Source organism: Strigops habroptila, chromosome 12 (assembly GCF_004027225.2).
Source record: "Strigops habroptila isolate Jane chromosome 12, bStrHab1.2.pri, whole genome shotgun sequence".
Lineage (NCBI taxonomy): Eukaryota > Metazoa > Chordata > Aves > Psittaciformes > Psittacidae > Strigops > Strigops habroptila.
Window position 1 is genome coordinate 1357733 of NC_044288.2, and position 507699 is coordinate 1865431.

General features: G+C 53.7%; 31 protein-coding genes, 3 long non-coding RNA genes and 3 other non-coding genes across 86 annotated transcripts; 17 read left to right on the plus strand and 20 right to left on the minus strand.

Moving 5' to 3' along the window:
- Positions 1-4685: 4685 nt before the first annotated feature.
- On the plus strand, positions 4686-32083 carry SELENON (selenoprotein N). Its single transcript, XM_030505179.1, has 18 exons — positions 4686-4911; positions 9324-9441; positions 10219-10349; positions 10834-11046; positions 11545-11669; positions 12416-12553; positions 13900-13981; positions 14947-15135; positions 16185-16290; positions 17153-17265; positions 17933-18034; positions 19189-22017; positions 22110-22532; positions 22913-23017; positions 23667-23776; positions 24588-24799; positions 27741-28053; positions 31051-32083. The coding sequence occupies exons 1-12, from the start codon at positions 4804-4806 to the stop codon at positions 19357-19359; spliced, it is 1596 nt and encodes a 531-aa protein (XP_030361039.1). The 5' UTR covers positions 4686-4803; the 3' UTR covers positions 19360-22017; positions 22110-22532; positions 22913-23017; positions 23667-23776; positions 24588-24799; positions 27741-28053; positions 31051-32083.
- On the plus strand, positions 19702-32083 carry MTFR1L (mitochondrial fission regulator 1 like). 5 transcript variants are annotated; one of them, XM_030505192.1, is made up of 7 exons: positions 21936-22017; positions 22110-22210; positions 22913-23017; positions 23667-23776; positions 24588-24799; positions 27741-28053; positions 31051-32083. In XM_030505192.1, exons 2-7 carry the CDS (start codon positions 22196-22198, stop codon positions 31154-31156), a joined length of 861 nt encoding a protein of 286 aa, XP_030361052.1. In that variant the 5' UTR covers positions 21936-22017; positions 22110-22195; the 3' UTR covers positions 31157-32083. The 5 variants fall into 5 exon arrangements, with proteins under 5 accessions (XP_030361049.1, XP_030361047.1, XP_030361048.1 ...); XM_030505190.1 differs by having other exon boundaries at positions 21948-22017; positions 31048-32083; XM_030505189.1 differs by lacking the exons at positions 21936-22017; positions 22110-22210 and adding an exon at positions 19702-19801 and having other exon boundaries at positions 31048-32083.
- Positions 32084-33373: 1290 nt separating this feature from the next.
- Positions 33374-36272, minus strand: LOC115616189. The gene is made up of 3 exons (XM_030505186.1): positions 36110-36272; positions 35650-35785; positions 33374-34423 (listed from the first exon to the last, which is right to left on the minus strand). Exons 1-3 carry the CDS (start codon positions 36194-36196, stop codon positions 33555-33557), a joined length of 1092 nt encoding a protein of 363 aa, XP_030361046.1. The 5' UTR covers positions 36197-36272; the 3' UTR covers positions 33374-33554.
- Positions 36273-36734: 462 nt separating this feature from the next.
- PAQR7 (progestin and adipoQ receptor family member 7) lies at positions 36735-40326 on the minus strand. 5 transcript variants are annotated; one of them, XM_030505180.1, is made up of 3 exons: positions 40251-40326; positions 39611-39767; positions 36735-38066 (listed from the first exon to the last, which is right to left on the minus strand). In XM_030505180.1, exons 1-3 carry the CDS (start codon positions 40286-40288, stop codon positions 36987-36989), a joined length of 1275 nt encoding a protein of 424 aa, XP_030361040.1. In that variant the 5' UTR covers positions 40289-40326; the 3' UTR covers positions 36735-36986. The 5 variants fall into 5 exon arrangements, with proteins under 5 accessions (XP_030361040.1, XP_030361045.1, XP_030361044.1 ...); XM_030505185.1 differs by lacking the exon at positions 40251-40326 and adding an exon at positions 40138-40177; XM_030505184.2 differs by lacking the exons at positions 39611-39767; positions 40251-40326 and adding an exon at positions 40138-40187.
- A 1940-nt stretch (positions 40327-42266) lies between these two features.
- STMN1 (stathmin 1) lies at positions 42267-46784 on the minus strand. Its single transcript, XM_030504749.1, has 5 exons — positions 46597-46784; positions 45111-45181; positions 44182-44354; positions 43164-43355; positions 42267-42789 (listed from the first exon to the last, which is right to left on the minus strand). Exons 2-5 carry the CDS (start codon positions 45121-45123, stop codon positions 42721-42723), a joined length of 447 nt encoding a protein of 148 aa, XP_030360609.1. The 5' UTR covers positions 45124-45181; positions 46597-46784; the 3' UTR covers positions 42267-42720.
- Positions 46785-58549: 11765 nt separating this feature from the next.
- EXTL1 (exostosin like glycosyltransferase 1) lies at positions 58550-66124 on the plus strand. 4 transcript variants are annotated; one of them, XM_030504751.1, is made up of 12 exons: positions 58550-58986; positions 59172-60421; positions 63318-63411; positions 63486-63593; positions 63987-64106; positions 64192-64324; positions 64405-64523; positions 64856-64951; positions 65048-65134; positions 65302-65462; positions 65534-65705; positions 65787-66124. In XM_030504751.1, exons 2-12 carry the CDS (start codon positions 59487-59489, stop codon positions 65961-65963), a joined length of 2202 nt encoding a protein of 733 aa, XP_030360611.1. In that variant the 5' UTR covers positions 58550-58986; positions 59172-59486; the 3' UTR covers positions 65964-66124. The 4 variants fall into 4 exon arrangements, with proteins under 4 accessions (XP_030360611.1, XP_030360612.1, XP_030360610.1 ...); XM_030504752.1 differs by having other exon boundaries at positions 65886-66124; XM_030504750.1 differs by having other exon boundaries at positions 65534-66124.
- Positions 66125-66586: 462 nt separating this feature from the next.
- On the minus strand, positions 66587-68825 carry SLC30A2 (solute carrier family 30 member 2). The gene is made up of 8 exons (XM_030504755.1): positions 68719-68825; positions 68388-68587; positions 67995-68141; positions 67633-67786; positions 67393-67549; positions 67108-67213; positions 66882-67016; positions 66587-66809 (listed from the first exon to the last, which is right to left on the minus strand). The coding sequence occupies exons 1-8, from the start codon at positions 68766-68768 to the stop codon at positions 66664-66666; spliced, it is 1095 nt and encodes a 364-aa protein (XP_030360615.1). The 5' UTR covers positions 68769-68825; the 3' UTR covers positions 66587-66663.
- A 331-nt stretch (positions 68826-69156) lies between these two features.
- Positions 69157-73057, minus strand: TRIM63 (tripartite motif containing 63). The gene is made up of 8 exons (XM_030504756.2): positions 72884-73057; positions 72584-72750; positions 71286-71454; positions 70933-71028; positions 70532-70765; positions 70392-70414; positions 70078-70202; positions 69157-69976 (listed from the first exon to the last, which is right to left on the minus strand). Exons 1-8 carry the CDS (start codon positions 73040-73042, stop codon positions 69879-69881), a joined length of 1071 nt encoding a protein of 356 aa, XP_030360616.1. The 5' UTR covers positions 73043-73057; the 3' UTR covers positions 69157-69878.
- Positions 73058-75199: 2142 nt separating this feature from the next.
- PDIK1L (PDLIM1 interacting kinase 1 like) lies at positions 75200-83906 on the plus strand. Of its 3 annotated transcripts, none has more exons than XM_030504766.1 (3): positions 75200-75257; positions 77361-77662; positions 80338-83906. In XM_030504766.1, the coding sequence occupies exons 2-3, from the start codon at positions 77378-77380 to the stop codon at positions 81076-81078; spliced, it is 1026 nt and encodes a 341-aa protein (XP_030360626.1). In that variant the 5' UTR covers positions 75200-75257; positions 77361-77377; the 3' UTR covers positions 81079-83906. The 3 variants fall into 3 exon arrangements, with proteins under 3 accessions (XP_030360626.1, XP_030360625.1, XP_030360624.1); XM_030504765.1 differs by having other exon boundaries at positions 75230-75257; positions 76262-77662; XM_030504764.1 differs by lacking the exon at positions 75200-75257 and adding an exon at positions 75774-75788.
- Positions 83907-85235: 1329 nt separating this feature from the next.
- FAM110D (family with sequence similarity 110 member D) lies at positions 85236-92015 on the plus strand. Its single transcript, XM_030504763.1, has 2 exons — positions 85236-89528; positions 90533-92015. Exons 1-2 carry the CDS (start codon positions 89279-89281, stop codon positions 91675-91677), a joined length of 1395 nt encoding a protein of 464 aa, XP_030360623.1. The 5' UTR covers positions 85236-89278; the 3' UTR covers positions 91678-92015.
- Positions 92016-92167: 152 nt separating this feature from the next.
- On the minus strand, positions 92168-93459 carry C12H1orf232 (chromosome 12 C1orf232 homolog). The gene is made up of 4 exons (XM_030504768.1): positions 93185-93459; positions 92987-93073; positions 92807-92904; positions 92168-92558 (listed from the first exon to the last, which is right to left on the minus strand). Exons 1-4 carry the CDS (start codon positions 93269-93271, stop codon positions 92300-92302), a joined length of 531 nt encoding a protein of 176 aa, XP_030360628.1. The 5' UTR covers positions 93272-93459; the 3' UTR covers positions 92168-92299.
- Positions 93460-93765: 306 nt separating this feature from the next.
- ZNF593 (zinc finger protein 593) lies at positions 93766-95040 on the plus strand. 2 transcript variants are annotated; one of them, XM_030504770.1, is made up of 4 exons: positions 93766-93774; positions 93933-94135; positions 94370-94432; positions 94575-95040. In XM_030504770.1, the coding sequence occupies exons 2-4, from the start codon at positions 93939-93941 to the stop codon at positions 94714-94716; spliced, it is 402 nt and encodes a 133-aa protein (XP_030360630.1). In that variant the 5' UTR covers positions 93766-93774; positions 93933-93938; the 3' UTR covers positions 94717-95040. The 2 variants fall into 2 exon arrangements, with proteins under 2 accessions (XP_030360630.1, XP_030360629.1); XM_030504769.1 differs by lacking the exon at positions 93766-93774 and having other exon boundaries at positions 93904-94135.
- Positions 95041-97695: 2655 nt separating this feature from the next.
- Positions 97696-105203, plus strand: CNKSR1 (connector enhancer of kinase suppressor of Ras 1). 5 transcript variants are annotated; one of them, XM_030504759.2, is made up of 20 exons: positions 97696-97819; positions 98124-98281; positions 98547-98737; positions 98822-98906; positions 99133-99174; positions 99261-99542; positions 99625-99684; positions 99989-100057; positions 100414-100772; positions 101226-101362; positions 101446-101588; positions 101855-101885; positions 101983-102155; positions 102237-102310; positions 102716-102787; positions 102880-102953; positions 103198-103262; positions 103339-103426; positions 103659-103840; positions 103920-105203. In XM_030504759.2, exons 1-20 carry the CDS (start codon positions 97768-97770, stop codon positions 104121-104123), a joined length of 2541 nt encoding a protein of 846 aa, XP_030360619.1. In that variant the 5' UTR covers positions 97696-97767; the 3' UTR covers positions 104124-105203. The 5 variants fall into 5 exon arrangements, with proteins under 5 accessions (XP_030360619.1, XP_030360620.1, XP_030360621.1 ...); XM_030504760.2 differs by having other exon boundaries at positions 103923-105203; XM_030504761.2 differs by having other exon boundaries at positions 100414-100533; positions 100687-100772; positions 101983-102310.
- A 1534-nt stretch (positions 105204-106737) lies between these two features.
- Positions 106738-139313, plus strand: RLF (RLF zinc finger). Of its 11 annotated transcripts, XM_030504775.2 has the most exons (9): positions 112612-112696; positions 113293-113461; positions 118021-118102; positions 123070-123235; positions 123515-123647; positions 126469-126671; positions 128582-128718; positions 131240-131381; positions 133755-139058. In XM_030504775.2, exons 4-9 carry the CDS (start codon positions 123140-123142, stop codon positions 138486-138488), a joined length of 5445 nt encoding a protein of 1814 aa, XP_030360635.1. In that variant the 5' UTR covers positions 112612-112696; positions 113293-113461; positions 118021-118102; positions 123070-123139; the 3' UTR covers positions 138489-139058. The 11 variants fall into 11 exon arrangements, with proteins under 11 accessions (XP_030360631.1, XP_030360633.1, XP_030360637.1 ...); XM_030504771.1 differs by lacking the exons at positions 113293-113461; positions 123070-123235 and adding an exon at positions 106738-106921 and having other exon boundaries at positions 112542-112696; positions 133755-139313; XM_030504777.2 differs by lacking the exons at positions 113293-113461; positions 123070-123235 and adding an exon at positions 106771-106921 and having other exon boundaries at positions 112542-112696; positions 126510-126671.
- LOC115615989 lies at positions 112739-132424 on the minus strand. The gene is made up of 3 exons (XR_003994199.1): positions 132415-132424; positions 117646-117652; positions 112739-112823 (listed from the first exon to the last, which is right to left on the minus strand). It is a non-coding gene; the product is annotated as an uncharacterized LOC115615989 (long non-coding RNA).
- Positions 115820-117303, minus strand: LOC115615988. Its single transcript, XR_003994198.1, has 3 exons — positions 117243-117303; positions 117090-117094; positions 115820-115909 (listed from the first exon to the last, which is right to left on the minus strand). It is a non-coding gene; the product is annotated as an uncharacterized LOC115615988 (long non-coding RNA).
- A 4169-nt stretch (positions 139314-143482) lies between the features above and the next one.
- Positions 143483-161086, plus strand: ZMPSTE24 (zinc metallopeptidase STE24). The gene is made up of 10 exons (XM_030504783.1): positions 143483-143638; positions 145103-145249; positions 148076-148162; positions 148759-148875; positions 151738-151890; positions 153463-153604; positions 154957-155117; positions 156554-156658; positions 158854-158997; positions 159316-161086. The coding sequence occupies exons 1-10, from the start codon at positions 143522-143524 to the stop codon at positions 159538-159540; spliced, it is 1398 nt and encodes a 465-aa protein (XP_030360643.1). The 5' UTR covers positions 143483-143521; the 3' UTR covers positions 159541-161086.
- A 1474-nt stretch (positions 161087-162560) lies between these two features.
- LOC115615991 (lysine-specific histone demethylase 1A-like) lies at positions 162561-193480 on the plus strand. 2 transcript variants are annotated; one of them, XM_030504784.1, is made up of 20 exons: positions 162561-162919; positions 164343-164508; positions 169455-169514; positions 173029-173162; positions 176329-176407; positions 177706-177798; positions 178460-178566; positions 180844-180925; positions 181503-181597; positions 183086-183228; positions 183910-184000; positions 184717-184851; positions 186137-186210; positions 187062-187173; positions 187572-187704; positions 188461-188648; positions 188830-188944; positions 191051-191178; positions 191803-191949; positions 192638-193480. In XM_030504784.1, the coding sequence occupies exons 1-20, from the start codon at positions 162635-162637 to the stop codon at positions 192821-192823; spliced, it is 2553 nt and encodes an 850-aa protein (XP_030360644.1). In that variant the 5' UTR covers positions 162561-162634; the 3' UTR covers positions 192824-193480. The 2 variants fall into 2 exon arrangements, with proteins under 2 accessions (XP_030360644.1, XP_030360646.1); XM_030504786.1 differs by lacking the exon at positions 169455-169514.
- Positions 193481-195115: 1635 nt separating this feature from the next.
- RNF19B (ring finger protein 19B) lies at positions 195116-223217 on the minus strand. Its single transcript, XM_030504121.1, has 10 exons — positions 221706-223217; positions 206963-207632; positions 202092-202297; positions 200037-200181; positions 199460-199622; positions 198696-198810; positions 198059-198199; positions 197537-197744; positions 196343-196474; positions 195116-195867 (listed from the first exon to the last, which is right to left on the minus strand). The coding sequence occupies exons 2-10, from the start codon at positions 207544-207546 to the stop codon at positions 195435-195437; spliced, it is 2127 nt and encodes a 708-aa protein (XP_030359981.1). The 5' UTR covers positions 207547-207632; positions 221706-223217; the 3' UTR covers positions 195116-195434.
- LOC115615680 lies at positions 210355-213273 on the plus strand. Its single transcript, XR_003994124.1, has 2 exons — positions 210355-210894; positions 213062-213273. It is a non-coding gene; the product is annotated as an uncharacterized LOC115615680 (long non-coding RNA).
- A 527-nt stretch (positions 223218-223744) lies between the features above and the next one.
- AK2 (adenylate kinase 2) lies at positions 223745-230730 on the minus strand. 3 transcript variants are annotated; one of them, XM_030504134.1, is made up of 7 exons: positions 230562-230730; positions 230018-230143; positions 228191-228301; positions 228006-228100; positions 227134-227206; positions 226410-226605; positions 223745-224511 (listed from the first exon to the last, which is right to left on the minus strand). In XM_030504134.1, the coding sequence occupies exons 1-7, from the start codon at positions 230673-230675 to the stop codon at positions 224504-224506; spliced, it is 723 nt and encodes a 240-aa protein (XP_030359994.1). In that variant the 5' UTR covers positions 230676-230730; the 3' UTR covers positions 223745-224503. The 3 variants fall into 3 exon arrangements, with proteins under 3 accessions (XP_030359994.1, XP_030359990.1, XP_030359991.1); XM_030504130.2 differs by having other exon boundaries at positions 229943-230143; positions 230562-230677; XM_030504131.1 differs by lacking the exon at positions 223745-224511 and having other exon boundaries at positions 224604-226605; positions 230562-230711.
- A 262-nt stretch (positions 230731-230992) lies between these two features.
- AZIN2 (antizyme inhibitor 2) lies at positions 230993-237013 on the plus strand. 7 transcript variants are annotated; one of them, XM_030504128.1, is made up of 11 exons: positions 230993-231578; positions 232151-232306; positions 233222-233388; positions 233468-233641; positions 234336-234508; positions 234623-234754; positions 235069-235234; positions 235617-235779; positions 235852-235964; positions 236225-236433; positions 236768-237013. In XM_030504128.1, the coding sequence occupies exons 3-11, from the start codon at positions 233290-233292 to the stop codon at positions 236907-236909; spliced, it is 1371 nt and encodes a 456-aa protein (XP_030359988.1). In that variant the 5' UTR covers positions 230993-231578; positions 232151-232306; positions 233222-233289; the 3' UTR covers positions 236910-237013. The 7 variants fall into 7 exon arrangements, with proteins under 7 accessions (XP_030359988.1, XP_030359984.1, XP_030359985.1 ...); XM_030504127.1 differs by lacking the exon at positions 230993-231578 and adding an exon at positions 231768-231990; XM_030504124.1 differs by having other exon boundaries at positions 230995-231578; positions 235617-235964.
- Positions 237014-237958: 945 nt separating this feature from the next.
- Positions 237959-238897, plus strand: NDUFS5 (NADH:ubiquinone oxidoreductase subunit S5). The gene is made up of 2 exons (XM_030504135.1): positions 237959-238354; positions 238636-238897. The coding sequence occupies exons 1-2, from the start codon at positions 238139-238141 to the stop codon at positions 238738-238740; spliced, it is 321 nt and encodes a 106-aa protein (XP_030359995.1). The 5' UTR covers positions 237959-238138; the 3' UTR covers positions 238741-238897.
- A 5057-nt stretch (positions 238898-243954) lies between these two features.
- Positions 243955-379942, plus strand: MACF1 (microtubule actin crosslinking factor 1). Of its 3 annotated transcripts, XM_030504136.1 has the most exons (102): positions 243955-244089; positions 245332-245614; positions 275304-275365; positions 276839-276928; positions 279358-279435; positions 280879-280971; positions 286521-286687; positions 287817-287929; positions 288020-288126; positions 288551-288670; positions 288758-288853; positions 289102-289229; positions 289315-289408; positions 290005-290159; positions 290296-290572; positions 291014-291142; positions 291406-291483; positions 291641-291802; positions 292331-292435; positions 292738-292833; positions 293180-293305; positions 295430-295582; positions 296011-296165; positions 296552-296678; positions 297097-297280; positions 297839-298008; positions 298270-298448; positions 298649-298787; positions 299252-299445; positions 299604-299766; positions 300064-300147; positions 300254-300361; positions 300960-301058; positions 301213-301365; positions 301460-301548; positions 301973-302108; positions 304973-310174; positions 310650-310799; positions 311555-311770; positions 311856-312005; positions 312695-312928; positions 314321-314470; positions 314548-314781; positions 315383-315610; positions 316275-316796; positions 317203-317379; positions 317740-317863; positions 318163-318371; positions 319037-319354; positions 320048-320214; positions 321540-321696; positions 322503-322620; positions 323975-324037; positions 324769-325010; positions 325461-325590; positions 326369-326568; positions 327196-327691; positions 328281-329752; positions 347170-347331; positions 347478-347648; positions 348662-348828; positions 349617-349776; positions 350373-350699; positions 351346-351430; positions 352615-352856; positions 352982-353188; positions 353789-353908; positions 354980-355087; positions 355432-355650; positions 356201-356404; positions 357175-357183; positions 358258-358489; positions 359264-359490; positions 360449-360571; positions 360677-360778; positions 361167-361268; positions 361366-361539; positions 361646-361801; positions 361954-362151; positions 362468-362596; positions 362915-363088; positions 363864-364019; positions 364141-364347; positions 364481-364600; positions 364829-364998; positions 365163-365322; positions 365949-366143; positions 366689-366817; positions 366897-367040; positions 367139-367327; positions 367654-367771; positions 368238-368401; positions 368739-368753; positions 369538-369700; positions 370252-370406; positions 370634-370708; positions 371364-371381; positions 373397-373514; positions 374247-374458; positions 374997-375107; positions 376890-377013; positions 378303-379942. In XM_030504136.1, exons 2-102 carry the CDS (start codon positions 245395-245397, stop codon positions 378557-378559), a joined length of 22386 nt encoding a protein of 7461 aa, XP_030359996.1. In that variant the 5' UTR covers positions 243955-244089; positions 245332-245394; the 3' UTR covers positions 378560-379942. The 3 variants fall into 3 exon arrangements, with proteins under 3 accessions (XP_030359996.1, XP_030359997.1, XP_030359998.1); XM_030504137.1 differs by lacking the exons at positions 304973-310174; positions 310650-310799; positions 311555-311770; positions 311856-312005; positions 312695-312928; XM_030504138.1 differs by lacking the exons at positions 304973-310174; positions 310650-310799; positions 311555-311770; ... (3 more) ...; positions 371364-371381; positions 374997-375107.
- Positions 379943-380934: 992 nt separating this feature from the next.
- On the plus strand, positions 380935-393389 carry LOC115615682 (bone morphogenetic protein 8B-like). The gene is made up of 7 exons (XM_030504139.1): positions 380935-381451; positions 387685-387877; positions 388510-388658; positions 389824-390018; positions 390657-390736; positions 391057-391167; positions 392703-393389. Exons 1-7 carry the CDS (start codon positions 381025-381027, stop codon positions 392850-392852), a joined length of 1305 nt encoding a protein of 434 aa, XP_030359999.1. The 5' UTR covers positions 380935-381024; the 3' UTR covers positions 392853-393389.
- Positions 393390-394874: 1485 nt separating this feature from the next.
- Positions 394875-398525, minus strand: PPIE (peptidylprolyl isomerase E). The gene is made up of 10 exons (XM_030505001.2): positions 398468-398525; positions 398211-398309; positions 398081-398124; positions 397385-397411; positions 397125-397206; positions 396472-396572; positions 396229-396352; positions 395964-396149; positions 395309-395451; positions 394875-395228 (listed from the first exon to the last, which is right to left on the minus strand). Exons 1-10 carry the CDS (start codon positions 398496-398498, stop codon positions 395160-395162), a joined length of 906 nt encoding a protein of 301 aa, XP_030360861.1. The 5' UTR covers positions 398499-398525; the 3' UTR covers positions 394875-395159.
- A 502-nt stretch (positions 398526-399027) lies between these two features.
- PABPC4 (poly(A) binding protein cytoplasmic 4) lies at positions 399028-413158 on the minus strand. The gene is given in 16 exon segments (XM_030505002.1): positions 399028-399377; positions 400314-400413; positions 400492-400622; positions 400707-400734; positions 400736-400801; positions 401441-401568; positions 402135-402254; positions 402411-402498; positions 402759-403031; positions 403518-403613; positions 404187-404324; positions 404898-404992; positions 405240-405379; positions 405855-405970; positions 406284-406477; positions 412136-413158. Coding segments are annotated over 15 exon segments (1893 nt in total). The 5' UTR covers positions 412329-413158; the 3' UTR covers positions 399028-399377; positions 400314-400326.
- Positions 401866-401998, minus strand: LOC115616214. Its single transcript, XR_003994238.1, has one exon. It is a non-coding gene; the product is annotated as a small nucleolar RNA SNORA55 (small nucleolar RNA).
- LOC115616213 lies at positions 403127-403255 on the minus strand. The gene has a single exon (XR_003994237.1). It is a non-coding gene; the product is annotated as a small nucleolar RNA SNORA55 (small nucleolar RNA).
- On the minus strand, positions 403764-403896 carry LOC115616212. The gene has a single exon (XR_003994236.1). It is a non-coding gene; the product is annotated as a small nucleolar RNA SNORA55 (small nucleolar RNA).
- Positions 413159-417193: 4035 nt separating the features above from the next.
- Positions 417194-425640, minus strand: HEYL (hes related family bHLH transcription factor with YRPW motif like). The gene is made up of 5 exons (XM_030505003.1): positions 425232-425640; positions 422116-422182; positions 421602-421685; positions 421128-421209; positions 417194-419740 (listed from the first exon to the last, which is right to left on the minus strand). Exons 1-5 carry the CDS (start codon positions 425309-425311, stop codon positions 419073-419075), a joined length of 981 nt encoding a protein of 326 aa, XP_030360863.1. The 5' UTR covers positions 425312-425640; the 3' UTR covers positions 417194-419072.
- Positions 425641-430080: 4440 nt separating this feature from the next.
- Positions 430081-448727, minus strand: NT5C1A (5'-nucleotidase, cytosolic IA). Of its 3 annotated transcripts, XR_003994216.1 has the most exons (8): positions 448145-448727; positions 441881-442048; positions 440921-441050; positions 440487-440609; positions 439860-440044; positions 437944-439588; positions 432006-432435; positions 430081-430679 (listed from the first exon to the last, which is right to left on the minus strand). XR_003994216.1 is itself a non-coding variant. In XM_030505005.1 (6 exons), exons 1-6 carry the CDS (start codon positions 448373-448375, stop codon positions 439223-439225), a joined length of 1203 nt encoding a protein of 400 aa, XP_030360865.1. In that variant the 5' UTR covers positions 448376-448727; the 3' UTR covers positions 436738-439222. The 3 variants fall into 3 exon arrangements, 1 of the variants encoding a protein (XP_030360865.1); XR_003994217.1 differs by lacking the exons at positions 430081-430679; positions 432006-432435 and adding an exon at positions 436738-437627; XM_030505005.1 differs by lacking the exons at positions 430081-430679; positions 432006-432435 and having other exon boundaries at positions 436738-439588.
- Positions 448728-450117: 1390 nt separating this feature from the next.
- HPCAL4 (hippocalcin like 4) lies at positions 450118-453738 on the minus strand. The gene is made up of 4 exons (XM_030505013.1): positions 453611-453738; positions 452117-452286; positions 451803-452018; positions 450118-451550 (listed from the first exon to the last, which is right to left on the minus strand). The coding sequence occupies exons 2-4, from the start codon at positions 452276-452278 to the stop codon at positions 451353-451355; spliced, it is 576 nt and encodes a 191-aa protein (XP_030360873.1). The 5' UTR covers positions 452279-452286; positions 453611-453738; the 3' UTR covers positions 450118-451352.
- A 1965-nt stretch (positions 453739-455703) lies between these two features.
- On the plus strand, positions 455704-463420 carry LOC115616128 (protein FAM49A-like). 6 transcript variants are annotated; one of them, XM_030505008.1, is made up of 14 exons: positions 455822-455999; positions 458014-458285; positions 458387-458465; positions 458908-458988; positions 460149-460228; positions 460721-460842; positions 460919-461024; positions 461573-461709; positions 461863-461940; positions 462016-462132; positions 462269-462348; positions 462442-462568; positions 462784-462854; positions 462949-463420. In XM_030505008.1, the coding sequence occupies exons 5-14, from the start codon at positions 460156-460158 to the stop codon at positions 463010-463012; spliced, it is 975 nt and encodes a 324-aa protein (XP_030360868.1). In that variant the 5' UTR covers positions 455822-455999; positions 458014-458285; positions 458387-458465; positions 458908-458988; positions 460149-460155; the 3' UTR covers positions 463013-463420. The 6 variants fall into 6 exon arrangements, with proteins under 6 accessions (XP_030360871.1, XP_030360870.1, XP_030360867.1 ...); XM_030505007.1 differs by lacking the exon at positions 458014-458285 and having other exon boundaries at positions 455714-455999; XM_030505011.1 differs by lacking the exons at positions 458014-458285; positions 460149-460228 and having other exon boundaries at positions 455704-455999.
- Positions 463421-467029: 3609 nt separating this feature from the next.
- TRIT1 (tRNA isopentenyltransferase 1) lies at positions 467030-482046 on the minus strand. 3 transcript variants are annotated; one of them, XR_003994218.2, is made up of 12 exons: positions 481674-481861; positions 475946-476086; positions 475367-475501; positions 475042-475190; positions 474008-474150; positions 473646-473757; positions 472984-473096; positions 471758-471835; positions 470429-470538; positions 469988-470105; positions 469623-469831; positions 467030-467622 (listed from the first exon to the last, which is right to left on the minus strand). XR_003994218.2 is itself a non-coding variant. In XM_030505016.2 (11 exons), exons 1-11 carry the CDS (start codon positions 481821-481823, stop codon positions 467483-467485), a joined length of 1353 nt encoding a protein of 450 aa, XP_030360876.1. In that variant the 5' UTR covers positions 481824-482046; the 3' UTR covers positions 467030-467482. The 3 variants fall into 3 exon arrangements, 2 of the variants coding, with proteins under 2 accessions (XP_030360876.1, XP_030360875.1); XM_030505016.2 differs by lacking the exon at positions 469623-469831 and having other exon boundaries at positions 475403-475501; positions 481674-482046; XM_030505015.2 differs by lacking the exon at positions 469623-469831 and having other exon boundaries at positions 475367-475502; positions 475947-476086.
- A 1802-nt stretch (positions 482047-483848) lies between these two features.
- MYCL (MYCL proto-oncogene, bHLH transcription factor) lies at positions 483849-488551 on the minus strand. The gene is made up of 2 exons (XM_030505017.1): positions 487886-488551; positions 483849-485684 (listed from the first exon to the last, which is right to left on the minus strand). The coding sequence occupies exons 1-2, from the start codon at positions 488388-488390 to the stop codon at positions 485125-485127; spliced, it is 1065 nt and encodes a 354-aa protein (XP_030360877.1). The 5' UTR covers positions 488391-488551; the 3' UTR covers positions 483849-485124.
- Positions 488552-494672: 6121 nt separating this feature from the next.
- MFSD2A (major facilitator superfamily domain containing 2A) lies at positions 494673-504118 on the plus strand. Of its 2 annotated transcripts, XM_030505019.1 has the most exons (15): positions 494673-494760; positions 494850-494972; positions 495490-495614; positions 498782-498905; positions 499057-499135; positions 499380-499552; positions 499647-499737; positions 500327-500448; positions 500665-500748; positions 502112-502195; positions 502348-502460; positions 502652-502795; positions 503000-503176; positions 503520-503588; positions 503634-504118. In XM_030505019.1, the coding sequence occupies exons 1-14, from the start codon at positions 494683-494685 to the stop codon at positions 503575-503577; spliced, it is 1575 nt and encodes a 524-aa protein (XP_030360879.1). In that variant the 5' UTR covers positions 494673-494682; the 3' UTR covers positions 503578-503588; positions 503634-504118. The 2 variants fall into 2 exon arrangements, with proteins under 2 accessions (XP_030360879.1, XP_030360878.1); XM_030505018.1 differs by having other exon boundaries at positions 503520-504118.
- Positions 504119-507699: the final 3581 nt, after the last annotated feature.

Here is a 507699-nt window from a genome sequence, read left to right on the forward strand (position 1 = left end):
CAAAGCTGCACGGCCCTTGGTGAAGGGTTTTGTTCCTTCTCTTGATAACTGGTTCATTCAGCAACTTAGGAAGATAAAGTTGCTTTGAGCAAGTTGGGAAAACAAAAGATGTGTTTCTAAATTCATGCCTGTGTAATTCCCCAAGAGAAATACAGTTGTCAGATGGGGACTTAGCATTATCCCAGGGATAAAGATGCTGGCTGGTAAGCTTGGCCTAGAGGAATGGGTTTTGGTAAATAAATGTCTTGGGAGTGAGTTGTCGGAGAGATTTGGATACCAGGAAGATGGTTTAGCTCAGAGGGGTTTTATAATGGATTAAGGGAATTCCATAAATAAAAATGTACTGCTCTTGGAGTAACTCAAAGCTCTTTGCCTGGCAAAATGTAAATCCCAAAAATAAATAGCATGGTTCTAGTTTCCTTTAGAAATAGATCCTTGGTATTACATTAAAACTCTGCTCTTGTTTTCTCTTCCGCACAAGTGAGCAAGAAAGGTATTTGTAAAGTCACATCCACACACTGCTGGAGGAAAGCTGCTGCTTCCTGCACCTCAGCGGCTGCATCACAAATGGGAAGGAGTTTAGTTGCCTGGTGATGTAAATCTTACTGATAAGTTTGCTCACCAAGACACTCGTATGGAGCTTAGCACCAGTCACAGCAAAAGCTTTTTGTTGCAAACAGCCATGCTTGGAAATTGCTGCTTTCCCAGACCACAATCCCGCAACTATTTCTGCCTGTGTTCACAGATACCCACAGTTAAAGCCCTGAGGCCAGTGGATTAATCGCAGGCATCAAGTTAAGCATGTGTGCATTTAGCAGGAATAAAGATTCATCCCAAGGATCAGCTTTGTTCCAAGGCCTGGCCCTGATCCACAACTGGGATTTTTCTGTCCTACGATAATGCAGGTAACGGGGATGTTTCCCCCACTGGTGTGTTGAAAAGCTTCTGCTCTTGCCTTGCCCCTCTGCACACTCGAGCCTTGGCTGGATGCTCTTGCTCAAGCAGAACCCTCAGCTCTGGGAGCCCTGTGTGCGGAAGCAGGCTCTGGGATGTCCCCTCTCATCTTCCACCTACCGTGCGTCCTTCCTGCTCGGTGGGGTGGTGGGACGTCTGCATCCGCATGGACGGTGAACATCTTTGTTTTCAGACTTGGACTAGATAAATAAATGGGGTGTTATGCTGAACCAGAGGTTTGGTTTTAAATGTCTAATGGAAAGGACCTGCGAAGACGTGTGTGTCTGAGCTGCTTTCCTGCCTTTCAGTGCCAGGCGTGTGGGACATCAGTGGGAATTCTGCTGTTTATTTACGGTGGGTTTTTTCTACTTTGGAGTTATCTTACCAGGAAATGTGATGGGCCTACCTGATTTCCCATTTCCCCTGTTACATTCACATTCAGCAGCAGTGATTCTCATGTTAATTTTCACCATCAGAACATGTGGCTCTCTCTTATGTCAGAAGGAATTTCTTGTAAATGAAGTTCTAATGAGAAAGTTGCATCAGTGGTAGAGATGAAAGCTCCTACAGCTTGTAGAATGGCTTAGCTGTTGTCACTGGCCATACAAGGAGGGAAGACAAAACCATGCAGAAAACAAATGCATCTTTTTGTAAGCCACACTTCATTTTTACAGCATTATTCAATTCCCTTGGAAGGCTTTCATTGCAATTGGTTATTGAATTCAAAAGCCTGGCAGTCGTGGGATTTTTCCACATACATTTTGATCTGCTTTATTTATCTGCTTGTTTCACGTGTGATGCACCGAGCGCTGGCTCCCAGTGGTAGCACTTTCAAAGTGTCAGCAGTTACTTCTGATCACGTTTGGGTCTTTGGCTTCATTCCCTGAGGAGCCTCAAACAGGTACTGTGCTGTAATTAGGAATCCTCCCAAGAAACCACCCCTGCATTGTAATTGCTTTTGTTTAGTGGGAGCCAGTGAGTGTCAGAACTGTAAGTGACCCACCAGATTGGATTGCTTCCTACTGAATAGGAAGGGGAGTTAGGAATTCAAGCCCATGGGAACTGGGTGGGCATTGGCTCTTGCTCTTCAACTAAATGGTCTACTTTGAAATGTCTCAATTGAACTGCATTCCACTCTGCAGCCTTTGCTGGCCATTCTTTTCCAGGATGAACTGCATGTTTCCCATGGCTGTGAAGCTTGGCACAGCGCACCCCAGAGCAGGATTCAAGCTCCTATTCTGCAGTAAACACACCTCCCATTTTCTTGTTCCCTTCAAAGAGTCCATGTGAAACCAGACTTGAATACTCCTTTTTCCTTACTTTTTCCAGAGGTAATCCTGGTTTGGGTTTGGCTCAGTCTGGTTGGGATTTGCTTCCTCAGGGGGGCACGGGGGATCTGTTTCCAGGTGCTTTCTCCATTTGTGCACAGGGCTCAGATTTTAATGCCATCTTCCATTACACCATGATGGCTCTGACTTTAAAACGGGCTGTGGTTTCAGGCTGTGGGAATAGGGCCATCAATTTAAACAGAGTACCTCTGCTCTGGAATGTGGAGTTACTGCATGGACTCCAACATACGGAAAACCCATCCCACTACTGCAAAAAAAGGTCGGTCCAAGTTTTTCATCCCTGCTATGAATTTCTCAGTAGCTTTCCTATCTTCAGCCAGACTCTTTCCCTGCTGGCAAAGGGGAAATCTGGGACAGTTCTTCCCACTGGGTGCATTTTCTTGGTTATTTCTCTATCACAAGGATTTCCTTTGATACAGGTGTGCCTGAATGGGCCACGTGGCAGATGTCTGGATATTTAAAATGCTTCCTGAGCACTGTAACCCCTAATCTCAGGAACCAGCAGTGTAGAGCCAGGAGCTGTTGATTTTGTTCTCTTTTGAGGAGAATTAGTTCCCAGCAGATGCCCTGAAGTACTTCACCTTGTGTCTTTCATTCTTTTTCCTAGCAAATAATTCATCCATTTGTCATCTTTATATGGTCGCTGATGACACTGGAAATGGTTCAGATGTAAAATGAGCCCTTCTGCTTTTCGTCTAAATGATATCATCTTGGCTCTGCCAGCCACCTTGTCAGGTCTCCTTCATATAGGTGTCTGCAGGCTTGGTCATCTCATATCACCTCTTGCTCTCACTCCAGACACACAAGTACATTTATCCTGTTTCAAAGCTATCTCATCCTGTCACATTTTGTGCTCTAAAGGTACTTGCTAGGTTATTTGAGGTAAGCAACAGCTCTCCACACCTCACTGCCCAACCTAATGAGTCCGGCAAGTTTTAAAGCACATCTGCTTAAAGTGCTTTGAGTGCTTAACTCATTCACACCCATCCCTGCTCCCAGACATTATTTCAATGCTCTGCTAATTCAGTTCTTCCCATCTCCTCCCCATGGCCCAAGCACCAGTTCTTTGATGGATGGGGAGGTGGAGAGCAAAGAGCACTGGCAGTTTCATGAACGTTTTCTTCTGTGGTGGAGCTGGCAGAAGGAACCTTCTCCTTCGTCTCTTGGCTGTGCAGATGTAAGGACACTGACCTGAGTTACAAACAACTCAGTGTTTATGCCGTTGCTGGGCTCCCCAGTCTGGTCCACTGTGTTGCACCATCACTGCAGGAGGAACACCATGGGCTGTGTGAGGATCTATGGCAGGGAAAGGAACAGTGCCCAAGTCCCAAGAAGAAGGCTGTGCCTCCCCTTCACCACCCAAGTCCTGCTCCTTCTGGTCTGGCTTGCTGGCAAGATCTCCACACCCTCCAGCCTGCTCTGCCCAATATTAGCAGCCTCTTCCTCCTTCCTTGATGCAGCTGCCACAGGTCTCTTAATGGCTTGGTCATGCTCTCCTCATCTCCAACTAGAACGCTCTTTAAACCTAAAACAAAAATGATTAGGCAGGCTTAGGAAACAGCAAAAGCTTCAAAGGATTAACCGCTAACGCTTCCTGCTACCCTTAGAGAGATCAAACATTGGATGCTGTTAGCCCTACAGCAGCAGAAAATGGTACTAAATCTTCCACAGCAATGAGGGGATTTCTGTGGCGGAGCAGGATTGCAGGAGGAGCAGGGGGCTGAGTTGTGAGGAAAGATTAAAATGACTAACCGTGTATCTCTTGGCCAAGCCACTGCTAATGGGCAATGTGACAACCGTGCAGAAGAACCTGCAGGGCACAAAGAATATGGAGAGGGTGGAAAAGTTCAGTTTGGGGTGTTGTAAAGGATCATAGAAATGGCTCAAAATGTGGGGTGATGGTAGCAGTGACTCAGAATTTGGGGATCTCAATGTGGTGGCAGGAGGCTGAAGCTCGGTGATGGCTGCAGACGGGCACCATTGCCTCATGGCTGCAACATCCATCCCGTACCCTGACCCCCAATCCCTGCAGTCCTGGGGCTGAAACCTCAGTGAAATCACTGCAAGTGAAACCACCAATACCGAGGGAGGGGGGATCCATGCTGTGAGCTGAAACCAACCAGAAGAGCAGGATACAGCTTTTTGGGGGGAAATGCTGATTTAAGGACCAAAGATGAATTTGGAAATCCGTGGGGGGAGGACTCAGCACTCTCCCATCGATAACTAAAAGCAAAACCCACTGAAAGCGATAGGGTTGCTGAAGAGGCGCGTGATGCATCTCCCGCAGGAGTCTCCGCAGCGGACAAATTTAAGGCCAAAAAGTGTTTTTTCCGGACTGCACGAAAGCCCCCAGGGGGCCGGGGGCGGGGAAAGGGGCCCCGCGGGGCGGACGCAGGCCCCGGCCCGAGCCCCGGCCCCTCCTCGCCGGGCGCTGCCCGCCTGACGCCTCCCTCGGCCGGGCGGCCATGGCGGCGGGGCGGCGGCGCTGAACGGCGCGGCCATGGCGGGTCCCGGCGCGGCCCCTCCGCGCCTGGCGCTGGCTCTCGCCGCTCTGGCAGCGCTGGCCGCCGTCAAGTACTACCGGGACGCTGAGGCAGCCCGGCAGCAGGTACCGGGGAGGGCGGGGGGGGCGGTGCTGAGGCCGCGCAGCCCCTCACGGCGGGAGGGAAGGAGGGTTGAAATGGCGGGCGGGCTTCATCGCGCCGCTGCCGCCGCCGTCGTGAGGGAGCGGCGGTGGCGGCCGCGGGGCCCCCGGGGGTGAGGAGGTGGCTGCTGAGCCGAGGGGAGCATCACACACCGGTGGCTGCTGGCGTCGCGGTGGCCGTGGCCAGGCTGAGGTGACCGTCAGGCGGCAGTGGCCAAAGGGGCTTCGAGTGGCCACTGGTTGAGGTGGCTGCCGGGCACCGGTGGCCACTGGCCGTAAGGTAGCTGGGCTGAGGTGGCCACAGGGTTTAGGTGGGTGCCGGGGGTTGAGGTGGCTACTGCTGGGCTGAGGTCACCACCAGGTATTGGTGGCCACTGAGGTGGAGGTGGCCATGGGGCTGAGATAGCTGCCACCCGGCTGAGGTTACTGCCATGCATTGGTAGCTGCTGGGTTGAGGTGGCTGTCACCAGGCTGAGGTGACCACAGAGGTGTGGTAGCTGCCACCAGTTTGTGGTAGCCACAGGGTACTGGTGGCCTCAGCCCTGAGGTGGCCACAGGGATTGTGGTGGCCACCACCAGGCACCAGCAGTGCCTGTGACTTCGAGGATAGCTGCTCCCTCCAGGAAAAGGAGGAAGAGCAGGAGCTCTTGACGTAACGCTTCACACCTCCTCTCGCCATGTCCTTCCTGCCTTATTCCCTGGAAAAGGCCCAGAACTCTCAGGTGGTTTTGGGTTTTTTCTTACTAGAAACTTACATTTTGTGTGCCCTGATTGATACTGGTTTTGGTTGTAATTTCTGTAACTCAAATGGCTGCTGCGTGCTTTGGAGAAAGCATGTTTCTGTTCAAGATCCTGCTTCCTGGGCTCTTTGCTTTGGCATCCTCTAAAAAGATTTGTGGAAAAGAATATTTCTTAATATTTCTGTAGTAAAAAGACAAGTGTTTTTAAAGGATGTCTCTCTTGTCTCTTCTTGCATTTCAAAAAGGGGGAAATGGCGCAAACCAGTTAAATAGAATTCTTCCACAGGGATAGAAGGGTCAGGACAGTCCTTCTGGCTGAGAGGACCCCAGCCCTGCCTGACAGAAAGCCAGGTCTCCGGGAGGTTTGTGTGTGAGGCTGTGACTGGGGGCTGCTGGAGAATACAAAATGTGAATAGACCAAGGAGTTGATTTTTCCTTCATCTTGCTTAAAACATACATCTTGTCCTTTCTATAGAGGTTTATTTAGCTTAAACAACTCACAAGCAGGTGGGAGAAGAAAACTCTTTGTAAAAACCACAACTTTTCTCCTCTACAGAGGCCAAGAAAGCTCAGTCTTACTCCTCCAGCACAAACAGGGAAAAATTTTATTTCTTATAATCCCAGATTAGAAAGAAAAAAGAGAAAATCCACAAGCTCTGGAGAGCTTTCTTTAACGTGAATGTTATCAGAAAGCAAAAGGCCAAGCCCTGACATCTGTCTCCCCTTTTAAACCCAGCTTTCATCATCCCTTTTGTCTGGTGCGTGCTCTGGAAAGCCATTGTTCCTCCCTGGCTGGGGTCTCCCAGGCCAGGCGGGTGCTCCCAGGGTGCCGGTGGGTCTGGCTGTGCCGAGGGGTTCATGAGCAGGAATGAGTGTTTCCGAAGCGAAACAGATCTGGATGTGTCCCGCGGGGCTGTGCAGAGCCATGTGCTGTCAGTGCTGCCTGGAGCTGGAGAAGTGGCTGCTTTGCCCTGCAGGGACAGGGCAGTGGCGTCCATGAGGAGGAGGCTGTGCTCAGCCGGCTGCTGCCACGTGCCTGCCCACAGAGCTGCTCTGTCTCTGGCCAGTTGCTGTTGTAGGAGGACATGGAGCTGTTGGAGCAAGTCCAGAGTTGGGCCACGAGGATGCTCAGGAGCTGGAGCACCTCCCGTATGGAGACAGGCTGAGAACATTGGGGCCGTTCAGCCTGGAGAAGAGAAGCTGTGTGGAGACCTCAGAGCAGCTTCCAGTGTCTGAAGGGGTCACAAGGATGCTGGGGAGGGACCTTCATCAGGGACTGGAGTGATAGGACAAGGGGTGATGGGTTCAGACTGAAACAGGGGAAGTTCAGGTTGGATATAAGGAAGAAGTTCTTCCCTGTGAGGGTGCTGAGGCGCTGGCACAGGGTGCCCAGAGAAGCTGTGGCTGCCTCATCCCTGGCAGTGCTCAAGGCCAGGTTGGACAGAGCCTTGGGCAACATGATCTAGTGTGAGGCATGCCTGCCCATGGCAGGGGTTTGGAACTAGATAATTTTCAGGTCCTTTCCAACCCAAACCATGAAACCCAACCCAAATTCCATGGTTCTATGGTAATTTTCTGATGGTTCTGCAGCTGATGGGGTTTTATTGCTTCGCCTGTGTGAAAGTGCAGGCTGAGGGGATGGGAAAGTGCTTTCAGTTCTTGCTTAGAGACTGATCTTTGGATGCTAACACCCAACACCAAGCGCTGATGTTCCCCCTTCACGTCCTGCTGTCTTAGATGCAGTCAGAGATGTTCTTCTCTGTGCATGGGGTGTAACTGGTTCTCCTTCTGCCTTCAGCCCTGTTAAGCACTGATCATCACTTTTTCCTGCAGCAGCAGGCAGTCTAACCAACTACAAACTTTGTTGCTCATTTGCTTCCCATCCCTTGAGGTCCTTGTCTGTGAAGTGCAAAAAGAAGATAGACTCTAAAAGATTCATCAGCAGGAAGTGGCTGATGTGCTGTGGAGAGGACTAGGAAATGGAGCGTCTTTTCAGAGCTCAGTACACATCCAGGACAGGCTCCCCTGCAGAGGAGAAGCCATCGTGCTCCGGGCATGCTTCCCTGCTCCAGGAGCCCACTCCCAGCGAGCGATCACATGCGCCCTTGTGAGGTTAATGCATTCCGTGCTGTGCACAAGCACGCTCTAGAGGTCAGAGGGATACTGAAGCCTGCTCCAAGGCTCCATGACATGACCCTGGCACCTGGCTGTTAGGGAAGGTGCTCAGGAAAATGTTGTTACCAATTTACAGGGCCAGGGATGGGCATCCCTGTTCATTTGGGGAACAAAGGCATATTTTTGGCCCCAGAAACATGGACAGGCCGGAGAGGATTGTTCCTGTATGTAGATAATCCTTCATTCCTTTTTATAAGCTGTGCACGCTCCCCTCCTTGTCTTTCCACAGCCATGTCTGCTTCCAGGTCTCTGGTTTGTATTCCAGGGTCTTTATTTCTGTCTGTCTCAGTCCTGAAACTGCCCTGGAAGGCTTTTAAGTGCTTTTGTTGCTTCAGTTGACAGGAGCAAAGCCTTCCAGGCTGCATTAGTGCTGCTTCAGGCTGGCAGGCAACAGATGGAGAATAAACTAGTTCAGGAGCTCTGGGGATGGTGGTGGTGCTGCAGGCAATAGAGAATAAACACCATTAAACAGCAGAATACAGAGTATTTATCCTGCAGCTTGAGGCTTTTACAGGGGTGGCAGGGGAAGCTGTCCCAAATGATGGGTCACAGGGGATGTGCTGCAGGCTGGCTGGCAGTGATGTGGCTTGTCTGACTTGCTTTATGTCTCTCTCTTCCTCTCACACCAACATGGAGCACTCTTACTCTGCCTGCAAGTTGTCCCTTTCCCTTCAGTGCTGAGTGCTGCAGAGCAGAAATGACCAGAAGCACCTAGAGCCTTTCTGGGGCTGCTCCAGGGGACACATTGTGTTTCAGTGGTGTTTTCCCCTGGATGACCTCCCTATGGACTTTGCAGAGGGAGAAACTGAGGCACAGCATGGCTGGGATCTTGCAGAAGGTTCTGGAGAAGCCCATGGGGTTTGTGGCTCCCCAGTGTATGGCTGACTGAGTAGGCAGGGGACAAAATGCTCCATCCAGCCCTGAAGGTGGAGTTTTGGAGGGGAGCCTGACTCGAGCAGGGAATTGTATGTGGCAGTGGATGTGTGGCATGGAGCTCAGCACGGGTGTAAGTTGCTTTCTGCAGTTACAAGGGCTCAGTTCATTTCCTTTGTGTTTTTGTGATGTGGATGGTCACGGCTTTGCCTTTGTTTCACTGCACATCAGTTAATCACAGAATCACCATCTCCATCCAGGTGCTCTCAGTATCTGCAGGTTTAGCGCTATCTGGAAAAAGTTGGCATTTTTTTCTGACAAAAGACTTTGAGGCTGACGCTGAGCAAATGATTCAGTTGGAATTACTCAGCCAGATGTAGTTTTAATATGCTCATGCCAGCAGTTCCTGGACACCAATCCCTATTGTAAATAGCACAAAATCCTGCCAAGGGGCGTTAATCTTTTGATTTAATGGCTGTGTTTGTGTGCTGGAGAGAATTTAAATGAACTCTGAAGCTGAGAGGGGCACGAGTGAATTTCTGCAAGAGGCTGGAATGAAATCTCACTTGCCTCTTCTTCCTGAACTAGGAGCTGGCGCTGAAGTCTTTGGGAAGTGAGGGGCTGTTTCTCTTTTCTTCTCTGGACACAAACAATGATCTGTACCTCAGTCCAGAAGAGTTCAAGCCGATAGCTGAGAAGCTGACAGGTAGGTGTCTGTCTGCCCCGCAGAGCTCCCTCTGCACAGTCCAAGCAAAAGCCACGGATAATGCACTGAACCGGTTTTATTCATGTCTTTATTTTTTCAGGGTGCTCTTTTGAGTCTTGTTTACATGAAGTGAGGCTGCTGAGCTTCACAAGGGTCTGAAAAGGCTTAAGCGCTAGACATACATCACTTCCACAAAGTAGAGGGTTTGTAAGACAGAAGATCCCATTGCTGGGCTAGCAAAGCACAGAAGTGACTTTGTCTAGAGCCTAAAGGGGATTTGGGCTGGGTGAGTGCAACAGATACAGGCAGATACAGCCCACGCAAGGCCAAAACTGTTAGTAAGTGGCAGCGTTTCATTCATACCCTGACTGAGGCATCTCTTCCAGGTAGCAGTTGTGAGAGATCCTGTTTGGAGACTCTGTCAGCCTGTATCTTGGTGGTGCCACACAAGAAACAGTGTGGTGATGATAACGTACAGTGCAGTCCCAATACAGTTGTTTGCTTGTGCTGTAATTCATTGGGTAAAGCATGTGTTCAGATCCCTCCAAGGTTAAATGAGACTGTCCAGCCAAGCTATGGGGTTTAGAGAGTTGTCCGCTGAAAGGAGAGCTCCCCTTTAGCTGGTTTCTGGGGTGTGCCTGAGTTCTGCTGCTGGATGGAGAGCTGGGAGACTCCCAGTATTCCTGGGTTTGCCAGGATGAATGTGTAATCACTTCACAATTGCTTACAAGCCGAGGAAAGGGAAACAGCTGCCTAAATTTCTGTTCCTTTGCCTAGGGGTTGCTCCCATCTCAGAATTTGAAGAGGAGGAGACGTCTGATACAAGCGGGGAGACATTGTCCATCGTGGCTAAATTCCAGCCTTTGGTCATGGAAACAATGACGAAGAGCAAAGACGGTTTCTTGGGAGTAGGTGTCATGCAGGATGTGTATGGCCACAAATTCTGGTATAAACACATGCAGAGGGCTGGTAACATCACCAGCAATAAGTGCTGGCATGGTAGGGTGGGGAGATAGTCTTGCTCAAGGCCATGGGATTTGCTTTGATGAGCAAACTGGCTGCTTTCTGCAGCAGTTCATTGTTCTCAGCACACTCAGTATCACTGTGCCCCAGTTAATCACCCTTCCTGGGAAGCTTGAAGCAGACGTTAGAGATGGATCTCCTGGAGCTAAGTCCAAAAGCTGTGGTATGTGGTACGTTCCCCTCTCTCCCGCTTCCTATTACTCACATGATTAAAAGTTGACAGAACTATTTGGTGGTAGTTGGGGTGGTGGAAAGAATTTAAACCATTATGATTCTTTTTCCCCTTCTCCAAAGCCTCCGTACAGCCATGAGCACGACTGCAGGATTGAAGAGGCCGGTTGAGGCTCTGACAGTATCTCTTGTTCACAGATTTCTCATGTTGCTCTGTCTGGGCTGAGGAACTGGACTGCCCCAGCAGCCCCTATGAGCATGCTGCTTGCCAGGCAGTTTAAAGCCTTTCTTCCTCCAAAGAATAAACTGGATCTTGGGGATCCGTGGTGGATAATTCCTAGTGAATTGAACATCTTCACTGGGTATCTTTCCAACAACAGATTTTACCCTCCGCCTCCCAAGGGCAAAGAGGTGAGATATGAAACTCAATTTCTATATACGTGAGAGGTAGTTTGTATAAACGTTGTGCCTTATAGCCCAGATGAATCCCAAGAATCCCTGGAAGTACAAGGCTATTGCATTCTGTCTCCCTGGACTTTTTAAGGGAGGAAAAAGGCTGCAGCTTATAGCCAGGAGCACTGTCTCCTGAATTGGAGGTAAAACTGAGAGCAGGCAAAAGTTCTGGGTGTCTGTCACGGCCAGATGAGGCTGACTTGAGTAACTCAGACTGGGATGATGGAAACATGCAAACGATGGGAAGAGCATAAAAAGCATGGAAATGGATTTAATTTTAAACCCAATCTCTTGCTTTAGCTCCTTGTTGTGTGATGAGGTAGGTCTCTCAGCTAATTTTTGTATCGTAGCAGTTCTCTTGCCTTTTTGATCTGGTGGGGAGCTGCTTTGGAGCTGCGGCTGACCTGCGGTGAAGGAACTGTTCTCATTTTTGCTCTCTTACATTTCTCTCTCTAGATCATCATCCACAGGCTCCTGAGCATGTTCCACCCGCGCCCCTTTGTGAAAACCCGCTTTGCTCCGCAGGGAGCTGTGGCCTGCATCCAGGCCATCAGCACCTTCTACTACACCATCGCGTTCAGGTGAGGCCGTGGGCCCGGGGGTTAGAGGAAAGCTTCTGAATCTGTTCTGTATCTCAGGGGAGCAGAGAAGGCTGCTGTGAGCCTGTGGCAGAGAGTGTGTGTGTCACTGCATGTCGTGTTCCCAAGCAAGACCAGATGTGTCCTGGCTGGGAGGGAAGCAAAGCAGCTCGAGGAAGAGGGTGGTTCACAGCCAGCTGTTGCCCATGTGTGATGCGTTGCTGATTCCCCTGCTCCCAGAGCCCCTGGTGGGGCAGGGGCTGTTGCCCAGACGCAGGACATTGTTGTTGGTTTGGAGCTAGCCCTGGCTGAAAGGAGAGAGTCTGATTAGCAGGAGATGTGTTAGGTTGTGGTTAATCAGGGCACGGGAGTGCCTTTCCAAGGGGGAGAGTCTGGGAAATTGTTCCCTTGTTTTACTGGGAGTGTTACACCCAGCTTTTACTTGCCTGGTCGAGCTGGAAGGGGGGCTGAAGGGGTCTTAGGCTGTTCCGTGTTTCAAGGAATGAGCGTAATTCATCCTTCTTGGATGGAAACTTCTTGCCCAGTTCCAAAAGGCATCAATACCGGAGATGATCGTGACCCAGAGGATCTGCTCCAGTCTTTTATCACTGTGTGACATGAAAAGCTTTTTGAACTGAACCTCTCTGCCCCAATTTAGCTTCATAATTTCTGGTGCCTGGAGATACTTTTCCCTGCTGTCATCTTCTCTCCTCCCGGCACTGCAGCTGATGGCTCCTTTCTCATTTCAGGATCCACGCTGAGTTCCAGCTGAACGAGCCACCACACTTCCCCTTCTGGTTTTCCCCAGCCCAGTTCACAGGTTACATCATCCTGTCCAAGGATTCTTCCCATGTCCGAGAATTTAAGCTCTTTGTCCCTAACAGCAGGTACGGCTGTTTCTCTCTCTTTCTGGGTGCTGAGCAGACTTGAGGGTTGTATAAATGAGGCCCAGTGGAACACAGGGGCTCTGGGATCCTGTCCTGTGCAGGGCTTGGGGCTGTGCATGGGGGAGGGCTTGTGGGCTCTCTTTATGTGAAGGTACGAGTGCAGCAGCAGCCCTGTCCCTTGTGGTATGTGGGTATCCTGGCCTATGCAGGGCAGGCTGAGCTTTGGGCAGCCTCGTTCTACAGTTTGCTTATCTGCTTTCCCCACTCATCCTTCCCTGCCAGCAGTTATCACAGTCATCATGTCCTGTCCTCATCCTGTGTGTCTTATGTCCTCCATCATGCCTCCACTGCCCCAGAGATAGCAGCATCCTCTTTGTTAGCAGCACTGCTGTGAGCACTGCTCCTCTTTACTAGCAGTCCCCAGCTGGGGCAGGGATTCCTGCAATTGTCACATACCTGTTGCAGGCTGCAGAAGGCTCCTTGGGTGTCTGTGATGGATGAGCTCATGCTTTTCAGCCAAGTTCCTGGAAAATCTGAGTGAATTGAGCTCTGCTGTTGCTCGTAAAACTGGCAAATGCATCTCTAGCAGTTGCTGAGGATCCCTGACCCATTTCAGATTCAATCACCAGAAACTGTCCCTTGGTACTTGGAGAATGGGGAGGGATGAGCAGGGTGTGGGGAGCAGCCCCTGGCAATCCCAGTGCCTGGCTTAATGCACTGAAGTTGAGCAAAGCCTGATGCTCTTACTTCAGCATATTTTTTGCTTGGTGTTTTACAGGTTGAGGTTTTGCGTGCAAAGCTTTGCACTAGCTCATTCCTGCTCTCTGGCAAGCAGCTGGAAGTGTTTCAGGGGAAAGAAGCTTCAAATCTCTTTGCCCATGACAGCTGGAGTGAAAATTCTATTATAACATTACCCTGGCGACTCAACCCCTATGGCTCTGTCAGCACATTTCTTACAGCAAGCAGACACGTACATCTCTGCCAGCAACAACTTACAAAAGCCTTTTGCTTCCAAAAAGAAAACCAACCACTTTCAAAAGTTTAGCAGGCTCAGAATGTGCAAGTTGAGTGCTAGGAAGGAAGGGGCAGCAAAGTCAGCTCTCTCCTGTACTTTGGCAGTACTTAAAGGTGTGAGTGTGTTTGCCCAGAGCATTGAGCGGGTGCCTGGACCCTGATCCTGGGCTCTAGTGTTGCTGGTCTTATGCAGGGAACGCAGTGATCTCCAGGGGCTGTGGGCTTTAATGCTGACTCTGCAAGAGGAGCATTGGATGCTGTCATTTGTTTGGCATTTCCCATACACAGCCTTAGCCTTGGGTGACTCTGAACATCCCGGCTTCACCTTGCAGGTCTCTGAACGTTGATATGGAGTGGCTGTATGGAGCAAGTGAAAGCAGCAACATGGAGGTGGATATTGGATACCTGCCTCAGGTCTGTAGATGCTCTCAGTCCTCCATATGCATGCAGCAACTCAGCAGGGGTTTATGCTGCCATGGCCCTGAGCTGTGTAACCTCAGCTGTCCCTGTTCTTCAGAGCTTTCTCATGAACATTTCGATCTAACAGTATAATCTCTGTTGATCTGTGCGTGTCCTCTGCAGCTCTGTGGCTCCCTGTTACCAGTTGTTGTGGTATTTTAGTTTGCCCTTTGTGTGGGTTGAATCCTCCACACCTGGACATGTGTGCCTCTTTCCAGCTTTACAGAGTTATCTGAGATGAGGAGCTGAACCCAGGCCCTGAGCCCAGAGGGGTGTATGAACAACAGTGTGTCTGAATTTAGAAACTGCATGAGGTTATTCCTCTATTTTGTGGTAATCCCAGCTCTTGGGACAGGAAACATGAGTCAGGATTTTGAATGCCTGAATTTAACAGTCCCATTTGGTCTTAAACTAGATCCATGTTTCTTTTTAGTTGCCAAGAGCTGAGAAAACAGACTTACAAAATCATTTGAGTTGTCCCAGAGCAGTGACTGGGGGAAGCTCCTGAACAGCTTTTGTATTGCCCCATCTCGTGGTTGGCCACGGGTTGGGTAAGGGCTATGCTGGGGATATGAGCAAGAGCTTCAAACTAGCTCTATGGAGCCCAGTGGTTTGAAGGATCCAGTGTCCCACCATCAGAAGTCTCCACTGGGGAGGTGGGAACACGGAGTGAACAAGCCTCATGCAGTTGCCATCTAGAGAGCACAGTCAGACAGTAACTGAAGGAAATGATTTCCTGTTATTCCCCACTAATACACATTTGCAACTGGTGAAGTGCAGCTCCAGGAGGCAATAGATGGAGCTGTATCTTCATTGGAAACTGCACAGTCCTATCTTGCCTCTTCATCCTGTCCTGGAATACAGAAAAATGGGAATGGGATGTCTGCAATGTCCAGCTCAACCTGTTTGTTCTCCTGCAGATGGAGCTTGAATCGACTGGGCCTTCGATCCCCTCTGTGATCCATGATGAGAACGGAAATGTGATTGACAGCAGGGATCCCTCAGGGGAGCCCATCCACTTTGTGTTTGAAGAGATAACCTGGCAGCAGGAAATACCCTGGGAAGAGGCAGCCCAGAAACTGGAAGTGGCCATGTATCCATTTAAGAAGGTGAGGAGGGGGGACCGGGCTCTTCCATGGCATGTTTATTTGGGGCACATCATCTTCACTGGGATGTCCAGTCACCTCAAGGACCAGCAGAAACCAGAGGCCAGAACCTGATCAGCGTTCAGCAGTGTGAGGGTCTCCTCCCAGCCACTGTGTGTGTGACTGGATGGACTTCCAGTTTCCAGATGAGGGAGTGCAGCATCTCTGAAAGGCCGTTTGTGGTTGCACAACAGCACAGGCAGGAACAAAGCCTGATGTCGTGTGTCCTGGGCTTGTAAATGTGGGCTCATCCTTCCTTCCTGTTATCAGTAGCTGCCAATGTGATTTCTGAGAGAGGCAGCTTACAAATGCTTTTCCTCTGACATTACTTCTGCCACGTTCAGCTACCTTTGGACCAAGCTTTCCTTATCAGCAGAAAACACACAATCTGCCTGTGCCTCTGCATCCCGCAGTGAGACTCAAATTGATAGCATTGGGTGACCCAAACTATTTAACATGCCAGTAGCCTGTGGAGCAGATGGCTACTGCCTGTCACTGCTTCCTTGGCTGAAGGGACACGTTTCAATGGCTGCCTCCTTGTGTCTGAGCTTACAAATGTCCCTTTGAGCTGCCAAGATGTTAATAAAGTTCCCTTCATTTGAGTGATTGGAATAATCTCTGTGCAGGCTCCCTCACAGCCAGTTTTTAGGCCTTTTCAGTAAGGTTTTGTAATGAATGTCTCACGGCCACTTTCCCCAGGCTGCTGAGGGGAGTTTGCAGCCAGCCAGCTCACAGTTGTGCAGATGCTCTCTGCAGTGTGTGAAGATGGGGCTCTGCAGGTCCTGGTAACAGCCCACATGCTGTGAGGGGCTTGCTGTAATCTCACCAGAAGATGAAGTTGTTCTTGGGGACACCACCACAGTTGTTGTTTGCTTTAATCTGCAGGATCTACTGCAGGTTAAACTCTGTGTGCATCACTTGTGGGATATGACAGGTCTGGTTCCTTCAGGTCTGCTCGTATTTGAGATGGGTTGTTCTGTGTCTTGTTTCTCAAGCTGTCTTTTTGCCTCCAGGTCTCCTATCTTCCCTTCACACAAGCTTTTGAGAGAGCAAAAGCAGAAAAGAAGCTGGTGCACTCGATCCTGCTGTGGGGTGCCCTGGACGACCAGTCCTGCTGAGGTGAGGACAATCCCAGCGTGGCTGAAGGAATGATGTGCCTCATTCAGGCTCTGAGAAGAGCTCGAGGTCAGAGAGCTGGTCACGAGCCAGCAGTAAACATTGTGTTACTCGTTTTGGCTCTGAAGATGCTGAATAGAAAAGGGCTGGAAGTGGGGAATTATTGATCAGATCTTAGGTCCCCAGTGGCAGGATCAGATCTATTTGTGACAAGCCCTAGACCAACTCACCAATTCAGGTGCCTTTATCAAGGTGAAGGCATGGGTCTGGTCTTTCTCCTTTCTCTTTCCCTCTCAGTCTGCTTGGGTAGGGGCAGCATCTGCAGGGTGAAAGGGACTCTGCTTTCTGCTGTGTCCCTGACACTTGCACATGAAAAGCCAGAGCCAGATTTGGGCTTGGGATTGTCCTGATGCGTCACTGTTCACCCCCTGCACCTGAGAAAATGCCACACTGGGCAGAGTGATGGGTGCGACAGGGGTGGGTGTCTTTAGTCCTATCTGCCTTAAAACATGTAAGCATGTGTGGGCTCTGCTCGGTGTGAACAACACAAGGCACTTGGGGTTGATCCACAGGGCCCGATGCTTTCCTAAAGGCACCAGACCAGTCACCCTCTATGGCAAGCTTGTCCTGGTCCTTCTGTTACCTTGCAAGTGGCTGGAGCGAGGCCTCCCTGCCAGCAGCACACATGGGAAACAGTCAGCTTTGGAAATCTGTCACCCAGGGAGACAAAAGCCAGTGGGCTGGGTTGGGGGGAGCCCGAGCCAGCTGCCGCAGCAAGCAGAGCGGTGGCATCGTGGTGGCATCAAACATGGCACCAGTTAGCTCAGGAAACACAGCAAACCATTGTCTGCTTCTCCTGTGCCAGGTTCAGGGCGAACTCTCCGGGAGACCGTCCTGGAAAGTTCGCCCATCCTCAGCCTGTTGAACGAGAGCTTCATCAGCAGCTGGTCACTGGTGAAGGAGCTGGAAGAGCTGCAGGTGAGTGTCACATCCACCTTCTTTGCAGCTGGTGCTGGTGAATGCAGATGGTGCCTGGCACGAGGGGGGAGCTCACGCCTGTGCCAGGAGGGATTTCAGTTCCAAGCCCTCTCTGTCCTAGCGATCGCAGGGGCCAAGCAAGCACCAGATGGAGGCAGGTTAAGCAAATGGCACAAGGACTTCACTGTCATGGTGCCAGTTTTAAAAACTAAACCAGATGCTTCACTGTGAGATAGCTCTGCCCAAAGCTGTTCGTGCCATCAACAAGCTGACTTCTCTGTAACCCAGGGAGCAACCAAATACTGTGTGAACCCAGAGTCTCCTGATTGCACCTTTCCCCACTTGTGAGCCTGTTTCTGGGCCTGTGCTGTCAGCTGGGGTCAGTCATAGAGCTGGAGACTCTGGGAAAAGCTGGGATCAGGCTGCTGGTGTGCCTGGGAACTGCCAGTGATGGGTGATTTTGTTGTTTGGTGAGAATCTACAGCTGAAATGTGAGAGGGAGACTGAAAGAGTTTTGTAAAGCAGATGGTGTGACTAGAACCAGTTACCACTGTCCTGCAAAGCAGCTTTTTGGTCCTTCCCTTCCTCCTGTGTCCAGTGTACTCCTGCACTGTTCTGCTAGTTTTGGTGTATGCAAACATGTGTTTTTTTGGCTCTCTCCTTACAGAACAACAGAGAGAATGAGTTCTACAGCAAGCTGGCTGACCTGCACCTGGAGAAATACAACTTCCCTGTGGAGATGATCATCTGCCTCCCTAATGGCACGGTGGTACGTTGGTTACCCCTGCAGCTGAGCTTGGCTCTTCCCATTAGAGCGTGTTCTCTTCAGGGTTGTCTGCAGACCCTGGAGTGAGTGTCTGCTCCCGCAGCCATTCCCTGGCTCCTGAGCCTCGCTGGGGCCACAGTCTCTCACAGTGCTGAGCTCTCAGGAATGCTGTGGCAGACAGACAGCAACTCTACGAAAAAACCTGAAACAAATGTCTCTTTATACAGAGACAGAACAGTAGCAGCTCAGAGTGGGGGAACAATCAGACTTGAAACAAATGTCTGCCTGCGCCTCCTCACTGTCCCTGGTTGAAGTCAGTGACCTTTGGGAAGCCACTGTAGCTACTTCCTGCACCCACTGTCCCTTCTGCTCATGCTCTGCAGAAAACCTCTCCTCAGCACCTTCTAGCACATTTCCCTTTCTCTTCATTCCCCACGTTTGTCACAGCCATTAGCAAGTCCACACGCTTCAGCTCTGCCGTGCTTCCCAGCAGCCCCCCCACCTTGAGTTGGAAGAACAACAACAGTTCCTGACACTTGACAGTGCAGTGCTTTGTGTGTGTCAGCAGCTGGGCTGTCTGCAGTGGAGGATCCTGCCAAGGCTAATCTGATTGTGCCCACGCTTGCCAGATATTAGCTAGTGACACATGCAGTGACCTCCTGCTGTCTCTTTAGTGGCTCCCCTCCTGTGGAGGCTGTGGGCTGCTGAGTGGCCTCAGCTCAGTCGAAGGTGCTGTGGTCAGTGGCCACACATCCCCCTTTCCCACCTCTGGGAGGGAGTGGAAAGCACAAAGGCACGTGAAGCTCAGGAGCTGGTTTTGCAACTATGCTGCACCCAGCAGTGGCTCGGCTGGGCTGGCATCTCCCAGCCCTTGCTCAGAGCCAGGTTTTAGTCCTGTGTTTTTCTCAAATCACCTTCATCATCTTCTTAACCTAAGTGAGGGGTCAGCACTCTTGGTTGGGGGAAGAAGCAGACCGTTGTCTTTCCCCCATTGTTCTCTGACTGTAAAATGCAAACCCTGGATGCTGAATTGCAAAGGATTCGAGATTCTTTAGGAGTTGTTCCAGTCTTGTCATGTATGTCCTGGCTAGAGGCCAAGACAGCGGATGGGGAATTGTTCTGGCCCTTAAATTCTTCTCATCTGTTTTATTTCCCAGATTCACCATATTAATGCCAACTACTTCCTGGACATTACTTCTATGAAGCCTGAAGATGTTGAAAGTAGCATCTTTAGTTTCTCAGCCAATTTTGAAGACCCTTCAACTGCAACTTACCTCCAGTTCCTAAAGGAAGGACTGCAAAGAGCAAAGCCATACTTGCAGACCTAAAACCAAAGGCACCTGAATGCCCCACAGAGATGGACAAAGACTTCAGGGATTTACTCTGATTACAGAAATTCTTCCTTGTCTTTATGCCAGACATTGATGTTAAGATGCAGACCCAGGGCTGGGGCTTTGCTCTGGATGTTAGTTTGAGGCAGTTTCAAGTGATACCAGTTTACATAACCCCCCTTCTGAGGTCAGGCAGACTGTGACAGGAGTGAGAACACTTGAATCTATAACCATTCTCGGTGCATACTCCTTGGTTTGCCACCCACCCTCATGTTCTTCCAGCTCCTTTTCAGACTCTGAGGTGAAAGTCATGTACCAGCTCCACCACGTGTCACCCAGAAAGCCCTGACCTCAGGACTGGACTGTGAGTTGGATCCTGGAGAGCAGCACTGCCATTAGACCCAGCCCTTGTGGTGTGATGGTGCAGAACCCAGCACAGGTGGGAAGCTCCCTGCTGGTAGCCAGTGCCCTCCACACACACCTCCTGTCACGCACCAGCTCTTCACGCCAGCATTTATGGACAGCAGTGGCCACCACTGTGTGATGGGACTGTACTGCTCACGGGTAGATGTAAATGCAGGTGGAGCTGGAGCACGGGGCTCCGGCCTCCTCCCAGCACCGTGTGCTATGGTGGGAGGGTGGTCTTGTTTATTCAGGTTCTCTGCATCCAAGGGAGGTGCTGAGGGTGACAGAGTGGAATGGAGACTAGGGTGTTAGAGGTATGGTGCAGCTCAGAGGCATGGATTCGTCAGGGACTGGAGCAATAAGACAAGGGGTGATGGGTTTAAACTAAAACAGGGGAAGTTCAGGTTAGATAAAAGGAAGAAGTTCTTTACTGTGAGGGTGCTGAGGCCCCGGCACAGTCTGCCCAGAGACGTGATAAATGCCCCATCCCTGGCAGTGTTCAAGGCCAAGCTGGACAGAGCCTTGGTCGACATGGTCTAGTGTGAGGTGTCCATGCCCATGGCAGGGGGTTGGAACTGCTTGAGCTTAAGGTCCTTTCCAACCCAAACCATTCTATGATTAACAGGGGGGATCAGGGGCCAGAGCCCTGCAGGATGTGCATTCCAGGCTGTGGGACACAGCAGTGAGCAGTGCCCAGCCCCACTCCCAGCCCCCAGCTTTGGGAGCTTTGCTCTGCCCGTGTCTCGGAGGGCACTGGCGAAATGCTCTGTCCGTGTTTGATTTGAGCTTCCAAGTCCCACTGAATGAGGACATTCCCTTCAGGAACTGCCCCAAGAGCACTCACTAGCTCTTTAGAACTGAGCAGTTCTAAACGCCAGCAGTACTCGTGAGAATTCCAGGAGTTTTCCAAAGAAATGATTTGGACAGAAGGCCATTGTTGCTTACCTGTAACCACCCTGAGCAGTTGCTCCTGCCCTGTACCAATACCTTCTACAGAGTGAGCATAATCTGGAGAAGGAAAGGTTAAATGAAACAGGTTTCAAAGCCTGTTCCTATAGAGGTGAGGAGACAAAAGCATCTTCAGTAGATGGCTGCAAGCAGCCATGGCTGGGGATGCTTTTGATGCTCTCTTGAAGCACAGTTTTGTTGGACCAAATCGCACGGGGGGGGGAGAAGCCTTTGGGTGTTTTTTGGGTGGCTTTTTTTAGTTGGTTTTTTGTGCTGGGAGGAGCTCAGGGATGAGGATAACTCACCCTGCCTCAGCCCTCCTCTCTGTTTCTGTGACTGCAGAGCCGAGGTGGGCCTCTGAGCTGAACCAGTGTAGCTTCACTAATTGCTCCAGTGAGATGAATTCCCCCCGGGCTGTTTCTCAGTATCGGCATTATAACTATGCATTAGCTCTGCACTTTTACCCACTCCAGGGGGCTGCAGCACTGACAGGCTGGGATCGGGCAGCACTTTCGGCTGCAGACAGTGCCACAGCCCCCAGGCAGCATTTGAGACCGAGCTCCTGTCCCAATGGTGGCCTTGTCCTTTGAGAGGACTCTGGCCAAGAGGAGCGAGTGCCTCTGCCCCCCCGGCCCCGCGTCCATGTGCCCTCCTGGCTTCTACAGAGCTTCTCCTGAGGTCTTGTTGCTGCCCCTTTCCCGGCCTCTCGCTCGGGAGCTCCGGCCCTCGAAGCCGTGTCTGGCGCTTGTGCTCGGGGAAACGGAGGGTCCGTACCGTTTGTTTGCAGGAGGGGCCGGAGGGAGCAGCGGCTGCGCAGCCCGGGATGGCTCTTGTCTGTCGGGGCTCCGCAGGGCGAGGGGAGCCCGGGCGCTGCGGCGGGCCCCGGGCAGGGGCCGCTGATCCGCGCCGAGCTTCCCGTCTCTGTGTAACTCGAGCGAGTGTTCCCGGTGGTACCGGCGGAGGAGCCGCTGCCTCCGACCCTGCTGTGCTGTGTGACGCTCTGGCCTGAAACCCGCGGCGGGCCAGGGCCGATGTTTGCCAGCGAGGGGCGGCGGGCGCGGCGCGGTTCGGTGCCGGTCGGTGCTGTTACTCGTTAAACCCGTCCCACGACCTCGGCCTCCCGCAGTCCAGTCCTTGCTCCGCCGGGCGGGGGGCGTGCGGCGGGGGCGCCGGTCCCGCCCCTCACGGCGGGGCTGCTCCGCCCCGGGGCCCGGTGCATGCGCGGGCGGCGGCGGCGGCGGCGGAAGCGCGAGGGGCGGCTTCTGTTTCCGGGTGATGGCGGCGGAGGGGCCGGGAGCGCAGGTACCGGAGGGGTCCCGGGAGGGAGCGGGGCGGGCTCCGGCCCAGGGGCGGGGAGGGGGCACGGCCCGCAGCGAGTCACTTGTGTGTTGCAGTGAGCCGCGGCGGGAGCGGGGTAAGATGAGCCCGGCCCGCAGCACCCAGCGCTGAGCCCGCCCCGCGGCCGCCGCCAGCGCCGGAGATGGCAGCGGACTCCGTAAGTGAAGGGCGGGCGGGCGGGCAGTGGGCGCCGTGTGCGCAGCTCCAGCGGTGAAGGGGCTCGGTGGTGGGCTGAGCGCTAGAGCCGGGTTGGAGTCCAGTGCGGAGCCTTGTGCTGCTGCCTGTGATCACCGGATCACTGGTACAGGGGGCACTTCACCACCTGAATCCGGTTCAGAAGTACCCGGAGATCCCTCTGTCTGAAAACATCCCCCACGGCTGTTCCCATCGGCCGCGGTTCGGAGAGGCATTGCACAGGCTCATCACTTTGCTGTCAACAGTCACACAACAGTGCTGGTGGTATTGAAGAGCATGTGGAAGTGAGAGTTCCTTTTAAATAAGCTTTTCTCCTGGTTTCATTTGTCCCCTGGGCCCCTCCCGTGATGCCGGGTTTCCCCCTTTTGATCCCTTTTCATTTGCTGCTCGGTGTCTGTAACTGACTGCTTTTATTTTCCAGTCCTGAAAGTACTCCAGCCCTGTTTAAAATGCCCCTTAGGAACTGGTTTTACTTGTGTTCAACTGAAACAGAGTTTTATGGAATGAAGATCATAGTTATTAGCAAGTTCCCAATTCACATTATCAGTGAACAAATAAATCTCAGAGCTCCTGAGCTGATTTTACAGAACCATTTCCAATTTAACAAGGTTTTAAGAAGGGGAAGTGGCTTGAGATATTAATTCTATCACATGGATTCTTGTAGACGATCCCCATCTGGCAGAACAAACCCCATGGCTCAGCACGCAGCGTTGTCAGGAGAATCGGGTCAAACCTCCCTTTAAAGCCCTGTCCCAGAGCAACCTTTGAGGTAAGAACTCTTCAGGGATGTGGTGGTCTGGAGCAGGACGCGGCGCTGTCGTGTGATGCTGCTCGTGGCTGCAGAGCTGCACTCACCAAACTCATGGCAGGGTAGTTAATGTTCGGATCTTTTAATTTCTTTTTAATTCTTGTAAAGTGGTTGTTGGCAATTTGAAGAAGGTGCCTCCTCAAGTGCTGTCTGTGGGCTGGGTTAGCAAGCTAGAGGAGGCAGAAGTATGGAGCTGCTGAACCAGAGTTTGTTGTGTGACCTCCAACAAGCCACGTGCCCTCTGGGCCTGTGCTTCCAAAACAAACAGGGTTTCTGGAAGCACGTCACTGTTTGAGCTCAAGGGCAGCGCTGGGACTTGTAGCAGCACTGTGTTGCACGTGGGCCTTGGCAGCGTGCTCAGCTGTATCAAGTGTCCCTTCACTGCCTTGCAGCTCAGGCTTGGAGAGCACAGTAACATACCACACACCCAGGAGCCTGCAGGAGCCAACAGACGACGTCTCCCTCAGCCAAATGGTGTTGCTGGCACACATCAACACATGCAACTGCCAGCCTGAAACAGAGGAGAGGCTCTGACAACCAGTGCAGCACATCTGGGGCGGCTTTAGGAGACACGGTCACCGTCTCCTTAATGTAACTTTCTTCTCTTTAGGTTCTACGTAATGTCTCGGAGCTCTATTTAAATGATGTCCCTCCAGTCCCCACCTTGGCAGACATTGTGTGGATAGCAGCAGATGATGAAGAAACATACGCCAGAGTCAGGTGGGGTTCCTCTTTGTGTCTGCTGGTCCTTACTTCTGTATGCTGGTTTATTTCTCACAGCATAGCTCTGGCATTGATCAAATGACTGCAGCTTCCAGCCCTCTCAAGGTCTGATGTGGTGCCTGTTGAAAGACGTTTTTCCAAATGATGGAGATGGAGAAGAGATGGAGAAAAAACAAACTGGATGCTGGGAGGAATTCCTGTAGGAAGTGCTAAGAGCCTGTGTCATGCTATGTTTTATCTACTGACAGATCTGTATAGAGCAGCCCCCTTAATCTGTATTAGATTCTAGTTAGAAAGTTGGAAACTTTCTGGTTAGAAAGTTGAAGAGTTGAGTTCTCCTGGGGTTGAAATGTTCTGGCCCCAGGAGATTCGTGCTGGTCAGCTGAACTTTTGTACTTAAAGCAGGGCAATGGTAACAGGTATCTTGTGAAAGATAAACAGGCTTCGAAGTCAGAGCTAAAGTTAATCAGTAAGTGACATTTCCCACATGCACCCAGCACACTGTCTGGCATGGAGACGCTGCTACCAGGAGAGAACTGACTTGAAACTCTGTAAGCACACCCCAGCTTTTGTCCCTGTGTCCTCTCACCCGATCTTGTGCTGTGACTTCTGTAATCCTTGTAATTTTCTGTGGTTTCATGTTCCTTGTAGTGCAGAGAGCACATACAGTGTTACATACAGCACAGTGGCACAGTAATTCGTTGTGTTTAAGTCTTCTGCTGTCCTGAGGTGGAGGCAGAGCTTTCCTGCACTGTTGTCATGGAGGGGTCTGGACCTTGTAAATGATCAACGGGTTTTTGTCCTGTAGAAGTGACACTCGCCCGCTGAAGCACAAGTGGAAGCCGAGTCCCTTCACTGTTATACAGCGAAATGCTTCAGTCCCCAACCTGAGGAAGCAGGAGGAGAAGCTGCTCGCCTTGAAGAAACCTGGTTTACCAGCACTGAGCCGAACAACAGAGCTCCAGGATGAGCTGAGTCACCTTCGGAGTCAGATAGCTAAAATAGTCGCTGCAGAATCAGGTGGGAACATCATGCAATTTGGTTTGTTGAATGAGAAGGGCTGACTTAGTGAACCATGTTATTCCCCCACACTGATCAGACTTGCAGGTTGTTTCTCCAGCAGAGCTGTGGCTGCTGGTGCTGGGATGCCACCTTTGGTGTCAGCACAGCGCTAGTTCTGTGTTTAGATGTTTGCATTTGTTTCATTGGAGGATTGCAGCTTGTTTGTAAGAAATGACAAGTGCTGCTTTCTGAGTGCATTTGCTGTGGAGGCTGAGGCATCTCAAGTACCTCAATTCATAAAAACGTTTGGTTTATTCTTGCCATTCCTGCTCCAAGTTGGCCATGAGCACGAGGGGTATGTCTTGATTTGGGTAGGAGGGTGATGTTAGTGTTTGTTTCTGGTGCCATTTCTGTGGCAGAGAAGTGTTTGGGGAAAAGCCTGATTTATTTAGAGCTGAGCTGATTGATTTCTTTCTTTTAGTAAAATCATATGCAATTAAAAGCCATGTTTTAGCCATAAAGCTGACTGCGAAGAACGGCTTTTTCCTTTTTGTGTCTTTTCCTGTATACTCAGCTCTGAAAATACAATGATATTTGCTAAGATCCAAATCTAAGTGGTTCTGCAGGTCTTTGCTTTTACAGTGGCTGGTCCAGAGTGTGGAAACTGGTAAGACAGAAATCTCTTGGCATCTATTTATGAAGTATTCAGAGGCAGAGATGTTGCTCTCCCCCCTCAAAAACTACTGAACAGTTTTGCAAACTAAAGGAATTTAGTCGTTCTTGAGAACAGTTTTTCTGAAGAGCTGCATTTCTTTTCTTGCCAATAACCAAGGCAGCAGCTGTGTTGTTGCTGCTTCCCAGAGGAGAAAGAGCACCTCTAATTCTTCCCATTGCTTAAAAAAACACAAACAAACAAACAAACAAAAAACCCAATCAAACAGAAAAACAACCCAACAAGAAAAGGGGATCGTGCCACAGTTGAAATGATGCCAGGCAGGTTAACTCCTGTTTATGATGGATAATAGTGGCTGATGAAACCTGCCTTATCCTCCATCTGAAAGCAAGTGATGTTTTTAATTCCCAGATGGCTGCTTTGCCTGTATAGTGTGCAGAGACCAAACCTCTGGTGATCTCTGAAAGACACCTGGTTGCCTGATGATTGGAGCCCCAAGCTACAGCTTGCAGTTTTAACGACAGCTTATATTTAACCCAGCTATCCACGACCCATCAGTGCATGAAATAGAGTTGTGGTGGTTGATTTAGTTAAAATGCTGGTTTCTACATGGCAGATTTGGATTGGGGTTTTGTTCAGTTCAGTCAATGGACTCCAAGAATCTACTTGACATCAGTAATGTAGATGCTTAGGCCACCACACGAGAACGCACGGGATGCATTTAGCTGTGATGCAGAGTATGTATGAGGTGCTTCTGATCTGTGCACACACAGACAGCACCATCTCCTTGTGCTGGTGTTTCTTGTCATCTTTGCTCCTCTGACGGGACCTGGATCCTGGCACACCACTTGCCTCCACTGGTACAGTGGCACATGAGACTGAAGTCACTCTGGGTGTGAGGGAGATGCATTACCCTCTCCTCTGCAGGGAGCAAGCATAAAACAAGGCATCACAGATGTCCCCTGCAGAGAGGCTGCTTGTGTCCTCTTTCTTCTTTATGCGAGATCAGAGGAACAGCTGAATTGGAATAAAGAACAGGGGAAATTCTGTTTCTGAGTGTTGTCTTAGCTCTGCAGTTGCTCAAGCTGTGTGCTAGAAAAGTCCATTTTAATTCAAGGAGAGTAATAATGAGGAAAACTGGAGATCTGGATGGGAGAAAAATGATTTAATCATTTAATACCTTTCTCTCTCCCTCTCCGCTCAGCAGTGAGCCTGGCTGTTACCAGCTGAGGACAGTTCCTATTGACTTTGTGTCCTCTAAGTCAATAACAGGGAGCTGTGATGTAGGGTCCTGCTGTGACTTGTAATCTGATGAAGGAGATAACTGTTTAGCAGACTTATTTTGGAAAGATTGATGTCAAAAAAGAAATACTGTGCAATCTGCTTTGTTATAGACTGGTAGAGAAATCCCTGCATTGGAAAGTGATAACCATCTACAAGTTTGCTCTGAGGCCAAGGGCATTAGTGCTTTAAAGTACAGTTTGTTTTCAGTACAGGAAGGTTCTTTCACAGAGATGTCCACTAAATGCGTTTCTGGGGGTTTGGTTGTTTTCCCTTAATGTTTTAGACTGGAAATACCGAACTCATTTTCACTTAGCACTTGGAATTTATACAGCTGTTGGTACCCTCACTGTGTTTTAAAGTGTGAGCAAATCAATCCCATCGTCCCTGCAAAAACAGGGGGATGCTATTCTCAATTTACAGATGGTGATGGAAAGCAGAACAGGTCAAAATGCCTGCAGTGACAGAGTGAATCACTGTGACTGTCTAGTGCAAAATGCTGGAGCTCCTGAACCAGCTCCGCATTCTCAGCAGGCGGGATGGTTATGGGGGGAAGGAGTGTGAAAGGAACAGCAAGGCAAGAAGTTCTCATGGTGCTGAAGAAAAATAGGAGAAAAGTTAAAACAACTCAGAGCTACGTTCTGCCCCAGGCTCCCTCTGTGACCCTGAGCAGCAGCTCAATCTCTGTTCCTTAGCTGTAAAACCAGAAAAAATGAGCATGGCCTGACAGCAGGGATGGGGTGCAGCGGTGGAACTGGAGGGGTGATCCACTGGTGAGCACAATAGCAATAGAGATACATGGGGGGATTGGTGGGATGAAAGGTGTTGGAGGTCTTGTGTTGGAATGTGGTGTCCTAGGAAGCAGAGTGGACACGGAGGGGATCAGAGAATACGAGGACTTTGTTCTCTCATATCATGGGGGAGGCTGGCTGATGATACCTCTTGATTTATATTCTGTTGTTTGCCATGAGTTTATCTATCCACCTGTATTGTTTTCTTTTTCAGCTTCTGCTTCATTTACACCAGATTTACTATCTCCAGGAAGTTCAAATGCATCTTCTCCTTTACCTTGTTTCGGACCCTCTTTCCAGTCTACAACCTCCTTTGTCATTAGCGACATCACGGAGGAGGAGGCAGAGCTGGAGAGCCCCGAGCTCCCGTCCGTGTCCCTGCTCTGCTCTGCAGCCTCCGAGTGCTGTAAACCAGAGTCAAAGGACCCCGACGAGGAGGATTCTGTGTCTCTTTCCAAGGCCAGCAGTTTTGCAGACATGATGGGCATCCTCAAAGACATTCATAGGATGAAACAAAGCAAAGACTTGTAAGTGCTTCCTGAACACGCATGATTTTATCTTCTTTTCTTTTTTTCCTGCCTGTCCAATCACTGTAGAGGCTGGATGCTGCATTCCCTGCTCCTCGGTGCTGCTCTGTGAGTCACAGTGGGGAAGTTCCTCTTTATAGCAGAATGTGGTAGCACGTGTCTGGGTTTGGGGTTTTTTTAATGATGGCTTTACCTGCCCGGATAGAAAGCAGTGGAGGGGAACCTGCACCAATAAGCACAGTGTTTGCCTGTTCCAGCTTGTTTACCTGCACAAAAAAAGCCCAGATGAAAAGGATGTGCATCAGCAGCCTGCTTTGCTTGCAGTGCTTCCAGGGGCTGGTGCTTACACCATCCCGCAGGCCTCAGCAGCATCCCTGGAAGCTCAGCAGCTTTTTGTCACATACAGGAATTAACACATGGAGCTTCTCAGCTTTTGCATCTGGCCCAGCTTTGAGCTTTGGGCAGGGTTTTGCTTGTCTCATGATGAGTTTACACGCTGAGAATGCCTCAAGTGCCATGGCTGAGGCAAGGTTCTGCCCAGCTGATAGAGCAGCTTTAACATCAGCTCTGCTGCTTTTGCTTTGGTGTGAGATCACAGTGAGAAAGTTCAGTTCCCACATTTTTCAGCCTGAAGGTCTCTCCAGCCATGAGGTTGTGTCAGATTCCTGCATTGTGTGATGCCACAATTTCTTTGCCTAATTCAGTTCTCAGCACTGAAATAAAATGATGTAGTCAAAGGAGGGAAATGTCTTCAGCTTTCCTAAGTGATAAAGATTACTCAAGGCTTAAACACTCACTCGCTTTATACAAGTGCCTGTAGTCTCTCTTGGGGGTGAGTAGGACTCATGAACCACAGATGTGTTGCTCCTCTTCCTTCTCCCTGCCTGTTGCAAAGCAGTGCTTTGGGCATCCAGAAATGATTTTGAATTATTAGGCAAAGAGAGAGAATCTCCAGCAAAATCCTGGTGTGTGCTGGGACAGGGGTTGGGGTGATGCTTCACCTTCCCTGGGGGCCTGTAACTACCGTTGTAACGGGCATCCCCTGGCTCTGAGGACTTTAGAGGAGCTTACAGATGCTTCATGCTGTGCCATGGAGTGGTTTCAGTTTAAACATGTGTACCTCAAGGGCTGAGATGCACAGGGAACAACGTGATTCTCAATCTTGCAGTTGGTGCAGCCTGGTCTGTCAGCCTGCTCTGGAAGCAGACTTGGCAGGGTGAGAAAACTGCTGCCATCTGTGCCAGGTGAACAGGGAAATAATGTGCATTATTCAGGGGCAAAAAGCCCCTTGTACAGATCCAGGTCATGGTGGGGAAAGCCGAGGCATTTCTTACATGTGTGCCAGGGAGGTGGGGGGGAGAGGCTGTGAAAAGCAGGTGGCAGGGAACGCTCTGGTATGATGGGTCACAGTTTTACTTTGATTTCCTCAACAGTGTATGAGAACTAACAATGGAGGTGTTTGGCTTTGCTGTTACCCAGGGGCAGAAGCTGTGTGAATGAGTGGGAGGAAGACCTGGCTTGTGCTCGAAGAAAGGCTTTACCAGCAGCGTTGATGCTTTTTAGCATCTCAGGAGATGGGGGAGAGCAAAGATTTGGGTCTGGGGAATACTTGGAGGAGGGGGAAGCTGCCAGATCCCTCCTCACTGGGCATGGAGGGGACAAAAGGGCCCTTCTCCCCTTGTGACAGACCAGGGAGCCTGAGCTGGGTCACGCTGCTGCAACTGCCTTAAGAACACCTCAACACATGAGTTTGAGACTGTTCCTGCTGGAGCTGAACTGTTGTCCCCTCATCTGCTTCTCCACCTCAGCCTCTGACTTGCTTCCTACATGCAACAGTGACTTTTTAGGATATGGTTATTGTAGCTTAATGAAAGCTGTTTTGACAAATCAGAGGTAGTTGAAAAATTACCTTAAATAAATCCTAAAGCCCTGATGTTCATCACTTGATGAGCATTAATTCCTAGACCCCATCCCCTGGAGCTGATGCTGTGGTGTGAGCAGCCCTGTGCTCACTCTGTGACGTGCAGTTCTGCTCGTGTGAGTCTGTAGCACTTAAGGAGTGTGTGATCCTTTTAAGTAGATGAAGGTACCAAATAATGCTTAATGAGATAACTACACAGAGGCTTCTCTGATGCTCCTATTTAGGGCTTGGTACTTAAACACAACCCTGGAAGCTTCCGGAATGAGTGAGAAGCATCTGCAGAACAGTGCATGTTGCACAGAGGCAGGATGCTTTGGTAACAGAACACTACAGGAAAACGCATGTGCAGTGCTAAGTGGAGGGAAATGTGTACCAGCCCTCCTTTAAAATACATGTAGATACCCATCTTTAACTAGGAGAGCACCTATCCATTGTATAGCCAAATTCCTGAAAAAGAAAAAACCCTTCCAGGACTTCACCTCCAACACCACTTGCAGAGTCCTGTTGAGGATGTGTTGCTGTAATGAATGAATGAAGTTTTATTCCACTTACTTACTTGTTATTAACACAGTTGAATAAAAATTATAAAGAGCTTCGCTGCTGAGCTTTTCAGGATACCCCTTGATCCATAGAATGAGCTCCAGGTTTTCAAAGCCAGCAGGAAAGGGCTAAGTTTTAAATGCTTTTTGCATCTCCTCCACTTGCAGCAAGAGCTAATCATAGAATCATAGAATGGTTTGGGTTGGAAAGGACCTGAAGATCACCCAGTTCCAACCCCCTGCCATGGGCAGGGACACCTCACACTAGACCATATCACACAAGGCTCTGCCCAACCTGGCCTTGAACACTGCCAGGGATGGGGCAGCCACAGCTTCTCTGGGCACCCTGTGCCAGCGCCTCAGCACCCTCACAGGGAAGAACTTCTTCCTTATATCCAACCTGAACTTCCCCTGTTTTAGATTAAACCCATGACAAGGGCTGCAGAAAAATACTTAGAAGACTCTCAAGCCAGCGCTGTAACCCATGGGGTTGGCACTTCTCTTTGCTAACACACTGTGCTTTTGTCTTCCAAGCAGAAACCGAACGTCGCTGAAGGAGGAGGACCCGGCCGTTCTCATCGCAGAGGTTCTGAGAAGAAAATTCGCCCTGAAGGATGAAGATCTGGCCCTGAAAGAGAAGTGATGCTCCTGGCATTAAACTCTGCAAGCGTTACTGCTCCCAAAATCCTTTCCACAGTAGCTGCCTTCCTAAGGATGGAGCCTTTTGCCTCTTTTATTAGTGAGAAATGGTTTCTGCACTGGACACTGACTTAGGAAAGACCCTTTGGATTTGGTGTGTTTTCCATGTATTGTTTTATTTAAGAAAAAACTTTTTAAGAAGATGGAAATTCTTTTCCAGCTGTATTTTGATGTTGATTATTGCTGAGGATCTTCTAGAGTGAAACACATGCTGCTGGATGATGTTCTTCCCACCTACAGTTTTCCTTAGGTTCACATTAAGCATTAGCTTATAACGGCCTCGTTCCAGTATGACCAGTTACCATTTCCAGTATAAAGGAATGGCAAAGAGCCCGTTCTGTTGCTTGTTCTGAGCATGGTACAGAGCTACTGAGAATAAGCTACCCAACACTTCCAGGGCTTCAGTGTTTAGAGGTGGTTGAATGACAGCAGTAGAAGGTGTCCTCTGGGTACCTGTGTCTGCCCCATGGCAGGATGAACCCATGGGCAGTGATCAAAGCACTCGGTCCCGCCAAAGGGCCACGAGCTGGTTTTAGGCTGCCCTGGGTATTTCCAAGTAAGTTACCCCACAGCTGCATGACAGAATGGCCTTCATTTCTTGCCAGTAATTTAATGTTTCATTACTAGTCCTTGTATTCAGATAATGTACTTTATTTAGCATTCAGAAGGTCTATTTATTGCTAAGAACTGAGCACCCGCCACAAGAGCTGTCCCTGAGGAAGGGGACGAAGGAGCTCGGCATTGCCTGTGGCTACACTTCTCACTGACTGAAGAGCTTTCCTTCAGCTACACCTCCTCTGCAGTGTTCCTCATGGCTGTATTTAAATGATGGGGTTTTTTTTCCTTTATATAAAATCGAGCCTTAATAAGACAATGGCTGTCCTTGATATTATTAATGCACGTGTCCAAACATGTCAGTGGTGGCATTTGTATCTTGGGCAGGCTGGGGAGTGACATTTCAGCTGCTGCGGCCCAAGCCTTGGCTGGTGGTGCTGCAGATGAGCGCACACAGATGCCAAAGCCTTTGTTAATCCACCAGCCCTCAGCCCTGGAAAAATTAACTCCTCATCCCCACCTTAAAAGCAAAAGAAGAGGCTGGTAACGGCCTCTGGCCAGCAGGAGCAGGAGCAGCAGGTAAGACTTCATCATTTTTTTAGGGAACTGATACAGCTCCTCCCCTCTCAGATGTGGGCCAAGAGCCAGTGGATTATGTGACCCTTCTCTCTGTCCCAATATAAGGATTTGATGGGAATACACCTGCCTGTGGATAACATGGAGCTGTAACCAAGAGTTCCTGGTTCCTAGGAGCGTGCCCTATGTGCAGGCTCCATATACAAGTGTATCAGCACCATTCACTTCTGGGCTATGACGTAACTCCAGTTTGATCTATTGTACATTATAATTATTGTACATTGTAATTATTGTACATTAATTGTGGCCCGAGGGGAAAGTAAAGCTGTCTTTAAAAGTGCCATTTGCAGTGGTAAAGAAGGACGTACCTGGTATTTAAAAAGAAAGATCAAAAGGTGGTTGCTGCTGCCAGGGCAGGCTGTTCTGCAGCCTGATGGTGCTCACAGGTGGACTCTGCTGCTCATGACCCTGGGGTTTTGGAGCAGCTGGTCTAAAACAGGTACCATCTAAAGTAGCCCATCCAAAAGCAGGGGTTTATGTTGAATATGCAGCATAGAGGACGTTCCACTGCTGTTACTGAGACTGGCAGCTGCCACGAGCAGTTAAACCAATACAGACCCATTGTATTGCCCGAGCACTCACTGCTCCCTCCAGCATCAGCCAGTGGCCATAACCCCTCCGGGGCAGCCCCACTGCACCAAGGTGCATCCCACCTGCGCCAGAGATCCCAGCCCAGCGCTGGGACTGTTCACACTTACTCAGATGCACCGTGACAATTCCTCCTCTTTGCCACAGCTTCGAAACTCCAGCAGCCGTTTCCATGCTGTGACCCCACCGGCAGCGAGCAGTTCCAGAAGCACAAGCTGCAGTGTGTGAGCAGACACCACATCCAGGCCTGGGGCTGGCACAGCCGCTGCTGACAGGGGCAGAATGAAGCTGGGCAGGCGGCTCGCTCATACACCCACCAGGCAGCACCAGGCCTCAGCCACACGGGCTGTAACCAGGAGTCAAACAGACCATCACACGCACAGTGCTTCAAAGTTTTACCTTTATTAAAGCATCATCTCAGCGCACAGAAGGGTCCTGCCTGACGCATGGGGCTGCTGCAGGTGCTGCCTAAGCCACACATACAGAAACAGGGATACACTTCCCTAACGCTGACAAACAAAACGCTTTCCCTGCAGCTTCACAACCCATTCGAAGGCAACGTGTCAGTGTTTAATCACTCTGCCCCCCTCCGAATCCTGCGTGAACAGCAGCTCATAGCACAGCTCCGGCTCCTGCTCCCCCCATCCGCTCCAGCTCCATCCTGCAGCACTGCTGGAACAGCCCTTGGGGGGAGAGGGGGGCAGCTGCCTGCATGGAGATGGGACCTCCCAGTGAGCGATTACCCTGTTCCCCTCCGAGTCCTGGGTGAACAGCTCCCTGCAGGGACTGTCCCATCCCGCCTCGGCTGAAGCAGCACCCGTGTTCTGGCTGCGCTCTCGCAGGGGCCACGCTCTACCGGGTCGCTGTGGAGACGAATGAAAGCCAGCAGCCCCGGTACTGCAGCTCATGCCACTGGGGGTTATAGTCTCAGTAAAATCAATTAAAGAATTAACACTGCTCCCTTCTCGTGGTTTCTTACTCTGCTTTGCACCAAGTCTCGGGTGGAAGACAAGACCGGCCTTTGCCTCCTCGGGGGGTTCCCGGCCCTCTGGTTTGTTTGTCCTGCTGCTGCTGGCTGAAACTGCTTCTCCAGCCAATAACTGAGCCTTGTGAGTGTGAGGGATGAGCTGGCTGCCCTCTGAACCGCAGCTGAGGCTGAAGCAGCAGCGACCCTCTCCTGCCCCACAGGAGGCCTCGCTCCTGCTGTGGGTCTCCATGTGTGAGTCTGTGAAAGGATCTTCCCGTGCATGACGCTGGGCTGTAACCAGCACCGTCCCCGCCTCGCTTCGGAAGGGTGGTTGGTGTTGGGCTGCCTCCATCTGCGGCAAAGCCAAGATCTTCACAGGGGCAGCAGCCAAAGAAATACCTTTTCCTTTACAGTCCTTATTTGGGATGAAAGGAGGCGGCCTGGAGTTTTCTTTGTCTTTTTCATCTGAAAACAAGAAGGGATCAGTTAAAACCCGAGCTGGCACACACATTCCTCAGGGTCAGTCAGTACCCACAGCACCATTCCTTGATGCTCGGCTCAGAACCACCACTCGTGTTCTCTAGACCAGGCTGGTGCTGCCACCACCTCACCGTAGGCCGCTGCGGGTGAACAGCCTCAAACACCAGAGTAGTTGGAGTCAGTCGGCTCCCCCGTGGTGGGATGCAGGAGCTCCAGTCCCTCCCCTCTGCATGCAGGCAGCTCCCTGCTGACATTCCCTTCAGAAGCAGCAGCTCAAGAGATACCAAAACAATCCCAAAACACAGAACTCCACAGTGAAATTCTGAATGCTTTTGTTGCCTGATGAAGGTATCAAGACCCTTGTTTCCTTCTGAAACCCTTCCATATAAAGCCTAATACAACTTCTCAGTAGAAGTGAGGTCATTCTCACTTCAGGACAAGCTAGAAGAACAATAAGCAAAAAAACCCACAACAATAAGAACCATTCCTACAGCCCAGGCAGGAGCGTGCAATGAGGCCAAACACACACAGTGAACGAGTAAATGCCTTTGATTGAGGGAATCCAACAAAAAGAGAGGAAAGCACCCAACACATTCAAAAGGAGCAGGAATATTCCCATTCCCCTGCGATTCCTTTATCGGTTCAGTCAGGATTAAACACTGCATCCTTTAGAAAAGGCTTTGTCCAACCCTTCATAAAAAGCTTTCCTCACTCACCTCCAGCTACAATGTTCTTCCAAGGGCACTTAACCAACAGTTTTAACCACGCTGATGTTTAGAACAAACCTGGCATTAACATCCCACCGCAGCCAAAGCAGCGTTCCCAACTGGAGCATCCTTCACACCACCAGGAATCCAGAAGTGAACGTTTTGCCACCTGGACAGTCTGTGTCAATCCTGGGGCTGAATCAGCCTTCCCAGTGTTCCACTGAGAACTCCAGTGTTGTTGGGAGCGAAGCCTGGTGCTGGATTTAGTGCTTAGGTTGCTCTTCAGTAAGGACTGGCTGTCACTTATGCTTTAACCTAACACTGGAAAAGGTGCCTGCATTTAGATCGACCATCACAATAAAATCTTTTTGGGGAGTTCAACCCTTTAACCTTTTCTTTGCTAGAAAAAGCACTTTCCTGCCTAGTGAAGCTGCCAAACGCAAAGCAATGAGGGGTTTATGTTACAGCCCGAGACTGCTTTCCTGCCGGAGCACACGCAGGTACCTGTGCGAGTGCTGAAGAAGGAGGAGATGGTGGTTTGCTTCGTGCGCAGCTGAGAGCCCCTGGTCCGTGTCAAAGCAGCTGAGGAGTTTTTCCTTCCCAGAACACGCAGAGGTGCTTCTGAGTTGACTCTGAGGGACTGGGTGGGTAAAGAACCAAGCGAATACGTGCTGTTAAAACCAGTCCTACTTTTCCTCCAGCGTTGCGGCACAATTCCCGCCTTTGTTAAACGCTTCAGCTCTTCCTGCGGCACCACGACAGAAGAGCCGGGGTGGGAGGGGACCCACGGGGGTCACCTCGCCCAAGCTCCAGCAGGGTCACAGCGCAGGGTGCTCAGCACCGCGGCTGCAGCCTGTTCCCGCCGAGCTCTGCTGCCCCCACCGCGTCCTTCCCACAGCTCCGCACCCCCCGCCCCGCAGCCTCCCTCTGCCGCTCCTGCCCCGCAGCACCGCGGTGTCCGCACCTGCGCCGCGCTCCGCTTCAGCTCGGCCGTGTCCAGCCACACATCGCACGCTCCGGCCAGCGGGGCCCCGCCGCGCCCGCGCTTCATGCCCGGCCCCGCAGCGCGCCGCGGAGCGGGAACCGTGCGCGGGACCGCCCCCTGCTCCCGCCACCGCGCACGCTCGTGGTGGAGATCGACCAATCAGAGCCGCGGGGCGGGATGAGCGACAGGCGGTGGCGGCGCGGGCCCGCTCCCGCGTCCGTGCCCGCTCCCGCGTCCGTGCCCGCTCCCGCGTCCGTGCCCGCTCCCGCGTCCGTGCCCGCTCCCGCGTCCGTGCCCGTGCGCGGCCCCGCTGCTGCGCCGCGGCTCAGCCCGCACCGCACCAACCCTGTGTCCGCGTCGCACCGCGCTTGTCAGCGCACACCACAGGGACAGGGCCCTGTGGGGGCCTGGGGAGCTCCGTACAACGCCCTGAGCCATAGAAAAGGGGCCTGAAATGATAACGAACTCACGACCCTTGTTCGCGGTCTGCTCCCATGGGCTGGATCCCACCGCTGCCAACAAGCGGCCGGGTGGCATCTCCTCACCTTTCACCGTGGCACTATTCCCAGCCCACCGCTGTTAGAGGGCTGCAGCGCCAACGCTATTGCATTCCAACTGTTTATTCAGACACATGAACTAAAGCAGGTACCATCGTAAGTGCAAGCTGGAATTAATTCTGAATTAAAAACAAAGCATAAAAAGCAGCTCTTCCTTTGCTCTTACTTTCCCTCCCTACAGAGAGCACTGCTGAGTAACACATCACAAAGCGTTTCAGTCCTCTTCTCTAAGTCTGTGCCGGGATTTGTGCTGCAGAGCAACCGTTCAGGTGAGCTCACCCGCTTCTCCTTCAGAGCTCTTACTCTTCTTTGAAGTTCAGCTTGTTCTTCACCTTCTGGGCCATGTAAGCGGCTGTGACGACAGAGCAGGTCACAGTGAAGAGGCATAGGGCAGAGAAATTATGTGCCAAATCACCCTGAAGAGTGGAATAGATCTGTCGCCTGGACTCGTAGTCCAACACCACCGCCTCGATCTGTGCCAGCGTGCAGAGTACCAGGAACACGTGAAAGATCTGGTGGCTCTGCCCGAAGAAGTGACATTTCCCGGGGAACCACTTCTCAGGGTAAGGGTGCGAGAAAAAGAAGGCTCCGATCAGGAAGAACAGCACTTGGCACTTGTGGTAGAGAAGGGCCGGGTCATCCCACTCGGAGCGCGGCGCGGTGCAGATGCGGTGAGCCACGGGGCTGATGTCCAGCATGTAGGCCAGGCCGGAGGGCAGCTCCTGGCAGAGCCGGCTCAGGAGGCGAGCAGACTGGTGGTACCGGTACTTGGCATAGCAGGACCCAGCGCAGGACAGCCACGCTAACAGGGCTGCTGCTGGCATGTAAAACCCCTTGACCTTCTCGTGCCAGCTTGGCTCGATGGCGTAGTAGTAGTGCACCAGAGCGCTGCCATACTGGTAAATGGCAACCCCCACATAGTCCATGAAGAAGAAGCTGTAGTGCCAGAACTCAGATTTGGCCTGCAGAAGGTGAGCGAGGCTGCTGAACATCAGGTAGGTGATTGATGCCGCGATGATGATGAAGAGAGGCTGGGCATGCAGGTCCTGCCCAAAAGCCACTCGCTGAGAGAGCTGCTGGAAGCGCAGCAGCAGGATCAGCGCTGCCACCAGGTGGGTCCAGACATTGATGGCCTCGTTGTGCTGCTGGAAGAGCGTTGAGAAGTAATAGCGCCAGGTCTGCTGCACCGGCCGGTAGCCCGTGTGGATGTAGGGCTTCCAGAAGACCTTTGGCACCTCAGAACTGCTGACAGTGGAGGGAGAGAGGGGGGTCAGCAGCTGAGGGATCTGCCGCACGTTAATGAAGAGCCGGCTCAGCTTTTCGGTGACGACTGTTGCCATGATGCAGCTGAACGGGGGGTTCCTGCCACGCAAAGCGACCTTTGGGACGGGGAGAAAAGAGTTTTGCTTTGGGGTTTAATAGTGACTTTACAAAAAATAAAATCAAAACAACAAGCAGGGGCTGTTTGAACACTTTGGGGTTTTCTCCCAAAGATATGTAAAGTCATGAGTGACTGGGGAACAGCCTCATTAGAGCTGAAATAAAAGCATTACCAAAAATAGTAATAGGAAGGAGGCTGAAGGGAGATTTAAGAACCCCTGGAGTGCCCCATGCTGCACAGACGGACAGTCTGGAGGAGTACAGAGGTCGAGGACACAACTATGGGGATAACTGACAGAGTGTTTAACACACCGGGATGCACCAGTTCCTAGATTACCCTTCCCAGCAGCTTGCTAGACAACCCAAACATCCTAAACAACCTTCCTGCTCCTGCATTTCCCCCCTTGTAAACAGTTTGCAGTATCTGCCTTTACAAAGAACAAGCCACGTTCCCACAAAGCAGTGGGACAACCCGGTCTGCTTCATGAGGGGTGCATTTGAGAACATAAATATCTAATGCCAGTGACAGATCTAACTTCCGTGTTTGGAGTTTTGGCCACCTTTTTCCAGCTCCTGCTTTTCCAGGCAGCTTTGCACAAAACCAACACAGTTGGTGAGTTCATCCTGTTGCATCACCAAGATCCAGCAATGTCATCTGTGCGAGCCAGTGCTTCCATATCTACACTTCGGAAGCTGCTGCCCTTATCGAGACAAGGACCGCCTTGCTGGCTTGCTCTGCCTTTTCATGGCAACCTTCAAAACATACCGAACAGAACGTGCTTGAAATGAGATTCCACCCCCCCTCCTCTCTACCTGCTCCTGCTCAGACAGGTTCTGAAGACAAAAGCCCAACTCCCATCCAGCTCTGGTGCTGATTTACACCTCAACTCCTGGCAAGTGCAGTCATCCTGGGGACAGCTCAGACAGGAAAAGCTCTCTGAAGTTTGGGAACAGGAGGAGGTGGTGATAAGACTGTTTATTTTTAAGATCTCTGCAATTTCCTCATCAAAACAGAGTGGATCGATGCGTAACTCGTGCCTGCCCGAGTTTGCTGCATAGCTTCCCTCTTCAATACTCTTATCCCAGGCTAAAGAGGCCCCCCAGCCTGGCCTGGGGCAGCACCTTGCAGAGGGCAACCCCGGCCCTCGCTTGGTCTCCTAAACCCTCCTGTAACACCACAACATGAACAGGTTGCCAGTGAAAACTTAACTCCATAAACCTCTTCTGAACTCGCAGCTACTGAACTGAAGCAGCCTCAAGTCCTGCCGGGGAGACACGGGCAAAAGCAGAACTTCCCGGGTTAAGCTGTTCCGAGCAAGATTCAATGGGCTGTTTGAATTGAGAGCTGGTCTGTGCCAGGGCTGCCTCTGCCCAGGACACCCGGGCACAGGGCTCAGCTCCAGACCACGGCACAGCCAGCAGAATACAAATACCTATGCGAAAGGCCACCCTGGCTCTGGCTGGGGAGACGCTGTGGCAGAAGCAGGGGGGAAGCTGCATTCCAAGCAGCTGAGCACAAGGCAGGAAAAGGAGCGGTATTTACCTCAGGTCCTCTAAAACTTGTTGGAGCAGGAGTTGATTTGCAAGGCTCTTCGAAGCTATAAAGCCTTGGGCAATGCTCAGTTATGAACAGAGCACATCCTCCGCAGGGCTGGAAATCATTAATCTGGCTTGTGCGCTGAATAACCACCTCCACATACCTATGAGATGTCAATAACGTTGCCTCAAATGCCTGTTATTTCCTACAGAGCATTTCCTGTCTCAAGCAGCATCCACCCATCCCACCGAATCCTTCCCCTACAGACACAGCCTCAGCCGCGGCCATCCGCAGCCGCTGTGCCCCTGTGCGTACATCTGTATTTAACCTCCTACAGCACAAACACGCTGCTTCTCAGCTACATTCGGCTGCATCGCAGCAGCGGCAGCTCACCGAGCCCGCGGTGCGCCGCAGCGGCCGCGCCCGGGCAGCGCCTCCCGCAACGCCTCCCGGGGCGGGCAGGGATCGGTCCCGCTGTTCGGGGCCCTCCCCTTCCGGTGCCCCCCCCCCCCCGCCGTGGGACCCCCCCCAACCTGCTGCGTGCTCCGCTCCGCTCCCGCCGCTGCGCACCGAGACCCGCCGCGCCTCCGCCCCCTGCGCCCGCCCCGCCCCGGCCCCCACCGCGGCCGCTCCCCCCATCTCTTACCCGGCCCAACGCGGCCGCGGCCATTCGGGCTTCTCCATCCTCTTTGTTTCCCTCCGGCCCGGCTTTTCCTATCGGAGACACCGGTCCTGCTCTGCCCGAGCACCAGCTCCTCCTAGCTGGTTCCCGCCCCTCCCGCGTTCTCAGATCACTACATCCTTTCACTATTTGCTCCCCCAAAACTTTCATTTTCCCAGAGCAGCTCTGAGGAACTGTGAGTCCAAGCTCAGACCCTGAAGCTCCAGTTAACCTTGACACAGGCAGCCACATAGAGCAGGACTAAGACAGGGGAACAGAAGGCCTTGAGCTGAGATCTGACAGCTTTGGCAAGTCAGAAACTCACTCTCAATGTCTCTTTGTGCTTAACAACCATTTGGGGTTTGGCAGTGCCATCATCCTTCTCCCGCATCTCTTGAAAACACAGGAGGAACCACACACACACACACACACACACAGAGTATTTGGGACTCTCGCTCTTTTCGCAGCAAGTGAAGAAATACATTAATAATGAAGAATTGAGGGGTTTTGATTGCTAATTATGCCTGATCTTGTACACAGCATCTGATCGAGCATCACACCTCCATTATGCAGCACTAGATCTTCAGTGTCATTGGTAAGCACACTACGGAGCAGGTTCAAGCCTTTGTCTCAAAGCTCAGCTCTGTATTCCGTGGTCCTCACCTCCCCACATGGAGCCTGGCCCCCAGCCCCATGCTCTCAGCTTACACAAGGTTGACATGTGCCATTAAAAGCCCTAAACCTACCCTATGCCTCTGCTGCAGATGGGTGGCTGCTCCCTAGGGGGTGAAAGTACAGGCTCTTACCTTAGGATCAAAACACTGAAACTCCTTCAGGGAAAGGATCCAATCACATCTTCCCATGCCTGGCTTATCTCAATTCTTCCTTCATTCAAACAGAGTAATATTAGCTTTTGGTTAACTATAACTGCTGCAATCAAGGGTGGCAAGTGTGATACATTAGAAAGCTTTCTAAACTGAGGTTCCTTCTTTAGCAAGCCCCAGAAGACAGGTCAAGTGGTCCAGGATTCATTAGCCCCTTAAAGAAAACAAAAAGAATCTGTCACTTGGGCAGTGCAAGATGCTCCATGCGTGGAGTCAACCTGCAACCAAACCTGGCAGCCAAGCCTCGAGATCAAGAACACAAAGGGAGCAGGACAGGACCTCACCAGCAGCAGTGCCACCAGTGTTTGACACAAACAGAAGCTGTGAGACCCAAGGCTTCCCTGCTCTGAGGGAACACACTTATTGAAGCAGAGTACTTCAAGGACATGGGCTTTATACTGAAGTTCTGCGGCTGTTCATACACCAACTGCAGCCTTGTCTTCCCCAGAGGAGCATGAGCCCCTACAGATGCCCTCAGAGGAAGGGTTTGGGGTGTTTTTAGGCAGCTGTACAAGACAGCAACTTTGCACTCAACCCACCCAAAAAGCATCTTTCCTCAGAGCAGAAGTACAGTCATACCCATTCCTCACACACCAGAACAGACACACACGTCCTTGCGCACAGGAGTTAATCTCCAGCCCGGCCCTGTGGCACAGTGCACTGTCCCCAGGCATCTGGCACACACCAAAACAAGAATAACTCTTGGCCACACCAGCATTGTCATCGGGGCAGGCTGAGGATCCCAGCTCAGGACAGGTTTCTGCCTTCTATGCTCTGACATCGCAGGACACAAGTCACTATTCAATAGAACAAGTCATCTTCCAGAAACCCTCATCAAAAACTAGCTCGGATCAGTCATGTGGTAACAAGGACTTGTTTGTTGAAGCATCAGCACCCCAGGGGAGGTGGTTCTGAACTCTTTTGAACAAAAACACACAACAGCTGACGACTGCTGAGGTGTCCAAACAAAGCTCTGATTGTAGAATGAAGACAATGGGAGTGCTCTAGGAAAGGCAGCAGCATGCCCATGGATGCAAGGACCCTTCCACCCAGCACTGGGAGCCTGCTGCCGACCTCAGCCGACCCATTTGGTTTCTCATGTCATTTTCAGAAGTCATTCTCATAACAGCACTGTGCAGCTTTATTTAGTCACTCAGTTACAGCAGTATTTTAGCAGACTGGGACAGAGTCAGATTTTTGAAGTGTAACATATTTAGCATGGAACAGTATATTCTACTTATTCCTTTCACAAACGTCTTACAGAGCTGATACAGTACTAGCCATCAACCCAGCAGCAAGCGCGCTGGAGTAGAAAAGGATGCAACAAGAAGATAGCTACACTGGAAAGACAACACTTTAGAAAAAGTGAAACATGGAAAGTCTCTCCTCTAGCCCCCAAGCAAAGTGTACAGTTTGGATCTAATTTTACAGTTCTACATCAGTTTCTAGAAACTTAAACAAAACAAAACAAAAAAAAACCAGAACCGAAACAAAACCAAAGATAAAACCACTGGCCAGTACAGTCTTTGGATATTTAGAGGAGGGGGAGAGAGTCAATTTCCAGAATGAAGTCAGTCGGTTTCAGCCTCACCAGGGTCTTTGCCTTCTTTGTTCTTTCTAACCTCTTCAATATGCTTGTCCTGAAAGACAACAGCAAGGAAGCAGTTAGCTGCGCAGGCCTAGACAGGGAGGCTGCAGGCTGGCATAGCAAGCTCCAGCTTGCTTCCCACAGCAACCTGTGAGCATGGGTTACTGACAGCAGCTACAGGATGAAGCTTTGTAAGAAAGAAGCGAGATGCTGCGCCAACCCCATCCATTCCTTCTCCCCCAAGAGGAGGATTTCTCCAGATTTAATAATCTTCCAAGATGAGATCACCACAGAACCACCAGGGATGTCTATAGATTCATAGCACCCCCCTCACTTGACCATTTACTTGGCTTTATTTAATCAGTATTTAAAGTAAGGAGCATGGATAAACTCGCTCCCAAAGGGGAACTGGGACTCCACACCCACCTTCTCCCTCAAGCGTTCCAGTTTAGCAGCCATTTGTGCCTCACGGTTTTCTTTGTTAGCTTCCATTTTGTGGGTCAGCTTCTCCTCTGCCATTTTGCTGAAGTTGTTGTTTTCCTCAATGGCTTTCTGAAGCACCTCTTTCTCATGCTCCCGCTTCTCAGCCAGCTGCTTCAGGACTTCTGCTTCATGAGACTAGCAAAACAGAGGATGGGTGCTTTGACCATGAGAGATTAATTACACAGACAGCTACAGCTGAGCTGCTCACAGCTCCCAAGAGAAAAGATTTGCTGCTGGTTTACTGGAGAACAGCATAACTTTGACACAGAACCAAGCTCTCTGGTGCTCCCCCTACCCACAGAACCTGTATTTCACCATTACAACCTACCACAAGAGGTAAATTTCTGTTGTTACACACAAGTTTTGTTAATGAGGGTTTCAGGAAAGGGGTGGGGGGGAGGGGTGTAGGACTTTGTAAAGTATTAACACTGATGGATCTTTCCTAGAAGATTCTCACTTCTCTGAATGGTGAATCTATGTGATTCAGGTCATACAGGAGGCTGCACTTCCATTAATAAGCCTCTGCATATTCAAGGGCTCCAAGCTACATCTCAACAGCAAGATGCTGCATCAAGTTAGACACTGCATTCACATACCTTCTCACTGCACATTCACCACTGCATTTTCTAGGAGAAAATGGATCTTATGATGTTAAAGACCAGAAAACACACTTCATCCTCAAAGTGCATCCCCTCTCAACTAAACATTTTCTCCCAGTTCTTCAAGTGACCATTCAAGATCGCTTTGGGAACAAAGGTGGAGCTTTGCAGACCATAACAAAGGTTCCCTAAAGCCCCAGAGACTCCAAAGTAGTTCAATTAATACTTCATTTACCATAATACAAATTGAGAATCACTTGTCCCAAGCATCAAATTAATAATAATTTAGAAAGCCAAACAAAAAGCAAAACAACTTGCCCAGACTAGTTGAGCAGCGCTCACTTAAGCTGATTCAAATTTACCTTACGCCTCTCTTCTGCTGCTTCCAATTTCTTCTGGATCTCCTCCAATGACACATCCTTCTTCTTTGGGGGAGAAAGAGGGAATTCTGGGACTGCTTCTTTTGAGCGGGGACTGAGTATCAGCTCAAATGCCTGCCCAGAGGCACGCTTTTCCAGTTCCTTCACTTGAATATCTAGGGACATGGCGGGGGGGGGGACGACAAAGAAACAAAACAATATTTTAAGCCAGGAATTGAACTAACTTGAGCAACAGCCTTCAAAGACTCGGTACCACAAAGCCCACTTAAGGAAGCAGTTAGTATTTGAGCCAATATTCTTGTTTTAAGCAGCAGCACCACCATCCAAAAACATGCCAGGCAATTTTGTTTGCAGTTCTTCATCGATACCACGTTACCCAAGCACCTGACATTTGATTTTAGCCTTTGATATTCAGGGCCATGAAAACAAGATTATCCCCATTTCCAATGAAAATTCACCCGTTCTCCAATGACAAGTTTAAGGAAGTTTCAAGGTGTTTACCTAAAGACCTGACACAGCCAAGAACTGACACCAGGTTTCAAAGAAACATGCAATCCAGCCTTCTCTTTTCAAACACCTATGAAGAAGCACATCAGCCCCTGGGCACGGAGTCAGCTGTACCAGCACACCAGCTTTGATCACCAAGATGTCTAGATGATCGTCAGTTCTGTTCACAGAGCAGATGGCATGCAGCTGAGCTGAAGCCCATCTGCTAACAGCCTACTCCAAGAGGGCTTTCGTTACGTTTTCACAAGCACCCGGTTTTAACAGCTTCTCCAAAGCAGGCTCGAGATGGGTGAAAGCCACAGTGAACAACACTTTATTTTACTATATTAGATTTTTTAATTATTTCTGAGGAAATTGAGAGGAAAAAACTGACATAAGAGCATTTAGTGCATAATACCACATACCAGAAGTAGCCATGACCAAGAAAATATGACTCCAGAAACCAACTCTGCAAGAACGTCAATCAGTTGGAGTCCTAAATAACAAAGAAACATGCTTTTGAATGTTAAGTACATGAATTTAATCTACCTCCTAATAAAAATCGTTAAGCACAATTAGAGCTGCTGAACAAAAGACAAGCAGGTAGGTTAATGCTGTCAGTAATTCCAGTCAGCCTAGGAGGCTGATGTACATGAACAGCAGAGAGGTTCCCCATTACGGGTGTTGCAGGATCTACGTGTACGACTGTAGTCGGGGGTTTTCAGTTCCCGTTTGCTACCCCGTAATCAAGGAACGCAAACAAAGCCTCCCACTCGACCGTTCATTCAGCAGCACACAGCGGATGCGCGCCAGGGCGGCACAGCCGCGCCGAGCTCCTTTAAACGCGCGTTTCTTCGTGCCGCTGCGGGCGGACGCTGCCCGCGGGGCGGGTCGGGAGCGCGCACACGGCCCCGCGCCTCGCTCAGGAGGGGACGCGAGAAGAACAGAGCCACCGCGCGCGTTAACCCCCGCGGGGCCGCTCCGCTCCCAGCCGCCGCCGAGGCGGGGCCCGGGGCGCGCGCGCGCGCTCCCGCCGCCGCCCAGCCTCCCCCCGACGGCAATGCTCCCCCCGCCCCTCCGCCGCCAGCCAATGGGAGCCGAGGCGGAGGCCCCGCCCGCTCCCCCCCGCACGCGCCTTCCCGACCGCACCGAATTCAAACCGCCGGGGAGGGAGCGAGCGCGCGCGCGCCCGCGCCATCCCGCGCGCGCGGGGGGCTCGAGGGAGGGCGGGGCCAACAGTAACATCCGGGCACCTGCCGCCCCCCGCCGCAGGTGCGGGCCCCGTGCCCCACCCCGGGGCGAGGGGAACGGGGAACAGACGGGGTTAACGGGGCGGCTGCGGGTCGCAGGACGGGAACCCCCGCACCACCGCCGGCAAGCGGGGCTCAGCCGCGGGGCCCCGAGCGCGACAGCATAGGGGCGCCCCGCCCGGGCGCCGCCCCTTCCCCACTAACAATGGCGGGGTCCTGTCAGGGAGGGGAGGGGGCGCCGCTGCCGCGAGCAGGGCGTCGCCCCTCACACGGCGTCGCCCGCTCCCGGGACAATAGACACCCCGCTCCGCACCGGGACCGGGGGCGGCGAGGGGCACCCCCCGCCCATTGTCTCCCTTCCCTTTGTCACCGCGACGCCCGAGAAGCGGGCGGCGGGCGGGGACACGACCCCCGCCAGCAGAACAGACAAAAGCGGCGGACGCGGCGCCCCCTCCCCAAGCGCCTGCAAACGACTGCGGCGCCCGCTGCGGTCTCCCTCCCGCTGACCCGCATCCTCAGACCCCCTCACGCTGCGCACCGCCACCCATCCCCTCTCAGCGCCAAGACCTCCGCTGTGCCACATCCCCCGCTCTGTCAGCACCGAGCGGCCACGGACGCCCGCCCCGATCGCGGAGGTCCCGCGGTGCCGCCGCGCACCCACCTGCCCGCGCCGCCGCTCCGGCCGCACTCCGCTCCCGCCCGCCGCGCCGCGCACAAAAGCGCCAAACAATGGCACGTGACCCGCCCCGCCCCGCTTCCATTGGCCGAGCGCGGCGGCACGTGCCGCCCGCCGACGGGGGGGGGACTATCGGCGGGGAGTGAGGCGGGGGGCACGCGCCCCTCTCCCCCCCGCCCGCTGCATGCCGGGAAATGTAGTCCGTCGCGCGCGCGGGCGGGGAGCGGCGCGGGGCGAGGGGGGCGGCGACCCCCGGGCACGGCGGGGCCCGCGCGGGGGGTGCGGGGTCTCGCGGCGGTGCCCCCCGCCCCGCGGCCAGCCCCGCGCCCCGCGCCCCGCCGTGTTCGGCGGGCGGCGGGACTCCCATTGTCTTGCTCCGCGGACCAGGCGGGAGGAGCGGCCCCGGCGCGGCCGCGGTCCGACGGTCGGGGTCACCCGTCCCGCCGGGGGCACTGTCCGGAGTGGAGCTGTGGCGCGGGCGGTCGCCTCGGGACTGGGCACTCGGTCTCCTCAGGGGCATCGCCGCTCACCTCGGGGCCGCAGTCACCTGCGGGCCATGGCCATGTGTGTGAGGGCACGGGCGCAAGGTGACCACCACGTTCCTCTGGTCACCTCGGGGTCGCAGCCACTGCAGACCAGCCCCAGAGCGGGTCCGTGGCTCTGACAGTGCACCCGCCCCACCGCCTCTGCAGCGCGTTTTGGGGACGTGGCCACCCACTCCTTTGGGGTGACACCAGCGAGTCAAAGCACATCCACAACAGCCGTGTCCATGCAGATTCCATGGTATGCACATAATGGCCCTGTAAAGATGATCCATCCTTGTCCCATGGGCTGCACTGTGAGTGTTCGCCTTTCCAAGATAACGTTCTTGCCAAGCGTAGGGAAGTGGCTCGCATGCAAATGTGCTTTTAATGAACTGGCTGTGTTTGTGCATGTTCAATACAAATGGCTTGTGCACCATCCCCACGGCAGCTTCGTGCTACAGCCACTTGAGTTACACCAAGAGTCAATGTGCACAAAAGCAGATGGCCGGAGGACAGCACACACGTTCTGCTGCAATGCAAGCCCAGCACAGCAGCCTCCATACCCTCAATACCGAAGAACGGACTTTTCCAAAGGACCCACCCTTGTGCACACTCTTAAAAACAAGGATTTTGCACCAAAAACGATAAAATAAAAAAAATCCTACCTTGCACACGGTTAATATTGTGACAGAACCGCACAAAGCTTTCAAAACAGAGATTATTTTAAACACTTGCCCTGTTTTTTGCTGATCTGATGTCTATTTCCATGGAAACCACATCCAGCCACCGAGCTGCTAGAACTGGGAGAGTTTTCTGCTGGAGTGCCTTGCTGGGCATGGGAAGAGCCATTTTCCAGCAGCGTGTTAGAACCTTTCTGTGCGATTGAAGGGCTTTCAGAGTCAACATGCGGTGGCTGCTTGGCCCATCAGGGTCATGTCTGGTACATTCACAGGGTTCCTGGCTCAATAGCAGCGGTAGATGCACAGATAGTACATACAACACATGCGTTTTTAAGTGAAACATCTTGAATGCTTGGATTAAATTGCATGAAATGCTGCTGGAAGACAAAGCAGCCAAGAGAGCGTGCCATCAGCCTCTGTTTTACTTGATCGTTTATTAATTATCATCTGTGTAGATCAACAATGTGTTGGATGCTTTAATATTAATGCTTTTTAGTAAAATCAGTGAGCTTATCCTGGGATGATCTCAGCATTTCCCAGAGGAAACAAGGCTTCCGGGGCTCAGGGCTTTCTGTTTGGTACCTGTGTGACTGCCTCTAGTCAGCCCTCACCCCCTAGAGAGATGATGATGAAACATCATTTGCCACCACTGAAGAAGGGATGCAGGCTGAGATAAACCCAGGAATCATGCAGGGGCTGTTCTCAGTGATTTCCGTCTTATTTCCTGCGCTTCTCATAGGGAAAAAAAAAAAAAAAAAGAAAGAAAGAAAGGAAAAAAGGACCTGAATGTAACTTACCTTCCTTTGCAGCTTGGCGTTAAAGCCAAACCCATTCCTTTCAGATAAGAACTCTCTGATGCAAAAGGCAACCTGCTTAATTGACGAGAGGCACTGAGCTGGGAATCGGGTTTGAAATTTGTTCTCAGCTCTGGCATTTTCCATGCTGAGACTCTTCAGCAACCCCTTTACAACACCCACCTCAACTGTTTTCAACTTCAACCAAAACCTTTGAGTGTTATTGGGGTACAAAGAGAAACAACAGCTCTTGGCAGCTGGGAAGGCACAGCAACAATCTCTTTTTTGGCCTCATTGCAAGAGTAGTTTTATTTTTGGAACGTTTCATAAAACCAATTTATCTCTGTGGAATTTATTTTTGTCTGATCTCGAGGAGAATGGAGAATATGAAAAGCTTTTATTTCATTTGCATTTGATTTGTGTTTATCGACATTTATTGCAGTTCTAAACAGACTCTTCTTTCCAGCAGCATGTGGCTGTGGCAGGTTTTGTATCTACTGAATTCCTTATCACCAACAAAAGCTTTTTGCTGTAATTCCAGGTTTTCCAAATGAAAAGAGCAAGCAGCAGCACGAGAAATTTCCTCCAACATGTCACTATTTAGCCCCAAAACAGGGTTTGAGATGAAGATACATTTCAAGCCCAACTCTAACCACATCAGCCAGATGAATTTCTGCATCTTGAAGATAACAAAGGACCACAGCAGAACCTGCAAAAGGTATTCCCAGAGTAGAAAGAGCCAAAGGCTCCATAAATTAGGAATATGTCCTACCCTCAGGATGGATCCGAGCCAGTGGTAACTGCACCCACTTAAAATCATCACCCTTGTGCAATCTAAGTCATGCCACAGGCTGGGGGGGTGCTCACGGCCCCTCGGTCCCACACACTGTGCTCTCAGCGGAACAGGTCCATCATGGTCCCATTGGGAACACTCCCTGTACGTGTGAATTTAGGATGTGACATGATCAGATTTAGCATAAAGATTAAAGCGTTTCCTCTATGTGCTTATCAAAACATCCCACAGAGAGTCTGACATAACCAGGTGACAGCTCAGCCCACAGCAGCTTTTTTAACTTGCAAAAATATCTCATCTCCAATAAGAAAATGTGCTTTCCGAGCATTAAATTGCCACCCCTAAGCACTCGTGGTGGAAGGACTGACAGCTGTTTGCTCATCAGAGAATATTTTAAAGCATCTTGGTAAGTAATATTAGCAAATATTTGCTAAGTCTGGCAACAGGCACTGCATTAACGAAGTTCATCTTAAAACTAGAAATCTAATACACTATTTGACCTGAGTCAATCAGTTTAAGTGATTTAATAAATAACCTGATAGTGGAGATAGTAATTCAAAAGAAACTTGTTCTCAGAGGCAGAGGGGACATCTCTTTCTATCCATGTTTCCCAGTCTTTGTATTAATGTTCAGACAATTCTTTCCCACACTGCAGCCTCCCCCTCTCCACGCTGGCTGTTCCCATGTGCTGCTGCCTGAGAGGCCTCACAAGGAATCAGTGGCTCCAGAGGTCTCACTGGTCTCCTGTTTTAATCAAAATGCAGGCAAGGAACCCACAGAATTGAAGGATAAAACAAGACTTTTGGGGAGTTTCCCCCTCACAGTGGAAGGTCTCCCAAACGTAAGAAATATTTAAGGAAATTGATGTTTACTGGAGGTATTTAGGCTGATACTGTATTTATGATGAAAAGCACCATTAAGGAAATGTTCCCTTCCGAACAAATTTGCACTTGCCAATGAGCTGTTGGAAATGATTTAATTGTTTTCAATCAGGCAGCAAGAGATATGAAAATATAAATTATCTGCTTTGATATTGGGGCAACATAACCCTGAAATGCCATACACATGAGCAGCTTCATCCTGGCTGCACCAGGATGCTGAACAAGATCTGGGCTTTCTCCTAACTAGTGAGGTTTGCCGTCGACCCAGCCTGGCAAAGGAACAGCACAATTCCCTTCCCAGCCTGCTGGGAGATCTTCTGGCATGGTTTTCATTCTTTGTTTCCTAGGAAAATGAGGCTTCCTAAGAAAATGATCGAACGACTGGTGTATCTCTGAGCAGCCTTCTCCCCCAGCTTTTAGGTTTGGCAGCCAGTCTCTGTCCCTCCAATAAACATGGATAAGAGCTCAGTGACATGAATTCCACAGATTTCTTGAGAACAGATGGCTGGGGAGAGGCAAGAGTGAGGAAAAGGCTTCAGCACAAGCCCAACTATTATTAGAGCCCAAAGACTTCACACCAGCGAGAGCTGTCACAGCCGCTCCCAATGGTGGGTACAATTTCAGAGCTGGTTGTTTCCTCCATGGCACCAGCAGATCCTCCAAGACATCCATGTGCACTTGTGCTCTCCTGGCAGCTCCCTCCCAGATATAGAGACAGATCCATGTGGATGCTGGCTCCCACCTCCACTGCGTCCAGAAGCACCCAATGAAAGACCCTGAGATCTCCTCACATTGCTGCCCCCACTCCCTGCTCCCAACTGAGCTGGGAGCCTCGACCCATTTCTCTGCATCCTTCCTGCTTTTCCCTTTCTGCTGGCAACACGAGTTCACAAATTTGCATTTCCCATATGGAGCACCAGGAGCTTTGCTATTCAAGGAAGCCCATAAACAACTCTCTGCTGAGGGTTCAAAAATAACTCCGATGCGCAGAGCTGCACCTCCCAGCGATAGCAAGTGGCTGGGAGAAAGCATGAAGAAAGGGGTTATGGTTTGGTGGTTGGTTTGTTGCGTGGGAGCCAAGAGGAGATGCACTAATTAGATTTCAAAGTGTCAGAGTCAGCCACTTCAGCTGGGATAGAGCAGAGGAGACAGTGTGATTTTGACAACCACATGGAATAGCAATGCATTGGGAAGCCATAAAATATTCAGCAGCTATAGAAGATTCCAGTAAAGACATTTGCTTTGGCTCTTTGGAAATGAAGTGGGGAGGGAAGAAAAGCTGGGTACAGCACTAATTACTCCCTGGTTCCTTGAATCGAAAGTATGGATTGAGCTCTACCAGCAGCTCAGCAAGCCTATTGTGCTAGTAATACTAACCTGGCACGATATAGTTAAAAATACTCCCACCCTGTCAAGACAAAATGTAGCTTGGAAGTGTCACAATGGGAGGAGTTCAGGGATGGAAATCCTCTTAAAGGAATATGACCTCCCTGATGTCAAATAAACAATATGAATGAGCTTGTAACAGCCCCAGACTGAGCCTGTTCCCACTAAGAGCAAATGAGAGGATAATGCTGGGTGAGGAGCTCTGGGCTGTTTGCTCTCAAAGCTGTTTCACTGACAAAATCAATGCGCAGCCAAATGGGAGCAGGTTTCAGTTATCCTTCGGGGAGCTCCTGGGAGCAGGAGGGGTTGCGGTTCTCAAGAGCCTGGCTTCCTTCAGACTGATTCCAATCAAAGGCAGGATTTGGAGGCATCACCCCACTCCTTGCATCCAGCCCGAGGTAACGCAGGAGATCCTGACCTGCCCAGTGCAACACCACAGCTCATGTTTTCCTGCCAATACCTATAGGTGCTGTTTATGGATGAGATCTGTCCTTAGCCACAACGGGTAGAATAAAACATGCCTTTCCCACAGGATTTGTGAGCCAAGGAAACAAGTCCTTGCTTTATTACGTCACCTTTCAACTTCAGCCCAGATCTACGCTTTCACACCTCAGATCTTCTCAGTTCAATAAGCAGTTCCTCTCCCATCTCCACCAAGAATTCTGTATAAAAATGGGTTAATTCTCACTCCATCCCACTGGCTCTTCACCCACTGCCTGTAATCACTCAGCAGCACCAGCATGAAAACAGTACTTGCAATTCACATTTGCTCAGTGTTTGATCCCCCTTTCCCCTACTAATTTGAGTTCACAATAGATCAATAAATATATTAAAAGAAGAAAAAGCAGACACATCCACTGCAGCGGTGAGAACAGGCAAACAAAGCCAGCCTTTCTGGAGGAAAAACACATCCCTGTCTCCCATGCAATAAACCAGCAAACTGCTGCCATACACTAAAATCAATACCCGGAGAGACTCATGTTGTGATTCATTTTAATTAGGAACAAACCAAAACCAAACCAGCAAACAATAAACCCCCCAATCCCACACAACCCCCCTAGGCCTTGCGTGATGAACGCTGTTAGAGAGCTGCTCTCAGGGTGAGGGGATGAAGGCAGCCTGAAGCGGGTGGGCTGGGGGGTCTGGTGCCACTGTCCCCCCTGGGGACGGGTGCTGACAGTCCCAGCACCTCCCCACAGCCTGGCCCAGGGTGAAGGCGTGAGAGACAGGGTTAAAAAGGAGGATGAGACAAGTGGGGTCCCTGCTCTCCCCTCTCCTCACAGTGGGGGGAAGAGCAGGAGCTGAGCTTAGCCCATCCTTCCTAAAATGGGGGAAATCTGGATGTTGACCAAAAACCATCCCTCCCATCTGTTTCAGGGTTTTTTTTGGAGTAGTCTGGAACTAGGGAGACCTCACGCAGCCCCTTCTCTTCTCCAGCACCTCAGTTTCCCTTCTCAGTTCTTTCTTCCCCTGTTTATTCAGGAATCATCTCTGTGGTCAGTAAGAGACTGCTCCAGCCTGAAATGGGGCTTCTGCTTCAGAGTGAAAACTGTCAAAAACCCAGTTGTGCCCTCAAAAATACCCTTCCTGCTGCTGGCCGAGAGAACAGGAGCCCTCCTGGCCTGCAGCACTGCACTCTCAAGGTGAGGGGGCTCAGCAAGCATCATGCCTACAACCTGGCCAGACCCTGAGGGTCTGCCCATGCAGCAGAGCCCCAGTCCTGCCCAGTAACCCAGCCAGGAGGAGCTTGGGGAGGTGACAAAGCTGAGCTGAATTCCTTGTGACTCCAAGCATCATGGGTTTCAGCTCAACGCAGCCTGGAAGTTGATGCATCCGATGATAATGATTCGCTTTGGAGATGGAGAAACTTGATTTTTTTCCTTTGGAACTTCACCCAGAGCAAAGTTTCAATTTGCCAATAGAAAAATCGACATATAAATCACGCATATACTCACCCATCAAAGGAATCCAAGGAACTCTGCTCAAGAGGGTGCTGCCTAGGCTGTTAGGAGCGGGGTCAGGATGCACCCGCATCCACACTGGTCCTCAGAGCTGGTATCGTGGCTGGACACCAGAGCTTGTGCACTTCTCACTGCCAGCCTGGGCTCAGCTTGCGGGGCCATGGACCTTCCTCAGCCGTTGTGAATCCAGGCCTTTTTCCTGAAAAACACAAGGAAAAAACCCACACCCCCCCTCCCCCAACAGCGTCCCAGTCATTACAAGTAGGTTTTAGCACGTCTCAATTTGTATTAATTAAATCGACAGGGAAGTTGGTTGAGTGAATGAGGTTTTTTCCTAAGCAGTAACAAACGCTGTGGTGGGCTGGAGCTGGTAACTCCAGTTTGCTGCATGTGTGAGCAGTGGGATGGGGAGGGATCTGCGGGAATCTGGATCTGCTGGAGGGAGGGAGCTGCTGGCAGGACGAGCTGGGGACGGGGAGGATGGGAAGAAGACTCTCAGCTCTGGGAAACCAAGAGCAGGCCTGTGCTGACACTTGGGATTTCAGCCCCGAGCCGGCAGCATGGAAAGCTTTGGGGCCGAAGCCAGTCGGAGCACAGAGGTTGCTCTGCAGAGATAAGCTGTGGGGAAGAGGAAGGCGCCCATTCAGAGCGCAGCCATGGTGCAAGCACGGCTGTGAGGGGAATACAAATGGGCAGCAGGTTCCTTTCTGTTATCGTTTTTAAAGCCACCAGTTTGAGTATCAAAGCAGCTCAGACACGGAGATGCTCGGCTGGAAGTAAATCCATTCCAATGCACAATCCTCCAGGCAGGGGAGCTGCGGGTGGGTGCCCCCATAATGGGGGGTGTTTCCTGATGTAACACGGTTGGTGTTTCCTTCCCACTTCCCTGAGAAGCAAAACCCCTTTGTGGATAAACCACAAGGCACTGATGGACAGAAACCCTTGCTAGTTCACATTCAGAACAGCTTCTGCATTGTGAGGACACAGCAACCAAGAGCCGGTGCTGGTGGCAGAGCCCATACCAGGCTCTTAACTCCTGTGTGGCACAGGCAAGTCCAGAGCAGCCTGAGCCACCCCAAAAAAGAGGGGCTCTCCCCTCTGGTCACTGGTAGCAGGGAACGATGCTCTGTCCCTGCCCACGGCTGGCCTGGGAAACTCTGGCTCTGGCAGAGCTGCCCCAGCCACTTTCTTTCCAACCTCTCAGCAAAGCAATCCAAGCAAGCTGGGATGTGGGGAAAAACTCCCTCCTACAGCAAGGGCTTGTGCTGCATCCTTCAGGCAAGCCGCCTCTGGCCTCTGGGCTGGAGCATATAATGCGGATGTGGAGGAAAGTGCTGCTTGCAAGGGGAGCCTGGCTGAAGAGGTGGCTTCGGGCTGGATTTTAAAGCAGATGCAGTCAGTGGAGTTGGGAAACACTCAAAGAGGGCTCCTGCACCACCGCATCCCAAGAGCGCAGAGAAGGGCCGATGGTGCCTGCCCTGCCCAAGGGACCTCAGGGCTTTTTTGGACTCTGACAGGGTTTTTTGGACTCTGACAGGGTTTTCCTCCAGAGCACAATTAGGGACAGGTCCTGGCGCAAAGGCCAGCTCTGGAGCAGGGAGCAACAGGATGCAGGGCCAGGCAGAAGGAATCTGCCTCGTTCTCCACTTGCACTGGGATGGGAATAAGCGGCTGTGAGCCTGAGGGATAACGAATGTCTGAGCACAGTCCCAAAAGCCTTTGCATAAGAGTCTTGTAGAATTTATAGCCTGTCTCAGCTGTGCCATTATGGAGCCACGACTGGACTGCTGCCCTGTAGCTGCCAGCACAGATCCCAGCCACGCTTATTCAGGGAGGCAAATGGGATTTGATTTCTGCACCAGTCACTGTCTCTCAGTGTTAAAATGGGACCTGACGGGCTCTGTCCATCCCCTAAGGCTGCCCACATGATTCATCACATACATTGACCTCGAATGTCCCCAGCCCAATCGCAACACCGCAGCAGAGCAGTCCTGACGCTCCCAGGCTGCACACCCCAGCCTGCTCTCAGGGCTACAAATGCTGTTCTAGGTGTAAAACAATTCAAATAACGAAATCCGGAAGCCTCAAAAGCGCCGTTTTCTTGGTGGTCCTGTTCACAGCAGTCCTTTGTGTCACTGAGAGCAGAGGAGACATTAAAGGATGACCCCTCTCTTCCCCTGAGGCCATCCTGGAGCATCCTCAGCCCCAGGATTTGCCTGGGGCCACCTGCCAGGCAAGGACACAAACAGCTCAGCTCCAGGGCAGCGAGGTGCTGCTTTTCTGTTCCTCTTCCTTCCCCTGGGGGACAGGCTTTGCTGGGACCCATGTCACGCGCTGTCACTGCCCTGTGTTCCCCAGCAGGAATGCCATGCTGGCAGCAGTGGGGACAATGACAAAGCAGATGGCGTGCCAGGGGCCTGGGTGTTCCCAGGGGCAGTGTCTCCCATCACAGTGCTAGCGAGGACCCGGGGCAGCATCTCTGGTGGGGTAAATGCGTGCAGCTCCGCTGGCTTCAGCCCCTCCTCAGGATGGCTGAGGATTGGACTCGCCCTTACAAAATGCCCCTTGCTCCAACACCTCTGGTGTTACCCAGGAATGTGCTGCAGGCACTTCCACAGGGCCTTATTCCCACCACCACCATGTGCCTGTTTGCAGCAGCACTGATCTTCATAGAATCATAGAATAGTTAGGGTTGGAAAGGACCTTAAGATCATCTAGTTCCAACCCCCCTGCCACGGGCAGGGACACCTCGCACTAAGCCATGTGGCCCAAGGCTCTGTCCAACCTGGCCTTGGACATCACCAGGGACGGAGCATCCACAACCTCCCTGGGCAACCCATTCCAGTGCTTCACCACCCTCACTGTAAAGAACTTCCTCCTTATATCTAATCTAAACTTCGTGCTGCAAAGCCATGACGAGGGGCAGCTGTCCCCATCCCTGTCCTGCCCTGCACCCGGGGATGCTGAGGGCTGGGGGGACACTGCAGAGAGCTGGGGTGGCACTGGGGATGTGTGAGCAAGGGGTCAGTGTGGGGCCATCTGCCAGCCCCGAGCACCCACGGGAGCCGCAGAGGACATGGGGAGATAGGGCCCTGCACCCCCGTAGGGCAGAACTACACCTCCCAGTATGCACCAGGCCCTCGGACTACACCTCCCAGTATCCCCAGCTGAACTACAGCTCTCAGTGCTCCCCCCAGCGCCGCCAGATATCATCGCAGCTTCCAGTGCTCCCCCCAGCTCCCAGTGTGCCCCAAGACCTCCCGATGCGTCCCCTCCAGCTCTCCATCCGGCTCCCAGTAACCGTCCCAAGCTCCCAGGGATCCCCCAGCTCTCAGTTTCTCCCTTTTGTCCCCCATTCCTCCATCCCCAGCCCCAGCCCTCCGCACTCACCGATGAACCGGGTCACAGCTCCCAACACGCACCAGTGCGCCCTGCACTACAGCTCCCGGTGCCAGCCGTGGATGTGCACTACAGCTCCCAGTGCCCCAATGCGGGGCACAGCCCCAGTCCCCCCATCGCACCGGTGGCCCCTCCATGGACGGGACCTTGCGTCTGTCTGCACCCAGCAGGGTTCCTGTCCCCATGTGCCCCCCAGATCCCCAGAGGTGCGCCCAGGATTCCCGATGCCCGTCCCCAACTTCCCTGTCCTCAGTTAATCCGCTTTCTGTAGCTAAAGCAGCCCTGGGCCCAGTAATTCCCTCCATGCTCAGGATTAATTCCATGCAGGGCTAGGCCTGGCAAATAAATATCCACAGATTTGGTACAAACCCATCCGCACCAAGCAGCCCCACGCCGGCTGCCAGTGTGCTCCCCCGGGTGCACAGGGAAACTGAGGCACGGGCTGGGCACCGAATGGGGCCCTGGGGCTGTCACCGTGTGTGACAGCGGGTCCCACCCGGCTGCTGGGGCAGGGAGAGGGGACCCCGCCCATACCCACCAGCACAGCCGCCCCCGGGGGGCCCTGCCCTGTATCGAGCCCAGAGCCCGGTCCCCCCGCAGGCTGAGGCCAGCCGCGGCGTTACATCCATGGGCGCGTCGTGGCTCGCCCGGCCGGCGGGGCAGGGCGGAGGGCGGCTGGCGCGGCCGGGGATGCCAGGGCAGGGCGGGAGCGGCGAGCTCCAGCCTGCCCCTGCTGCCCACGCCAGCTCCCGCAGTGGGGCTCAGCCCCCAGCACCCCACATCGCCCCAGCAAAGCCGCTCCCAGGGGCTGCTCAGGGCCATCCCGCTCTGGCCTCTGATGGAGCCCTGCAGGACAGGGGTGTAGGGTCCCGCAGGTGGACTCCAGGGGTCCTGGTTCCATGGGTGTCCCCGGGGCAGAGCTGGGGGCCGGCCGGCTCTGCTGCTGACCGCGTTGCCTCCGCGCTGGGGGATTAACTCGGGCCACGCTCCTGCCCCAGCCAAGCGCTCTCACAGCCGTGCGCGGCCGGTTGATTCGGGGGCGGCGCGGGGGTGGGGCTGAAGGAACCCGCACCCGGGGGCTGGGGGGCGCTTCCCCCGGGGTCACGGGCATCGCGAAGGGCGACGCGCGGGGTCCTACCGCGGGTGGGCGGCGCAGGGACCCTGCGGAGCACAACCCCCTGGGGGTACCCCCCCCTACCCCGTCCCACGTGGGCGCTCTGCGGGGGGCGGGGCGCGGCCAATGGGAAGCCGCCGCAGGAGGATGCTCCTCGGGGCACGCCCCCTGGCCAGCGCGGGCCACGCCCACAGGGGAGCAGACCGCCAATGGGAGGTGGGCGGGCGGGGCTAAAAGGCGAATGTTGTGGTTACGGGAGGAGCGGGACGCGGTGAAAGCGGTGCGGGCGGGGGGCGGCCGGACCGGGGTGAACGGGAGAGTCAGCCCAGGGGGTGCAGGACAGTCAGACCGGGGTGAAGGGGATAGTCAGACCGGGGGGGACCGGACAGTCAGCCGGGGCGTGCGGGACAGCCAGACCGGGGGGGTACGGGACAGTCAGCCCGGGGGGGTACGGGGCAGCCAGCAGGACAAGGGACAGCCAGCCGTAGAGCGTGTGGGCAGGCGGCCTGACACGGGAGCAGGACAGGCAGCCACGAGCGGTGCAGGCAGCTGAGGTTTTGCACAGGCAGACGAAGGTTCAGGGGACACAGCCCAAGGCAGAGACAAGCGGACAAGGGGGGGACACGTACCCCCAGCGCACCCCCGGCCAGGGCTGCGCAGAGCCTCCCGCAGCAGCAGCGGCTCCTCCGTGCGGCCGCGCACCGGCAGCGGGGAGAGCCCGGCACGGCGGCTGCTCCGCCGCCTGCCCCAGCCGGGGATGCAGCCCGGAGCCGCGGGGAGCCGCGCGTCGAGACGTCGGGGCACGGCGGCCCGGAACCCACCGGGGGCTGCATGTCCCCAAAGGTAACGGGGGACTTGGCCTGGAGGGGGGAACAAGCAGGTTGGACGGAGATAGGGGCTCCGGAGGGAGTGGGAGGTTTTATTCCCAGGAGGGGTCTGAGAAAACGGGTCCCGCCCTGGGGAGACGCTTGTGGTGATAGGGTTGGTGGTGGCAGGACGGTGACGGCGCGACCTCTCCCCTTCTCCAGGGATTTGAAACTGGGCCAAGTGGTGATGGAAATGTCATTGTCACAGCACGGGGGCCCAGCTAAGTAACCACTGCGCTGTGGGGAAGGGAGAGGGACACGGCTGCACTGAGCTCCACAGCCCAAGAGGGACGGCGCAGCCTTGGTTGGAGGGGGCAGCAAGAGGACTGTGGGGTTCATCCACACTCTCACGGGCTGCAGAGGCCGCAGGGCAATACCTGGAGGCCAGAAGCCACCCCACCACCCGTGTGGGCTTTGGGACATCGGCCTTTTGACCAGACTCGGGCCCAATGAGGAGCTGGAGCCACGTGTGAACCTATGCAGACCAGGAAGAAATACATTTTCCTAACTTTGCTTGCCTCTTGGCTCCTGCTTTTCTTCTTTGGAGGAGACCAGCTGCGCCGTTTTGCTTTCTTTTCCGAGAGGAAAGCTGAAGCCCAGAGGAACTGGCCCCACTGGACAGATCGGTCCCTCCTCAAAAGCTTTGCGGACCCCGAGGAGCTCCAGAGCGATGGGGATCCCCCAGTGCCGTCACCCTGGGAGCGGCGGGCGGCACAGCTGAGCATCTACAAGAACAGCAGGTGCCGGATGGAAACCTGCTTTGACTTCTCCAGATGTGAGAAGCACGGCTTCAGAGTGTTCACCTACCCCCGGGACAGAGAGCAGCCCATCTCAGAGAGTTACAGCAAGATCCTCACCTCCATTGAGCGCTCTCGCTACTACACCCCGAACCCCGAGGAAGCCTGCCTCTTCATCCTCAGCATCGACACACTGGACCGCGACCATCTCTCAGGTCAATACATCCGTAATGTTGATGAGAAAATCCGTGGCTTCCCACTGTGGAACAGCGGCCGCAACCACCTCATCTTCAACCTCTACTCGGGCACCTGGCCCAATTACACCGAGGACCTGGGTTTTGACATCGGCCAGGCCATCCTGGCCAAAGCCAGCTTCTACACGGAGAGCTTCAGGCCTGGCTTTGACATCTCCATCCCTCTCTTCCCCAAGGACCACCCGCAGCGTGGTGGGGAGAGGGGGTGGTTGTACCAGGACTCGGTCCCCCCCAAAAAGAAATACTTGCTGGTGTTCAAGGGGAAGCGGTACCTGACTGGCATCGGCTCCAGCACCAGGAACGCGCTGCACCACATCCACAATGGGAAGGACATCATCTCGCTCACCACCTGCAAGCACGGCAAGGACTGGGAGAGGCACAAGGACACACGCTGCGACAAGGATAACGTCAACTATGAAAAGTGAGTCGGAGGTGGGGTGGGAAAGGGGATCTGGTGAGGAGGACACCCCACAGATGTCCCTGCCTCTCTGCTGGGTGCAGCAGTGCCTGTCTGTGGTGGCTGGACATCCAGACGTGGGGAGAGAGGAAAGTTTTGGGCTCTCCTGAAATAATGAGGGTTTCCGTAGTGGGGAGTGAGGTGCTGATTGTTCAGAGCTTTCCTGTTCTGTATTAAAGTTTGATTAATCTGGCGAGAGCGGCTCTTATCTGCAGTCACTGCAGCCACCTCTAATACAATTTCCCTTTTCCTAACACTGATGAATGATGCTTTTCTTCTCCCCTCTTCCACCCTCCCCTAACATAAACGTTTCTCTTGGAGATGAGCCTGAAACATCCCCCACCACTGGTTCCACTAAAACTCCTGCAAAACTGGTGGGTCCTTGGGTATCCCAGTGTGAGCAGCCCTGAGCTCGCCCAGATATGGAGGGGTGGGGGGGACCCCTGTGTCCCTCCTCACAGGTGGGATAGTGGTAGCAGTGTGTGATGAACTTTGGAAGGAGAATTGGGGGGGCAAAGCTTTGTGAGTTTGGGGAGCTCCATGCTGCAGGGACGCACACCAGCTCCTTGCCTCCCTGTCCTGCTGCTTGGGACGCGCCACCAGCTGCCCAGTCCAGGGCTGGTAAACACAGATCCCATCCCGGTGGTGACACGCAGTTCCCTGTCCCACTGCCTGGGGACATCCTGCAGCCACCCGGCCAGAGAGCAGATGGGGAGAGACTGTGTTGGGCATCATCCTCAAAGCGTCTTAGGAGGTGCCAGGAGGTAAAAGTGGAGCCGGGGTGCTCTCGGTGCTGGGATTAGCTGGGGCTTTGGGGCAGCTCGGGCATCACAGGATGGTGGGAGATGCCATGGGCTGGCAGGACAGGGAGCCCAAGGTCAGCCCCGCAGCATGCCCCGGGGGCGGTGGGCTGGGAAATCCCCTTCTGCCCAGCCCAAGTAATCCACTAATGCTGTTTCAAGTACAGGGAGATTTACACCTCTGCCAGGACGGCTTTAGGGAGCAGATAGATGGAGAACAGGTGGCACAGGGCAGTGTGCTTGTGTGTGACCCCAAGTCTCCACCATCCTGTCCACGGGACACCCTGGCAAAAAGCCGTCAGCATCTCCATTGTGCAGGGCCTGCTCTGCCCAACCTCACACAGGGATTTATGCCCTCCTGAACCGGGACGAGATGTTCCCAAAGCCGGGCAGCCTGATGATGGAGACAGGCAAAGTGAGACCCCAGCTGCCCCATGGGGATGTCCTTGTTTGCCTGGGGCAGCGGGAGCCGATGCAGTGGAGGGCAGTGTGGAGAGTGTAGGAAGGTCTTGCTGGGAGTTCCATCACCCTCCTTGTGCCTGGGGGGGCTGCCTAAAACAAACCAGTTCTGTGCCTGGATAAAGGGTGGCTTGTAGCAGTGCTGCAGCCTGGCCCTGCTGTGGGCTGCCCCTGGTTTAAAGCAATCGGAGCAGGTTGGGAAAAGCTCTCCGGAGCTGATGGGTCCTCGGTGGCACCGTGCCTGGCCAGAGCCACGCAGGGGCCAGGCGGAGGGAGCGCAGCGGGCGCCTGTCCCAGCTCCTAACAAAACAAGGAAGCCCTGACGGCGGATTACCCGGAAACCGCAGCGCGTCAGGAGCAAAGTGTTTCCATCGGGAGGTTCTGGCCCCACAGCCCGGCCGGCGCCAGCCTCCCCACGGTGGCTGCCTGCAAGGGGAGGGTGACCGCGGCCGGGCTGCCCCCCGCCCCGGGCTCCTCCTGCTGCCCACCCAGCCCCGGCGGTGGGAGCAGCCCCATGGAGGTGCTGGGGGTCACCACAGGCGTTGGGGTCCCCATGAGCGGGTGGCAGCAGGGGTGCCCCAAGGGTGAGCGCCGGCAGTGGATGTCGCTGCTGCGGTTTCATGGTGCGGGGGGAGATGCCTGGGTCCTGTTTAAGCTGCCCTCACCCCTCTGGCAGGTCACTCAGCCAGGAGCTGAGGTGTTAAGGAGGCAGGGTGTGCTAATGGGGTTTTCAGCATCCCCATTGGAGACATGGGGGTTGTTCATCTGGTGGCGAGTCTTGATTGCAAACCTTTGTGCCTTGGCACTGGGGACAATTTCCCACATCCCAGGGTGCCAGGATGCTGCAAGGTGCTCTAGCGCCCATGGAGGGGACACATCCTCAACCCCCAGGCTAGACCCAGCCTCACATCCTCACCACGGAGACACCCTTGCCCCTGGGGACCAGCACATTTCAAGCAGCCCTTTGGCCTCATGCCCACCGCTGGCTGGACCACGCGCACCCCAGGACCCAGCTGCCCCATCCCTCCCTCCCTCCCCTTGGGCAGAACAGATGGGGTCTGTCCCAGCCTAACACTGGATTTTCCGGCCGGCCGCAGCCGCGCCGCTCCCCACCGGCCGCACAGAAGGGGCTTTCATAGCCCCGCGGTGCGAGCGCGGCCGGGGCGGGGGGGCCGTGCTGCCTGCGCCCCGCCGCAGCGCCGCGGGAGGCAGGGCTGGTCCTGCCCGGCAAGTCCGGGCACGGCAGAGGAGCGGCCGCAGTTTCGGGCTTGGGGGTTCAGGCGCCGGCTTTGCGTGTGGTTTCATTACGGGCGGGTGGAGGGAGCTGGGTAATGCCTTCGAAGAACACCAGAGTCCTATCCTGACCCCTCCTTTCTCAGCAGTGCACGGGTACATCCCTCCATCACCCAAGGTGCCTCTGCTTCACTGGCGTGGTGGAACTAAGGCTTTTTGGAGCCAAATCAGCCCAGATTGATCCTAGCACTGCCCTGGGCTGGCGCCTTCCCCCTCGGGAGGGATGCTCATCCTTGCAGGGTGCCAGCGAGACCCCGGATGCTCACGGGTGAGGCCGAGCCTGACTCCCACCCCATCTCCCATCCCAGGTTTGACTACCAGGAGCTGCTGCACAACTCCACCTTCTGCATCGTGCCCCGGGGCAGGCGCTTGGGCTCATTCCGCTTCTTGGAGGCACTGCAGGTACCACGGGGACAGGGGACACCTCTGCCTGGGGCCCGGGGGCTCTGTCCCAGCCTGTGTGGGTCCTGCCGCAGGCTGCCTGTATCCCTGTGCTGTTGAGTGATGGCTGGGAGCTGCCCTTCGCAGAAGCCATCGACTGGGGCAAAGCTGCCGTCGTGGGCAATGAGAGACTGCTCCTGCAGGTACCGCGGCCGGATCCTGCCCCGCACTGGACACAAGGGGTCCCTTGGTGTTGATGCCAGTGGTGGAGCACCCAGCCAGTCTTGGGGGTGAAACCTCCACAACCCTCCTGTGGGTAGGAGGGTCTCATCCAGCCTGGAGGGGGGGCTCCCACCCCAGCAGCAGCCCTGGGGCATCACTCAGCTCAGGGAGGAGAGTGTTGAACATCTCCTCAGACCCAAAGCCCCTGGGGGTCCTGGGCCATATCCTGTTCCAGGGAGAGGAGGGGGCAGAGCTGTAGTAGGGCAGTGGCTGAGGTGTATCCCTTGGGATGGCACAGAGGCAAGGCAGCCCTGCCAGGGGGCTGGGGACACTGAGGTGAGAAACAAGCTCCCCCCCCCTCCCTGGTGGCACAGATCCCCTCTGCTGTGCGGTGCATCCATCCGGAGCGTGTGCTGGCTTTCCAGCAGCAGACCCAGTTCCTGTGGGATGCGTACTTCTCCTCTGTGGACAAGATCGTGCACACCACTCTGGAGGTGAGCCCCTGCCTTCGAACTTCCCCCCCCACAGCCCCCGGGGTCACAGCCGGGGTGCTGGGAGCATCTCTCCGGCCTCTGGCAGATCATCAAGGACCGGCTGCTTCAGCACCGCTCCCGTTCCCGCTTCCTCTGGAACACGCTGCCCGGGGGGCTCCTGGCCTTGCCTGACTTCTCCACACACCTCGGGGACTTTCCCTTTTACCACCTGCAGCGCGGTAGGACCCTGCCTGCCCCAGCTGAGCACTGCAAACCCAGTGCATGCCACAACACTCACCCCTCTCGCTGCCTTTTTCAGGCTCCAGCCCCTCCAAGAAGTTCACAGCTTTAATCCGGGCCACTTCAGCAGCAGGGTCCCCCTCCCAGCCCATCCTCAGGCTCATCCAAGCTGTCTCTGGGTCCCAGTACTGCGCCCAGGTAGGGGAGCTGAGCCCCGCACTGCTCCTGAGGATGCAGCAGGAGGGGTGGGGCAGGGTCCTGTGGGCTGGGAAGGGTGCGGGTGTGTTAGGGGTGGGAGGGGGTGTCTGGTGGTGTCACCCACTGTGGTGGTGGGCAGAGCTGTCCCCCAGCCCACTGGGGTGGATGTGGGACCACCTGGGGTTTATTCAGGTCCAAAGTGCCATGAGATGGTTTTGGGGTGAGTGGGCTGGAGCAGGTCCTGCTGTGGGGTTGGGGAGGGCTCAACTGTGGCCACTGTGATGGGTCGGCCCAGCCAGACACCCCTGGGCACGCTGGTCCTCTCCCTGCAGATCCTGGTGCTGTGGAGCTGCGAGAAGCCACCACCACCGAGTGGGAAATGGCCCCAGACCACCGTGCCTCTGACTGTCATCCAGGGCAGGAGCAAGGTGAGAAGAGCTGGGATACAGGCAGGGAGCTGGGACATGGTCGAGGAGCTGGAGCAGCCACCCCATGGCACATCCCAACGCATCTCCTCTCTGTAGGTCAGTGACCGCTTCTTCCCCTACGCGGCCATCCAGACGGACGCCGTGCTGAGCCTGGATGAGCACACCAGTCTCTCAACCAGTGAGGTGAGGCTGTGGGTGCTCAGCAGTCACCGCAGGGCTGCAGGGAGCTGTGTCTGCTGTCCCCATGTCCCCGTGCCCAGGGCACACCGCTGGGGGAAGGCAGGGATGGCGCTGAGCCCCCTCCCACAGGTCCCTGCAGCCGAGTGCCAGTCTTCCCTGTCCCATGCCAGGTAGACTTTGCCTTTGTGGTGTGGCGCAGCTTCCCCGAGCGCATCGTGGGCTTCCCTGCACAGAGCCACTTCTGGGATGCTGAGCAGAGGCGCTGGGGCTACACCTCCAAGTGGACCAACGAGCTCTCCATTGTCCTCACCACCGCTGCCTTCTACCACAGGTACCCAGCCGTGGAGGGGTGGCGGGAGAGGGGACGTGGCCACATCCTGCCTCCTCCCTGTTTCTCCCCAGGTACTATCACAGCCTCTTCACGGAGTACCTGCCAGCGGGGCTGCGGGAGCTGGTGGACGGCCTGGCCGCCTGCGAGGACATCCTGATGAACATCCTCGTGGCCGCTGTCACCAAGCTGCCGCCCATTAAGGTGACCCAGCGGAAGCAGCACAAGGAGGCAGTGCCCCAGCAGGTAGGGCGCGAGGACGGGGATGCAGGGACGCCCCTGGTCGGGGAGCAGAGCCCCTCACCCGCATGGTCTCCTCCTGCCAAGGGGAAGGGCGCAGCCGGTGGTCGGCATTTCTCCCCGCAGCAGGACTGCCTGAACCAGTTGGTGGACTGGTTTGGCTACATGCCCCTCGTGTCCTCCCAGCTGCGCCTCGACCCCGTCCTCTTCAAGGACCAGGTCTCCATCCTGCGCAAGAAATACCCACACTTGGATAAACCCTGAGGGCTGCTGGGGATTTGGGTTGGGGCCAGGGCCGGCTCCGGGTGTCCCATTCCTGGTGCCCCATTCCTGGTGCATGGAGCCCTCCCGGAGTAGCCGGTTACTGCTGACGGGGTTTTACCCGTTATTGTGTTTTACCAGTACAATAAAGGTGGGTGGAGAGATGGAGGCCATGGGGCTAGCTGTGGGGTTTGGGGAGTGGGCTGTACCCAGTGTGAACACTGGTGTTTCGTTGCACCAGTGCTTCTGCTGTTGGCAGCCTTCCGGGCGCCCTGGGAATAGCCAGTGTGGCCTCCCAGCCCTCAGCCCCTGGGAAGGGCGAGTCCTTTGGATTCCTGAGGGCAAACAGAGCGATAAGAGGTGAGAGCAGAGCACCTGTATTCTCCCTCCCCCAGGCTGGGATGGTTCCCCCACAGCTCCAAGCACCCCATTGCCTTGCAGCGCTGCCCAAAGAAAGGAAAAGGGTTGTTTCAGCTGCCTTCTCCAGCTGAATAGAAACAGGGAAAATTAAGGCTGCTGGCCTGCGGCAGCTGCTCTCCTCCAACCACATCGCTGTGGGTCTGTCCCTGATGCCTTTGCTCTTAGCAGACACCCAAGATAACGCTGCCAGACCCAACACCCCCACCTGCACACCCAGCCCTGTGCTCTAATTTATTTGCCACCATAAACAGTCCCCCTCAGGGCACGAGGGGCTGTGGGAGGCTCAGTCACGGGGCGGCTGGCACTCCCGGCAGTCCTGCATCTCCTCAGAGTAGTTCTCCACCTGGATGGTGGTGGTGTGGAAGTGGAAGGTGCCCTGTAGCCGGGAACTGGCCTCCTCCAGCACTTCCTGCGCGCTGGCACCAGCCCCTGCGAGGAGCAGAGGAGGGGATGTTGGGGTGCGGGTGAACCCCGAATCCCTCCCCAGGAAGCAATACTCACTGATGGCGACGTGCACTGAGAGCAGCGGCTGTGCTGCTGTCAGCGACCAGATGTGGAGGCTGTGCACGGCCTCCACCCCCTGCACCGCCAGCAGCGTCTCCCGCACGGCGTTGAAGTCTATCCCTTTGGGGGTGCCTGGGGAGGGAGAGCCCTGAGCGCTGGAGGGACAGGGGCCGTGGCACCCAGGGGTGGCCCTGCAGCCCAGATCCCCGTGCTGGGTCCCTACCCTCCATGAGGACAAGGAGAACGTCGCGGAGAATGGTCAGTGTTGTCCCCAGCACCAGTGCAGAGAAAAGGAAGGTGCAGATGGGATCCACATACTTGTACTCAGGCTGGAAAGTGTGGGAGAGGGTGAGGCCCCTCTGGCAAAATCACCCCATCCCAAATCCCCATTGGCACCAGAGGGGAGGGGACACAGTCCCCTCTGTCTCATCCCTGTGCCGAGCCAGGGCTGGCTGAAGATGCTCTCCCTGTGTCCCCAGCATCCTTTGTCCCCAGTAGCCACCCAGACCTTAAAAAAGATAATGTAGGATGCAATGAGGACGCCAACACTCTGCAGCAGGTCCCCCACGACGTGGACAAAGGCAGCACGGACGCTGGTGTTGAGCTGCTCACTGGCTGCCCCATGGCTGTGCCGGTGCCCCGTCTGGTGCAGAGCCACCCCCATCCTGCAGGCAGGGCAGAGGTGACATCCCTGGCGCCACTGGGCACGGGGTGGGGGACAGGGAGGGCGAGAGCCAGGCATACATACACGACATTGACGGCCACGGCGCAGGCGGAGGTGATGAGCATCACACCACCCTCGATGTCGTAGTCATCCGAGAGCAGGCGCTGGGCCGCCAGGTAGACCAGGACACCCGTCACCACCCAGATGGAGAGCACGGAGAGCAGGGCCCCCAGGATCTCTGCAGAGAGCCCCCCCAATTGCTGCTTCACTGCCACCCAAGCCTGAGCACCCTCCTGGCCCTGGCAGTACCAGGGCTTGGGCTGAGCACCCAGCACCCATCCCTGGGGTTGCTCCATGCCCATGTACATGGTGCAGAGGCTTTGCCAGGGCTTCCTGCGGTCTGTGGGAGCTGGACAGCAGCCCAAGGGGTGCTGCTGCCCTGTTACCTGCCCGGTGCCAGCCAAAGTTCATGGTTTTGGTGGGGGGCCGTGAGGACACCCAGAGCGCGAAGAGGCTGATCATGATGCTGGCAAAATCCGTCAGGAGGTGGGCTGCATCCGTCAGGATGGCCAGGCTGTGCGCCAGATACCCGCCTGTGGAGAAAGGGTCGTGGGGACACTGGGGTGACAGTGGGGGGGATCCCCCCCTGAGCTGGGCAGAGATCAGGTCACCCCATACTGCAGTGGGGGGGCCCCACTGGAGTGCTTCAACCCACTGAAAAGCAGTGGGGGGCCTCGCCTGCACCCGCGGCAGGGAATCGGAGCAAGGGGTGCTGCAGGCAGCAACTTGGGGTGTCCCCGTGGTGAGCCCCCTGCGCAGACCCTGCGGCCGCCACTCACCCACAGCTTCCCCAGCCATGAAGAGGAGGCAGATGCCAGCGGCCAGGTAGAGCCTCCTGCGCGCCTGCCGCTGCTGGCCGCGGTGGCCGGTGGCCCCCCCCGTGTGGCAGTGCTGGCTGCGCCGCGGCCCCAGCGCCAGCGCGGGGGCCTGGTCCTGCACCGCGCCGTGCCCGTCCTTGTGCGCGGCCCCCAGGTAGGACCTGCTGCGGGAGGCGTGCTCAGGGTCCGGGCGGTGCAGGGGACCCCGAGCACTACCCCCGGCCCCCGCTCCCCGCCAGAGCCTGCAGGGGACTGCGCCTGGAGCCCCGCACCACGTCCCGGCCGCCCCTACCCGCCTGCGCCCGGGCTCAGCAGGTGCCGCTCCTCCTCGCCTGCTGCCATCGTCCTGCGGCGCGGGTGACCCGGAGTGTGGCCCGTGTGGAGCGCCGGGGTCCCGTGTGCAGAGGAGGCCGGAGCAGGGAGGGCACGGCCGGGCCGGCCGCAAGGCGGCTGCAGCGCTCGCCCCGCACCCAGGGCGCTGCTCTGGGACCCGCTGTGGGTACCCCTCGGGAGCCATGCGCCAGGGCATGGGTGCAGCCCCCGAGGATGGAGCATTCCCCTGTCCTCCCCTCCAAAGGCACCCGGTGACCCCCTCCCTGCTCCGCCAGTTCATATCCAGCCATGTCACCCCCCAGCAGTGACCCCTGCCCAGCGCCCCGGGTGAGGAGCACCATTTCCCCCGGGGTTAATTGCACCACTTTGGGTGCTGCCTCAGTTTCCCCTTGGCCAGATGCCGAGCGGGAAACTGGCAGATCAATGCCAAGGCCATCCCCGTTCTGGGGGGGGGGGGACTGGCACAGCCCAGAGCATCCTCAGTCCTCTGCCACATCCCCAAGCCTGGGCAAGCACTGGCCCTGGGCATCCCATCAGCAGGAGATAAATCCTGCCAGGTGCTGGCCTGTGCCACCTCTGGGCAGGCAGCCAGCGCTGCCAGAGGTGCTAATGAGCCTGAAAATGAAGCGCTGGACCAGGAAGCATCCCTCTGCTGTGCCGGATGCTGGCAGGGACACCAGCAATGGTACCAGCCTGGCAAACCCGCCTGCATCCCCAGTGCCCATCATGGGGCTTGTCAAGCCAAGAAAAAGAGGCGAAGCAAACAAACATGCCCAAAACACCAGTTTTCTTTACAAAGTACACAAAATTTAAATCTATGACAATTATATACAAAACAATGAAGATACAAAATGTGCGGAATTGTCCTGTTTGCACCCATATAGAAAAGTGTTCTGTGCTGAAGCAGGTGCTGGCTTGTGAGGCCACCAGACCCCATGGTGCTTCCCCCCTGTTCTGAGTCCCGTCGACGGACATCCTGCACCCGTGACGTTCCTCCCGTGCTGGCAATGCCACTGCGGCTACTGGGGAGCTACCAGGGGAGAGGATGGAGGGATCAAGGGGGGGTCTCATTCCCCCAAAGCTCCCCCATAGGTTCTTGAGGGTCCTGGGAAGGTGGGGTCAGCCATGCCACCTCTTACCCATCACTGTTCTTTCAGGTGCTGCACCCTCCTCCACCTCTTCTTCCTCCCCATCAAAGTACTCCTCATCTTCCTCGGCTGCAAACAGGAGGCCAAATTTCACCATAGAGCCATGGGGAAAGGTGATGGGTGCCACCAGGGCGTTGGTAAAGGGGCATTGGGGTTGAGGGCTGAATTACCAGAGTCGAAGTCCAAGGTGCGGACTGCCTCGGCGAGGTGCTCCAGGCTCACCGAGAAGGCATCCATGTTCTCATAGCCCTGCTCAATCTTCTCCAGCCTGCCGCCCTTGGAGGCCTCCACGATCCTGGGCAGGGAGAATATGGCCATGTCCCACCCTGCCCCTTGCCAAGCAGGGGGACCACAGGGTGCCGGCACAGGGGGTTGGAGCATCCCCACACTTGCCACCCGGGTACCACTGGCAAAGCCCTGCAGCTGAAACCTGCCCAGCTGCAGGACTGAGCATCACTGAATTTTCCCCAATTTGGGCACTTACGTTTTAATGAGCTGCTTGGCATTCTGTGGGGAGCAAGAGGAGAGGTGAGTGAAGCCACGTGGCAGCCACCAGGACGTCCCCAAGGCAGTGGGGACCTCATGGGGGCACCAGGAGGGAGGGGAGAGGTTTGGGGCTCTCACCATGAGGAAGACAGCTCCCCCTGTCTCCTCCATGGCCTGGACAGCTGTCTCCACCAGCCGACTTGACTTCTCCAGCTGCTCCTTGTACTGGTGGATGAGGCCCTGGACAAAGCCCGTCTTGTGGTGCTGCTCACGGGTGATGCGCTGCAGCAGCTCCGACTTCTTCTCCTCCAGCAGCGCTGCCAAGGTGTCGAAGCGAGCGCACAGCTCCCGCTTGGCCGCCTCACTGTTCTCCTGCGGGGACAAGGGGAGAGCGATGCCACGTGTGTCCCTCGGCACCAGCAGCATCCCAGAGACTTGCCTAGTCCATGGGCTCCAGTTCCCTCCCAGCCAATCCAAATGGCCCCTGGCTGAGGTTTCACCCCTGGGTTTTGGAGGGCTCCTTTTCTCCCTTTCCTCACCTCGGTGCTCTGGCATGAGTCCTCCAGCTGGGAGATGATTGTCTGAATCCGGTCATTCCCTGCCACCAGCATGGAGATGCAGTTGTTCAGCTCGGTCTGGGCAGGGGTGGATGGACAGAAACAGCTTGAACCCCAGTGGGGATGGGGACATGCCCAGCCCCAGCTCTGCTCCCCCCACATCCCCCACAAGCCATGACCACTCTAAATATAGGCTGTCTCCTGGGCAAAGTCACACGGGGGCTATTAATACCAAGTGAGCAGGTCCCAGTGCTATTTGTGGCTGCCCCAGCTCAGCACATTGCCATGCGACAAGCCGCGTTCCCTGCATCCCCCCTCGACTCCCCCCACAGCACCTTCTGGCCCTGGAAGACGGTTTGCAGGGGGGCGACTTCGCAGTCTTTGTGGGCACCGAAGACTTTGCACATGGAGCACGTGGGGACCTCACAAGTGATGCAATAGATGTTTATCCGCTCATCCTCGTGCTCCTTGCACATGGGGTGCTCCCCCTTCTTCAGTGGCCTGCTGGAGAGAGCAGCACAGCCACGGTGACATCCCCATCATGGTGACATCCCCACTGGGGTGACGTCTCCATTGTAGTCACATCCCTGTGCGATGATGTCCCTCCCCATCGCTCCATCATCCCCACTGTGGTGACATCCCCACTGATGCTGCACAGCCACCCCAAAGTCAGGTCCCCAGGAAAGAGGACAGATCCTGGCATAACCCCACACTTGCTCCTCTGGGAGCCACCGACCTCTGTGCTCCCATAAGCCCCACGCCCAGTAAGTCCCAGTTTAAACCAGTGTGGCACTGGGCACAGCAGCAGCCGGCACTGGCGAGCAGAGAGGTCCCAGGGCCCCACTCCAGGGATGCTGCATAAGTGTCTAATTTTAGCCTTGAGCTGCCGGGGTTGATTGTTGTCACTCAACATGTGACTGGGGCAGGGGCACCAAGAAAACCCCGGGGGGGCCCAGCCAATGGCTGCAGCTAAACTGTCCCCTCTGCAGCAAGGGGGGACATGGGGACAAGCCAAACCACAGAAGAAACTAGAGGCCATCCCACTGAGCCCCCCCGGCAGGCGCAGACACCTGCCCTGGGCCATCGTCGCCATGGCTCTCAAACAATATTTACAGTGGTTCAGGGAGCTTGGCTGGGGCCACCGCTCCACCTCGAGATCCTGTGACCCTCCTTCCCCACCAGCTACAGTATTTTACTGAATGGGCCCCCCTCAAACTGTCCCTCTGCCCCTTATCAGCCAGCAGCACCCGCTGTCACGGACAGAGCCTGGATTTGTCCCCCACACCTCCTGCCTCCCACCAAGTGCCTCAGTCACGGAGCGCAGCAGGGGCAGAGCCTGCCCTGGGACCCACTGCTCCCCTGAGCTGCCCAGAGACCCAAACCCCACTGGAGAGAGGGAGGGCGATTTGGGTTGGGGGAGGAAGATTTGGGTCAAGAGGAGGAAGCTTTGGGTCAGGGATCATTAGGCCAGCAGAAAATCACCCCCAGTTTCTCACCCAGCTGCAATCTCCTGTAGTCTCAACGATGGTGCTGGGGGTCAGGATCTGAGCATCCCCATGTCCCTGTGTCCCCATCTCCCTGTGTCCCCACTGGAGCAAGGCACAAGCAAACAGTCATAGCCACCCGTGCCTACCTGGAGCACTCTTGTTTGTAGATGTCAATGATGTTCTCCACCAGCAGGTTCCTCTGCAGCCCGTAGACACCGTGACGGTCCAGCAGCACCTCATGGCGGCATGACGGGCACCGGAACCGGCCCCCCGAAATCACGCTGCCCCGGCTCTGCCAGTAAGGGTTGGCAGCCTGGGAGATGCACATTGGGGTGTCCATGAGCATCCCCACAGCACCGCGAGCATTCCCGAAGCACCGTGAGCATCCCCACAGCACGACAGCACCCAAGCTGGGGAGGGAAAGGGCGCCGGGACCTCCCTCTCACCTGGAAGACATCGTTGGCACACTTGCGGCAGAGGTTGTGCTGGCAGGGCAGGATCACCACCGGCTTGCTGAACATCTCCAGGCAGATGGGGCAGATGAGCTGCTTCTCCAGGCTCTCCATGGGGTTGCCATCCCGCAGGATGCCGGCTTGGAAATCCATCGGCACAGTGGTGCGCTCCTCTCGCCTGCCCTCAGCTGTTGGTAGCACCCCTCGTCCCGCTATTTATAAGTGACTTCCCAGTCACGCCAGCACCGGGTCGGGTGTCCGGGGAAGCAGCAGCACCTGTCACATGGGACTGAGCCATCGGGATGCCACCGGGAGGTAAACAAGCAGAGGACAGGCTGTACGGGAGGCCCGTGCTGCGCCTGCTGGCAAACCTGCCCAGAGTGGGGGGTAAATGGGGCCAGGCTTGGCCTCACACCCCCAGGGGCAGCAGGGCTGGATCCTGGGACTGGGCCCCACAATGGCATTGGGGTGGGGGCAAGAAGGGGTGAAAAACAGCCCTGTGGTCATTAAGACATTGTGATGGTGCCAGGAATGGGTCAGAGCTGGGCCAGTGGCAGCAGGGGGTGACTTATACAGAGCATCTCCTTTTGCCCCCCCCCCCAAAATGCGACCACTTCTTGGGTGCAAAAGCACACTCATCACGGTGCTGAGGCTGTGCTTGGAGGAGAAGAGCAGCACCAGGGAGATGCAGACCCCATGGCTGGCACATCCACCAGGGTCCCCCCCTTCCTTCCTGAGGCAGGGATTGAGGGGCTCTTCAGTATTTCCAGATGCAGGGGGACCACAGGCTGCTCGCTGTGCTGCCATGCGCTGCCATGATGCAGCCAGCCTCTCTGCTCGTTTGCAAAACCTGACCCAGAAACAGCCCCTCAGGACCTGCACCCAGCGCACAGTGCGGTGATAAACAAGGTGTCATGCCAAACGCCAGTGCTGGCCCACAGGGGATCTGTAAATATGCTGCATGAGGAGACAGGGGTAATTAATAGCGCTGTTGCCTCTGTGTCATGCTGGTGGTGGGACAGGGTCATGCGGGGTGGTGGCTGCTGCTGCACCTACAGTGGTGGTGGGCAGGAGGGAACGGGTGTTGGGGTGCATGAGTGCATGGGTACATGAGTGCATGGGTACGTGGGTCCAGATGTGCAGGGGTACACGAGCGGATGGGTACGAGGGTGCAAGGGTAGATGGGTGCACAGTTGCATGAGTACACAGGGATCATGGGTGCACGGGTGTAGGGGTTCATGGGTGCAGGATGCAGGGGTACATGGATGCACAGGTACAGGAGTGATGAGTGCAGGGGTCCATAAGTACATAGGTGTAGGTGTGCAGGGATGCATGGGTGCGTGGGTGCAGGGGTGCAAGGTGCAGGGGTGCAAGGTACATGGGTGCATGGGTGCACAGAGCCTGTTTTCGCTGCAGCCAGCCCCCTCCCAGGGCAGGGCAGTCAGTTGTTTTGGGTGCTCCTTCCGGGCAGGCTCACATGTCAAGCAAGTGACTGTGCTAGGACCAGCCAAGCACATCTTGCAAAACTGTCCCCGTTTCAGCACTTGGAGCTCTTCCAGGGAGGAGCTGGCATGCAAGCAAGGCTGCCGGACACTTGGGATGGCAGTGCGGGAGCTGGCTGCTGACTACAGCCAGGAGTGGGGCACCCATATGTGCGCCCATCCCCACACCCACAAGCTGGCCCTGCCAGAGGGTGGCATTGATTATCTAATTGCTTCTGGAATCAATTAAGGGGATTCATTGTAATGGAGGGGTTGTAATGTCCTAATCCACTCTTGAAACCCACAAGGGGCTTGTTGGCCCCTAATTGGCTTCGGGCAGCTCAGGCAGGGGTCTGAACACTGATCAGCACCAGCCTTGTTCCCAGTGAACCCGGGAGCAGCGTGAGAGCGTGTTGCTCTGGTGGGAGCATATCTGAACAGATTCCGCTTGGTCACCACAGGGCTCCCAGCAGTGCGTGTCCTTGGTTTCTCCCCCAGTGATGGCTGTGCAGTGAAGGGGTGGAGGCGACAGCGGGGGCCATGGCAGTAGCCCTGCGCCCCCAATTCTTGTTCATGGGGGGCACTTACAGCCTGTGGAGGAAGGGACCGCGGCGGAGAGTGGGGACAGAGCGAGAGTGGGGGGACGGAGTGGGACTCAGCGGGTACACAACGGGACCCAGCGGGGACCCAACGGGCACAGAGCGGGACCCTGCGCGGGGCACTTCGAGGCCGGGCGCAACCGGCCCGCGTGGGACTGCACAGACCAATCAGAGGGCGCAGCGGCAGCGCGGGGGCGTGGCCGTCGCGGGGGCGTGGCCGCGGCGGCGCAGGGGAGGGTGAGCCCTATAATGGCGGCCGGGCGGCGGCAGCGCGGCAGCGGCGCGGAGGTAACGTGGTGCTTGGCCCGGCCCGGCTCGGGGGCGGGGGACGGGACCGAGACCGAGCGGTCGCTCCGGTCTCTGGGGCCGCGCCGGGCTCGCACGGGCGGGCACCTCCGCTGCAGGTGTGCGCGAGGCTTTGCGGGGAGCCCCGGTAACTGCCGAGGTGGGCAGGGTCCAGCGGGGTGCGTCTGGTGGCGGGTAGGTCCCGGCCGCCGCGCGGAGCGAGCGGTGCCTCGGTGGTTTCCCTCTGGAGCCAGCTCCCCTTAGTGCAGGTGCGCTCCCGGTGTGGCGGCAGCTCGGGGGCCTTGCTGCAGGAGCGGCGCGGGGGGTGCGGGGTTTGTTTCATTCCGTGCTCAGCGTCGCTGTCGCGGCAGGGGAAGCGTTACCCGCCTCACGCCGGCTGCGGGAGGGAGCAGCGGCAGGCCCGGCCTGTTTGCTTTGCGGTCCCTCGCCTGGGCCCGTCCCTGTTGCCAAGGCCCTGCAGGAGCTGCCCGGGTCGCTGCCCTGGGGAGCAGGCGGCGCTTACCATGGGCTTAGGCAAGAACCACGGCGGCGTTTCCAGAGCAGCCGGGCCCGCTGTGGGGGTGAAGGGAGGCAGGTAGTAACGCCGGCGCTTGGCACAATGACAGATCCTCTCTGGTAACAGCACCCAGCAACCGACTCTTAACGGGGGGGGTGTTTTCTGCTCATTTTGAACCCGATGTGAGAGCATAAAGGAGTGTTTTCCTCAGGAGTTATTTGGCTGCTGGTGAGATTACAGATCCTGCTCTTCTCCCCTGCATGGGAGGGACCTTGGCCCACCACAGTTTAATGTTGAGGCTGTAATCTTAATCTGTGCCTCGCAGGTGCAGTGCATCTGGCGCGCAGAATCTCATGGTAATGTTCTCATAAATGTGTGCTGCAGAATTTTGCTGGAAGGTTAAAATGTGTGTGTAGTGTTACCCTGAGGCTGATGATACCTTTTTTCTCTCTTTTTTTTCCTTTTTTTTTTTTTTCTTTTTTTCTTAAAGAAAAACTAAGTTCCTAAACTAGTGGAGCTACTTGAACAGGCTGTTTTGATGTGTTTCCTATTGCCTGATTTACTGACATAAAGAGAATTCCATTTATCACTGGCAGTGTCACAAACTCTTGTAGTTGTGATTTATTTATGTTGTTGCGTTTTCTCTGTTTGCCCAGTGATAACTGGCTGGCCAAGCTTTTTTTTTTCCACCCTGTCTATAGTCAGTGTCCCGTTTTGGCTTGGTTGTGTGAAGGTGATGGTGGTGTGGCTTTGGTTTGTGATCTTGCAGGGAAGTGTGTAGAGAGGGTCATAAATCTACAGCAGTGTTTGGTGGCTTTTGTTTTGGTGTGTGTGTCACTTTACTTACAGAGCAATATCTTAACTTTTGTCCTTGCCCTGTCGAGCAGAAGTGAAAGTCAGATGCTGGGCACAAGCTTCTGCAATCAGTTACCCTTTAAACTTTCTGCAACCATAGACTCCTCAATCAGAGGAGACTTGGTGAAAAATCATAGTAATGTTAAAAAACAAATCAGAAGCAATCCAAAGCATCCTCTTGTCTTGGTATCAGTAAAAGAATTTCATTATTAAATTATACCAGAAACATTTATTTACACAGTCATCTCCATATCAGGCAGCGTTAATCAGATCTGTTACTGCTTGCCCACAGGCTTCAACTTGAACCTCTCCTTGCTCTTCCAGGCGTCGATGGAGAGCATGATACCATACTATTATTCCTGCAGGTGTTCAGAGAAGATGCTGAGAGAAAGGAGCAGGAGCATATGGGATAGTCCTGTCTCAGTGCAATGCAAGTCTAGGTTCGAATTGTTGCCACCTTGAAAACTGGGCTGTATTTGACATGTTAATAGTCCCACCAAAATGATGTAATTTCACCTTTCACTAGTCCGTGGCAACAGGTACAGGTTAACAGAGTAGCTTCTGGAATGTTCCAGCACTTGAATGCAGCATCAGTGTAATGCTCGGAGGCACTCTCCTGTTAGTGGCAGGGTTTTGGTAGGCCTCATATTGCTGCACCAAACCACATGGGGGAAAATACAGCCCAGTTCTTGTTCATAAGTTTTAGTTCTGTGGGTTTTTCCCCCCTTCCCCAGAACCCTTGGTCTTGAAGATGGTGAGTAGCCAGCCTAAGTACGATCTAATACGGGAGGTTGGTCGTGGCAGTTATGGTGTGGTGTACGAAGCAGTCGTCAGGAAGACCTCTGCACGGGTCGCGGTGAAAAAGATTCGGTGCCATGCTCCAGAGAACGTGGAACTAGCTCTGCGTGAGTTCTGGGCACTTAGCAGTATCAAGAGCCAGCATCCCAACGTCATTCACCTGGAGGAGTGCATCTTGCAGAAAGATGGTATGGTGCAGAAGATGTCCCATGGCTCCAGTTCCTCCCTTTATTTACAGGTACATGAAGCTGAGGTAATGGGGTGAAAGTAATGATTCTGAATGTGTAGCTGGGAGGGAAGGAGGTGGGTAGCTAAGATCTCTGTTTTTTTTGAGGTATGCTTAGTTAGGAGAGGGTATTGTCTGCATTGTTGACACCCAAAATAATTATATACTTTTAAAGGAGCCTATCTATTGAACAGTTGCCTGTATCTTGTAATGTGAAGCCAGTGCCACTGCAGAAGGCTCTGGGGGGGAGGGAGGGCTTAAATGCAAATCTGCGTTGATAATTTGAGGAAGCACCACAGGTGAAGCACAAGGGAGGGTGCAGGCTGTTGTATTGCTTGGTAGGCAGCCTGCTGCAGGGTTAATGAGCAGATATGTCTTGGGACACTGCTCTGAAGAATTTCTTAATCTTGAATATCCTTGGAAGAGGAAGTAACAGTCTTGATTTAGGAAGCCAACACTTAAAATTCTTTCAGAAATGATCAGCAATTGGCAGCATGTGGTGAGCCATTTTCTTTTTTTGAATAACTATTAGTCTCTTCAAAGAGAGGTAAAGGCCTGATAAATAAGAGAATAAATATCACTCCCCTTATTTGGCTACTGAAGGTGTTCTTTACGTTTGATGATGCGGATTGTTGAAGAATAAGCAGTTCTGGAAAGACTTTGAAAGATAATCAGATTCATTCCCTTTTTAAGGAGCTGCCCCAACTCTAAGTCATCCCCTGGCAGGAATTTATGTCTCTGGTTTAAAAAGTCACGAGCCTGCTCAATGTTGATTGTGCCATCCCTGGTCAGCTTTTATCATTTCAGTTTTTGTCATCATTCTTGCATGTCTAATGTAGGGCCTTTTGTTGGGGAGCATTCATCTGACAGCCCTTCACGGCTGTCCAGATCCTGTTGTGCCGAGCGCTCTACAAGCCTGAGAAAGAGGATTCTTGCCTTTGTAAACTTGCTGTAGCTTGGTAGTTGTTACTGACCTGCTTTCATGAAGGGATTAGGGTAAAATAATACTGGCCAGCTCATGTGGGAGAAATTAGTGCCTTACCTTCCTAGTCGTTAGTGGATCTGTGAGAGATGTGGACTTGTACAGAGAGAAACTCTAAAACCTCCCAGGGTGGAAGGTGGGGAAGAGCTTCCAGGTCACCTGCAGCATTGTGGTTTGATGGTAGTGCCTGTTAACAACACAGCATGTAAATCTCACCCCTGTCAGGTGCAAGTGCTACAGAGAGAGGAGCAGAGAGCAGAGCTGACTCTGAAGAGGCTGGGGTCACTTTATAATAGCATGTGCTGAAATAGAGAAAATCAGATCTCCTTTGGCTGCCCTCTACTCTCCCCACCCCAGGTGGGGGAAATAGTACATTACAGAGCTGCACTGGTGTAGTGTGTGAGGAGGCTGCCTGGGGAAAGGGATATTGGTGTCTCCTGAAGGGCTCTGGGGCAGATGCTTAGCTGGTGTCAGCTGAACTAAAACAGTGAAGTGAGAGTCCTGAACTAGCCTGGTCTTGTGGTGCTTTGCTGCTGGCACAGATATAATGGTGGATTTTGTTGTCTTAACACTCTGAGCTAAGATGCAATTACAGCTTCTGTAAAGTTATGGGGGGAAGAGCTGTGGCTTGGTGCTCATGTGGCAGAGGAGACACCCTGCTGCCCTTTGAGACCTTCATCTCAGTTATTGACTGTAGACCTTAAATATGTTGCTTTCTAGTTCTAACCTGGATTTACTGTTTTAAGTTGGTTTGGTTTGAGTACTAGTTGTGCTAGCAATTAGATAGCTGTAAATTGCTAGGAATTTTGGTCTTGGATGGAAAAGGTCACTTCTTCAAAGCACTTTAAAATGTTGCTCTAAATATTAATAGCTACCTCAATTTTTGCAAGCCTGCAGGAGCTATGTTTGGTTTAGTATACATTGGTTTACTACTGACAGAAATAATTGCAAGACTTCCATCAGGGCTTACCTGATACTTAGAGCCACCCCAGCGGAGCTGAAGAGGCAAATGTGAAGTTGTGTAGGCAGGATTAGTAAAACTGGTTGCTGGTTTTACTTTGCTTTTTGTTTGAAGCAGCTGTTAGCACTGGCTGCTCAAGCTACTCACTACTTGTGTTCTAGAGAACAGCTAGTGGATCATGATGGTGGGAGAGGTGTTACTGCAGCAGCTGTGCCTGTAGATTAGCATTCTCCTGAGGGAAGGGATCCTGTGTTAATGCTTGCTAGGAGACATTCCTGTGGAAGGAATGGAGAACAGTCTTTAAAAACCTATTGCGGAGAGGACAAGCCCCTGGCACTATTTCAATTGCTTGTTAAGACTTTGTTTATACATTGAAGTTGTTGACCAAATGGGTGGGACAAGCTTTGTTGGGCAGGGACACTGTCCAGCTGGAGCAGATGAGAGTGCAATGGCCACGGAGTGTCTTTCAGAATACTGTTATCTGGGTCTAGCTCCAGCTTCTGGGCAGGAGCATGAGCTTGATATGCTTCGTCTGCATGAAAATAAGGAGGCTGTGAAACACTTTGTGATTTTTATTATTTTTTTTTAATCAGAAATTTGGCATAGAGTTTTCTTTCCACCAGTTGAAGTATCTTCCTCTCTGGACTATTGAGAGGAAGATCCAAACTTCATGCATTTTTTCCATCATATCTTTCCATTCTTGTGATTGTCAGGTAGTTACGATATTTCTTTTCCTTGTTGCAGCTTGTAGAGACCTCATTAAAAGGAGAAATAGTCTTTGACCCCAGGAGTGCTTATTACCTCTGGTTTGTAATGGATTTCTGTGATGGAGGAGACATGAATGAGTATCTGTTGTCCAGAAAGCCAAACCGCAAGACCAACACCAGTTTCATGCTTCAGCTCAGCAGTGCGCTGGCATTCCTGCACAAAAATCAGATTATTCATCGTGATCTCAAACCTGACAATATTCTGATATCTCAGAGCAGGATGGATACTAGTGACTTGGAGCCTACCCTGAAAGTGGCTGATTTTGGGCTGAGTAAAGTATGCTCAGCCTCAGGACAGAATGCTGAGGAACCAGTCAACGTAAATAAGTGTTTTCTATCAACTGCATGTGGGACTGACTTCTATATGGCCCCTGAGGTCTGGGAAGGACACTACACTGCCAAAGCAGACATCTTTGCATTGGGGATTATAATCTGGGCGATGTTGGAAAGAATCACATTTATAGATACAGAAACAAAGAAAGAACTTCTGGGGAGTTACGTCAAGCAGGGGACAGCAATTGTGCCCGTTGGAGAGGCGCTCCTGGAGAACCCCAAAATGGAACTGCTCATCCCCGTGAAGAAAAAGTCCATGAATGCTCAAATGAAACGGCTGCTCAAGGAGATGCTGGCTGCCAATCCACAGGACCGCCCCGATGCCTTTGAGCTGGAGCTTCGATTAGTCAACATAGCTTTTAAGGACAGCAGCTGGGACACGTGACAGGGGCCCAGACGTGTGTGTGTCTTGATAGAGCTGCTTCTCACTGAACTGATAGTGCAACTTAACAGCAGTAAAAGAAACGAGCCTGAACTCCAACCTGCAGGGTGTAGTTTCTACCAAATGAATCTCTTTCGAGTCTCATGATACGAGTGTTGAGTTGGCTGTTGTGTTAGCGGTGCGTTGATGTGTATAATACCAGGATGTTACATGCAAGTGTAAGATGTGGCAGTGTTTGTCGGTGTATGCTGGCAGTGGGATGTCTTAAGAGCTGAGACTTGATTTCCAGCACTATGTCATGGAGTATTTCGTACATTCCAGTTTTCCTATGTGAGTATTAGGAACTCTAATGGAAAGAAGAGATTTGCATGCTGGTAGTGCAAATCTTCAAGCTTTGTAAAGTAATTCTGTGTATATATTTATGTATATGAGTGACTGGGAGTGTATGCCACGTAAATTATTTGGTGTGGGTCTGAATGATTAGGGTCTGCTAGAAAACAAGATGAAGATAGATGAGAAGCATTCCTCCTCCTTCAGGCCTGAATAGCTTGATTATTTATTTTTGTTATCTAATGTCAAAGAGGGGGTCTGAGACTTGACTTAGATTAAAAAAAAAAAAAAAAAAAAGAAATTGCAATGCAAGGGGCTCAGCAGTTCTCAAAGTGCTGATGTGGCCACACTGAGCACTTACAGCTTCATGAGCTTGTCACTGAGGGAGTCAAAACCATATGCAGTTGGGTGCTAGCATGTTGCCTTGCTCATTAATCATTCAATTTTGCTTTCTCCTAGTGATCAAACACTTGATTAATCAGTTAATCTACACTTTCAGATATGCTCTCTACTCCTGTATCTATAATTTAATAGCACCTTGAGGATTTATAATAAGAGTACTGCGGGCTTATGGAAAATGGATGAGAGAATCCAGCAGCATAGAGTGTTATTTTTAAGATTCTTTAAAATATGGTGGTGGTTTTCCCATTAACTGGATCTAACTAGGGAAAATGGTCATGGCCTCTTCCTTTCTGGCACTGCCTCTAACCTGGTAGTGAGGAGGAGATAAAGGAGTGACTATTTATCTTGTAGCACACACCTATTCAGTAACCAGTATGTGAGAGGTATCTCCCATTTGCGTGGCAACCTTGGCTCTTTTTTTTTTTTTTTTTTTTTTTTTAGCTTTTTTCCTTTTAAAGAAGTGATATTTACTTAAAAGCACAGATGGGGGAATATAGCTTTGAAGTAGTTGAAAGGCTGCTCATCCTTAGCTCTTCTTCCACAGAAGCAGCTTGATATGCCAAGAAAGGACTATGACCTGTCATCAATCTGACCTTTTGGAAAAAAGTAGTCTTAAAGAATTGCCTTTAAAGCAACAAAGGCCAGTTTTCTTAATAAAATCAACCTAGTGTTTTGGGGCTTTTTTGTTTTTTTTCTTTTTCCCCAAAGTTTACCTGAAAACTGTGGTATTTCCCTGTGTAATTTACTTCTCAAGATACTGTTCCCTCTTAGTGCTGTGAGAGTAATTCTGATTAGTCATTGTTTATTCTGCCCAAGTATGAATAAACAGCACAAAATACAACTTCTTATCTTTCCAAAAAGCAAAGGATTCAGATTCTGCCAAACTTCTGAGGCTTTACAGGGTTCAGATGGCTCTTACCTGGTGGCTTATAGAGCTGGTAGCAGTTACGTAGGGAACCTTAGTCCTTAATTCTTATTTTGCTTGACCTCACCCTTCACCTTACCTTCATTTCACAACCTGAAGTTGTCATAAACAGTGATTCTCAGATGATAAGGCTTTGCTGTCTCAATGTTTATTGTTTAGAAGATGCTATAGAAATAACTTTCAGAAGACTACAGCAGAGTAATAGAGCTCCAGTGTAAATGGGCAGCGATGGAGAGGTGACTCTGTCGTACCAAGGACACAGCCTGTTGCCTCTGTAGATGTCCCAGTGTTGCTCCTTCCCTGCAGAGAGCTTAGTCTGCAGAAGACTTGGAGCCTACCTCTGAGTAACCATCAGGAGAGATGTATTTTTTCTTATGCTCTAGAAACAGAGATGTGTGTGTCCTCATTTTAACCGAGTTCAGCACAACTGAAGCCTTGGCTTGTTGCTGAAAGGAAAACAAACCACTCGCTGTCTGTGCCAGCACTGTTTCACAGTATTTACATTTATCTCAGCATGGTCATTCGATGAGTAGAGTTTGTAGAGGGCGTATAATTTTTGCATGTTGAACTTGAGAGCTTTTTAAAAATACATTGCTAACTTCCTCCTCTCTTACCCACCCAAAAGTCAGAATCAACTGTTAGCTCAAAGTATGAATTTACTACAGAATAACACTTAACCTTTAAGGTGCTTTGCAAATCATCTGATTCTCTGAAATATTTTAAAGGCTAAACACTGAATATGCTGCCTGCCTGCAGTGTAGAAATGGCACAGGAAATGGGGTTTTTGACTTCCCAAGTGTTTCTTTGCACTGATGGCCACTTTAAAGCATGGGGGTACCTGAAATCCCTCTCATGGTGCTTTGCCTTGCTGTGGAGTGTTTCCTTGGTTATCACTGAATGGTAGTCCTTGAGTCTGTGTTCTATTTGATTTTTGTTGTCTGAGGTCTTTGTTTTAAAACCTTTGATAAATCAGATTGTTGTAGCAGCTCTGGAGTTACTCACCAGCGTGACACAAAGTCAAGAGACTTTTCAGTGCTCAGAAAAGAGGGTTTTTTTTTTTTCCAAATCTTTCTTTAAAGACTGTAAAATATATTTTACAAAGAATTTATAATGAGGAAAATGGTGCAATTTCAGTTCATGACTTTTTTTGAAATAAAATCTGATTTTCAATGAAGTTGTTGAACTTTATCCAGAGAAATGCTTTCTTGGTGCAGTGTCCTCTAGCTGTCAGCAAAGCTACAGAAGAGTTTATTTGCTGTGCTTAGGGCAGAAGTAAGCTGCAGCACCTCACAGTCATACTGTGAGTGATCCTCAGCTTATAGAAGATGCTAGGTTGGTTAATAGCTGTGCTGCTCATCTTCTGTGGGTAGTGGCAGTGCCAGACTTCAACTGATGCGTAATGTGCAGCTGGAGGGGTGGACGGTGAGGCTGAATGCACGTGAAAACAGAGCTGGCTCCTGGACCAGCTGAGGGGAGCCATGTCCATGTGGACCCTGTGGCTTCTGAGCCTGTTTAAGAATCAAAATGATGTTCTTGTGGTTGTACCTCATTTTCAAAGAGGAGATTAAAGATGAAAAGCAAGATTCTTGCATCCAGTATGGACCTGAAGTCGGTATTAGAAATGCACTGAGTACCACCATGGGCTGTAAGGAAATCTTTGGCAGGTTTTGCCTACCCCGCTACTAGCACTACTGGTTTCCTGAGGATGAACATAGATGCTGCCACTCTTCTGGGCGCTGAGGTGAGTCTTTCCCCTCTAGCTCCTGTGTGTGCTGGAGCAGGATTTCACCCAGGAAGCCCCCAGCCCTCGTTCTGTGGGTGAAAACTGTTGCACCATTGTGCAGAGGACTGATGGTGAATGTACCCTCTGCTCTCTTTCCCTCCAGTGCTCCTGGACTGGGTGCTGCTGGCTGTGGAGGGAGCAGGCAGGTGCTGCCTGTTGGGACCTCAACGGGGTGTAAATAGTTGGAGGTTTGTGAGGGACGCTGGTCTTGTGTGCCCTGAGGAACCTTAAAAATACAGCTCAAGAACCAGGCGTAATACAAAAATGGAGTAGTGTTTTGCATGTTTGTTGTGGTTTTAACTCCAGCTGGCAGCTAAAGATCAGAAGGAAGGTAAAACCTGTGGGTTGAGATAAGAACAGTTTAATAATTAAAATAAGGCATAGTAATAGTAAGGAAAAGGGAAATAAGAGAGATCAAACAACCAAAAAAACCCCATCTAACAACAGTGATGCACAATACAATTGCTCAGCACCTACTGACCAGTACCCAGCCTGACCCGGGCAGCAATCCATCTCCCCCGAGTTTCTATACAGGGCGCATGACGTGCGGTGGTATGGAATATCCCTTTGGCTAGTTCGGGTTCAGGTGTCCTGTCTCTGCTTCCTCCCGGCTTCTTGTGCTCCTCCTCACTGGCAGAGCATGAGACTGAAAAGTCCTTGATCAGGGTAAACACTAACAACTAAACCATTGGTGTGTTATCAGCGTTGTTCTCAGACTAAAGCTGAAAACACAGCCCTGCACCAGCTGCTAGGAAGAAAATTAACTCAGAGCTGAAATCAGGACAGTGTTTTAATTAACATTGGAACAAAGGGCTGTGCAGACTGGGACTGGGAATAGTGCAAACAGGAAATGCTGCAAACTGGTTGGTCCTGCCATTTCTTACCCCTGCAACAAACCCAAGCCCAGCCACATGGGCCGTGCTCTTGCATCGTCACCTGCAGATTCCTGCATATCCTGGTGCCAGAAATAGGCAGGTTCCCCACTTGGCAGGATCTGTATTAGAGGATAAGCACCTTAATTAAAGGAGAAAGTCACACCTTGGATTAGTTGGAAGAGTGGGGATTTTAAATACAAACACAAGCTAAATTCCTCCCTACAAAATGAAGGAGACCAAGCCTTGAAATATATCTAGTCCATGGCTGGGAGGGAGGGCAGAAATCTGTGAGGAAATGCCCTGGTGCAGAAATTGGATGTAACTAAGGCTCAACCCAAATTCTGCTTTGTTTTCCTCGTTGCACAGAATCTCGCCTGTCCCGTACCCTTGGGCAGGGCCTGGCTGGGCGATCCAGGGCTTGGGTACTCGCCTCTGCTCTGGTTTTGCTTTGTGTTTGGTTTAAATGCAGTGCAAACTGCAGCGTAAGGGCAGATGTTGCTCCGTGGTTGAGATAAGGGTGCTGTCCTGCTCGCCCGCCCCTTGGAAAGCTGCCCTGGCTTCAGAGAAACAGCTTTTTCTCCCCCTGTGCCGTAGCTGGCCGGGCAGACGCGCTCAGGTGGCCTTTGGACTGTGGGCAGCACAAATGGGTGACTTTCTGTGTGGCTTTTCCCTTTGCTCCACAGATGTTCTGCAAATCCTTCCATGGCTTACTGATTGTTAAGCAATTCTTATCTTTGCTGGTGGTTTGTGTGGTGAACACGAGGAGTCGTCCTACAAAACTGGAGTATTTAAACACCAGCTGTTTAATGGGCATTGTTGAGCACTGACTGGTTTAGTTCCCCTTTTGGCTGGAGGGTCGTTTATGCAAAGTGCAGTTTCTATTCTTAAGTGCGATGGAGGAGGAGGGATGTATCTGCAGTGCCACAAGCTGTGCAGTGTCTGCGCTGTCTGGGGAGGGGTAGGAGGTGGAAAGACAAGACTGAGCTGCCGCAGGTTTCCTCGCTGGAAAGCCTCTTGGGGGAGGCTGCATGCTCTTGTGAGCAAAGCAGGTGAAACATGGAGAAGTGACCTGAAGAATGAGCCAGCACCAGCACTGCGAGAGGAGCTGCAACCCAGCCCATGTGCTTGTGAAATCCCTTTGTTCCCACATGAATTTGCAGGTTATTCGGCTGCCTGAAGTAAAAAGTAATTGCATAAGGGCTGCAGTTTGTAAGGAGGGGCCTGGGCTAAGCCGTGGGGCTGAGCTGGGCTGGCCGGTGGGTGATTGGAGCTGTTCTCTTTGGGGCAGCCCCATATTTGCATTCTCCTGAAGAGAGAGAACTGCTGCTAAAGCTGCAGTTGCGCAGAGGCCTCTGGGCTTTCAGATAAAACAGATGAAACCTAAAAACCTCTGCAGGTCCCTTGCAGCAGGCGGTGGGTTCAGCCCAGATGCTCACCTCTGACACTGGGGACGCTGCCCTCAGCCCTGGCACCTTCTTCCATCTCTCTCTCTTTCCTGTCTGTCCCTGGGGTTGCGGTACTGACCTGTTTTGCTTCGCAGCCATCGCCTACCATGGGGTTTTGAAGCCCCCGCTGCAGGGTTTGAACAAGGAGCCCCGGTGTTTTCTCTTGGGTCCAGCTGCTGTCTTATTCCTACTCGCACCAACTTGTGGCTGGCTGCCTTAGGTTACGTGGTGGTTTCAGAGTTATTCATGCCCATTCGAGCCATTGATATTTTTAAACTTGTATAGCAAGCCTTCTGCTCCTGCCCTCCCCTTAAGGAAAGTGCCTGCACCCCAAGCTCCCGCTGGCTTGCAGCCACCCAGCTCCCGTGGGCTGCTCTCCAGGCGCTGGCATTTGCACGGACCTCGGACCACGAAGGTCTTTTTGTGGGTTGTGAAAGTAAAGCAGCAGGCAGGAGCAGATGGCTGCGTTATCAGGTGCTGCAGTCCTGCCTGCGCGTGGCCATGGGGGAGTTAAAGTGGGGTTTTACAGTTCTCTTTTTAAAGGAGAAATGCTTCTGGAAAGGATTGAACGGGTGCAGCTGAGGGGGTTTGTCCCTGCCATGAGCGGGCCTGCAGGAGCAGGGCTGTGTCATTGCGAGCTGGACGTGCTCTGAAAAATGGTGCTGGAAGAAGAAGGAATCTCTTTGAGGACCTCCTCAGCCTTCTCTCACTCACTGCAAGGGCTGGAGGTTTCTGTACCAGCTGTAGCTGGGTTGTGCCCAGGGTTGCTTTGCTTGCCTGGTACCTTGTTTGCTTCCCAGTGAGCTGGGAGGGAAGCAAAGCCCCATTGCAGAGCACAAAGCACCTTGTGAGAGCTCTGAGTCATCTGAAATGAGAACAAGGGACTTTGAGCATCCACGTGACTAAGAAAAGCCACCTGAGTGCATGCACAAGAGGCTGATAAAGTGGGTAAATCCCTTCCTAGAAGTCAAAGTGACACAACCCCCATTTGCCTCCCCAGGGGAAGCAGGAGCTGCCTGGGATGCTGATGCCAGGAAGGGCCCCTCAAATCATCCCTTGTTGTATCCTAAAGGGAATCTGCTTTGCCTGAATGTACCGGTTCAACTGCGCTCTGAGGAGGAGCTGGAGAGGAGGGCAGTTGCTCTGGGACAGGTGCAGGCGTTTGGTAGGAGCATCCCATGGGAACACCCTGCATCCGCCAGAGAAAGGGGAATTGGAGGCTGCTCTTACTCACTCGTGGCTTTACCGTCATTCCCGCTTGGAAAATAAAACCTGTTCTAATAAACAGTGATTCACGTTGTCTGGAGTTAAGAATAGGTCATCTTCCGTGTGGGAACGTGGGCGCCTCTCTTCCTGTGGCAGATCCCAGGTTTCTCCATCGCTTGCCCCCATCCTTCTCCCATCTTCCTCTGGAGATGGTTGGATTTGCTCTGGCACGGCTGTATTGTGCACACAGAACTTGAGTGCTGCTGGAAGAGGCAGCTGCCCACGTTGCTCCTCTCCAAGTTTATTGCAATAGAATAGGTCCTGTCCCTTCCTTGCTTTTCCTGGGATTTTTCCCAGTGCCTGGAGAGCCTGGACAAGCCCTGGCTGCTCTCATCCTGCTCAGCCTCCGTTTTAGCCTCTGTTTTCATCAGCCCAGGAGTCCTGGCACTGGTGCTGTCACACAGGGAAGTGCTGGACACAGACCCAGTTCCCGGCACTGCTCACATCCCAGTTCCTGAGCAGCGGCGCCACATGAAGGAACTGGGATGGTCCCAGTTGGTCCCAGGCCAAATGCCATGGCTTTGTCCCTGCTGGAGCCTGGGCTGGGCAGTGCCCCGGCTCGCCATCCGTACTGGCTGGAGACGGAGGGAGCTGGCGTGTCCCCCCCCCGGCCACCGCAGCGCCAGGTTTGCAGCCCCCCAGGTAGGAGCTGGGGACGGGGGGTGCCCCGGGAGCACCCAGCCCTGGGGCAGAGGTAAAAATAGCCCCTGGGCCGGCTCCAGCCCATTGTGGCTTCCTGCAATTTACAGCCCTTCCTGGGGAGGGGGGAAGAGGAGGCAGGAACTTGCCTGGTTCACTTTGACCCTTTCGCCACCAGCGGAGAAAGTGCCAGAAGGACCTTTCCTCCCTCCTTTTCCGTCTCTGGATGGGGCAGGATCCTGGGGAAGGGGACTGGAACCGCACCCAGCATCTTGGGGTGGATGTAGAAGGAGGAACTGTTGGAGTGGACATGGTTTCTCTGTCCCATTCTTGATACCCTGTATGCTGGGGAGGGACAAAGAGACTCAGTCCTGCCTGGGAGGAGGCAGAGATCTCTGCTGCAGATCCCAAAATCCTGGCCAGGCTCCTACAAGGAGGTGGAAGAAGGAGGAGAGCTGGCAGAGGTGAGCTGGAGCTGCAGGAGGAGGAGTCGTGATGCTGGCTGGGTAGGGTGGGCTCCAGGGTGTGAAGGCTGGGCATGGGGCTGGCAGGGTGGGCTCCTGCTGGTGGGGCTGGGCTGGCAGGGGTTAATGGGGTGGCTCCTCCTCAACCTCTATATGAGGCTCCTGCCTGCTCTGGGCTCACAGTTTGCTGTGGCGGCAGAGGGGCAGGAGCCAAACGACAACAGAACGTCCACACATCCCATCCCTGCATCCCTGTGTGGGCTCAGGAGCTGAACAAGAACAGAGTGTCCTGCATCCCATCCCTGCATCCCTGTGTGGGCTCAGGTGAGTGAGAGCATCCTCCACATGCCAAGCCCAGGGGCTGGGCACAATCCTGGCACAGTGCAGGGCGCTGGGCTCACTGGCTCTGCCAAGGCAAAGCTGGAAGGTGATGGGGCCGTGCGCTGGGAGCACCTTCCCTTGAGCTGCTGTGGATCTCTGCCCAGCAGTGGGGGAGCTCAACTCTTGGGAACACAGGACCGGACAAACCACGTGCCTCAGTTTCCCTCTCTGTGCACCAGGGGTGGACGTGGTGTTGGAGCTCATGGGCTGTGTGTGGAGTTGAGCAGGCAGAGGGCTCCTGGGCTGTTGGCTCTCTAGTGAGCCTGCTCTGCCTGGCCCCATGTCCCTGCTGTCACCTGGAGAGGCTGCGGGGCTGGGTCGCTGCTGGCAATGGGCTGGCTCTTCATGACCATTTAGGCCTCTTATGCTCAGTGAAACCACCTGCTTTGGGCATTTACAAACCCTGGCTCAGGCTCCAGACCCCTTCCCCTGGCAGCCACCGCTGGATCCACAGCCCAGACCCACACAGATGCTTGGGCACAGCTGAGCGAGAGCCATCACACCCCAGGGCTGATAAAGCCCCTTTGCTCCATGCCCCCACTCACTGAGCAGGAGATACCTCAGCCTGGCTGCAGGGAGCACGGCACGGAGACCCCAAACCATCCTGCAGCCCCTGCCCTGGTGCCACCATGCGCGGGCCCTGCCGGGGCAGCTCGCCAGCCCTCCTGTGCACGGGCTTTGTTCTCCTGTCCCTGCTCTCCGACAGATAAGGCGGCGGCTCTGGTATTCCTTCCTGTTGGAAGCTGCTCCTGCGATGTGGGTGAAGCCGGCAGATGCTCAGCACTTCGCTCTTCCTGCCCATGGATTGTTTGTGCCTGGCTGGCAGGGCTCGCTGCTTGGCTGAAGCATGGGATCAAGGGAACTCCCAGTTCTGCTTCACCCCCCCATCCACCTCCTGCCACTGCTGCATCCTTGGTGCTGAACCCGGATCTCCTCTTTCCTCCCAGGGCCTAATCCAGGAGCCAAGCGAAGCTTTGGGAGCCTCCCCATCCGCAGCACCAGACCCCTCCTCAGCTGCTCAGGGGGGAACAGAGCAACCGGAGCTGACACTGAAGGGCTGGGGGCGATGGTGCCCCTGGGCAGCCCTGCTCTTGCCGCCTGCGCCTCCAGCAACTTGCACCTCGTGGTCCCCGGCTCTCCCCTGGCCCGGCTGAACCGGGGCCCCGGGTGCCCGCAGGAGCCGGGGGGCGGCAGGGGCCGGACGTGCAGCGCCGTGGAGCGGCTGGAGGCCGATAAAGCCAAATACGTGAAGTCGCAGCAGGTCATCAACAGGCGGCAGGAGCCGGCGCTGCGCGGCCGCTCGCCGTGGCTCCCCCCCAGTGCCCAGCGCCCCCTCACCCGCCAGCAGCGACACGAGTTGTGTCAGAGCTCGGAGCTGCGCCGGGACGGTCCCAGGAAGCTGCCGTGCCCCCCCCAGGCCCCGGTGCTGCGTCGGGCCGGCGGGAGCCACGTGCTGAGACCCGACTCCCTCATCATCTACCGGCAGAAACGGGACTGCCCGGACGGGGACAAGGAGAACGCCGAGAGCTCGGGGCTGATGCGAAACCTCTTCCAGGGACCCCGCAGAGACAAGTGCCCCAGCTCTTCCCCAGCCAGGGAGCTGGGTGAGGGGCCGCCGACACCCCAGAGCCCCGAGACCCCCATGCCGTGGGTGCCCACAGAGAAGGAAGAGGCGAGGACGCCGGGTGCCAGCAGTGGCGGTGGCAGTGGTGGCATCATCCCTCTGCCTGGCGGCTCCGTGGCACAGCCCCCCGGCAAGCCGGCGCTGGCTCTGCGCGTCTCCCTGCCGCTCTCGGAGCAGGAGCGGTTCTTCAACTGCTGTGGGCTGGACCGGGCGCTGGTGGAGCTGCTGGGGTGGGAGAGGTTTGTGCCCACGGGCTGGGACAACGCCCGGACTCTGCTCCACGGCTCCTGCGAGTCGGAGTCTGGGCAGGCCTCGGGGGCCAGCGACGGGGAGGTGGGACCGGGCGAGGAGGAGCCGGATGCTCGGCTGGGCTCTGCCGTCTCGGTGGTGGAGCGCAACGCTCGCATCATCAAGTGGCTCTATGACTGCCAGCGAGCCGGGGTGGCTGCCCGGGAGTCCACCGTCTAGGTGAAGGCAGCGCCGGGTGGCGTCCACGTCCTGGTGCTATGGAGCTGCTGGCTGAGAGGGCCACCAGGTCTACCCAGGACCAGGGATGAATGCAGACGCAGCACCTGGAGGGCAGGCGGGAAAGGGGCTCCCGTGGGGGAGTCTTTCCTTGGCCGCAGGGCTGGCAGGCTCCTGCCCCCGTGCCTGACCCATCGCCATCCTCCCTGTCTCTGCTCGGGTCCTGCACCGGCCGGACCGGGTGGGCAGAGCCCGAGCCCCCCATTGCAGGCAGTGCCCACCCCGCAGCAAACGGGCTGCTGGGGCCGGAGCAGCGCTCAATAAACCTGGTTGTGTTTTTCTAGGGTGGCGCGTGTGGTTCTTGTGGGGCAGAGCTCAGCCTGGCGGGGGGGGGACGCAGCTCCCCATCCCGCAGTGGGGCCATGCTGCTTCAGAGGCAATAGGGCTCCTGGGGGGAACAAGGGTGAAGAAAGCACCAGGCAGGGCTCGGGGAGAAGGGGGCACCTTGGGGTCTTTAGTGCAGACACATTGCCGAAACCCACCGTGGAGCCGTCCCCCGCTGTGGGCAGGGGCTGCCCTCCGGAGCCGCTTGCTCTGCTGCAGAGTCCCGCTGGCGCATCCTCCTCTACTTGCCCTTGGGAGCGGTTTTATTCCGGATCTCGGCCAGTTTGCTGGCCAGGAAGCCCCAGTGGAAGGCACCTTCCTCTGGCTCCCGCAGGTCGCTGCCATCATCACCTGATGGCTCCGCGGGGCTCTCGCCTAGCTCCGGGGGGGACACCTCCTTGTCCAGCCCCGATGCCTGCTGCCACTTGGTAGCAAAGAGATCCCAAAAGCTGGGAGCCTTCTCAGAGGGGGGCGGCTCCTGGGGCGAGGCAGCCAGCGGGCTGGGGAGAGAGCGGGTACGGGGATGTCGGTGTAGGGACCCTTCTCATTGCATCCCACCGTGGCCAGGACTGGGACCCCCAAGGCCCCCCTCCATGCTGGCTTTCCCCCTGCTGCCCCCCCAGCCCAGCCCCATGGGAATAGGCAGGAGAGGGGGATGCGGGTGATGGGATGGAGGGATGTGTGGGCTTATGAGCTCCCAGGGGCTGGATCCAGGCTCTGGGGTCCCCCCCACTGATGTGCCACTTACTGGTCTGCGCAGAGCTCGGAGCTGAGCAGTTGGTGCTCGTCCTCACGGGTGAAGAGGGACGAAAGCGTCCGCCAGCCCCGGACACCCACCCCCTGCACCTGCAGGGGAGGCAGCACTGGATTTACTGGGGACCTCCGGGTCTCAGCAGGCCCCCCCGGCTTCCCCCAGCCCCCTCCTCACCTTCCTTGCCAGCTGGGACACGGGGCTGGGGCCCTCCTCCATCAGCACGGGGGGCTCAGCCATCTCCATCAGCTCAGGCTGGTCTCCCTGCAATGAAGCCCACACATGAGGGCAGGAGTGCAGGCAAAGGGAGGGCAGGGAGGTCGGCCACCCCACTTTGGGAGGACCCAGGCTTGATGGTGACCCCCCCCTCCATACCTCCTCCTGCAGCGCCCCGTCTGCCCGAGCCTCCCCCAGGGTCTGCAGCACTTTGGCCTTGTAGAGCTGCCAGAAGCCCTGGGCCATGGTGAGGGGCTCCGCGGGGCTGGGAGCCGGCGGGTGCTGTGGGGAGCGGGTGGGGGGGGAGGCTGGGCACCCCCGCGCTGCGCCGGCGATCCGATGGCTTCATTAAAGTTTCAGGGGCTCCTTCCAAGCACAAAGGGGAACCTGAGCCTGGCCGGAGCTGGGGCAGTGCGAGAGCAACCGCTCTCATCAACTCCCCCGTACCCCTGCTCCAGCCCCGCAGTGCCCCTTGCCCACAGCAGACCCCCCAGGGCTGCCCCAAGCCCGCAGCGCGGAGCAGGCGCTGGGGCTTCGCACTCATCCCGCCATGGCTTCCCATCTATAATTGATCACCCAGAGCGGAGGAAACACGATCAGTGCCGGGATGCGGTGTGCTGAGCCCTCCCCAGCTCATCGCAGCAGTGACCGGGGCAGCGCGGGGCCCGAGGCCAGGCGCTGTGCCCCGCTGTGAGTTCAGCCTGGGGACGGCTGCTGGGGAGGGTCTGGTGGGGGGGGGGGGCGCGGCTGTTACCCGGGGCCACTCGGGCACGGCCGTGGCGCAGCGCCCTGGGGCAGCGCCGTGGGGCTGAGCCGGGGGGCGTGGCCTGCTGTTGGCGTGCGGGGCCGGCGGAGGCACGTCCGCTGGGTGGGCGGAGAGCAGCGCGGCGCGGCGCGGCGTGGGGAGCCTGCCATGTCGCCGCGCAATGGCCGCCGCACCGGCGCGCACCGCGCGCACTCGCTGGCGCGGCAGCTGAAGACGAAGCGGCGCCGGCGCGACCTGGATGAGATCCACCGGGACCTGCGGCCCGAGAACGCGGCGCGGCTGCTGCGGCAGGAGCCCGACCCCGACCTGCCGGGCTGCGCCCAGTTCTACTGCCTGCACTGCGCGTGCGTGCGCCCTGCCGCTGCCGGGCTGGGGGGGGGGTCTGTGGCCCGAGGGGGGGCTCTAACCCCTGGGGGGAATCTTGTCCTGCTCTCGGCAGGGTCCCTTGGGTCAAGCTTTGGGGGTCCCGCCCCCTAGGGAACCAGCCATAGAGGGAACACATGAGCGCAATGGGTATGGCCCTCCCCAGCCCTGCTCCCGTTTTGAGGCTTCTAACCCACATGTCTTCTACCCCCCAGGCGCTACTTTGTGGACCTGAACAGCATGAAGGAGCACTTCAGGTCCAAGGTGCACAAGAAGAGGTAAGGGGGTGCCTGAGTGGGGAGCCCTGAGCCACCCCATGGGCCTGTGACCTGCCCCCGCTTCATCGGGGTTTGGCAATATCAGTTTTTGTTTTGAGGAGCTGGGGTGGAAGCTCAGCCCTCCTCTCCGCCTTCCCCGCAGGCTGAAGCAGCTGCAGGAGGCACCATACACGCAGGAGGAGGCAGAGCGTGCTGCTGGGATGGGATCCTACATCCCCCCAAAGAAGGTGGAAGTGCAGACCCAGCCACTCGAGGAGGTCACTGAGATGGAGGCGTCCAGCTGAGCACAGCGGACTGAGGGGCCAAATGGCTCTGTGAGGGTGTCTTTGTCTTCAGCTTTGTGAGAAGATCATGCCCCAGCGCAGCCTGCCAGCAGGCAGACACGCTGCTCCTGGCAGCGCTGCTCCCCGCAGCTCTAATGAGGAGAAGGAGCCAGCGAGACCCCAGGTGCCCCCGTCTTCTCACGGCAGGGGCAAGCCGCTTGTTCCCTCAGTGCTGGCGTGACTGTACACTCATCTCTTTACTTGTGGAGCGGTTTTGGGTCCCTCTCCTTGGGTCAGAGGTTACCCCAGAGACTCATCCATTAAAACATGTCAGTGAACAGCCCAGCAGTGTTGAGAGCTCTCTGTGAATGTGCCTGCCCTGGTTGGGGCGCAGCCTCTTGGTGTTTGCTCTTCCTGATCATGCGAAGGGAAATGCTGCCAGCCCAGAGGAACAGCCTCGTCCCAGTGCTTCTGTCTTGGCCGGGTGGTAAAGCTCCCTCTGCTTTGCCCTCCTGCAGGGAGTTCCCAGCCTGCTGGTAGCAGATAGGTGGCTGCTTGCTTTTCTGGGGGGAGAATACGTGATTGAACCCTTCATCAAGCACTTGGGTCTATAGGGAGCAACTTGTGGTGCTGGCCCTTGTTTGGGCTTCTAGAGGGGAGTGGTGGCGTCCCCTGGCAGGAATGCTTTTAGGCTCCTGTCCTTTAAAATCCAACGCCTACAACTGATTTCATCTTCCTGAAGGGCTGGGGCTGCATGTGCGGTGTGATCAGACTCCCTGCCTTGTGTCCACCAGCCTGATGCTGTGATCCTGCTGGTGACCCTGCCTGGCTTTCATAGGACTTTGTGTCCATGTCACCACCCGCTGCTGCAAATTCCTGTAGTGTGGGTATCGCTGATGCAGCCCTGGCAGCAAAACCCTTGTGCCAGAGGTTCGTCTCTCTTGCTGAACTGTGGTGCTGGGCTGGAGCAGAAGAAAGGCAATGCAACAACACAGCTGTGCTCAGCAGGAAAGGGTTTATTTCCATGCAGCCTGCCCGGATTTGTTCCCCCAGCTCCAGGGAGATGGAGTGCTGCAGCTCTGTGAGGGTTTGGCGGGTGCAGGGAGGGCTGGAAGGTTTCAGACGCCACCCCAGCGGGATGCGCCTGCCAGGGGGCACATCACTGACCCCGTGGCCCCATCAGCCCCATTACCCATTGTTGCAGAGGTCCCAACCCTCCTTTTGTGTTACTAATGGTGCTCAGTGCTGGTTTCCTTTCCTGCGGGATTGGGCTGGCTGTGGCTGCAGCATGGTCCCCATGCGGATGGTGGGGGGCTGCATGTGGCCACCACTGGGGTGCAAGGGGCCCCCTGGGCACCTCTTCTTGGTGGGGGAAAGGAAAATGGATGCAGCACCCATCTGCACCGTCTTGTCTGTCCGGTCTCTGGTCTTGTGGCTGGATCCTGGTGTCTTGCAGTGCCTTGGCCAGGGGCTCAGCTAGCTGGCTGCTCTGGAGCCAGGAGATGGCTTCTCTGTTCTCCATCCCAGTCGATGAACTGGCTCCCAAAAGTGGGGACAGACGGGTGGACAGAGGCGTGTGTTCCTTGGCCCCAGGGCATCATGCTGCCCGGGCATGGAGGGAAGGGCTGGACATGACGCAGATGAGCTGGGAAGATGCCGCAGCTGGCAGCTCTGCTGAGGTGGGGGCCAGCGGGCAGAGGGGGACCCTGGCCCCCCCTACAGCGCTGCCGGACCCCTCCTCACAGCTCTGGGGGGGCCTTGGTGGGGTCGGCCATCCTGCGGACGCTGTAGAAGGAGAGGCAGAGCCCGGCAGCCGCCAGCAGCAGAGCCAGGGGGGTCAGCAGCCGCCCCCCCGGCTCGGCCCCCCGCCCTGCTGCCAGCTGCATCTGCAGGGGAGAGAGGAGAGCAGAGGGGAGCGGAATGAGACACAGCCCCATATTCCCGCGGACAGAGGGCCTGAGGCCGTGTCCTGAGCATCCCCATCACACCCAGCTGGGATGTAGGGGCAATGGGGACAGCTTTGTGGTCCCCCTGGGGGGGTCCAGAGGTGCTTTTACAGTGCCCTGCGCAGCGCTTGCAGGGCTCTGCCAGCAGCACCCTCGCTGCTAAGTTGGAGCCAGGATGCGGCCGGGCACGGCTTGCACGGCTGGCAGGCCTGGTGGGCAGCACAGGGATCCCTGTGGGCTCCCACCCTCATCCCCCCCCAGATCCCCCCTTACCTGGAGCAGGCGGAAGTACCCTGGAGTTAAGCGTCTGGGGCGGATGATCATGGCGCAGCAGGGAGCAGCAGGATCAGGCCCCGCGGGTCAGCAGCAGGGCTGCTTCCCCCTCCCTGCTCAGCCTCAGGCCCCTCACTCTGACCGCTGTGAGGGGTCTGCGTCCGTCCCCGCCTGCCCCACGGCCCCCTCGGGACGTGCGGCGCGCACCCAGCGAGCGCCGAGCGGCTGTCGGCTGCGATCAGCGCCTGCTGCTCCTCCAAGCGCACACGGCGGGGCGGGGGCACACGGGCACCGAGGTGCTGGGGGAGGCAGTGACAGCGCAGGGCAGATCTGGGGGGCACGGGGATGGGCAGGACAGGGCTCTGCTATGGGGCAGCCCCTCTGTGCATGTGGGCTGCCCCTGCCTCAGTGTCCTCACCTGCAAAGGAAAGGGTGGGATTTGTGCCTTGGGTGGGGGGTGACCCCCCAAAATCCCCGGGTTGAGTGGGGGCTCCCCGCAGGCTTTCCCAAGGGGTCTATGAAGCCAAGCCTCGCACCCACATGGCTCTAGCGCCATGAGGTCTGCTGGGACCCGGCCCTCGCTGCATGCCCTGGTTGGGGAGGGGGTCCTGGGTCTGGGGGCGCTCCCCGGGCGGGGGCGCTCCCCCGAGCGGCGCTTGGCGCCCATTTGTCACCGCCTGTTTGGGCTGTGACTCACCGGGGCGCGCCCGGGCCTCGCCCTGCAGGACCGCGCTGGGCTGTCCTGGGCCGCAGCCGGAGGCCGCGGTGAGCGGCACGCGTGTGCGCCAATGGGGCCGCCCGGCGCTGGCGCAGGTGAGCGGCCGCTCCCGCCACCGGTTCCGGCCTGGCCGCCATGGAGTCCTTGGGCACCTGGGGCCCGGCGCAGGCAGCAGCCTGGCTCCGAGGTGAGGCACCCCCAGCGCCTCGGCTGAGCCCAGCCGGGGCCCTGGGCGGGTGTGCTGGGGGGGGGTTACCCATGGGGGTGGCCGCAGCGGGTGGCAGCTCCTTCCCGTCCCACACCCCTTGTCCCTGGTGAGGGTTGGTTCCTGCATCCAGCCGGGGCTGAAGGGGGGGTCTGGCCATCTCTGCCATCCGGGCTGAGACCAGCTAAACTCGTTGCATGGAGAGGGCCCTCCCAGCAGCCAGGGGCTCGCAGGGACACCAGGGGGGCCGTGCTGGGATTCCCTGCCACGGTGCGGCTGTTGGCAGGGCTGGACGGGGCGGTGCAAGGCTACCCCTTTGAGACCTGGGGCCTGGCGGGGCCCGACCTGCTGGGGCTGTCAGCCGGGTCGCTGGAGGCGCTGGGTGTGCGGCGCCTGGGGCACCAGGAGCTACTGCTGGAGGCTGTGGAGCAGCTCTGTGCCCTGGTGAGTGCTGGCACCCATGGGTGCTGTAGGGCTCCCATGGTGGAAGGAGGGATGTGGATGCACCCTGGGCTGGTGGAGGAGGATGTGGGGGCACCTTGGGCTGAGTGAAGGTGGGGACATAGGAGAACCCCAGGCTGGGTGAAGGGGGAAAGTGGGGGCACCCTGAGCTGGGTGGAGGTGGGATTTGGGGCACCCTGGGTTGGTGAAGGTGGGGATATGGAAGCACCCTGGAGACCCCCCACTACCCTCGTCTGTGTCCCCGCAGGACGCGGGGCTGGCGAGCACCAGCCTGCGGACGCTGACAGAGAGGCTGCGGGAGCTGGCGCAGGGCATCCAGAGCTTGGTGCTGGGGGGGCTGCCGGCGGGGGCTGCCCCCCGGCCGCCCTCCCTCGCCCTTCTGGCTCGTGTCGTCGACCTGGTCAGGGCTGCCAAGGGGCTCTTCTCCTGGCTCAACAGGTCTGGGGTGGGTAAGGGCACCCGTGGGTGCTGGGTGCCCCCTGCACCTGGGGCTGAGCTTTCTGCCCCCCACTCCCTCCCCAGGTACCTCTTCTCCACCCTCAACGACTTTTCAGCCAGCCAGGACATCGTCCTGCTCTGCACCCAGCTGGCAGAGACACTGCAGGCGGTGAGTGCCCAGGGGGGTTGTGCTGCCCCAAGGCCACGGTGATAGGCATGATGCTGGGGTGGGGTAGAGCCAGGCCCTGCTCTCCTGTCCCCCAGAGCTCTGCCTGCTGGAGTGGGGCAAGGGAGGATGTGGTGTGCGAGGGGGGTTCCCTGTGGGGCCTCCCCAGCTGGGATGGAAGGGGGCTAAGCCATCGGGTCCTGCTCAGCCCCATGTCTTGCCTCCGCAGGACTGTCCTGCAGCCAAGAGGGACAGCCGGATCCTGCATATTGTAAGTGGTGGGTGAGGAGGGATTGGCAGGCATGGGGGGCCTAGTGCTGCCACAGCCCCTCCTCAGCCCCCCACTGTCACCCACAGTGCCAGCACATCGTGGGCATCTGCGAGAGCATCGTGGGCTGCAGCCCCCCGGCACTGCTGGACCGCAGGGCTGTGCTGCAGCGTGTGGTGCTGCAGGGCAGCCCCCCGATGTCCCCTGACACCCTGACGCTGCCCCCTGGCTTGTGGGGGAGCCCTCCAGCATCCCCTGACACCCTAATGCTGCCATCCAGCCCATGGGGGCGCCCCCCAACGTCCCCTGACACTCTAACGCCACCCTCAGAGCCCCTGGGGAGCACCCCCCAACTCCTCACTGCCCCGCTGGTGAGTGCCCACCGCCCCAGTGCCCCCCAGTGCTCCGGCACCCCTGGCACCCCACTCACACCTCCCTCCTGTCCCCTCCCAGGGCCTCAAGATCACCTCCACCACCTCCTGCCTGCACTTTGTGTCTGCGACTACCTCGGAGGTGAGTGAGGGGCTCCCCTCCCAGCCTGTCACCCCACCCTGAGCCGTCCTGTCCCGCAGTCACCCACTTCTAGCTCCTGCTGGGGGGATACCACCCCTCCAGCCAGAGCCTCCCCTCCCAGCCCCGAGCTGGGGGAGCCTGCTTGCAGCCAAGACCATGTAGCTAAGAGAGCACAGCCTGGCCCGTGGTGGGAGCCCCCCTCCGCACCCCAGTCCTACCAGCCAGTGCTGTGCCAGCTCAGGTGCTGGTTAATGGTTAACCCCCGGGTGTGGGTTACCCCAGTCCCACCCTGCCTCTGCCTTAGGCCCTGGATGCCCACAGGGGCCTCATCCTGCCTGGAGATGAGATCGTGCAGGTCAATGAGCAGGTTGTGGTGAGTTGGAGAAGACATGGGCACAAGGGTGGTGCTGGTTTCAGCTGTGAAGTCATGGATGGGGAGCTGCAGGGGTGGAAGCACTTGAGGGAACATGGGGCCTGTGGGTAGAAGGATTTGGGGAGGGACACGAGACCTGCAGCTGGGAGGGTTTGGAGCGGGGGTGACACAGGAGCTGTGTTCTGCAGGATGCAGGAGCCATGGCTGGGAAAGGTCTGGGGATCACAGAGGCCACTGCCCGGGGGGGTTTGGGGAATGTGGGAGCCATGGGGCTTGGGGAGTACATGGGGCTGGGAGGCCATGGGGCAGTGTGGGGCCGGGGCTGTGTCCCATGGCTCACCCGGGAGTGCGTGCAGGTGGGTTGGACGCGTGTCAACCTGGCGAAGAAGCTGCTGGAGAATGTGAGCAGAGTGACACTGGTGCTGAAGAAGATCCCCCTTGACCTGCCCGGCTCACCCCAGTCTCCCAGGCAGCAGGTGAGTGATCCCAGTGCTCCCAGTACAGCCCCAGTGCCGCAGGGAACCAGGCAGGGATGCTTGGAGCTGGGGCATCTCCCATCACATTGGTGGTCCCTAAAGCTCTGGGGGCCCATGGCGGGACGTCACCTGGGGCTCACACTCCATCCGCAGCTCCTGGAAGCATTTTTGGATGCCGCAGATTCCACCAGCAGCAGAAGCAGTGAGTGCCCAGGCAGCCCTGTGTCCCTGACCTCCAGGTGAGCCCGGTCCCCTGGCACCCCGACACCTCCAGCCCATGGAGCTGCATCCAAGGCCCCTTCCCAGCTCTTCCTGGCAGGAGAGGTGCCGGCAGCCTGGGAAGCTGCCAGTAGTCTTAAGGAATGGAAAAAAAAAAAAAGCAGTTGTGTTTGTAACTCATTCACTTGGTAACGTTTTAATGGGGTCAAAACTATATTTAGACATGACTTTTCTCCTCTCCCAGAATGGAAAGGCGTGTGTGGAGCCGGTAGCAGGAGCCACCAGGCTGGGCTCTGACCCTGCTGGTGGAGCTGGTGCTGAGCCACTGCTGCCACGTTGCCTCCAGCCCCACTTCTCCTTGGGCAGGGAGAATTGCGGGTGCCTGAGCAAGCGTGGGGCTGGCTGGAGCCCAGTAGTGGGACCCCTGCAGTGGTCAAGGGGGTTTGCAGCTTAAGGAGCCCTTTTTCCTCCAGCGTTGCTGCTGCTGACTTTGACTCGGGGCCAGACTCTGCGCTGGACCCTGTCACGGACGAAGAGGCAGGAGAGGACAAGCAGAACTCGAGGCTGACCAGGGTGGCTGTGGGGGAGCTGCCGGAGCTGCCCAGCTATGGTAGGAGGGGAGCAGAGGGGGTTTCTGGGGTGCAGTGATTTCTCCCCTGGGGCGGGAAGCTGCAGCCCTGTTTGCTGTTGCAGGTGCTGCAGAGGAGGTGGCGCAGGAGAGTGGTTCCCCGCTGGGCACCCTGCACTCTCTGGGCACCCTTGCTGCAGAGCTCAGCCCCATGGCAGCCCCTGCTGAGGGGGCTGGGGGTGCAGACCCCAGCCAGCTCCCTCGGGAGGTGAGAACTGGTGGGAGAGGAGAGCTGGGCCTTTGGCAAGGGGGGACGGGTGCTGGGAGGGCGTAAGTGGGGGACACACGGACATGAATGCTTGAGCTGGGCAGCAGAATGCCTGTCCGGGGTGAGCTCTTTGCTGAGGGGTGTGCAAGTTGGGGGTCCCTGAGGGGCTGTGGGTACTGCTGGGGGGGAGTTGGTGTTATCTAACGCTGCTCTGCTCTCACCTCCCTGCGTTGTCCCTAACCACTTGTCTCTGTTTCCCCATCCAGGGCAGCCCCCAGGCAGGACGCAGACCAAAAGGTGAGCGGGACCCTGCTGGGGCTGGTGTGAACGGGGCTGGGGGCTCCCCCCTGCTGCCCCTCCCTGCTCTTGACCCCCGCAATGCCCTGGCTGGCAGGAGTGGCAACTAGGCTGAGCCGCCGGCGCGTCTCGTGCCGGGACCTGGGCCGGGTGGACTGCGATGGCTGGCTCCTTAAGAAGAAGGATCATGTGGGCTTCATGGCCCAGAAGTGGAAGCGGTGCTGGTTTGTGCTGAAGGGCCACACGCTTTACTGGTACCACCACCCCAACGTGAGTGGGACAGCTGGGTGTCCTTGGGGTTCCTGTCCCCAGCACCGGCACGGGTGCTGGACACAGCTGCCTCCCTTGCAGGATGAGAAGGCTGCAGGACTCATCAATGTGGCCACCTACGACCTGGAGAGCACAAGGGAGCAGAAGAAGAAATAGTGAGTGGGGTCTGTCTCACCATGGACCTCCTGGCTGGTGGTGGAAGGGGGTGGGCGATACTGTCCCAAGGGCACGTGCTGAAGAGGCCCGGGTACCACCTGCATGTCCCCATGGGCCTGGTGGGGTCCCCCTGGGGCTGGTGGTGTCCCCGCAGGGCTGGCAGGACTGGCCATCTTGCAGTACAGGAGCCCATGCTCTGAGCAGTATGTGCATTGTGCTACTGGTGTTACCTGGGACAAGGATGAGCACCAGAGCAGCTCCAGCGGCAGGGAAAAGCCCAAACTCCAGGGCTGGGTTGGGATGGTGGGGCTGTGGTGCAGAAGGGGCTGAATGCAGGCTCGGGACTGGCTCTGGTGCTGGGTAACCACAGCAGCAAAGGCAGCTGCCTGCTTGTCCTGCTCCAGCGTGTTCCAGCTCTGCCATCAGAGGTACAAGCCCTTCATCTTCGCTGCAGAAACACTGGCTGATTTGAGCATGTGAGTAACGCACCAGCCAGCACCCACCAGCGCTGGTCCCACCGCACGGGGCTGGCCATGATCCTCTGTCTGTGTGTCCTTTCTTTCCCCAGGTGGGTCAGTCACTTAATAACAGCCAAAACAAAGTACACGCTGGCCCACCAGTCGGTCCCAGACAGGGAGGAAGGTAACTGGCACTTCTCAGGGTGGGAGACGGGGTTGGTTCCCCCGGGGGAGATGGGGACCCTGTGGAGAGGTTCTGGTGGGGCAGCCGTGCCCAGTGCTATGGCCACTGCATCCATCATTCCCATCATGTGGAGGAGATGTGAGAGGAGGTCTGGGGTGATGTTCAGTTCCAGGGAGGGCAGGGTGGGGCATAGCAGGGGCTTCCCACTCCCTCTGTGGTCACTGTCCTCCCCTTCCACCTGCAGACTGCTACAGTGAGACAGAAGCCGAGGACCCTGATGATGAGTCCCCCAGGCATGGATGTGACCTGGTGAGTTGCCCTTGGGGACATCCTGGGGAGGGGACGGAGGATCCTTGTCTCACCTCCCACCCCATCTCTCCCTCAGCCAAGGAAAAGGTTGCAAAATGCCCGGGAGAAAGCCCAGCTCCTCCCAGCTAGTGAGCCCGGCAGCCCCCAGCCCTGCGCATCCGTGGGTGAGTGCTGGGGGGTGACATTTGTCACCCTGTCACCTTGTGTGCATTCTTTATCGAAGTTAGGCCTCCCTTTCACATGTGTATGTGTGCTGGGGGGGGGTGTGTGTGTACGTTGAGTTGGGATGTATTTGAATGTGAACCATGTAGTGTCTTGGGATTCTCTTGGGGCAGGGGCAGCGCCTTGGGATTTTGGGGCTGCCCTCCTGTTACCCTGTCCCCTTTCCTTGCCCAGAACCCAGTGGGGAGGACCTCGAGTGCCTGATACAGTGCCTGAAGCAGGGCGGGGTGTCCCTCATCGGGCGGCAGCAGGTCCTGACGCGGGAGCAGTGCCACAGGTCCTTCATCCGGCGCAGCAAGAACCCCTACATCAACGCGAAGGTGCACACGGTGCGGGCTCTGCAAAGCACGCTCAAGGTGGGAGCCTACGGCCCCCTCGCCCCGCAGAGCACCCTGCCCATGGGTGGCCACCCCAAAACACACCGCTCTTTCTCAGCAGGCGAAGCTGGTGGAGCTGCAGGCCCTGGAGCAGCTGCTCAGCGATGCTGCGCTCACCTCAGAGAAGTTCACCCGCTGGAAGGAAGAGCACCAGGAGCTGTACCAGGAGCTGCAGGAGTGGTGGGCAGGGCGGCAGCGCCAGGACCATGACAGGGAGCTTGGGGCTGAATGTGGCCTCCCCCCAGAGGGGGCTGAACCCTGAACCCACCAAGCCTTCTCTGGCAGAGTTGCGGGAGCAGAGTGGGTGCTGTGCCCGCGCAGGGGTGTGTGCGGGACATTGGTGACACTTCTGAAGGCTCAGCCCCCAGCATGGACTTGCCACAGGAAAAGTGGCTTCTGCTCCATCCCCGTCCCTGGGGTGGGACGCTGCACTGACAAGGCTGTTGTCTTTTCAAGGCTGTTTTGCCTTGCCTGCACGTTGGGAAAGGGGCTGCTGAGGACATCTGATAGACCAAGGCTGCAGATCCCCAATGGGCTTCAGCCTATCCCTTACACTAACCTTCCATCTCTCCACTTTTTTCCCCTCAATCTCTCCATTTTCCTCTCTCATTACACTTCTGTCCTGCTTCCTATCCTTCTCATTCCCAATATCCCCTTTTCTAGCTCCTTGTGCCACACTTCTCTCTGTACGCCCCCTCAGCTGCCTCAGAAACCAGCTCCCAAAGTGCGAACATCCAGCCCCTGCTCCTAAGCCTAAGGGGCCAGGACAGAAAGCTGGTGCTGGGCATCACCTGCAGCTGGTGAGCTCCGGAACAGTGCCACCAACATGGCAATCCACCCTTGCTTTGCCACCTAAAACTTCATCTGTGTACTGCCCCCTCAGGTGCCCCAGAAACCAGCTCCCAAAGTACGCACATCAGCGCCTCTTGCTCTTCCTGAACAACCAATGCAAAAGTGCTAACCTGAAATAAAAAGGTTTCGTGTAAGGATACCTACTGATAGATGTGCTGCTGAACCTCAACCCATCCAGAAACTCACTGGAGAAGGAAAACTTTCAGCTGCTGTAAATGTAAAAACTCGAACCAAAAAGCTCAGAGAGCTCAAAGCCATCGAAAGGCTGAAGGAGCAGCAGAGGCCAAGAGCTGAATGAGCTCCCTAATGAGTGGCTGTGCCTCAGGTACACTGGGCCCCACCGCCCTCTCACATTCCTTAGGGAAAGGGGAGGGGAAAACCATCACCTGGGATAAAGGCAGCTGGAGCACCCGCTGCACATTTGCTCATTTGCAGGATGTTTATGGCTGGTGAAGAGAATAAACCAAGACAGCAACTTGTCTTCAAAGGAGCAACACCACCTTTTTCCTATTTGTTGTTACAGTGGGGAAGGGACGAGCTGTGTAGTTACACTTCACATTTGGGGGTGTTTATAGGAAAAGATGTACCACTTAAAACCACCTAAACCTCTGACCACCCTCAGGAGTCCCGGAGCACAGCTCACAGAGTGCAAACACCCAGCCCCTGCTCCCACGCCTGAGGTGCCAGGACAGAAAGCTGCACTGGCTGATGGACTTGCCAGGCCACTCTCCATCATATTTGAAAAGCTGTGGCAGGCAAAGGGGAAACATCACACCCATTTTTATGTGTGTATATATATGTATGTAGCTGTATTATGAAAAGGGCATGTAAACAACCAGTGGCAAGGAGTTGTTAAATCCCAAGTACCCCCCGTGGGACAGAACACGGGCTAAGGACAATGTCCTGGCCCTAAGGGCTTTTAATGTTTCTCCAGGGTAAAGGTTTATCTTCCAACTACTTTAATGGCTCCCATACGCATATATAAGTATAAACATATATTTTATCTATCCATATATACGGAGTCTTGGGTGACATGGTTTAGTGTGTGGTGTCCCTGCCCATGGCAGGGGGGTTGGAACTAGATGATCCTAAGGTGCTTTCCAACCCTAACTATTCTATGATTCTAGTATGCATTTAAACATGTATAACATACGTATGAAGGTGCACAAACACATGTAAAATGCATTCTCTCTGTTAAACATAGGGGGATAGATACAAATCCTCCACCGCCCTCCGTGCAATGTCTGCTATTTGCCTCCAGGTGTACTCAAATCTCCGCTTTTTCCCTCAGCCTGCCCAGCGCTGTCCTGTCGCTGGAGGATAAATCATAGAATTACGTTGGAAAACACCTTTAAGATCATCCAGTGCAACCATTCCCAGCACTGCCAAGGCCACCACTAACCCATGGCACTGAGGCCTCGGACACACGGGGTGTGAACACTTGCAGGGCCGGTGACTCCAGCACTGCCCTGGGCAGCCTGTTCCAATGCCTGAGCACCCTTTGGGGAAGGAATTGTTCCCCATCTCCACCTAAACCTACATGTCGCGCTGTGCCCCTGCCCCACCTCACCAGCAGAGCACAACCAGTACCGGGGGAGCGAGCGGAGGCACGGAAAAGGACCTTTCCACACGGACCTCTCCTCCTCCCTCCGCTCCTAAGGGTCACCGAACCCCGGCTGAGGGGACCTCAAGGATCATCCACGCCCTTCCTGGGCACGGATCCAGGGATTCCCTCCTCCGGTGCCGAGGCCGAACCGCGGCTCCGGGTCCTGCAGGGGGCTCCGGGCGCTGCCGGTACCGGGCCCCCCCCCTTCACCGCGGGGGGGGGGAGGCGCTCCCGCCGCATCACGTGACGCCGCTGTCCCGCGCCCTCCCTCCCTCCCTCTTGCCCCAGGGCGGTGGCGCGACACGCGCGCGCGCCGGCCGCCGTCACGTGCCCCCCTATCCCTCCCTCCCTCCCACCCACCCCCCGTCACGTGACGCCGTCCCGGGACGATGAGGTCAGCGGCTGCGAGTCACGTGATCGCTGCCTACGCGCAGTGGGGCCGGGTGCAGATGGCGGACGCCGAGGCCGAGGCGGCTCCGCGGCCCGAGATGCCGCGGGTGGTGGCGGCGCTGCGGGCCCGCCTCTGGCAGCTGCAGGCCGAGCTGCGCGAGCAGGAGGTGTCGGAGCCCTCGTCCCGCGCCTACTGCCGCGGCTTCTGCCAGGTAGGCGTCCGCGCAGGGGTGGGCCGCGGCGCGGGCCGGGTGCCGGGCGGCGGGGCTCGGGGGGCCGGGGCGGGCCGCGGTGCGCGCCCGGCGGAAGGGGAATCCCGTTCCGGGGGCGCCGCTCGCTGCCCCCCGCGGGCGCTCCGGTGCCAGCGTGCGGCCGGGCGCTTGCGCCGAGGAAGCCTCCGGGCTCTGGCGGGGCCTCGGGCCGGGGCAGCTGGTGGCGGCCGCGCCGCGCTCTCGGTGCGGTCTTGGCTCCGCTCCTTGGGCCTTCGCTTTGGTTTTTGTGCCTCGGGATCAGAACTGTTTGGTCTTGATCGTGGTCTGCCGTGGAATAAGCGATCCGTGCTGGTCGGTGGGGGCCTGCCGTGTGTGAAGGCACTGGGTGAGCTGCTGTGGGCTGGTGATCTTGTCCCAGTGCTTAATGCAGCTCAGGCTGAGGATCAGCAATGTGTGAACTGAGCCACTCACTTCCAGAAGAGCTGAATTTGAGTAAAATCGCAGTGATGGAGAGAACTTAAATAAATTATGTCAGTGGTTCATTAGTTTTTGCTTTTGCCACAGCATCATTTATGGTGAGCTTTAGGGTGCATAATTGTTGTTGAGTTGCTGGTTGGAGAGCTGTCCCTCTTCAAGCTGAAGAGATTGTGGTTTCTAAAATGCAAAATAAAATCTGGCTTATAAGCTAGTGTAACCACGCTTCAGCTGATACAGCCATTGTGTTCGAATGGTGATTGGCAAACTGGATACCACATGAGACCAAAAAGTCCTGCTGGTGCATTATAGATAAGTGACATTCCCCTTCAGAGTCTTTGGTTTTACATCCACAGGTTGTGTACTTTGCCACCCCGTTCTGGGAGGATGTTTAGCTCACCACTTACCAGAACAACAGAACAAGTCTATTTGTTAGGTTTCAGAACTCTTGTTCCTCAAACTGCAGGATGTTGCTGTTGCCTTCTGCTGGGTATGGCCCAAGTTAAGCAAACTGTTAAGATCTGTGATGCTGCATTTACACAGAGCCCAGGATAACCTGGGTGGCTTTGGCTAAAATTGTTTCCAGTGGCATTCATTTTATTGGAACAAATATTCAACTAACACTTAGTAGAGGTTGTCGAGATGGTCAGCATACATAGAATCATAGAATGGTTTGGGTTGGAAAGCACCTTAAGATCATCCAGCTCCAACCCCCTGCCATGGGGAGGGTCACCACACACTGAACCATGTCACCCAAGGCTCTGTCCAGCCTGGCCTTGAACACTGCCAGGGATGGAGCATTCACAACTTCCTTGGGCAACCCATTCCAGGGCTTCACCACCCTCGTAGTGAAGAACTTCTTCCTTATATCTAACCTAAACTTCCCCTGTTTAAGTTTGAACCCATTACCCCTTGTAATAGTGATAGTGAATAGACATCCAGTCACTGGATTAGTTTGGTACAGGTGAAGCTTTAGGGGTACCTGATGAAAGACAGTTCTGTTACCTAAAAAAACAAACAAAAAACCCCACCAAAGCCCGTTGCTCAAAAAATGTGCTCCTCTCCAGGCCTTTGTGCTGATGTTAATGGTGGTCTTGTTTTAGAACTCTGTGATAATGCAGATAAAAATGAAAACCGTCTTGGGTTGCCATCAGTTCGGGACGTTTCTGATTGTTGTGACTGTCATGGCACCAAGAGATACAGAGGAAAAGGCAGAATGGTTAGTCTGTGGTGCAGAAACTTCAATTGAGCTTGAATTTGTGATGTTATTGTGCAGTCAAACCACTGCGTTTAGGATGTACTTTGACATCTTGGTTTCTCCTTCTGACTGGGGATGTTTGTGACTGTTGCACAGAGTTTGCGAGAGAGAACTTAAAAATAACTTAAGGTCTGTCCCTATGTGAAATTGAAGGAGCTCAACTTAATTCTGTATTAATGACTTGGAGGGTACCACTGGTGTCTTGGCACAAGCTTATTAAGCTGCAGCAGAACATGCCTAGAGAGAAGCTGAACTTAACTGTCCTTAAATACAATCTGAGGAAGTAGCTGTGATGAGGGTCGCGATGGATGTGCCATCATCCTGTGTGTACATCTGTGGTAAGGTCCTGAAAGGTGTTTTGTTTGCTTTGGAAGTTCCTGAAGTTGCCGGGACACAACCAAATCAGTAGCTTTCCTATGCTTTGAGCTGTCTGGATGCTCTGTTTTACTACATGTAGACCTGTGCTGCCATGTGCAGCTTTCCACTCCCAGCTCTTCCTGGGAGTGATGCTGGATGACATGATTTCCTTGAAGATTCCTCTTTTTTGAGCAGGGGAGTAAGTAAGATTGGTGTCCAGGGTAATACAACAAAGAAACTTATGAAGCCTAAATAGTGGCTTCACTCTGCAATTTTATACTGTACAAGCATGAATGCTTTGTATATTCCTCTTAGGAAAAACCTGTTTGTTGGGGAGCTCCATGTGAACACTGTGTGTGTGAGCTTGTGCTATGGAGAAAGTTACCAGTGAAGCAGATGATATAGGACATCAAAGCATCCCATATGCCAATACCCAGCACTTGGTGGCTTTCTGGAATGATTAAAGGTGACGCAGTTGAGGACTGTCAATTGCAATCTGGTATTTTTAAGAAGAGGTGGAAGTTGTTTGGTTGGTTGGTTTTTTGTTTGCATTTCTGGTTTGTTTTTTTTTCCTTAAAAGCTGTAATAACAGGTCAGGCAACTTGGACATCTTGAAATAGGTTCTCAGCAAAAAATTGATGCTTCAGAAGAAATGCAGCTAAGCAGGTATTCCAGCATTGCAGGACGTGAGGATCTAGGCAGTGTTGAGGACCTGGGCTCCTCTGTAGATGACGTTGTAGGTGGATGCATGTAACCTCGGAGCTTTGCACCCCAGTCACAGTTAGATGTGTGATTGTAGTCAAAGGAAAGAGGATAAGATAAAGTTTAAGTGGTTGTGCGTTAACCAGACTTAAAGTGTTTGAATACTCCCTTCAGGTAATTAGACTGTAAGGTGGTAGTTGGTTATAAAACAGCTACTTGACTGTTCATTCAGCACGTGGGTTATATATTTCTGACAAGTTCAAAATGATCTAATTTTATCTTTACAGACTGCCAGGAAAAGTCTGTAGTGGACTACTAAACTTCTATTGGCTTGTGAAATAGCAAAAGGGCTTTTAAGAGCCTCTGTAATACAGTTACTGTGTTTTGCTTGTTTATTAGTACACTAATACTAATAGCATAAGAATGTTCAAACCCTCATATCTTTGAAGTTCAAGCTATTAATAAGCCTCTTGCCTTGAACCTGTCTTATACACTGAAGCCATTAGTGCTCGTCTCTTTGGGGGAAGGTTCTGATAAATGGCTACTCAACAAGTTGCTAATATTAGCTGCAAGACTCTTGGTCTCTGCAGGGATTGCACTCAAGCAATGCTGCAGCGTTTTCTAGTCAGTTTATTTAATCTTAGGAAATATTCTACCATCTTTTATGGGTTTATACAGACCAGATAGTTTATGATCTAAGGGTCTATCAAAATAATTGAGTACTAAATTTGGCTTTTTAAATAGATTGGTTTTAATGGGTGTATTTTTAGAAAGGTACAGAGTTTTATATGTTTGATTTGTTTCTGTAGTTGCTATGAGAGCGTTACTGCTGGCTTTACTAAACAGATGACTATAGGATAGTCATCAATTGAGTCTCTAGGGACTACAGCTTGACAGCCTTTGAGTGTAATTTAATGCTTCTCATGCCATATATAATTTGAGTTATATGATCAAATCCTTCATTAAGCTGTTAGAGAAGCACTTAGACTGGTTAGTTACTAGTCATTCATGGCTTCTGTTGATGATCTTTGTGCTTTGTTTAAGGAGAATCTTTGTACACTTTCAGTCTTCCCTTCCCACCACCCTCCTTACGTCTTTATTAATGTTGTGTGGTCTTTGGAGAGTTTGTAACCTGCATTCACCTAGGAGTTGTGTTACTGAGTTCTAGGAGAATAACCTATGAACTGGGCTCGACTTTTACTGATGCTTAGATATTTTTTTATAGAGTTGGGTTTTTTTTCCTCTTCAAGATCACACATGGTTGTGTCACTCTGCATTTGAGTTCTACCTTAGGGCTAGTGTTGTGTAGTTAGATCACTGACATAATTCCGAACAGCCCACAAAATAGCGTGAAGCTGGCCACTTATTTCTTGCTGTGTCTATGAAGTTAGGCTTCATATTAGAGCTTTCTGACTCTTATGACCACACTTGGTTTTAGTAAGCTCGTTGTAGGGTCATCAGTAGTGTCTTCCTTCCAGTCATAATCTGATGTGATCCTCTGTGTGTGCTGATAGGTGTTAAAATAAGTCCTTTGTGACAGAGTCCCAACTTGAAGTAATTTGAAGCCTGATATGACCTGATCATCCTCTTAGGACAGTTTGGCTTGTATTGAATGATAGGGTGGAGCACTCTGAACTTCCTTTCCATACAGTCTTTACCCTAAGAGTTGCACAAAGCACAGTCATCTTCATTGGTTTGTGTTTTCTTTGCAGCTGGTACCTTGTTTGGCCTAGGGAGGGTGCAGCGTGAGAGAGGGATTGGAACTGGTAAGAACACAGACATAATGCTCTGGAGTTGCAGGAGGACATGCATACAGATGTTCCTTGTGAAGCAAGCTGATGGTAGAGCTGAGGTGTCCTTAGCTCAGTGCCCTGCTTGCTCTCAGTACTCCTTTGCAACTGCAGGAAAACGACATGGTGGCATAATGAAGTTTTATAAAGGCTGGGAGATACTACTGGCATCCCTGTGCTGATTTTTGAAATTACTCATATTTCTCTTAAAACTGGCTACGTTTTACATTGCTACTTCAGTACCACCTCTGGATAATGTAGGATTGCTGTGGGCAAGTAGGAAAACGTAGGATAATTCCGCATTTGAAAAATGACTACAAGAAGAGGTCTGATGTGGGTTTTGTATCCCCTTGTAATGGCTTCATCTTTAAAATACTACAACTGGGTGATTTGTTCTTAATCTTGAACTTCTTGCATATTTTTCTGCAAAAATTTTGTTCGAAGGGGGAGGGTGAAGAGCTAAAACCTTGAGCATAAAGATCACCACGAAGGAAAAGTAATTCTAGGACAGTTTTTCAGTGTTTTCTCTTTGTTATCAGGAGCTTACTCACTTTGTGGTCTGAAATCAAGTGTTCTTTTCGAGAAGGATTTTGCAATGAACTCCTTGGTCAGATGGGTTTGTTTTTTGTAATGTTCTAACTTGCAATATAAATCAACAATCTTTATTCTCACTATAAATAAAGATTCCAGTGTTACATGTGTGGTTCTGTCTCCATAGCAGTTGAAGCGGAGTGCAAAACTCCTCCCTGCTTTTTTAACTAAACAGTTCACATTGTGCCAGTTGCATCTAGCTTGCTCCTCGATAGAAATTCTGATAACTTTATCAACAATAATAAATGCAATTTTTTTAGATTTTTATTTTAATAAAAGGGAGAACTTCTTTTCAGGAAAAAAGCTACAGTTTTATTTCTCCTTCAGACTAAAAGTTTCTCATTTCCAGAATTCTTCCACTGCGTATGCTTGATACTGCATATTGATATTTGGTTTTTAGATGAAAGTGTGTTATGAGAACTTCTAACGATACCTCCTTTTCTTTCAGACACTGCTGCAGTATGCTGGCAGTCGGGGTGCATCCGAACATGTTTTACCTTTTTTGGAAGTATATCGAATCTCCATCCAAAGCTTTGCTAATGCACGACCTTACTTGACTACCGAATGCGAAGATGTTCTTCTGGTACTTGGCAGGCTGGTGCTGTAAGTTTTAAGTTGGTACATTATCTTGTTTAAAAAATAAATAAAAAATGTATGCTTTATAAATGAAAGAACAAGTCGTTGGAATAGTGTGATGCTTCATTTGACAACTGTGTTTATGATTTATTATCTAGTAAATGTCTTAAGAACTCTTTTTTATCATACCACAAAAATGTACTTGAATATTGTTAATGCATGTGAACAAGTGGTAAGGCTTTGTTCTTCTGTGCTTGGATAATCATGCAGGTACTAATTAGAAAGGTTCTTTCTTTGAAAATTCTGAAAATAAGAACAATTTTCTGTAGAAAAAACTTAGCGTGGTCCTCATTAAACAGAAGCTTTCATATTAGACCTCCACTCATGGATTAATAAACCTGTCTCACTTGTTGTGTGGTTGCTGCTGTCAGTGTCTTCTCAACATGTTCCTTTCTGTAAAGGATGAGCTCGTTTGTATTTATGGCAATCAAGTTGTGCATGTGGGCTGTTGCTATAGGATAGCGGAATGGAAGAGTAGTTCAGCCTGAGCTTTTTGACATGTGCCAGTAGACACGACTTAAAGCACAGCAATTCTTGGAACAAAAGAGACAACTATTTTACAGACCATCAGCTAAGTTGCAGTAACTTGTAGTGCCTCGAAGTCTATTTGAAGTGCAAAACAGCTATTTGTAATTGAAAAGTGTAGCCTGAGGCTTTTCACACACATTGGAATAGAATCAGTTGCTACCCTTAGCCTGGAAAGATAACTTGATGTCTGGTCATTCCTTGCTGGTAAGGTTTTGTTCGAAGGGGGAGGGTGAAGAGCTAAAACCTTGAGCATAAAGATCACCACGAAGGAAAAGTAATTCTAGGACAGTTTTTCAGTGTTTTCTCTTTGTTATCAGGAGCTTACTCACTTTGTGGTCTGAAATCAAGTGTTCTTTTCGAGAAGGATTTTGCAATGAACTCCTTGGTCAGATGGGGTTTTTTTTTTGTAATGTTCTAACTTGCAATATAAATCAACAGCTCAGAACCAGATATCTGTTTGATGCCTTGAATTTTTTAAATTTTTTTTTTGAGTTATGAGAAATATGTGAACTAGGAGTGATTATTTATTTAACCCTTTATCAAGAAGGAAAAACGCATGAAATCAGGGAAAGTCTGTCTTAACTTCTCAATATAGAAACTGAAGACTTCAGCTGCTAAATCATTTACCTGGTACATAATACATGTATTCTTGGCAAAATATCTGAATTGCTTTTACAGACTGTCCCTTTATGGATAAAGTATTCTCATCTTCATCATAATATCATTTATTAGCTTGTATATTTTGCCTGTTTCCTACTCATGTCACTTAAAAGCTTGTCTTTCATTGTCTTTGTATGCAGGTCATCCATCCCTGGTGTATTTTCTATGTATTTTGCCACTGTTAGATAATTTGAGGCAGGAATCCCAATTCTGTGTCAAAATTGCTTTTCTCTTGTTGAGAAATATCTGAATATTCTGCTTCTGCTAATATGGCTTCTTCTGTCTTTCAGTGTGGGGAGTTTGTTTGCTGTTACTTGTGTATTCAGATAACTTTGTGCTGGAGGGTAGTAGCAAGGCTGACTTGCTGGAATCTCCCCTGTTCTTGTTATGATTACGCTTGAGAGGAATCTAAAGAATGATAAAGACAATGCGAGGTTGCAGCTAGGGTGAGGTGAATGGCATAACTGAAGTCAACTCTCCCATGGTTTTATTTTATATAAGAATTTCCAAGGAAGGGAGAGAGAAATCAGATGAGGGATTTAAAGGTGAAAGTTAAGTTCCGTGAGGGAGGAAGGCTATTATTTGGTTAGGGACATGAAAGTGTCCTGTTGCCATGTAACTGCAATTTTTGGGGTTGGGTTTTGTCATGCATGCTGTATATTTTTCAGACTTGAAGCCCAAGGAGAAATGAAACAAGCAAGCTTCCTGTTGTAAAGCAAAAGTGTTCTACTTGCTACTTCCCTTCCAACATTCCTCCCAGAAAAGGGGGAAAGAACTTCCCCCTCCTGACATCCTTCTCAGCAGGGTGAACCACTAGTAGCAAAACTCAGTGTTACTGTGGGTTTCCTTGCCACCTGCCCAGTTGTGTGTTCACAGTAAATCTGACCTGATGTAGAGACTGTGCCACCCATAAGAAACATGATGCAGATGCAGTGTGAGACCATGTTGGTCCACTCTCTCTAACCTTAGGAAGTAAAAGGAAAGCTTGGAGTGCTGCTCTTCTAGTTTACAGATTTGGCAGATGATTGTGGCAGAACAGGAATGTTCTCCTTGGCCATGGCTGTGAAGGGACATACCTGCTTTGGTCAAGTAGAACTCAGACTTCTTGTTTCCACAGCCACAAACAGCACCACATTCCTCTCACACCACACCCCCACTGCCCTCAGTATTACTATACCAAAGGTGTTGCCTCTCTAGAAAAATTAATAAAGAATTAACCATCTTAAATGTGTCTCTCACTGAGATGTGGTTAGCTGGCTGCCCTCAGGAATCTTAGGAAACCCTGGAAGCTGATTGTTCCCCTGAGCTTCTGCAAGTGCTTTTCTTTCTGAGCGTACTGTGTGAGGGGGAAGGTGCATTCATGTTACCAGCAGTATGAACACAATGCTTTAACAATCTAATTTCAGATATTTTTTTCACTGTCCAAGTAGCACCTTAAGGGTTAAGCATAGAAAAATTATTTGTAAAACCTGGCTTTGCCATCTTATTTGAACCTGATATTTTATTCACCCAATATCATATACATGAAAAAGTATTTCCAGGAATTGAGAGTGGAAGTAGATAGGATTGGTTTACTTGTAGTCTGAAAATGAGCTGTGCATCAGAGACTTTCCAAAAGCACATTGACCATGAAGTTTGCAAATGTTTTATTTGTTGAAAATAGTCTCTGTATGATGTCCACGAAAACTGGACGCTTAGCAGGTCGCTCTTTGGGTTTGTTTGTAGGGGTTTTTTTGCTTATGTTAAAATAGGGTTCAGTTACTGTCAGACTTTGTGAAGTTTTTTTATAGTCTAATAGCAACCACCTGGGTCTGGACATCTGGGCTGGTGAATAATTTGTATTGCCGAGCTTGAGTACACGGGAGAAGTCAGTCCTGATTATTGTACAATACTGAGGCCTGTGACAGTTGGAATATCTGACAATCCTGTTGCCCACTTGTTTGTGGGCACAGTAATGATTGAGATTCCAGTGCCTGATGATGTGAACGATTACTGAATGACAGTGATGAAAGCTGTTGTATTTTCTGCCTATCTAATAGAAGTGTTCAGAGCTTTTGCAGGTCTAAACCTCTATTTAAAGGAACAGGATTAGGCAGTGAAGGCAGACTTCGGAAAGGTGAAAAGGATGGCCAGATGTTAATCCAGTATTTGTCCATTTGATCTTGTTCAAATATGTGGCTGCTGAATCTGGCTAAACACTGGTAAGGCACAGCAGAGCATTCTGCACGTAACTGTTCAATGTATTGATCAAAAGTCAAGAGGAAGGGAGAAAGGAAAGCCATTCTTCCTGGGTACTAAGCAATCTGCTTTATGGTCATCTCTTACTTTTCCCCTTCCCCAAAAGCTCAGCTCTTCTATCTTTGGTGAGACTGAAGGGGTTGTCACAGAATCACAGAATGGTTAGAGTTGGAAGAGACCTTAAGGATCATCTAGTTCCAACTCCCCTGCCATGGTGAGGGACACCCTCCAGGTTGCTCAAAGACCAGCCTGGCCTTAAGCACTTCCAGGGATGGGGCATCCATAGCTTCCCTGTCATTCTTCTGTTTAGTATTTGGGTGTGGAGGTTTTGAAGAAAATAGCATGAGTTGGAACTATCTAACAATGCAGGTGTAGCTTATAGCAATTATTCAGTGTATTTATTATATGTAGAGTTTTCTTTCCTTCTGTTCTCATGTTTTATGAGAATGTTTTTGCTGTGTAAGTCCTATGAATCTCTAGACAAAGCGTCATGGTTAACACATTCAGTTTGGTTAGGTCAGATTGTTCTGTGTAGCAGTGTGGTTTTAAATAATCCGTATGTCCCGTACAAGGTTAGGTAGCTCCTGTTTGAGAACAGTTTAGGCAGCAGTCCTGCCTTTGCTTTGTCTCCTAGAAAACAGTGATTTAGAAAACAGTGATTCTTGTTCTCCAAGAGTTTTCCTTGAAATGAGATGGATTTTCTAAATACATACAGTTAATTTTTGTTTCTGAAAAGGGGTAGCGTTGACCTGATGGTCTAAATGAGGGAATATCAAGTAGGTCTTGCTTTTCTCACTTCTGTGTTTAGAATCTGAACTTATGTATGGAAGATACAGGTCTCAGTTTGGATATTTGAGAGATGTTAAAACTTTCTGAACCCATCCTGCTGTCCTGAATTTTCATCTGGAAAACCTGATGCACAGCAGAAGTTCACATCCACTGTGCTGAGGCTGACTCATACCGACATTAATTGTTGACAAAATGGAACGTAACAAACTTCCCTGGGTAGAGAATCAAGACTGGGTGACCTGAGTCTTATTTTTAAGCAGGAGCTTGGCTTAATGAAGAAATAAGGGGATTTTTCCACCTGTGTTGTGTAGATAACTGAGCTACTCAAATACAGCAGCTCCCTGAATTAATGAACTTGGAATTTTACAATCAGATCTAACTCTGATTTTAATCTGAACACCTTTGATATGTATTCTCAATGTGGATGTGGTATATTTTTGTTTGGTAAGCTTTGCAGTTCACACCATAGACACTTGGATATTCCCACCCCTTTATCATAAGGTGTTTCTAGGAACCTATCCTGCGGGTCCGTTTCTGTGCTGATGCACCTCTTGATACAGGTGTTGCTTTTGGGTTACTGTTAGGAAAATATGCTCTAGGTCCCTTTCTGTGCTAATGCATGTGTCTTCTTCTGTCAAGCTGTTCTTCAGCTTTATTTTCTTACCTGTTTCAGCGCTGACACTCTGTTAGGTAAAGCTGACTTTCATTCTCACTCCAGGCAAAGAGACCATGCTGGAGTCAAATGAGTTTTAGGATTCTATTCAAAATGAGTATTAGGATTCTATTGTGAGAGGAAGGAGCAGAAATTCTGTAATGCAGTGTTCCTGAGCAACATTGAACAAAGTATCTTGGATTATAAAAGTAGCTGTAATCTCATCCTAGTGAGGTTGTACACAGTAAAAGGAAGCACTCTTTCCATATCGTGCCTGATTCTGGGGCTATTTGTTGCTTTTGATTTGTGCAGTCAAACATGTTTCAATGTTACTGTCATTTCTTACTTGAATGCTAAGTAGTATGTGCCACAAATGTTCAGAATGTGTTCACATAGCTTGCTTACTTGCCTTTTACTTTTCCAGGAGTTGTTTTGAGCTACTGCTTTCAATTCCTGAAAGTGAATTGCCGCATGAGGTGTGGTTAGGATTCCATCAGTCCATACAGGTAAGTGTTCTGAATTCCCTTTTTCCAACTTTAATTAATAAATAAAGCTGCTGTTGTGTTCCTCCTCTCCTTCCTCTGAATTCCACCTGTCCTGGATTGCTGTTTTCTAGGCAGCAAGAATTTCTGAGCAGCAAAGGACTAACTGCAACAACAGCATTGGCAGCTTAGTTCCAGCAGCTGATTTAAAACTACATAGTCAACGGCAGTTGTAGCAAATCTTGGTCTTTCTAATGGTTTGTGTGAGAAAAAGACTGAGTTAGATGAGTCTTGCTGTGTTTATACTAAGAGACTCTTCCAGGATGAGGGCCAGATCTGTTGCTGCTATGCCTGTTCTGATTTTAACTGTGACGTGGGGATGTGGTGCTTTGGGTCATGGTTTAGTGGTGGACTTGGCAGTGCTAAGTGTTAACCCCAACTGGGTTAACAGTTAGACTTGGTGATCTTAAAGGTCTTTTCCAATCTAAATGATTCTATGATTTTATGAGTCCAGTTTTGTTGTCTCTAAGCAAGACCAGAGGCAAGCTGTGCGAAATGAAAACAACGTGTGAGATTGTGTGGCAGGAGTCCAAGCACAGACTTTATACAGTGGCAGCAGCAAAAGGATGTGAATACAGGTGGGCAGATGCTGTAAGATATGAGTGGAAGGATTGGGGCAACAATCCCCAACAACAACAATCAAACAACAACAGGACTCTTGGTACAGGTAAACTCAATCTGGGGGAAGAACTCTGGAGAGGTACTATGGGGATGGATGTAATCTGGCCAGTTGAGGAAGATAAAACAGTGCATTCAGAAATTGCTTTAGTGGGAGTAGAGATGTGTTGTTGTGGGAATTGAATGTGGGTTATGGAACAGGGTTCCCTTCAGACCTAACAGAGTATGAATTCTGCCTTTAGCAAAGTTGTGTATTGAGGGTGAGTATAAAATGAAAACTTTTGTGACCCTGTAGTAGCTGCTGATAGCACCCAAGTTTGAGGATAAAATGATATACACAAACTTCCTATATGATCCTAACTGCCACTTGCAAAACTCTGCCCTGTGGTTGTATACTTCATAGATACAAATTTAGATCAGTTTGTTGTTTTTCACTGGCGTTTTTAAAGTTGTCCTGAGGCTATAACTTGAGCATCTTTTGGCAGCAGCAGACTTAAGAGTTAGGTCTGTCATTCACCTGCCTGATCCCCCTGGCATTTAGCTGCATGTGAAGTGGGGATTGATTGTGCTTTAACTGTTAAAAACAAAAGAAAAAGAAACCTCACTCCTCCCCTGAGGCTCTTTCTGCTAAATTTGGTTTCCTGATCCAGCTTGCACAGGAAGGAAATACTTGAGGAGCAGCTGAGCATAAGGGTTGCTTAAGTGATGTTTTCAACTGCTTAAATACAGCTGAAAACTTTGTGTGTTGTAGCTCATGTATTAATCTCAGTGCTGTTAGTTAGGAGCAGTTTGAGCTCTGGTTAAGCACATACAAAGTCACTCTCATCTTTAGGGTGCAGCTGTAACACTCCAAAATTTTATTACCTTTGTGAGCAATGCTTCAGGCTCCATGCCAGAAATCAAGCAATCAGGTATGATTGCAAACATCATACTTGGCTATCTTTGCATCTGCAATTAGCACCATCTCTTCTACTGATATCAATAACTGATTTTGACACGGTCCCAGCAGTAGCTCACTTGCTAGTTTTTCTTTTCTAGTTTCAGAAGTAGCTTAGTCTTTAATTATTGATTTTCAGTTAGCAAGTCTGCTCGGGGCTAAGAGTTGGACCACAGTTACAGCAGTTAGCTAAAAATAAAATCAACATTGGGGCAATATTTACAGAAGCTCTTGGTTACTGTGAAGGAAGTTGAAATGAAGGTATCAAAACTGCTCGATTGTTGCATTCAGTTGTGAGGCTTTTAACTGTAGTGTTCCTTAGAAGGTGGAATCCTGCCATACAGTTGTGTTTGGAAAGAACTGATGTGTGCTTTTCCACTCAGTTCTGATGTTGGTTTGGTTTTGTTCTTGCAGCCAGAGAAGAACTAGTGTAGGACAGAAGCACTGACTCCCACTGAGTGTGCTTTCAGTATGTCCAGTAAATGCATTGAATATGCAGTGCTCTGAAGACTGTGGAAGAGTCATGAGGGAGCTGGAGCTGGGAGGGAGCTCCAGTTACCTGATCCACCTCTTCATTCAGAGTAAGGGCTATCTTCAGTCAGGTTGCTTAGGGTCCTTCCCCACCACGTTTTAAGTGTCTGTAAGAACGGAGATTGCACAAAGTTCGGGTAGTCCTTTCAAAGTGAGGGTATTTAAACAGTCCCTGTCAGTGATGTTCTGCAGCCTGGTCAGTGTCTTTCTGAACTGCAGCCCTCCAGTGTCAGGTGCTCTCCAAGTTCTGTATGAGCTGTGAACTGGCAGAGAACATGCTTTGTCCCTTTGTTCAGACTATTAATTAAGATGTCAAAAGTATCAGCTCAGCGTTGACCCCTGAGAAGTGCTACTGGAGGCAGCTGCCACTTGGTCTTTGTACAAGTGGTCACAAGCCTGAGCCTGGCAGTTGAGCTGGTTTTCCCACCTGCATTATTGTGCACTTTTCCATATTTTAACAATTAGGTTTTAAAGATACTGTGGGAGCCTGTCAGAAGCCTTGCTGAGTCTGGTGACTCTAGTGTCATCTGTAGCCTGTTGTCACAGAAGATAGGTTGATAAAATGTGACTTGTACTTGGCAAATCCTGGCTGGCTCCAAGTCACATTTTTGTTCTTCAGCTGCCTGGATGTGCTTTCCAGGAGAATTTGCCCCATAGTCTTTCTGGGCACAGGTTATGCTGACTGAGCTATAGTTCTTCAGGGTCTCCTCCCCTTGGGCTTGAAAATGGGCTGGTGGTTTCTTCCAGTCACTTGGAACCTTCTCCCAGTGGCCGTGACCTTTCAGAGATCTTGGAGTGACATCCGTGATCTCCATTGACACCCTTGGCTTCTGTCTGGTAACACATCTCAGCATCTCATCTGTTGTGCTGCTTTGTGCCCCTTCTCTCCTCCAACTCTGACCCTAGTCATAGGGTCCAGGAAGGCCAAAGTGCAGGCCTTGACAGTAAAACTTGAGGCAAAGTTCCTGAGTGTACCGTAGCCTCTGTTTTTTGGTGCCCTGTCTTACTGAGCTGTTCTCAGATTTCTCTTGAGCTTTCTTTTGCTTTCAGTCATATTTTCCTCAGCAAAGTGAAGAAGACCAAACAGATGCTTCTGTCCTTCAGTTTGGCCCCCAAGCACCAAGCCTTGTGAGACATGAAGTCTGATGAGCACCTGAGGGTGGCGGATTGTTAAAATCCTATCTGACCATGACCACTGATAACTTGCTTTGTTTCCTTCTTCCTTTCCCATCTTGCCTATTACATTAAAGACTGGTTGTAGCTGGAAATCAAGTCTATTCAAAGGTCTGTCAGGACATTGTTACTTTAATGTTATGACTAGCGTAAGAAGAAGATTAGCCCAGCTATGGAGTAGAGTGATACCAGCTTCTGGAATCAAGAATACATTTTCTGCTATCTTATCAGCTTACACAGGAACATACAAAATGTGCTTTACTTTTGACTTCCCTGTGCTTCTTGTGACAAGATATCCTACAGATATGTAGGATACAGATATGTATCCTGTGTAGCAAAACACCACTCAGTGTTGCTTATCCTTGAAAATTTCACAATGCATTGCGTGCTAGTTGAGCAATCAGGAAGGTGGTTACTGTAATGACCTTTGTAGGGGTATGTGCATCCTCCTGTGGTTCCCTTTTGATTGTTGGAATCTTCTCTTAGTATTTGCTGGGAATGGTTCTCTTTCTAAACTTGCCCGTGCTCTCGGTTTAGTGCAAGAATGACCCAAAGTCATCCGGATGCACAGACTCCCTGAAGAGCCCCATACACTTAGTTTCGTGCTGTAGAGATGGGTGGACTATCCAAGGGATGAATGGATCTGTATAAACTTGCCACTGGACACTTGGCTTTAATTTGGGATGTACTAAGTAGCATGTCTGATAGTATGGTTTCATAGTCATTTGAGAGGAGTCCTTAAAGAAACCTGTGAGACTATGACTTGTGACAGCTGTGGATCAGTAAATGAAACCTTCACTGAAAGAATGTGATTTCACCTTGGTAAATCTTTTGCTGGGCATAAAGCTTCACTCCTTAGTGAGTAGATGCTTTGCCCAAGAGTTAAATCCAAGTTCTCTTCTCCAGAGATTTATGCAGAGCAGTTTGCTGCAGTATTAGAAAGGAAATAGATAGGTATATCAAAACATCGAAGTTGGTCTGAAATTAGCATCTGATATTCAACATTAATATCAAATTTATCAAAGGACATCTAATTGTTAAATAAAAAGATGCTTTTTACTGTGAGTGGTTAATAGGAAAGTCTTGGGTATTTTCATAGCAGATTCACTTGGTTCCTGAAGGTAACTTGGGAACTTGATTGTGTGTTGCAATGCGGAATGCAGTTTATTGCTGTCTTTTGACAGCCCATGATACAGGACTCTGGTTACTCTGGTATTCCCAGTGGTTATAGCATTAGCCCCATTTAATTCTGATCATTTAGAACATGGAATTGCTTCTGGGATATAGAGAGGATACAACGGATGCTATTGAAAGCAAGCCTCAGGTTAACAACAGTGTTAGAAGTACTGCCAACTAAAAACACAGCTCAGTAGAAACAGGGGACATGTCATGTATCAGACTAATGCTTATATTTAAGATGAGTTGTGGCTGCTGTGAGAAACAGTTTTCCTGACTGTGGTATTAAACTGCCTTCAGTTAGTTGGCTTCACATTGTCAGCATTAAGAGGTTCTATGTGGTGATACCTCAATTTTTTCAGCACAAGTCACCCTGGATGGGTTTTCCTGATAGGGACATGAAGTGCTGGAATCTCTCTCCAGTTGCCTTTGTTTCTGCATTAGACTCTAAACTTCTTTCCATGTGTAATGTCTCATTTCTTCCTTCACTCCTCAGATACCCAGAATTAAAAGTGTTAGGGCCTTAATCACTCGTGGGTGTTGTGCTGTGGGCACAGGTTTGGTGGATGAACTTCAGCTGGAGACCTGTGCAGGGTGGAGGGTCTCTGGGTCAACCTTCACAGCATCAAAACTTTCAGGACTGGAAGTCTCTGGATCTTGGAGTAAACGCACTGGATGTGGTTTATTTTGTAAGGAAATCTGTATTCAGTAGAAGGATATTTTCATCTTAATAAAGGAAATTATTCATGATCGAGTTTGGTCTGGATTGGGAGTGTTGTGCATTGCAGAGTTACAGCTGCAGAATAGGCTTTTTGACTTAAGCCATTCCAGTTGACTTTCAGTACTTTGAGAATGGGAAGTTTTGGACAGATAACGTAAAATTAGATCGGTTTAATTTTTAGCAGAGACTTTTAATGACTTTTTTTTGTAACATTTTGTAGGATTCACATGATGCTTTACTGGAATTTGGGAATAACAACCTCCAAATATTGGTGGATATCACGAGGGAAGGAGTATGGAAACATCCAGTTCTTCTCAAAATTCTATCCCAGCAACCAGTGGAAGCTGAGGAAGGTAAGAAGGTGATTCCAGAGATGATGTGTGGTTATTAAGGAATTACTTGGTGCAGTTTTGGTGGGGAGCCAGTAATTTGAAGTCAGAAGAGTTGTATTTTAAATTGTATTGTGCAGTAGTATTCATGTGTTGCTAAATGATAGTTATGAAACTGTCTCACTGTCACTCTGAATAATGTGGCCTTGCTAAATCATCTTAGCTTGGGCTCTACTATCCATCAGTTTGAATATTTTGAAGCTCCATTTTTAAAAATAATTCTTTCTTTCCATCATAAAAATAGGGAAATTTTGCTCCCTGTGGTTGGTTGTTCTTCAGAACTCTGCTTCTAAATGTGTTCCTGAATGCTTCCCAGGGAGGAACTGTGTCCCCCACCCCTTTCAGAGGCATGACAAATGCATGTGGAAGGGCAACATGAGTGTGGAGGTTTCCTTTTATCAAGCTCTGGGCTTGGAAGCTCAGTGTGTTTAGACTATGGAAATAAGATCTTGAATCAGAAAATGTTGGGAGGTGAGGAGGGAAAGGAGCTTTTAGCATCGCTTCATATAATCTTTAAATGTGTTCTCTTAAACTCTTCTTTTATCACTGATTTTTTTCCTATCTATTAGTGGTACCGTTAAGTACTTGCAGGTATCTCAGTTCCTCTGTTAACAGTACATGAAACCACACGTACTGACATGATGATGAGTAATAAGCTTCGCCTGGATAGATGACTTTGCTGAGTAAGCAAGCCTTCTTCGAGTTCTTCCTTAGTGGTGATCTTTGGGCCACCTTGTTGTGAAAGCATTCTCTTGCATCACATAGGATGGAGATTGAAGCACTGTTTTCCTCGGTAGATTTGAAGCACAGTGTCATGTACAGATGTAAATTTTGAGAGGAGGCTTGTTTCCTAGCAACTGGGGAGCTTACTCCCAGCGTTTTCTACCTTCTCCGTTGAAGTTACTTTAATGTGAGTGTCAGCTGCGTCAAGAGTTTACTGCTCAGAGGTTTTCTTCTGAAAAATGGGAACCAGCACCATAGACTTGAATCTTAAAGTGACCTCTAATGGCCCATTAAGCAAACTTCTGCAGAATACTAGTGAGTCTTACTACAACCATGTAGTATGTACTTGGCCCCTGAAGTGGGTTTTTTGTTTAAGTGCACATTGAAAACCTTTCGCTAACTGGTGTAGTGTCTGTCAGAAGATGTTCTTCTTTTATTTGGACAATAATTTAAGTGCAGAAAGCATGAGAGTGTTCTTGGCTTGTATTGTGTACAGCCCTCTCTAAGAAATTTTATACTGTTGATTTCTTAGCTACCCATCTCACCCAGTAATAGTAAGATACAGAGTGAAAATATTGTTATGCAATGGCTCTTCCACTAAGTTGTTATCCTAAAGCAACCTTTCTTTTTTGGCTAATCCAGAGTAAACTAAAGGCTTTACAGGTAGCTAGTTGACTACAGCTGCTGCAGGACACCAGTTCTAATGTGTTTTGTCAGAACATCTCGGACATTTCCATACTTCTTTCTACAGACCATCAGACAGTTTGTTCCCTGGTCGATATGTATTGTTGCATGCAGTATAAGAATGTATTGACTCTTTAATTCTCAAGGTGCTTTTAAAGTATGTCTTTTGGAGATGAGTATCAAGCCTTTCTGTAGAGGTTTATGTTAAGCTGGAAATGGCATCATAGCTCTCTTGAGGCATACTATTTTGTCAGCTAAGGCAAAGTAAATGTTCTGTAGCAAAGCTTTTGATGCTGTCTCTCACAATATCCCTCTGGATAAAATGTCCAGCATATGGCTAGACAAGTCCATCATACATTGGGTGAGCAATTGGCTGATGAATTGGGCTCAAAGAGTAACAGGAAATAATGGACAGGGAGGTGCTGATCTCCTCTCTCTGGTGAGCAGCGGTAGGACACGAGGAAATGGAATGAAGCTGTGTCAGGGGAACTTCGGAATTGGACATTAGGAAAAGGTTCTTCACTGAGGGGGTGCTCAGTCCCTGCAACAGGCTCCCATGGAAGTGGTCATGGCAATGAGCCTGTCCAAGATCAAGGAGTGTCTGGACAATGCTGTCAACATATGGTTTAGTTTTAGATAGTCCTGTGAGGAGCAGGGTGTTGGATTCAGTGATCCTTATGGATCCCTTCCAACTTGAGACACTCTCTGGTTCTACAAGTACCTGGGAAGAGCAAACTAAATCCGTGAGGTTTTCATGAGATTAGATAGATTTTGCCAACTAATTACAAAAATAATCACAAGTTACATTTTTCCTGTTTAATTAGTTCATCGAGTCTCATTATGACTTGGGTGTATTTGGTTGATCTAGAGCATAAGCAGCTCTTACAGACAATTCTTCCACAAAGATAACATTGTCACCCTCAGCTTCGTTTTGTGTATTTTGGCATTATGTGGGTTTTAATAATTTGGGTGGGAAAATCTCCAGTTGAAAAGGATGGAATACTAAGTTTGCAATAGTTTTGGTTCTTTGGAATATGAAGATTTTGAATCTCAGCTAAACTGCTGGTATCTTGTCCCAAATCCTGTGTGGCTGATGAGTGTCCTTTAGCCACTGCTGTGGCATACTTCTAATGTGCTAATGGATGCTGTCCTTTGCAGAGGTGTCTGTTTTCTATCACCCAGTGTTCTCTCCCTACACAGTTGGTTTGAATTTGTTCAAGAGAAAATATCCCATTGATTGCTGTCACTTTTGATCACACTTCAAATTTCCTAAGCAAACTGACCAGACTTACACAAGTTTGTAATAAAATAAACTGTGATTTCAGTGAAATGTGAGCTGTACGTTGGTGTATTCTCAAAGGCTTTTTTCTTTTCCTAGCTAATAAATTGATTACACAAGAAGGGCCTTCCTTTCTGCAGATGCGAATAAAACATCTGATGAAGTCAAACTGCATCCCACAAGCTAGATACTTGTCAAAATTGTGTGCAGATTCTTCAGAAATTGCAAATGTCTCATCTTTTCGCCAAGCCTACATCACGTGTGTGTGTTCTATGCTGCCTAACGAAGACTCCATTAAGGAGGTTAGTAATCCATAGTCCCTTTTTAATGTATGTTTATTAAGCTTTTTAGCATTTCTTTCTGCAATACTAAGAACTGAAGCCAAAGCGTGAAACTGTTGCAGCAGGGTTCCAAAAAAGAAAGGATCTCTTGCAGGCTGCAGTAGGGTAGAACATTTGTATTAACTGCTGGTGTATTACATGCTTGCATTCATAGAATCATAGAACAGTTTGGGTTGGAAACGACCTTATGATCATCTAGTTCCAACCCCCCTGCCATGGGCAGGGACACCTCACACGAGACCATGTCGCCTAAAGCTCTGTTCAACCTGGCCTTGAACACTGCCAGGGATGGAGCATTCACAACTTCCTTGGGCTCCCTGTGCCAGCACCTCAGCACCCTCACTGTAAAGAACTTCTTCCTTATATCTAACCTGAACTTCCCCTGTTTCAGTTTGAACCCATCACCCCTTGTCCTATCGCTACAGTCCCTGATGAAGGTCCCTCCCCAGCATCCTTGTAGCCCCCTTCAGACACTGGAAGCTGCTCTGAGGTCACCACGCAGCTTCTCTTCTCCAGGCTGAACAGCCCCAACTCTCTCAGCCTGTCTCCATACGGGAGGTGCTCCGGCCCCTTATCATCCTCGTGGCCTGCTCTGGACTCGCTCCAACAGCTCCATGTCCATCTTATGTTGAGGACACCAGAAGTGTACACAATACTCCAATGAGGTCTCACGAGAGCAGAGTAGAGGGGCAGGATCACCTCCTTCAGCCTGCTGGTCACGCTGCTTTTGATGCAGCCCAGGGTACGGCTGGTTTCTGGGCTGCAAGCACACACTGCTGGCTCATGTTAGATGTGTTTGAAAACTTAAAATAAAGCTTGGAGCTTCGGTTCCCTTTGTAAGCAAAATCTAATTGGGAAGCTGACTTTTCTGGCTCTAATACTAGTACTGCAGCAGTTACTTCTCTTCCCATCATTCTGACCCAGGAAAGAAAAGGTGTTGGTGGGGTTTTTTAATAAAAAAAGAAAGAAAACCTGACACAAATAAGCAAGAAGCTCCTCCTGTAAGCTCCAGCAGCCTGTTCTCTCCTGTGCAGTGATGAACACCTTCAACATTCTTTCATGTGGCCATTGGTATGGGCTTGGTTTTCCATCTTCCCCAACCTCATGGAGGTGGCACATGGTTTGCAGATATTGCAAGTGCTTATGGTCTCTGACATGCAAGGAACAGTGATGTCTGTCCCCTTGGGTAGCAAAGCATTGCCACTTACATCAGTTCTTGAGGTTTCTCTCTTGAATTGCTGATAGTAGCAACAGCTGATTAAAGTAGATGTTGCTTGAGTACATCCTATTCTGTGAAGTGGAATAGATCTGGTGGAAAACATGTATTAAAAATAGCGTTGTCTTAATAGTAAAAGCACTTCATAAGCACCTACCTTTAAGTAGGCTTTCCAGAACTTCCATGGGATTTGTCTCTCCTCTAAACACTTCTATTTTTAACATCGCACTTTTGAGTGTGGTTGTTCAGAAGCAGCACTTAAGGACAAAGAGGACAAGAGTCTGAGGTCTTTTTTCTTTCTTCACATCTCTTGACCTTTTTGGACCTGGGTTTTGATTTTCAAAAGGAAAACAGGAATGTCTGCATGTGTGGAGAAGGAATGGGAAGTTTTAGGTAGACTGTTGCCTGCATGTAAGTATTTTGCTAAGCTACCCAAAATGGAAGATGGTCCCAAAGAAAACTGAGAAAGGATCAGAACTAACACAGATGAACTTCTCATGCCATTCTGTAGCTGAAAGGTGGGGTGTGAACTCTGGGTATTAAAGGATATGTAGTGTTTACATGTTTGCGAGACCATTTCCTCTGACATGGTAAACACGTGTTTCTGTTGGGAACATACTGAGAATAAAATACCTTTTCTTTTGTTTTCTTTAAGATTGCAAAAGTGGATTGCAAAGAAGTACTTGACATCATCTGTAATTTGGAATCTGAAGGACAAGAAAACACTGCTTTTATTCTGTGTACAACATACCTTACTCATCAGCTTCAAACAGCAAACGTGTATTGCTCTTGGTAAGTAATAAGTACTACTGCTACTCCTAACTGCTCCTCACTGGCTTCAATGGAAGAGAATTGAGCTAATACATTACAAAGCTATGTAGGGAAAGAGGATCTATCTTTAACTTGAGAAGTACATCAGACTGAAGTACTTTCTAGGTAACTTGTGACAAAATAAATAAGGATTCATCTTGCTACAGTGATAGAGCAGTTAGACACAACTAACGTTTAAATCATTTAAAAAGGAAACAGTACTCAGTTGGCATTGACAGTAATGCGTCAACAGTATAGTGGGTCTGTAAGTAGTGCTGTCTGGGTTGATATTAAACCCCTAAGCTTTGTGGTTCCACAAAGTATGTTGTTGTTCAGTTCTTCCCTCTTAAATACTTAGACCTGTGAGAGTTTGATGCCTTTTTTTCACGTCTTCAGCACAGATAGAAGTAGGAACGTGCAGAAGCAGCCCCCCCCCAGCATTTGTTGTTCACATCTCTTTGTTGTGACAACTGTGGCTAGATTTTTGCTTGCAGTGTGAAGTCTGAACTGAAACTAGTTAGAATTTGAATGAAACTTTTAGGTGCTGTGACTGTCTAACCTACATTTTCTTCTGACTAATGAGTCAGGAGAGAGCAATTAGAGCTGTAGGTCTGCCTACACGTAGACATCCCAGCCTGGACCATGATGGGACTTCCTTGAGCTTGAGTCTATGCAAAACATGGTGCAGCTGTAACATGAGTAGGTATTTCCACAGCTTTAAACTTGGCGAGCCTAGGTGACAAGCAGTGAAGGCTTAAAGATGTAAATGTTAGCAGAGCCTAGTGACACAAGTATGTTCCTACTTACAGAAGATGTTAGCAGGTTTGTGTCACTTGTGCTAAAGTCATGTCATTATGTCTACACTGTTGTTAGTGGTCTGAGCTAGCGGATGGCCTTGGGAGTCAGGCACTTCAGTCCATAAAAGAATGTGATCCTTAGCATTAATACAAGTGGCATTAAGTATGAACTTGTAACCAAGCACAACTTCAAAAAACTTCTCTCCAGACTGATCTGCTGATATAGGTTTGATTTTACTTTGAAGTCTAAGTAGATCTCTGTGTGTGGAGTTCTTCCTGTTCTCTGTGCAGCCTCATGTTAAATTTGAATGGAAAATTGCCCAAATACTGAGAGTCGTCCTTCCCTGCTTTCCATATGTTGAAGATTATCTGAAGAACGTTTCTACATCACCGTCCTTAAGGACCCCTTCAACCATGCACAAAAAGAAGGGGTGGGATGAGAAAGAGAACAGGGCAAACACTGAAAACGTTTTCCTCTGCCAAAAAGTCTTAGGACTAAGAGATTAGCCAGAGGAAAGCCCTTCTTTCACTATTCTTCCCACTCCCAACTATGTAGATGTACAGAATATATATACAAAATGCCTGATGGATAAACTATTTTTCAAGTTCTGTTCTGGTTTTAATACTTTTTTTGTATTTAGGGCTTTCCTTGTGTAAGCTTCCCTTTATCCAGTTCTTCGTATTAGGCATCCTGATGCTCAATACATTTTACACTTTGACAGGTTTTGGGGGCTAAAGGGCAGTAGAAGAAGTTGCTGATATTCTGGGTGTCCACCTTTCTTTCCTCTCTAGTTCTGTTTAGGATGTAAAATTAAAGCACCTTGCATTACACTGCTTGTCTGTTAGTTCCTTGCAGGCCTGACTAGGTTCTTGGCTGTTAATTGCATTTCTAGGCCTTTAAACAAGCAAACAAAAACCCAAACTAACCAACCCAGCCCAAAACTGTACTGGTAAATACTGTCCATTTTTGTGCAGTAAATGTGTCCCAGGTCAGATCCATAACAAGGCCCCATTTTCTTTCACCTGGTTTAGTGTTCAAGAGCAGGATTGCAGTACTTCAAAGGAAGAATCTTGCCAATATTCAGTGTAAAGTCTGCCTGGGTGTCTTCTTGATTTTTGGCTGTGACTGACCTTGCATCTAGAAACCTCTACATATAGTTTGATGCACAGAGTGGTTAGGTTATCGAAGGCGACGTTTGCTGTACTAGAGGAACAGAAGGAAAACTTTTCGAGTGATAAAAAGCACTGAGTGACCGTTGCATCATTTGAATGCAGGTGCCAACATCTAAGCTACTGCTGGGAGAGAGGGGGCTGCTTTGCCCTGCAGTGTTCAAGGCCAGGTTGGACACGGGGGCTTGGAGCAACCTGCTCTAGTGGAAGGTGTCCCTGCCCGTGGCAGGGGGTGGAACTGGATGAGCTTTAAGGTCCCTTCAACCCCAAACCAGGCTGTGATTCTATGATTGAATAACAGGATATATATGGTGTTTTGATGTGATGCTTGTTTAGGAGTAAGGTATAAGTAACACTTCTGTGCAGCATCTCTCAGAGACTGGGACCTGATTGAAGTGTGTGCTGTCTTTTAATAACGCTTAAGTTGTTGCTTAAGTTGTTAAGTTAAGAGGTATCAGCTCTGCACTGAAGAGTACAGACTGGATAAACTCTGTATATCCGCAATGTTTTTATGTTCTGCTTTCAACTCTTTGCAGGGAACTGACACTTTTCTGGAGCAAACTGCAGAGAAGAATAGATCCTTCTTTAGATTCCTTTTTGGAGAGATGTCGTCAGTTTGGCATCATTGCCAAGACTCTACAGCATTTATTTTTCTTGATAAGAGTCATCCAATCTGAAGTAAGTAAGCTGCAGTCCTGAGTCTTTGGACGTGTCCAGAACTGTTTACATGAATTTAGTGTTTTGATAATTCTTCTGAACTGATCTGAAATACAGTTTATTTCATTATTCATACTTTCTGATTAAGTGCTTCATAAATTACTAATAAAAACCTCTGAAAAATGCCTGCATTGTAGTTTTGGGTCAGCTTGACACATTGAAGTGACCTTCACTCAGCCTGGAAAGTTTGGTTCATTTATTCCTCTGAAAATACAGTGTGACAGTATTTTGAACCAAATCATAGCTGGTTTGCTCTAATGCCTATTTAGAACTGGGGTACAGCAACGATTTTCTGCAGCATCCCTGAGAGATGGAGACTGGGCTGAAATGTCTCATCTTTTTGTACTCTGAGAAAGTACCTTCTCAAAATGTGCTGTACAGTCACATCTGGACTCCTGCCTTTGTTCTGATGGCCATCTTCAGAAAGTTGCAGAAAGGTTCAAGAGATGCTTGACAGCAGTTTTTATAATCATGTAAACTCTGAGGAGTAATGGAAAGACTTTAATTGATGCATCTACACAGGAGGCAGATGCAGCACACTCTTCATAGCAGAGCAGAAGGGATGGCTATGGTTAATCTGGGTATTTGCTCCATAGGAGGTTTGTGTCTTCCTTTGCTGCCCTGACTCTTGGAATTGGCTAGACTAAACTTTTCTGTGTCTGGTCACTATGAGAGTGTGGATTTGTGGAGGGCACATGAAAATGAATTAAAATGAATCAGGCACACTTTAATGGAGGAAAAATAAGCTCACTGATAATGACAGGATTTTAACTGTTTTAGTAACAGTATTACACAGATCATGAAACTTAAATTAGATATGGGAATTTCCCTTAGGAATGTCACCATTTCCAAAAGATTTCAGATACTTCTTCCTGAAAGCAGCGTAGTTTTGCACATGTAGAGTAGAATTTGCCACGTGAACTTCAGTTTTATGAATGTTTCAATTAATGTTACGCTCCCAGATCTGCTGATCTTTTTTCATTCTTACATGGACCTGAGTTAATTCAGAGTTAAGGCATCAATTGGGTTATGGACATAACAGACAAGGTTTCTTTTTTCAGTTACATTTCTCTCTGGCTTCAGGTTTGTTTGCCTGGGAATCTCTTTCACTGAGCAGAGTTAATCCTGTGAAACAAAGGAGTTATCAAGTGTGATTTGATTAAGAGCTAGTAGCAGAGCCTTGGTTTAGAGTCAGAGTAGAGATCAGAAAGGTGCCATGATTGTCCTTTTTGTGGGTCACAGAGTCCAGAACTCTAATTTGGCAAAGATGAATTCCAGTAGTGATTGCAGAGAGAAATATTTGAACCTAGTTTATCTAAAGTTGTCATATTTCTACGTTTAAAATGTGCATGAATGTGCACTTTTATGTATAAAGCACAATACATCATTAACTATATACCAGTTCTTTCTGTGCTTCCTGCTAAACCATATTAAAATGCCTTCTGCTGGGGAAATGGGTTTTTTAATTGCTGTCTAGCAAATAAACACTGTACTGAATTAAAGAAGTATTGCCTGACTTCCAGTGCAGTGCACAGAGAGTACAAAAGCTTCCTAATTCTTTTAACTTCTTCTTAGCTCCTTTGGATCTTTACCACCTGAGCTGGTGTGGATGTGGTTGTGTTAGCCACGTGTCATCTCTCTACGTTATTCATAACTTTACCAATTACTGTTACTTTACTACGAATGACTAAATAGTTCATGCATTCAGATTCTTTATGCTGAAAAGTATGCTTTTGGAACAAGGTAACTCTCAGTTTTGTCCACGTAGAATTGGGAATACACTGTTTTTAAAACCAGCATGTGAGTACTATTTGTAGGTATCTTCCTGATACTATTGAGCAGCACCTCAGTGTTGCAGAGACTCCTCAGAAAATGTTTGGAAGTGAAATGCCAATTGTCTTCATCAGGAATCATTTCTGCTACGGTGCTGGTTACGCTATTGAAGATTATTTCGTTTCAGGGTGTGAATTTATATTAATTTCCTTATTACACAGTCCCACATATTCTGAATTAGTATCCTGTGTGGATGCTGTGGGAGGGATGTATATGGAAGATGTATTCCATTCTCTTTTGGACATCTGAGTTACGGTGCAGAGTCAGTCGAGGAGAGAGGAGTTAGAAAGATGTTTTGCAACATCTAATGCCTAAACTAGTTTGTGTGGCTCCTCCACAGTGACTCAGGCACTTAACACTCAGGAGCCTGAATAGATTCTGACCAGTAGGCTACTGGGTGTTCTCATTGCATTGTTTTTTCATAGAAGAGTTCTAGAGAGAATGTGCTTATCCAAGAAGAGTAACATTTGTTTTGTGGCTGTTTGTGGTTTTTTTAAACAGGCAGAAGAAGCAGGACTCGCCGTGTCTGTTCTGTTATGTGTGAGAGCCCTTCAGATCCGCTCAAACGGAAGCGATGAGATGAAAACATCAGTCTGTAAAACAATTGCATGCCTTTTACCAGAAGACCTGGAAGTCAGAAGAGCTTGTCAGCTCACAGAATTTCTACTTGAGCCAACTTTGAGTGGATTTAACGTGTTGGAAGAGCTCTATATGCAACCAGATCAAAAATTTGATGAAGAAAATGCACTGGTTCCAAATTCCCTCCGTTGTGAGCTGCTGTTAGCTTTGAAAGCGTATTGGCCATTTGATCCTGAATTTTGGGACTGGAAGACTTTAAAGCGACATTGCCTTAAACTGTTAGGGAAAGCAGCTTCTGATTCCGAGGACGATGCAAGTTGTAATATGTCAGTCAATGAAACCGATATGTTAGAAACTTTCTTCAGTGACTACGAAGAGTCAAAGGAACATAAATACTATGATGGAAAAGACACAATGAACCACCCTAAAGAAAAAGTAAGAGTAAAAAAGCCAATTGGTTCTTCAGAAAGATACCAGAGATGGCTTCAATACAAATTTTTTTGCGTGCTTTGCAAAAGGGAGTGTATAGAGGCCAGAATCCTGCATCATTCTAAGATGCATATGGAAGACGGTGTTTATACGTGTCCGGTGTGCACAAAGAAGTTCAAGAGAAAGGAGCTTTTCGTCCCGCATGTAATGGAACATGTTAAAATGCCACCTAGCAGAACACACAGACCTAAAAAGAAAATAATCCTGAAGAAAGAGAGATCACCACAGAAGATAACAGCTTCCAGCAGCCCACCCCCAGCCTGTCAGGAGAAGTCGCATCAGCTGCCCGAGAGCTTTGACAATGACACACACGAGTACGTCACGTTCAGCCAACTGGAGAATTGCCAGCTCCAAGACCGAGACATCTATCCCTGTCCCGGAACGGATTGTTCCAGAGTATTTAAACAGTTCAAATACCTAAGTGTACATCTGAAAGCTGAACATCAAAACAATGATGAGAATGCAAAACACTACTTGGATATGAAAAACAGGAGGGAAAAGTGTGCTTTCTGTCGCCGACACTTCATGACATCCTTTCATTTGCGGGAGCATGAACGGGTGCACTGTGGACCTCAACCCTACATGTGTGTGTCGATGGATTGTTATGCGAGATTTGGGTCAGTTAATGAGCTTCTCAATCACAAACAAACACACGATGATCTTCGTTATAAATGTGAGCTAAATGGCTGTAATATTGTTTTCAGTGACTTAGGGCAACTTTACCATCACGAGGCACAGCACTTCAGAGACGCATCATACACCTGCAACTTCTTTGGTTGCAAAAAGTTTTATTACTCCAAATCTGAATTTCAGAATCACCTTGCAGTGCATAATATTGAAGTGTCAAATGGGGAAGTGAAACAGGTAAAACTTGAAGAGCCAGTTTCAAAAGACAAATGCAGTTACCTTCCAGAGTCTCAGCTGCTTGAACAATCTGAAAATTCCAATCTGAATGATAACTTGGATCCTTCAGGCTCTCAAGAAATCCCACAGATTAAGGAAGAAGCTCTCTCTGACAGTGAAGATCTAGACAGTGAAAGTAATTGCAGTCTTCATAGTGGGGACCACAGGTCAGATGCTGCAGTAAACCAAGGCAAGGTGTCTCCTCTACTGATCGAAACAACGGCTCACCATCAATCAGTTCCCGGTTTTCTCATGTCCCAGGAAGGAGTCTTCCATCCAGCAGATGTGAAACAACAGTGTTCCAATGTGGCAGTTTGCTTTGATGGAAAACGAATTTCCTGTGGTTTCGAAGGCTGCTGTTCCACGCACAAGAATACCAGAAGTATGCAAAAACACCTTCGCAGGGTCCATCCATATAACTTTAAAGGGAAAAGAAATATGGAGATGAAAACTAAAGACTTTCTCAACCTGTTGACTGAGGCTCAGGATGGTAAATCCCCCACAGACATTAACACACAGTTAAGTCATAATTCAGATACAAATGCTGACTCTCCAGAAAGTGCGTATTGTACTGTAGATGCTAAAGGAAGCAATGGCCTGAAGGAAGAAGCTTGTCCTTCTTCCCCAGAAACATCTTTTTATGACAGTTCTAAAGACTCAAATATTGAAGATAACATGTTGGAATTAATGTTAGGCTTGAAGCATCTAAGCTTAAAAAATTCTAATATTCAGAATTCTTCAAGATACAAGCCTTTTTTGGGTTCTTTACAGTCCTGTTCATCTCGGGATGCCAAGTGCCCTGAGTCAGTAGATGAAACTACCTCAAAATTTCAGCTTCAGGAGCAACAAGATAATTTACCCAGCCAGTACCTTACTCAGCTGGCAGCTAAACCATTTTTCTGTGAATGTCAAGGATGTACGTGCGAGTTTGTGACCAGAGAAGCTCTCTTAATGCATTATGTCAGAAAGCATAACTATTCAAAGGAAATGGTTCTTCAGTTAAATATGTTCCAGCATCGGTACTCGCCATTCAAGTGTCATATTTGCCAAAGATCATTTACAAGAAAAACACACCTTAGAATTCACTATAAAAACAAACATCAAATTGGCTCTGAGAGGGCGGCTCACAAGGTGTGTTCCAATGAAAAGTTTGATCATGTAGGTTTATGTACAGATGACGCGCACAAAGGCAGCACTGTCCCAGCCCCTGTCTGTGCAACCAGCGTGGAATTCAGGGAACGTTCAAACCCCTCTGAGCAGCCGTGTCACCCCAAAAAGGAAGACTGTAGTTCCGAGACAGATTTGGAGTCCAATGAAGAGACAGACAATAATGTATCGAGAAAAACCTCCAACATAGCTTCTCTGGACAGTCACAGGGAAGAACTGGAAGCAAGACAGGGAAGAGGAAGCAAAAGAACAGTTGCTAAAGGAAACTTATGTTATATATTGCATAAATACCACAAACCATTTCATTGTATACATAAAAGTTGCAACTCGGCCTTTACCAACCAGAAAGGTTTGATTCGCCATTATAGAACTGTTCACCAGTATAATAAGGAACAGCTCTGCTTAGAAAGAGACAAAGCAAGAAAAAAAAGGGAACTTGTCAAATGTAAAAAAATATTTGCATGCAAACACAAAGACTGTGGTAAGCGTTTTCTGTGTTCTAAAGCTCTTGCTAAGCATTGTAGTGACTTCCACAACGAACACTTCGAGGATCAAAAACTGCTTTCTGAAGCTGAATCTGCGAGATTTGCTTGTAACCAACCCCACTGCCCTGCTGCATTTTGTACCTTTAATAAGCTCAAACGGCACCTAATAGATGAACATGCCAGTGAAGAAAAATTAAACAAAGATTTTGAAATCCATTGTGACCTTAATGGCTGTGATCGAATTTTCACCAATTACAGCCACTACTCTCAACACGTGTATTTCCGACACAGCGAATATTACGACAGTCTCTTTAGAAATCAGAAAGAGGAGGAAGAAGAACAAGATAAGGATAAAAATGAGCAGAGTTATTTGAAAGACAGTTTTGACGTAAGCAAGCAGAACGGGAAGCCGTTAAAAGCGAAAAGAACTAGCAAAAGTAGAGAAAAGCATTTGATGAATTTCAAAACAAAGGAGGAAGCCCTGCAGATGTGCAAAGAGAAGTCTAACCAGACCCAGTACCCTTGCATGGTTCAGGGATGTTTGTCTGTTGTCAAATTGGAAAGCAGCATAGTGAGGCACTACAAGCGCACGCATCAGATGACCAATATGTATATAGAGCAACGGCTTCAGAAGCTTGTTGTCTGTGTTAAGTGTGGCATCATGATTGAGAAGCAGCCCTGCTCCGACGCGGCTTCAAGCTCGGATAAAAAAGGTGTAGATGTTCCTCCAGAGGATAAACCAGCTAATCCTGAGCCTGTGCAGGAAAGTGAGAAACCTCTTGTTCCAAATACTGACTGTGAACCTCAAGATGTAAGCAATGAAGACCAAAAAAGACTTCCATCGAGTAATGTGAGTTTTGATGCCAGTGCCTTTGTGTATTCAGGCACTTTAAAATGTAACCACAGTTCAGAGAACACCTCTTTTGAAGAGCATAACATCAGGGAGACAGTTACGTGTAAAACTGAAGATCTTTCTGAAAAGAGTGAAAAAGAGACTAGCTCGCTCTTGTCTGGTTTACAATTAGAGTTGCCAAGAAAGACAGACCCAGAAGGAAGTCAACATAGTGCAGTTAGTCAGACGACAAAAAGAAATGTACTTTGTGCTACAAAAGACAAATTCCATAAGCCTCCAGTGTCCAAACCATTTGATTTAAAGACATTTAAACCAATGGGATTTGAGTCTTCATTTTTGAAATTTATTCAGGAAAGTGAGGGAAAAGATGACGATGATGATGACGATTTTGAGGAGGTGGTAGAATGGGAATCTACTGAGCAGTTGCCAGTAGATAAAACCTTGAAAAAAGAGGAAGACAATCAAGGGGAGACACCAGTAAACAACTTTGTAGAGGACAAAAATGTAATCATAACCCCAAATAGCCATGAGCAGCTAACAGAAATCCAGCCCCTGTTGTCAGAGTCATCATCTGCCCCTTCTTTAGAAAATCTGAGGGCGATCTTGGACAAGGCACTAACGGACTGTGGAGACCTTGCCTTAAAACAGCTGCATTACTTACGACCAGTAGTTGTTCTTGAAAGATCCAAGTTTTCCACCCCCCTCATAGACTTATTTCCAACAAAAAAGGCAGATGAGCTTTGTGTAGGAAGTACATAAGTAGTTTTGCTTAGAGCAGATTGCCTCCACTACTGCTATACGGGGAGAACTTCAAATTAGAACAGTAATTGTTACAGTACACACTGTTTAGGTTAGTTTAGACTGTTTAATTCCATGAATGTATAATATCTGTCAAAAGTATTGGCCAAGTTAATTTAGCTCCCCATTTTTTTCAATGAACTATGCTGATTTTGGTGCTATTTAACACATCAGAATACTGGGGGCTTCCTCTTGAAGAGTAAATGTGCATGATTGTATATGGAACAAGTACTAGGGTACCAGGGTTTGGGGGGCGATGGAGTTATTACTTGACTTGAATGTGCACCCTAGGGTGCTTTGTGTAACATATTGTACACTACAGCATCTTATATTTTTTGAGTTATGAGTTTCAATAAATTACAGTTTTTCACCCATTTGTTTACTGTACAGTAAATCTTTAATGTCGTTTACTTGTAATTGAATTTGGGACCATTCTGAGTGCATTGGACAATGTTGCTTAAGTTTTATGCATTTGTAGATAATTTATCAGACTGAAACAGTATAGATAAAGTAAAGTATTATTTTATCACATTCTCTGTGCTTTTTTCAGACTTGAATTATAATGAGTACAGGTAGAAAGCACTTGTCACTTAGAGATGGGAGAGTCCTAGTTACGTTTGAAGGGAGAAGATGCTTCTGAGACTGTGGCACAAAAGGGTTTGAAGAGCGGTGCCAGACTTCCAGAGAGTCGTGTCACATCAAAGTGTCAGTGCACATTTCGGGTTCCCTGGTTAGCTCTTTTGATAACGAATAAACCAGCTGGAAGATTCACCAGAGGAGTAATCTGATATTTTACCATCTGTTTCTTGTTTTTCTGTGTCTCATTTCTTGTCGTACTTCTGGATGCATCATGAGGCCCAGGGTCGGTTTCCCCTGGGAGTGGTATTTTCTAATCTCCCATTAGTGAGGATGCTAATGACCAAGGAGCAATCACCAGCAAGTCTTCTTGCAAATATCCATCTTCTCCAGTGTAACTGACAGTACACCTCTCTGCCTGTTCTGACATGAACATAGGAATGGGCTCACTTACAATTCATTGTCAAAAGCCACAATTCAAAATGCAGGTGTTTTGGAGGTACCATGTGTCCTTGTAGTGTGAGTAACAAACAAAATAAAATACACAGTGGTGCAGCCTTGCTACTCCTGTTGGAGCATAGCTTCCTCCTTCCTTGCCACAAAATAATACAAAATTATACAGTCCTGCTGTGCTTAAGCTGAGTATTAAAATTCTTCAGTGTTCAGCTTTCCTATTAAAAAACCTAATCCTGCCACTTGTTGTATAAACAAATTTGCATATGAAGCATGAATTTTATGACCACACAGAGTGGTCACGTGTGAAACTTCCAGTTCCTCAAAGGTAACTTGCTCTTACTAAGTAAGAGTTGCTCATACTTGTAAACTACCACCACTATACACACGGCAAGCTTTTGCAGATTACATCTCTGAAGTATTCTCTAGACCCTGGCGAGGGCGAGTTGGCTGCTGTGTTAAATTGCTGTGTGCAGGACAGGATAGAGATAGACATCACTTCTGTCTGTCAGGTATGGAGACAGTTCCTGCTCTATTCTTCAGTCCAAGAGTTGTATTTAGGAAGTGGTGAGCGGGTTTTCCTCAGTGGTCAGCCACAACAAGCATCTTGGAGGCGTTTTCCTCTGGTGATGTGGCATTCCGGGCACAACTGGGATTTTTAATACAGTGCTCTCAAGTTGTATTCACATTTCTTTTGAAAGATACCAACCACAGTCATAGAATGGTTTGGCTTGAATGGGACCTTCAAAGCTCATCTAGTCCAACCCCCCTGCAATGAGCAGGAACATCTACTTCCTAGTTATAGAAATAATGTCTTGCATGTTTCAGATACCGACAATGTGTTTAGTCTTTGACCTCCACTTCTTCATCGCCAGCACGCACTACCCTCTCAGCAAGGTGATGATGGATGTTACACCATCCACATGACACAGTTTGAATGCACATGCTGATTTCTTGGGCTCATTTATCTGATCTTTCTAATTGCCTAGCATGGGTGGGTATCAGGAAAGGAGGCCTCAGAAGGATGTGTCCCCAGTACTGCTGTGGCAAGCTCTGGATTTCAGCAGCATCTATTGCTGTCTTCACTTAACGTTACAGTACCAAATATGAAGTGTTTTGACTCAAATATTTGATTCCTTGTAGGGCTCTATATCTTTCTAACTCCCAAGATATTTCATTTTTATCTGGTTCATGCCTTCAGAATGATCCGGGTTAGGCAAAAACCATGACAAGAAAGGCTTAAAGTATTTTAACACTGATGAGTTCTTTGGTCCTTACTACAAAAGCATGTAAATGTGTGAGCACAGGAAGTGAGAGAGGGAGAGAAGGGCGCTGGTGCTCTGCTGTTGATGGCAGTGCTGACACAAGCCAGCTTTAAAAGCTCACAGAGGTGCCTGAGGCAGTAAATGTTGCTACCAGAAGGGTTCTCTCCTTCTCCTCCGTTCCCAGCTGTAATCTGCTGTTTCATTTGTGTCTGGCAAATGAAATAGCTCTGGCACTTACACTTTTTAACTCCTTGAAACATTAGCAAACTAACCCAGCAATAGCAACGTACAATTGAGTACCTCTCTACCATTACAGTGCAAGGAAATAGGGTTGCAATTCAAAGATGCAAGTTATTAATGCTATTGGGGCTGCAACTAGTGTAAGAGATGCATATCCCATTCGGATGCCCTCGCATCCCTGCTCAGGCCTTGCTCAGGCTCAGTATCGTGGCATCTCTCATTACCCCAATTTCCCAAACTCCATATGTCAGTCCCCTAAGCAGGCTTCTCTGCTAGATTCTGGTCTCTGTACTCCAATTTTCTTCCTGAGCTTGTTTTCCATCTTGTCTTCCCTTACAAAAGCAACCTCAGGCTTCATCTCCTTACCTACAAGTACAGGTCCACCCCTTGCTTACTCAGTGACAACAGAATCACCAAAAAAAACCAGCTCAGACTTGAATCACATTCTTCCCAATTGTCCTGGGTTCAGAGGTAGCAGTTATTTTTCTCCTTCCGAGCAGCTGGGGCACTGCTGTGAACGGCTCCTGGTGCTGAGCTACTGACTGGGCTTAAACCACAACACTAATGTGAATGTGCCCGGCTGTGCTTGCCAGTGGTCCCTTCTGCCCCCAGTTTCTTCCACTATAAACTACCATCGTCTGTCACACGAGAAAATGACTGCTGTGCACCAAGGTATCGCTGTCCCAGCTCATCCCTCTGGATGGTCTTAGCTGCTGCTGGTCGCTGTGGCAGATCTCCTGCGGCTTGACCAGGAGGGGCCAATTACTTTGAATTCTTCCCTGTTTTAAAAAAGGAAAGAACCCACATCCTGGGAATTCCCATGCAGCACTATCTGTCTGTCTGCAATGGGAAGTCCCAGAGCAAGCAGCCAAACGAATGACTCTGTGGAACACATGCTCTGCCAGACTCATTTATTTTAAAAAGGACTTAACAGAGCTTCCTCTAGAGGAGTCAGTGATACTGCATTGCAAGACTTACCAATAGGCACCCCTTCTGGGGAGGGCAAGGAGGAGAAACCCATCCATCTATCCCTGCAATTTGGTGTGGAATTCTCATCCCCCGCTTAGGTACTAACCCCGGGTACCTTTATACCTTGTTACCTGTAATTGCACAAGGTGCTGCGTGTTGGACTGTGGCCAAACATTCTGTTCCTTGTGGCCACGTGGTACTTGGCAGCAGTTGTTGGTAACCATTTCTTGCACAATCTTGCAGAGTCCTTGCGCTGGGGCCATGCTAACAGCAGAACAGCGGCACGACGCAGCTTCTGCCCCACTTCATGTTCCTCCCCAGTTCCACCACAGCACAAACCACCAGACCTCTGCCTGGTTTCCGCGCCTGTTGCGGTCACCCTGGGCCCTGCCGCTCACCTTGACCTTTTGCATTTTCTCCACTGTTTTTATGCTTCCAACAAATTCACTATGAGAGGTTCTATGGATGCTACATGCTCCTAGCAAGTGCTTGGGCAAGTTCAGAAGTGTACTGAAGTCAGCACACTTAAGTAGGCAGCTGATCAGAGTCACTTGGGAACTGAAGTTTGCCCTTGCCTGATCAAATCTATTCCATCGCTGTCAAGCCACTCCTCTGCCCCTTCTAGGGAGAGGCGATGGGATTGTTGCTCCACAAGCTGGAGCTGTTGTGTACACTGTCAGTGTTATCTCTGTGATTCAGGTTGCAGGAGACCTGGTGCATGTAAAGTACAGAATTACAAGGGTAAATATTTATCCATGCTCACGAAGTGACTCAGACAAATTGGGGCTTCCTGAATATGGTTTTACACAGGGTTCTTCTGCCCTTCAAATTACTGAATGACAGACTGGTTTGGGTTGGAAGGGACCTTAAAGCTCATCCAGTTCCAGCCCCCTGCCATGGGCAGGGACACGTTCCACTAGAGCAGGTTGCTCCAAGCCCCGGTGTCCAACCTGGCCTTGAACACTGCCAGGGATGGGGCAGCCACAGCTTCTCTGGGCACCCTGTGCCAGCGCCTCAGCACCCTCCCAGGGAAGAGCTTCTGCCTCAGAGCTCATCTCAATCTCCCCTCTGGCAGGTTAAAGCCATTCCCCTTGGCCTGTCCCTCCATCCCTTGTCCAAAGCCCCTCTCCAGGTTTCCTGGAGCCCCTTTAGGCACTGGAGCTGCTCTAAGGTCTCCCCTTCAGGAGCCTTCTCTGCTCCAGGCTGACCCAGCCCAGCTCTCTCAGCCTGTCCCCAGAGCAGAGATGCACCATGCCCTGACTCATCACTGACACTCATGGTTCTGATCTCTAATCACAGTAAAACTTTGCAAAACAACTGTATTTCTGCACCATTCTCGCTGCTCGGTCCCCAGGCCATGCCTCCCCTCACACCGGGCCCACCGGCGGCCTCTTCCCACCTCCCCTCAGGGCCCGGCCCCGCCCCTCCCGCGGCTCCTCCGGGCGCCAGGCGGCGCCGCAGCGTGCGGAAGCGCGGGAGCGGCGCGGGGCCATGGCGCTGCCCGGCGAGCTGTGGGCAGAGCTGCCGGCCGAGCAGCGCATCTTCTGTTCCGTGCTGCTCTTCTCCTGGGCTGTCTACCTCTGGGAGGCTTTCCTGGCGCACCGGCAGGTCGGCGGGGGCACCGGCGGGGACACGGGGCTGTGACGGGCCCGGCCCGGCCTCACGTGCGGGGCGGTGGGGACGGCTCCGAGCGGCGTGGGGACGGCTGAGCCCGTCACCTGCCTGGGGAGGGCTCGGCCCCGGCCCGGCCGAGGCAGCGGGGCTGGGGCGCGGGGTCAGCGCTGCCCGCCGGCGGGCTGCCGGAGCGCTCTGCCGGGGAGGAAGGGCCGGGCCGCGCCGGTCGTGACTCCCCGCGGTGGCGCTCCGGACGCACGGTGAAGCTGTCGCAGCTCTGCCCGGGGGGGTGGCTGGAGAAGGGTCTGACCCCGCGGGTGCGGTGGGGTGACCAGCAGCGGCTCCGTCCTCACCCCGACAGGTTAGAGAATGGGAAGAGCAGAAATGAGAGAAAACCCTCATGGGTTGCAGTAAGGGCGGCTTAATAAGTGAAGGGAATGGGGAAATAAACCCACTAGTGCTGCAAAGGCGATTGCTCACCGCAGCCTGCGAGCAGGCCAATGCCGGGCCAGTCGGTGTCCAAGTAGCAGCCACCTTGGAAGTCAGTTCCCCCCTCCTTCTTCCTCTACTTCATTTGTTGTTGCTGAGTGTAGCTTTATGCAGCATGGGATACCCTGTGGTTAGCTCAGGTCAGCTGTCCTGGCTGTGTCGCCTTTCAGCCTGTTTCTGCAGTGGAAGAGAGAGGGAGAAGCCTTTGGTGGTGTTTAGCAGTAGCCAGAAGACTGGTGTGTTACCAGCACTGGTCTCAGATGCAAAGCAAACCAGCACTGAGACTGCTGTGAAAGAATGAACTCCATCCCACCCAGACCCAGCACACTGGGGAAAAGCTGCCAGGAAGGAGCTCTTGTGAGCCATGAGATCAGCTGAACAAGCTGCCTGGTCCTCTGCTCAAAGGAGGAACGTATTCTGAGCTGACAAAGGGTAGGAGCTTTTCCTTTGAGAAGCGATAAATGTACTGAAACAAGGTAAGGCAGTGGGTGGGATAAGGACTTTCAGTCTTTAAAAATTTAGAAGTTGTGAGTTCTCTACTGAAAATGAAATGTCACCTCCTTTATGCAGCAACATCACAGAGATGCTTTCTTGTGAAGGTGCAGGGTTTGCAGAGGAAGATCTGGTGTTTAGTTTCAAACTCTGCTTGGTCGTTACTGTAGAGCAGGAAGTCATATCCTGCGGAAAAAGGAGTTTGTGTGATCTTTATGTAGTAACCATATCGGAAAGAAATTAATAAGTAGGTAACTCAGGTTCTGGTTATAACATAATAATAATGCCTCAGTTTTATATTTGGAACTTGATTGAAAATAGGATTTTAGGAGTATTTGTTATTTTGTGGGTTGTTTCTTTTTCTTTTTTTAACTTCCTATGCTGGCCCATGGGATCATGGTACGTGTTACTTGAAAATCTGATTGATCTCCTTAAAAATACTGGATCTAGACCTTAAGTTTCTCTTTACTTTTGCAGAGGCGGGTCTACAGAACAACAACACATGTACCACAGGAACTGGGACAGATCATGGATTCAGAAACATTTGAGAAATCTCGTCTCTATCAGCTGGACAAAAGTACTTTCAGCTTTTGGTCAGGCCTCTATTCAGAGGTTGAGGGCACTGTAAGTACCTAAGTTCTATTCCAGCATTCATATGATACTTTTCAGGTACTTAAACTGTGAAATACTTTGATTCTTAGTGATCCTGTGCATCTGCATTGGTGGCATTCTGCAGTCTTACGTCAAACACTGAAATTTGGAAGGCCTAGAATTTCTTGTTTGTAGCTGTATTTACCATATAAAAAGAAGGAATTATTCAGACAGCACATAATTTCTCTATGCAGTGCTGAGTCATACTGTACAACTACAACGTATACTCTGTTATGGTTTCCACTGCCAAATAATTAAGCAACATTAGAATTACTTTAAATTGTGACAATACAGACCTTTTTCTGTGTTTGGAGGCATGCAACTACTTTCACTTCTAGATAAAACTTAAAAAGAAGGTAGGAGGAAAAGCTTGTGAGAACAAGAAGAGTACCAATGGATACTACTTAAGCGTAAGAACAATTGCACTGGGCCAGTAATGTTTGCATATATGAAGAACCAGAGCCACTGAGTTAGAACAAAGTGTTTGCATGTGTGATATACAAACAGTCTTAAGAGAAACATTTTCTGACTGCTGAAGTGTGCTGCTCATCAGTAGCACAACTGGGTCAAAAAGGAATTCTGAAATGTCTGGCATTGCAGAATATAATTAGAGTATGATCTGCTACGTGATGAACTTAAGGAAGCAAAAAGGTCAATTATAAAAGGTACTGAAAATAGTACTGTAAGATAGTGATGTAACTCTATAACTGTGATGCGAAACTTGTACTTAAGAATTGCAACCCCTCTTAACTTTTGCATTCCTTAGCTCTTTTGTGCAGCCTAACCTGGACTTTGTTTCATTTTGTAGGAGCTTGTCAAAATGTACATGTGCCCAGGCAGCTGAGAAGGCCAATGGCATCCTGGCCTGTATCAGCGCCAGTGTGGCCAGCAGGGCCAGGGCAGTGATTGTTCCCCTGCACTGGGCACTGGTGAGGCTGCACCTTGAATCCTGTGTTCAGTTCTGGGCCTCTCACTACAAGAGAGACATTGAGGTGGTGGAGCGGGGCCAGAGAAGGGCACCGGAGCTGGTGCAGGGCCTGGAGCACAAGTGTGATGAGGAACGGCTGAGGGACCTGGGGGGGTTTAGTCTGGAGAAGAGAAGGCTCGGGGGGACCTTCTCACTCTCTCCAACTGCCTGACAGGAGGATGGAGCCAGGAGGGGGCTGGTCTCTGCTCCCAAGGAACAAGGGACAGGACAAGAGGAAACGGCCTCAAACTGCACCAGGGGAGGTTTAGATGGAGCTGAGGAACAATTCCTTCCCCAAAGGGTGCTCAGGCATTGGAACAGGCTGCCCAGGGCAGTGCTGGAGTCACTATCCGTGAAGGTATTTAAAAGATGTGTAGATGTGGCACTGAGGGACATGGTTTAGTGATGGCCTTGGCAGTGCTGGGTTAACAGTTGGATTTGATGATCTTAAAGGTCTTTCCAACCTAAATGAGTCTATGATTCCATTTGACAATCAAGCTGAGATCCCTGATGTGTATGGTCTATGCAGTTTCTTCTCTACATGTATGTGATGATGAGTTATTGCTCCTTTCTGGGATACTGAGTTGTGTCTTTCTGTTTCTCAGTATCTGTCCTGGGATTATCAGATTCCAGCAGAGCTGAAGCAAAGTGGCCTCTACTGGCTGGGTTTGCCACTTCCTTAGAGCGTAAACTGCATCTTTTATTGGCTTTGGGATCTGCCTGAACTTGAAAGAGGCTTTTGTGGCCACAGCTGATGAATTGGATGGCAGTTTTACAACATTTTCCAGAAGTATGGTAGAAGTATGATTCAATTAACCAAGTTAATTGAAGGGGAGATGCTGAGCTAGGATTACTGCTATGCTTTATTTCAGCCTTTAATTATGTGGGTTTCTTTTTAACTAATAAGTAGTGTCAACATCATGCTAATAACTGTTGTTGTTCAGGGGTTGGTACTTTTGGGATTTCCAGGTCTGAAACTTACAGGTAGCCTGCAAAGGAGAAACAAGCTTGCTTTGATCCTTTCCATCTCCTCCTGACACTCAAAATGCACATTAATAGTTAGGTTATAAGAGTAAGCCTTTTAAAAATAGCTAAGTAAAAACCAGGCCCTGCCTATCCTGGAAGCCTGCCTACTTGCAGACTGATTTTTATATATAGTGATGCATAACTTGCTAAGAAAGTCAGTATGAAACATTTGGAAGTCAAGCTGTTTAACAAATGCTACCATCTCCTGCCTTGAACTACAATTAGCGCTTACTTCAGTAGCTCTGCATCAAGCATTTCTTTGATGGTGTGTCCTGAGTAGACCACTCCTTGGCAACCTGTATGGCAGGAGGCCTTGCCAGACAGGCACAAGGCATAAAGCTTCCTTAAAATGGCTGAAAGTGTGATTACAGCCTTGTTCTGAATGCCTTTCTGTGGGTAGGGAATGCAGGAGAGACTGTCCCAGCTCAGCCAAGTTGCTGAATCTTGTGTACCCTTGCTAGAGATGTGTTATACAGCCACTGGGCAAATGAGTTTTAAGGTCTTCTGAGAAATACACCTTATGACTGAGCCAATATAGCAGCAAAGTCTACAGTAAATTGGCTTGGAAATGTGCTAGTATTTCCCAGGAAAAAAAGAAGCTTGTCTTGATCTCTACTTCTCTAAAGTAAAAATGAACCATTGCCAAATGCTCCAGGCTTTCTTTATGCACTGCTAAGATAAGAGGGGGACAAAAAGCCTAATTATCAAACTTTTCTCATTCACCCTTTAAAGGTCCTGAAATTCTAGTGGAATAAGATGACAGTCTGTTTCATATTGCCTCTGTGGTATGTGGTTTTGTTTTCAAGATGATTCTCCTCTGTGGAGGAATTCCTTTCCTCTGGAATCTGTCTGGTCAGATCTCTGGTGGTGCTGGGTTTGGACCAGAATATGAGGTAAGCAGCCCTTAAATTTTAGTGAAAATACTTGGTTCAAACTGTTCTGACAATTTTTATTTTTAAGCTTGCATTTAAGTGGGATTTAGCTACAGGTACAATATAGTAAAAATAACAGAGGTTTTCTGGTGAACATAATGATTGTGTGAATCTGAGAACCAGAAGCAGTGTGTGACATGCAAGTATCAAAGCTGCTTGTCAAACGGGTGGTGGCTTGGGTTTTGGGGGACTTTTGGGGGTGTTTTCTTTTTACTAATCCTAGGTGTGATCTTCCTGCACAGTAAAAGAGTAGGAAATTTGAGGCTACCGTTTATATTGTCTCTGCTTTGGGTGAGGTATCTATCCAAATTCTTATCCCAGATCCTTAGATTTAAATTTGTTGCATCAGGTTTTTTTTTTCCTTTCTTTAACATAGTAAGTAATCAGTAATCTAATCATCACAATCATGTAATTACTGTGAATTTATCCAGCTTCATCTTCTAACCAGTTTCAGTTAAACCACTGCCATAAAATCCATTTTTAACACCCAGAATATTAATGTTAGTACAGGTCAGTAAATATCAGGTGTATTCTGACTTTGTTTTTTTTCCCCACAGATTGTTCAGTCATTGGTATTCCTGCTCCTTGCAACACTCTTCAGTGCAGTGACTGGTCTCCCGTGGAGTTTGTATAACACATTTGTCATCGAAGAAAAACATGGCTTCAATCAACAGGTATCGTAGGTAGCACTTGTACTGACCTAACACCTTCAGTGGGTTTGGCTGGTTAGGTGGACTGGTATGTCCATATCTGTGCCAAATATCATAGGTTTAGCAACATTCCTACTCATCCTGCATAAAAGTAAGAGCAGTGACAGTTTGTTGGGCATTGCAGAAGTACCTGTGCCTCACCAGAATTCTCTGCCCGAGCCCATGCCTTTGAGCAGAGAGAAGTGTGTGTTCTAGGACTGGAACGAAGACATTTCATACCTCAGCTATTCATTTGTGGATGCACTATTCTTTGCCTTTCATAAGTCTTTCCTTAGAAGTCTGGATTACTGAGAAGTCTGGGGCAGTCCTGAGCTATGGACACTGAACAGATGAAACAAGACAGAGAAATTACTTTCCCCCTCATTTTGATTCACTTATTTCTTGTATCAGCTGGTACTAAATGAGAGAATTCAGCCCTTCATTTGTATTCCTGTTAGGTACTCAATATCAGCCCTGGCTTCCTTAATTTTTCTCACCAACTTAGTTTAATCTGCTTCAGCATCAGTTTCTCATGAGATCGGATTTTCCTTTTGGGAGAGCAACCTCAATCTAGGACACATCATTAGCTGTTTCATGCCAGAGCATAAGAGTTGTTTCTGCTTTTGGACGCAGCTAGTGTTGTCTGCAGTACTTTCTGTTCCAAGTCTACTAGGAAGTTGTTTCTTTGTGTTGCCTAGTTTGGTTTTTTTTTACAGTAGAATGAGATTCGGATGGGTAGCAGGTGTGGGTAAAGCTGCTTGGCTCATTCCAGTAACGGTAGAGATGCACTAGTACTTGCCAGTTTCATCTTCCTGTGGAGGCAGAAGGAGTGAGCTAGACATGAAGAAGTGGAATCAGTCTGTTTCTGAACTCGTAAATATGAATATAAATCTGAATTCCTGGTAAATTGGTAAACTGATGTTTCTTATTCCTTATAATAAAACAAGTAAGAAAATAAGTGAGGGGAAAAAAGCTCTAAATGCAACGATCCAGTTTGCACTCTCTCTCAGTTATCTTTAAAACTGATCTGCAAACCCTTTATGTCCAGGACACAACCAAAAGTCAGAAGACTGTCAGTACTGGGGCTTGTACTAGAATTAGAGGAAACTGCAGTGGTCCTTATGCCAAGAACTGAAGGCTGAGTCCAGCTCCAACCCACTTTGAGGTACCAGATGTCTTACGAACACAGTCTCCCATTTCAGACTGATGGGCTAGGTCCCTTAATCAATGGGACAAATTCACACCTGGTACCAGCTCAGACTTTGGAATTTCTAGCAATGATTCTTAGATGATCTTCAGAGAGACTTTTTCTTCCATGAAAATGAGGATTTCTCTTGGTCGCATGTCCCTCAGAAAGCAGGAAAGAGGCAGGGCAAAGATGAAAGACAGCGTGTGGTTTTATAGCCCTACACCTCGTAGATTGTGCAGCTGGAAGTAAAGAAAGAGTTAACATGAAAACATGAGCTAAATGGATTGTAGTTGATGTTTCAGGAAGCCCAGTGCTGGCAGCAGGTTTCTGTAAGAGTTCTTCTAGATTATGTCAAGTGGCTTCTTTAGCTGTTTACTAAGCTAAAAAATGAAAATGCTGTGTCCATATATGTAAACAGGCCTTTTTCTGGCTGAACTGAGGAAGTAGTAAAGGAGGAACACACTGTTGTGTATTTTGGTGTTTTCTGTCCTGGCTTTTACCAGTTTAAGAGTCTTGATCAAATGGAAACAATTTCTCCTTTGTCCAGGATGACCCACATTGTTTCTTTTCATGCTTCTCCTTTTCAGGAAGGGAGCACTGCTCAGTGCGGATGAGCACCACAAGACTTGCTTTTCAACTTAGGGAACTGTTTTTGCTGGAAAAGGTAGCCCACACTACATGGGAGTATTAAAGGCAGGCAAGGACAGTATCTTCTGGTGTGCTCCAGTTGTGTGGCTGTGTGTTTATACAGTAGTGTTACTGCTGATCCTAATGGCTGCTTGCATCTGTCACCAGTGTGTGTGACCAGAGCATATATATCTAAAGAATAGCCTAAAATTTTGGCTTTATGTCTGATTTGTGTTTCTGATAGTCATGGAAGTCTGAGGCATCTATCCAAATTCTTGCTCCAAATCCTTAGTTTTTATTAAAATCTGTTTTACCAGTATTTTTTTTTCCTCTCCAGACAAGTTCCATATCTTTGATGTAATCTGGGCTTTTTAATACAGCCTTGTGTGGAAGGATCTTTACATGCTACCCCCCTCACTTCTGTGCAGGTAGCTGTAAGTAATGAAGTAAGAATTCCTGAAAGAGCTAGTTGGCTGTCTGATCATGCTGCAGTCACTAGATCAGATTCATTCAGGTAGAGCTCTTTTGAAATTTCTATTGCTTCAATTAAAGTTAACACTAATTTTAAAACCTGAGACAGCTACATGAGTAACTGTAACTGCATGTCAGTGGAAGCTTGGAGTGCCCAATATACACCTAAAAATCTTTAATAAGACATATATATTTCCAGTTTAAACAATCAGCTTAGTGGTAACTGAGAGTTAAGATGGAGGCAACTGCTTAAAGACAGTTGCTTCCATTACAATAACTATGTTTCTTTAAGAGTTTCCCATTCTCTAGAAATCCCATAATGTCTTGGATATAGATTGGTAAAGGAATTAAGGGACAGGTTAGCTTAAATTTTTCTTTCCTCCTTTAATGAAGGTGCAACACAAAATAAGGGTTCTTCCACCTTTTCTTAACTGAGTCTGATTTCCTCATCAGAGTCTTATTTTGTTTCTGTGCATCCCCTGAAGGGATCAGTTCATCATTAACCACGGTGGCACATCAATATTTACATTGAAAATGTCACTGATATCTTCTCTTTACAGACACTGGGATTTTTTTTTAAGGATGCTATCAAGAAGTTTGTCGTGACTCAATGTATTCTGTTGCCAGTGACATCCCTTCTGCTTTACATTATTAAAATAGGGGGAGACTATTTCTTCATCTATGCCTGGCTCTTCACATTAGTTGTTTCCTTGGTGAGTATGAGAATATGTTGGGATTTCTTCCAAATGCTACTTTAATTGCATGGCTCAGTGTGCAGAGGCTTAAAAAACATAACTGAAAGGAATGGAGAAAAATCTACATCTCCCAGGGATTTTAGTGGCTACAAACTGTACCAGTGTGTCTTGCTCTCAGTGTTCAGGAATAATAGCTCATATTAATTGTTCACATAAATGTATTATCTTAGATTTTATGTATTTAATACTGGAGTGTCTTCATCAATTGAGAAATAAACATTCAGAAAGCTTTAATATAGATATTGGAAATACAGCACACTGTTTTCTTTTTTCTTAAATATAGAAAGGGCACAAGGAGAACTGCCAGCAGTTTGGCAAGACAAGGCAGCGTGTGCTTTGGGCAGTAAAGTTTCCATGGGGCTTTTCTTGCAGGTTATTGAACACCAAATCTCAGTTGCATTTCTCTGTATTGAGATCAGTAGCAATTTTCCATTCCTGGTTCTGCTTATAGAGCTGCTTCAATACATTGAATTGGTAACTGATGTTTTTAGGGCTTATATTGAAAGCATCTTTTCACACACACTGTAAGCCTCAGTGGAACAGTCCATACTTGCAGGTTGTTCTAGTGTAGCCTTACTATTTGCAAAACCAGGGAGATATTAGTTCCTCATTAATATTTTAAGTCTTTAGTCCTAGAGGCTTTAAAGACTTGCTTTGTCATAGAAGGATTAAGCTGAAATGTTAAAAGATCTGGTTGTTTCAGGATTGAGAGAAGATACAGGCTCTTCTGAAATGGCCTGCCCTCATTCCTACACCTGATTTTTTTTTTTCCCCCTTAGCTTCCTTTATACCAGTCATGGACTGCTTTTATTCTTCCCATCTTTCCCTTAAAATATATATAGTAAAAAGTATTGTATGATCTCCTAAGAAACTTTCTGAATGTGTGATACAGTCAATGTGCCAGGCCTCCCTATATTTGTACTTCAGCCATTGTCCTTCATACCAGAGGCTGTAACTGCTTGGCTTGCTTAATTGCAGCACATGTTCCACATTCATGAATAACCTGGGCAATAGTGTCCATGGCCAAATCCACCCCTCGATCACGAGCCCATCTATATGTTGTATCTCTGCCTTGATGGCCTGAGGTGTCATGGGCCCACCGGGCTAAAAAGAATTCACCCTTATGTTGTCAATCTAAATCATCTGAGCCACTTCAATCTTAACTGCTTGATACACCTCTGGGTTGTTCTGGTGTTCCTCAGTGGCCCGACTCTTGGGTACACGAACATCTGTGTGGCATACCTTCACCACCAGGTCCTGCACCCGGGCAGTGACATCTTGCCACAATGCAGCAGCCCAGATGGGTTTACTTCTGTGTTGCCAGTTGCTCTGCTTCCATTGCTGCAACCACCCCCACAGGGCATTTGCCACCGTCCATGAGGGCCAGAACTGATACCACACTTCCTTGTCTGCCACTTCCCTATCCCAAACTAGTATTTCACTTTTGCTTTGCCAGCCCCTTGAAACTGAACTAACCACACGTTTGTATATCTTGCTTTTAACGTCTGTATCATCTGGATGTGTTTGCAGGTGCTTGTTACAATCTATGCAGACTATATCGCACCTTTGTTTGATAAATTCATTCCACTTCCTGAGGGAGAGCTCAAGCAACAAATTGAAACAATGGCAAAGAGCATTGACTTCCCCCTGACAAAGGTGTATGTTGTTGAAGGTGAGATTTTTATTTCTTTTTTAATAAAAAGACCTTGTCATTTTGAATTTGTGGATTTTTAGCTTTGATTGTGGATGCAGCACTAGGGCAGTTGCTTCTATTCCTCAGCTACTCTAATACCTGTCAATGTCTGTGCCATTTCCTTTTTTTCACTTTGAGGTCAGGAAAGTGAAGCTGAATGTACAGCCTTAACTCAGCATCAACTTGGAAGACTTATTTTGGCACTGTAGAGTGGAAATAGATAGCACAGTCAGAAATGGAAGCAGCAATGAAGATTTTCCAGTTTTAGAACTTCAAACCAGAGGAAAAGTTTATTGTTCTTTTTATCTTTTCTAGTCCCAGCTTAGCATTAATTGTCTTATAGTCCTTGGTGAAACACTTGAGAAAGTTAGGAAAGTTAAAACCACCTATTCCTTCTTAGAGTGTTCAGATGGGTGGCTTCTTATGGTGTGTCTGGGTGGAGTCCTACCTTCTAACTGAGACTGTAATTTTCTCACTATCTAGTAATGAATTTCTCATCCTCTTAGGTCATGGAATATAACATGGAGTGTGCCAGCTGCCATATCACTTTCTCTCCACTTCCATGTTCATGGAGCACTTTACTCTTTGATGTTTCCATTGTTACTTGTTTTGCTTCTGAACTTAATTTCAGGGACTTTCACAAATTTTGTTTTGGTTTTTTGCCCCACCTGTGAGGATCAGAGTTGCTTTTATAGCCTTGGTGAAGCAGTATGAGATGGCATAAAGAGCTGAAATGGTAGAGTTTTGCTCTAGGAGAGGGTGATGAAGGCTTTATCTAGCCTGGAAGCTATGGGTTTCAAAACTTTGGGCTGGCCACATCCAGCTGGTGCTCTGCTTCAGTGCAGCCTGGAACTACTCCCTACTTATCCTTCATGTTCTTCTTCTAACCTCTTCATCCTTATCTGTTTTGAATCATCTGTGCTGGCACACTGAGAGAATTCTAAACATATTTGTCACAGGGCCTTTGCTAGGATGGCAGCATTTGTTCTGTGCAGAATGCTCTTTCCACTCTGAACCTGAAATTGCAATAGAAATGGCTTTTTTCCTGGATATTAGATCTTCACGTGACAGCTCTTACGTTTTTAGTGATTTTAGTGATTACATGTTATGTATGAAACAAATTCTCACTTGGAGTCAGTAAATGAGGTCATCATTACATCATTTTAAATGTAAATGCTTCAACCTGCATATTTATTTGCTTGAGTTTGTCTACTATTCATGTGGGGACTTTGAGAATTCATTTGGAAGAGTCTGTTCTATGTAATATTGCCCAGTCTTCAGTGCGTGGGATTAGTCACATTGTGGTCTTTAATGTACATTTTTCTCATCAGGTTCTAAGCGTTCTTCTCACAGCAATGCTTATTTCTATGGCTTCTTCAAGAATAAGCGGATAGTACTCTTCGACACCCTCCTGGAAGATTATTCTGCATTGAACAAAGAGCCAGCAGAAGGAGAAGATGGTGAGAATGAAGATACCAAGTCTAAAACCAAAGTGAGTTCCTCTTTGGTTTTCATCATGTTGTTCACATTAACTTCTTGGTGAGATATTCCCTTGTGTTTTCTAATGTATTTTAAAGGTCCTGAGTGAGATGCTAAAATCCAAAATCTAACAATTTCAACACCAGAGTATCCTTGAGCTTCTAATTGGAATTTCTGAGGCTGTGTGAGTGGTACAGATAGCACCAAAGAGACCGCAGAAATCGACAGGGGCTTTAGCAGAACATTGGTTCCCTGCATGTAAAAAATGAGCTTTCCTTGAAATTGTTTGAATAAGGAACCTGTTCTGGGGTTTAGCTCATGTTCCTGCTCTTGGGGCTGCCACACCAAAGCTTCCTGTTAAAGGAAATGCCTTTGACTTGCAGCATGTCATTTGTGTGCCTCTTACTGCACGTAGAAGTTTTGGTGCAAGAGGCACACGCGCACAGAGACAGATCCACATGTGCATCTTTCCCCACCTGGCTCAAGAAGGAGATTTTGGCTTTTCACTGTCCTTTCCACTAATGTTCAGCTACACACCAAGCATTTGCTGTGGCATTTGTGGCTTCAGGAGAGTGGGGGGATGGTTAGAACTGATGGAATACTTCCTGAAGAGCCTGAAGGAGTAATTCTGAGGAGGAAGACCTCCCTTGTGCAGCCCAGGCTTAGGTCAATGTGTGTAGGTGGTTATTCACTCCAGCTTCTGTTTCTTGTAACCATGTTGGTGGTGGAATTCTCTTCATCCACAGTTTGGCATACTGCAGAAGTGGGTGATGAAAGCAGGGATTTTGAGCTCACCTGCTCTAGTCATTATGAGGATATTTTTTCCCATTTCACCAGGCTCCTCAGCAGTGTTGTCAGCATGCTTGTGACTTGCTAGTATACCTTTGAAGGTACAGATGTCCCTCTTTTCTGATGATAGCTTTCAGGCATGTCATAGCATTTGTTGCAGAGGACAGGGATGTTGGCATTTGTTTGTAAAGGAACCGTAGTGCCTTGGGAGGGAGGCTACATGTTGAGTGTTGAAGGAAGTAGGGAGAGGACTTGGTGCTCAATTCTCCATGTAAAGTCTGCAGTTCTGAATGTCTGCCTCAACTGCAGTGCCTTTTCTTGAGTAAAGAAACAGGATGAGATCAAGGGATGGTAGGAGATTTTGGAAGGCAAATTTTCTAGTGTTCTTCCTGGTTTGCATAGGCGTGTCTGCGTACATAGAAATAACACCACCTCAAAGCAGAAATCTTGTTGAACTTAACAGTTCACTTTCTTTGTAAGCATCTTCTTGAAAAAGGCTCAATGAGAAATTATGTGTGTATCTGCTGGTAGAAGTGATCTGCCAGCCTGATCTTAGGGATACTTGAGTGACATAGGAGAGAAAAGACTAATAAGTAAGAAATTTATTCAGTTGTGTTCAGTCATAGCTGATATTACTTCTGCTTTGTTATATTCTCTCAGAATAAGAAGCAAGGATGTAAAAATGAAGAAGTTCTGGCTGTACTTGGTCATGAATTGGGTCACTGGAAACTAGGTCACACTGTCAAAAATATTATCATCAGCCAGGTAAGTGATGATAAACGGGTGGTTTTCTGTTACTATTGCCATTTCCTAACGCCTGCTTCCAGATTTGTAAGTGCACATTCACACGATATACTTCTGCTCTGCAACAGAATGTATGTTTGTCTTTTTCCTTCGCTATGTCTGCAGTGAATGTGCACTGGCCTTTCTGCCCCTTCTTGCTCCAGCTGGTTGGTAGTGTTGTCCCAAATCTGGGTTCTTTCACCAAGCATGCACGAAGTCAATAAACACACAGGGTTGAGGTATTTATTTATTTCACGTCTGCAGAGGTGGGCGCTGGTGATAATTCCACAAAGCTAGAACACCAGTGCTGCTCCAGTCACAATTACTTACACACCAAACATTAACATATTCAATCTTGTAATACATGTGTATTGTTATTCACTTACATGATTAGCTAAAACTTACTTGCCTAACATGTAGATTAATACACATGCTCCCTACGATTTGTAAGATTCCCACTTCCTGAATCTTTTGAGGAGGTGCTATACCTGAGGTAGGTGGTCTGTGGGTTGGTGGTTGTGATCCTCCCCTGGCAGAATTACCTTTCCCCTGTTGTCTTCTGCTTTTGGCAATTCTAAATGGTACTTCATGGACTGTTGCCCTAACAAACATTATTCACTTCCACGGTCACCATCTGAGACAGGCAATTTCCTACCCATTGCTAAAATTCAGATAGGTCCACCAAAAAGTTTAGCTAAGTTAATGTTAACCTTTAAGTTCTGACATCAATAGAAAGCATCTAAGAAAGCATGCCTGCTGCCACTTTAATTCATCTCAGCACCCTTCTGAAATCAGGACACATTTTAACACTACTTCTGCGTCTGAATCTCAGGGCCTTCTCTGAAGGTCTGTTTCCAGCCTCGTGCTAAGGACAGGTTTGGATATATCCTGTCTCCCAGCCTCCATTTTTTTAGGCATTACGTCTGAGAAAGGTTATGTGTCTGGGAGTTTCTATTAGTCTTGTTCCTTGGAGAACTGAGAAGGAATGTGGTTGAGAATTATGAAATCTGACACAGGAGGGCATTCTTATTTATATTGAATTCTCATACCTTGTGCATTAATGATTGGTAAATAACTTTATTGTGCCATTCTTGGTGTATGCCCAGATAGGGGTGAACACTGAAGCAGTCTCTAGAGATTGCCCAACCTTGCCTTTGAAGAAAAGGAGCCTGTGATGGTCTGTTTAGTCTTGCATACACCTCTGGGCATTGCACAACACAAGGGAATTCCTCCCCCAAACCTCCTCCTTCAAATTCAAAGTACTGGATGCTTTGGTGTAGATCTCTCATGTTCCAGGTTTCACTCACCCTTCTTTTCTCCAAGTTCGCAGCCTTTTTTGTTTCTCCTAGGTGCCCCCCTGTGCACCTTCTGTACCTCCATCATGTCTTTCTTGTGATGTACGCCCCATTCCAGGAATACTGTTCTGTTTTTTCCTAAGGCTATTCACAAGCTTTTCAGGCTGTAGACATCACTATCAAGCTCCTATTTAAGAAAATCTCTATCTTTCTGTTTCCACACTGGCTTTTTCTTGTCCATGCAGCTGAACACCTCAGTGAGGGTTCTCTACTGCAGTTATCTTCCAACTTCTGACATCAGTCTTGATCCCTACTAAATAACAACTATGTTGTGGCACCTTCCATGTTGCTCTAAAAAGACCAAACAGTCACTTGAATGGATTAAGAAAGGTACTAATCATGTTCTCTAGAAAACTTGGTAAGGCATGGTCCTGCATCGTGCTTCTGAAAAGCCAGGCAAGCAGAGTGCTTGTACACAGTGGAGCTGGTTTAGATGGAAGCATAGATCATTTCCAGGAATAGAAGTATGACAAAGCACAGACACATTTTGTTTGGGTTCAAACTTTTTGGAAGCTGTGCTTCATTCCAAGGAGATGAATTCTACCTTGTACTCCCTCCTCACTTCTCTTCTCTTCTTGCCTTTTCATCTTCCTTCACTGCTTAAGACTTTCTTGTAGCTCTCTGACAGAAAATAAGTGTTTCTTTAGTGCATGCATTTACAGAACATGGGTAAAGGCCAGATGTTTGTTCCTCTTTGTGTGTTTGTTCTAAAGTATCTATTTGGGTGTTTTTTTCAGTGGTGTTTCTACGCAAATCTGTAATGTGAATAGGCCATGTTTTAGACTGAGATCCTAATCTAAGAATGTTGTTTCCTTTCTCTAGATGAATTCCTTCCTCTGCTTCTTCTTGTTTGCTGTGTTAATTGGTCGAAAAGAGCTCTTTGCTGCATTCGGTTTCTATGACACCCAGCCTACCCTGATAGGCTTGATGATTATTTTCCAGTTCATTTTTTCACCTTACAATGAGGTAAATTGATTTCAAGACGTAGATGCTGAAGTATCATACTATTTAAATAATGATTTTATTTTGACTGGGGGGGATGGGGGGAAGTTTGAAGTTCCTTGGGCTCTATCTTGTATCTTCTTTTAATAAGTAGGCTTATTGCTCCATGTTGGGAAGAACCTCAGTTTCAGGTGTGGCCTGGATAAACTTTAGTGGGATCATTCTACAGCCACAGCGGTGTGTGGGATGTGGGAAGGTTCATAAGGTGGTATTTACTGATACTGTAAGGAACTTGCAGATAGCTGAATTGTAAAATCAATTTTAATGTATTTCTCTCCACAGGTTCTCTCATTCTGTTTGACTGTACTAAGCCGTCGATTTGAGTTTCAAGCAGATGCATTTGCCAAGGAACTTGGGAAGGCTAAAGACCTATATTCTGCTTTGATCAAGCTAAACAAAGATAATTTAGGATTCCCTGTTTCTGACTGGATCTTTTCAATGTGGCATTACTCCCATCCACCCCTTTTAGAAAGACTTCAGGCCTTGAAAGTTGCAAAGCAAGAGTGACAGGAATCTTTGCTGGTTCAGAGACAGTGCTTCCATCTCAGAAGCAAAGTTCAGAGCTGCATTTTAATTTCTTTTTTTAAATGGATGATGCCAATTAAGTGCAATGTTAACAGCACCACACATCTGAGAATCCTGAAACAGGTATTAAATTATAAATGACTTTTTTTAACAAAAAACAAAACTGTGGAAATTTAGAAGTACTGGGTGAAAGACCTCCCCCCCCCCCCCTGGTTTTTATCTCTATATCATAGAATAGACTTGTAAAGGGAGGAAAACAGAAGTACAGACTTCAAAGCACCTATTTTTCAGTTTGTGTATGCCTTGAACGTTGCTTTTGATCTTTTTCCCATTCCCAGCATTCTGTGAACTTTCCCAGGCTGAACCCTCTTCACAATGAAGAGGGTTTGAACGACTTGATTTCTTGTATAACACTGCTTGTACTCGCCAGTCACTGTTCTGTGTTTTAAAAAGTTGAATGCAAGTACAGGCCGGCCTCCTTGGGTTCATGTCTGTCATAATTCAAAATGCTACTTAATAAAACCTCCTTTCTCTGAAGTGTGGGAAGAAGGATGAATTACAGCTGAAGAAACGTGCCACGGCTTCCTTGAAAAGGAGCCCTAGTCAGTATTTAGTAGCATTATAGTGGGATTAGGTTCCTCCTCCACTGTGCTGCTGGGGGTGTGGAAGGATGTTGTGGGGAAGCGAAACAGGACCCATATGTTAGAAAAAGTTGCTAGTTCTCAGTTGTTCTCCCTTTGGCCTGTGAGCAGAACCGTTAACAGCTTTTCCATACCTCAGTTCCTCCAGTTCTGTTGTCCTTTGCCTAAATTTTCGGTGTATATGGAAGCATCAAGTCTGTCAGAGCCAAACTTTCATTCTGAGGTTTGTCGTCTGCTCCATGGAGGGTTTTCCATGAATATGAATCCAACTAAAAGAGCAGTGCTGGAATACTTAGAAAATATTCCTTGATGTTGTTCTGGTATAAATAGCCCAAGACACAGTTTATTCATACACGTCAGCAAAGGACAAAGTGAATAGTGGCGGAAATGGCTTCTGCATTGATGACCTTGGATTTTTCTGGTGAAAGATGGAATTAAATTTACTCGTTAAAAATGAACTATAAATTTGTATGTGCCCTACAACTGTTTTGGACCAGACTGAATGCAAATACTTCACATAAACCCCAGATTTGTGCGTCTGTGATAAATGAAAAAGTTCTGCTCAGCTCTGTACAAAGAGAGAAGTTGAAGCCAATTCCCATTGTTTCAGATGTCAGAGTATTCTCAGAGACTTCACCATTAGCTTAAATTTACTTTTCTGATTATAGGGAAAAATGCCTTCTAAGATAATGGGCATGATGATGTCTCAGGTGCAGCAAGATAAAGGATGTTGCTGGAAGCCCCTTATATGCCTTATTCTAACTGTTTATACCCTAGTGAATATGAAGCTAAACTATAGATGGGGACTTAGGAGACAGTTTTACAAATATGGGGAGCCAGTATTTGTCATGTTAACTGCACTTAATAAATGGCCCTTAAAAATAAAAGGATTAACTTGAATCTGTCAATTCAGAAGAGTAAATCAATGTGTCAAGTTTTGAGTTTGAGATGTTGGTTGGCGTAAACCTGTGGGAAGGATGTTAAATGTGCTCTGAAGAAACTATTTGTCTCATCCATTAGGTAAAACTAAGGCTCAAAAATGAATTTTGTGACTATTTCAAAAATTCAGCTTAGCGCAAATAAAAAGAGAGTAAAGTGGGATAATGGAGGAAATGCCACTTCCTATGGAAGTATGAAATACTTGAAATACTTAAGGCAGTGCAAACCAGCTTTATGACAAGGTGTGTGTCCTAGAATTAGCCACACCTCCCCTCTGGTCAGTGATCAGTTTTGAGGAGAGGCAAGAAAATTAGCAAGAGTGGGCTTTTGTCTTCTGTTACCTTTAGCTGATGTTCAGCTACTCAAGGCAAGAGCAGAAGGTTGCTGGCAGCACACTCCACACAGGTACCATGGGGCTGGTGAGCACTGACCGGTGGTGTCATGCCCAAAGCCTGATAACTCCAGCTTCCCATTCCCTGCCTTACCAGCTTTTCCTGATGGTGTAAATAGAAGCTTGAGAGAGGACATGGTGAAGAAAAGTCCCAGGCCTTAAAAGGAGACAGGAGGAGGACTAAAATTAGGATGTTCTATGGAAATGGGCACCAATGCCTGCCTTGCAGCAGTTTTGGTCCATTTTGAGTGTGTGCTTGCAGCCCACGCCCCCCCCGTGTGCAGTGTGAGCAGCAGATCAAGGGAGGGGATCCTGCCCCTCTGCTGTGCTCTGGGGAGACCCCCCTGCAGTCCTGATCCAGCTCTGGGGCAACAGCACAAGAGGGATGTGGAGCTGCTGGAGCGAGGCCAGAGGAGGCCCCGGAGCTGCTGCGAGGGCTGGAGCAGCTCTGCTCTGGAGCCCAGGCTGAGAGAGCTGGGCTGGGGCAGCCTGGAGAAGAGAAGGCTCCTGAAGGGGAGACCTTAGAGCAGCTCCAGTGCCTAAAGGGGCTCCAGGAAACCTGGAGAGGGGCTTTGGACAAGGGATGGAGGGACAGGCCAAGGGGAATGGCTTTAACCTGCCAGAGGGGAGATTGAGATGAGCTCTGAGGCAGAAGCTCTTCCCTGGGAGGGTGCTGAGGCGCTGGCACAGGGTGCCCAGAGAAGCTGTGGCTGCCCCATCCCTGGCAGTGTTCAAGGCCAGGTTGGACACAGGGGCTTGGAGCAACCTGCTCTAGTGGAAGGTGTCCCTGCCCGTGGCAGGGGTTGGAGCTGGATGAGCTTTAAGGTCCCTTCCAACCCAAACCAGGCGGGGGTTCGATGACTCCATGGCTCACGCTGTGACACACCCGCCTCCACTCGGCGCTCTATGGTCACGGGGCTCCTCACGCCCCTGGTCCCCGGCCGGTCCCGTCGCCCCCCACTTCCAGACCACGCTCCTCACCGCGGCCTCGGCCCCGCGCACGCGCCCCGGTGCGGCCCGGACGTGACGTCGGCGGCGGCGCGGTCCCGCCCCGCTCAGGTCGCGGCTCGGGCTCCTTTGTGCGCGGCGCGGCGCGGCCGGGGCGATGCTGTCGGGGGGCAAGAAGGGCGCGGAGGCGGCGGCGGGCGGCGAGGGCGGGCCTGAGGCGCCGGTGCTTCCGCCCGCCGCCGCGGGGGCCCCGGGCTCCTCCGCCGAGAGCGGCGGCGCTGCGGAGCGCACGCCCCGCAAGAAGGAGCCGCCGCGGGCCTCCCCCCCGGGCGGTCTGTCCGAGCCGCCCGCCGCCGGTGCCGCCCCTGCGCCCGGCGCCGAAACCACGGGGATCGCCGAGACCCCCGAGGGCCGCAGGACCAGCCGCCGCAAGCGGGCCAAGGTAGGTGGGGGGGTGCGGCGGGAATTGGTGCGCCGTCTGCGGGTGGAGTTTCGGTGATGTTTCTGTGCTTTGAAAATACCCATTTGCTAAAGGTGTTAATCTTTTGGCAGAGCATATCCCCATCATCAGTTCAGGGTAGCACAAGGTCGCCTCACCTGGTCTGGGGCGTGAACTCAGTTGAGGAGGGTCTCCAGGTTAAAGATAAACGTAGGGCAAAGCTTAGGGGTTTTCATTGGTCTTAATTGTTCTCTGCAAGTTGCGTGAGCTCGAGGGTGGGAGGCTGCAGAGGGCCTTAGGGCAGAAGTAGTTTGTGTTGGGTTTAAATGCCTGTGATAATATACTTACGATGCCGTGGGATCGTTGTAACTTGCTTCAGAACATGGGTTCGCAAAAGATCCTGGTGGTGCAAGGTTTGCTGAACAGTGAGAACTGCACGTGCTGGGCATGGAATGTGAGTGTTCAAAAGGTAGATCATGGAGTGTGTTAGCGTTTTACTGAATTTAGGCTTTCCTGTACATGGGCTTCTCAGTGCTGTTGTGAATTGTGCCCATTATTGCCCTGTCTTAATGACTGAACTTGGACCGTGAAAGATGTGCCATTCTTTTGAGATGAAGAGTTGCTTTTGTCACCTCACGGCACAAGCTGACCTCCAGGATGTTGGAGGGTCACCAGCTGCTTTCTTTTTATTTTCCCCATGGCTGCATATTGTGAGAAGTGTTTTCTTCCCCCTTTCCAACAGGTAGAAACACACAAACTTTCTAACTTTGGGGAAAAAACCTTGGTTTGTTAACCAGTGTGAGGTGCATCCCTTCTGGGTTGTTTCTTGGGGTTTCCATGTTCCTTTAAGTTGGAGCAAGTCTTTAGCTGGTAATATTCTTTATTTCTACTGGACGAGAGAACAAAACATAAATTGCAATCAAGATTTTTAATTTTTTAATTTTGTGTTGAGCTGCTCATGTGACTGTCTTGGAGAGGAGGCAAATGGGATCCTTTGCACTGACGGGTGGGATTTCGTCAGGAAACCTTGTGTACAGTTCTGGTCACCCATGTTTGACAGATAAATTCAAGTTGGAATATACAGATTGGACATAGAGGTGATTTGTTACCCCTGGGTTTGACAGGGAGGGGAAGAAGGGGAAGAAAACCAGAGAGGTTGAATGATAATATAACAAATACCGATCAACTGGGTTCAGTAGCAGCAGGAAGTTCCTATTATTGGACAGTTGGGTGCTGAAGACTTTAGTGGAGGTAAAACTTGTTAAGCTGTTCAAGATTTTGTGACATGGCAGCTGTAATAAGACAAGGTAACTCAGGCCTTGTCTTTGAGCTGTAAGCAGTTTTGTTGTTTGCAGTGTTCATTTTAGCAGTGAGACTTAGAGACATCTTCAGTGTGTTTATTTATCCTCTGTGGTGCTTCTTACAGGTGGAGTATAGAGAGATGGATGAGAGTCTTGCAAACCTGTCAGAAGATGAGTATTACTCTGAAGAAGAGAGAAATGCTAAAGCTGAGAAAGAGAAGAAACTGCCACCACCACCTCCCCCAGCTCCTGCAGAAGAGGAGAATGAAAGCGAGCCGGAGGAGCCGTCTGGTGAGTAGAGAGACCTTCTTCTTCTCTGACACTATTTGCCTGTTCTATTGCCAGAAATTAAGTGGGGTCAGGTGCAGCATCATGATTCTTGTGTCTGGTTTTGATCTGGTTATGAACGATTGTTCTACAGTGTTTACTTTGCTGGCCCTATATGGGAAGGAGGGGAAATCACAGAAGAGCAGCCTGGTAAAGATGGGAATGTGCATGATTTAATTCCAAACCAAGCCAAACTTCTCATGCTAGATTCTCATTATCCTTATTGACTTGTCTTTGGAAGCTTATTGACCAGAATAGCCTCTTTGGCATTTAGCTGCCACACCTGCTCGTGTGCCAACAGTCACTTACTCCTCTGAGAGGTTAGATTTACTGGGGGGATTGCTGTGCAGGAGAACAGATCCCTGTGGCTTTAAAACTATAACTCTGATCTTAAGTTCAGGTTGGATCCTGTTTGCTTAAACTTTAGTGCTTTCCTTATTTCCTTTGACAGACTTGTCAAGCTTCGCTTTTCATTGGGAAGTTTTTTGGTCAGTCTTGCTCAGGAAGCAGCTGCTTTTGAGGTTTCATGGTGTTAGCAGCACCTTCTCCCTCTGTTGTGTTTCTGGCTACCACCAGTAGTTAGGTCTGGTGTTGGGGTATCACTCTGCTATGTACAAAATCACACTTTGGCAAAGTTTAGCTGTTGGAGAGACTTTATGAGGTGATGTGTGTACTAGCTGGCTTTAGACAGTAGCTGAAATCTAGTAACTGAACTTTTGATAGTTCATCACTGATGTGAATAACTGTTAATCTTCAGTTCTGCTGCTCTTGTTTGGCTTCTTTTGGATGGCAGGTTTGAGAATGTAGACAATATGACTGATGTCAATTTGGGGATACTTACCTTCAGTTTCAGAAAATACATTAATAGCCACAGTTGTGTGCTATCTCTTGGGATTTGCATCTGTAATCTCTTGTCAGTTGTGGCTGTTGGCTTCTGGCTGGATACTGGAATAGTGTAGCTCATCTGCTTGACTGAAATATTTGCGATGATGAAAATTCTCCCTGCCCCCAGCTGGAGCTGATCTATCAGAAAAGGAATTTTGATATATGTAGTTAAACAAATATCTTTTAAGTTTACCATTTAATTTAGCTCACACTTTGGGTTTAATCCTTGAGACCTCCTATTAATACATTTCTTGTATTTCTCAGATATTTTCTGGCAGATTTCTCAGACACCTCTGCCGTTTTGCACCTCTAGGAGTGGTTACTGGAATCAGTTTGAGGCATAACCAGTGAAGTGTTTTATCCTATGAAGGAAGAGATGTGGAAAATAGGCAGTGATAGGCACGTGCTGTTCTATCCATACAGCAGTCTCTTAGGCAGTTATTCCACAAGCACTCGATTTAGTCATCTAAATACAACCAATTTGGAAACGGGCTATATCCAGCTGCCTGGAGATAAGGAGATTTCAGGTCATTGTATCCTTTCTCCATTCCCTGAAATCCTGTGATATGCCTGAAGCAGTGATGTAGGAAGATGACAAATTTTCCATTGTCATTCCATAGCTAGTCCTGCTGTATTTTTAAGGGCTTCTGAAACTAGATACATTGGTGGATCTCTCTGTCTTTATTAATGCAGGCGTCAAGAGCATCAGGTCATCTCTTGCTGGCTGTTACAGTGCACTGAAACTCCTAATTCAAACAACTGTTAGCAGGAAGAGGCATTGGAGTCTGCTGTGTATAGAAGCAGTGTTTATGATTGAATTGTTTTTCTCTCTGTTGCTGCTTTGAAGCAAAAAGAAGTGTTCAGTAAGAAATATTAAATAGGACAGTAATTCTAGAGCAGGATTGCATATTGAAAATATAACAAAATACAGAAAGTTGTTTGTGTATTACTGTTAATTTATTCTCATTGCAGACCCTAATAATTTTCTTTGTATGTTTGAAGCCTGTAAAAACACAGGTAGTGCAGTAGAGGTGTAAAGCTGTCATGTTATAGGTTATGACCTTTTGTGTTGAAAAGCCTCGTTGTGCAAACTTAAACATGTAGTGGGGACAGTAGCTCATTAGTCTGTCCTCACTGTCAGTTTACAGTAGAAGGAGGTTATTCAGTATCACACTTCAGGTGACAGCAAAATGCTGGTCTTATTTGGGGTGGGTTCCATTAATGTGTTCAGCTGTGGGAAATTCCAGATGTTTTGGCTATGCAAATTGTTATAGTCTGGATTTGCAGAATCTGCTGCATTTTATTGCAGAGTAGTTTGAAAAGGTGTAACAGCATTTCACGAGTAAGATAGTTTCCTTAAAGTGTATCTCCTCTTTTTTTTTTTTTTTTTAATTGAGAAATATTTTCTGATGACAAAAAGCTTCCAAACTCACTGTCAGTGCTGAGTGACATCTGTGGTGTTTGCCAGTATCCCTTTTGGAATTAGGATCTTGCTGCTTTCATTTTTCTCTTCTAAGGATCTTTCTTGTTTGTCCTTCACAAATTGGATTTTCGTTTTTCCAGCCTTCTGAAGATGCTCTTTACCAGCTCCTTTTCCTTTTTTTCTGTGGGCATCTTGTGTTTCTAGCCACAGTTTTCCAAGAGAGCGTAAGACTGAGTATGGTGCAGATGAACGTCAAGTGAATAGTCAAATTTAGTGGTGCTCTGTCCCTGTCTTTCATCTGACTTGTCCATTTCCCAACTGGAATTCAGTACACAGTTGTAATCATATGCCACTAGTCTTTATTTTAAGGCGGTATAAAGTGGGCTCTTTTGTTGCCCTTCTTCCTGCGGTTGTTCAGCTGTTATTCTGTTGTCTTGAGGCTTTCAACAGATTCTGCTCCTGCACATGTCGTGTTCGGCTGCAGTAACTGGATGTCAGCATGGAGCAGCAGTTCGCTTGCTGCTCTGCTCCTTTGCAGCTGGAGCCTGCCTCTCGTAGGGGGAAGGAGAGGCAACCTGCTCTAGCAGACCTTGTTTCCATGCTTCTGTACTCGGACTGGGTAGTCATTAGAATTGTGTCTGAGCAAGCAGTAATAGTGATGCTTTCTTTTTTGACCTGGTTTAGCTGTTACTAACAGAAGAGGGGAAAATGCTGATTTCTTCGTGTAAGTAAACCAGGAACAATTTTGTCCCATCTACTCATTGTCAGTACTAATTTAGGGATAATGAATGCAAGAGGCTGATATCTCCATCTTTTCAATTTCTTAACTTACAAAAGGCATAAATAGAACTTTTCCTGCAGATTAATGGTCTGTGCTGGAGTGTAAATATGAACTTTTTTGTTGTGTTAGTCTTTCCCAGAATGGAAGCAGGTCTTGGAATGTTCCCAGCAAAATAAAGTACTTCCTGTGTAGACGAAGTGAGAAATTTTTTCTTGCTATTCCAGATACATTAGTTCATATAATCCTGGTTTTGGGACTTCTGAGGCCTCTGAAAATCCAGTTATTTGTCACAGTCTCTCTTGTGAGTTTCTGAACTTCCCTGCTGATAGCTCCTCTACTGCAGCTGAGTGAAAATGTCTTTTCCTGTTTCAGTTCCTATTTTATCTGTAGGTGTGTAATGTTACAACATTCCAGATGTTAGTCCAGGTTATTGAAGTATGAAAACATTTGGTTCACTTTCTGTGCCTTTGCTTTAGGGATAAAATCTGTAATTCAGCTGAAATTTAGCTGAAATTTCAGTGTATCCTGAGAGCCTCAAATTGCAGCCTGGCAAAATTGGCCACCCAGTTTCAAACTCTGAAGAGGAATCTTAACAGTTGTGTGTTCAGCCTTAGGTTAGACCTTACTCTTACCTGTGTGGAGATGACGCCTTGAGCAGTTCTGTGCTAGGAAGTGACTGTTCGTTTGCTACCGTGACCTCAGCGGTTTGTTTCAGTGGGGGTTTGCTTGGACTTGAGAAAACACCCGCTTTGCTGACTGTTGAAGCGTTGGTTTGAAGGAGCCTTGGTACAGGAGCAGCCGATCAAACAGTGCTGGGCTGCCCCTGGAGCGTGCCATGGCTTTCTGCTCACTGGAGGCAACAACACTAGGCAAATACCTGACTGTGGAAGGATGTTGCTTACAGGCTGAACTTGGAGCTAGCATCTCTTGTGAAGATCAGCAGTGTGTGAGGTGACCTGCATTAGCTCTGTTCCTGCAGATATCTCGGCTGTGCTCATCTCTGTTCTGGAAATGCTCTGTTCCTCGTTGTATTGTAGTCCTGTCAAGGCAGCTGTTTAGGACTTGCATGCAGGCTAAGGTAATTTTGAGACTTCTTCAGATCTTTCAGATGAGCGCTTTGCCTTTCCTCATGTTTCCAGCCCTGGATATGTTGAAAGACTGATGTCTTTCAGAGCTGGGTATTGATCGCATTACATGGATTGACATGTACTTGATTCAGAGGCGGTCTTAGCATGTTAGAACACTGTTGGTGTATCAAGGGCACTGAAGCTAAAACAAGCTGTCTGAGCCTTTCAAACACAGTTCTGTCATCAAGCTTTGGGGAAGGGTTTATGGCAAAAAACTAAAAACAGCAGGCTCTCTTGAAAGTAAGAGGCTTTTCAGAATGGTTCAAACTATCCACTTGCACATGGAGAGACTCAGGACAACCAAGGGCAAGATTATCAAACTCCTCTGGTTTGCAACTCATGGAATCTAGTGGTACCCATCCACCAGATCTTGGCAGTAAGAAATGTGAACTTATTAATCAAATCCTAGCCATTAATGAAGTTGATCATAAGTATTTAGCCACCAGGAATGCTACATATTGTGTACTTCTTTATGTCCCATTAGGTCTGATGTAAAGCGTTCCAGTAACATGGATAACACTTAGAAGATTGCAGAGTTTGGTGCCCTGAACCCAGGTTCCAGAAGATGGGGTTCTCAGAAAATGGGTTTAGTTGGTGAAATTTAATATCTAAAACGCCAACTGCCGGGCCTTTATGTCCAGTATGGTTTAACTTATGGAGTAAGGTCCCTGAGTTCTCCTCTTTCCTTCCACAGGGCAAGCAGGAGGACTTCAAGACGACAGTTCTGGAGGGTATGGAGACGGCCAAGCATCAGGTGAGGGTGGCGTTTGATGCTTGCCAATTAGTAGCAAGAGCCGCCAAGTTAGGGAGCGATGCTTGCAAGTGCGCACGGGTGCGGTTGGTCAGAACTTAGCCAGAGGTACAGGAGCTGTTTAACAAGTGAGGGGTATTTTCAGCTTCAGTCGAGGTCTGTACCAAGTGCAGGAAGGACACTAACCTCTGTTGAAATGCCTCGGGCCGATCTCTCATCCCTCCATTCCTCTCCATGTTCAGAGGAGTCCAAGCGTGCAGAAAGATGTTTCTTACCTGGCCAGTTTCTACCACCCTGAGTGACACCGAAAGGCCTGGGCTTCAGCACAGTAGGCCTTTTGTCTAATCTGCTGAAGCAGCATAGCAGGGAGTGCCTTTTTGCTCCTTTGTTCTTGCGTTTTTTTTCTTTTGAAAGGGTTGTGTTTGAGCCAGTGGTTACCCAGGAGATTTAGCTGTCAGGGATCGTCATAGTCTGCTTCTCTGTGGACTGGATTGGGAATTACATTCGCCATTTGGCCTAAGTTCTGATGCTGGCAGCATGCACTTACTGCTCAATTCACACAATTGGTCTTTACTCCTAAGTGCTTTGAGTGCTAGTGAAAATCTTCCTCCAGCTCTGCCACTTCTGCTCTCACTTGAGGATTGAGGATTAGGGTTTTAAACAAAGGAGTTGAAGGATCCAGAACCTATTCTGTACCTCCAGGTTGCTCTTTTAGAAGCAAATATAAGTTCAAGATACTCATCTGAGAGTGCATCCTTGCTGTTCTAAGTAAAGGAGCCTAGTTATGTTTTGGATCTTACCACTTGCATGGAGTTTCTGACTGTTACAGATTGTGGGCTTAAGGATGCATTGCCTGTTTTGGTTTTAGGCAGGCATTGGCTGTTTGGAAATTGTGCATATTTTGCATTTTATATACATGCTGAAGGTATGCTTTAACAATTGTCTGGTTCAGCAGCCAAGTAACTTTCCTTCAGAGTGTTTTTGATCTGAAATGCTTCAGTTAAGTCTATAAACGAGCAGCATCTCTCAAGATTTCTCATGTGGGGAAGAAGATAATCAAAACTTCAACCCATTGGTGGCTGATGCTGAATGTCAGGAAATGGCAAATGTAAGCACAAATGTGTGTCAAGAGATGAGAATCCAGGAATTCAGTCTAGGCCGACCTATCCCTGCAGCCATGAAAGAGTTGTCTGCCCCAAGGACAGTTCTGAACCAATACTGCCTTTAATGTGTTGCTTCTGTGAAACACAAGCAGTAAGGATGTGGGATGGGGGAGATTTAATCACTCTGAAATTGATTTCACTTGGAGTTGTGTAGTTGCAGAAGTAAATTCAAGGACATCCAGGTTTTGGAAGATCTGGTGGTTGGGCCAGAGGAAATGATGTGTTTTTACTAGGTTTGGGTATTGCCATAGACATGTGGCCCTAAAAAAAGCCCCAAACCAGCAATCCCTTCCCCCTCCTTGGAGTTATTTCCGGGGCTGTTTGGGGCACCAGTTTCTCTGGCTTCTCAGTTTGAAAAAATAGGTCACAAAGCTTTCCAAGAAACTAATGAGTTCCCTTAATGGACATGTCTGAGAGTTTCCTGGTGGTTGATCACCGTGCGACAGGCGATGCTCTTTAGCAGATGTCAGGAGAAGCACACTCGTATCCACCTGTAAGAGAGAGCCAGGTTCAGCATTTCAAACCTTCGTTTAACTGGCCATTCTCTGAAAATGGTGCTGCTGAGCTTGTTGCTGACAGTTGATGATCTAGAACCTTAAGGAAGGTTTGTTAACATTAATAAAGGCTTAGAGAATTGGTAAGTTTGGTTTGATTTACATGCACAGTTTTATGGAGTTCATTGTTTAGCATATGCATCCATATGTAGATGTTTGCACGGTTGGTCCAGTGTTAGGCTGAAGGACAACAGAAGGGCTGGGGGATGTTTCTCACTGGAGAAGCTGGAATTCCAGCAGAGCTGCGGGTTTCTATTCCATTGCTGAATATTAGTGTCAAGCAGTGTTGTGGTGTGCTGACTTCTCCTATTAGTAATTCCATTTTACTTGCAGTGCTCTGTTGCCTCTGTTACTAATTTCCTCTTGTTGTAAAATTCCTGTAAATGATCATAGACAGTTTTCTTTCCCTTGAATCATCATGCAGTTAGGTCTTCTAATCTTTGCTTGGGAATGAATTGTGAGTTTTTAGCTTTACCACCTTTTCCTTGCTTAAATCTTTTTCTTCACCTTTGGGATTTAAAAATGCTTGGAAGTTAAAGGTGTGTGTGGTTGCACCAGGATTGAAAGAAGAGAATTTTTCTCCCCAGTACAGCAACATGTGTACCTCTGCACATGAACCTCAAACTTGCAAACAGTTGTCTTGGTTAGTATCATAAACTGCAAGCTTGTATTTTCTTTGACATTATTATAATCTTTTGGAACAGTTCCAGTTTCAGTGGATGATCCTGATCTTCCTGCATTACTTGTGTGTTTTTTCCCCTTGGGATATTGGTTTATATCTTTCCAGGTTGAATGTCCTCTCCTCTGTCTGTCCCGATCTTAAGACACTTCCTAGGACATAAGAGTTTATATTGTTCTTGCTGCATTTCCCATCTCAGTATTGCATTTTGCTCACTGTGCCTGCAAGGTTCGCTTTCTGCACTTGTGCTCTAACACTTTATGCATCTGTGTCTTGGTTTGTTACTTTAGAGTGTATTTTATATATAGTATAATATTCAAGAGAAATTGAGGAATGTAGGGTCCGTAACTGTATTATTACTTCATTGCCAGTGTTTGAATTGATAGAAGCACAGGTACCTTTATGAATGAAGTCTTTCCACAGATAAAGTGTCTCCTGTATATATTCAACGTTGGTCTTTGACACGTGGAGCATTTAAAAGGAAAAGTCAGAAATCTGTCGTTGTTGGCTGTGGGCAGCACGAGGGGAGGGGGCACAGGAAAAGCGTAAATAGGATTGTGAGTCATTGCACTGCTTGTGGGGAATGTGTAAAACGTGGAAAAGGAGAGGTTAAGGTGGGTTCCTGCAGGTTGAGGAGCTCAGTGCAAATGAAACCTTGAAAAGCACATGAGGGGCTGTAGCGTTGTGCTTGTGTCTTACAGATCTTTTGGCTTTGAACAGGTTCCAAAATGTTTTTCATATTCTGGTAGAAACTGGAAACCACACAAATGAAGGACAGATTCTAAAGCAGTTATATTTTATCAATACTGTATTATATATGTGTTATATTTAATACATATTTTATTGATATGTGCCCAGCCCTCTTTATTTTTCAGGGTGTTGGTTGGGGTTTTGGCTTGTTTGCAGTATAGCTTTTTCATTAACCCTAAGTGATACCTGTAATTCAAAGAACTGTTGACTTGGGAACCTGCAGAAGTAAAGAAAAGGACTAAATGAAATCATGAGATGAAACTGGCCACTGTATCACGTCATGGCTGGATGCACTAGGGAGGGCAGTGTAAAAACACTTACCTAGCAGTTCCTTTTGCAGTGCCTGTAGACAACTTGTCTTTTTATTGTAGGTGTGGAGGGTGCAGCTTTCCAGAGTAGACTTCCTCATGACCGTATGACATCTCAAGAAGCTGCCTGCTTCCCTGATATAATCAGTGGGCCACAGCAGACTCAGAAGGTGTTTCTGTACATCAGGAACCGCACTGTAAGTTTATTGTAAAAGTGTTGATGAAAAAAGGGTAGGACATTTGTGTTCCTTGCAAAGGCTTTTTGGCAGTTGCCATGTCTAACAGTTGGTAGATTTCCTTGGTTTTGAGATGGTGGGGGTTCATTTCTGCAATTGCTTCATGCTCTGAGTTTCTAAGGAAGGTGTTATCCAGTTCTTGATAGAGGCAATGCTGTGAGGCAGCATAAAGAGTCTTTAGTACATTTACAATATCCAAAACGTGGTCATAACAACCATCAAAACTACGTGATTCAGCTGCTACAGCTTTTAAAAGGTAAGCAAAGAGCTGGTGCAAATGTTCTATTGATCTCAGCTTAAAGAAGTGTCTGTAGAATACTTTAAAATAATAATCACATACATTGTTGCTTAGAATAAGTCAAACCTCTAAGCTTTTATTTTCTTACTTTGCTTAGCATTCAGTTGCTGCAGTGCTGAGCTATTAAGCCAGTTGTGTGGCTTATTCTCACAACAGAACAGTTACTTTACCAGCTTTGATTTCATAAAAGAAAGTGTAACCTTGAAGAAAGGAAACTCTGCTTCTGAGTGTTTGGAGCATTTCTGCCTAATTCAAAACTTCATGTGACGTAAAACACAGAAAGAAAAGGGGCAGTATTCAAATAATTCTCTGGGGAGTTCATTGACTTGAGATAAGGCCAGCACACCTGAAGGTTAAACCTTAATAAAACTTAAACAGTGGGACTGTGTTTTGCAGATGATGTTTTTAAATTGTGACAATGCTTTTGGGTTCCTTAGAACAAAAATAGGGTTCAGAGTTTTCTCCTGTAGTTAGAAAAGAGTAGAGGAGAAAAACTCAGAGTAGGAAAGCAAGAAATACTTTGAAAATTGCTTTGTTACCATAGTTGAGAGAGAAAACACCTTCTTGCATTCAGGTTTTTTTCACAGACTTAAGATGATCAGGGGCATCACAGTGTATTAATCGTGGTAGCACCCAGTGCTTAATAACTTAAAAGAGTTATGTGAAATTTATGCATAGTGGACATCTTCTTGGTAAGAGTGTGACTTTTGCTATTCCTGTGAAATCTCCCTTGAAGTAACCTAATTTGTAACTTTTGGGAAGTCATGAGGTACATAAAACCAGACCAGAATGTGGAGATGAGGGGAAAGCTCGGAAAACAGTATGCTCAAAGTGTCTAGTGAGTGAGTGATCCTTTTACAAACACATCAGAAGCAGAGAAGCCTTCCACTGAAACTGATGAATGGCTGGGATTTGCAGGGCTGCCCTGGAAGAGCTGCATTGCTGGTCTTTGGTCCTTATTCACTATGGAGGAACTTAGAGATGTTCCTAAGCAGGAATCCCTTTCTGAGGAAGACTTGTGAGAGGATCTCCTCCAGTCAGGATAGCAGAGGTTATAGAACAGCGGAAGAAGCCAATGGTAATAAACCCAGTGCTCAGCAGGGCTCTGGAAGAGCTGTGAACTGCAGTGTGCATCCTCTTACTTACAGCTGGCTCAGTATCAAGGGATTTGAGAATATGGAAGAGGGCGTGAAGACAGAGAGTTCCTGGAGGTTAGAGGAGTTAGACTAGTAAGTCTGGTATTTCCTATTTGCCTGGTAACAAATGGAATCAAGAATCGAATGAATGACCTGGTAAGTAAAAATGTTATTTTGGAAGGCTCACAGTAGCTTTTCTAAAGGGAAGTCATCCTTTACAGTCCATCTGAGTTCTTCAGAGGACTCGTAAGAAAACGTACAAAGGAGATCCACTTCATTTGATCTTCTACATTAATCCCCCCACCCCAAAACAACCAGCCAAGGGGGAGGGGAGGGAGAACAAACCATAAAACACTAAAAGCTGTTGCTAAATTACTGTTGGTTAAAGCATATCATGAAAATTTACAAAGCAGAATGTAGGATGAGTGATCTGTTGTGGCAGTGCAGGGCAGTTGTGGTTTGAAGCTTTTAAAGTCTTCTAAGGCCTGCAGTGTTCTGTGTATTGTAGAGGGTCTGAAAATCAGAATTTGTAAAGAAATGGTCACTTGCTGCACATTCTGAGTTATTCTGGATAGGAAATTGCAAAAACTGCAAAAGATGAAAGCTCTTATGAGTAACCATGTGATAGCATAGCAGTTGAAATTGATTTTAAATCAAAGTAAGCTAATGTGAATAGTGGGAGTAATTGTATATATACATACATAGAGGTTTATATATATATAATAATCTGTATTATGGGCTTTGCACTCTTCTAGCTGAGAATGGAATCTTAGCTTTACATTATGCAGTACTACGAGATGATTAGTTCCACACTCAGACATGATCAGAAAGGTCACTGTTAAAAATGACTTGGAAAATGAGTAGAAGAAGGTACTGTGCTAAAGATGAAATTTGCCTCAAATGGCCTCCCAAATGATATGGAAATTCTTTCTTAATCTTTCCTGTTCACTAAAGTTGTGTGATTTCCACTTTAATGTGGTATCTTTGAGGAGTTGTGAAGTTCAGTAGAGAGAGACCCAAATAAATTACTAGTTCTGGAACGAAAAATGGCGTGGAGATGCTGTGTGAGACCTACATCTAGGCACTGAGCAGTCAAATGTTATTTATTAACCATTGCCATCCATGCCATGAAGTAGGAGTTCTGTTGGGAAAACAGCTGGGATTTTGTTATTCTGTGCTTTTTTCCTCTAGCATGAAGTGACATAATTGTCCCTGCCCATGGCAGGGGGGTGGAACCAGATGATCTTCCAACCCAAACCAGTCTGTGATTCTGCGATTAGTATTTCACAGGCAGCTCTTCCTGCTTGGTTTTTGAACTGTAACTGTTCTCTAAGTGTTCTTGAGTATATGTGGGCAGCATAGTCCATAGTAGTGTCTTTTATCAGTGAAGATAGAGTAGGTGATTCTGGCACTTCCATTTTGTAGCTTTTGTTCTTTCAGTGTGTGTTTTCGTGGATGTGTGATTAGGAGATTGCTAACTTGATGTGTTTCCACTTATGCGAACTGGTGTAGGAAGTTAAAATGGACTCTTGCACCTTAAAAAACACTGGAAGGTGAAGTTCAGTGTGGCTTGGATGGCGCTGCCAGAGTGTAACTTGTTAGAGGGTTTCATCTAACAACATTTGGTAATACACGGAAAACACCTCTTTTGTATTACTTAATATAATGTGTCTTATTGTTTGTTTAAATACAGCTGCAGCTCTGGTTGGATAACCCAAAGATTCAGTTGACATTTGAGGCAACCATCCAACAATTAGAAGCACCTTACAATAGTAAGTCAAGTCTTTTACTGCCAAAACCGTACTGTGTGTGTCATTGCTGTTGTTTTTCAGTTTTGGTTGGCTAAAAGCTGCTTAAAATCAAGAGAGGATTTCAGATGGGTCCTTTTGTTGGTGGAGCTCTGTGAGCGTTCATGTCAAGAATGGACTATTATAGTATGCTCATGTTTCAGGCTTGTTAGAGTTCATTTGTCTGGTAAAGAAATATATCCTTAGCATAAGTCAAAAAAAGCTGGTAACAAGATGGGTTGTTACAGAAGTTACACGAGAGTGGATTCACATACAGCTTGTAAAGTTTGCTACAACTTCATGGTGGTTTGCAGCCGTGAGATTTTCTTAATCACAAGGTTTCTGGGAGACATTAAGAAGTTGCATAAAACTTGAATGGCCGTGATGAAAAAAGGTGGTAAACGGGAGGGACTTTATACAAGGGAATGTAGTGATAGGACAAGGGGGAATGGTTTTAAACGGTCAAAGCGGAGATTTAGATCAGACATTGAGAAGTTCTTCCTGTGAGGGTGCTGAGGCGCTGGCACAGGGTGCCCAGAGAAGCTGTGGCTGCCCCATCCCTGGCAGTGTTCAAGGCCAGGTTGGACACAGGGGCTTGGAGCAACCTGCTCTAGTGGAAGGTGTCCCTGCCCGTGTGAGGGGCTGGAGCTGGATGAGCTTTAAGGTCCCTTCCAACCCAAACCAGTCTGTGGCTCTATGAAAAGAGCGAGGAGCTACTGCTTGCACGTGTAGGCCATTCTAACCTTCTCAAAAAAGATCCCAATAAACTGGAAAAGGGTGAGGGGAGCCATGAAGAGGAAGTAATTAAAGAAGAAAACAATGCTGAAATGAGTGCAGATACACTGTCAAGTATTGCAAAATAATGAATTACTGTGTTTATAAAAACCAACATGAGAACTCAGTGCTCCAGGAATGGGTTGGTTTAACACTGGTAAATCTCATCACAGTTCTGCATAAAGATCTCCAGATTTCTGCAGTCAGTTTCAGAAAAGGTGTTCTTCTGCACTAGAGGAATAGAAGCATTTCATGTCCTGTACAGCTTTTCAGGCAGTATTCAAAGCTGCAGTATTCAAAGCTACAGTATAGCATAAAACCAGCTCGTGGCTTCCAGAAAACTCACCTCAGCCTTTCTCAAGAAGATGGGTTCTTGGGTAGGGCAGCTGGGAGCAGAAAGGGTTGTGTTCAGGGTGGTTTTGCTGGCCTGCTGCTGTGATCTGTTTGCTTGTGAAGATGTTCTCAGTGCTAAATGTGCAGAATGATTTTGAAACATTCCCATTTTGTAGGTGATACAGTGCTCGTTCACAGAGTACACAGCTACCTGGAGCGGCATGGGCTCATCAACTTCGGGATCTACAAGAGAGTGAAGCCCCTTCCAAGTAAGAAACCTGAAAATGGTTTTGGTTTATTGTTCTGTGATTCTCAAGACAAAGTTTTGAGTCCTTTTTTTCTTTTAGGATAGTCATGCTGAGAAAATAAAAAATGATGGAAATCCATTTGGCTCCAGATGTTCATGGTTTTTATTTGGACCTGGAGGAGCTGTTCATTCAAGTAAATCACTTTGAGAAGGAAAACATTTGCAAATCTTTGGTAGATAATTCAGGGGCTGTCACTGTTGAATGAGTTATCTTTGTTCCTCATTTGGGGAACAAAAGACACAAACACAGTGCTGTACTTGAATCTCTTATATGAAATACGATGCAATAATTAACAAGAATTAGTTTCTTCTTCAAAAGTTTGTTCTTCAGAAGTATTTTTCCTCCTGTTTTCTTCCTTGTCACAGATGCACTACTGGTATATTTTTCTTGTACCTGTCTCATCAAGGAGGACTGTAAAGTGTTTTACTGTTACCATGTTATGTACATAATTACTTCAGTTTTTTGTGGCTATTTGTTCTGTTCAAGAGTTTGTCAGAACTACTAATGAGAGGGAATCTGCTTTTTGTTCTTGGTGTCTCTTAAATGTAACTTCAACATGACCATTTGCAGTGTAATAATAAAGCACATGCAGAGCCTGTAGCTTACTTTTCCCTCTCCTCAGCCAAGAAGACTGGAAAGGTGATCATTATCGGATCTGGAGTCTCTGGGTTGGCAGCTGCTCGCCAGTTGCAGAGTTTTGGAATGGATGTCACCGTTCTGGAAGCCCGGGTATGAATTTCTGTGCTCTTTCACTTCTATACAGAAACTTAACCAGTAATCACATTCAGTCCTGGCCTCTAAGGCTAAGCAGCCCAGCAGCATGCCCAAGATGGGCAAGCTTGTGTGTAGTTACATGTGGCCAGATGTATTGCTGAGCGCTAAACCTGTCTCACTAGGAAACAGTACTATCTGTCCTCCCTGGGAGCTGGCTAATGCTTTCTCAGGGGTGGACTGTATCGTCAGGTGCCAGTGTCATAAGCTTGTACCAGTAACAGGTTGGAATCTTCTTTCTTTCATGATTAGGAAGTGATGTTTCACTGGAGAGCAGAATGCGAGTCTGTACTTCAGGAAGTTGCCCATTAAATAGAATCATTGTTTGGAATTCCCAGTCAGTGTCAGACAGGATATTTTTTTGTACCTTTTAAATCTACATTAATTCTTTCCTTATTTATTACTATGTGCTTAACAGAGGCTTTAAAGTTTTACATAGAGCTACATTTTGTGGTGTGTGAGAAATTGAAATTTATCGCATGTTTTACTTCCTGACTTCATTTTGTTTATTCATTTACTTCTGATACTTTCCTAGCACAGCCTGAAATAACCTGCTTAGGTTTTTTTATTAGAGTAATGTTTCAGGCTCTTAAGTTTGCTAGCTGCTGCTCTTGTTGCTGCGGAGCTGCTGCTCTGTGCTTCCCAGGTTCCACACCACTAGAACAAAAGAGAGCACAACACTGGCTGGCTGAGTCTCTTGCTACCTGAATGTATTGTGGGGTTTTTTTGTTTGCTGGTTTGATTTTGGTATTTTAAGGGGTTTTTGGAAGTTGAAGAAGATCTGTGCTGTAACCTGGGTTTTGTTCTGTGCATATAACCAGTCTGTAGATCTGGCAAGAGGCTATTTTAAAATAATATACGGTATTTTTCAGTCATTTTTCTCTGGACTGCTGTGTCTCTTCTTAAGTAGTCAGCGCCTCAGCACCCTCCCAGGGAAGAACTTCTGCCCAAGAGCTCATCTCAATCTCCCCTCTGGCAGGTTAAAGCCATTCCCCTTGGCCTGTCCCTACAGGCCCTTGTCCAAAGCCCCTCTCCAGGTTTCCTGGAGCCCCTTTAGGCACTGGAGCTGCTCTAAGGTCTCCCCTTCAGGAGCCTTCTCTTCTCCAGGCTGCCCCAGCCCAGCTCTCTCAGCCTGGCTCCAGAGCAGAGCTGCTCCAGCCCTCGCAGCAGCTCCGGGGCCTCCTCTGGCCTCGCTCCAGCAGCTCCACGTCCCTCTTGTGCTGTTGCCCCAGAGCTGGATCAGGACTGCAGGGGGGGTCTCCCCAGAGCACAGCAGAGGGGCAGAATCCCCTCCATCAACCTGCTGCTCACGCTCTGGGGGTGCAGCCCAGCACACAGGGGAGTTCTCGGCTCAAGTGCACACTGAAGCTGGGTCATGGGGAGCTTCTCATCAACCAGCACCTCCAAGTCCTTCTCCTCAGGGCTGCTCTCAGTCCAGTCTCCTCCAAGCCTGTGTCTGTGCTGGGGATTGCCCTGAAATCATGCTTCTGAATTGCTGATTTAATTACTAAAAATCAAACTCTTTCTTTTGTATGAATTGGTAGCTGTTTGGGATCTCTGCCTAGTTGTAATTGCTATCTCTATCGTCCTGCTAGCTGGACTGTGCACAGGGAAAGGTGGTTTTTTTTGTTTTCCTTATTCAGTTTAAAGTGGTGGGAAAACTAAGTGTGAGTCTGAAGTCACTGGTATGTGTCAAGAATCCAAAACTTCTTCCTGCTTCTGAACTGGGCTATTGATTCATGATTATCTTCTTGATTGATAGCTGACCCTTCTGTGGAGAACAGATAGGAATAATTGCCTGATGGGTTTTCTTACCCTAAAATTTAGTTTCCTCCATCACAGTTGAATAATTTCCTATAGAGCTATTGGATTTGGGTAGGAAGTTGGAGGAGGAAACCTAGTATGTAACTTAATCTATTTGTGGACAGTGAAGGATTGGTTGTAGAATCCCAGTAGATCCTACTGTAGGTGTGGCTAAATCTGGCCAAATCTTCTTTTATTTCCTTTTTTGTTTTTCTTTTTTTTTTTTAATGCAACTTAAACATTTTATTCCATAACTTGGATGAATTAAGACCAAGTGTTCATTTGCAGAGGTTCTTGGCAAAGTATATGTTTCATTTGTTGACCCTTTGGGTAACAGATTACTTACACCATGCTGTGGAGAAGTACCAGTGATTATATTTGAGATGTGCTGCTGAATGTTACTGGAGGTTTAATATATTTTGCTTTTCAAAGGACCGAGTAGGAGGAAGAGTCGCGACCTTCCGCAAGGGGAACTACGTTGCTGACCTCGGAGCAATGGTGGTAACAGGCCTTGGTGAGTGGGAAGGAAAATTGTGGAACAAGATGTTACAACTGTGAAACCTTTCGCTGTTTCCTTTCATAGCCAAAAGAATTGGGTGTTTTTAACTATCAAAAGTAGATATTTTTGTTCAGCCTCTTTGGCAGTTGGCATTTTTCATCAGAGAATCTTCAGACCAGATGGCAGCCCTCACTAAAAACTGGGATCTTTGTTGGTGACATAGCTGTCATGGGTCACTGAAGTCGCAGAGGTGCTTGTCATGTCATCCAACTGTTGCAGATCCATTCTTTTACAGTTTGCTTGTGCTTAGTGCAATTGTTTGCTCTTTCTTTGGCATGAGTCCTTCTGTGTGTCTGTTCCTTTGCCCACTTCCTTTATGGTGGTATCTGTGCTGGCTTCACTGCACTTGCTGAGCAGTTCTTTCTAAAGCTGCTTTACCCAGCTGCCAGTGGCCTCTGACTGAATTCTTGGTAACTCTCTCAGCTGTTCCCTTGGATCTTCCAAAGTATCAGCTGAAATTGAACATGGATTTTTTATTTAATTGCAGACAGACTTTGCAGGAGTACTCTTAACTATACACAATGTTTTCCAGGAGGAAATCCCATGGCTGTGGTCAGCAAACAAGTGAATATGGAATTGGCTAAGATCAAACAGAAGTGCCCACTTTATGAAGCAAATGGACAAGCTGTAAGTCTGATACTGTTTTCATTAACCTTTTAGAACAGAAATAGTATCTCAAGTGTATTTGTTACCAGGTTATTGGCCTAGCAGGAGACAGCTTCCAGAAGGGAGGGAGTAATGAAAATGTGTGTCCTTCTTTAGGCAGTATAGGAATATTCCAGCATATCTGCACCTATTCTTCTAAAACCAGTTCTTTCCACGTGAGTTTTTGACACTTGAGTTTCAGACACTTTGTGGAATCTAAGTTCCTATTTGTTCTTTGCAAATTCATCACTGGTTTTCCTTAGACAGTTGTCTTGCCACACTCTGAAACAATTGTCTGCTGTGCTGGCACTCTCACTTCTGTTGTTGCTGCTCCTTTTCCCTGAAATAGGCTTGTTCTGGCTGTTCTACTTATGTTTTGGTTTTTAAAACCCTGATTAACCAGTGTCAGCTGGTTGAATGCCTGCAACAGTTCAGCACTAATATTCTAGAGTTGGAATTCCCAAACTTAAATAGCCTCAGTAATGTCAAGGAGCGCTGTTAGAGATAGAAGTAGTATGTTCTAGTTTAGTGCTGAATCTGATACATGTATTGGCTGGAAGCGTTCCTACCTCCTGAGTCTTAAATTATGGTGCTAAGAGTAACTTCTGAAAGAAGACAGATGAGGATACTTGGCTTCTTGCTAGAGGCCTGAGAAAGTGATCCTTGGCACAAACCTGGTGTGATCGGGCACCTGCATCTTTTCTTATCGCACCTGGGTGAATAGAGTGAATATAATGAACTCAGGGAAAGCTACCAAGGCATTGTAGACAGTTCTAACAGTCAGTCTGCTCTCATGTTGGGAAGCTTCCTCCATTATCCTAGAAAAGCTGGATTGGTAGTTCTTAGTCATGCTGACCAATCCAAAAGATAAGTTACTGTCTGTTCACTGAGCTATGCCAGGCCTTCTAAAGCCTTGTGATTGCAGAGAGCCATCCTACCATCAGAGCAGTCTTTTGTCCCATTGGCAAGTTTCTGGAGCTTTGATGGACACACATTCCAGTAGGGAAATCTTTGTGTGCCCATAAGTTGGTTGTCATTGTGATTTGCCAGCCCTTATTGTAGCTCTTTGGCCAGACATTCTGGCACAGTGACTTTGTGTTGAACAGACTTTGGTGTTTGACCATTTGAGAGAGCAGAGAGTAGTAAATTTCTCAGATCTGTTTTTGTTGTACTCTTGAAGTGTCACTCTGGTTTAGGGCACGTGACACCTTTTCTTTGAGTACTGCTCTAAAAATTTATCTGTACCCTGGCTTTTTCATTCCTTTGATTTGGGAAGTGGTAGTGTTTTGGGTTTGTGAATTTAGACTGCAGTAGGGAAGATAATCTGTGTCACTGCTCTGGTTGCTTTTAAAGTTTTCTCTGTACTTCTCGATTGTCTTGTCTCTGAGGCTTTGAGCTTTCAGGACCTCTATTTTTCCTTTTTATTATTAATTTATTATTCAGAAGAAGGTCTGTTCTTTTGACTTCTAGGTTCCAAAAGAGAAAGATGAAATGGTGGAGCAAGAATTCAATCGTCTGCTGGAAGCCACGTCCTACCTCAGTCATCAGCTGGATTTTAACGTTCTCAATAATAAGCCTGTCTCCCTGGGTCAGGCTCTGGAGGTTGTCATACAGTGAGTGACTTCTGTCTTCATGGTAGACTTTCCTATTCTGTGGGGGATGTTCCTAAAGATGCCTGAGACTTGTGATGCTCCTTGGATAAGCATTACCCACTTAATACAGCCATTTGGTCTTTGCTGGGTTTTGTGTGTGTATTGTGTGTGGTGTTCATTGAAACAAAATATGCCAAAGATGGTTAAAAGACCAAACATCTTTTCTTGAAAGCTTCTGAAAATCACTACAGTAACAGATAGATCATGGGATCATAGAATCATAGAATGGTTTGGGTTGGAAAGGACCTTAAGATCATCTAGTTCGAATCCCCGCCATGGGCTGGCACACCACACACTAAACCATGTCACCCAAGACTCCATCCAACCTGGCCTTTGACACTGCCAAATCATTGACATGGCCTGAATTGGAGTACAGACAGCCCACTTATGCTACTTGAAAGCTAATAGTATTTGTAATTTGCCTTTTAGTAATAGTAGGTAACTTCAGACTCATGTTTTAGCTAGTCAAGTATCTCTTATTTACAGAAACTTGTATTAATTTTCTAATCACCATGCAAGTATTTACTAAAATATCCCATGATGTGCTTTTACTGCATTACAGTAATCGGGTTGTGATAATGAGTTTTCTTAATATTGCAAGGATTTTATGCTGAACTGACTCTCACTTCTCACCTTTTCTAGGTTGCAGGAGAAACATGTGAAGGATGAGCAGATTGAACACTGGAAAAAAATTGTGAAAACACAGGAGGAATTGAAAGATCTTCTTAACAAGGTTAGATGCTGACATTTAGAACAAGAGGAGAGCATTGTGTTCCTCAGAAACTGGCAAGAGGTACAAGAACTTTAATGGAAAACATCAGAAGGTTGCCATGGATGCTGTTCTTAAGTGTCTTTTCATGTAAGACTTTCCTGGAAGCACTGTTCTGACAAAGAACTCCATTTTTGAGGAGGGGCACGTAAGCAATTAGGCAGGAGACGGTAAAACATTAGATATGGGAAAGGGAGATGTTGGACATAAGCAGAGCTGTGCACTAGCTTCCTGTAGAGATGTTGATAATGACTGAGGCTTTTTGGGGAGTATTTTAAAATGTTTACTTTCTTTACCACAAATCTGATTTGTAGTGTAGAAACAGTGGTTTAGGACTCTTTACAATGGTTTTGGTTGTGGTAGATGGCATCTTCACTTTTCCATGGAAGTTTCTCAAATTAAGCATGTCTGAGGTCAGCTCTCATATCTCCAGTTATTTACAACACTCTTTGTAAGAAATCAATGATGTTGGGGTTAAGCTATGTTGTTTTGGGGTTGGTGCTATTTATTACAGTTTCCTGTCTGTAGAATTGCATATAAGCAACATTTGGTAAAACCAGGACATCTCTTTGGTATAATGGCGTAGCTTGAGATGAATATCCATTTCACATAGTAACTTGCATCAAGTCTGCATTTTTTTTCCTTTCTCTTCCTCCCTCTTCCTACTCCACCTGAAACAGATGGTGAATTTGAAAGAGAAGATTAAAGAACTTCATCAGCAGTATAAGGAAGCCTCAGAAGTGAAGCCACCTCGAGATATTACAGCAGAGTTCCTTGTGAAAAGCAAACACAGAGATCTGACTGCCCTTTGCAAGGTAAGCGATGATGTACATACAGCCCTTAAGTCAGTGGTTTCTGAGGACTTCAGCAGCCAGATAAAATTAGCCAATATAAATGTTACCACTTTTCTCACTCCAGCACTCTCAAGAGAACGTGATTGATGGTAACTCTGGGTTATAATACTGATAACTGCATTAAGAACCTTTAGGTACCTGAGCTTCATATTAATGTGTTGAAGGGCTCAGTTTTAGGTAACAGTCTGTGCTGGCTCATGTCAGGCAGTGTTTAATGTTTTGAAGGCTAAATTTTAGGTCAGACCTGGTCTTTAGTACTGCTGGGTCTCACAATAGTCTGGAACTAAAATCTGAATCTGAAGAGAGATGTTCTTTCTCTAAGAAAAAGGTGGTTTCCTGAATAAAAAGAATCTTTTTATTTTTTTATTTTAATTTACTTTTTTAAATTGTAATCTTTTTATCCAAAGATTACAATTTAAAGAGCTCTATCTTGACAAGCAGAGTTATTCCCCCACTCTGTGTGTACCTGGATGTAGAAGTATGCCTTAGAAATGAAACCTTAAAGCCTGTTCTTTCTATGATGGTGAAAGACACCTTGCTAACCCAGGTCAGAGAGAACCAAGGATCATTTTTCAGCTACTTGTTCAGCAGATGATACGTACTTTTATTTGGAAAATCAATGTGTTTGTATATATGTAAGTAGTAGCTCTTCTACTTCGTTACCAACGAAGAGCTTTGAGTTCTTGTTGCTATTATTGGACACTCCAAATTACTCTGCCTTGAAGGGAATGATTGTTGTCTTTATACCTAGTTCTACTAATGTGTTTTAAAATAAGAGGAAAAAAACCTGAAAGAAGGTAGAATTAGATCATGTCTTTGCCTTTTGCATGACTGCTGCTGCTTTGGAAATCTTTGCGCTCCATATTAACTGTGAGCTTTTAAGAAAGAAAGAAGACTAGAAATAACATTTTGTGGAATATGGAAAAAGCTCTCAGTACCATAGGAACCCTTGAAATACCAGAACTGTAATGGACCTTCATGTGCTTCAGATCAGAGTGTTTAAATTCCTGAACTATTAGCATACTGATCTTTCCTGCAGTGTGGCACAGACTTCTGTGTATTCAGAGAAGGGCAAAATATGCTGGATTTAAATGTCAAAGAAAATAAAGAACTTGATTTAGATTCCACTAAAACCATTAATCTTCAACTGATTTCTCTTCAGATTTGCTCTAGTCTGATGCTACATGGTGTCTTTAAGGCCTTTTACATGGAAACTGGTTTTGATGTTAGCTTTTTATCTTATTAGGAGTATGATGAATTGGCGGAAACACAAGGAAAGCTGGAAGAGAAGTTACAAGAACTTGAAGCCAATCCTCCAAGGTAAAGATATAAACTATAAAAAGAAATACTCAGGAAAGCAGGTTTTTTACTACTTTTCTGTAGAAACTACTGAGTTACAAAAATGCAATGGTATGCTTTCTTTTAATTATGGTAACTCAAAGGGTTAGGAAGGTACAAACGTGGAGCTTGAGCTCCCTCAGCTTTAGAACTCCTTTTCTTTGTTTTTGGAGGTGACTTGGGTAAAAAGGTGGTTCTTATCTAGGTTGCATGTCAGTAAAATCCTGACTGTACCCAGTGCCTGATATTGGGAAGCCTTTGAGATTTGAAATTCCTGTCAAGAATGGTAGCATACCAATCCTGCCTATTTTGGCAGAATATTATTGTTTTGTGCTCTGTGTGACTACACTTGGGTTTTGGTCATCGTATTCTATATGGTACCTAAGCCATTACTTATAGAATCAGAGGATGGTTTGGGTTGGAAAGGACCTTAAGATCATTCAGTTCTAACCCCCTGCCATGGGCAGGGACACCTCACATTAGACCGTGTCGCCCGAGGCTCTGTCCAACCTGGCCTTGAACACAGGGATGGGGCAGCTGCAGCTTCTCTGGGCACCCTGTGCCAGCGCCTCAGCACCCTCACAGTAAAGAACTTCTTCCTTATATCCAACCTGAGCTTCCCCTGTTTAAGTTTAAACCCATCACCCCTTGTCCCATGTAACCTTTTTTTATTTCTCAAGTTAAGTTTCTAGCTTCACTGAAAATATTTTACCTGAACGCTACTTTGAAAACGTGAATTTGCTGGGATTTGATGTTCAGCTTTCATGAAGGAGGCTCGCACGTTTGAAACAGCAACCTGAATGTCTTTGTATTATGTTTGGGTTTTTTCCTAGTGATGTTTATCTGTCATCAAGAGACAGGCAAATACTCGACTGGCATTTTGCAAACCTAGAATTTGCCAATGCTACACCCCTGTCTACGCTTTCACTGAAGCACTGGGACCAGGTAGCTAATTCATGTATTCATTCACCAATACACTAAGAACTTAAACTATGTTTATTTCATTTTCATGGAAGCTTCTCTATGTTAACAGTTTCTAAACCCTTAAGTGCTCTCTGCTCTTACGCAGATACTGAGCTCTTACACGATGATTATTTGCTGATGAAATTCCAGTCAGCTTTTTGTTAGTGCCAGAAACCTCCACCTCTAATAATACTGTCCACTGGGAGTTCTCTTACTTATTTCTTTACTAATAAACAGAATTTCAAATCTATTCAACTCACTCTTTAGGGAGGGGGGAAGTTTGGGGAAAAAAGATGCCTTTGTATAGACTTGCTGATTATTTTCTATTGAATTAAGTGATTTCATTATAAATACAGGCTTTCTCTACATTTCTGTTTTAGGATGATGACTTTGAGTTCACAGGCAGTCACTTGACTGTGAGGAATGGCTATTCCTGTGTGCCTGTAGCCTTAGCAGAAGGGTTGGATATTAAGTTGAACACAGCAGTTCGCCAGGTTCGCTATACAGCATCAGGTAAAGCAAACCCCCTCCTCTGGGAAACTGCTCTGAGGGACTGTGCTCATGGAAATGAGATTTCAGTGCTTCCAGAAGCAGATGTGAGAACCGATCCCTTAAAAACCCTCCTATATAAATCACATTTGTGATTGTAATGAATTATGAGGAAGCTGTTAGAGATGTTTTGATCTTCAATGGTTTTGCTCATTTCTGTGTCTGGTTCAACATGGTGCTTTTCAGTTACATTTACTGATTCGCAAGTTCACATTCATGCTTCCATTTCCTTACTTCAATGATTGAAGTGTTTGGAGTAAGAGGTCTTGTCCTGCTTTGACACTTGGTGTCACAGGATCTGGTATTGGAAGTATAAATGAATGTCACATGAATTCAAACAAAACAGAAGCACTATATCTTTTTGTTGTTCTTCTAAACATTTGAATTGGGAAACCCAACTGAGAGAGCAACTCAATGAGAGGCTCACTGCCTACTTGTTATTTGTTTATGCATATATTTATCTATTATTTTCTGGCCTAGATGAACCTTTAGGCTTATCCCAGTATGGCCATTTTCAGCTGCTGTGTAAATTACACTCTCTGGAAGTGAGCTATGTGGTCCGTAACATTCAGTAAAAATAAAGTAACTGTTAGTGTAAACTCTCTCCATAAATGAAATGTTTTCTGGTGTGGATATGTCTTTATGGTAGTTTCTCTAATTTTTAATCCAATGCTCTTGCCTTCTGGCCTTTGAAATGATGGTTTTCTCTCCCCTTTCCAGGTTGTGAAGTGATAGCTGTAAATACCCGATCTACGAGCCAGACTTTCATTTACAAATGTGATGCTGTGCTGTGTACTCTTCCCTTGGGAGTATTGAAGCAGCAGCCTCCAGCAGTGCAGTTTGTGCCACCTCTTCCTGAGTGGAAAACTTCGGCAGTGCAGCGTATGGGATTTGGCAACCTTAACAAGGTGACTTGGTCACTGAGGGAACTGCAGCAGAGCAGGGGATGCTCAGAAGGAGGTTGGCTCAGTCTCTGTGCTGTAGCTTTTGCTACCCAGCAAATTTGTAAACTGCAAGAGCATACTAACCTGTGGAAGGCAGTATTTTTTCTGTGCACTCCTCCTAATTCCTGATTCTTTTTGTTTCTAGGTTGTGTTGTGTTTTGATCGTGTCTTCTGGGATCCAAGTGTCAATTTGTTTGGTCATGTTGGTAGCACTACTGCAAGCAGAGGAGAACTTTTCCTCTTCTGGAACCTGTACAAAGGTAGCTGTGGTGCATGTCTACTCTTGCCAGTGTCTTATTTGTGTAGTTTCATATCTAGAAAAGGGCACTTTTCAAAATGCTGTTGGTGTTCACATGGATATGATAAGAAAATAGTATTTGTAGGAAGACAAGTGGAAGCAGAATGTACCACTGACTTGGAAACAATTTGGTAGTAAATTGCACTTTTGTAGGCTACTTTATTGTCTTGCACCTTGGTGAAATTCTCCTGTGACTTACTCAGTGTTAAACCCCAAAACCTAATCTAACATTGTTGTATAGTATTTCAGAAATAGAGCAAAAAATGTGTGTTCTGTTTGCTGAAGAACAGTGTTGTCTTATTTACTTTGCCAGGAGGATGTATTGAGTTCTCCAAGAAAAGGATGATTTGTTTCTGCAGCATTTCTGAGTTAAAAGCCATTTTTCAGATCATAAGTCTCTTTGAAATTGATTGAGCTCTTTCTCTTCTTTCACTGAGCTGCTCGTGCAAATGGGGCTGGCGTCCAATTTAGTCTTAGTTTTGAAAACCTTAGCTTCCTGGATGTTGTTTCAAGTTGAACCAACACTTTGAAGCCAGACCTCTTTCATGGGGCTGTCTAATCTGGGATGATTTGATACCTGTAGAGGAGCCCCTTTCTTTTGTACTTCTGTACTGTACAAATACCTGTACTTTCTGGTACAGGTGACTTTGCTGCCCAGAATTTCAAACTGAAGTGTCTAGGAACTAACCAAGCTAAAATACTTTTTTTTTTTTCAGAGAAGGGGTGCTGTTACCTTATGTGTATTCTCTTATGTGTCTGAGTTGCAGAACTCAATGTCTGTAGGTTATATTCAGTTTCCCAGGGGGTGTGGTGAAGCCTTTACATTGTATTGAATGTGCAGGTTTCAGTGGGGCAGACTAGAGGCTTTGCTATAGCTCTGTTCCTCTTGCTGAGCATTACCATTCCAGCTTGATGAGCTGCAGGCCCATCCCTATGGTTAAGGTGCAGTGGAAATGCAAGCTGTGGTGTCTCCAGTGGATGACCTTGTTTCCTGGTTTGAGCAGCAAAGCAGCTGTGACTAGAGTGTGAGTCTCAGACTGACAGATAACTTTAGAACTCCTCTCTATGAAATGCTTAAGCAGGCAAAAGGTGTTGCTCTGCCTGTTTCTACAGCTGGACTTTGCCATTAGTAGTTTTGTTTTCTCTGCAGCTGGTGTCTGCCACAAGAAGTTGTCAGAAGATACTTTCAGTAAGCATGCTGGTTTTCTTGATTGCCATTTATCATGCTAAGAGCAAAGCTCTATGTACAGCGAGCACGATTAAATGAGTTCTTTTTCTTGCAGATGACTGTTTAAAGTCCCAGGGGGCAGGCCAGGTTTTTCTTTTAAGTGGGGAAAATTGCTGTGCAAAGAAGGTGCCCTTCTAGGGTATTTAATTGTTAAAATGTTTGGTAAGACTTGACTGGAGAAGTACATGTAATGAGCCTTGGATAACAGGGCTGTTTGTGTATCTGCTTTTGTGGCCTTAAGATGTCTCTTACATACTTAACACATAGTGTTGGGGTTTTGGTTTAGATAGAAAGACCATCTCACATACGAAGGTTTCACTACTACATTCGTCTTCTGTATTTCTGTAGCCATAGCATTTTGGGCAGAAACTATTTCAGCTGAACAGATTGAACAATACAGAAAACAAATCCAGAAGCAAAATCCCTAGAAATATCACAGCACATCCTGTATTAGCTCTGTGGGAGTTCTTTGAAGGTCTTACGTTGGCAGAGAACTGGTCTCTCAGAAGTATTTAAAGACGGGTGGGTGAATGAAGGGAAGCTCGGATGAGAAGACTGCATGTGCTTGTATGGCTGTGGGTGACCTGTTGTAGCTCGGACAGGAATCCTCCCAGTGGTTTAAGTCTATTTGAGGTAATGGCTGCTGAGAAGACCTGTAGCCTCAGAACACTGCATGTCCTGGGGCAGCTGGCCTGTGCTGTTGGTGCCTCTTGCTCCACTGTGCTGTTGGATTATTGAAGTCTCTTTCAGGCCGAGGCCTATTCAAGTCCCACTTGTCAGATTAAAATGATCGATTTCAGTGATTCAGTTGTGTTTTCTCTCTCCTTCCCCACACCCCAGCACCAATTCTGTTGGCCTTGGTAGCAGGAGAAGCAGCAGGAATCATGGAAAACATCAGCGATGATGTCATTGTTGGACGATGCCTTGCCATCCTCAAAGGCATCTTTGGGAGCAGCGCTGTGCCTCAGGTCAGTACAGACATCTTCAGGTAACTCCTCCACGGTTTAGAATGTACTGTTCTATAGTTCTATACCTAGTTCTATAGGTACTGCCCTGTGTGTGTTCAGGGGCTTTTGGGAGAAGAGGTTGGTTGTAGGTTTGGGGATTTTTGAGTGGGTGTTGTTTGGGGTTGGGTTTTCTTTGGGTTGGATTTGGGTTTTTTTGACTCCAGCTTTTCCTGACTATCAAATACTTCAGTTAATTTTCTACCTTTTGCAGCCGACTGTCCATGGCAGGTGACAGCACTGCTTGGGTACTCCCTGACATGTTCTGCACCTTCTCTAAAGTCCAGTAAAGCTCTTGACCAGTCAACTCCACAAGAGACTGGTTTGGCTAGAAATGAACTGAAGGGGGAGGAAGGGAGTAAGCGGAAGCTGTGTGCAGTAGGTTCTCGTGATACATTGCCAAGAATTGAGGTGTTGACACCAAAGACAAGTTATTTACCTTAGTATGTACATTCTCATGGAATATAAACTTGGAGCCACCATTGTTAGCCTGAGGACTTTGTGTCTTTTATTCTTGCAATTTGTGTATTTTGCAATATCTGTAGAACTTGCCCTGTGACAGCAACTGAAGTTTCTGTCTTGTCTCAGCCTAAAGAAACTGTGGTGTCCCGCTGGCGCGCTGACCCATGGGCCCGGGGCTCATACTCCTATGTAGCAGCTGGGTCTTCTGGCAATGACTATGACTTGATGGCTCAGCCAATTACTCCAGGGCCAGCCATTCCAGGTGCTCCTCAGGTGAGAAACGTCTCCCTTCTTCTCAGTAAAACCTCAACCAGGATGATTTTTCTAAGTAATTTACATCCATATCTAACACAGGTTTAGGTTACCTCCATCTTTTGATGATGATTAGAACCTGTAAAATAATTCAGTTTTCCAGCCATGATTTCTGCCTTCCCAGGTTTGGGGTAATTTGTTTACTAGCAAAAAGATTGTTTGACTCAAAGTCAATTTGGTAATATCTGAACAGAGTATTATAATACCATGCATTTATTGTGTTTCATTCTCCATATTTATGTTGTCCATCACCATATTTGAGTTGTACTGATTTGAAAGAGGGTGAAGGCCAGAGTGAGAGGAACAGGAACCAAAAGGTGTCTCCCAAACTGGGAGTGAACACAACGAGGCATTAAGTCATCTCCAGTTCACTTTGAAAGGATGAAGTTTTGAAAGCAGTAGCCGTTCTGAAAACACCAGCAGAGAAGGATGTGCAGCTTTGGCTTTATTTAGGTTCTTTTTCTAGTGATATAAATCATTAATAAACATAGTATGGATAAAATTATTCTCTGCAGAGTATAATATATTAAAGTTTTTCTCCTTTATTTTATTTAGAGGATTTCTAGCATTCTTCTTAAAGTCTATTTGCTGCAGAATCTGAAAGAACATGAACAGGCCTTAACAGTGTTGGTTGTTCTCTGCTCCCCAGCCTATTCCTCGCCTCTTTTTTGCCGGAGAACACACAATTCGCAACTACCCCGCCACTGTTCATGGTGCTTTGCTGAGTGGACTGAGGGAAGCTGGTCGCATTGCAGACCAGTTTCTTGGGGCCATGTACACTTTGCCTCGCCAGCCTACGCCTGGGGTCCCCCCGCAGCAAGCTGCCGGCATGTGAGAAAAGTAGAAGGTGTCAGAAGAGGAGTGACAAGAGCACAGTGCTGCTGGTGGGGACTCTTTGGGATGAAGATACTCACATAGTCTGTAACAGCGTCTCCTGAAGCGACTCGGCCATGAGTTACTGTGGAGCACTTCCATTAGAACGGCCTTACAAAACCTTTGGCTTGGCAGAATCTGTTGGAGCTCTCTGCAGTGTCGGTGTACACAATTCTTTGCTACCGAGCTGGTCAGGGGCTTTTTTTGACTCTGTAAATGCTTTTTGAAAGTCAGGCTTGTAGCTGGAAGATTTTTTAGGTGGGTTTGTTTGGGTTTTTTGTTGAGTTTTGTTTTCTACCTATACGTGGATTTACAATTTGGTAACTGCACAAGGCCCTCTGGAAGCTGGTGGCTACAAATAGGAACTTAGTGTAGAATTTATGTAAACTTCTTTGGGTGCTTTTTTACTGTTTTGTTTTGAAGAACAGTATTTGTTGACCAATTCTATTCTTACCTGGCCTTGAGAATTTGATGCAACTGTTTTCCCCACCAGTAACAGTAGATCACCCCCTCCAAAATGTCCATTGGCTGCTACCTGTTCTAGAAAAAAAAGCTGGTATTACTAAGAGCGTGCTAAGCATATTGGGTTATTAAATACCTTCAACAAAAGAAATCATCAGAATTGGGTATTTGTAAGTTTAAAAATGATTTGTATTTGTTTCTATAGAAATAGAGTTGCCCTGGCAGGAAGTTAGCTGAAGGACCTGATCAGAACAATCACCAGCTTCAGAGACCCTCCTGGTGCCTGGTAAGGGTAACCAAGCCCACCTGTGAGCACATTGCTCCCGCTCATCTCACTGCTCATTCTGGAGCTGAAGCCCACCAAAAATAATCCAGTGGGGTTTATGAGGACTTATGGAAATGCCAACTTCATTCCTACAGCTGGAGCCCTCCAGAATGGTACAACCAGCATGGCAATGTGCCCTTGCCTTGCCACCTTAAACACCATTGGCATACTGCCCCTCTCCTGAATGCACACGAGTGTCCTGGAGCACGGCTCCACGGTGCAGACATCCAGCACCTCCTCTCACAGCTGACGGGCCCGGACAGAAAGCTGGTGCTGGGCATCACCTACACACGGTGAGCTCTGCTGCGGTGCCACTAACACGGCCCCTAAAACGCGTTCCGGAGCTCACCCTGAATAGGTGATGCGCAGCTCCTGCAGTACCGCTTGTGGCCACACGATGGCACCACCCTCATGTGGTACCCGGCAGGCAGCGCCCCTCGGCTCCCCTCCCATCCTCCTTTGCTTGACCGTTGCCAGGCAACACGCTACGGGGACTGCATCCCTGGTGCCCGCTCTCGGGCATCCTGAAGCACAGATCAGAGGGTGAGCCCTGGTCTGTGAAGCACTGTTCCAGCCAGCTCTCCTGGGGCCAGCAGCCATAGGGCAGGTCCCAGGTGGGGCTGGGGGTCTCCGGAGCCAGGAGGAAGCTCTGGGGACAGCAGTCTCCCATCAATGACAGCTCCAGAGCTGGGTTTTGGTACCCAGTGCTTTTGAGGGGTGACTGTACCAGCAGTGGGGCTGTTCCCCACCCTGGCACCACTCTGCTCGTGTACTCACCATCACCCAGGTGCTCAGTCCAGCTCCATGCCTGACCCCATCCAAGCCCCTTGGCTCCCCTCCCTCCCTGCCTCAGTTTCCCCTGCAGGAGGGCAGTGCTGGAGCCACATGCAGTGCTGGGACACCCTCCTGTTGCGATCATCACACCAGATCCAGACTCACTCACTTGACACATCATCACTGTGCCAGGAACAGGCCTTTGGAGCCCCTCAATGCTCCTGCGTTGGCAGCTGGATCCCTCCGGGTCCCTACAGGACCAGGCTTCTGGAGCTGCTGTCCTGCTGCACGCAGTGCTGCTCCAGTTCCTGTCCGACCAGCTCCCTGGGATGAACAAAGGGATAACTCCACCCTCACCCACCTCCACAGAGCAGCACAGCCCCGTCCCACCCCTGCCGAGCCTGTGCCATCCCAAACACCATGCCATGCTGCCTCATCCCCTTCCCCATCCATCCCCCCCTCCCTGGGGGAGAAGCGACACCTCTCCCTGCCCCAGCTTCAGTACAAAGCCCCGTGTGGCACATGCACCATCCCCATCGCTGCTGCAGCCAACACAAGGCTCTCCCAGCCCCATTCCTAGAGGCAGAAGAGGAGATGCCCCCGTTCCCCCATGCCTTGGGCTAGGAATGCTTGAGCAAAGGCAGCCAGAGGGGGGTCACTGTACATCACTGGAAAGGAGGAACTGGATGCGAGTCGAATGACAACCAGAGGCTTTATTCCAATAGTCCCTTAGGATATTTGCAGACGTACAGACACACGTACATATTTACACTCTTACACACCTCACAGAGCTTGGACCAATAAATTAAAACAAAAAGAGGGGGTGGGGATTAGGCTTTTTTTGTTTCTTTTTTTTTTTTTCCTTTTTCTTTGTTTTTTGTCATGTACGAAACAGCAGCTCCCCCTGGGGGGGGCTGGGGAGCCACTGGAGACTCGCAGACAGAAGCCAACACGGACACAAGCCTGCCCCACAAAGATGCAATGCCAGAGGGCTTGTCGGCAGGAGGCCACCTCACACCCGGGCTTCGATGCACTCCAGCTTGACCATGTCATCCAGCCTGCAGCCCTCGGCTTGGGCACAGTGGCTCAGGGGGGCACTTGGGCTCTGGGGGCAGGTTGCTGCAGGCTGGGGCTGGGGGGACTCGCACTCATCCGAGGTAAGGTCCGGCACATCGTCCGACTGGCTGTCGGAGCTCTCCAGGTCGCTCCGGATGCTCTCGGGCTGGGCCAGGGTGATGTCCCAGGTTTTGCTGGCAATGCAGTCCTTTTGCTCACAGCTTTGGTGTTTGCACGTCTGCTCCTGCTCCCCGTCCTCCTCCTCTTCCTCATTCTCTGCCATTTGGGTGTGGACGTGCAGAGAGTCCTCTGTGCTGCTGCTGCTGGCCAGCTGGTAGTGACTTGGTTTGGCTTCGATGTCCACCTGGATCTCCATGTTATTGCACTCCCTGCAGGAACAAGCACTTTGTGTTACTGGGAAGAGTTACTGGGTTCCACTGGGTCACCAGTGTTCTGGAAGGATCACATTTGCCAAACATGAGCAAGATGCTGCTCATCACCCTGCAGCATCTGGGAAACAGCAACACTTGCTGCTCTCCTTGAGTCCTCCCACCAGCAGCCAAGATCATCCCAGGCTGTAAGCCAGGAACTGAACTGGGAAAGCACCAGAGTGACCAGCCAGGAACAGCCCTTGAGGGCCCTGAGCTACAGATTCCCTCCTCAGCATCCTCACCACACGTGGAGGCTGCTCCCACGTTGTCCCCAGCCCTCCTTCTGTGCTAGTGAAAGGATGAATCCATTTGCCAGCTACTGAAGAACAGGCTCGTGCCACTGCACTCGTCACCCAAGCAGCACCCCACAGAGCAGAGATTATGCCAGGACACCCACTACCAGCACTCTCCTCACCAGTGCATGTCCTCCTACCTGTCCTGGGGGTTGTAGGAGCTGATGATGGAACCAGCCATGGCTCGAGTGCTGGCATTGTCGCTGATAGCCCCCAGGCTGACAGAGTCTTTGGGGAAAATCTCCTTCTGGACATCTGCCTGAACTTCCAGCCTGCAGGAAGGAAGAGGATTCCTCAGAAATGCCTTAGATGGTCCCCGAGGGGCACCAACCACTCACTGTTCGTCAGGGGAAGGCAAGAGGCCCCCTGTGCTAGTGCAGCTCGGCATAACAACCGTTTAACCCCAATGGTTTCTCTCATTTAGTCTCATTTTTGGCTCTGTTTAGGTAAAGCCATTCTGTTTTCCATGACGAAGGTGAAGTTGTGTTTATGACTCACGCAATTCCTGCAAAGAAGCGATTTGCACAGCTCCAGCACAGAGCCATGATGGGATCCTGGCTGCCACCTCAACACGTGTCTCCAATCACCCAAACTGACTCATAGGCATGTTCAGAGGAAAACTGTGGTGCAGCCTCCTGACTTGGCAAGCAGTGACCCTGCTTGCTGTGGGCCACTGGGAATGGGAAGCATCAAAGCCTCCTGCGTGGGATAAGAGAACTGGAAGAGCTTTAAGCAGGCCACGCAGGCATCTCTGTGCTGTTCCCAATTAACCTGAAGCATCGGCTCTGCAGTTTGAAGGAGCTCAGCAGGGACAGAAACTTCTCTTTGTCCTCCTTGCAAGAACCAGCCCAACACTGGCTCCAGAAGTAGCCTGATCTGCTGGGACTGGTTATTCTACAACAGACCAAGATGCCCTTTTTACAAGGGCCTGTAGGGGCAGGACAAGGGGAATGGCTTTAACCTGCCAGAGGGGAGATTGAGCTGAGCTCTGAGGCAGAAGCTCTTCCCTGTGAGGGTGCTGAGGCGCTGGCACAGGGTGCCCAGAGAAGCTGTGGCTGCCCCATCCCTGGCAGTGTTCAAGGCCAGGTTGGACACAGGGGCTTGGAGCAACCTGCTCTAGTGGAAGGTGTCCCTGCCTATGGCAGGGGTTGGAGCTGGATGAGCTTTAAGTCCCTTCCAACCCAAATCATCCTATGAAAAACTACCAGGACACAACTCCCAAGTCAGAGAGGGACCCGCTCACAGCCCTGGGGAGCTCCCCAGCACAAGCCTGCCCAACCAACACCAGCCCTGGAGCCTCTCCCCTTTTCCTGCGTGCCCACAGGCTCAGTTACCTGCTGTACTTGCCCTTGCCTCCTGAGAGCACCCCCCCGCTGAGGGTGCCCCCCGAGAGCGCGGCGAAGCTGGCCGTCTCGCTGTAGTTGCCCTGCATCACGCTGAGCCCATCGGTGGGGCTGCCGCTGGTGCTCAACACGCTGGTCAGCCCCTCGATGCTGCTCTCCCCAATGCTGGGGTTCTTCAGGGCTCGCCAGGCATCAGCCACTGCGGGAAGAGCAGCACAGGAACGGGAATCAGCAAGGGAAGCGGCCGGCTGCGATGGTGCTGGCAGAGCTGGGGGTCAGGCAGCATGGGCCTCATCTCAGACTGGCTCCTGGCCTCATCCAGGGCAAGGAAGAGCTGAGATACTGCTTTGAAGAGCTACAAGAGCTCATCACTAGAAGCCTGAAGCAAGTAACTGCTTCTAGCCAAACCCAGGTAAAGACCTCGGAAGCATTAAGACTGGAATTTCATTTCATTACAGGAGGCAATGACAGGGTCTTGCTTCACCCCCTTCCCTTCCTCCCTCATCCCATTACCTGTGATGGGTCCATCATCTTCATCAAACTCGATTTTCACCCCCTTGCCGTTGGCAGTGCTGACCCCACAGCCACCGCCCCGGCACAGGGAGATGGGCACCACACCGTACACGTAAGCCAGCATGATGGGGACTCCAATACCTGCAGAGGAGGGTGTGCTGAGGTCAGAGGAGCTTAAGCCTGAGCTGTGCTGGGCACACAGAAAGGACTCCTTGAGGTAGGGATTCTTCCAATTGTGTTTATGCTGCCCTTCAAGGTCCTAGTTCACAACTTTGCAGACAGACAGTGGAGGAGCCCCCTGTGCTGCTGCAGTGCAGACTAAGGGAACCACAAGAGCACAGAGAGCCGTGGCTGAACCCACAAGACATCAGCCACCAAACCAGCCCATGGGCAAGAGGCAGCTCTGCATGTCAAGGGGCTCCACTATGGGCTGTGCACAGGCAACTGGTGCTCCAGAGAAGCCCTGGGCTGGCTCCAGGCCACCTTGGGCACATGAGGATGTGGATGTGAAACAGAGCCATGTGCCCAGAAGAGCAAAACCATCCTTCAGCCACCCCATCTCACAGACACAATGGTCTACCCATTGGTCTCAGTGACTACTGGCCCACCAGAAGGGAAAGGGGCTGTGGCCACTCACCAACACTGACAGCAGCGATGACTGGAGAGGCAATGACAGACAAGGTGACCCCACCAGTAATGGCCAAGTTCCTCTTGTGCTTAGAGGTTTTCTTTCCCTCATACCTGCTGTGGATCTGACAGAAGGAGAAGCACCAGGTGAGAACAGAGCCTGGCCATGAGCAAACATCAGCAGAAGACATTAATAAGCTTGTGATTTTACAGCCTTGCCAGCTGCATTAGCCCTTAAAGAACCTCATCTTGACCACAAAGCAGATCTAGTAGGCGGGTCTGTGTTGTAGAAAAAGAAGGAGGTACAAATACAGTGCTGACACATCATTTCTTCCCTCTCAATGCCTCTTTATCAGCACAGACACACAACAGCATCACACAGTTCGGGGCAGCAGGTCAGCATCGAAATATGAGTGACTTATGCAAGCCAAAGTGTGATGCTCAGGGTCCAGCCACTGTCCCATAGGGCCCATCATCACAGCATGTGTTAAAAAGGGACCACGACTCTCCTTGGGTGCTCCTGATGCAAGGCAGAGGCACAAGAGTGATGCAAAATGCATCTGAGAGGACACCAGCCTGAAGGGCTATCAGCCACCACCTTCCCTCTCCCCACACAAAGCTCTAAAGATAAGGCAAAGCTTAGAAGAGACAACTGAATTTGGGTTCTAGGACCAGATCCACCCTTCATATCAGCTCTGAATTTCTGGTCAGATGCTCTGAGAGCAGAGAACGCCCCAAACCCTTCAGCTCCAGCCTTCTGCTCTCCACACCTACCTTCCTCCCAACGTACACAGGGATGCCAATGACCATAGCAGGAATGGCAATGCCAGCGATGAGGGAGATGCCCACAGGAGCTCCGATCAACGTGCCCAGCTGCCAGAGAATCTTCTTTTTACGACTCCATGGCTTTTTGCCCCAGAATGTACAGCCAGAGGGGCTTAACGGAAGGGGAAAACAACGACATCAGCATGACAGCAATTCCCGAGAACCCCCCGTTCAACTTCCACACAGACAAAACTCAGGAAGCAGGTACACAACACAAAAAAGGTTTCCCTCTTTTTCTCCCCATCAAGATTCATTTGCTCCTCAAGGTGATGACCACACTACTGGGCCTATGCTTAATATCCAGTACTCCAAGAGCTCTCAAACGCACTTGTGTCAGGAGGAGCTTTTCTTGGTGTGGAAGAGCATCCTCCTACTTCCAAGCAGGAAGAAAGTTCAGCTCTTTGGGTCAGAACGAAGAACGTTTTGCTGCCTGATTGAAGAGGCAGGAGGATGAGAGGCCAACACGCAAGTGAACTCCTCCAAAGAGCCCCAGGGCAGCAGGAAGCCAGGCCGCTTCCCTCCTCACCTGAGGTAATGCAGGTCCGAGATCTCCTTCATGCAGAGCCAGCAGAACTCGCAGCCGCACACAGCACACGTCATGTGGTTGCAGCTCCCATCGTTCATCTTGATGATGTAGGCGCTGCAGCGCGGGCACGGCTTGATGTCATCAGCTGTGGGGAGGGAGCAGGGGGTTGACTTGGGCTCTGCTGGGAGCAGGAACAATCAACAAGGGGGATCTCATTACGGATCAACCCCCTTGGTTTCTGTGCGGGCACAGCACCTTTGCTAATCAGATGAAGTGGGGTGCTTGTGCCTTTAGTTTATCTTCAGAGTGAGAAGATAATATTGATGAGACAGAGCCCACCAAAGCCACTTGCCTGGACAGCAGGGACTGAGAACAACAGTTGCTTTAAAAGCTTATTCTGGCTTTGAACAGGATGTATTCCAGAACATGCTTAAATGCTGGGAACAAGTCATACCTGCCCTGTGCCAGTCAAGGCAGCAGCAAGAGTGAACCATTACTAAATTGCTCCACTGTGGTGATTCAAAGGCCAAGAATGACAGAACAATTGGGAGCACAAGGATTCGGAGAAACTCTCAACCTGACCTTGAAAAGCAGCTGAACAGGGTCTGCAGCCAGTGCACAGGATGTGCAGTCCCTGTATATGCTGCTGGCAGAGAACAAGGAGCCTTCATCTCTCCCTCAATCCAAGCATCATCTGACGGTGGTTACGCCATGCAGTGGCTGAGGGCTTTGCTGGCAGCCTCTGCAACACTTCACAATATGAAATCCAGCTGCTGAGACCAGCTCGCACCTTATTAATCACCACACTGAATCCAGCAAGAACAGGGTGGGGAAAAACCACTGTCTCAAGAACCTCCCTTTCAGTGGCTAAGCACAAAGCTCTTCCTGGCAGGGATCTCCTTTAAAAGGATGGAAAAGCTCAGGAACTATTTGCTGCTGCTGGTTTGTACCACAGGCTGGGGTACAAACAGCATCTCTGCTGTCCATTACCAGGGCCCTCTAACTGGGGCATGTTGAACCTCAACACACCACTAAGCAACCTTGGAACCACCCACAGCAGCTCCATTCTAAGGAAGCATATTAACATTTAAACCTCTGACAGAGAAGGAAAACCAGAATGTTTTGTTTAGGGGTAAGGCAGGACTCTAAAACGGCCTCGCTGCCCACTTCCAGGGTCAATACAGTTATTTTTAACCCACACTAACTCAGCAGACACAGCAGCTCCTACCAGGCAGTGGGGGAGTCTGTGGCTCGGCATTTCTTCAGTCCCTGACATTACTAACACCTAAGAGCACGCAGAGTGAGGCTCCCCACACTCAGCAAGGCATGAATGCTGCTCCTTACTACTGCAGCAGGCAGATGTGAAGCTGCAAGAGTAAAAAGTGCCTATTTGTTCAGGGTTTAGATAGGCAAGAGGTGAGAACATCCAAGATCAAAGGAGCCACAAGCCTAGCTGGGGCGGATGAGGGGAGCTGCCGTGATGCAGAAGGACTCAAAGCACATCATCACCTCCTCATCTGTTTTGTGCTCTTGGAGGAGCCCATCACGTTCTAACACACACGAGAAGGGGAAATGACTCTTGAGTTTCACAGCTGGTCTCACTGGTGGCTGCTGGAGACCCTCGGCTGTGCCAGGCAGCAGCATTCCCTGCAGGGCACTAACACCCCCCTGCTTTGGCAAGGAGAGTTTTGCCCTCAGACAGCTCTTTCTCAGCTCCACGGGCACAAGTAACCATAGCAAGGTGTGAATCATAGGATGGTTAAGGTTAGAAAGGACCTTAAGATCATCCAGTTCCAACCCCCTGCCATGGGCAGGGACACCTCACGCTAGACCATGTCACCCAAGGCTCTGTCCAGCCTGGCCTTGAACACTGCCAGGGATGGGGCAGCCCACAGCTTCTCTGGGCACCCTGTGCCAGCGCCTCAGCACCCTCACAGGGAAGAGCTTCTTCCTTTTATCTAACCTGAACTTCCCCTGTTTCAGTTTGAACCCATCACCCCTTGTCCTGTCACTACAGTCCCTGAGGAAGAGTCCCTCTCCAGCCTCCTTCCATACCTGGGCCGGACTCCTGCCCGTAGCTGAGGCCTGACGTGTGCTTGGTGCGCACCCGCAGCGCCTGTGCCCGCTGCTGGCGGGCCATGTCGCAGGTCTGGTTGGGATGCCAGATCTGCTTGCAGTGGTAGCAGAACTCCGTGTGGCAGCCGTCCCTCTCGCAGGTCAGCTTGGGGCAGCTGGCACAGCCGTAGGCAATGACCGCGTACCTGCCGAGGGGAGACACCACGAGAATCAGGGAAAGACAAAGGTATCCAGAGACAGCCCAGGGATGCTGTAACCCAGCCTGCAGCGAGCTCGCAGGCTTATCCCCCTGCAGCCCACACTGCAGACAGATTCCTGCTCTCTCCAGCCCTGTGCCTTGCACTGCAGGGCCTGAATGCAGTGCTAATGAGGCTCCTTGGGGCTCACTGACAGCTTTTATACATACAGAGTGCAATATTGAGTTCTCTCCTCAATAATTCTTCTCACTGTCAGTTCACACAGACCAGATCTGTCTTGCTTGTGTGCCTGGCTAACAGCTCACTGATTCTGATTCAGGCTCCTAGGACAGGCTCACACTGCAATTCCCAGGCATCTCAGCTAAACAAACATACCCCGGTTCCTTAGGACAGGTACATGGGTGGATGCTACATGCCTCGGAGGAATCTAGGAAAGCTGAGGCTGTCCTGGGCACTTCTATCAACTGAATGATTCTAAACAAGCAGCACAACAAGGTTTTCCATGCGTCGATACCTCAAGAAGCAAACTCCTGTTCATCACCCCAGAATTTCCTTTTCAAGAGCAGAGAAGGACAACGCTCTGCCTCTGGAGCAAGCCAAAAAACTTGAGTAAAACCAACTGAACGTGCAAGAAAGGGAGGCCACGTTCAACCACCTCACTTCTTCCCATAGGAATGCAGTGCTTCCAGCAGGAAATGTGCTGTGTACACAGCAGTCTAACCAGCACCTCCAACCACTGCGGCAGGAGAGCTGACTTACAGTCACCTACAATGAGGTTGCTTCCACCGACAGGGGCTGAACTGGGCAACTCCAGAGGTACCTCCCAGCCCTGCAACACCGGGATGGCAAAGGGTGTTTTTGTTGATCATCCTCAGTATCTTTGTTAGTGGTCAGCTCTAGATAAGGTTTTATATTTAGAGCCTGCGTAGCTCCAGTTGTGTTGCCTCTTCGCAGAGGCAGCAGCGTGCGAACCGCCGAATGTGTCACACCACAGTGATTCACATCCCGTGGGAGTTTGAGCAACTTCATCCTGCCAGGGTACAGCATCATCATCACCAGAGAAACAGCATCTCTGCGCCCAGCGCGGGGCCGGGACGCACGACTACAGCGGCCCCGCCTGCACGTGAAGCTGGGGCTGGAGGAGACACGGGATACAGATGGCCTGAGAGGGTTGGGAGGAACAAATGTGACCTGCGTGGACCCATAGGCATCTTGTCTAGAGAAGAGCTTTAAAGTCCCTTCCAACCCAAACCATTTCATAATTCTAAGCATCCAGCGCCTAAAGGGGCTCAGGAAACCTGGAGAGGGGCTTTGGATAAGGGCCTGTAGGGACAGAACAAGGGGAATGGCTTTAACCTGCCAGAGGGGAGATTGAGATGAGCTCTGAGGCAGAAGCTCTTCCCTGTGAGGGTGCTGAGGCGCTGGCACAGGGTGCCCAGAGCTGTGGCTGCCCCATCCCTGGCAGTGTTCAAGGCCAGGTTGGACACAGGGGCTTGGAGCAGCCTGCTCTAGTGGAAGGTGTCCCTGCCTGGGGCAGGGGGTTGGAACTGGCCCCTTCCAACCCAAACCAGGCTGGGATTCTAAGAAGATCCCACTAAGCATCCTTACCCTGCTGCCATCATGTGGCCAAAGACCCACCCCTGGCAAAAACCCCGTGATCTGACCAGCTGTGTTGTGACACTGCTACTTCAAATCATAACAGCGGGCTAGGAAAGCTCAGTGCAATATATTAAGCAACCCCATGCTCCAAATTACCCCTCACTCAAAATGTAGGGTTTTTTAAACACTCAAGCAGCAAATGCTATGAGAAATTATAATTGTTACCATTTATCTTTTATTCCTAGAGCTGAAATGACCAATATCATGAACAAGCCCAAAGCTGGGGGGGAACAAACTGCGTGACTGTCTATTAGGGAAAGAAATAACATGTTCCTCCGTTCAAGGTCAACTAGGAAGAGGCTGTTGAAGCAATGTCCCTAGGATTAACTGTGGCAGGACCTGGGTGGCCAACGTGTGGCCCTTCTTCATCTGACTCCCAACACATCGCTGAGTGAAACAGCCACTTCCAGGCTCAACCCCAGCAGAGGAAAAGGGAAACTGACTTCTCCCCATGCAGCAATGACAGCAAGAGTCTTCCCAAGGCCCCTGGAACTGCACAGCTCTGCTGCCAGCCCATTCCTTGGATGGCCATGAGTTGCCTCCATCCCTCCTCCCGCTGCTCCACGGGAGTCAGAGCTTCAGCAGCCTCATTCACTGAGCTCAGCCTACACAGCTCCGTTCCTTTAATGGTTCTGTTATTCTCCCAGGCTTCCAAGAGAGCTGCAGTGTGACAAGCACTAGACAGTGATGCCACCTGATTGTAGCAAGGAAAAACAAGAGCTGCAAACATAGAAAATGATTTGTATTGCAACTGATGGTGCATCAATTGACCGGCGTTTCCATGCCAACACGCACCGGTGTAGTGCTGGTCCTCCTCCTCCTCCCCACAGGCTTTCATTTATGAAAGACTGGTACGTGTGGAAGGTGCAGGATGGAAGGTGCAGGATGCTGCGCGTCACGCACCCATCGCCCAGCAGCCCCTCACTGCCACCAGCCCAGCACTGGGGGACAGGCAGTGCTGAACATCGCCATGCCCCAGCTCCCGCTCCGTAAACCAGCACTACTACGGTGGGAAAGCCTGGTGTAAATAATTCATACCCTGATTTTACAGAAGCAGGGAGACACAAGCTGGCTGGCAAGAATGAATAGGGTGATTAATTCCTCTCCCTGCCAGAGGGCTGAATTCCAGCAGCCTTTGTTCAGCGCTACAGACACATCAGCAGCACTGGTCCATGAGAACCGCCTGGTCTCCAACAGCCCCAGGGTCGCTTCTTGCTTCTGCTGGGCAGCTCAGAGGAGGGTGCCCATGCACATTACTTGGCCAACCAAGGAAGAGGCTTTTGCTACCATGAGGAGCTGTGTGTGACAGCAGTCTGAACAAACCCCCTGAAGAAACAGATGAGGCTCAGGCTGGGTGACTGCCCCTGCGCTGGGGCCAGCTCCTTCCAACCAGCCAGCCTGGGTGACGTACCTCGAGCTTACACCTTATCCTGAGCACAGAGCAATACCACAGCAGCCAAGGAGCCGAGATTCAGTAAGCAGGAACTGGATCTTCCCTAGCCAGCTAACAGCACCGACAGCAGGGGCATTCCCTCTGGTACTGCTCCATGGCAGCACAACCTGCTCTATCGCCCTGATCTTATCCCCAGAGCTACTGAAACAACAAGATCCAGCACTCGATTTTGCTTCTGCAAGGAGCAAAGCTGTTGTTTGCTATTAACACTGCCCTCTGAAGAAGCAAGCCCTTACACAGATGCTCAAAGCAATGGGGAACCTGAGCCAGGCTGGGTTTGCATAGGAAGGCTATTACACTGCTCTGATTAAATCTTCACAACCCTCCCACCATGCTTTCCATTCTGACTACTAGGTCAGACTTTCCTTTCATGTTCTTGCTACCCAAATTGCAGTCCAAGCTGAGCTGTAGCTCCACTTCACAGCACTTCTCTAAGTTTCCTGAAAGAAGCCCTTTTCCAGGCAGCTTTGGCTTATGCTCAAACAGAAACCTAAGAGAGTTCATTTGAAGGAAAAGAGAAGAGAAAATGAAAGCAACACGCAGATCACTATGAAGTCATCAAGCTTGGTTGGGCTGACTTCTGGACAGGCAGACGTTGCCTCATTTGGGCAATGGGTAATGAGGCAACATCCCTCCTCTGTGCCATGCACTCACATCCTCACTGGGAAAAAGTGACCGGTTACGGTTCCCTCTTCCCCTCTATGGAAGCTGCAGGGTGTCCCCCTGGCTCACAGCGATACATACAGCCGGGAAACTCCACACTTCCCATTTGCACAGAAAAAGCAGCTTTCTTTTAAATGAGAGAAACTGTGGCTCAGCTAAAACCCCCTTCAAGTCCTGTTACTCATACCCGGTTTGTCTGTACTTCCATAAGCCCCAAGATCAAATCCTGGTGCTCTAGGAGGGAGCAGGTATAGACAGAGTGTTGCTTTGGTACCCAAGGCACATCAGCTGTCCTGGAGACTGCTGACAAGAGGCACAAGTTATTCCTGGCGAGATTCCAACTGGATACTAGAGGAAAATTTTTCCCAATGAGAACAATCAGCCATTGGAATAATCTCCTCAGGGAACTGGTGACTCCCCATCACTGGGCACTGTTAAGGTTCGGCTGGACAGGGTGCTGGGACATCCTGTCTAGCTCATGCTTTGTCTAGAAAGCCTGGACCTGGTGATCTCTGAGGTCCCTCCAACCTGGGATTCTAGGATACTACAAAGCAACGAGCTCCTGAGTGCAGGCTCTCCACTGGGACTGGATAGGACTAGAGCTGAGCAGCAGCAGCACCCACTGGGGGCGAGCCAGCCCTCCCTTTGCTGTCCTGGGACCCAGATGGGAATGGGCAGCACCCCGGCAGGACGGCATGTCCCGGGACCATCCCGGCTGGGATGTGACCCCTAGGATATGCTGGGGACAGCGGATCCCACATCACCACACGACCCAGCACCCAATCAGGGCGGAGGGTGGGTGTCTGCCTTCCCCACACCGTCCCGGGAGGGGATGGACGGGGCAGCACCGTACGGGGACAGGGACCCCCCGCACTCACCCGCAGTCGGGGGCCGGGCACCAGCGGCAGTCGGGGTCGGCGGCGAGGCAGCGGCGCAGCATAAACTCCTCGTACTTGGCGACGAGGTGCGGCGAGTCGCGGAGGAGGCGGCGGATGTCGGCGGGGTTGAGTCGCTCGCTGCACTCGGGGCAGCAGATGTTGACGCGGGACTCGGTGATCTCGATGCGCAGGTACTGCCGCAGGCAGGCCCCGCACGACCGGTGCGGGCACGACAGCAGGCGCGGGGCGTTCTCCGCCGGCTGCCGCACCAGGCACAGCGGGCACTCCAGCTCCTCCTCGCCGCCGCCCTCTGGGACCACCGGCGCTTCCTCGGCGGGCGGCGGAGGTGGCGGCGGCGGCGGCGGAGGAGGCGGCGGGACCGGCGGGGCGGCGGGAGGCGGCGGCGGGGCGGCGGGAGGCGGCTCGGCCTTAGCGCGGCGGCGGCCGCCCGCGGCGGAGGCGGCGGCGGCGGAGAAGACGCTCTGGAAGGAGAGGCGGCGGCGGCGGCCGGGCTTCGGGCACTTGGCGGCGGCCGAGTGGATGGACGAGGAGCGCGGCGACTCGGAGTCCCGCTCGGAGCCCATGGCGGCGGCTGACACTCAGCGGTGTCCTGTCACGGCGAGGGTCGCTCCGATGACTCCGGCTCCCGGCGGGCGCTGCCTCCGCCGCTCTGCAACGACAACGGCCGCGGAGCCGAGTGAGCACTCAGTGAGCGCCGCGCCCGCCCCGCCCCGGCCCGCCCCTCACCGGGCGCGGCCGCCGCCGCCGCCATTTTGGTTGCTGGCAGCGCCCCGGGGCAGGCCTGAGCGCCGCGGGCCCCGGGGCAGCGGCGGCTCTGCCCGGCCCCCGGTCCCCGTCCCGCGGCAGCGGCGTGGGGCAGCAAGTAATGCTGTTCCCTTCAGTGCCCTGGCTCCCTTCAGTGCTCTCGGCCCGCCATCCCTCAGCATCCCGGCTCCCCTCAGCATCCCTGGTTCCCCTTAGCATCCTGGTTCCCCTCCGCATCCTGCCATCCCTCAGTATCCCGGCTCTCCTCAGCATCCTGCCATCCTTCAGCATCCCGGCTCTCCTCAGCATCCTGCCATCCCTCAATATCCCGGCTCTCCTCAGCATCCTGTCTCCCCTCAGCATCCCGGCTCCCCTCAGCATTCCCACTCTCCGAAGCTTCCTCCATTCCCATCCCATCCCAGGCACTAATAGCGGGTTGTGAAGGAGCCTGCCCCTCTTACAAGGACCAGTGGAGGGCTGTTCCCCAGGGGCAGTTTGCTTTTAAATGTGTTTTCTGTTGGAGAGTGGGGTCTATAACCACAGGAGTCCCCCCTAAATCCATTCATCCCTCTGGGGCATCCTGTCCCTTCATGTGTGGCTCTGCTTTTATAACATTTGTGAAGGTTTACTCGCCCAGGAATGCTTCCTGGTGCAGGTTTAGGCTCTTTCATCCAGAGGCACTGACACTACAACCCACATTCTTCGTGCACTCATGCAGAGATGTCAAAGCCTCTGTTTCCCTGCAGGGCTCCCCCATGCCCGCGGGGGTCTGTCAGCCCCGGCTCACATCAGCAAACAGGACAACGCTGCTGCTTATTGTGCCGGGGAGGCGAAGCAGAAAGCTCTGCTGTGCCTGTGAAGTGCGTGTTAAACCGGCACAGAAGGGGTTGCTTTCCCTGTCAACTGCCGACTTCTGACAGCACAGGCTGTAGTTACCATGATTCAGGTGACAAGTGTGGCTTCATCACTGTCTCCCAACTACCGCCATTCCTGAACTCATTTCAGCAAAGCCTATTTGCACAGTTATTACCAGGCTCCTTCCTGGCTGCTTTCAGTGCCTCTGGGATGGAGAACAAGGTTTAGGGAACCAAACCCAGGCTGACAGACAGAAGCACCAGGGTTTTGATGCTGCCTGACTTGCTGCAGGCAAAGACCCCATGCCTGTCTACAGCAGGGATAATGATGATGCTTCTCTATTTGAGGGACGGCAATGAAGGCACAGAGGGAGTAAATCACCTGGATAGGAGCACACAAATGAAGCTTCCTGCTCTCCCAGTCCCTTTCAGCTCTCCTGTTACCTTCCCTGTCCTTTTCTTCACTGTGCCTGTCACGCACCCTCACTTGGTGCTCATCCCAAGGTGTCTGCTGCTCCCAAGTCCCTCCGTAGAGCTTATGTTCCCCAGACATTTATCAGCTCTCCCTCACTTCTGCTGTGCTCCAGCATTCCTGCAGCAATACACATGGCTCTGGCCCAGCTGGAAGTTTTGGATTGGCCTCAGAGTGTTAAATTCCCACCTGGGATAAAAGCCCTGTTACTACCAAGCTAATTGAGCAAGAGAGCCAAACAGTTCTGCTCCAGGAGAGGCAGGGATGCTACAAGGATGCTTGTGGAGCAGGGTGAGCTGCTGAGCTCTGGTCCCTGGCAGGTGTGGGCAGGCATGAAGGTGCCCAGCATTTCTCTGATCCTTGTGATGTGGAGCTTTTGGAGTTGAAAGGATCCTCTCCCCATGCCACTGGGGGGAAAGGAAGGCCAGAGAAAGAAAGGAGAGATGTTGTACTGGTGTGAAACAAGACTATATTGAAATGAGCTCTTCCTGTCTGAGATGAGTCAGGTATAAGGCATCGTCAAATGGCTGTTGCTGCCCATCTGCAGCAGAGCCTGTTTTGGTTTGATGACTTCAGTAGAAAAATCACACTCCTGACTGAAACAGAGAACCCTGAGTAGGGTTTGTGTGTGGGACGGGTCTCCCAGACAGTGCTCTGACAGCTCAGCCCCACGTCCTTTGCAGCGCAAGAGCACAGACTGTAACTAATTGTGGGAAGGTTTCGTCTCCAAAGCTAATGCGAGACAGGCCTGAATTACCAGCAGTGCAGACACAAACAGCGAGACAGAGAGCAAAACCAGCTGGAGTCCTGGGAAAGGCACCGGCTTGCGACGTGCTCACGGGGCAGAAATGACTCTTCATTCCCTTAGATGAGGAATCATGACACAAACAGGGCTGGGGGAGGCCGGGGAAAATCCGAGGGGCTCATGCTGCCTTCAGAGCCATTCCCTGCTCCGGAGCTGCGCACATCTCTTGGCAGTCTTTATATGTTTTGAGGGAATTCAGTGCTTTCCCGGAGCTCAGAGATACAGCCTCCTGCTTGTCCTGCCCCCATCGTGGTGCACACATACCATCTACCTGAAAACACGTTCTCCGTGGCTGAGGTGTTTCATCCGTGGCGAGTTTCCATAGCCCTTGCCAGGAGCAGAGGCTCCTGCTCAGCACGTTCCTGACTGGGGAGCAGTTTGAACCCAGGAGTTTGTTTTGATTCAAACTTGGGGGGGGAAAAACCAACCAACCAACCAGGCAGGACTTGGGGCTGGGAAGGAGAGGGCACGGAAATAGGCTGCCAGGCAGGGAAAAGCCACTGGATTGGGAGTGAGATCAGCTCAGCCCCTCCCCGGGGCTGCAGGGAAAAGGTCACCAGTCACCAGTCACCAGCCACCAGTCACCAGTCACCAGTCTGACCCTTTAACTGAGGGTATTTGAAAGATAACAAAACCAGAAAGAAAAACAGAAAGGAGGAGGGAGGGAATTCAAATGCTTCAGTGCCCTGCTCCACAAACCCCAGCTCCCGTAGGCAGATCAGCTCTTGCTTATGCTGGCAGAAAGCTGGAAGGCTGCTGACTTCCAACCCCGCTGCTCAAATCCGGGCAGGGTTTGGTCCAGGCGACTTTTAAAGCTGCCTGAAAACACCAAATCTCCGAGGAAAGCTTCCTGGGCTTGGTCCAACCTGCTCTGCCCGGCTGGAGCAGCCACGAGGCTGGGATGGGCTGAGCCTGCTTTCGGGAGGCACGGGGCTGTTTTCCAGAGAAATACCTCCATCACCCACAGCCCAAGCCCCCCCGCAAAGCAGAGTGACAGCTCTGTCGCCAGCTTCATGGAGGAAGAGCCTCTGGTGAGGTAATGAAAATCCCCCTTTGGTAATTCAGAGAGTGAAAGCAGAGGCTGGCTGCCGGGAAGGGCTTGTGAAACTCCCTGCGCGCACTGGCAGGATTTGCATGGAGGAACTGGGGTGTGCCGAGGCTGGGAATATTGCGGTGGCAGGCAGTGAAATCGAAACCCCAGCTCCTACCATGTCCCCTTTGCCTGTCCCCTCCTTTCCTGGTTACCTGATCATAGAATCATAGAACCACAGACTGGTTTGGGTTGGAAAGGACCTTTAGATCATGCAGTTCCAACCCCCTGCCATGGGCAGGGACACCTCACACTAGACCATGTCGCCCAAGGCTCTGTCCAGCCTTGCCCTGAACGCTGCCAGGGATGGGGCATTTATCACTTCTCTGGGCACCCTGTGCCAGCGCCTCAGCACCCTCACAGGAAAGAACTTCTTCCTTATATCTAACCTGAACTTCCCCTGTTTCAGTTTGAACCCATCACCCCTTGTCCTATCACTACAGTCCCTGACAAAGAGTCCCTCTCCAGCATCCTCCTACCCCAGGGATGGGCAATACCTGCCTGTTGCTCTCAGCCTTGGCCCACAGGACACAGGGGGATGTTGAAAGAGCTATTTTGGGACTCGCAAAGCTTCAGCCTGCCTGAAACCTGCAGGTCACTCTGGCCCGGAGGTGTGAACGCTTCCCTGGAACAGGCTGTTTTCTCGAGAAGTCCCTGCCTTTCCTCAGGGTTTCTCATGCTTCCCCCCAGCAGAGGTGGGTGGTTGTTCGTGGGTCACAGGCTGTGCTGCAGAGCAGATGGAGGTTAGAGAAAACGGAGCTCACGTTGCTGCTTTCTGACACGATGGAACAGGGGAAGAAGGGGATCAGCTTTACAGCAGGAATTCTTTCTTCCTTGTTGCTAGACAGGGAATGATTCAGCTCCGGTCTGGCTGGGCAGGATGAGACCTTTGGCCCTGTGCGGGTGGGACAGCCAGGGCTGTTAAAGGGATCCATCGGGATTCACCGGTGCCACAATGCAGGTGGCAGTTTAAGGGTCCGTGTCCTGAGGACCCACCACAGGAGGGCACAGCCAGGTCCGTGCTGTGCCCTGTCGCAGCCAAACCTGCGAGCTTGCTGTAGGCACAGCATGTAGGCAAAGCCGAGAGGGACAGAGAGATTCCAGCGGCCCAAAGGTGGTTTTAAACCTCTCGGAGGTGCAGTGCGGGCTCTCATCCCAGCTCCATGCCCTGAAGAGAGGTGCCAGGGCTGGCTGCGTGGGGGCCCAGCGCCCTGGGGTGCAGAGCAGGGCTGGGCTGTCCCAGGGGTTCAGCCCAGCTTAACCCCGAGAGCTCCGAGGTGTGTGGTGGGGGATGCTCTGCATTCAGGGGGTAGCAGCTGTGGAGTCAAGAGCTGGAGCTCAGTGGGGTCGTTCTCTGCCAGGGCTCTGGGGGACACTGGTTTGAAGTGACACACTCTGAGCTTCCTCAGGTGGTGATGCCATTAACGGCGGGTTATGTCTCTCTGGGGAGGACACCGGTGGCGGGGAGGGTTCTCCTCAGTGTGCACATCTGGGTCTATCTCATTAATTCATGTGCTGTTTGCCTGTCGTGGTCCCCTGAGATGTGTTCAAGGAAGGAAGAGCTGGTTCTACTTGACTCCGTCTTTCTCTTGCTGGACTTCACAAGGATTGACATCCTTTTAAATGGAGAGGGAAGGGCAGGAAACGGGAGCCCTGAGTTCAGAAATACAAGGCTTTTCCAAGAGGATTTGTTCTGCTTTAGGCTATGATTCCTCCTCCTCTTCCCTCCATCTCCCCATCCCACTCTGCTCCTTCCTCACACCCACATGCACGGCACAGCAATCTTCCACTCCCTGCTGTGGCTTCCCGGGAAGATGCTGTCATGTGAAATCCTGGGAGAGAGTTACCACATGGAGCTCTCTGAAAGCATGGCGTGTCTCTGGCAGAACATGCCTGCAGACAGAGCAACGCTGCTCCCCCTCCTCAAAACCCTGCACGCTCTCAGGGATGGAGGTGTGGGGAGCAGGGAATCATCTTGGAAGCTTGGGAGCTGCCTACGCACATGGCAAGTGTTGTCAGCAGCTGATAGAAGAGGTGGGAGGGAGGGAGATTTGGAGGGGGAAGAACTCGGAGGCTCGTGTGCCCACGTAGCTCAGCATCCTGTCTCCCCCAGGGCTCAGCAGCCAGGATGGCTCCATCACTGCTCGCATTGACACGTGCATTGAAAGGAGACTCCGAACAGGGACTCAGAGATAACTCCCATCTACTTCAGCAGCGACATAAAGGTGGGGAGCATAAAGCAGCTACTTGTAATAGTAACCTGACATGCTTTTCCCCTGTACAAAAGCAGCATTTCCTTCTGTAATAAAGAACAGGCTGTTCTGACTTCTTTATGTACCTGCACACTCGCTGTACGGCCTTGGGGATAGAAGCAACAATGATCCCTGCTCTCGAGTCACTCTTCCTGCTGACCTGCTATGCTTAATGACAGGGGATTTACAACTGGGAAGGTTTAGCACAGAAGGGTGCTGCCATCAGGGAAGTGCTGGGCTGATCCCTGCACAGGAGGAGGCAGGCAGGCTCCCTCCTCACCCAAGCTGTTAAACAGCCAATTCTCTGGTGTTGGCATAAACACAGGCAAATTAGTCACTGGAGAAAACCCCAGTGCCTGTGACAGCTGCTTGTGGCTGGAAGAACATGGGGGTGACAAACACCTCTGACAGAGCAGGCAGCTGGGCACACTGTGGTGGTGGTGGCCAGGCTGTCCCTGGGAGAGAGCCAGGTGCCACCAGCAACAGGCATGGAGATGGTGTGACAGGGCAGGGAGCTCGCACTGGCTCTGGAGGCTCTCCTCTCGCTGGTTTTTGGGGTGCAGGATGTGAGCAAACCTGACTGCAGCAGAGGCAGCAAGGATCAAGGTGAAATCTTCAGGAGGCCCGTTGGTGGAGGACTGAGGAAGGGTTTGTTCTGCCCTCAAGAGAGCAGATGCAGAGAAGCTACAGCACTGGCACGGGGCTTGGTTTCTGCAAGGAGAACAGAGTGAGGCACTGGCCTGGTTTCCAGGAAAGGAGAACAGTGTGTCACAGAGAAGGCATTGAAAAGACCTGAGGCTTCTGCCTCTGCTTTCTGTCTTACTGCTGCAGACACGTGTGTGCTCGGGAGTTCAAAAGGCTAAACTGGAGGCTGTCCTGCCGCTGGCTCAGGGCAGGGAGCTGTGAGCTTCTCCTTCACAGCCCACACTTGTGTCCCTGTCCCTGCTGGAGATCCCTGCACAGCTCAGCACCTTTCTCCCTGCAGCACTGACCTTTGCAGTGGGAGTGTGGGAAGCAGAGCTGGATGGGACAAGGCACTAGTTGTAGAGCCCAGATCCCCAAAGAGACCCCCCCATCCCCTGCAGCAGCAGCTCAGAACCTCGCAGCATCCCTGACATCCTTCCCACTGGTGCATCCTGCAGACACAGGTAGGGCTGGGCACACCACATGTTTCCTCCACCCAAGCCACCCATTTCCTATTTGCTGCAGACATGACAACCAGCGAGTTAATCCTGCAGGCCATGAACTAAGCTATCTTAGCAGACACCATCTGTCCTTTTTCATTTGCTGATGCACGACCTATTTTGCTGTGGAGCAGAGCAGGGGCTGCAGTTTAGGGGCTTGCATGTTGCACTGTCCCTGTTGCCAGGGTTTAATCCACTGCTCCCTGCTAACGGGAGAAGGCTCCAATGAACTGAGCACCAGGGGGACCTGCTGTCATGGTGCCTGAAGCTTGTCCCTGTGGCTGCTGGGCCTCAATGGACCTTTGAGCCTCAATCCCACAAAGCACTTGGGAAGAGAAAGGTCTCAGCAGAACTTGCAAGGACAAGAGCACAGCAGCCCTCAGCAGGGGCCTCTCCTTACCCGGAGCCCCTTCAGCAATGGCCATGGGAGGGACACTCGGAAATGCCACCCTCTTAGAGCCACCATCCAACCATCTCAGCCCTGCTCTGGGGCTGGGGACAGCAAAAGCAGAGTAAGAAAAGGGAAAAGGACTGGTTTTGTCTTGGGAGGGGAAGAGTCACATCCAACTCCCTCACTTGCCAGCAGGTCCCAGAGAGACCTGAACATCTCAGGTCTCTTCAGGACCATCTGGGAGAATATTAGCACCAGGCTCAAACCCCTCCATGTGCCCCTGAGGACACAGATGTGGTACTTCCTTCCCCTGAGTAACAACCCTGCACTTCTTTGTTTTGGAGGCAAAGTTTCCTTGCATCTCCAGCTCATTCTCATCCCAAAGTGGGGTTCCTGGGAAGAGGCCACGTGCTGTGCTCAGCACTCCAGCCAATGCTGCTCTGGCCTGGGGTCATTCTGGTGCCTTACAGAAGCTGAGCAATGGCAATCACAGCAGGACAGGGAAAGAGAGGAAGAGAATTCTTTCTTTATCCCTCGGAGGGGATCTGGTCCTGTCCTGGAGCAGTTTGCTGACCCTTGTCTGGGTACAGAAGTACAGCCATTATGAAAGGTCATAAAACCATCAGGATATTTCCAAGCCAGTTATCATATTTGAGTTACCCAACTCTCAAAGCCATTCCAAAGGTTAGTGCCTTGCTGTGTGACCTGCATTTCCTCCTGAATTTACCAACTCTTTATTGAACTCAGCTCTGGGCTGAGCTCTGAAACCAACAGCAAGGCCATCCTGTCCTTGGGTGCTGTTAGGAGGGAGCTGAGCATTCGGTGCTAACACCCTCCTGTCACTCAGGACCAGAGCGGTCACTGCTCAGCGACCTCTGCCTGGGCTCCCAAAATCAGCTTCCTGCTTTTGCACACAACAGAAGTGGAACAGAGAGAGGAAGTTCTTCAGGCTGACCTTGGCAGCAGCCACACAGCTTCTTTCTGTCTTAGCCCAGTTGTACCACTTGGGCTTTCCAAGAACTCTTAACCTTCTGGATAGGATGTGGCCTGAATCCACCCACTTCTGTGGGCTGCCTCTGAGGCCAACACTGGCTGGGCAAGGACAGTGCCAGTACCTGCTGTGGAGTAAATTTCCCTCTCCTGCTGGTTATAGAACCCCAGACTGGTTTGGGTTAGAAGGGGCCTTAAAGCTCACCCAGCTCCAACCCCTGCCACGGGCAGGGACACCTTCCACTAGAGCAGGTTGCTCCAAGCCCCTGTGTCCAACCTGGCCTTGAACACTGCCAGGGATGGGGCAGCCACAGCTTCTCTGGGCACCCTGTGCCAGCGCCTCAGCATTCCCACAGGGAAAAACTTCTTCCTTATATCCCCTGTTTCAGTTTGAACCCATCACCCCTTGTCCTATCACTACAGTCCCTGATGAAGAGTCCCTCTCCAGCATCCTTGTAGCCCCCTTCAGACCCTGGAAGCTGCTCTGAGGTCTCCACGCAGCTTCTCTTCTCCAGGCTCAACAGCCCCAATGTTCTCAGCCTGTCTCCATACACGAGTTGCTCCAGCCCCTGATCATCCTCGTGGCCTCCTCTGGACTTGCTCCAACAGCTCCATGTCCTCCTTATGTTGAGGACACCAGAACTGCATTTGTGCTCTTTTCTCTTTGAAACCAGCTGAAGCTCTGGACCCCGGCTTTCCTGCCCTGCTGCAGCTGTAAGTGCTGGTTCCTTCTGCACTCTTGCTGCCTACAGGGATGCTTGACCCGTTTACAAACCTTGCTCAGCTTTGGACACCCAGTTTCAGTAGCAATAAACCCTGCTGGCTCCTTCCTGTGTTTGCTAAGCTTTGCCCGGTGTTCCCTTGTCCGTGCTGTGGACACTCACTTGGCCTCTGCATCAAATGTGACAAGAACTAATGACTTCCCTGCAAGATGCCATCATGTCCCTCCTGCTCTCCTGTAAGATGGGATGTCCATCCTGCACTGTGGGGAGAGGGAACAGCAGCTGGGGTCAGGATCTCTGTGCTAGGAACATGGTTTCCTCACAGACTGACAGTGTGGGGTACAGACCCCCACAGCAGGACTGCTCCGGGTGTTCCTGATTTCTTTATGCTTTGGGAAGAGAATTGGCTCAAGAATTGTCTTGATCTGAGGCCAAGGAACAGACATCCCCCCTCATAGCCCACAGCCATGGGCCTCTCCTGTGCATTCTCTGAGGGAGAGGAGCGGGGAAGGGCAGTGCATTGACAAAACTACAGCAGACCCAGATCTGGGATTACTGACAGGAGGTGGGAAGAGGAAGAACCAGCCCATGTGGTCAGCCCTGGGAAGGGCAGTTTCTGCCCAGAACTGCCTGGGGAACATTCCCATTTCCATAACCAGCAACAGCTGTCGAAGGGGGAGAAGACAGACAGCAGACAGACAGAAAGAAGGAAAGCAGGAAAGAAGGAACGCCTCCGTCTGCAGCCTCCCAGCACAGTGTTCCCAGCACTCCCAGTGCTCCCAGCACAGCGCTCGCAGCACTCCTGGGACAGCATTCCCAGCACTCCCAGCACAGTGTTCCCAGCACAGGGCTCTGGCCCTGCAGCAAGGAAAACCGGAGTCATTTTCCAGAGGGCTGAGCCAGCACTAACCAGTGTGTGTCTCACTTTGACAATCAGCTGCATCAGGGCTCCCTTGTCTCAGCTGAGATCTTTCCTCAGCCTGTCCTTTGGAGGCCCAGCCCCTGCCCTGGGTCAGGCCAGGGCCGTTCTCCCAGTGCTCTGCTCTCTCTGCAGCAGAACAAGGTGGACAAGGGAATGGGGAGCTGTGGTTTGGGGTGTCCTTCATTCCCGGGCCAGCATGGAAAGGTAAAGTGGGTTTGTTCTGCCAGGGTTTGCTGCTGACCCACCCCTTCCTTCCCCTGGCTGCTGCCGTGACCTGCCGCATTCTAACTTCTCCTCAAGCAGAGCCCACCTTTACCACATCCAGGAAATTCCTCTTCTCCCTCCTCTCCCTCACCCCTGCATCACCAGGAGCAACCCTCCTTCCTCTCTGGGGCTGAGGTCATCTGTGGGTTGCGGTGTTTAAGCAGCCTGGATCCCGTGCTGTGCGAGGAGGCCGGGCCGTGCCCCCCAGAAAACTGAGTAGGAGGTTTCTGGGGTGATGGGTTCAAACTGAAACAGGGGAAGTTCAGGTTAGATCTAAGGCAGAAGTTCTTCCCTGTGAGGGTGCTGAGGCGCTGGCACAGGGTGCCCAGAGAAGCTGTGGCTGCCCCATCCCTGGCAGTGTTCAAGGCCAGGTTGGACACAGGGCCTTGGAGCAACCTGCTCTAGTGGAAGGTGTCCCTGCCCGGGGCAGGGGGTTGGAGCTGGATGAGCTTTAAGGTCCCTTGCAACCCAAACCACTCGGATTCTATGATTCGATAAAAGTCCAGTGCCTGCCACTGAAGCAGGAGCTGGCGAGTGCCTCCCTGCTGCCTCGGAGTCGCAGGATCCCTCCCCAGTGCAAGCCCTGCAGTCTCTCAGGGGTAACTGTTGGCAATCACAGCCCTGTTCCAAACCAGCAGAGGCTTTCCTGGGCCTCCCTCTGCCTTTCCCTGCCCTCATGCATGTTTGGGGAAAAGCCTCCCAAGGTGGAGCCAGCTCCTGCGCTTCCCACTGTACGTGCAGCTCAGCCACAGCCGCATGCTGGGGTTCATGTAACTCTGGGTCCTGTCCCAGCTATTCCCACCCATTTCCCATGGATCTCCCGCAGGACTCACAGCACCCAGGGGTGCTGCCTAGCCCCAGACACATAAGAACAGTGCTCTCAGCATGGGATGAGCACCAGGACTGCAGCTGGAGAACCTGGCAGAGAACACAGAGCAGTGAACATGGAGCAGAGCCCTGGCCCCGGGCTGAGGCCCAGATGCCTCTTTCCCATCCGACAAGCCAAGGCTTTGAGCCCTGCCAAACCCCAGTGTTTGTTCCTGCCTTTGGCAAGCAAGAGATGGCAACACAAGCATGTGTAAGGCAGAGAGAGGAGTTTTGGTGAAGGAGGGAAGTGGGTTTCTCTTGGGTCTCTGTGACCTTTTCTGGGTTGGAAAGCCCAGCGCTGTGCAGAGGTGCTAACAGCCCACAGCACAGCCCCTGGCCTCCTGCAGTCACAGCCACAGCCCAGCCCTGGGCTGCTGGGGTGGAACCAGTGGAAATCCAGCTCCAGGGAGTCGCTGCCTTCTCCTCTTTGCAAGGAAAATCTATTTGGAGCCATGGAGCCTTATTCTGGGCAGCCTGTCTTCCAGCCCTGGTTCTCTGGGATACAGGTCCTGCTGACAGCAGTGGAGCCCATGGACTGGGAGTTGTATCAGCAATGCCATGAGGATCCCATTGAGTGTCCTCACTGCCCTCCTTGGAGGAGCAAGCAGAGAGAAGGAGCTGCTGGGGCAGAGCCAGGAGAGGGCTGACACCAAAGGGAGTCAAACAGCTCCAGCAATTGCTCTGTGTGCTTCCAGCCCTTCTTTCTTAGCCTCAAAGAGAAGAAGTGATGCTGGCAGGAGGGGAGGAAAGGAGCAGGGTTCTGTGCAGGTGGGTTGGGATGCACCCGGATCCCCAGAGCTGAGAGTAGGACCAGGTTTAGAGCAAAGACAGAAGTGCTGACTTGGCCAGAGGGATAATATCCATTGAGAGCTATTGATCACTCAAGTAAGCTCAGCTATGACACAAACAGCTACCTCAACAGAAGGCCATTCCAGCCTGGCTTTAAGGAGAGGGTAGAGGGACTGCAGGGCAGGGAACACAGCACCCTGCTCTCCTTGAGCCAGCTGCCTGCTCCCAGTGGCACCAGATAAGGGGTGCAAACAAACACAAGGCAGGCGCCTGTGGGGGCCTGTTTGCAGCCCTGCCAAAGGAACAAGGAAACATCCACTGCAGTGGAGTCATCACAGACGTTGGAATAGGAAGGATTAAAATGTCTCACAGGACCTGGCTCAGCTCCCAGGGCCCTCTCTGGACACTGGCACAAGGGCAGCTCCTCCCTGTGGCTCAGGCTCTGCAGAGGCTCTCAGCTCCCCATCCTGTTTTCCCAGGAGGGTTTGTGCTGGAACCAGCACTCAGCAGAGCACAAGTTCCCATTTATTCCCATGTTCCTCACAGGTAACGCAGCAGTGGAACAGGCTTGCATGAAGGCACTACGAGCATGTCAGACTCAGCTGCTTCAGCTGATGTGCAGATACCAGGCTGTGTAATGTTCACATGATCATCCCTTTTGCAGTGTAGGCAAGTACAGGGGGAACAGCGAGGAGAGCCAGTGAAGTAGTGCAGAAGGTCAAGGACTAGGAGGGTTGACATGGCCCTTCTGCTGGAGGAGCTCCTGGTGCCATTCCCCACATGGCTCAAGAGCAGTGGCAGCAGTGTTAGGTGCTGGCCATGCAGAACTGCAGCCTCAGGCACTGAAACTGCAGGAGAGCAGCGTGCCCCCTTCCCAAACTGCCCCCGGGAGGCCTGGCTCAGGCTGTGCCCAGCAAGGGCTCATGTGGGAGTCCCTGGGTCCATCCAGAGCTCGCTCCCTCCCAGCGAGGGCTCAGAGAGCTGCCAGCAGGGCCTCTCTTCTCCTGTCCGTGGCAGAGGCAGGAAACGCAGCCACCTGAGTGACAACACTGCAGCCTCCAACCCGCTGCTCCCACACAAGTCCCACAGCAGCACAAGCTGTTGCTGTTTGCAGGGTTACCATGAACCAGCAGCAGTCCGGGCACCCCCAGGCGCCTGCCCAGTGCTCCCCATAGACCCAGCAGCATCTGTGCCTTCATCCCGCAGCAATAGCCTTCACTAAAGCATCTTTCTGCTCCTTATTGCCATTCTGCTCTCTCATGGACTCTCAAGCATTCCTGGCTGCATTTCTGCATGGCCACACTGCTGCCCCCAGCCCTTCACATGACATGGGAAACGTGTTATTTCCCCAAAAGGGTTGTGACAGGAGCATCACCCTCTCCCTGTTCTTGGATTCCAAATGAGGTTGCTGCAGCCCTCCTGAGCTTTTGCTTTGTGCCTCTTTCACCTCCAGCACAGTCCTGCTTTCTGACACCCACAGCAACGAGCTTTGGACTCCAGATGTCCTTTCCTCACTCAGATACACCTCAAGGCTGGGTGAAAGTCAGCTTAGCATAGAGTGAGTGGGTGCTAATTGAACTCCCTTTCTGCTTTGCTATCGCTGCCTGCATGTAGGTGCAGAGTCCACACACCCCCTGCCATGGAGCTGTAAACCCACCAGCTTGTTCAAGCCCAGCTTTAGGATTAGGAAGAGCCGAAATTCCCCCCAGGGCCACAGGCCAGCACAGGGGTAATGCTGGGATGCAGCAGGGCACAGAGGTGACCATCACCCCTTGTTCTCTCCCCTCATGGATCAGATCCCATTATGCAACCGCTAAAGGGCAACAAAGCATCCAGAGTGGATCCAAGGACTTTGTTGTTTTGCCTTCCAGATCCCCAGGATCCACATCCAGAGCGCTCCCAGCACCAACTGTGCACCTTGGCTGCCTTCGCCACAACTACTGCTTCCTGCAAGGGCAGGGTGAGTGCTGAGCCTGCTGGAGAGCTGCAGTTCAGGCTCCCCACTGCAAGCACACGCTGCTGGGCTGGGTCCCAGTGCAGCAGCTCAGGGGCTGCAAACTCATTCATTTAATCAATGATTCCTGCTCTAATCCCAAGAGAGAGCTCTGGTCCCCTTCTCCAGAGAGGGACCAGGGCTGCTCCCCACTCCCTTCAGCCCACCCTGGAGGTGGATACTCCTGGCTTTCCCAGCACAGCGTCACTGACACACAGTGCTATATCCATCCATGGGGGGATGGATGTGCAGGTTTTGCAGCAGCCAGCCAGGCTGCCAGGGCATTGTGTAACACTGCTGCTGCCCAAGAGCCATCAGAAAGAAGCCAAGGCAGGATTTGATCCCAGCAGATCCCACCCTGCTGCCCCCGGAGCATCTCTTACCTCTCCGCGGAGCCCACTCCCGCTGCAGCTCTTCCCTCCGCAGTCTCCCTGGCTCTCCCTTTCCCACTCCGCTTCCCTCTGCGCCACCTCCCGGCGTGATGTCAGCCCGGCCCTGCCTCCGCAGCCTCCCCATCACACCCCACTGCTGCTTCCCTTCCCTTCGCCGCGGTTGCCACAGCGACAGGAAGGGGAATCCCATCCTCTGGTCCTCCACCTCCCAGAGCCTCGCTTGGTATCATCCACTGCAGCTCTTCCTAAAGAGCAGGGGAAGGACATGGTGACAACAGGGAGTAGTGGCAGGCGAAGGCTAGGGACAGCTTTGTGGCTTAACCTACCTGGAAGGGAGGGCAGAGGCAGTCATGGGAAGCAGGCTCAGGCAAAACAGGCACTCACCTTATCCACAGCCGTTCCCACCCGTGTCCCTGGTGCTCTTCCCCCTTTGCACCCCCTCCATGCACTGCTCTGCACAAGTTCTTTGTTCCTCAGCCCCTCTGCTCTTTCCCTCTCAGGGCTGTGCCCCTGTGCACCATGATGGTACAAACTCTACACACAAGGGCTTTGTGTGCTGCTTGCCCACAGCAGGTAAGCGTTGCAGTGACTTCTCCCTCCAAAGTCAAGGTCAGAGATCAGGTATGGAGCAGAAACACAAGCCCAGCTCCAAAGCAGACCCTCAGGAGTCAGTGGGCTCATTCTTACTACCCACAAAGGCACAGTAAAAGGTTTTTCTGCAATCTCATTGTCACAGATGGCTCCACGAGGAGGGGAGAAGGGCAGATACTGTATTTTTAGGACTGCAGCACATTTTTAATGGGAAGAGATGGCCCAAAGCTTCTCAGCCCTCCCCCATCCAAGAGGCTGTTTCTTTTCAGCAGAAATATCTCTGCATTAGAGAACAGGTCACTTCCTCTATCAGCGAGAATTCAGTGTCCTATTTGATGCTGGTCCTTGGGCTATAAATAGGAATTTTTCCCTTTTATAGTTGCTGAATAATTGTGAGGATGAAATATGAACAGAGTTTTCAAAAGAGTGCCTGATAAGCAGCTTGCTGGAACGGAATGGGGGAACAGAAGGAAGTTCCAGCACCTGCAGAGCAGCATGTGCTGTGGAAAACATTCAAGGGCAGCATGAGAGAGACAGGTCACAGAACAGATCCAGCTACAGAGCATGGAGGCTTGAGGTAAACAGCCTCCCCGCAGCAGCCTCTCCCACAGCTCATTTCATGCTCCACGCTTAGGTAAGGATCAAACAGAAGCAGCCCAGCTCAGAAGAGCCAGGACTCCTGCATCCCACATACTAGAAGGCCAGGAGGAGCAGGCAGAACAGGTTTTAAACAGCAGCAGGCAAGCACTAGAGGACACAATCCCAAACAATGAGGAAGAGCCCAGCTTAACATCCATCGGCAAAAGAAACGAGGGAAGGACACCACAAACTTGCCTTCAACAAGGAGGGAACGGTAAGTGGGGTACAGGGAGGTGATAAACCCATCAGAGCTCAGAAACAGGGTAAAGTGAGGCCAGGAACTGCTCTTGTTCCCTGTGTTGGAGCAGATTTTGCCCTTGGTACATCAAGAAGCACCAGTGGAGGGGAAGAGAGAGATGCAACAAGCTACAAAAGGCAGAAAGCAACCGAGCAGAAGACAAAGCATGTGGCTTCCAGTTGCTGCAGGAGGAGAGAAGGAAATAACATCAGCTCCTGCACACACAGGCACTGTGAAGGGAAGATGGAAAAGACTTGGAATTCCATCCCTGAAAGGAGCTTTGGCCAGGAAGGGTCAGGATACACAGAGGGCTCAGTGCTCTCAGTGCCATGCCTGAAGAAACAGGAGAGAGCAAACCAGAAGCCACCATTGCTGTGGTGATTAAGCATTGAAACACATCCAGCAGGGAAAAGAGGAATTCCAAGCCACAGTTCCAACTGCACAGAACATCCTCAAGATAGGATCAGGCCCAAGGAGCCACCCAGCTCAGTGTTAGTTGCCTGCAGTGGCATCCAGCTCCTCTCCCACAGCCGGCAGGTCAAAGAGGACACAGCAACAGGTATAAAAATGTAAAGGGGTTCTTTTATTCTTGATTCAGAGGTTAGACAAAGGCACCATTTGAGCTAAAAAGAAGTGCAAAACCAGCCCCATTCAGTGTTAGCTCTGCAGTGATTCCAGAAAAAAGGCTCTTTTGCATTTCTTCAGCATTGTGAGAATTCCAGCTTGGTCACAGTGAAGCCACCCCATTGCCAAGGCAGGCTGGGACTAGAGCCACAGCCCCGCTGCTCAGCCCAGAGCAGCCCTGAGCAGTCCCTGCGCCAGGGTTCAGGAATGCAGCAGAACAAGAACAACAAAACTTCCAGGAAAAGACCTGGCATCTTTTTTCTTTTATCTTGGCCTTTCCATGAGTCATTTGTTCAGTTTGGTCCTCGCTGACGGGAAGAAAATCACAGCAGTGGCCTCAGGGTACCCAGGAGATAAGCCCCCAAAGTCCTGGAGAAGCCTGGAACAGCATCTCGCCCTCCCCTCCTCACCAGCCAAGGACCTGATCCCTGCTGGGAATGTTTCACTCTGTTCCATGGTTTTGCCTCCCCAACCAGTGATGTGAAGGAGAAGCCCATCTCCTCTTCACAATGATTGTGCTGAATAAGGAATCCAACCAAAAGCCAACCAAATCAGCCCCCAAGCCCCTTGTCTACCACCTCTTTCCCCCCCCCATCAATCATACCCCCCTCCCTGCCTCCCCTGCCCCCAGGGGAGGGCTGCAATGGGTGATGTAGCAGTGTGCAGCGTGTGGTGGTGTCTCATCTGCTTCATGGAGTCACTCAGCTGGAACAAATGGGAACAAAAACAGAGATTTAGGGAAAAAAAAATAAAGAAAAGCCCCAAATTAACCATGGTTTAAGGCAGGAAAAGGCTGTGAGCTGGATGCAAAGTGAGCATAAGGCGGGGAAAGAAACAGAAGAGTGGAAGAACACATTGTTCTTGCTGTGGAGGAAAACCACGGCCAGCTCCAGGAATGTCAACTGGCTGGGAAGCCTTCCTTGGATTACAGCAGTGTGCAGGGAGCTGCAGCTTTCTCTGACTCTCTCAAGAGGCTTTAAGCTAAAAGCTGCTTCCACTCAGACCTTCTTTATAGTCAGAGACACAGGGGCAGCTCTAACACACACTCCCTTGGAGCCCCACAGTCCTGTGCCACACACCAGGGCTGCCCTTTCCCAGGCAACAGCCATCTGGGGGATCCCGATGGACCCCGAGGGATGCTGAGGAAACCAGCACCAGTTACTTCCAAACCCTCTCTCCCTGCAGCCATGTGCTTTCAAGAGCAACAAGTCAACTGCTTTCAGTTCCCCATGGTCTTCCCAGTTTGCTGGAAGAGGTGGGTTGAAAGGACGTCTGAAGACACAGAGTGATTTTCAGACAAAAAGAGAAGTTCCCAAGAAAAAGAGCAAGGGATTCCTGAGGATGAGGCATCTGGTGTGGACACACAGCCCCCAGAGCTCAGTGTGGGAGGGAGACAGGTCAGTTCCTCGAAACAGGAGGGGACTCCACCACCAAGTCACTAAATACACATGGAAGGCTAAAGGCCAAAGTCTCATCTGGGGCAGTCCGCATTGACAGCAGAGTCCTCTAGGCCAGGACATGGACAAAGGCCACCACCAGCCTTGCAGGGTCACCACGGAGCAGTATTATGGCACTAAGGACACCGCATGCAGGGTCCTCAAATGGAGCAGCAGGGTGTGCTCAAGGAACAAAGACTTTTCCATGAGCTCACAATGAAGGTCGTTGGCTCAAGGGCACATGAAGCCAGTGGTTAAGAAAGCTGTCTCAGGCCTTCAGAAAGCATTTGGTTTGCAATAAGGCTTTATTTAGACTGTGGGATCAGGAGCAGCTCAACACATCTTCAGCTCCTTGGCCAAAGCCAAGGCAAGAGTGAAGAGATAAACCCCACGTCCTTTTCTTGTCCTCAGGAGATCACCACAGTGACTGTTGGACTCTGACTAGAGACTTCAAGTTGTTCAAGCAAAAAGCACCTCACTAATATTTGCTAGATTAGGGCCCACAAATGAGGAGAGGCTGAAACCTCCCCAGCTCTCACCCTCCCTCTTCCTGCCCTAAAGCCCCAGCAGAATGGGAGGAAGATGGGCTGAGCTCTCAGGTAAACCTGCCCCACAGAGAAGAACACCCATAGAACCAGGACAAGCTCTGAGCCAGCCCTGAGCAGCAGAAGTCAAACTGTCCCTCCCCAGGTGACACACACACAGAAAGCCTTTCACTGCTTCCTAAAGTAACCTCGTGGTTCATTGCCTGCAGCCAACAGAGCATCCCCTACCCAGCACCCGGGCCTGCTCCCCAGCCTCCTGCTGCGGAGCAGCCGGGAGAAGCTGGAAGTTCAGTTGCTTCTAGAGCGAAACAAAAGCCTTTAGAGCCAGGGGATGCAAACCCGGCTCCTGGCAGCGGGTGCTCGGGCTCGCCGCGACCTCTAGAGGCCAAAGCTCCGGCATCCGCAGACACACAGATCCCGAGATAGAGACCGTTAACAGCTCGTTTAATAGGGAATCAGCACAGCCCTGCCTTGGGCCACATCGCCTCGTCCCCTCCTCTTCTACTCTGCTTAGCTCTGCGCCCTCCCTGGCCCCCGAGAGACAGAGATGGAGAGACAGAGAGAAAAGCGAGAGAGCTCTGTCCTGGGACAGAGCCCTAAATGAACATAACCAGGTCTTTACATGTTGCTTTTGAGAAGGCTGCCAGGATGCTGGCAAACACCACGTCGGGAGACTGGGAGGCATCCACGGCCGTGTGGATCCCGCGCTTGCTGTAGTAGGACACCAAGGGGGAGGTCTGGGTGTGATAGGCCTTCAGGCGCGTCCTCAGGGCTGTTTCATTATCATCTGAACGGCGGATCAGGGGCTCTCCAGTGACCTGGGAGAAGCAAGGGGACAGTCTCCAGCTGGCTGCAGCCTGGCACGCTGCCCCCTGCGCTCTGCAGCTCGCACAACCCCTGCTCCCCTCCTCCAAACACAGCCTAGAGCTGCAGGAGCGATGCCCAGGTCTGCAGGGGAGAGCGGGGCGAACCCAGCGCAGCCAAAGCAGTCACTGAAGAGAGGAGGATTCAGCATCATGGTCATTCCCCCACGCACCACTCTGCTTGCTAAAAGAAGCCAAAGGAGCCTTAAGAGCAGGCTACAGTTGCTCCCCGGGAGGGAAACCGGTCACAACCCACTGCAAGTTCAGCTATGGACAGAGTCCAGCGTGGCTCCATGGCACAGCCATGCCCTTCACTCATCCCGTGCCGTCGGCTCAGGCTGCCCAGGCAGATCCCCACGCTCCCCAGAAAGCCAGGACAGAAGGTAGGAGAGAAGGAAAGCAATGAGTTTTGTTTCCAGGGATGCTGCAAAGCATCAGCTAAACCCAAAGCAAGGGAAGCTGCAGCCTGGGGAGCTCACATACATCGTCCTTCATGTGCTCTTTCGGGGGTCTGAACTCCTCGTGATAAGAGCGGCCACTTGCTGGGTGAATCAGCCTAAGACAGAAAGCAAGTGTCAGCGAAGGACAAGCTCTCCTGAACCTCAAACTCATCAGCATCTCAACATCTGCGAGAGCAGCCCCATCAGCCTCTCTCTGCTAAGAAAAAAGCTCTTCTGGTTATTTCTGTACCAAGGGCCTCTTCAGGCGCCTGAAAAAAGCAGCTGTGCTAAGAGATGGGAGGTTTTATTTTATGCTTTCCTGGGGAAAAGAGCCAGCTCCTGGAGATGGGAGGGTGACACAGGGCAAACGGGGGACATCGTGGGCCACAACTGACCCCAGATGGGATGCTCAGCAGTGCTCAAACATAGAATCACAGAATCCCAGCCTGGTTTGGGTTGGAAGGGACCTTAAAGCTCATCTGGCTCCAACCCCTGCCACAGGCAGGGACACCTTCCACTAGAGCAGGTTGCTCCAAGCCCCTGTGTCCAACCTGGCCTTGAACACTGCCAGGGATGGGGCAGCCACAGCTTCTCTGGGCACCCTGTGCCAGCGCCTCAGCACCCTCACAGGGAAGAGCTTCTGCCTCAGAGCTCATCTCAATCTCCCCTCTGGCAGGTTAAAGCCATTCCCCTTGGCCTGTCCCTCCAGGCCCTTGTCCAAAGCCCCTCTCCAGGCTTCCTGTAGCCCCTTTAGATATTGGAAGACTGTTATAAGGTCTCCCTGGGGCCTACTCCTGCATAAGGGAGCAGCAACAGCTCCAGAAGAGCAAGAGCACAGCCTAAAGGCTGACCTGGGTCACCACACTCAGAGTAGAGCAGGAAACCCCACACCCCAAGGAGGAGAGAAGGCTTTACCGTCCGGTGATTCTCCGGATCAGCAAGGAGTCGGGAATGCTGAACTCAACGACAGAGTCCAGCTTCTCTCTCCTCTTCTCCAGGAGCTCATCCAGCTGCAAGAGAAAGTACCCACCTCAGCAGGGCAGCGCAGAGGGAGCTGGTGTCCAGGGAGGGAGGAGATGCTGGAGCAGCAGCTCACGTACCATTTCTGCCTGCTTCACCGTGCGCGGGAAGCCGTCCAGGAGGAAGCCGTTCTTGCAGGGAGGGGAGTCCAGGTTGTTCTCAATCAGCTCCACCACCATCTCATCACTCACCTGCGGAGCAGACACAGGAGGGATCTTAAAGGTCTTTTCCACCCTAAGTGATTCTAGGACACCCCGATTTAACACACAGCCCCTCCAGAGCTGCTCTGCTCACACCAGGCTGCATCAGACCCTTTGTGTGGGTGTTAGAAGACAGGAGTTGACAGGGTGGAAGCTGCGTGTTCAGACCTGAAGCACTCCCTGCCATGGGTGTCACCCACCACCATGTGGCTACTGACACATTCCACACCAGGGACTTGGACCAGTGCTGCAACCTCCCTGTTCCAAAGGTTGCTGGATCTCCAGGGACACCAGCAGCCTGAAGACAAACTCTGGAGATGAGAGAGGCCACAATACAAGATAACCTCGACTTCCTGCTACTTTGTACCTTCACCCTCAGGGCCCTGCGGAAGCCAGGAAGGGTGAAACAGTTGCTCATTGACTCATAAACCTGGTGTGAAGGTAAATGCCTTCCACGGCTGACAAGCTCTGCCCTCGCTGCCTGCTTTTTCCCACATGCCGCCGGGATTAGCGCCTGTTTGGGAAGCACTAACAGGCACTGCAGCCCCAACAATAGCTGTTTATTCAAGAGCAGCTCCCCTCAGCAGAGCTCTTTTCTCCAACAGACACAGCTGGGACCCAGCAGGATCAGGGACCAGACTGTGCCAACACACAAACAAGCACCCTGGGGTGGGAAGCACTCGGGTGGGGGGGAGTTTGGGTGAAGCACCAAGTCCCTTCTGTGCTTTCGTGATTACTGCGTTCAGAGAAAGGGGTTCTGCTTCCTAATCGAGCCAAAACCCCATCCTGAGGCCGTGCTGTGGCCCAGCCAAGTTATCAGAGAGCCAGAGCACGGTGCTGGGACATACCTGCAGAGCAGCCCTGCGGAGCTGCCCCCCACACGTGGCGATAGCACCAGCAGCACCAGATAACGGCCCTATCTTTCATAACCAGCTGGGCTCTTGCAGGCTCAGTGTTGCAATGCAAGTCTGGAGTGAAAGCTGGAGCTATGCCACGTTGTTCTCCCAACCTGGGGCCTGCAGAGTCTCAGTGAGGGGCTGTGAGCACACAGCAGCCAGCAGCAATGCCCAGGATCTGCCCCACACCCCTTTGTTTTGGGGCACCTCACTGCAGTTTGCTGTCCCTAATGACATATTTCAGTCATTTTGGCAAGACCCTCAGAAAACCAGTGCATCAGAGGCCGCAACTCTTCTCCCCTGGGGATCCAAAGCATCTCTCTTGCACAGCATTACCCAACACTGTACCACCTTATTAACACCCCCTAATCTATTTTTGCCTTACAGTTACAGGCAAATGGCCTCTATGCAGAGCTGGGACCCTCTGAGCAAAGTCATCCAGCCCAGAGGAGCCCAGGCACGATGTGAAGTGAGACCAGAGCTGCAAAGCATGACTGTAACATCCTGCAGCTCCAAGGATAAACCTTCACCTCAGTGCTGAACACCCTGCACCCCACTGAGGCACAGAGAGGGACACAGGCTGCTGGTAAGCCAAGAGCAACTCTGAAGAGGAAGGGTGTTTGTAGAGGATGTTTGCTGCTGCAGGATAATGAGAAGGGAAACCCCCGCCCCTGCCCTCACCCTGCAATCTGCCTCCCTCCCCTAATTGCCTTTTGTCACCGACGCTTCTAATTACGAGGTGGATTTGGGCTGCTCCCATTCCAGCGCTGCCACCCGCCTCCTCTCCCAGCACACCGCTCCCGGTACCCACCAGCTTCCCGGCGTCCATCGTCTCCTTGAGGCGCTTGCCCAGGTCGGAGCCCGAGGCCACCATGGCCCGCAGCATGTCGCCGGTGGCCAGGTGGCACACACAGTAGGTCTCGGCCAGCTTCGGGGCCTGCGGGAGGACACACACACACACCGTGGGGGGGAGCTCACCGGGAGGGCTCCGAGGGGCTGAGGCCCGGCCGGGGGAGAGAGCCCGGGCGCGGCTTTGTCCCCGCTTTGCGACCGGCAAACACGTGGCAGGGCCCGGCGAGCCGGTAGCTCCGGTTCCGGGGCGCGGATACCGGGTCCCCGCGGCCGCTCGTAGAGAGGGGATCGGGACAAAGAGCCCCAGCGCACGGGGAGGGGCGTACGGCTGAGCCCCAAGGGGAACGAGGCGCGGAGCCCCCCGGACCAGGGCAGGCCGCCCGCGCCGCTGCCTCGGCGAGGGAAGCGAAACCGGACACCGGCGCCACCGCGGGCCGGTCCCGCCGCCGCTCCCAGGAGGCGGCCCTCCCGTTAAGGCCGCCCGCTCCCTGGCGCCCCCTCACCTGCGTGCCCTTGCCCGCGCCGGGCGGGCCCAGCAGCACCGCGCGGATGCCTCGGCGGAGCTCCGGGCCCGGGGCCTGCCCGCGGCCACCCCCCGGCTGCGCGCTCGGAGCCATGGCCGCCGCCGACTGCGCGCCCGCCCCGCCCCGCGGCCAATGGGCGGGGACGACGCGGGACACGTAAATCGGGGGAGGGGCTTAGTGGGCTGTGGGCGTGGTTTCGCGGAGAAGGGGTGCGTTCACAGGCGGTGGGCGTGGCTTTATATGGAAGTGGGCGTGGCTTTATAGGGTAATTAGCGACTTTATATGCAAGTGGGAGTGCTTTCGCTGGAAGTGGGCGTGGTTTCGCGGCACTGCGTGGCGGGAGCGCGCCGCGCCGCCCCGGGCCGCGCTCGCCGTGGGTCGGTGGTCTCCCCGCGCTGCAGACCCCCATGGACCGTGTGTCACGGCACAGCCCGGCACTCCGCGGTGCTCTGCAGCACGCTGCCCTGCTCTCTGCGCGGCTCCCCCCCTTCTGCGCAGCGCTGGCTGGGGTTAGAGCCAGGATCTTACAGGAGACAAGAGCTCCCTTGGCGCTGGTTGCCAGGAGAACCCATGGCAAAGCCAAGACCACAGTGTTGCGTATCCAGGATAAGTCTGTCCCTCTCACCTCCTCTGCAGGGGCAGCTGAGAGAGAACATTGTCTCCCCAGTGGCACCAGTGAGGGAACTGTAAATGAAACCAGAACGAACTGCCCTGCTCAGCCTGCAGTGTTTGTGGGATGGAGCAGCGGAACCGTTTCCAAGTGCGCAAATGCAGCCAAAGACAGGACTGAGGGACCAGACGGGGCATGTGCGTGGATGGCAGAGCTGGATCCGCTGCTGGGGAACCCACCGAAGCTGGCAGCAGCAGCACCAGGGCACAATCAGTCTCTGTGGGCTTCCTGATCCACCCCCCGGCATTCGGGGTCCCAGACAGACAGACGCTGCTCAGCCTTTATACTGCAGGAAGCCTCCTTCCCCTGGCAGCAGTATCTCAGAGGTATTTTGGGCTCTCTTCCCCTCCATGGTCCCTGTGCACGCAATGATCGGCTGCAGGAGGGCTGGGGGTGAGCTGCCGGCGCCGGGGGAGGGCTCGGTGGGGACCGGGGTGTCTGCTGAGGGCAGCCCCAGCCCTGGATACGGTGGGCGAGGGGTGGAGCATTCCTCAGAAGGGATGAAGGATGCTCCGAGGCAGCTCAGCCAATGGGGTGGCTGGGTTGGTTGCCATGACTACGGTTGGGCGGCAGATCAAAGAGGGGGGTGCTGGGATACAAGGGGTGCAGGGCGCCCCCAGACACAGGGTCTGGAGGCACGGGGCAGGCGGGGAGCTGGGGCAGGACAAGAGCCACCGCTGGGGCCAGTTCTTTCTCCTGGGAGACCCATGGGCATAACCTATTTAAATGCTTTCTAAGGTAACGGGGGGGGGACACGGCTGCGTGGGGCTGCCGGGAAGCTGGTTTGCCCGGCACAGGCAGGAGGGGGCTGAGGGGGGATGCCTGTGCTTGCTGGATTTTGGGAATGATGGCTCAGTGCCCCTCTCCCTCACTAACCCCTCGCACTGCTTCTGCCCAGAGACCTCGGACCCCCAGCAACAGCGACGCCTCGGGGTGCAGCGGGAGCTCGGCCTTCCTCGGGGACCCCCCCTGGCATTGTGCCTCGGCACTGGGAAGGAGGCGTCAGACCTTGGGAAGGAGGGATCAGACCTTGGGAAGGAGGCATCAGACCCTGGTAAGGAGGGAATGTCTGTCTGTGGCATGGGCTGGCAGCAATGACCCACTTAAATGCTCATGATTTCTGTGCCAGCCGAGGCGGGTGAAGGGCTGGTTGGTGATGGGGAGTGAAGGGCAATGCTGGAGGAGTCGCTCTCCTTTCCCAAGTGCAAAGCTCTAAGAGCCTCAAACCCCATTTTTTCACCCCGTTCCCCATCTCTGGAATTCACTGGCAGGGCTTGCTCAACGCATGGCACCATCCTGCTGCTCTAGGGTCAGCGTGGGCCTTCCCCTGGTGCCCATCCACAATGTTGTAAGGTCTCTGCAGAGGAGGAGGTGCAGCTCGGAGAAGTGAAACCTCTGTCTCCCACTCACTGCAGATCAGGGAGACCTGTGAAAGCCCTGGAGCTAGACCTGGATTGGGAATGTTCCATGTGAGCTTGCGCTGGGTTATCAGCTTCCTGGGTTGTGGAATGGGCTGGATCCAGGGGAGCCAAATGTGTGAGCTTAAAGTTCAGTGTGCGAGCCAGGAAACACCCTGCAGCTTAACTTGTCCCCTTGCTCCACACCCTGTGTCATGGGGGAGAAATGAAACTGGAACCACAGCAGGGATCCGGACCATCCTGAGTGAGTGGCCTGTGCTGTGCTCTGTCAGGATGCCTCTCTTTCCATGGGGCAGTGTGCCTGGGCCCCTGAGACAGGAAAATCACAAGGGAATTTCGCCCCATGAGACGTACAGCAGATCCAGCTACATGCCAGAGCGTGATGGGACATGTTCTGGCATCTATAGGCCATCTGCTTTGCAATGAACTTGGCTTTGGTGTTAGCTGTGTTGGTGCCTGAGCTGTGAGGTGGGGAGCACCTCGGGGTGTACTGGTGTGCGCTGGTGGAGCTTCTGGACCTTGCTTCTCACATTCCCTTTCTTTTTTCCTAGTGTGTTGCATATTTAGAAGCTAAACCCTACTCGAGGAGGCTTCAAACTGACGTTATCACACCTCAGCCATGAATGGGTACTTGAATGAGTCCAACTTCATGATGGTGGAGGAAGGCTTCACCACCAGAGACCTCCTGGAGAACCTCCTTGTGGAGCTGTGCCAGGCGGTGAGGGCTGGTGCTCGCTGCTCCCTTGGCAGAGGTCGGCACAGGGAGGCCAGTGCTGCTCACTCCAGCTTTCTCCTAGGGTGACCAACAAGCCTTCTTCGTGGCAGACCTGGGGGACATCGTGAAGAAACATCTGCAGTTCCTGAAGGCCTTACCCCGGGTGAAACCATTCTTCCCGCTGAAGTGCAACAGCAGTGATGGAGTGATTCGGCTGCTGGCGGAGCTGGGGACAGGCTTTGCCTGTACCAACAAGGTAGGGCTGGGGGAGGACGGCTCAGGGGGAGCATCCTTTGGGTGTTTAGTAGCTGGACTTGATCTTAAAGGTCTTTTCCAACCTGGTTGGTTCTGTGATTTGTGAGAGAGTGGCAGAGCTCAAGTGTCTACTCACAGGGTGACAAAACCCTCCGAGCACAGCTCAGAGATCCATGTCCTCTCTGGAGACTCAGGCTTGTTCCCCCTGACCCTCATTGCTGCCTCTGGAACTGGTGCCCTGCCTGGTGGCAAGGCAAGTCCCCGGGGTGCTGCTGCCACAACCATCCAACTCCTGGTGGCTTTAAGGCTAAGCAGAAAGCTCCCTGCTCCCTCCTGCATGCCATTTGCAGTAGCCAGATTCCAGGGAGGAACCAAAGTTAAGCCACTTGTGCATAGTTAAATGTTACCAGGAGGGGAAAGTGCAGAGTCGTGACAGGTCAGACCAACGCTGCCACTGTCACCCTCACTGCAGCTCACAGGGGACACATGCACCGACCCCACACCTGCAAAACCCACTTGTTTTCTCTCCTCCTGGTCTCATTCCACTTGTAAACGTCTTGCTGCAACCTGCCCCTACCAGGACAAAGTGCAGTGTGATCCCTTTGAGCTCTTGTGGCTATTCCCTGGCAAAGCCCAGGCTGCAATGCTGGCCCAGGGCTCAGCGTGGTGCCACCGTGTGTGTTGTGTCCCTGCAGGCAGAGATTGCACGGGTTCAGAGCATTGGAGTCCCACCTGACAAGATCTTCTACAGCAGCCCCTGCAAGCAGGTCGCCCACATCAAGTATGCAGCCAGCCACGGGGTGCAGCTGATGACCTTCGACAACGAGGTGGAGCTGAGCAAGGTGGCCAGGAGCCACCCTGGGGCCCGGTGGGTGTCTGCCAGCATCACTGCACTGGGGGAACTGGTGTAGGAGCTGGGAGGTGGCTGTGGGGTGATAGAGGGCCTGAAGACCCCTCAGCACAGGGTGGCTTTGCTCTGCAGGATGTTGCTGGGTATTGCTGCTGACTCCAGCCCTTCTGCCCATCCAATTATGATGTTTGGGACCACGCTCAAGTCCTGCAGGCATCTGCTGGAGACAGCGAAGGAGCAGGCTGTGGAGGTGGTTGGCGTCAGGTACAGCACGTGGTCCTTTATCCATAGGGATGCTTTGCCTAACTGGGACAGCACAGAGATCCACAGAGCCACCAGCTGCTCTGGTTGGGAGTGAGGTGAAGGCAGGGACCTGGGGAGATTGACCCTTGTTGGTACCAGTTTGGTGCAGGTTTGGACCTCAGAGAGGATCTGGGGGGGCTCTGAGGGGTCGGCCAGGCAGTCTGCATTGGGGTGGTGTTGTGGGAAGCCCCCAGTGAGTGATGGTCCCAGTGCTGTGTCCCCTCCCTGCTCGCTGGGGACACACAAACCCTGCTGAAACAGGGACTGTTCCTCAGCTTCCACCTCGGGAGCCGTGGCCTGGAGCCTCAGGCCTTCGCTCAGGCCATGGCTGCAGCACAACTGGCCTTTGACATGGGCACGGAGCTGGGCTTCCAGATGCACCTCCTGGACATCGGAGGGGGATTCCCTGGCACCGAGGACACCAGAGCCCGGTTCAAAGAGGTACGTGGCTCCCGACGCCCGTGTCGGCAGGCAGAGAGTGAGGCTGGAGGCTCTCTGGGTCTGGCTCCCTGCGGAGGGGCTGAGCTAACCCAGGGGGAACGTCTTATGAGAGAACCACAGAATGGTTTGGGTTGGAAAGGACCTTAAGATCATCCAGTTCCAACCCTCTGCAATGGGCAGGGACACCTCACACTAAACCATGTTGCCCAAGGCTCTGCCCAACCTGGCCTTGAACACTGCCAGGGATGGAGCTTCACAACTTCCTTGGGCACCCTGTTCCAGTGTCCCACCACGCTCACAGGGAAGAACTACTTCTTTATATCTAACCTGAACTTCCCTGTTTCAGTTTGGACCCATCACCCATCACCTTCTTCCCCTCCAGATGGCTGCTGTGATAAACTCTGCCTTGGACTTGTACTTCCCGGATGGCTGCGGGGTGGAGATCGTGGCGAGACCTGGGCGATACTATGTCACCTCTGCCTTCACCCTCGCTGCCACCGTCACTGCCAGGGAAGAGGTCCCCATGGAGCAGCCTGGCTCCGACGGTGGGTGGGATGGTGGGACAATCCCAGCCATGTGCCCGACCCCCCCTGAGCCCTCTCCCTGCTCCTCTCCAGAGGAAGACTCTGCCAACAAGAAGAGCCTTGTGTATCACCTCAGCGATGGCATCTATGGCGCCTTCAGCTGCCTCCTGTTTGACACCCCCTGCCCCACACCTCAGCTGCCCAAGGTGAGGGTCCGGCCGGGCTTAAGGAGAGCCCAGAGGGTCCTGGTCTGGTGGGTGGCATCGCCTCACACAAGCCCAACCCTCCTTTGTGTCCCCGGGCTCCATAGCAGAGGAGAGCCCAAGCCCCAGGGGAGACGCTGTGGTGATGAACCAGCAGAGCTATAGCCAGTGTGTGGGCTCCCGGGGTGGGTGGTGATGAAACAGGTCACTGTGGCTCTGGGATGTCATCATTCCCCAATGGATACTCCATCTTTTCCCTGCAGAGACCCTGCCCCGACCACCCCTCACACAGCAGCAGCCTCCGGGGCCCCCTTGGCCACGCAGACGACCGCCTGGCCGACGGCCTGGACCTGCCCCAGCTGCAGGTCGGGGACTGGCTCATTTTTGAGGACATGGGTGCCTACACCGTCACCACGTCCCCCCCGGGGGGTCCCCAGCCCCACATCACCTACGCCATGTCCCGCATGGCCTGGTAAGCAGCAGTCCTGAGTGAGCAGGGCAACGGGGATGGGATGAATCCCATGGGAAGTGCTGTCTTGATTTCCACCTGGGCTCTTTGCCCAAGGGAGAGGGTCAAATCTGAGTGCCAGAAGCTGGGAATTCAGGGTAAAAACATGGTTTCGGAGGCAAAACTCCTCTTTTTTTTTTAAGCCTTGACAGACTTGAACCGGGGTTTTGCTGGGGAAGCCACCAGCAGCTCACTTCTGGGGCTGGGGGGCCATGGGAGCCCCCGAGCTCCCCCATTCCCAGCCCTATCCTGCAGCATTTCACCAGGGGCTGCTCCCTGCCGTGTCTCCTGCTCGCAGGAAAGCCGTCCAGCTCTTCCTTGGGAAGCCACCACAACCAGAAGACGACCATGAGAGCATCTGCACCCCACTGTCCTGCGGCTGGGAGATGGCAGAGTCACTCTGTGTCACCCCAGTCTTCGCTCCAGCCGGGATCATCTGAGCACCGGGAGCACGGGACACATCCTGCCTGCTGCTGGCATTGCCCCGGCATCACCCCGTGGTGGGGCCTTTGAAGCCTGTGCCATAAAGCCTGTTCCTCCTGCCCGTGTGGTGTGTGTGTGCCTCTGGGGGAGCAATGGGGCTGAGCAGGTTTGGGATCTGGTTTTAGGAGTTATGGAATTACCGGTTGTCCAGAGCTTCGGAGGAGGCATTTCCCAACTGGGGGTGGCTGGGAATTGGGCTGCAATAAGCAGTTGGATGCATAAGGAGGCTTTGCTCGTAGAGAAGGTGGGGTTGTCCACCCAAACACTTGGACACTGTTGGGATATGGGAATAGGGAGGGTGAGTTCCAGGCTGGAGGTGCTATGGGGGGACTTGTGGCACCCGCCCTGGTCCCCAGGCTCTTGTCAGCCCTAATGGAGCGCTCTGCCCCTGGGGGGTGGGGGGGTCCCGCAGAGAGCCCAAACTGCCAAAGAACCAGGACACTGTGAGACCCCAGGGACTGGGAGCACTGGGGGGCACTGGGGGGCCTGAAGCGTGGGGATGGGGTGCACTGGGAGCAGGGGGGGCACTGAGGGGGACCTAAAGCGTGGGGATAGGGCACACTGGGAGCACTGGGGGGCACTGGGAGTGGAGGGGGCATTGGACGGGACCTGAAGTGTGGAGATGGAGCACACTGGGAGCACTGGGGGGCCCTGAAGCGTGGGGATGGGGCGCACTGGGAGCACTGGGGGGCATTGGGGGGGACCTGAAGCGTGGGGATAGGGCACACTGGGAGCACTGGGGGGCACTGGGAGTGGAGAGGGCATTGGAGGGGACCTGAAGTGTGGAGATGGGGTGCACTGGGAGCACTGGGGGGCACTGGGGGGCCCTGAAGCGTGGGAATGGGGTGCACTGGGGGACAGTGGGGGGCACTGGGGGGGGCACAGGGAGGACACCGGGAGAGCCTCGCAGCGGCCGGCAGGGGGCGCTGGGGCGCGGCGGGCGGTCTCTCCTCCTCCCCGCCAGGGGCGCTGTAGCAGGAGGGGAGGCCGCACATGCTCCTAGTGCGTCTCATCTCTCTGTCTTCAGCCGTAAAGCGCGGTGCGAGCGTCGCGCCTACAGTCGCCGCTTGACGGCGGGCAAGCGTCGTGAAAGGCCCGTGAAGGACGGCGGCGGCAGCGGCGGCGGTGGGGCCCGGCCCGGTATCAGCGTCGTGACAAGCGCCCGTGTCGCGACAGGCGCGGAGCCATGCCGTTCTGGGACCTGCAGCAGCAGCTGGGCATCGATGTGGACCGGTGGCTGCTGCGGCAGAGCATGCCGCAGCCCTACGGCAGAGCGGGCGCCTGTCACGCCTTCGAGCGGGAGTGGGTGGAGTGCGGGCACGGCCTGGGCCAGACCCGCGCCCGCCGCGAGTGCCAGCCCGAGTACGAGGACTTCATGGAGTGCATGCACCGCACCAAGCTGGTGAGTGAGGGGCCGGGGGGGTGCCCCTTCCCCGGGCGCGGCGTGTGCTCTGCGGACACCCCACCCCCCGGCAGCCCGCAGGAGGAGATGCGGAGCTGGAACAAGTTATTAGTCGGAGGAAAACGCGTTGTAACCCCCTAAAAGTGCTTGGCAGGAGCTCAGCGCCGGGTGGGCAGCCCCAGGGCACGGGGGAGGGGGGGGGGGGAGCTGCACGCACCCCGCTTTAGGGGGCTGTATTGGGGACCCCCTGAGTGCTGGGGTGTGTGTGTGTGCTCGGCCAGGCTGCGCGGCTGAAAACCATCCTGGAGCAGAGGGACAAGATGATCAAGGAAGGGAAATACGCCCCCCCCGACTACCACAAGGGCAAGGAAGAGCCGCGGCCGTGATCCGCAGGGATGTGGCCACACGTGGAGCTGTCACCGTGGGATTCCTGCGGGAAGAAGAGCCGCGGCACAAGCGGGTGATGCTGTTGGGCTCCCGCTGAAGGGGAACGACACCGCATCGGGCACGTCTCGGGCCAGTAAACGTCTCCTTCAGAACAGCCTTTGGCTCCGTCTTGTCTTTATTCCCTGAGTGAAGCACAGCTCGAGGGGCTGTGTCTCTGCTGCTGGGGAGCTCCGGAGTCACCCCAGATCCCCACAGTGGTGCTGGGGACCTGCCCTGGAGGGGTTTGGTGCTCCTAGAGCCTTCACGAGTTCTGCCTTTGTGCTTCCTGCAGGAAAACCAAAAGGAATTAACTGGAGGTAAAAAAACCCACCACCTCTCCAAGCTTGTCCTGCCAAACCTCACCTTAAAGCCACCAGCACACGGGACTGGTGTGTACTGGGCTGCTCCCAGTCACTCGCCGGGCACTGGAGTGGTGGATGAGCGGAAAACCTGGTACAAACTGCTCATTCCCACCTGGATTCAGAGCAGAAGTGGGTGGATTTAGTTTCTCTCCTGCCCTTCCAGGGTGTTGGTGGGGGCTTTGCTTTGGAATCCTGTGTCAGTGGGATCCATTTGCACCATTTGTCCCTCCCCAGAGGCAGATGTTTCTCCCATTCCCTCCAAATGCAGCCTGGATTTGTCAGGGCATTAAAGCAGGTGAGTCCCGGAAAGGAGAGAGGGGGCTGCTCTGAGCTTTAATCCATGGGTTTAATACTGGTGATTGTGGGTTTAATGCTTAATCTTTGATGCAGGTTCTGAGCTCCCTGATCCTCATAAAGCCCCACGCTGGGATGACCAGCGCTGCCCCAGGCTGGTGCTGCCGATCTCTGCCTCCTGCCCTGCTAATTCCTGCCTTTCTCCATGGATCAGCCCTTTGGACACACACCTCTGTGTCTCCAGTTGGGAAATGGCCCCTCTCGGGGCTGTGGCGGAGCTCCTGTTTCTCCAGGCACCTTGTGAATGATGAAAAGAGCCGCTGGTTCCAGGAGAGCCTGAAATTGGAGTCAGCATAAAATCCTGGAATGGTTTGGGTTGGAAGGGACCTTAAAGCTCCTCCAGCTCCAACCCCCTGCCACGGGCAGGGACACCTTCCACTAGAGCAGGTTGCTCCAAGCCCCTGTGTCCAACCTGGCCTTGAACGCTGCCGGGGATGGGGCAGCCACAGCTTCTCTGGGCACCCTGTGCCAGCGCCTCAGCACCCTCACAGGGAAGAGCTTCTGCCTCAGAGCTCATCTCAATCTCCCCTCTGGCAGGTTAAAGCCATTCCCCTTGGCCTGTCCCTCCAGGCCCTTGTCCAAAGCCCCTCTCCAGGTTTCCTGGAGCCCCTTTAGGCCCTGGAGCTGCTCTAAGGTGTCCCCTTCAGGAGCCTTCTCTTCTCCAGGCTGCCCCAGCCCAGCTCTCTCAGCCTGGCTCCAGAGCAGAGCTACTCCAGCCCTCGCAGCAGCTCCGGGGCCTCTGGCCTCGCTCCGGCAGCTCCACGTCCCTCTGGTGTTGGGGTCCCCAGTGCTCAGCGCAAAGAAAACCTCAAAATGGGAGGGTTTGACATGAAGGTGTCACCTCGGGTGGGCTGTGACGGGAGTGAGCAGCCAAGATCTCCCACGGGGACCCTTCCCTGGCCACAGAGCAGGCGCTCTCAGGGCTGGACCCGCATCTCCTGGAAGTGGGAAGGCTCCAGGCACAGCTCCTGGAAGAGCTACGCCTGCAGGTTCCTCCCTTCCCCCATTCCCAGATGGATCCATTGCTCCAGCCCAGATGGGTTCCTTGCGCTCGGGCTGATTCACGCCTGCGTGTGGAAACATTCCCCCCGGCAGGGGCAGCGCTGGGGGGGCAGCAGCCAGGATCCCAACTGGAATCCAGGTTGGGATGCTCTGAGCTCGAGGCACATCCGAGCGCCAGGACTGGCTCCTCCCTGCGCCTGTCTTTGCCCGGGATAGAGCTGGAATGGTGCCACCCCAGCCCTTGGCTCCGGGGGGGGGGTGGGATTCTCTGCAGCAGAAGTGCCCATGGGGGGCTTTGGGGAGGGGGAGAGTGCAACGGGGCTGGGGCTGTGCCCATGGGGGGGCACAGGGACCAACATCACACCCCTGGGAAGCACCGAGTGGGGCTGAGCTGTGCTGGTGCAGCAGGAAGCATCCACATTCCAAAGCCACCATTCCCATGGCGTTCACCCAGGGATGGGAATCTGGGGATGGGGAGGCCAAATCTTTGGGACTCTCAGTGCGTGCACCCCAACCACTGCAACTGCTCATTAGGGCTGATGGTTAATTACCCTCCCCTTTGCCAGCGGCGTGGTGGGGGCTCTGGGGAGGCAGCAGGGCCCTGTGAATCTTGGTGGCAGCTTTGCTGTGGCAGCCGTGGACACATGGCAGCATCCATAGGAAAGGCTGGGAAGGGGAATGCTGCTTTTCCAGGGAGAGGGAGAAAGCAGGCTCAGCAGCAAGCTGCTGTGGAGAGTGATTCATGCCATGGAGCTGAATAGTCCCGAGTGGCTCTTTAGAGCCATCAAAACCTGATTGTTCTGGCAGAGGCTGTTAAGGCAGGCGGCGGATGGCCGGGGCTGGGACCAGCGGGGCTGCTTGCTGGAGTTAAAAGCTCTCGGAGAGATTTTGGCTGATAAAGAGAATAATCAAAGAGCTGCTGAAAACAATCAGATTCCTGGAGAGAGAAAACAGCCACCCCGGGAGGAGCCTGAGCAGCAGCAATGGCAGCGGGGCCGAGCATCCCGAGCCTTCATGCGAGGGGCTCGGAGCATCCTCCGCTTCCCAGTGTTGCTCCCCACGGATCCCTGAGCACGGGGCGCTCCCAGCCTGCAGCAGATCCAAGTTTCTAGTTTGCTGGTTGCCATTTTGTCGGTTTCCTGCACCTGGCTCCCCCATTCCCGTTGTCCTGTCACCTTCCAGGAGCTGGGCTCTGGGTGAGTCCCCCCGCTCCTGCAGCTCCAGCAGCATCTGCTCTGCCTTGGAGAGGGGGAACAAACAGCTCTTGGGAGATGAATAATTGATCAAAAGTCAAGGGAAAAGGCAAGTTCCAACTCTGGGCTTGGGAGGAGGTTTTAATGAGGGACAGAGGAGGGATCCTGGAGCCGCTGCGGATGCCAAGGGGGACCCCAGGGTCTCGACAGGGAGGGAAGTCCCCGTGGTCCCACTGTACAGCACAGGAATGGGGAGATGAAATGATTTAGGGAGGAAGGACTCCCCCCCCCCCCCCCCGCATCCCCCTTTCCTCCCAAAATAGCGATTCCCGTCTCTACAAAACAACGCAGGAGCTTAACCCCCATTCACAGCATCAACAACCCGGCGCCGCCGGCGCTGGGAGGGATTCTGGGAAGCACGTTCCAGGTGCGAAATCCACGGGGATTGGAGCCGGCGCCGTGTCCCGGCCGCTCCTCGGGGCTCCGTGCGGCTGGAATTGGGCTGCTTCGCTCCGCGGGCGCTGTGAGGGACGAGGCCGGAGCCGGGCCGGTGGCGCCGCGGTGACAAAGGGACACGTCAGCTGCAGCCAGCGCCGCGGCGGGCGGTGAGCAGGGCGCGATGGGCGGCGTGTGCGGGCACCGGGGACTCCTGCCCCGCGCCCCGCCGCGCCGCCCGGCCCGGCCCGGCCCGGCCCGGCCGGGAGCTCTGGGCCGGCGCAGGCAGCGCCTGCTCCTGGGGCACGTTCCTCCTCCCAGCTCGGCTCAGGCTGCTGCTCCGGCAGGATGAGCCCTCCCTGCTCCTGGGCATGGTGGGATCCGGGACGCACAGCCCCACTTATGGAATCCCAGCCTGGTTTGGGTTGGAAGCGACCTTAAAGCTCATCCAGCTCCAACCCCCTGCCACGGGCAGGGGCACCACTAGAGCAGGTTGCTCCAAGCCCCTGTGTCCAACCTGGCCTTGAACACTGCCAGGGATGGGGCAGCCACAGCACTTGAGCACAGCGGCTGCGTTTATCCATCAGTGCCCAGTATGGACCCACCACCCGCTCCAGGGGTGCAAGACCCACATGGGGGGAGAGAAGACAAAGCCATGCCAGGCTGGTGCTGGCCCAACACAAAGCACCAGTGGGGCTGGTGCTGGCCCAAGAAGACACTGTTTTCCAGTATATCCCTTATTCCCACAGTGCCCAGCATTAGCCTGGCCTGGCCACAGTGTTACTGGGGCTCCCGGGTGCCTCGTGCCCTCACCCCAAGCCAGTGCTCATGTCTTTGAGGCCTTGGCTGCTGCATCCATGGGCTTGATGCATCCCACTGGCCAAGTGCTTCCTCTTGCGCTGCATTCCCCATCCCCGGATCCGGCCGGGCAGGGCTGCAGGGCAACACGTGCTCCTTTAGAGCCACGTCCCAAGTGTCCACGAGTGTCACCACACCCCGCGCTGTGTCCTGCACTGCGGCACACCCCGGCGCTGGAGAAGCTCGTGGAAACAGCCGCCGGGAAGCAGGGAGACGTGTTGGGATGAGATCTGAAAACTGGGGGGGCAGAGATGCCCGTGGGGCTGCCGGGACCCCGGGCGGACCGGGACGACGGGCTCAGCTCGGCCTGGGGCCGTGGCCCGGTGCAGCCGCTCCCCGGATCCCGCCGCCGGTGCGGGGCGGTTGGATGTGCCGTCAGCCGGAGCGGTTTATCCTGCTCCGCTCCTGCGGGGCGGCCGGGGCTGTCCTGCAGCTCCGACACCCCCGAGGGCTGCTGCTGGTGACCCTGCCTGCGCCTCGGCTGCTGCTGGGACTGACTCGGCTGGGGCTGGGATGCCTCCTGGCCCCGCAGGTGAGGCCCTGGGCAGCGCTCTGCCCTTTCCAGCCTTTTCCAGGCTTTTCCCTGTTCATGTCCTCCCGCCCGCGCCATGCTCCCTCCACTGCTGGCCCCGATCGATGGGTGTTCTCATTACCCTGGGTCTAGAGGGCATCCAGAGGATGGGGTGGAAGGGGGGGTTATGGGGAGGGAATGAAGTGACGGGGGGGGGGCTGTGTGGGTTATGGGGGGCTGATGGGTGGTTTGGGGGGGTCCCTGTGCAATGAGGGTGCGGGGTAGGGGGGGGGTAGGGGTAGGGGCAGCCCGGGGAGGTGATGGGCACCAGGGTCGGGGAGAGCCGGGAGGGGATCCGGGGCGCTGGGTGCCGGGTCGGGCCGGCGCCGGTGCCCGGAGCTGCGCGGGGCGGGAGGCGGCCGGGACCCCCCCGCCGCTCCGTTGCCGCCCCGGTGGGCAGGGCCGGGGGAGGCGCCGCGGCGGCGGGAGCGCTCGGCGGGGCCGGGAACGGGACCGGGAGCGGCTGCGGGGCCGGGAGCGCCGCGCCCTGCCCGCGCCGAGCCGCCGGGGCCGGGGCTGGAGCATCGGCGGGGGGTGAGCGGGGCCGGGGCTGCGGGAGGAACGGGGCGCGCACCGGGAAGGGCGGCGGATGGAGCGGGGATGGGCAGGAGAGAGGCAGGGGATGGAGCGGGAAGGGCAGGAGATAGGGATGGAGCGGAGAAAGGCGGCGGATGGGGATAGGGATGGACCGGGAAAGGGGGGCAGCAGCCGCCGGCGCTGTGCTGGGGCTGCGGGCACCGGATGATGCCCCGGGGGGAGACATAGGACCGGGGGGGGCCCAGGCCAGCGCCTTGTGCCCCGCAGCGCCGTACCCGCACCCGCTGCTCCCGCACCTGCTGCAGCCCCAGCCCCGCACCCCCGGGCCCTGCCTCCCCCTGGGGGGCACCGAACCCCCCCCAACCCCCGGACCCACATTCCCCCCCCCATCCCCGCCCCGGCGGGTCCCCAAAAGCAGGGCGAGGGCTGAGCCCCCCTCGGTGCCGGCGCCGGGGCTGCCGGGGGGGGGCCGCGGGTTTGGGCCGCGGTTCCGTTTTTGCAGCTTTTCAATGGGGGGTGAATGACTCATGGAATCCTTTCTCCCTCCCTCCCAACGGGTTTTTGGGTCTCTTTGTTCCTGTTTTGCCGATTAAATGATGCTCATCGGGAAGGGCTCGGCACGATGGAGGCGGCTCCTGTGCCGCGGCACATCGGTTGTAGGAGTCTCAGTCATTTCATGTGCATTTTTCCTGGTTGAGCTGGAGGACACAATGAGAATGGGTTTAAATATGTCTCACGCAAGGTGCTCATTTCCCAGCGTGTGAACGCGGCGCAGCTCACCCCGGGTGCCACAGAAAACCTGACCATTTCCCCCCCCTCGCCACCATTAATGGGCTTTCTTAAAGCTATTTCCACTGGGAGAGGGGGAAAACCCTGCAGGTACAAAGGGCAGCGCCGATGTGGTGGCTTCTTGTACCGAGCACAAAGAAATCGAACCCAAAAGGATGGACTTTGCTTTGTGGGGGTGAGCTGGGGATGCCAGCGCGAGCGTTGCTGGCGGACGGGTGGCCGTGCCATCATCCCTGGGATTCACATCAGTAAGTGGGGAAACTGAGGCAGCATTGAGGAGCTGCAGGAGCCAATATTCACCTGCCCAAGAAGGTGTTTGAGAGCACAGGCACGAGGGTAGAGGCGTCAGTGCTGGGATGGTCCCTTCTCCATCACCGCGGGCACTGTGTCAGGGATGGAGCCGGAGCCGTGGCCGTGGCGGGGCCTCACGCACTGTTTCCTCCTCTGCAGGCTGCTGCCCGCGGGGACGCACTGCCCGTGGTCCTGCCCGCGCTGCTGCCCGTGCCCGGGGCCATGTCGTCCTCCGACGAGGAGACCCTGAGCGAGCGCTCGTGCCGGAGCGAGCGGTCGTGCCGCAGCGAGCGCTCCTACCGCAGCGAGCGCTCGGGCAGCCTCTCGCCCTGCCCCGCCGGAGACACCCTGCCCTGGAACCTGCCCCTCCACGAGCAGAGGAAGAGGAAGAGCCAGGACTCGGTGCTGGACCCGGCCGAGAGGGCGGTTGTCAGGGTCGCAGGTAAGGCAGCGCCACGTTGGGGCCCTCCAGGGATGGGCAATGGGGCTCGCCAGACTCCCCCCATGGTGCCTGAGGGGGTCTTGGGGTCATTCCTGTTGCTCCCTGGGAAGCTGGGGGCAGATGGGATGGGGATGGATGGGATGGGATGGGGGAAAGGATGGATGTGGCCAGGGTAATAGTTCAGCTCTGTGATGGCTTTGTCCTGCCCAGCCCCGGGTTGCTCATACCCTCAGCACACTGGAGTTAAGGGATGACTGGGCACCTCCAACGCTTGGCTTGGGTGACATTAAAATGCTTAATTAAGGACTAAATGGCTCCTTGGAGGAACAAAGCCATTGGCCAGGCTCCCGGGAGGAATTTGCCCTGGGAGGTTTGTGACTCTCTTGGCGGATGGAGCTGGAGCTGCTCCTTTGTCATGGTGGTGGTGTCCTTCGGCACCCCCATCATTGGTCATTGGGGTGACCTGAGGTCCCTGCATTGTGGAGGGGACAGCGCCCCATGCGATGCCCACCCCAGGGAAGGGACAGGGACAGGAAGGAGAAACAAAGACAGGGATAGACCCGCTGTGGCTCATGGCTCCTGCTCCAAGTGCTGGTTGATGGGGCTGGCTCTTGGGTTGGGAGGATGGAGAAGCTTTGCTCAAGGTGGTGGCCCCACCACTTGATTTGCTTCTCTGCCCGAGACAAACGGCCACTGGGGGCTTTGATTTGTGGCTGATGGGTTCTGGCCCCTTCTTCTCACACCCTGGGGGTCTTTGATCTGCTCCTGCTGGAGCAAACAGGGATCTGGGGCTGTGCCGAGGGGCCTGTTCTGCTCTGCCAGCCCCTGCTTATGGGCAAATGGGCCCCACGCTGGGCTCTGCACCCTGTGGGGGCTCATACTGGGAGCACTGGGGAGCGGGGTTACCTGCACACGGGCAGGTTGCTCCATCCCAGCTCACGGGCGGCTCGGGGCAGGAAGAACCAGTTGATTCAAATGATGGTTCTCCAAAACGCTCTGTCTGGGGCTGGGAGAAGCAAATGCACAGGGTGCGGCCGGGCACCCCCCATACCCACCCCTGCTCAAGGACCAGCTCTGCCCCCAGAGCCCCATCCTGCTGGTGCTGAGCACTATCCTGTGGCCCAGGGCTGGACCCTGCTGGCACAGCCATGCCCCATCCATGTGTTCCCTGGGATGCCGAGTGCTTGTTGTCACAGTGGCTGGCTCCAGCCCGTGATTAAAGCCTGGGAGATGTCACCAAATCCGGTCTCATGCAGCTTCCCCATTAAAAATAACTCTGGAGGTGCAGCTCCACGGCGCTGAGCCGCGAAGAAAGAGTTTGGAGACAGTTTTGTGTCACCGGGTTTGAAAATGAGCTGAAATATTGATTCAGATCCTGCATTATTCAGTGGGTCTGTCTGCAGCGTGCGGCTGTCCCGGTGCCTGTCCCCACCATGGGGCTCCGGGACCCGGGATGCGGCTGGTGGGATATCCCACAGGGAGCTGGCACCCGGGAAAGGGCATTGGGAACCCAGTGGCAGGGACAGAGCTTGGGTTTGGGGGACGCATGGGTCTGGGGTGCTCTGTGGGGTCTGGTGGTCCCTGCATCCCTTCTGGCCATCAGGGCCAAGGGATGCTGGACGTGGTCGTGCTGGTGCCGCGGTGCAGGGGGCAGCTCGGTACCTCCGTGCCAGGCTCCCAGGCAGCATCTGGAGCCATTCCCTGCTTTGCTGGCATGTCCCTGCAGGCCATGGCACAGGGGGGAGCAGGATGGGGGGTGAGAGTCGCTCTGTCTCGCTCCAGCCGCTTGGCAGAGGGTGAGGGTGGTGGCTGGAGGCGCTGGTTTGGAAGAAAAGGCTCTTTTACCCTAAACCTGTTTGCACTTGATCCTGCTGGGAGACATGTCTGGTGCTGGGGGATGCTGGGGCAGGAGGGACCGTGGTGGTGGAGAGCCAAGAGCTGTGGCTGGGGCTTGCCAAGGGCTGAGCTTGCTCCCATTGCAAAGGCTCCCGGGAGCCCTTTGTCCCCAGGAGTGTCCTCCGGCGCTTGGCCGAGCGCAGGAACATGTTCTTCATCCCCAGGACGTGGGAACAAACCTCCTCCTCCTCGGGATGGGGCAGGGTTCGAGCTGCTCTCCCCATGCCCAGCGTGGGGATTCAGCAGTGCAACAAGGGCATTACCTCCCAGTGCACCCAGTGCAACCAAAGCACTGCGTCCCACTGTGCCCACTGTGCTGCATCCCAGCACTCCCAGCTCATCCCAGTGCATCCCAGCTCATCCCAGTGCATCCCAGCACAGCTCAGTGCAGCCCAACAAATCCCAGTGAGCACAGAGCACTGCATCCCAGTGCATCCCTGTGCATCCCAGTGTATCCCAGCACTTCCAACTCATGAGGTCTCTCAGGAGACCCGCAGGGAGCCAGTCCCCTTGGCTTGGGAGGGTCTGGGGGGAATTGGGGGTCCCCCCAGTGATTCCAGACACAGCAGAGTGAAGCCTCCCACAGAAATGGGGGTCTGGGGGGAGGCATCCCCAGGCCAGGACCTCCCTGGTCCCCCCAACACCCGGAACCCCCTGCCCAGCCCAAGGGCACCCGAGGTTTGATCCATCCCCTCCTCACCCCCTCGCCCCCCCCCCTATTTTTTGGCCACCACAAGATGCTGCTTTTTCACCCCGTTGCCATGGCAACCGGCGGGCTGGGCTCCCCAGCTGGGTAACCATGGCAACGAGAAAAGCCCCATCCTGCTCAGCCCAGACACCAGGAGTCTCCCACCGTCACCCGGGGACCCCCAAACACGCCGGTGGCACCGCAGGGATGTACTGGGATGCAGTGCTCTGGGCTCACTGGAGTGCACTGGGATGCCAGGGCTGTGCTGGGATGCACTGGGATGTGCTGGGATGCTCTGGGATACACTGGGAAGCAGTGTCATGCATCGGGATGCAATGCTCTGGGCTCACTGGAATGCACTGGGATGCCAGGGCTGTGCTGGGGTGTGCTGGGCTGCACCGTGATGAGCTGGGATGCACTGGGATAGTGCAGTGGAAGCAGTGTGATGCATTGGGATGCAATGCTCTGGGCTCACTGGAATGCATTGGGCTGCACTGTGATGAGCTGGAATGCACTGGGATACACTGGGAAGCAGAGGGGTGCATTGGGGTGCAATGCACTGAGCTACCCGGAATGCATTGGACTTCACTGGGCTGCACTGGGGCGAGCTGGAATGCACTGGGATGAGCTGGGAGTGCTGGGATGCAGCGCTCTGGGCATAGCGGGAAGCAGTGCTTCGGTTGCACAGAGCGCACTGGGAGCACTGGGAAGTTGCAGTGGGAGATGCTGGGATGCGATGGGATGCGATGGGATGCACTGGGCTGCAGCACCCGTGTCACCGGGCTCACTGGGGGCGCCGGTTGCCACCGCGGGACTCGGCGGGGCAGCGGGCGGCGGTGTCGGCCCCGGGGGTGACCGTCCGCCAGGAGGCGCTGTGGGGCCGGGGCGGGTGTCAGGGGGCGGAGCCACGGGCAGCGGGGGGCGGAGCTACACGTTATGGGCGGGGCGACCGGCCGAGGGCGGGCCCGCCGGTGGTGGGCGGAGCCACCGTTATAGTGGGCGGAGCCACAGGTGGTGGGCGGGGCTCCCGGTGGTGGGCGGGGCCGCGGGTGGGGCGCGGCGCGGGCGGAAGCGGTGTCGCGCAGACCGGCCCCGTCCGCCGCGCCGGCAGCAGCAGCCCCGGGGCCGCCGCCGGCACAAAGGCCGCCATGGCCGGGTACGTGCCGGGGCTGCTCCCGGCCGACCGCAGCCAGGAGAAGGAGTTCGTCCGGGCCTACGAGGACGTGCTGGAGCGCTACAAAGGTACCCGCGGCCCACGGGGCCCCGTGCGGGGCCTGGAGCGCGTCGGGGGCTGAGCCGGTGCATGGCCCTGTGCCCGGGGCTGGGGCGCGGAGGGCGGCCCCGAGCACCCCGGTTGGGCGGGATGGCCGGGCCCGGCGTTCCCGGGGAGCTCGGTGTCCCCTTGTGTGGGGCCCTCGGGGGTCCCCGGTGTCCCCAGTGTGGGGTCCCCGGCACCCAGCACCCCACGTTCCCTCTCAGAGCACCGCAGCATCCTTCATCCCTGCGCCTTCACCCGGGGGCCGTGTGAGCTACATGGGACCCCCTCACCCTGCCCCACTGTCCCCGCAGCCCCCCGTGGGGCAGTGGCTGGGCAGGGTAAGGGCTGATGCTGTCCGCACGCGGGTGGCTGTGGCGGTGCTGGTGCCGGTACCGGCAGTGAGTGTGCAGTTTTGATGTGAGCGGCTCGTCTCCAGGAGTTGTGTGCCATTCCGCTCTTATTGTTATTATTTTTCCCTCCTTGCTGCAGAGAGAGACTTGTCGTGGAGCCCAGATTCAGCCCCACAGGGCTCCTCGCGCTCTGGTTTGTGAGCTTAGCAGCCAAGACTCTTTAAAATGCGGATGGCCGAGGCCGGAGGAGCCAGGCGCCCGTTTCCTTTTCCTTTCTGCTTGCGGAGAAAGGGGAATAATGGATTCCCTGGCTCCCTGATTCAGGGGGTGCCACTCAAACCTCCCAGAGGTGGGAGCGCGGTGCGGCCTCGCTCCGCTTTCACAGGGAGCGGGGAAGAAAAGCCTCTTCGGGTGCCTTGGGAAAGCGCTGGATAACGTGACTCGGGCTCGTCCAAGTACTTGACAAACTTTCTTATTAATAAAAAGCCTTTTGATGTAGCTGGGTCCAGCGTGGAGCCGCGGAGGGAACGGTGCGGCGGGTGCCAGCGCCTGGCAGGGAATGAGCTGGCGTTTGCGGCGGGTTTTGCTTTGTTCCAAAAGAGAAATTGAAATGACAGTGCTGGATGTGCTGGTCCAGGCGGAGCCGGGCCGGGCTGGGCCGGGCTCCCCTCGCCTGCTCCCGGGAAGGAGAGGTTTTGAGGTAGTAACCCAGTTTCTACACTGGGTTATGGTAGAAAGCTGGTAGTCGCTTGGAAATATCCCGCTGGGTGTTGTTTGATCTTGTTTGTGGTGTGGGGGAAATGAGTGTTTATACTGGAACAAAGCTTTCCTTTGCCTTCAACCCCTTCCCAGCTCCTGGAACATCCCACCCGTGCTGCAAGGTGGGAGCCTCCAGCTCCAGTCGCTGGTGGACGCATTGCCTCTTCCCTGCTTTCCCCTATTGCGGTGCCTGTCAACAGTTTGGTTTTTCCTGTCCGGAAGAAGTTTTCCACTGGCTCGTCCCCTCCCCCTCCTAATCCTGCAAAAAATGAGGAGTTTTCACTGGAATGGGAGTGCTGGGGGTGCAGGGACACACGTGGTGCTGGTGTCCGGCTCGTGGTGGTCACCCTGTACCTGTTGCATCCAGGACCTGGCGCCGCTGGCACCAGCTCGTGCTGTTGGAGGGCAAGGAGGACACTTGGCTCAGGGGTTTCAAATGCCTCCCTGTTGGCTCCACTCTATTTCTAATAGAAAATAGCCTAAAAAACCCACTCCAAGCAGTGAGGCCTCCGCTGTCGAGCAAGCCGGGGCAGGTCTGGAGGCAAGGAGGTGCACAGCACGGGAAGGGTCCCGGCACGGCGTGGTGAGCTCTGATCCTGCCTTTCCTCACCGAGTGGGGGTTCGGCACCTGGCAGAGCCCCGTGATGTGTTTCTTGTTATAATAACACCAAAACCACCCACCTGAGGCAGAGTTGAGCTGCCGGGGTGCCGGGTGGGTAGGTGTGCCGCATCGCTGCGGTGCCGGTGCTCACCGGGGTGCTGGCAGAGGAGGAGGAGGAGGATGATGATGAGGATTGAATCAGCGCTGTGAGCTGGTGGAGGTGCTGCGGGGGCACCCGGCCCTGCTGCTGTGGTGGGCCTGGTGCTGGGTGATGCGTGATGCTGTGCCCTGGTCCCCAAGGGGTTGGTTGAGCAGGGGAATGGCGCTCAAGGTAGGGTTTGGGGGGGTGCGAATCAGTTTGTTGATGTTTCTTTGTGAGAATACAGTTATAGAGGAGGGGAAGCAGCTTCTGAGGAGAATATCCCATGGTTAAAAGGGTTAAAAGGCTCTGGGGTGCTGAGAGCTTCCTTCAGCACCCTCAGGGGCACGGCATGGGGCAGAGCCCGGTGCCTGCAGCTGAAGGTCTCCAGCACCAAGACCTTCACCAGTGTGGCCCAGTTAAAGCCAGCGGGCTGGTTTCCCAAGGCCTGGCGCAGGGCGGCTGCCAGCCCCGCTTGCCTCATCGCTGGATCGTGGTGGTGCCGCGGCACATGCCAGGACGTGCCGCGCTGGTGCCGCGGGTGCCGGTGGGAATAACGGCGGGGGGTGCCGGTGGAGCTTTTGGGGACCCCGCTGGGTGCTGCTGCTGGGCAGAGGGGGAAGCCCTGCTCCATCCACACCGCACACTGAGCGGGCTCAGTGTCCGAGGGCTGCTCTCCATTCCCATTGTGTTTCGGGGCGGGCTGGCACTCGCTGTCCCCTCGGGAAAGCCGGAGCTGGCACATGGAGCCCCTGGCAGCACAAGGGTGCAGGCAGAGCTGCTCAGAGTCCTGTAAACGTTAACTAGTGGATCTCTGTGAAATCCTTTCTTTTTTGTAATTAACTCTTTTTGGGCTCTGGGGGTAGAATCCTGGAACTTCAGTATCCCAGAAGCTTTATCTCATGCCTGGTGCCATCTCTGCCTGCTCCATGGTACCCAGCACGTGGCCTGGCTTGTTTGGACTTGGGACAGCACAGGGTGGCTTGCCGCGTTGTTTGAGTGACCTGGCTCCTGTTAGGAAGGGGACAACCTTCCCAGGGCCTACAGGAGACCTTGGCCACCTCCTGGTTTCATCCTGCAAGGATAAAAGTCATTCCTGGGCTGTGCTGAGCGGGTGCACGAGGTCTCTGTGGTCTGCAAGAGCACTGATGGCGCTGGTGGCATGGTGGTGACTCCTCACTGTGTGGAGGAAGCCCTTCTTCCTCTTCCTCGCCCACAGGAGGGGTGGTCAAGTGCCGCTGTTGGAGCGGAGAGTCCCTGGCTTGAGCAAGCGCAGGGGGAAGCTGGGCTGGGAGCTGTGGGACTTTCCAGCATTGCGCCGGATAACACTGATCTTTTGGGATGTGCATCGGAGTTGGTGGCTTCCCTGGTACAGGGGGTGAGCAGAGACAACGGGGGGGCTCACGGAGGCGGCAGGAGCCTGGGGGTGACCCCGGGGCTGGCTGAGGTGGAAGGTGTTGTTTTGCTCACGTTCGTTCAGGGCGACAGGGAACTGGAGCTGTGGTTTGTCGGGTGAGAGGATCCACCCGGCCTCGCCCGGCTGCTGCCTTCGTGGTGGAGTCAGCGTCCTCCCCAGCACCCAGCGGAGCCTCCCTCATCCCACCGGCACCCCTGGGCACCAAGTCAGCAGCAGCAATTGCCACGGTCACCCTGGTGCCCTGCTCTGGGCTCCCGAGGCTGTTGGCTGCTTCTCCTCACTTCCATGTGCTTCTGGTCCAGAGAGAAGCCCCTGGGAGCTGTGGTGGTGGGTGCCCATGTGGGATGGGTGTCTGCAGCCCTGGTATCGGGATGTGGTGCTGTGCCAGAAAGCTCTGATCTTGTTTTAGCGTTGGGAAAGTGCCTCTGTTGTTCTCCCGCTCCTCTCAGCACCGCCTGCATTCCCGTCGGAGCCTTTTCCTTCCCAGCTCATGCTTTGGGGTGAGACCGGAGTCTTTGACCTCCGTCTGCTGGTTTCTGGCCAACCTCCTTTCCAGGCTCGTCTTGCTTGTGTCAGCTAAGTTTAGACTGCTCTGGACGTACAGTGGCTGATGCCAGCAGCAAGAAACCTCCTAAAGGGAGGAAGAAACCTTCCCTAAAGGGAAGCAGAAGAAAAGGTTTTATTTAAATTTCAAGTGTTTTAACACCGTTGTTTAAATACCAGGGTGATAAATCCTTTTCTGTGCACCTAATCCACATACATGCAGGCTGTGGAAGCAGCAGGCACCTCTGTTTACAGTTTCTCCTGTCTTGGTGCAGGGAGAAGCAGCACTGGAGCGTGGGGTGGGTGTGAAGAAGTTGCTCTGTGTTGGGGCTGCTGGATAAAGCTCCATCTCCTGTGCTCAGGGGTCATGGGCTCAGCCGAGCTGGTTCCTGCACGGGGCAGTGTTTCGCCACCGGCCGGAGCACAAGGGCCGGGACAGGCACGGAGCAGCTGGGAGCATGCACCGAGTGACGCTGGGAAGCAGCGTGGCTCCTCCCGGGGCTTCCAGGGAAGCTCTGGAAGGGACTCTGCTCCCGGAGCTCAAATCCAGCCCTTCCCTGCTGCTCTCTGTGCCTTGGCCGTGCCCAGGGTGTTGGTCGCTGCCTCGGGAAGCTCTGTGGTGTGGACAGATCCTGGCAATGCCAGCTCGGTTTTCCAGGGCGGATGAGGCAATCGGTGCCCACAGGGCGAGGTGGTGTGGCGGGGGCTGTGATGGCACATGGCACACCGGGATGGGGACAGCGGCGCACCGAGAGCTGGGCCATGGTGGGAGCGCTGATTTCTGCGGCTGGAGGTGACCATCACCCATGATGTACCCCCTGCCTGGTGGTGCAGAGCCAGCCTTCATGGATCCATGAAGGATGGACCTAGAACCGGCTCCTCTCCACACCCCAACTGGTTGCTCATGCCTTTCCCATTCCGTGACTGCGGGTGGGGTGGAAACCAGTGGAGCTGCTGCTGCTGCTGGTGGTGGGAGAACAGGGCTGGAGGCAGGATGCTGGTGTCCCCAGCATGGGGAGGAGAGCTGCTTCTGCCTCCTGTCTGCAGGTGCTGCCCGTGCCGCAGCGTGGTCCCCTGCCTGGGCATCCCGCATCCCGAGGGCCAGGTTTGCTGCATCCCCGCTGGATGCTGACCTTGGGCTCCCCCTTCTTCTTGCAGACCCTCTCGAGGCTTGCTGGAAGCTCCAGATTTAACATCTCAGTGCTGCGCTTGTCTGGGGGGTCAGGGCCCACTGCTGGGCTTTGGGGGTGTTCAAACAGCCCGGACAGGGAAACCACCGAGGAGGTCTCTGCGTGGTGGTGCTTGCAAAGCACGGAGGATGCTTGTGAATAAACTGGAAAGTTTCATTTCCAAGCTCATGGTGTGGTTTTTGTGTGTTTGGATGGATCCCACCCGGCTTTGGGAGCGGGGAGAGGGATCCTCCAGCATCAGCTTCCCGAGGAGGAGACGTGTGGTGGGGCTGGGAGCCTGGCTGATCAGATTTGGTGGGTGTCTGGCTGTGGACACGCTAAAATGAGTCCTCAGATATGATCTGTGTGCCCTGCCTCTGAGACAGATAAGCCCAGTGATTCCTAGAAGGGGGGAAGTGGGGAGGGCTGTTGGACAAGATGGTTTGGGAGATTTGGGATAGAAAGCGGGATGCTGATCCCGGAGTAGGGCTGGCAGGATGAGCCAGGGCTCCCTCTTGACTGTGAGCGGGCTCTGATGGTGCTGACGGGAGCCTGGGTGTGTTGGTGACACAAGTTGGGCTGTGGGTCAGGGGAATGTGTGTGTGCTTGCACCCAGTCGCTGCAGCCTCAGCCTGGCAGTGCCCCTGTCGCCCCCCTTCAGCAGTGACCTGAATTGGTGGGTTCTGGGTCCTGGCTGCCTGCTGCCAGGCCGCAGTCGTGGTGGTGTCATTTCCCTGTGCGTGACACGCTGCGTTTCCATCTTTCATTTCCTGCTTGACCCCGTTTCCCTCCGCTGAGCCTGAGCCTGCGGCGTGCTCCGGGCAGCCGGTGCTGTGCCTGTGTGCGGCTCTCCCGGCCCTCTGCCTGGACAAAGCACTTTTAACCAACGCTTTGCCAGCTCTCCAGGGGTGATGGGTGCTTTGTTCTGCACCTCTGTGGCACATGAGTTGGTCTCCTCCTCTCCCAGCATCTGCTTTTGCCCACCTTGAGCTCTGCTGCGTCCTGGCACAGTTGGGGCCAGAGTCAGCTCTGTCCCATCCTGCTCCCATCCCCTTGCTCTGCCCTTGCTGCCTCCCACCCAGCATCCCATGGAGCCATGCCCTGATCCCAGTGGGATGTTTGTGCTGACTTCTGCTTGTGTCAAATAAGGGCGTCACTTCTATCTTGGGTTTTATTAATTGCTTTTTGGGTCTATTGTGGCCTTTCAAAAGTGCTTTTGCCAGCAGCTTATTTTTCCCTGCAGGAAACTGTACACAAGGGCTGCCATGGCTGTGGGATTTTGCGTTGACCTTGGGCAGTTTTGCTACAAGAGCTGGAGTCCTGGTAAAACTATCCAGTGGGAGCAACTCCTTTCCCTGCGGAGCGGGCCCCGCACTGCACGTGGTGCCCTGCCAGCTAATGAACATGAATTAGCAGCCTCTGCACCATTCCAGCACCATTCAGCTGACAGAGGATCACTGTGAGTGATGCTGGGGACAGCTGGTGTGGCCATGGACACCACCATGTCCCTGCTGGGGGCTGGCTGGATGGTGCGAGGGTCTCCTAAAATAAAAGCATCCTGCATCCCAGGCTTTGTCCCGCCGCTGCCGTGGGTCACACGTGTGTCCTGGCTCTGCCGGCATCCCTGGCATGGTGTGAGCACACCTCTGCTCCGGTGATGGTGATGGTGGTCCTCCCCCCATCACTTGTGTGCACATTGGGGAGCAAACCCTGCCGTGGGGCTCTGCCCCGGGGTGATGGCCATGGGGACAGCCGTGGCGCAGGAGGTTTTGTTGCAGACAGCTCCAGACGCTGCACGTGGGGATATTTCATCCCCACCGGCTGTTTGGGATGCTTCTCGTTCCTGCTGCTGAGGGCAGTTGCTGTGCTGGGAGATGCTGGATTCCTCGGGTGCGCGGGGGCCATCCCGGGAGCTGGAGGCTCCCCCCGTCCCCGATCCTCCCTGCTCTGGGAATTCCTGGCATTCCCAATGAGGAGAGGGAGCCAGGATGCTTGTGGATGGGGTCTGGTGGTGTCAGACCTGCTCCCCCTTAACCCTCTTGGGATGGGAGGAGGGAAGAGCCCGTCTCCCCGTGGTGCCAGGCTGGTTCTGACACCGCTGCCCTGCTCTGGTGTTGGGTGGCATGTCCGGGAATGGGGCAGGAGGGAGTGTGGGGTCACCCTGGAGGTACAAAGCCATGGTGGGTGCTCAGGGCAGCCACATCTCCCTCTTGCTGTGGTGATTCTGGAGCAGCTGCCTGCGTGCCGTGCCCGGTGTCTATCCCGGGTCTCTCTTTGCTGGGAAGGGGAGGATGGAGATGGATAAACCTGGGATGTCCTGGCGCTGCCCACTGTCCTGTGCCCAGCTCCGCTCTCCGTGTGAGGGTGAGCAGGGATGGGGATGGTGTCCCCCGCGCCCCCTCCGTGGGGCTGTTCCCACTTCCTTCTCGCAGCCCCTTTGTCAGCAAGAAGCAGGGTTTTTCCTTTCTTTTTCTTTAGAGGAAAATTCCATTGTGCTATTTTTAGTGGTGACAACTTGGCTGCTCGCAACAACTTCATTCTGCTCCCGGCTCCGCCGGCGGGCGCAGGGGGATGATGTCTGCAGGACAGGCTCCGGCACAGCCGGGATGTTCCATGTAGGAGCCATTGGATCAGCTCCCTCTCACCGGGATGAATGGATGCCCACCCTGGCTGCTGCAGACCCACACATCCACAGCTCCCTTTGATGGCAGTTTGTCCTTTTGGGTGTCATCTCCATCCCACTGGAGCCCAGCGGTGGGTGCAGAGGACCCTGTGTAATTGTAGCACATGGGACTGGCGCGGGGGGGTCCTCATCATCTGCTCCCTTTTCCCCTTGGACTTCCCAGAGGGATTTTGGCTCCCTGGTTCCCAGCCAGCCAGCCATGGGGGGCACAACCAGCAACTGGCTTGTGGGATTTGCTCTGCTTGGGAAGCAGAGTGATACCCCTGGTGTGCGTCTGTCCTGTGCCCCCCACCAGGGTTGCTTGGATGAGAAAAATGGTTTTACTAATGTTTTTGTGGATAACGTTGGGCACTGCCATGGGACCTGCTTGTTCTGGGGATGGATGGATCCGCTCTGCGTGGATTTACGTGCCGCTCCCTGTGGATGAGGGGAATCTTGTCCTGCTGAGATGTGGGGAGCTGCCACCCCTGGTTTTGGGGGTGGTTTGGCTCCTGCAGCAGACCCTCACTCTGGTTTCTCTCCTTTCCCCCTGGCAAAGCTCAGCCATGGTGCCGGGTGTGCCGGGGCGGCTCCGCTGAAGCCATGCGGTGGGTCTTGCTCAACCTGCTGGGATCTCTCCGGAGAGGCGATGGGATGATAGAGGGATAGCACGATCTGCTTCCCTGGCCAGCACGTTTCAACACCTCTGAGGAGGATGATATTGCTTATTATTTGATTTGACAGAGGCCTGGTATGTGTCTGGTGGGCACCATCCTGCTGTGAAGGGCAGCGATGAGCAGGATGGACCCTTGGATTACACTGGGCTGGTTCGTGCTGCCAGAAAGATCCTTTACAACCAGTAAATCTCCATTTTGGCTCCGTAAGTGCCTTGCTGCCGGCTGGAAGGATCCATCCCCCACCAGCTCCTGGTCCTTTTATCCAACACTTTATGGCATTTCCCTGTTGGCTTCTCCCAAGCTGGTGTCCTGGTGTCAGTGTCACCAGGGTGGCTTTTCCCACAAGGACCCTGTGCTCTGCTCACTGACTGTTCTTTCTATCTTCTCCCAGCCAGACTTAAAGCCTGTTGGGGCTTTTTTCCCCCCTTCCCCTCCCAATTCCCTTGTTGGAAATACCTCCAGGACATACAATCCCTGAATCCTCCAGCGTGGAGGGGTGGGGTGAGGGATGCCGGGAGCCCTGATGGTGCAGGGGCATTTGCCATTAGTGCTGGGCTCATTTGCAAAAAGGGGGGTGGCCTCGGCCATGGGAGGTTTTAGTGGGCTTCATCAAATAAGGGAAGGCGAGGGCCGTGCCGTGGGGTGGGCAAAGGGCGACTGTGACGGGGCTGGTGGGTGCCCTGATGCTGCCCAGCTGAGGAGCGGGGTTGGGATGAGCTGGAAAATGAACCCGGAGAAGTACAAGAAGTTCCTGGATGGACTTGGTGCCCTCAAAGGTATTTCCCACCCTGTGCGGCGTGGGGGGAGGCTGAGCTGCTACTCCGAGGGCTCGGGCAGAATCCGACCATCTGCCGTCGATCGCGGATGGAGGCGAATGGAGCGCTCCTGGGATGTCGAGGAGTCGGCAGCTTCCCATGGAGGCAGCCGGGAGGGGTGGTGCTTTCCATGGCTCCGCTTCACTTCCCTCTTTTGTCTTGTATTTGGATGTGGAGCGGTGTGTCTGGGCACAAAGCGCTGGGGCAGCGGCTGACCCAGCCCCATCACTAGCACAGGGAGGCAGGGAAATAACAACTGGTATCCTTGTGCGGTTTGGTGCCTTTTTTTCCTCCTTTTTCTTTCCGAAGCTCCGTCGCGAGGCTCTGCCCTGTCCCTCGAGAGCGGCTGCGACACTCGATCGCGCTGGCAGGTGGCTGGAGGCCGGTGGCCGTTGTCCTGCAGCCGGCAGCGCGCCCGGGATGCGGGGCCGCAGCGGGAGGGAATGCTTCCCTTCCTTTCCCCTCCTTGCTTTATCTGTTTTCCCCTCTCCCTGCTATCAAAGGAGCTTTTTGCCCTGGGACTCCTCATCCTGCTGCAGGATGGGAGTTCACCTCCTAGAAGGACAGCGGAGAGGGAAGCAGGAGGCACCCGGAATGCCATTGCCGGTCGTTTAACAACACTTTTACAGCCCTGCCTTGGCACGGCCGGGCTTTACCAGCTCATGGCTGAGCTTTACCAGCTGATCCCGCTGCCTAACAAAGGTGAATCCATTCAGTGTTGAATTTAGCAGGGAGCCAAGGGAGTTGTCACCCGCTGGCAGGCTCCCCACCCTGCCGTGAAGGGTTAATCCATGGCTCTGTGGCTGACAGCTGCCCTGACTTATCGCGTCCGGCAGTAACATAATTCACTTTCTTAATGCTGGCGCAGTGTCCATCATAAATTTTTCCTGAGCCTCGCTGCAGCTGGCACTGGGAATCAATGTGAAAGGAGCCCCGAGTTGCTGTGTGCTGTGTTCCATCCCATGGCCACGCTTGTTCCCCTGCCTGCAGCCCCGTGGCAGCCGGAGCGGGGATAGGGTTGGGTGCCTGCGACCCTGCTCTGTGTTTTGGGATGCTCATATATTGGGATTTCAGGCCCTATTTCCAGCTGCAGCCTGGCACGTTCCCCTCCTGCCTGTGAGAATGAGGTGTGAGGAGCTGAGATGACATTATTAATGGCGTTTACAAGGTGACTGGCTGCAGGAGCTGATCTGGCAGCATTCCCCCTTCCAGGTGCTGCCCTGCCGGGAGCACTGCCTGCGCTGGCTCCCGCATCCCGGCAAGCCTGTAATGGGAATGGGAAAACATGGTTGGCGAGTCCCCACAAAGCCAAATGTGCAGGTTTTGGCCTGTTTTCTGCCTCTAGCCCAGGCGATGCCACCTCACTGGCTGCCACCAGCCGTGTTTACCGCAGCCCTTTGTGGCTTTAATTCAGAAAGTGGTGCAGGGAGATGGAGGAAACGGTGTCACGGGCAGGGAGAAGGCAGGGGATGCTCAGGGCATGCAGATGGGTCTCTGCCACCCCTTTTGCACTGCTGGGGTGCTTCCCCATGTGCCTTCTGCCTGGTTGTGCTTTGCTCCGCCATTCCCACTGGCATGGAGACGCTGTGCTGTGCATCTCGCTGTCACCATAAGCTAAGTGTGCTCTGGCACTGCACGCAGCCCCCCGTGCCTGCCCTTGAGCTGCAGGGCTGGACAAAGCTGGAGGAGAGGAAGGTTTTATTGCTGGAAAGGTTTTCTTCTCCCCCCCTCTCTCCCCCTCATCTCTATTCATCTCCCCAGGGAGGTGGAGGCAGCAGCGGATATTGGAGCTGGGAGCATTTCATATGTAAATGCCCATGTGTGCAAGTCCAGGCCCCTGACCCCCGGCGCGGTGCCAGCATCCATCCATGTCACCCCGCTGGGTCTGGGAGAAGGGCCTGGAGCACATCCTGGTGCTGCGGCTGGGATGGGGACCAGGAGGCCCTGCCAGATCCCTGGGGATAAAGGATGCTGCTCTGGGACGGGCCCTGCCCCAGTGGCTGCTGCCCCGGTGGGTTTGGGGTCACTGGCTGTTCCACTCGGTCTCCAGCTCCGGTTTCCCAGGGCGGAGGCTGCCGCAGCCCCGCGGTGACACGAGCCTTGGGCTCGGCTCAGGAAACCCGTTTGATTACAAATTCATTGCCAGGTTAATTTTCCCGGCGGCACGGCCCCGGTTTCGCTTTCTGAGGAGTTTGTTGTTTTCTTGGCAGCCGGCTGAAATCCGGCATCTTCTTGGCCTTCTCCCGTGCCAGTTAATCTCCTGCCTTCATCTGACCTTGTTGCTGCCATGTGCTTTCCCCAGGGGAACCGGGCTCAGATTTTCCCTGTGGCCAAGCAGCCGCGAGTGGGTCTGTGCTTGTTCGTACAGCATCACGCGTACGCTGAGTTCCTGCTGCTCCAAAAGAGATGGGTTTAGATGTAATGTGCTGGCCTCGCTGCCGGAGGGATGCGAGGGATCGGAGCAGCATCCAGCCCTGGTGTGTGCCATGGAGCTGGCGCTGGAGCAGCGCCACAGCTCGTCCCCGTGCCCCGCCGTCGCCGTTTGCTTTCGTCCCATCATGTGATGGTTTCTCCCAGGAGCAGCCCAGGCCGGGGCCGCCCAAGGTGGCCGGGTGCGATAAGAGATCCAGGGCCACCATCTGCCCTGGCCACCGCGGGTGGAGGCTGTGGTGGGTTGCGGTTCCTCCGGCACCGTCTGCCCAGGCCTGGGGAGGAGGATGCAGCCGGTTGCTCCTGGGGATGGGGTGGACGCTCCTCCTCTGGCACAACCACTCTATGAGGTGTCCCCCAGGTGGACTGATGGGTGGTGGGTCCCTGGTGATTTACAGCTATTCCCACCATGACTTTGCAGTGCCAGAGATGGTTTTTGCTCCAGAATGGTCCATCTCACCCCTCCTAAGAGCATCTGATGGGTTTGGGCCAGGCTGGTGGGATCCAGCAGGTCTGGCACTTGAATGAAGTGGGCAGAGTGATGTTAGCAACTGGGTTATTTCATTTGTTTTTTGATGGGTATTAAGTTTCTCTGCAGGATTGTGGTCTCCAGGGAACAGAGGTGTTTGGCTCCTGCCTTCCCCTGTTTGGTTGGTTGGTTTTAATCCCAAATTCCTCTCTGCTGCTGCACACCCGCCTGGCCAGGAGCTTGCAGCAGAGCCAGGGTGAAGCATCAGGTCAGAGCGTGGCACAGACACGGGTAAATCCCTGGCATGATCCCCGGGAGCATTCACGCTCTGGGCAAGTGAGTGTGGAAGAACCAGGGCCACATGCAGGCACAGGGTGCTCTGGGGGTCCTGCTCCTCAGCTCTGCTGTCCTTGGGGGACCAGGACCCCCCCATCTTTGCTCCAATGGGGCCAGCTGCTGGAAGAAGCTGCCTGCCCTTCGCCTGCCTCCTGCTCGGCGTTAATCAGGTTTCACACTGCTTAGTTTGGGACATCTAATGAGATCAGGGCTCAAGGTTGCTGCCTGCCCTCCATTTGCAGAGGGAAACAGGAGAATCGGCTGCTTCCTTCTCTTTCACCTCCATTTCTTTGCACATCTCCTGTCCTGAGCAGGCTGCGGGGTTGCAGGTCCATGAGCCACCCTCGTGTTCTCACCATAGTTGAACCCCGGGCTGCTTTGTGGAGGGCACCAAGGGAGCTAAAGAGAGTACACAGCTTCCTACCAGCAGCTCTTTTGCAGGGAGCTGGGGGTGTTCATGGGATCATTCCTGGTTGGGGGGGATCTGGCCCCGACACTGCTGTGTGGAGCCTGTGCAAACACGACTCCCAAGCGCGCCCCGAACAAAGCACGGCCAGTTCCCACTAGCCTAACGTTTTCCTAGTTCTCCCGCTGCCAAGCAGCCTTTGGTTGGCGTTGGAATAACAAGCCTCTTTGCCGAGACACCGGGCCTTTTGTTAGCTGCTAGAAAAGGAGTTTTGATGCCCGCCATCCTTCCACCCCCCTTCCCAGCTTTCCTGCTCCCTACACTGCTGCTGTGGGAAGTGCAAAGCTTGGCCATGAGCAACCGATGTTGATGCCACCACCATGGGGTTCGGCACTGCTGGGGTGCAGCTCCGCACCCCAACGGGATCTGGTCCTTCCAAGAGGGTTGGGGGCTCATTTGGGATTTTTTCCAGGATTCGGGGCATTTTCTGGTGCTTAGTTCCTGTGAAGGGGGTGGGAGCGGGTGCAGGATGCGGCCGGTGCTCAGGGCTCTGCTGCTGGGGCTTCCTCAAACCTCGTGGTGGGGTTTTGGTGTGATTTTCGCACGGGTTTCTCCCCTCGCGCTGCCGTCGGGGCGTGCTGGGAATCACGGAGCGGGTGTTTACCCAGCCATGGAGATGGCGGGATGTGGAGGTGTGTGGCGTTGTCCCGGTGGCCGGAGGGGCAGGGAGGGACCCAGAGATGCCATCGCCTTCCTCCTCCTCCTCCAGCCTGGGAAAGATGCCACGTCGCCGTGTCAGCACAGGCCCTTGGGAAAGCGAGCAGACGTGTGTGTCCTCTCGCACGTGGGGGTGCGAGCACGCCTTCCCCCGTGCCCAGAGCTGGGATAATGTTGTTCACTCCCAAAAAGTCGGAGTGTTTTCTGCTGGGAGACCTTTGCATCCCCATCCTCCCCGCCTTCAGCACTGGCTTCACATCTTCCTCTCACCATGTGCGCCAGGAGCTGCCCTCGCCTCTTAGAATGGTAGAATCATGGAATGGTTTGGGTTGGAAAGGACCTTAAGATCATTCAGTTCCAACCCCCTGCCACGGGTTGGAACTGGGTTGCTCCAAGCCCCATCCAGCTTGACCTTGAACACCACCAGGGATGGAGCATTTACCACTTCTCTGGGCACCCTGTGCCAGCGCCTCAGCACCCTCACAGGGAAGAACTTCTTCCTTATATCTAACCTGAACTGCCCCTGTTTCAGTTTAAACCCATTATGGGTTTACGGCCCTCTTGGCCATCTGCCTCCTGATGTGCAGCTTTGATCTGTGCCCTGGTACCCAGCCGCTGCCTGTCCCTGTCCCCTGCTCCCTCCTGTCTTCTTGCAGGGTGATGCCACCGGGTCAGCGCTGGCTCAGTGGGGTTTGGTGCTTTCCCGGAGCCCGGGTTGCATGGCCACGAGTTTCATGGCATCATGTGGTGAGCCAGCGCAGTCGGCTCCCTGCCAGCGTCCTCGGAGGGGTGACAAACCAGGGCAGGCTTCTGAGAAGTAGGAAGGGATGAAATAATGCCTGAAATGCTGGTTCAGCATAAACCCAACGGCCTTGCAGTCATCCGTGAGGTTTGTAACACTGGGGAGAAGTGGTGAGATCACCCTGGCCGCCTCTCCAGCCCGATGCACTCGCTTTGGGGCTGAGAGGGAGGGTTCTAAACCCTGGGAAGTGCTAGAGAGGGTCTGAATGAGGATGGTGTTGGTGAAGCTGGTGCTGGGTGTGAGGATCCGCTGGGTCCATGGGGTGTGTGTGGGATTGGGACACTTTTGGGGACACATGGAGGGGTGGGCACCCTGCCCATGCTGGGGCAGTGGGGCTGGCAGTGCTGATGGCCATGGACACCCCTGGGAAAGGTTCTAAATCTGGGCACCAAAAAGGGAGCCCCACCAAGGAAAGGAGTCTTGTGGGGGACCAGGCAAGGTTCCCTGCTGGTGTGGGAAGGGAAATGGTCTCCTTTTTGGTTATTTTAATGGTTCTTGAGGGCCTGGGTCCTCCTGTTGGCTCCATCCATCCCGTTTGAGTCGGTGCCGTTGGACAGCCCCAGTTGGGATGTCACATTCCCATAGATCCCATAACTGCTGGGGGATTTCCACTCCTGCTGCCCGGGAGCAGGAGTTAATCATTCCCCAGCAGCAGGGCTCAGCATTAAGCTGGGAGCAGGTGGCTCCAGCTCAGCTGTTTGCTTTGCACAGTGAAACCTGGCAGGAATGGCGTTTGCTTCCAGCCTTACCTCCAACCATCCACCTCTGCCTCCGCCTCCCAGCAGCAAGGTCACCCCGGGGACCCCCCCGCCGCCCCAGAACAGCTCTGTTGGCACTTCTGTGGGAAGGAAGTCTCTCTTTTTTAAGCTATAGTTGTTATTTTGGTGCCAAGACGTCTGCTGGAAAGGGGAACATCTCCACTCTCATCATCAGCGCTTCCTTCCCCTGGTTCCTGGGAGTTCAGGCTTTACCGCTGATGGGGTGGGGGGTCCAAGCTTCCCCTGCACCCCTTGTCCCAATCCCCTTGTTTGCTGTGTCCAGCTGACCTTTAGCAGCGCGGGCAACTCCTGGGCTGGGAGATTTGCAGTTAAACATTCACTTGAGCAGCCTGTTTAGTGCAGACCCTGGTCTGAGGAGGTCAGCCCTGGGCTAACAAAGCTGCCCTGGACGTTGTGGGTGAAGCCCAGGTTGAACCCCCCCCAGTTCACTGTGCAAACATGGGGGTGATGATGGGGCACTCGGAGCCTCAGACCCTTGTCCCCTACCAAAACCCCTGTTTGCACAAACACCAGTGTCCCTGAGGTTGTTTTTTCCAGGACCACGAGGTACGCTGGGACAAAACGGTCCCAATTTTTCCAGCCCTTTTGCAGCCCTGGAGCTCGGAGGTGATGCCGAGGGGCCGGCACAGCACCCGCGGCCGCTCAGCGATGATGAAAGCCAGAAGGAAAAGTTTCCCGTAGGGAATGCGCCCGCTGTGCCAGGAGCTGGAGGCACATGGGCAGGGCCCGGCGTCAGGGCCCTCCGCATGGCGAGGGATCGGCGGCTCTGCCCGCACACGCACGGGGAGGGTGATTCACAGCACAAGGAGAGGTTTGTGCCGGAGCAGAGGAGCTCGTCCCGCAGGGATGCGCTGGGCAGTGCCGGGAGCCGCGACCTGCCTCCTTCCACCCTTGTGTTTAGTAGCCCAGATCACAAGAAATATCACCTTTGTTCTTGCTTCCCTTTCCCATGGCTGCTGGCGCCGCGGGCAGGGTGGAGCGAAGCCTCCGCGCCCCGGCAGCTCTGCCCGTGCTTGCCGGCAGGACGGGGATGTGCCGGCAGGACGGGGTGCGCTGGCACACGCAGATGCGCTCGGCAGCCGGGGATGGTGTTGCTGAGCTCTGTCTGTCTGTCTGTCCACCCGCAGCAGCGTTTGCTGCTGTTTGCAAGGAGGACGCAATGATGGGTTTATACTAAAACAGGGGAAGTTCAGGTTAGATATAAGAAGCTCTTTATTGTGAGGGTGCTGAGGCGCTGGCACAGGGTGCCCAGAGAAGCTGTGGCTGCCCCATCCCTGGCAGTGTTCAAGGCCAGGTTGGACACAGGGGCTTGGAGCAACCTGCTCTAGTGGAAGGTGTCCCTGCCCATGGCAGGAGGTTGGAACTGGATGATCTTAAGGTCCTTTCCAGCTCAAACCAACCTCTGATTCTATGTGGGTTTAGCCAAGCTCTGGGTTTTGCAGGGGAAGAGCCATGGTCCAGGAGGGTTGATCCCGGCTGAGTGTTGGTGCAGGGCATGTGCTTGGTTCCCCAGCTTGGGGCTGGGGTGCAGTGGCTTTGCTGGAACACTGTGCCCCCCATGCAGTCCCTGCCGAGGCCTGAGCCAGACTGGGCTCCTTTGGGAGCCCTTGGAGAGTGGAGGGTGATGTGTGTCTGTGATTTACCTGGGCATCCCTGATTCAAACCCCGACTGACCTGGGCATCCCTGATCCAAAACCCTGATCCACCCCTTCCTTTGCCATTCACAGCAACTGGGATTTGCCCTCAAAACTTTCCTCCAGAAAGGAGGAAAAAACAACAGAAAGGGGAAAGCATTGCAGAGGAAGCACAGCAGGAAACCTGGCTCCTGTGCTGTGGTTATGAGTTTGTGTGTGCTCAGCACTGCTGCTGGATGGGCTGTTTACCCCGCTGTGGGAAGCGGGGTGTCCCCTGCCCAGTGTGGGGTGGTCCCACTCCCTGTTTGGGACAGAGACCCCCCTTTCTAACACCCCACAGGTCCCTTGGTGCGCTCACAGCCGCTTCTTCCTCATCCAGTGGTGCCTTATGGGGGGGACTGTGAGGGGCACTGACAAGCACCCCCTTGGGCACAGGACGGTCCAGGCAGAGCCCTGGGGAGATGCTTCACCCAGGTACGGCAGCAGCGCCGTGCAGTGACACTCTGGTGCTTCCACAGTGCCACCTGGCTGCCACCTCCCAGGGCTGGGACGTGTGTCCCTTTTGGAGCTCTTGGGGGGCCTTGGTGGCCTCCTGGGGTGCACGGACACCCAGGGGACTGAGGAGCATCCCGGTGGCATCACCCACCCGGTGCCGGGAAGCGTGTGCCGTGGCCGGCGGCTTCCCCAGTCATATAAGGAGATGCGGGAGCCGGGGCCATGTCGCCTGAGCATTACTCACCAGGAGGCACATGGTGGGGAGGGACCGGGACCGGCCTCGGCGCCGGAATGCTTGGCCGGAGCCAGGGGTGACTCAGCTCTGGGTGCTAGGAATGGCTGGAGCGAGTGGGGAGCCGCAGCAGCCCGTGTCCCCCAGCCCATCCCATGGGTACCCTCAAACCCAGGCAGGGCACTGGGGGGAAATAGGGGTGCTGATGGAGGTGATAACCCCACTTTGGGCCATGCACGGGGCTGCAGAAAGCACTTGGTGAAGCAGGGGGTGCTCTGCAAGGTGGGGATCCCCCCATAGGGGGGCACAGCCTCTCTGCTCCCCAAATTCCTGCACAGGCAGGAGATCCGTGGCCTTTCCCCACCCCTTTCCGGGGTGAGGCGACAGTTGTAGCTGAAATAGTCGCCTTGCAAGGGACTGAAATGAGCTGTCTGTGTGTTGGGTGTGCAGGGGGGGGCTGGTGGCTGCATCCGGGGCTGGGGGGTCCCAGAGCCCCAAAAGCTCCCTGCACCCCGGGTCTGCCACGTCCTGTTTGTGGCTGTTATCAGCTTCCTGCAGTGGCAAGAGGCTTGTACTGGTGAGGGAAGCGTGGAAGGGGGAATGGAGTTAAAGTGAGTGGGATGAAGTGGGGGACCACTGGTGTCCTGGTGCAGATGAGGGATGTATTTATATATATATAAATATTCATTATTTTATGTATGTTTACACAGAGATAAAAATATACATGGTTATAGCTATTTAAAGAGTTTCTTTTGCCCAAAGGCTTGCCCAGCTGGGGATGGGGAAAACCAGCTCCTGCTTTCCAGAGCCTTTTCCGCTGGCACATCCCAGCCCATCACCAGCAGCAGCAGGCAACTACCTTGCAAGGTGCTATTTGCCCCACTCATGGTGGCCCACGGGCCCATTTATGGTGGCCTCATGCCTCCTGCAGCACTTCCCCTGCCTTAACACAAAGCAGATTGCTTTAGATGAAAGCTATGCTGGGATATTTTTCATCTGAGCAGGGATGAGGCTCTGGAAAACATATTGCAACAGCGCCGAGCTCCGGGGTAACTGGCTGTGTTTTCCATCACCCATCCCATGGATGATGTCTGGAGGTGGCGGGTGGTGCAGGTCCCTCGTGGAGCCATAAGTGGTTGGGTCTATCAAGTTTTGCTTGATACAGTTTTCTTGGTGGGCCTGACCAGCTTGTGATGTTGGGTTTGGGGAGCTGCTCAGGGGGTTTAAATACAATAGAAATCTCTGCTTGCATGTGGGTGACACCCTGGAGGGTTTCACCATCCCACACTGTGGAGCACTGGCTGCACTTGAACCTGGTCTCCTGGCTCTCCCCATTAGTAAAGCCTGAACCAGCCTGAGGTTTCTCACCTGAACAGCTTTCCCCTTGCTGCAGCCGAACAACCCCCTCTTGTCTGAGCCCTTCTGGGAAGGTAAAGGCCAAAAATGTGTTTAATTCTGTAGAACTTTCTACCCAAAAGTAAGTTTCTTCTCCCAGGAGCTGGTGGGTGACATGATGGGCTCTGAAGGCAAAATGGGCTTTGTGAGGAGCCTCTTCACCCGCTCTGCTTGTGGTTCAATGGCAAACAGGCCAGGGGACGTTGCAGCTGTGGCAGGACTCATTGCTCTTGATTTCCCTGAGCTGTTTCTGCACCTTCGCTGCCGGAAACGGTTCTGAACAGAAGTGAAACTGAGAGCAACGCCCAGCCCAGCACTGACAGTTGATAACCGGGGTTGGGCTGCAAGGTCTCACCGTGCAAGATGCCGCGGTGGTGGTGGCGAGCGTGGCACCCGGCTGCAGGAAGGGCTGGGATGCGGATGAGCGTTTGCCTTTTGTGTAGAGCATCTCTTATGGGTATTTCCCCATGTGGGTGTCCTGGCAATTAATACACGGGCATCCACGGAGGGGAGGGAAACACTTTTGGGGTACCAACTCCCAGGAGCCCAAGCTGTGTTGCCTTCCCTTGTTGGGCAGTGGGTTTCCTGCAGGCAGATGGGTACAGGGTGCCTGCCTCTCCCTGCTGCTGTCCCCTCCATCCCGGCTGACCTTGGTATGTTGGCATCACCAGGCTGCCAACCCTCACCCGTTGGGGTTCATGCCTCTCCCGAGCCCCCCATGAGGAGCGGGGTGCTGCGGTGATGCTGCACAGCAGCTGCTCCCACCGATCCCACCCTCGCTGGAGCCGCAGCCGCCTTCCAGAGGGGCTGGGAATGGAAAGTGAGGAGATGACGTCTCCCCCCCGGAGCGGGGGGGGGGGAGGACGGACAAAGTTTGGACGTGTGAACACCAAGGAACGATGTTGGAGCCGGCCTGACGCTTTCTCCCTCTACCCCCCACCCCTTCTCCCTGAGCTCCCAAATCTCCCTGTTCCCGTCCTGGTGACGCTGGCTGTCCCCAAGCCCTGCCAGCGCCGGGGCTGCAGCCAGCTGGAGGCAGAGGCACAGGCAGGAAGTTTCGGAAGCGTCTGCAGGCAGCGGTTCACCCTCCCCGTTCCCTCACCCTCCCGGCGATGCCGGCCTTCCTTGGGAGGAAGAAGTTGGGAGCTGGGCTCGGGATAGCGGGACGGGAGTAGGAGACGATGCCTCTTTTGGAGAGCTCCTATCTGCCGCCCGCCGCCTTTATCCTGAGCCACGTCCTGGGCATCGCCGGCGTCCTGTACTGGAGGAGCCGGAGCAGAGAAGGTAGGGGCAGCCCCCGCGGGGGGAGAGGCGTAAGATGGCCGGCGGCATTCCCGCATGGAGCACGGCTGGTTCTGCCTCTCCATGAGCTGTGGCAGCAGCACGGGCAGGGATGGACGTGGCTGGCGGGGAGGAGGATGTGGTGGTGGGGTCCCCGTGCCGGGGGGGCAGAGGTTTTGGTGCCTAAATTTGGTCTCGCCACCCATTCCCGGCCCACGCTGGGGTGGGAGCGGCTGGGATGGGGGTTGTCCCACTGGGATGGGGGTTGTCTCACTGGGGATGAAGCTGCTTTTTGTCTCGGCGCAAGCCCACGACACGTGGCTGGTGTTCTGCCTCCCATCTCCTGCCCCTCACCATCTCCATTAGCCACCAGCACGGGCAGGACGCGGCCCCAGAGCTGCTCCCGGCGCTGGCACGGCCTCGCTGAGCAGCTGGGGCTCACCCTGCCTCAGTTTCCCAAAATAGGGCTCGCACATGACCGCTGCCCGAGGAGGACGAGGATTCGTTACAGGGATGTGCGACAGCTCCGGGCCCCAGACGAGCACTCGGCAACTTCTTCTCTGTCCTGACCTCTTTCTCCTGGGATTAGTTTGTTTTCATTCCTCCCTCTGTTTTTCCACCAGTGCTCGTTCTCGCCTCTGCCTCCACATGGGGCCTTTTCCCTGCATCCGTGACCAATTCCCCCTTTTCTTTCGCTTTTCCCATGCAAAGGAGCGAGGCTGCAGAGCCTGGGCAGAACGCAGGGACTTTTCCCCAAATATCACTTTGGGATATTCTTCCTTTCTCCTTCAAAACTACTTGGGAGACTGAGTTGCACAACGGTGCTGCTGTGCAGAAATGCCCCCTGTCACCCAGTAAACCCAGCCTGGCTGCAATTCCTCCTCTTGATCCACTATCCCTTGTCCACTCAATCTCAATGTCCCTTTGGAAGAACTCCCAGTGCAAGTGTTGCAAGCAGCCAGTATATTCCATATCAGTTTTCCTTCATCACTCCTTCCCGGAAAAGCTCAGGTAATACCCACCCCACAGGCACAGCATCCTGGAAGTCGAGGATCATCTCACAGCAGGTTCTGTTGCCCTGTGATGTTCTCCCACCTCTGCCCAGCATCTGCCCGGGGCTCCTTTGCATCACCACTTCTCAGGTGTCTTCTTCCTCATTCCATATCTGGGTGTTGCGTAGTTTTCCACTGCAGGTATCTCCTGTGCATTCTTCCAGGCTGAATCAGGCACCGTTTCCTCTCCCTGTTTTGAAAGGCTCTGTAAATCCTGCCCGGTCTCGGCTCTGTTGTCATGATGGATTATGTCAGCAGTGAGTTGGCAGCCAGCATATTTGAAATACCTCGTGTTCCTCGGCCAGGCAGGTTCTTTGCATATCCCCCATCTTAAAAGCACCATGTTAAGAAAAAGAAGGCACATTCCCATTCTTTGCCTGGAAGGAGTTCAAAGTGAAAGCGATGGGTTTCACACTGAGCATGGGCTTGGAGATGTCACAGGATCCCAGAGTGGTTTGGGTTGGAAAGGACCTTAAGATCATCCAGTTCCAACCCCCTGCCATGGGCAGGGACACCTTCCACTAGAGCAGGTTGCTCCAAGCCCCTGTGTCCAACCTGGCCTTGAACACTGCCAGGGATGGGGCAGCCACAGCTTCTCTGGGCACCCTGTGCCAGCGCCTCAGCACCCTCACAGGGAAGAGCTTCTGCCTCAGAGCTCATCTCAATCTCCCCTCTGGCAGTCTGACACCTCCTGTATTCCTTCAACTTTAGCAGGAATTAATAAGCAGGAGATGAAAGCTTAGGAGATGCTTCCAGGCTGTATTCCAGCAGGCTGAAGGAGCTGGTGGGGGACACTGAAAGCCCCCGGCTCACTCCCAAGAATGATGAAGGGCCATCCTGGAGGAACACGGGAGAACCTGGTCCCAGCCCCGGGCTCCGGTGGGACAGGGGGTGCTTGGCCAGGGTTAGGATTGGGACTGGGACCAGGCTCTTGCAGCAGCAGCCCGAGGCAGGAGGAGGTGACCAGTGATGGAATCTGGCAGTGAGTGATGCCAGGGATGATGGAGGAGAGATCCTGGGGGAGCGGCAGCTCCGGGCCGGGCGTGTTGGGAGCTGCCGGGGCCAGGCAGGCTGCCAGGACAGAGGCTGCTGCAGGCAAACGGGGCAGGGAACTGTCTGTGCAGGGTGCTGTGGTGGTGTAGGAGGGTCCCTGGCACCCGGTGCCGGTGGGAGCCCTCCCAGTGGTGATGGAAGTGCCTGGGGTCTGTGGGTCTTTCTTCCCACGTCCAGCTGATGCCCCTGGTTTTGGGGGTGCTGGAGACCAGCAATGGGGCAGGATGGTTTTCCCCATCCCTCCTTGCTAGTTGGGTTCACTTGAGGGACCGACAGTGGGAAAACCTCAAAACCCACCTTCTGCCTCTGCTCCTTGCTCCTTGCTGCTTCTGGCCCCTCTGCAGGGGTGGAAAGCAGACAGTGCCCCGGTGCCTTTGGGATCCCCATTCCTGGGAATGTGGTAGGCTGTGCCCTGATGTACAAGTGGGTGAGGAGGGAATGAAGCCGCACGTGTGGTCCTGCAGAGGTGCAGGCACCATGGAGCATGTCTCGGAGCACTTCCTGGCTGTCCCACAATTGGTCCCTATGCCCCCGGGCTGGGCTCTGCCTGGGCAGGGATGGGGATGTCCCAGGTTGGGTTGTTGCTTGGCTCGTCCCGGTTTTTATCTCTGTGAGTCTGACCTGTCTCGAGAAAGCAGCAACATGAAAGTGCTTCACATCTGGAGCATCCTTACAGCTCCAACAGCATCGGCTGTGCTGGAAGCCATGGAATGGTTGTGTGGCACTGCTGGCTTGTCTGCGGAGAGGTGCAGGTTTCACCCCTGCTCGCTGCCTGTGGCTGGTGACACGGTGGTTCTTGGTGGCTGGGGTGAGTCTCTGCTGGACAGGGGAGAGGACAAGCATGGGGGGGTTGCAATGAGTTGCTCATCAAGATGACTCTGGCAAAGATTAGCCAGAGAGAGATAAGCCTGCAATGCCTTAATATCGTTAGTAAGCAGTAACTGGGCATTATTATTAGCTCAGATGATAGCACGAGTGCGGGGTGGGGAGGTGTAATCTGGTCAGAGCCCAGGAACCACCCAAAAGTGGTGAGACAGGGCAAAAAAGGGAGGAAAAGCCCCTATTTCTGCAGGAGATGGGAAGAGGGAGCACACCAAGGAGCTGCTGGCCTGCAGGCACCCCCTGGATCTGGCTCTGGAGCCTCGCTGCAGACTTTCCATGTGGGACTTGGTGATGTGCCTCCATCCCTGTGTGATCCACGTGGTGCTGCGGGACATGCTCCCGCCTTTCCCCGGCAGCAGCCCGGCTCCTGTCACCCTCCTGGCCGGGCTCCTGCCGGCAGAAGGTCTGCAGGGGGATTATATTTAGAAGAAAAGGAAGAGCGGTGGTGATAAGGAGGCCCCCGTTATCTCCCCGCGTGCCGAGCGGGGCTGCGGCCGAGTCCCGGCTCTGCTTTGGACCCGGGAAATGATTTGGGAAGGATCTGCAGGCAGGCAGGCGAGAGCGGGGAGAACAGCCCGGCATTGTCCTTCCCGTCCCTGGTGCAATTAACTGGAAAACAAGACGAGGGAAAACAAGCCAGGAGCCTGCTGGTGGGGCAGTAGCTCTGCCCCTTCCTCGCCGGGAGCTTTGCGAGCGGCTTTGCCGGCCATTGGGATCACGGGTGGTGAGGCACCGGGCAGGCTGGGAGCACCGGGAGAAGCACAAGGAGCAGGGGAAGCAGCCGCTGAGGTGATGATGGGGTTTGGGGCGATGCCCTGGAGGAGGAAGGGCTGGTGCCTGCGCCGGGGGTAGGAAGTGGCGCGGTGGGAGGGGCTGCAGCCGAGAAGACACCCAAGGTCAGTGAGCTGGTGGTGCCACCAAAGACCCTTCCCCAGGAGCCGGGAGGCTGCTTTGCCAGGACCCTGCGCTCCCCGTCCCGGGCTTGGGTGATGGAGAGGAGGCATCTCCCCAGGGAGCAGCGGCGGCTGAGCACCTGCCTCGTGTGCCGGATGTGCTGCATCGGTTAGTACCCACCACCATCTCCTTCCCGACCCGCAGGAAGCTCCCACCACGCTGCCGGCATTGCACCGGGGCACGGCTCCAGCCTTATCCACCCCAAATTAACACCAGGGTTGGGAAAGGACCCTGGAGGGGTCGGATGAAGGAAGGGACCCTAAAAACACATGGGAGTGACGCAGCTTCCTATAGCAGGCGGTGCCAGATGGCAGCTCCGTGACTTGGCCGCATGGTCCCAAGACCAGAGCCCGGTGGGGTGGGGAACCAGAGCTCAACCACTTCATGGATTTTGGCACTTGGTTCCATGCCGTGGCTGGGAGACAGAGCGGGACACAGGGGATGTGGCGTGCCGGTGGCGTGCCGCGTGTTCCCCTGCAGTGCTTTGGGAGGGGGAAGCCGTGGGGTGGATGGGGAGATGTGGTGTTAGATGTTGCGTGCATTGAGATGTGGGGAGGTTTTCCCTGGGGCTGTGGCTGCTCAGATAGAGAAGGGACCCCCCTCAGTGACTCCCCATCCCAGGAAGGGGGACGTGGGGCCATCCGGGCAGGACACGCAGCGTGTCCGGGGAGCCCGGGCCCAGGGATGTTGGTTTTCTCACTTTCCTTGATTTTTGGGCTTAAAATGAAAGGAAAGGCTGCTGCTGCCAGGCAGACTGATGGCAAAGGGATGTCTTGGAGTCATGGGGCACGTCTTTTTCCACTGTATCCCAGGGACCTCCTGGCTGCACAGGGTGGTACTTGGGAGCGTGGGTCATGTCTGGGGGTCAGTACTGAGGCACTTTTTCCTCTGAAGTGATGCTGTTAAAGCCAGGCGATCCTGTTTGGCACAGGGCTGGCTGCTGGGGTTATCGTGAGCCCTCCTCATGCGCCCCAAGGGACCCTCCAGCCCTGTGACCCCATCTCATGCCCTCTCCTTTGATATGTCCATTGTATTATGTTTTTGCACTGAAAACAGGCAAAGCAAAGCCTGCCACAGCTTCTGTACCCCACATTGCCACTTGGCATTGACAGGAGCGTCCCATCCTGTTCCTCCATGGGGCTGGCAGCCGCCCTGGCTGCAATGTGGGGCTGGGACCCCCAGGCATGGGACCCCTGTTGTCACCTGCACTCCCAGGGTGCCCTGGGCTGAGCCGTGGGACAGAAATACAGATTAAATCCAGACAATCCAATGAACCGAAAATACAGCGACACAATAAGCTGCTAATGGCACAGGCTGGGGCTGGTTATGGGGCATCTGGGGTTTATCTCATGCACTAAAGCCTTCCGGGAGCGGGCAGGGGAGGGGGACACCCTCCGGAAGAGGGGGGGAAACCCCAATTCCCTCCCCGTGCTGGTCCAGTAGGGATGTGGAGGCACAGGGGGGACACATTCAGGGGGTTTGGATGCCGCTGCCAGCTGCAGCTATACCTGTCCAATCATCCATGCTGATTTTATTCAAATAACACGATTCCCTCCCCAAAAACCCATCAGTCTATCTTCTTGTAGCTGTGTGGATGCTCCCGGTGTGGAGCGAGATGTTCCCAGAGCTGCCTGTCCTGCACTAACCCGTGAACAAGCAGCCTCTGTACCCTGCGCGGGCACAGGATCCACCCTGGCACCGGCAGCGATTCCGCTGTCTCTTCCCCTCATTTCAAAGTCATTTGAGTTTCTGCATGAGAAACACTGACCAAGAGCTGCCTTTTGTCTTCTTTTGACAGATGAACGGGACAGAGTCCAGAAGAAAACCTTCACTAAATGGGTCAATAAACACTTGATGAAGGTAAGAGTCATGGAGTTTATTATAAGACCAGTTCAGTGACCATCTGTGTGTCTGCTCTGGCTCAGCACTGGATGCTAAATGCCTTTTTCTTAAAGAAGTTTTATTTCATCTAGGAGTTTGTGCATGGATTTGAGAGTTCACACACGTGTCAGTGCTCAGAGCAGAGCTGGTTGCAATGGGAATGTGCTGGTGCCTTTGGAGGGCACTGTAACATCAGCACACAGCCCTTGTTAGAACATGTGCCTCCTGAGTACCTGGTCCTTGCTTTACCACGAGGCTTGTGCACCATCAGGGTGAAAGAGGAGATCCCAGTGCCCCATTTCAAGGCAAAGGGGCTGTATTGTCTTTTCAAGGATACTCCTGCATGGAAATGGGCTGTAAAGGGAGATGCTTGCGGTTGTAGGTAGCTAAGCAGGGTTAACATTGCACTGTGAGGTGCCTAATGCTTTTCTCGGTTAATGCCAGGTGTCTTGTAATTAATTCGCCCTTTGCCAAAAAAGAAAAAGAGGGAACAAGAAGAAGGAGTTGTCTGGGCATTAGGTGTCACGGTGTGTTTTCCTACCAGCTCTGCTGAGCTCAGCATCGAGCTTTTGGCTACTTGCTTGTTGTGGGAAAACATCAAGGGATGCACCCGGCTCTGGGGCTCCAACATAAGGATGTGGACCTGCTCGAGCAAATCCAGGGGAGGCCCCGGAGCTGCTGCGAGGGCTGGAGCAGCTCTGCTCTGGAGCCAGGCTGAGAGAGCTGGGCTGGGGCAGCCTGGAGAAGAGAAGGCTCCTGAAGGGGAGACCTTAGAGCAGCTCCAGTGCCTGAAGGGGCTGCAGGAAACCTGGAGAGGGGCTTTGGACAAGGGCCTGTAGGGACAGGCCGAGGGGAATGGCTTTAACCTGCCAGAGGGGAGATTGAGATGAGCTCTGAGGCAGAAGCTCTTCCCTGTGAGGGTGCTGAGGCGCTGGCTCAGGGTGCCCAGAGAAGCTGTGGCTGCCCCATCCCTGGCAGTGTTCAAGGCCAGGTTGGACACAGGGGCTTGGAGCAACCTGCTCTAGTGGAAGGTGTCCCTGCCCGTGGCAGGGGGTTGGAACTGGAGGAGCTCCCTTCCAACCCAAACCATTCCAGGATTCCCACATGAGTAAAACCCAAGGACAAGGTCTGGGTGTCTGGGAAGAGCAGGTCCAAAGGTCAGTCTGCTCTCACAGCCTGCAGAAGCCTCCTCTGCTCTCACATGGAAGCTGGGTGCTGTGTTTTGGGAGCTGCTCTAAGGCAGCCTGAGCACTTAAATCACCGCTTCAGGACCGAGCCACCCTTCCTGCAGAGCTCTGTGTGCAGTGTTATGGGATTGCCCAGAATACGGGTGCTTTAACAGCCTGATTTCATGTGTAAAAGTGGCAGCGGGTTATCTGGGAGACGGGAGGCTGCTTTCCTTAGCCGTCATTCTGGAATCACCATGTTTAGTGCTGGCTGTTCCTCCTGCAGGTGCGCAAGCACATCAATGACCTCTACGAAGACCTACGAGACGGCCACAACCTCATCTCCCTCCTGGAGGTGCTGTCAGGGGTCAAGCTGGTAAGTGCCCAGGGCTGGGCAGTGATGCTGCTGCCACCCTTCCCCATAGGTCCTCTCCATCCTCCTCCCACTCCCCTCTGTCATTTCTTATGCCATAGTTTTGTTTTCAAATGTCTGTTGTTGTTTCTTTTATTATTATTAGTTATTATTTTATTCATTTCCACTCAGACCTGTGTTCCCCAGGCTGGTCTCTCGGGTCCCCCCAGAGCCTCTGGCTTGTGGTGCCCTGGGTAGAGCCCTCTTTTTGTGAAGGCTTCAAACCTTCACCTAGATTTGCCTCTGCATCTAAAATAATAATGGCTTTGACTAAAACTCTTTCTGTGAGAGTTTGCCCAGTGCTTTAGCTCAGGTTTGACACTCCTGCCCCATGCTCAGCTCCTGCCCGAGCTGGATTTGTGGCCTGCAAACCTCGTCCTGCGTCATGAGCATCGTAGAGTCCCCCTCCTTCCTCCTCCTCCTCCTCAGACTGACACATTCACTCAGCTCTGGGAAGATCCCAGTTGCTGCAACAGGGTAGCACAGCAGGAATTATTTTAGCTTTCCCCTAAAATAGGATCTGGGTAAAGATCTCCCAACTCCCTCCGTTACCCTCCAGAAGATGCCAAATCAGGTTTTTGTGGGGGCTGAAAATTTGGATCAAGCTACTTGTGATCCAGACAGCTTCCTTCTCTTCACTCCGGCTTTCAAATCCAAGGGGAAATGCCTGTGCTGGAGCCCAGGGTGTGCCAGAGATCCAGCCACCTTCATCCCCACTCTTTTGTTTTCCCTTTCACCTGGGTGTTGCGTTTTGGTTTCCATTGTGTCTCCCTGCCGTGTCACCCTCCCGTCGCCGCCGTCCCTCCCGTCCTCAATAGCAAATAGAGCCGCCAGCTCAGCGGAGCCTTCGCCTGGTGAGAGCGCCGGCCTGGTGCCGTGCAAGCAGCGAGGAGCGGGAGGAGGAAGATGATGATGATGAAGAAGTAGGTTGGGTCTGTATCCCAGGCAGGCACTGGAGTGCCGTCGGATAGTCCAGTGCAGCCCGGAGGCTCCGACCTTCCCTTCTCCTCGGTTTTGGATAAAACCCACCCAGGGTGGTCACCCTGAGCGAGGGTCTGCAGGAGGGAAGCTGTAGGAGCACAGGCTCCCTTTGCTGCCGTCCTCATTCCTGGGCTCTGCTCGCCTGAACTGGATTATCCGTGCGCGCACTGCGGTGCCAGCCTGCAGTCAGGGCACACCACCCACCCGGGGTGACAGCATGTGTCCCCCCCACGGGGCTGCAGTGATGGCCGCTCACCTCGCACTGCATGGACAGGGCACAGGCACCTTATCGGGGGGGCTGGTGCCACTGTAGGGTCCGGGGCACAACCAGCAACCCCATGCATGTGAGTGGAGGTAGGAGCGAGCACAGACTGGCACAGCCGGGGGTCTCCATGAGGGGGCCAGACCCCAAAGCCTTGCTCAGGGGTACAAGGTGTGTTTTCCAGCCCCCTTTGATCTGGGTGATGAGTCCCTTGTGCATGGTGTCACTTCCACCTGGAGCAGTGCAGGAGGAGCTGGGCCATGGCATCTTCCCACCAGGCTCCAGTCTCTGCAGCCCTGGAGATGTTCTCCTTGCAGTGACAGCTCTTCCCCTTCAGGCTGGGGAAGGAAGGGGACCCAGAGGACTTGGAGTGTCCCAGCAGTTCAGAGCATCCTGGTGATGCCTCATACTGAGGTTTGGATCAGGATTTGGGCATTGATCCTCCTCCTGCTGTATCAAAGCAGATCCAGCATCCCATATCCCATACCCCTCCCCTGGCCACAGCTCAGCCTCCTGGTACCTTGGCAATTCCCCCACAAGCAGTAGCAGTGATGAGCACAGCCCAGGGCATTCCCCAAGGGTTTGGAGGTGGGATGTGGAGCCCACATGTGGGATGAGCTGAGCTGGGTCTGCAGGGGCTGAGGCTGAGGTCATGGCTTCTTTGCCATCAGAGAGGACCTGCCTGTGTCCCCATGTCCCGCTGTGGAGCAGACCTGCCTCTGCTTCCACGTGGATGGGTCAGACCGTGCATCCGCTCATGCACAGCTCTCTTTGCTGAGCCCTATTCCCAGCTTGTCTGACTTTGGGATGGGTGGGATCCTGCCCTGGGATCTTGGAGGCTGTGCCGGTCCTGCCTGCTGCCAGCTGAGCACAGAGCTCAGAGCCCGGATGCCAACCCTCGAGGTCTTGGATGAGGTCAAGATCTTGGGGTCTTCCCACCTCCATGCCCCACCGTGGTCGTTTTGCCCTCTTGCAGCAGGATCACGCGTAGCAATGACTTTATTTGCCTGCAGAGCAAGAGGATAGAGCAGGATGTGTGAAGTGCACGGGGTCACAGCAGCACGCTGGGCACGGGGGGTGGCTGTGCATGTGGGGAGCTGCCAGCCCGGCTCCATGAGCCCCCCCTGAACCTGCTGCCTTTGTCTTGCAGCCGCGTGAGAAGGGGCGGATGCGTTTCCACCGGCTGCAGAACGTGCAGATTGCCCTGGATTTCCTGAAGCAGCGACAGGTAAGGGCTGAATTAGGCTCATCCAGAAGCAGAGCCGGGTGATTCGTGGTTCTTTCCCCTGGCTGGGGCTCGGGAAGGGTGTTGGGAAGCAGCATCAGCCTGTGCCCGGGTGTGCCCATCCCCGTGGTGCTGGTGCTGATGAGGATGGCTGTCAGGGGACATTCCCCTGTAGGTGTTGTTCCCTCTCAGAACCACCCATGCAGCACAAAAATCAGTATCAAAATGAGGGACCAGGCTCCAGTTGTGGGAAGACGATTGCAAATGTCACAGACAGGCACTTCTGTTCCCCAAAAAGCCTTAGCCGGAGCTCCCCGGCAGATCCCAGCACTGGGAATGGGCAGCTGCGGCACATCCCATGGACAGACAGCATCACCCTTTGGCTTTCAGAGGGCAGGCTTTTGGGAGGTGCTGGCCCTGCAGTGCCTGTGCAGAGCCCAGGCATCCTCCGCACCCCTGGGCGGGATCCGCCTGGAGCACTGGGATGCATCCCCAGACTTGTTGGCTCTGTAGGTGGAACCCCCAGGGCCGCGTGTCCCGTTCTGCCTGTTGGGTCAGGTCTCCCCACCGAGATGCTCCCCAGATATGCCGAGGTGATGATAAATCATACTAGTTCCTGCTGAAGCAGAGACTTTTCTCTCTCTTCGCTGGCCTGGGGGCACTGAATAAACGTGACTGTGCCCCACTCCAGAGAGGGTGAGCTGCTTCCAGCCCCCTGCTCCTCCTCCCAGCCCCTTGATAGAGACATTTTGCCGGGGGCTTTCGGGAGCTTGTTTCTCTACTTGGATGAAACAGCTTTTCCTTTGAAGCAGGATGTCTTATCCCATATGCTCCTGCTAGAGAGTGATCGTGGAGCCCTGTTGGGGAGTGGGGACCCTCCATGGGGAGCTCACCAGGGGAAAAGAGTCCAAAGCATGTGGCAGCTCGTGGAATACTGGCTGCAGGGAGAGCAGGAGCAGTGGCCAGGCAGCTCTGGGACTGTGGGGCTGGAATCTGCTTGCATGGGGCTCTTGATGAGTGCTGGGGGAGCGCTGGTGAGGGCAGCGCTGGTGTTTCTGCTTCGCTAGAGTTCAAAACCAACCTAAGCAGCCTGGTTTTGAACCCAGGAAGGAGCTGTTGAAGCTCAGCCATCCTCTTCCACCCGTGCTCTGTGGCTGTTAAATTATGCACCAGTGCTCAGGGCTTTGGGGATGAGGCGCTTCTCTGGGTGAGCTAAAATAAAGCCATTAAGTGCTGGGAAAGCAATTCCAGATGGAGAGCGCTGGAGATGTGAAAAATGCTTCCTGAGACAGGGCATGAGGTGGCCTCGCTGCTGCTTCAGGAAGCACTGGGGTCTTGTGTGTCCCCCCACTGAAGTGCTTGGGGTGGCCCTTGGGGACAGCGTGGTCAGGGACATGTCCCCCTGCTTTCTGTGGGTGAGCTTTGACCCTGGTGCTTCTCCTTTAGGTGAAACTGGTGAACATTCGCAACGATGACATTACGGATGGCAACCCCAAGCTCACCCTGGGGCTCATATGGACCATCATCCTCCACTTCCAGGTAGGTCATGAGAGCTTCTTGCTGAAGGATGCGGGGTGGACGGGGGGGAATGGTGCTGGCATCCGTCTGTCCGCGTGTTCTGTGGCAATGCTGGTGTATGGATTGGTCCAGGGGATCCACACACGTTGCAGGATCATGGAGACTGGTGCTGCAGGAACAGCAACACCCTTTTCCCATTGTTTCCATAATGGGATCATTAATGATGGGCTGTGTGTGGTGGCCTCCCATTGGCACTGGGGTTGTTGGCGGTAGCTGTTTGCTCAGCTGATGTCTCTGGAGGAGAAGAGCAGATTCAGAGGGGGCCGTGGGGGAACGGGCTGAGCTCCCACCCGCATGGGGCTGTTATCCCGAGGTGCTCCCGGCCCTTTGTGTGGTTGTTGGAATGGAAAATGTCAGCTGCATGACAGTGGTTCAGGACCGGGGTAGGAGAAGCTCTCTGTCCCTGCTGGGGAACGCAGTTGGGACCGTCTCCAGCAATTGTGTGCTGCAGATGCTCTTGCAAAACAGGGTCTCAGGTCTTTAATACCCTCAAATTACCCAGTTGTAGCTTTGATGCCCTCAGGGCACAGCCCCTAATGCCACCAGTGTGTTGGCATGTTGGCTCGCTGAGCAGTGCTGCTGTCAGCAGCTTGTGAGCTATGTGGCATTAACTCCAGGGCCATTCCCGCTGCGGGACCGAGCTCCTGGGAGCTGCTGTGTCCCAGCTCCCTGCTGCATCCCTGCTGGCATCTTCCAGATGAGGCTCGCGCTGGCTTTGGGACCTCGTAAGGAAGGCTTTAATTCTTGGAGGATGAGTGAGCAGTGCTTTTGGGGGGAGCGTGGGGATAAGTTGGGTGTGAGGCTGCTGGCGAGGCACTTGGCTGGTGGTTTGTCCATGGGAAGCAGCCGGGATCGAGCAGGATCTGGATGCTGAGCAGTCGCTGTTGTCTCTGGTGGCACCCTGGCTGGTGGCATCCCATGCTCGTGGTCCTCATCTTTGGGGTGGCCCAGCCCTGGTGCATCCTCTGCTGCAGGAGACCAGGGAGGGGAGATCAGGAGGTCCTGGGTGCCCCCCGTGCCCAGCTGGAAGGGGATGGCGCCACCCTGCCATGAGGGACAGGGTGGGTGACAAGGGGTCCCATGGGGAGCTGGGCTGGTGCCATGAGCCTGCACGTCCTCTCCCTACTGGGCTAATGGGATTGTTTCTGGGGTTGTGGCTCCATTGTGAACCTCTTAATCTCCCGTGTCCCAGTACCATTGCCTGGGGGCAGGCGGCTGGGAGAGGTTTAGGAAGGGCTGGTGTCCGTATGGAGCAGGGAGCTGGAGCAGTGAAGGTGTGGGGCCTGCCCCCCACACCCTGGAGGCTCTTGGGGTCCCTGACTCCCTTGGTCATCTCCTGGGTTGCTCCTCATGGTGTGTTTCTCCTCTCCCAGCCCTGCTTGCTGGGGCTGAGTTCAGTATCTCCACCTTTATGCCTCCCCCACTCCCCATTTTCTCTCATCCCTGCTTTTGGTGCATGTTGCCCTGCTCTGGTCCCTCTGGTGAGCTGGTGAGCAGAGCTGGGATGCTCAAAACCTGCCCTCAGAAGGGGCTGGACTGGTATGGGATCATCGGCACTGGTTGGGACCCCGCGACTGTGTCTCCCTGAAGCGATGCCAGGTCCCCGGGGTGCCATGTGCTGCTGCTCCACGCCCTGAGCTGGGTGACCCTGGCAGGAGCGTGGGCACATGAGAGCTCTTGGGGCTCTCAGCATTAAGATTTAAGGAGCAAACCTCCCGAATTGGCCAGCAGCATCCCTGTGGAGCCGGCGCATTCCCGCTGGTGTGCGTGCAGAGCTGCTCTGACTCCTCCCTGCTTCCCCCCACCCCGTTTCTTTCCCACCCCTTCCTTTATCCTACCTTTACCAACCTTCCCCGCGTTTTGTGGGGTTTATCCTCCCCATTCCCACCCTCCTCCCCGCTCCGCTGCCTGATTCCTGCTCCCTGTTTGTGTTGGCGAGGGCCGTGCTCCCATTACCTCATGTTTGGAGAACAGGAGCTGCAGCCAATCCCCGCTCCCTCTGCTTTTAGGTCAAGTGATTTCTGAACTGCAGTGAGATGCTTTGAATGTGTGTGCTGGCAGCGCAGGCTGTAAGATGGCTGTCTGGAGCGGCGGTGGGGCTGGCGGGAGGGAGCGCCGGGCACGGGCACCCCGCGGCACGGAGCACGGCACGCGTTGGAGCCCATGAAGCCCCATTCGGGATTGATTCGGGAGCTGGCGACTCGCTTAGCTGCGTTGCTGCCGGCGCCGGGGAGGAGGAGGAGGAGGAGGAGATGGGGAATTCTCTGGGCTGCGTTAAAGAGCCGAAGGAAAAAGCAGTGGGAAAGGCGCCCCTGTCTCCTAAAAAAAGGGTCCGCTTCAAACGGAGGCGGAGGGGGAAGAGGAGGGCGATGCCGGAGGCAGCCCCACAGCAGGAAGCCCCAGCCCTGGAGGTGCGTGAGGATGAGGATGTGCTGAAGTCAAAGGCAGCCCCTCGGGAGGGAGGAGAGGAGCCCGCTCGCTGCAGGGACCCCAAGGCAGCAGCGCTGCACCCCGGGCTCCTGGTGCAGGTGAAGGAGCGGTTCCAGGGCGAGGTGCAGAAGGTTCTGCTGGTGCCGGAGCCGTGGCAGCCGGGCGCAGACGCTGCCGGGGATGAAGGCACCACCGTCATCGCCCGCTTGCTGGACAACCCGGCTGAGGAGGGCTGCGAGAGGGCAGTGAGCCGCCTGGTCGAGCTGCAGAGGAGCGGCGCAGGCAGCCGCCAGGCTGTGCTGCTGCCCCTGCGCCCCAATGGCCATCCCGAGGGGCTCCTGTCCCCGGCCGGCACCGAGGAGCCAGCAAAGAGCCAGGAGCTGGGAGCCAACAGCACCCTGGATGCCTGGGGGAAAGGAGGCAGCAACGACCCTGGCTCCAGCACTGTGTGGACCTGCTCCTCCGCAGCAGAGCCGGGCACCGTTTCAGAGCTGTCGACGCCGTCCCCCATGGTGGATCAGGCAGAAAACCCCGGCGCAGGGAGAACCTCAGGGTTGCCGTCGTCTCAGGCCGGGGAGGGAGATGGGCACGGACCGCCGGCCTCCCGCAGCCCGTCCTCCTTCAGCGGGCGCAGCGGGGGCGCAGCCCGGAGCTCCTCAGGGTACAGCAGCGACCTGGCCACACGTGCTGGAGCTGGTGGGACCACGGCATCTCCCTCTGAAGGTGGCCACAGGCTTGGAGGGGGCCAGGCTTGGAGGGGGAGCTCGGGGACAGCCGGAGGAATGGTCAGTGTCTGCGTATACCCTCACCCCCCTTTTGGACCGGGGCGGGGGGACCTGGTGCAGTGGAGCCCAGATCCTGGTGGCTCCTGGGGACAGTCATTTTGGCAAGGTGCAAGCTCATGCTGAACATGGGTGATGCAGAAAGCTCCCGAAGCCTTTTCCCTTCCGAGCATCTCCATTAGGAAGCATTTTTCAGGGATTAACCCATCCTGTGTTCCCAGCATGGGTGGTCAGAGAGCTGTGCTCACCGGAGCCGGTGCGTGCTGCCTGTGCTCACAGAAGCTCTTGGTGCTGTGTTGGTGTCACCAGTGGCACATGTGCCCTCAGGGCTGCTGGGTTGAGTGCGAGTTTGGGGTATCCCCATCCTGCTGCCTGCGCTAAGCTACCAGGCAGTGGGTGAACGTGGAGGCTCTGCCTGATCTTAAGAGGAAGAGGAGGGGATGATGCTGTGTTGGAGCCTGTTGTTGCTGTTTGCAGGTCTCTGTTTAGGGGTGGCAGGGTGGGCAGAAGGTGCTCTTGGATTTGACCAAGCTCTGTACACCCCAGGAGAAGCGTGTGGTTGGAGGGGCAGGAAAGAGGCTATGGCCCTGATACCTTTGCTGGGTTGGGGCTGGTGTCACCATCTGGCCTTCCGCATCCTGCCACCGGTTGCTTGATGCGCAAGGCTGGTGTTGGAAGGGTTTGGAAGAGGCTGAGCCCAGGTCCTGTGAGTTTCCACTCTCTCTTCTTGCTGGTGCCTCCCTAAATCTTTGTCCTGACACAGACATGTGAAGAAAGGAGGGTGGAGCTGGTGCCGCATCCTGCACCTCCGTACGCGTGTCTCTAGGAGGGTTTCCTGCAAGGATGCCCTCGGGGAAGGGCTCAGCGATTGGAGAACCCCCGTGCTGTGGGAATGGTTGAAAATAGAGGACTTATCCCAGCTGGGTGCTGTGAGGAGTGTCCTGAGGGGCACTGGGGAGCTCAGGTGGGGCAGAGCTGATGGGTGGTTCACAGGAGGTTTCATTCTGCTCTTCATTAGGAGTCACTGGGTAATCAATAAGGGGGTGCTGGGCAGGTGAAGGTTTGTGGGTCCATCCCTGCTGCCTGCACACATGGAGGGTGCCATTCTGCTGCTCACCTATGCTGTATCCATCCTGGCTGTGCTGCCGGGTCCCGGCATCCCTAAGGAAGCGCAGCCACGGGGCTGGAGGAGTTAAAGGCAGCGCCGGCGGTGTGGCAGCGGCTGACAAAGAGCAGTTTTGTGTGTGATGAGCGGATCAGGCTCAGGAGAGGGAGGTGAGCTGCAGCATACCAATTACACATCCTCCAGCCTTCCTCCAGCCTTCCTGATCCTGCAGGACCTGCCTGCGCAGGGATCTCCGGCTGCCGGGGCCTGAGCAGTACCAGCACCCACCCGGGTGTGTTTTGGGGAGGGATGAAGGTGCTCGGGGGGGCTCGGTAGGGCTGGCTCCTGGCACACCTTCTCCCTGCAGTGCCGGGAGGAGGAATCCACTGAGCCTTGCTTTTCCACAGGCACCCTGGAAAATCCGAGCGGCTCCCGCCCTCCCCTTTGTCTGCCCCTTCATTAAGGGGAGTAGTTGTACTAATTGGGGAGCTATTGGGGGGTACTATTGTACTAACTGGGGGGGGACTGGGTGAGGAGGAAGCTGTGCCAGTCAGAAATATGCTGGAATGTGGAGACACGTGCGTTCTGTCACGTGCAAGTCTGGGATCTGCAGCCAGTCCTGGGTGTCTGGCTCAGAGGGGTGTGCGACCATTGGTCTCTTGTTAGGGAGGTGGGTCACAGCACCCCTGTCACCAGCACCCCTGTCACTAGCACCCTGGTTCTGCCTCTCCAGGCACCACAAGGCAGAGTGGGGATGCGACAGTCTCCTCTCCATCCTTCCCTTTCCCCCTGGGAGGGAGCTGGTGACCCTGCTGCAAGCAGCTCCAAGCTGGAGGAGCTTGGAGCACCTCCACAGCACACAGCACCTCCAAGCGCTGTTTCCTGCTTCTTAAGTTGGTATTTCTTTACAACATGATGCTCTGGGTGGAGCATCCCCTGTCACGTTGGCAGCCCTGATGAGAAATGGTGTCGGTTGGTCTTTCCTTGGGTGCTGCCGGATGGGGCTGTGACCATTCCTGGTGAGCCCTGGGTATGTGAGGGTGCTGGGGCTCCTCGCATTGGGTGCTGGGCAGGAGCTGGCAGTGGAGTGGGTGCACGAGCTGCCAGGTCTCAGGCAAGTTCATAGGAACCAGCGGTGCTGGTGGGGCCTTTTTCCCCTCCTGCATCACCCCGTGGCTGCTGCTTCCTTGCAGATCTCTGACATCTACATCAGCGGCGAGTCGGGGGATATGTCAGCCAAGGAGAAGCTGCTTCTGTGGACACAGAAGGTGACGGCGGGTTACATCGGGGTGAAATGCACCAACTTCTCATCCTGCTGGAGCGATGGGAAGATGTTCAACGCGCTCATCCACAGATACAGGTAGGCAGGAGCAGCGGAGAGCATCGTCTGGGTGGGAGGAAGGGCTGAGGACTACCCAGGGGTCCCAGCCCACCGCTGCAGTCAGTGATGGTCTGGAGTGCAGAGAGATGTCGGTGAGCCTTTTGTCTCTTTTACCTGGAAATCATCTCTTCAGCCAAGTAGCTGGTGGGTGGATGCTGGGAAAGAGCCACAAGTACATGAGGCTGCAAGAAAAAGCATCGTGAGTGAGGTTGGGGAGAGAGGCAAGAAAAGAAAAGCTTTTAAACTGGGAGCGCCGCAGTGTTTGACGTGTCAGTGCTGCCCTTTCTGCTCTCCATGAATAGCAGCACTTCCATCCACACTGTCGTCCCAGGATCTCCGAGCTCTCCTGAACTGCTCTCACAGTTCCTTTAGAGACAGTGCACTTTCTGCATGGGCAGGGAGGCAGCGCTGGGGCCAGCAGGGCTGGCTTCTGCCCTGGCTGCTTTGTCAAGGGCATTTGGCATGGCCTTGGAGCCTGCAGGAGAACAGCAACGCCCTGGGAGGAAGCATCTCCTGGGAGCTGGAAATAGCTCTGCCCTGTGCTGCTCTGGGCTTGCTTGTGGCCGGGAGGAGCGGGCAGGGTTTAGCAGGGAGGGACACAGCAGGATTCTGCAGGCAGGAGATGGGCAGCACACTCGTGGTGCTCAGAGGCTGGGATTTTCCTGGCTCCTATGTGCTCATTTGAGGTTTAATTGTGCAGTGGTTTGCTGGTGGTTCTGTTCCTGGTGCAGGGCTGGCAGCACCTGTGCCTGCTGCATCCCCTCCACTCTGCCCATGTCCTCTGGAGAGGGTTAACCACCCGCTTTGGGGCTGTTCATGCACCTCTGTCCAGTCCCAGGCCACCACACTGGGTACAGAGTGGGTGTGGAAAGGGGCAGGTCCCAGAGGAGCGCAAGAGTTTTTCCTTCACAGCCTGAACATCCCCTTTCCAAAGGGGACGAGCTGGGGAGGTGCTGCCCAGGTCACCTTGGAGAGAGACACCAGCCCAGGACAGGAGCTCGGACAAGCCCCTGGGAGCTGCCTGGGCAGTGGGGCCCATCGAGGATGCTCCGTCCTGGGCATCTTTGTGCTGTTTGCCAACATTGTGACTGTGCTGCGTGTCTCGCAGGCCAGATCTGGTGGACATGGAGAGGGTGCAGATCCAGAGTAACCGGGAGAACCTGGAGCAGGCCTTCGAGATTGCGGAGCGGCTGGGGGTCACCCGGCTGCTGGATGCTGAAGGTGGGTGACTAGGGTGATGTTTTGATGTGGGATGATGCTGACCTCTGCCTGCTCCCGTTCCTCACTGCCTTTCTTCTTCCCCCTTGTCAGACGTGGACGTCCCCTCTCCGGATGAGAAATCCGTGATAACTTATGTGTCTTCAATCTACGATGCCTTTCCCAAAGTCCCTGAGGGAGGAGAAGGGATCAGTGCTATCGTGAGTTGGGATGCTGGGGCAGTGGTATGGGAGGCAGCTGGTTGTTGTGGGAAGGGTTTGGAGGTTCCCTGTCCGCTGTAGCAGATGGTTGATGGGTGGAAGAGACTCAGGGGGAGGAAAGAGCTTCCCCATTAGTGTGTCTGCCTGTGAGCTGCTGCTGTGCCTGTAGAGCCATGGCGTTCTGCAGGTTCTGCCATGGGTTTGAGCTTATGGGAAAGCAGAACTGGCTTCCAGGGAGCAGCTTGCGAGGAGGATCTTCCTCCTCCTCCTTCCTATACCTGGGATGGCATCATCAGGAGGGAGGCACAGGCAAATGATCCATCCCTTAGCTGTGACCATGGCAGCTCCGTTCCCTCCCTGCTCTGCTTCTCCCCATGGAGACCTGCCCATGGCAGTGCTCTGCAAGGGCCCTCTCACCCCACAGGAGGTGGACTCGAGGTGGCTGGAGTACCAGACCCGCGTGGAGTCCCTCGTCTCCTGGATCAAGCAACACACGATACTCATGTCAGATAAATCCTTCCCCCAGAACCCTGTAGAGCTAAAGGTAGGTCCTGGATGAGGTCAATCTGCAGTGTCCCACGTGCTCAGCATCGAGAGCTGGGTGGTTTCTGATGAGCTTTTCTCATCCCAGGCACTTTATAACCAGTACATACACTTCAAAGAAACTGAAATCCCAGCAAAAGAGCAGGAAAAAGGAAGGATAGAGGAGCTCTACAAACTGCTAGAGGTAAGCAGCATCATGGCTACCCAGAGGCTTGTAGGTGGGAGTGTTGTGCTTTGAGCAAGACTGAAGTGTGCTCAGTGCAGGTTTATTTTGGAAGAGAGAAGAGTAAATAACCTTCAGGGTAAATGATGTAGCAAGCAGCACTCTGCAGGAGTGAGGCTGTTGCCTTACAGCTCTGCTTTCCTTGCTGTAGTCTGTAGCCAGCTCGAGGAGGAGGGAAGGAGATGCCATTCTGTTGCTGTTTTCCCCAGGTATGGATCGAATTTGGACGCATTAAGTTGCCCCAGGGCTACCACCCCAACGACGTGGAGGAGGAGTGGGGCAAGCTTATCATCGAGATGCTGGAGCGCGAGAAGCTGCTGCGGCCAGCGGTGGAGAGGTCGGTGTGGGCATGTCCCCTGCTTCCCTGGCTGGAGGGGTGGCCCAAAGCCCCTGTCTCATTCTCCTCCCCTCTGTCATCACAGGCTGGAATTGCTGCTACAAATTGCTAACAAAATCCAGAATGGTGCTTTGAGCTGTGAGGAGAAACTCACTCTGGCGAAGAACACACTGCAGGCTGTGAGTGAGGGGGGATTTTCCCCCTTCCTGATTTTCCTGCCTCTTCCCCTCTCTTCTGTGTGGGGTGGTTGCTTCTCCAAGACACCTTTCCTTTCTCTTCTGACACTGAGGGGTGGTGGTAGATGTCTGGTGATCACACAAGGACCTTGGGGACAGCTTGTTGTGTTATTAAGCCTAAAATCCCCAAATCTGTTTTATTTGTCTAAAAAGGACAGAAAGTCCTTTGGCAGAAAGGACTCAGGTGCAGACTGCAGCTACCTGGGTACGGAGTAGATATCTAAAGAGGATGTTTTGTTCTGGGAGAAAGAGATGTGAGGGCTGGGAGCTAAAAATAGTTAAGCCCAAGCAAGAAATGCGATGATTTAACTGACTATCCATGGGAATAACCACAGGAGCCCATCTATCATTAGAAGCTTTCAGTTTATCTGCAGGAGCTTTTCTAAAGGGGACATCCTGGGCGTGGTGTGAATGATGAACTCATGTTCTTCTGCTCAAGTAAAGCTTGTGGACCAAAAGGTCTTTAGAGCTTAAAGTTGGTGCTGGGCTGCTGTCCTCCGTCTGTGCCCACGTTTCCTCAGGCTCCTCTCTCCATGCAGGATGCTGCTCACCTGGAGTCAGGGCAGCCGGTGCAGTACGAGCACGACGTGGTCATGTACCTGCAGGAATGTGAGGGGCTCATCCGCCAGCTGCAGGTGGATGTGCAGATCCTTCGGGATGAGAATTACTACCAGCTGGAGGAGCTGGTGTTCAGGTGAGATGGGCCATGCTGGAATGGTCTGTGGATGGAGAAACGTGGTCAGAGGTTGACGCATGAGGCTTTTCTGCCCCACTGTGGGGAAGGGGAAGGAGTGTGAGTGCATCTCTTAACCTGGGCCTTGCTCCTTCAGGATCATGCGTCTGCAAGATGAGCTGGTGACGCTGAGGCTGGAATGCACTAACCTGTACAGGAAAGGTCACTTCTCCACCCTGGAGCTGGTGCCCACTTCCACGCTGAGCACAACGCACTTGAAGGGCGAGTCCCTGACGAAAGGGCTTCACACCTCCTCTGCCTCCTGGTTCCGGAAGCCCATGACCAGGACAGAGCTGGTGGCCATCTCCTCTTCCGAAGATGAAGGCAGCCTCCGATTCGTGTACGAGCTGCTGGCCTGGGTGGAGGAAATGCAGGTGAGTGCTGCCTCTCTGGAGCACATCACTCACTCACACTGATGTGGGAAGGTAGGAACCTGCTCTGGCCTTTTTCCTGCTTTATCTGTGAATAACTGCTTTGGTGGTTCAGAGTTTCTGGGGAGCACCAGCACATTTGTCTTGTGTTGGATTCTCTCTCTTGTGGCCCCGCTGATCAGTGGGTATCAGAAGATCCTTTCAAAGCTGGAAGCAAATCTGTACTGGTGCAGGCAGTCCTTTTGGTCTTAAGTGGATGTGAAGTTTGTGTAGGCTGCCCCAGCAATCATTCAGTGTTGGACCACTGGCTTAGGAGTTTCTACCAGGACTGGCGTGGTGTTTGTTCCATCTTGAGTGAACTGGAAGGTTTTCTTGCCCTTGTGTCCTATGAGAGGTGCTCCTGCAGATGGGGAGAGCTGACTTGGACCCCTTGGCCTGTTTCAGATGAGACTGGAGCGGGCAGAGTGGGGAACCGACCTGCCGAGCGTGGAAACCCAGCTGGAGACCCAGCGGCACATCCATACCAGCGTGGAGGACCTGGGCTCCAGCGTAAAGGAGGCCAGGATGTACGAGGTACAGTGGCACGGGCTGGGTGACACAGTGCATGGCACAACTCATGTGGGAAGGTGAGGGCATCAGGATCGGTTCTTGTGGGTAAAGGTGTTGTTTAAGGATGGAGCTTCTGAATTGATGCTGGGTCAGTGCAAGAAGCTGCCGCCCTGAGCCATCCTCTCCACCTCCTCTTGCTCGCAGAGAGCTGGGGAGGGAGATTTGGAGGTGGGGTTTCAAGTGGTGCCGTCCTGTGTTGGGTAACAGGAGCATTTTTCATTCTTCAGGGTAAAATGTCTCAGAACTTCCGTGCCAGCTACACAGAGACGCTTGGCAAGCTGGAGACACAGTACTGCAAGCTGATGGTGAGTGGGCTTCAAGTGGGCTCTGGCACTGCCCAGGGAGCACAGGGTCCATCCCTGCTGCCTTGCTCCTGAGCATCCCTGCTCCGAGGCTGGGAAGGGGGGAAGAAACCAGCCACCTGCAGAGCAGGGGAGAGGAATCACCCTTCATTGTGTGCAGGAAACCTCGAGCTTCCGGCTGAGGCATCTCCAGAGCCTGCATGGGTTTGTGTCCCGGGCCACTGCTGAGCTCATCTGGCTCAATGAGAAGGAGGAGGAGGAACTGGCCTATGACTGGAGCGACAACAACCCTAACATTGCAGCCAAGAAAAACTACTTCTCGGTGAGCAGGGCTGGTGGGATGGGTGCTCTCTGGGGTGTGCTGCTGCTGCTTTTGACCTGCTGTGGGTCCTTCAGCTACCAACAGACCTGAAATCCCCAGAGGTTGGATGTTCCCTCTGAAGTCATTGAGCTTGTAGCTCATGAGTGCAGCTGATGAAAGTATTTGTTCAATTGAGTTTCAGTGGAAAAGGCATCAAAAGATGTTTTTTTTGGCACTATTTGGAATTAAAGGCGTCTTTAACTGGTGGGTAGGAAGAAAAGGAATATTGATTCCTCTTTAAAGCAGTATAAATAAATTACTGTCTCCCCAGTTGCACTGTCTGGGACTGAAGAGGTTCCTGGGCAGATTTCCAGTACCTGTGTCACATCTGCCCTACGTGTTTGGTGCCCAGGAAGCATCCTGAGGGGGACTGATTGTGGTGCTGCTGGTATTTACTGCAGTGCTTCTGTGCTGTGTTAGTTGGACACAGCCTGAGTGACACAGCTCCCCATATCTGAGATTTGGACTTTGCTTGTGTCCTTCATGCAGGAGCTGATGACGGAGCTGGATGAGAAGCAGGACATCTTCCGCTCCCTCCAAGACACGGCAGAGCTGCTGTCCCTGGAGAACCACCCGGCCAAGCAAACCGTAGAGGTAAGTGGGCAGGAAATCATGGAATGGTTTGGGTTGAAGGGACCTTAAAGCTCATCCAGTTCCAACCCCATGCTATGGGCAGGGACACCTTCCATTAGATGGGGGTTGCCCTGTCCAACCTGGCCTTGAGAAGCTCAAGGCCATACCCAAATAATCCCCACCTCAATTAAGACACAGATATGCTTGTACAGAGCATAACCCTCCTAGTTGCAGCCAGGTCTTGCCCGTAGCCATGTCCTTCCTGTGACCCTCCTGGCTGGTAGATGCTGGTTACTCATCTCTGTTTGGTCCGTGGTTCCCAGGCCTACAGCGCTGCTGTGCAGACCCAGTGGCAGTGGATTAAGCAGCTCTGCTTGTGCGTGGAGCAGCACGTGAAGGAGAACGCCGCCTATTTCCAGGTAATTGGGAGGAACAGCCCAAATTCCTCTGGTCCCCATGCACTGCATGAACTTCATATGCTGCTGCTCCCTCTGGGGGTGAGGGAAGGAGGGATTTGTGGTGCTCATGGGGGCTGCTTTCTCCCGAATCATCTCATTCCCCTTAGCTGCTCTCTGGGGATGTCTCGCTAGGGCAAAAGGGATCGATTTCCATGTAGTTCTGGCCATCCATGTGGGATGCTCACTGCCCTTGCAGCCTTAAGGCCGGAATAGCATCTGGTTGAGGTGCTGGGGGGGGGGTCTGCAGGGTGCTGCTGACTGCTCCCTGGGCATGGGCAGGTTTCTGTGACCCTCTTTGCCTTTGCAGTTCTTCAGCGATGCCCGGGAGTTGGAGACCTACCTGCGCAACCTGCAGGACTCCATCAAAAGGAAGTATTCCTGCGACCATAACACGAGCCTGACGCGGCTGGAGGACCTGCTGCAGGACTCCATGGTGGGTTCTCCAACACCCCCACCACCCTGGGCGGGCAATGGGTGGCCCTCTTGCTCCGGTCCAGCAGTGTTGCTTGGGGCACCTCTTGCTTCCCAGGGAAAACTGGGCTCCTTTTATTCCTGCGGCGATGCAGTTTCATGTAACGTGGTTTGTTTCCTCATCTTGGTCAATGTTTTGCTTCTCATTGGAGCTGCTGCACATGTTTGTATGTGGCCATGGAGTGCAGGTTGTGCACCCCTGCATGGATGTAACGCTGCTGATGGTAGCTGGAGCTCAGTTACAACAGCCAATGGATCACCTGAGTCTCTGTACCTTTGGGGTGAAGAGCAGGCAGCATGTGCTGCCTGTGCAAGCTCCGAGCTTAATGTGTGAGCTGGTTCTTCCCGTCGGTGTCCATCCTGCCATCCTGGTCTGCATGGAGCCAGTTGGGTTCTACCAAGGGAGGCACAGAGCCTGTAGGATGCTCCAGTTTCTGCCTTTGAGCTGGTGCTCACTAGGAGAAATGCCTGCTCTTCATCCAGCCTAAATCCCATGTTAATCCATGCTGCTGTGCCGTTGGGGGCAGAGCCAGGGCAGCCCAGCTGCGTGTGGGGATGGGAGCAGTGCTGAGCTCCAGACGCGTGCCCTGGTTTAGCTGCAGTGTAGCAGAGAGCAGATGACCACAATCATGCTGTGATCTTGTCCGAATTGGCCTGAAAGAAACACAACCTAAAACCAAAACCCAAGGAGCAAAGCATCAGATGGTGTTTGAAACCAGGACAGGGGAGGATTAGGGCTGTGGGTTAGGAGGTGCCATTTGAGGCTGTGAAGGCAGGTGGCTGCTTTGGCTTTGCTCTTGGTGCACAATGCTGATCTCCAGCATGTCCCCAGGGAATGGGGATGCCCTTAGAGGGTGTTCATGCTGGGTGCATCAGCTGGGCTAGGGCTCACTGTCTTCCCTCCTGGGGGCTCCCAGCCTCTCTGTCATGGTCTCGGGGTTGTCCTGGTCTGTTCTCCAGCACTACCAGGATATGGAGCTCCTGGTGTCCCTATTGGTGAGCTCTGCAATTCGAGGAGTCCAGCGGGCACTGGCCGGGGTGGGAGAGGCTCATCCAGGCGGCCGGAGCGTGGCCACGACCGCAGGGCTGGGGCAGCTGCCCGGGGCTCAGCTCTATTACTCTTTCGTACCTGATAAGTTAAAGTTGTATTTCTTCCAATCATGCTCCCTGGGACAGGCACAGGTAGTTTATTTAATCATTTATTCTTTTCTTTTTCCTTTGTTTTTTTTTGCCATTAAGTTATCCTCCACTGTTGTTAGCAACTAACCAGCCCCGGGAATACCAAGCATGAAGGAGAACGTTTTCCTGGGATCCTTTTTAAACCTCTGCAGCCAGAACAGGCTGAGCTGCCACTAACCACACAAGCTGCCAGTGTAGTGATCCGCACAGGTCTTTGTTGGTGCCAAAGGCTGTTCCAGGGACTTTGCCACCAGTCCCCTGGGTTGTTCCACCACTGAACCCAGCAGGGACTTGTGGGAATCAATACGCAGCATCTTCCTCCAGTTGGGAAGTTTCTGCCCGCAGCCAGAGGCCTGTGCAATCACTCTACCACTAGCCCCTTCTCCCCAGATGTTTTGTCCACATCATTTGTCGTATTCCCATTCCAGCCATTGGTTTAAACATGCTTTCATCCTTCGCTTTAGAAAAGGGAGCATGCTTCTGTGGTCTCTCCTCCAATTGAATGTCCCGGCTTTAGGCTGGAGCTTGTCCTGTAAGGACAGCCCCTTACACCTCCTGGGACATTAATTTTGGTGTCTGCTGTGTTCTCTTTTTTTCCCTTTAGAAAGAAAACATGTTCTTGTCCTAGCAGCAACAGAGCCAGAGGCGTGCATGCGGCTTTGCAGGGCAGGGGGAGTAGTAGATGAGAGGACTCACCCTGATGTGAAGTCTGTTCTCGCACCCCATCTCCTGACCCCTTTTCCCACCCCGTTAGGGCAGCAGGATCCTGTTGATGTGTTTGTTCAGCCCCTGAGATCCCAGCGTAGCTCCTACAGGCCAACGTTGGGGTGGGAGGTGCTGAGATGCCTGTGAGAGACCTTCTCCCCCCTGCCTCGAGCAACCCCCCCGTCACCCTTCTTTCTGCCAGGACGAGAAGGAGCAGCTCATCCAGTCAAAGAGCTCTGTCGCCAGCCTGGTGGGACGGTCCAAAACCATCGTTCAGCTCCGGCCCAGGAACCCGGAGCACCTCGTGAGGAGCACCATCCCCATCAAGGCTGTTTGTGACTATCGGCAGATCGAGGTGAGGGCTGGAAGGTGTTGGTGAAAGGGAACAAGGCAGGGGAGCAATGCCCAGGGTAGTTTAGGATGAGCTCCTTGGTGTCTGTCAATGGAAAGCAGGAATGGGGTGGGAAGCAGAAGGAGGGAAATAACACGGCTGTTTTTCATGGAGCAGATTTCCATGTCTCAGATTTATTCTGGGCAGGAGCTAAAGTCCTTTTTCCCCAAGGATGGGCTTCATCAGCCTCAGCCAAATAAGCACGTGGTGGCAGCCAACTCCGTTTAACTTCCTGTCCCTTCCTCTCCAGACGTGAGCATGCTGCACTCTTGGCACTACACCAGGCTTTTGCTTGATTAAAATGATATAGATATATATTTATGGAAACTGGCAGCAAGGGCGGGCGTGTGCAGCTCCGCTGCTGGGTTCTGATGGTGTTGGTGTCCCTGCAGATCACCATCTGCAGGAATGACGAGTGTGTGCTGGAGGACAATTCCCAGAGGACCAAGTGGAAGGTGATCAGCCCCACAGGGAACGAGGCCATGGTGCCTTCTGTGTGCTTCCTGGTGCCCCCGCCCAACAAAGAGGCCATCGAGATGGCCAACAGGTAACTTGCTGGTTGGTCTCTACTGCGGGGGAGGCTGATGTGCAATGGCAGAGGGGAGATGGGGAGAGGGAGAGCTGGGGTAGGAATGGGAGAGGAGCTGGGCTGGAGGAACAGGAATGGGTGGCATGGCTGGTTTGGGGCAAAGGAAGGAATCCCTCATAGTTATACAGCTGCAAACTCCATTGCAACAACTGCTATAGTAGCTTAGAGAAAATGAAGATTTGGGAGGAGGGATCCCTCCAGGGGTCTCTGGCACTGGGCAGCAGGAACAGGGCTTCTTGGCTTGGTGGGCTGCTGGCTGGCAGCGATGGTGGTGGATTAACAGAGTCAAGGCTGAGTGTGCTGCAGAGATCCAGCACTGATGGATCTGCTCCTTCCCCTGGCAGGATAGAACAGTTGTACCAGAAAGTGATGGCTCTCTGGCATCAGCTCCACATGAACACAAAGAGCCTCATCTCCTGGAACTACCTGCGGAAGGACATAGCCCTGGTGCAAGGCTTCAGCATGGAAAAGGTACAGTAGGAGCTTCCCTGCCTGGATCTGTGTTGCTCAGTGTCCAGGCTTCTTCCTGAGGCTGAGGAGAAAGGGAAGACCAGAGACTCTGAGGCTGAGGAAGTCAAAGGTCTTTGAACAGTGGGAAAACCTGAGCCTGGGGGTTCTGTGCAAAATGGTTGTAGTTTTTCCCAATGAAAACAGCATCAGCAGTTTGCTGCTGAACTGCGATAGGGATAAGAGATTGTGGACTGGGCGTTCCATTAGGGAGCGCGCAAGGCTGGAGGGAGGCATGGGGCTGGTACGGAGGAGCTCGGCTTCTCCTCCGCACAGAGCTGCTCACTTGGCAAACGCAGGCGATTGAGCTGGGCAGGGTGGCCTCAGGTGCTGCATAGGAAGTCATTCCTGGGGGTTCCATGTGCTGCTTTTCCACTTGCAGCTCCGGTCCTTGGCGCAAGGGGAGTGCCAGCAAGCCATGAAGAGCCTCCAGGCGCACTACGAGGACTTCCTGCAGGACAGCCGGGACTCGGAGCTTTTCTCCGTGTCGGACCGGCTGCGCCTGGAGGAGGAAGTGGAGTCTTCCAAGGAACACATCCGGCAGCTGCTGGAGTCCATGGAGAACGGTGAGCTTCAAAGGGCTGATGGATTAACCAGGAGCTGTGGAGACTCATAAGCAAAGGATTTATGGGATGGCTTTGTTTTCTTTCAGAGCTAACCACTTGATGGTGTTAGCAGCTGCTCTCCTTGTTTCTCCATCCATTCAAGTGCTGGGCCCTTGTCCAGCGATGTTCTTGTAGAAGAGGACTTGACTTTGCAGTTCAGCTTAACTGCTGAGTCCTCTTGCCCTAGTATTGCTGGAGATAGGTTTAGTCATGAGGATGCATTCTGAGCAAGGGGCTCTTTAGGAAAACGGATGTGGTGGTGGCACGTGTAACACTGTGAATCCCACTAAGACCAGAGACTCCAGTTTTCTCCTGCGAGGTGCCCTGTGGCTGAGCTCGTTCTCAGCTGCATTTGAATGAGATGATTTGATGAAGTCATTTTCCATCTGAGCAGACATCCAGTGCCTTGGTGTCAGTGTGATGCTGCACTCGGCTCCGGGGCTCCCAGCAGGTCCCATTTGAGGCAGACACCAGCCGGGGTTGATGGAGCTGCTGATTTGGTTTGTCTGTGACTTGCAGAAGACAAGGATGAGACCGTTGCCAGGACATACCTCTCTGAGCTGAAGAACATCCGCCTGCGCCTGGAGGAGTGTGAGCAGAGGCTGGTGAGCCGCATCCAGGCCCCCAGCAGCACCCGAGCAGATGCTGACACTATCCAGGAAAACACCATCCGCATTGCGGAGCAGGAGGTCAGTCCTGGGATGGGGAGGGCAGGGAGGTGGTGGCCACTGGTCTTCAGCGTGTGCCAAACCCAGCTTTAGCTTCTGTGGGGGGATGTGAGGGTGGTGGGTGCGTGACTGTGCAGGGCTCGAGGGGATCCTGCTGCACACAAGGTAGCAGGAAACCTCTCCAGTTGCTTCCTTTCACACCACCCCCTTTGCCCGGGGCAATCCTGCTTTTTCTCCACCTGCTTGGGCATTCCTTTCACGTTCTTCCCCTTCCTGCCATAGCGGATGCAGGAGGATCTGCAACGGCTGCAGTCGGACCTGAGGTTTGTTTCTGAGAGATGCTACAGCTTCCTCAACAAGGCGCCCGCAGGGTCCAGCGCGCCCCACCTGCGTTCTGAACTTGACTTGGTGGTGAACAAGATGGACCAGATGCATGGGCTGTCTTCCACCTACCTGCAAAAGTGAGTCAGGACATGCCTCTGTTCCCAAATACTGCTTGAATCTGCCCCATTCTGCTAAAGATGTTTCCTCTGGGCCTCTAATACACCTTGCACTGGAACCTAACTGAGCTCCATCCCTCTGTGGCATATATTGCAAACAGATCCAAGAGGATCTCTGCTGAATTTTGGATGTCATTGTGCTGCCTCTGTTTGATTTGCAGGTTGAAGACAGTTGATGTCATTATTCGTAACACCCAAGGAGCAGAATCTCTGGTCAAAGGGTATGAGGTTAAGCTGAGCCAAGAGGAGGCAGTGCCCGCTGACCTGGCCGCTATCCAGTCCCACAGAGCAGCGTTACAGGTTGGTGCTGGTCATCTCCCGGGATGGGCAGGCAGAGGCCAGCCAATGCTTTGACAGTTGTCAGGCTTCTGTCCTTTTCCTGCTCAGTCTGTACTCTGTGACACTTTTCTTGCCTCAATATAGCTGCCAGGAGGATTTTGTGCTGTTTATATGACCCCTTATTGCTTTGGAAAGGTGAAGGAGCAGATACAGCTTGTGCTCTCTCTCGTAGAGCATATGGGAGCATCTTGGGTTTCTTGTTGCTGTAGGGCAGGGGCTGAACCAATCTGTCTTGCTCCAAGCTGGGGACATGGTCCCCTCTGTTTTATACCTCCTATAATCAGCCAGTTCTTGACAGGTTAAGGAGAGAGGGAAGATAAACCCCTTCTCAGGCATGTCAGCCCCGTCCAGAGGGCATCTCTGACCTAATGTGCCTTTTGCTTTCCATGATGTTGACCCGGTGCTGCCTCTCACTGGTTTTGCAGCAATGGCTCGGGGAGGTGAAGAACAAGGGCTCTGTCTTCTCCACGCTGGAGGAGGAGCTGGCGAAGGCGAAGGTGGTGGGGGAGCAGCTCTACCGGCTGCGGCAGGAGCGCAGCATCGACCTTGAGCGCTACCAGGAGAAGGGGAGCCAGCTCTGGGACCGCTGGCAGCGCGTCTGCGCCCAGATTGAGACCCGGTGAGTCTCTAGATCCTCTTCTATGCTTCAGCTGAGAGCTTGGGTCACATTTGTTAGCAGCCCTGTTTTTCCAGATGGGATTCCCACCAGTGGTTGGGGATATCCCTATAGCCCCTGGTGGCATTTCACCCTCCTCTTATTTGCCTTGGTTCTCTCAGCCATGCAGAGCTGGAGAGCATCCAGGAGGTGCTGAGTGACTACCGGCAGTGCCACAGTGCCCTGATCCACTGGATTGAGGAGATCACGGTGCAGCAGGAGCTGATGAAGCCCGGGCAGGCAGAGGACAGCCGGGTGCTGTCGGAGCAGCTGAGCCAGCAGACGGTGAGGAAGGACCTTGTGGTGTCTCAGCTGCTGCAGTGACCATGTCGCTTCTCTTTTACTAAAATCTTCTCATCTATGAGCTTGAAATGATGAAGCGCGGTGGGGAAGAGGGTGCAGGCCCCCACTGGGGTCTGGGGCATGGAGAAACTCAGCTTAGCTTGAGGTGGAGATGAGGCCTTGCATAAAAATGGAAGAGTATAACGACTTTACCCAGAAGGGGAGGGCTGGGGATGGGAATTCGGCTCACCACTCATGGCAGCCGTCCTGACAATTGGGTTTGCTTTAATTTTGATGAAGGCTTTGGCTGCAGAAATCGAGAACAATCAAGCCAAACTGGACCAGTGTCAGAAGTTCTCCCAGCAATACTCGGCTGCTGTCAAGGTACACAATCCCTCCTGCGCCTACACGAGGCTGGCTGGGCAGGCACGGTGCCGGCAGGGTTTGCATCTCCATGCTCCATGTCTCTCTACCCTGGTTGTGTTTGCAGGACTACGAGCTGCAGCTCATGACGTACAGGGCGTTCGTGGAGTCGCAGCAGAAGTCGCCCATGAAGCGCCGGCGGATGCTCTCATCCTCGGATGCCATCACACAGGAGGTAGGAGCAGGGGAGGAATTGTGAGGGGGGTTCTTCAACACCAAGCGGCCTCTGAAATGAGCTCCTTTCTGCTCAACTCTCTGGGATCAATACAGTTTCCACCCTGGCTGCTTTTCCCCATAGCCAGAGGGGATGCTCTAAGCACCAGGTAGGACATCCCCAGGCTCCTGGGAATCCCTGGGTCAAATTCAGCAGGCTTGGCTCAGCCCCTCAGCCTTGTGAGGTAAATAACTGGAGCACCACACAGCGTTCTTGTGTGTGGATCCTTGGGGTGAGACCTCTAGGTAGGGCCCCAAGGTCCTGTCTGCTCTGTGTGGATATTACAGATCCCGATAGTCCTCTGTAAGAGTTGAGCATCCGCCCCAGTGTCCATGGCTGTCATCTCCCCTTCACTCCAGTGTCGTGCAGGATGCTGTGTGTCGCCACAGCCCTCCCTGCCACACTTGCTGTGTTTGATTGATGCTGTGCTGGGTCTGTGGGGTGTCTGGGGGCTTTCCAAACAAGAAGTGGTGCATCAGATCCTTTACTGTAAAGTACATCACTCCGGATCTGCCGGTTGTGGCTGATGTGCCCCATTTCCCCCTCTCTCCCTTCACAGTTTATGGATTTACGGACTCGCTACACAGCTCTGGTGACATTAACCACACAGCACGTGAAGTACATCAGTGATGCTCTCCGGCGCCTGGAGGAGGAGGAGGTAAGGGTGTTGTACAGAGCTGAACTCTGTCCAGCCTCATTTCCTAGCACCCCAAGGCTGCTGCTCCATGTTGAGGTTACATCTTGGATGCTGCTCCAAAGAGCCTTTGGGAGTCTGGGACCCCTTTGACATGGTTACCTTCCTCTGCTTCCAGAAAGTAGTAGAGGAGGAGAAGCAGGAGCATGTGGACAAGGTGAAGGAGCTGTTGGGCTGGGCCGTGGGCTTGAAGCAGAGTGTGCAAGGCAGGATGGCTGCTGCTGGGAGCAGGGAGCTGGGCGACATCGAGAAGTCCATCTCGGAGCAGCAGGTAAAGCAGGGGCAGGCATCATATAGTTTGTTTAACTGCTGCTCTTCCTCCACAGCTGAATTAAGCATCTTGCTTTTGTTTCTGATTTTGACAGGCCCTGAATGAGGAGCTGGCTGCAAAGAAGGAGCAGGTCTCTGAGGCCATCAAAACTTCACAGATCTTCCTGGCAAAACACAGCCACAAGTGAGTGTGGTGTGAGGAGGGGCCAGGGAGGGAGAGCACTGGGGGGAGATGGGACCCCTCAGAGCTGGGGCTGTGGGCTGGGGTCCAGTGCCCGAGTCCCATTAGAAACAGCGATGAGCTGCACGTGACAGTCGTCTGTTTCTTCTCTGCACCAACAGCTATGAAATACGCCACCGATTTACGCTGTTGTGGCAATATTAATCTCCTTTAGTAGTGACCCAGCTCTGTATATTTGGGAGTTTGAGAGTTACAGCTCAGGTCAGCCTTTGCTCAGCACACTGACCCGTGCTGGTTTTAGCTGAGCCAGGCAGTGGGGAGGGAGGACTCGTGGTGAGTTTGGTCTTTCCCTTCACAAGAAGAGCATGGTAATTCTGTGGAGCTGGTCTGCGCAGGGTCCCTGACAGGTTTCCCCTTCCCTTTGCAGGCTTTCCCATCCGGAGAAGGAGCAGATTTCCGCTCAGCTCGGTGCTCTGAAGGAGACTTACCAGGAGCTGTGCAGCGACTCCACGGAGCAGCTCCAGCAGCTCCAGAACCAGCTGGCTCAGGAGACAGAGCACAAGGTACTGGCTGCTCCCTGCTCGGTCCTGTGGCCACATGGACACAGGCTGCTCCTCAGGGTGTGAAAAGGTTTTGCTTGGTTGTGTGTCTCATGGCCACCAGTCACTCACAGCCTGTCAGCTTTCTTACTTGCACGTGGTTGCCCTCCGTTCTCTTCCATCCATGCATTACCCAAAGCTGGGGTGGTCCCTGGAGGCCAAGCAGGAGGAGCCGTTTACCTGCTGCCTTCCAGGTCATGGGAGAGTTGTCCTCTGCAACGGACCCTGTGCACCAGGGTCAGCTTGTTCACGCTTGGTGGGCAACATGTAGATGGACACGTCCTGGAAAGGGTCCTTTTAGCAGATGTGTGTCCTCTGCAGGATGCCCTCTCAGTGCTTTAACCACAAAGTGCTCCATCTCACAGGCTGCCTGTGTGCAGGGGAGCAAGAAGGTGGATTTCTGCAGAAGGACAATTGTAGTCTCATGTATCTCAGGGTCTGGTGAGGTTTGTCTCTGGATGAAGTTGCTCAGCTGAAAACGAGGTCCTCAGCTGGCCTGGGAGACCTTCACAATCCATAGCTGCACCCGTTCCCTGTTCCCATCCACCAGTCCACATCTGTGTTCCGCTGGGTAGGGAGGGCGGGAAGCGCATCCTTACTGCCTCTGTTAGGAGCTGTCTCCAGTCATTCAGATATACATGTACGTGCTATGTGAGTGTGTATACATGTGTCAATGATATATTTGTGTGTTTGCTTGCTGGCTCCCTGTACTCTGAAGCAACAGCCCGCTCAGATCTGGACACGTAACGCAGGGTTTGGCTGTTGGGTCCGTGAGTGAAGACCTGTTCAAGCTGCTCATGGGCTGCTCCTTTGAAATCTGCCTGTCCAGCTTCCACCTAAATAGGCTGTTTCTCTCCAGATTGGACTTTATAGCACATTTCAGGCGTGTCAGTGCAGTAAATGCTTTCTGGTGCAAGCCCTTTAGCCCTCGTGCTGGCAGCAGAAAGCTTGTGGTGAGCAAACTGGCCCTAGTCACTGCTAAACTATCATGGCTTTGATGCTGCTGCTGCCAAGAGAGCAGCTGCGAGCAGCCTGCCTGCGGAAAGGATGCTTTTTCCTTTCCCTTTTCCTCCCTCCTGGGCAGGAAAATGACTTGACAGAAAAAGCCTTCTCCAGGGCTTGTTTTCTTACAGCATCAGCACACTTTGGGGCTCAGGCTGGAACAGTTTTCACTCACGCTCTCCACGAAGCCCAGGAAACAAAAGGAGAGGTGGCAGTGGGGCTTTGCCATAGATCCCATCTATGGGATGATCCCTGCGGCTCTTGTGCGGTGCAGTTGCTTCACTGTAGAGGGAGCATGAGGAACTCTTAACATTTGCTTGCTGGAAACATCCAACTGTCAAAGAGAAGTTACGAAAGACGGGAGTGCAAAGCAGAACGCGCTAAATTGAGCATGATGTGTCCTGTACAGTTTGTGTTTCATGTCAACTGGTTTTGAGATTAACTGACATCCTTGCTTACAAGTTTAACTAACCCTCCGGGATTTAAACAAACAAAACACACAAGGTGAAGGAGGACGACCTGTGTGGGGGGTTCTTTTTGCAAACAAAGCAGTCGCATGCTGGACGCTAACACCAAGCTTTACACTGTGTGTGACACGGCTGAACTGCTCCATAAGGCTCTGTCTTTAACTGCTCAAGGCACACCCTGCAACTCGGGTAAGTAAAAGCCTTTTACCCCCCTCCCTCCCATCTCCTTTTTTCTCTTTTCTCTATTCTTCCCCCCTCCTCTTCTCTGTCTTTCCATGGCTTGTTCATCTCTGAATGTGCATGTCACAGTCTGGTGGTGGTGGTGGAGAGCTTAGGGTTTCTCTGGCAGGTTCACTGTGTCTCCACAGACCAAAGCACCCCCAGCCACTGGTGCTGTTAGACCCGCCAATGAAACAGAGATACCAGAGGGTGTTTGGGATGCAAAAGGAATTCATCCCACAATGCCGATCACTTCCTCCCGATCCTCACAAAAAGATTGAGTCACCTTATACCCAACCAGTGGGACTGGGAGAAACCCCAGTGTCCAAAGAGCTGCTGCTCTTTGTCATCTTAATTATTGCCCTACCTGTGGGGATACTGGAAAGAAGGGAAAAGCCCCTGCAGAAACACTGAAGTAGATGGTCTGTTCCCAGCCTGGGACCTCCAACTTATCACAGTCCTCCCCTCGCCCTGGCTATGTGGAGGTGCAGGGGCCGGTGATCGTGCTGGCGAGCTGCCCTGCATGCAGCGCTCCTGTCCTGATGCATGGCCAGTCTGTGAGGCTCTGGAGCTGCTCGATGGCATGAGGGGCTGTGGGGTTCCCCAGCCATCCTGGCACTTGGGATCTGTTTGGGAAGTGCAGGATTTAAAGCATGGCAGGAGCCAACGCTGAGAGAGATTCCTAAATGCCCTGAAGTGGGCATCTTTGGGATTTTTCTCCTCTATGAGTATATGGTGGGATTCGTGTTGTCTTTACTTTTTAAAGTGGAGGTGTTGAGCAGCTTTGGTGTGCTTGTTGGTCTCCTTCTCTCTGTTTCTCCATGGAGCATTAGGAGCACCTCTGGGGTTTGCTGCTTGCCGCTTTGCTGCGTTGCTGTTGGTGGATGTTGGAAGCATCTCTGTGCTGCCCTGGGAGATGGACTAGATGAGCATTAAAACTTGCTGGCAACGTGCAAGCTAGCAAATGCACCCATTTGTGTGCTGTGGTGCCTTTGGAGATGCATTTCAAACACTTTGGGACTTGCCTGTTTAGGTGGTTTTGGGTTTGTTTTTTTTTGAAGCTGAGACCTCCCTCATGCAATCCAAATGCTTGAAATGCTCGATTGTGATTGAATTCTTTTACTTCTCTTTCTGTTCTAGGGCAGCGAAGCAGTGGCAGGAGTGATTGATCTTGGCACGGTAGAAATATTCCCTGTCTTTGGTGCCATGCAGAGAGGTCTTATAGATCAGGACACTGGCCTTGTCCTCTTGGAGGCCCAGGTTATCACATCTGACTTAGTTGTTCCAGAGACCAATGAGAAACTCTCCTTGGAGGAAGGTCTGGCAAGAAACATCATCGATCCCAGGACATTCCAGGTGCTGCAGGAACTGAAGGACGCTCTCCACCGGGTGGAAGAAGTCAGATGTGAAGGGAGGCAGCTCCTACCTGTTGTTGCTGCGATAGAAGAGGGAAGGATCAGTGAGAGCGTTGGGCTAAAGATTCTTGAAGCTGAGCTCGTCACTGGGGGCTTTAAAGTCCATCAGGGCAGAATCAGCATGGAGACAGCGGTGCAAGAAAGGCTCCTTACCCCCCAGCTTTACTCCAGACTTGTGTCTCACCTGGAGGGTGCCAAGGATTTGATTGACCCCAACACTGCTGAGAAAGTCAGTCTGCTTGAGCTCATGCACCGATGCATCACCCACCAAGAGACGGGGCTGAGGCTGCTCCCGGTCAAGCAGCTGGCGGGTGGGATGCTGATCTTGAGCTCAGGCAGGAAAGTCAGCATCTTCCGTGCGGTCCAGGAGGGGCTGATAGACAGGCAGGTCACGATCAGGTTGCTGGAAGCCCACCTCTTTGCTGGTGGCATTGTGGACCCCAGGACGGGGCACAGACTGACTGTGGATGAGGCTGTGAGGCATAATTTAATTGACCAGGATTTGGCATGTACACTTCTTGTCCGGCAGCTTCAGACAGGTGGCATCATCGATACCATCACGGGAGAAAGACTGACCATTGATGAAGCTGTAAGGAAAGAGTTGGTAGCACCAAAAATTGCATTGGTGGTCCTGGAATCGCTGTGGTCCTTCATGGGGCTCCTGTGGCCAGAGACGGGGGAGATCGTCTCGGTTGCGGATGCTTTAGAGCAAGGAATCCTGTCCACAGAGTTGGTTTACAAGATTCTCAGCAGGAGGCAACTCATTAAGGGTGTATTTATACCAGAAACCACTGAGGTGTTGTCCTGGAAGAAAGCTGTTGAACATGGCATCTTGGAGAGGGATGTGGTGAGGAAGCTGAAATCAACAGTCATGCCTGATGTCATGGCCAGCGTGCAGCTTGCTGGCTCCTCAAGCGGAAGCAGGCACGGCCAGAGCTCTGCTGGAAGGAGTCCCACAGATCACAAAGAGCAAACTGACCCTCTGCTGAGGAGTGACGATGACCGGCTGATGTTCCACTTGATGACCCACAGCTACATCAACATCCATGATGGCCAGAAGCTGCTCTTAGTGGATGGAGAGTTGAACAATCTCACTAAAGCCCTCATCCAAACCCAAGAAAACGGATCCTGTGCATACATGCTGGAAGACAGTGAAGGCTTTGAGGAGACAAAGGCAAATGGAGCTCTTGAAAGCGAGCCTTGCAATGGTTTGGCTTTGCAGCAGCTTGAGTTTCAATTTGCTCCTTCAAAAGAACGAAGCGATAAGGTCGTACCACCCACAACTGCTTTGGAGAATGGGGAGGTGGCGATGGGACCTCAAAGCCTCCTGATGGAGGATGTAGAAGATGTCCTGCTTGTGGAGGAGCAGGAGCAGGTTTATACCGAACAGGCTGCTGTCAAGAGTGAAACTGATGCTGAGTTTGGAAGAGAGGAAGTAGATTCTACAAGCAAGGATGAACACCATGTAGGATTACCAATGCCAGGACATCCTGGTGAGCTGGGTAGTGGATTCAGAGAAACGGAAGAAATGATGATTGAGACAGAAGAAGAGTCCAAGTCTACTACAGTAGATGGAGTGGAAGGTATTGAAGATCAGAAGAGGGCATCAGAAATTGCAGCAGTTGTTGTGAAAAGTGAGATCTGCATATCGATGGGTGTTTCAGAACGTAGGGATAGAATGGAAATCGTGACAGAGACATCTCAGGGTGTGGAGGAACCTGGACCAGAGGCAGAAGATGTTGGAGAGATTTATATGTTACACGAGGAAATGATTGAGAACGGTGTGTTGGGAGGAGAGGAGATTGTGCTCCCTGAAACTGGAGAGGCAGAGCAAACAGAGAGGCAAGGCAAAGACGTGGAAAGCATGTTGGAAGTGGAAGAAGGAGAGGTGGAAGAAGCGTTTGGTGATGAGAGTGTTGATGAAACATCCCTGCCAGCCCCTGCAGAACAGGAAGCAGAGGACACTCTGGAAACGCTCTTAACACAGCTCCAAAGTGGTGGCATAATCCATGAGCAGACAGGCAAGACCCTTCTTCTGAATGAAGCAGTCGCCTGCGGGGTGGTGCCCAGCCACACGGCTGTGAAACTCATGGAGAAAATGAAGATGTTCAGTGGCTTCTTTGACTCTCAGACCTGTGAATCATTAACCACCGAGGATGTCATTGAAGAAGGTCTGATGCATGAGAGGCTTCTCCAGAAGGTGCTTGCATCTGACAAAGCAATAAGTGGCGTTCTTGACCCAGGCAATAACTTCGTCTACTCTGTCAAGGATGCCGCTGCCGTTGGCCTTCTGGACAAGGAAACAGCAATGAGGATCTTGGAAGGACAAGTGGTTACTGGAGGGATTGTTGACTTGAAACGTGGCAAGAAAGTATCAGTCACTTTGGCTTCAAATCTGGGCCTTATAGAGCCAACAAGCCAGAAGGAGCTGGTCAAGCTGGAGAAGGCTTCCAAAGGGAAAGGTACCGATGAGGTGACCAGGCAGAAGCTCATTAGCTTACAGGCTGAGACCAGTGGGATTGTGGATCCTAAAACCAAGCAGCCTCTGACTGTTGCACAGTCTGTTGAAAAAGGGCTTCTGAAAAAGGAAAAAGCTTTTCAGCTCTTGACCAAGCAGATTGCTGAGGGAGGAATCATCCATCACGTGTCTGGAATGAGGCTTTCGGTAAATGACGCTATGAAACATGGTTTGATTGATCAAGATCTGTGTGAGGAACTTGGGAAAGCTGAAAGTGTGTGTCTGCAGGACTATGTTCATCCAGATACAACGGAGAAGCTGTCCTTGTCCCAGGCAGTATCATTAGGGCTCGTTAGTCCAGACTTCCAGAGGAAAGTGCAAGAAATCCAAGCTGGGAGTGGAAGCATTTTTGACCCTGCTTCTGGCCATAGACTGGCACTGTGTCAGGCGGTGCAGGAAGGCTTGCTGCCCCAGCCGGTTGTGGAGAAGGTCCTGTCATCTCCAGAGATGAAAGAAGGAATTGTAGATCCCGAGACCTGCATGGTCGTTCCCTACTCAGAGTTCATCAAGAAGTGTAAAATCGACATTGAATCTGGCCAGAGGTACCTGGAGGTCCATCCCTTCCGAGCCATCAGGGACGAGGTGACGGGGCAGAAGCTGACGTGCGCCGCGGCGGTGCGGCTGGGCAAGGTGGACCCTGTGCCCGTGCTGCGGCTGCTGCAGGCGCAGGCAGACGGTGGGGGGGTTGTGGAGGGCTCTGTCAGCAAGAGGCTGTCCCTGAGGGCTGCTGTGGAGCATGGGCTGCTGGATGAGGGCATGGCCAAGCTCATCGCCGCCAACCAGATGAGGGCTGGGGGAATCGTTGATGCAAGCAGTGGGAAAAGGTTGACTTTAAAGGAAGCTGTTGAAAAAGAACTGATTAGCCAAAAATTAGCTGCCAGTCTTCAGGATGCTCAAATATCCGAAGACAAATATGGTTCTGAGGTCTGTGAAGTAGATAAACCCCAGGAAGAAGCATCTCCAAAAGCGGAAGATGTCATCCTTGCTACCAGTGCTGCCAAGATGTCTGATGGTGCTGAGCACAAACCTGAATCTGAAGCTGTGAGCTACGACATGGCTGCAGGTGCAACTGCTGCCACTGAGAGACCCCCAGTGACACCCTCAGAGGGGGAATCAAAACCTCAAGAAGCTTCAGAGGATGGTTTAATGCACCATCCCCAAGAAATGGTCCAGCTGACTCCAGAATACCCCTCAGGTTTAGGTGCAGCATCTCTCCCTGAAGAGACAGTGGTGGTGAGGGCTATGGAAAAGGGGATTGCAAAAAGCAGCTCTCAAGTGAGAACTGCCTGGGGGAAGGAATTGAGGAGAGAAGTAGTAGATCAAGGCACAGAGAAAGTGGAGGGATTTGGTTTTGTGAAAGAGCAGGACATGGAGGTGCTTCACAGTGTGGAGGATGGTGAGGAGAGGAGGAGGAGGAGGAGAGAGTTTGTAAGTGCAGAGGGAGCTGCAGCAGGTGAAGAAGGTGCAGTGGAGGCTTCTGAGCAAGGAGAGCGAGAGGGCAGCCTGGACCGGGTACCACCAGCAGCCCTGAGGGCATCTGTTAATGTGGGTCAGGGGAAGGGAGAGATGAGTCCTGCAGAGTCTGGAGAACCCCCTGAGACTGGCATCCCTACAAAGCCTGAAGGAGATGAGCTTGCAGGTGAAAGAACTGTCAAACACACTGAAGGAGAAACCCTGAGACTGGGTATAGAAGGTCCAGTTGATCAGGAGAAAACAAGTGAAATGGAGCTAAAACCCACCCAGAAACAGAAGAGAAAGAAAAAGAAAGCAAAGCAGATCAGTAGTGCAGGAGACAGCGCTCAGCCGGAGAGATCTTCTGCAGAAAAGCAGTCCCTTCCTTCTCTGATTTCCGAAGAAATCCCAGGGAAGAAGGAGAAGGACTTGGTCTCAAGCACACCAGAACCAAAACATGAAACCGCCACCAGGATTATCTCTGAGGAAGATAAAGAAAACCTCAGCGGGGCTCAGGTGGCCCCTGTCCCCCCAGAGCAAGGGGGAGCTCAAGACGTCATGGAAAGTGGGACCAGAAATGGTCAGGATTCCTCAGCAGCACCGAGCCTGGAGGAGAGGATGACCCAGGAAGACACCAAAGTGGAAGCCACCAGCGATGTGTCCAGCACAGTCCCTGCAGCAGACGAACTGCCCCAGGAATTACTTATCAGAGAGGAACCCAGGGAAGTTGAGGAAACCGCTTCTGCAGTCCTTGAGCTTGGAGAAGAGAAACAACAAGAGCGAACAACGGAGGCCGGCACAGGGCAAGGGGGTGCCCCTGCTCCCCCAAGATCCCAAGGAGAAACAGCCCAGGAGAGGACCAGGCAGCCAGGTCCTGGTGACCGGAGCTTGCTCCTTCCTGTGATAGTGGAAGGGGAGCTGCTGGAAACCTCGAGGGAATCCACGAGACCAGCCCAGGTAAATTGATGTTTTTTTGCTACTTCGACATTTTTTGATGAGCTCTTTGTGTAGGTTTGATGTTAAATCTGCCCGAGGTCCTCAGCACAGCCAGAACGTGAGGGGTGGATGTTTGAGCTTGATGCTGCAGCATCAGCTGCAATGGGCTTGGCAAAGGACCCGGTGATGTCTGACTGAAAACACTCGGGGCTTAGTTGTGGCTTCTTTCTGCTGGAGCATTATGTATAAATGAGTAATAAGTAGGACTCTCTTTTTGGCACTTTTACTGTAACTCCAGGCATCTCTTGCCATTTATGTTGGGAAAAGAGCCACGTGTTTTATTTTCCCTGTAGTAAATCTTGTAGATAAGGCCAGCAAGGGGCAAGTCCAGCAAGTGGAACGTTATTAACGGAATCTTTCTTTGAAAGAAAGAATAATAATCCTTTGTTTTCTTTTCTCTAAATTCCAAGTTTTGCTTTGCTGTTTGGTTCCGCAGATCATGTTCAGCAAGAAGATGTGTCTGGAGCACGACGAGAAGCTGATATCCTATCTGTCCATGCTCCGAGATGTCGAGATGCGGATCAAGCGGGTGCAGCCGGCAGAGCAGAGTTTGGCAGCTCTGCACGAGCTGCTGCAGCAGGCGGAGGTGAGCTGGGTTTGGCTGGCGTTAAGCAGGACACAGCTCATCCCTCCTGTCCCCAGCTTCATGCACAGCCCATGCGCGTCCTCCTTGCCCTTGGGAGCCAGCAGGAAGGTCAGACTCAGGTTTAACAGGGGTTTATGGGCAAACCCCATCCGTCCCCGCACTGTCTCACCTTCTCCTCCCTGCTTAGACAATCAGAATCACAGGCTGGTTTGGGTTGGAAGGGACCTTCAAGCTCACCCAGCTCCAACCCCTGCCACGGGCAGGGACACCTTCCACTAGAGCAGGTTGCTCCAAGCCCCTGTGTCCAACCTGGTCTTGAACACTGCCAGGGATGGGGCAGCCACAGCTTCTCTGGGCACCCTGTGCCAGCGCCTCAGCACCCTCACAGGGAAGAGCTTCTGCCTAAGAGCTCATCTCAGTCTCCTCTCTGTCAGGTTAAAGTCATTCCCCCTTATTCTGTCCCTACAGGCCCTTGCCCAAAGCCCCTCTCCCGGATTCTTGTAGCCACTTTAGGCACTGGGAGCTGCTCTAAGGGATTCAGCCCAGAGGCAGTAACATAAGCTTGACTGAAATGAATCTTACAGCCTGGAAAACGCCCAGGCGAGTGCTGGCAGCTGAACAGGGCCAGAGGACGGTGATGAATCTTGAGCAGATAGATGCAGTTTGGAGCTGGGTCTCCAGAACCTTTCCTCAGTTTTGGCAGTGGGAAGATGAAGTAACCCTGTCTCAGACATAACAATCCTGTCTTGCCTCAGGCCCTGGGCGCTGAGCTGCAAGAGCTGAGCTTCCCAGTGAATCAGGAGCTGGACGCCGTGAAGCAGATTGTGGCCAACCCCCCTGAAGAAGTCCCTGAGCAACTGCTGAAGGCTTTGGAGAAGGATGCCAAGAACCTGCAGAAGTCTCTGAGCTCCACGAGTGATGTCCTGGAGTCCCGGCTGCAAAACCTTCGCGGGGCAGCAGAAACTGAAAAGGTAAAGCTGGCGTCTGCCCCGAACATCCCAGTGCTCCTTCCTGGGAGTGCTCTGCTCCTTTACATGATACATCCCTGTTTTTAAGGCTAAAATCCTGGCACATCACAAGACTCTCCAGGGCAAGCTCCAGGAGCTGCTGAGCTGGGTCTTCAGCACCGCAGAGTCGCTGGAGGGCAGTGATTACCACCTCGAGACTGATGTGAACAGCTTGAGCCGCTGCCTGCAGCACTACAAGGTAACCATAGCAATGCCCCTAATCCTTCTGGCTGATGAAGATGCTGTCCTCTGCATGGAGAAGAAGCTTTTAATCCTGCTTCCCTCCTGGAGCCTACCAAGGGTTTGCCCTTATCCTGTGGTGCAGGAGGAGCAATAATATTGTGTTTGCTCCAAAGTAATTTGTTTCTGCAATACAGGAGCCATCTGCTTTGGCTGTTTGGGGGACATGCTCAAATGTAGGGGTGGGGTGGGGGCTGAGGGATTCCCATCTGGCTATTGAGGAAAGAACTGCTTCCTTCTGCTCTGCTTGCTGCATCCATCACACCTGCCCTGGTCTCCATCAGCTGTATGAGGAGCTCAGACTCCCCTCCACATATATTCAGGTTGCCCAGAGAAGCTGTGGCTGCCTTGTATTGGGACAGGTTGGATGGGGCTTGGAGCAACCTGCTCTAGTGGAAGGTGTCCTTGCCTGTGGCAGGGGGTTGGAACTGGATGAGCTTTAATGTCCCTTCCAACCCAAACCAGTCTGCAATCTGTGATTCCCTTCTAGCAATAGCTTTCAAGATTTGGTCAGTTCAGCATCTCCTGGTTGCTGGTAGCTCCTTGGCATTGAACTCAGGGATCAAATGCTTTGAGAGCTGCTGGTGGCACCATGGTCACCAGCAGGCCTGTAGAGTCGTTTTGACAGGTCTTTTCTCTGTCATTCAGGAGCTGAAAGAGCCCTTGGCTGACACCAAGTCTCAGCTCGACGCCACTGCCTTCGACGTCCAGTTCCTTATCTCAGAGCACGCTCAGGACCTGACCCCTCAGCAGAGCAGGCAGCTGCTGCGGCTGCTCAATGAGCTGCAGAAGGCTTTCCGGGACCTGTCGGAGCGCGTCACGGCTCGGGTGGAGGTCCTGCAGGTCTGTCTCCAGCAAGTGGAGCAGACGGATCAGGTGAAGGTTGGGAGACATCTGCTTCCTGGCTGCAGTTTGCTCGCTGAAGTGCTTCCCGGCCACAAGAACGTGCGCTGAGACACCTCCTGTTTGGGATTTCGTGTGCATGCCACTCACAGTTTATGACTTATTGCACATCATGAGCTTCCTCTAAAGTCTTTTCTCTTCTACTATGTAACTCCCAGGTGGAAAGTTGCTTTCCTCCCAAAAGATGGAGCCTAACTGAGGTCTGGGTAGTGCAGCCATTGAGTTGCTTTGGGCTGGGTGGAATAAACCCACCAGAAAACCCCTGTGCAGAGGGGCCACCACAGACATTTGGCAGTTTTAATGTCTTATTTCCATTGCTCAAGTCAGGTATAGCTGTCACAGAGAAACGGCGGATGATCTATCAAGGCAGCAGGCAGCTGCAAAAGCAACTCCTCAGGTCTCTGCTGCGTTGCTGCAGCACCCGTCATTGCATGGAGCCTCTTATTCAAGACAGGATTAATGTGGTTTTTATTAACAATTGCTCTCTGTAACTCTTGCCTGTCCTCTCTGGAGTGTGTGTGTATATTAACCAGTTTGCTTTGCTTTTTCAGATTGAGTGTGTGCCCATCCTAACCCAGGAAGAACTCGCTTTGCAGCTGAAGAGCTCTTAAGAAGGCTCTTTCAATGTGCTTCTATTGCGTATCTTATGACTGGGAGAAACAAGAAAACAGTGTTTTGCACAAGTTTGTACATCACCTTGCTGAAATGCCCAGTGAAACTCAAAAAAACCCCTTTATCACCCCTGGGAAAGGGGAGCAGGAACGTTGCAGGGACTCTCAGGTCACATCATGCTCAATTGCTCAAACAGGCGCTTCTGTGTTGTGCTCTGGCAGCAAAACCAAGGAGCTGGATCAGCTACAGAAACGCTTTCCCTCTCCCAGGCTCCCTCTCCAACCCCAGAATCGAAACCAGCCTACTTGGGTTGTTTGGGGCTCCACAGTGGTGCTGCCTGACCTCAGGTTGTTGTTACCTCTCATTCGATGAGTTTCTGCTGCAGTTTTAATGCTCGTGAGGCTGAATGGAAAAGGCACAGAAACTTGTGGTTGAGCTCTCCAGGAGAGGAGCGCATGACCTGGAGCATAGCTCCACGCTGGAGTTCAGTGGGCTTCTCAAAGAGCAGAAACCTGCTCGAGTGGTGGCAGCCGTGCAGTGAGCAGCTCCTGCTCAGCAGGGCCTTGGCACCACAGCCCCATTCCCGCAGTGTGCGAGCCGGAGAAGGGAGCCCATGGAGAGCTGGGAAAGCCGGTTTCTGTGCTGCATCCTCATCTTCAGGAGCTGCTGTAACCTCTCACCTTGCCTTGCAGCGATGAGCACGACCCGGGGTGCAGCACTGGTACTAACTGTCCCCTCTCGCCTCTGCTCTGCCCGCAGACGCTGCAGGAGCAGCAGGCAGCCCGGGCGCAGAGCCTGGCCGAGCTGAGCCGCTGGCTGAGCCAGGCTGAGGACACGCTGGTGGAGCAGCAGAGAGCAGCCAGCGAAGGAGACCTGTCCACCCTGCAGCAGAGGCAGAGCCATGTGAAGGTCAGTGCTCTAAGAGCTGGGGGGCAAAAGGAGGAGAGGCTTGGGAGTACATGGAGCTGATGGCATTGTCTGCCCAGGAGCTGCAGAGGAACATGCACACCAGAGCCGCCTCCTTTGCCAGCGTCCTGAAGAGCGCAGAGGAGTTTTTGGAGGACAACAAGACAAAGATGGACCCTGGGGAGCTGGCAGCGCTGCAGGAGAAGCTCCAGCATGCCAAGGAGCAGTACCGGTCCCTACAAGAGAGGACAGAGATGGCCCAGAAGGAGCTGGAGAGCGCCGTGACTGCTGCAGTGCAGCAGGAGACTGAAAAGGTGACATGCAAAGAGCTGTAGCCCTTCAGCTCTGCTTGAAGGTGGACAGTAAGGTTCCAGATGCTGCAGTCAGATTCATTTGGGGTCCTGGCAGTCAGCTGGGTGATGCAGCATAAAGCAGTTTGTGGTTCCTTCCTGTCTGTCCCTTGAATGAGGTGCCCCCCAGGTATTTCTCTCATGAAATGCCTTGAGAGTTGCAGCCACAAATGGGCTGGTTGTGGAGGAACTGGGAGAGTAAAAGGCTCTGCCTTTGGGCTGACCTTTAATGGGAGCTTGAGCATCAGGGACCTCCATGTGCTGGTGATGAAGGTGATGCTCACACCTGCATGGGTGGAGTTGGAGCATTTCAGGGTGGGGGCTCTGGGCTGCATCAAGGTTAGAAGTGCAATGCTGAGTTTATCCAAAACTTCTTTGCACCTTCCTCCCCTCCAGAAGAGCCACGAAGGTTTGTGGAGCTCTGTGAGTGTCTCAGGCATTTGCTGTGGCTGGAAAACTGTTCGGGGTGTTTCCTCTGTTGATTTTTTTCTCCCTCCTCCATGCAGCAGTTTGCTGAACATGCATAAAATGGGTCCTTCTTCATCTGGCGCCTTTGTGCTTTCAGGTGAAAGCTGCCAAAGAGCTGGAGGAGAACAGCAAGAAGATCGACTCCCTTCTGAATTGGGTGGCGTCGCTGGAGCAGAAGGGAGGGCTCCTGGAGTACAGACCCCACCCCATCGAGCAAGCACTGGGGAAAGGAGCGGGGACAGGCACTGGGGACGTCCGTGACGGCCAGGTTGTGGGAGCCGACAGCGCTGCCGAGAGCCTGGATGAGCAGTACGAGAGGCTGAAGGTCAGGACAACACCTTGTTCCTCTCAAAGCTTTCTGCCCCATGCACTGACCCTGCTGCTGCAGCTGGGAGCAGCATTGGGGTATTAGATGTGTCTGGCCTTGAAAACCTGTGTTCAGGAGGATTTTCCATATGGGAAACTTGAGAAGTCACTGCTGACTTCCTGGAGGACATGCCTTATGGGTTGGTGGTGGGTGCTGTGGCATGGTGCCATCAGGGTAATGAAAAGGTGCCCATCATGGTCAGACAAGGGCTTCTGTGTGCAGAGCTCCTGCCCCTATCCCAGCCTTGCAGTGTTCCCCACCTCACCAGTGCTGTAGGAGGTGAGGTACACTGGGTGCTGCTGGGCAGTGACCCTCAGTCATAGAATCACAGACTGGTTTGGGTTGGAAAGGACCTTAAGATCATCCAGTTCCTACCCCATGCCATGGGCAGGGATGCCTCACACTTGACCGGGTTGCTCCAAGCCCCTGTGTCCAACATGGCCTTGAACACTGCCAGGGATGGAGCATTTACTACTTCTGGACACCCTGTGTCAGCACCCTCACAGGGAAGAACTTCTTCCTTATATCTAACCTGAACTTCCCCTGGTTCAGTTTAAACCCATCATGCCTTGTGCTGTCGCTACTATCACAAGCATCACCTTTGCTCACTGGCGTCTTTCAGGCCCAGCACCAGGAGCTGCTGTCCCAGCAGCAGGATGTCATCCTGGCCACGCAGTCCGCGCAGGCGTTCCTGGACAAGCACGGCCACAGCCTGGCCGGGGAGGAGCGGGCCCGGCTCCAGGGCCAGCTGGCAGAGCTCAAGCACCAGTACGCGGCTTCCCTCACGCAGTCGGAAGCGCGGCTGAAGCAAGTGCAGGTCCTGCGGGATGAGCTGCACAAGTTCCTGCGGGATCACGGCGAGTTCGAGGCTTGGCTGGCGCAAGCGGAGCAGGATCTGGAGGGGATGGCCAAGGGGGGCAGCGACCCCGCGGCGCTCCGGCAGCTGCTCCGGCGGCAGGGCAGCTTCTCCGAGGATGTCATCTCCCACAAAGGAGACCTGCGCTTCGTTACCATGTCGGGGCAGAAGGTGCTGGATGCGGAGGGAGCTGCTGGGGACGCCGGGTCCCAGGTGCTGATGTCAGGGAGCGTGGTCAAGAGCAAGCTGGAGGATGCGACACGGCGATACACCACGCTGCACTCCAAGGTATGGGAAGGGCTGTGCGAGGCTGGGAGTTGAACCCTGGGTGCTGTTTTCCTCCTGTGCATGCAGAACAAGCAGGGAAGGCAAAGGGATGTTTCTTTTGAGTGTCTCGACTTATAGAACCGTAGGATAGTCTGGGTTGGAAGGGACCTTAAAGATCATCTAGTTCCATTCCCCTGCCAACTTCTAGCACTTATGTAGATTGTAGGACAAGGATTGTCTTCTTCAGGGCTTGGGCAGGAGTAACACCTCTGTCTTGGTCTCCTGTAATTCCTTTAGCACATATGGCAAGATTGGGTTTTTTAATTGTTTTTTCTTTCTTGATGACTTCTGTGCTTTTTCCACCAGTGCCCAGGTTGCTCCGTGCTTTGTTTGCGTCCGCTCCTTATGCCTTGTTGCTCTTTTGCAGTGCACCAAGCTTGGCTCCCACCTCAGCACCTTGCTGGATCACTACCAGCAGTTCCAGGAGGTGGCAGAGTCTCTCAGGACATGGCTGCAGGAGAGTGAAGCTGCCGTTGGGAAACTGCTCTCGGAGACGGTTTCTTCGGATCCGGCCGTTCTGCAAAAGCAGCTCACCAGTGCCAAGGTACAGGATCCGTGGGTGATCCTGGGGGACACCAGAGCCTGTGTGGGAATGTGGCCACTGCAGCCACAGACTGCCCATGGGGACATCCCAGTGGGACATGGGGGAACGTTCATCCCCAGTGAGGGTGGCTGAGCACTGGGACAGCGCAGACCCTCTGATCCAGCTCTGCCTGCAGCGTGGGGTCAGACCTTCCATGCAGTGTGGGGTTGGACCTTCCAACCTGTATTGTTATTTTTCCTAAGGAGTTTGTGATTGAACAAGGTCCTTCAGCAGGGTTATACGGAGCCCTGAGCTCCCCGTGGGTACAGGGCTCTTATGTGTGACCCACCACTGATTCTGCCTCATCTTGTGTCAAAGCAGCAGTTGCAGGGAGACCTCGCTGAGCATCAGGTGCCAGTGGAGAAGCTCCAGAAAGCAGCTCGGTCCCTGCTGGAAGTACAAGGGGAGCCGGCCCCGGACCACGGGCACATCCAGGAAACAACAGGTACAGAGCAAAGGCACCACCTGCGTTAGCAGGGATGGTTGGGGAGGGTGTAAAAACCAACCAGGGAGGGAAGATGAAGTTTCCCACTTTTGGGAGAAGGTGAGGCAAAGGCTCACAGCAGCGCATCTTCAGGGCTCGTTTTTGCCCATGAGGAGGGCTGTGATCCAGGCTGGCCATTTTCTGTTGGATCCCTGTCTGTCTGCTGAGTTTGGGGATGGGAATCCATCATCAATGGGTGTTTGGCAGGAGCCAAAGGTGATACTTGCTTCTCGCTGAGCTCTTTGTACTGAACTCCACAGATGCCATCGTGAGCCGCTTCCAGAGCCTCTCCCAGCAGATGGCTGAGCGCTCAGACCTGCTGCAGAAATCCATTGCCCAGTCCCAGAGTGTCCAGGAGAGCCTGGAGAGCCTTCTCCAGTCGGTGGCTGAGATTGAGAAGAGCCTGGAGAGGGAACAGCCAGCCGCGCTCTCCTCCGCATCCATCCAGGACTCACTTGCCATGAGCATGGTAAGGCCAGGCCCTGAGCTCCTCACCTCAAATGTGCCTGTCTGCAGGACCTGAACCCTGCAGGTTCTCCAGTATTCTGAAAGCACAAAAAAAAAGACCCCTAAAAAGGGATATGAGCAGAATCTTTAGTTAATTTCCTTAAGCCAGGACACAGACCTGTTGAAAGTCTCTTTTCTTCTTTGCTAAGAGGTAGGGCTTGGATGTCACATAGAATCATATTATCAATGAGGTTGGAAAAGACCTTTAAGATCAAGTCCAACCATTCCACCAGCACTGCCAAGGCCACCACTAACCCATGGCACTGAGGCCTTGTCTACACGGTGTGTGAACACTTCCAGGGACGGTGACTCCAGCCCTGCCCTGGGCAGCCTGTTCCAATGCCTGAGCACCCTTTGGGGAAGGAATTGTTCCTCATCTCCATCTAAACCTCCCCTGGTGCAGCTTGAGGCCATTTCCTCTTGTCCTAATCACACACCAGGGAAAGGCAGAGCAGGTTGAGGAGTTCAAAAAGGAAAGGAAAACTGGGATAGGAGACTATTCTCACCCATCCCTGGTTGTCTCAAAGCATGTGCTGGTGTTCCCAAAGGCGGCCCAGTCTCTTCACATCAGTTCAGTTTTGCTCAAGAGCCTTCTAAACCACCATCCCTTTTGTGTACTTCCCACAGAAGCTGAAGCAGGACATTGCCCGGCAGAAGAGCTGCCTGGAAGCCACCCGGGAGATGGTGACACGGTTCATGGAGGCAGCAGACAGCCCCACGGCCTCTGCCCTGCAGGACAAGCTGGCGGAGGTGACGGAGCACTTTGGGAGGCTGTGCCAGCAGCAGCGGGACAGGGAGGATGCGCTGAAGGGCCTCCTGCCCAAGGTGGAGCAGTACGAGCAGCTCTCAGAGAAGCTGCAGCAGTTCACTGAGAGCAGAGCGCGGATGTTGGCATCTGGTAATCAGCCAGACCGGGACATCGCTCGCTTCTCCCAGCACATCCAGGTGAGATGTGTGGGGAGGAGCCCCCATCTCTGTCAGGGCTGTTTTGCTATGATTCCTTCCCAGTCTAGCAGGATCCGTGGGAGGCTCTTTGCCTGGGAAAGGGAGCGTGTCCGGGGTGGCTGAGGCTGTTTCCAGCAGGGAGAGAATGGTGTTTCCCTGGAGCCAGGCAGGTTCTCAGAGGGGATCTCCAGCCAGGCTTATAGGGGCCAGTCTGGATACAGCAAGGTTTTACCAATTAAAGACTCCTTGGGGTTAATACAGCAGAACACCCATGCTGGCAGTACGTAGGATATGACAAAGCCCTCAGAGATGCCGTGGGTTGTGGTGGCCAGTCATGGCTCCATGGGATTCCTCCCTGGGGCTTCCTATGAGTTCTCTGCTGCGGGGAGTGGTTTGGCCACAGCCTCAGAAATGCTCTAAGCTGGCATAAAACCAGACACTTGTGTTGGGGAGGCGGGTTGATTTGGTTTGGTGTAGGGTCCCCCCATCCCCTTCACTGCACGGTCTTGCACCAGCCCTGGGAAAGGTGGAATTTACCCTGTGCTTGCCATAAGCTATGCCCACCTGGTTCTGGTGCGCCTCGTGGTGATGCCCACAGAGGGTCTCTCCAGCTCGACAGGACACAGGGATGTCTGGTTCATCCCCTCTGCCTAAGTCTGGGGCACAGTCAGCATTGCCCTTTGCTTCTGGCAGGAGTTGAATTCGGAGCTGAGGCAGCACCAGGAGGACCTGGCTGTCCTGGAGAACCTGGCTGCGGAGCTGGGCTCCTGTGGCTTCGCCCCTGGTGCTTCCCAGCAGCAGGAGAAGCTGCAGAGCCTGAAGAAAGACTTCCTGCAGCTGCAGAAGGTGGCAGAGGAGAGGTGAGTCCCAGGCACCCATCACTCCTTAGGGAAGTGATCAGAGCAAGACCCCTTGGAGAGGGGAGATGATCTTTCCACGGGGGGGCATGAGCGAACCCTTCCTGCCTCCTCCTCCCACCGCAGGAGCTGGAGACAGCTCAGCTCGCTCCAGCTGACGCTTTATAAAAAGCCTTGGCTGGGGGCGTTGTGAAACATTCCTGGTGCTGCAGGAGCCGCGTTCCTGCACTTCCCGGCGTGTGGGCTGCCGCAGCTCCAGCCTGGAGCATCCTGCCAGAGGGGAGATGGGGGCTGGTGCAGGATCGGGAGCCTGCCCCAGGCGTGCTCTCATCTCTGGAGGTGACAGAGCAGAGCAGCCTGCTTCCCGCTCCGCTGAAGTGAGGAGAAGGAGGAGCTTTAGTAGCAGCTTGAGCTTGAATTGGCCACAGCAGCTTGAGCAACAACTCGCCTGTGTCCAAGGGGCTCACACCTCGCAGGCTGTACCTCCAAAATCCCTGGTGAATAGAGAGAAGGTGATGGGGAAAAGCAGATCACAGAACCACAGTCTGGTTTGGGTTGGAAGGGACCTTCAAGCTCATCCAGTTCCAACCCCTGCCACGGGCAGGGACACCTTCCACTAGAGCAGGTTGCTCCAAGCCCCTGTGTCCAACCTGGCCTTGAACACTGCCAGGGATGGGGCAGCCACAGCTTCTCTGGGCACCCTGTGCCAGCGCCTCAGCACCCTCACAGGGAAGAGCTTCTGCCTGAGAGCTCATCTCAATCTCCCCTGTCAGGCTAAAGCCATTCCCCTTGTCCTGTCACTATGAATCTCATGACAATCCCCAGTCATTCTGGGCTGCGCCGGCTGCTCGCAGCTGCGGTGGGTGAGTGCAGAGGGGCCCGTGGCTCCTGTCCTGTCCTTGTTCCTGTGGGATGGGCTGAATAGAGCAGAGCTATGGCCAGGGAGGAGGGGCAGCATCCCCCCTGCAGCTGCCTGGGGCCAGAGGCATGAATGAGCTCTGTCTTCGCAAAAGCTTCTCTTCCTGTGGGACAAAGAGCCCGGCATAGAGCCAGTGCAGGTCCCGCGGTGGTCCATCGCTGTTGGCTACCGTGGTGATGCTGAAGTGGTCCCCAAAGCGCCACCAGCCACAGCTTGTGGGGTCCAGCAGTGGTGAGGGGCAGGCTGGCGGGCACCCCGCTTCAGCTGGCACTGCCTGCACTGCTCCTGAGCAACATCTACTACTAATAGTAATAAAGGGCTCCTAGAGACACAACTGTGCCGCATTCAGGCGCGGGTAATTACAAGGCAAAGCACGAGCTCTGACTCTCCAAAACCTTTTCACTCCCAGAGAAAAGGATGCGTCGTCCTGCCAGGAGCAACTGGATGAGTTTCGGAAGCTGGTTGGGGCCATGAGGAAGTGGCTGAGGGAGAGTGAAGGCAAAATGCCGCCCGCTGAGACCTCCCTGGGCACCCAGGAGCTGCACCAGTGCTTGCAGCAGGTCCAGGTGGGCAGAGAGAGCTGGAATCAGACTGGGGAAATTGGCAGCTGGTGTGGAAATGCTGGAATGGTGGAATAAATCCCAGGAAGCAGAGTCCTGGGAGGTGATTTATGGTGTCAGGAATCCTGGGCTCCCCTGTACTGGCTGCTGGGCTGCAGCCTCTGGGGTATGCAGCCTCCAGTAGTCCCTGGTTTGCAGAGAACAGAGCAGTGTGAAGGTCCTCTTGAGCACTGCCTGGTTTCCCTGCCTCCCCTGCCTGCTCTGGGTGGGATTTGGGAGTGGGAGACCCAAGCACATTCATTTTCACTGAGTGTTTCCCTCTCGCTAGACAATGGAAGGTGTCCTGTCATCTGAGCCCCAGCTCCTTGATGCTTTAGATCAGGATGTGCCAAGGGTTTGACTCAGAGGCAGAGCAGCGTCTGCTGAGTCACCCACAGCCCTCGCACCCCACGGCACGTCACCGGGCTCCCCACAGCACGTTGGGCTCCCGCACCCCCGGGCTCTGCCAGGACTGGATTCAGCGAGGCTGGGTTGTGCAGAGAGGAGGAGGGAGGTCCCAAACCAGTAGGAGGGAGAAGAGGGTTTCCTTCAACAGACCCGATAGTTAGGGAAGAGCTTTTCACTCCTTGGTTTCTCCTGACAAAAATAAACGTGAAGACACCCACTTCCCCAGTGCAGCCTGCTCTCCAGGCTCCGGTTCCATGGGTGCCATGTCCCGGTGCCACCGGGTCACCGCAGAGGTGATGGGTGAGGAAGGGAGGGCTGCAGCCAGGCAAGTGACATCCCCAATCCCGGCCTTTGTTCTTGAGCAGGATCTGCTAGAGGAGTGGAAGGGGAAGGGGGCTCAGGTGGAGGAGATTGGCCGCAGAGGGACCCTCCTGGAGAACCTGATTGTGGAGATTACAGCCCCCGACACCCCGTCCAAGGCAGGTGAGTCGCAGCCACTCTCCTGAGGATTCCTCCTTCCTCATCCCTCTCTTTGCTCTCACACTGAGCCTGCCTCAAGCAAAAAACGGGGTTATTTCCCCCTTTTAACAAGCGTCAGAGGGCCTGTGGTGGTCCAGCTATCATGGAGCTCAACCCCATGGTCAGGTCGCTGGTGCTTGCTACATTAAGGCATCAGCTGAGCACTCGGAGCCCACACACTTGGCTTGATTTGCTGTAGCATTAACAAGCACTGAATGACTGAATGTGAGCGCAGCGTGGGGACAGGGACTGCTGCTCGGATGGAGCACAGGAGCTCTAGGCTGAGGGAGCTTGTGGAGGCAGCTCCTGCTTTCCCTTTTGATGTGTTTCAGGCTCCTGAGGGCTGGAGTGTTTCAATCAAACTCCAGTCTTTGGGTTTCATATCTGGATGAAATTTAAGACTGCGATATTCAGACATGATTTACTTGTCTCCTTGTTGGCTTCAAGTCTGCGAAGCAATGAGATTATGTCTGGTTTGTTTGGAGACTAACTGAAAGATGTCTTCCAGCTTGTAAGAACAAGTCCCTGGGCTCTCATCGTGGATGGGCATTTGTGGGAATGCACAGTCCAGATATGTTCATTAGGGTTAACCTGAGGAGCAGTTCAGTGGGAAACCCTCCAAGAGAAGAGGGGTGGTCACCACGTGGCGTGACCAAAGCTGCAGCCCCTTGCATCCATAAAAGCTTTAAAATATGTGGTTAGAAAGAGAGAGACTTGCCCAATAATGTTTCCGATGAATCCCGCTCTGGTTGTGAACGTATCTGTGCTTTCTGCTGCCCAAGGAGGGGACACTGGTGGAGCCTCATGACAAAGAGAGCGTGTCTGTGCACTGAGGCGGGTTTAAATAGTTTCATCCCATCAGAAAAAGAGAACATGGGGGAGTTAATCTCTTCAGGGGAGTTAATCTCTTCAGAGAAGGCATTCAGCACTTCACTTGGTATTATAAAGTCATGCTCAGGGTAGCAGCTTTCCAGGCGTGGAGAGGTGGCCAGTGGTCCCCAGTATGACAGGAGCCGTATCCACCCTGGGTGACGCTGGGAGAGGTGCCCAGCTCCAGGCAACTTCAGCTCTTCTGCTTCTGGTCCAGCGAGGCAGGAGCAGCTCCAGGGCAGTGAGGGGTGCGGGTGTGTGGGGAGGAAGAGGAATAAACCCATTCCAAAGGGAACTGTGGGCTCGTCGGCACCAGGCGGGTGGGACGCTGTGTCTGTGCTTGGTGGCCGGTGTGGTCCATGTCATTGGAGGGTCATTCATCGCTTGCTGTCTGCATTCCTAACGCGTCTGTCTTGTCCCTCTGTCTGTCTCCGTCCCCTGTGCTCAGGTGCCGCGCTGCCCGCTCCGGGAGGGTCGCTCGGCAGCGTGAACGGATACCACACGTGCAAAGGTGAGCTCGCTGTCCCCGCTGTGCCAAGGCCACCTCGCCGTCCTCCCTGTCCGTTTGTCTGTGCATTTCCATCCGTGAGAGTATAAACCCCAGTGTGGCACCATCAGCATCCCATCCCGAGTGAAACGAGCTGGTGGAATTCCCAGCCGTGCTGGAGGACCTAGGTCAGGCTGAAGGATGCAGAGGGGCAGCTTTGGGGAGTGAGGGCACCCTGACACCCCATCAGTGGTGTTAAGAGTTGATAAATGGGAGATGGGTTTAAGGCCTGCCATTAAATTTATTGGTTCTAAGGGATTATAACGGCATCCAACCCTTCAGTTTGAAGAGCAGGTTTAATTATTGCCCGTTATCTGCTGTTAGTGCATTGGTTCAGCGAGGTAATAGGTGCATAAAAATGGCTTTATATTTCGGTGTCAAATCCTTTAACCTTGTACCAGCAGTGACCTTGCGGGGTGGGGGGAGCTCAGCCTGCACCATCTCATCCACACGAAGGCATTTGCTTTGTTTGCAAACTGTCAGCGTGCGGACACGGCGCGGCTGGAAGGGCCCCTCGGGCGTGAGAGGGGAGGATGATGTGACACTGCTCTGCAGGAGGATGGACGGCAGCACAGCCTCTTCCTCCTCGCGCTTGGCTGGCTGTGGCTGCCCAGGGCTAGATCAGTACGTGATAGCCCAGGTGAAGACAGGCAGCGTGAGCAGTGTCCTCACCTCGGGCTGCTTTTTGGCAACAGATCTGACCGAGATCCAGTGCGATGTGTCTGATGTGACCCAGCAGTACCAGGGCCTCGGCGCGGCGCTGCGGGAGCGCCAGCAGCAGCTCTCGGCTATGCTGGAGAAGATGCAAGAGGTGCAGGAGGAGGCCAGCTCCATGCTGAAGTGGCTGGAGTCGAAGGAACGAACGCTGTCAGAGCTGGACGCCTCCTCCTCGCCCACCAAGACAGAGACAATGAGAGCCCAAGCTGAGCACAACAAGGTAACGTCTCTTCCAGAGCAAAAAATGGATCAGAGCGTTTCCTCCCAAAGGATCTCAGAGATGGGCTTTGTTGCAGCAGGACTAGGAGGTTAAAGAAGGGCTTTCTCCAGAAGGGATCTCATGCAGGTTGTGGAGCAGGAGCCCACGCACTGTGCTCGACCTCTTTGCTTCTAGACCTACTGCTCTCAGGCATTTGGCTCAGGGGGAAAGGAGTTTATCTATAGCCCTTGTTGCTGGGTCACTCCAGCTTCTCCTGGAAAGCAATTCCCAGCCTTTCCCTGCTCTTGGAGCCAAGTTAGCTCACGATATTGCTAATAAAATGAAATGATTTCATTTAAGAGCAAAGAGCAGAAATTGCCCAACTCCAGCTTGTAGCCGCTGCTTCATTCCTACTCGGTGATTTCAGTCTTTTGCCCTACATCTGAAGAAGTTCCACTGATTGTTTTCCAGGCATTTCTGGCTGAATTGGAACAGAATTCAGGGAAGATCCAGAAGGTAAAGGAAGCACTTTCTGGCTTGCTGGAGAAATACCCAGATTCCCCAGAAGCGGCGAACTGGAAGAAGATGCAGGAAGACCTGAGTAAGTGCCTGAAGCACTTAGTGAGGCTCCTGTCTGGAAACATCATGTTGGAAGGGGTCTGGGATTGCAGGGTCCTTCCAAAGTCACAGCAGAGCAGAGTCACTTCCAATTAAAATGCAGTAAATAGCAAACTTCTCTCCAAGCTGTCTGGTGTACAAGGTGTTCCTGAGATGAGCACTGTCCTGATTAATGAGATCTGTATGATGGATGTGGATTTTAAAGACTTGCCTCCTTAAATTACTTCTTAAAGAAGGGGAGGGAGGGAGGAAAGCATTAGCAACATGAGTTGATTATTTTGATTAAAAGCTTCACTGCTTGATATAAAATTCCAGGCATTACTAAGGCTGCCCTGGGTAGTTAAATGTTGACCAAACAAGACTCTTTATTTAAAAAGAAGCCCATAGGTTCTCTTCTTTGAAATAGCAGGAACCTGTTTATGGAGTTCTCTGTCCAGGAGGTCTGAATGTGCTGTGTGAGGACTGATACCCATGAGAGCATCCTCATGGATCAAGCCAGGTTTGCTCGGTGGCTCACCCAAAGCCAGACCAGCTCATGGCAGTAGTGACCAGAGTGCAGAAATCCTCCTTGCAAGGTTTTCCTATGAGCTTCAAGACCACGTAGCCATTAGAAACAGCTTCTTAGATGGAGAATGGGTAGAGCCACGCTAGCCTTACTGACAAGCTGAGGAGGTTTCCTATCGGGAAAACCATCGGGAGGGTAAAAACCCTTCTTGATGGAGGGGTGGGCATGATCACCACCAACACAGCCCATGCTTCAGATTGCAGGTGGGAAAGAGCCAGCCAGGCGACGGCCGCGCGGCAGCAGAAGCTGGAGGAGTCAGTGAACCAGCTGGCCAGCTTCCAGGCTGCTGAAGCCCAGCTCCGGCCTTGGCTGATGGAGAAGGAGCTGATGATGAGCGTGCTGGGGCCCCTCTCCATCGACCCGAACATGCTGAACGCGCAGAAGCAGCAGGTCCAGGTGAGCTGGGAGCTGCGCACGCAGCTCCACGGCGCGTTTGGGTCAAGAGGGGAGGGTGTCTCATCCAGTACATGAGGTGGAAGATTGCACTTGGAGTGTTGGGAGACCTCATGGCTCCTCCAAACCATGCTGTGAGTAACTCGAAAGGGAGCTGTGCTCAAGCTCCCTTCCCCGCACTGCATTGACTCATCAGTGAATCACTTGGCCCCTCTTGGAGAGTGAAATTGCTTTAAAGAAGACCTGTGCTGATGCTCAGCAGGACTCACTCATGCTGCCCCTCCACCTGGCAGCCTGCCCTTTATCAACCTCTTGCTTCCTAATCCTAACATGTCAGTAACTGGCTGCATCACAAAATGAAATGCCCCGGTTAACATCATCTGATTTCCTTCTCATCTGACTAGTTTGTGTTACATTACACAGCAGTAGCACAAATAAGAGAGAGCAAAGTACAGAAGTCATGGACCCGTCCCAGCTTTTTAAGTTGGAAGGTCACAGTAAATCTGGTCTACCCAGCCCAGGGCTTGTTCCATGGGCTAGATAAAGCCCCTGGAGGTCTGCTTTGTTTTGTCTGTGTGTACTTGGAGCTGTCAGTTTTATGCAAACATTTGTATGTTATTTCTATTCCAGTTTATGCTGAAGGAATTTGAAGCTCGCAAACAACAGCATGAGCAGCTCAACCAGGCAGCTCAGAGCATCTTGACTGGCCCTGGAGATGTTTCTCCATCCACTAACCAGGTGCGGGAAGAACTCCAAGGGGTTAATCAGAAATGGTCCGAGCTAACAGAACGCCTCAACTCCCGCTCCAGCCAAATTGACCAAGCCATAGTGAAGAGCACCCAGTACCAGGAGCTGCTCCAGGGTCTGTCGGAGAAGGTGAAGGCGGTTGGGCAGCGCCTGAGCAGCCAGTCTGCCATCAGCACACAGCCCGACGCCGTGAAGCAGCAGCTGGAGGAAACCAGTGAGATCCGCTCGGACCTGGAGCAGCTGGAAGAGGAGATCATGGAGGCTCAGACCCTCTGCGATGACCTTTCTGTCCTCATTGGGGAGCAGTATCTCAAAGATGAGTTACGGAAACGTCTGGAGACAGTGGCGCTGCCTCTCAAAGGGCTGGAAGACCTGGCAGGTGAGATGGAGCACAGAAGTTGGTTAAGAGATGTGGGGATGTCAAACTCCACCCCTGCTTTTTGCCTAAGGGCTCTCCTGTTACTGGGTTTCTAGGAGTAAACAGATTTATTGGTTTTTAGGGTGTTTCATAGGTGTTTTATGTGGATCTAAGCACAGGACAGTTCACACTCCAGACATACCTGAGCCTGGGGAGTGAGTTTAGTCCCACTGATGTGGCTATTCAAGCCTGTCTGGCTCGCAGCAGTGTGCCATGTGCTGTGCTTGGGGTGGAAAAAAAGGGTTCCTAAATTCAGAATGAGGTATGGAGAAGACCCAGTGGCCACCCTCTGACCTTGGAATGCCTCTTCTGGTTTCTAAGAGGTTGCATTTAGGGACTGGCCAGGAGAACTTGAGACTCCTGTGTTATCGTTGCCTGTTACTATTAAGGAAATTTATGAATCAGTGAGCAAAAAGGCCAGTGATGCAATGGAAAGCTCCTTCCTGTTAATCAAAACACAGTTGGTGCATCTGAGCTGATTTTAAATAATTGCACTTTGCTTATTTGATTTCAGCTTAATTGTTGTGTTCTAATGTCATTCCCGTTTCAGCCGACCGGATGAACCGACTGCAGACTGCGTTTGCCAGTTCCCAGCAGTTCCAGCATATGTTTGATGAACTCAGGACCTGGCTCGATGACAAACTGTGCCAGCAAGCTCAGAGCCAACACATTTCTGCTAAACTGGAGAGGCTACAGAGCCAAATTCAGGAACAAGAAGAGTTCCAGAAGAGCCTCAACCAACACAGTGGCTCCTACGAGATGATTGTAGCCGAGGGAGAATCTTTGCTGCTTTCTGTCCAGCCTGGGGAGGAGAAGACCACTCTGCAAAACCAGTTGGTCAGCCTTAAAACGCACTGGGAAGAGCTCAGCAAGCAGGCTGCCAACAGACAGTCTAAGCTCAAGGACTGTTTGCAGAAAGCTCAGAAGTACCAACGGCACGCAGAGGACCTTCTGCCTTGGGTGGAGGACTGCAAGGCAAAGGTGATGGAGCTGGAAGTAACTCTGGATCCAGTGCAGCTGGAGGCAACTCTTCTGAGATCAAAGGCTATGCTGAGTGACGTGGAGAAGCGCCGCTCCTTGCTGGAGATGCTGAACAGCGCTGCTGACATCCTGATTGATGCTTCTCAAACCGATGAGGATGACATTCGGGATGAGAAGGCTGGTATCAATCAGAAGATGGATGCTATCACAGAAGAGCTGCAAGCCAAGACTGGCTCCATTGAAGAAATGTCACAGAGGCTCAAGGAGTTTCAAGAGAGCTTCAAGAACATTGAGAAGAAGCTGGAAGGGGCGAAGCACCAGCTGGAGATCTATGATGCACTGGGGCCACAGGCCTGCAGCAACAAGAATTTGGAGAAGCTCAGGGCACAGCAAGAGGTGCTGCAGGCTCTGGAGCCACAAGTGGATTATCTGAAAAACCTCACTCAAGGTCTAGTAGAAGATGCCCCAGATGGGTCTGACTGCTCTCAGCTCTTAAGCCAAGCTGAGGTGGCTCAGCAGGACTTCCAAGCTGTGAAGCAGAAAGTCAATGACTGCTGTACGCTCATGGAAAACAAGCTTGAAGGGATTGGTCAATTCAATAATCGGGTCAGGGAGATGTTCTCCCAACTGGCGGATCTTGATGATGAGCTGGACAGCATGGGCCCCATTGGAAGAGACTCTGACAGCCTTCAGTCCCAAGCAGAGGACGTTCGCACGTTCCTGGGCAAACTCCACAGGCTGAAGTGTGACATTGAAGCTTCTGAAAGTGAATGTAAGAAGATGCTGGAGGACGAAGGGAGCCCCGATTTATTAGGACTGAAACGTGAGCTGGAGACACTGAATAAACAGTGCAGCAAACTGACAGAGAGGGGCAAGAACCGCCAGGAGCAGGTAGAAACGACACTGTCTCGTGTCGAGGACTTCTACAGCAGGCTGAAAGAGCTGACCCACATGACAACCGCAGCGGAGGACAACGAGGCATTGCAGTGGGTGGTGGGAACAGAGGTGGAAACCATCAACCAGCAGCTGGCAGACTTCAAGGTAAGTCTTCATGCTGTAGCGTTTCTTAAATGGTGTTTGAAGGTCTGTCTAGTGTTGTGGTCTTTTGTGTAGGACCTCTGGTCTTCGAGCTATCATGGCTTTGCTGTTCATTGCTGTCGTGTCAGCAGCTTTGGTGTAGTAAAATAGCCTTGCTCTGGAGGATAGCAGATCAGCTGCTGGAGTTGGTTGTGGTGAAAAGGTGCAGAACGGTTTTGCTATTGGGAGGAAAAAACCTTTTCCCTGTTCTCCTTGAGATGTGTAATGTTGGTGTGCCAGTACCTCGTGGGCTTGTAGAGGTGGTTGGCCTTTAGGTTTTGGGGGAGGGAAGGTTGGTTTTGAGTCCATCTGAACTGTAAGTTGGCATCATTTGAGAGTCTAGTCTGGATCAAATCATCCTGCAGGTCTTTCTAGCTGGCCCACCTTTCCTACTGGGTGTTCACTTCGTCTGGGCCACATATTGCACCCATTTTGGGGTCCTTGGGTACAAGTAAAGCCACAGATAAGCTGTGGGACAAGGGGATACACACAGGGAATAAAGCCAAGGCCAAGTTTTGCTGTGGGCTGTTCATGAGCCCAGCAAAGAGCCGGTGGAGACCATCAAGGCTTGCATGAAATGCTGAGAGGGAAGAGTTGGAGTGTGTTTGCTGTTTTTTCACACAGTATTATGGTGTTGGGTCCTGCTGTTACGCTATGTTGATTATATTAATACTGCTCAGAAGCTGTCTTGCTGTGACACTTCAATTACTGGTGTGCTCGGTAGCTGCTGATTGGGCTGATGTACATCTGGCTGCTCGTTTCCTGGTGTTAATGGGGGGGTGGGAAGGGGAGGTGGTTTTACAGCGATTTACTCTTCATCTCATGGCTAACTGATCCTGTTCCACCTCTTAATAGCTCTGTGGAACCTTCACCTGGATAAAGTATTCCTGTTTTGGGGGTTTCCTATCCAAAAAATTGCTTGGAAGGGTTACTTACGGGGCAAACTCAAGCTCATCTGGTGGTTTTGCTGTTAACTTTTGTGTTGGGCAGTGTTTTGCATTGGGCTTGTATTGATTGGAAGGATTGAACTTCATCAGTAAACGCCACCGAGGAGTCTCTTGGAACAAATGTATCCCAAAAGGAGTTTCTAGTCCTTAAAACCAGTGAAACTTTCCTACAGAACAAGGGCTTATTCCCAGCTGAGCAGCTCTCATTAGAAATGATAAGGACACCCAGCGTTGGTGCAGATTGCTTGGTTGGGGTTGGCAAGCACAGATTAACCCATCGTAGTGCTTGCAAATGGTCTCTATCTCAGTGACCTTGAGGCGACCTCAAGCTCAGTGACCCTTTAAGATGATGGCCTGGGCTGCATGAGCCAGGGGTGCTTTGGGAGGTGATGTGTCTTTACCAGGCGTCATTCGTTGGCCACACGGTGCAGTTGGGGTCTTTGTTGGTGGAAAACTGGCAGTTGCAGCAGCAATGGTGGGGTTTTACTGTGTAATGGCTGAGAATAAAATGGGGGAGAAGCAAGAAGGGGGATGGAGCAATCATGGTTACACAGCAGCATTCCTGCCCTGCACGGTTCAACCCGAGAGCAGGCATTGCTGCACGGATCCTGAGTGCTGCAGAGCACATCTTTGCAAAGCCTCACCTTACGGTTCTCTCCAAGGGGAAATGCAATCCCAGATACTCATCTGCACGTGGAAGGGACCGGCTGTACTCCAGACGTGCAGGAGGGAGAGCGCTGGAGAAGCTAGGCTTGGGCTCTGGGGGAAGTGGGGACCTCAGGGGGCTTCTCTTGGCTGCACCAGGCTTTTCTTTCTCAGCGCCTAAGACAATATCACAACTGTGTCCCTTCTTGGATCACAATCAAGATGCAGGAGAGTGTGTCCGGGGGGACCAGAGGCAGCTCCTGGGTTGGGAAGTGCTCCCGGGGCAGTGGGGGGACGATGCAGCTGAGCGCAGGGAGCAGGATGGGGTGGCCGGGGCTCTCCGGGAGCCGTCGTGGTCGGTCTGTCCAGAAGGCTCAAATGCAGGCAGATACTATGTCTTAAGGCATTAATTTTAATGAACATCTGTGTAAATGAGATGCAAATCAGGCATGGCCCCAGGCCTCCTGGCAAGTTGCCAATGCAGCCCTGACAAAGGTGGGCACTTCTGGACTCATTGTGTCCAGATTTTAATAAAGAAGATGTATTGAAGCTCTGATGGAGGCCGTGAACAGATGACTCCTGAAGCAGTTTATTCTTGAAACTCCCCATAGATTTTTTTTTCCCTGCAAACACCCTTCAAACTTGCCCCAAAAGGCCACAACCTACAACAAACCCTTAGCTTTTGGAGAACTGCCACTCATGCATTTCCTCTCTCCCCTCCAGCCCCATTCCCAGGCCACAGAGGGACTAATCCTGGCTATGGCAGGGATGAGCCCTCTCCCGCTGTAAATGCTCCTCCTGGCCGGCTTTCTTGGAGGCGGGAGGCTGGGAAGCAGCTGTGGGATCTTGCTGGGATGGGGGAAGCTTTGTTTGCAGGAGGTGTTTCGGCTCAGCGAGCGGATGCGGTGATGGGGATGGCTGCACTGAGGGGCTGAGCCCACGCCGGCTCCTACAGCCATCAGAAGCCAGGATGGTGATGTGGGGTAGGACTGGCCTAGGTAGGGACCGGTTTGGAGCACCATGCTGTTGGAGGATTGTAAGAAACCCATCTGGAAGGGAGTTGAAGGGGTCATCTAGCTTAGCTTCTAGTTTTATGGCGAGATCAAGTGCAGCTGAAAGGCATTTCTGTGGTTTGGAGTCTGTGCTTATATGGATATCCTGATGGATTGCTTCAGATAGAGCTATGCTGCAGAAGAAATAGCATGGGTTCAGCTTGTGTTAAGCTGGCAGAGCAAAGGAACCTCATCTTTAACTCCTGCTCTACAGCAGGAGTTTAACCCAAGGGACCGTCTTTCCATTGCTGCCTCTTGGAGGAGCATCTTTTTTGTATAAAAGGCCACTAAAAGGTGGAAGAATCTGTGCTGTGTCTCCATGAGCATCACTCATCCGAGTTGGGCTCTTCAGCATGAGGGACAAGTGACAGCCACCAGTAAGAGCTCTGTGTAGGAGCTTCCAGGCTGGGGCAGTTCTTCCCCCTCCATTCTCTCTGCTGTCAGTTCAGGTTTCTCAAAGCTGATATTAAATTTTAATGGCTGGAATCAAATGGGCTGCAGTTGAAAGGGTACTAAATTGAACAGCTTATGTTGGTTCCATTTAGCAAACAGCAGAATTCCACAGGGAAGCAATTTCCCAGGTACAGATGAGGGACAGAGGGTCACACAGAGACATGTAGGGGTTTTCTCCGTCGTGTACTCTCAAGCATCAGCAACCCAAGACCCCAAGTTACAACTCTTCATCCCAAAGATTGGGAAACTAATGCTGGCCTTTGGATCAGGCTTGTGCTGAGAGAGGGGCTTTGGACAAGGGCCTGTAGGGACAGAATAAGGGGAATGGCTTTAACCTGCTAGAGGGGAGATTGAGATGAGCTCTGAGGCAGAAGCTCTTCCCTGTGAGGGTGCTGAGGCGCTGGCACAGGGTGCCCAGAGAAGCTGTGGCTGCCCCATCCCTGGCAGTGTTCAAGGCCAGGTTGGACACAGGGGCTTGGAGCAACCTGCTCTAGTGGAAGGTGTCCCTGCCCGTGGCAGGGGTTGGAGCTGGGTGAGCTTTAAGGTCCCTCCCAACCCAAACCAGTCTGTCATTCTATGGCATAATCAAATGGTCACCATCACATCCAAATGGGTGCAGGTGAGGTTGGCTGAAGACTCATGGTGACACCTCTGCACGTGGCTGGACCCCCATCAACTCTCCAGCCCCTTCCTGATGCTGCAGTGGGGGCCACCACAGCTGCTTCCCCCTGCGCCCTGTGCTGGCGACAGTGGGGCACGGCACAGGAATGCCGGCGAGCCGGGACGTGCCGCGGCTGGCACAGGCCATGCTGCTTATCCCAACCTCGCTCCCAGTGTTAATTAAACCCCACCCTCGCCCCAGCCAGAGCGAGGGGCTGCTGCATCCCATGGCTTTGCCAGGGCAGGCTCTGGGGAGCGGAGATGGGATCTGTGGCTCCTGCTGTGGATTTCTGGGGAGGTTGTTTGAAGCTGGAGTGTTACTCAATGCAGTGAACTTGGGCATCGCTTCTTCACGCCAATAAATGTTTTATGCTGGATGATGGAGAGGGGGAGGGAGAATCCCCAGACAGCAAGAACTGAAGCCACAATCCCATTTTTATTTTAGAGCAGGTCAGGTCGGCCAGAGCCCTCGTGCCTCCGGCACCCTTTTTGCTTAAATAAATACAAAAATCAGGAAAGCAGTCCCAGGAGGGGTGATGCAGTGAGTGAGTAAAGCCCTGCACAGCAATTACTCATCTGCCATTCAGATGCTGCTCTGTCTATCCCTGCTCCGGGTCCTCCCCTCTTCACCCTAAGTAAAAGCAGCAATTAGCTGTCGGGTGCTCGTCAGGAGCCCAAGCTCTTGGGTGCTCTATTTATGACTCTTTCAGGCGGGAGCTGACTCAACAGCACTATCAGAAGTGCTGCTGTTGTTAATAACAGTGTCCCTCGTGCCCAGTGTCCTGGCTTTCTCCTGGATGCTGCTGCCCCAAGTGCTGCTTTTCAAGAATGGGGATGTACCTTGGGGGTTACAAGGGCGTCACATCCCTCATGTGAGGTTGTCATTGCACGGGGCATCAGGAGCAGGAAGAGGTGTGGGATGGGATCGGCCCAGCACCATGCGAGGTTTCATGGTGGTTATTTTGCAGGAGGACTGAGATGGGTGGTTTCTTCCCAGTTTATCCCATTTAGGTTTGCAGAGCTCAGCAGGCTGGGGACAAGCGTGGTCCCTGATTGCACAAGTGGCATTTTGTGATCTTGCTTTGTGAGATACAGATATGATGATCTGTGATTCCATCTCTGGAACCAGCAGTTCTGCTGCTGCCACTGCAGAGCTGCTCTTGAGGATGGGCAGAGGGAAACCAGTGTCCCATCTCCGGATCGGAGAGCAGGAACGCATCCATGTGCTGATGAGGGGATGGGATGGGATGGGGCAGGGAGCGGGACACTGCCACTTGCTGTGCCCCAGCCTGGCCGAGGGTATTTTTAACCCTTGTGTGCCCCCGGAGGAATGCGTGTGGCTCCCGATAGTCGTCCAGTTGGGAGCAGCTGGGTGGGACTGGGCTGGGAGCAGGGACAGGCTGCACGACGGTGTCTTCTTGTTGAACGCTTTCCAGCCCTACTTAAAGTATCTCTGGTTAGTATTTTCAGCATCAGCAACACACGCAGAAATGCCTCCTCTCTGACAGCTGTTAAGCTGCCTTAAAGGCACCATCTCCCCTCGTTGGAGAAGAGGGTGATAAATGAAGGGTGATAAGCACGGGCTGTGACGGGGCTGTCACCGATCCCGGCTCGGGTGAGTGGGCCCAAGTGGGGCTGCAAAGTGTTTGGTGCGCTTCTAACCTGGGGTGTTGTAAAGAAACGTCCTTGTGCAGGTCCCTGCAGCCTCCTCCTTTCTTGGAAATGAATTGTATGGGGAAGGGAAGAGCAAACGTGCCCCCAGAGCTCATCCTCTACAAAGGGAGCGTTGCCCATGGGCTTGTTCATCAGCGAGTGGATGGGCTTTGACCTTGAGGTGTCAGTGGGCAGGCAGAGGGGCACAGGCACTGCCTTCATCCTGAGTAAAGAGTGAATTAAGAGCTGCTGAGACTGACCAAATCATAGCGAGGCTTTTATTGTTTGTCTTGTCTTGACCATAAAACACTTGGGCCGTGATCAAATGGTCCCTTCCAGGAGCCAGTCTGGGTCACTGCTCCCAAGCCACCCCCTTGCAGATGCTTTGGTGACCCTGCCTGGTCTCAGCTGTGGGAAGTGGCCATAGGAATGTCCTCTCGTTAGCTGGTGGTGGTGACACTTCACAGCGTTTCCAGGAGATACTAAAAATACCAGCTTTGCATAAGAGCGGGAGAGCTGAGGATCCGAGGGAGGAGGTGATGGGAAGCTCTGTGTCTGCAAGGGCTGAGCAGAGGAGGGAGAGGAGCCTGGTCCCGGTGGGCCGTGGCCATGGAGTGGGATACCCATGAGGAAGCACGTGGACATGGACTTTCCCATCACCCAGAGCATCCAGGGGAGTCAGGGCTCTCCACCAAAGGGGGAGTGACTGTGGCCACAGGGTCTGGAGCAGATGGGGGCTTCTCCAAGGGAAGGGCTTGGGCTTGGATTTGGCACCGCAGCACTTGAGGAACAATTGCCAATTCTTCTGCCGAAGGAGTGTTTAAAATGTCTCCTATCCAGAGGATTCTCTGGATGATAACACACTTACCTCACTTCCTAAGGAGCCTCCAGAGCAGTTTATTCATCACCCCATCCTTCGGGCTCTCCCTGTTGTCCCTGATTACTCTGACATCGCTCAATGCCATGGTGTGGGGCTGTGCCTGAGCTCTGCTGTAAGATGTGGGCTCCGGCCTTCATTCGGGAGAATTATTTATACCAACGTCTGTATTAGCTGCCTTGCAGGGAAAAGTGCCACCGTGCAGCTCCAGCACCCTTGGAAAAATCAAATCTGTGTAAAAATGCCATGCTCATGTGTCTGTACAGCCAAGCTGCAGGCTGTTTCTGTGGAAGTCTGGGTTTTTAACCTCTTCCTGCAACTTTTCCCATGGAGGTGCAGACCCCTATGGAGCCAGCCGAGGTTTCCTCCCCCAGCCCTGCAGAGGAGAGCCGTGAATTCATCATCTACAGGCTCAAATCGCTGCATCACCAACCACCTGAGCCTTTGAAAAGGGGATTGCGTGGTGTTAAAGGCCTGACATGAAATGGGTTTGTAGTCAGCTGTAAGCCAAGGGGATGAGGGAGCACCCAGCCTGGCATGGTGGGATGGGATTAGCCTCAGTGCTCCTGCCTGGAAGAGGCTGGGAGCTCAAGGCTTGCCCACGCAGCACCGTGATGGCAACGATTTGGCAAGAGGAGCAAGTTTAGGAGGAGAACAACAGCATTGGAAGGGAGATAAAGAAATCCATCTGACTGTCTGACAAATGCAGCAAAGGTTTTAAAATACATGAACACGCTGGTAAAAATCCCACAGCAACCTAAAAAGCAGTTTCTAAGGCAGATTTTGAGTGCGCTTTGGCTTTGTGCTTTTACTGCAGGGTCTGAGGGAGGTTGAGATCCACCTTGAGTCCCTCCATCGGGCTGGAGGCACTTGGGGTTCATCTCCTCTGCCTTGCTTGGACATGGCACCGTGTCCTTCCTGCCACCACCAACTTGGTGACCCTCACAGAGTCCGATATGAGGGACGCAGTGACCGGCACACACAATTGGGTATAGGGGACATGGGCAGCAAGACCTGTAGGGACAAAGCTCATGGTGCAGAGGCAGGAGCTCTCCTTCATCCAGGCTGGGCAAGTGGGTGCTGCCCTACCTGGCACCAAGGGCAGATTGAAGCCTTGAGGGTGCAGAAAGCCCTTGGTTGTACCCTGGGCTCATTAGCAACGTGTCCATCAAAGATCTTGAGCTTTCTCGGGGCTCTCTTGCCCGTCACATAACACAGGTCGCTCATTTCCAGCTGCTGAGATGCATTAAAAGCAAGCTAAAAATATATTGGTTTCCAAATACTGCTTTCCCATGTAAACAGTGGTGGCAGGATGTAACACAGTCGTAAACAGGGTGACATCAGCCCAGGATGGGGAGGGCACGTGTCCCGCGGCCGGTGGCCATATGAGGAAAGCTCCAAACCTGCAGCTCTGGGAGACAAATGAGGATGCTCCTACTTGGAGCAAGTGTGGGAAAACCTCTGGGTGGGTTTTAGCTGAGGGTCTTTATCTGCAGGACGTGGGTCTGGGCTGGGTGACAGCCCTGAGTAGGGCTCTCTGGTCCTTTCCGCATGGTGGGCTGATAGCTGGAGCACAGACATCCCAGTGCTTGCAGCCGTGGTTCGATGCTGGGTTCAGTGTGGGTTTGGCCAAAATGTGCTGCTAATGGGGATTTGGTGACTGAACAAAAGCCAGATGAGGTCCTGATGGTCCGTTCTGCTCACCACCACCATGCTGCAGGTCCAGTGAGCTGTGAAGTGGGCACATGTGGTCTCCTAAGCTGGAGCTGGGGCTCAAAAGCTCTACCAGCCCTTTATTTCAGTCCCAGCATTTGCTGCTGGCAAGGCTCTGTGTGCTGGAGCCACGTGGAGACAGCCAAAAGAACCTTTTTGTCCTGCCCTGTCCTTCCATCAACTGACACAAAGCTCGAGCAAGGTGCTCAAGTTGCAATTCCCACCATGTCCCCGCCGCTGGGGTGGCACTTGGTGGCTTCAAGCCATGACTTAGGGAACCTGCAAGAGCTCCGGTTGGGGTCTTCAGGCTGGGCACAGCAGGTTTGTAATTGGCTTTAGTACTTGCCGAATATTTCTCTAATGGTTTTAGAGACAGGGGGGGATGTGTTGGAGGAAGACTTGGCTTGCTCCTGGCACGTGACTCGGTGAGGAAATGGGAAAAGAATTTCTGGCTGTGAAACGGCAGCTCCACGTCGAGATCTCGCTCCTTCTTCGCAGTGGAACAAAAAGCCTCCGCGCCCCAGCCCAGATGCCTGGGATTCCTCACGGAGGGGCCCCGGAGCGGTAACGGTCCCGCTCCTGCTCCGCCAGCTCCCAGCCAAGGTGGTAGCGGGGAGGCCGGGGGTGGCTTTGCTGGAGCGCTGGCATGGCGCAGCCGCCCTCCTCCTGTTGTTTCAGCTGCGCTGGGTTAATAACAGCAACTGAAAGCTGGGGTGTCCCTGCCAAGTCTTAAAATCTGGGCTTGGGACGCTTTTGTGGTGTTGGCAGTCAGGGATGGAGGAGGCAGCAGGGCCAGCCCTGACCGTTCGTCTGGAGGGGACAAGGGATGGGCAATGGGGTTATGGGGGGCTGCTCATATACACCCCCAGGTGCCCACTTCCTCCCCACCTCCCATTCTTGGTCATATTTAATAATGGAAATAAGAAAAGGGGTTTCCAAAGGTTTCCCTGTGCACAACCAGCCCCACCGAGCTCTTCGGGCCGTTCAACGGGTGTTTCTCCTCCATAGCCCCGAATCCTCCCCTTCCCAAAAGCATCCGTTCCCATCTCTCCAAAAGTGATGCCCCATCCCTGGCAGTGTTCAAGGCCAGGTTGGACAGGGCTTGGAGTAACCTAGTCTAGCCCCAACCATGGCAGGGGCTTGGAACTGGATGACCTTTAAGGTCCCTTCCAACCTAAACCATTCCATGATTCTATGGGGGTGCATGGTCCACGCTTTTATGCATTAAGCACCTTCCCAGGCTCTTGTATTTTTATCCCGATGCCGTAATTCATCCCGAGGCAGCAGGCCGGGGGGCTGGTGGGGCGGGTTGTTGCCTGGAGATGTGTGGAGGCTGTTCCCAGCCCTCCTGGTTTCTCTCCCAAGTCTGCGACTTCCCTCAGCATCACTTCGCAGCAGTGATTCATGTCTCCCAGCCCCACTGCAGCCGCTTTGAATGTTCCCCGTCTCTTAACCCCAAGGGTTGGGGAGGGGGAAGAAAGAGGGTGACAGGGCTCGGGATGGAGGGAGCAAGGTGCTGACCCAGCGCTGGGGCTGCAAAAATGAGTTTTTAGGGCGAGGAGCCGGCATGCCATGCGGCAGCAAGTTGCGGGTGGGTTTTTGGCAGAGCGATGTGGCTCCGGGGAAGGCAAAAATGGGACTTTGGGGATGATTTTGGGGGCTGATTTAATAACTCGGCTCTTTGTGCGGGGTGGGTGCGAGGGGAAGGGGACCCGAGGATGTGTCCAGGCCCCCTCCCAGCGCGGGGCTCGTCTGGGAAGCGCCTTAAAGAGCGAAACCGGGGAAAACCCGTGTCCGGGCGCGGACAAAGGGCCGGGGGAGCGCGGCTCGGCGGGGCCGGTGCGCGGGGGGAGCCGCTGCCGCTGCCGGAGCCGAGCCAGGGCGTTGCTGCTCTTTGTCGGGGGCTGCCGCCTCCCCCCGGAGGAGGGGCCAGTCCCGGCGGGGCGGGGAGCGGGCGAGCCCCGGGGCTGCCGCCGGCCGCGGAGTGCCCCCCCCCCGCCGCTCCCCTCCGGGGTCCCGGTTCCCCCATTCCCGCGGCTGGTATTAGCGGGGGGGTGGGGTGGGTGTGGACGGGGCCGCGGTACCCGGGAGGGGGCGGCCCCGGTGCTCCCGCCCCGCCCCGCGGTGCCGCCCCCCGCCCGCCTCCCCCCGCCCTCCGCCGGGGCTGGCAGCGCCGCGGGAGCCCGGTGCTGGCGGCGGGGCCGGGGCGTGCGGCGGCCTGCGCGGATCGGCCTTTTGTTCCGCCGGCGGGAAGGAGAGCGGGCGGCGGCGGAGGAGGAGAAGGAGGAGGAGGAAGAGGAAGGCAGCAGCCGGGGCGCGCCATGCATCCCGCCGCACCGGCCGGGGGCTGCCCGCGGGGACGACGCGGAATCCCCCGGCCCCGGCCCGGCCGCTGAGCCGCGCACAAAAGGGGCGAGAGCGGCGGGGAAAGAGAAGAGGAGGAGGAGGAGAAGGAAGAGGAGGAGGAGGAGGAGGAGGAGGGGGGCGGCCCCGCTGTGTCCCGCCCGTCCTCCCACCACCACCGCGGGGACCGGCCCCCGCCGCCCCCCCCGCCAGCCATGGCCGGGCCGCCCGGTGGCGCGGAGCCGCCGCAGCCCGTTACCGGCCGCTGGGAAAGTTAGTGCGAGAGGGGCCGGGAGGAGGAGGAGGAGGAAGCAGCAGCAGCAGCAGCAGCCTCCGGCCGCGAGTGCTCCCGTCCCCCCCGCCGGCTCCCGGCAGCCCGGGGGATCCGGTCGCTCCGTCCCGTTGCCATTTTTGGATGCGTTTTATCGCCTTTTTTTTTTTTTTTGCCTGGGGAGAAAGAGAAAGAAGAAGAAGAAAAAAAGCAGCGAGGACGCGGCAGCCTTCCTCCTCCTCCTCCTCGTCCTCCTCCTCCGCTGCAGGACTCAGCCGGCTGGATTGGGGGGGTTCAGCGTCTCTCGGTGACTGCGGGGTGACGGAAACCCCGATGCCATCATGGTTTGGAGACAGGAAACCTCCAAGTTTGCCCTGAACGAAGAACTTCCTGTGTTTAAACTTGTACGAATATCCGCTGACAAGCTCAGTTCAAATGAAAACACGGGAGTCGGGGGGAGAGGCTAATTCAGACCGGCTGGACTTTCCCGGGACAGCGGGGAGCCGCTCGGGACGCGATTCCCAAGCCGCCGGGACAAGCAGTGCCTTTGTTGTTAGAGACGGACATTCGGGATAACTGAAGAGCTTCAAACTCTGTCGCAAACGGCGATTGGGAATATTTTATCGAAGCTGTCGGGTGGTTTTTCCCCATGGATGGGGGGTTTTACACGCGGTCGGGGCGATGACATGGGGTGTTTCACTCCTTGGGAACGCTGGTGGAGCTGCTGAGCCGGCGCGGTGCTGCCGGTGCACCCTCCTGTCCCCGTAGCGCCGCTGCTTTGGGATCCGAGTTTGCCACGGTGGGTTTGGGACCTGCTGGCTCTGTGATGCTTCCTGCGGTGCCGGGGCGGTTCCGTCATCCCTAAGGACGGGAGCATGGGCAAACCACTGAGCCGGCCAGACTGTTTACGGCAGAACCGCACTTGCCTGGGGAAGGGCGAGGAGGAGGATGGTTATATAGAGGATTGCTACGTGCCCCAGAGGTCCATATACGACACGATGCGAATTAACGAGCAAATCGATCAGGGATCGAAGCTCAACCAGCTTTCCAAGAGCACCCTTGGCAAGGGGGACGGCAGCACCATCTCCAGCAATGGCACTCTGGGAGCTGCCAACGTCTTTGAGTCCAGGGCTCCAGAGGCAAAGAAGTTGGACGAACGAGTCATCTTTGACGCACTGAAGCTCAGCAGTGATGTCTCCAAGCCAGCGCCGGCTCCACCAAGGAGACGACCGAACCCTGAGAAGAAGGAGAACGTCAACCGGCGGTCGTGGAAGTCCTTCATGCCACCAAACTTCACCGAATTTGCAGAAAGGATGGGGGCTTCGCTGAGCGAGGTGTCGGAAGCGGGTGCTTCCAACCCTTCCCTGCGGGATAAGCGGGAGTCGAGCACCATACTCACCGAGCACCCGGGCCAGCCTGACCATGGTGAGCCCATGTCCGAGTCTCTCACCTTGGAGCACGTCTCCAAGTCATCCGGCACAGCAGAGGCTCTCACGGCGAAGCAGTTTGGTGCGGATGGCTATGGCGGTGGCCGGGATGAGCGCCAGGCCCTGCTGAACCCCGGTGAGGGCCGCGGTCGCATCGGGAACCCGGCGAGGGTACACCGGCTCCCCAGTGCCACCTGGCCACGAGCCAGGAAGAACTTCATCAAGGGAAGCCTCAGCGATGGGCACCAGGAGACCCTGGAGGCCTCCGAGTCGGACTGTACGGTGGAGAACGTCAACCTCTCTCCGTGCCTTAGCGAAGAGCTGCTGGATGCAGGACTGGATATTCTCATCGCCTCCAATCTCAGGGAGAAAACGGAGTCTGAGCTGAGATTTGAGGAGGACGAGCGCTGGGTGATGATGGAGGAGTGGGAGGAGGCGACGCTGTCAGAGAGAGGAAAGGCTGTTCTGGTGGCAGAGGAGAAGAAGAGCTGTTGCTTGGCAGATATTACTGAGGAAAGGGAACAATTCGCTGCTCTGACGGACCCCCCCAGCCTGGGGACCTCCCGGTCATGCGCGTCCCGGGGGGGTGCCGGCAGCCCCCCCGCTGGCAGCACGTGCCGTACCGAGGATGCGGCAGTGCAGTGCCAGGCTGAGGACTTGGCTCCGGGTTCGGAGCGCTCGGCCAGCCCCGCGGGCCCCGAGTTGTCTGACACGGACTCAGTGCAGATGTTCCTGGAGCTGGAGGAGCAGTGCCTGAATGAGGATGAGGGCGATGGGGCTGTCCCCGGCTGCCTGGAGGTTCAGGTCTCCCCAGTGGATTCAGAGGGGCAGGACCCAGATTCAGCCAAACTGGCCAGGGTGGGGGTTGAAGCGTGTCAGTATAGGGCCCCTTTGGACATCAGCGCTTCAGACTCTGCCGTTGTGTCAGATCTGGAGGACTTCGATGTCACCTGCAGCTCGCAGATGCTGAGCGCGCTGGAGCCGGCCACGGAGCCCTTCTCGGAAAGGGACACCTCGGCCGTCACCCCGACGGACTCGGACGGAGGGGCCTCCCCCAGCCCTGTGGCCATGGCAGGGCTGGGCTCCATCCTGCAGTGCTCCCCAGCACCAGTGGAGGAGGAACCTGACCCGCTGGTGGACCTGGAGCTCGCAGGCAGTTGTGTGGTGGTGGCGGGTGGTGAGATGCCATCTCCTGAGATGGGCACACGTCCAGCTTCTGGCTTGGAGGAAGCTGGTTACCCCAGTGCTCAGGTGGGATGGGGTGAGGAAAACCAAGACTTGCTGGTCCCTGATGGGGAAGTATCAGAGCTTCCCGAGGAGACCTGTCCTGGCCGAGTGTCTCCCTGCCAGCCCCCAGCTCCCCACACGGTGGTGGAGGAGCTGGGCTGTCTCCCACAGCACCACAAGGACAGTGTTGAGTGGATGGATCCTTTTGGGACCCATCACCTTCTGCCAGGAAGGACTGAGTTTGCGAACTGGGATGTCCCAGAACTGGTTTCTCAGGGTGAAGCCACAGACTTGGGATCAGAGAGTGAGGGAGCTGAGGGCCAGGCTCATGTGGCAGAAAGTAGGGATGCTCACTGTGGTTCTCCGCAACCTTTCCACACCGGCTCTGCATCAGAGCCGGGCTCCGAGGCTCCAACATCATCCCCAGTGCATGTTGAAGACCTTCTATGGGAAATGGATCCTCTGGGCCAGAGTCTGGCTCTGGAAGGGGCTGCCCATGCTGGGGGGTCCCCCATGGAGGTGGCTGTCATGCACAGGGAGGCACCAGCCGCTGCCCTGCAGCCGGGAGACCTGGACTTGCTGTTTGCCGGCGGCTGGGAGGGGCGGCCAGCAGCACGGTGCTGTGCCATGGTGCTGGGTGATGGGGTCCCATGTGCTGCCAGCCCAGCAGCCCTGGAGGAGCTTCCCAGCACATTGCCCATTGTGGGGCAGCCCGCTCCTGATGCCATCCTAAGGGATGTTGGAGGGCTCTCTGCTCCAGGGGATGTGGCTGTCCCAGAGCCCCATGCTCAGGAGACCCCACCAGCGACTAGGGATTCAACCATGGATGCTGAGGAACCATGTATTGAGCATCTACTTCCAGATGCCACCACCACTGCCATGTCCTTTGCGGTGGAAGAGCTTCTGGATGCTCCACCACCATTTGCTGATGTGCCTGTTGCCTCTGTGCCACCACAAGCGGGTGACCCACTTGTCTCTGATGTCGGGGATCTTGGTGGTGGCCCTGTGCTGCTGTCAGTGGTGGGGCCAGCAGTGGCCTTGGGGGATACAGATGACTTTGCCAACATGGTTGTGCCGCCCATCCCGGAGCAGCTATCCACCGAAGTGCTGGCTTTGGAGGATGACCCCATGGTGGGAGCATCCGCTTTGGATGTGGCAGCTTGGGATGGTGCCATGGAGGGTCCCTCCTTCGCCTTCCTGCCCCCACTGGAAGGACCCACCACCCCAGAGCCACACGTGCTGCTGGGTGCACCCTGCGTGGCACAAACCCTTCTGGGGGACACCCTCCATCCCCCCAGCCCTTCCCTGGCACCCAGTGAGGGGTCGGAGCCTGCAGACACGGAGGGACCCCCCCTGGCCACCGCTCTCCTCGCAGAGGGGCCTCCAGCTCCACCAGATGGATTCGTTCCAGATAACGAGGTATTTGCTGCCCAGGCGCTCGCAGACGGGGTTTATTTTGCGCTTGAGGGGTGGGTGGGAGGTGGGAACTCGGGAACACAAGGCCAGGATCTGCCTCCCAAACAGCCTCCTCCCTCCGGAGTTCAGCTTGGATTTGGGAGGCAAAGCATTTTGGGGGGGAGGGGGGAGTTGTGTGTTTTTATAAGTAGGGCTTTTGCTGCTCGATGACCTAAACTATTGTCTTAAACTTTTTTGGCTTCTCCGAGTACATTATGGTCACCCAGATGTGAATCACAGACTTCAGAAAAACCTTTTTGCCAGATCCTGGCAGGGTGGTTCCCGTCTCTGAAGCAGAAAATATAGTGGAAGAGAGAATCCTGTAAAACAAATTAAGTGCAAATAATTCCTGTCCTGTGCGGTCACTGCGTGCTGTAGCTTTTTAAGTGAGCACTAAGGTGCTGAGGCTCTGGAGGGGCTCAGATTCTCTCTGGTGTTTGGGGATTTGCTTTGCTGTACCATGTTTTTGCCTGGAGAGACCTCAGTGGTGGAGTTCCCACAGCTGAGTGCTGGTTTCCTGCCATCTGGATTAGGAGAAATATCACTAAGGAGACATCAGAAGTTAGTCAGCGCCGAAAATCCCGATTCGGTGGCATTTCCTCATCCTTCTGGCTGTGTCACCCATTTGAGAAACACACGTGGAGAGGCTTGGAGAGATGTTCTCACATGGGGGGTCCATGTGAGCATGGGCTGGGGCACCCAGCGTGGACCTTGGCAAGGAAGCAGAGGTTTGGGTTCTTGCCGTTGTCCGAAATTCCCTCTTTGGTGCCAGCGTGTCCTTGTTGGTGTGACCCTTATTTCAAGTGCAGCATCTGATTGTTAACCCCATAAATGTCTCCTTTGCTCAAATGCTGTTGAAGCCATTGGCAGCTCCAGGTCTGCGCTGGTTCTTCCCACCTCGAGGCCAGGCCCTGTATTTGGCAGCGGTGGGGTTAAGGAGCGCAGGAGATGGAGGAAGCAGAAAGCAAAGGGATGCTTTGGGAAGCTGCTTTAGGAAGCTGCTTTGGGAAGCATTGCTGAGAGTGGAGTAGATGTCTTTCTGCTTGCCAAGACGTCTGTCCAGCCGTTTCACCCAGGCAGGGCGCCTCACTCTGCACCTTCTCCTGCCCAGCAAATAGTAGATATTAAATATGAGCTTCAAAGCTGAGTCACTGTGAGGTTAATGAACTAAATCACTGGAATCTTTTATGAGCAGTGAAATACAATGTGTTGGCCGTCCTCACTCCTCAGGCCGTGGCTGTGATTGTCTTTGTAGGGGTCCTTGCGCAGCGATTCATGGTGCAGGTGCCTGTGGCCGGGTTTTATAAGGGCTCCTGCCCTGCTCCGAAGCCCTGGAGTTTGTTTTTTTGCATGCCAGACTTATCAGCCTGGTCCTTTTGTGGCTTTGGCTCCTCTAGCAGCCAGCTCCAGATATAAACAGCCACGGAAGCAGCAGCCAGGGGATCGGTGATTTCACGTCACCATTTATTTCTTAGAACCGTGGCATAATTTTCCTGGAGCAAACAGCTCCTGGATGGGAAGAAATCACTTTTTCATTGAAAATGGGGCAAAGAAAGTCAAGGCAGCCCCTCTTGCTTGGGCTGGGAACTTTGTGTGTGTGTTTAGAGGCAAAGTGATTGCTGTAGAGCTGTGCCATCTGTGAGCCGCTGCTCTGTTAGGAGAGACCCTGCATCTGAGTGGGAGTTTTTTGGTGCCATTGGTGTCCATTCAGTCTCTGGCATGTGAGGAAGCAGGCAGCTGCCTGCGATCCCTTCGCTTCTCAAAGAGAAGGTGGTGTGCCAAGGGCTGAGGGCTCCGCTCCTGCCCAGCGCTGGGTGCAGGGTGACCTGTGCTCCGGGTGGGCTCGTGGTCCAAAGGACCACAGGAAGCGATGGAGGACTGCTTTTCCTTTGATTTTCCCAGGTTTGTCCCTTGGGACCAGGCTGTGTGACTGCAGGGACTGTGCAGGGCGGCCGTCAGCATGGTTAGAGCAGATCCCCAGCTCTGATACTCTGATAAAAGCACTTATCTCCTTCCAGGGAACAGGATTTGCCCTGCTGCCTCTTTACAATGGGGAGCTTCATCCGCTCTCCTCCCCCTTCCCTATCACATCTTTTTTGTTCTAAAAAGCTTTTCCCCACAGGATTCCCAGGCAGGACCGTGCCAAACGCGTGGTGCGGTAAATGACCGGCACATTCACTGCCCATTGCCTTTGTCTTTCGAAACACAGCCAACTTCATGGTGTCTGTAATTTCGTGGTTAACAAACTCCTATGATGTCAGGTCTCTGTTCTCAGCAGCATCCCTGTGAAAATTGCTTTAGGTTTTCCCCCAGGAGCATCGTTTCCCAATCTGATGGCTGGCCAGAGCTGATGCTCTCATTTCTTCCCCCATTTGCTCTCTCCACCTCGCTCTGGTGCTTGGAAAAAGGGGATTTACCCATTTAAAAGCAGAGGTGGATGCCTATAGATCCCAAGCTGTGCTCCATACCAGTGACATCTGTGTTACTGGGTCAAGGCGAGGGAAGAGTTCAAACTTGTACAACTCTAATAAAATCAGTGCGAAGAGCTTCTGCATCTTCTCTAGAGAAGAAAGCTTTTTGTACCTGAATGATGGAGGGGCTGTAAGAGCAGCTCGTGGGTTATAAATACCTTTTCTCTCCCACCTTTCCCATCCCCAGCTGTTCCAGAAGGAGCAAGTGGATCCTCTCCAGCTAAAACTACAGCAAGTCAATGGAGTTGGTCAAGGACTCATCCAAAGTGCCGGGAAAAACTGTGATGTCCAAGGGCTGGAGCATGACATGGAAGAAATCAACACCCGCTGGAATACCCTCAACAAGAAGGTGAGAGCATGGGGAGGGGCTGTAACCAGTTTCTCTGGGCCTTGTTGGGGTCTGGTGGAAGAAGGGGATCATTGGCAAGGAGCTGAGGCTCCGGCATCGATGCATCACCAGCCTGACGGTGTGGTGGGGTTGTATTTGGGTTGCAGGTTGCCCAACGAGTTGCTCAGCTTCAAGAGGCCCTGTTGCACTGCGGGAAGTTCCAGGATGCCCTGGAGCCGTTGCTGAGCTGGCTGGCAGACACCGAGGAGCTCATCTCCAACCAGAAACCTCCCTCTGCCGAGTACAAGGTGGTGAAAGCCCAGATCCAGGAGCAGAAGGTGAGGAAGCACAGGGCAACAATGGGACAGGGAGCTCTGGACAGCCAGACATTTTGTTACAGCCGGACCCCAGTATTTTGGGGTCCAGCTGTAACAGAAAAGCGTATCTGGGATGTCCACAAGCCTGCCTCTTTCATGGTGAATCTTCTGGATCCCCACATCCTAACGTAATAAGCAGGCAGCTCGTTTGACCACACTTGCTATCTCCATCGTCCCAGTCACCAGCATTACTTTACCATCCTGCTGCCTCTTGAAGTTTGCTGCTGGTTTTGCTGGTCGGCCGTGTTTTTCCAGGCCTGAGTTCTGTTTGTGGTGGCAATTCTGCTGCGTCAGGAGCAAGCTGATGTTGTAGGCACTGGTTTGGGTACTGGGACAAACTGTAAGTCCCGGCCTGAGGCATGCTGGTGTTTGCAGAGATAACAGCCTGGGTCGGCGCCTGCCCTCGTGAGCCAGCGGGGGAATGTTCAAGTGTGGTCATGGTAAAACATCTCAGAAATGAATTCTTACCAAGGCTTGGCCCGACGTCTTGAGGCTCTGAAGAGGATATTTATGTGAAGTGGAAGTTAAAACACGATCTTGATAAGTTGGGGGGTGGCAGAGAAGCCTCTGAAAACTTCTTTGGCACAGAAGTGCTTTGAATCTCTTTTAGAATAGAAATTGGAATAGAATGGAACGGAATGGGATAGAACGGAATGGGATAGAATGGAATGGGATAGAATGGCACAGGATAGAATGTTTCGCCTGAAAGGGGCCTACAATGATATCTAGTCCAACTGCCTGACCACTTCAGGGCTGACCAAATTAAAGCATATTATTATGTTGTTATTATTAGTTTTAAACTGGTTTTGATGGCAGAGGCTATCCCACGGGGCTGGCTTCGGTCTCAGCCCCATCCTTACAAGTGGTTTTCAGCCACAATGAGAGATTCCACCTCTCTGAGAGCTATAAGAGGTTCTGCTGATCCAATCTGGTAACTCTTCTCCTCCTTTGGTCTCTCTGCTGATGCTGTGAAGCTGCTCCAGCGCCTCCTGGATGATCGCAAAGCCACCGTGGAGATGATCCAGGCGGAAGGCGGCAGGATCGCGCAGTCGGCAGAGCCCGCGGACCGGGAGAAGATCGTGGGGCAGCTGGAGAGCCTGGAGCGGCGCTGGGCAGGGCTGCTGGGCAGCGCGGCCGGCAGGTGAGGGGCAGCTCACCCTGTGCGCTCCGCAGCCCTGGAGCGCGGGGCTCCCACACGTGGGAAGCTGGCAGAGGTTTGTGTGCAGACACATCCTGGAAACAGCTGGAAAACATGGGAAACCGAAGCCTGTTTGGGAGCTGAAGCTGATAGCGGTGGCTGACAATGGCAGGGAAGAGTTTGGATTAAATAAATTCCCTGCAGGGGATGGATGTTATTTTTATTCCTTTAAGCTTTAACGTTTAGCTTGAGCAGCAACATCCTGTTGACACCTTCCTGCTGCCTGAATCTCATTTATGAGTTGCTTGTTGCTACATAAGCTAATTTTTGACGTTATGAAATCACTTCTGAAGGCCCCATTTGACCCTCCCAGTGTTTTAAATCCCTGCCAAGATGGGACTGTCCAGATAAGACTTGTACCAGTGCTGGGATGTCTTTGAACAGAAGCTCAGCAGCTCCCAAACACCAAGAGCCAGGCCACAAGCTGAGCATGTCAGAGGATCTCCAAGATAGTGATAGGAATGGGAATGGGTGTAAAGCAGCACAGTGAGGGAGCCTTTCTGCCACCTTCCCAGGAGGATAAACTGGACCCAAAGGCTCAGCTGCAGGAAAAAGCATTTTTTGCAGTTTCCCCATGCTGACTTTTGTATTTGCCTTTGCAGCTTGAATGACAGTGTCTCACCTTGCTCCAAACAGGGCTGCTTTGGTTCCCTCTTGCTAATACTTGAAACTGCTTCCCATGACTGGCTCCAACAGGGATCTGCTCCTTAGTGTTTTATTCCTCACTGCAGGCAGAAGCAGCTGGAGGACATCTTGGTCCTGGCAAAGCAGTTCCATGAGACCACGGAGCCCGTGTCGGACTGGCTGTCAGTGACGGAGAAGAAACTGGCCAACTCGGAGCCCATCGGCACCCAGACTGCCAAAATCCAGCAGCAGATCAGTCGGCACAAGGTAGGACCAAGGAGCTGCTGATGGAAGTGATTGGTATCAGGTCCTGCTCAGGTGGTTGTTTCTGCCCCGGCGAGGGGGTTTTTGGCATGAAAAAGTATTGGAGGAGGTACCCAGGCTGCTTTATATACAAAGAAGGCTCCAAACCCTAACTCAGAGAGGGTAAATATCCAACTGATGTCTTTGCACCTTGCAGCAAGTGTGTCTGGCTCTGGACAGAAAAACCATTCCTGCTGTTGTGTTTCATAGAGTCATAGAATATCTCAAGTTGGAAGGGATCATCGAGTCCAACTCCCTGCTCCTTGCAGGACTACCTAAAACTAAACCATCTGACCAAGAGCTTTGTCCAGATGCTCCTTGAATATCAGTCTTGATCCCCGCACCCCAGAGTTGTGCTATCAACTTCCTGTTAAACCTTTCCTTTATTTTGATGCAGTTTGCCCATTCACGGGTGGGTTTTGTGTGTCCTTCATCCCTTCAGTCACATTCATTGTTTCTGTTTCCCCTTTTATGTTCGTTTGGTTATTTTATCCATTTTTAGTTTTGGTTTGTTCACTCATTTTCCTTTCTGTTGTCCATTTTATCCTCCCGCCATTCAGGCTCTAGAGGAAGAGATAGAGAGCCATGCGGGCGACGTGTCCCGGGCGCTCGGTGTCGGGCAGTCCCTCTCCTCCCTGAGCTGTGCCGCTGAGCGCAGGCTGCTGGCAGAGCGGTTGGAGTCTCTGCAGAGCCGCTACGGCGAGGTCCAGGAGCGGTGCTGCCGGAAGGCAGCGCTGCTGGATCAGGCGCTATCGAACGCCAGGCTCTTTGGGGAGGAGGAGGTGGAAGTGCTCAACTGGCTGGCTGAGGTCGAGGACAAGCTCGGCTCGGTATCCGTAAAGGATTACAAACGGGACGTCCTGCAGAAGCAGCATGCCGACCAGCTGGTATTTTCCATTTTCTTCCATGTTTATGTCATTTATTTGGTTGCATTTCTCTGGTTTTAGTTCTCTTTCTGGTCTGACTTTAATTTGGCAAAGCTCGTTACACTGCTGGTTCCGCTTCTAGGCTTGGAAAAGCGTAAAGAGATTTCATGTGTTAAAAACAATCGTTGTGGCCCCAAAAAATGGGTTTCCCAGAGGGGAAAACTTCAAGTCATTCATCTGCTTTGTGAACAATGTCTGAGCAAGCTTGGCCACCCCATGCCTTTAGAAAGCTGAATGCTGTTTCCAAGAACGAGAACTTGAAAAGCCCAATGGGTTTTCCAAGGCAGGCTGGCCACCGAGGAAGTGTCTGCTTCCGCTCCTGGGGCCATGCAAAATCCTTTCAAGAGTGAGGTTATGTCTAATACAAGGGTGAGTTCTTTGGTAACACAGATCCAATGGGTTGGGTTGGGTTTGCTCTGAGATTGGAGCCTTTTGGTCCCAGAAGTCCTAATAATGCCCATAGCAGGATGACTGGACAAGTATCAGATCTATTGTCCGCCCTTCCCATGCTCAGGAGGAGCACTTCATGCTCTCCTTAGCATCTCTGGCTGGCAGGATACAGGGACCTGCCTGCAGGAGGGTAATCCCAATCTGCCTTTCCCTCCAGGCTTTGAATGAGGAAATTGTCAACAGGAAGAAGAATGTGGACCAAGCCATTAGAAACGGGCAAGCTCTTCTGAAGCAAACCACAGGTAACACGAAGATCTGGGCATGCTCTGGCTGATGTGGAGGGTCTGGAAAGCCCCTGTCCTCCACATGATCTTCCCTGGGAAGCCCATGCTCTGCAGTGATACTTTTCTTTGAGGGAGGATGTTCTTCGTCATGTCTAGTTTCCTTTTGGATACTCCCAAAGTAGCTGGTTTGCATCCAGACCTGGATGCCGAGCCACAAGTGCTCCAGCACTTGGACACTCACTTGGTACCAAGTCTCATAGCTCTGTGAGCGGGTGATTCCCACCAGCGTGGCGATGCTCTGCGCTGAGCAGCCCTGCAACACGAGGGAGGGTTTTCCCATTGCATCCAGCTGCTAAATCACATGGAAAGAGGTTAAAAATACACCCGGCCCTTTCCTAATATCGCTTTCCCATGCTGAGCAGTTGTTGCTGTTGCCACGTGGGTGCAAGTTTATGTTTCTGAGTGGGAAGAAAGGTCGGGGCAATGCATTTCCTTCAGATGTGGTCTGCTTGGAGCAGATGTACAGGCCTCTGTCCTTGTGGGAGCCGTGCAGCAGGAAGAGTGATTACAAAGAATTTGGCTCGCAGTCTCTTGTCCCCTTGGAAATAGCAGTAAAGAGTGAACTGGACCTTTTTTCTTGGAGCTGTGACATGGTAGTTGAGAACTGAGTTGTGGTGGTTTTGGGGCTTGTGGCAAAGCCAGGCTTCACAGCATGATTCCATCCTATTCCAGGGATGTTATGCTGGCTGGTAGAAAGTGTCAGCTCTAAGAGCAGCTTCCTGGCTGTAAAAATAGGCTGCGAAGTTGCACTAAACGCTTCCAGGGATGGGGCAGCCACAGCTTCTCTGGGCACCCTGTGCCAGCGCCTCAGCACCCTCACAGGGAAGAGCTTCTGCCTCAGAGATCATCTCAGTCTCCCCGCTGGCAGGTTAAAGCCATTCCCCTTGTCCTGTCCCTACAGGCCCTTGTCCAAAGCCCCTCTCCAGGTTTCCTGGAGCCCCTTTAGGCACTGGAGCTGCTCTAAGGTCTCCCTGGAGCCTTCTCTTCTCCAGGCTGGACAAGCCCAGCTCTCTCAGCCTGGCTCCAGAGCAGAGCTGCTCCAGCCTCTAATCAAAATAGGGGAGAACAGGGCAGGTTGCTGCTTAAACCTTCCTGCGGCCTCCCCAGCCCAGCATCATTTGCGCCTTGGTGCTGCCTCACAGGGGAGGAGGTGTTGCTGATCCAGGAGAAGCTGGATGGGATCAAGACCCGCTATTCGGACATCACCGCCGCCAGCTCCAAAGCACTGCGCACGCTGGAGCAGGCTCGGCAGCTGGCCACCAAGTTCCAGTCCACGCACGAGGAGCTCACCAGCTGGATGAGCAATGTGGAGGATGAGCTGGCTTCCAGCGGGGGACAGTCCCCGGCCAGCGAGCAGATACCCCAGTTCCAGCAAAGGCAAAAGGTGGGAGCAGTACCGGGGGAACGGGGGCATGAGGGTGGGAGACAGCAGGGATTTGCTTGCTGTGTTGAGAGGATGGGGAGGGGTGTCACCTGAGAAGGACACGTGTCCATGGGTGCCTTCCACAGGAGCTGAAGAAGGAGGTGATGGAGCACAGGCTCGTCCTGGACACGGTGAATGAGGTTAGCCGAGCACTCTTGGAGCTGGTTCCCTGGCGAGCCCGAGAAGGGCTGGACAAGCTCGTGTCAGACACCAACGATCGCTACAAGCTGGTCAGTGACACCATCAAGCAGAGAGTGGAAGAAATCGATGCTGCTATTCAGAGGTCTCAACAGGTAATTTAATAACCCCACTGGAGACTGATGGGGTTTCTTGGGAGAGTGGGAGCGAGCGGCTCGGCACCACTCCAGCCCATGCAGCGCAGTGGTTGTGAGAGGGATAGCAAGCTCAGCACAACAGGAGAGCCAAATCCCATTGGGAATGCCAAGAAATGAACGGGCCCCACCAGTGGTGTGTGGCAGCCAGGCTGGTTTCTGACCCATCCCATTATGTGTGTTTTGGATTGGATAACTCCAGTGCAGCACCGCATTATCCCGCCTGTGGGCTTTAGCTCACATGGGTGATGGAGAAGGTGTAAACCCAATGACTGGTGACTTTCAGGCCTGGAAGAACATCATCCCCTGTGTTGTGGTAGCACAGGGATTTGCTCTAGGCAGGTGGTCCTCTCAAGAAAGGCTTGTTCTACACAGACTGGGGGCTGTGGAGCTCTCAGAAACTTGTGTCTGCCCCAATGTCCCCTTCTCCTCCCCACACCCTGGCAAGACGTTTGTTCCCCCACATCCCTCTGGGTTCCCCATGTCTCCCACCATCCCCAGCTTGTTCCATCCCTGCTGCCCATCACTAACTTGTGCTGCCTGTCCTCTCCCGTCGTCCAGTATGAGCAGGCGGCTGATGCGGAGCTGGCCTGGGTGGCTGAGACCAAGCGGAAGCTGATGGCTCTCGGTCCCATCCGCCTGGAGCAGGACCAGACAACAGCCCAGCTGCAGGTGCAGAAGGTACGAAAGCACTCAGTGAGGAGGGATGGGCTTTGGGTGATGGGATGGGCTTTGGGTGATGGGTTGAGGTTCAGGGGAGCAACTTTACCCTGGGGTTTGTAGTGCTGAGCCCAGAACACCAGGAGAGATTCCAACGCTTGTCCTTGGTAAGTAAAAGTTAAAAACAAGGGAAAAAGAGGATTTAGAGAAACAAAATGTGGGGCTCCTAAAGGAAAAAGTTTTGTGTCCTGTCACGGCTGTTTAGGGCTGGGTGGGTGCTCTTCCCTGGACTCCCCCCCTTTCAAGGGCTTTCCATGTATTTACTGGAGCAGCATTCCCTGGATCTTGGAAGCACTGGCAGCAGGAAGGGTTTAGAGAAAAGTATCTATTGATTAATGAGGGCGCTTTTACATTTGCTTTTTGCTCATTGTTCCTTGCAGTGGGGGACTCCTCAGTTCCCTCCCAGCAGCCAGACGTGGAACAAAGAGGCACTGGGGAGGGGGGAGTTATATCTTTGAGATGAGCTCATGCCTGAAAGAACGGCACTTTAAATATAAACGGCCCTTTTCTTCCCTTAACCAGCGTTGGCGATCAGAGCAGAGCATGGGCTTATTGGGCTTGAAAACAAGAAAGAAACATAAGACATTGTTATAAGGGAGGGGAATGAACCATCAAGTATTAAGCTAAATTGAGCTCAGCTTGGCTTCCCGCTGCTTATCGCATGGATCTTGGGAATGGCAAAGTTATTGGTAGATGCAGTTCTGGAGAGTGTTGTTTTGGGGGTTAACATGTTCAGTGATGAATGGAGGGTTGAGCTTTTCCTCTGGTGTGGAGCTGGGCTGATACCTCATTTTAAGAGCTGTTTTCAGGCCTTTAAAAGACAGAAGTTGATGTAGATGAGTCATGAGAAAAACATGCTGTAATCTGCATTTTCAGCCAGGTTTTCCATGTGGTGCAGGACACTTGTGCTGAGTTCTGCGTGGTCTCTGCGGTGCTGAGCTCTGCTGCAGCGCATCCCATGGATGGGTTGGGGGGGAGAAATCGGGCTCAGCTCTGATTTCTTTCCTTTCTTTGGATATTTCCTTTCTGCAGGCTTTTTCCATCGACATTATTCGGCACAAAGACTCTATGGATGAATTGTTCAGCCAACGCAGTGAGATCTTTGGGACGTGTGGTGACGAACAAAAAGCTGTTCTCCAGGTGAGCCCCCCTCTGCGACGGGGGGGATGGAGAGGGGCGAGTGCTCAGCTCGCGCGCAGGCTGAAGTAGTTTGAAATGACTCCATCTTTAGGAATTCCCACCAGTGTTAGCAGAAATCTCTTTACATTTATTACTCTCCTTTATTGCATATTTTTATTGCAGTGTTTGGGGATTGGGGTTGGGGGGAGCAGAGATTTCCAAGGCTGCTTTAATTGGAATTACAGCCTGTGCACGTGGAAGGCCACCAAAGGCACCTCCAGCTCTTCCAGCTTGCAGCATGCACTGGCGCTTTTCCTGGGCCCTTTCCACCCCTGGCTATAATTCTCCTCCCTCCTTTTCTTTAGGAGAAAACAGAGTCCCTGGTGCAGCAGTACGAAGCTGTGAGCCAGCTCAACTCGGAGCGCTACACTCGCTTGGAGCGTGCCCAGGTCCTGGTCAACCAGTTCTGGGAGACCTACGAGGAGCTGAACCCGTGGATCGAGGAGACACAATCCCTCATCTCCCAGCTGCCCCCTCCGGCCATCGATCACGAGCAGCTCAAGCAGCAGCAGGAGGACATGAGGGTAAGAGGACGTGGTGTTGGCATGTCCTGTGCCATCAGTTCTTCTACATTAATGGAGGCACAGCTCCCGCAGGGGCTTCTTATGATTTCTTCTGATTTTTTCCGATTTCTTCCCTCCATTCTCTTCTTTTTGAGGATCCTGCCTATATAATACAATATTATATTGGCCGTGAGTGTACCATGTGGAAATCACTAGATATGTTGGAGCTCTTCTTATTAAAATACAGATGGCACCCAAGGGAGCCAGGCTGCCTTCGGATCTCCTGCCTGATCATGGCAGGGAAAACTGCTTTGTGCTTTTAGGGGAGAGAGCTGCAAAGCTTTCCCCATGGTGTTTCCCATGGGGAGGCGAGGGAGCCGGGGAGACCATGCCAAAGCCATGTTAGGAAGAGCCGAGTGCCATGTGCTTGGCAGATGCTGGGTCAAGAAATCCCCAGCATGAGTTCACTACCAGACAGGATCGCTGCTTTTGGAGTGTTGCATGGAATAGAGGCAGCAGCTTTCAGTGGATTTCTAAACAAATGTGGGTTTTTTTCCCCTCTATTCCTTAGCAACTGAGAGAGTCCATTGCTGAGCATAAGCCTCATATTGACAAGCTGCTGAAAATCGGGCCGCAGCTCAAGGACCTGAACCCCGAGGAAGGGGAGATGGTGCAGAACAAGTACTCCACAGCAGAGGCCATGTATGCCAGAATCAAGGAGGAGGTGTGTCAGCGGGCTCTGGCGCTCGATGAAGCTGTCTCGCAGTCCACTCAGGTACGCTGAGGTGCCAAGGAGCTGAGTGCTCTTATCACAGTCCCCCGGGGAAGCCACGTGCTTTGAAATGCGGTTTTATTCTGAGTGTTACAGTTGTAAAACCCTTTATAAGGCCCAGTGTGGTCAGACACCTCCGGGGCTGTTTCCTGCCGCTCAGCACTGGCTGGGAAAGGAGGGGAGAAGGCGTTGGAGTCCTGACATAGTAAATAGGGTAATAAATTTTTACAACCTCAATAATGATGCTTGTTCAAAGGGGCTGTTTTGGCATCCACCCAAGGTTGGAAGGGCCTCTTGAAAGAGCTTGGAGAGATAAGTTTCCTTTCTGATAAGCTGTGTATGCAGTGAACAGCCACGGGATCTTTTGTATGGGAGAGTTAACGGTCATCTCCAGGTCTGGGAATCTCCAGAGGAGGTCAGTGGCAACAGGAGGAGAGATGTGACGGGAAGGACTATAGGTGCTAAAGTCCAGAGAGGGGGTGAAGAGTTTCTGCCACTGGAGGTTTATGACCCCTGGTTGTGTTTCATTTCCCCGTGTGTTAGTAGCACAGTTGGTTTTTGTCGTGTCCGGGTGTTTTTTACTCCTGTATTGTGTAGTCACTTCTCTTGGTTTGCACTTGTATTAACTCCGAGTTTTTCCCCCCCACACCCCCTTCCCGTCTCATCTCTCACTCCCATTGTGGAATGTGTTATCTGTGTGTGTTGCTGCCTGTGCCCGTCCTCCCCACATGGTCCCATTTCATTCTTGTGTTGACTGCGCCCCACCATTGCAGATCACAGAGGTAAGCCCCACACCACCCATCTTCACTTACACTCTTTGGGCTGATTCTGTTTTACACCCGGACTTTTAGTCCTGGTCCACGCACAGCTGAGCAGAACATGCTTTAAAGTTAACTCTGGGGGCCTGAAATCCCATTTCTGAGATGGCTTTTGTTACGTTGCCGCCTGGTTGCAGCCATTGGCCAAGCTTCCGCTGGGAATGCTTCCTGCAAAGCAGAAGGTTTGCTTTCTGAGTGGTTTACGTTGATGCTCAGAGCTTTCTGCTCTGGCTGCACTTGCTGCTTTGCTCCTGCTTGTTGGCTGAACCAGCGTGTCCCAGATCAACTTTGCACCCAGAGCCCATCTCCTCTCTGCTGTTGGAGCCTGGGACTTGGTCAACACCAGCACTGGTGTCCTGCAGAGAGGGCCCAGAGCTGGCAGCCAGAGCGCAGAGCTGTCCTCACCAGCAGAGATGCTTTGGGATCTTTAAGGCCAAAGTTGACTTTTCTTCTTAAAGAAAACAATAGCAGTAAACCCTGCTAGACCCCATCCTCTGTCACTCTTGGCTTTCTGGTTCTGCTTCTGTTGGAGACCCAGCACCATGGCAACTCGCTCCTCCCCACGCATGCAGCCTTCACCAGCTCCTGCTGACCCTGCTAGGGCCATATCCTGCTGCCGTTGCACCGAGTGGAGATTCCATCAGCACCAGACACGGTGCTTTTCCAGCAGCATCTCTGCACAGATGCACAAAGAACCGGGGCTGGCTTTTGTCGCCATGCTGCCCATCTGCAGCAGTCAAAAATGGGAGGTTTTGAAGGGTTGAATCTGGTGATAAATCGCTGCTGTGTTTGGTTCACAGTTGCCTGTGCTGGCTCTGTGAGGCTGTGGCTGACGTGTGGTTTGAGCTGGTGCAGCCTGGGGCTGTTGGCAGCAGAGGAGAGCCGAGGCAGGCATGAACAGGAGGCTGCAGGTCTCATTGCTGTTGCAGGCAATGTTTGTCCTCTCCAGGAGGTCGCTGGGGCTGTTGCACACGCAGGGAGCGATGCAGCGTTGCTTCATCTCATCTCGCCCTCCCTAATGGACTTGTTCTTCTCCAGTTCCATGATAAGATCGAGCCCATGCTGGAGACACTGGAAAGCCTCTCCTCCCGCCTGCGTATGCCCCCCCTCATCCCCGCCGAGGTGGAGAAGATCCGGGAGTGCATCAGCGAGAACAAAAGTGCCAGTGTGGAGCTGGAGAAGCTGCAGCCCTCCTTCGAGGCTCTGAAACGCCGCGGGGAAGAGCTGATCAGCCGCTCGCAGGGAGCAGACAAGGACCTGGCAGCAAAAGGTATCTCTGGGTGGATTAAACAGGAGGTGCTGGCTGGGCTGGTAGCTGTGCCCAGCTTCTCCTATCCAAACCACAGCTCCATTGCTGTTGGGGAGGCTTTGATGTCCACGGGGTGTATTTCAGAGGGTCTCCTAGCCTTAGGAGGAAGGATTCATCCTCTGTATGATGTCTGGTGCCTGCTTCCATCTGGAGCAGACAGGGTGGTATCAGCCAGGGGAGAAAGAAGTATTTGTGGCTTCTCAGGCATAGGTTTCAGCTCAGCCAAGCTGAGCTCTCCCACTAAGCTGGTCTCTTGTGGCAACGATTGGTGGTCCCTGTGAAATGATTTGTGGGTGTTGATTCAGCATCTAATGGAGGGAAGAAGCATCCCCAGCACAAAAAGACCTGTCAACAGCATTGGCACTAATTGGCACCTTTCTTGGCAGCTCAAAAGCCAGCTCATGGACTGAGCAAGCGTAGACTTCATGCTAGAGGTGGCCAGAACAGAGGTTCGTTGGAAGAGAGTGTGTGGGCAAATAAGAGTGTGTGGGCAAATGAGTGTGTGTGGGCAAATTTGCCCTGAGCTTGCCTGCACGTAAATAAAGGCTTTGTTCCTGCAAGCTGGAGTTTCTCACGTCCCTCGGTATCTCAGAGTTAATGTTCTAATAGTTCTGGTCATCTCTAATTCCCATTGAATATTCTTTTGGCTGTTTCTAAGTGGAAAGTGTTTGCAAAATGGTCTGGAGTTGTAAAAAGATTTCCTCCTTCACTGAATGTTTTCATTCCCTTCCTCAGTAATCCAGGATAAGTTGGATCAGATGGTCTTCTTCTGGGAGGACATCAAAGCTCGAGCAGAGGAACGTGAAATGAAGTTCCTTGATGTCTTGGAGCTTGCAGAGAAGTTCTGGTACGATATGGCAGCTCTCCTGACCACCATCAAAGACACGCAGGACATCGTTCACGACCTGGAGAGCCCAGGCATTGACCCCTCCATCATCAAGCAGCAGGTGGAAGCGGCAGAGGTGAGGACCATGGTGCTGTACCGTGTCTGGAGCTTGTCTGCACCCAGCCTGTGAGCTAAATTGGGACAGATCTTAGATATGAGCACGGCCAGAAGTGGTTGTAAAACAGTTTTGTAGGCATGCAGGCAGATTATGACATGCTCTTTCCATTGCAATTTGGAACTGCAAAGCAAAAAGCAGAAGCGTATTTCACATATCCCTGCCCACCACCACCCCCTGTTCCAGACGAGGAAATGATGTCTAAATCACGTTATCTACTCCTGTTTTAGGAAGCTTATCAAGCATGTGGTCAGACTTGTGTGCCCACTTGTTTCGAGTGACGTGGCAGTTTGCACGGGTCTGCTCCCAGTCGGAGCTGAAGGCATCTCCCCAAGTGCTGTCTAGCGTGGGAAGTGTGTGTTTAGATTTTGGTTAGACCAGAGATAAGTGTAAAGCCGGGTGGGCTTGGATTTGTATCTTGTTTGTTTCAAATACGTGATGAAATCCACTTCAGGTGGACTTGACTCAGGCCTTGGGGAGCAGGGATTTCTTTATGCTTTGCTAAGTTTGTCCTTGCTATTCCCCTTTTAGAACCATTCTGGCTTTGCTTTGCAACTTTGGAGTCTCAAAACTAATTCCTATGTTGGCAGAATACTCCTGTAAACAGTACGTCTCTTATAAACAACACCTTCAGCCAGGCAGTCCAGGCACATGTCAAGCTAAATACAGTTGTTCTTATTTTAGCTCCCCCAACCCCTGCACACAGCAGCATCGCTGGGAGCAGGTTGGTGGTGGTGATGCCAGTGAGCAGGATGCCGCCGTCTCACTGTGTAACCTCATCCTGGGGTCTGACATCAGGCTGTCAGCCAGGGCACAGGACACCAGAGCTAGAAGGACTGTCCATGCCTTAGTTCACGGGGTGATTTTGGAAGAGCATTTAACACTGAATATGTTTCTTTTGTTGTTGTGTTCCATGCAGACCATCAAGGAGGAGACGGATGGCTTGCATGAAGAGCTGGAGTTCATCCGGCTCCTTGGAACCGACTTAATTTTTGCCTGTGGTGAAACTGAGAAACCAGAAGTGAAAAAGAGCATTGATGAGGTAGGAGAACCAGCAGCCTCTCCCTCAGATAACATCAGGTCGGAGCGAGTGGGAGCTCTGGTGGAAGAGCCTGACGAATTTTGTGGGTAATTTTGTGTTCCACAGATGAACAACGCGTGGGAAAATCTAAACAAAACATGGAAGGAGAGGCTTGAGAAGCTTGAGGAAGCCATGCAGTCAGCTGTGCAATACCAAGACACACTTCAGGTAGGAGGCAGAGCTGGTTATGTGGAGTGGGTAGGCTTTGTGAATCCTCTCCCTGGAGTTGTACTGGGATTTGCACTCACGCAAAGCAGAAAACAACTCCTGGGCAAGTGTTTGCAGCCTCTGGTAGAGCCTGAGGTCAACAATCAGCTCCGTGGAAGAGCGGATATTTGGTTGTATTTGTCTTCCCAAATCTGACTTCATTTCTGCATGAAGCAGTAGAATGAGCCTTTTGCTGGAAGCAGGAGAGAGAAGGAAAGAGCTTGCAAATCCAAGCAGGCGTCTCTGCCCTGAAAGACAAGTTCTGTGGTTGCAGGGTGATGGAGGCACCAGCCACAGGAGGAGCACGTGTTGCCATTCCCTTTGCTAACGATGTCTTTGCTCCTTCCAGGCCATGTTTGACTGGCTGGATAACGCCGTGATCAAACTCTGCAACATGTCTCCTGTGGGCACTGACCTCAACACGGTGAAGGAGCAAATGAACGAGATGAAGGTACGTGGGACCGGTTCTCCGGTGCTGGCTTTGCATCGCTGTGCTCGCGCTCCAGGGATTCATTTTGGTCTGGTTTTTGTCCTGCTTGTTTTGGCAGGAGTTTAAAATGGAGGTTTACCAGCAGCAGATTGAGATGGAAAAGCTTAATCACCAAGGTGAACTGATGCTAAAAAAAGCTACAGATGAGACAGACAGAGACATCATAAAGGAACCACTGACAGAGCTGAAACATCTCTGGGAGAATTTGGGCGAGAAGATTGCTCACAGACAGGTAGAGAGAGGATCTGGGTGCTTGCCAGTGTGGGGCTGAAACTCACGGGGATGCTCCCCCTCCTTCACCACTTAAACTCTCCTTTTCCATCCCTGTCCTTGCCCAGCATAAGTTAGAAGCCGCTCTCCTGGCACTTGGGCAGTTCCAGCACGCATTGGCCGAGCTCATGGCCTGGCTGACGCACACTGAAGAGCTTCTTGATGCTCAAAAACCCATCAATGGAGACCCAAAAGTCATTGAGGTTGAACTTGCAAAGCACCATGTGAGTATTCCCACTCCAGGTACATCTTTAGTCTGTTCTGTTGCAGGATTTTCTTTCTCAGGGTTTGAGTTTGTTCAAGTCCATGAGAGTGGGGAGGAACTAACAAGGTGGTTTAGAGATGTCCCAGCATTTACCCGCCACATCTCTTGTAGGTGCTGAAGAACGACGTCCTGGCCCACCAGGCGACGGTGGAGACAGTGAACAAAGCAGGCAACGAGCTGCTGGAGTCGAGCGCCGGGGATGATGCCAGCAGCCTGCGGAACCGCCTGGAGAAGCTCAACTCCTGCTGGGAGTCGGTGCTGCAGAAGACGGAGGAGCGGGAGCAGCAGCTCCAGTCCACGCTCCAGCAGGTCAGGGAGACACATCGGGGGTCCTCCCATGTGCGGTTGCTTCCCCCTTTGCTTTTTGGGGGAAATAAAGGGGGAAAGACTTAGAGAGACATTGGGAATTTTTTATGCCAAGTTTCTCACCTAACTCTTAGTCCTGGAGGGTTCTGAAGCAGGGTAGGCACCAGGCACACATGGTGAAGGATATCCCATGTATCTCCCACCCTGGTGCCTCCAGCTCTGCGTCTTTATCTGGTTCTGAAGCAAATGCAGTGTTAACCCTGGCGCATGATCAATGGTGGCTGATGTCATCTGATCCTGATTCTATGTTTCTGAACAGGCCCAGGGTTTCCATGGTGAGATTGAAGACTTCCTCCTGTGGCTAACGAGAATGGAGAGCCAATTGTCGGCATCAAAACCCACAGGAGGGCTGCCAGAAACTGCCCGGGAACAGCTCAATGCCCACATGGTAATTTCTTAGGAGAGAGTTTTTTAGTGCTTTTAATTCAGCAAGCTCCTGTCAAATACCAGCATCAAAACTTCTCCCTTCTGTATCTAATGGGAAGGAAAGTGCTTCTCTGGTCTCTTTGAACAGATAATTTTGCACTTGATGCCTGGTACAGGTACCATGGTGCTTTAACCACCTTCCTCTGCTCAAAATGACGTGCTGCTGTCACTTCCCTGCGTGCCCTGAGCCTCGTTTTCTCACCACCCTGACTTGCAGCCAGCCATGGCCCTTCTCCAAGCTCTTCCCTTGTCTAACACCTCGGTGCTGCCTCCCTTGCAGGAGCTCTACAGCCAGCTCAAAGCCAAGGAGGACACCTACAGCCAGCTGCTGGCCAAGGGGCGACTGATGCTGCTGAACCGCGACGACTCGGGCTCAGGCTCAAAGACGGAGCAGAGCGTAGCGCTGCTGGAGCAGAAATGGTGCCTTGTCAGCACCAAGATGGAGGAGAGAAAGGTAGTGTTGGTGGAGATGTCCACCCTAATCCTGTGAGCTGGTCTAAAAGCAGCAGCAGTTGCTCCCTGCTTTGCTGCTTTGCTGTCCCAGGAGGGATGGAACCGGTCAGGGCAGGAGAGGAGGCTGGGGTTTCCTTTTGGACACCTTTCTTTGTTGTTCAGGTTGCATTTGTGCTGCCTGAGCATCAAGCTGTTAGTGTTTCTTGTAGCTAGTCATCAGAGTTGGTTAAATCCCACAGAAAATGAGAGTAAATTGAGCTGTGGGTTAGTATAAAGGAGAAGTGGGAAGAAACCTCCCGCTTTGAAAGGCTTTGTTGGTCCCCCACAAGGCAGCAGGCTGAGTCCTCCTGCAAGCTGCCTCCATCCGAGGCTTTTGGCCGGTGATGAGATAAAACAAGGGATACAGTGGTCTCAGCCCGGAATAAATGTGTGCTGCTGCAGCTGCTGCCGTTGAAACACCATCCACCTCATTGAGCCGCGCTCCCATGGCGATGCCGCTCTCAGGAAGCTGAGGGTGACGCAGCTGCTCGGGTGCTGATGAAGGTCTCCCCTTTCAGAGGCCATTCTTGTTTGGAAAGGAAGCGTTGGCTTTCACCAAAACCCCCTCCCTGTGGTAAACAAGCCGCGTTCCCGGGCTGAGGCGAGGAGGTCCCTTTAGAGCGACATTCCGGCAGGGACACAAAGGCTGCCTCTGTCTGTGAAGCCGCGGATCGAGAGCTCTCACCCTCCACGTTGTGTTTTCTTCCCCTTCCCTTTTTCCCTTCCCGCTGCTTCAGGCGAAGCTGGAGGAGGCGCTGGCCCTGGCCACGGACTTCCAGAACTCCCTCCAGGACTTCATCAACTGGCTCACACTGGCCGAGCAGAGCCTGAACATCGCACCCCCGCCCAGCCTCCTCCTCAGCGCCGTGCTGGCCCAGATCGATGAGCACAAGGTACCGGTGCTGCGAGCACCCAAGGGGTCCCCAGGATGCAGGAGGGAACAAGGGTGGCTCCTCATCACCCCTACTCACAGGTGCAGCTCCCCTCACACACGGGACATTTTGCTGTTCGCAGGTGTTTGCCAATGAGGTGAATGCTCATCGGGATCGGATCATCGAGCTGGATCAAACTGGGAACCAGTTAAAGTTTCTCAGTCAAAAGCAGGATGTGGTGTTGATCAAGAACCTGCTGGTGAGCGTCCAGTCCCGCTGGGAGAAGGTCGTCCAGCGCTCGGTGGAGCGGGGACGGGCTCTTGATGATGCCAGGAAGCGAGCTAAGCAGGTGAGAAACATGGGAAGGGTGTGACAGAGCCTGGGGTATATCCAGCCTTGGAGGGCAGAAGGTTCCAGGACCAGAAAGGTACTTGGAGACACCACCAGCATTAAGTTTCAGACTTGCTCCTGTTTCTTTGCAGTTCCATGAAGCTTGGAAGAAGCTGATCGATTGGCTGGAGGATGCAGAGAATCACCTGGACTCAGAGCTGGAGATTTCCAATGATCCCGACAAAATCAAGCTCCAGCTTTCCAAACACAAGGTAGAGTTTTGCCAAAGCAAAACTGGTGCTGAACGCTGGGTGAAAGGGTGCATTGTTGGGAGGGGAGCAGGGCAACATCTCCTCTGCTCTCAGGGCAGGGGAAAGGCATGTCCATGCTTACCACTGCCATGGGAAACATTCATGTGGGGGTCTTCACTAGCACCATGTATCTTCAGAGAGCCAAGGCCAGGCTTTTTGAAGCAGTTTTGTTTTCTCTCTGGTTCCCAGGAGTTCCAGAAGACACTCGGGGGGAAGCAGCCCGTCTACGACACCACCATCAGAACGGGCAGAGCCCTCAAAGAAAAAGCGTTGCTTGCAGATGACACTCAAAAGTTGGACAATTTACTGGGAGAAGTCCGGGATAAGTGGGACACAGTGTGTGGCAAATCTGTGGAAAGGTAAGTCCAGCCCCAGCCTTGTACCAACAGCACTTGTTTGCCCATGGCAATGACTAAACACACCGACCAGGCGCGTTTCCGAGGGTGGTTGAAGGAGGTCACTGGAACAAGACAAAAGGAGGTGAGTTTGTTCATGGAAGTTCATGGGGATGTTTGCTTTTCAGGCAGCACAAGCTGGAAGAAGCCCTCTTGTTCTCTGGCCAGTTCATGGATGCACTGCAGGCCTTAGTGGACTGGCTTTACAAGGTGGAACCCCAGTTAGCTGAAGACCAACCTGTCCACGGTGACCTGGATCTGGTCATGAACCTGATGGATGCTCACAAGGTGAGAGTGTCTTCTCCAGCTCTCCTCTGAGGCATGAGATGAGTTTTCCTTCCCCAAGAGCCATAGAAGAGAGAAGCTTTGCTGCAGAGCTGCTTTGCTTTGCTGCAGTGGACAAGGAGGGCAAAACAAGTGGGAAGAAACTTTTACATTACTGGCAAGGATACAGGAGCTGGAGCTCCATTCTTCTGAGGTGCTACTAGCCAGATCTGTTGAAGGCTTAGTTTGAAAAGGTGGCTGGATTTATAGTCCTGTATAAACTTTGGTCTTGGCAGTTCTCTGCAGCGTGTCTTGGAGACAGCTCCTGGGTTTGGATCAGGTTGTACATTGAATTCCCTGGACAGGGCTCCATGCAAGGCAGCCACTGTGTTGCAGAGGCTGGAGCTTGCCTGCTGTAGGTCACAACTGCTTCTGCCAGGGTGTAAAGTTGTTGTACCTACACCAAAACATGCTCGGGAGCTGCCTGTTCTGCCTGGCTTCCTGCTTACCATCCCATCACACTAGATTATGTTGGATCCCTGATGTGGATGCAGAACCATGTTCCATAGTCATTTCAGATGTGCCTCCCATATGAAACAACCTGCTAGGACTGGCCAGCCCTGCTCAGCTTCTGCCCTCTGTCCCTGCAGGTCTTCCAGAAGGAGCTGGGGAAGCGCACGGGCACAGTGCAGGTACTCAAGCGCTCCGGCCGGGAGCTCATCGAGAACAGCCGCGATGACACGACCTGGGTGAAGGTGCAGCTGCAGGAGCTGAGCAACCGGTGGGACACGGTGTGCAAGCTGTCTGTGTCCAAACAAACCCGCCTGGAACAGGCCTTGAAGCAGGTGAGCAGAAGGCTATGGCTGGAAATGGTCTCGGAGAGCTTTGCTGGGCTCCACCTTTGGGCCAGGAAGTCAACACAAGCCTCAGAGAAGAGGTTTTGTCCAGTGGCTGGTCTCCTGGCCAAGCAGGACACCCCAGCCCTGCAGCAGTTACCAGTGAGAACTGCAAAGGAGCGGGTTGCTGTCGGTTATTTACTTATTCTTTACCCAAAGAAGAGCCAATAAAGGCTGATTAGAAAAGGGAGGATGGAAAGATCTCGCTGTTGTGCACAGCAGGAATAGAGCTGTGATCAGACTGTCCAGGCTGGGGTTTGCTGATGTCCAGTGCAAGAAGGAAACCTGGATTGGAGCTAAAGGGGGGGTGTTCAGCCGTTGCAAGACCCATCTGCTGGTGCTGCACAAATACAGGCCAACAGACAGGACTTTTTTTCCTTCTTTTAGTTTGTTTTCCAAGTCCCTCTCAGCCCTTTGTCTCCCCAGCTCCCAGCAGGGGCTCGAGCAGTGTTGCAGGAGGAGGAGACCTGATGCCTTTGCTTTTGTCGCCACAGGCAGAGGAGTTCAGGACGGCCGTGCACATGCTGCTGGAGTGGCTCTCGGAGGCAGAGCAATCCCTGCGCTTCCGGGGAGCGCTTCCCGATGATGCCGAGGCGCTGCAGTCCCTCATCGACACGCACAAGGTACCGGGGAGCTCTGGAACTCAGCCCGAGCAAAGCTGATGGGGAGGACATTGCTAAATCATTCACTTGGGCCTTTCAGGAGTTCATGAAGAAGGTGGAGGAGAAGCGAGTGGATGTGAATGCAGCGGTGGGCATGGGGGAGGTCATCCTGGCTGCCTGCCATCCCGACTGCATCACCACCATCAAACACTGGATCACCATCATCCGAGCCAGGTTCGAGGAGGTGAGTGCAGTGGGCGCTGTTGCAGGTGGATGGTGATGGATGGCTGCAGGGTTGCCTGCCCAGAGCTGGGCTGATGGTCATCTCTGTGTTCCCAACAGGTTCTCACGTGGGCAAAGCAGCACCAGCAGAGGCTGGAGTCTGCACTTTCTGAGCTGGTGGCGAATGCAGAGCTTCTGGAAGAGCTCCTGGCTTGGATCCAGTGGGCTGAGACCACCCTGATCCAGCGGGACCAGGAGCCCATGCCACAAAATATTGATCAGGTCAAAGCCCTCATCTCCGAACACCAGGTAAGTCCAGTCCCGAACACGGTGGGCACTTGGGATTGGGGCAGGAAGCGGGTTTCCTGCCCCTCCATGGAGGAGACATTGACCTCTTTTGGAAGTCCCTATTAAAACAGGAGGTGACCCAACCAGAGCTGTCACCTGGGAGCAAAGCCAGCCCAGGGGATGAGCTTGCACATTTGCAGATCCAAGCCAGTGCTATGCCATAGCTTGACCACAAGCTTACCTCTCCTCTATGGCCTTGCCATGTCCCAGCAAGGACCTGGAGCAAGAGGAGACCGAAAACATCTTGAAACTGCAAAGGTTTTCTTGTCCCTTCTTTATTTTCACAGTCCTTTATGGAGGAGATGACACGGAAACAGCCAGATGTGGACCGGGTGACGAAGACGTACAAGAGGAAAGCTACTGAGCCCCCCCACGGGCCTTTCATTGAGAAGTCCCGCAGCAACAGTATGTCCCTGCTTGATCCGTGGTGAAACGTGCTATGATAGGAGGAAATGAAATGCATAGGGAACTAATTAACTTTGATTATCAATTAATGAGGCATCCTGCCTTGACAGCCACCAGGAAGGTGGTTGAAACTTGTCAGGAGGGGAAAATCCAGGTGGCGTTTGCCAAAACCCCTGTGCTGGGGCGTGTGGAGCTCGTGCTGTCGCTGCTCTTCCCTTTCTCTCTGCAGTTGCTTTGAGATGAGGTTTTGGGTCTTTTCTTATGTTGTTTCTTGAAGCCAGAGTCCAGTATGAATTCCTAAGTGCAGAGGGAGCACCGGGGAGGTTGGATGTAGAGCCATCCATCACCATGTCCTCCTGCCTGGGGACACTGCATCCCTTCGGAGAGCAGCCAGCAAGGACCGCTCAGACTTGCTGAAACCCATCAACACCACCTCGAACAATTCCTTTTCTCCCTTTTTTTACAGGAAAATCCTTGAGTCAGGCCGCCCCCCCCAGCATGCCCATTATCTCCCAGTCGGAAACAAAGAACCCCCGGATAAACCAGCTCTCGGCCCGCTGGCAGCAGGTCTGGTTGCTGGCGCTGGAGCGGCAGCGGAAGCTCAATGATGCCCTGGACAGGCTGGAGGAGGTAACAGCCACTGGCTGCTTGGGGATGGGGAAGGGAGCAGTGCTGTGGGTTGCTGAGAAGCATTTCGCATTAGTGCTGCCTCTTGAGTTGCCCACTCTTGCAGACAGCTTCTGCTGCCTGGCTGAAGATACCAACAGAAACAGATATGCCTAAAATACGAAGGCTGAAAACTAACTTCTGTAATTAACTGCCTATTAATGAACTGCTTCATGCCGCTGCAGTCGGTATCTGTAACAACAGCCAGGCCTGTACTCCTAGTGCTTAGTTTAACAATTACTGTCTCTTATCTTTTCCAAACATCTAATGTAATTTTTGTTTTTATTTATGCTTAACAAAGCAGCTATGCCCAGAAGTGAGTGTTTTTGGTTTTTGTTGCTTTTGCTGTAGGTCAGTTCAGTTTATACGTATTAATGTTTTTTCTTTGTTGCTTTGAACTCCCAAGAATGTTTAGAGGAAAAAGAAAATGCTTAAAAATGGTGGCATTACCTTGTTGTGAACTGCTTGAGCTTGGGGTGGTGGCGTGTGTGTGTGTCATGGGAGCCCTTTCAAGGGGGGATAAAAAGGGTGTTGATTTAAACTGGAGGGTGAGTGGCTCAGCTGAGGCCAGTGGCAGAGCCACAGGGATGGGGTTTGTAGGGCTGAGCTGTGTTCCAGTCTTACCTGGAAGATGAGCAATAAATCCCTTCTTTGCTGCTTAGAGGGAAAGATAGAGGGGAGCCATGTGCCGAAAATGATGCCAGTAATGAGTATTCCTCCCGAGCAAAGCCTGGGGAGGCATCATCCCCAAATTCCCAAGCAAGTGCGTGTGTGTGTCTGTGTGCAAGTAGCTGATATCTCTGCCTATGTGTACGTATACCAGCATGGGGGATGCTGCATCCCATGTCCATGGGTCCATGGTGCGCGGTCCACGTGGTGACTGTTGGCTACGCTGTGTGTCTTTCTGTCTGGAAAGTCAATTTGAGTGGCCCCCTCATCTGGATAAACCCAGATAAACCTTCCAAGAGGGTGGGCAGTTGCTTTAGCAGCAGCAGCTCAGCACAGGCTCAGCTGGAGGCTGGTGTTTGAGGGTGCTGTAGAGCCGGGGGTGCTGCTTCCTCAGGGATTTTCCCCACTGACTCTTGTGGGTTTCCTTCCAGTTGAAGGAATTTGCAAACTTCGACTTCGACGTGTGGCGGAAGAAGTACATGCGCTGGATGAACCACAAGAAATCCCGCGTCATGGACTTCTTCCGGCGCATCGACAAGGATCAGGATGGGAAGATCACCCGGCAGGAATTTATCGATGGAATCCTGGCCTCTAGTAAGTACCTGTCTGCCTGAAATGAGCTCAGAAATGGCCACCTCGGTGTGACAAGGTTGTCCCTGCTTGAGGACCAAGACGCTAAGAAAACTGGGTTGTTCAGCCTGAAGAAGAGAAGGCTCCTTGAGGGGAGACCTTAGAGCAGCTCCAGTGCCAACAGGGGCAAGAAAAAACTCGGAGGAGGTTTTGGACAAGGGCCTGTAGGGACAAGCCAAGGGGAATGGCTTTAACCTGCCAGAGGGGAGATTGAGGTGAGCTCTGAGGCAGAAGCTCTTCCCTGTGAGGGTGCTGAGGTGCTGGCACAGGGTGCCCAGAGAAGCTGTGGCTGCCCCATCCCTGGCAGTGTTCAAGGCCAGGCTGGACACAGGGGCTTGGAGCAACCTGCTCTAGTGGAAGGTGTCCCTGCCCGTGGCAGGGGGTTGGAGCTGGATGAGCTTTAAGGTCTCTTCCAACCCAAACCATTCTGTGATTCTATGCTGACCATGCTCTGACATCCCTGATTCTGATGACTGAGGTTCCTGTGTCAGTTGCTCATTTCTCTCTCCTTCCAGAATTCCCCACGACAAAGCTGGAGATGACGGCGGTGGCTGATATCTTTGACCGTGATGGTGACGGCTACATCGATTACTATGAGTTTGTGGCTGCTCTCCATCCCAACAAGGATGCCTACCGCCCCACCACTGATGCCGACAAGATCGAAGATGAGGTAAAGCACCAGAAGAGATGCGTCATCAGGGGTGTTGGGGTAGTTCAGGCTGTGGAGAAGACAAAAAGGACTGGAAAAAAAAGGATTGTGGTGGTGCTGAGCCAAAATAATTGGCTGGTTCTGACAGAACCCACCGTGTTTTTGAAGGAAAGGCTGCTTAGGTCTGTGTTTTATCCAGGAGACTCCCGAAATCCTGGTCCCTAACATCTCTCTGTTGATGATGGCAGGTCACCAGGCAAGTGGCCCAGTGCAAGTGTGCCAAGAGATTTCAAGTGGAGCAGATCGGCGAGAACAAATACCGGGTAAGGCAGAGGGGGCCAAATCCTGCTCCCCATTCCCACCTGGGGCAGGGGGATCACCGGCGGGGTGCCAGGCACCTCGTCCTCCAGCTCCCAACGGAGGTGGCTGGGCCATGTTTGCCCAGCGCCGTCCTCGGCCCCAGGGCGTTCCCTAAACTGGGAGAGCATAAAAGTGTTCCTGTTCTGGGGCAGCCGTCCCTGTGAAATGCTGCATTCACTGCGCCCGCAGCCGCCCTTGAAGTGTTCCTCGTGGATGAGTGTACCTTCCGCCTGTGTTTTTCTTAGCTTGCTCCCGAAGAAGGGAGGATAATTTCCTTAAAGAATCTCTTTGTACCGAGCTCGCTGTTTACGTTTGGGATCGTTCACCGAGGTGAACCGGTGACACGAGCTGGCCAGCTGGTTCCTGCCCTGTTCCTAGTTGTGGGGCCAACGCTCCGGCCGGGAGGAGCGGAGCCTCAGCGCTCGCCCCCCGCCTGCACCAGGCTCCCCCAGCTTCCACCCTCCACCCAAATAGCATAAACCCCACGGATCTCTACCTACCTACAGTTAACAGTTCTCATTATTATTGCACTGTTAATCCCATTAAATGTTTTTCTTGTTTTTCTTTCCCCTCCTCTTCCTCTTGACTTTCCTCCCCCCATCTCCTCTCCCTCCGTAGTTCTTCCTCGGCAATCAGGTACAGTTTGCCTTGTGATGCTGCCTCTCACCTCCTTATTTTTGTTAACAAATGTAGCTCTGTGTGTCCTGTCCTTTGTTGCTGTGGGAGGATGTGATCTGTGAGCACTGCTCAGCAGAGCCTGGTACAGGGGAGTGCCTGGGCTGGGAGGGCCACCTGAAAAAAAGACTGCATTGGGCAGAAAAAAAGGGAAAAATTCAATGGAAAAAGTAGGATTTGACAAAAACGGAGAGATCTTTCCTCTCTGTGGCTCCTTTCTCATATATATTGGGGGTGCTGATGGGAAGCAGTGGCAAATCACAGCACCCTATGTGGGGAGCACCTACCTGCATGAGGGCTGTACCAGGCTCTGAATGGGTTTGGATCCCAATCACCATGGAATGAGAACATTGAGTCCTCCCCTTTAATCCTGTAGGTAACGATAACTAAACCCTCATCTCCCTGCACCTCCTGAGTAACTCCTAACTGGAGCAAGGCTCACAAAACCTGCATGTATCCCCATCATGTCATGAGCCGTGGCGAGCGGGGCAGCGTGAGTGCTGGCTGGCTCAGGGGGCAGAGCCCTTTCTTTAATGGGACTGGAGCATCACGTGCCATTAGCACTCGAATAAAAGAGCACATTTTTCATGTAGAATGATGGTGCCCTACCAAAAACATGCTCAAAAAGAAACAAACTTGGGTGGCAGAGCGGATGGATCCAAGAGAGCTCTGGCTATCATTTAGGCAGTGATTTATAGAAACGTTTTCAACAGCAACTGAAGAATAATGTCAGTGTGGCAGAGGAAATGAGAATTGACTTGTCCCTGGTGCAGAACAAGCTCTTGAAGGACACCTTACACAGAGCCCAGAGAGTGGGAAGGCAACTCCCTGCCCTCCTCATGCCCAGGGCACTGCAGCTTTGCCAAGCGTGGCTGCGACAGCTCTTTCACCATGAGCCTGTTTTGGTAGGACCCTGGAGCAGGGAGTCCCCGCAGTGCGTGGTCCAGAGTCCCATGTCCCTGTGGGAGGAGACGCTGTTTCCTCCTGCCCCTCTGACCCATCCCAGTGGCTTTGCACTCTCTGTTTGCATTTAATCTCCTGGGTTTTCCATTCTTATCCACCCAGGGAAAACATTGCTGCTATTTTTTTTCTTGTTTTTAATCATCCTGAAGATGGTTCTTGATTCCAAAGGCGGGTTCCTCCATCTTCTCATCACAGCAGATGCTCTGTAGACCTGGATGCAGAGCTGCTGCATCCAGGCTCCCGGTGTCCCACATCAGCTGTGGTGCTGAGGGCAACCAGGAGCCTGGGCTTGGCTGTCCAGGAGATTCAGGGGAGCTTTGTACAACAGACACATGCTTCTGATCGAGGGTGCACTCGTTTGATATCGCAGGTGTTTAAAATCACTAATGAACATTGCAATCACTAATCGACATTGCTGTGGGATTCCTGCCTGGATTCCCATCACTCTGCACTCACCAAAACATCCTCACAGGGTGATCTCTGTGGCGGGGGCTTTCTGGCTGCTGGGGTCAAGTCTGAGGCTCAGTGAAATCCCTGGACTTCAGACTTGATGAGAAGAGGTTCCTGGCTGAGCGGTGCAGCGCTGCTTTGCCTCGCTGATGCACCGGCACTCAGTGAGCTGGATCCGCCGGCTCTGTTCCACGTGGGCTGCACCGGGAGGGGCATTGCATTGCCAGCCTCTTATTTCATTCACAGTAGAAAGAAACTACAGTTCTGGCTGGAAAAAACCCATCCAAAGACCAAATTCCAAAATCTCATTCGCTGCTCTAAAAAAATTCCCTCTTTCCAGCTTTAAAACTGAAGGATTTGGGGAGTTGCATCATCTTAAAACCACGCAGCAGAAGAACTCCTGTAAATTGGTGCTAGCCTGTGCTTCCTCCAGAAGAACCTGTCTGGAGAAACCTGAAATTGCTCAGTAGATCACTACCAGGATGTGGAGCAGCCCGCGGTGGGAAGGGGCCGGGTGTCCTTTATCATGTCCCCCTTGTCTGAACTCTTTCTTGGCTCCGCAGTTCGGCGATTCCCAGCAGCTGCGGCTGGTCCGTATCCTGCGGAGCACGGTCATGGTCCGTGTCGGGGGAGGATGGATGGCCCTGGATGAATTCCTAGTCAAGAATGATCCTTGCAGAGGTAAGGCAGCTTCTGGGTTTTACACAGCCAGTGTCTTCTCGCCCAGAACTTGTCTGCTGTGACTGAACGAGTGGATGGTGCTGGAGTGGGTCTGGGGTATCCAAGTAACAGGAGGGAGCTGGGGAAAACACATCCACAGAACTTAAAATCAAAAGGTTTGGTGATACTGTGACAGTATTTAGCCAGGGGTCTTGGGAAGAGGAGAGGGAAAGGATGTGGTTCTTGTTCTAAGACCCAAGTGAGTGTTGCTGCGTTGCGTGCTGGGGGTCTCAGCTTTGAAGCAGTCAGTCTGTATGTGTGACTCTGAGTGAGGGAGTGAGCTTCATAAAGGTGACCTGAAAGAATTCAGAAGATTCAAAGCCAGGAGATGGTAAAATCCTGGTCTGAGGCACTCTGGGGAGAAGATGCTCCAGCGCAGAATCAGTGAACCCATGGTACTGAGGCACTGAGCTGTGGCCACAGGGCACTGATGGTCCAGGCTTGTCCTGGTGAATAAGGAGACATTTCTCCTGTGACTTTGAACTACTGGTTTCTCTCTGATGTATTTCTAAGACAAGTTTTCTCAGTTCATCTGTCATCCCTTTAGAGCAGTGGCGTAAGGAACTAATTTGAAAACCCTGAGCTGTACAGGACCGTGCACCTTAAATACAGCAGCAAGAGCTGCTGATGGTACTGGGTGGTCTTCTAGTGCCTTACAAACCCTGAGGTCTCCTCCTATTTGTCCCCGTGCAGCACGAGGACGGACCAACCTTGAACTCCGAGAGAAGTTCATCTTGCCGGAGGGGGCCTCCCAGGGAATGACGCCGTTCCGATCACGAGGCCGAAGATCAAAACCATCCTCCCGAGCCGCCTCCCCGACACGATCCAGTTCCAGTGCCAGCCAGAGCAACCACAGCTGTGCTTCCATGCCATCCTCTCCCGCAACTCCGGCCAGCGGAGCCAAGGTGGGTTCACGCGTGAAGCCTTCCTCTTCCCTCTCCTCTAGAAACCTCCAGACCCGGCGAGATGAGGAGCTGCAGGAGGTGTATGGAGGAGGAGAAGGAAGGTTGGGGCTTGGGCGCTCAGTGGTTACTGTGATCTCTAGAAGGTGTTCATGGTGTCTGCAGTGGGATGGGAGGGTGGGATGGTGCAGGACAGGTTTTCAGCCCAAGCTGGGTGCTCGTGGCTCTGCAGGACGGTCCCTGGCACTCGCTATGCAGCCAAAGGCTCCGGGTCCCCAAGGCTGTTCCACAGCCACGGTGCCTTGCTGGCACGCAGGAAGAAGCCATCACCCATGGTCTCTCCTTTCCCACCACATCATCCATCCATGCATGTTGTATTTCGTCATCTCTTTGGGTTTTTCCCCTTTAATTTATGTATTCCCATTTGGTTCTCGTTTCGTTTTAGTGCCATTTTCTCCCATTCCAGATACTTTGCCATTCCTTTTTTTTTTTTCCACTCATTCCCACCTTTCCCCCTCTCCTTGGATTTTCCATTTCACAGACTCCACACCACTTCTCTCGATGTTATGACAAACCCTGGTTGATAAACAGTAAAGCGGGCACCCCCCTGAGGGGATTCGATTATTCCGACTTCCAGCTCCCGAGCGCCGAGGTAGAGTATGGTCTCACAGCCCCAAGGACAGGCCAGCGTGCTGCTCCCATGGAGAATTCCTGCTCCCCTGCCTGTTTTAGTGCTTTCCTTGTGGTAGAGCAGCGCTTGTTAGCACCGCTACCACGCGGACTGTGAGCAGTTTTCATGGGTTTCTAACTCGGATCGAATCCAACATTGACCTTAGGATAAAGCACAGTGGTTTGTAATTCACATTTGCTTGCTTTCGAGCCACGAGAGCCACACTGATCCTCTTGTGCTTTAAAAATTCATCGTTATTAATGCTTTTAAGCGTTATAATTATAGCATGACAATCAAAAAGCAGCCGGGTTTGGCTTCCAACAGCTGAAATCCAGCAGCCGAGTTGAGACCTGAGAACCAGCCACAGCGCATGCCCAGCACCACGCTGCTCCGTGCTTACCCAGTGCTTGTGTTCAGCACCATGTTGAAGCACGTATGGTGTGTCCGGCGCTGTCACCGCCTCGGTGCTCCCAAGAGGAGGAATTCGGGTTGAGACTTCAGTCTCCTTCCCCTGACCTTGTGATTTGGGGGTGAGGAATACCGGCTTGATCCCGGGGATTCGCCGAGCGGTGATAACTACGTCTTGCTCCGCGGTGCTTTCACGCAGGAAAAGGAATCCTTTTAAATCATCAGATGGTCAGGAGCACTTCCCTGATTTCCCTACATTGCCTGCTTGCTGCCTGTTGTAAACTAGGATCCAGGATGAGAATCGAAGTCTCTGGTGATGATAATGGTACCTCTGGAATCACATGTCAATGGGTTTTAATCGCCAGGCAGCCCATTGCGGCTGCCCCTCTCCCACCACCCGCTCCCCTGCTGCAGCTCCAGTTTCATGGCATTTCAAGGTTTCCAAGTTGCCCAAAAATCACAGGGGATGAAGGGGAAACTCTCCAGCTGTGCTTTAAGCTCATTGGGAAAATGCCCTCTGGTATTGATGTACATCTATCCCGGAATGCCGCTGGGCTGGAGCAAGGTGCTGCTCCAAACGCTGGGACACTGCGGGCAGTCGCTTCCCTGTGGCGCTGCCCCAAACCTGGAGCTTTGCTTGGTGTAGAGAAACTGGAGCTGCCTTTTCCAGACGGATCCAGGTGCCCTTGTCCTGCCGGCACCTTCCCCTTCGCTTCCTTCCACAGTGGCAGGAGCAGAGCTGCCTGTTTGCTGCTTTCCCATCTGCGTTTGCAACATCTTAAAGGTCAGGAAAAGCACCGTTTCAGGATGTGGCCGAAGTGGATCCACTGTGGTTTGTGTCCCTTTTCCATTGTTGGTGCCTCACCAGAGTTGTCTGCCCTTGGTGAACGCATGGACCTGCCTGGGGCACTGGGGCAACATCCCTCAATCTCGCAGCATCATGCATCATCCTTACAATGGGATGTTTCTCAAGACACTGCTTTATATTTGACCTTCCCAAACAGTCCTGAGCTGCTTAGGTGCTAAAATACCTATTTTTGCAAGATTTCACATTCTTTTTGTGGAGCTTTTGAGCCCAGATGATGCCGTCCTCCCCCGGATGGATTGCAGCTTTGCTTTGATTATTTTTTCCAACAAATAGCTGTGCCTTAGCCTGCAGCTCCAAATTTTCAGGATCCAGGTTTTTCTCTTTTGTATTAACCACTGCTGAAACGACAGCTCATGTTCTCCTTGACCATTAAGATGGGTGTTGTTAAATGTTGAGTTCTTGCCGAGGTGCTGCCCTCAGGCGTGACCATGGCCTGTCATGGCCCAAGTGCCATCTAAGAGGTGTTTGTGTGTGTGCTTCCTCTCAAGGTGACCCCCTCTGCAGGCAGTAAGCTGAAGCGACCCACCTTCCACTCCAGCCGCACCTCCCTGGCTGGGGACACCAGTAACAGCTCCTCACCCATCTCTACAGGTGCCAAAACCAGTTGGGCAGGTAAGTTGGGTGCAAAGGCTGCAAAACTCCTGCTCCTGCTCTTCCTATGTGGTTTCTTAAATTGGCAGAGAAGTTACTTCATATTTAGGGAGCTGGCGGTGAGCTGGCGAGGCTGATGCCCACCACTGTGTCACTACCTGGGAGAGGAGATCATAGGATCCTAGAATCCCACGTTGGAAGAGACCTAAAGGATCATCTGATCCAACCTTTCTAGCCAAAGCATGACCTAGACTAGATTTCCAGCACGCTGTCCAGCTGAACCGTAACAGTGCCCAGTGCTGGGCATTCACCGCTTCCCTGGGGAGATTATTCCAGTGGCTGGTTGTTCTCTTTGGGAAAAAGTTTCCTCTTGCGTCCAACCAGAATCTCCCCAGGAGTAACTTGTGCCCATCACCCCACATCTTTTCCATGGAACCCCTTGTCAAAAGGGAGTCTCTATCCTCTTTGTAGCCACCCTTTAAATACTGGAACATGGTGACAGGCTCTCCCCTGAGTCTTCTCTTCTCCAGGCTGAACAGACCCAGCTATCTCAGTCTTTCCTACATGGCTCCCAGCCCTTGGACCATCTTTGTGGCCCTTCTCTAGACCCTCTCCAGCCCATCTACATCTTTGTACTGCAGGGACCAAAACCAAACACATTGCATAGGAGATAACTTCTGGTGTCCTCAACATAAGGACATGGAGCTGTTGGAGCAAGTCCAGAGGAGGCCACGAGGACGATCAGGGGCTGGAGCACCTCCCATAGAAAGACAGGCTGAGAAAGTTGGGGCTGTTCAGCCTGGAGAAGAGAAGCTGCGTGGAGACCTCAGAGCAGCTTCCAGTGTCTGAAGGGGGCTACAAGGATGCTGGAGAGGGACCTTCATCAGGGACTGGAGTGATAGGACAAGGGGTGATGGGTTCAAACTGAAACAGGGGATGTTCAGGTTAGATATAAGGTTCTTCCCCTGTGAGGGTGCTGAGGCGCTGGCACAGGGTGCCCAGAGAAGCTGTGGCTGCCCCATCCCTGGCAGTGTTCAAGGCCAGGTTGGACACAGGGGCTTGGAGCAACCTGCTCTAGTGGAAGGTGTCCCTGCCCGTGGCAGGGGGTTGGAACTGGATGAGCTTTAAGCTCCTTTCCAACCCAAACCATTCCATAACTCTATGCTGCAGCAGTTCAGCAGCTCCTTCCTTAAATCTTGGGAATGAATCGGTGCTGATGTTGAGCCCCCTGTTTCAGGGGTGCTGGGTGGGATGGGGATGGGGATGGGAATGGGGATGTCTCCTCCTCCTCATGGCTGTCCCATTTGCAGACCCTAAGAGGACAGCGAGCCGCCCGACCAGCCGCGCCGGGAGCCGCACCGGGAGCCGGGCCAGCAGCCGCCGCGGGAGCGACGCCTCCGACTTGGACGTGCTGGAGACGCAGTCGGCGTGCTCGGACACCTCGGAGAGCAGCGCGGCCGGCGGGCAGGGCGGGTCGCGCCGCGCCGCCGCCAAGCCCTCCAAAATCCCCACCATGTCCAAGAAAACCACCACTGCCACCCCGAAAACGCCGGGCCCCAAGAGATAATACTGTACCCGCACCCCTCCCGAGACAGAGAGAGAGAAAACCCAACCCGTGTCCAGTTTTTAACCCTGCTCCGTACATTGGATGTATATTTATTCTAAATGGGAGAAACTATATTGTTAAAAGTGTAAAAGAAAGTTGTGTTATGAAGCTGCCTTATTTGGGGGGGTTTGGTTTTTTTTTTGTTGGGTTTTTTTTTTTTTTCTTTTTTTTTTTTCCTTTTTTTTGTAAGTTACTATTTTCATGTGAATATTTATGTAGATAAAAACTTGCTTCTCGGCGCTCCCTGGTGCGAGGGGGGGGGCTGAAAACCTGAAAGAGGGGGGAGGGAAAAAAGAGAAAAAAAAAAAGTAAAAAAGAAAAAAAAAAAAGGAAGCAAAACAAAGGTCAAGATGTGAAAGTGTAAAGAAAACCGAACCTATAAATAGGATTTCTGCGCGGTGCAGGGTGCGAACCTGCTTTATCTTTTAGGATTGTTTCCTAAATGCATCTTTATAAACGTAACTTGCTGTCTCAGCAAGGTAAATTATATTTAAAAGCAAAGACCTGAATCCTGCAGTGTTCAAGGAACTCTCTTTTTTGTAAATCACAGATACCTCAACCGCAGACACGTGAGGTGAGGGGACGTGGGGCTTCTGTTTCCATTCTTTTTTACAGCTGATGTGGTTTTACCTGAAGGAAGCGGGGTTTGACCTGACACAATTTGCACACGCGGCAGCGAAGGTGGTGGCGATTCGCTGGCCTCAGAATACTGTCCCGGCTACTTCACTTCTAAAGAACAAAGGAGTAAATGGGGGGTTTGGGGAGGGGGTTCACACTGAAGCTGCCCAGAGGAAAGCACGGGGTAGGGCTGCAGGTCTGGATCACTCAGACACATCCCTGGGCAGTGGCGGGTCCTACAGATTAGAGGATTCTCCTGGATTGATGGGACCGACCCACGGTGTTCACTATTTATCTGCATCTCTTTGGGGTTGGTTTTTTTTTTTTCCTATTTATTATTTAACTGGTCATTCCACTTCCAACCAGGCTGAGATTGATGCGACCTCTGCTCCTAGGAGAAATCTGGACTTACACGCACAGTTGCTTGTCCTTGAAACGAGTCTCACCAGCACACTTGCTACGAGTCCTGTCTGGCTTTTGTACGCTCCTTTTTCTTTGTAATAAAATCAAACTGACCAAGTGACCAGGAGACGGGCCGGGGCAGGGGCTCTCCGAGCTCCTCTATTTATTAACCACTGTTCCTCTCCGGCTCCGACCGTGTTGCTGTGTGATTCTCTCAATTGGTTTAAATTGAGGCAAAACTGAAGCTCTACCAATGAATTGTTTAAAAACCAGACACATTTTTGTATTAAAATTGCTTGCGGTAATAAATGATCTTGCCTCCTACTTTATTCCACAGTGTTGGATTTGTGAGTGTGAGAGCTGGAGCTGCTCATCCCCTGCAGGGAGGCCATGGCTGAGCCCACCGTGGGGGTCTGCACACAGGTTTCCTTGCAGAACAGAGCCAGGAAGCCCAAAATTCAAAGGCCCAGGTGGGTGGGTGCTTGCTGGTGAGGGTGCTCGCTGGTGTGGGTACCCACTGGGGATGGAGGGTGCTTGTTGGAGTGGGTGTTTGCCAGTGAGAGTGTCTGGTGCAGTGGGTGTGTGGCGGGGTTGGTGTGGTGGGTGCTTCGCGAGGTCAGTGTCTGTGGATGTGGGTGCACAGGGTGAGGACCCGTTGTGGGATGAGTGCTGCTGAAGTGGGTGTCTATGAGAGTGTATGGAGTGGTTGGGTGCCCATGGGTTTGAGGATCCATAGAGGTGAATGACCATGGTTTGAGTGCCAATGATGGTGGGTGCCCATGGATTTGGGTGTCTATGAGAGCGAGCATCCCTTGGTAAGGGTGCTCATATGTGTGGGCGTTCATGGGTTTGGGTGCCTATGGATTTGGGTGCCTACAAGAGTGTGCATCCCTTGGTAAGGGTGCCCATATGTATGGGTGTTCATGGCTTTGGGTGCCCATGGAGGTGAGTCATGGGAGAATGCCCATGGTTTGTGTGTCAGTGAGAGTGGCTGCCCATGGGTTTGGGTGCCCACGAGGGTGAGCATCCACATAGGGATGGGTGCCCATCGGTTTGGGTGCCCATGGAGGCAAGCATTCCTAGGGATGGGCGCCCTTTGTTTTGGGTGCCCACGGGGGTGAGCATCCCTTGGGATGGGTGCCCATAGGTTTGGTTGGGTACCCGTGGGTTTGGGTGCCTGTGAGGGTGAGCACCCTCAGGGGTGGCTGCCCACGGGTTCGGTGCCCAGCGCTGCGCCCCGGGGCCGCCGGGCGGGGAGGGCCGGGGCGTCCCAGAGCCGGGGCCGGGGCGGTGCCGCCGGAGGGACCGTCCCTTTCCCTCGCCCCGCCGGGGCGGGCCGGGACCGTGCCCGTGCCCGGGGCCGCACCGCGCGGGGTGGGGGGTGGGGGGGCCGGCCCGGCGGCGCGATGGGGCCGGGGCGCGGGGCGGCGGGCCGGGGTCCGGTGCGGGCGCTGTGGCTGCTCTGTGCCGTGGCCGCGCTGTGCCAGCTGGGCAGCGGCAGCGTCCTCCGCCGCCGCCTCCACGCCGCCGGTTTCCTGCAGCGGCGGCTGAGCGGCGGCGAGCGGCGGGACGTGCAGCGGGAGATCCTGGCCGTGCTGGGGCTGCCGGGCCGGCCGCGGCCGCGGAACCCCCCCGCCGCCCGCGGCCCCGCCGCCGCCGCGCCGCTCTTCATGCTCGACCTGTACCACGCCGTAGCCGGCGAGGAGGAGGCGGAGGAGGAGGAGGAGGAGGCTGCGGTGTCGCGGCCGGTGCTCACCGGGCTCAGCACCCAGAGCCCCCCGCCCGGCAGCGTCGTCAGCCGCGCCGACACCGTGGTCAGCCTCGTCAACGTGGGTGAGCGGCTCCGAGGGCACCGGGAGCACCGGGGGGGACCGCGGAGTGCGGGCAGGATCCAAGCGGCTTTGCTGGGACCGGGGCGCACCGGAGGGACCGGAGCCTGCAAAGGCACCGGGATGCTCGAGGAGGACCGGGGCGTACGGACGGACCGGGGGGGGGGACCAAAGCAGACCAGAGCGCACGGATAGGACCGGAGTCTGAGGGGGGACCGGGAGGACGAGGCAGGACCCGGGGTGGAGGCGGCGGCCGAGCCCCGCACAGCGACGGGGAGGCACCGGGAGGTACCGGCGGGACACGGCGCACGGGGCGGCGGCGGCGGCACCGTCGGGGCTGGGCACGGCACGGAGCGCTCCAGCCAGGGCTGAGCCGAGCCCGACCCAGACCCCGCGGAGCAAACCTCGTTCTGCGGCCGCGGGAGGGTTCCGGGGCTGGCGAACCGACGGCTCCGAGCGTCCCCCGGTGCGGCGGTGCCTCCCCAGGGCATCCCCGGTCAGAAACGACTTTTGCACAGAGCTGAGCTCACCGCTGTGAGGGGCGCGGTGGACGCGGGGTGCACCCGGGGTGCTGGGAGAGGGCACCATGGTCCCTGGCCCCATTTTGGTGGGCTCACATGAACCGGTTGTGGGCACGCAGGCAAGAAAGCAGCATCATGAACTCGATTACCCGCGGTGGGACATTGAATCAGGGCTCAAAATAAAATCCTTAAGGATGCTAATTATTGCTGGAATCCCATCCAGCTGGATACTGGGCAATGTCAGGCTCCAGCCACTCTCCAGTTTCCCACCAGCATCCGCAGGGACAATGAGCGCTGGCACACGAGGGATCCCCTCATAAGGGCAGGCACCGGGGTGATCCAACCCCAGCTGGATGCTCAGATCAGGCATTTGGATACAGATCCTTTCCCTGCCTCTGCTCATTTCTTTAAGGGGTGTTTGAGTGTCCCTGTCCAGGCTAAACATGATGAGACTTTTGGGAAGCATTTGTGCAAAGGCTGAGGGACAAGGAGCAGGGCAGGGTGTGTTAGTAGGTGCCCGTGGCTGGTGTCCCAGGCTCAGGGATGCCTCCCTGGAGCAAGGCTGGATTTGGCTGCTGCACCATGGTTGTGCCAAAGGGTTTGCAAGGGGAAAGTGCCTCACCCTGGCACCCCCGAGGAACAGACAGGTCCCCTTTGCTCCTCAACACCTCTCGAGGCCCCACAGGCAGTGCTCTGAGCATGGGGAGAAATCCTCCAGGAGAGCCCACAGCATGGGAGCTCAGCATCCCAGGGAAGCTGGGACCGAGGGAGGCAGATACCAGGGCATCAAATCCCAGCTCCCCTCAGCACTTAGGACAACAGAGAAACACCAGGTTTGATGACAACCAGGGTGGGATGCCGGGGGGGGGGGGGGGGGGGGGGTGCTGGGGAGCAGTGGTGCTGGCACAGGGGTGCTGGTGCCGCTCCCCTTCCTGGTGCTCCTGGAGCAGCCGGGAGAGTTGGGGAACACAATTCCAGCCTTCAATTTGAATGGCTTTGATTTCTGTGGCTTTGTCAGTCCCTTCATGTTAATTAAATTAATGTCTGTGGGAGAAGGCTAGCTCTCATTTGCATGCATAATTTGCTGCACAATTACCCTGATGGGACATGCAAATGGGGTAAGTCTCTGCTCCATTGGGCACTTGGACCTCTTTGCTCCCAGCTACCCTGCACAGGACTGTGTGAGCCGGGCCGGAGCGCGGCTCCCAATGGCACACCTTGTTCCTGGGAAGGAGAAATGACAAACCTCCCCGGTGCACAAACAGGTCCCAGTTGGGGTGGGCAGAGCTCCCTGAATGCCTGCTGGGGGCATTCCGGGTGACAGGCGGCCACCGGGCACCTTCTGTTGGGTTTGGTCGTGGTGGATCATAGAATCCCAGCCTGGTTTGGGTTGGAAGGGACCTTAAAGCTCATCCAGCTCCAACCCCTGCCACAGGCAGGGACACCTTCCACTAGAGCAGGTTGCTCCAAGCCCCTGTGTCCAACCTGGCCTTGAACACTGCCAGGGATGGGGCAGCCACAAGAGCCTGGCACATCCCTCTCGGTCTGGAGATAAAACCCTTCCAAGCCTGACCCATGCTATTCCTGGGTGCTGACTGGAGGAGTCGGGTGGGTTGTGTTTTTAAGCCTGGGGTAAGGATGGGCTTTTTGATTTCTCCTTGGCCAGGGCTGAGCCACCAGCCGTGAGTCACAATCCCATGCAGGGTGTAATCATGGAACAGGGGATTGTAACAGGAAGGCGAGGAGGCGGCTCACAGCGCGCCCAAGCCCCCCATCAGCACCATGACACACACGTCCCCTCTTCCCCTCCTGGCATCCACCTTGCCCTTGGTGGCTGTTTGTAGGGCTGGGGGATGCCAACAGGGGCTCAAGGTGCCCCACAATCCCATGCAACTGGGCCCTGTGTCCTGCAGCTCCTGCTCTTCATCTCAGGAGGATGGTGAAAACACTCAGGATAACTCCTGAATCTCTCCCTGCTTTGGAAAGCTTATTTTTTCCTGCTTGCAAGCAAAGGGTAACATCTTCCTTGCATCTCCTTTTAAACCTATTTTAGGATGGAGCACTTGATGTGGTTGAATATCCTGGCAATTCCTTTTAATTTAGTGTCTGAAATGATCATGGGGACCACTGGGAGCAGCCAGGACCAGTAATTACGACTGATGCGCAGTTTATAGCAACAGAGCAAGTTCACAATGAAAAAGTGCAGCTCAAAATAACCTGGGGAGCAGGATGAAGGGCAGGCAGCCCCGTCACCCATTGCCCCACCTCTGGGAAGAGATCGGGAGTGGGCTGGGATACAGCAGAGCCAGAGTTGGGCATCCCATGCCGTGGTCCCATGGCCATTTATATAGGTCTACCTTCTATTTTCTCACCATTGTTGGGGTGGCGGGAGCCCGCAGCAGAGGCGTTGGCATTCGGCTCTGGGGAAAGACTCAGCAGCTCTTGGGGGCGAGATGGGAAATGCCACAGGAGGGGGCAAGGAGAGCGAAGAGCTTGGGCTGGGTGTTTTTAGTGCGTCTCATCCGCAATCCGGATCATCCGCCCACAGCTAATTGAGGGTTGCGGAGCCGCTGAGTCAGCCACCGCCAATCGATGGCCACTGCCCAGGCGGGACCAGCTCCGGGCCGGGGAGGGGGGGGCTCTTTCCCGCACACCCCAGCACCAGCACCACCGAGCACCCACTTTTCCGCCTGGGCAAAGGGTGCTGGGTGCGTTGGGATGCGCCAGGCACTGCCCCGCCACAAGGTTCTCGTTGTGTAGATGTTCATGATCTTGCCAGAAAACACGGTGATGTTAAACCTCCTCCAGCCTCCTGATCATCACCCCGGGGTGGCCGTTTGCTGTTTGATATCTGTCCATGCCCATCGCCCTCCTCTGCTGCACTAATCCCATATCAGTGCATGAGAGGATGTTTCTCCCTTGGTCTTGCCCTTCCAAAAGGGTTCTGCTTCACAAAAGGGCAGAGGAAGCAGGGATTTCTCTGAGTCTTATCCCAGAGTCTAGGCAGCTTGCTCTTCAGGTCATCTCATTTGGTTCATCAAGGTGCACAGCTAATTGTGGTCTCCTTTAGTATTTCTTCTTCCTGGCCAGGTACTGCCTGGGTGTCCCTGAGCTTCTCACCCTGCCAGCTCCCCCATCAATGCCTTCAGCCCCGGACTCCTCCATCACATAGATGGGAATATTTCATATTGGTTTGTGTTGGAAGGGACCTTAAATCTTCTCCAGCTCCAGCCCCCTGCCACGGGCAGGGACACCTTCCACTAGAGCAGGGTGCTCCAAGCCCCTGTGTCCAACCTGGCCTTGAACACTGCCAGGGATGGGGCAGCCACAGCTTCTCAGGACATACCAGAGAACCTTGCTTCTTTAGCAAAGGTTTTCACTGTTCTCTGGTGTCAAAAATCACCCCAGGGGGTTGTTTCTGTGTTTCTGGGTCCTTGTGACCTCCTTGGCCATAATTCCCCCCTGCTCTTCCCTGGATGAAGGGTTCACCAGCAGCATCACTTTGCTGAAGATGAATTGCAGTGATTTCTGAGCTGGTATTTAGTCTGGTTGAGTCTTGCTTGATGCCAGGGAGCAATGGCGTGACCCAAGAAATACTCAAGGGGACCCCACTCTGTACCTGGCTGTCCCCTGGGTGTCCTGCTGCGGGTTAACAGTGAAGAAATGGAAGTGATGCCTCTGGTTGTGTTTTGGTGGGATCCAAGAGTTTTGCAAGAGCCATGAGGTACCAGCGGCTTCAGCAGCATCCTTAATGGCCCAGGAGCATTAAACCAGCAGCGATGGATTGGTGGAAGAGATGGGAAAGCAGGAAAGAGCCCAAGGGGCTGCAGCAGGGCTGGGGGACTGGTGTGTGTCCCTCCTGAGGGGTGCATGGGGTGGAGCTGGCTCCCCAGCACCATCCTGCCCGTGGCCAGAGCCTCCTGCAGCAGGAAGCGCTCTCCGCATCCGCCCGGGCTTTTTTTATCCATGACTTGTGGTGAAGCTGGGAGGGAATGTGGGGCTTTAAACAGGAAAAAATGGAAAAAACCAAGGGGAAGAAAAGGGAAAAAAAAAGAAGAAGAGGAAAACCAAAAAACACCTGAGGATGCACAATTAAAATCTCAGCGCTCAGTTTGGAGCGACGCGCTGCTCCCCCCCATATAAACTGGGACAGCAGCTTTATGGTGTGTTCCATTTGGAATGGTTTTACTGCTTGGAATGGGTTAAAAAAATACATTTTATACACACGCTTTTCTTTCTTTCAGTCTTTGGTTTAGTTTTCAGAGGAAGCACCGGGTCTGAGCTCTGCTGCTGCTGCTGAGCCTGGAGCAGGAGGAACTTCAACCACTTGAGTTCTTTCAGTCAGGGCAGCTTGGGGTATTTTTAAGGAACAAGTTGAATGAAATAATTACATATTGGGAAACCTGGATGGGGCTGCATCACCAGACACACACACACATATACACACACACAGGGGGATGAGGTTTGTCTTTATGCACTTAAATTAATCACCAGATTTTGCGTTTCCCACCACGTGCTGGATTTCTGCAGAAAGCTGCTGTTTTCAGGTCAAAGAGAGGGGTTATTTTTACAGAGCAGTGCCCTGACACTTCTCCCCTTGCCCCTCAAAGCTTGCAGGTGATGGGGGACCTGTGATGCTCAGTGATGGAGCTGGGGAGCCCCAGGGTGACCAGATCTTGTCCCCTGAGCACCCGCTGCAAGAAGAGCTTGAAAAATCCCCAATTCCTGCACTAGACAGTCCTGCCGACCCCCAGGTCTCCGGGGAGTCTTCCAGTGCCTAAAGGGGTGAGAAGAAACCCAGAGAGGGGCTTTGCACAAGGGCCTGTAGGGACAGGCCAAGGGGAATGGCTTTAACCTGCCAGAGGGGAGACTGAGATGAGCTCTGAGGCAGAAGCTCTTCCCTGTGAGGGTGCTGAGGCGCTGGCACAGGGTGCCCAGAGAAGCTGTGGCTGCCCCATCCCTGGCAGTGTTCAAGGCCAGGTTGGACACAGGGGCTTGGAGCAACCTGCTCTAGTGGAAGGTATCCCTGCCCGTGGCAGGGGTTGGAGCTGGAAGAGCATTAAGGTCCCTCCCAAAACAAACCAGTCTGGGATTCCATGACATCTTGGGGTTTTGGATGCATTTTTCACCCTTTGGAGAATTGCAAAGGGCCGCAGCCCCTAAATCACAGCACAAGGGGCAGCTTCTCTATGCTCCCACTGTAACCAAGCCTTTGTGCATTTTATTTTATTTTATACTATTTTATTTTATTTTATTTTATATTTTATTTTGTTTTATTTTGTTTTGTTTTGTTTTATTTTATTTTATTTCATTTCATGTCATTATTTGTTTTTTATTATTTTGTTTTATTTCATTTCATTTCATTTCATTTCATTCATTAATAATAAAGAAATAAGGCTGGGAGGCTGGCGTGTTTACAGCGAAATAAAGTTGGGGGGTGTGTGCAAAAATAGAGAGGGGTTGCATCAAGATGGATGGAACTGGGTAATCTTTAAGGTCCCTTCCAACCCAAACTATGATTCTATGATGATTAAAACCCTTGGGAGAGGAGCGCTGGGCCTGTGCAGCAGCAGGCAGTGGGTGAGGAGCCTGGGGCCAGCAGGGTTTGTTCCCAAGTCGGTTGGTGGGAGTCAGGGGGACGCTGCAGGCTCTGACTGGGGTGGCCGGTGGCACACGGAGGTCCGGCACAGCCCACCCTGACCCCTTGGCTCCGCAGTGGAGCAGGACCGGGACATCTTCTCACCGAAGCCCTACTGGAAGGAGTTCAGATTCGACCTGACCCAGGTGCCCGCGGGCGAGTCGGTGACAGCCGCCGAGTTCCGCATCTACAAGGCACGAGGTGTCACCCGCCACGGCAACAACACCCTGCACGTCAGCGTGTACGAGATCGCGGCCGAGCACTCCAACAGGTGATGGGGATGATGGGGATGAGAGTGGGAATGGAGATGAGGATAGGATGGGGATGGGAATGAAGATGATGGGGGTGAGGATGGGAATGGAGATGAGGATGTAGATGAGAATGGAGAGGAGGATGGGGGTTGAGGTGAGAATGGGAACGGGGATAGGAATGAAGAGGATGGGGATGAGGATGAGGATGGGGATGGGGATGAGGGTGAGCATGGGAATGAAGCTGATGGGTATGAGGATGGAAATGGAGATGAGGATGTAGATGGGGAATAAGAATGGTGGGGATGGAAATGGGGATGGAAATGGGGATGGGGCCTTGCCCCAGCCCCAGGACTTCCCCTTCCCATCACCATACAAGCACCACAGAGGCTGCACCACTCCCACACTTTCCCACCAGGCAACGCCACATCCTGGCTTTTCAGCCGGGACTGGGAAGATGGTTTTCCCAGGGCAGTGCCAGGGTGTCAGCACCATGTCAGGCAGAGCTGGAGGCGCTGGGAGCTGCCCTCCTGACCTGCTACACCGGGACCTGTACAGACACAGGCACCGGGAGTCATTGCCGTGAACTATTGCTGGTGCTGGTGCCCTTTGGGTGCTGTTACTCACCTGCTCCTATTTTCTCACATTCCTACAGGGAGTCTGACCTGTTCCTGCTGGATGTCCAGGACCTGCATGCTGGGACCGAGGGCTGGCTGGTGTTCGACGTCACGGCTGCCAGCAGCCACTGGTTAGTGGATCAGAAATACAACCTGGGGCTGCGCCTCTACGTGGAGACAGATGATGGTAAGTCTGCCTCACCCACCTACAGTGTTTGGGGGTAAAGCCCCAGGACCTGGAGCCCTCTCTCCTGCCCTCCTGGTGCCACTCAGGCTGTGGTGGAGTTCATCTGGCTGCAATTAGAGATTTCCAGATGTGATGGAGAACCCGGCGCCAGGAGCCGGCTGGGTTTGCCGGCGGGGCCTGATGGCAAAGCCTCCCAAAGGCTTCATGCTAATGGGGTTCCTGGTGTGGACTTTAATAACCCCATTAGCTCCTAATGAATGTCTTACCTGGAGGTATCCTCCTGTGTGTGCTGGAGGATTAACCCTCTTCTGACCACAGGTTCAAATCTGCTCCAAAGGTGCCTTTTGCAGGTGCACAGACACACAAAGAGCATCTGCTCTCACAGAGGGGGAAAATCACCCGTGGGATGTAAATGCCCCATCAATCCCACTCCCTCCAAGCTTTCCTCCCCAGTGGCAAAGGGGAAAATCAGTCACTTGGGTCTCACTTGGTTTTAATACTTGAATTTCTCTATGTGACCATTGCATGGGAAATATGAGGCTGTACCTAGGCAACAACATCGTACACCCCCTGGGCGACAGCAGCAGAGCAGGAGGGTCCAGCCTCTTGGGATGCGCAAATCACAGCTCTCTGCTAAATATTTCATAGAATCATAGAATAGTTTGGGTTGGAAAGGACCTAAAGATCATCTAGTTCCAAACCCCCTGCCATGGGCAGGGACACCTCGCACTAAAACATGTCACCCAAGGCTCTGTTCAACCTGGCCTTGAACACTGCCAGGGATGGAGCATTCACACCTTCCTTGGGCAACCCATTCCAGTGCTTCACCACCCTCACTGTAAAGAACTTCTTCCTTATATCTAATATAAACTTCCCCTATTTAAGTTTGAAGCCATTACCCCTTGTTCTACCACTACAGTCCCTAAGGAAGAGTCCCTCCCCAGCATCCTTATAGGCCCCAAATATTTCCTGTATTCTTTTCTCCTTGGCATCCCTGGCAGTGTTCAAGGCCAGGTTGGACACAGGGGCTTGGAGCAACCTGCTCTAGTGGAAGGTGTCCCTGCCCACGGCAGGGGTTTGGAACTGGATGAGCTTTAAGGTCCTTTCCAACCCAAACCAGGCTGTGGTTCCGAGAGCAAACCCCTCTGTGGTGCTGTCCCTGCAGGGCACAGTGTGGACCCGGGCTCGGTGGGGCTGCTGGGGCGCCGGGGGCCCCGTTCCAAGCAGCCCTTCATGGTGACGTTCTTCCGGGCCAGCCCCGGCCCCGCACGCATCCCACGGGCAGCCAAAGCCCCGAGGCGGCGGCAGCACAAGAAGAGCAACGACCTTCCGCACCCCAACAAGCTGCCGGGAATCTTCGGTAAGAGTTTTGAGGGGAGAGAAGGGTTTTTCCCTATGGAAAACACTGGGCTGTGCTGCTGCCATGACCAAGAGACCTTCTGTTAGCACCTTGCCCTGTCATAAACCCCAGTTTTGCCCCAGGGGAAGCAGAGCTCTGGTTTTTTAGGGTTGGGGTTGTTTGCAGCGGGTCTGGGGTAGATGCCTTCAAGGAAATGAGATTTTGGGAGGGTTTTGGGATACCTGAATTTTGGACTTTTTGCATCACTGCCCTTGGCTTTGAAGCTGCCCTGGGAGGGCATCACCCCGGGAGAGTGTCTCAGCCCTGGGAAGCTGCTCAGGCAGGAGGGGAATGGGAAGCCCCAGCTCTCCCAGACCCATTTACCTTGAGAAACGCTCAAGACCAGCTCCATGGTGAGCAGAGCTGGGAGTTTGCCCTTCCCAGGCTGAGTCCCCCTGGTCCAAATGTTGGGGCATTAAATTTCAGGCCAGTCCGAAGCTTCTTTTCCCTTTATGCCAGCACGGGGGCTCCTCTTTTGTTCTTTTGGGCTAACCTGGATCATGGGGGCTGTTCTATCCCACCCTTGAGCGGGATGGCTGCAGGGGAGGGTGGGATGCAGGTACCAGGGGGCTGATGCTGCCTGTCCCCTTCTCCCACAGATGACGTCCATGCTGCGGATGGGCGGCAGGTCTGCCGACGACACGAGCTCTATGTCAGCTTCCAGGACCTCGGCTGGCTGGTACTTGTCTACCTGGAGAAGTAAACACCAAACCCCATCACTGCCCCCACTCCCAGCCCGGCTGCCCATGCCCAGCAGCAGAGTGGGGCAGCCCCATCCGGGAGCTGGGAAAGCAAATGGGAACTGCCACAACCCCAAACGCCACCAGTGACCCAGAACTACTTGTGGTTCAGTGTGAAAACCCAAACTGACCCCTTGCTGCTGGCACGGCCACCCAGGGAGGAGCCCGTTGGGTTGGCTTTGCAGGTGGGGATGGACGAAAGGGCACAGAAAGGGTGAAGCCCATGGCATAACCAGGGTAAACCCTTTGTATGTTGCAGGACTGGGTGATCGCTCCGCAGGGGTACTCAGCCTACTACTGCGAGGGGGAATGCGCCTTCCCCCTGGACTCCTGCATGAACGCCACCAATCATGCCATCCTGCAGTCCCTGGTCAGTGCAACCCGCGGGGGGGACACACAGGGAGTGGTTGGAGGCCAGTGGGTCCCAATGGAGAGCTGGATTTGGGGCTGCAGGGGGTTAGGTTGGAGAGTGCAGTTCAGCTGCAGCTCCCAGTAAAGCATCAGTGGGTGCACTCACATCTGGATGGGCTGGCCCCTGCTATGGGCTGACCAAAAGGTGCCAAAAAGGCAGTTCAAGGCAAACATGGCAAGAGCAGTGTGAGGGCGCACCGGGCCACCAGCTCTGCCCATCGACCTGAGCCACAAGGGCCTAACAGGGGGATTTTGTAATTCTGCTGCTCCTTCACCACTTGATTTTGTGACTGTCATGATCCTGCTTGAGGTTAATAGGAGTAGATAGAGTAAAACCAGATGATTTCTGCTGGGATAACAGCACCCTCCCATTGGAGCAGGCTCTGGGATGAGCCCTGGGGCTCACAGATAGCTCCTCCTCACCAACCTGTCACCAGGGCATCGTGTCTCCAGCATCCTCCTCACCAGCCACATGAGGGTTTCATCCTGGGCCCCAGAGAGCATCTCTGCGGCTCAGCGCCCAAACATTGGGCTCAGCAGATTCCAAGCAGGAAGGCTTCAACGCCCCGTTTTTCCCAAACCCACCCTGCACCCCAGCCGGTGTTTTTTAATGTCTGGAATTTCCTGCCCTGTGAGTGCTGGATTTCCCAATGGCAGAAGCCACACCAGCTCTGGGTAATTACAGGGAGCGCTGAGGCCTCGCATGAGACTTTGAAGGCGGGTTTAATCCTTGTGCTAATGAAGCCGCCGGGGCTGGGTGCGATGCTGCAGCATGGGGAGGGGTCCCCAGCACCCACCCAGCACCTCTAAACCCAACGCTCTTCCCGAAACGGAGCCATTTGGGCAGGATGTGACTCACCTGGCACCCGGATCCAGCCCTTCTGGGAAGCGCCGGGGCACAGGAGCGGTGCCAGCCCCAGCCCATGCTGCAAATAGCAGCGTTGGGCAGGAAAACCCTGGACTTCCGAGCTGGGAGAGTGCGGCGGTGAGGAATGAGTCGCACATGGATGGTAAAGGCAGAGGCCTGCAGTGGATCGCTGCGATAACGGATGTCCTGAGCAGGGGTTGAAGGAGCTGAAGGAGTAGTCAGAGGTGTCATGTCCTTAAAATTTCAGTGCAATGTGTTCAATGTGGGGCAGCGCTGAGCCCTGATGCAGAATCCCTATTGCAGCAGCACCCCCAAAGCACACAGGGGGAAGACCTGCACTGCCCTGATTTATTCCTTTTTAGCCATTTGCTTATTTACAGGGAGAAAAGAGCCCAGAAATCCCAAATTACTGCAGGGGCTGCCTGGCCTGAGCAGTGCCCCGAACCCTGATCCAACACAAACTGCAGCAAGGGCTGCCCAGGGCTTAGAATAAATATTTTTGCAGGAAGCTAGAAATAATCTCCCCATTCACCCAGGCTTTTTATGCAGTTAAGAGCTGGTTTGATGCTGCTTCTCCTGCCTGCAGCCGCATCCACCAGCACTGACGGGCTCCATCCATTCCTTAGGTCCACCTGATGAAGCCCGAGGCCGTGCCCAAGGCGTGCTGTGCCCCCACGAAGCTCAGTGCCACCTCTGTCCTCTACTATGACAGCAACAACAACGTTATCCTCAAGAAGCACCGGAACATGGTGGTGAAGTCGTGTGGCTGCCACTGACGGCCGCGTCCCATCCCCACCAGAGCAACGTGACACTGGGGAAGAGGAATTCCATGGGCTGCATCATAGCAAAGTCCATTAATAACAATGAATAATAAAAATAAACCCCTCCCACCCCTTCCTAGAAGTGGATGTAAATAATATAAAGCTTCTATTCTCTTACCACACCTCATGAGACACATCCATATATACATATATAGAGGAAAGAGAGGATTTGTGACTGGTTACGTGTCTGCATTGGCTGTGGTTGATGTGTTTTCCCCTCGCTGCAGTCTCTGGTGGAGGCAGTTTGGGCTCAGGGGTAATGAGGACAAGGGAGGCAGCACCCCAGCTGCTCTGGGATGGAGCTGGGTCTAGTCCTGTACATGCACCTACCCACCTTGTACCCTTAATGAAAACACAGCAGGCAGGAGCCGGCTGCCTCCCCCGCTCCTGTTTATTTCAAGTTCATAAACCTCAGGCAGTGAGAAGAAAAACTCAGAATCCACCTTGAGCTACAACACTGTTATAAAATAAACACCTCGTCTGGAAAGCAAACAGGGAGTTTCTCTTGCTCTTTGTGTTTTGATAAATGTCACAGCACAGCAGCGCTCTGTTCAGGGCATGGGATTTCGCAATGAAAAAACACTCAGCATTGGCTAAAAGTGTAGCTATTTGCCCAAAACCAGCCCTGCCAAGCTGGTGGGATGCAGGTTTAAGGTCAGGCTGTGTTGCCCCGGATGGGAGCGTGGCTGCACTCACCCATGGACACGTCCCGTGGGCTCCCAGCAGGGCTGTGACCGCAGCTTCCCTGCGCTGTTTGCACAGTTGTTACTTATTTGCTCTGATTTTAAAAGGAAAGGGCCTGCCCTTTCAGCTCAGGTACCCAGGGAACCTTGGGCCACTAAACAAATAACCTGGCTTAGCCACAGGCAAAGATCCCAATAAACCCACCAAAATAAGACCTGCTCCGTGCCAGTGTCCCGCTTCCCAAGGAAACATCTCACTTCTTTGGGAAGAATGGATCTGCTGACTTAAGTCCACATGAAATCCAGCTCAGGATGTGATCGTGGCTCTGCGCAGCAAGAGAAAGGCCAGGGCTTCCAGTGAGTCCCCTGTGAAGCAACGGCTCCCCCTGGCTCAGGTGTTGTTGAAGGTGACTGCAAGGACTCAGCCTTTAAATCTCAGCTTTTTGAAGACAAGGAGGGAGCAAGGGAAGGAAACGCTGGGTGGGTTTGGCTGTTTGTCAGGTATCACACCCGAGTGCCTGGATCTCGCCTTGTCCCGTTTGTAGGGCAGCACACAACCCCCAACCAGTGTGGAAAAGCAGCGAGTGAATAGAGGCAGCCTGCGTTTATTATGGAAAATAAACCTGACCTGGGAGCAGCCAGGCTGGCAAACCTGAGAATTCCCAATAGCACAGAAAACGTCTCCCTAAACTCCAGCCATGCACCCCCCATCCCTGCTTCCAACCCCACACATCCCTTCCTCCCCAGGAACACATATTCCCAGATGTATCCAGTGCCATCATTTCCGAGGAAACCCCAAATCGATCACTTTCCCACTGATGGGAACTATAAACGTATGTGGTTGTTCCCACTTTGAAAACTAAACCACTTCCCACAGCTTCATCACTTAGTTTTGTTCTTCTGACAACCAAACAAAGGGCTTCTTCATTTCCTGGAGCTTCTTGTCCCAACCTTGTTCTCCCACTCACATCCCAGTAAAAGCCCTCCCTCTCAGATGGGGATGGCGTTGGACCAGGCTGGCTTCCCAGCAGGACAGCCACCAGCCATGGACCTGCCTCCCTCTGCTGATGGAAAAGTAGACTACAGAGCCAGGGACACGCCAAAACACCTCCACAAGCTCCTGCTGTGCAAAAGGTATGAGAGATTCCCTCGCCTCTTCTTGCCCCGGCACATGTAGCTCCCATGGAGCCAGGATTTAAGCACCAGATTTGAGATGAGGAAAACACCAAAACCCAGCATATTTACTCCAAAGCAAAGACTATCCTCAACCCAGTGAGAGTTCAACAGCTGGGGATAGGCCTTTGGTATGTGTAAAACTACGTTTTATTTCTACCAAATCGAGTCCCTCTGAACACAGCAGCAGGACCAGCCCTGCCCTGCTCGGGGCAGCATGGGCTGGAAGCGGTTTATCCCCGCAGAGATCGGACCGGACAGCACGGTCCGTGGGCATGTTCACACCAAAAGCTTAGCAGGAGTCACGCCAGGAGCCGCGGGAGCTGGGCACTGCTGGGGCACCACGGGGCAACAGTACCCCGGTCGGGTCCCTCCTGGCCAGGCTCAGCCCATGCAAAGGTCGAGCTCAGGGGCACTCTCCGCAGTCTGAGATAATCACCTTCTGCTTCGGTTTCCCGTCTTTAGTGCCCTGAGCCTTGGGGAAAAGAGCAGCAGGCGTTAGAGGCACGAAGCCCAGGGGTGGGTGGGAAGGAGGTTGGCTCTGCTCACACATACCTCGATCTGCCGCACCACGTCCATGCCCTCCGTCACCTCCCCGAACACCACGTGCTTCCCGTCCAGCCAGTCTGTTTTCTCACACGTGATGAAGAACTGGGAGCTGTTGGTGTTTGGGCCCGAGTTTGCCATCGATACCAGCCCTGGGATCAAACAGGGCAGTGTTCTGGTTGGGGTGGGAGTGACAAGCTCCAGCACGTGAGCTGATGCTTTGACCCAAACCCATTCCCACACCCTGCAAAACAATGCCAGTTTTAAGAGAGCCTCTGGATATTAAACTCCACAAACTATTGGAAACCAATTATGTCAACAGAGAAACACCTGCAAGCATGAAAAATGGAAAGTGGTAGAGACTGCTCATCCGTATTTAGTCACAGTAATAGAAAAGCTGTTTGCATGGAGATAAACCTGCTCTTGCTTTTCGCTGTGCTTCATTATCACACTGTGACTCGTTTATAATCAAAGGAAAGCAGCTTTGAAACTCTTTTTCCATAACGCAACACTGGAAGTTAACAGTGTGTGAACAGCAGAAGTGTTTTGCCAACCTAGATTATAATTCAGGGCTGCTACTATCAACACAGTCTATCAAACCAGCCCAAGTGTGGCCCCCAGATGACATTAAGCTCTCCAGCCCCTGCCCAGGAGATGGTTCTACCTGGCCCCGTGTGTTTCAGAATGAAGTTTTCATCATCAAACTTCTTCCCGTAGATGGATTTGCCTCCGGTGCCGTTGTGGTTGGTGAAGTCACCAGCCTGGCACATGAACTGGGGGATGATGCGGTGGAAGCTGCACCCTTTGAAGCCAAAGCCTTTCTCGTGGGTGCAGAGGCAGCGGAAATTCTCTGTACGGGGCAAGGGGAGAGAGGTGAGAGCTGCGTCTGCTGGAAGGCACCACCCTGGGGAGGCTGAACCAATCCTCACCTGCGGTCATGGGCACCACATCCGAGCGCAGGAGGATCTGCAGCCGCCCCGCAGGTTTGTTCCCGATCTTGATGTCCATGTAAACCTGAGGGATGACCCGGGATTTCTTGGCAGGAGGCTCACCCTGAGCAGGAAAATGAGTTGGGATGACATTCCTCTGCTTTGCCTCCAGAGGCTGTCAGGCCTTACGCTCTCAGCCTTCGGGACAGTAGGGATACAGACAGCTCTGTATGGTTTTCCTACCTCCTGCACCTCTGTTTTGGAGGCCTCTGCTCCTCCCTCCTCTGCATTCTCCTCCAAAGTCTTCCCCGAAAACTTCTTCAGCCAGTCATCATCTGACCAGACTGCGATGGCAAAAGGAAGGGTCAGAGCACAGGAACTGAAGGGCCACACATGAGCACACACATGAGCACACACACGCCTGCCCAGGTCAGGGTGCAGCCTACCCCAGGAGACACAGCATGTGGGCAAAGAAGAGACAAAGTCACCTCTTCTTCCTCCCAGAGGTGCCACTGCGCAGAGCAAGCTTGTGGCCTGTTCGCTGCCACTACCCATCACACTGCGTGAGTGCTTGGCATGGCCGTGGCCCCATCTGCTTTTACAGATGTGGCCAGATGTGTGTGCAATTTTGCCTGGCACGGTGTGCATGCTGTGCCCTCTGTCAGAGGGCATGAAGACAATCAAGAAGTGCAGCAAAGAGTGTTTCCATCCAAGAAACGAGGGATCATTTTGGGTTATGTGGTTATTAAGTTATTTGGATGCTGCTCAGACCCGTGAGCTCCCCAGATGGGAAGCAGAGCAGAGGTCTCTGCCCCAGGGTCTGGGGAAAGCAAAGGCCAATGCACGAAGCCCTGAACACCCACGGGGGTGTTCTCCCCTCACAGACACCAACTCACCAGGTCTGGATGATCCTTCTTTAATTCGCATAGGTTTGGCCAAGTTCACCCGAATTGTCCTGCCGAAGAGCTCGGACTCGTTCTGCCAAGGAGAAAAGCACAACAAAGCCCACCAAAGGGTATAAAAATCACCGTGCCCTCAACTCCCCACAGAGGAGAACCACGGTGCTCTTGGTGCAGCCCACACCACACGGGGCCTCACTCCATGCTGCTGGGAAGGCAGCAAACCACTCATCCCCACGGGTGAACAGGGTCCCTACCATGTTGTCAATCGCTGCTGCTGCATCCTGCCAAAAGAGATGAAAGAAGATCATTATTATATCACGTCTTTTCTCCCTTCCAAAGCAAAGCTCAGCACATACATGCCCCAGTGCTTCATTGCAAAAAAGACTGCCCAGGGACTGTGTTCCTAAACCTCATCTATATATGAACCAATGGATCTTGCAGGAGCTGTATCCAATCCAGTATGTGGGGCTCCTCTTCCCACATTTGATCCCATTTTATTTAAGATGCTTTACTGCTGACACCAGCGTTTGGGAGAGGAAGAGAGATCTTGTGTATGGAGCCCAAGTCAGACTATAAGATCCCTGGCAGTGTTCAAGGTCAGGCTGGACACAGGGGCTTGGAGCAACCTGCTCTAGTGGAAGGTGTCCCTGCCCGTGGCAGGGGGTTGGAACTGGATGAGCTTTAAGGTCCCTTCCAACCCAAACCAGGCTGAGTCTATGAAATACACAAATGGTCACAAAGCCAAGAAACCCGCCTGCTGCTGCCAAGCTCCAGGAGCAGCTCAGGCAAGCAGTGGCCGTGCTTCAGCCCATAAGAAAGTGGGAACTTGGAAAAGCAGAGGAGCACCAGAGGTAACCCCCGTTTGCTGCCACCAACCGCATCCACCAGGAGGAGGCTCCAGCCTAAAGCCCCCGGTTAGGAAGCGCCCCGGACACTTGCCCCTGTCTCACCTCCGCCAGCTCGAACTCGATGAAGGCGAACCCGCGGTGCTTTTCTGGAGAGGAAGAAGCGAGCGGTCACGGGCAGCACAGACACCCCCGGCCGCGCGGGCGCCCGGCAGCGCCGTCCGGGGACACGCACCCGTCTCGTAGTCCAGCGGGATCTGGATGTCGGTGATGTCGCCGAAGGGGATGAAGGCGGCGTGCAGCACCTTCTCGTCCACCTCCTCCGCCAGCCCGCCTGCGGGCGGACACCGGTCACGGACACCGGCCCCGGACACCGGCCCCGGTCACAGACACCGCTCCCGGACACGGACACCGGACCCGGTCACAGACACCGGTCACGGACACGGGTCACGGACACCGGCCCCGGCCCGCGCCCGCGGCCCCATTACTCACCTACGTACAGCACCCGCTTGGTGGCCGCCATCTTTGCGCCGGAACCACGTGACAGGCGCGACCCGGATTCACGTGACTCCCGCCCGCCTCCAGCGGCACCGCTCCGGGGCAGCGGGGCTCGGCGTGGCCGGGTTTGCCTCTTCCACTGCAGGGGCCAGGGCAGAGCGGTAACGGGGCACCCATTGATCGACCCCAGTGCCGGGATGCGGCGGTTTTAGAGGGGGAACGTGGAGAAAGAAGAGCCTCAACAGCGAGGGAGCAGGAGCTGTACTCGATTGGGCTCCTTCCACCTCAAGATTCTCTCCAAGAGCAACCAAACCATGCAACACCAGCATTAAAACGCACGCCAAGGGCAGCAGAGCTGCTCTGCAGCAGGGGGGGATGCAGAGGAAGCCACCACACACACCCCTCCTGTGACAAACACCTCCAGATGTGCCACTGTCACCCCTGAGCCAGGACCCAAGCCCAGGCTCAAACAGTAACGACTCCAATCACACTCTCCATGGAGCGATCACACAATCAAGTTAAATTTTACTGAGCTCACAAGATGACAAACACGGTGGAATTTTATTCCTTTATTGATAAATGCTTTCCAGACTTTCCAAACTGGATTGCTGAGTTTAAAACCAAAACCACAAAATACTTCCAACCTAAAATCCCTGGTGTCCTCCTCAGAAGACACAAAGGGTAGCTCTGTTCCGGCCACGAAGGAGAAGCTTGCGAGCCCTGTTCTGGTTTGGGAGATCTAGAACTTCAGACTTGCCTTTTTAAATAAGACCTTAAAGATTAATTTACAAAATGCAATAAACTATGTGATAGGATGCATGGCATTGAGATCTGCAGGACAGGGAGGAGCCTCCAAACATCTTGAGCTGATGGCTACGAAGGGGCTATTTGGCTTCTTTGCATCCTAGAGGAAAAGGGGCAGATGGTTACCCACAGCCAGCACACCTCAAGCCAAGGAGCCAAGCTCCCCACAGCACAAGCTCCAGTATGAGCTGTATTATATTAATATATAATACATATATGTTAAAGCATATTTTAAATGACTCCACTATAATTTGCAAGGTGTGCAGAGGCTGTTAAGAGCTGTGGAAAATACCCGTTTCTGATCATCTGACAAGAAACTCTTAATTCCTTCACAGAGAAGCCAGTGACTGGAGCCACTGAGGAATGGATGGATGGATGGAAGTATCATTCTGCACCCTTGTGAGCTGGGACATCTGACCACAACAGCATCACAAAAAGAACTGAAGTTGTCAATTCCAGACAACCCACAGAAAAATGGATGATTAAAGCAAGAAGAGGCATTCGAAGAATCAAAAACCTTATTAAGACTAAACAGGAGCCAGCTCCAAACATGGGAGATGGCATTTTCTTGGACAGACCCATGCAGTGAAAGGACATTCCCAACACCAGCACCTTAATCACACTGTAGGCACATGATTGTCAGGCTAAGGAACAGGCATGAACAGACCGTGTTGACCTCACAGTCACTGGAGCATCTTGTGCCTCTCTTTTTATTTCCCAGGTTAGCAGCTTCACAAGACTCATCTCAATATGTTAATCCTTCCTTGACATGTCAACTGCCAGGAACATGTCAGGGACTTACACACCATCTTTCTGATGCTTAATAAATAAGATTTCTGAAGAGTGTTTCTAAAACTTCTACAAAATAAGGATTCTGTTGGGAGAAACTACATCAGGCGGTTGGATTTTCAAGAGTAGACTAAACTCAGATGAGTGCTGCACGTGGGTCTCCAGGCTGGCTGCGTTCACAAACCACCACACTTTATTTCCTCCCATTTGGAAGCTTTTAAGTGAGCCTAAGGACAGAGACACTCACCAGTCTTCCTGGTTTAAGAGGTAGCAGCAACCACGCCCACCTTCTGGGCAGCTTCCTTCTTGGCTTGGTGAGCCTGCAGCACTGCAACGGCCTCCTCCACCTCAGGAGACAATTGAGCCATGAGAGCAGCTCTCCTGAGCAGGGCTCCCCACCCCACCTAACAGAACACGCCATCTACCTTCGACCGCAGGGACTCCGGAGACTCCAGCATGTGCAGCAGCTCTGAGTTGTCAATCTCTAGCAGCATTCCCGTGATCTTCCCTGCCAGGCTGGGGTGCATAGCTTGGATCAGAGGGAACAAACGTTCTCCTGCAAGGAAAAAAAAGAAGGGAGTTCAGACAGATGAGTTTCAATTATAAAGTTGTCTTTGAAACCTGATAGAGTTTCTCTTACCCAGCATCTGTTTCTGCTCCTGGGGGGGGGGCAGCAGCCAGCATGGAGGCTGTCAGTGGCTCCTGTCCCTGCACGTGGACTGCAGGCTGAGGTGCCTATGGAAGGGTAGACACGAGGGTTCTGAAACAGGTACTAGGCTGATTGCTTCATATTTAGAGACAATTAGACAACACCCATCCCCTCCATCAAAACCACCACCTTTGTCAAGCCTACAGCAGACTGGAGTTTCAGGAACGGACAGATAAGATGCCCTTGGTTCACAAACATGCTCCCTCCAAGTCCTGAACTCAAAGCCCATAATGTCACACATGGGCACTGTAAGTATCTTGCAGAAACTGGCCCAAACATTGCAACTGAAAAAGACCAACATCCACACCTGCTTTTTTTACAACACAGAGGTTTGTGGGAGAAGCAAACTCTGCTTTCAATGATCCCTGAGCGAGGATGTGGCAAAGAGGTGAGACAACAAATGGCTGCAAAATGGGAAAGCAAAGAACCAAGAAAAATACCCTTACACCCAGCAAATCTGGGTGGAAAAGGGCTTGCAAGTACAAAGCAGGCGAAGCAACTGCCCCTGGCAAAGGTACAACTGCCAGGTTTTTAAACTCCAAATCACGATGGTTGTCTGGGTTATAAAAGTAGCTTCAAGTTTCTGCAGAAACACTCGAGCTGCACGTAAATCCTGTTGGGCTGCAGCAAGTGGAGAGAGCCCCCAGCCCAGCCCCTCGTGGTACCTGCAGGGGCTGCACAGCCGGGTGCGGGCTGCGGACACTAGAGGCGTATTTGTAGGGAGGAACCGCTCTGGGAGCGGGGGCAGCCACGGGCGGGCGAGGGGCCAAACTCTGCGCTGCGGCACCCACTCCTGCAAGAGAGGAAGAGAACAGATCTACAGGCACCTGCAGCCATGTGCAACTTGGGGTGTCTGCTGTTAACTGCTGAATTCAAACTACGCTCAGTAGAACTTCTGTAGGAACCGGCCTGCAAAATGTAACTGGCTGCTTTAGGAAGGGGCTCTTCTCCCTGACAGTAACCCAGGGATTCCACATCTGGCATTTAAGGTACGTTCTAACTATTCACCGGAATAAAATTAATCTGGATGCTCTACTCTGAAAGCAATATCCATAACCTAAAGAGCCTTCTTTTTTTCTGTTTGAGTGGTAAATGTTGCAGAGGTGTAGAGATGAGTTGCAAACCAGTGGAGAACAACCCATCTGGATTTCCACTGCTGTGCTGTAGCACCAACTGCCCTCAGACCTGCAATGCACAGCAAGCAATAGGAAAGATTCAGGCGCTGTCTCTGCCCATTGCTTCTGGTGGTCTTTGGTTATCTTTTGTCTTTGGACAACCACCTTTGGAAGCAGAAGTCAAGTCTCAAGAGCATCCTCATCCCTCACAGACAAGGGGAGAGCCTGGAAGCAGACACCTTACCAACTCGCTGGGCAGCGGCAGGGAGGCCACGAGAGGCCGGGGCATTGCCGGCAGGGGCCAGATGGCGCAGTGCTGGCCGTGGTCCAGACTGGCGCATGGCATTTGGCATTCCCTGGAAGCCTAATGGAAGAAATGAGGGGAAATCCTCAAACCAGAACCGACTGGCAAGTCAGGACAGTTAGCTACAGGAAGCAGGTTGGGGTTGTGCACAGAAAGGAGAGCATGCGTTGTTCGTGTTGGAAAGTACAGCCAAAAAGGTCATACAGGTTCTCTCACCTTGAGGTCTTCCTCCTTGCTGCCAGCGTGGGTTGGGTCTCATCTGTGCCATTTGATTGGGTGCATAGTAAGTGGGTCTGCTCTGAGCCTGAAGAAAGATCAGACAAGCTCAGAAGCAACATCTAAGTGAGTACCAAACATTGTTCACAACATGTTTTGGCAGTTGTTGCCAGGACTCAACACTCAATTCACATTAAGAGGCAGCTGGGAAGTCACATAATTAACTCACCGCCTGCGCCCCTCATTAGGAGTTATTTGCTTACAGACACAGAAAGGCTCAGCAAGATTACTGCAGCTGAACCACCACAGCTCCAAGACAGGTTCCAAAGGAACACTAGCTCAGCTTACCTGGGGCACAGCAGGCATGAAATAGCCCCCAGCAGCAGGCTGGAACTGATTAATGATTGTGTTGGCAGGCAGGGCTCTCATCCCAGCGATGCGCTGCATGTACTGGTTGGTCAGATGGGCCTTTCGCTCCTCTTTCCTTTGGGCAAGTGCCACATACAACGGCTTTGAGCCCACAATTCGCCCGTTCATCTCTGTCACAGCTTTTGTGGCTTCCTCTGGAGAGGAAAAGCAGACAAAGCCAAACCCTTTGCTCCGTCCATCTTCCAGCATCACCTGCAGTAAAGATCAATTGCTAGTGGAGCACCATGACAAGAACTTAGCCTAAGAATCCACACTTTAAAATGTCACATTTCAGACAGGTTGGATGTAACTGTTGCAGAGGTGTAGAGGCAGGTACCCACTGAGAAGTCACCTGCCTGGATTTGCTTTGCCTTTCTGTACGCACCATGTGTCCCCAGGCCCACACTGAGCAGTAAGGAATGGGAAAGATTTGGTGCAAGCTCTAAAGGGAAATGCCCATGTCATGCTTACTGGAAGTCACCTCCAACAAGCACGTTTCCCACCTCCTGCCTCCTCTTTTGATGAGGGAATGAAGCAAGTTTTCAGTAAGATCCCACCAAGACCCAAAGAAATCTGTGTGTTTACTAGCGCACATGTTCTCAGGATCACAGGGAACAGAAGAACTGCCCTTCAATCCCAAGTCAGATACAGTTCCTTCTTCAGGCTTTAAAATCCAAATAGCCCCAAAGCCCACAATACCTTGGCACTTGTTATTGACCCAAAAGGTGAGAATTCCTTCCTCAGTTTTTCATCATCTATGGTGTCATCTAGGTTTTTAATATATAGGTTAACACCCTAGAAGGGAGAGAACAATGAGACATTCATAACATTAAAGAAAATCTCGAGCACATTGACTGCTAGCATCCATCTGCCAGAGCTGTAATTTATCTGAAAACTCTTAATTTAGCATCATGTTCCCTTCATACCACCCAAAGCTGAAGCAATAAATGTTGCAAAGGCGTAGAGACAAGTCCCACTGTGGTGAAAGGGAGCTTGTCTGGATTTCCTCTGCTTTCCTGTTGCATCATGTATCCCCAGCCCAGCACTGTATCTCATGGACTGGGAAAGATTTTGATGCAATCTCTGACATGACCCAGTTTTGCCATAGAGACAACAGTAGAGGGTTCTGCTGTCTCTTCCATCCTTCTAGGTATCCCCACTGAAAGGAGACTGCATGGCTGCTTTCTCATGTCCTCCTACACGCTTGCATTGCCAAGACTATGCCCTGATGCCCCTTTGTCCCAAGATACCTTTACATTTTAACTCCCAGGATCTCTCACGGGACAATAACTACTTTGCCAATTCCTTACAAGTCTCCCAATAGACTGAAAATGGTGCCTAAAATCAGGAAAGGAACAGACAATTCACCTGGTACCGGCTGAGTCTCTCTTGTTTTAGCTGTTCAAACCTCCGTTTCAGCTCTGCCTGGCGCTCGACCTTCTTCTGTGCTCGGCCTACAAACACCATCTTCCCATTGATGTCCTTCCCATTCATTTCTTCTACTGCCTGGACAGAGGAGTCAAGAGGAAGCTGTCAACTGCTGAAGCAAGACAGCAACTATTCCTGTTGGAAACAGGACTGTCCAAAGCTCCCGTTGTACCCCTGCCTGTCAGGCAATAAACCAAGGTTGCCACTTTACCTTTGCACTGTGTAACAACAGGCTAATTACAGACAAACTGACACCACCACTCTACATGCAGGACTAATGCAACTTGGGAATTTATTCCCATCTCTTCTTGCAATTAAGGCCAAATTTTAATAAGTCTGCTGCTCAGAGAAGACCATTTTTAAGTAGTGTTCTCACTCTAGATGCTTTCCTGTCAAACCCTGCACTGTAGTATTTCTTCAGTAGTTGATGGTCTTGATTATAGCACTATATTCTGTGTGGATCTAGGAAGCTGGAGAAATGCCAAGTTACCATTCAATGTCAAGCTAGTAAGGTGCAAAAGGTTACTTAAGTTCCCAAATCTGGAAGAGGTTACGCCTGAGGCAGAGTTCTCTCTCATTTTCACAGGCTCTCCCGATAAACCAAGTTTTTCTTCTCTGAAGATACCCAAGCAGCATAAAAACTGGTCATACCTTGTTAGCATCTTCATGCTTTTCAAAGCTTACAAAGCCAAAGCCTTTGGATTTTCCAGTGGGGTCTGTCATCACTTTAACACTCAGAGTTTTACCTGTTACCAAGGGATAGGGTTAGTAGAATATCACAGAACTATTTCAAGACTAAACTCCCAGCCCTCCCTCTCTCATCTCCTGGTCAGCCTCTGCCTCCTGTCTAACATTTGGCACAACTAGTACCCACACATCAACTCTTTATGTTCCTCAGCTTCCAAGAGATTCAGGCAGAACTAGACAGTGGTCCTGTTAAGCTGCCATGGGTCATGAAATTCACAGCCTCATTAGAAGTGCTTCTGAATTTACCATATTTGCTGAAGAGCTCCTTTAGTCTTTCATCATCCATGTCATCCCCAAAGTTTTTAATATAAACATTGGTGAATTCCTTTGCCTTGGCTCCCAACTCAGCCTCCCGTTCTTTACGAGACTTGAATCTCCCAACAAATCTGTAAGAAAGAAGGAAAATCCCAGTAAGCAGCTTGTTTTCAAGACTGGAAAAAGCAATGTGTGACTTGCAGTGAGGCAAAAAAAAATGAGTGTGTAGTAGAAGCTGGGAACAGGGACAAGAGTGACAGCAGAAGAGAAGGACAAACAGGCCACGGACCAACTGGAAAAATCACCTGTCCTACAGTCGGCCAGGAATGCCCACCCAGCTCTGCAGTGGAGAGTACTGGCCACAGAAACCCACCCCAGCCCACTTGTGAAGAGGCAGTGAATCAAGGCTTGGTCAGGGAAACCCACCAGGCCCGTGATGGAGGGGTAGCAGGCCATGGCTTGGGCAGGGTCACTCACCAGCCCTGTAGTGGAGAGGTAGCAGGCCAAGGCTTGGGGCCAGGAGAACCAGTGCCTTGTGTGTCCCTGTTAATACCGAGATGCATCCCGGGTCATGCGATCGCTGGTGCTGCTGGCTGTGACACTCACACTTTGCGGTCGTTCAGCAGCATGCCGTTCATCTTCTCGATGGCTCTGTCTGCAGCATCCTGTGTCTCAAAGTGCACAAACGCGTAGCCCTTAGAGCCATTCTCATCACACACCACCTGCGTGGAAGGAGAAGAGAATGTCAGTTCTCTGAACAGGTTTTTTGCCTCTGTCACACTCAGACACAAGGCCAGCACACAGAAATAGGTCACTGCCAAGGAGCAGCACTAGGAAGACATTATCTGCGTTTCGGACTTGTGCACTTCATGACCCAATGTGGGGTAACTTCAGCCATCCCTGAGCTTTTGGTCAACTCTGCCTTTAGAGACTCCACTCCTCACTTGGTGAAAGGTGTCCCTTTTGCTTCCTACACTGGACGTGTCTGATTGTGTCACCGCTAGAACAGAATGGGACAAAGCAACCACATCTCACCTTGCAGGACAAAATATTCCCAAACGCTGAGAATGTGTCATAAAGTGCCTTGTTATCAATGGATTTGTCCAGGTTCTTAATGAAGACATTCCCAACCCCTGACTTCCTCAAGGAGGGGTCCCTCTGAGACCACATGATGCGAATGGGTTTTCCTTTGATCACATCAAAATTCATGGTATCTAGAGCACGCTCAGCTGCAAGAGAAGTCAAGAACAGATTTCTGTGGTTTGTTAAAGAATAAAGGCTTCCAGCATGTGGGTGATCGTTCCCTCTGAATTCTACTCAGCTCATGGAGGCATTTGGTGACCAATTCCAATGACTTTTTAAACTCAGTGTTTCAAGGGAAGTCTTTGCAGCACATCAGACATGTTTAAGTATGGAACAGGCTTAAGAGACTCTTTTCAATTCACATGAATGTTTTAACAACCACAGCAAAATGAATGTCAAAATGCCTGGGCTTTATCAGTTAGTCTTAACTGTTAGAAAGGTAAATTGCTCCACCCCAAGAAGGAAAGTAAACACAGGAAACCCTGGGGGGAAAAGGGAAGTAACAAAAGTGACTGTTTGCTTTGGTTGCTTCTCACAAAGCTCACATCCACCCATACTCATCTCTATGAAGAGAAAAGGATCATCTCCTCATGGGGTCAGGGAGAGCGTGCATGAACTCGTGGCTGGCTGAAGAAGGCATGAGGCAGCTTCTGACTTCTGCGGCCAAAAAAAGATTCCCGAGTTGCTCAATCTAAAGATGACAGCAAAAGCGGACAAAACTCTGGGGGGAAAAAGCCCATAACCTGATCTGATGAACAGGGAAGTGTTGATCTAAACTCAAAAACCCCAGCACAGTCATTCTAACCTACACTGAAACCCCCTCCACGATTCTATTTCTGCTACCTACTGCTATATTAAAAGGATCATTACGTACACACATCAGGATCCTGTTCATAAAATTGAGATGCTTGGGACTCTTCTGTGCCAGAAAACACTCCCAGCATGGAGCGAGCAGAGAAAAAGACAGACTGTTAATCCCCAGCATGAAGCAGGGAAAGAGAGGGATAGACATGCATTAAAATCAAAGACTATTAACAGGGCAGAACCTGAGTTTTCCAGATTTGTTTGGCTCAGTTCTTCCAGGCCACTTTCACCCAGAGAGAATTGATTCGATTTCAAAAGCAGGAAATTCAAGGAAAATAGCAGTTCAAACACTTTCTTTCATGTGACACTGTTGGTGCAGCCAGAGCTGCACTGCTCAGCATTCCACAAAACTAGCCCTAGGAACCCCAATGGGACACTGCCTACAGAAGTCTTCTGCACTCCCTACCCCCAAAATCAACTTTCAACTATTGCATGGAAGTTTCTCAGAATGATTCATGTGCTTTGAAATGTTCTTCTTGTTGCTTTTTAAACTGAAGTGGTGCCATTCCCCAGTCCTTCACACATACACCCAGCTGGGAAACAAGCTCTGCTGGCCTTCATTCCTGAAGCACTCAGGAAAAATAAAAGGAGGAGGGAAGTTATATTAGCAAGGACTCTACAAGCTCTGTTCAGTCCAATGTGTTAAATGCAATTAACTGCCATGCTAGAATGATTCCTCAGCTGCTACTCTGAGTCAGTGCAAGTGAGGTCCTTCCTGCAGCCCATTCCTAGGAGGCACTTCAGCAGGCAACTCGGTCCAGCTTGTCAAATTTGGCAGTGTTTATTTATAGCAGGGAGAGGTCCTCCAGAAGCATGCGTTGGCAAGGACATAAACTAGTTGCATATACCATTTGCAGCAGAAACAGGGCTCCTGCTGAAAGGTGACAAGCAGATGTAGCAGGGGCACGGAACCAGAGGGAGCTGTGAAACACTCTGCAGCAACTACCAAGATACAGCCCAGTTATAAACTACTCCCAGTTCTTTAGAGCTTCCTCAGCATATACTTAAGCACATACTATTGCACTGCTCTTTCAATAGCTTGCTAGTATCACACTATCATTATAGTCCACTTAAAATTCACTTCTTGTGAGCAGTGGTGCAAGAAAGCTCTGGATGGATTTCCTGATCTGAGGAAGGTCTGTCGTACCCACAGGTGGAAATGCAATCACATTACACCAGGACCTAAGAAAACCTGTAAAGGATCAGCATGAATTACATGACTGACTCACACTAAGCACATCTGATTCATTTCCTTAATCTGAGCAAACACCTTCTCATTTTCTTCTATTTAAGCCACAAAGCTTCAGCCATTTCAGTTCCTGTATCTTTCTCTCCCACTGGTTCCTGTCATCCTTCCAGCGGTCTCAACTGCAACTCATATAGAACATTAAACATTCTCTTAACCCCTCTCAGGCTTCCTTTTCATTCCTCTTCCACAGCCTTCTAGGTAAGGAAAGCACACGAACACTCCCTGCAGTTTGCCTCAGGCCTCAAAGTCATTAATCTGCCTTAGAGGCTCCCTGCCACTAACACAATGCTGGAATTAGCAGCTGTGGTTGAGCAACATGAACACAGATAACCACAGGCACAGCCCAAGAGTCACCCATGAGAAACTCTGCACAGACTTAAATCCCTTGGTTGCTGGAGTTAAAACAAAACACTGTTGGCAATGAAGCCCTCAGCTCTCCCCTGATGTTGTCTTCTCCTCTAAGGAGGAGAGAAGAAACTTTTTTACCCATACACTTGTACACCTTGCTGCTTCAGAGCCATTTATCTAACCCCAGCTCTGGGTTCTGTCTTGGCTTGGGAAACGTTCTGTTTTCTCTGTACTTCCAGAACAGCTTATCTCTGGAGCCATATTAAAGTTTCTCTGCTTCATTATCTGAGTTGTCATGTCATGAGTGCCATTATGATGAAACCCTGGAATGCAATTAAACTGCACAAGGAACTCATGAAAACAGAAATTTGGCTTTTCTTTCAAATGAAATGAGTTTTACTTTCCCTTATTTGCAGTCAAAAAGAATAAATATTAACAATTACAGCTGAGCCTGAACCAGCCAGACCTTTGAAGCTTAATCTGCCTGTCACAGTACAACAGGTTCAGTGTTCAGCATTCACTGGTTACTACATCAAAGCACTGCAACTGAAAACAGCAGAGCTTCTTTTCACTAAAAATAACCTCTTTGCAGCAGACTACACCAGTGAGACAATGCACAGCCCCTGCCAGGGTCAAGCATCACTCCATCAGCTAACAAAAACACAAAGAAAACAACAAGCTTTGGGGCAATTCAGACACAGGAACTCTGGAAGTACAGAGCGTGTGCAGGATGTGACACTGTGAGCTCCTGGTGGCCCCACATCATGGGGAAGTTCTGGCTCCATGACTTGCTCTGTGGCCTTTCTCTAGCCATAAGGCCAGAGACCTGTTCACCACACTAAAAAGTGAACCCTTGTTTTCTTCAGATTTACAAAGCACTCCTCCTTCCACAAAAGATGCCAGGGAAATGCAAGCTATCATATAGCAACTTCTTTAATACCTACTGCCACTTGAAGCATACTAACAATGTGTCCACAAGAACTTCTCTACAAGTTTTCAGAGCACAAAGCTTCCCAACTACGCTAAGGGGGATTTTGTAGCATCTACTATCACCCATAAATCAAAACAGATCCCTTCCCGTGCTATACAACACCCCCATCTTCTCACAGATTCAGTAAAATGAAGCCCAAATGCATTTGTGATTATGTATTCCTGGAAGAAAATGCAGATCCCTCCTGCAGCCTCCTTAAATCATCCCTATTCCTGCATTTGGCAAGAGAAACTCTGTTCCTCATATTCAAGAGAGTTTCAGGGAGCCCGCAGCACGCCACCACCTTTCCAAAACTCTCTGTGTATGTCCCCCTGCTTTACATTCAGCACAGCAGCTGGTTTTCACTTAGGCAAAGTAACACACGCTGCAGTTTGCCAGCCAGAAGGAATCAGGAGCATTTCAGAAGAGATCTCTTCAGGAGGGCCGGAGGAGTTTGAGTATTTCTCCTTGCCCATATTAACTATATGATTAGGTTGAAATCTCTTGACCTTCTAAGACCCAGCAGTAACAGGACACCACTTTGCTGAAGTATCAACTTCAAGCACTGGGACTTCCTAAAATGTCTGCTGCCTCACCAGGAGCCCTGAATGATGCAACCTCCCTCTAAAATCCTGCCTATTTATTTCCATAAAAGATTACCTTGAAATGCCTTGGAAAGCCACGTCCTCACATTTGTATGAGGTGCAGAACTTCTTCCTGCTAACGCAAGCACATGACCAGCCACTCTTCCCTTTTAACATAACTACATGTATTATACAAGTCTCGCACACTTTAAGAGAACTTTATCTAGATGTCTGCATCCCATTTCCCCAACATTTCTCTAATCTGAACTCGAGTTCTTTTTTGGCTTTATTTCTGCTCCTTGCTTTTATTTCTCTTAACCTGCAAAATGAGATCATAGCCTAAACAAAGGCAGGATAACGGTACCTCTGCACAGGAACCTCCCGAGGTGGTTTTCTAACGGGGAGGCAGAGCAGACAGGCTCATCAGAGCAGGAGCAGACCACATAATCAGGCTTTAAGGTTCTTTCCCTCTAACTGAGAAGTTTTATAACAGAAATACATTGCTTAGCCTGCAAAAAAAAAAGCACTTGAGAGTTCCATGAATGAGTAATTATGCACTGGAGTGCAAGACAGCTTTTCATTAGCCTGGCAAGAGAAAGGATCAAAAGTGCTGGATCAGATCCGTCTGCATCCCACAGCAAGGGCGTGCAGAAGGTACTCTGACCTGGGAGAGGATGGAATCTAGGATGGCACATAGTCACAACAGACTAAGTAAAACCCAAGCATTTCTCAATGCCAGAGGCTCTGCTAGCTTGCAGGAATACAACTTTAATAACATTCCTGTTCTCTACACAATACTTTGATGCAAAGTCAATGACCCCGTGCAACAGACAGACCACTCTGCTGTCTGTAAAAATGTAAAGCAGGAGAACCTACCACAGCCCAAAGGGAAGTTTACTTGCTGCTGAAGTCTGTGCTGCTGTGAATTGATTCTCAATTCAAGGGAAAAGTTCACTCTCATCTGTCCTCTGGATGTCTCCATCACAGGCAGATACTGCTAGATCACAGCACAGAGCAATAAACTTGCACCAGTCAACAAGCAAAGGCTCTGAAAACTAGGGCAGAAAATGCTGACCCATTTTCCTTGCAGAAATGATGTGTTCCAAAGTGACCTCTTCTGTCCCATCTTTCACATGCTACTGCTGCCCCTGCTCTAGAATACCTACGTGAGCAGGAACCAATTTGAAATATGAAAAAAAGAGAGTCTGCCAAGAGCAAATCAACATGTGAGACACGCACATGAGACAACCTGGTTTCCCATGCACTGAACAACACATCTGCTTTCCCATCAATGCAGGAATACCACCTCCCAGACTGGGAGACCCATCCAGCTGCTTGCTGCCCCCAACAACTTGCAGTCCACCAGATCTCCTAAACATTAAACTGGAGTGAGTGGGTAGCCAGAGGCTGAACTAAGCGTTGAACCAAGGCTGACTACAACTTTTTCCACTAGGATTGACTGCACAAAGACCCACAAAAATAGCCCAAACCTACATGAAAACGAAGGGGAACACAGTGGAGATTATTCTCCTATGTGAGGGACAAACCCAAGCCTCTAAAGCTTAATATCACTTAGAGAGAAATAGGTCTACCCATCAGAGGTATTACCAAGATGTGCATCCTATAGATACCAAGCAGGAAAAAAATATTCCAGCTTCAGTCACTAGCAAGTTACTTACCCTGTAATATTTTGATAGCAATAGACACCAACGGAAGTGTGAATTAGCAAAAAAGAAGGGAATAAAAGCAAAGGAAAGAAGCCACAGACGTGGCTGCACATGTCACTTACCATCCGCTGGCTGCTGGAAGTTGACGTAGGCATAGCCGAGGGACCGGCGGGTGATCATGTCCCTGCACACCCGAATGGAGAGGACGGGCCCGGCGGGGCTGAACTTCTCGTAGAGCATGGCCTCGGTGACATCGGGGTGCAGGTCACCCACATACAGAGACGCCATCGGGTAACTGCTGGCAGCCGCGTTCATCTTCCCCCACCACGTGCTCCCAGCAGGGAACTCACTCGAGTCGTGGGGCTTCTTTAAGTCGAGCTTTTGGTAAATATTTAAACTGGGGGGGGCCAAACTCAAAAATCTTATTTAAAAGCCTCGCTAAGCCGCGGCCTGGGAGAGCAGGGGGTGGAAGGAGGGGACAGAGGGGCTGAGTGGGGAGAGAGGCCTGGAAATCAGAGAGGAACTAAGTTAAGCCTCCAGGAGAGCAGGGCTCGGATATGAAGCCAAAATGCACACGCCGTCTCCTGAGCGTTCCCACTGCCAGCTCTGGGGCAAAACCCGCCTCGAGCTCCCCTAAACCCACGTCCCCTGTTTCACTTTAAGCGCCTGCTGTAGCCCCAGAGCGGAGGCCGTTTGGTTTTCTGAGGTAAAAAAAACCGGCAAAAATCAGGAAAACGCCCCCTCTCTGCACTATATATCGATACTAACCTTTCATTTAAAGTTAAATCTTCTCCGCCGGGGTTATATTTTTTATATATCTCTAGCAAACAGAGCGGCTCTGCCAGGGCAGCGCGGCGGCGGCCGAGCGGGGCGGCCGGAGGGAGCGGAGCCGAGCGGGCCGCAGCAGCCGCAGCCGCGCTCGCCCGGTGCCCCGGCTCCTCCCCGTGCCCCCCCCACCCCACCCCTTCCCCCGGCCCTGCCCCGCGGTCGCGGCCCGCGGCGGCGCCGGGCCCGACACCGACTCACACGCAGCGGCCCTGCGAGCGGAGAGGGGGCAGCGTCCCGCGGCCGCCCCTTTATAGCCACGACCGGGGCCCGGCGGGGAGCGGCACAACCCCCCCTGTCCCCGCGGCCTGCGCGCCGCCGCCCGCTGCAGCGACCCCAGCGGGGGGGAGGACCGCCGCCCGCCCGGCCGCAGGCGGGGTGGGGCGGGGCCAGCCCGCGCTGAGGGGGCTCGCGGCTCCCGGCCGCCATTTTGGGGTCGGAGTGGGACGACCCTCATGAGGGACATGGCGGCCCCGCGGCATGGCCCTGCTGTCACCTTCGCTCCCGCCTCCTCGTGTGGCACAGGACAAGCTGGGCCTCCGTTTATGGCCAAACCAGGGATCCCCAATCCTCTGGGGAAGTTCTGTCCCCTCACAATGAACACTTACCCCGAGTGTCACACTGCCCCTCCAGACCCCAGCCCCTCAGCGAGACCAAAAACATCCACCCCTGACCTGTCGGGGATGTCTGCCTCGCCCCAGCCAGCTACCAACCCCAGAAATCAACACAACAGCTGGCTAATAGAATGGTTGGGTTGGAAAGGACCTAAAGATCATCCAGCTCCAACCCCCTGCCACGGGCAGGGACACCTTCCACTAGAGCAGGTTGCTCCAAGCCCCTGTGTCCAACCTGGCCTTGAACACTGCCAGGGATGGGGCAGCCACAGCTTCTCTGGGCACCCTGTGCCAGCGCCTCAGCACCCTCACAGGGAAGAACTTCACCTTCTATCTAATCTGAACTTCCCCTGTTTCAGTTTAAACCCATCAGCCCTTGTCCTGTCACTACAGTCCCTGATGAAGGTCCCTCCCCAGCATCCTTGTAGCCCCCTTCAGACACTTGAAGCTGCTCTGAGGTCTCCACACAGCTTCTCTTCTCCAGGCTGAACAGCCCCAATGTTCTCAGCCTGTCTTCATAATCCTTCAAATCTATGTGGTTGCCACAGAAAATGGCCCCCGGGTGGTGTTTGAAGGGCAGCAGTGCAGGCTCACAGCTCAGGCCGTGTATTGATCCCGTGGCAGCTCAAGCAACACCAAAGCCTTGTCCCTGCTCAGCACTGACCAGACTGAGCGTGAAATCCTCTATGGGCAGCTGGGAGGGACACGCACCTGCAGCCACACCACCATGAAGGGTGTTTTTGGGGGCGTTTTCCATCCCATCCCCATCTTCTGCATACTGATGTCTCGCAAGGCAGCTCAGTCCCACCACAAAACAGGACAGCGTTGGCCACAATGGGGACAAGGAGCAGGATGAGCAGAGGAAGACTCCAGAGAAGCGAATAATTCCTCTGGGATGAGTTTTCTCACTGCTCCAAGCGCTGGTGTTGGAGATGTCGCTGGCAGGGAGATGAGCGGCCATGGCTGGAGCTGTTCCCACAGCCTCCTCCTCTTCGGAGCGTAAGTGTGAGTTCCTGCACCAGCTCACATCATGGGCTGCCCTGGAGCAGGACCAAGGCTCCTGGATGTTTCCCTGTGGAAGCGAGCTGTCAGTCCCTCTTCCAGGGTAAGGGTTGAACAACTCCAAGTGCAGAATAAATCATAGAATCATCTACTGGAACAAGAGAGGGATTCACCCCCCTTGCACCATCCCACAGCTTCATCTTCATGAGATTCAGCTCCGGGGAGACCCGGAATGATCTATTTCCAGCATCTTCAGCAGAGCGTGAGGACGCAGCAGCGTGGGATTCGGTGATTCATCAGTGACCTTTGGGCACATGGATGTCCTCTTAAGGGGGACTAGGATAGTCTGCAGAGGCTGGTAGCTGGTCTGCTGTGACTTTTCGATCCTACATTACCTTGCCTTTAATTTGCTTTCAAAGTGGGATATCATGTTATCATGTAAGTGATATGATACCTGTCCCTTCATTACAGTGGAATAATGGAGAGTAACCAAATAAAAGGCAACAATAGCAAAGCACATTGTCGTATTTTGCAATATTTTTGGTCCTGGTTATTTTCTAAAAATACAAATCATCCTTCTCCTGAGCTGATCTTCCCAACGGTGCTGGGATGCAGCACTGCTGGGATCGCACTAGGATCACACTTGGTCCTCCACAGCCCAGCATCTCCTCAGCTGGGAAACCAGAGCTGAGACAAGCATCTTGCTGTGGAAGGAGTTTGGAGTGGCTCCTGTTCTGACAGCTAAAGACAAAACACAGCTCCAGAAACATGTTTCCACATAAAACAGGGCTGCAAGGCCCTGCTGTGGCTACACTGAGAATGGCTTTTATTTGAAACATATTTATTGACATTTGCATCCCCTCCCAGGGGACACCATGCAGACAACCGTGTCTTCCTCGGTCCTTTCCACTCCTAACACAGTGGTGACCTGGGGGTACCCTCTGCTGACAAGGGTCTAAACTGCCCCAGGGACCCCACTCCTCTTGGTACCCTCAAGACATGAGGGCAGCTACCCCTGATGACCAACAAGAGCCTCCCAGTTTGCCCTCTCAAGACCTTCAGCAGTGCCTGAGTGAAGGTTTTAATGTCTTCATCTTGCCAGTGCAACCCCATCGATGATGCTGTGTGAGACCCATCGCCCAGAGGCATCCCATGCGTGTGAATGGTACCTCACCACTGATGGTCCTCACAAAACACCATCCGGTTTTCAACACGGGTGGCAAGGTTTCAACCAAACGCTGACCCTGCTTTAGGATTTCTCCTTCTTAGCTTTGGGATTTCACCAGCAGAGGGCAGGCCGGGATTGCACCACGAGTGGAAGGCGGCAGGCGGGAGGGAGCCTTTCACCCGGGGCAGGCAGGAGCAGGGCCAAGATAAGCACCGTTTGTCATGCAGGGGGATTTGGGAGAGCGGGACCCGCTCGCTGCACAGCGGAGCTCCTGCAGCCTGGAAGTGGCCTGGTCCCCTCCGAGTAGCAGGCGAAGGCGGGTTCATCAGGCCCCTGTTTCATGCCGGCCTCGCTGCTGCAGGAGCTGGAGCAGCGTTCGGCACCACCGCATGCCACAGAGCCAGCCCACACATTCCCATAGGCCTCTTCATTATGTTTTTCTTTGCCTGGAGAACAAGGATGAAGAGAGTGCACAGAGAGTTTGGGGATTTCCCCTACAGGGTAGATCAAAAGTTGCCAGGATGTGTTAGAGGAGACGTTTAGGCTAAAGAAGACCCTGGGAAAAAAAATTAAGCTCCAGTCCCGGGCTACTGCTCTAATCACTGTGTTGCTGTGGGGAGAAAACCCCACAGGCCTGAACCGATGCCCTCCCACCCGCTCCGGCTCCTGTTTGATCAGCAGAGATCAGGAAGTGTTTTTGTTCCAGTGCCTCTGTTTTGGTTTAGCAGCGCAGCCCGCGGGGCTGGTCTGTGCCTGCCTCCCACAGCGAGGGCAATTCCGTTCCTCTCCCCAGCCAAGGCCACACCAGAGCACTGCGCTCCCACCGCCGCCTCCAGCCGGGTCAGGGCAGCCCAGGCACCAGCGGGACAACCCGGCATCAATGGCCCTATTATTGCTCTTGAAGTTTCTCTCCCCTTCCAGACGGATGCTACATTACACCATCACAGCTGCAGTTGCTCCCTTCCAGCAATTCCCAACACAGCACTTAAGGCAGGGATTTATGGGCGGTTTTGAAAGGCATTTTGGAGCGAGAAGGAGTTATGGGAAAGGAAGTCGAATTCCCACCATTCCCCACAAAATTCTCCCAGCATCTTTCACGAGCAGGATCATTTGCTGGTCCTTTCCTCAAGACAGAGACCAGCTCTCAGCTGTGGCTCTTTGTTTAGCCCAAAGCATTTCCCAACAGCAAGATGCAGCCGGGGTTATTCTGGTCCTGCTTGCAAAGGCTCAGGAGGCCGAGGCGCCGGGCTGCCGGGCTCCACCAGACCCCCTTTGGCCACTGATATTTCTGTAGATGCTGGTAGCTAAATTAAATCATTTCTTCTCAACCCACAGATTATTGCCAATCTCAGGCCAAGTGCTGCTGCCTGTCCGGCTGGTTCTGACTCACAGAACGGTTTGCAAAGTAAAAAGTCAGGGGACCAGAGTTCCCAAGAGCAGCAGCTATAAAACAACCAGCAGGGACAAGCCGCACTTCACCTTCTCTGAAGCTTTTGAGGAACACAAGCTAACCTGCTGCAGAACTGGATGAGCAGAACAGAGTCACATCAACACTACATTTCACAACCAGGACGGGGGTTTGAAAGACTTTATTTGACACCTTTGCTGGATGTCACAGCTCGTGAATCTAACAGCTCTCCACAGTGTAAAGTGAGGCCGGGCTACTTGCTGTGAGCTCTAGCGTGCCGACCAGCCGCAGGAACCACCGGGGCCCGTGACCTCCTCTGGCTTTATTAACAGCAAATAGGCTGTTCCTGGCTGATCCCGGCACTTCAGGACAAGGGTGGGGAGAAGCAGTGGAGGCATTTCTGTGTGTTAAGTGCGATGACTTCCATCAAAACAACTGGGAGGGACTCGCTTTCCACACAATAGCAGATACACACATTGCCATGCACATGGCAGATGCAATCTGCAGGAAGGCAAACACCAGCTCATCCGCACAGTCTAACCGGCTGTGCGTTTGACCTGAGGCGCTGGGAGAGCCTCTCCCATTCAAGAGCGATCTTCTCTCTCTTTTTTACCTTTCTTTCCACTGACCTTTCCCCACTTTTCTCTCTTTTCGTGTCACAGTGCTGTAGAGGGGGGGTGAGACTCCTTGGGGGGGGGCATGCAACTGGGTCCAGGCTATTCTGCTGGTGTATCCCAGCAAGTCAAGGCACAGATGCAGGAGCAGGGGCTGCTCAGACAAGGAGGAGCACTGAGACACCCTGTCCTGGACACCACGGGAGCTTGGGATGTGGCACAGGAGCAGGGTGGCTCCTGTTCCTTTCTGCCCAAAGGAGAGGAGGGGAGGACCGCTGGAGGAGCAGCATCTGCTGCACCACTTATCTTGGGGCACGCAGGCCAAGGCAGAAAAAGCTCTTGGGACTTGGGACAAGTGCGGCCCCAGGGCTTGCCAAGGTTTGCAGTGAAACCTCAGTGGGTTTTGGTCGTGGCCCAGGGAAAGGGATAAGCAATGTGAGACCAAAACATGGTGCTGAAGAAAGAAAACAGCGACAGGAGGAAAGGGTGAGGTGTGCAGGGCTACGAGAGAACAAGGGAGGCACTTCAAATGCAGGCTGCTCTGACCCATTCCCCCCCTTTGCAGTCACAGCTGTTCAGCAGGGGACGGAGGAGAGACTGGCGGAGGGAAAGGCCTTTTCTTCTCACTTTGGCCATCAGAGCCTTCCCCTCCGTGACTGACATCCCTTTGAAATCCTCCGGCTCGTCTCTTCACACCTCGGCGCGGAGCGGGGGCTGCGCAGGCCTGGCTGGCTGCTCCTGCATGGTTTGTGCAGGGATCCGGTGGAATTCCAGCCCGGCTGTGGGAACGAGCTCTCTTAAGCTGTTGCCTCACTCCACCTTAAGGGCACGTAAGTGGGGAAAGCTGGTAATGCAGTGAGGAAAGCGTGGGGATTAACAGGCAGGCAGTTCACTAAGGGAGCGGGGGGGGCTGGAGCTGGGGTGCCAGCAGTGCTGGCGATGGGGGGAGCTGCATCCGTCCCACCACACCAACATGAGGTGCTGCAGCTGGGGGACACATCGCAGGGCATCGGCGTGAGCAAGTCTCTCTCTGGCAGCTCGGAGCCCCCAAGGAAATAAAACAGTATTTCAAGGCTGGCTCTTTTCCAAAGGAGAGCACTGCCGGGCTCCGCAGAGGGGTTTGCTGGAGGAGGAACAGGGCTGGGATCTGCGTGAGCCCCCTCCGTTGTAGCCGGAAGGATCTGGGGCATAGCCACGTGCAGACAAGTGCATCGAACTGGATGTGATTCCTCTTTGTGGGCATCACGAGGGAGAGGACGTGTGATGGTGAGGCAAGGAGGGCGGTGCGAGGAGAGAGGGAAGAGTAAAGAGGATTTTCTTTATGGATCCTTGGCTTTTGCAAAGCAGGAAAGATGCCTTTTCGGCTGAGTCTGTTCTTAGGCCTGTGGGCAATGAGTGCTGAAGAATTCCTGGCTCCGAATGGGAGGGTCAGAAAGCCCCGATTTCAGTAGCCCAGGAGCGGCAGATCCTGGATGTCCCAACCCTGATCCCGGGTCCCTGCGTGGCAGCGCCCAAGGCGGGAGGTGCTGTGTAAGCCGGTGGCATGGGGATGCCAGCGGAGGCTGGTGAGAAGAGGAACGTGGCGATTTGGCTGCTCTTGGACGAGCCCTCTCTCAGTGCACCTGCTGGCGCTGGCATCCTGGGCACGGCTGCTACGGCCGCGGATGAGCCCGCACCCCGGGCCCTGCGGCTGGAAGAGCCCATCCTGCCGGCCAGGAAGCCCCGGCGGGACGGCAGCATGTCGCTGGGGACACGGCGGAGCGGGGCTGGCCTCACAGCGGGGCTGGGGTACGCCAGGGAAGATGCAGTCAAAAGAACCGGAGCGGGAGCAGCCTCCCTCCTGGGGATCTGCACGGGGCCAGCGGCGCTGTGGAGGAAGGACCACGGCCACGTCTGGATGGGCAGGAGGGAAGTGGCCACAGGCGAAGGCTCCATTTCTGCCACGTAATTATTGAGGTGGGAGAGGAGGCGCAGCCGGATGGGGTCAGCGGCATTTTGACCCTCAAGGATGCCCAGGTACCTGACAACTTCAGTGAGGCATTCACGGAAGCCAATGCTCCTGTAATCCACAGCCAGAGCTCGAGCATCTAAGAAGCCTGTAGGGAGAGGACACAGTGACAATAAGTCCATGCGGAGCTCAGGAATGTGCTTGGATTTCACTACCCTCTCTAACACACTGTGTATTTCACTTGAGGCACTTTGCTGCCGGGCGATATTCCTGATGCAGACAGCCAAGTGGGTGTCCAGGACTGGACGTTTGCATGTGTGAGAATAGCATCTGTGGTTATCTCATCGGGACAGAGCTGCCAAGGTCATGAAGCCTCTTACTCCAGCATGTGAGACAAGTAAGAGGTTTCGTTAACTGTGCTCAGGAAGGAAGAAATTTTTCCTATTGGACTCTAAGCTGCTGGAGACACGGCTGTGGGCCGGATGGGCACTGGATCCCTCTTTGCAAATTGACCATCCTTGGTCCTGCAGACCGGTGGGATGCTGGGTCTCCCCATGCTCAGCTTAGCACCATTTTCCTCTGCCTGGGTCCCAATTTTTATCCTTCATTTAAGCACATATCCAGCTGAAGGACACGGGACAGTGGCAGAACCCAAACCACTGGGCCAAGAAAGCTCAAAGCCACAGAAATCAACAGGATAAAATACAACCCAGGGCTGCTTTTTAGGCTTCTGCTCCCTCCTTGCAGCTCCAGAAGACAATCAGCAATAAAGCAGAGAATGTCACAGCACAGTGAAGCGCTTGGACCACTTTGCTTGACGGGGTCTCTCGTGACAATACAGCCCTTTGTTGCAGTGCAGTCAAACTGAATATCTAAACAAATGTTCCAGACCAAGTTACAGCTCTGAACCAAAGCCTGGATGCCAGCAATGTCCCCAGCAAGCCAAAACCGGGTGGTAAGCAAGCCAGAGACTTCTTTACTGGAGCTGTGATCTCCATCCTGTTAACTGGAACAGGACAGAGGGTCTGTACTGAGGTCTCAGTACAAATAAGACCTTTGTTGAATTTTGCACAGGGCTCCCTCTCTCTTCTTGTAACAACCAAGAGACACACAAAAAAAAGAACAGAGAGGGAAAAAAGCCTTGTTTATTTGCAGAGTCTCCATGCAGAATCCAGCCTCTGCAGGAAACGTATCCCAGGGAGGAGGTGAAGAGCTCAGTACAGCTTTCCTGGGAGCTGAGCAGGACCAGGCACGTCTCTGGCTGCACGGCTTTTAGCAGGGTGTGTGACAACGACAGTGGTGCCATCACCATGGATCTGTGGGATTTGCCATCCCATATACCACTGTCTGCCAAATGGATGCATGGAAACATCCCTCAAAGGGCATTTCCCTTGGGAAGCAGGCAGAGCAGCAGTCAGTTTGGTGCTGGCTGGTGTCAGCAAGGCACGCCAGGGTCAAGATACTGCTTGATGCGAGGCTGATGGGCAATTTCCCTTCCAGTTTTCACCTTCACCTCACACATGTGCAGTTCTTACCTGCTCCGCCAGTGGCGTGAAGCATTTTTAAGTGATCTACTGTCATTTGTAGAATTTCTGCCTTCTCCAGCTTGGAAGACCCCTGCGTGTTGGGAGCAGGAAAAAGAGCAATTCATCGTTTTATGAGCTGGGGTTTTGTGCCTCTCAGGAGCTGCCCAGTGACCTCCCCCCTCCAAAACCTTCCTGAAGCCCAGAAGCACTCAGATGGAGCAGAGCATCCTCCTAGGACACTGGCTCTGGTTTTCACACCCTTCCCAAGGTGCCCAGATGCAAATTGAAAAAGCCCATTTCTGTGCATCTTCATATCTGGTTTACCCAAAACACTTCCTGGATTGACTTCATCCTCCCCAGGGCTCCTGAATATTTGGGAATATTGTTTTACCACCCAGTTTCACCACCTACTTAGTCCCTGAAGTGATGATGATAAGACAGCCTGCCCGGATGGGAGGAAGTGGGAATCATGGACACACTCACCTGCTTCTCGAAGGCGGTGGGCACCAGGCGCCGCAGCTCCGAGAGGCTGCTGTTGATCCGGTCCCGGCGCCGCTTCTCAATGATCTGCAGGAGATTCCCAAGGGGAGAGAAGAAACCAGGGTCATTTATGGCCACAGCTTCACAGGCAGGTTGGGAGAGGTGCTTAGAACAGGACCATATAAGTAAGTGGTTTTGGTGCAAAAGCTGAGCACAGAAACGTTGACTGGTGTGATAACCCCAGTGAAACCACGCTCCTCCATCCCATCCCCACCCTTTCCTGCCAAATTTGAGGCCAAACCTCTGCAAAATAAGTCTCCGGTTGGCTGTGGGGAGAGTTCTGCAGGAGATGGAGCAGGGAACACTGTGAAGTTCATTTTCCACTGTGTCCCCACCGTAAGGACATGCCCACAGCACCCCACTGCATGCAGAGGATGCCACAGTTAGCCCTTGCAAACAGGCTGACCCCCCCAGGAGACACAGCAGAGCCACCCTGGGCAACATAAATGAGACTCACCCCTCTCCTCTTCTTCCTGGCTTGTATCTGAGACGTTGTAGTGGGAGACACAGACCTGGAAACATGGCTGGAAGGGAACAAGAGGGAATCATTTCTCATGCTAGCTAGAGAGGAACCTCCATCGCACATGTGCTTTACAGACGTTTGCCATCTGCCGTTTCCCCCCTCCCTGAATAATGTCTTCTGTAGTTCCCATCTTATTTTTACCCACAACACAGAGCTCAGGAATTGGGGATGGGAGCCAAGCAGAGACTCAAGTCCCACTCCGAGTCTCCCACCAGCCTGGGACAGATTTCTGCACCAAAGTGTCCATCTGCTACCAGGCACCCGTCTCCTTCGATCTCAACCCATGCCGGCATCTCCATGGGGCTGGAAAAGCAGCAATCCAAGCTCTGGAGTCGTGGCCTTTTCCTTCTCCATGTGTGAACCTCCCGGCTCTCGTGTCTGAGCCTGCCCTGTCTGCAGGGCTCTGCCTCTCGGAGCTGCGATAGCACCAGCATGTCCCCGAGCTCCCACCCAGGAGCAGCGAAGGGCTGGCTGCTCCTCAGGGTGAGGCTAACAGCAGCGTTGATGTGGTTTATGAGGGCTTCCTGGAGAGTCACTTCACAAACCACGGGGTTTAGAGCAGGCTGCGATGTTCTGAATGCACCGGGGATATTCTGGATAACCCCCAATCAGGCAGAGAGGAGCCAGGAGCTGGGCAGGGGAGCACCCAGCAGGAGGGGATGGAGCAAGGACCCTGCCTGCTGGCCAACAGCTCTGCTTGAGGGACAGGGGGGGAAGAGGCTAAGAAGGGCCCCCACAAACCGTCTTGTGCCTGGTGGGCAGGGAGGAGGTTAGAGACACCAAAGGTCAGCACTAGACATGCACAGGGAGACAAAGTTCAAGCCCCAGGTCCCTGCGGAGGTGAAGACTCCACAATGATGGATAACCCAGCGTGGGAAACTCCTTGGAGCAAAGCCCGTCTGCCTGGGGGGAGGCTGCCCAGGGCCACCTTCCATCTCCACAGGCAGGGTTTCTCCCTCTGGAAAGCTGCACTGGTTTAGGGCTGTTTCTGTGCCTTATGGAACCTGGTGCAGGGATGTTAACAGCGACTGTGGCCAGCCTGGCGCTGCGGAGGGACCGCGCAAGACATGGATCTGGGAAGGGGCATTTTAACAGCAGCCTATTAAAGATGTTCCTGCAGGGACAGAGCTGTCTGCACAGCAAGCCAAAAACCAGACCTGGCTCAGCCCATTAGAAATAGGTTCTGTTGGGCCCAAGCGAGGTGCTTTTACACACTCAGATGAAGCACCACGTTCTTCACTCCCCTCCACGGGCACCTATCTGAATGGCTGCTGGGTGGGCTTTCCCTGGGCATAGGTGCTGGCTGGCTCCAACAAGCACCGACACGTGTTGCCAATATACATAAACACACACAGGATGAGCACGTATGATGTGAAAACAGGCTCTGGGGCATGATACGTGCCAGGGGTCGATACCGAAGCCTCCTGGGACACAGGAATGTGGAACACGCACTCAAGGAGCTGTAACAGGGAGTCCTGAAGCTCTGCTTGCAGAGCTGTCCGAACGTGCCGCTCTCTGTGAGCTGCAGCTCCAGATGTGGATATAAAGACCGAGCTCGCTGCAAAATATGCTTTCAAAATATGCTTGACAGATTTGAACCACATAAAAGACACCCTCACGATGTTCTCTGATGATTAGAATTGCTGTGCTGCTCTCTGCTCGATTTTATAACTTACAGCACAACTTTGGCTGTTGATTCAAAACAAGCAGCAAAACCCCAAAGAACCCAGCCCTGTCAGGGCAGGAACAGCTCTTTCAGCTGCGTGTTGGTGTGACACGAGCAATGATACACCCGTACACAAACACCAGCTCACAGCGCTGCCTGGTTCCATGGCTGGAGAAGATAAACATCTTAGCAGCACCAGAGAGCTCAACAATTCATCGTTACCATTCACTGAAACATGACAATTCCTCTGTTCCATCCATCGGGATACTGTAGACTCAGTGCTGCACTGATGTGAAGAGGTGGGATGTATTTCACATGCGGCAGGGAGGTAGCTTAAACATTGATGTGCTTGGAAACTGCCTAAGGGGTCGGTGAATTGGTGCAGGACGCTACTTCTCAGGCTCTGCCACGAGTGCATCAGCGACAAGCTGACTCCTGAATTTAGTCCCATGAGAACGGCAGCTTGGCACTGGCCAGGGAGACTTCTCTGCTTGGGATACCAAGCAGCAAAAGGGAATGAATTAACCTGGGGACTCACTGGACACGAAGGGAGGAAGACACTTGGCTACTGAAACAAGAGTTCAAAAGCAGCTGAGTTTTGGAGCAGAACAAGTCGCAGAGCCCTTCCTTCATCCCCAGCACCGTCTGCGTGCCCAAAGCCACACTGGCACAGTGTAAGAAGCCGAGCTGCTGGGAATGCCCTTTGCCAGGGGAGCTGGCAAAGCAGGAGGACATGGCCTGGGAACCACGCAGGGGTCCTGTGCTCGCTGTTTCCTCACTATCTCCCCAAGCAGCAAAGCCCCAGAGCCGAAACCGCGGCTCAGCAGCGATGGGACGGAGACGGCGGTACTGGAAGCGCAGCTCAAAGCCGGGCAGCTCTCCCCGGCCGGGCTCCCTCTTAATTAAGATCAAAGCCCCAAGTGGTGCATTACAAATGCATCCCCACAGCTGAAGCGTTTCTCATGCAAAACCTCCCGGATTCCTCCGCGCTCCCTGTGAGCCCGTGGATCGCTGGGGCTGCAGCAGCACCCGGTGGGTGCCTCTGCTCTGGGTGCTGGTGCCAAGGGAGCTCAGAGCCGCCCTTCTCCCCCCTGGCAGGGGAAAGCTTTTGCTCTGGCTTTAGTTTTAGTTTCCTTGAGCTCAATCAGCTCGTAACAGCTTCGATACGTGCGTCGCGACGGGGCTCTCCCCGCCCGGTCTCCCCACACTCGCCGGTTGGGATGACCCGGTCCCCCCCGCCCGTCCTGCCCACGGCAGCACCGGCCCGGCCCGGCGGGGTTAACCGAGGTGAACGGAGCCGCGCTGCAGCGCCGGGGAGCCGCTGCAAGCGCCGTGCCCGGTGCCGGGACCCCCCCAAACTCCGCCGCTGGCCCCGCGCCCTCACCGGTACACCTCCTCCCGGCCCACGTCGATAGTGCCGTCCGACTCGGTGTCGGAGGAGCTCTCCTCGCACAACCGCTTCATTGCTGCCGGCGGCACCGGGCGGGCTCGGCTCGCTGCGGCTGCCCCCAACCACCGCCGCCGTCCAGTCCTTCTTCCTTCCTTCTCCCGCCGTCCTCGGGGCAGCGAGTGCGGCCGCAGCCCGGTCTAGCGCGGAGGAGCTGCCCGGGACCGGCCCCTCCCCTGCCCGCCCTCCGCCTTCCACACCCGGCCGCGCCCCGGCCCCCCGGTGAACGGGTTAATGAGGCACCATCCCCCGGGAGTGACGGATTGCGCGGCCCAGGTTCCCAGGGCCCCCCCACCCCCTCCGCCTCCTCCCGCTCGCTGGTCGAAATCCCAAGTCTTCCTGTAAAAGGAACAGTCTGTGTGAACCGTCTCATGTCCCCGCCGCCCCCCTTCCACCCGCCGCACGTTGGCCTCAGCCCCAGTTTAAAGGGACCAGTGACCTCACTGGCAACAGAAAACCGTGGGAAAGAGATGGGACTGATAAAGCCTTGAGTTGTTTCAGGGAAAAATCAACATCCAGCCCCACACACACACACATGTCTGCCCCGCGCTGGGCGCAGGCACTCTCGGAGGCTCATGGTTCAGATAGAAACCAGCTCACTGGAGGTGAGCACGGTGATGTTCGAGGACGTTGTTGCAAAGGGCCCTCGACTGCCATTAATCCCTGAGGGCCAGGATGGCAGTGGTGGCACCACGGTTGGAAGCATCAGGATGGGTCTGGCACGATGCTGGACCATTGCGATGGGTCCTGGTCCCACCAGGAGCTCAGCTCCCAGCTCTGGAGCATCTTCGAGTGCCAGCTCATGGCACTGCCGGGGCATTCACCACCTACATTCACCACAAACCAACCAAACACAACTTTATGGTTCTATGACACCAGGATGAATTGCTGATTTCTTGTCTCATCCCATAATGCCGGAAACTCAGACCCACAGCCTGGCATCTAGAGAGCATCTTGCCTTCCCTGAGCTTGCAGGACGGAGGGAGGAGGCTGTTTGAGGCTGTTTTTCAGAGCCCTGAGCTGCTAAAATCCCCCAAGGCAGCAAAAACGTGTGTGTGTGTGTGTGTGTGTGTGTGTGTGTGGGAGACAGAGGGGAGGAGGGAGAGCGCTGAAGTGGAAGTTCGCAGTACAAAAATAACGCCTTTTAGTTGGAAAAAAAACCCCACAAAATAATCAGCGCTGGGATCTGGCACCACGTGGGTTTCCCAAAGCCTTTTGCAGAGACCGTGGCGGCGATAACAGCCCGTGAGCGCTGGGGCCGGGTGCTCCCGCTCCTCCCTTCCCAAGTGAAGGAACAGAGCCCCGGACCAGCCACCCCGCGCTGGAGTGAAAAACTGAGGTCTGGGAATGAGAATAAAACATTTGCTTTAGGTTATGGCACTTTGTTTCTGTGATGTTGGATGTTTTGATTTCCCCGTAAGTGGTCAAGAAACCGAGCTGTTATTAGCTTACATTTCAAAGTGAAGTTGCTTTGAACCAGAATTAGTGTTATTTTAAGTGAGTTTGAGACCCACTCCTCCTTTCCAAAGTGATTTCAGTTCAAAATACATACATCTCCAAACTAAACTTCCCATAAACATGTGTTTTCAAGAGATTAATACCCTTTCCACTGATAAAACCATTTAAATGGGATCCAGAGATTGGTTGTTTCAAGCTCTTGCTCATACCACAATGAGCCTGAACCAAGCAGAGCCCAGACCGCCACAGAGGAACACTTTTCCTCTCCCTTAGAAAGGAATTCACTGTCCAGGCTCCATCTTTCCTGGACTAAGTCTTCTTGTCTAAGTGTCATTATCTGGGTTCAATTGAAGTGTAATTGGCAACATGTTTTTCTAGGATTACACTTCATTATGTACAGAGAGGGGCCGAAACCCACGTCTCCTGTAATCGGATCCGTTTTCCAGCCTGTGCTTCTGGATAGTCATTTATAATGCCCCCCGGTGAGCCCCAGGGGATCCCAAGGTCCATCTGAACCACCCGGAATGGATGCAGGGATGGTGCTGAGACCCCTCGAGGTTGTTTGAATGGAGATGACAGGGAAGGATTAAGCTGTGTGCGAGGGAAGCCGGGTTTTGGTAGGCATCACCCGTGTCTCGCGGCAGAGAGCAGGACATGGGACGATGCTGGGGAAGGGGAGATGGGGTCTAAGAGCAGAAATGGGGTTTCTGCCACCTCCTTGCCTCTCACTGAGCAGCCATGCAAGCTACTCCCATGGTATACTTGCTTGTGGTGGCAAATCCTGACCCCGAGCACAAAGCCACAGACTGGGCAACCAACCTCCTCCCCAAGCCGCTCTGCTCTTCCCAGAGAGCTACAGCCTTTGCCACAGCCAGGCCAGGGAATTATTAGAGGAAATCTCTCCCCAGTCCCTGAATGATGAACGCTGGCCCAGTGTTGAGGGCTGTTTCCCCTCCTGCACGGTCTCTGGGAGCTCAGCGAGCATTGCTGCAGTGCTTGCAGTTGCTGCAGTGCTTGCCCACAGCCCCAGGACCCCTGTGAGACCCTCGGGGGCTGGAGGCTGATGAGAGCTGTCCCTGCTCCCGCTGGCTGTGCCTCTCGCGGTGGGAACTGTTTCCAGAGGATGGGTGTCACGAGGACGGGGCTAAGCCATCCATCACACCCAGCACTAATTGGCTACCCTGCTTCAGAGGCCAAGGAATAAGTGAGCTGCAAAGATTGATGTCCTGTCTCTGCAGCAGGAAAAACTCTCCCAGCCAGGGCTGAGGGTGGATCCCTGCCAGGGACCTGGGATTGCCCAGGTTTGGCGGTGCCAAGCCCGCTCCGGAGGGTGAAGGGCTCCAGCCCAAGGTTCCCTGGAGGGGGGACACAGTCAGACCAGACACCAACCCCCCCACCACGTCCTGCTCCTTCCCCTCCCTCCTGCTCAGCTCTGGGAAATGTCCCCGGAGAGCGGCCAGCTGTGAAAAGCTGCAGCAGCTGGAATGTGGGAGGGAGGACAAGGCTTCTGCAGAGCCAGAGGCAGCAGGAGCAGGACTTATCTGTTACCTCCCCATGAACTGACACCTCTGCTTTAACCCCGTGCATGTCTGGAATGCCCTGTCCGCACATCTTCAGTCAACATCACCTCCCTAACCTCGGGTCCCACCACTGGCTGCCAGACCCACAGCTGTAATTGCAAAAGCAGAGGCCTTGCAGGGATGCTGGCCGGGATTCCTGGCTGCAGCGCTGTGGACAGGCTGTCTTGTACTGTGGCTAAGCAGAGAGATTCATCACAGGCAGGAGAGGCAGGCAGGGCTTTCGGGAGGTGATTGGGGATGAAAGCGTGTAGGTAGGAATATGCTATCACCTCCGTGTGTTGTCAGATCTGGAGAGCAGCCAGGAGAGGATTGTTTGCCATGGCTGCGCTCCAAGCCAGAGGCACCACAATTGTTGACTCCCCCCCTGCTTCCCCGGCCCCCGCAGTTCAGAGCCGGCCCAGCGACAGCTTGGGGCAGGCCAGGGGAGGGAAAAACAACATTTTCCCACAAACCCATGGCCTCACCCTTCCCCAGGCAGGGATGGGGCAGATCCTGCACCTCGGCACTGCACTCGCCACCCCGGCAGCGCTGTCTGTGTCCTCACACCTATTGCCCTGCAGCAGGTCTATTCCAGCAGCCAGGAACACAGCTCCACTTGGGCAGCCGTGGACACCCCGTGGGATGGGCCTTGGGACACCTCGGAGGTGGTGCTGCCTCAGTAAGAGCTTCTGCCCCATAAGATGGTGTTTGTCCCCCTGAGCCTGTGACCAGCAAAAGGCTGGGACACGCAGCCGTGAATACCAGGCATAAGGTGGCTCTGGTGAGCAGGGCTGGCTGATGGCCAGGGACAGGATCACCCTCTGTTCCAGAATCAGCAGTGTATCCCGATGGATTGTGTCAGACAATGCCAGAGCTTTAGTCCTGGCTTCCCTTGATATGCCTCAGTTTCCCCACCCATCATGCTGCGAATGCACTGGGCACTCACTGGACAGAGGGGCAACAAAGAGCAATGATTGATGTTGCACCAGACAGGGCTACTGGCTCATCCAGGAGACAAACCGATGTCAGGGCTCCCCTGTGGCTACTACACAAAGGGCCCAGAAACTTGCTGTTGGTGGACACAGGTCTGCTCCTCTCTGGTGTTTTGGATCTGGAGCAGGCAATGCAGACAAGGTGAGGTGTGTCTGTGTCAGGATGGTCTGCATGAACGCTGCAGTGGGCTCCTGGGCTCTTGGCTTCCAGCCCCGCTCCGGTTTCTGGGCACTGGAAGGACGCGGATGCCCTTGAGGCTGCACCCGAGCTACAGCAGCAAGAGCTGGGATGGGAAAACCGGGGCTGGTGAAGCAGCGGGGCCCTGTCCTTCCCCCGGGGCCAGGCCCCAGGGCTCGGGGAACACAACGCCTTTGTTTTGCTCCTTGGCCTGCACAAGGAGCCCTTCCCTCAGCCCCACAACACCAACCCTTCAAAAGGGCTGTGCCCCCCTCCCGTTCCCCCAGCGATGCTAATGTGCCAGGGCTCTTCCCAGGAAGCCTGGGAGAGATCAGCCTGGTTAGACAGTTTCACCACTTGTTAAATGTGTGTTTAGCGATCTTGTGAGTAGACAAGAACAAATACAAACAAGCCGGGCTGGAGAGCCCCTGCCCCTCCGCCCTGCCTGGAACGCACCAGCCCCAAAGCCTTTCTTCTCTAACCACTTAAAACTTTCATTTCTTCTGAAGCCACAACAAGGCACACTTTGTAAAGCAAATGAGTAAACAGCAACTTTCAGCTTAAAAGGAAAACAAGGGGGAGGGACTGTTTTTAATTACTGGATTTTAAAAAGGGCTTTATTCGGTTAATTGCTTTCTGTTGTAAAATGTTCTTCTGCGCACAGCCCTGGTTTGAGCTGCATCGCTGCTGGCCAGATGGCATTGCAGAGGTAATGACAGCATGTGCGTTCGCTGCTCGGGTACACAAGTGCCTTTAACATTCACAGACATCCCCCCGAGCCCTCCCAGCCTCATGGAAATGACACGAGGCACCAAGTTGTGCTCAGACATGACCAGTGGTTTGGCATGTCCAACTCGCATCACTTCCAAAGGACCGGGGGATGAGCAGTCGGCACGCACAGAAAAGCCTCCGCAGCGTTTCAAGCCGAGTTCCCAAAAGGGCTAATTGCTGATGATTGCCACGGCTGCAGCGTGTTACCTTCCTCGTCTGGGGTAACAACCCATGTTCGTGCGAGGTGCTGTGCTCAGCTCGGTCCTACCCTTCTGGAGCAGGGAGTGACAGCGCTGCGAGGGCTGGCGCGGCAGCGGCGTGCGTGGAGGCATCTGAGCACATACGTGTGCGTGTGGCTTGGTGCAGCAAGATGGATTCCAACTGTATCCCTGATGATCACAACCAGCTTGGAAGATACCCCAAGAGCCTGTGGAGACAGGAGGATTAGAATGAAGAGAGCCAGCTAAGAGGTGCACAAAGGGATCGTCAGCAGAAGCGCCACCAGCGCAGAGCTGTGAAGCTGTCGCTGTGCTGGGGACAGATGGCACGGGGAATGGACAGGCAGAGGAGGCAGCGGGAGACTCTTCTTCAATTGGATCAGCCTTGGAGGGGAAGAGCAAGGAAAGGAAATGGAGCAGGAATGGCCTTGGGCTCCTGGCAAGTGGAACTGCCCGGGCGCTCCTGAAAGCGCTGTGGCTCCTCACTGCAGGCTGGGCACTGCAGGGGTGTCCATGGTGAGCAGGGGCCTCATGGGTAGCAGGAGCGCGTGTTCTTTCCTCCCTTGTCAGCTTAGAAAATACCAGGAGGGAGCACACACATGTGGGGAATAGGGCCAAGGAGGCTCCTGGTCCTCTTTCAGTGGGGACAGGGATCATCCCCTGCCCCTCCTCACGCTGGCCAGCATCTGCTGCCTCAGTCAAGACAAGCTCCCAGCACAGAGGAGGGCAAATGCACATCCAAAGGGCTTCCAAAGCCACCAGCCCTCAGCCACAGAGGCCCCAGGGTCAAGGAGCGCGCAGAGTTCAGGGCAGAGGCTGAACCTGCAGCGATGGGGCCACCGTGCTGCTGTTCGTCCATGGCAAGCTCATGGCTCCTTGTGTGGCTGCTCCCCACTTCGTGTCCCCCCAACCCACGCTGGTGCTTTCCATGTGGCTGCTTTGAACAGGCAATCTTTGCAAAAACAAAGACAGGAGAGAACACTGACAGCAGTACCAGCAGGAGGGAAGCATCCAGGCTTACCTCAAGGCTCTCTGGAGCAGCGCTGTGCCTGTGGCAGCAGCAGCATTCCTGCAAGGAGACTGTTGTTCCCTGCGCCCACCGTGGCAGGTGGCTCTGCTCCTGCCAGCAGTGATGAATGCTCACTTTCTCTAATTCAAGTAGCAGGAAGCTAAATCTTGTTCCTTTGCCTTTCAGGCTGTCAGCTGGAACAATTGCCCACCTGTAGCACCACCCCAGGGATAGGAATAAGGAACAGAACACAATGCTGCCAGAGGAACGGACCACGTTCCCAGAAGACCTCCTAATACTGCATTGCCATGTTGTGTGCCCACACAAGAGAGGGATCAGCGCTGTGGTGGGCAGTGCTGCTGCTTCCAGGCAGCCGTGCAGGCGGGATGGGGTGGGAATGAACATGCAGGGGACATGCACAGAGCACAGCCGTGGTGCACGAGCAGCGGGGAGGAGTGTGTGAGCACATGGGCATGGGTTCGTGCGAGTATGTACAGCTATGCACGTCCTCTTGGGAGACACATACCGCTGTGAGATGAAGCGCCAGGCGCTCTGCAGCAGCTGGGGTGACCGGTGTTCCCATCCTGGGGCTTCCAAACCAGTTGGGTTTGTCCCACGGCTGCCCTTGCATCCTCAGCACCCGGCACAGGCAAGCATGTGCTGGTGGCTCCGCTCCTGCTTGCTTCCCCTTGCGCCAAGTGCTCTGCTGCTCCCTCCTGCACCCAACGTGCTTCTCTGCCACCTCCGGCATTCCATCATCAGTTCACAGCCAGGCCCAGCGCTCCCGCCGGGATGCTCCCAAGGCAGCGGCCGTCACGGCTGGGCTAAATCTGACAATTACACACAGCTGGAGGAAGCCCAGATGAGGATAAGGATGCAAGCAACACGGACCCTCCGTGCAGGACGGGAGGGCAGCGGGAGGCACCGACACGCACACGCACAGGCCAGCGCTGTTGCTGCGGGAGGAAATTATTAATTTGCTGGGAATAAAGTCGGCAGCGAGTCAAAGCCCGTCCTCCCAAAGAGAAAAGCCTCCCCCTTCCCCTGCCCGCCAGCAGCCCTGTCGCCTTTGTGCTGGGAGACGGGCCCAACACAAGGGCGTCTGTCTGGGCACCACGTCCCCGCGGCGGGATGAAGCGCATCCATCGCTCCCCCAGCGGGACTCGCGGTGCCCTGATCCCACCTCCCAATGCCATGGCGGGAGGATTGCAGCCACAGTCATGCCCCCCCTCCCAGACATCCCTTTGTCAGTCACTGTGGCAACAGCCGCAGCCCAAATGCCGCTTCCCTGTTTGTTTTCCCTGTCTCCATCTCGGTGGCAGCCGCAGCCTCCCTCCCTCCGGCTCTCCGAGCGGGAGCCGGGGTATTCAGGGCTCGGCAGCCTGAATGAAGCCAGATCCCTGGACACATTCCTGTGGTTGGGGTTTTTTTTTCCCTTCCCTTTTTATTCCCCCCCGCCTCTTCTCCCTTGCTTGGCACAAGCTAAAGGATTCAAAAGGAAGCCAGGCTTGGCAGACACGGGGGGAGGAGGGAGTGGGGAGATGAAAGAAGGCCTCTCTCCAGCTTTCCCTTCCAGTTCCCACACTCAGCTCCTAATGATTCCCAGCCGCACCTGGAGGAGGCCGCCGAGGAAGCGGGGGCTTGTTTATACAGCCATAGGAAAGGTCCCCATGGCCCGGCTGTGCTGTGTGGGGTGGCCCCACAGCCCCATCACTCCAGGGGACAAAGGTGCCCGAGGTGGCCACCTGAGATGGTGGCTCTACCTCAGTGTCACACTGGTGTTTACCATGGTGCCCCATGCCAGAGCTGGTGATGAGGAAAACTTCCCCATTCCCAGCTCGGTGGGCTTCAAGCATTGCCCTTCCCCATGGAGGACATACCCCATGTGGTGGTGGTATGTCCTCCATACCATCTGGGACCTATGCGTTAGGGACTGTGGGGGCTCAGATGGTTACAGGGCTGTGCTGAGGCAGCGATGCTGTTCACACACTCCCCACACACAGGCCTGAAGGGGAAGGAGCAACAGGCCACACCATGGAGGGTGGTGATGCCACTTGGAGCACATTGGTTCATGAAGGATGCCTGCAACAGGGACTCCTGCCACCATGGCACCCCCCTGCCGCCACGCAGCCCTTGTTGCCCTCTTGTGGCACCTGCTCAGCACCACAACCATCCCTATCCCTGTCCTTGTCCCTGTGCCCACGGCTGTGGCAGGAGAAACAGGCCCACCATTCCCCAGAGGAATCACATCCCCACCAGGATGGGTACGAGTTTCCATCACACTTCCACCTGTGCACATATTCCTGACAGATGCAGCCCTAAAGCAAGCACCGCACAGGGCCAGCAGAGCCAGGCTACCCTCGCAGGGCAATTGGGGCAAGCTTTCCCAAGTTTATCCTCCCTCTCACAGGATAAAGATTCCTCTGGTCCTCAGTCAGGGCTTGGCAGCATTTTGTGAAGCGTTGTTCTGCTTGCGACTGGAAAAGGTCAGGGGGGATGGCATCAACTCCACTGCCTGCAGACGATAACTTGCATTGCCCTGAATGGGTTTGCTTCATCTTGAGGGGGAAATCACTGCTCTACTGCTGATGGCCACAGTGACAAGCATGGACCAGATCCAGCTGCAGGCTGCTCACGTGTACACAGAGCCAGCCCTGGGCTCTGCATCCCCTCTTTGCCACATGGAGAAGGGATAACCATGGCATTTGCCCTAAGTGAAAACAAGAAAAGTCCACTCCTGCGCCCAGGCCTGCTGCATTTCTCCAACACACTAATGCCCATCTCCTCCTAAGTCATTCAACAAGAAAACTTGGCATGGGTTGTGCCATGCTGGCAGCACGGGGCTGCCATTGCTCCAGTGCAGCCCCAGCAGACCTCCTCCTCTCCTCCTCCTCGGTGGGATTATGTGCACAGTCCTGTCTGGCACAGCGCTGCCAGCACAGCTTTGAAGTGCAGCCCTGGTAACAAAGCTGCTGCTGCAGGAATGGGAAAACACTGGGACAGAGGCATCTCCACCTCCATCACTCACTGGCCTGGGCAGAACTGGAGAAATGAAGCAGTTCTGTAAAAGGCAAAGCTCCAGGCAGAGAACAGGGAATATTTGCTCTGGACATACAACATCTTTGCCCTCTTGCATTTTGCTCCAGCCCTTTAACCAAAGGGTTGTTTCCACCAATGTGGGTGACACACAGAGCTATGTAAGGACCATCATCAAGCTGTGGAACCCTCTGGCTCCCAGACAGAGCCGGACAAGCCCCACATGTGGGGCTAAGGAATAAGTGGGGTGGAAGGTGGGTCTATTTACCCCACAAACTCCTGGTCAGAGGCCATGCCTTAGACAGAAACCGCCTGGTGCATCTTCCAAGGCGCTGGCCCAGTGTGGAGCTGCCTCTTTCCCCGTCAGCGGGCGATGAGCAGCTCCACACATGCTGTGTTGAGTGGGTGCTTCACTGGTGGCCTCCCCAGCACCACATGGCTGAGTCCTGGGTGCACCAGGCGACCTGTTTTAGGCTCCGGTGACAGAGGCATCAGCAAACGCTGCTATAAATAGTGGTGTCGAAGGAATGAGGTGCTCAGGCTGTTCAAATCCTGGCACGGCCCCGCTAGCGCTGATAGCGAGTGCCCTTTGCTTGTTCTCTTGCCGCTAGGTCCTCTTATCTATTCCTCCAAGTCCGGGTGTTTCTGTCACCCTGTCACCAGGTCCCCTGCTCTGATATTTCAGCCTCCTGGGGTGGCTGCAGGTCCCTGCTCGCATTTGTTGGCCCTTATTCTGTGCTCCAGAAAGGAAGTAAAACTAAATGTGCTGCAGGGACGAGGTGCAGTCACCTCATGGGACCCCTCATGGCCAATACCACTGGGTCGTAAGGACAGCCCTGTACTTGCATGGCCCCTACACACTGGGACCTGTTGCTGGCCATGCAGGCGTCACTGCAGATATGGGGTTTCACTGCACTTCAGAGCACTCCTGGATTGCTGCTCTTCTTCTGCAAGGAGCTGGAGTCATCCTCCAGACCTGATGTTACCTCTGGATCATCCTGATCTGTCACAGTGATGGGGAAACTGAGGCAGGGAGGTGTCATGACTTACCCTATATGTACGTGAGGACCAGGAGAGCAGAGTCCACATGCTGCCTGACCTGCCATGCAGCTGGTCATCAGGGATGTCACATCCTCACCAAGAACCCCATGAGTTTTGGGGTTAAATCCTGGATTTGTGATGAAAAGCAGTTCTTGCTGCTCAAAGACCATGATTACCTTGTGAACATCTGCACTGACAATAGCTGAGTGGCAGCATAATTCTCCACCAGCTCTGCCTCCGCTTTCTCCTCCTCCGTGATCTACATTTTAAAGCACACTCATCATAAAGCTTGATGAGAACCCCAGAAAACAGGCAACAGAAACAAAAACCTCAGGCTTGCAGCAAACCAACAAGAAGACATCACAGACCCATCACTGGTCCGCAGGAGCAAGTCAAGGGCTCGGAGTGGTCTTTGAATGAACATCAGAGGCAGCTCTTGGCTTTGGTGTAGACATCCCGACCTCTCAAGACAGTGTGGGCCCACCTGGACCTTCACTGGTGCAACATGGGCCTTATCAGTGCTGGATTTATTTTTCCTCCAGGCATCTGGTGGAAGAACATGCAGGGAAAGCATTCCAGCAAGCAGGAACACTCTGCTGAGGGCCATCCATCCATCTCTTAAATGAACACCCATAGCAGAGATGCTGCCCAGGGGTCTATGGACATTCCTTGGCTATATTTGGTGACAGATGGAGAATTTGTTGCTTCCCCTTAATCCATCTGTTCTTATTGGCAGGGAGGGGCTAACACCAGAACTGCAGTGTCGCTATTCGGATAAACCCGGTACTTCAGCAGCAATAAATCTCCTCTAAAAAGCTTTTGCTGCCTCCCACCTGTTGGCTGGGAGATCAAGTTGACAAAAGTCTTCTGCCAAACTGTATTTTTACCCCAGACTTCATCACGAGCCCAGGTTACAATAAAAGCCTGTTGACAAAGCAGAGCAATGGAGCTGGATCACAGCACATCTCTCAACCGGAATCCCACCTCTCCCACAGCTCTCCAGTTCCCAGGTAGCTGCTTTGATTCTATTTTCTGAACTCCTTTAAACCCCAAAATGCCCTTTTCCTTCTCATCACACCCACCCCCTCGCCATAAACATGGGAGGTCCTAAGCTGGGACCCCAGGCTCTTGCTGGCTGCACCAGGAAGCCAAAATACCCATTGCGAGAATGGCAACAGAGCGAGGCTGGGACAATGGTTTATTACAGAACAACACCCCGAGGGGTTCCATTAACAGGGCAGCCCATCCATAAGGAAAACCACTGGAGGACAATGAAGTGAAACCCACAGCAACAACACACAGCGGGAAGTTCAGTCCTTGGCCAGGGCAGCACAAGAGGCACAACCGCACCGGCCCATCCGGGTGGGATATGTGCCCAGGCTTAATCCCCCAGCCCAAGGAGACAGCACAGAGGGGCACACAAGGGAAGTAAAACAGCAGCAAATCCACCTCTGCCAGTTGTAGTAAAGGAGGAGAAAACAACGTGGGAAGCCATGTGGAGAAAAGCAAACAGGGCAGCCACTGCAGGAGCAGAATATCCTCCCTGCACAAGGACTGGGGAGGTGCAGAGCGAGGTCTGCCTCACTTGGGGCCCATTTGCTGAGCCCCTAAACTGCCCTGGCAGCAGGAGAACCTAAGCAGAGTCACTAAAACTCCTGCCTTCACCATACCCCTGCTGCCAGCTCGCCCCCAGCTCCTGTGCATCTCAGGACGGAAAGGCAGCAGTGAAAGCTGCTGAGATCCAGGGCTGTGCCCCAGAACCATTACACATTGCTGACAGCATCTTCAGACAGAGCATCTCCTCCTGCACAGCACAGCCCTGCCAACACCTCTTATCTGAAACACGCATCCCCCATGGCACCCAGTGCAAGCACCCATCCCCAGTGGCTGTTCTTGCACCCTTATCCAATCCCACCAGCACCCTGGGGTTCCCAAGGGCTTGCTGACAGCTCCATTCCTCTTCCAACATCACCTCCTGGGCTGGCAGGACACCATGGAAGTGTTTCCTGGGAGGCCAGGCTGTTATCCCAGCTGCCAAAAGGTCTCCGAGATACAGTTCAGATCCCAATATCTGGGGTTCACGTTGAAAAGACAAGGCCTTGTTATAAACTTGTATATTAATAGGTTATTAGATACTCATTTCTTTCAAGACTTTTTTGTGTCTGGATTTTAGACTCTTCTCTAAGGTGCTCCTCACCCAGATGTGACAAGTAACAGTCAAAGTGAAATAGTTCTGGGGGGTGGGGAAAGTGCAATTTCCTTTTCTCTGCTAGAGCAGGATTTAGTGCAAAGAGAAAAGAGTCTCCCAAGCCATCCGAGGCATCACCAGCTTGTGCGTATGATCATGCAAAGTGCCCTGCAAAGGCGAGCCAGAGGCAGACACATACCTCAGAAAACCTCAGCCCACGGAGCTGGTGTTTGTAGAAAGCTACTGTCTGACAACACTGAGCATCCTTCGTGCCCAGCCATGGGGTGTACCGCCTACAAAAGACAAAAAGGAGGGGAAAAAAACCCACAAGAAAGAAGTAATCTTTAATTCTCCTCCTCCCTCCCCGCCGAGAGCATCCTTTGGGACAGGGCTTTGTGCAGAAGCATCAGTGTGATTTTCACACCGATCTGGAAGCAGCTCTCCAATTGATTTCTCTTCCTGTTTTTCCATTGGAGCTTTGCTTCTCCCGCACAGCATCACTAGCAGCGGTGTCTATTTTAGGAAACACCAGCGGTTTTAAGAAGCTAAGAAGAAGATGATGATATCAACTCACTGGGCTCAGCCTAGAAAGGGGGAATAAAATCCTTTAATTAAATCCCCCAGGCTGAAATCCTCTGCAGATTTACCTAAATGGACTTCAAATGATGTCTCTAACGCATTAGGGTCTGCTTTTAACTTAATTCAAGCCCCAGGCATGTGTCTGCAGAGCCCGGGGTGCTTACAGCAGAGCTGGCCATTGAAGGCCTCACTGAGATGATTATAAATCACACAACTGGGAAACCCAAACCCAAGAACCTGGGCCAGCAACTCACTAACCCAGAGCTCCGAGTAGGAAACAGGACTTTCGTCTTTCTTTTTCACGTGTTTGCTTCTATTTTCCCCAATTTTAGTGCATGAAAGGAAAGCTGTTCAGCTGACAAAAACCTTGCTGAAAAGACAGGAAAGATTTTCTGGCTGGGGAGGAGGGGCTGGCGCTGTGAAGGAACAATATTATGGTGGAAATTTAGTTTAAAAGGGCAATATTTGGTTTCAAAGCTGCAAGAAGGGGTTTTGTGCGCTCCCAACTTTCCAGTTCAACAGCTCGGCCTGAGCATTTGCTTTGTAAGTCAAGGCTTTGGGAATCACCTGGGGTTTTAAAGAAACACCAATAAATTAAACCTGGTATAAACAGTGCGCAAAAGGAGGGATCCATCCTCCAGGGGGTTTGCCTGAAGCAAGTGCAGAGGAAAGGGGAAATGGCTCATGGGGCTGCCCGGGAACAGGGACAATGCCAAGACATTGCAATAATACAGAGGCAAAAGGAAGCCTTTCATCAGCCCCTTCCTCCATCCATGCCCCCAGCACGGCTCCCGCTGGGAATAACCTCGTGCTCGCAGGGCAAACACTCTGTGCCTTGAGACCCCAGCCCAGGTCAGAGTGTGGTGCACGGGTGAAGCTGTGCTGACCAGCCAGCTCCACTACTTGCTGTTCGGGGTTTGCTTCTCCTGCGCCGGCTTCTTGTGCTTCTGGGCGATGCCATAGGGGACATGGGCAGCGACGGTGCCCATCTCTTTGGCTCCCTCCACGTGGAACATCTGGTCATCGAAGAAGATGTGAGGACGGATCTTCTTCAGCAGCGGCCCCTTGGGGGCCCCGGCCAGGAACAAAGCCTCATCCGTCTCCAGGCCCCAGCTGCGCAGAGTCTTTAGTGCCCGGGCTCCCGAGCTGGCCGCGCTCCGGGCAGTGACCAGGTAGGTGCGAATGGGACATTCCATCCTCAGCCCCTTGGAATAGAACTTCTTCTGCAGCTTCCCCAGGGCCTCCAGGAAGCCCTTCAGGGGTCCCTGTCAAAGCAAGAAGAAACCATCACTGTGCAGACCTCCACATTATCCCTTCCTCCAGACACCCAGTCCCAGCAGAGCCAGGTATGTGGCTGACCCCTTCTCCCTGCGAGCCCCAGAAACAACAGCAAGGGGCCAGCCGCAGCCATCCCATGGGCCAGCTGACCCATGGCATCTCACACTCCATGTGCCAACCCCTGGCTTGCTCCCAGAAGCAAGAACATCTCTGTGGGCTTCCTTCCAGAGGCTATTTCTGGCTGGACCCCAGCACTACCTGTGCCAGAGGCTTGTTCTCGTGAGCCTTTTCGTGCTCAAAAAACATGTCCAAGCCATGAGCCTTCACAATCTGCTCCGACTCGTCAGAGAACAGCACAGCATCACCATCGAATGCCACCCGCAGCTGGTTCTCCGACACTTCCAGGTCTTTGCTGGGGCTGAAGATGGTGGCTGCAGCGATCCCTGTGGAGGTAAAGCGTGAGGCAAGAAGCAGCAGTTACCCAAGGACCCAGCCTCGCAGCTTATTCATTGAGGAGCAAAGCAAAACACAACAGGCTGGAAGCAAACACTGCAAGGAGATGCAAACACCCAATAGTGCCTGCAGCTTGGCCCCAAGACCTTTTACAGCAAACCCAAATCCCCAGATGACAAACCTCCCTTGGCATACAAGAATTAATGGGGAAAAACGGTGCTTTTGCCTTGGAAAAGCTGTGGAGCTTGAAAAACCCCTTATTTCTATGGAAACTAGAGGCTCTTTGGAGCATCGAGGATGGGAAAGCTAGGCAGACCCTAGCGTTCACATCGATGCAGGGACAGGGACATTGGAGCTATAGCTGTTGACGCCAACCCTCTGAGGGCTCCAGGCTCCCCCCACTTTCCCCCACAAGCCAAACCTCAGACTCACCCTCTTCAATGGCCCCACTCACTTTCTCGGCATCGGAGGAGAGGTAGAGGTTGGTGTGATAGGCCTTGAGGTAACAGATGGGGCTGTTCCCTCCCGTCATGCAGAACCTCTCGATGAACAGATCTGAGGGCAGATGGACCCGGGGTGAGCCTGGCTGCCCCAAAAAAGCTTTGACACCGTTCCCCCGTGGCCTCCCAAGAGTGACATGATGGGGCTAACGTTGGTACCACTGTTCAACAGCATGGTTGGTGGCCAGAGCATCCTCACCACCAACCAACTGTCACTCAGAGCCCAGAAAACTTGGGAGAGGTGGGTTCAGCGCATGGTTTGGAGGCAGAGACAAGAGGACATGCCTCCTTTTCCTGCTGCCAAGCAATAATGCTGCCCAAAAGCCATGGGTGCCTGCACAGAGCACAGCTTTGCTGCCAGCTCACCGTAGTGATTGATGCTGTTGATCAAGCGAACCCCAACCTGGGCATGGTTGTTGGTCATGAGGACGATGTCAAAGAGCTCCTCGCTGTCAGGGTAGAGCTCGCGCAGCTGCGTGTTCACCGCCTCCAGTGCCTGCAGCACCCAGGGAGAGGGGGAAGGAGTCAGTGAGCCCCCAGCACAGCCCTGACCCCCTTAGCACTGAGCAAAACACTTCTGTGACCAAAACCAGGGATCTGACCGACCCCAACTGCACCCCGAGCCACAGTGGCTCCAGCTGCGAAAAAGAGACTGATGTGGTGAAAACACACGGAGCTACTCTGCTGTCTGCACACACAAAAGGTTTTGAGCTTTCATTAGGAGGTGGGAATAACTCAGAGTTACAGGTAAGTGTTTTTCAAGCAATCAGAAACAAGACAACATCTCTACCCCCCAAGTGGATTAGGTTATTCATTGGGAATGGGCAAGAGGTTGCTCTGGTGAGAGCCAGGATACAAACCTGCCCTAAATCCAGTGGAATTCAGGGAAATTCCACTGGGGCAGAAATTGGAAAATATTTGTACAGTTTGAAATGCCTCATTGCAACATGTCAGCATGAGGAGTTGGCGGCTCCAGCAAGGCTGAATTCAGCCAGTTTAAAAGAATAAATACAATTTAATTTAAAAAAACCCCAAACAAATAAAAATATGAGAATTCCCCAAAGGGAAATGATCCAAAAAGATTTCTTCAGCTCTTGGGCTCAGTTGCCAATTTGGAAAATCCAGCATTTCCTCAGTCTTGGAAGAAGCACATCACTTGCCAGGAAGTTTATTTGACCTCTGTTTGCTCCGTGGCTACATCCCCTCTGCCACACTGCTCATTTCCCACCCCTTCCCCGCACAAGCACCCCATTGCCCTCCCCTCTCCCCAAACATTTTGGGTGAGGACCACAGAGCAGGTCTTGGCTCCGGCGGGTGGATGCTCACCTTGACGAAGGGGAAGGCAGCACCAGGGAGGAAGGGCTCGTTCTCGTGGTCCAGCTGGTATTTCACATAGGCCTCCACCCCCTGCTCGTTGTAAATCTTCTGCTCCTCCTCCATGCGGAACAGCGCGCGCGAGGACACCGCGATGGTGATGGCGTTCTCGGGCTTGGGCTGCAGGGGAAGAGAAGCAATGGGGAGGCAGCCCCTGCACCAGACCTGAGATGGGACCTGCTGACTTCCAGCATGAAGTGCAGGTGACACCTCCATAGCGATGTGGAGGATAATGGGGCAGCTGCAATCCTGATCTTCCAATGCTTCGGCAGGCAAAGCCCTGATGCACCATCCCCACGCATTCAGGATACCCAAGAGCCTTTTTCTGCTGCTCACACCATGCCCAAGCACTCCCAAAGCAAACAGGCTCCCAGGATCCATCCAGACCCCAGGAGAACCACTCAACCCCAGGCAGAAGGAATTTGGGTGGCTTTCCACCCCTCCCCAGCCAGGAAAAGCCACACACTGCGGTTTGGCCTGCTCCGCACTCCCACGATGCTGTCCAGATGTGACAAACAACCCGTGCCAGCTCAGCTCATAAAAACACTTGATATAGTTATTGTGGGCGGAAACATGACAAACAGGTGGTGCAAGCAGTGATTTATGAGTCATTATTATTAATGTTCGAGGGCTTGATCCAAAATCCACTGAAGTCAGCAAGGGGCCTTGGCAGCAAGAAAGGGGACACCAGGAAAGTCAATCTCGTCTTGACCCCCACCGGTCCTTCCTCTCCCCTCGGAGGGCAGAAGGGTGTTAATCCCCATCACTTGCTCACAAGTATGAAAGCAAGTTCGTTACTGATGGCCAACAAGAAATCCTCACTCCCAGAACAGCAAATCCTAAGGAAGGACAGTGGTGCAGCTGCCCTGAACCCAGCAAACTGCCCACAGCAAATCCCAGGAGCAGGACAGGGTTTGGGGCTCACAGCCGGGATGCTCCCTGGGAGCAATCCCAGCCCACACACTCTCTGGCTGTGCCCAGGGATGCACCTCCACAGGGAGCCTGTGAAATCCAGGTCATTGGCACTCCAGAAACACCTCACCCTCAGCTCCTCTGTGACTTCCACGATCCTGGCGCTGCCCCTGTGAGTAATGCTCCAGCAATGCTGTTTGCCATGGGGCAGGAGGGCACCTTCGCCAGCTCCACACACCCAGGTGCTCTGAAGTTCAAGCTTTCACCCCGCCTAGGGCTCAGCTTTGCAGGAACAGCAGCCTGGCAGGGACACGGCACCCATCGGCACTGGGGATCCTGCCCTGGGGCTCGCTCTGCCCCCAGCCCGGCCCCGCTGATCCTGCCCAGCCTGGAGACGCACCCAGGGCTGAGTCAGTGCAGCCTTAATGCCATTCCCAGCCCCAATGCCATTCCCAGCCCCATGAGCAGTACCTGAGGCCAGCCCTGCAGCGTGGACGGTCCCTGACACCTCTCCAGAGCCACACCAGTACCCAAAATCCCCCTGCACGCAGATTACACAGCGGGCGCTGAGGACTAGACGCACATTAGCTCAGGCTGAGAACATCGCTGTGGCCAGAGGGATCCCTTTCCCACAGCATTTGCAGAGGAATTAGGTCTCATTTGGAAGAATCTGTTTTACACAGGCAGGTAAACACCCCCCAGGGCACAAAAGATCACCCAGGTCCATGCCCAAGCTGATCAGCGACACCAGCATCACTCCCGCCAGTGAACCACAGCCAGGTCCCCATCTCACCTTTACCCCCCCAATGGGTGTTAGCTATTAACCTGGAGCGCCAAGACTTGGCCTGTGACAACTCATTAATTAACAACTCTGGTGTTATGGGCCATTTATTAGCTGAAAATATTAATAACTAATAAAGGTCTTGGCACATCCGGCCATTAGCCTTCAGCAAGGAGCCCTGCTGCTCCATGCTGATCCCAAGTTCCTGCCAGCGCCGAGTTATTTACACAGGAGATCTGTTGGGTGTTTGCTCCCTGCTCTTGGTGCCTGAGGGACAATGGGGCAGAGCATCCTGTGCAGGAGGATTCCCAGCAGAACCAGCAGGTCAGCAGCACGCACAGCACAGGGAGATGCTCCAGGGGATGAGGCGCTGGCACAGGGTGCCCAGAGAAGCTGTGGCTGCCCCATCCCTGGCAGTGTTCAAGGCCAGGTTGGACACAGGGGCTTGGAGCACCCTGCTCTAGTGGAAGGTGTCCCTGCCCGTGGCAGGGGGTTGGAACTGGATGAGCTTTAAGGTCCCTTCCAACCCAAACCAGGCTGGGAGTCTATGAGATGTGTGCGGGGCTGTAAGCAGAGCCTAGCTGGGTGCCCAGCCTGGATTTGCACCTCTATCTCCCCACACCTTGCACCAGGCGGTTGCCAAGAGCACAAGCACCTTGCGCAACAGCAGCAGGCTGCTCAAGGTCCCTTCCCTGCCATTAAAGGCACCAGCCTCCAGGAGGTTCATTTAAGAGGCAATAAACACAGCAATAAAAATAACCGTAAGCCTGGGGCCTCGCTCTGCCCCAGCCTGGGCTGCTGGAGCCCCAGCTGCTGCCGGGTGGGAAACCCGGCCTCCGGGAATGGGACCTGCCGGATCCTGTTCGCTCCTGCCATGAAAGATTTGCACCTTTGGAGGACTTTCTGCAGGAACATCTCACCCAGGTGCTAACACAGCTCTGGGCTGGGCTGGGATTATCCCTGTTTGTTCACTGGGAAATGCTGACATTTATAAAACAAGGCAATTCTGCTCTGTGAGGATGGATCTGCATTTGGACATTCCTTTGAAGTGGAAGTTTCACTTGGAAGTGTTCCCTCCTCAAGGTTGTTTGGATGCTTCTCCATCCCCACTGGTACTGTAGATGATCATTACTACACCCAAAACCAGGAACCGCAGCACCTCAAATCCTCCATCAGAGCACTGCAAACAACCCAACAAACCCCACTTTGCCCTGAAACATCACAGTTTGGGGGGAAATACCCTTCACTTTTAATAGGAAGTGTGTGCATGGAGAGGTCCCGCTCACAGCCCTCACTGGGATGTGTTTAGTCCCACGAGCTGTTGTGGAGCTCAGCACCCATCCCAACACAGCCTCCTCCTGCCCCGGCCCCCGTGGGTTTGGGCACTCTGAATGGCAAACCCTGGTTCACCCTCAGAGCAGCATCCAAGGTCAGCCAACATCAGTTAAGTGGCCGCTGGGCTCTGCCCAGCCAAATCCAATTGAATGTGCTGCCTGGGGATTCATGGTGAGCTCCTCTCCCTTCCCATGGGAAGGTCAGATCCAACCCCATCCTGAACATCAAGCAAGAGATTCATGATGTATTTAACAGAAGAACGAGCAGGGTGGCGGGGGGGAAGGTCCCATCCCACCCCTGGGCTCATCCCTGGGCTCAGCCACACAGGAGAGACAGCCAGGAACATGTCCTGACAGCCCAGCCCTCTGAAGAGGAACATCATCCCTTGGCACAGGGGCGATGGGTGGTCCACAAGGTCCAAATAAACCCATCTCAGAAGCATCAGTGACCCCTTCCAGCAGGTTCCAGCTCCATAAAGTGCAAAATCCATCCCAGACCCAAACACCCCAGTATGGGTACAGATGTATTTCTGTACATTGCACATTGTCCTCTGCAGACCCAACAGCTGCTGCCTTTAAATCACTCTTCTAATCACATATAAATCCTAAGCATCCCCCCAGGGATTGGGAGCAGACATTTGGAAATCCCACACGCTCCCAGATGTGCCCACAGTGGCACCAACACCAACACTGCCACCCCTGGAAGCCATCCCTGGCTGGCTCTGAGGAGGAGCCACAGCAGGGATCCCATTCTGCACCCCTTGATCCTTTTGCATTGCCTGGAGCTGAAGCTGCTGGACCCACCTCAATCCTAAAAACCTGGAGGAACCCTGGCACTTCCCTGGATGCTGCAGAAGACCAAAACTGTGGCCAAATTGGAGATGAATATTGGTGAGATCTGGTCACAGAAAGGGAAGGGCTTGCTCCAGGCTCAAGCATGGTCCCTACCCCAGCTAAAGCATCCTAAAAATGAGGCACCCCAGTGAGCTGGATGAGTCCCCATGGGTGCAGGGGACAGGCAGAGCAGGGTGCCCAGAGGAGCGGAGCTCCAGCTCCCACTAGCCCGGCCTCTCCTCCCCGCAATGTCACTGGAGAGGCTGGGGGACATATCCCGCATTGCTGAGGGGTGACAGGTCCCATCGCTGACCTCCCCGGCTGGCAGGAGCGAGGTGGGAGCAGGCTTGGGAAGAGCAGAGACTCCTGCAAAGCCGGGGAGCCTCATCGGGACGTCCTGTCCACCCCTATCCCAGCCTGGAATGGGCTCCCACCACCTTACAGCCCCTCTCCAGGAGGAGCAGAGCCCACAGCTTGCTCCTGCTCCCCCACCACCAGTACCTGCTCCGGCTGCCAGAGCCGTTGAGCCAAGAGGACAGACAGACCCAAGAGGACAGATGTCAGTGAACTCCACTGCCCACATGCACAAGGGAGCCCCGAGCGGGCTCGAGCCCCCTGCTCGGGATCAGATTAAAGTTCAGGGCAATGGCTGGAATGGTTTTGAGTTTTCCAGAGGCATTATTTATAATCAGAGAGTGCCCTGCAGCCATCCATCACTGCCCCGGCAGCTGCCTGGCAGCACCGTGGTGTGTGACGGCAGCCGAGCTGCTGGCCATGGGCATGGGGGCCTCCAGCCTGCCCCATGGAGGGACATAGGGCCAGGCAGCTATTGTCCCCAGCCCCACATGGAGGATGGCACAGCCTAGTCCTGAGTGCCAGGATCTCAACTCTGTCGCTGGGAATCTGGGAGCTGAGGGAATCCACAGAGACAGGGGGGATCTGGAGAGATCCCAGGCAACCAAGGGCAACCCAGGGTTGTCATGGAGGAGTAGGGGCACTTCGAGAGACCCAGGGGTTCCCCAAGGACCTAGATTGAGATGAGGGCTCCAGGAAAAAACAGAGACGTACAGGAGGACCCTGAGAAGCTGGAGGACATGGGGCACTCAGAGGGTTCCATGAGAAACCCAGGGAAGATAAGGCACCCAGAAAGACCCTGGAGCATCTGCAGGAGATGGGGCATACAGAGAGACCCAGAGGGTTCCATGGGTGAACCCAGAAAAGGTGAGGCACCATACCACTGCCCCTTGCCTCAGTTTCCCCAGCTGTACAGCAGAAAAAGGCGCGCTGGTCACCGAGCTGGCCACAAAGAGGAAGAGGAGGAGCCTGGGCTGATGACAGCATGGCACGAGAGACAACCAGCGGCATCCCACCACCGAGCCAGGCTGCCCCTCTCCTCCGGGAAGGGTGACGGCAGCAGCGCTGAGGGTTGGCAGCAGGTACAGCCCTGGGGCGCTGCAGCCGGGTCCCCAGCACGGAAACCGCGGCGGCTGCTCCACGTCGGGTCCGCAGAGCCGGGGCTTGGCCGCCCGCCCTCGCCGGGGCGGTCACCGGCAGAGCTTTGCCACCGCGCTCCCCACATCCACACCGGAGGGACCCGCAGCCCCGAGGGTGGCCGTGGCCGGGTGGGCTCTCAGGGGCCAAACCGCCGCGGGACGCAGCCCCCAGCCTCACGTACCGCAGCTATAGGCGCGTTTCCAGGCGCTCCCATGTTCAAACGCGGCCGGCTCAGCCCTGGTTAGGTAACACAGGCTTTCCCTCTAATCTCCCCGAGCAGGCGAGCCTGGCAGGGGCCTCTATACCCCTGTGACACCCCGGGCAGGGACTCGGCTGTCCCCCTGCTCCACCGCAGCCACCTCTCCTGTCCCTGGCAGGGCCTCCTGCCTTGGCAGAGGCAGCTCGTGGGGCACTGAGCCGCTCTGCAAGGACACCTCAGCCCAGGAGGGACCCGAAGACACCCCGGGACCTGCGGGAACCCAGAGAGACTGCGGGGATCCAGAGGGATCCCAGGCAAACAAGTGATGCCATAGAGGAGCGGGAGCACCTGGAGAGACCCAGGGGTTCCCCAAGGACATGGATTGAGATGGGGGCTCCAGCAAAAAACAGAGACACGCAGGGGGACCCTGGAGAAGCTAGAGGACATGGGGCACCCAGAGGGTTCCATGGGGAACCCAGAGAAGATGAGACACCCAGAAGGACCCCAGAGCACCTGCAGGAGACGGTGCACCCAGAGAGACCCAGGGGGACCTGAAGGAGATGGGGATGCGGTGGGGGGGGACACCCAGAGGACACGGAGCCCCAGAGGGTACCCAGAGGGGCCGGTTCCCCTCTGGGTCGGCGGCACCGCGGGGCTCTCACCGATTTGGGTTTCTTCTTGGGGGCGAGGTTGTCGTAGAACGCTTTGGCCTCGTCCCAGGGCCGCCCCGCTGCGCCCGGCGCCCCGGCGGTTCCCGGCGGCTCCATAGCGCGGCAGCTCCGGGGCACCGGCGGGTCCGCACGTACCGGGCGCTCCCGGAGCCACCGCCGGTCGGCGGAACGCGCTTTATAAGGCATCCCATGAAGCTCCGGGGTTTCAGCCCACCGGGACATGGATTAACCGCTTCGGGACCGGGACCGAGCCCGCCCCCCCCCCCACCCCCGAACACCGGAGTCGCTCCGGGGCAGAGTCAGCGCCGGGGGCTGCAAACCCCGGGGAGCGAAGGGAAAGGGCTGGGGACGAGGTGGCACCAGCAGAGAGCGCAGGGAGGGCACCCACGGGTGGCTCTCGGTGGTCGCCGGGGTTTGCCCACCCCTGCAGAGCACAGGGTGACACCGGGTGGCCGGACAGGCACAAGGGGAGGTCAGGACCGGGAGCCCGTGGGTGCCCTGTCACCTCCATGGGTAACCTGCGCTGTGTGTAGTTAACGGAATGAACGTGGATATTAATTAAAGCTCTTCACTAAACGTTCTCCCACGAGTGCTGGTGGGATTGAGTCCAGCCAGAGCTGTGCATAGAGCCCCGGTGCCAGCTCAGGCTGAAAATGGACTAACAGACCCCCCCGAGGGTCGTGGGGAGCAGGGAGTGAACCCCAGAGACCAAAACCCATCAGCCAGGAAGAGCCAAAGGATGGAGGATCCCACCTCACCTCACCCTGCACAGGGCAGACCCCCAGCACCGAGGCCCGCAGAAGGGTTTTACCCAAAGCTCTCTGTCAGCAGCCAAACACCAGCCCTCCCCCTACAGACCACAGCCTCAGGGACCCCCGTGTCCCTGCCCTTGAGACCAACCAGACACAACCTGGCTTGCACCGAAATTCAGCCAAGAGGGCACAGCCAGGGGGAGCTGGGTGAGGTGAACAGGGCTGGCTCCAGGGCTCATCCTGCTGTCTGATCCTGAACCCTTTGTGATGCCCTCCTAGGAGTTTAGCATCATTTCAGCCTTATCAAAGACTCCTTTCCCCTTTGCAGGTCCCTCCTGGGACATACCTGAGCTTCCTTTGGGGTGGCTTCAAGGGAAGCAGGAGCTCTGAGGGCCCCAGGATCACTGAGGCTACTCTTGAGTCCCTTCCAGCTTGAGTTGCTGCCCTTTCCAACAGTAGTCCTGGCCTGTCCCCAGGCTCCCACACAGCAGGAATGACCTGATGTCCCTTGTCCCTCCTTCCCCAGGCACTGCTGAGCTGCAAACACACACACAGAGCCCAGGCGAGCCCAAGGTGCAGAGCTCTCCCCTCAGCAGCGCTCCTAAACATACACTCACTGCTCTGGCTTGGGCATCCTCCCATCACTGCGCTCAGGTGCTGGCTGCTGCAGGGCAGATGAATGCTGGTGAGTGCAGGGTGACCAAGCACCAGCCAGGAGCCAGCCCTGCCCGTTCACTGTGGAGATGGGCTCCAAGTTGGTGAGAGCTCCCTAGCAACAGCCACAGTCTCTGCAGGCTGCTGATGGAGGAGAAAGGCCAAAGATATGTGCAGGGAAGATGGGGGTGGAGAAGAGGAGGCTGAGGAGGACAAGGATGCAGTGGTAGCAGGTCCCAGCTGCTGGTGGTGCTGCGACGGGGCCCAGGACAAAGCCACCAGGTCCGCGGGCTATGCCCAGCCCTAAATGAAGGGCACAGCAAGGGTCCAGCTCCTGGTTGCCAAGTGAAATGCATTTCCAGCACAGATCTGCCCCCAAGGGATAACATCCCCCTCCCAAAGCTACCTGCATGGCTGAAGGGTTTCAAATCCACCCATCTTTGCCCCACTGTGCTGTTCCCAAGGGCTTCTCCATCCCTTGGAGTGTCACAGGCTCAGATGAGACCCATAAATGATGCTCAGAGCGCAGTGTTGTCAATCCACTCTCCCCAGCAGCCATTCGGGGGAACACCACACATGTGGGGGACAGTTTATTTTCCCATTAAAAAAATAGATAACAACTTCACCATTTAACAGATATTACAGTCAAAACCACCACAACGTGCAGACTAAATACCGACCTGTGACAATATTCCTGTCCTTGGGCAGGAGGGATGGAGGCAGCAGGCTGGGATGGGGGAAGGAAGGAGACAGACACATTTCTTGTGGCCTCAGATCCCTGCCAGGAGGTTCAGTGGGTATAGAACCCATCCACACCTCTCCACAGCCCCAGTGCAAGACCCACCAGCGCCCTGTGGTGCCACACACCAGGAGCAGCACCAGGACATGCCTTCAACACCCACACTCCTGACATCGCCCCAGGGCAACCCGCAGAAGCCCCTGCCTTCAATGTGGGACCCCAGGCATCAGCTTAATATCCAGGAAGGCCAGAAACTCCACAAGGCATCCAAGATGCTGCTGGGGCAGTTGTGGTGGTCACCCACTTGCTCTGCCACCTCCCAGAGGTGATGGGGTGGAAGGTGGCTTCTGGGATCAGACACTGGCCACATCCACGGTGGCCTTGGACACTTCTGCTCTCCCCTAAAGTCCCCTGACAGATTCTGGCTGTTCCCAGTAGCAAAAGCAGAGCTGGAGGAGCTGAAGCCAGGCAGAGGAAGCAAAGGCAGTGAGCCCTCAGGGAGGGTGCAGCACCCTGCCTGAGCTAACAGCACCCTGGAGCCAGCCCTGGTCCTTCCGGGCAGCCTTGCAGGGAATTGCCAGTGAAGGAGAGACCAGGACCAGGACTTGGGACTTTTCAGCCTCCCTGGAGGCACCACAAGCAATGAGGGGCAGGATCAGCAGCAAAGGGAAAGAGCTGGTTTCAGTTAGGATCAGGGAACAGGCCAGGCTGGGAGAAAGCAGCAGGGACATGGGAACAACTGGTCCTGGGATAGCAGGACACACACTGTTGGCTGCAGGGAGTCCAGCTCCAGGAGGGGAGAGGGTGGATTTGGGGGTAACCTCAAGCCCGCAATACCCAGACCAGGCTCTACCCATCGAGGGAGAGCTACAGCCCATGGACCGCAGGCTGCTGAGGACACAGGCAGGGTGGGTGACAAGAAGGAAGGACAGAGCGTGGCTCATGCCTGGGGCAAAGCAGGTACAGGGACACTCAGCAGGAATAGGGATGTGGAAAACCCATCCCGGGAAGCAGAGGTTGGCTGCTGCCAGTCCAGCCACGAGCCCTCAGGGCTCTATTTCTGCATGTCACACTGCAGGAGGAGGACGATGGAGGGGTCGCTCTTCGCTGCCTCCTTGAACTCCTCCAGGGAGATCTGGTCATCCTTGTCCTTGTCCATCTTTGTGAAGATCTTGTCAACACGCTGCTGGGGTGTCAGCCCATCTTGGTTCATCCTCATCATGATCACAGTCCCCACCATCTTGTAAATGGCCTGGAGGAACAAGAGAAGCAAAGTACCAGAGTGAGAATGTTGGATGGACAGAAGGGAATGCAGGGACAGGATCGTTGCTCTACTGGGGCCCAATATGAGCTATGTTGCTGCACAGCTACATCAGATGCTCAGCAGGTACCTTTCAGACAAGGCTCTGGGCAGGAAAAGTCATCCTTTAATGCCAAAAGGACCCAACTATTGGGAAAAGCCTGGGAAAAGCCAGCAACCCCTGCTGCTTTTAAGCACTGGTACCTCAATGATCTCCAGCATCTCCAAGCGCGTGATCTTCCCGTCCCCATCCAGGTCATACATCTCAAAGGCCCAGTTGAGTTTCTGCTCAAAGGTGCCCCTGGAGGTGACGCTCAGGGCACAGATGAACTCCCTGAAGTCGATGGTCCCATCACCGTTCTTGTCAAAGGTGCGGAACGCGTGCTGGGCAAACTTGGAGGCATCTCCATAGGGGAAAAACTGCAGGGAGGAGAGAAGAGAGAGGTTGAAATGAGGAGGGGGAGCTACAGGGTGCTGGAGCCCTGGAGGCAGCCCTTGACCCCCCCAGTGGAGCCCACCTTGATGTAGAGCTGCTGGAACTCCTCCAGGTTGAGGATACCAGTGGGACAATCCTTGAGGAAGCCCTTGTACCACTGCTTCAGCTCCTGCTCGCTGAACTCCGTGCTCCTCACCAGGTCATCCAGCATCTCTGGGGCCAGCTTGCTGCTGTGCTTGCCCATGGCTGCCCCTGGGCGGGAAAACACGGATCTGACACACCAGGCATGGAGAGGGCTGGTGCTCCCAGGCCCTCCTCCACCTCAGCAGCTGGTTAACCCCACACCATGATGTCCAGCTGCCCTCTAAAGATGGGGCAAAGAAGAGGTAACACAAACCCTCCCTCGCACTGGTGGCCAAGCAGGGAGTGAGGATGGGCTGTGCCGTGGGGCGCTGGCAGAGCCTGTGGCTGTGTGGGCAGGACGTGGAGCTGCTCCGATACACGCCGTGCCCGTTCCCACGCAGCTCCGGCTGCCAGCGCCGCGCAGCCCGAACACCAGATGGTTTGCTGAGAGCTTCTGGAGCTCCTCTCTCCATGAAGTTGAGCAGAAGTTAACCTGGAGCCTGACCAAGCTCCATCTCCCTTCTGAGCATCTGATTTCCTGGCCATGTGGGCTCAGGGGACATGGGGGTATCCTGCAATGGGCACAAGCCTCCTCCTGCAACAATGTGGGGCTCCCATCCAGCCCCCTCCCAGTGAATCCCGCAGGCAGAGGCTGCTTCCTGCCCCATCATCCCACCAGCATCTGTCACCGTCTGCTGTGGCAGCGCTTAACCCACCACCCCTCGGCAGCCAGCACTGAGAAGACATCCAGACACCCACAGAGCACGATGCTTCCCAGTGATGCCCAGCTCAGCTGTGGAGCTGAACGAGCCCTCTTGGCACCAGAGCCCAGCTCTAACCTGTAGGGACCGATTAATCCCACCATGTACCACACTCACGTCCTCCCGCATCTCCCACCACCATGCTGGTAGGTGGGTGCAGCCCCTTGCCAGCTCAAGGGGCAGCTCTTCCCATCAGGGAACAGCAGGGAGGACCTTTGTTAGAAGCATCACACCTTATCCTGCAAGCTAAGACCTCAAAGAGGCCAGGACTCAAGAGCAGCATCCTTTGGCCCACAGACCTCGATTCCCTTCTGAGCAAGACCCAGCACAGGCCGTGCCAGGACAGGGAACAGTAGAAGGGACATCACACGCTTGGCATGAACTCAAAGCACACTTGGCTCACTTCAAAGCACCAATATCATCATGGGCCATGGGCTGTTGGTCCCAAAACAGGACAGAGGGGGGGTCATCACGGGTGTCCCCCCCTGGGTCCGCACCCTGGGCTGCACAGGGCACCCAGCATCACCCACCGGCTCGGCACCCTGGGGAGCAGGGAAGGGGATGGACGGGGCGGGGGGGCCGGGGGCTGCTCTGCCCGCCCGGGGGGTAGCTCCGGGGCACCGACCCCGACAACCCCGGGGAACCGAGTCCCAGCCCCGGGGGGACGCGGCTCCGGCCCCGACGGCCCTTACCTGTCGTGCGGCGCGGGCAGCGGCGGGGCCGGTGCCGGTACCGGAGGGGCCGCGGTCCAGCCCGGCGGCTCTGCCCGCGCCGCTCCCGCCCTTCTTGTAGCCGCGGGCCGCCCGCCCCCCCGCCAGCAGCGTTCGTCCATTGGCTGGGAGCGCTGTCAGTCAACCGAGAGGGGCCGCAGGGGGGGTCGAGGTGGGATATTGTGGGGGTATTGGGAGGCTGGGGGGTGGGAAATGGCACTGGGATGCTGGGGGCCGCTGGAGGGGAAAGTGGAGAGGGACCGGGATGCAGGGGGGATGCTGGCAGTGGGTTGCAGGGAGGATGCTGGAACCAAGATGCTGGGACCAGAATGCAAGGACCGGGATGTGGGTACCGGGATGCAAGGGGCACGCTGGCAGTGGGATGCAGGGGGCATGCTGGCAGTGGGATGCAGGGGGCACGCTGGCAGTGGGATGCTGGTGGTGTTGGTTCAGCATCAGGGATTCTGCAGGCCCTGCCTGCTTGGAGGTGCCAGCCTGGTCACCAGTGAGCAGAGCCCTCCTGTACTCCCTGCCCTGCTGCCACTCACTGCTTCTGCTTCCTCCTCCTCACTCTGCCCCCCTCACCCACCTCTAGCTCCTGTTCCTGATGGTGCCTGATCTCCAAGCATCCCAAAATCCCCTTCTCTTGTGCTTTAGGGCTGGCAGAGGCCATGCTGCCTGTATCTCCCTGCCAGGCACCCAGCAAGGCCCCACACTGCCCACACTGAGGGGACACAGCAGGTCCTCTCTGCTTGGCAGAGCCGTGGCTGAAGCACAGAGGGAAAAGAGCCCAGAAATCCGCCCTGATCTCCGGAACCAAACGTGGAGTGTTTCCATGGCAATCACTGGTGGCTCTTCCCAGTGACCTTGGTTGCCCCACCATGATCCCAGTGCCACCTCTGCAGCTGGTGGCCACTGAGCCGGGATGAAGTCTCAGTCCAGCCAGTGCTAGTCCCCCATCCTGGTTCCCAAGGGAGCTGTGGGATGCCACGGGGTGCTCTCCCATTTCCAGTGGGGCTGCAGGGACCCATCATGCTGGGAGCAGCAGGGATGGACGCCCCATGGCTGATCACACGTTCCTGCACCATGCCCTTGGCCAGGGCTGGATCCCCACCTGGGTTGGGGTGATTCAGCCCTGCAGCTTTCAGGTCCCTCCACCAGGGCACATGGCCCCAAAACCTCTCTATGAGCCTGCCCAAGAGCACAGGGGGATGAGCCCCCCCTGGGCACCCCACGGCTGGTTCTCATGTGCTCAACTCATGGGGTTGGGCTGTGCCAAAGGAGCATGGGGTGGCTGGAAGAGGTGGGGGAGCACCAGGCTGTGAGTGCCACATGGGTGCCCTGGGGTGGCTGTGGGGTACTGGGGTGTCCAACTTTACAGGGCTGTGACACCCAAAGTCCTGGTGTGCTGGGGAAATGGGATTAGCAGCATTGGTGTCCCCAGGCACGGGGCTGGAACACCCGGCTGAGCCCAGCAACTAGATCAGGGCACCCCAATGCCCTCACATGAGCCCAGGCTCAAATGTTGGCCCTGGGGTTGCAGGAGGTGCACCAGGCTGTCCGGGGGACACACACGGGCTCTGCAGACGGCGCTGGCTCCGCGCTGCCCTTTGCTCCCCACTCCCGCAGCAGCATCACCCCAGCTCCCTGCCCCGGGCCCGCCGGGGCGCAGAGCTGCCAGGACCACCCCGCGTTCCCAAAATCTTCGTTACCCAGCGGCGCTGCGGATGCGAAGGGCTGCAGCTTCCCCCAGCGGCTACGGGCTGCAGCAGCACGGCCTGGGGGGGCTGTGCCCAACTTGGGGGACATCATCTCTTGGGGAGCAGCCACACGAACCCCTCCTGGCCTGGTCCGGGGAGGACTCGAGGGAGGATGGATGGTGCTGCCTGGCCAAAACGAGGTCCCGGGGGCACGAATCTGGTTTGTCCCCATGGCGGTGGCACCGGGTGGGTTGGTGACTGTCCCCCCCCACCGGCGGGGAAGCGGTGCCATCCATGGGCTGCGGTAGGAACTAAGGAAAATGTGGGGCTTCCCTCCCCCCGCTCAGAGCTGGCTGTGGCAAGGGGACACACACACACACACACACACAGAGGCACCCACTCGGTGTCACCGCGTCCCCCAAAACCATGGAGCAGCCCCGCAGCGGGACCCGCAGCCCGGGCCCAGGCAGCCGCCGGCACGCAGGGGGTTAAACATCCCCGTCTTCCTCACACTGGAGACGTCACCGTCACCAGTGTCGGGGCCGGGGGGGTTATGGTGGTCTTTGTGGTGCGCTCGGCGCTAGCGCAGGGCTCACGGCGCTTCCCGACGCTCCGCAGCACCCGGAGGCACCGGCCGCCGCCTGCCCGCGCCTTCAGCCCCCACCGACACGGTGAGTGACCGGGACGCGGGGGCCACCGGGCCTGAGACCGGCGCCGGGGGGGAGGCTGTAGCAGCCGCTGGTTGTGTCCCCCAGGGACCCAAACCCTTGTAAGGGCCCCTCTTTCCCTTTGCACCCCGAAACCCGGTGCACCCAGCGCTGACAGACCGGGGGTGCAGGGTGGGTGCAGCTCCCCACCCCGGGATGATGCTGCAACCCCGGGGGGGACCTGGGTGGGTGCGGGAGCGTGGCTGGGTGCTGCGGCTCGGCTCCTGCGGTAAATCCTGCCGCTCACCCGCAGCCGCAGCGATAGAGGCCCCCGGCACCCCACTGGCCCCGCTCGTGGGGCTGAGCCCATGGGGGGACTCACTTCTCCCTCCAGCCACGGAGGTCCCCAAAGCGGGGGGTGACAGACCCGGGAAGCCCCAGCTCCACCCCGGGCAGGGCTGGGGGTTCCCCGGCTCATCCTAGGGCAGCATCTGGCCCTGGCACTCTGATTCCCAGGATAAGGTCGCCCACCCCGAAATAATCCTTCAGGCACCGCGCATCCGACCCTGGAGCGGCTGCGGCGATGCCAGCGTGGCCATGGGTGGGGGGCAGCGGCAAGAGGGGCTCGGTGATGGCGATGGGCACCAAGTGGGCACCCAGTGGGCACCAGCGGTGGAGGGGGGGGTGCGGGACTTGGAGCCGGGTCAAGGGAAGGGGCACCCAGCCCCTGGCCGGGGCGCGGTGCTGCACCAGGCTGCGGTGCCCACAGTGATGCTGCGCTGGTGGCAAAGGGGCACAGCCCCAAGATAGCCCCGGGTGACACTGAGATGGCCTGATCCGGGACATGACTGCCCCTTTGGGGTGGTCAATAAGGGCACCGCCAGCATGGGGGTAGCGATGCTCCTGGGTGCAGGATTTGGCCGTGCCTGGAGCAGGAGGGGGGGTCACGCCATCAGCTGGGACGTCCCTATGGAGATGACACCCGCCACGGGGTCCCCATGGGGCAGGATGCTCGGGGGAAGCAGTCCGGGGTGGGTGCCTTTCCCCGTGGATTTGGGGAGCTCAGTCCCCCCAGTTCAGGCTCATGGCGCTGGGCAGCCACACTGGTGCAAGCCCCTCGCCTGCCCCAACAGCCACCCGGGGGGCGGACGTGCCGTGGGTCCCCAGGCCAAGGGCCACTGTGGAGTGTAAGCACCTGGGGCCACAGAGGGTGCAAATCAGGGACTGACCCCCAAGCGGAGCCGTCCCTGCAGACCAGGGGGGCTGCAGCCATCCCCGTCCTCCCACCCAGCACCAAACCCCTGTGCCACAGCTCAGGCCTCATGCCAGGGCAGCCTCATGCTGGGGACATGGGGACCCGTCCTTGCCCCCTCCCTGGGCACAGGCAGGGTTCAGCGATGACAAATCTCAGTCCCAAGCCGCCTGTCAAGGACAACCGTGGCACGGGCATAAGCACAGCGTGTGCGTGAATGCCAGAGGAGAGGGTGCAAATCTCCCCCCCTCCACTGCTCTGGGCACCCCAGGGACCCCTCAGCACCATCCTGCGGGCCCCAGCACCCCTCCAAAAAACCCCAGCACCCAGAGGGATGAACCCCGGGGTCACTGCACCAGGCAGCCCTCGATGCCTTTGTGCCACTCCACAGGGTACACACACCCAGTGCACATGGGGAAACTGAGGCAGGGGAGTGCAGTGGGGAACCGGGGTGCCCTGGCTCCCCCAAAACAGCCTGGGTTTTAGCATCAGCCCAGTGCAGCCCCAGTGTAAAGCCACTGCTTCCCAGGCCTGGGAGGAGGAGGAGGAAGGCAGAGCCATCACTGTTGATGCTCAGGGGCTGAGCTGGGGCTGAGCAGGGAGCACTGGGCTGGGGGGCAGCAGCCCTGCCACTCCCCACTGCTACTGCCTCCTTCAGCTCTCCCTCTCCCATTCCCTCGCCACATTAATTAAACCCAAATGCTTAATTACAACTTGCTGAATCCCTCAGCCACTTCTCAGAGCCAACCCCATGGGGCCAACTCCGACCCCCCCACATCCCCTTAGGAAACGTTGGAGATGGGGGAACCTGGGGAGCATCCCGGCACCTGCAGGATTTGGGTTGTGGCTCAGCAGCAGCAGCATAAAGGGATCTTCATGCAACGCGTGGAAAAGAGCAAACCCAACCAGCAGCACCGGGAATTTCATCCCTGGGGGCCTTGGTCTCTCCAAGGGAAGATGGGGACAGATGGCTCAGCCCCGGGGTTGTCCCTGCGCTGTCCCAAGGGGATGGGGATGCTCAGCCGGTGCCTGGCTGCTGGCAATAAAAAATGATCGAGGTAAATCAGGTGAAGGCTGGTGGCGGGGTGCGGGGTGGGGGTCCCCCAAGGGCATGGGGTGCCCATGGGGTGTCCTGACCCTCCTGCGTTCCTGCCTGCAGGTCCCTGCCAGCCCATGAAGTGATTCAGGCGGGTGGCACAGCCCCTGCTCCTGCCATAGCCGCCGCACCGGGCACCGAGGTAAGGACTCGGGGCTGTGGCTGTGCAGTAGGTGGGATGCTCCGGTGCTGGCGCCAGACCCCCAAACAGGGTCTGTGTGGCTGAAATCCCAGCTGAGGTCTTCCCCTGCCCATGGGGGGATGCCCAGCCCCGTCAGTGAGGGAATTGGCGTGACCCCATGAGGGGAACCGGGGTGCCTCGGGGGAGGCGGTGGGGACGGGGCGCCCGCAGGAATCGCGACACTCCCAACCCGCGCCCCGCTCCCCGCTTCCCTCCCCGCCGCGGCACCCGGTGCCGGTCGAGCCGCCGCGTTTCGGCGGATGCTCACACCGGGGCTGGGGACCGCGGGGCCGGGGGCCGGGCGCAGGTAGGTGCCGCGGTTGCGTTGGGGGCTCGGGCGCACCGGGGTATCCGGCCGGCGGTTGCCGGTGCTGTTCCACTGTGCTGTGTTTCTCTCGCTCAGGTCTGCTGGCCATGGGCAACCTCATAAAGGTATTGGGCAAAGATTTAGAAAACTGTCCTCATTTTTTCCTGGATTTTGAAAGTAAGTCCCGTGAGCGGGGCGGGCGCGGGGCGGGCCGGGGCCACCGCCGCGGCTGCTCTCCGCAAGATGGGGATAGGCATCAGTGTGTCCCCGAGCAGCCCCGTATCCCCAGGCGCCTCGGGGCAGCCCCGGATGCGACCCACAAAGGGCTGAGTTGGGCAGGAGAGCAGGACCTGTGCCTGCCCCATCCCTGAACGTGCGGGGAGACGTCCCTGGCTGAGCTCCTGTGTCCTTGGCAGCAGGACCTGGCCCGTGAGGACTTCAGCCACATGCCCACCGCTGTTAGTTGATGGCACCGGGTGGCCATTCAGGAGAGCCGGGAGGCCGGGAATGCCGGGGAAGGAGGAGGGAATGATGCATGCGCCTGTGCTGCAGGACGGGCAGTGCGGTGGTCGCAGCCTGCATCTGAGGAACAGGGGTCAGGGGCTCCAGTTCAGCCCAGGGGACCTGCCCCAGCTTCTCACTGGCCTGGGCTAACTGGGACATGGCCCTTACACGTCTCCGGCTGGACACGGGTGTACGGGAGATGGTGGCCACCACGGCAGAAGGCTGGACCCGGCGCAGCCCCAGGGCCCCCCCTTTGCTCCCTCTCCCCACCTTCCTCCTGGGGCACAGCCCAGAGCAAGAGCAAGGGGGGGTAAAAATAGTGCAGCAGCAGCCGCTCGCCTCGGCACTGGCACGTCCCAAAATAGCCGGGTTGGGGTCACGCAGCCGCCCCGCTCCCACGGTGAGGGACCTTCCTGGCTCCTCCTCGGTCCTTTGAGCCTTCGCCCACCTCCAGCCCTCTCCTCAGCCTCTGGCACGGGGATGGGGCTGGAGGGGCTCCTCAGGACCCCCGTATCAGGGCTGGCTCTGCAGCTAGAGGCGGGGACACTCCTGTAGCCAAGACTTCAGGGACTTGCTCACCGCTTCGCCCGGCGGCTCTCTCCTCCCTCTGCTCCTTCCTCTCCATCACCCCATCCGCCAGCGCTCATCACCATCGGGGGGGAAGAGGCTGCAGCCGGGGCCGGGAGCAGCCGCGGGGTCACCCCGAGCCCCGGGGAGCCGTGGTGGGGAGACGGGGGCTCCGGCCGCCGCCGGCCTCTGCCCGTAGCCCAGCACCTCTTCCCCGAGCACCACCTCACCATCATGCTTTTTGCCTCTTGTTTCTTCTCTTGCAGGTTTCACATGGGGAACCTTCTAAAAGTGTTGACTTATAACGAACTTGACCAAGGCCCTAATTTTTTCCTTGACTTTGAAAGTGAGATGGGATTTTTATTTCCCTTTTTCGTTCCGTACTTCTCCTGAGTTCCACATCCTCACCATTTTGAGTTCTCGTCCCCGTCGCCCATCGCATCGCGCCCATCCCAGACGTCCTCCCCCCACCTTTGCTGTCCAGGGGTCTCCCCGGGGAGGGGGGGGCCGCGGCCGCAGACCCATGGCCGGGGGCTATCGCTCCCCACCTCTTCCCCGGGGCAGTTTGCAGCCCGTTGGGGCTGAGGGCTGCTCAAGGACCCCTCCGTGAGCAGGACCACGGTCGCAGGGCAGCCAGGACTCACCCCCACCTTCCCCAACCTACGGCTTGGCTCAAGCTTGAGCAAGGAGATGGACCAGGGGGAGAAACCCGCCAGGAAGGGCTGTGGGCCGGCGGGGGAGCCGTGGGAACGGGGTGCTGCACCCCACCGCGGCTCTCGCCTCCCGGGGCCCCGCTCAGAGCCCTCCGGGTTTCTCTCCCCGGGGCGCTGCCCTGCAGATGCGCAGCCGACGGCGGCCGAGACGGCGGTGTGGAACCAGGTGAACGCGGTGCTGGAGGAGGCACAGGCTGTGCTGGCCGAGCTGCAGTCCTACACGGGCGCGGGGCAGGAGATCCGAGAGGTGGGTGCAGCCCCGGCGCCCGCGGCCGCGCTCCCGCCGCGCCGTGAAGCAAACGCGGGTGCTCCCCCCTCCACAGGCCATCCAGAACCCCGCGGACCCGCGGCTGCAGGAGCGCGCCTGGAGCGCCGTCTGCCCGCTCGTCGCTAAGCTGAAGCGCTTCTACGAGTTCTCCCTGCGGCTGGGTGAGCGCCCCGAGCCCTGGCCCCCCTTCCCCACATCCCCCCGTGGCATCTCACATCCCTCATAGAATCTCAGACTGGTTTGGGTTGGAAAGGACCTTAAGATCATGCAGTTCCAACCCCCTGCCATGGGCAGGGACACCTCACACTAGACCATGATGTCCAAGGCTCTGTCCAACCTGGCCTTGAACACTGCCAGGGATGGAGCATTTATCACTTCTCTGGGCACCCTGTGCCAGCGCCTCAGCACCCTCACAGGGAAGAACTTCTTCCTTATATCTAACCTGAATTTCCCTTGTTTCAGTTTGAACCCATCACCCCTTGTCCTCTCACTACAGTCCCTGATGAAGAGTCCCTCTCCAGCACCCCTGTAGCCCCCTTCAGACCCTGGAACATCCCCCCATTGCATCCCACATCCCTCTGTGGATGCAGCAGCGGGGCAGGGTGGGGGGAGGCCTGGCCGTGGGGTGGATGCCGCACTGCCCCGTGCCTCAGTTTCCCCAGCTGGGGCTGGGGACATGCAGGGGGGACCAGCGGTGCTTTGTCCCCAGAGAACGCGCTGCGGAGCCTGCTGGAGGCGCTCACCAGCCCCCCGTATGCCCCGACCCAGCACCTCGAGCGGGAGCAAGCCTTGGCCAAGCAGTTTGCAGAGATCCTCCACTTCACCCTCAGCTTCGATGAGCTCAAGGTACCTCCCCATGGGACCGGGACGTGGGATGGCTGCGGGCTCTGCACACTCGGATCCTCATTCAAACCCCATGAGCCAGAACAGCCCCTTGGGACCCCTGAGGCTCCCCCCAGGCTCTGGCCATGGCCCCTCAAACAGGGCTCCCCTCCACAGATGACCAACCCTGCCATCCAGAATGACTTCAGCTACTACAGAAGGACCATCAGCCGAAATCGCATTAACAATCTGCAGGTGAGGGGGGTCCCAGGACAGGGGATGGTTCAGGAGGGTTCTACCTCCCCAATGCTCCCCTCATCCCCCCCACAGCTTGACGCAGAGAGTGAGGTGAACAACGAGATGGCCAACAGGATGTCCCTTTTCTATGCCGAGGCCACCCCCATGCTCAAAACACTCAGCAATGCCACCACCAAGTTCGTTTCTGAGGTGAGCGAGGTCAGGGGGGACCCTCGGGGTGGGGAAAGCCCCCTCCAGCCCCAGCACCACATAGGGATCAGATGGGGCTGGGAGTCCCATGGTGGGCCAGGAGGGGAAACAGCATCCAGGACCTGTTGGGTTTCAGAACAAGACGCTGCCAATTGAGGACACCACCGACTGCCTGAGCACCATGGCCTGTGTCTGCAGGGTGATGCTGGAGACCCCGTGAGTACCCCACAGGGGTTGGGGGGCACATCTGGGTGCTGGAGTCCCTTCTGCCACCCTCCCTGGGCTCAGCCGGCCCCTCTCCTGGCGCAGAGAATACCGGAGCCGCTTCACCAACACCGAGACCCTCCTGTTCTGCATGCGGGTGATGGTTGGGGTCATCATCCTCTACGACCATGTCCACCCTGTGGGGGCTTTTGCGAAGACCTCCAAGATTGACGTGAGTGGCAATGGGGTGCACCAGGGGGGTCACTGCCATCCCGCTCATCCCAGTGTAGGTGTGATGCCAGGGGTCCCTCTCCCTGGATGATCCCTTTGGGGATGTCTCTGAGCTGCTCCATGGGGGAACACAGCGAGGAGGAGGATGGGGAGGAAGGGGACCAGCCCCTCACAGCACATCCAGGCTCTCACAGCTCTCTCGCTCCCCCCCACCAGATGAAAGGCTGCATCAAAGTCTTGAAAGACCAACCCTCAACAAGCACCGAGGGGCTCCTGAATGCTCTGAGGTGAGCCGGGGGCCGGGGGATCCCCCCGTGGCGCAGGGGGACAGCGGCAGAGCAGGTCGGGGTGTCGTGGGGTGACTGTCCCCTCTCTGTCCAGGTACACCACTCGGCACCTCAACGACGACACCACATCCAAACAGATCCGGGCGCTGCTGCAGTGAGTGGCCCCACGCACATCACTGATGCCATGACCATACTGCTCATGTTGTACAGAGGGAAAAGGGACAATGAGAAATACACTAAAACGCAAAATAAAGAGAGATAAAAGCAGCCCGAGGCCACGCCCAGTGCACCCCTCCTCCCAAATCAGCACCCGCTGGACACAAGCACAATTGGGTGCTGGGGCTGGGCAGGATGGACCCAGGCAGGGGACAAGGGGCAGTGTCACCCCCTGTCCCCATCCTCATCCAGAGGAGGAGGAACAAACATCCCTGCAGACCTGCGCTGACTGGTGGAAACGGCTCGGTCTCACCTAGTAGACTTTTAATATGAGCAATTAAATCTCCACTCACCTTTTCTTTTCTACATGGTTTTATTTCAGGTGTGAAATAAAATGACATTTACTCTGTCGGTGGCCGGAACGGGGCCCTCTCTGCTGCGTCCCATCCCGCACCGCACTGGCTGCAGGCACCTGCATCACCATGTCCCATCCATGACACCCCTGGGACTGAAACCCCCCCCAGGGACCACGTCCCCCTTCCATGAGGCTTATCCCTGCTGGGACAAACCCCATCTCCAGCCATGTCACAACCCTGCAGTGACACTACCACGGACTAGGAGCTCCTGGAGGGACAAGGAACAAGGGCTGGTCCCAGGGGCTCCCCCCCTCCATGGCTGCCCCCAAGCCAGTCTATTAGGGGCACCCTCCTTCCCCAGTGCTCCATCGGCTCTAGACTGGGAGCACTGGGAGGCTGCCCCGTGCCTTTGCCGGCAGATGGCCCTGTGACACCGTAACAAAGCAGCCCCGTGTCCCCCCCCCCCACCTTGTGCCAGCTCCATAGTGGGGGGACTCGCCCAGCCTCAGCCCCCCCACCCGCAGCACAGCGCCCAGTGCCAGCGCTTGGCGGGGCTGTGTCACCCCATGGGGACACCCATGGGACACTCAGCCCAGCGTTACTGGGGTTAGTGGGGTTGGTGTCCCGCCACTCGTCCGTGCTCTGCTTCCTGTGGTCTTTCCCACCGGGAAGCTGCCTGCACCACTGCCCCACAGCCCCCTGCACTGCCGGGGTCCATGAGCACCCCGCGTGTGACACCCGGACCCCACAGCCCTCATGCAAGGTGCCCGTGCCTCAGTTTCCCCACCTGTGCAATGGCTGCAGGGGCAGGGTCCCCCTGAGCACTGGACACCCCCCCTGCATCGCTCACGGTGCCAACATGAGGACACCATCGTGCTCACCGCAACCCGGCTTAGCCCCATGTCCCCAAACCTGCACCAGCACCCCCGGCCATGGCAGCCGCAGGGGACAACGAGCAGCACAAGGAGTGGCCAAGGAGGTGGGGGGAGACCTGGCAGCCCCCATCCCTCTGGATACCGGTGTTTTCCAGGCCCGGTGCCAGGATCTTTGCCGCCAAAGCCGCCGAACTCCCGCGCGGCACCGCCTCGGCCAACGGCTCCTTTTATTTCCAGGCTCTTGCAACACACCTTCCGTGCAGCCCGCCTGGAATGCTGCCGAGGCACCGAGTGATGGCCCATGGGGTGCAAAGCGCCCTGCCCCGCTCCCAGCCCTGGCAGCAGGCAGAGCAGCTCCACGCACCAGCCGTGCCTCAGTTTCCCCACGAGTTACCTTTGCCCAGCAGACAGCCCTGGTGACCCCAAGCAGACCCCGAGGGCTCGCTCCCACTGAGCCCATCACCAGGGGCTCTGCAGCACAATGATCCCACCTGGGAACTGACGAGGGGGCCAGGACATGGCTGGGTTCAGTGGCTGGATCTGCCATGTGCCTGCGGGAGCTGCGGCACATCCCACCCCAGCGAGGGGGTGAAATTCCCTGCAGGATGAGCAGATCGGAGCATTTCACAGCCAAAACATGGCAAGAAAAGGGAACCAAAAGGTGGAGGAAACAGAAGCAAGCACAAGTCCTTGAACATCACAGCCAGACACTGGATCTGAGACTAGCAAAAGGGCTTTGGCTGCTTTTTGCTCCAGGGCTGGTGGCCACAAGTGAGAGCCAACCCCATCTCCAGTGTGTGATGTGGAGCCATGGAAGGGGCTGGTGAAGGCTGAAGGCAGGAGGCAATGGGGAGGTGGATGGTGGGATGCTGCCCGTGTATCCCTGGCTGCCGGACACAAGGAATTGGGCTGCACTGGCTGCCCTGGTGCCAGTCCATGGGGACTCCATGGGGACAATGTCCTGTCACAGGGGTCCTCCAGCCCAAGCTCTTCAGCTGCAGTGCTCAGCTGGGCCAGGGCACCGAGGACTTTAACTGATGGAGAGCCAAGCCCTCCCAGGCCTCTGCTGTTTTCTAATCCCAGTGGAATTAATGACCTTATCTTTGGCCAAAGCCATTTAGATTAAGTGGCTGGTGTGATGGGCTCGGTGGCTCCGGCTGCACAGATGGAAGAGCTGCGTTTGTCTGGGGATTAGCGAGGGCAGATGGAGGGAAGTGCCATTCCCCATCCCTAAAGCTCCCGGCACTGCCAGCAGCCTGAAACCAGAGACCACAACAACTTCTCAGTGACTCCTGGCTGGGTCTGGAGAGCGATTTGATCAGAGGCCACCGTCTCTCAGAAAGCAAACTCACCTGCTTCTTGCTGCTGGCAGCATCGGGGCACGCGTCCACCTTCCATTTCCCGGACCAGCCACAGCATGAACAAGCAAGAATGACAGAGTCTCATCCTGCTGGGACACCCAGGAGCTGCTGCCCCCAGACCAAGGCACTGGAGCGGTGGCAGGGAGCAGGGGAAAGGCCTGGAACACCCTGTCCATGCTGGCTGCAGCACAGCCTGTGTGAGTGGCTCTGGAACACAACAGGCAGAGTAGCAGCTACTGCGGTAGAGGAATAACATTTATCTGTGGGGATAACAAAGTTCATATTAAACCGATTAGGGATATTAAATCTGTTTCTAACAGTGTGGTCATCTGACTGCACCCAGGAGACAGCAGATAATCCCACCCCTCATTCACAGAGCTGCCCCGAGGATCCCAGCCTGGCCTGGGGACATGACTGAACACATCCACACTCAGCACACGGGCAGGGAATGGGGCTTTACACCCGGCCTCACCTTGTCCATCCAAGCCAGCAGAACCCCCTGGCCGTGTGCTCCAGCGCTGGGCTGAGCCCACATCCACGTACGCTGAGTCACTGTGGATGGCAAACAAGTCTGGGCTGGAGAAGAGGTTCAGCTGCTGCTGCACAGACCCAGCAACGCAAACGTGGTGCCTGGCATTTCAAAAGGCTGACGCCCAGCTCTGCCCCAATGCTGGCAGAGAAAAGCCAACACGAATTCCCAGCTCTTCCCTGCATCCTCCCTTTAGCCCAAGCTCCCAAGCCACCCCACACCCCAATCAAACAGCCCAAAGCAGCTGCCCCACACAGAGTTACAGAAATAACTCAGCGCTGAGGAGCACAGACTGGAGGGTTAATGGGATCCCACCAGAGCAGCACCTCCAGAGCCTGCACCCACACAGCCCTGCGAGACGGCTCTTGCCACGTGGTGTATTACAAGCAGCTGAAGGAAAACTGTGTGTTCTACCACCCCAAAACCCTCCCAGGAGGAACCAACCGTCTTAACTGCATTTGCCAGGAGAGTCCCAAACACCCCGTCAAGGCCTTCCCTGTTCCACCTGGCGGGAATGATGGTGCAGAGACCAACCGCCCGGAGAACATGGCACAAGGAATTTGCTGCTCAGCAACTTGGATTCAAATGGAGGGCTGGTTCCCATTGCCAAACCACAGCGTAAACCCCCGGGAATTCAGCTCTAACTAGGACAGACTCATCTGCTGCAAACTGGATGAGATCACTTCCAAGTTCCTGTTTAACAGGTGCCAGCTCCCTCTGCACCTGCTCCGTGCATCGGGATCAGACGGCCTCCACCAAGCCGGGAACATCTGCTCAGCTCCCTCGGAAGCTGCAGGAAAGGTGGCTGGAAGAAGGAACCAGGCCTGACCATCCTGCCCCATGCCCAGAGCAGGGAACCTGGGCCAGGTGGAAACAGAGAGCAAGAAAACTGCGCTTGTTAATGGGGAGAGGAACCCACAATCAGTTTGCAACTTTATTTCCATATAAAAGAAGAAAATATTTCTCTCCACAATAAAGGCAGCAAGAGCTCGCCCAGCTCTGGAGCTGCGCTCCTGGCCAAGCTGGAGGAGGGCAGGGTGTTTCTGTCTCCAAGCAGGACACATTCACATGTCAGCTCTACCATTCCAAGGATAATGCTGCGTCTCTGGCAGGAATTAACACCTGGCACGGGAGGATGCTCCTAGCAGCCTTGCCCCAGGGCCCAGCCCTTTCCAGGCAGGGCTGGGGAAGCATGGGAACACGGCACGATGACGCCACATGAAGAGGATCCGATGCAGCCTTTGGCCATCACTTACACACCTGCCTCAGCCCCAAAAAATGACTCAGCTCGCTCAGTCCAAGGCCACCAAGGACCAAGTCGCTTCCTCCCCTCCAGAGGCAGGTTGGAGCCCTATGGCGAAGGCTGGCTGCTGTCCTCATCCGACGTCGCTGCACCCGCACTGTCCCCCTCAGCCTCTGCAGCACGGCCGGTGGCCTCCAGCTTCCTTCTCCTCTTCAGATGGTGCAGGTGGGATTTGGATCGTGTGTGAGCTGGAGGGAGAGGCAAACAGAGTCTTTAGTTCTGGGGAACACCCAACCCCATCTCCCTGTGCAGCGTGGGGCACCCTCCTTTCCCATCCTCCTGCACAATTCATTCCTGCAGAGAAGTGAATTCCCAAGCCCTGCCATGGCCATTTCTCAGGAAACTATTGAGGCTCAGAGGGGGACAACCCTCCCAAGCCTCCTCCTCATCACAGGAAGGGTGGGAGAGCCACAAATCCCGGTTTTGTATATGCAGAAGACTCCAGATTGTCAGGACTCACTCGACTCTCCCAGCAAATCTGTTCCCAACCGTGACAACACTGGGAGGACGGGAGAAAGGAAAGTGTTACCACAGAGGCGGCACACTGAAGGATGCAGGCAAGGTTCTGCAACTCTCCACCACCCCATGGAGCCCTGCCAGGATCATTTATAGGCCTAGATGCCTGCACCACAGCACTGGGATCTCCTGTACATCTGCAGAGCAGCTAAGGATGGAGCCCAGAGCATAATTAGGCTTTTGCATAACTCCAGGGCAAGGCCCCCAGCCATGAGAGCACTTAGCAGGAGGCAGAGGGAACAGAGGCGTAATCCCTGGGATGCAACTTGTCCTGACAGCACAGCAGCAGGAGATGCACTTGTTTGAAATCACAGAGTTAAGGGCAGTAAAACCTCCTGTATCAGTGGTGTTACCTAAGTAGAAGGTGCTTTGTCTAACCAGACCCGTGAACCATCTTGGCAGGGTGGTTTTGCTATTTCCAAGAGATCAGAGCAGCAGTTAATGCAGCAATCTTTCCAAGCAGGGCCTTCATGAAATGATGGGCTCACTGAATCAAGGCCCTCAGGTGTTTTCCAGACATCCTTTTCTGCCAAGGGATGAAGTTACATGCAGAGCTGCTCCTTTATCACAACTGCTGTAGGGTCACCTCAGCCTGAAATCAAGTCTCACCTCTTAAAACTTGTCACAAGCAGCACCAAAGCTCCCAGGGGCTGGAGGAGGTGCTGCCTGCTGCTGCTGCTGCCTGGGAGGTGTGCTCTTTGAAATCCACACAAATTGTAAAATTAGAACTTTTACATCTCCCAGACCCAGTGGGGCACTGGGAAGCAGTTCCCAGAACTATCTGTAACTTGCCTACAGAAAACAGAGCAGATTGCAGATCAGCTCTGCCCCCACTACTGTTTTCACTTCCCTTTCAGCTTTTACATTTTGCACTTAAAAGTAACACCCAGTTTGGGACCATTTCTCTCCCACCATCTGGGGATGTGAGCCAAATTCAGCTGGATGCAGAGAACAACAGCTGGTTCTTGGTTGAGGAAGGTACTGTCATCATCTATGAGAATTTGGGATGACATCCCTGGAGGACATGCAGTCACAGCTATGGTGTTTGGGGGGCTTTTGTGGAGTTCCCACTCAGCCACAAAACCTGCTGGACCCTGATAGCTTTCAGAGTCCTCTAGTTCTGGAGGAGGCAGAGCTCCTTCAAAGCACCTCGGAGCTGAGACTGGCTAAAATAACAATTGCACTTACAAACTGATCTCATTACAATGAGCTTCCTATTCTGAGCCTACTTCCATCTTTGCTTTCAGCAGTTCCCTGGATCAATAGGAATAAGTGACTCGTTCAAATCCGACGACCAATGACCTGCAGAACTTATCTCTGCATTGTGTTTGCATACACTGTGTTTGGGCAACACATGGAGATTTACCAGTTCTGTTCCTGCAGCCAGTTCCTCCACTACTTTTTGTTCCTGGTTCTCAGCATGAGCCTCACAGCACAGATAAATTCACAGAGTTAATCTGATTCCAGCTGAGCTCGTTTCAAGTCAGTCTATTGAAAATAGAAAATCCTTTTCTATTACCATTGCAGCTCACAATACTCTTTTTTTAAAGACTAAACCACACAAACAGGAGACACTGGAGCAAACCTGAGCTATTAAAAACCATTTCAAAAGTTCCATTTTACACAAAATTTTAGAAGAAACAAATCTCTTCTCTGCTTTTTGACACAGTACCTGAAAGTGCTGAAAAGGGCCAGCAGCCCTCACTAAACAAACAGCTCTGAGGCTCGATGGTACCTATAGATCCTCACGCCTGGCGTGATGATGGGGCAGTGACTGGGTGCAGGGAAGGGGGGAAGCCCGACAGATGGCTGCTGTGGCACAGCTCCTGCACCCCCCTGGGCTTGCAAATGGCTCCTTTCATCCCGGGCTGTAAACAATCCCTGAAAGCCCAAAATGAGGAGCTGAGGGTCATCCGGCCAAGCAGGCAGCCAAGGAAGCTGCTCTGCTTCAGAGAACTGCCTCGCTGCATCCCTCTGTGTAACTGCACTCGCTGTGCCCCCTCCCAGGCCCTGTGTCCCCCCCCCATCAGGTCCTACCTGCCCACTCCCTGTCCCCGATGATGAGTCTGTCACAGAGCTCACACACGCGGTGACTCCGCTTGTTCTCCTTTACATTGTGCTCCATCTTCACAGGCTCTGCTGGGGGCTCCCGGCCCTGTAGATTAAATAATGTCTCCATTTGGGTTCTGCTGTGAAATCTGACTGGCTGTGTTCACTTTGGGATGTGAACCTGCCAGACGCAGACACTAAGGTTAGCAGGACAGACGCTGCAGTTGCACCATGCGAGACAAGGGGAGTAGTGGCCATTAGGAGAAATTTTCAGCTTAGACAACAACCCTCTGCCACTGTGAGGAAAGCCCAAGGCTGGGCTTGTAAGCAGACAGCAGAGAGACTAAGTGCCAAGTTAATGTCCCTGGAGACCACCAAGAAGTTGGCTTCTTGGTCATGGGTCCCATGTTAACTCCAGTTACCAAGTACCTGGATGAAGCTCTCCACAATCTCCAGAGCAGGTTTCAGCACATTCTCTTCCCACCGCAGGAGATCAGACACCTCCAAGCCATACACTGCGGGCACATTGGGCCCGGGACCTAGAGAGACACAGAAAGGCAAGTCAGCACACCAGAACACCCCCAGCATCATGTCACAGTGCCCATGGGGCTACACTATGAGCAGGGTGTCCTGCTTTTTCCTATCTAGTTGTCTTTTAGCATTCAGCAAACAGCATCAGCCTTTCCAGAGCCCAAATTATCAAAGACCTCAGCCGGGGAGGAGGTACCACCCTCACAAGGAGCATGAGCACCTAAGAACTCAAGCAAGCATCTCCATGGTTGTCTGGTTGGGACAGCATTGTGAAATCTGAGCACGCCAACAGCCCAGCACAGCAACAAACACTTCATCACTGCCATGGTACACGGGAGGCCACAGGAGATCAAAAAGCTAGATCCGGACACAAAGCCATCACACAAAGCTTACAAGGAGATGCAGGCATGGGGCCTGGATGAGGAATCTGTGGGTGCAGTTCCTCACTCAGAGCTGTACTGGCTTGTGTGGCTGCAGGGGCAAATGCTCCCAGCTCCCAGCTGCAGACCACAGTGGGAGATGCTTTACTAATGCCCCAGACAAGGCCCAAGTTTCAAAGCCACCCCTTTGGCCTCCCCCAGCGCGGTGTGAGGGCACGGGGCACTCGCTGCAGCCCAGCAGACAGCAGCAATCAGAGCACCCGCTCGGACAAAGCCATCGCAGGCTGCCAGGCTCCAGCAGCTGCTGCTTCTCAGTGCTGTAACCACAACCAACCTCCCCACAAAGCTGGTCTGAAGCACACCTGCCACCAGAAAGGTGAGCCACAGCCACCGAGCACATGGCTCCAGGACAGCTCTTGCACCTCATTCAAAACCCAGCTTTTGATCCAAGTTTCTCCCTGCCTGGGTTTTTTTTTCTTTATTTTATTGTTGTTTAGCCCCTACCGAGCACCTTTCAACAAGTGCCCGGCTCCCAGCTGCTGCTGCTGGCCCTGCTCCAAGGCTGGGGCTGCGATGGGGAAGTCCTGCTGGCTCCTGGCCACTGCAGCCAGCACAGCCCGTGCTCAGAGCAGCCAACAGGCTCATGCTCCTAATCTGGAGGGCAGCATCAACTGGGCACCATGTGTGGCACCATGAGGAGAGGGACCATGCTGGGGACCCCCTGCCCAAGCCCCAAAGCAGTGGAGCATCTCCTGTCCTCTCCTGAGCTGGGAGCAGGGGATGTGCTGGGGAAAGATGAGAGATGAAGAACAGGGATGGTGAGGCAGGGTAGGAACAGAGGACTCACGTTTCAGGAAGCGGTTTCGGACCCATTTGTTTTGCCTCCGGGCATATCTCTTGGTCACCTGCTTCAGGGCCTGGATCCCTTTGAAACAGAGGGATTAAAACACAGGTGAGTGCAAGGCTGTAAACTGAGCTCAGAGCAGAGTGAAAGAGGCTGTCAGCTCCAGTGGGGGAAATCACACAAGACAAAGGTTTGTGCTGGATGGTACCACGCTCACTTAAGAGAAGTGTTTGTACTGTCAGTCAGGAGGTCTCCGAGCCAGCAGTGAGAAGAGGCCAAGCCTGGCAGTCAGCACAGAGACAGTGGCAGTGTGGAAGGGCTGGATGTGTCCCAAATATCCCTGAATGAACATGGGGTGGAAAGGGCCCAAAAACTCTGCCCTGAAGCTTTAGCAGGTAGAACAACCTGTCCAAGGGCCGCACTGCTCTCACAATACCCGAGTATCCACCTGCACAAATGGAGCTCAGGACTCCTCGTCCTCCCCACTGTTGGCCCACAGGATGGTTGACCACTGTACAACCTTCCAATATTCAGTACCAGACTTATTGTATCCCTCTGTAATTGTCTCCTGAGCAGGCACAACAAGCCCCTTCTGCACCAGACTTGTTTTCAAGCCTTCTATTATTTCCGTGGTTTCCTCAGACTCCCATCTCCACTTTGCACTGAACCCTCCTCGACACAGATCAACCCTGCCTGGGACCTCTGCTCTGCTGAGGAGCAGAGCAGCTCTGTCCTCTAACAACAGTCCTGACACTCCAGAACGGAACATGCCATTGAAGAGTGCATCACTATTGACTCATGCTGTGATCTGCTAGATCCCCAGGTTCCTTCCCACCATAATGCTGCTGAAACAGATGCTGAGTTCTGCTTCATTCCTTCTTTCTAGCCCTGTTCTCCACAGCATTCACACCCCAGCTGGGATCTCATCACCCAGGTCACTGGTGGACCAGCTCCAGGTCCCAAGACATGCTGTGCCCAGTACAACTTGCAGGGAGACTGGGGGAAAAGGAGGGAGGAATTGCTCTGGCTGTGCTCAGCAATGCTCCAAGCACTGAAAAAGGAGTCCCTGTACCCCTGGGCTGGCAGAAATGGAAAGTGCAGAGAGAAAGGTGCAGCTCAACCCCAACAAGACCTGCGCTAAGGTGTGAACTTGGCTCAGCCCATCAGGCAGTGTCACCCGGAGCTGCATGGGGCTGTGGGATGTAGGGCACATAGGGTGCTCCTCCCACCTTTTTGCAGCAGCAGGGCGCTGGTCTCAGGTGAGCACTTCCCTTCACTGATGAGGTACTCATGGAACTCCTTGAAGCCAATGGACTGGAAGATGCCGTGCTGGTAATCCTGCCTGGAGAAGAAGACAAGAGGCAGGGGTCAAGGCCATCTCCTGCAGAACAGTGGGAAACCTCAACCCTCCCCTGAAGAGGTGAGGTCTCTGCATCCCACCCTGCAGGAACCTCCCCAGGTGACACAAGCCCATGTGCTCAGGGGACAAGCCAAACCAGGCACACAGGAACACAGACCAGTGCCTTCAGTGCCACCCCATGTCAGCTTCCCTGTGTGAATGCTTAGGCAGCACCCAGTCATTTTTACTGAGGGAAAATGGCAGGTATGGCCCAGGCAAAATTAATTCTCCACACTAAGACCCCCAGGGACTCTGCTGTTTGACCAACTCTGCTCTAAGGGTTCTGGCAGGCAGGCCAGGAAGTGCTGGAGGATCTGCCTGGTCCACACCTCTCCACGATGGTGCCTCTGCAGAGGAACCCAGAGCAGACGCGGCCAGGAGAGGGCTGGGAGCAGCAATACACCAGAGGTGCTGCAGGCAGAGTTGTTTGGGGCCCTGCATGGCCCTGGCAGGGGGGAGCGGGAGCAGGAAGGGAGCTGCCTCCTCACCCACCGGTTCTCAGCCACCTTCTGTTGGTTGTAGCGGCGGTGGAAGTCGCGCAGCTCCTCCAGCAGCCCCGCAGCCAGCATGTCATCCACCCGCTTCTCCAGCCGCTGGTCCAGAGCTGGGAGGAGGAGAGCAGGACATGCCCTCAGGAGGCCCACAGATGGACAACGTGCCAGGACACACCTCAGCACTGCCACCCTCCCCATCCCACTGAGGAAGGCAGAACCCAGCAGGCAAGGGCAGCAAGTCCTTTGTCACACCCAATGATGCCAAAGGAATTGCTGCCTTCTCCAGGGAGGAAGCTGGGGCAGGAGCAGGGAGTCAGCCCTCATCTGCACCACCTTACTCAGCCAGGAGCCCACTCTCACCTGCCTGGTCTGCATGGAGCCACAAGATGCAGGAATGTGGGTATTTCAGGGGCCCACCTAAGGGCCCTCCACCTTCCTCCTCCTGCTGCTGGTGCAAGATTTCACTATGGGGGATCCCCGTCTCTTCAAACACTTGGAGGCTCCTGTAAGCAGAGACAGACAGAGCTCAGAGGCTGGGTGAGGATGAGCTTTTCCATCTCCCCAGCAGCCCTGGGGGCTCCAGCAAAGGGAACCGCAGACACTCACTGAGATGCATCCCTCTCATGTGGGGGGGGAGGGCAGGTTTCTGCCCCCTCCCGTGCCCAGCATCCTGAGCACACCCAGGTCCTGGGGGTACAATTCAGTGCAGAGCACAGCGATGGCACCCAAGGAGCCCAGAGCACAGCCACCCACTCCTGCCTGGCACCGGGACAAGTCCTGCAGGGGACGGGCTTCTGGCTCCAGCCCTGCCCTTTCCAGCCAGGCAGGGCTGCAGGGAAGGGGCCAGCGCTGCCGATGCTCAGCCCAGCCCAGGCAGGGAGGTGGAGGAAGCTGCTCGGGGTGCCCAACCCTCAGTGCCCCTGCACCGTGCGAATGGGGTGGGTGGTGTTCTGCTCCCCCCAGGCCAGGGCTCAGCTGGGATGGGCCCGCCAAAGCAGCAAGCCTGGTCTTGCTGCCGTGCTGTTCCCACAGAGCTCAGCTATGTTACTCAGCCAGTACAGCAGCTTGCTCTTTAAATAGCTTCAGATAAACCCTGCTGCTGGGGCACCGCAGCGGGAGCAGCCCTGGTGCACACAAGCCAGGAGCAATGCACCATCCTGCATCCCAAAGGCTGGGGTGCTGCATGGCCAAAGGTCTCAGATCCCAGAGGGCTCCCCAACACCAGTGCTCCAGGGTCCCCAAGCACCTTGCTAAGCGCCTGGGAGCACCCTCCTGGGATGGGAGAGCCCATCTTGCTGTGTTCCCAGGCACATGATTCCCTCGGGAAGGGGTGCAGGGCACACCAAGCTCACAGCAAGCACACCAAGCTCACCTCAAGCTCACAGCAAGCTCACCTGGCTACTTTGCGCTTATCATGGGGGTGCAGCTTGGCTGCCATCTCGGGGTCCACCCTGCTCAGGCGGCGATAGAGCTCACCACCATCCAGCTGCTCCAGCTCCACCTTCCTGTCGCTGACCGGCCCCGGGGCTGTGCTGGCCCTCTCCTGCGGGCCACAAGGCTCCCCTCAATGGAGACATTCATGTGCATGCAAGGCCAGAGCAAGCAAGAACATCCCCCAGACCCACGGGGTGAATGAGGGGCTTTTGGTTCTCCTTGCCTCACTCTAGCAGGGGGAACCCCATGCCCAGTTGCAGAAGGCTGCTCTGAACATGGGCTCACCTTTTCGCAGTGGGATACGCAGCCCCCCAGCTGTACCTTGGTGTTGATGAGGACCTTCCAAAGCAGGGACTCAATGTAGTAGTTGGTTCCTCCCACAACAATCGGGATCTTGTCTCGGGCAAAGATATCTTCAATGTGCTATAGTCAGGGAGCGTAAGCAGAGATGCACAGCAGGGAGGACGGGCTGTGGGGAGCAGCAGCCTGCTGCCCAAACCCCATTCTCCCAGCCCCATGGAGCTGGTAAGGCTGCAGGACAGGGTTATAGGTGTCCCTCATCTCTCACTATCCTCTGCTACCTGTGTCAGCTACCACCAAAACTCAGGGACACCCAGGGACTGCCAGGGAAAGCAATACCCAGCTCAGCAGATCTTCCCCAACCAGCCCTGAGGATGGGCTGCCCTGAGCATTAGCTGGGTAAAAGCAGCTCCAAGTTCCCCTCACCAGCAGTATCCCCTGAAAACCGAAGTTATTTGCAATGTAGAGAGTCTGATGCAAACCCCGATCCCTCTTGCAGGCCTGGCTGTGGAGGGGGGAGGTCCATATCTGCTCAGCCAGGCAGGCTGCAGCGTGAAAGGATATCAGAGGCACAGCTTTGTCTCTGAAATCTACCACCGTGTAGTTAGAGACAAGGGGATCCACAAAGCTGATCATGTGGTGCCTGCACAGACGCTGCTCCTGGGGAGAAACCTTGTTCGTGATGATGTCCAAGCCCTCGTACACCTGCGGAAGAGAAGAACTCATCATTCACCTCTATGTCCCATGAGACCCCCACTGACCACTGCTCCTTCCCCCCATGGCTGCTGCGTGCCCCAACCACCCCCTGAGCCCCTCGCTGGTCTCTGCAGAAACAGGCAGTACGGGCAGGGCACATGCCCTGCTCTGATGAGGCAGCAGGATCTTGCCAATGCCAGGGACAAACTGCCTTTCCCTGGTGTTTGTTCCTGCCCACAGGTGAGGAACCATGAGTCCCACCGCTCGTGACCGCTCTCCTGGCCTGGTGGAACCCTGCAGTTTGGGATTGATGAAGCGATCAGAGCCCGGTCAGTGTAACCAGCCAAGCCCAGCTCCGAAGCACAGAGCTCCACAACGATGAGGTTGGCTGCCTCCAGGACGCCGTCTCCTCATCTACTGCTCTTGCAGCTAAAAGCTCAGGTCTGCCTCTCTCCAAACACTCATCTCCAGCACAGCACTCAGTCTTGTTTGAGGACAAGGATCACTGCTTCCTGTAATGCACAAAGATCTCTCTGGATGCAACGTGCAACTTCATGGAGCCTCCTGAACATGCAAAGGGTCTAAGCTCATGCCTGAGAGACAACCAGCAGCATCTCACTGCTTCAAGGTGCATCTTCAATCCCAAGTTTTGGATACAGAACCTGGGAGAGCACTGCTGAGAGGTGCTCACCCTCAGCTAGACAGCTAAGAGCAGAGCAGAAAGAAAAGCCACCCAAATCAACCCTTTGGGAGCATTCTTGGGGAAGAGCCAAAGCAACCTGCGATCCCAGCAGCACGCACCTGAGCCACAGCCCAAATGCACCCTCCAGGCTGCATAAAGCAGCAGCCAAAGCCCAGCCCACAGACCCTGCAAGTACCGGAGCTGCCTCAGCCTGGTATCCCATTCCTGCGGCTCAGCTGGCTCCTGGGAGCAGAGCCCTTTCAGATGAGAGCATGTTTCACCCAGGAGAAGGGAGGAAGGCTCCTCGCCCTGCTCACTGTGGCATGCAAACACAATCCCCTTCAGCACAGGGTGCCCCTGTGCCCAGCACTGCTGGTCAGTGGGTGCTGCAGACAAGCAGGGATCAGAGTGGGGACTTGCACCCCAAGGGCGCTGGCAGCAGGCACATGGTCGCAGTGGGCACATAAAGCCTTTCTGTCCAGCCTGGCTCTGCGCTGTGTGACACAGTGGCTCAGGCTCTGCTTTGTGCCGCTTGGAGCAGTCTCCCAGCTTGGGATAAACCGGGCTCATGGGTGAAAGACCTGGAAATGGCTGTACGCTTCCTCCTCCATCACCCAGAAACCAGCCCAGCCAGAGGGCCAGACTTCCAGCAGCACATTTCCCCTTAATCCCCTCTGAGAAGCTGCCAAGGCAGCGCAGCCTCCACCCACCGCCTGCCCTCCTCAGACAGGAGGCCAAGGTGACACGGAGGTGACCCGCGGGCACGGAGCGGCAGCAAGGGACGATCCGAGGTTAGTGGACCAGGGAAGCCTGGAGCTGCCGGGGCGGCTGAACCGGCTGCAGCCCCGCAGACATTCCCCATCCTGCCAAGCTCTTGGAACTTGCCGCTTGGAGGGCGAGGGCCAGCTCCTGCTCCGGTCCCTCGGCAGGGAAAGGCTGCCTGGGGGCAGGAAGCGAGAGGGGAGCAGGAGGGCAAGCAAATGCTCTTCCTTTTCGCCCTGCAGAAACCCAGCTGGCTCCAGGGGATGGGGAGCAGACGGGAGGAGAGGCCCGAGAGGCAGCTCTGTGCCAACATGCCCCGTGGCTGGCTGCAGCCTATTGATCCCCTTCCATTACCCAGCCCCGGGCTGAGCAGCGCTATTCAAGGCAGGTCTCCAGTCGGCACCGAAAGCCTTTGAATCCAGGGAGCGTTGGCTCAGTGCCTCCTCTCCCCCGGCAAGGGCCAGCCCAGCCCCGCAGCTCCTCCGACTCCCACTCGTCTGCCTGAGATCACAGTTAATACCGAGGGATGATGGGGGGGTAAGGGGGGAGCTCGGAGGCAGCCGGGAGCTCCCAGTGCCGTGCGCGGGCACAAACAGGATTTACCATTCAGGCTCCGGTCCCCCAAGGTTCTCCTGGAGATTAAACACTGAGAGCCTCCCCGAATATCTAGCAACAAGGGGAGGAATGTGGTGTCAGTGTGTGGGCTGGGAGGAAACAAAGGCAGCCTTTTACATACACCCAGCAAAGCCCCGGCGAAGGTTTCCACCAGCTGGCCGTCGCACCCAGACGTCCTCCTGACACTCATTGCTATTTTCAGCAAGCGGCTCAGATAAGCCTTTGTTGCTTTCTAAGGCCCCCAAAACAGATTAGCAGCAGCATGGAGCAGCAGGCCTCCGACACACCGAGCACAAGCCGGGGACTAAAGATGCTCGGCCTTGGCAGCATCCTCCCAGCCTGCGCTGAAGCCCCTGTGCAGGTCAGCCCCACAGCTCGCAGCTCTTTGCTGGCAGGTCAGGGCCATCTCCCCTTCTAAAGAGTGGGGAAACTGAGGCAGGGGACATAACAATGATCCTCAGCCTGCAGCCTGGGAAGGGCTCTCCCAAACCCGCACTCAGCCGCCGGTTTCATGCACAGCCCCAAACTCCATCCCTTTGCCACCATCTGCACGAGAGGGGCAAAGGCACAGTACAGAAGGTTGTGCAGCACAGGGACCCCAGACACAGCCAAGCCACCTACAGCTGGGAGAGTGGGAATATTCCACAGCAACCAAGGGATCTCCCAGCTGGAGAGGGGCATGGAGGACCCACACCAAGCTAGGATGCAAGGAGAGCACAACTCACTCCCCACTCTGATCCCTGCCATGAGAAGGATGTCAGCAAAGGCTCTTAAGATGTCCTGACTTTGACACACTAAATGGCAAATGTACCCAGTGTGCTACAACAGCCTCCAGAGAAGGACTGCATCCAGAAGGGACTGTGGGATCCGGAGCGGATGGTGCCCTCCAGCAAGCTGGGATCAGGAAGAAGGAAGAAACAGGACTGGCTTCACCCCATCTGGCTTTCCCAGGAACGACTTACTCCTAAAGGAAACTCTCTGGGATGACAAACAGCACCAGAAAGGACAAAGAAAAAAGAGATTAAGAGGCCATCAGATTAAGCAGAGCTCCTGAGCTGCACACAGGCAGCAGCTAAATCTGTAATGTGACCACAGCGACCCACAGCCATGACGAAACCCTCTGGAGATAGAGGGGTGCCTGTGTGGGAACAGGTGGGTTTGGGGCTCCCGGCCCCTTCCCGAGCCTGGCTCCAGCTCCAGCAGCTGCCCAGGACACTGCCAGCATTTGTCAGAGCCCGCACAGGCCGCTGCGATGAATGGACACGGTCACTGGCAGCTGCCAGTTGGGAATGAGCAATGGGAGTTTTAAAACCCATCGCCTCTTCCGCAAGGACAGTGGAGCCAGCGCTGCGTGGCAGAGGGATCTGCAGCAGGGAGACAATATCCCATGGGAACAAAGCCAGCAAGAAAGCAAAGAGTTGGCTGCAGCCGCCCGAGCAGGGCACGGGGGTTAGTGGGACACGGGCTGCTGCAGGCTGCGCCTTCAGGCGGCCTGAGGCCACGCTGAGAGCACGCTGTGCTGCGGGATAAACGCAACAGAGCTGCTCGGCTCCCGCTCCACAGTCACGCTAGAATGGGATTAAAAGGAAAGGAGAACAAGAGGCACTCAAGCCCAGATGCCATTGGGCGCCTGCAGCCAGTGTCCTCCCAGCCCCTGCATTCCCATAGTGGGACCTGAAATAACCAGAGCACAAAATACATGCCTCAAACCATCCACCAGCATGAAATGAGAACTTGCAGCGTGCCAGTGGGCTCCAGCCACATCTGCAGATCTCGGGAGGCATCAGGAGCCTCCTGTTTGCGGCACTGCTCAAGTCAACAGCCACATTTCCCCATACTAAAGCCTGCTGGTGGCCACTGCAAGGTCCAAGAGCCTCAGCATTACCAGCACACAAACAGGCATGAATAACTGAACAAAAGCTCTGGGTTTGTCTGGATCAGGAAGGGCAGCACTAGTAAAATCACACCAGGCAAGATCTGCTCAGAGACATTGCTGCTGCAGGCACTAGAGCAGAATAACTTGCCTTGGAAACGTAAGAGCAGCCACCTAAAAGCCACCCCAGCCCAGAAAAGGTCTGCAGAGAAAACCAGCTCAGAGGCAGTCGCACCCTGTGCTCGAGGAGAGCCAGATGGACACAGAGGTCCTTCGTTAGGGAGCTCGAAGCACTGGCATGGCTGGGCCAGGCAGCTTCAGACAAAGCTTCTGCATCTACAGGAATGTTTTGCCCTTGCAGGACTTTGTCAATTCAGCTCAGACCTCAAACACTCTTTGCCCAAGAGCGTAAGGAAAACATTCCATAAAATGAACGCTTCCAATTGCTTGCTCCAGATTCAGGAGAGGGAGGTTTTAGCTCTCCAGGACATGAACAGTGACCAGCATCAGCCGCCTGGCGCAGGAAAGCAGGAGGTGGCTGCAGGACAGCACAAGTCCATCCCTGAGCAGCAGGAAGGGTGCTGTTGGCAGAAACCACCTCTTAAAAAAGCACAACAAATACGCTAACCATTGAAGGCTGGAAGCTCAGGTGCTACAGAACCAGAGCGGTGAAAGTGGTGATCACGAAGGAAACATTTTGCTAAACAATAACAAGCCCCCTGTGGTGGCTGAAATCTCCATCTGACGACAAAGCTCCTGTAACTGAATGCAACTAGGACCAAAACCAGGAGGCTCAGCTCCTCCTGAACCCAACGTAGAACCATAGAACAGTGTTGGAAAGGACCTTAAGATCATCACCAACTGCTATCTTCCACACTGCCTAGGAATGGAGCGTAGAAGGAGACAAAACCACAGAGACTCCCAAGCAGCAAATAAAATTGTCAATATCCTTTCCCGTATTTCTTTGGTGTCCCTTTGCTGCGGAGCGAGGAGGGGAGCGCTCGCCTTCAGCTGCCACATCGCAGCCTCACTGCTGCTACACCCATACAACAGCCTCTGGAGGGACGGACGGCACCAGCCGGGACATGAAGCCCAGCGCAGGGACCAGCCTGGACCGTGGTTCTCAGTCAGGACTCGCACCATGTCCCGCATGGTTGCCACAGCCCAAGCTCAGCACCCGCAGGACTGATCCTGGTACCACTTACAACCGGTTAACTCCAGCTGCTGCCTTCTCTTAAACCGCTCCTCAAACCCACCTTTTGCGGGTCAAAATTAAAGCCCCTCACTTGGGTTTCCTCCCAAAGGGTTCATTTACCGGGGCGGGGGGTGTTGAACAAACCCAGCTCTGCAGTGGTGCGTGTGCCACCTCGTTCAGAGCTGACAAGCACACAAACGGCACGGCAGGAGGGGGCTGCTCCCCACGAACACCCGGCCAGGGGTCCCGGGGGAGCACAGCCCGCACCCCGCGGGGCCGGGGCTCTCCGGGCCCCGACCAGGCCTTGCTGCCCCCCCGGTACCCTCCGCCAGGCGCAGGGCCCCGGCCGCGGCCCTCCCCTGCCCGCAGGCCCGGCCGCGGCCTCCTCAGGCCCAGCTCCGGCCTCCCCGGGCGCGGCGGCGCTGTCTGCCGGCGGCCAGGCCTCCCCGCAGGCCGTGCCCGGCCGTACCTGCATGGAGTCGGCGCTGACGATCTCGCCGCCGAGGCGCAGCCCCAGCTGCAGCGCCAGCGCCGACTTGCCGGTGCCGGTAGCGCCGAGGATCACCACGAGCGGCCGCGGCGGACGGGCCCGGCCGAGGCACAGCGCGGCCGCCGCCATGGCCCGGCCCGGCGGCTGCCAGGGGGCCGGGCGGGCGGGACGGGGGCGGGACGGGGCCGGGACCCGCGGCGGGGAGGTCGCGGCCGGGGCCTGTGCCCCGTGTCCCTCAGCCCGGGACCCCCCGGGTCCCCCCGGCCCCTTTATCGGCCCCCCCGGCCCCTCACACCCGGGCACGTCCACGAGTGGGGTCCTACCCGCTGGTACCCGTTTATTTGGGGGGGGGAAGGATGTTGTTGCCATAGCAACGGGGCAAGAGGGTGAGGAAGGGGCTGTTGCCATAGCAACAAGAAAGGGGCGCGTTGCCGTGGCAACCGCAGCCCCCACTGAGGCTCGTCCTCCCCATCGCCATGGCAACAAGGGGAGATGGGGAGCGGGCGGCTGTCTCCGTGGCAACAGAGTGGGGGGGGAAGGCAGGGAGACGGTTGCCATGGCGACAGCGAGAGAAGGGTATCTCCCTGGCAACACACATCTTCTGCCATAGCAACAGGGATCGGGGAGGCTGCAGGCAGCCGCCCCCCCCTCGCAGGGGGATTATCGCCGCTTCGGGAAACTGCCCTAAAAATTTGCCAGCCCAGGCGTGAAGGCGGCTCCGTGCCCAAGAACCCCGAGTGCAGGGGCCGGGGGGGGGAGAAAAGGTGGTCGGGGGGGGGGCTCATAAGGAGCAGGGGATGAGCAGGGCAGCGGCACTAAAACATAACTGTCAGGGCTGGAAATGCTGAATTGGGATGGTCCCAGCCGACACTGGCACATCACAGCACTGAGCAAGCAAGGAGAAGCCCTGTGTGCTTACTTTGTTCACTCACGTGTGCTGTCAGTCTGCTCCCCTCATGGCAATACGAGAGGAGGTATCTCCATTATTAACCAAGGAAGTTTCGGGTGGATGTATGTTTAGGTATGTGGGCGTTAAGCAAGAGAAATCAAAGGTATGCTGTAGTTAAGACCAACCACGTTTTCCCCTGGTGATGGTCCCAGCTCGGGCCATGGATCTGCACATCATGCCCAAGAAAGAAAAATAATATTTTAAATATCCTACATGCCTTCAGCATGAAGAGCAAAAGCACACCTTCCTAAAAACCATACCGAGAGGGTCACCTTGAGCTGAACAGAGACACCGGTGTGCAAGTGTCAGCGTGCACACAGCAGAAATAAACAATTGAGGGACTGGTGCATCTGGGCTTTGTTCCCTGCACATGGGCAAGGTGTCAGATTTAGGTCACCCTGCTCCATGTTTAAGCTGTGGTTCCTGCGAGCACCTTTTAATGCAGCCCTAAAAGGCTTTGACACAGCATGATGCAACATGCAGCAAGTGTGAGATGTTGCCGGAGCTGAAGGGAATGGGAATGTAGAATTCCTGCCAGGCGGAATTGCTGCTTTTTAAGGCTGCTTCCCCAAGATGACTGCATCTCCTGCAGCAGCAGCTCTTCTGGCTGCTCAGCAGTAACAGAATCCCGTGTCCCTCTTGCATTTAGAGCAAGACTTTCACTGCCAGCACGAAGGAAACCCAAACACGTCGAGTTTGGGGACAGCAGGGAGAGCACACACATATATATAATTTCATCCACTTGGCAGATCTGGGGAGATGAAGATCTCTAATACCCCTTGAAGTGAGCAGATTGCATTCCCCCTCCCTATAGGGTTACTGCCAACCACAGCCACAGCTCCATAGGGCAGCAATCGCCCCACACTGAGTGCCCTGAGCCCCATTAGGGGGGTTTATAATTACACCCAAGCCTTCTCTTAGCTCAGTCTGGGCTCTCTGCCCCTCCTTGCCAATAAAACCACTTAAAAGGAGGAAAAATAATCCAGGTGATTTGTTTCCCTGGCCCCACTTCTGTTTCAATCGCTGGGAGAAAGTCAGGACAAAGGACTCAGTCTTGCTGGCAGCTGAGCCCTGGTGCAAATGTATTAATTTCTGTGTCAGGGACAGCCTAAAACACAGGGTCCAACACCCTACCCCCCCCAAGGAGCATCATGGCCCAATGCACAGAACCCCACAGCCGCCTGCACAGGAAAAGCCAACCCAAAGTTGTTGCAAACTTATTTATTTATGAAGTGTGAGGTAATGAAGAAAGTGCTAAATCCAACCACAGTGTTAACTCTAACAGTTCTCAGCAGGTCAGCAGGGACCCCAAGGGTGCTGTCCTGTGGGGGCCACCCCTGCACTGCAAACACCCCAGGAGGGGACAAGGGACTCTGCCACCACATACCCCACCGCAGGCTGGACAGCAGGATGGCACAGGCAGGGGGAAGCCTCAAAGGCAGCACAGATGCCCCATGCACCCAACCTGCCCCATCCAGCCATGGGGCTCCCTGCAAAGCCCAAAGCTTCACCGGGGATGTTCAGTGGCTGCTGGTGAGGGAGCAGTTGCAAGGGTGGGAAAGGAGGACACAAGGATGGGAAAGGGGAAAAACCCCGTTATTGCAAATGGGTGGTTTGGAGAGCTGCAAGGAGGGAACCAGCCTCAGCAAGGACTCAGCTCAAGGGTCCAGCAGGAGCCAGCCCCTTCCTGATCTCCCTAAAGTGCAGCAGGACTGAGCCCTCCCCACAGCAGGAACCCCCCTCCAAAACAAGAGGTTTTTATATATATATATAAAAAAGCAAACTCTTTACCAATACTTCTCAAAAAGTGGTACAAAAATACAGTATAAAAACACAACCTCCAGTATAAGACTTGCAGTTACAGCAGCAGTTTCTAGAACACAAAATCCAAGACAAGCTACTGCATGATGTCGTAAGAAAGTGAGGTACGGTCCAGCCGAGGAAGGGGATTGCCCACAGGGTGCTGTTAACCCCGGGGAGAGACATCCTGCAATCACCATCTCCATCGGGATCCATCCGGAGATGAGCCCTGTGCTGGGATGTCCATGTCTGCCTCTGCCTGCTTCCATGAGGCAAAGCAGACCATGGTTACTTGGGATTTTTAGGGCGAGATGGATGCCCTAAGAACTCCCAGCAACTCTATTCATGACAAACAGCAGAGAGGGGCGCAGGGAATGGAGTTGAGCCCATTAATCGAAGCAGTCACTTGAGAAAGCTTCGCAGGGGGACAGGGGAAATCTTGCAACACCCGGTGCCAAGAAGCCAGCCCCAGGCAGGTGATGCCACAGAGGGGGACCTCTGCTGTGGCCCCATTCCCGCAGCTGGGAACAGCACAGCATCCACCCCACATACAGCAACCACCACGTGCTCCAGCCCCCTGGGGCCAACAGTTCAACATCTGACCGAACAACAACATTAAAAAATGTGCAAATTGTGAGGGAACAGGGTTTTTGGGGAGCGGGGTGGGGGGGCAGCCAGGCGCTAGTGCCCCTTGAGGTGAGCAATCCGTTTGAGCAGCTGGCTCTGCCGCAGCTGCAGCTGCCGCTTCTCAGCCACCATCCTCCTCTCCGCAGCGAGCAGCGACTGCAGGTACTCGGAGGACTTGCTCAGGATCACCACTTTGGGGGTCTTGGGGCAGCTGGAGAGCCCCGGCACCTGGTCCCGCAGCGCCAGGAAGCGCGAGCGCAGGTCGTTGCGCCGCTTGCGCTCCAGGTAGTTGTGGTTTTTCCTCTTGGCCACGTCCTCGCTGTCGGAGCCGGGGCTGCTGCCGGCTTTGGGCAAGCTGGGCTCAGGCAGCGTGGTGGCAGGGGCCGGCTCTGTGGTGCTTGGTGGCTTGTCCTCGTCCTGCTGGGGTGGCTCTGGCAGAGGACATGTGTCCGGCGGGGAGCGGGCGGCATAGTTGTGCTGCTGCTGATGGACGGAGATGTGGAAGCGTTTCATGCAGGGGTCCAAGGGGTCGGCGCGCAGCGTGATGGTGACCGGCTTCCTCAGGCTGAGCGATTGTCTCTTCTCCACTGTCACCACATCGATCTCTTCTCCTTCTGCTCAAGATGGACATGGAAAAAGAAAAACCCCATCAGTAGGAGGCCCTGGTCACTCTGTCACCCTGCCAGGGCTCCCCACAGCCCCTGGACAATCACCCTGCTGACGTCCCACAAAAGCTTGCTCGTGCACTGCAAAGCCACTCTGCAACTTCCAGAAGAGATTGTGATTTAAGGGCTCTGCCAGTATCATCCCATGGGAAGCTTTCTCTCCACGTTCATGTGCCTGGCCTCCCAAAATCGGATGGGGTTTTACTTCTGCCTCACTTCAGCACCAGGAGCAATATGTGCCAGGATAAAGAATCATCAAGCAAGAAACACCCAAGCCTGCCTGCCCAGGGGCAGGGACAGCAGGATGCTGGGGACCTGGGACAGCCCAACTCCAAAGTTCATCCTGGTCGCATGCTCTCCTGGTCCATTGGAATTGTAAATGAGGGACTGGGATGGGCAGAGCTGCCTTTTGTTCCCCTCAGCCGCAGCTTCCCACTCTAGTGACTTGTTACTTTTCACAAGTGATAAGCCCCATTCAGCCCAGGCTTCCCGGGGACAGCCCCCCACGGTGTAGGGGGGCAGGGAGAGGCAATGGGATCCCTCCAACAGACTTAGTGAACCTCGAATGCATCCCAAGCCCAGGAGGCAGCAGGGGGTGTGTATCAGAGCTGTGAATGGCGAGACCCAAGTAAAGAAACAAAGTATAACTGGACCCAAAGCACCCTGCCCATTTCACTGAGCTTGTCCCACTCCAGCAAGGCCCAGAGGCACGAAGCTGGCCCCTGGGGACAGCGTGGTCACCTGGCTCCAGGCACAACTTCAATCGCTCTTGCTTTAGGGATGCACTTCCACCTTTCCCCTTAAGATTTTTGGGGGAAAATATAGCCACTTGCTAAATGTCGCCCGAGATGCTCAACATCTGGGGCAAAGGATGGCCCCCAGCTCTCTATGACAGGGCGTGGTGACCACAGGAGCTGGGCCCCAGAGCACCCTCCTGCTTGTGACCCCCAACCTACACACCCCCCCTCTTCCCGGCTCAGGGGGCAGGCTCTGCCCAGTAAACCCGAGATACTGGGGGGCACCCACACGGGCCACCAGCGTCACAACGCGGCCGGTCTCAACCACGTGCGCACACAACATCCCCCCCCGCTCATTAATAAAAGTCAGGCCGCTAAGCCCCGCCCACCAGAGTCGCCCATCGGCTGCCTGGCGGGGCCGGCCGGCCGCCTTGCGACCCCATTGGCCCCCGCCCCTGCCCGTCAGCGCCGCAGCTCTCATTGTTTGCAATCTGTTGCTTTTTGTTCGGCGCCCACGTGGCGCCACAGGACCCGGGCCGGGGACCCCCCCCAGGACCGGGACCCGGACCCCTCCCCAGCCGATCCCACCAGTTGGGTTTAAGCCTCTTAACGCCCGCGACCCGCTTACCGACCGTGGGCTTCTAATGGCATTAAGTCCCCGTTTTGCACCGTGACTCACCGGCGCGGCACCGGAGGATTTATTAACGGGGTCAAGGCACCGCGGGGCCGCGTCAGGGCTTCCACAGCAGCCGGGTGAGGCCGGCTTCAGTGGGAGCGGGGGAAATACGCTCGACCCCGGGCGGGTGGGTTTGGGGGGGGGAACACCCAAGCGTGTGTTTGTAAATAGGGCGTAAGAAGAGGTGATGATGGCCCGAGAAGCGGGGGGCGGGTGGCACCTCACTGCCCTGGGGGTCACAGATATCCATCCGCTCCGCAGCCCGACCCCCGTGTAAACGCCGTCCCACCCCACACAGGACACGCTGCAGGGGATGCGGGATGTCCCCGCCCGTCCCACTGAGCCTCGGGGGACGCGGCCGCTGCTCAGCCCCGGGGAGTATTTTGCTTTTTGTCCCCGGGAAAGCGCGTCCCGGGGCGGGAAAACCGCTGCGGTTACGAGCTGCGACTCCCCAAACTTCGCACGGTGAACGGGGCGTCCCCTCATCAACCTGCCCGCGAGGGTCCCGTGGGGACGGGACGAGCGAGGGGGGACCCCCGAGCTCCATGCACCCCATTGTGGAAGGGGAGGGCCCCGCGGGAAGGGGAGCAGCCGAGCCCGCTTTGTTCGTGGGGCCGGGACCCAGGCCCGCAACAAAGGCGCTGCCCGGCCGGGGACACGCGTGTCCGACCCCCGGGAGCATCATGGGCGGAGGGCGGCCGGGCCGGGGGGAACCCACCCCGCTACCCCTTCCTTACCGGAATCACTTTGACCCTCGGATCCCGAAGACGCCGGGATCTTGTTCTCGGCCAGCGGGCAAAGGAAGACGGCGGCGGGATCCACGCACTCGCTGACCGAACTGCTGAACCCTAAATCCTGCGCGAATGAGGGCTTGTGGGGGGTGGCCCTCTGCGTGCCCGTGGAAAGTTTCTCTGTCATCGCCTTCTCCAGCCTCTCCCGGGCTGAAAACCCGCTCCACATGCAGTCCTTAAGGATGAAAGCGCTCAGGTTCCCGAAGATCTCGCTCGTCCCTATGAGATACTCCGGCTCTTCCCCAGGCCGGTAGTACCGGGAGAGCCCGCTCGAGCGCTCCTCCGCCCCGGAGCAGCAGCCTTTCTCCCCGGGGGCACCCAAGGGGAACATGGGGGGCGTGGGGACCAGCTCGAACTTCTTCCAGATGTCCTCGCTGGGTGCCGTGGAGCGGTGAAAATCCTCCTGGGCGTCATGGTCGTAGAAGTAGTGTTGGTACGAGTCAAACTCCATCTCTGCATGGGGATGGGGGAACTGAAAGAAAAGGGGGCACCCCTCCCGCTCGACCTGCAGCCCCGCTCAGCAAAAGGGCACCCCCGGCCCCATGGATGAGGGGGGGACACCCACCCCGGTGCACCCACCGCGCCCGGCGCCAGCCCCCGACCCGGGACCGCGGGGGCATTGTTTCCCCCCCGCTCTTATAGCCTGTGTGCGGCACCGGCCCCGCCTGCCCGCCAATCGCCGGGATGGGATTTGCATAGAGGGCGGGATCCTGCCCTTTTCCCGCCCTCTTAGGGGGGGCACGGTGTGAGTGATGTCGCGGTCCCCCCGCCGGGTCCTCCGGTCCTGCTAACGGGGACGGTAACGGGGCTATTAACCGGTGGCCAACCCATGCGCCAGGCTGGGAGACCCTCACTGCCCCCTGAGCATCCTGCCAGCTCCCGATGCCGTCCTCAGCCCATCGGGAAGGTCACGGTATGGAGTCCCCCCTCTGTGAGTGCTGCAGGAAGAGGAAGACTTTGGCTGAGGACACCCAGGCCAAGCGCAGCAATGCCACCAGCCTGGGGACATTCAGCTCAGCGTGACGGCAAAATGAACTGGACAAATGGGGACAAGTCACAGGGAGCCATTGCTCGCTGCCAGGGGCCACCCAGAGTGCCCTTTCCCATAGCCCCCCACCCAGCCTGGCCATCCCCCCACTTCCCGTTGGGGTCCCAAGCCCTCACCAGACCCCTCCGCTGCAGCCACTGTCAGTGTGTGGCCATTCCCTGAGTGGCTCCGGCCCTGGGCAGCAGCGGTGTCCCTTAGTGTTTGTGTCCTGCCCAGGGTGCCACCCTGGGTGCCACCCAGAGCCACATCCTCCTCAAAGCCCTCACAGGCCTGGTTGGGAGCTTTGCCACTCCGAAAGCCACCGACTCCAGCAAAGAGGTGGATAAAGTTAGGAGAGACCATGGGAACACCAAGAAACCAGCACTTGGAGGATGTGGCACTTCACTCTCCATGTGCACATGAGGAATGTTGTCTGTGCATGAAGAAAGGGGTGTCGTGCTGGTAGCACAGCGGCTGCAGGGCTGTGCCCCCACAGGAGTGTCTGGGAGCTGCTGGTGAAGCCGGGGCTGACCTGGGATGCAGCAGAGTCCATCTCACACATGCAATTCCTGCATCACTGCTGCCCAAACTCAGCTTTGCCCATGAAGTGCCCAGAACATCCAGCCTCGGGGTCCAGAGTCCACTGTGTCCTGGGGCACCCGGGCAAGCCCAGCAGGATGCTGCGTCCCTCCGCTGCCAAGGTCCTTCCAGGAAAGCCAACAAATGTTGTGAAAACACGGTGAGGCTTTCCCCGACTGTCCCGTCGTTACCCACACACACACGTGCAGTTATAAAGTCCGCCCGGTTCCCCGCAGTGTGCACTCACCCTCTTCAGCCCCAGCGCCCTCCTTTTGCCACCCGCTGCAATCAGAGCCGCAGGATCTGCCCTGCCCGGCGGTGCTGGGACCTGGAGGGGCTGGGGGCAAGGTGCCCCAGCCCAGGATCAGCACGGCCCAGTGCAGCCCAGTGTAGCCCAGCATGGACCAGCACATCCCAGCGCTGCCCAGCACGGTCCAGCACGGCCCCCCCGCGGCTGTCCCCAGCTTCCCCGGTCCCACCCCGGTCCCTCCCGGTTCCCGGCACCGGTCGCCGCCACCGGCGGGTGCAGGGCGCCACCTGCTGGTCCCGAATAGGGCTGGGGGCCCCGGAGGGAACCGCCGTCCACGGGGCGGCGGGGCCGGGGCGGGGGGACGGGACACAGGACATCCCACCGGGCACCCCTGTCCCGCTCCGGAGGGGTCCAGAGGGACGCGCGGGGCCTCACGGCTCCGTGCCTCAGCCTCCCCATTGCCGAGTGGCCGAGGGCACGGCGGAGGGGGAAGAGCCGGGCCGGGAGCGGACACCGGGCTGTCCCCAGGGTCCCCGGGCATGTGAGGTGCCCCAGGGCTGCCCTATCCCTTCCCTTGCTGGCACAGGGTGCAGCCCCGTGTGTCGGGGCCAATGCAGCAGGAGGGTGCTGGGCTTGGGGCCATGGTTTCCCAGCCACGAGGGTACCTTGGGGTCCCCATGATGGCTGCAGCACCCCACAGGCCCTCCTGAGTTGTCCAGAGCAGCCCTGAGTATCCCAGTCCCACCCGCATCAGGCAGGAGCTCTGGAACCCAGGTTCATCAGGATCCCCTTCTCATGTCCCCTTTGTGCTCGTGTCTCATCCCCAGCCCAGTTGGGAGCCCTGGGCATGTCCCACGGTGTCCCCAGCCAGGCTGCTCCCGGCCCAGGGCTGCTCCCAGCCCTTTGCCTGCCTGGGAAGCATGGGTGAAGCCATCTCTTTCTTTTAGGAACCAAATTGCTGTCGGCACTAAGGGCAGAGGCTGAGCTGCTGCAGGGGCTCATCCTGCCCCAGCACCTGCAGGAACAAGAGGTCACGGTTGGGGACAGAGCCAGCACTGCCCCTTCCGCTTGCTCCAACACCAACACGTCTCCATGCACAGGAGCAAAGGCTCCTACAACCTGTAGCTCTCAGCCACGTCTCCTTTCCCTCCCTGCTGGCCTCAGGGAGCTCCCCAGCTTTTCCCAGGGTGAGGCAGGAGCTTGTCCCGGCCTCAGGGGGCTCCGGATGCTCTGAAGGTGCGAAAGCAGCGCTGGAGAGGGCTGGAGGGGCCGCGCACCCCTTTCATCTGGCCTCTCCAGGCACTCTGCAAACAGGAGCCAAGTGCTTCTTGTGCCAGCGCCGGCTGCGCAAACAAGGGTGGGTGATGAATGGGTGCCCCAAGGGCTGGGGGGGCACCCACGGGCCGGGCCAGCCCTCGCAGTGCCCCCCAGCTGCAGGGCGCTGGCACAGCTCCACTGCCAGCACCGAGTACCTGCCCCCGGCGCTGGCACAGCTCCACAGAGCTGTCGTGGCCCAACCACGGCTGGCATGGCTCCGGCACATGACACAAGGCAATTCCCAGGTCCCCCGTGCCCTTTGGATCCCCACTGACAGCAGGGATGGACTTTGAAGCTCCAGTCCCAAAGAGCTTCCCCACGGTGGACAGTCACCCCGAGCCTGACGGGTGTCCAGGGCACCCTGAGCTGGGCTCTATGTCTGGCTGTCCCCATCCCACTGCAGTGGCAGCCACCTTCCAGCCATCCTGCTGCCCTCATGGCAGTGCTGGGTCCCCAGGGACAGCGGAGGCTGTGAGCCCTGGTGTTGACACATCCCAGCCCCATGTTGTCCCTCTCATCCTCGTGACATGCTCCCCAGGGTCTCACATGGGAGCGGTGTGGGCTGCGCAGGGTGGCTGCTGTGTGCTGCCATGCAGTGTGTCCCCTTTGTCCCCATGTAGCTGCCGGGTAGCACCCGCAGGGGCTGACTGGGCCCTTGTGAAACACCAGCACAAGCCCCTGTGGAGTATGGAAGCACCATGAAATCCTGCCCGGCCATATGGGGCAGGGGACGTGCTCCCGGCATCGAGGTCACGCTGGCTGCAGCTCCCTGGAGTGCAGCCACCTGCTCTGGATACAGCAGGCAGTGAAATCCAGAGAAAGGGGAGGAAAAGGCACCATCAGCTCCAGTCTTGCTGCCTCCTCACCCCCCAGGACCCATTTGCACACCCTGCCTGATGCCAGGAGATGCCCCAAGCCCTGGAGAAGCTCTGCAGCCCCAAGCCAAGGAGCTTGGCTACATCTCGCAGCCCCCCAACAGCTCCATGTGCCCCCAGGCCCATGCTGCCGGTCCCGGCGGGCCCAGCCTGGCAGGGCTGTCTGGTTTCGGGTGCGCTCATGCTTGCTCAGGTCCGGGCTGTGACGGATTCATGGCAGCGGGAGGTGTGGGTGGCAGAGCCGTCATCTTCTGGAGCAGCTCCCATCCCTATCCCTGTCCCCGGCACTCAACCACGTCCCCCAGGGCCAGCGTTTGGGTCCCAGCCCCTGAAGGATCACCCCAGGAGCCTGGTGGTGTTCCCACTTCTGGGATGCGGAGGCTGGGGTGGCACAGCATCACTGTGTGTTTGAGTTCTGGTCCTGCCTGTAAGACCATCACAGTGGTCCTGGTGCCAAGGGTGACCCTGCGAGTGGTCCAGTCTCAACCACCTGTGGGTCCCTCAGGATACCAAGCTTGGTGGGTGCTGCTGTACCGACATCCCCACTGGGATCAGCCCTTGGTGGTTCATTTATTGCCATGAGGATCTCCCAGAGCATCTGCCTGGGAGGAAGATCTAAAATCCCCCACCGGAAATTGTGCAATACCAGGTTTAGGGGAGAAAATCCTCCTAATCTGAGGAAATCCCGGTCTTTCTACTTCTCCCACTTCACTTGTAAGGCAGGGCTACACCTATCTGCAGTCTGTCAGCACAATCTCTGGCACAAAGCGTGGTTCATTGTTCCCCTAAAGCCCCGTTTGCCCAAGAGGCAATTCCTCAGTGCTTCCCTCAAGGACAGGAATGCGAAAAGCTTGGAACAAAGGGCGCAGAGCAATAGTGCTGGGACCAAACATGATGGGGAGCTGAGGATCACCCTGCCCTGGAGAACCTGGTTCCTCCAGGAGGTAAGTGCCACCACAGGCACAAGCCCATCCCCAATACAATGTTCGTTTCTCCTGGGGGATTTGGGGGCTCCCAGCTCACACTGGGTGTCTGTCCTGAGGCTGTTGGTGCCCAATGCACTGGAGCCAGCTCAGCACAGAGCAAGGAGCCCAAGGCAGGTCCCTGCTGAACTGGCCAGGCCGGTGGTGTTGCCCACACCTCGCTCTCATCTTGCTTCAAGGTATTTTGTGTCGCTGAGCAAATTCAGACAGCCTGAAGCCTTGCATGACCCCCATCCCCAGTGGGTAGCATCCCTGAGCACCCAGCATGGCCAGGCGCAGGGCTATGATGTGCCCTGTGGGCAGGGGAACCCACTGCACATGTTGGAGAGGCTGGAAACCCTGAGACAACAGTGACACCGCTCAGCTCAGCGCTCTGAGGGGTTCAGCTCACACTGGGGAGTGCCTGGAGCTGCAGTGCCAGCGCTCCATGGTAGCGGCCACCCATCCTGCTCATCCCCAGTGCAAGGTCTGCTGCATCCCAGGTCCCTGCTCAGAGCCAGCTGCCTGCCCTTGTCCCCTCTTCAGTGCAGCTCCAAGTCCAGCTCCAAGCGGCAATCAAGCAGTGGCCCTGGTTGCCACGCTGGCCCTGCTGGCTCAGCCCCATGCCACAGCCCTATCTCACAGCACATCTCAGGGTGATCTTTGAACCTGGTGGCCTGAGGTGAGCAGAGCTGGTGGCTGTCACTGTGGTGACACAGAGCTGGCACAGGCCTGTGTGCATGCGGTGGTGGGCAAACAGCAGCTGGCACAGCTGAGAGGTGCTGGGATCGATGTCCATGTGGCTGTCTGGTGCAGAGGACACCGCGGGTTGCCCAGGGCGAAGTGCTGGGGACCAGGAGCCACCATCGCCCGCAGAAGCTGTTGTACAGAGCCAGGGGCCATGTGTCCTGCTGCTGGGGGGGATCCTGCTTCACATCAGCCCCTTTCACGGGCCCGCATGGAGCGGGGTTAAGCATGGGGCTATGGTGGGGCCGGCACTGAGGGTCTGCAGCCCCCAGCCCTCACTGGCTGGTGCCACAGCAAGTCGAGGGGGCAGGAGGGTGATGGTGCCTCTTCCAGCCCCGTCCCCTTGTGGACCAATGCAGCCTCTGCCATCAATGAGGGTACCCGGGGGGAGGAGTATGGAGGGAAACTGGGGCTGTTCAGCCTGGAGAAGAGAAGCTGCGTGGAGACCTCAGAGCAGCTTCCAGTGTCTGAAGGGGGCTACAAGGATGCTGGGGAGGGACCTTCATCAGGGACTGTAGTGATAGGACGAGGGGTGGTGGGTTTAAACTGGAACAGGGGAAGTTCAGGTTGGAGATAAGGCAGAAGTTTTTCCCTGTGAGGGTGCTGAGGCGCTGGCACAGGGTGCCCACAGAAGCTGTGGCTGCCCCATCCCTGGCAGTGTTCGAGGCCAGGTTGGACACAGGGGCTTGGGCAACATGGTCTAGTGTGAGGCGACCCTGCCCATGGCAGGGGTTGGAACTGGATGAGCTTTAAGGTCCCTTCCAACCCAGACCAGTCTCTGGTTCTATGATGAGGGGGATGCAGAAAGGGAAGGATGAAGGGCTGGGATGGAGGGAAGGGACGGAGCGGGGGGAATGAGGATGAGGGTGGGCCGGGGTGTGGAGGAAGAGCCGGGCCGGAGGAGGAGGCGGAGCCGTCCCGGGGCGGGGCGCTGCCGGTACAAGGCCCGCGCGGGCGGCGGCGCGGCCCCATTCATCGCGCACGGCATGGCCGGGGGCGGCGGCGCGGAGCGGGCCCGGGCCGGGGGGCTCCTGCCGCCCGCCCGCCGCCAGCCTCGCCGCAGGGTGAGCACCGGGACCGGGCTGGGGGGACGGGACGGGTCAGGGGGTGTGCGGAGGGGTCCCGGTCGCGCTAACGCCGGTCCCGGTTGCAGGAGAGCCGGGAGCGGCTGTCGGTGTGCAGCAAACTGTGCTACGCCGTCGGGGGGGCCCCTTACCAGATCACGGGCTGCGCGCTCGGTTTCTTCCTCCAGATCTACCTCCTGGACGTGGCGCAGGTACGACCGGGGGGGCCGGGGCCGGGCTTTCCTGGTTCGCCCGCCCCGCTCGGGGAGGGGGGGGATCGGTCACGGTCGCGGTCCTGGGGGGGTGTCGGTCCGAGGGCTGCGGGTTTCTGCCCCATGCGTGGAGCCGAGCGGCTGCTCCGTGCCTCGGCTTCCCCATGCGGTAAAACAAACGGGGTCGTGGTGCGTGTCCTGTGGGATCGGGATCCATCCCACAAAGCCACAGCATTCGGTGTGGAATAGGGAGGGAGAAGCACCCGTGGGGCACCTCGTGCTGGCTGCGGTTGAGTTTGAGGGAGCTCTGCTCCGAGATGTGGGAATTTGGTGTGGAAAGACTGTGGTTGGGCAATGCTGAGAGGGACTGGGTCACTGTGCCTCAAATCCCACTGGAAATAGGCAGAGGATGGGGCTGTGGGGTCACAGTGCAGTTGGGGGGGTCCTGAAGAGCTCAGGAAGGGCAGCCAGCGGCACAGGGTTTTGTGTGTCCTGACACGAGATCTTCTTCCTGCAGCTGGACCCTTTCTCTGCTTCCATCATCCTTTTTGTGGGGCGAGCCTGGGATGCTGTCACAGACCCCATGGTGGGCTTCTTCATCAGCAAGACATCATGGACCCGCTTTGGCCGCCTGATGCCCTGGTAAGAGCCTCCTGCAGCACTTGCATCCCTGCCTGGTGTGTCATAGTGCTTCCAGTCAGCTTTGAGTGTCCCTTGGCACGAGGTTTGCAGGGCCGGACGTGCTGATGCCCTGTTTCATGCAGGTCAGGTGCCAAGTGCCCCAAAAAGCCCCAAGATGCTGCCAACAACTTGGGCTTCAGGTCTGTGCCTGTGACTTTGACTGGTCCCAAGCTGCTCTGTGCGAGCTGGGCCCGGCCGTGCTCCATGTCACTGCGCCTGCAGCAGCTCCTGCTGCCCCGAGACCTGCGCTGGTGCCACGTTCTGGTGCTGGACTTTGTTCCTGGGGTGCTTGCTGGTGGGTGCCAGCTGAGCAGATGGCATCGCTCGCCTGGGCAGGAGGGATGGGGGTGTGTGTGGCTGATGCGCCGTGGTGGGAATGCCGGCTGACAGTCACGAGGATGCTCTTCGGGCAGGAAAACAGCTGTTGGGGATCGGGGTGTCTGCACATGAGCATTTCTGCCGCCCTTGGGAGCAGGGTGCTGAGCAAGGGGATGCCGAAGGGAGTCAGAGCAGATGGGACGGGGCTTCCAAAGCCTCAAAAGGGTTCACGTCTGTGCTCAGGGCAGACAGGATGTCTGTAAACACCTGCCCCTGTACAGGACATGACGTGTTGCAAGGTGCTGATGCCAAAGTGTGGACATGGTGTGTCCTGTGCTAAAATAACCCATGTCCTGGGTGCCTGTGGGATTGCTGAAATACAATGCAGCCAAGAGGGTGGGCATGGGGGGAGCGGAATTAGAGGGACACAGTCCTTTCCCCCACAGATTATACCCTCCACTTCCAGGCTTTCCTGGAATAGCTCTGGGCAGTGGCAGTCGGCTCCATGCATGGCCCGAAATAGCTCCTCTGCAGCCGCGCGTGTGGCAGGGTCTGGGGTCTGGAGATTAGAGCAGGGCTCTGTAATCTCGTGTCCTCGGGGCGGGGGGTGGGGATGGAGCGGCTGCATTCCTCCAAACGGCTCCTGCTTCCTTAGAGTTAGCCAGAGCTTTCAGCTCGCGCTGGGCCCCTCCGCAGAGCTGGGGCAGCCGCCTGCGAGCAGCTCGCTGCTCTCGAACGTGGCTCAAGGGCAACCTGCTGAGTCCAGTCTGGATGGAGCTGAGCTGAGTTCAGCCGTCCCGAGCTTGGGGTTTGTCCTGCAGAGCTGCTGCCTCGGTTTCTCTATGTGCGGAGCCAGGAGCTGCAGAAGCTGCTGCCTGACCCCGTGTAACCCCCCCCATGTGTGAGGGTTTATTGCTCTGCCAGGCTTTGAAGGGTCTGATCTGTGAGGCCAAGCCCCATCCGGCTGCTGGTGGTTGTAGCTCAAAGCTTGGGGCTCCTCCAGCTCTTTGGAAGGGAGAGGAGACCTCCCCCGAGGGCCACCACCTCTCTCCCTTTCAGTTCTTTCTTTTGGAAAGCCATTTTGGCACGTTTTGTCCCAGCAGTTCCCCTGCTGGCTGCCTCCTCCTCTGCCCCAGCCTCGGATCCCCGTCCCCTCGACCACCCTGAGCGCTTTTCCTGCTCGCTAAACTTTTCCTTGACGTGTCGGTGACCAAGGAGCCCCGGCTTTGACCTTCCTCCTTCTGCACCGGCCGTTTGCAAACGATTAACCGCGGGGCTGGGCAGGGGTGTGCGAGCGCGGCACAAAGGAACACACCATCGCGCCGCGGCCAATGAGCACCCGAGCGCGTCACCGCGGCCTCTGCCAGCGCCTCCGTCACCTCGGCCTGGCTCAGGGGTAACTCGCAGTCACTTGTCTGCTGGCCCTGGAGCTGCCCGGCAGCCCCGGCCGTGGCTCCGTGCCCCAGCCCCAGCGCTGGAGTGGGCCCACGGGACCATCGCGGTGTGTGACGTGGTTCCCGCGGTGATTCATTCAAAACTTCCCCTGCTCCACGTCTGCGATAAGCACGCGGGAGAGGAGTGGCTGGAGCCCAACTCGCCCCTTTCCCCCCCTGCTCCATCCCCATCCCATCGGGTGACGTGTGCGCGGAAGAATGTGCATGTGTCGGGTGCTCCCCGTCTGTGGGGATTCAGGTTCTGCCTCTTCCCTGCCCCTCCTCCTCTTCCTCCCCCCAACTTTAAACTGTGCATCCTGTACGTCAGCCCGGATGGAAAGATCTCCCCGTCCCCTGGCAGTGGAGTGGGCGAGGGGAAGCCCTGACCGCACAGAGCTCTGTTGCGTGTCCGGTTGTGCCAGCTTTGTTCCTCAGTCCCCAGCCTGTAGAGCGCAGGGGGCTTGTAAATCTCCAAGCAAAATCCATCCCTAAACAGATGTGGATGCAAGCTCAACACCTGGCTCGCTTCCCTCCAGCAGGAGGAATTCCTTCCGTGCCCCTCAAGCGATGGGGGACCTGGGTGCTTGTTGGTGTCCTGGGGCTGCTGGTGCTGGGTAGAGCTGCTCCCTGCCTGGGCTGCAGCAGGACAAGGGTTATGATGAAGCAAAGAGATGCTCTGGCTGGCTTCCTACTGCCATCACCCTCATTGGCCAATGCTGGGACTGCTGACAAAGCCCAGCCCTTGAGCAATCCCCCCCTCCCTGATCCTCTGTTGCACTTCACATCCCATGTCCCTGTACACGCAGCTCCGGGAAGCGGGGTGGAAGAGCGAGCCAGGCTGCTGTTGGCTGGTGGTTTGCCCCATCCCTGCCCGAACGGAGGTGACCCCAGGCTCGGGGCGAGGGGGGGCCATGGCAGCAAAGCCAAGCTGGCAAGAGGCATTTGGCTGCTGGGAGCTGGGCTGTGCTGCCTGGCTGCTCCCCAACCCTTGCCGGGACGAGGGAGGCGATTACACCCTGCTGAACGCATGGCAGTGCCGCCTGGGGGAAGAGATAGGGGCTGGGGATGGAAGCCAAAGGCAGGAGCAGATTTGTTCCATCTTCCATCGAAGCAGGGATGCCTATTTTTGCAAAGAAAGCTCTTCCTTGGAAGTCGGAGTCAGCTCTTCCCCTTCCCACCCTGTAAGACCTGAGCTGCTGCTTTCAGAGTGGTCTATATCATCCCTGTGGCAGACCCCTCCTGTCTGAGTGTTGGAGTAGGAGCCCCAAAACCAGATGCCTGAACCCCACTGGCCATGTCGCAGTGGGGAGAGCTGGGCTGGTGGGGTTACCCGGGTGCTGCGTGCCTACACACTGCTAACACTGTGTCCTCCCAAAGGATCATCTTCTCCACCCCGTTCGCTGTCATCTCCTACTTTCTCATCTGGTTTGTGCCAGACATCTCCAGAGGCCAAGTGATGTGGTATCTAGTCTTCTACTGCGTCTTCCAGACCCTTGTGACGGTGAGTTGGGCTCTGCACGCGTCAGGGCCAGTGGGTGAGGGATGGAGAGGATGAATCCTTCACCTTGCTGAGCAAGGGGCAGGTTCCCCCTGCCCCAGGTCCCACGGGCTGTTGCACCACCTCTGAGCTATTTCTCCTCGTGATGTTGCAGTGCTTCCACGTGCCTTACTCAGCGCTGACCATGTTCATCAGCAGGGAGCAGAGCGAGCGGGACTCAGCCACTGCCTACCGTAAGTGTTTCCATCCCTCCTTCGCCATGCCATGCAGCAGTGGGAGCAGCGTGACCAAGCCTTGGCCTCTCTCCTTGCCTCAGTTTCTCCATCAGACACTCTCCTTCCCTGTGGCTTTATCACTTGGTGATTTGGGGGGGAGCTGTAGGAAAGCTGGGCTGGCTCCTTTCTCCTGGGGAAGGGCAGGGAATGGCAGCTCTGGGTGCTAAGGGCTGCGTTGAGTCCTGTTGACTTCTCCCTCCAGGTATGACAGTGGAAGTACTGGGCACTGTGCTGGGCACTGCCATCCAGGGCCAGATCGTGGGCAAGGCAGTTACTCCCTGCATCGAGAATGCCCTCTTCATTGACAAGGCCAACTCCTCGGTGGCCATGGAGGAGCTGAACATGACCCACGACACCGGGTCGCTCACAGACACGGTAAGCTGGGGGGGACCACGCTGCCGGGGCCTTCTCGACCCGTCTGGCTCCTGGGACAGCCCCGTCCCTTACAACTCTCTCCTCTCTTGCACAGAGAAATGCCTACATGATCGCTGCGGGGGTCATCGGGGGGCTCTACATCCTCTGCGCCGTGGTGCTGTCGGTGGGCGTGCGGGAGAAGAGAGGTGAGGCTGGAGACACGCTGCAATGCTCTGCACTGCTCGAACGCTGCGGCTCCTGCCAGGGGCTCCCCTGGCTCAGCTCTGATCCCTATTCATGGCTCGAGCCTTGGGGGAGAGGGGCAGGAGGAGCTGAGGTCTGGGTATGGGGCCTGGGGAAGGCACTGCAGGAGCCAGAGCATCTTCAGGGTATGTCACAGCACAGCCATGAGGACTTAGCCATGAGGACTTAGCCATGAGGACTTAGCTCTCTGCTCTGCACCATCAGAGATAAACATTATCATGCACAGCTCTGGCTGGCCAAGGTTGCTAGTGCCAATTAGGGCATCCCAGGGTGACATGAGAGCCAAAGTCCAGTACCTTCTGTCCTTCCCTTGCTCTGCTTTGCAACCAGCTCCGCTTATCCTGGGTAAATCACCAGGTCATCATCTGCTCTCCATGGGGCTGATGGATCCATGCAAGAGGCATTGCCCTGGGATGCTGTAGGTGGGCAGGGGCTTGTGCAGGGTGCTCAGCAGCAGGCGAGAGGCATGCAGCCCTTGCACCCAAGGGTGCTGTTTCTATGGGTCTAACGATGGGCTGATTTGCTCCCCAGAGTCCTCTGAGCTCCGGTCGGACGAGCCTGTCTCCTTCTTCCGGGGGCTGAAGCTGGTGATGAACCATGGTGCCTACATCAAGCTCATTGCCGGCTTCCTCTTCACCTCACTGGCCTTCATGGTAAGCACAGCTGGGAGAGGGAATGGCAGCAGCACAGCATGGGGATGGCTCAGGGGGCCCAAAGTGGATCCTTGGGGGTTGGGAGCTGCCTCGGGCAGAGAGGGTGGATGTGGCTTCATGCCCTTGGGTGGGTTGGAGAACGGCCACTTTCTTTGCTGGTGCTGGGTGGGATGTCAGGGTCCCGTCCCCCCTGACCATCGTCTGCTTCCTCCACAGCTGCTGGAGGGGAACTTTGCCCTCTTCTGCACCTACACCCTGGGCTTCCGCAACGAGTTCCAGAACATCCTTCTGGCCATCATGGTGCGTATGGCCCCGTCCTGGAGCCCCTTGGGGCCAGGATGGATGCTGCGAGTGCCGTGGGTCCTCCCAGGGGCAATGTGGGCTGAGGGGAGGGAGGCCATGGGGCTGCAATGGGCTGATGTGGGCACAGTGACCGAAGGTCCCCTGGGAGAAGGGGAGAGGGAGAAGGAGCTGCCAAATGTCCTGCAAAGTCCGGGCGGGTTGGTAGGAACAGGGAGGCCTTTGTTCCCATGTGAAGGCAGCCAGAGACGGGGCAGACCAGGAGCCATGGGGGCCTTTTGTCCAAATCCTGCCACTTATCTCCCTTCCCCCCCGCCTTGAGAAAAGGATCTCAGTGTTTACTGCCAGGAAGATGGAGCAAAACAACTCCTTGAGAGCCCTTTCCAGTGTGTCTCATCTGTGGGAGCCCTTCCCATGCTCCCTGCTCAAAAGGGTGGAGAGGTCCAAGGTGCCAAGGTCCCAGGAGCCTGGCTCTTGGCCATGGGGTGTGCAGGCAGCGGTGAAGAGATCAGGTCCCTTCCCAGCACTGAGGATGGAGCTGGGTCCTCCCTGGTGTGGGCTGGTGGCTGGTACCTGCTGTGCCCTGAGGGTGCTGGTGCAGGAGGTGGCCCCACATTCCTGCTCCAATTGCAGCTCCCCTTCCCAGGAGTGGAGGCAGGTGAGGAATGGGGCGAGGGCAGGAGCATGGCCGTGTGCCAGCCCCGGAGTGTGTGGAAATCAAAGCTGGAAATAGACCCCCCCTTCAGTCCTGATCCAGCTCTGGGGCAACAGCACAAGAGGGACGTGGAGCTGCTGGAGCGAGGCCAGAGGAGGCCCCGGAGCTGCTGCGAGGGCTGGAGCAGCTCTGCTCTGGAGCCAGGCTGAGAGAGCTGGGCTGGGGCAGCCTGGAGAAGAGAAGGCTCCTAAAGGGGAGACCTTAGAGCAGCTCCAGTGCCTAAAGGGGCTCCAGGAAACCTGGAGAGGGGCTTTGGACAAGGGATGGAGGGACAGGCCAAGGGGAATGGCTTTAACCTGCCAGAGGGGAGATTGAGATGAGCTCTGAGGCAGAAGCTCTTCCCTGGGAGGGTGCTGAGGCGCTGGCACAGGGTGCCCAGAGAAGCTGTGGCTGTCTCATCCCTGGCAGTGTTCAAGGCCAGGTTGGACACAGGGGCTTGGAGCAACCTGCTCTAGTGGAAGGTGTCCCTGCCCGTGGCAGGGGCTTGGGACTGGATGAGCTTTAAGGTCTCTTCCAACCCAACCCATTCCATGATTTTGTGTGATGAGGGAGGCTGTGCCCTGGAGCTGCTCCTTGCTGGGAAGAGCTTTTCCCCCAGTGAAAAGCCTGGCTAGTGAGTGACACCATTTCCCCCTTCTCTTCCCATAGCTCTCAGCCACCTTGACCATTCCCCTCTGGCAGTGGTTCCTTACCCGCTTTGGGAAGAAGATGGCTGTCTACGTGGGCATCTCGGTGAGTGGGTCCCCTTGAGCAATGAGGACAGTGTTTCCCATGTGGGGTGAGCAGAGCTGGGGCCCAGAGCTGGGCCGGGGCTGCTGCTAACTGTGATTTGGTGCTTGGGTTGGGTACTGCTGATGCCAACCTGGTTTCTGTCCCCTCTCCAGTCTGCCATCCCCTTCCTCATCATGGTGGCTGTCCTGGACAGTAACCTCATCGTCACCTACATTGTGGCTGTTGCAGCTGGGATCAGCGTCGCAGCCGCCTTCCTCCTGCCCTGGTGAGTGCAAGGTCCTGGTGCTGGGTGAAGTTCTAACAACTTCCAGGGCTGGAGTTGTTAGAAACCCTTGGGAGGCCTTTCTGTGATGTTTTCAGCCCAAGATAGAGCTCATGAAGGGAAATCCTCTCAGCAGGGAGAGGAAACGCTTTGTTGGCTAAGTCTTAGTGTTCGCCATCCTGCTCTCTGCACAGGTCCATGCTCCCGGATGTCATAGATGACTTCAAGCTGCAGCATCCTGACTCCCATGGCCATGAAGCCATTTTCTTCTCCTTTTATGTCTTCTTCACCAAGTTTACCTCTGGGGTCTCCCTGGGCATCTCCACACTCAGCTTAGAGTGAGTTCTTGCATGGGAGCTGAGGGCAGGGAGGGTGGGAACCCAGCCTCACACCTCTGCATCCAGGCATCCCTGCTTCCCAAGGGCTGGGAGGGAAGTTGGGGGGTCTAAATCCCACTGTGGCTCCTCATCTCTCCCTGCAGGGACAAGTTCATCTCCTACAAACTTGGTTTCCTTTGCCTGAAGGTACCTTTCTGTTCCCAGCTTTGCAGGGTACCAGACCCGGGGCTGCTCCCAGCCCAGTGATGTGAACTTCACCTTGAAGATGCTGGTGTCAGCCGTGCCCGTGGGACTGATCCTGCTGGGCCTGCTGCTGTTCAAGCTGTACCCCATCGATGAGGAGAAGCGGAGGAAAAACAAGAAAGCCCTGCAGGACTTGAGGTGAGTGTGTGCTCATGCTGGCACAGCACGCCAGCAGGGTGTGCGGGGGCAGGATCAGGCCCGGACTGGTTGGGACACACTGTGACTTGTCCGGGAATCCTCCAGGACCTGTGGGTGGTGGGGTGAGGGATGGCCCAGCTGGTTTTCCCAATCCCAACTTCCAAAATGATGGCGTGAAGTGTTTGAGATCAATGGGAACCCGCTCCCAATGCTAAAGAAAACTCGTCTGCGGACTGTGCAAGGTGGTGACACCCCTCTTGAGCCCTTTGCTCCAAGCTCTGCTTGAAGGCAGCTCTTGCTCCAGGGCTCACTCTGTGCCTCCTTCCCAACCCTTTGCCCACAGGGAGGAAAGCAACAGCAGCTCCGAGTCGGACAACACAGAACTGGCCAGCATCGTGTGAGCCGTGCCGGGGCTCTCCGGGGACCCTGCCCCGCAGGGCTGGAGCAGCCGCTGTAGGCTCAGAGCATCGCGCAGAGCATCCACTGACCCGAACACAAGATCTGTGCCGGTCTTGTGCCTTCCACGGGATCCACAGAGCGCTCGTAGTGTACATTACACGAATTGACCCTGTGGTACTTGGGTGCCTCATGAGACAGAAGCACTATTCCCCGCTGGGTCCTGGGGAGCAGGAAAAGCCCAGAGCGGGATCCTTTTGCTCGTCGGCGCCTGGCTGCTGTGGGGCCGATGCCTGTGGGACCGGCGGTAATGGTTAGTGTACATTACACTGTCAATGTGACCGCGCCAAGGACGTGAGCTCACCTCTGCTGTCTGTACATAGGACACCAATTTGGAAAACTGTTCTTCTTTTTTTTTTTTTTTTTATAGAGCCTAATTAACTTAATGATGTAAATATGAAACTATTTCCTATTTGTATATATCTGTACAGAGACGGAACTCGAGGACCTATTAATATTAATTTACATAAAAGCGGGAAGCCAGCAGCATGGGTCCGGAGGTTTTCTTTGTTTGGCTTGTCAGCAAGCCCAGGGTCCCTTTACATGCCATGAAGTGCAGGGCTGACTTCTCCAGAGTCAAAGGCACAGGAATGCATTAATCCAGGCAGGCGGCTGTGCCCGGCAGCCCCTTACCCCCGTGCGGTTCCTTGCTCGGTGCCTTTGCCGCAGCAGCCCAACAAAGGCTCTATTATTTTCCTCCTTTTCAAGAGGGAACGGGGGAGGAGGGAGGAATGAAATCAAAGTGCTGGCAGCAAAGACTGTGAACCCGGGGCTGGAAACAGGAGAGGCAGCTGGGGAGTGGGGAGCAAGGGAATGCAGGGCTGTGGGTGACGCTCGGCGCGTTCTCCCAGGGCAGAGTGCTGTGCAAGCGCTGAGCGCGGTGGATATTTATACCTTGCTCTTGCATTCCTCTCCCCGCAGCAGAAATGGGGAGAGCCCTGAGCCCTGCCCGGCCCTCCTGCTCCGTGAGAGCACTGCACCCCTGCGGCAGCCGGTGTAGTGCAAAGGGGAAAGTGAGCTGGAGTAGGCGCAGGGAGGATGCAGCAGGGATAAAGCAGCCACCAGCAAACCCGGGGTGAGGAGACTGTGCCAATTCTGTTGTTCCATCCCAAAGCCACCATGCTGGGCAACGGGGCTCTTGCCTTTTGTTAAGCACATTTGTCACACCAAGAAATCCGTGGGGTCAGAGCCTGGAGTTGAGAGCAGGGGTGTGGGGGGGATAAGGATGGCTCAGCCTTTGTTCTGTGTTTGGGTACAAAGGACTAGAATGAGGCTGGGGTTTTAAAAATAGCCAGAAGGGATTAGACCATAGCTGGGAATGTGTAACCGGGATCCACGCTGCCTCCACGGCACGGGTCATGGAAAAAAGCAAAAGGGATGAAGCCAGGCAGGTGGGAGCTGGCTTTGTGCTGAGCAGAGCCACGGGTGGGGTGTCCCCTGCTCCCCCCAGGATGGGGCTTGCAGAAAGGAACAAGGCACAGCACAAAACAACGGGGGCAAGCCAGTGCTCTCAATGGCAGGGTGGGTAGGAGCCATGTGCACCCTCTGTGGGAAGAGGAGGAGGAGGAGGAAGGCAGTGTCCTGGCAAGCACAGGGCTCAAGATTGTTGTACATGTTCTGACCCCTGCCCTGAGCTCTTGTCCTGGCCACTGGCTGACTCCAAGAGGTGTGGGTGAAAGATTGCTGCTGGCTTTTCATTTCAGAGAGTTCTGACAGAAATCAGGGACATCCGATGTTCTGGCTCTGTGGGGTTCACAAGGAATCTCCAATCGGGTTTTTTCTGCAGCCAGCTCAAGAGACTAGAACCAAAATGAGTTTGAACCAGAGCCCAGACATTCCTTGCTGAGCACACCTCTTCTATTTGAGGCTGTTAAAATAGATGGGGGTGTGGAAAAATGGCCATGGGAGCTGATAGCACTGAGCCCTGGGCAAATCTCCAGCCTTGAAGCAGAGATCATGTCTTGCTTCAGTTGTGCTTACAGAGGGCTTTCACTGTGAGCGTGGAGAAAGCCTCTGTGGCATGGGGAGCCTGCCTGGCCAGAGCCGCAAGGGAGATGCTGCCTCTGCCTCCAGCCAGGCTCAGGAGCAGCGGTGCTGGGGTTTAATCCACACTACCTGTGATGAAACAAATGCACCCAAGTGTCCCTGCAGAGCTGGGGTTCTGTGGCTGCTGTATCCTTGTTTCGGAGCTGGTGCGCTGTGGAATCCAAGGCAGCAGATGGAAGATGTGGGGTGTCAGCTCTGTGCTAACGGGAGATGGGCTGGGGCTGTGCTGCCCATGTGCAGGTGCTGGGAGTCAGCCCCGATTCCCAGCTGATGGGCTTTAAGAGGCTGGTGTAGGAGTTACCCATCCAGTGCCAGCAGCTTGGGCAGCTTTCCCCTGACTTTGGAGCAGTGCTGTCCGTGCTGGGGGGAGCAGGGGGTTTCTGTTCCCTTTTGTTCACAAGGGGAAGAGCCTTTCATTGTACATGGGTGAAGGTCCCAGCACCCAGGGCTTGCTCTGGGGAGGGCAGGCTGCTGCAGTGACCCCTCTCCACTAACACCAGAGTACATTAGTGCACCCCATACCCTCCCCAGGGCCTCTGGTTAAGCTGCAGGTCTCACCTTGAGCTTTCGGGAAGCCTGGGTGCCAGCTCCTGGTTCACAGAGCTGAGCCTGCGCTGATGGGCAGATCTGCACAAAGCAGCACAAAGGTCTCAGAGGGGCTTTTCGGGAGGGTGCTGCCCTGTCCTGTGGCCATCAGCAATGGACGTGCTGGAGGAAGGCAGAAAAGGGACTGGGAGGTGATGGGGCACAGACACGTTCACCCCAACCACAGGGCACTTGTGTCCCCTGCAGTTGCCTCCCAGGATAAAAACAAGCAAAACTCAGTTTTGGCCTCCAAAGGGCAGCACAGGAATCTGTAACACTGAACTTGCATCCTCTGTCACCAAGGGTGGCTGTGCCAGGAGGCAGGACGCCTGACTGGGACAGCGGGAGGGACAGCCCCTGAGGTGAGAGTGGCCACGCTGTGTCTGTTTACCCTGTGAGGGGTAAGCGGCAGCATGAAAAGTCTCTCCTTGCAGAGGGTGATGAATAACCCTTCCTTATCTGCAGGGAAAGGGCACAAAGCCTCGGGTTTATCCGCAGTGAGAGAGATTGATGGATGGGTATAGCTTTCCCTCAGCCCCTGGGCTGGCAGGACCCATGTGCTCCACGCTGCAGCAGTGCTGGTTTCACAGACACTTCCAGCTGAACCAAGCACAGGCTCACACATGAACGGGTGTCTGACAGTGCGGCCACCCTGCTGTGCTGGTACACTCCAGCAGGCAACAGATCCAGCTGGAAACAGGCCTGGAAAGCTCTGGGGAGACGCAGGATTGCCAGAGCAGGCTGTGCTCAGGATAGAGGTGCCAGGCAGTGTGTCACAGCGAGCAGGTCCATGGCCCTGGCACGATGATCCCAGGCCAGCTGCGCAGGATGGAGGTGTTCCTGGCTGTCCCCTTGGTCACCTCGTCTGTGCCACCTGCATGAGGTCATTCACTCGCTCTGCAAACACAGACTGAAGGCTGCCGACCTGTTTTGGTGGGCTTTGGTTAATGTTTTGCAAAATCACCCTTTCCAAGGACGGAAGCAGCCGAGGCACCGCGGAACGTGAATAGAGACTGATGGAGCAGTGGGATGGTTTCCTGGAGCCTTTCTGGGGCTAAAAAAGAAGCAAGTATCACCACGGTGCTGGGAGTAAAGGGGGACAAGGCACCAAAACCACCCGGCAGCAGCACAGGGAAGCTGTAAGCTTTTCCGTAGAGCCAGGACAATGACGGGCACAGACTGGCGTGGTTTACAGGCACCGGGATCCCGCTCAGAGCACTGACGTGGTTTACAGTCCTGTAAACCCGCAGCAGTTCTGTGACCCAGCCTTACCAGGAACTTGGTCTTTGTTCCTCCAGGAACCACGTTCAGCTGAAGGGACCCACCCCAGAAGCAAACACCCCGGCTTGGGCCGGCGAGCAGAGCTCTTCCTTCCCCTGTGCTCTGGTTAGTTCTAGCTCCTCTCCTCATGGATGCAGCCCAAGAGAACAGGTCCT

Coding starts and splice junctions, on each gene's coding strand:
- MTFR1L (XM_030505187.1), top strand. CDS start 21,991: ATGGCGGCGGAGGGGCCGGGAGCGCAG. Junction 23,018..23,666: donor GTCCCAGAGCAACCTTTGAG/GTAAGAACTCTT, acceptor TCTTCTCTTTAG/GTTCTACGTAATGTCTCGGA. Junction 23,777..24,587: donor GAAACATACGCCAGAGTCAG/GTGGGGTTCCTC, acceptor TTTGTCCTGTAG/AAGTGACACTCGCCCGCTGA.
- LOC115616189 (XM_030505186.1), bottom strand. CDS start 36,196: ATGAAGCGCGGGCGCGGCGGGGCCCCGCTGGCCGGAGCGTGCGATGTG. Junction 35,786..36,109: donor TGAAGCGGAGCGCGGCGCAG/GTGCGGACACCG, acceptor TTACCCACCCAG/TCCCTCAGAGTCAACTCAGA. Junction 34,424..35,649: donor CTTCTTCAGCACTCGCACAG/GTACCTGCGTGT, acceptor TCTTGTTTTCAG/ATGAAAAAGACAAAGAAAAC.
- PAQR7 (XM_030505180.1), bottom strand. CDS start 40,288: ATGGAGAAGCCCGAATGGCCGCGGCCGCGTTGGGCCGG. Junction 39,768..40,250: donor CCGCGGCCGCGTTGGGCCGG/GTAAGAGATGGG, acceptor GACATCTCATAG/GTATGTGGAGGTGGTTATTC. Junction 38,067..39,610: donor CAAGTTTTAGAGGACCTGAG/GTAAATACCGCT, acceptor CCCGTCCCAAAG/GTCGCTTTGCGTGGCAGGAA.
- STMN1 (XM_030504749.1), bottom strand. Junction 43,356..44,181: donor CAGCAGAAGAGAGGCGTAAG/GTAAATTTGAAT, acceptor CTGTTTTGCTAG/TCTCATGAAGCAGAAGTCCT. Junction 42,790..43,163: donor TGGAACGCTTGAGGGAGAAG/GTGGGTGTGGAG, acceptor GTTGTCTTTCAG/GACAAGCATATTGAAGAGGT.
- EXTL1 (XM_030504750.1), top strand. CDS start 59,487: ATGCAGACCAGGAAGAAATACATTTTCCTAACTTTGCTTGCCTCTTGG. Junction 60,422..63,317: donor GATAACGTCAACTATGAAAA/GTGAGTCGGAGG, acceptor CTCCCATCCCAG/GTTTGACTACCAGGAGCTGC. Junction 65,135..65,301: donor CCAGTCTCTCAACCAGTGAG/GTGAGGCTGTGG, acceptor GTCCCATGCCAG/GTAGACTTTGCCTTTGTGGT.
- SLC30A2 (XM_030504755.1), bottom strand. CDS start 68,768: ATGGCAGCAGGCGAGGAGGAGCGGCACCTGCTGAGCCCGGGCGCAGGC. Junction 67,787..67,994: donor CTTTGGCTGGCACCGGGCAG/GTAACAGGGCAG, acceptor GGCTCTCTGCAG/AGATCCTGGGGGCCCTGCTC. Junction 66,810..66,881: donor CTCAGTGCACGTCGCCATCA/GTGAGTATTGCT, acceptor TGCTCCTCGCAG/GGGCTGGTGCCAGCGCGCAG.
- TRIM63 (XM_030504756.2), bottom strand. CDS start 73,042: ATGGATTTCCAAGCCGGCATCCTGCGGGATGGCAACCCCATGGAGAGC. Junction 72,751..72,883: donor GTGCCAACGATGTCTTCCAG/GTGAGAGGGAGG, acceptor TGCATCTCCCAG/GCTGCCAACCCTTACTGGCA. Junction 70,415..70,531: donor GGGGAGCTGTCTTCCTCATG/GTGAGAGCCCCA, acceptor TGCTCCCCACAG/AATGCCAAGCAGCTCATTAA.
- PDIK1L (XM_030504764.1), top strand. Junction 77,663..80,337: donor GTTCCTCCCTTTATTTACAG/GTACATGAAGCT, acceptor TCCTTGTTGCAG/CTTGTAGAGACCTCATTAAA.
- FAM110D (XM_030504763.1), top strand. CDS start 89,279: ATGGGGCTGGCAGGGTGGGCTCCTGCTGGTGGGGCTGGGCTGGCAGGG. Junction 89,529..90,532: donor GCATCCCTGTGTGGGCTCAG/GTGAGTGAGAGC, acceptor CTTTCCTCCCAG/GGCCTAATCCAGGAGCCAAG.
- C12H1orf232 (XM_030504768.1), bottom strand. CDS start 93,271: ATGGCCCAGGGCTTCTGGCAGCTCTACAAGGCCAAAGTGCTGCAGACC. Junction 93,074..93,184: donor ACGGGGCGCTGCAGGAGGAG/GTATGGAGGGGG, acceptor GCTTCATTGCAG/GGAGACCAGCCTGAGCTGAT. Junction 92,559..92,806: donor TCCGAGCTCTGCGCAGACCA/GTAAGTGGCACA, acceptor CTCTCTCCCCAG/CCCGCTGGCTGCCTCGCCCC.
- ZNF593 (XM_030504770.1), top strand. CDS start 93,939: ATGTCGCCGCGCAATGGCCGCCGCACCGGCGCGCACCGCGCGCACTCG. Junction 94,136..94,369: donor TTCTACTGCCTGCACTGCGC/GTGCGTGCGCCC, acceptor TCTACCCCCCAG/GCGCTACTTTGTGGACCTGA. Junction 94,433..94,574: donor TCCAAGGTGCACAAGAAGAG/GTAAGGGGGTGC, acceptor CCTTCCCCGCAG/GCTGAAGCAGCTGCAGGAGG.
- CNKSR1 (XM_030504757.2), top strand. CDS start 97,768: ATGGAGTCCTTGGGCACCTGGGGCCCGGCGCAGGCAGCAGCCTGGCTC. Junction 101,589..101,854: donor CCAGCCAGCTCCCTCGGGAG/GTGAGAACTGGT, acceptor TTCCCCATCCAG/GGCAGCCCCCAGGCAGGACG. Junction 101,886..101,982: donor GGCAGGACGCAGACCAAAAG/GTGAGCGGGACC, acceptor CCTGGCTGGCAG/GAGTGGCAACTAGGCTGAGC.
- RLF (XM_030504771.1), top strand. CDS start 106,769: ATGGCGGACGCCGAGGCCGAGGCGGCTCCGCGGCCCGAGATGCCGCGG. Junction 112,697..118,020: donor GTACTTGGCAGGCTGGTGCT/GTAAGTTTTAAG, acceptor TTACTTTTCCAG/GAGTTGTTTTGAGCTACTGC. Junction 123,648..126,468: donor ACCAGTGGAAGCTGAGGAAG/GTAAGAAGGTGA, acceptor TTCTTTTCCTAG/CTAATAAATTGATTACACAA.
- ZMPSTE24 (XM_030504783.1), top strand. CDS start 143,522: ATGGCGCTGCCCGGCGAGCTGTGGGCAGAGCTGCCGGCCGAGCAGCGC. Junction 148,163..148,758: donor GGTTTGGACCAGAATATGAG/GTAAGCAGCCCT, acceptor TTTTCCCCACAG/ATTGTTCAGTCATTGGTATT. Junction 153,605..154,956: donor AAAGGTGTATGTTGTTGAAG/GTGAGATTTTTA, acceptor TTTTCTCATCAG/GTTCTAAGCGTTCTTCTCAC.
- LOC115615991 (XM_030504784.1), top strand. CDS start 162,635: ATGCTGTCGGGGGGCAAGAAGGGCGCGGAGGCGGCGGCGGGCGGCGAG. Junction 176,408..177,705: donor ATTAGAAGCACCTTACAATA/GTAAGTCAAGTC, acceptor CCCATTTTGTAG/GTGATACAGTGCTCGTTCAC. Junction 177,799..178,459: donor GAGAGTGAAGCCCCTTCCAA/GTAAGAAACCTG, acceptor CCCTCTCCTCAG/CCAAGAAGACTGGAAAGGTG.
- RNF19B (XM_030504121.1), bottom strand. CDS start 207,546: ATGGGCTCCGAGCGGGACTCCGAGTCGCCGCGCTCCTCGTCCATCCAC. Junction 198,200..198,695: donor CATCGCTGCTGTCAGTGTTG/GTGAGTGGCCAC, acceptor CCTCCTCTGCAG/GTATTGGAGTCCCCATCATG. Junction 195,868..196,342: donor TCCTACAACCCCCAGGACAG/GTAGGAGGACAT, acceptor TTGTTCCTGCAG/GGAGTGCAATAACATGGAGA.
- AK2 (XM_030504130.2), bottom strand. CDS start 230,675: ATGGCTCCGAGCGCGCAGCCGGGGGGTGGCCGCGGGCAGGCCCCGGGC. Junction 228,302..229,942: donor GAGCAGCCCAAATCCACCTC/GTAATTAGAAGC, acceptor TCTGCTCCGCAG/GTGAGTGATGAGATGGTGGT. Junction 228,101..228,190: donor CGGTGAAGCAGGCAGAAATG/GTACGTGAGCTG, acceptor TTTCTCTTGCAG/CTGGATGAGCTCCTGGAGAA.
- AZIN2 (XM_030504124.1), top strand. CDS start 233,290: ATGAATGGGTACTTGAATGAGTCCAACTTCATGATGGTGGAGGAAGGC. Junction 233,389..233,467: donor TTGTGGAGCTGTGCCAGGCG/GTGAGGGCTGGT, acceptor GCTTTCTCCTAG/GGTGACCAACAAGCCTTCTT. Junction 236,434..236,767: donor GCCATGTCCCGCATGGCCTG/GTAAGCAGCAGT, acceptor TCCTGCTCGCAG/GAAAGCCGTCCAGCTCTTCC.
- NDUFS5 (XM_030504135.1), top strand. CDS start 238,139: ATGCCGTTCTGGGACCTGCAGCAGCAGCTGGGCATCGATGTGGACCGG. Junction 238,355..238,635: donor GCATGCACCGCACCAAGCTG/GTGAGTGAGGGG, acceptor GTGCTCGGCCAG/GCTGCGCGGCTGAAAACCAT.
- MACF1 (XM_030504136.1), top strand. CDS start 245,395: ATGTCGTCCTCCGACGAGGAGACCCTGAGCGAGCGCTCGTGCCGGAGC. Junction 245,615..275,303: donor GGCGGTTGTCAGGGTCGCAG/GTAAGGCAGCGC, acceptor TTCTTTTGACAG/ATGAACGGGACAGAGTCCAG. Junction 362,152..362,467: donor TCCAGTCCACGCTCCAGCAG/GTCAGGGAGACA, acceptor GTTTCTGAACAG/GCCCAGGGTTTCCATGGTGA.
- LOC115615682 (XM_030504139.1), top strand. CDS start 381,025: ATGGGGCCGGGGCGCGGGGCGGCGGGCCGGGGTCCGGTGCGGGCGCTG. Junction 388,659..389,823: donor CTACGTGGAGACAGATGATG/GTAAGTCTGCCT, acceptor CTGTCCCTGCAG/GGCACAGTGTGGACCCGGGC. Junction 391,168..392,702: donor ATGCCATCCTGCAGTCCCTG/GTCAGTGCAACC, acceptor TCCATTCCTTAG/GTCCACCTGATGAAGCCCGA.
- PPIE (XM_030505001.2), bottom strand. CDS start 398,498: ATGGCGGCCACCAAGCGGGTGCTGTACGTAG. Junction 398,125..398,210: donor CCCGCTGGACTACGAGACGG/GTGCGTGTCCCC, acceptor CTTCCTCTCCAG/AAAAGCACCGCGGGTTCGCC. Junction 396,150..396,228: donor TGTGGTGCCCATGACCGCAG/GTGAGGATTGGT, acceptor TGCCCCGTACAG/AGAATTTCCGCTGCCTCTGC.
- HEYL (XM_030505003.1), bottom strand. CDS start 425,311: ATGAAGCGGTTGTGCGAGGAGAGCTCCTCCGACACCGAGTCGGACGGC. Junction 421,686..422,115: donor CCAGGAAGAAGAGGAGAGGG/GTGAGTCTCATT, acceptor AATCTCCTGCAG/ATCATTGAGAAGCGGCGCCG. Junction 419,741..421,127: donor TCACGCCACTGGCGGAGCAG/GTAAGAACTGCA, acceptor CTCTCCCTACAG/GCTTCTTAGATGCTCGAGCT.
- NT5C1A (XM_030505005.1), bottom strand. CDS start 448,375: ATGTCCCGGTGGGCTGAAACCCCGGAGCTTCATGGGATGCCTTATAAA. Junction 442,049..448,144: donor CCAAGAAGAAACCCAAATCG/GTGAGAGCCCCG, acceptor CTTCCCCTGCAG/CCCAAGCCCGAGAACGCCAT. Junction 439,589..439,859: donor AGAACAAGCCTCTGGCACAG/GTAGTGCTGGGG, acceptor TTGCTTTGACAG/GGACCCCTGAAGGGCTTCCT.
- HPCAL4 (XM_030505013.1), bottom strand. CDS start 452,278: ATGGGCAAGCACAGCAGCAAGCTGGCCCCAGAGATGCTGGATGACCTG. Junction 452,019..452,116: donor TCCAGCAGCTCTACATCAAG/GTGGGCTCCACT, acceptor TCCTCCCTGCAG/TTTTTCCCCTATGGAGATGC. Junction 451,551..451,802: donor AGATGCTGGAGATCATTGAG/GTACCAGTGCTT, acceptor TTGTTCCTCCAG/GCCATTTACAAGATGGTGGG.
- LOC115616128 (XM_030505006.1), top strand. CDS start 460,573: ATGGACCAGGGGGAGAAACCCGCCAGGAAGGGCTGTGGGCCGGCGGGG. Junction 460,843..460,918: donor CGGGGCAGGAGATCCGAGAG/GTGGGTGCAGCC, acceptor CCCCCTCCACAG/GCCATCCAGAACCCCGCGGA. Junction 461,710..461,862: donor TCAGCTTCGATGAGCTCAAG/GTACCTCCCCAT, acceptor TCCCCTCCACAG/ATGACCAACCCTGCCATCCA.
- TRIT1 (XM_030505015.2), bottom strand. CDS start 481,823: ATGGCGGCGGCCGCGCTGTGCCTCGGCCGGGCCCGTCCGCCGCGGCCG. Junction 473,097..473,645: donor CAGAAGGTGGCTGAGAACCG/GTGGGTGAGGAG, acceptor CTTCTTCTCCAG/GCAGGATTACCAGCACGGCA. Junction 471,836..472,983: donor CGCCCTGCTGCTGCAAAAAG/GTGGGAGGAGCA, acceptor TCTGTTTCAAAG/GGATCCAGGCCCTGAAGCAG.
- MYCL (XM_030505017.1), bottom strand. CDS start 488,390: ATGGAGTTTGACTCGTACCAACACTACTTCTACGACCATGACGCCCAG. Junction 485,685..487,885: donor CGAGGGTCAAAGTGATTCCG/GTAAGGAAGGGG, acceptor CATCTTGAGCAG/AAGGAGAAGAGATCGATGTG.
- MFSD2A (XM_030505018.1), top strand. CDS start 494,683: ATGGCCGGGGGCGGCGGCGCGGAGCGGGCCCGGGCCGGGGGGCTCCTG. Junction 498,906..499,056: donor TCTTCCAGACCCTTGTGACG/GTGAGTTGGGCT, acceptor GTGATGTTGCAG/TGCTTCCACGTGCCTTACTC. Junction 500,449..500,664: donor TCACCTCACTGGCCTTCATG/GTAAGCACAGCT, acceptor CTTCCTCCACAG/CTGCTGGAGGGGAACTTTGC.